The sequence below is a fragment of the Amblyomma americanum genome, unplaced genomic scaffold (genome assembly GCF_052857255.1).
Source record: "Amblyomma americanum isolate KBUSLIRL-KWMA unplaced genomic scaffold, ASM5285725v1 scaffold_19, whole genome shotgun sequence".
Lineage (NCBI taxonomy): Eukaryota > Metazoa > Arthropoda > Arachnida > Ixodida > Ixodidae > Amblyomma > Amblyomma americanum.
In genome coordinates this window covers 199,762-755,001 of record NW_027526491.1, presented here as the reverse complement: position 1 = coordinate 755,001, position 555,240 = coordinate 199,762, and the positions used below count along the sequence as shown (strand labels likewise).

The 555,240-nt window shown below is 47.3% G+C and overlaps 7 protein-coding genes, 2 long non-coding RNA genes and 1 pseudogene across 10 annotated transcripts; 3 read left to right on the top strand and 7 right to left on the bottom strand.

The window, feature by feature from the left end:
* Window positions 1-17,652: 17,652 nt before the first annotated feature.
* LOC144111936 (nose resistant to fluoxetine protein 6-like) lies at window positions 17,653-75,716 on the bottom strand. Its single transcript, XM_077645027.1, has 15 exons — window positions 75,204-75,716; window positions 67,160-67,371; window positions 65,007-65,118; window positions 64,708-64,792; window positions 64,527-64,618; window positions 63,488-63,667; window positions 56,869-56,962; window positions 50,160-50,246; window positions 40,740-40,911; window positions 40,094-40,176; window positions 38,529-38,651; window positions 35,930-36,050; window positions 34,565-34,754; window positions 20,394-20,536; window positions 17,653-18,290 (listed from the first exon to the last, which is right to left on the bottom strand). The coding sequence occupies exons 1-15, from the start codon at window positions 75,490-75,492 to the stop codon at window positions 17,994-17,996; spliced, it is 2,280 nt and encodes a 759-aa protein (XP_077501153.1). The 5' UTR covers window positions 75,493-75,716; the 3' UTR covers window positions 17,653-17,993.
* Window positions 75,717-109,283: 33,567 nt separating this feature from the next.
* On the bottom strand, window positions 109,284-429,280 carry LOC144111955 (uncharacterized). The gene is made up of 13 exons (XM_077645050.1): window positions 429,182-429,280; window positions 424,403-424,580; window positions 401,872-402,083; window positions 397,910-398,004; window positions 397,594-397,695; window positions 397,432-397,485; window positions 379,906-380,077; window positions 378,969-379,051; window positions 378,135-378,254; window positions 121,694-121,814; window positions 114,752-114,941; window positions 112,415-112,557; window positions 109,284-109,849 (listed from the first exon to the last, which is right to left on the bottom strand). The coding sequence occupies exons 1-13, from the start codon at window positions 429,278-429,280 to the stop codon at window positions 109,553-109,555; spliced, it is 1,866 nt and encodes a 621-aa protein (XP_077501176.1). The 3' UTR covers window positions 109,284-109,552.
* LOC144111967 (ankyrin repeat and BTB/POZ domain-containing protein 1-like) lies at window positions 124,743-143,969 on the bottom strand. Its single transcript, XM_077645057.1, has 12 exons — window positions 143,796-143,969; window positions 143,621-143,683; window positions 143,469-143,524; window positions 142,759-142,903; window positions 140,397-140,556; window positions 134,445-134,490; window positions 133,099-133,215; window positions 131,318-131,433; window positions 129,698-129,790; window positions 126,738-126,911; window positions 125,625-125,825; window positions 124,743-125,149 (listed from the first exon to the last, which is right to left on the bottom strand). Exons 1-12 carry the CDS (start codon window positions 143,900-143,902, stop codon window positions 124,943-124,945), a joined length of 1,485 nt encoding a protein of 494 aa, XP_077501183.1. The 5' UTR covers window positions 143,903-143,969; the 3' UTR covers window positions 124,743-124,942.
* On the top strand, window positions 164,259-165,351 carry LOC144111948 (uncharacterized). Its single transcript, XR_013310161.1, has 2 exons — window positions 164,259-164,536; window positions 165,230-165,351. It is a non-coding gene; the product is annotated as an uncharacterized LOC144111948 (long non-coding RNA).
* On the top strand, window positions 165,637-233,096 carry LOC144111953 (uncharacterized). The gene is made up of 23 exons (XM_077645048.1): window positions 165,637-165,796; window positions 166,514-166,638; window positions 171,616-171,696; window positions 172,002-172,066; window positions 184,568-184,602; window positions 186,336-186,412; window positions 191,973-192,042; window positions 192,909-193,055; window positions 194,074-195,549; window positions 196,394-196,540; window positions 198,682-198,828; window positions 199,847-201,322; window positions 202,167-202,313; window positions 204,291-204,437; window positions 208,242-209,717; window positions 214,827-214,973; window positions 216,329-216,475; window positions 219,806-221,281; window positions 225,395-225,876; window positions 229,751-229,820; window positions 230,687-230,833; window positions 231,852-232,974; window positions 233,024-233,096. The coding sequence occupies exons 1-23, from the start codon at window positions 165,637-165,639 to the stop codon at window positions 233,094-233,096; spliced, it is 9,441 nt and encodes a 3,146-aa protein (XP_077501174.1).
* On the top strand, window positions 274,792-303,406 carry LOC144111938 (uncharacterized). 2 transcript variants are annotated; one of them, XM_077645029.1, is made up of 6 exons: window positions 274,792-275,955; window positions 288,538-288,723; window positions 290,048-290,218; window positions 300,813-300,896; window positions 301,399-301,554; window positions 302,521-303,406. In XM_077645029.1, exons 1-5 carry the CDS (start codon window positions 274,833-274,835, stop codon window positions 301,509-301,511), a joined length of 1,677 nt encoding a protein of 558 aa, XP_077501155.1. In that variant the 5' UTR covers window positions 274,792-274,832; the 3' UTR covers window positions 301,512-301,554; window positions 302,521-303,406. The 2 variants fall into 2 exon arrangements, with proteins under 2 accessions (XP_077501155.1, XP_077501156.1); XM_077645030.1 differs by having other exon boundaries at window positions 302,491-303,406.
* LOC144111962 (ectopic P granules protein 5 homolog) lies at window positions 305,808-313,970 on the bottom strand (annotated as a pseudogene).
* Window positions 320,700-330,748, bottom strand: LOC144111933 (N-acyl-phosphatidylethanolamine-hydrolyzing phospholipase D-like). The gene is made up of 3 exons (XM_077645023.1): window positions 330,407-330,748; window positions 328,660-328,774; window positions 320,700-322,249 (listed from the first exon to the last, which is right to left on the bottom strand). Exons 1-3 carry the CDS (start codon window positions 330,595-330,597, stop codon window positions 322,106-322,108), a joined length of 450 nt encoding a protein of 149 aa, XP_077501149.1. The 5' UTR covers window positions 330,598-330,748; the 3' UTR covers window positions 320,700-322,105.
* On the bottom strand, window positions 352,045-356,097 carry LOC144111966 (uncharacterized). Its single transcript, XR_013310166.1, has 2 exons — window positions 355,948-356,097; window positions 352,045-352,732 (listed from the first exon to the last, which is right to left on the bottom strand). It is a non-coding gene; the product is annotated as an uncharacterized LOC144111966 (long non-coding RNA).
* Window positions 429,281-447,171: 17,891 nt separating the features above from the next.
* LOC144111964 (nose resistant to fluoxetine protein 6-like) lies at window positions 447,172-499,700 on the bottom strand. Its single transcript, XM_077645056.1, has 15 exons — window positions 499,188-499,700; window positions 491,142-491,353; window positions 488,989-489,100; window positions 488,690-488,774; window positions 488,509-488,600; window positions 487,466-487,645; window positions 486,161-486,254; window positions 479,449-479,535; window positions 470,030-470,201; window positions 469,384-469,466; window positions 467,816-467,938; window positions 465,217-465,337; window positions 463,852-464,041; window positions 449,913-450,055; window positions 447,172-447,809 (listed from the first exon to the last, which is right to left on the bottom strand). The coding sequence occupies exons 1-15, from the start codon at window positions 499,474-499,476 to the stop codon at window positions 447,513-447,515; spliced, it is 2,280 nt and encodes a 759-aa protein (XP_077501182.1). The 5' UTR covers window positions 499,477-499,700; the 3' UTR covers window positions 447,172-447,512.
* Between the last annotated feature and the right edge of the window lie 55,540 nt (window positions 499,701-555,240).

The window sequence follows — 555,240 nt, the reverse complement described above, 5'->3', positions numbered from 1 at the left end:
TCCCTCGCTTCCCTTGAAATCCGTCGGTGAAAGGTTCATGTGGCGTGCGATTCCAAGGGCCTTGACGTGGAGCGTCCCTGTTGACAACGCGTAGCCGTCTTTCCTGATGTCCGTGACGTATTTCATGATCTCCTTCTCGAGTGTTGGAAATTTGCAAGGCTTGCCGCGGAATGCTTTCCTAGTCTTGTTTGTTGGGGCAAGCTCCTCCATTTGGTCACACCAAGCACGCACTTGTCGTCGACGTGGAAACTCCGGCCGGCTCCACGTTTTCCATTCTGTTCGGCGTATGCCACAACTTGAAGTTGGAACGCAGCATCATACGCGGTTAAGCGTTTTTTTTTTCTTTTCCATCACAAGCGGGTGTCGTCAAAATGAACGGCGGCACAACGGATCAATGACGCCGACGAGAAAAGCGACAAGATCTCCCGGATAGTGCCGCGCGCCAGAAGCTCACAGATAGCGCAGCGGGGAAGCCGCAGTACAGCTGTTGCCATCTGGTGACTCCCGCGAAATGCGCCGTACGCGAGACGCGACGACGATGCCATTTGCTGGCGAGAATTTTTTCTTTTCTAAATTTGGACTGCCAAGTTGGGGGGAGCGGCCCTTACACGAGCGCGGCCATTAGTCGCGTGTATACGGTATGTGTGCTGTTAACAAACTAATGAGAAGCGCTGAAGCGCTTAAGTTTCAAACAGAGGAAGAGGCAACAGCCTAGTACTTAGAAAGGACGCTTCATGGGCCTTGATAGCACAAGACTTGTGGTCTCAGAATAAATGTTTTCCACACTAAAATAACAGCGGTAATTTTTACGACCGGATGGTGTCCCGCAGCAGTGGAGTAGTGGTTTAAGCATCCGCCTTGTATTGCAGGAGGTGCGGAGTTGGATGCCTAGTTCCGCAGAGTTCTCACCGCTGATAGAATGGGTCCAAGCTTTCCATTGTTCTGGTGCCCGGTTTATTTAGGGTGAAATTGCTTAAAAAAATGATGTCATCAAACTTTGAATAGAAGAAAATATCTTACGCCATGGCGCACTGTGGCCACAGATGCCCATATGCCATAAAAAAATATTAAATATCATCATGACCGAGTGGGCACATGATTTCTATTTCGAAGAAAACAAATGTCAGTGTTGTTGGCCAATGATTCATGCGGCTTGATGGGAGTTGCAATAAAAACGTAACAATAAGCATCGGTAAGTGCAGTGGGCGGAACGCGCAGCTTGAGGAAGTCGACTCGAAGTGGTAAAGATGATGCACAGAGCCTTCGGTCCTTGGTGGCGATCTCGCGGCGCCAGTTTTCAGTGAGGCAGTGAGCATCTGAAATCTTAAGAAAAAAAAATTACAGCGACTTAGACTAAAAGTACCACGAGTTATGAGCTCTCACCGGCTCGAGAAATGATTAGCGCAATGACGCCGTCACAACGCCCCAACGAAATTTCCGCGAGAAATACGCCGACACGGAGTAGTGGGCTTTGTTGTACAGTGTGTTTGTAGGCCCTGTCCTCTGAGCGTTGATCCTCTGTTAGGCCTGCAGCACGTATAGGCGCTGGCGTCCGGCACACGTGCAGCGTTCCGATAGCGACACGACAGATGAGCAGCCTCGCCGCTCGTGGTGTTACGAGAATGATCCGAAAAATTTCTGTGCTTACTTTGTTGATAAAAAATGTACATTACACGCTTAAATTGGAATAGCATAGCCTAGAAAGTAGCCACCTTGTGCAGCAACGCACCCTCCCAAGTGTTGCTGCCACTGCTGGGAAGCGGCCTGGCAATCTTTTTTTGCGTAATCACGTGCGAAATATTTTCAAATTTGTGGTCGGCCTCTGCAATCATATGAAAATGGAAGCTATTGAGCTGCACCTTCATTCGCGGGGAAAGGAAAAAGTTAGCAGGCGATAAATCTGGGGAGGCTACAGAAGCCACAACATATTGTGCGTGACGATAAATTCGCCAAAGAGGTGTGCTCAGTGGTAGAGTACATAATGCTAAACGTTGTCTCCTCAGCTTAGGGGTCAGCAGTTCGAGGACCAACTGGACAGCGACACGCAGCCTGATCAATACCACCTTTTGGGTTGCCTACACGGACCCGTTTGTCATTATCTCTAGTCCTACGTTCCTCAACCCAAAGTTCCGTGATATATAGGTTCCATGTTTTCCGCGATGTCGCGCATGGCTTGTGTTCGAGATGTGTAATCGTCTTCAAAGGACGCTGAGCTCTGAAGCTCGTGCCACTTGAAACTTTTGGCACGACTGATTGCCCCATCACTGTACTCTTGCGACAGGATAATTAACGTCTCTGTGGCCGAATCGTTCAGACTAACGCAACATTTCATGTCAGCTCATTGTTTCCACTTTTTCTGCCTGGTGCAATTGAAAATTGCCCCACACATTTGCCTACGAAGCTACGTCCAAAGCAACTCTCCATCTTGCCTCAGCAGAGTATTTTGGCACAGTGCCTTATTGTTTTGCGTCATTACTCCCGTGAGCGCACCTCTGTGCTGCCATTTGATGACGTGTAATGAGCTTGTCCAGAGTCATTTTGATACTACCTTGCATCATAAATGCGGTAGCCACTACTGCACGCGCGCACTGCTTCTAATCGCACGGGGAGCAATTGAATGAGGTTAGGTTCGGACGATTCCGGTGTGTTTTCCTGAGAGGCGTTTGGCGGGCCTTGTTCCAACAGCGCGTCTCATTTGATGATGACGAAGGCCCAATGAGGCGCGAGGCATGGGCGTCTTACATGGTGTGGTCACGTGATCGTGGCTCCACCATCGTAAGGTGGATCACGCAAACACGCTCAACCCACCACAGAAAAAAGTAGCGTGTTACACGAGAGGCGAAGAGTATGGGAACGCACCGGCAATAGAGTTCTAGTATTTCGTTTACGTGCTAGCGTAGACATACACGAGATCACCGTACGCCTGCTGCACATGCGCAGTAGCCCCATCTGGCCCCGGACACTGCCACCGCGCCCAAGTAGCCCAACACATCGGCCCTATATTAGATATCTCCATGCAAGGCTGGACCCTAGGTAGGCTCAGAGTTGCCGGTGTGTTTCTGATATTATATATGCGTGTCATTAACACATGCAATGATTGCTTGCCCATCACATCCCGAGTATTGCTTTAGGCTTAATAAAACTCTGGCAATCATGGGCCAGGTTAGCCAGGGATCCCTCACTGTTTTGCCACAATTGGCTATGCCATTCTAAGATGTTGATTATATTAGCCTAGGTTTGCACTGACTTATAAAATGTTTATAGCGTGCTGGCAATGCTTAGTCGACTTTGAGCCGTCAGGTAAAATGGCCTGGCAGCTGGCATTCGGTATTGTGACCGAGAAAATTAATGTCATTGTTACGAGCACGATCTTGACAGTTTATAATTTTCGAACTCGCGGGAACTGAAATGAGCTCTGTAGGAGGTGTAAGAACAGGAATGACTTTTTATATCGGTTCACGTATAATTGGCATGCACTGATCCAGCCCTGTGGTTTGTAGTGCTCAGTCAGTAGCTGTTTAGAATCATTAAAATAGGAGAAAAAATAATTTTTTTACGAGCGGCATTCTGTACTTTCTTTTTACTTTTCTGAGAAGGAAAATTCACTGGCTTCAACCTTTGAGAGGCCAGTGAATTTATTTGACATAATTCCATGAAAATTTCGCGCAAAGCATTAAAAGCGCTCCTAGAGCTTGAACACTTGCAGGCAATGATTGAAATTGACATAAGACAAATGAATTCTTCGTGAAAAAATTTGCTTATAGTAGAAAAGCATAATAAAAGCCTCGAAGCTAGAAAACGATGAATAAATGCAGACATGAAATCGAGGCAGCCAGAATGAGCGGGAACTAACAACTAAAATTTGTGTGTGTGTGTGTGAAAACCTCCCGCCAATCGAGGATGTAACGACTTCGCGCTGGCATGTCGTAGGAGAAAAACGTAATATGAACAGGTTATTCAGCTAAGCTGCTTTTCAAGAAATTCGTTGTTTACCTGACAGGTGCACAGACACCGCAGTCACGTAGTTCCCCATGCCTGATTTCAGAGCATAATAATGTTCCCATTTTGTCATGGAACGCAATGCCTTTGAATGCATTTTGTGGCTCCGCTCGCGCAAGTATCTCAAAAACACCACGAACGCGCTTCACTCTAGACAAGTAATTTCACTCTCACACTATCGAGCCGTTTTCTGTGTAAGCAAAGTGCTATATCAATCGTAATGACTCGGCTGAGTGTATTGGCTGAAGGGCTTTTGCGGGCAGTTTTAGCAACGACCAGGTACAAAGCAATCGCTTCATGAGTTATAATTTGTATACATTGAGCATGTGCGAAATATTTCGCCGTTTTTAAGAAGAGGTGCGGCCATTTGTTAAGAGAAGATTACTGCGTCCGAGCATCGTACCATGTGATTATATATTTTGTATTCTTGTATTTTGGTTTATGGTTTACGTGGTTTAACGTCCTAAAGCGACACAGGCTTTTGGGGACGTATTCTTGAATTTTATCTTTCCGTCCATCCCTGCCAATTGCATTGTTCTAAATCCTTCTTTCTTGTATATTTTATTGTGCACTTACATAGCTGCTTTTTATTGCTCTTGCATACATCTTCGCTCATTTTTGTGTAGTATCATATATGAAACCATAAAAGAGCATACATTGTGCATGCATAATATTTTATTTATTGTTTCATAGTTTTGTTACTATTATGTCTGGGGCCACATCACACAGCCCTACACATAAGGCGATTCTTTGAAGCCGTATGATCGAAATCGACCTCCAAGCTCCCCGTTTGTCACTTTAAAGGTTTCAGGCGGTGAACATGATGCTCGCAATGAACTGCTTTTCCTACTGCACTGGGAAAATACTCTGACGCCTGCGCGTTTCTCATTTCCTTGTCTCTTATTGATATTGCCTTGGGAGCTGCCCATGACGCATTCTCCGAGAATTTCAAGCCGCTTTCACAGGATCCGCCAAATCCTCTCTTTTTCAAGTCCCATATCTCCCCACCTTGGCTCCCGGCCGCGTCTTTTTCAAGGAAGTGTGCTAGGCACAGTAAGGTTTCTGGCGACAGCCGGTGGTCTGATTCAGCTGCGTATTCGGCCAGGACACCTGCAGCCGGGGTCCCTGCACGGCGATAGGCATCTGGGTTCCCACGCTCGGTCATCGCGAGGTTTATTGGATTAAAGACGGAGGATTCCACTGCAGAAGACGTGTCCGGCTGGAGGGTGAGAACTGTCGCCCTTTCAACTGTGCCTGCTCGCCGGCGCCTCGCCCATTCAGACTTCCCAGAAGACGGGTCCGGCTTGAGCGTGAGAACTGCCGTTCGGAAGCGAAGACACCTCTCTCTCTGATGGGGGGGGGGGCGATTGTCCAGCGGCACCCTCTCTCTCCGGCGAGGCATGTGACGGGGCCGTGTCTCTATGTGAAGTGGTGTGTGTGTGTGTGTATACGACAGCGCAAGTTAGGCCACGCCCAACCTGGCGAAGGCATTCTCAGACCTGGGGAATTCGAGGGACCGGACCCTTTTAAAACCTGACGACGAGTGCCATGAGGAAGGAATCCTCGATCATCCTCAGATCTTCTCAGGTCCTCCGACCTTCCCCCATCACCCTCCAATGGGTTCCAATATCTTGTAAATAATGTAAAATAAACCCCCTGTACAGTTTCCTTCATAACCAAGTCCGACAACGTCATTCGGAGAAGGGACCTGCGGCGCTGAAAGGGTCAGCTCACTCAAGGACCCCTCGTCCCCAACAACTGGTTGGCAGCAGCTGGGATGGACCGTGCGACATCGTGATTTCTCAACCGGTAAGCGTTTCGGCATTTTGCTGTAGGATTCGCCAGGCTTCAGATTTTGAGAGAATAATCTAGAATCACTGGGAAGTGTATGTCAATTGAGAAAGGGTAATCTCACGACATTTTTGAAGATAGCATTGCCAAAGCGGAGAAGGCATTGTCATGGACCTTATGAAATTGTCAAAGTCGGACTTGCTGTTGTTATGCGAGGAACTGTCAATAGAAGTACAGGGAAAAATTACAAAACTTGAAATATGCAAGACAATTGAAAAGCACGTAGATTACGATCAGCTGGTAGATACGTGGAATTTGGGACAGGAAGAAAAAAGAAAAAGGGAAGCGGAAAGAGAAAAAGAGAAAGAACGGCAAAAGTGGGAAGCTGAAAAAGAAGAAAGAAATCTAAAGCGATTGCAGCTTGAAAGCGAAAATCGAAAAAAAGGCGACAGTACGAGAGCCGGGTCTCCTGAAAGAGCAAGCGATGTACAATCATATAGAATGAACAGATTCATGCAGCCCTATGAAAGTGGAAGGGACATAGGATTGTACCTGGGAAACTTTGAGAGAACTTGCGAAAGGGAGAACTTTGCTTGCAGTACGTGGCCGCAACGGCTTCTGACACTCTTGCCATGTGAAGTAGCTGAAGTCATAGCGAGACTTAGCACACAAGACGCAGCTGACTACGAAAAAGTCAAAGCCAGCCTGCTAAAAAGGTACCGGCTGTCAGCCGAAGCTTTCCGACAGCGCTTCAGGAACGCAATAAAAAACGATACCGAGGGCTATTCGGATTTCGCGTATGGCCTAAAGACGAATCTGCTAGAGTGGCTAAAAGGAGCCGAGGTTTATGAAAGCCGAGACAAAATCATTGAGTGTTTTTGCCTTGAGCAATTTTACCGAAGCATTCCCCAAGTGGTGAAACTGTGGGTTCAAGACAGGGAAAAAGTCGACACAGTTGAAAGGGCCGCTGAGCTAGCAGAGGAGTACGTTTCGCGTAGAAGGTTGAGCACTGAAGAGGGTGCGTCACACGCTCGAAACGCGATGCGAGATAAAGGGCCTAGCAGAAAGGCGCGAAGTGCTAGAAGTTCGGAGCAATCAGAGGCAACGAAGGTAGCGCCAGAAAAGCGTGAAGAACAGGCGAAGAGACAGGGAGCAGACAAAGCCGCGAAAAAAGAGTTTGAGGCTAGTAGGCCATTTCTTTGCTACAACTGCAATGGTGTCGGGCACTTTGCAGCCAAGTGTACAAAGCAACGTTTGGTGTTCTCGTGCGTCGAGGATAACGACGAGAATCTAGAGCTCCTTAAGCCATACCAGCACGAGCTGCACGTTAACGGGAAACCGTGCAGGGTGTTTCGTGATAGCGCTGCGACGATGGACGTTGTCCACCCGTCTTACGTGTCAGTGGACGATTTTACGGGAGAAGTCTCGTGGATAAAACAGGCAATAGAAGAACACAGTGTATGCCTTCCCATAGCTAGAGTGATAATTTGTGGACCGTTTGGAGAGCTAATCACTGAGGCCGCAGTTTCGAAGGCCGTGCCACTTCAATATCCTTACCTCTTCTCGAATCGATCAGACCAATTGCTACGCGAGAGAGGCCAGAAACTCGGAAGCGGGGGGATACAAGCTTTGACAAGATCGAAAACTCGTCAGCTTGCATCTCAACTAAGTCAGATTCCAGAACCTCAGGTAGCCAGAGTTGCACCAGCCAGCATATCGTTGCAATCAAATGAGGAGGGAAGTGAACCAACGAGGAATGAAAGCCAGACAGCTGACCGAGCAAATGAGCGACGAGGGACTTCAACCACTAAGTCGGTAGAGGAATCAGAAAACGCTGAAGGATCCGTTTTATCTCCAACATCGCGTAGTTTTGATCGCCTTCTGCAGGTGAACAAGGAGTCCCTAACAAAAGAACAGAAGCAGGATCCCACGTTGGAAAGGCTGCACCTTACAGCTAAAGAGGTCATCGCGAGACGCAACATAACGATGCATTAGAAGGGAGGCTTACTATACCGACACTACCAGGACAGAAAAGGCAAAACATTTGATCAGCTGGTCGTGCCCGAAAAATACAGAGCGGACATTCTGAGTCTCTGCCACGAAAATGGCTGGGCAGGACATCTGGGAATCAATAAAACAAAAGAGCGCCTATTAATAGAATATTATTGGCCGGGCTGTTTCAAAGATGCAGAACGCTACGTAAAATCATGCGATGCGCGCCAGCGCGTGGGCAAGCCGGGAGAGACATGGAAGGCTCCACTGAAAATTGTTCCATTGATCTCGGAACCTTTCCGCCGGCTTGTAATAGACACAGTAGGCCCTTTGCCTAACACGAAATCAGGCTATAAGTACTTGCTTACTATGCTATGTCCCGCCACAAAATTTCCCGAAGCAATTCCGTTGAAGGACTTGAGCTCCACAGAAATAGTTGATGCCCTTTTGTTAGCGTTCGCGAGAATAGGATTTCCGGCCGAAATCCAAGCCGATCAGGCGAAGGTCTTTACAAGCGCCTTGACGACCACATTCCTAGAAAGATGCGGAATAAAACTGTTGCACAGCTCCGTGTATCATCCGCAGTCCAACAGTGTAGAGAAATGGCATTCGGTGCTGAAGCGGGTGCTACGCGCTCTTTGTAATGAGCATAAAGCAGACTGGGAGGATTGTCTGCCGGCCACACTTTTCGCTTTATGAACAGTCCCCCACGAAGCTACGGGGTTTACGCCAGCAGAACTCGTGTACGGAAGAGCCCTCCGCTCTCCCCTCCGAATGCTGAGAGAAATGTGGGAAGGGACAGGAGAGAACCAGACAGTGGTTGAGTACGTGCTTAAGCTACTGGACCGCCTTAACAACACGAGGGAATTAGTAAATCGAAATATGAAAGCTGCCCAGGAGGCCGCCAAGGTCTATTATGACAGAAACGCTCGCCTTCGAGGTTTCACCGCGGGCGATCGCGTGATGATCCTCCGGCCATCGAGAAAAAACAAGCTGGAAGTTCACTGGGATGGTCCAGTAGAAGTGTTGCAAAAACTTTCGGGATGAATTACGCGCTAAGGGTTCCAGGCAGGGGAAAACAGGTGAGAATCTATCATTGCAATCTGATGAAGCCGTTCGTGGAACGCAGCGGGATCGTCAATCTGACTCTAAATGAACCAGAAGAGCTGGACAGCGAGAGTCAGGGTTGGAAGGGAGGTGCGGACGCTATTTACAACGTGGAAAACATTCTGGCTCACTCCGTGAATGCAGATTTCCTAAGCGGGACACAGGTCGACACGCTAAAGCAGTTGTTGAGCGAATTCGCTGACCTATTTAGCAGTCGCCCGGGAAAGACACACCTCCTGACACACGAAATCGAGCTCACCTCTGATGAGCCGGTACGGTCGAAACCCTACAGGGTATCACCGCGGCAAAAAAAAAATAATGGACGCGGAAATTCAGCGCATGTTGGAGTTAGGGGTTGCAGAGCCAGCGGAAAGTGACTATACCTCACCGCTAATTCTTGTTGAGGCCCCAGGGAAAGATCCTCGTCCCTGCGTGGATTATAGAAAGCTTAATGCAATTACCAGGGATCAGCTATACCCGATTCCCAACATAGAGGAAAGGATAGAAAGGGTGAGCGGCGCGAAATCCATTTCCACCCACGATCTCGTACGGGGATATTGGCAAGTTCCCCTCTCAGAAAGCGCGAGCGGGTATGCCGCTTTCATCTCCCCAGCGGGCACCTTTCGACCCTCCATGCTTAGTTTTGGGTTGAAGAATGCCCCCTACAGCTTCTCGAAACTCATGGACATCGTACTGAAGGACATGCAGTGCTTTGCACTCCCTTATTTAGACGATGTGGCAATTTTTTTGGAAACCTGGCAAGAACATCTAGAACACCTAAAGACCGTGTTTTCCAGTTTACGACAGGCTGGACTGACACTGAAGGCAGAAAAGTGTAGATTTGGTTGCGCACAGGTGACGTACTTGGGCCACGTTGTAGGCCAGGGAACTAGGAGCCCATTCGAGTTAAAGATTGCCCCGATCGCAGCATTTCCGCAACCACGGACGAAAACGGCCATTCGCTCATTTTTGGGATTAGTTGGGTACTACCAGCGATATATTCCTAACTACTCACAGCGGGCTAGTCCCTTAACTGACGCCTTGCGAAAGGGAGCACCTACTAACGAAAGTTGGGATAACCAAAAAGAAAACGCCTTCAAAAGCATGAAGGAAGCACGCGTGTCCCGACCCTTCCTTAGACCCCTGACTATGGGAAAGAGTGCATAGTCCAGTGTGATTCCAGTGATAGAGGGCTGGGTGCTGTCTTAAGCCAAGTTGGCTACGACCATGAAGAACACCCAGTTCTCTACATCAGCCGCAAACTGACCAGTAGAGAAGAAGCGTACAGCGCTTCCGAAAAAGAGTGCGCGTGTTTAGTTTGGGCAGCGCAGAAGTTGTCGTGTTACCTGTACGGAGCAAACTTTGTATTTGAGACTGACCATTGTCCTTTAACGTGGCTGCGACAGATGTCCCCCAAAAATGGACGCTTGCTCAGATGGAGTCTGGCTCTCCAACAGTACAATTTCTCGGTGCGTTATAAGAAGGGGAAACTGCTCGGAAATGCTGATGGCTTGAGCAGACTGATGTAAGCGGGAGAACTAAGAGGAATCTCCTCCTGTGTGAGTGTTTTTTTTATTTTGTTCCGAGTAATCCGGCTGTGGCAGTTTCAAAAGGAGATGTTTCGCGCTCAGTCGGCACAACATTAACCCAAATTTGAACACAATTTTTTTAAAAGTGTATTGTTGTCAATGGAAGAAGCCTGGTGATTCTTTGGCGAAGTCCGAGCGCTTGCGGGTGGGGCAGTGCTTTGCTGTTTGGAACGTCCCACCTGCGCTTTCCTTTGTTGGTGGTGCTTTGGGTTCTGCCTTGGGGGCGATGATATTGCAATCCAGGGGACCAACACGGACGCCATCTCATCTCTTCCTGCCCAGCGGTCGTCAACGCTGGACATTCGAGATTTTTCGGGCCGCGGAGGAGCTGTAAGGTTTCTGGCGACAGCCGGTGGTCTGATTCAGCTGCGTATTCAGCCAGGACACCTGCAGCCGGGGTCCCTGCACGGCGATAGGCATCTGGGTTCCCACGCTCGGTCATCGCGAGGTTTATTGGATTCAAGACGGAGGATTCCACTGCCGTTTGAAAACAACATTCTTCCCGGAAGACGTGTCCGGCTGGAGCGTGAGAACTGTCGCCCCTTCAACTGTGCCTGCTCGCCGGCGCCTCGCCCATTCGGACTTCCCGGAAGACGGGTCCGGCTTGAGCGTGAGAACTGTCGTTCGGAAGCGAAGACACCGCTCTCTCTGGTGGGGGGGGGCGATTGTCCAGCGGCACCCTCTCTCTCCGGCGAGGCATGTGACGGGGCCGTGTCCCTATGTGAAGTGGTGTGTGTGTGTGTGTGTGTGTGTGTGTGTGTGTGTGTGTGTGTGTGTGTGTGTGTGTGTGTGTGTGTGTGTGTGTGTGTGTGTGTGTGTGTGTGTGTGTGTGTGTGTGTGTGTGTGTGTGTGTGTGTGTGTGTGTGTGTGTGTGTGTGTGTGTGTGTACGACCGCGCATGTTAGGCCACGCCCAACCTGACGAAGACATTCTCGGACCTGGGGAATCCTAGGGACAGGACCCTTTTAAAACCGGACGACGAGTGCCATGAGGAAGGAATCCTCGATCATCCTCAGATCTTCTCAGATCCTCCGACCTTCCCCCATCACCCTCCAATGGATTCCAAAATCTTGTAAATAATGTAAAATAAACCCCCTATACAGTTTCCTTCATAACCAAGTCCGACAACGTCATTCGGAGGAGGGACCTGCGGCGCTGAAAGAGTCAGCTCACTCAAGGACCCCTCGTCCCCAACAGCACCATGGCACGAATCTCGCTTTCTCAAACCTGTATGCTCTCGCTCACAGCTAAGCTGTTCGTCGCTCATGCACCGTTCTCCGATATCAATTTATCCATTTTTCGGCTATAAACTTTCCTTTGCGACAACAAAAGTTCTAGAAAAGATAAGGACCATTCCCCCCCTCCCGTCAACTCCCCCATCTCTCGCCTTGGAATGACGCGATACATCACCATTCCACCGCTACGGCTGCTCTATATCCTGTGCCACAGCCATGGCTCCACGCGTCCTGCCTATGGCTGGCACGGTGGCGCCTAGCCGCACAACCAGCGCGCCGCGAAAGCATGCACGATCGAGCTGGCGCCGTTCGTAGTCTGCGCAAGCGAAAAGCCACACCTGACACCAGCTCCAATGTATTTCATAACCTTGACCTGCAAGGTCTTATATGTAAGTCCACCATCCTTATATCTTGTGATAAGTTTGAAAATAATGCGCTTTTGAGATTAATTATTGCTTTCACTACGCGCCACTTCATTTTTTTCAGCAATCGGCAGGAGAAGAGAACGAAACAATGTGCGAGGACGACTGCTGTGTGCCTACTATCACTGCGAAATGTCTAGCTTGACGTCGTGCGCAGTGCAGTGCTGCCCGAATAGTAAGAGTTTTATTTTCGTCTTTGGTGAGATGAATTCACCAAGCTTTGACCACCTTCTCTATCAGCTCTTTGGAACGTCATGTGCTCTAACATATGATGCGTACGGGAAAACATTTGTCATCTACCGCTTATGCTCGACCGTAATCATAACCTCTTGTTCTTCCACTGCAGGGCAGCCCGCAAATATATGTGCAATTCTTGCGTACTGTTTCGCTTTGGCCTTCATAGCTGCAGGCGCGCTATATGCGGGTTCAACTACAGTAACGATGCGGCAAATGCTTCACAAAGGAGCCCCTCCAGCCAATGGCGCGGACCGATTCTCTCCTGCCCCTTGGCCGACCCCCTGGACCTGCTATCGTGAGATTGCAGGGGGTGGCTGATGAATCACCATGGGTTAATCGCAGTAACCGTGACGTCAGAAAAATCGGTAGATGCCATTGGCTTAAGGGTCTCCTTTAAGAGGCATCTGCCGATCTTTCTTGCATTGTATGTGCCTAAAGAAATTGAGCAATTTCTAGTTTCAGCTATATTTGCTAAACTTATCGCCAATGAAAAAAAAAAGATGTAACTCTGGACTGTCCGACGGGTGACTTTGTGTGCTTTTAAAGACAGAGTTTCGTTTCCTGCGCTACATGTACGGCAAGCGACAAAGAAGAACTGTTTGATTTTTTTTTTAAGAGAAAGATGCTCTCAGTTACCTGCGTTCAGTGTATTTCGAAAAACTGTGCAAGCCGTCTCTTTCACTGCATACGGAAACAACTTTGTTCAAAGATGTTGTTTTGATGTCCATGTGCAGGAGATGCTACAGTCTGTGCCTTAACTGCACTTCAATAGAAAGGTTAAAAAACATGTGGTCCCAGTTTAAAGGTGCGTAGTTATGATACAAAAACAAGACAATACGTCAATTTGCTTTGAAAACGTGATTAACTTGATTTTGTAACTTGGAACAATTTTTATTGGGGGTGCGACACGGCCTATTATGATTATAAATCAACCATTTGACAAATTCATGAAATTCAAATCCGCTTTCTTCAATTATTATGATGACTGTTTCTAAGTATCAAATAAAAATTATTCTGTAAACTGTCTTGCGAGTATCTTCACGCATGCGGTGTCTCACAAAATTCAGTGTTATTTCATCATTTCTCTTTTTGCCCTGTGACGGCCATATTTAGGCTCATCATGACATCATGCATCTCTTTGCAGGTTTGACGTATAGGGAGGTCATTGTACAAGAACTGGAGGAGGAATTTGTTTGAATGCAGTGCAACGGTCCTCCTGCAAGAGGAAAGCAATGATTAGTCCCGATATCACTAATCAGTTCACTGAAGTACAGATTCATTAGCATGAATGCCTTAGCCGTGCCACAACAGCTTGCCAAGCTTCGTACGTTGTCGAACCTGAATTTTCAAAAGCTGGATACCAGTGCTTGAAAGCTGGAAAGCCGGTCTGAAAGCTTTATTGACCCATGTGGCGCGATGAACGTCAAGACAGCGTTGGGCGCTCCATCACCCGAACGCTAACGTCATGTCAGCTGGAAAGGCGGGCCAACTTTAGAAAAGAAAGCGCTTTCCCGAAATGCCAATGTGGGACCGATCCTGATGCCAGTTCTTGCCATCGTTATGCCGTCTGCGATCCAACGTGGGTGTTGAGCTTGGGCGTGCGTGCACGGGAAGCGTCCGGTAATCTGGTTTATTCCTATACGGTAGTACGTCTCCGCTATGCTAAAAATGTTTAGCTCACGGCGACGGCTACGCTAAAATAGAACTTAACCTGGGGCAGCTAGTGCTGGAAAAAAAGGACGGCGCCCTTTTTGCACGTAGAAATAATATTAGGTCCAGCTATGCAAATTAGGATGCAGTTTCGTTCCACGCCGATTTGTTCCGAACGAACATCAAATAGACTGCTGAGAAGATTACAGTTTCATCCTGGACAATCCTACGAGCACTCATACACGTAAAAAGGGGCCGCGTTTATGTTCCAGAATATTCCATGCCTCAGCTATCGGGTGCCAGTTTTGGATGCTTCTGGTGCTGCTAAGTTTTCACTTTACCTGATGCGTATCACATGAGTCAGCTTGTTATTGACTTCCGAGTAGTTGCACATTATCCACATGCTATCTTTATGGCGGGGATTCCTGGGCTCCAGCATACGCTCTGATCACCAGATAGCCAGTGCGCCAAGGCTTGTTTTAACGTGATAGCATTACGGCACGTTCACCAGAAAATTCGGTGCCGGCGTTCTCGACGTCGCTGTTGTGAGCGAAAAAAATCACGGACATGGCCCTGGCAAATGGGGCACATAGGTCACATGACCTTGCGGCATCATCACAATCTGCCCAGCGTGGCAGGGGGCAGTTAAATTATTGGTCGCACGGGAAGAGTGACCGGGGCCGAACGAGGCCCACCGCTGGGAGCACCTACCATCGCAGGGCAGTGGGGCATTCCTTAACCATTGCACCACTGCGCCAGGAGTGGTATGAGGACTCCCATATATCTAAAAATGTAAAGTATAGAACGACCTTCCACATTTGTGGAAATGATTCCATTACGCTGTCGCATCATACCCTTCAGGCGATGCTTAGGTGTCCGTTCCAATTTTTCTTTTTTCTTACAGCTTTAGCATCCATTCTGTGCGGACTGTACTACACTTCTGCGCTACACCGGCACACGTGTAACAAGATTCAGAAAACTTAACTTCTTTCAGAACGTATCGCGATGTACTAGCATGTTTCTGATAGGGTAGTGCCCATGCATAGCGAAATGAAGCCGCAGTCTTGTGTGGGATACAGTTTGTCAGTACGACCCCTCGGTCATTCGAGGGAGGTTTGCTCGATTTTCAAGTGCAAGTACTTCTCTTGGGCACACTTTCGAAGATCTAGAGTAACTTGTGAAATGGACGTTCATATTTTACACAACGCGATTCATCTCCGGCAAGTTAATTCAATAGCACCCGGGCATTCATGTGTGACTTTTTGGCACTAGTGCCACCATAATCGCTTACTGGCTTGCGATTTTGAGATTGGTGCGTGGAATGGTTGATGGAAATCAATAAAGTTTTTCTTTCTTGGTGACCCCGTGCGGGTCACCAACAAGAAAAAACCATGACAGTTCACCTAAACGCTGAACCGCGAGAAATTTCCTCCAGGTCGGTAATTATAAGTACATATACGTAACCTTAAATTAGCATCTCAGCCCGGCCAGTCATATTGAAACAATTCGCTCTGCCGCTTCCAAGAAACTTGGCTTTATCCACCACACAATAAAGCCTGTCCCACAGCCCATAGGGCTAATAGCTTATAACAGATATATAAGACCTAAACTTGAATACGCGAGTGTATCATGGGATTCATTTTTTTTTAAACGATGACCATTTCCTGGCGGTGGCACAAAAAAAAGTCATCCGCTTCATTTTCAACAGTTATCAGAGGCATGCTTCAAAGTCCGATCTCATGACTGCAAACAATATTCCACCCTTGAAAAAGACAAGACCACTCGCCAGGCTGAAATTTCTTCTCTCACTTTATCCTCAACGGTTTAATTTCAGCCACCGGCGACAACCTGCGCCCACGTTTAACCCGACATACAAGGCACATTCATGATGACCACAGCCTTACGCCATACTTCGCGCGCACGAACTTCTTTAAAAACTCGCTCTTTGGTCGCATTATTGCTCAGTGGAACAGATTGCCAGCTCATATCTTTGCCGCGCGTGTTGTTGCCGATTTTGATGCGCGACTGTTTCCTCCCAACTGAGTTAGTGTCCTCTTGTTCTCTGCATTTTTTTGTTAATTGCATTTCTATTTTTTCTTGAAGATTCATTTTAAATGTTTGGTTATTGTAGCACTCGGCTGCTTTACAAAAACGTTTTTCGTGCCACTTGACTGTCGGCGCCTTGATTTTTTTATTCTGGGAAAGTGCGGTTTTTCGAGCGATTCCTGTTACCCCCTTTTGCCGGTATGCTCCTCGTCCGCATGTCAGATCCTTTGTGAAGATCGTTATTCGTTGTATTTTGACGTACTGGCAATTGTTATCTCCTTGGCTGTTCTTGTAACATTGTCCACTCTGCTTGTCCTCGGTCTTCAGTTATATTGCACAAAGAACAACAAAAAACGCTGACACTGCTGCAAGCATTCAAAAATATGTTTTTCTGCAGGTAGCTAACTGACGTTTATTTGCAAAATACAAGTGATGTTGAATAACCTTTGCCTCCTGAGGAATAACGTCGCTGATCAGAAATCGCTGATCACGCGTGGAAAACGGGAATTTATCAAGCGCGAAGCGTTTTCTTAATATCTGTATCTGTAATTGCCCGCATTATAACGCCGTGCGCGCTTAGGGATATGCTATTGGTTATCCACAGAAAGAGATACGGGATGAAATATGATAGATAATATATAATGAAGTATCTTTTCATTCGAATTTCACCTGGCTCTAATTCTTTTAGTACTTCTTTATTGCCCCGTGTCCGCGCGTTCTTCAAGCAGTAGGGGAAATGTTAAGAACTACATAGTATCAGACAGAAAGAACTCTATCATAGCAGTCTTATACTCATTACATGCCTTCCAAGTTCCTGCACTGCTTACGAATAAACTTAGGGCACAAGGTGCGCTTACCTGTCCTTAGAAAAGGGTGTGCGGAAAAAGGCGACCTAATTGTTATCACTTTCCACCGGTAACCATGATTAGAAAACTGCATTAAAATTTAAAGCAGTACATGGTAATAAAATTCTTGAGTGCAAATAAAAGCAAAAGGGTGCACCTTTAAAAGCTGGAGCTCCAGCAGCGGTGACTGTTCATTTCTTGTTTACTTCTTTATTGTGCAAGCAGCATTAAAATCACTGAATCTTGCCTGCCCGTAGGGCTAAATACAATAAAATTCTCTTTTAGATTGGTCATTCAGCTCTTCATCATCAATATCACTGACTTTAAATTCTCGATAAAGTGCACGCCGACCTCATCACGCTCCTCTTGCCCACCGGCTGTTTTGGAACACCAGACAGCAATTTTTTCCTTGTCGTTCGTTTATTTTTACACTGGAGAGCAACTGGCTCATGGGAGTTCGCCATCATCGGCAAACAACCGTGAGTTTTCTGTGCAGTTTGAAAGCAAGCGCGATTGTATCTAGGATGCTCACTGAAGGAGCCCTATACATAACGCTGCCTTATTAGATAGCGTTGCTTTATGTGCTCAATATAGGATTTCTTGAACCGCCACCTCCAGGTCATGAATGTCGCCAATAGTCTTGGCAGATTCAGGGTGTCCGGGCTTGTCGGTAGTTCAGGGTCGCTGAAAGAGCCCAGAAAAGGCAAAGGCGAAGAAGTAGCACAGGAAAACGCAAGTGGTTACTTCCAACAAGATTTATTTGAAAGCACGTCAGGTTCCTACACACGGGAAGCGCCCATAACAACAAAAAAACCCTTCTCGTGGCCTCTAGGAAAGTGTGAATGTGACCACAAAAAAACAAAGACTACTCCAGCGTGGCTGCTTCATTGTCTCGATAAAAAGCTTCCTCTAATGCAGTCCCCAGAAGCAATTATATCCTTAAGCCACAAAAGGGCGGGATTTGTGATCCCATCTTTTATAACGGACTTTCAACGGCACTAAGGACATAGCACTTGCATTACTTTTCTCGAGAAGCATAGCGGTCCTGAGTTTGTTCATTACGATCTGTGCAACTAGAGATTCAGAGATGACACGTTGTCAGGTTCCCCTTTTCGTAATGCCACCCATTAGACGTCTTCTTGTCGTCGCTGTTTTCTAGCGAGGCTACCTTTTCAGCTCGCCGAGTCGGGGCTACCCTCGGTAATTTGTGTTCAGCACCATCAGCATGTGGCAGCACACCAATAGCCTCCTTGCTCATCCTTCTACGTAGTGGCTCGAAGATGAGTTTCTCCAGCTTTCCCGTCGGTGCCTCGCAGATGATGAACAGCAGGTAGCTGAGCAGGAAGCTCCAGACAAGTATAGTGAAGAAGAAGGACATCTGTCAATAAACGGAAGCAAGGCACAAAATGAATCAGTGCTTGAAATAACGGGAATTATAATTTGTTTCGTAAACACCTTAAGCATGCAGATGAGCGAGCCAAACATTGAGTTTGAAAGGTGCATGTGAATATCTCTCTAAAGGTTTCAGGCGCAACACTAGTGAACTGGTATCACCAAATATGCTATGGAACAAAAAAGTTTAGTTTAGCTGTTCCCAGTGTGTGCCACTTGAATGCAAGCAAGAGATTGTTCAGATAGCTTTTTTATTGCTTTTTTGAACTTTTTCGTTTGCGTTGAGCTTTTCGCAAGCTTGCCTAGCTCTGCTGTGTTTTTGCAGTAGCCGACGCAGGGCGGCAAGCTCACACTTCGGGTTTTTCGCGTCATTCGCGATTTCGCAAAACATCCCGAGCTCGCGCTTCAAACTTTTGGCGTCTACTGCTTTCCCGCCGCAACCCGAGCCCCCACTTTGGGGTCTTGACGCACCGCGCAGTTGTATACTCGACATTCCCCTTTTGTTGCATTCGCTTGCGACGTTGTACAGACTACCCCAGCTCCCCTTTGGCTTGCCGACGTTCCCAAGCGTTGCTTTGCTTCATACATTGCACTACTCAGCTGCCACAGCGACAATCCGGCACCGTTTGTGACATCAGTGCCGCTCCGTCGCTTCTGGCGAGGCGCCCTCTACCCATCTACGCAACTGCGTCGCTCTCTGCTCTGGTGCTCCAAATCTCCGCCGCTGCATCGTTGACCGCTCCGGCGACTGACTGAGCCGCATACGCAGTCCTTTCCCTTTCCCCTTCTGTTCCTCCTTTCTTGCTACGATTGCGCTCTGCCCTTCACGGTCGTGTTATGGTGGCGACACTAGACGCGAATGCGCAAGATCGTTCTTGTAACAGCTAGCGCTGTAAAAAAGCTAGTGCGCGCTGCCAGAGTCACACTCGCGCAGCACTGACGCTGGTGGCTCGAAGGGAGCAGGAACGCTCTATGAGTTATACCCATTTATTAGACTTATACTAGAGAAGATACACTAACGGTTTCATGAACCTAACAAAAGCGGGCAGGTGAAATTGTGGTATATAAATTCCCCCATCGCGCTGAAGGAAGCGCTAGAGCGCCGAGTTCTGGGAGCTCGCCAAACTGGGTCGGGTTTACTAACCAGTCACACTTGAGCATGTCGGAGAGCTAGGTGGTATTTTACTGTGTCCAGTCGGGAAATCGGAATTATAGAGTGCAGTTAAGAGCAAGTTTATGAACGGAATACAGGATTATGAATGCAACATATTGCAATTTTTTTTATCTGCGTACAGTATTTGCATTCAGCGTATAACTGACGCGCACAGCCCATTGTGCCCATTGAAAAGTGCACCGTTAGATCTTAGACAACGCGCCCGGGGTGAAAGTGAATTAAATATATCCGCGAACATCACATTGCATGAACCCTTGAAGGTCGGTATGCGCCTGTTCAGCCTATATTTCAAGACATTCAAGACATCTACTGAGTACCACCTTCTAGTGCCCTTTAGATGCTGCTGTGCGCCACATATTACGCGCTTACAATTTACGATGAATAATAGAAATATCGTTTCAATTGGAATATTTTAAATGTTTATTGGTTAATAGATGCATCTCGTATGCAGCGTACAACGTCGGCAGTCTGAAAGCTTCCAGGCAGCTTTCCTTTCTCTTTTGCCTTCCTCTCACCTCATTTTGCTCTGCTCACGGCAGTGCTAGTGGTGGACATATCACCAGTCACAAGCCAGTGCACGTTCTCTCTGTTTAAACTAATACACTCTCTCATGTACAACATAATTCATTACTTCCTGCGGTCATACGAAATATTTATTAACGCGGCATAGTAGGTGAGTGCAGTAAATTTTTCTCGCCTCGTTAGTGTCAGTATTCTAATAGATCAATAAACCTGATTTAAAAGAACACAATATACAGTAGCATTATAAACGAAACTTGGTTCTCAAAAGTCATGCGCGCGTACTGGTGAAGAAATTCAAAAAAAACGAATTCACGTCTCGACCTAAAATGGGCTCAATTTTTCACATGTGCATATCTGTTAACAAAAATAAAATATTTAGGTCAGGTTACTTACCACAAAAAAGTGCGAGGAGAACAACCTCTCTCTGGAGATGTGCAACCAAAGCTGTACAAAGGGCACGTGGATGATGTACACGCCGAAGGCTAGCCTGCTCAGGGGCGTGAAGAAGCTCCACGACAGGAATGTGTTTAAGAAGCCTGCGTTCGCGGAAAGACAGGTGGAAATACAAAAATGATTTCGTTTAATATAGTAAATAAAACAGAATACACATATGTATGAGCAGAGATGGTAAGAGAAAAGAGCACAGTCGTGTTAATGCATTTTCGAAGCACTCGCTGCAGTTGAAAGGGATACACTAGCGTCGTAAATTACTGTCCTTTCTAGATATACGAGAAGATACAGGGGTTATGAAAACACACATGGTGCACCGTGGAAATTAGGCCTGTAGTAATGTTTTCGAAGGACCTAAAAAAGCCTTCCTTCCACTTTACAGTCGTGAGAGAGAGAGAAAACTTTTATTTCTTTCCAAGAGGTTCGCGGGGATGAAGACTTCCTGGTCGTCTTGCTTGGGTGCTGGCGACTTGAGTCTTCAAGCAAGAGTGGGCCCTCAGTCCAGGGCTCCACTGAGTTGTGCCGCTTCAGTTGCGTGCTTTACCAAGGCCCTCTGGACCTCAAGCTCGCTGCTGAAGAGACAGCTCACCCATTGCTCCGCACTCGGTGTTTGTGAACAGCCGCGCTTCTGAAAATACCTATTCTTTTCAGTCGTATTTAAGAAAAAAGAAAGCCACTCGTAGACTGCCATCAAACCCTGTTTGATTTCCAATAGACGTGTGTTATTCAATGTGAATGGGATTTCGGTTCCTCCGTTGTGGGGCCGGTTGGATAAAATATAAAGAAGTGGCCATTTTATTGCAACGAGTGCTGGCGTCATCCCTCGGTGCGAAGGTGAGACGGCCATCAAGATGTCCTCCGTGCTGCTCGCATGGTCTTCGCCCGCGTTTACGTTCTCAGCAATAGATGGTGACATTGCGCCTACCATTTAGAATTGACTAAACGAACAAGAAATGAGCACAACTACGATAATAAACAAAGACCAGCTCCTAATTCCATCGCTGTGCAAAATCAGAGCGAGAGGCTCAGTCGACAGACACGTTTACAGCTGTCTTCCAGAGTGAGAGTACGCACATTCTGTAAGTAGACGTGATTTTGCCTTGCCATTGATTACTTAAAAAAGATGTTAAGAATTATATGGCACAACTGGAGCGCTAAAGCGGTTTGTTTACGGTAATTGACCTCTAAGGCGCCCTAATTTTTCTCAGACTGCGACACCTGAAGCCCTTGTTAAAATCCACTTAATGACACCGCACATGTAACATCGACTACATTACCTATATAGATTTGCGCTCTCGGGCATGTTGTAACAAAGCACAGTTATTAGAAAGATGAGGATTTCGCCTCAGGATGTGAGTACCTTTTTAGAGTGTACTGCACGTTCATGTGGGCAAAAAAGGAAAAAGCAACTAGGCACCATTTCTGGTGACTACGCTGGGTAATTGTAGCTCATTCTCCTGGGGCCATATTCTGTACGCTGTCCATTCTTCATTGCCCATTTCACGTCCATTTGGTCCTCTGTGAATGGTCATTCAGATATACCCTCCGCTTTCAAGCGTCCATGGGGTGCGACCCGACCATTGAGCTGTTGGCGACTGGACACCACCATCGGCTGCGATTGGCTGCTGTATACAGCTATAGTGGTGAGGTGCATCGCAGCGCTCTGTCAACAGCAGGTGATTGGTCCTGACCTCCGGTTGCCATTGGCTGCGATAGGCGGCCAATGGTGACGTCCGGTCGCCCACATCCAATGGCTGTGTCGCATCCCACAGACGCTTAAAAAACGCGGGCATATCTGAATAACCAATGACCGAGGACCAAATGGACACGAAATTGACAACTGGAAATGCACAGCTTTAGAATACTGACTCTGCTCCTCAAAGAAGAAGGCAATTGGTGGCATTCACACCGTCTTAGTGTCGTGATGAATCGCATGAGGAGTTTGCTGTGAATTATGGTTATTTCCGAACATTTTATTATTTTCGCCGGTCTTGTCAATTTTTCATTCCATGCGGCGTGTCTAGTTTCTTGTCCATCTTGCCACTGAATGTATTGGCGCTGCGAACTAATTAAGACTTCGACTGCTTCGGGCATCGACATGACGGGCAGCAGCGAGTATAAAAAGCTTTCTTCCTGATGCAAGGTTTCTCTCTTTAAAAGTGTCATAACGGCTGTGCATATCGTCCTTCCACCTTTCGGAAAAAAGTTAAAGAAGCATTTTACAGGCGTATGTAGCTTCCTGAACAGCAGGAGGGCAACGAAATCCGGTCCGGGCATGGCGACTTTTGTGCAGCATTGCTCAGCTTTGTGCAGGTTGTTGGGGACGAGGGGTCCTTGAGTGAGCTGACTCAGCGCCGCAGGTCCCTTTTCCGAATGACGTTGTCGGACTTGGTTATGAAGGAAACTGTACAGAGGGTTTATTTTACATATTTTACAAGATTTTGGAACCCATTAGAGGGTGATGGGGGAAGGTCGGAGGATCTGAGAAGATCTGAGGATGATCGAGGATTCGTTCCTCACTGCACTCGTCGTCCGGTTTAAAAAGGGTCCGGTCCCTAGGATTCCCCAGGTTCGAGGAGGTCTTCGCCAGGTTGGGCGTGGCCTAACTTGCGTTGTCGTACACACATACACCACTTCACATAGGGACACGCCTCCGTCACATGCCTCGCCGGAGAGAGAGGGTGCCGCTGGACAATCGGCCCCAGCAGAGAGAGCGTTGTCTTCGCGTCCGAACGACAGTTCTCACGCTGTCAAGTCGGACACGTCTTCCGGGAAGTCCGAATGGGCGAGACGCCGGCGAGCAGGCACAGTTGAAGGGGTGAGTCACCCCTGCTCGGTTCTGGCGGTCGCTAACTGCCTCCGTGCCGCACGGTCGATCTTCCGGGAACAATGTTGTTTACAAACGGCAGTGGAATCCTCCGTCTCGAATCCAATAAACCACGCGAGGACCGGCCGTGGGAACCAAGTTGCCTATCGCCGTGCAGTGACCCCGGTTGCAGGTGTCCGGACCGAATACGCAGCTGAATCAGACCACCGGCTGTCGCCAGAAACCTTACAGCTCCTCCGCGGCCCGAAAAATCTCGAATGTCCAGCGTTGACGACCGCTGGGCAGGAAGAGATGAGATGGCGTCCGTGTTGGTCCCCTGGATTGCAATATCATCGCCCCCAAGGCAGAACCCAAAGCACCACCAACAAAGGAAAGCGCAGGTGGGACGTTCCAAACGGCAAAGCACTGCCCCACCCGCAAGCGCTCGGACTTCGCCAAAGAATCACCAGGCTTCTTCCATTGACAACAACACACGTTTAAAAAATTGTGTTCACATTTGGGTTAATTTTGTGCCGATTGAGCGTGAAACATCCCCTTTTGAAACTGCCACAGCCGGATTACTCGGAACAAAGTAAAAAAAAAACTCACACAGGAGGAGATTCCTCTTAGTTCTCCCGCTTACATCAGTCTGCTCAAGCAATCAGCCTTTCCGTGCAGTTTCCCCTTCTTATAACGCACCGAGAAATTGTACTGTTGGAGAGCCAGACTCCATCTGAGCAAGCAACCATTTTTGGGGGACATCTGTCGCAGCCACGTTAAAGGACAATGGTCAATCTCAAATACAAAGTTTGCTCCGTACAGGTAACACGACAACTTCTGTGCTTCCCAAACTAAACACGCGCACTCTTTTTCGGAAGTGCTGTACGCTTCCTCTCTACTGGTCAGTTTGCGGCTGATGTACAGAACAGGGTGTTCTTCATGGTCGTAGCCAACTTGGCTTAAGACAGCACCCAGCCCTCTATCACTGGAATCACACTGGACTATGAACTCTTTCCCATAGTCAGGGGTCTAATGAAGGGTCGGGACACGAGTGCTTCCTTCAGGCTTTTGAAGGCGTTTTCTTTTTGGTTATCCCAACTTTCGTTAGTAGGTGCTCCCTTTCGCAAGGCGTCAGTTAAGGGACTAGCCCGCTGTGAGTAGCTAGGAATATATCGCTGGTAGTGCCCAACTAATCCAAAAATGAGCGAATGTCCGTTTTCGTCCGTGGTTCCGGAAATGCTGCGATCGGGGCAATCTTTAATTCGGATGGGCTCCTAGTTCCCTGGCCTACAACGTGGCCCAAGTACGTCACCTGTGCGCAACCAAATCTACACTTTTCTGCCTTCAGTGTCAGTCCAGCCTGTCATAAACTGGAAAACAAGGTCCTTAGGTGTTCTACATGCTCTTGCCAGGTTTCCGAAAAAATTGCCACATCGTCTAAATAAGGGAGTGCAAAGCACTGCATGTCCTTCAGTACGATGTGCATGAGTTTCGAGAAGCTGTAGGGGGCATTCTTAAACCGAAAACTAAGCATTAAGGGTCGAAAGGTGCCCGCTGGGGAGATGAAAGTGGCATACCTGCTCGTCCTTTTTGAGAGGGGAACTTGCCAATATCCTCGTACGAGATCGAGGGTGGAAATGAATTTCGCGCCGCTCAACCTTTCTATCCTTTCCTCTATGTTGGGAATCGGGTATAGCTGATCCCTGGTAATTGTATTCAGCTTTCTATAATCCACGCAGGGACGAGGATCTTTCCCTGGGGCCTCAACAAGAATTAGCGGTGAGGTATAGTCACTTTCTGCTGGCTCTACAACCACTAACTCCAACATGCACTGAATTTCCGCGTCCATTATTTCTTTTTGCCGCGGTGATACCCTGTAGGGTTTCGACCGTACCGGCTCATCAGAGGTGAGCTCGATTTCGTGTCTCAGGAGGTGTGTCTTTCCCGGGCGACTGCTAAACAGGTAAGCGAATTCGCTCAACAACTGCTTTAGCGTGTCGACCTGTGTCCCGCTTAGGAAATCTGCATTCACGGAGTGAGCCAGAATGTTCTCCACGTTGTCACTAGCGTCAGCACCTCCCTTCCAACCCTGACTCTCGCTGTCCAGCTCTTCTGGTTCATTTAGAGTCAGATTGACGATCCCGCTGCGTTCCACGAACGGCTTCATCAGATTACAATGATAGATTCTCACCTGCTTTCCCCTGCCTGGAAGCCTTAGCGCGTAATTCGTCTCCGAAAGTTTTTGGAACACTCCTACTGGACCATCCCAGTGAACTTCCAGCTTGTTTTTTTTTCGATGGCCGGAGGATCATCACGCGATCGCCCGCGGTGAAACCTCGAAGGCGCGCGTTTTTGTCATAATAGACCTTGGCGGCCTCCTGGGCAGGTTTCATATTTCGATTTACTAATTCCTTCGTGTTGTTAAGGCGGTCCAGTAGGTGAAGCACGTACTCAACCACTGTCTGGTTCTCTCCTGTCCTTTCCCACATTTCTCTCAGCATTCGGAGGGGAGAGCGGAGGGCTCTTCCATACACGAGTTCAGCTGGGGTAAACCCCGTAGCTTCATGGGGGACTGTTCGTAAAGCGAAAAGTGTGGCCGGTAGACAATCCTCCCAGTCTGCTTTATGCTCATAACAAAGAGCACGTAGCACCCGCTTCAGCACCGAATGCCATTTCTCTACACTGTTGGACTGCGGATGGTACACCGAGCTGTGTAACAATCTTATTCCTCATCTTTCTAGGAATGTGGTCGTCAAGGCGCTTGTAAAGACCGTCGCCTGATCGGCTTGGATTTCGGCCGGAAATCCTATTCTCGCGAACACTGGCAAAAGGGCGTCGACTATTTCTGTGGAGCTCAAGTCCTTCAACGGAATTGCTTCGGGAAATTTTGTGGCGGGACATAGCATAGTAAGCAAGTACTTATAGCCTGATTTCGTTTTAGGCAAAGTGCCTACTGTGTCTATTACAAGCCGGCGAAAGGGTTCCGAGATCAATGGAACAATTTTCAGTGGAGCCTTCCATGTCTCTCCCGGCTTGCCCACGCGCTGGCACGCATCGCATGATTTTACGTAGCGTTCTTCATCTTTGAAACAACCCGGCCAATAATATTCCATTAATAGCCGCTTCTTTGTTTTATTGATTCCCAGATGTCCTGCCCAGCCATTTTCGTGGCAGAGACTCAGAATGTCCGATCTGTATTTTTCGGGCACGACCAGCTGATCAAATGCTTTGCCTTTTCTGTCCTGGTAGTGTCGGTATAGTAAGCCTCCCTTCTCATGCATCGTTATGTTGCGTCTCGCGATGCCCTTTTTAGCTGTAAGGTGCAGTCTTTCCAAAGTGGGATCCTGCTTCCGTTCTTTTATTAGGGACTCCCTGTTCACCTGCAGAAGGCGATCAAAACTGCGCGATGTTGGAGATAAAACGGATCCTTCAGCGTTTTCTGATTCCTCTACCGACTTAGTGGTTGAAGTCCCTCGTCGCTCATTTGCTCGGTCAGCTGTCTGGATTTCATTCCTCGTTGGTTTCCTTCCCTCCTCATTTGATTGCAACGATATGCTGGCTGGTGCGTCTCTGGCTACCTGAGGTTCGGGAATCTGACTTAGCTGAGATGCGAGCTGACGAGTTTTCGATCTTGTGAAAGCTTGTATCACCCCGCTTCCGAGTTTCTGGCCTCTCTCGCGTAGCAATTGGTCTGATCGATTTGAGAAGAGGAAAGGATATTGAAGTGGCACGGCCTTCGAAACTGCGGCCTCAGTGATTAGCTCTCCAAACGGTCCACAAATTCTCACTCTAGCTATGGGAAGGCATACACTGTGTTCTTCTACTGCCTGTTTTATCCACAAGACTTCTCCCGCAAAATCGTCCACTGACACGTAAGACGGGTGGACAACGTCCATCGTCGCGGCGCTATCTCGAAGCACCCTGCACGGTTTCGCGTTAACGTGCAGCTCGTGCAGGTATGGCTTAAGGAGCTCTATATTCTCGGCGTTATCCTCGACGCACGAGAACACCAAACGTTGCTTTGTACACTTGGCTGCAAAGTGCCCGACACCATTGCAGTTGTAGCAACGAAATGGCCTACTAGCCTCAAACTCTTTTTTCGCGGCTTTGTCAGCTCCCTGTCTCTTCGCCTGTTCTTCAAGCTTTTCTGGCGCTACCTTCGTTGCCTCCGATTGCTCCGAACTTCTAGCACTTCGAGTCTTTCTGCAAGGCCCTTTTTTCGCATCGCGTTTCGAGCGTGTGACGCACCCTCTTCAGTGCTCAAGCTTCTGCGCGAAACGTACTCCTCTGCTAGCTCAGCTGCCCTTTCAACTGTGTCGACTTTTTCCCTGTCTTGAACCCACAGTTTCACCACTTGGGGAATGCTTCGGTAAAATTGCTCAAGGCAAAAACACTCGATGATTTTGTCTCGGCTTTCACAAACCTCGGCTCCTTTTAGCCACTCTAGCAGATTCGTCTTTAGGCCATACGCGAAATCCGGATAGCCCTCGCTATCGTTTTTCATTGCGTTCCTGAATCGCTGTCGGAAAGCTTCGGCTGACAGCCGGTACCTTTTTAGCAGGCTGGCTTTGACGTTTTCGTAGTCAGCTGCGTCTTGTGTGCTAAGTCTCGCTATGACTTCAGCTACTTCACATGGCAAGAGTGCCAGAAGCCGTTGCGGCCATGTACTGCGAGCAAAGTTCTCCCTTTCGCAAGTTCTCTCAATGTTTCCCAGGTAAAATCCTATGTCCCTTCCACTTTCATAGGGCTGCATGAATCTGTTCATTCTATATGATTGTACATAGCTTACTCTTTCAGGAGACCCGGCTCTCGTACTGTCGCCTTTTTTCGATTTTCGCTTTCAAGCTGCAATCGCTTTACATTTCTTTCTTTTTCAGCTTCCCACTTTTGCCGTTCTTTCTCTTTTTCCCATTCCGCTTCCCTTTTTCTTTTTTCTTCCTGTACCAAATTCCACGTATCTACCAGCTGATCGTCATCTACGTGTTTTTTAATTGTCTTGCATATTTAAAGTTTTGTAATTTTTTCCTGTACTTCTATTGACAGTTCCTCGCATAACAACAGCAAGTCCGACTTTGACAATTTCATAAGGTCCATGACAACGCTTTCTCCGCTTTGGCAATGCTATCTTCAAAATGTCGTGAGATTACCCTTTCTCAATTGACATACACTTCCCAGTGATTCTAGATTATTCTCTCAACATCTGAAGCCTGGCGAATCCTATAGCAAAATGCCGAAACGCTTACCGGTTGAGAAAGCACAATGTCGCACGGTCCATCCCAGCTGCTGCCAACCAGTTGTTGGGGACGAGGGGTCCTTGAGTGAGCTGACTCTTTCAGCGCCGCAGGTCCCTTCTCCGAATGACGTTGTCGGACTTGGTTATGAAGGAAACTGTACAGGTGGTTTATTTTACATATTTTACGAGATTTTGGAACCCATTGGAGGGTGATGGGGGAAGGTCTGAGGATCTGAGAAGATCTGAGGATGATCGAGGATTCCTTCCTCACGGCACTCGTCGTCCGGTTTAAAAAGGGTCTGGTCCCTAGGATTCCCCAGGTTCGAGGAGGTCTTCGCCAGGTTGGGCGTGGCCTAACTTGCGGTGTCGTACACACGCACACACCACTTCACATAGGGACACGCCCCCGTCACATGCCTCGCCGGAGAGAGAGGGTGCCGCTGGACAATCGCCCCCACCAGAGAGAGCGTTGTCTTCGCGTCCGAACGACAGTTCTCCCGCTGTCAAGTCGGACACGTCTTCCGGGAAGTCCGAATGGGCGAGGCGCCGGCCAGCAGGCACAGTTGAAGGGGTGAGTCACCCCTGCTCAGTTCTGGCGGTCGCTAACTGCCTCCGTGCCGCACGGTCGATCTACCGGGAACAATGTTGTTTACAAACGGCAGTGGAATATTCCGTCTCGAATCCAATAAACCACGCGAGGACCGGCCGTGCGAACCAAGATGCCTATCGCCGTGCAGTGACCCTGGTTGCAGGTGTCCGGGCCGAATACGCAGCTGAATCAGACCACCGGCTGTCGCCAGAAATCTTACAAGGTTCGCATCCTTTCAACACATGCTCTAAGGCCCCACTGTGAGTTCAATTGTGCTCTTAATTTCTGTTAGTGTTCTGCACTGTGTGACGCTGTTCCAAGCCGCGAATTTATGAAAGGCACATTCGACTTCGGCACTTGTGTAATACAAGCTGAAGCGTACATAACCTCCTAAAAACATTGATGGCCTGCAAACTAACAAGCAATAGACCTTTTGGGTGCAAATTTCACAAAACTCTTTTATTGCATCGAAATTCTTAGCTTGAGTACTTTAAGCCAACGTGAATTTCTCATATTTCGTTTTATCGAATGCGCAAGTTTTGAAATAACGATTATTAGAGGGGTTATTGGACGATTTTGTGAACACCGTAAAAAGCTTGCGGCGTGTTAAGGTGGTGTCATCGTGAAGATTACACGCAGCAAGAAATGCAGAAAGGCTCAAAAGTTGGCTCTACCCTTCCATAAATTTGTGTCCCTTCAGTTCTTATTGTTTAGTAATATAATAATAAAAGTATTATTAATTTTTATTGCCCTTCGAATTTTCATGTACACATTTTTTACCACACGTATGTATAGAGTGCTTGTGGGTGGGTAGGCAGGTCTGCGGGTATGTACCAGGCAAGCATGTATCATTTAAAGAAATCATCAGAACAAGAGTCAACTCGGGTATGAAGCAAGATTTTATTACATTTGTAACAAAAGCAAACAATCAACAGGAAACAAAGAAAAGGAGCAGGCAGTTTCCCAATAAAAAAGTCCAACAAGCATTCAGAAGAATCTAATTGGAGTAGATCCATGAAGCGGTGTCGGTCCACATCGAATGCATACTTTTAAAGATTGGTCCATTGTTAATGTCGCTTTCTTTTCATTCGTAGTCCCTTCTGCAGACTCCAGTCCTACTAAACCCTATTAACTCTGCCAGCTAAGTTCATACATACTTTTATTCCAGGCAGCCACTATCGGAGATTCTCAAGCAAGGAAATAAACATGACTTTTTAAGCAGTGGTCTTTTATATCTTGCCGGTTTGTAATCTTTAAGGAAAAAAGGAAGAAAAAACGGACCGTGGTGAATTGACAAGCAAATATTCGACGTATCTCGACACACGCAGCAGATGTCAAGCACGGATTTGCGGCGTTCGAAGGTCGCCATAGCCGCTCAGGTTTTTACTGCAGGCGCCATAAAACTACAGCCTGCGGAGTTGTTCCAACCGCGTCGGGGCGGGTCACAACCCAACCACGGGTGCACGGCCCCAAGCCCGCGCGGCGACCACGCACGAAACCTGGTCTCGCGCATCCATCGCGTCAGACTTTTTATTGGCAATTATTTTCGACTAGCACTCGATCATGCTAGAAAACTGTTTCTGTTTTCAGTTCGCTCATTTTGACGGATCGGACCTGCAGCCGCAAGCAATTTGTTACACTTCAAAGATGAAGTACGTGAGATCCAAGTAAAGATCCAATTTGTCTGATGAATACTTGAAGCCTCTGCTAATTATGCGCACAATAGGTTTGTAGCCACGGTTCACATCAGCTGCACTGTTCGCATTACACCTCTCCTTTGTGCTTCTCTGTCTCCCTTGAAGGGAATATCTTTGTACTGACATTCCTACGGAGCTAGCAACCACAAGACGCCGCGCATATTTGGACATTTCATTTCTGCTCATATGGCCGCGTATTTATATTGTGTGCGTTTTGCATTTCTAAAAATATTAATTTCTGTTTGTGTTACTAGCTATTTGTACATTTGTGTCCATAGGTTGTGTACTGCCCAGAGAAGTTGAATTGAAATATTAAAAATAAATAAAAGGTTGCCATTTATGCCGTAGGTCTGTGTTTTATATTATTGTACTTTTTCAACTTTATCTGCTTGATAAATCTAAAATTTCTAAAACCTAAAGCATTGATAAGTCTGAATTGCATAAGTCTTGCCGAAAAGTTGGGAGAACCCTGGTCTATATAGTGCTGCTGAGCACCACTCAAGTCCGACAGAACTGTAATCGGTAGTACGCGGGGCATCTAATGCCACGGGCAGTCTAACCGCGGTTAAGCTTAACAGTGGTTAGAGAACTGAAATTATCGCGAATCGCAGCTCGCCGATGTCACACGGCTGTCCTCGGTTCTTGGTTAGCGCAGCCAATGGCCGCTTGGGTGGAACAAACTAAGTGAGAAGATCATCGGCAGAGCGAGGCTACATTTTCAGATATCTTTGTTATTTACAACGCAGTATCTAGAGTGCCGTTCGACAGTGCCACCCGTTGATAGCACTGCCTCAATCATCATACGCCACCGCGCCTCCCACAAGCCGTCCGCGCCAAGCAAACACGTTGCTGGCGGTTTAGCATTGCTAAGCACGAAGTACTTTGCGAAAGCACAGTTTTTCGCAGGTGGACACCACCGCAGCTTACCTGAAAGCACGATTGAGGTGTCCGCTGACACAGGGTGCCAGTTATGCGCGTGTTCAACTTTTGCATCGTCAATGAAAATTCACCTAGTGCACACCGGCGGCCTATGCTCCAGTACCAGGTTTGTGCATCAATGTTGCCAACGTCAACGCGTATTCCTCAAGTGCTGTGTATCTGCCGCAACGTGTTCCACACCAACGCATGCAACGCACATCTCTCCGCCACCAGATAGCTCAAAGCGCGAATAAGTTTGACAGTAGTATTTGCGATGAACAACACCACGTGCAATGCACTGCGCAAGAGGGTGTTGCAGTTCAACACGAGGTGTGTGCGGTCGAATCACCGCGATCGTCGAAATCTTTGTTTCGTGGGCAGTGCGCTTTCTTGTGGGGAGTATATGCTGCCCTATAGAAGAGCAGCCTAGCTGTCTCCCCTGACAAGATGCATGTGTGTGCCTCCCAGAGTATTGATGTAAGGGAAGGTGGGGACGTGCAGGGGTATGGTGGGACCGTATTACACAGCCTGGTATTTTGAGGCATACGCACTCAGATTTTTCTTTTCCGCACTATATCCATGCAATAAAGAAAAAACGCTGCGGCGATAGCCTATAGGGCTCTCGCGCTGCGGCCTGCGAAGCTTACCTGTCCGCTCAACCGTGGGTTTGACTCTCAGTCAGGGATATTTATTTGATTTATTTTATTTGTTACTTTCCCTTGGCACAAACCCGCAAACACCGCAAACGTGCAAACATACCAAGATCTTGCTCAGGGTTGACCCATCGAAATAGTACCTTCGCACTCAAAGGGTTGTCCCAATAAATAATAAGCCCTGGGATAAAAGAATGTCAAAAAGGAATTCTTCTTAAGGACGGCTGACCCGTATCGAGAAGCTGGTTGCAGTGAGAACTGCGATACTAGCAAGTTTCTCCTCACAGCTGCATGGTATGGCTGCCAAAGGCGCGCCGCGGCTCGCCAGGTCTGCTTGTGCGCTAGCGCCCCTGCTACGGCGTCGCTGGAATAGACCACATCTTTATTTTAGTACGAGACAGTGGGGCTGACAGCAGACGTTTTTAGCATACCGGAGACGTGCTACCGGAGACATATACCGGTTTACCAGACCCCTCTTGCGCACGCGCAGTGGCCCCCCTCATCCCAACAATGTCCCTGCGCATGCGCAAGAGGGGTCCGGTAAACCGGTATACATCTCCGATAGTACGTCTCTGGTACGCTAAAAACGTCTACTAAAACTATGCCATGAGTAGAACGTTTGCTATCGCGCTAACGAATTGCAAAGCGCTGTCCGCTGTAGCTTCCATATGAAACCAATTATGCCTAGCGACGACTAGAGAGTAGCGCACTGCCAGAGCGTCGTCGTCCGCCACGCTCGCGGGTTGCACCACTGAGGTAAGCTCGCGGCATCCGGCACTGCGAATGTTGGGAACTTGTCGTCTGCTCTCATGATGCGGTAAGGAGCGGTCATTTTTCGACGTTAGGGCGATAGAATGCGCAGCCTGAGCACCGTGGTACGGTGCTGCAGTGCTCTTTTGCGGCCCCGTCGGTCGGTCTCGAAGGATGTGTAAAAGCGCCATATATGACGGCACTATAGACACTGCCTATTTTAATGTGTCGCTCTTAAAAGGTGATTTGGTGTGAAGAATGTACGTTGTTGATACGGGCCAGCTGTTACTAGGACGCCGACGAGCACTTTCCTTCCGAAGAGGCCGCCATTCGGTTAGAGACGCAAACCAACGTCGTCAAGCTCAGTTCTCGATAACCGTGGTTAGCGGTGTACTCGCAGTTTGGTCCGCAGTGTGAACAGCAGTAACCACGGGTAGCGAAAACCACGGTCATCGTAATCGCAGTTAAGCGTGCTATTTTCAGAAGGGTATAAGAGAGGTTAGGTCATTTGAAACGCCTCTTTAAAAGTTCCCCTCGGAGGCGACGGCTCAGCGAAGAGAGATACCATGGTCTGCAACGATTTTCTTTTCGCCAAATAATGTAGCGTAACCCGCTCGAATGACCATCCGCTATTCTTGTTTAAAAGACTCTGATAAACTATCACTGGCACAAAATTTCTCTCTCCGTTTTCTGTTGAACTTTCAGCGAACGTCTCTGTTGTCTGCTTTGATTGTTTTACCGTGTACAGCTGCACCATCCGCGTTCTTTCTTGGCTGGCACTTAAATATGTGCGCTGAAACTGCTGCGTTTGTATCGCCTTTTGTCAAAGGTAACCAGGCAACGGCGTTTGCTTCTGAGACGTATTGTGGAGCATGCAGTTACGGCACCCCTAAATACCAAACGATCTCCAGAGGTGAAGACAAGGGTTTTTCGTTCGTAACGTAGATTTGTAACTGAAGTTTGTCATAAGCGCTCATATACACGCATCAGAAAAAAACCGCGTTGCCTAATTGTACTTTCGGCAAAGGTGTTACATAAAACTGTGGAAATGCACTCTCCGGACTGAAGGGCTAGCCATTTCTGTTAGAGCCTTTTCAATTGATCTCCTCCAGTGTTTCCAGCCTTTCTGTCTCAAGTTGGGTTTTATGCCTTTATTCCACTTCTAAATATATTTGAGTTTCTTTGACGATGTGTGGAACTCGCCACATCACGTTGGATTGAAATTAGCTTGAAATCATTAGCTCATTAGCTCTTGCTTTACTCATTAGCTAATGAGAAACCGTCTACCTAATGAGGAAACCCTAATTAGCTTGAAATCAACTTTCTGTCGGGCGTATTAGATTCGCCTGACTTAATTTTATTCCATTAAGACGGAATTTTTCTCTTTGTTCTCCACTGACTTCATCGTTTGTGGAACATTTGGTAAGAATGGAGACAAATGATGGCAGCATATAGGGCTTAGACATACCTCCTCGTCCAGTGGCGCAGGCGATAGTGACCCAGGACATAAGAATGGACCACAGGATCCGGTCGAAGAACGCCAGAGATAACTTCCCAAACTCAGTAGTCGGGTCTTTGACTTGGTACCAGGGTACCTTAATGAAGATGCAGAAGAGCCCACAGGCTATTGCGAACAACCAGGCCGCGAACTGGCATGCCTGAAAACAGAGAGTTTTAGATCAAAATGAAATGCAAACGATCATTGTAAAACGTGTGGTCGCGGAAAATTTGTGTATAAATGTTTACAGAAGGTGGCACAAGAGACGTCGGAAGTACACAGTTTCAGCGACCGCAAGCAAAGGGGCCGATTCAGCAGGAATGCCCTTTAAATTTACATAAGGAGTGGTCTCTACTCATTTTAAGGAGAGAATTTCATTGCGGCCACATTTTGAGTATGAAACTGAAGATGTTGTTTGCGTAAAGAAGGAAAAACCTTAATTCTTCAAGAGAATCTTACCAAACATTTCTGTACAAAATAATTTTTGAACGGAAAGAAGAGTTTATCAGCGCAATTTTTTCATAGATTGTAAGATTTCACTATAGCAATCAATATATCCGCAGTTCTCCCTTCGGCAGTATTGACTTTTTTTGCTATCGTCAAAAGTGTTAGCCTCTGGCTTTCTATGGCAGTCTTAACTGCTTGATGCGAGCGATGGAAAAACTATAAAAGAAAGATTTTGTTATATATTGGAAGAGTGGACCATTACCTTGAATATTTCGCTAGCAATACATTACGGTTTTCGAATATTCAAAATTTTGTCCATGAATGTTGGACATGAAACCCATGCTGGAGCTGAAGTCCCTTAGCTGCTCTTCCAGCTACAGAAAGAATCGGTTTCCTCTGCTTTAAATGAATGTCACACTGAACTCTCTGACGCGCTACCAGAGCAAGCTAACTCACGGACGGTCCCTTGGCCGGAGACTTGGAAGGCTGTACAGGCAAAGCTGGAGCTCCTTCGTTTCTTGCTCAACACGTTCGTGAGCTGGTGGTCGTGATTAGGCTCCCTACTTACGTGCTTATTGCCAGGTGTGTCAGAGAAGCCCACCATTAGTCCTTAAAATTTTGCTTTTTGCTTTAAAGAGCAGCTGTGTGTGTCATAGTGAGGCCTGCATGTATGTGAAAGGACTCCGAGTTAGCATTATAGATTACGGTTATATGCGGTACCATACTGAAAACCACCAACCAACTTGCTGAATGTTAATGAGGAGGCGGGCTTCAACTAAAAAACAGAATGTTGAGGAGTGGGCCAAATGAGGCGAACAATTCGCTCGGGAATCTTGGATGCCGACAAAGCAACTTTTCCCCGAAAATAAACAATGGGCGAGCTTTCACCTTTGAAATCTTTTTCTCCTTAAATATTCCGACGAAGAAATATGTCATACAGCCGACGAAGTAGCACACGGCGTGGTAGAATGGGTAGAAGTAGTAGTGGAAACCAGTCCTGAGGAATGTCCTGCGGAAAAGAAAAACGAAACATAAAGAAGTATTGGTGTCTCTCTTAACTGTTCATTAAATGGGCGGATCTGTATCCCCTTCAGTCACTGTTAATAAACAATGTTAGTAATTTTTCAAGTTTTCAGATTCTACAATATGCATGCATAGACGGCATACATGCTCCTTGATGGGTTATATTAAATTTCTGCCGAGTCCTGGTACCTCCATATTTCAACCCTACACAGTGGAAGTCAGTATATAGCATGTGTATTATGGCAGGTACGGAGCTGTCATGTATAGAATTTTCGATAAGGCCGCTATGGACGAGGGTGGCTATGATGAGCACTCAGCAGACTAGGCAACAAGGAGCATATATAATGCCAAAATATATACCACCAAAATGCCACCATAAACATAAAAGTAGAAGGTTGGACGGCCGCCGCCATAGTTCAATTCCTAGAGCACCGTAAGAGACATACGGCGGTCGTCGGTACGTATCGCATTGGCGGCATATTTTTTTCCTCGGCTTACTAATCATTTTACTCCGCAGCATAAAATGAATACACTACTAATTTGTCATTGACCAAAACGAGAAATTAAAGAACACAATTCTTTCACGCTTTCTTCAATTTCAGTGACTTATGGCTTCCTTCATATCCTAACGAGTCCCTCATTCCCCTAGCCTTCTCGACTGAATAGGGTCAGTAAGGCCTTGGTTCTGCCAGTATTGATGCCCTAGATAGCATATGATGGTTCTCGCGCGGATACCGCCTTCGCCGTTTGATCACCTTCAATGTGGCACTTGCGTTAGTTCAATACGTGCTGTTTCCACCGCTCTGAATCAGGGTGGCCCTGGTTAAATCCCTCATTATTAAGTTATACGCAACAGAAATACCGCATTCCCAGCCTCCTACGTTTTCTGTGCTTCGTCATCAGCGCCGGCATCAAATGATGCCGACCGTCACGCCTAGGCAGTCTTGAAACCCCTCAAAAATCTAAAAGCAGCGCCCTCTCTTCTCAGCGCCCCCTGCTCAACAGTCACCCTCTCCCCTTGAAACCGCGGCTCCCCCTACACGGTTCTGAACAAAAAAAGCACTTTTTAGAGCACGGCTACCGTTACACGGCTGCCGTTGAGCCCACAACCTGTGTTTGGCTTCAGCTAAGCTATTACAGCCTTCGCTATAAAAACAGTTTTCCTGTGACTGTTCGCTACCTTAGTTAGCATTTCTTATGCAAAGGCTGCTTATCAGCCGATTTCTACTAGATTACTCGATACACTGTCGCTCTGTACGCAGTGCTACGCGTATGCTATAGTGCGATAGCATTGGGATATTAATTTGGTTTTGGGTGCATAATGAACTTGTTTATACTTTCCACGCAAGAGAGCTTCAAAACAGAAGAAATTTTCGCCCACGACTTCTGAAAATGTTAAGATAACAGAAAGGTATTAGCCTGAAGTGAAAGTACGCCAAGTGGCAGTGCGAATTTCTTTAACTACAAGTGTCTCTGTTTATGTAGCGCAGCATAGATTCTAGCATTTCGTTCGTGCTAAACCGTCATTTTTTGCCTGTTTCATTCGTACTAGATTTCACTAATCGGCGGTTATTATTGTTACCGTGTGTCCATCTTGCATGCATGCGGAATCTCCGCGACTATTTCGTTATTTTCCAGACAGAATTCGCTATTGTACACTTTCATCTAGAAACCCTCAGTGAAATTAGTAGTCGCCACCGCCGTCCTGTGTTCATTTACTAGTGCGAAACAATTACTTCAGCGGTACCAATCCCGAGCAAGAATCTTGTCTGGTGTTGTCCCGTGCTCCGAGTGACGTTGCGAAAGCTGCAGCCAATGGGTAGAAGCTCGGGTGAGTTCGGAGGAGCGTCGCGCCAGCTGTCGCCCATGGGAGACAGGTGGCAGTTAAATTATTGATTGGTCGCGAGAGGTTGCTCGGGAAGAGAAACGTCGGTCGTACAATCCCTACCGGTGGCTGTCAGAGAAACAGCCACCTGCCAGAGCAGTGGCTCATCGCTTAACCGCTGCGCCACTGAGATGGTAGTGGTACGAGGACTCACCGCGATCTATGAATGTTAAGTAAAGAATAACCTGTTTAGCATATATGGATATTAACCCAATAAAGCTATCGCGTCACACCCTTAAGGCGGAGCTTAAGTGTCTTCTCTAATTCAATAATGAACACCGGCTTTCGCAGGTCTACTCGGTTTAACTACGCTAAACCCTCATCACGTTAAACCCGTACCACTTTTTTTTCTGTTTCCTGAAATGAAGAAATGCGCGCATGATCGCTCGTCTTGAATAAACGCGAGCATGTACCCTGAAAGTGGAAGTAAACGCCAGGGATTATTAAAATTTTTGATGCTTGTGCTTGCCGTCGGCTGGATATTGTTGCATGTGTATGGTAGAAGGCAACGAATTGACTGCTTTTGTTCCGAGCAGGTCATGTTAGGTAATGAAATTCCCAACATTTTTTTTTACTCACGTTATTGACTCGGTCAATGGAACGATAAATGGTGTCATCTCGTTGCCGGCCACTTGCCATGTTGCCACGGAACAGCCTACGAAGGACAACAGCACGAAGGCAGCCGCGGCTATCCTTGGACGACTGCAGCGGGGAAAAGAAAAATGAAACAAGATATTTCTCAGCAGCCCGACCTGTGCATCACTCAGGCTGGTAAACTTGGCACTAATATAAAAGAAATTGTGGGTGACTACTGCGCTCTTTACTTGCCAGTGATTTTTATATTGCATTAAAGGTGGGCTGTCCTGCCCTGTGAAACTTGAAGTATCTGCATGTAAGGATCACTATAATAAATTTTTATGCCTATTCTGCTGCTTCTTTCTTCATTTGTTCAGTATGCTTAGTGTTTTACGTGGCGCGCTTTAAAAAAATGACGCAGCTGCTGTTCATGTTAATAAGAAGACAACGCAATTCATTAAGAAAGAGCGGTGAAAAGAGCAAGTTGCCACCGAGACTACGTTTGCCAATGCAGATGGCAGTAAGGCTCCTTCAGAGCCTCTTTAAGCAACCTTGTAGGCTTCTATCGGCTTCCTGTTAACTACGTGATCAATGGTAAAACAAACTTGTTTCTTTTCTTTGAATACAAGTAAAGAAGACGCGAGTCAACTGCTTAGATGAGCAGTTTTGGGGCCTGTTGCCCGCATAATTAACAGCATTTGGTAGTATTTGGCGAGTTATTGAAAACAAAGCTCATATAACTAGAAAAACAGAAAGGTGTGATAGCACTTGAGCTCAAAAGTACAACATTCGTTCTCCCGGAGAAAAGTATCAAATTAAAGACGGAGACATAAATCGCACGCAAAACTGCTAGTCTGAAGGACTCTAAGGAGGAGGTGAGTACTATGAAAAACAAAAAGAGAACCGTTCGTTGCCGCTATACTAGTTGAAATGCTTAGACGGTAACTCTGATCAAATCACGTACTAATAATTAACCGGCTGTTTACTAATCTACATTCACGATATTTAAAAAGTAATGGTCCAACAATGTCAGCGTGCCTGCAAGAACATAAACACACAATAGAAAAATGGACGTTATTTCAGAGAAATCACTGGCGCAGTGATTAAAAAAAGCATCAAATCAAATGTTTTATGTGCAGATAAAGCCAAAGCCATTTCTGCGAATCCGAAAGATCTTTTGGCAGGTTACAAGTAGTCGGAGCCAAAAATAGCTGCAGAGTGTTTGAAGAGTTTCGCACGCTTCATTGTTCCAAAGAACCTATCAGCGGAAGCAGCACGCTGTCGTCTCAAGGCGACACCATAGGACCTGATTTGGACCACCACCGCGTGTTTCCTGTTTTTCTCTTTGATATTGAGACCAAAGTGAAAGCAGCCCCCCCCCCCTTCCTTGCAATCACCATTCTCTCTCGTCACTTCAAAGAGAAACAGGAAAACGGCACGCTTTCAGTCACTTCATTCGCAACGTTAACAAGTAGATTTTTTGCTAATACTGCACCACGGGCTACGCGTCTTCTGTAATGACTGAATTGGGGTATGACTGAAAATAAGCATATAGAAGCTTGTCTTACCTCTTCAGCAGCAACAGAATCGGCAAACTGACAAGGAAGAACTGGAAATCCAGAGACAGGTACCACAAGTGTCCAAAAATTGGCTGTAATCAAAGCATAACGGGGATATGCTGACATCCACTGTGTTCTGGCATTTTCGGGGCGCTTAACTGATTGCTGTTTGGAGAGACGGTCTTACTTTCAACATATATTGAATATATCAGATGCCTAGCATTTCTAACGCGGAGTGCCAAGCAGCAAAGATTGAGGCGCGCTTTTGTAAATCTAAGACGCAACCTTGAAAACCTGTCATACTAATTCAGTGCAAGCTTATTGAGAATGCCACGTGCTGCTTATTCTGGTATTGCCTGTTATTTTGCGGTGCGTGAATGTAATCCAGGAGTGAGAGGTCAAACTTCATAGCGTAGAACGTCACCGGCACTGTATTGATGCTTTTCTGCACTCTACAACAAATCAGTGAAGCCACCGACGCACTCACAGAGGTATTGAGACTGGCTCGAGGAGCTGTGAGGTAAAACATAGGACAAAGCTCAAACTTTGATCTATCTAGCGAATTTATGGAGTTATCTTCCATGCATGCAGCGCTTTCTGATTTCTGCAGCGGCCGGTATAGATTATACGTCCCCGTACATAGAGGCAAACGTACAGTATCTACAGTGACTTCGAAGTCATAGTTTTGGACTTGAAGAAGCAGATACAGCCACTGCCTCTGAAATTCGTCATTGAGCTTGCGGAAGTACGCCTTAGCGTCTGGTCCGGAGGTGATAAGAGGCAGCAAAAACAGGCACATGAGGCAGAAGAACACCGGAACCATGGTTCTGAAAAAAAATAAATGCACAGTGTAATCAATCGCTGAAGCAGATTCGCGGTTCAAGGTGCTTAAAATCAGAAGTTACAGTCGGCTAATTAAGGCTCGAAGTTGTGAAGGGAAAATGAACGCTGCTGTCTCAGTGTCCAGTTTCCGCTTTGTGCTATGTGCCTAACAGGTCTGCCTTGTCAGTTCGGGTTCTGAAACTCATTTTGCTAAACCACATCAACGGCGGAAATATTTTTTAATTGATTAAATCTTCGTATCAATACTACTGGTTGTTTGATAGAAAATAAAACAAAGATCAGTAATCGCGGTCACACTAATCGCCTGAGTGCACGATGGGAATCTCAAATATCCGCACTACCGAAAAAGCGTCTTGGAGAGCTAAAGGCGCAGTGGCGCATATTACATGCAAGGGAAGAACTATGAAGTGGATGAGGAGCAGATGAGCAGGGACACATGGGTGGTAACGGTAGAAAAATTGCGATGGGATTCTCCAAGACTCGTTGCAGGCAATGCGTTTAGACGAAAGAATAGCCAGTCCTTAATGCTGACTTTATGAAATGCTGCGTCGAGACGGGGACCCTCTGGAGAGCGCACATGCCTGTCAAACTTCTACAACCGCTGTTGGAGCCACCTATAGCTGCTCAGCAAGGGGCAGGTCCATCTGGCGCCCTCGCAGGCACTGGAGATAGACGTGAAACACAGCAAGGAAGAGCCACGCGATGTAGGGTACGGCTGTACCACTGCCTCAATTTTACCGAGAATCAGGGTCCGTATTCCGAGTATGGGTCATAATAAAAGCGTCATAATCTGCCGCAGTGGCTACACCTCATTTTTCAAAACGCCGGAAGCGGATGTGGTGGTCCGGATGCAGCAAAAAGGGGTTGAAGAAATCGGACGGTGAAGTCAGACACATAGCGTACGCTCCTCTACAGCAGATGCTCAAGGACAGCCAACATGGCGGCACACTCTGAAGCCGAGCGTCTCGCTTCGAAGTGAACTCGTCGGTATTACTGTGTTTTTCGGCGCGTGAATAGGCTATAAACAGGTTACGGGACTCTCGCTTCGTCTTATCTTGCCTATAGCAAATTGGATGGACGATAAATTTGGCCTGCTTTTTATTTGGTTGGATAATTCTGTAGCTCCTAGGCCTACCGAGCAGCGGTTTGTTGCAGAAATTGTTCTCTTCATTCAAACCGAATGGTGCCACTATCACCGGAGTTATCGCGTCTGCGTAGGTTATATGATGTAACATAAAGCATAATGACCCTCGAAATAGTTGCGTTTACTTCGCGCAAACGTGCATTACCCATTCTAGAACTCTGTATTAGCTGTTTAAGCATCTTGCATCATGATCGTGTGTAATGCCTGCCAGCGTGAAACCGCTCATGTGCACGGATGGTCACTCGACAGTGACGCGCTGCTACACCGACGCGTTTGACATGCCAGAGGTGGTTTTTCGGCGTCCCTTACTGTTCTCGGTAGCCGCGGTGGTGTGGCTCTGTATTTTGCTCAGGAGTTAGGTTGCAAGTTGGTTTTCATGCGCCAGTGTAGGCATGCCGGCGCCTTGCATCATGGCGAACTTATGAAAATTTGGTCTGCGAAGTCTCCCAGCGCATTTATGAAGAGAAATACAGCAAATTCCTTTTTTAGCTGACCCCTTTTATTTGTTGACGGCAGAAAATTAAAAACCTATATGCGGCATTTCGCGGCTCTTGCAGTACATGCATAAAAGGAATGAAAAACGGAAATTACCCTCTGCACAACTGTCCGATAACAGCGACCACTTACGTTCAGCTATGTTGCAGACGGCAATTCGTCACGGCATCTTGGTTCAGCACAACACGGAGCGCGCATTGCGCAGTGAGTGAGTGCATGCTACAAATTTTCTTCTCCGTTCCCTTTTACCCTCAAGGTAAATCTAAAACGCCATGTTATGCGAGCAAGATAGCTGTCTTTTATTTACCGTAGGCTATCGACGGCTGTAGCGGCTGCCTTCTGTTACTGAAAAGGTATGCGTATTGCGTACAATATTTTCTTCTTTAAGCACACCACCGACTTTTACGGTGCAGAAAAGAGTATCTGAACTATTGTTTCTGTTCGCCGAAGTCTACTGGGCAAATAAAGCTGCTTTCATATTACCCCTTTACGGTGGAATCCGATGGGCAGCTAAACTTGTGGCTGAATGTTTCTGCTCTCGCATTGGTCTCGTTCCATATGTCGGCAAAGAGCAAAAGCGCCGCTGGACGTTTCCCTGTGGCAACCGCAACGCAGTGATATCCTGCCGCCACTCACAGTCGCAACTGAACCGATATCCGCTTCCGGCGTTTTGACCAATCAGGTGCGGCCGCTGTGGCAGATTATGACCCTTTTTATTATTACACAAACTCCGAATGCGGCCCCAGGTTATGAACTTATCTGTTGGAGAGGTGGCGGGTAAGGGAGTGGCCAAGTAGACATTCGTATTGTGTGGTCTGTGGAGTTTAACCACCCAAAGATGCATATGGACTATGTTTCGGGTACATTTGGACTCCTTTTGGGTACAACGTTCTATATATTAAGAGCGCAAGGCTTTAAAGGGGCGCTGATGACAACTCGAGGCAATTTTTGTTCTATGAAAAAATAGATGCTATGGGTCTTTCTGGCGATGTAGATGCTTGTCCGTCAGTCAAAGAAAGACGCATTAATCGCTAAGAAAAGTGGTAAAAAATTTATCCGCCACTTGATTTAAACTTGAGATTCCAAGACCGGGAAAAGACATCGTCTGCGCTGATCGGAACCAAATATTGCTTTCATTCAACCATAGGGATTTGCGTGCAAAAAAAAAAGAAAAACTCTCTTTACGTAGCGCAATCTGCTTCCAAAAAGAGACAGTGGTGGTGGTACCTGTATTTATTTCTTTTTGTCTTTGCTAGCTTATAAAAGCTTTGTTTTCAATTAATGCAGCGCATTTGTCATTGAAAAGCTGGAATCTATCGATACAAGCCAACTCCAGATTAGTCTTCATTTTCCCTTTATCAAAAACGAGGGCCACTGGGCGACGCGAACGGCTTCCAGCAAGCGCGCGAAGCTCCGGTGCATCCGCTTCTGTACGCGGCCCTTTCCTGTGAAGGGCAGGGAGTCGTTGCCATCCGGGCTGAGCCCCGTAAACGTCGGAGCGCCTTCAACAAAGGCGCGCGTAGTGGCGCCGGTGGCCTCCAGCGCAGGAGGAAATGTCAGATTGTCTTCGGGCACCACACGCGCCATTATCTCGAATCTCAGTAGTTCATTTTCCTTAAGTGAAGGATGCGGTCAGCGCAAAGATATCGAAGAAACCGTGTTTAAAGGGTCACTAAGGGCAAAGAGGGCTTGTTTAGCATAAAAACAAAGAATCAGAGATTTTTTTTCTGGAAAGAAGAATTGGATGGAGCTGTCATCAGTGCCCTTTTATAGCATGCGCGTCGTGCTTCGCACACTGTCTATGCACTCTATACTCTTAAAAAGTAATCAGTTAGAGAGTGCCGCTTTTTACCAACTACGCGTTACTACTTTTTTATCAACTCTCACTGCTTTCTACTACCTGGTTGCTAAATCTGTTGTGCCGTCTTAAAAGTAGAGTTAGTAAAAGTCGGCACTTACGTTTTACTAACTTCGATTGCTTGTTACTGCTGTAACGGTTAGCAACCATTCTTAAACAGAAGGTTGTATTATATAAATGGCACATATAGTAGTGCGAATGGCATGTTTTTTCAATAGAATATTTTTTCTGCGTCATACGTTTGTGCACATTTGCCATTTCTGCAATAGCAGGTTGCAAAGTTAAGGATGTTATCTTAGCTGACAGAGGTAAGAGGCTAGAGAGGGCCAGACTTACGAGGAATCCATGGCGAGCAAAGAATTAACCTGCGCATGCGCAGTGAACGTGCCTAGTTTGTGTCACCTTTGTGATTTTAGGCTTTCCGCGCATCGCATGAGTATGCTCGTTTGATTATATTGCTTCGAAAACGTAGTAGGCTCTGATGCCACCGTGTCAATGTCAAAGTACAGTCGTCAGCACGCTTAACACGAATGAGAGAAAGCGTGTCCTAGAGCGGCTTGGACTAACGCCAGCGCCGCGATGTGTTGCGCGCTCTTGCCGAGATAACATCTTGGTATTTTTGCGGTGGCTGACGATAGCTGGAGCGCAGCCGGATTTGACTACTCACCTTGTTATTTCGCTTGTATCTAGCCGGCAGGGTGAGTCGCTCACTTGACTGTTTCGCGACTTTTCTCTACTGGCCGCGGCTCACGCGGGCGCAGAACACACGTTGCGGTTTGCTCATCTCCAAAAAGCGCTAAAGTGGCGTGTCTTCACACCGCTCGAGCGCTTTTCCAGGTCGGCCTCAAAGCCTGTGATCTAAAGAAATGAAGATTCGGAAGAGCAGAGCAAACGTGGGTTTTTGGCGGTTGTAAAGATTGGACAATAAATTTTCAAATACGGTGGCCTCCTTGCGCTGGTCCTTCATTTCTCACATTCTAGGACAGCGTGTGTCGCTGTGCTCTCGCAGGTTAGTGTCTGGCTTCCTGTTTCGCCCACGCTGCACTGGAGATCCAGTGCAGGTGCGCAAGAGCTGCTCGTGTCATGAGCAAGAGACGTCGATGCAATTCAAAGTAAAATTTTAATGTCTGATTATTAGCGAGAAGCGCTATATAAGCATCCGTTGGGATAAAAATCTGACTCTTTTGGAAAACTTCGTTTGGTTTTATAATATTTAATGCCCAAAGCGACTCAGGCTATGGATGCCGCACGAAAGCCACTCAGGTTGTGGACACCGCAGTGGAAGGGCAGCGGATAATTTCTCACATCTGTAGTTCTTTGACGTGCACTGGCGTCGCACAGAACACGTCCGTACAGCATTTCGCATCCACCAAAATACGACCGCCGCGGCCGGGATTGAACCCGGGTCTCCTGAGCCAGCAGCTGAGGACAACAGATATTGGATGCCGTGGTGGCATTATTATGCAAACTAGGAAGCCTCTGGCCAGAGATGCAACGAGTCCAATGGTATAAGCCGTTGGAGGATACCGATTGCCTTATAATTGATTGCTCTTTGGAATATTCTGCGAACTAAGTGAACTGTTGCCACGTGCTCATATCCGGGCACTCTTGATGCGGTCTTTACCAAGTTACTCTGAAATGGCATGCATGGCACTTGATTTTCCGCGAAGATTGGCATCAAGAAGAAATAATACTGTAAAATGGCGTTGCTCGTGTAAGAATATCATCAAGGGCACAGACCACTTGTTACGGTTCGGGGAATTTTATGCCTAGAAGTCTAGAAATTTATAATACGACAGCATGAAGCGATATGGCAGCTCGAAGTGGATAGTTTTCAGGCAGCTAGCCGGTTGAGACAGCATGAACGCGCTAACGCCGATATAGGCGCGGCAACACCCAATGAAATTTACGATAGTTTGGGATGACGCTAGACCAGTGTTATATAAAGTCATGCATCTAACAAGTGTGTGCTAAAGATTCCGCGCAGAGTGCCGAAGGAAGGGCGCCTCGCTATAGTTTACATGGCCCGTACAATGTCGCAGCGAGAAATAACTGCTACAGTTGGGCGGCCAGTTTCCACGGTTAATCCGAATTGTCCGGGCATTCAGAGACGAAGAACGGATAGAGGATGCTGCACGCACAATTCTGGAGCGGGCAATAACCCCTGAAGAAGATATTCTCTTTGTAGCCTCTTCAGTGGACAACCCCTTCCTGACAGCGCGTAAATACGCGATGAGTTTGGGCTACAAGCTAGCACGGACACCATGCGCAGAAGACTGCGTAAAGCGGCCATCCAAAACCGGGTCGCCGCTAGGACGCCAGTGTTGGAAGCGCCGCATCGCCACCAGCAACTCCAGTTCGCTCAAGAACGCGAATAGTGGACGCCGGACGACTGGGAATACGTCGTTTTTACAGACGAAGCGACGTTTTCTACGCGGTGAGACCAACCCCAAAGACTTGGCGTCCTGAACAGCACCGGTAAGTCCTTAGTGCATTTTATAGCCATGCGATGCTGACAAGTCGTTTTTTTTTTTTTCAGCATGACCGAGCCACCATCCACGCCGCGCGAGTTGCGCAAGATTTTCTGGATCGCCAAGCGATCATGCAGCTTGAGTGGCCCAGCCGCAGCTCCGATCTAAACTTAACTGAAAATGTTTGGGGCATGAAGAAATTTAATCTTTCGAGGCGCTTGGGCTCGAGTTGCACAACGGCGGACTACCTCTGGATTGCCCTACCAGAACAATGGAGATCGTGCGGGCTGGCAGAGAGGTTGTTAACGCGCTCGACAATTCCCTGCCTGAGCGAATGGACGCAGTGAAGAGCGCGGGAGCACGCGCTACTGCATTGTCAATTAGGCAGAATGTTCTTTTTACTGTCAACAAGTGCTCTAGCCTTTATTTCTCGTTGGAACCAGGGCTGGTTTGTTCCTAATTTGTGCTTGTGCTCAAAATCGGCTCGTTTCGGTTTTGTTGGCGCCTCTCGCTAATAATCAGACATTAAAATTTTACTTTGAATTGCATCGACGTCTCTTGCTCATGACACGAGCAGCTCTTGCGCACCTGCACTGGATCTCCAGTGCAGCGTGGGCGAAACAGGAAGCCAGACACTAACCTGCGAGAGCACAGCGACACACGCTGTCCTAGAATGTGAGAAATGAAGGACCAGCGCAAGGAGGCCACCGTATTTGAAAATTTATTGTCCAATCTTTACAACCGCCAAAAACCCACGTTTGCTCTGCTCTTCCGAATCTTCATTTCTTTAGATCACAGGCTTTGAGGCCGACCTGGAAAAGCGCTCGAGCGGTGTGAAGACACGCCACTTCAGCGCTTTTTGGAGATGAGCAAACCGCAACGTGTGTTCTGCGCCCGCGTGAGCCGCGGCCAGTAGAGAAAAGTCGCGAAACAGTCAAGTGAGCGACTCACCCTGCCGGCTAGATACAAGCGAAATAACAAGGTGAGTAGTCAAATCCGGCTGCGCTCCAGCTTTCGTCAGCCACCGCAAAAATACCGTGATGTTATCTCGGCAAGAGCGCGCAACACATCGCGGCGATGGCGTTAATCCAAGCCGCTCCCGGCCACGCTTTCCGTCATTCGTGTTAAGCGTGCTGACGACTGTACGTTTGTTGTGTCCAGCACACAGGCGGTCGCTCTTATTGGTGTCAGGTGTTCTTCATACTTAATGTATAGCTCTTGCGGATTTTTTTCCAGAGTGCAAAATAACACATAACACCAACACATCATACTGGAAACCTAGCACCATGGGATGCAAGTAGTTTTTAGGCGTTTGGTGGTAGCTGCTTCAACCTGCATTTAAAAGAGTGCTATGCACCTTCACCTGCGCAAAGAAGCAGTGACTAAGAGGGTATAGTAGTGCATTCTTCAGTTAAGTGGCTCTGAAACACCTTCCGAGGAGAGCCCATGAACTCGCGCAATCACTCAACTGTGTTGTCTAGGACAATTGAGCCGAACAATACAGTTCTACAAGCAGCATTGGACCCACAATCACGCGCGAAATTTGGCCACTACTTTCTGGTGACTTTTTCCTGCTCGCGCCCTTTTCCGTCGCTCGCACCTGCGTACAACAGTTGGGAGATGGCTATTGGTTATATTCTTTCAGATGGAAGGCAGATGCCGTGGCCAGTAAGCCGCATAGCTCCGGCGGGTCAGGAAGTTCCGCCTTCGGAGGGAAAGGCGCGAAGCCATTGAAATTCAAATTTTGACTTCAGATAACTTAGCTTCTACAAAGGACATTAACAAAAATTCTTGCTGCACAATGTTCGGGAATCTACGTGCTTTAACATCTCATGCCTACTGCAACTTTAATACAGCCCATTTCAGAGCCCCTTTAAAGGTTGTACTTTAAACCAGGTTTTTGCAGAGTAGTTTTGTTTATGAGGGTTTAACATCCCAAAGCGGCTCGGGCTATAAGGGAAGCCGTTGTGAAGGGCTCCGGAAAATTCGACCACCTGGGATTCTTTCACGTGCACTGGCATTGCACAGTACACAGGCCTCTAGAACTCTGCCTCCTTCGAAATTCGACCTCGGCGGCCCGGATAGAACCCGCCTCTTTCGGGTCAGCAGCTGACCGCCATAACCACTGAGCCACCACGGCGTCTGCAGACAAGATGGCATCGCTTACTAGTCATTTGGTAGGGCTTGATAGTTTGATTTGACGTAAATGTTAGTTATTGCTACAACTTTGAAGGGTTAGTAAATTTTGCCGCCATGCAATTAACTACCTCCAGTTACTAACAGCGTGGCTACATATTGGTTACTATTTCGCTAGATAAAGAGTAAGGCGGCCGCTTTTTTTTTTAAGTGAGTATGCGTCTGTTTCGCGAATGCATACACTCGGCAGAAATAATATTTCAAGAGTCCTTCGAAGACTTGCAATACCTAGACACAGTTTTCGCTCGCACTTTATCGCTTGCTTGCGCCTCTGCTTCGTGAATGGCTAACGTTTTATGTTGATCCAGCTGTATGTTGGACTCTTAGCTTTAGTGCCAAAGTATAGAAAACGCTGCTGTGCGTAGGTAGTTTCATAAATTGTTTTATTCAGAGCGCCAGTTTGCGGGTCAAGGATGGTTTTCGTTTTGTAATAACGCTACGTCTACAATTGCATCACCACATTTTCTTGCCCTGTGGCCCTGCGAAACGGCCTACTTTTTCACGTAGCGCTTCTTTCACATCTTGTTCAGAAGTCGCAGCTTGAAGTCAAAAGTTCTTTTGGTCGTTTATGAAATAAAATAAAATAATTATTTCATATCATAAGTACTGTCTAAGAGCCACGAAAAAAATATTAGTGTAAAATGAATAATTTACAACAGTCAGACTGCATTCACAGAACCAACGCGAGGTTATGGTATTCTGAAAGATATATCAGACAGAAATCGTCATGGGCTGCATATGACAGACAACCGACTGCTTATATGGGTGACACATTGTACACAGCGGGTAGACAAACGTACTCCATAACGCCAGACAATGCGATGGTGCGGCTGGGCTAGTAAATTCGCAACCATGGAATGGCCCTGGATGGCGGTTCTGCCTAACCTTCCGTGCATATATGTCTGCTGATCTTTAAGAGGGGTGACCCCTCTGACGACTGCTTGATGCAGACATGCGTAGATAAGAAGTATGGACTCTTATCTATGCATATCTGCGAAGGTAATCCGTATATCTATGCATATCTACATCCACCCACTTGTCTACGGATGGACGGAAGATCACGCTTACCTTATGAACCTTCTGACTACGGCAATCACGAAGACGATCACTCCATTCCTCTTTTGCCTGTGCACGACGAAAGCTAAGAGAAATCCGCTGCAAGAAAGCATTTATAATATAGGTACAGTGGTGGCTAATAAAAGCACATTAATGTATTTAAGCGCTGTTTGGACAAAGTACGACAAGGGACGTTTTTTGTACTATCTACGTAGATTACTAATGTGTCATGGCGTGCAGCACAAGGTATATTGGTTGCTTTTACGTGCACATTATGTTACTGAACCCACGCTTTCTTCTCACTGCGTGCTTTTGCGTGAAACCAAGCTGCTTGCTGAAGCATTCAATAGGACGCGGTGGCTTTCATGATTCCGGTTTTCGACGTGGTCTGTCTCGCCTGAACCTGGTTGCGTTGTTAAAGCCGCCTCTGCGCAGTGTCGGTAAACCAGGTTGAGGTCGGCAGCTGACAAAGTTAACCTTCTAAAGCATTCGCGCTTCGGTGATTGAAGCAGCGCGTTTAGAAGAAATCTCTCTCAAAGCTGGGCTTGAATGGCAGATGTAAAAGCGCTATCTGGTCAGTCTTGAGGGTCTTAAAACCGAGAACTTTAAAACAAAATAAAGGAAGGATTCTAGCAAGCATGGCCCGCACTAAACCCTCACATAAGTTTTGCGACATAAATTCAAGAATAAACATGGTTGTTCAGGTGTGTGCACGTACAAGAACGGTTAGTTACTGGGCACCGCCGACCTTTCGGTCGTCAAAGTCGAACTCACGGGCCTTCACAATAACCGCCTCAGCAACGATCCCTCTGGCTAACGTGATTGGCCAGCGGATGGTCGCCGGCCAGTCCCATACCAACATTTGGCAGTCACGTCGAGCGAGTCGCAAGCGTCTTAATCTTCATCGGCCTTCACTGCAGGGCACACCCACGCAGCCGCACTAGGCGCCGGCACTGATTCATCCCGTAGCCTGCCGCTGTGAAAACACGGATTACGCTCTACACCCCCTGGTTCAAGAGGGCGTCATCGTCGGCTACTCCGTAACCTGCTACGTTGACTCCCACGTGACCCCATCCACTACAAAAGGAGCACCTTCATCGACATTCGCAGCATTTGGCAGTAAGGTCGAGCGAGTCGCGAGCATCTAATCTACTGCGGCCTTCATTGCAGGTTAGTGAAAAGAGCACGTTGATCATACGCATTATTATTAGACGCTCGTCTCTGCTGCCAAGTGTCTTGTGAACTTCTGCTGCTATCGTTTCTGTTTGCTGAACCTTATCGAGTGTGCTGTGTGACTGTAAGGAGACACACGTTTAGGATTGGCTGGAAAGGAGGCAGAAAAAATGAAAGAGGACTTTAAAGCTGATAAGCAAAGTTACGGGAAGAAACTAAAGCTGAAATGAAGCTACTTCGCGAGTCGTTGGAACGGGAAATGCGCAACGAAATTCGAGAACTGAAGAGCGAAAAGCAAGGCTTAGTTAAAAGCATCGAGTTTGCACAGGACTCTATCAAAGAGCTTGAAGAAAAGGTAAATGCCGAAATCGCTGAAAACAAGAACCTTGCTTCAAAACATGCAAACAAATCTGGAAAGCAAAGCGCTTGATTTGGACAAGCGACTGATTCTGTCTGAGCCATACTCAAGAAGGGCTGACTTAGAAATTCAAGGTGTCATCAAAAATGACAGCGAGTCTGTGATTTATATAGTCTCAAAGATAGGAAATGCAATTAAAGAACCAATTCAAGAAAGCGAGATTGAAGCCTGTCATCGAGTACCGACAGGAAAGGCAGATACGTCGAATATTGTCGTTCAGTTCCGGTCTCAAGCCAAACGTGATACAGTCCTCCCGAAAGCCAAAACAACGAGGGTGACAAAAACTGACGTTGGCCTGGAAAATTCTGATCCTCTGTACGTCAATGAGCACCTTTGCCCGGCACAAAAGAAACTTCTTGCGTTTGCTGTAAAAAAAAAAAGCATGAGCATCGGTGGAAGTCTGTTTGGTCACAGAATAGAAAGATATTGTTGAAGCAAAGTGGCGGCTCGGCTCTTGTACCGATAACCAGCGAGAAGGACCTCATCAAGCACTTCTCGCAATAAAACATTCGTGCTGAGTCAGCAGCAGGCGACAATCATACCTCACTTGGCAACTAAAATCTCGTCCTTCTGCTCTGTAATCAAAAAGAACTAAACAAAAATGACCTATCACGAATTTGTCCTACCACAACAGGTGAAGCTAGGGCACCGTAACTGTGAAACTGCTTTGTACCTCAGTGCGCCCTCAGTGGGCAACAAACAAGATGAAATCATTCTGTTATTAAAACAGTTCTCTTTCGAATTTACGGTTTTGATACTCTCTGAAACATGGTATCAACCTGGCTGCAGGATGCTAGAGCTGCTCGGTTATGAAGTCTTTTTCCTTAACAGACCTAACAAACGCGGCGGCGATGCTGCTACCTATACTCTCGCGTGCAAAAGGTGCCACATCCTGCCTAATCTTAGTGAAGTTACTGAAGATTATGAAGTGTTAACATTGGAAAAACGAAACCAGCTGGTTTCTGTAGTATACCGCCCCCCAAATGGCAACATGAAAAACTTTAGAGATTATTTTGACCAGATTCTAGAATATGCATCATGTAATAAATGTTTCCTTTTGTGCAGTGATGAATTTAATATTAATATTCTCGACCACAACGTTATTGTACGTGATTTTAAAATGAAGCTTCTTTCCTGTGGGTTTGTGAACTTAATAGAAACAGCAACACGTGTCACGTGCACGACTGTGTCGGCACTTGATTTAATAGTTGCGAATATTCAAACCAATGTGCTCTCTTGCGGTACAATTGCTTCTGATGTTAGCGATCACTGTCCGGTGTTTGTTGTCTTTCAAAATAAGCATGCTAAGCGAAACAACGTGAACGAGACCATTAGTGTACAGCGCATCACAGATGCCTCATTGGCAGCATTTAAGCGCTATATTACGAACTTCGACTGGTCTTGTGTGCTGCAAAAAACGGACGTCAATGATGCGTACGACTTATTTTTCATCATTTCCTATATCTTTATTTGAAGCACTTTCCGCTAGTAAAATACACTCCTTCCAATAAGATAAGGAAACCATGGATCGCACGAGAACTGTTCCAAATGATAAAGGACAAAAATCGTTTGTATCAAATGTTCCTTGAAAAAAATAAAGATATTGCTTGGAAAGCTTTAAACGATGTCGTAGGTCGCCGTGCGAATAACTATGTTGCAAAAACTATGCTATTAAGTGGCAAGGAAATAAAATGAAGAGCACTCGCAGAATATTTTAACACACACATTTTCTCAATCACATTTCTTCATCTCAAGATCCTACGGACAATATCGCCGGTTACTCTAGTCAGGTTAGCGAGACTATATTTTTCGAGCCTACTGATGAAAATGAGGTTTATAATGTGTATATGGGAATGAGTAACAGCAAAGCCTTAGATATCAATACAATGCAGATGAAACCACGTAAATATGTCTTACCCACAATTTGTCCCTTGCTTTCTCACATCTATAATTTTGCACTGGAATGCGGGGTTTTCCCCAACAGAATGAAAACGGCAAAAGTGTCCGCAATTTATAAAGGGGGCGACCGAAATGTATTAGCAAATTACAGGCCCATTTCAGTACTCCCTGTGTTTTTGAAGGGGCTGGAAAAGGTTATTTCGTCAAGAATAACAAAGTTTTTTGACAAACATAGGGTAAAAACTGAATCACAATTTGGTTTCAGAATGGGTAAATTTACAAAAACAGCCTTTCTAACAATGAAAGAAATTATTTTGAACAATATTAGTGAGAACTTGTCTACGATGTGCTTTTTTCTCGATTTCAGTAAGGCGTATCATTTCTTAATTCATACGGTTCTTGCTAACAAAGTTCAAATGTATGGTATTCGTGGTAAACCACTCAGTTTGCTTAAAAGCTACCTTCAAAACAGAAGTCTGCCGGTGTCTGTAGATAAGGAACTTTCTTCCCTTTTGCCTATCAGTTATGGTGTCCCACAAGGGAGCATACTAGGATCCCTTTTGTTTAATGCATACATAAATGATATTGTTAGCATAGATCCTCCCATTGATTTTGTAATATACGCCGATGATAGCACAATACTTATTTCCGGCCCTAACCTTTACGATTTAATTGCGGAATGTAATGTAATAAATTATCTAGGAGGTCAATGATGATTCGATTAAACATATATCCTACAAAGTCCAAGGATATAATAAGTCGCGCAAGAAACAAACCGGCAACACCCAATTGTATGCTCAACTTTGAAAATCAACAAATAGAAATTGTTGAAGAGCACGAAATCCTTGGAGTATATTTTTCGTGTCATTTAAACTGGGATGCCCACGTCCAACACCTCTGCAAAAAACTCTCTTCGATCTGCGGAGCCCTTTCACGATGCCGTGAAACTTTACCTCTGAAATGTAAATGACAAATTTATTATGCATTATTTTTTCACAACTTGAATACTGTAGCTTAGTATGGGCCGCAGTGAAAAAAAATAAGATAAATAGCTAATATTGATAACATGACTACCACCAAATACGCCTTCCAAGAACGTAACATTGTCCGCGTTGATCTTTTGTATAATTTTATATCATTGCAAAAAATATATTTTTCCACAGCATCAGTTGTCAATTTTTACTCTACCCTAGCATCTTTGGACACGCGTCGTGCTAACATACATACCAGAAGTACTAACTCATAGAATATACCTCGTTTTCGCACCGATTATAAATTACAAATGTTGTCTTATAATCTGGCCCATTTTTAAACACATATCAACATACAACGGGATATACAAAAGCTGAGCTGCGGAAATATTTTGTTCAAATGCCATTCAATGTCTCCACTTGTTGATTGTTGAACGTTTGCTTGAGTGTTAACGTATTTTTCTTTCAACATATGTATGACCATTTCAATGTTCTCATTTTTAAACATTATTCGAGTCAGTGTATATATGTGTCGAGTGTTTTCTTTATTCAATCTACTATTGTATGCGTGACTGGTATTGCAAAATGTCCTGTACAGCTGGTGTGCTACTGTTTGTAGGGGTTTCCGGCACCCTGTCAAGCTGCCCAGGCCGCTTTTAGCCAGGAAACCCTCCGGTTGAGCCTGGAAAATAAACTTATTTACTTATTATTTACGAGGTTGCGAAAACGTTTTCATAATGCTCCCCGGCCCCACAACCTCATAACGCGAGGTTGCTCTTACGTGAAAAGAGATCTTGATTTTTCAGCGCTTGTGCGCCTTAGAATCCTGACAGTCGTCATAGGTATGGTGTAGGCGTCAGGAATCAGTTACATTTATTTGAATACGGCAGCGTGAATTTCATCCCTCATTGCATGATAGCCGCCGCTTCCGTATCGCTACGCTGGTTTTAACGGCGTCCGTGGAGGGAATGCGAGGTCGCTCTTCTAAATCTGGCATAACTGCAGACAACGTAAGTGTTGACTTAGACGACCGACTGGAGCGGGTCGTTGTAGGGTCTGACATGCATGGTCGGCTGCCAGGACAACGAATGGGCTAGGGGGATAAACGAAATAATTCCTTGAGGTCCCCTCTCCCCAACGTTCAATCGAAGTCCACATAAACACAGCTCACAGTCCATAGACCGTCTTCTTATCCCCGTAACCTCCCTCTTATAAAACAGATTTGACCACGCCACTCCTCATGGGCTGTGTTCAGTGTTTTTGAGAACCACAGGGGGCCACGACTCCGTTTTATTCATTTCTCTTTCGTACAGTAATTGAGCACGAGCTTTCACGCATTCATGGGTTTCTGTTCCATGTTTTCTGGAGCGGTACAAATGCGCGGTGTTTTCTTAGGGTTTAGGTTCCTTCTCTCCTAACGGCATTTTGTTGTCATGTATTGCAATTTTCACCTTGCGCCAGCTCACACGACCGTCTTGCAGCCCTAATGGGGCAGCGTTCCTCCTGGAACATGCCTGTTATCACGACTATCAAGGTGTTGCGAATCCATCTTCTAACAATATGACACTGTGAAATGGCATCGTGTTTAAACTTTAGTGCAGGATGTATCTCAATCACTCGCATGCTTGGCTTTGCTTATGGACGTGACTGGACTTGCAACTGCCTGAAAAATGACAACTAGCGCTAAAATACACAACGGACAACGAAAAGACACCGACGGGACACACGCTAGAGTTACTGGAAAAGAACAGGGCCCAATAGGAGCGTGATTAAAGATCTGTGGGCTAGTTGGTTCTTTTCATTAACTGACTGAAACACAGTAAGTAGTGCTGAAATAAATAAGGAATAATAAAAAGACGCCGTCGGGATACACACTAGATTTTAGCGCTAGTTACCATGTTTCAGCCAGTTAATCAAAAACGCTGACTTGCACAACTTTCATCACGCTCCTGACTTGCAACCTTGCCTTTGACCTGCGACGCCGAGGGAGTGCGGTCATGCGAATATCCTACGTCTGGCTCAAGCTTATCCGCACCTCCTAGTGTCGTTGAGAACCCGTGGGAGAGTTGACGAGAAATTCGGCTAACCAAGGAACGGAGAAATTGGACTAGCCAGATTCTTAGTTATTGCAGTTGGCTGCAGTGTTAAAGGGTTGGGAGAAGAAGCAGTAGATGATGCAGGAAGACAAGAGGAGGATGTGATGCGACCACCGCCCGCATCTGCCGCTGAGGGCTTTCCTGAAGCGCCGTGCAATACGCACTTCAAGAAGAAAAAACAGTCGACGCTCATATATCCCACAGTTGTGAATATGTTCGCCCAGTTGTCGGCATATACTATGGCGTTCACCATGTTGGCTGGAGAGGAAAACAGCAAGTATGAGTAAAGCTGAAGGTTTTCTCATTGCTCTGCGCGCGCAGTATGCAAGCTGTGCGGAGCTGTGGGGCAAATAAAAATACAGTGAAATGCGCGACCGCGGCAAATGTGCGACTGCGGCATTCTTTAACGCACGCTGCCATTGCACATCACGCGGGTGTTTTTGGGTTGCGGCTGCATCGAAAGGCGGCAGCCGCGGCTCGTGTTGAACGTCGCCCCCGTACAATCCGAGCCTCACAGCCAAATTCACTACTACCGCGGCATATGCCTGAAAAAAGCATTTTTTGCGTTCTTTATTACACACGGTTGTACCGAAAGATAGTTGCCGATTGCAAAACCAATTCGCTCGAGGCATATTTCATTTATACCTTGTTAGGGCGGTGCAAATGTCGTCACTTTTCATGGGGCATATTAGCTGTATATTGACAGACAAAATTTTTTAAACTTCTCACTTCGAGGAAGCTTCGTCATAAACAGCGCTCGCACCACAGCTTTTATGCATGAGGATAGCGCAATTTCATGTCATAATCAAAATTTCATGTATGTTCACGTGGCTGAGGTTCCTGCGGCATCAAGGCAAATGAATAGCTTTTGACATTTTATGTTCCAATGAGCACAAGGCTAGAAACACCGTACTTTATTATTCCTGTGGCCACATTTCGATGGAGAAGGAAAGAAAAAAAAATGACCACTTGCTGATATTTCGGTTCACGTTCATTATAACAGACTAGTCGAAACTAATTCTCACGCTTATTATGCAGCGTTCCCGCGGTATTTTTGTGGCACATAATTGGCCAATAACCGCTGAACATGCTTGTCTTTCTGCAATGAAGCGCAGTAGGAAAAGTGCGTTGCTAACCGGCGCGCTTCGCTTACACTACGCTCTGGTAACTGGACTGCTATATTCAGAAACACTTGAAACGTTAGCTTCTTAAGCTACCCCAACACGATTAAGGACAGTGGCCGTCATAAACAGCTTACAAAATACAAAAATACATCCCGTCAGATGAAATAATGATACTGTAAGCACTGTGAGTGACCTTCATCTTCATCTCAGCGTAATCATCATCGGTCATCGGGTCGTGCGAAGAAGACGAAGTGTTGCTAAGCTGTGACTAGTCGGTAGCTGCTGCTTCGGCCTACCTGAAGTAAAAAGGTGAATTTGCTGGTGCGTTCTTCTGCCTCACAAGTGGTGGAGGTGCCTCCTGATCCCAGCGTCCTCAACGCGGCACCCCCTGGAGCTCCGTTCCGGTCGTGTTCTTGGCGGCACATCAACCGCCATGGCGCAGTCACATCCCCCTGCTCTCACCGTTCCGGCGCCTGTAGCTACCGATGGGCATCCCACGGCTGCCCATGCCACCTCTGCACCACTGACGTCCCAAGGTGCACTTGCTCAGCACCATTTGACCCACCCAACTTGGTCAGTTACCTCACGTCAGCGCGACCCTCCGGTTTTCGCCGGTCTCCGCGGTGACGACGTCGAAGACTGGCTACAGCAGTACGATCGGGTGAGCGCTTTTAACGGTTGGGACGCTTCTATGAAGCTACTCAACGTCTCATTCTACCTGAGTGACGTGGCTAAGACGTGGTTCCTCAACCATGAGGACGCCATTCCTGACTGGCCTCAATTCACGACACAGATCCGCCAGATATTTGGAACTGTTGGTGCTGGTCCGACCTCTTTTCAAAAGAAGCTAGAGACCCGTGTGCAGCTTCCAGGAGAGACATACACATCATACATTGAGGACGTACTCGCCCTTTGCCGGCGAGTTAACAATGGCATGGTCGAGGCTGAACGTGTCGGACATATTTTAAAAGGAATTGGCTCTTTTGCCTACGCAGCTCTAGCTGCCCAAAATCCCGTCACGGTGGCAGACATTCGTGCCACTTGCCAGCGACTTGACTATCTACAGTCGCGCCGCCTCAACAACACCTGGGATCCGAGCCAAATTCCCGAAACTGATCTGCGCACCATCATACGATCTATAATACGGGAAGAGCTCCACAATGATATTTCGTCGGTTCCTGCCTTCTCACGCCCACCTGCTCAATCTACTGGGTTGCGTGGCATTATCAAGGAGGAGCTTACTTCACTCAATCGTCCCATGGCTACAGAACCACCAGCCCCTCCCTACGTTCCGACGTATGCTGAAGTCACTGCGGCTCCTCCTCCTTGTCCTCCTGTCCATCACGCGCCCGTCCCACCCAGCCTCGCCGCCCTGTCCCCGCGACCACCGGTGTATGGTAATTGGCGGCCTCTCCCACCTCGTCCAGTATGTTTCTACTGCGGAATCCGCGGCCATGTAACACGCGTTTGTCGCCGACGACTGCGAGATGAGCGTGCGAGCTATGGGTACGTTCGACGTGACGACGCCTACCAGCTTCCTCCTCGCCAGTACTACACCGATAATGACCTCCGTCCCTCTTCCTCCCCGTCGACTTCTCCTGACCGGTCTAGGACAGCACGGCCATCGCGTCGTCGCTCCCCGTCACCCTTTCGCCGGACTTCGTCGCCCCTTCGCCCTCCATCTTCAGCTTCTGCCCGCCAAACGGAAAACTAACCTGTGCAGTTTCCGGAGGTAAAACTGCACCGCCTGTCGTCGCTCCAATTCCTCCTCTGCTCCCATCAAACATGTTGACTGTATTCCTTGAGGGACATGAACTGGAAGCTTTAATTGATACCGGCGCCGCTATTTCTATTATGAAACTTGACTTGTGTTTAAAACTGCGAAAAGTGCGCACACCTTATACCGGTCCTCCTTTACGTGCTGCAAATGGACAGAATATTAACCCTTGTGGAGCGTGTACAGCCCGAGTCACCATTGATGGCATCTTGCACTTCATTGAGTTTGCTGTCCTATCCTCCTGTGTCCATCAACTCATCTTCGGCTGGGATTTTCTCCAAAACGCCTCAGCAGTCATTACGTGTTCCCCTCCCACTATTGAAGTCACTGAATGCAACATTCTTGCCGATAGAAAACCACTTTCTTCCCGTGTAGTTATGCTTGCCGATCACGTCCTCTATCCGGGCAACGAAGATATTCTATCTGTGACTTCTGACGCCGTCACCGATGGCGACGTCCTGATTACACCCAGCCCTCGTCTCCTGTCAAGAGGTATTATCATCATCGTGTCCCTTCTTCGCTTCTCCAGCGGTTCTTCTCTTCTCGCCGCATTCAACACCACATCAGAGCCCATTCTTCTGCGACGCGACTCTACTGTTGCATCAATTGCTTCCGCCCAGCCTGTCACACTTCTTCCCATTTCCACCTCCGATCGCTCTGATTCATCCCCTGCCTCGCTCAGTGCAGCACTTCGCCACACGATCAGCACCGACCTGACAACAGACCAGACAGACGCATTGCTCGCTGTATTGAACAAGCACGCAGACTCGTTCGACGTCAATTCCGGCACACTGGGTCAAACCGCTGCAGCAACGCATCGCATACTCACCGACGGATCAAGCATAGTTAGACGCCGGCCTTATCGTGTTTCTCCAACCGAGCGCAAAGTTATTCAGGAAAATGTTGCTGACATGCTTGCACGCAACATCATACGCCCATCGTCTAGTTCCTGGTCATCGCCTGTTGTGCTAGTGCAAAAAAAAGACGGTTCGGTTCGTTTTTGTGTAGATTACCGTGCTCTAAACAGAATAACTCGTAAGGATGTGTATCCCCTCCCTCGAATTGACGACGCCCTCGATTGTTTGCAAGGTGCCCAATTTTTCTCCAGCCTTGACTTAAGATCAGGCTACTGGCAGATCCCCATGAATGAAGATGATAAAGAGAAGACCGCCTTTGCAACACCGGACGGTTTATACGAATTCAATGTAATGCCTTTTGGACTCTGCAACGCTCCTGCTACATTCGAGCGTATGATTGACACAGTTCTCCGCGGCCTCAAATGGAAAACATGTCTCTGTTACTTAGATGACATCGTCATTTTTTCTTCGTCATTTCCTGATCACCTTACTCGTCTCGATGAAGTTTTGACAGCACTTTCCAGCGCTGGCCTACAGCTAAACACGAAGAAATGCCGTTTTGCATCAAAATCCATTAAAGTTCTTGGCCATCTCGTAAGCAGCGAAGGAATTAAGCCTGACCCTGAAAAAATCGCTGCTGCGCTGCACTTTCCCCGTCCAACTCGGGTCAAAGATCTCCGCAGTTTCCTCGGCTTGGCATCATACTTCCGCAGATTCATCCGCAATTTCGCCTCTATTGCCTCACCTTTACATGCGCTTCTTCACAACGACACGCCTTTCATCTGGTCTCCTGCTTGCGAAGAAGCATTTGAAACTCTGAAGCGTGCTCTGACTTCGGGTCCCGTCCTCTGCCATTTTGATGATAAAGCACCGACAATTTTGCACACCGACGCCAGTAGCCATGGCATTGGCGCTGTCCTTCTGCAACGCCAAAACACCTCTACAGAAAATGTTGTTGCCTATGCGAGCCGAACTCTGACTTCTGCGGAACAAAACTACACTATTACCGAACAAGAATGTCTCGCCGTCGTCTGGGCTGTTCAGAAGTTTCGTCCTTACCTGTACGGCCGTCACTTCACAGTCGTCACTGACCACCACGCCCTATGCTGGTTATCCACTTTGAAAAATCTGTCCGGTCGTCTCGGGCGGTGGATCCTCCGCCTTCAAGAGTACGACTTTACTGTCACTTACAAATCGGGCAAGAAGCACAAGGACGCCGACGCTCTCTCTCGTTGCCCTATTGCTTTGCCGTCGCAACCCATGTCCTCGCATTCCTCTCCTGTCCCAACGGAGTCAAGCCATTTAAACCCTACAGTTATGCAGTCTTTGAGCGCCGCCTCTATTGCTCCCATGCCAGATATACACTGCAATCTTGCTCACCACCAGAGTGCTGACCCTTACTGTCAAAAGCTGATTGATAGTCTCAGCGGTGTTCTTAGACCTCCAAATGCCCGTCTCCGTCGTCGGCTCAAAAATTTCAAGTTACAGGATGGCACATTATTTTGGCACAACTACAGCCCACTGGGCCACACATGGGTTCCCGTAATTCCTTCTTCCCTGCGTCCTCAAGTTCTACAAGCCTTCCACGACGACCCCACCGCAGGTCACCTTGGGTACCACAAAACCTATGACCGCATCAAACGTCGTTTCTTCTGGCCTGGTCTTTCAACCTCAGTATTAAAATACGTAGCGTCTTGCATCCCTTGTCAACGACGCAAGCGGTCTACGTCGCCTCCTGCCGGTCTCTTGCAACCTCTCCCATGTCCTTCCACACCTTTCGAAGTCGTCGGAATCGACTTGTATGGACCCCTGCCCTTGACTCCAGCTGGCAACCGCTGGGTCGTTACTGCCGTTGACCACCTCACCCGATACGCTGAAACCGCAGCACTTCCTTCCGGCTCCGCTTCCGAAATCGCCAACTTCTTCCTCCACACCATACTTCTTCGCCACGGCGCCCCTCGCCTCCTCCTTAGCGATCGTGGCAAGTCGTTCCTCTCCACCGTCCTCGCCGCAGTGCTTCATGCTTCAGGCACGGTGCATAAAACTACATCTCCTTACCACCCTCAGACCAATGGCCTCACAGAACGCTTTCATCGCACCCTTTCTGATATGCTATCCACCTACATTCACCCTCAGCACAACAACTGGGACTCTTTACTCCCCTTTGTAACCTTCGCCTACAACACTGCCGTTCAACGAACCACCACCTACTCTCCGTTTTTTCTTGTTTATGCCCGCCATCCTACCTTCTCCCTCGAAGCATCTTTCTTCACAGCTTCTACTCCTTCTGCCGCGCCTTCCCACGAACAGTTCGTGTCTCGTATCGCCCACTGCCGTGATCGTGCCCGCCTTCAAACTGAAGCCACTCAAGCTTCCAGGAAAAGCACGTATGATGCGACTCATCGCTCAGTGTCTTTCCGCCCTGGAGACGAAGTGCTACTCTGGACACCTACTCGCATCCCCGGCCTGTGTGAAAAGTTTCTGAGCCGTTTTATTGGCCCGTACACGGTTCTGGAACAAACTTCCCCTGTAAACTATCTCATCACACCTGCATCGCCTGTTCGCGATCGTCGGTGTCGCGGCACCGAGATTGTGCACGTGTCGCGCTTGAAACCCTTTAACCGCCGACCTTAAGATTTAATTTGCGACCAGGATGGTCGCTTTCGTTCGGGAGGGGGAATGTTGTAAGCACTGTGAGTGACCTTCATCTTCATCTCAGCGTAATCATCATCGGTCATCGGGTCGTGCGAAGAAGACGAAGTGTTGCTAAGCTGTGACTAGTCGGTAGCTGCTGCTTCGGCCTACCTGAAGTAAAAAGGTGAATTTGCTGGTGCGTTCTTCTGCCTCACAATACGAATGAGCCCTGGACATAAGCCCCTTTTATGCTGTCGAGGGTGCCTTTTCGTTGGCAACTACATTACAAATGACAAACCGACACCTGTTGCGACAATGATAGAGTATATATGTGCTGTTATTTTATCAAGAACTTGCAATGGTTTCTTTTAGAGGCCAAAGGCTTACGTACCCCAAATGTCCGAAGGGGCACCGTAGCTGTGTCCAACAAGGATATAGACAATGCTGAAGAACCGGATGCCATGCAGGAACCTCATGCTGTAGGCGTCAGAGCTCTTGTTGGTCGTGATTTGAAGCATCATGCGCGTATTTGACACCACAGAGAATGATGTCAGAACCGATAAAAGAACACCTGAAATGAAAATGAGCGAGAAGTAAAGGAGACCGAATACAAAGAAGTTCATATTTCGTGTAAAGATCATTACTGAACTGCCTTGGAAAAAAGTTTGGCTTCGTGAACTGGTTTTTAAGGAATTAAGCTCCACGGCAACGCGAAAAGGGATAGTCGTATAAGGGAGTATATACGGCAGGTCTTCCTTTCCTATTTGCACGTCCATGAATGCGTGGACGTGTGCTTTCGCACTATGATTAATTCGCATCTGCTTTAATGCAACTTTTTCGCCCGTAAGCGAGTTCCGTGGGCATGCACGTGGTTCTCAATCGCACAAAATCCGAGGCTTGTCTCACAACTTGATGCTTTCTGTATTTTTTTTTGGGGGGGGGGGGAATATAACAATTATGCGATACTTTAGTCGTCATTTCGCTATTAAGCCTTGGAGAAATTTTCTAAATTGACCTGTGAAATGTGAAATCCGGTTTTAGTTAAAACAAAAATATTTCGGAACGTTGTGAAAAACAATTCTTGAGTAATCTTCAATACTGAAATATCAAGACATGAATAAAGGGAGACAATTTTGAAGAGGCCGCAATATCTGTTTAACGATTAGCAATCGAGCCCTGATAGACTAGGCAATTAAAGGGGACTCGAGGAAAGGTGCATTGCAGAAATTGTCTCAAACGCGAAGATCAGCTCGAAACGGCGAGCGTATGCAGGTTGAAGAATTCGGCGCTCATGTTCTCAGTCCTCTGGAGTTATTTCTTTTGTCAATCGTAACACTTGCTCTACTATTAGTAATGTCATAGTGGCATTTGTCATTCGGTTTTATCTAAGTTGGAATCGGTGACGTGCGTAAATATTCAAACGTTTTTACCTTTGTTTTCACCTTTCTGCTTTCTTCGTGAGCAGTACACATCAACGGCAGTTCCAAGCACGATGAGCAGGACTAGAGTGCCTAGAAATGCTCTGAAAAGAAAGGAGCAGTAAATATCTTTCTCCTCTTCGCAGAACACCTCGGATAAAGTGCGGTGCTACACATAACTGCACATACTTACAAAATAATAACCTGAGTTCTTGTCATATCTGGAGCCAATGCTGTCACGCAGTCAGTGATGGTAACGTCAAGAACCTTTGGAAGCACTGAAAGAACAAATGCAATACGCCTAACAAATGCAGAACTTGATCAGAAAGCTGGGCGCTTGAGTGTTCTTTACGTTCGCGAATCGTGGTGTCCTTAGCCACAGCAACTAAATGAGATGTTTTCGCCGGAAGGAATGGTAACGGCTGATTGTCCCACGGGAGCGGGGAATTTTTTCTGCGAGCCTCGCATGGGTTCAGTGCTGCAGATACATACCTGCTTTCGCCATCAGCTGCAGTTCATCTTGATTGCAGACGTCGAGCACGCAAATTCCTAATCGCATGATTGGGATCCTCTGCTCATAGATATGCCCTCGAAATTTGGCTACCTGCACAGAGAAAAATACCTGTCGTAGGCACCCCGAGCTTTCGCTTGCCAAATCTTTCTGTCTATAGTTTCTCGCTACGGCGCCCGTTGAGACTAAAACTGCAGGCTGCCAGATGGTTCTACCTAAAACCACTTGGCTGTGCGGCATGCAATGTCGATGCCGATGAATTGTCGACATTGACCGTTCTCGACGACAACAATATTAGGAGCGCCGTGCTGTATCTGCCTAGTGCGCTGCAAAACGGCTTTCTTGAATAAGCGCAGCCTTTTCTTAGTAATCATGCAAAAAAAAACAAAATAGCTCTCTAAATCTCTAATGGTGGTTCGATTATTATATTTGATAAATCGAACGCCTTGAGCTCGCCGTGTTGCCTGAGTAGTCTGTACGGTCCGGTAGAATATTACTAGCAAGCATCAGGCTTCCTATATTTCGTTTGACTCGGAAGAAAAATGTAGCTCATATGAGTATGAGAACAGTTTATTGTTTTCTTGACTTGTGTTATTTCCTATCTTCAAACGACTGATTTTAATCAGTTGTGCCGACGAAAGCGCGCTTTGAGCGTTTAATTGTTCGCTTCAATTATTTTGCGAAAGTTTGTTTCAACTGAACTTCTTTACGCAGCACAATATTTACACACGTCAAAACTAATCGCTTGCCTGGCGGCAATATATGTACTGAGAGCACGTTGGTAATCAGGACTCCAATATATTTTATATCACAACCTAATTATTACGTAGCGGTTAATAAGACCATGCCTTCTTCCTCAGGAGATGTTAGTGGGAAGTCGAAGTTAGTCCCGAGCTCAAGGTCCCTCTGTTTTTTTTTTCGATTGAAAGTTATTTGAGGGCGTGATTTAACTGAGGTTCGTTCTCATGCCACCCTTATAGTGCAAAGCACGTTTTCGCAGCCCTGCAGGCCTAAGACAGCCAGTCCACATCAGAATCAGCACGTTGTTGACTCTAGGGGGAAGGACAGGGTAGGCACCTCGCACGCAGCACTTTGACGACACGGAGAGTGGGGAAGACGCATGGTAAATAGATGCGGACAAAAACGCATGGGCTAGCAGGCAGGCAAGCGTTATGGTGCGGCGTGTACAGAATTTACCGCGCTGTTGTCTATTCTGCAGACTGCATTGTACGGAAGAATTCGTGGACGTGTGTGTGCTTACTCTTAGGGCCCTGCACGACCAAATTATGCCAGAATTCGTAAACAAGAAGGAAATATTTGTTAACGATGTTTTACGGTATTAGCACTACCATGCCGACAACTGGTCGCAGCAAACTGCAGCTTATAACGGGAAGGTTTTACAGCCGTCCTGTTTTTCTCGTTCCTAGAACAGCATTTATGGGTATAGGTCTTGATGCAATAGATGAGTGCTTTCGGCGAAATAAATAAATGTGATGCAGAATATTATACGAAATAATTGTTCCTGTTTGTTTACATGTAAACAGCGTTCGATTTCGTTAGAACTATACTGAATGGCCAGCATTATCTAACAGCATTGTCGCCACATTCTGATTTTTAATGCGTCAGGTTTTTGTTACGACGAGGCGCAGCTGGGGGAACATGCGGGCTGTCGAAATGTACCAGTAGAATTCTATCTATAGGAGGTGCTATCAGACGCATAGATTCAAAACGTCGCATAAATCCAGCGTGCTTCTAAGGTGTTACGCTGTAAGATTGTTGCAGCATTATACTAATTGTTGTCCAGAGAACGTTTTGCCTCCACAATACAGCTAGAAAGTAAGGAACTGTTGGTACCCCTCGCTGAGGTGATCTTCAAGGGCATATTTCAGACGTATGTAGTTATTCTAGTTTACTGCTCGAGACTCATTTTTCTCTGTGAAACAATAAAAAATGAATGCAGTGCCAAACACATCGTGTCTGTGCAGTTCTGAGGATTTTGCCTCAGACTTCTCTTATGCCTTCTCTAATGTATTAAATATTTAACTTTTTTGTGTCCGGTAATTATGAGCATTAGGTACAGTAACCTAAGAAACCTCTAAGCAATACTCAACAAGCGAGCAGGCGTGATTCTCACCCGTGGATGTGTAATAGACATAGCTGCGGCGATGAGGTCATCCAGGTCGGTTTTGTTTCCGCCATATGCAACCACGTTGCAGTACTGGGCCCGGGCTGTCTCGTGACCGTATTCATTGCGCACAACGGTCTGCACGCATTCATCGAAGGCACCTAGGTCCACCCGCGTGGTCGCCAAAGCTCCGCTAGGGTACTTTGCGGTGGCGTCTATCACTGCGTGAAAAAGAAGCATTTCTCAGACCGGGTGCAAAATCGTTTTCTTTGGTCCCGCTGCCGAATACATGGAAGAGATATAAACAAGACGCCTTTGGTGTAAACTATGGCTTTACTGCTTTACCTGACAATAGCAAAGTTGTAATTTTCTCTAGTTTTGCTGACACCAAGGAATGAAGCTACCGCAGAGCATAATAAATACTGTTTTTTGAGTGGTGCCAAATGATTCCTTTACCAAATTTTACTGGCCTGAGACAGGAACTGTAATATCTCATACGCCATTATGCCTTTAGAAGGGGTGATCGCCAAATGACGATTAGTTTTATCAGTGCCGTTTCACTGTATTGTTTGTTAAAATTGCGTTTTTTGCCCAAGAAAGGCACGCAATCCGCGAAAGCCTTCAAATTCCGAAAGAGAGAGAGGGTAAACGTTTATCCTTTGTCGAAAGTGTGGTGGGAGCCTGTGAGGATGCAGCCTCGTCAGGAGGCCTTGACCCTTGGATTTAGGTCATCTATGTAGCTTTAAAATATTTCGCTGTTGGGATAATTTGTTGTCAGAAATTATGAAAGGATTTTAGCACCAAGATACTAAACCTAAAAAAGAAGGCAACACGGGGGCTTTGTTCTCTTCATTCATGTGTGTAGTACGTCCTGGCGCTAAAATTTTGTATAATCACCTCTATGGTTCTGCTCAAGACGTGGAGTTGGACATCCATGTCGGAGCCACGCAACGTGGCTTGCCACTGATCAGAGTTCGACAGCTGGAGGCTCTCCGGCGGAATGTCCTGAGGGCACTTATGCAGGATGTGGCCAAGGTTAGCCTTGGGGTGACAACGCAGTTTGGTAAACGGTATACTCATTCGTACTCCGACTGTAAAGATTTTATACTTTTGCCGCCTTCAAAAGCGGAATTAGTTTCTACCATTGCACCATTATGTACTTCCAGACAATTCCGAGAGTCCACTTGCGCTAGATAAATGTAATGCAACCGAGAGTTTCAAGAACTTTCCACAACAAAGCAGCGTGCGTCGTTGGTCTTGAATTACCGCCCCAAGTAACCGACCACGTAGTGCTATTGTGACGAAGGGGAATGGGTTTTCCCTCTTGCCTGCAAAAATGATGGAAATATGACGTCTGATGTTAGTTTGTTAGCATATTATATGTATTTATCAAATTATGAGGCGCTGAAGGTGTTCTTCTATGCTCTATGTTTCTGGGTTTTCATCTCTAAATTTCTTGTAGTTGACGCTACTTGTCACGTGGAAATGCAGGAGGAAGTCGCTCTGAACCTGCCCAACCCATAGCTATATGAACGCGAACAATTTCAAAGAAAGACGGATACTTCTCCAGTGATGTGGACGCTGAGAACACGCAGCCATGTTGAATCACCCCCGATTACTTCTCTGGCGGCGCCTACGTGACTGCCTTAGGGCATTTGGCCGTTATGAGGCAACTCAACGTGTCATCGTTTTCAAGCAAGCCTACAAAACATAGTGTGCATAAACGCTGTCTTTCTGCACAGTGCACAGTTTCTGGCCGAGGATGTCATGGCCTCCGTGCAACTGTTAAGAGACACGTTTTTTCTTTATAAAAGGAGACACTGAACCCGACGAGTTCAAACATGAGCCGCGCGTGTTTCATGAAGTCTCGCTGCCATTTCTGCCTAATTTCGCGGAGCTGGGAAAAGCCATGGTCTCCAGAGTGACAGCATCGGAAAGGGATCGCACAGAGAGCATCATTTACGAGGTGTATGCAGCCACGCCCAACACAGACTTGAGGATACCTTTGACAGCAGTGGCAGCTGTGCGTTCATTGCGAAATGTCTCGTTTGAAGACAACTCGTCGCATGACGCCTTTGTACGTAAAATCTGCGTGCCTTTATTCTTCAAGGCCGGCTATTCCCCTTCGACCTGTGCGGCCACTTATTGGTAAACTGCTTTCTGTCATGTCTACGGCAAAAATTCATGACGCCGACTATATCTGATCACACTGTCGTGGCACGGTTCTTACAGCACCTCGGCGACGGTTCCTCCACGGCGCTGGAAATAATTTTCTTGTACCATTCCTTTCAAGACTGCGCAAACTTCACAAAAATGGCGAGGAATCACTTAGCATAACGAAGCCGCCGCCATTCTTCGGCGCCATCGATACTACCACTAAAGACATTGGAGAAGAAAGCGCTACTGCGGCATTAACGCGCTTTCTTGTTCTACAACGCTTTTAAGGCGACAGCGTTTAATGGCTATTGCTCACGACCGTGTACGTCGGTGAGTCCTTTCGTTACGCTCTTCAGCAACTCGATATGAAAAAAAAACTTTGTGCAGGATGGGATTCGAACCACCATCCTTCCGTTCAGCAGCCGACCGTGCGAACGACTACGCTACTTCCTGACAATTTATATGTACTTCTTGTCTAGGACGCTGGGGAGAGTTTGCTGAAAGGCGTCGAATCAGACGGATGCCTCCCAAACGCCCTGCAGTGTCTCCAGAATTTAAGACTCAAACACAATTGTGTACTTAATCAACATCTTAACCACACATCAGTGACACAAGCAGCAATACCACGCTAAAGGCTTTCGCCTCAACGAACTTTAGGTCAACAAAGTGGCCCCTGAATTTTTGCATATCGCCGTGTGGCGCCGGCCCACATGATTCCCCCTTTTTTAAGGACAGCACCCCAGGACTTATAATACATCCCGTCCGCTTTGTACGAAGGCTATATGAATTGTCAACTGGAGAGATTTTACTACCGTGCTAATTTTCTTCTAATTCACTGTTCCAATTCTGTCTCAAGTAGATGTAGGCGTATAATAAATAAATAAAATGAAAGAACTGAAGAAACATTTAAATACAAAAATTAATAAATGCCAATATTCTCTTTGGCTTCTTTTCGGATAGTTAAAGATGCAGAGTGGACATAAATATAAAAAAAAATTCTTTAAAATGTTGTCTCTAATTCTTCCGATTAATTATATAGTTCTATAGCCCTAGAATTCCTAATAAAATATTCCCAATCGTCTATAAAGCCGAATGTCAATTTTGTAACGAAAAGACAAAAGGGAAACCTTCAACACGTGGTGTGAATCTCCAAAAACAATTCAAGAATAGACGCAATCAGGAACCCGAAGCAAGAGCAGCGGGAGGTCGTGCTGACCAACCCTGACCTTGCGCACCGTTGAGGCTTGGTGGCGACAGCAATGGCGGGAGCGAAAGTCCAATGGCTTCTTGGAATAGGGGAGCCATTCACCATCATTGGCTGTGCTTAATGGAAGTTTTATTCGTTTATGCGTTCCTGTTTATTGCCAGATGCAAATATATTCCTGGAACTAGGACTCCCAAGCTTCAAATTTTCGTTGATGAAAAGGTCACCACTTGGGAGCTTTGAAAACAATTTTCTTAGATTGTTATTCGTTGGGCTTATGTTCTGGATATTTTTAACAGATTGCTTGATGGGAACTTATCTGCGATTTCTAAAGGCAATCTGACGAATTGAATTATTGAAGATTTAATGGTAAAGTTTCCGTCAAGGTTTAGAGTAATTTACTGCATTGTTAGGTTTAGTTTTAGTTCTTTTTTATCAAGTTATGAAGTTTATCTCTATTACCTTTAATTTTTTTCCTTGTTCATATGAATGCGGATCGCTCTGTATTTCAGGTACGATCTTGCAAACTAACTATAGCCGTTAAGTGGCCTACTTGCGTTGCATTGCACATGACAGGGAGAATAAAAATATTATTGCTTCTATTAAAACATCGCTGTGAAATCGTTTGAATCATATCAACAATGCACAGAACAGCAACCACAGGAACAGTGAAGGTACGCAACATCTAAATATGAAAAATATCAACCAAGACTAGTTTGTATAAGCCGGATTTAACAAATGGAAATCATGTTCAAAACAAAACAAGCAATAAGGAAACAAATGAAAACTTGGTTTGTGTGAGGGGACAGAAACGAAGATAAAAAATTAGCAGAATGAACCTACAAGCCTGGATAAGCAACGCAAAAGCATACACTAACAGCATTACTACCGCCATTTCATGTATCGCCAATAACAACAACAATGTGAGAACAAGGGGAAAATTTTACGTACGCAAAACGGTAAAAAGGTTCCTAAGATAATAATCTAGAAAAGGTAGACTGACGAGTGAGGCTTTTTACTGGAGGGGGCCAACCAAAAAGGTATATTCTTTAGAAGAAACGGAGATAGAAGCGGTTCTAAAGCACTCGTGATTGCTTCTAAGAATAAAAAAGGCCCATACTTCCCCGTTTTGCTCATTACTCAGGTTTAGCTAGAAATCTTGCTTTTTCATGCCAGGAACTACAAGCTCTACGGTGAAACTGTACTTCCTGGTTTCCACCCTAATTGCTCCGTAAAGATGGTTTTTACTCATGCGTGTTTTTTTTCCCCGCTTTTGCATTCATTTTCACTTCTTTTACAGCCTTCATACCTCTTCGCGGCACATGAAACACTCCTGTAGCGATTTTTCAGAGTAAGCTTCCATTAGTGACGTTTTCTGTCTTATTCAATGAATTTGGCGTCATCTCGATCATTTCCTATGTAACCCCAGCCGGCTTCCTGCTTGTTTCTGGGTTTTTCCAGGCACGCCCTTTTACTTTTTACCTGCTCGAAGCTGCATACACCCTGTGTTTGCTCACTCCGCAGGGTACTGTTAAGCGGCGCTAAGCCGAAAAACGGTACGCCATGAGGGGATGACATTTCATAAATTGTGGTCCTACGCGAGAGGTCGGTCCGGTGCCACTGCACCCCTCGCAGCCTCAGCTAGACTAAGTTTATTCATTAAATTTAGACGAGGTGCCTCCGTTCTGTTGCTTCTCTTTTGTCCTTTGTCGCTGAAGCGCAGATATATATTTAGAGTTCCTGCTGAAGTCCATGTGGTCTTTCTCGGCTAGCGACAAGCTTATACCGCAAAGGAAGGAAATAAATGAAGATAAAGTTAACGAGTCAAAACATGTCAGATATGTTGAGATTCAAAGCAATGGACACCCTTTTTATAATTCACCAGTTGTAAACATCACTTTCCACCGTAAAACAAAAAAGAAGCAAAGAAAGCACTACTTAGGTAGGTACAGAAAAAAACACCGATAAATCCAAATCATTTCCTCCTGGACTGTCCAGAAGGCAGCTAGCAACGAGAACACATCCGATTAAATTGATAACGAAACAGCTTGCGGAACATTGGGCTTGCCAAATCTGCGCATCTTGGCTTCCTAACGCTGTTCAATAATCTCGCTGCATCCGTGTTTACAAACGCAGCCAAAGAGGAACTTGGGAAGCGTTCAGAAGCCTTTTTGCTGTTTAGATTGCTTGCTGCTAGCCCACGTCGAAGCGCTACACTAATGGATAGCAATTGAAGGGACAGGAAAGCAGGAAAGTATGTGGCTAATTACGGACCAAGCACATACAGAAAAGCGCGGCCAACCAGAGGTCGTATTCAGAGCGTTGTTGATGCGGATCACTTATTTATGCTCGGTCGCCTGCTCAGCTGTTTTCTATACCGGGTGTTTTTTTTTTATAAGTTTCTGTTTTAAAAATTAGGGTTTTTGTGGAAAATGAAGGCTTTTTGCGGCATAGTAATACCAGTGTTGGCGGACGTCAGAAAACAGCTGAATCATGCCAACTAGTGAATGATTACCTAAATTTTAGGAGTAAACATTTAAACTATTAGCGATGGGCACCTGGTTGCATTTAGAGAGTTGTAGCCGTCCGTTAGTAATAGCGATATCAATTTTTAGAATTTCGAAAACGTGAGCACCCTCGCCTTTGTCACTGAAGAAATTTTGGCTAGATTTTACCAAATTGCCTGCGCTCTCGGAGAGTATGCAGGCAACGCAACCCCTCCAGAGAACGTAACTAGTCGAAATAGCGAAATTAAAATTGATTGAGCCACGGCGGTGAGGGCAATTGCGGTTACGAAATTTAAAAAACTGATTTGGCTATTACTAACGACCATATACAAATCTCTAATCGTCACGAGGTGCCTATCGGTAATAGTTAAATATTTAAGTATTAGAATTTAGTTAATCACTTTAGTAGTTAACAAGATTCACCCGTTATTTGACGTCCGCCTACACTTTTATTACTATGACACAAAAAGCTTCTCTTAACCTAAAAAAACTGTGTTTATAAAAATTTTGCGTCTTCTAAAAAAAATTTCCCGGTATAGCTTTCTACCATATCTACCCAGAACAGAGGCGTTGGTAGATATAGCACCGATGTTTCTCATTTTTGTCGATTAAGTGCTCAGGCTACATTTAAAAGCATGAGGTTCACGTTCTTAAATATTTGGTTTATACAGGAAGGCGTGTTTTATTAAGCCGCTTGCATATACAGCCGTCTGGATTACCTGACGAGACTTTCGTTCCAGTCTTTTGTGTCCTGTTACATTGCGCTGTTCCAAACAGGCGAAATTTTGCACTTTTTTACTCATGAGGCGAGAAAGAAAACAGTCACCGGAACCAAGTAGAGTAGACGAATGTATCTTTCTGTCTTTATATATTTTTTTCATTTGAAATGAATAATATAAGTACTTGATGACTGAAACATAATTGATGACAAAGCAGAAAAGAACTACCACATGCCGCCTAGCCCACGACATTTGAATTTCGAGTCCAGTGGACTAGCAACTGAGCCATGGCGCTGGCTGTCGCGTCTTTTGCTTTCGGAGTATTAATGTTCGGTGTAACGTTACCTTGAGAGTGTTCATTAGCACCACCCTCCTGTATAGCGGCGGACGTAGTACTTGCTAATACATTACCGCGAGTGTCATGTGGAATGTCATCAAACGGTGAGAGCAGAAGCTGATCGTGATCATTCGTATGCTGCCTATGGTATCAAGCTCTCAGATCTGTGGCCCTCTTTAAGCTATTGAGCAGACAGAAAGAAAATGAGAGGCTTGTAATGTTATAACACGCGTATAGAGGTAGGCAATAGTCACCTAAACCTAGTAGCATAGGGGAATGTTTCTGTATTTATAGTTTTTAATGAAAAATTAATAGTACAATTACTTTATAACTAAAAAATAATTAGTCAGAACCGATGACCTACGAAAGCGTCCGTGTCCTTCAGGAACCAAAACGGACACATAAATATTGGCGCAAAATGTTCAGCATGCGCTTTTCAATGCCGGGCATTGCGAACACTCACTAAAAAAGCGTATGCAAGTAAATATTTTCAGTAAGCACGAACGTGAACAGAACGCGTCGTTTAATAACGTGTTTGTTTGCTGCCATTTATTTTCTGCCCAGGCGGCGAGAGAGCAAGAGAGAGGGAGAGAAAAATATTTACGTTCCGACCCTGGTCCGAAGTTTAGCTACTCTGCATAGTATTTTCACGCAGGTACTTTGCCTCCTTGCAAGATGTACCCGTTTTTTATTTAGGGCTGTGAAAGTATTTCTCGACTACTATTTGCGTTCTGCCCTTCCAGCCTCTAATTCAACCTAGATGTTATCATTATGAACTGGAACTTTTCCAAGTCTCTTCCCCTAAAACTACGAAATATCGCTTTATGTAGGTTAGACTGGTACTGGTGCTGAACAATTGCTAATATTCAGGAAGGGATTAGTTATTTCAAAACGAGTTTCGCAAGCCATATAACGTTTGATTCCTAATGAAATCACTGAGCAGAGTGCGTATGCCCAATGCTAATTGTGGCTTTGGGCATGCGCACTTCAGGTTCGCATTTGCACTCCCCGAGGGAAAGAATGAGCACTGTATTACAGGTGAGGTTAATCGCTGAGTGAACATCGCACTTCACGCGACCGCATGCGACAAGGCACTTGAACTTCATGATCTGCTCCGAGCGTAACTCACATCGCAGCGCCCACGGCTCCAAGTTCCGGACTCCGCGCACCAGCGTGAGAAGACCGACGCTGCAGTCGGCCGACACTTCGGCTTCCAGGAGCTTCCTCGTCAATGACGGGGACGCCCGATTCATGGCACTGGCGATCCATTCTTTGAGCTTGCTTACATAGCTCACGTTTTGCTGCTCCGTCATTGATGCCGAGGAATCCCCGTCAGACCCACTGCCACCGAGGCAACACGGGAGGCACCCGCAAAGAAGCACCGTCACCACGATTAGAACCACTTTTTGCACACTCATGATGTTGCGAAAACCTCCTAAAACATTTGAAGGGGTGCAAGTTAGCAAAATGACACGAAGGCTGCTTGCAGATACTTAATTAGGCTGATGCATGTCTTACAAAGTTGTCCTCCGCTAAACTAAAATTCAGAAAACTGCCAGCTCGATCGCTAACGCCTGAAGCCCTTCCTAAATGGGAGCACGAGAGAAGGGAATTTCCAAAGAGCGCATCTGCATGGGAGTCCCAGTAGTAGTGTCTGAAGAGATCAGGCGCACGCGTGCGAAAGGCAGCCACTCGCCATTCACCCCTTTTATAAAGCGCGCACTCATGACGCGCGTACGGCACGCCGTTCCAAAAAGGGCCTCTCCCGTAGAAAGACGGAAAGAGCGCAAGTGTGATCGGCTCTTCGCCCTCGCCTTCTTTCTTGGCAGGGACCTTCCGATGGCGTGTGGCGTTGGCATGTTTGGAGCATTCAAAGCGTTGTGTTTCTTTTTTATGTTTCTTTGTTTTGGCCGCTGCCAAGTCGTTTTGGCTGAGTAGTCGTATCTCGACATCCTACAGGCATTGTTTCAACGCGTATGCGTGAAACATACTGCCTGCAGGCTGTCTGACTGCTGCGGGGATTTTTCTCATGGCTGTTTTGCGGAAAGCTTACATTATGACGGCTCGCGCAGTCTTGGCATTTTAAATAATTTGCTCATCCTGTCATCCTAACGGCTTCTTTGTTTTTGTCTTTCCTCGTATGACACACCTTCAGTGCAGTGGCGACTACGCAACATCCTGCTAACCTAGTATGTAACCTTTCGGCGTTAAATTTTTGCCTCTTGTGCAATTACGATAAGCATAGAGTTTCTAAATACTATCTAGAGGGAATGCTAGCCGTTCTGCACTTAATCCGCCAAGGACGCCCAAGGTATGCTGGGAAGACGTGATTTCAGAGTGACATCTGGTGGCTTGATGTCTGTTCAATTGATTGGGTTTCGTGGTTGTTCAGTTTCGTTTTCATTGATGTTTTATGCACCCAGCTACCCACGCAGTTCATTCGAGATCCGAAGCATCCGAAGTCACTTTACTCGAAGTTTGCGGAGAAAAGTGACTGGTGCCTACTGAGCCTGAAGGACGTTTGCCCCATGGTTTGGAGCCATTTACGCAGTAAGCTGGGTTTGTTCAGCGCAAACCTGTGCATTGAAATGCGAAGGAAGGGTACAAAGTCCTTTGTGAATTTAAAACAGAACAGTCTGCTACTGTGACCGCTATATATCACTGTAAAAAAATTGCTCATTTAAGGGTTGTGTTTTGTGTCTATAATTCGCACCCTTGCACCCTCCCAAAAGGGTAAAACTTAGGCTTATCACACCCATAGTAAGGTGGGATCGTTACAGTTGCACCCTTTTTTTCGACTGCTTTAGTTTCATAGATTTTCATTGCTTCAAAAGACTGACATTTTATTTTTCGGTGCACTCTTCGAAGAAAGCTAGCCAATCCTTATGCGAAAAGCTGCTGACGGCGTGTCTAACTTTGCACTACAGTCACGGCATCCCCAACTATAAACATAATTCCGAGATGTGTGTTTCACGGTGTTTCTAAGCTTGTTTGCTGTGGAGTAACATTTGTGAAGTGTGCATCATGGTCACGGCGTTTTTTTTCTGAATATATTCGAAAAAATAACAATAGAGCTTGCCAAAAGATGCTCGCCTTCAGCAAACCCGTTCGCACAGTTACACGATAGTATGATGTGCCACGTATTTTAGCCGAAGGAATATAAACAGGTGTAAGCATAACTGGATTGATTTATACGAAGCTGCACTGAGGTGACAGAGCTTAACACAAAAGGCTCAATACTTTCGTGCCATGACGCGCATCCTTTCTCCAAGTTTAATATGCCATTTCAGCAAGCAACTATTTGGAATCAATAATGCTTAGATCTTCAGCTGAAATAATTTCGTTAAATATCATATTACGGGGGTGCAAATCGCAGTTATAGCTGCTCGCATAAAGGCTGCAGCCGTCACTTAAGGGAAAGCTCAAATAGCTCAGATAATTTAGAAGCACGCTTGATTCAACTACTGCAACTTTGTTCAACAAGTCAAAGAACACCCTTACGCACCCTTGCACTCGAAGGAGCTGCAACACCCTTCTACCCGTGCACTTTTGAAGGGTTTATGGGTGTATTAAAGGTGCTGACGTGCTCAGCGCACCCTTTATAAAAAGACAAGTAAAAATAACGGTGTGGAAAGAGTGCTTGCATTAGCGTTACACCTTTAGGGGTGCGAATTTTTTTACTGTTTTTGCAGATTGGTTGTAGGAATCTCGGAGGCACTGTCTAAAGCGCAAAATATTTCGACAAGTGCCACTTAAGTTAACCGTACCGGTTGTGGATTGCATATGGTTCATTTAAATCTTATTTTTTGCAAAACTTCACAAGTATGCATTCGTAGTCAGTATGTTTGGGGATAACATTAGTCAAGCCAAGCAAAAAACCTCCTATTCCTGGCATTCCCACAGTGGATAGAATTTTAAGGAATTCGCATAAAAAATGCCACCAGCTTTCCGCCTTAGTAATATTTAGAAACAATATAACGATATATTCGTATTTCTGCCCTCCAACTGCCACTGAAAAGTCGAGATCGTGCAGGTAATTCTAGTCTACTACGATTCTTTTTACTCCAAAAACCCGGTTTGTACAGAACTGAAGACTTGGTCACGTCAACATCAACTGCATTAAAGAGGCTCCTTCTAACTCGAACTACGCGTAATGCTAAAGAATTCTAGTTCGAGTTACAGATATTCGACTAATTTTTTCCATAGCCTAATGCTTCTGGGGCGTCTTTAGCATTGCTAAAAAATGCGCACAACTTGTCGGTAAACTGAAAAGTTTGCAGTTATTTTCTCATCCTCACATACTACTTTATGTGGCCATTTATTTTTTATTGTCTACAGAAATACGAAAGCACTTTCGAGCTCTTGTGTACGATATACAGCACAGTAGGTTACCAGTCACCGTTTTATTTTTATTCAACGTTCGCCTCACGATGGTTTCTATCGTAATTAATGTCTAGTTGTAGTAGCTGATCTTTATTCGCTGCACGTCAAACGTATGTGATTAATCATTTTTTCTCTGAGGGGTTTCGTTTCACCAAGCGTATTCTTTACGCACATTTTTGCGCTCCATTTTTGTCTCTGTTTGCTCTCTTCTGCACGGTATATTGTTATTTTCAAAGGTTTTCTTGCATGCATGAATGGTTTGTCTGCGTTTTGTATGTTTATTATGCGTTTGAGTTCGGCCTATGTGAACACCTCTTTAATGCGAAATCATTAATGACTCATCGGCAATGAAACCCAACGTCGGCGTTGACCAGCAGCAGTGGTCCCAAAAATCCCACATGACGTAACCGTGGTATAAAAGAAAAATAAAATTTCCTCCAAAGCTGCTGGGAACGGAACCCAGCACTTTTATGTTGCGAAGCAAGCACGCAATCCATAGGCCACAAAAGCTTGTTGGTTCTCTACGAAAAATTTGAAAAATTAAGGTTGTTTTCCCGAGTTCCTTTTTTATGCTTATTCTGAGTTTTGCCCTATAATTTATAGCAGAATGCTGACTGAAAAGCGATCGGCTTGCTTTGGCTACAAAATTCTCCTAATCCCAGCAAATGAAGCAGCACTGAATTGAATTTGTTTTGCTGTGTTTTTCTCAACTTCGTGAACAACGAAAGAAAATGACGTTCACGAGATAATCATTTTTTTCTTTTGTTCCTTATACCCACTAAAGGTGCCACTGATGTACTAATGTCCCTTCATTTGATCGTCGTAGGGCGCCGATTGCCCGCTTTCAGGTTCCTGTAATTTTTGGTTTTCTGCAAGTAGCACAAGGTCAGGGATTTTTTAGTTAAAGAAACGCGCTGGCTTTGTATAGTTGATTGCTGTTTTCCTGCCACCCTTGAAGAACATGTGTAAAAGTGATAAGCGATCAGCTCATACTGAAGGTTTTCTCATTCCAGGGTTTTACGAACCATAGGATTTTTGAAGAGATTCACAATTCGTTTCTTTTGCCGAATTCGCCTGCCTTAAAAACACGCTGGAAATTCAAAAAAAAAACTCAGGATGCATAATGCTACTACCCACATCAGACAAATTCAGTTTCACTCGCCTTCTGTCTTTTCGGTTGGGGTCTGTTGAAAGAAAATGAACGGAGTAAAATCTGCGGAAATTTGTAAGGCATTATGTGGCAGTGCACGCTGCGATCAGTGAGTGCCCTGTGAAACCTCAGACATCATCATCAGTCACCTCGGGTGGTAGGCAGCGGTGAAACGCATTTTGCGCTCCTCCAGCTCTGTACACCTCAAAGCCTTTTCAGCGACCCTCATTACTGTTCAGACCATACGATCTCTCTCGACTGCGCTCTGCATTTAATGAGGACGCAGTACTTTGAGGACAACTGACTTAAGTTGTCGCGTGAAAAAATGCCTTATTCTGACTCGGATACACTGGAAAGCCTCACAAAAATAATATTTTCTCATTACAGTTTGCCTTTAATAAGAACTTTTTTCGCGGAATCTTTCCTGGACAGTGATCTACGGACTTGCGTAGTGCACATGAGGCGCGTAATACAGACTTCGTTGGCATGAGTCCCATGTGGCCTTGTGCTCAAAACAATACCCTTTCGGGCAGTTGTTGTGCTATAGATTGCTTCTGATTTCCAAAGGCCCAAAAAGTGCTCAAGTCCAGGAGATGTTATGCGGAGAGCTTGCGTGAACTCTAGGCTTTATTCAGTTGTGGGAAGCTATGCACGTGTTGCTCACCCCCTCCCCACAGAAAAACTAAATATCAACGAAAGAAGGAAATAAATTGAGCTCTTAAGGGCCACTTAAGGCTACCAATTCTTCACTCCAAAGAAAACATCCATTTAATGATCCCTTGAAAAAGGTTTGTTAACGGTGTAATGATGCGAAAGCAAAACAGGACGCACTTTATACGAACTTTCTCTCATAATTTCTTCTTCATAGCAGTGGAAGCGTAACTAAGCAAAAAACTGAATAAATAGGGCGAGGCTCAGATATTTATAACTGCCTTTTCACATTATTATGCACATGCGCTCTTCGTACCTTCAAAACCTCATGAGAAGCGCTCGAGTGGAAAAAGATCCTTGTGACCATCACCGGTTTGTATAGCCCCATATTTTGGGCCTGCGTATAAATGTCTTGCTACACCACCATTAAGGGCCGTAACTTCACGACTGGTTGGGTGCCTCCGTCTACCTCGAGGAAGATGAATGTGGCTGCTGTTGACTGCATATGAATGCGCGTTGATGCGAGTCGTAATAAAAGCGTAAAGAAGCGTGGGTAAGTCCACTTGGCGGAACGCGCAGCTCGACGAGTCGACCCGAGCTGTTTCAGGTGGCGCACGCGGCCTTCTTTCCCTGGTAGCTTCCTGCTTTGCTTTTCGCTGGTTATCGCTTGGCGCCAGTTTGCAGTGAGATAATGAGCATCTGGAATCTTAAATTTGAAAATTACTGCCGCTTAGCCGAAGAGTGCGGCGAGTTATAAGCTCTCTCTGGTTCGCGAAATTATTATCGCAATGACGACGCCAGGCATAAGTATCTGAGGATTGTTTAGAGTGCATAATGATGTCAGATGTGCATGGGCATAGACAGGAGGGCTTTGCTGCGTAGCGCTTTTGTGAGCCACCTTCTGAGAGCGTTGGTCCTCTGTTCAGAACATCGCACGTTTGCGGCATTGGCCTCCCGAACACGTGCACCGTTCCGAACATTATGCGGGAGATCTGCAACGTCGCCACAGGCACTTTTACGGGAGTGTTTGGAAACGTTTACGCAATGGCTCCGTTGACAAAAACATTACGCGCCTAAGTTCGATTAGCATATCTTTCGAAATAGTCGCCTTGCGCAGCAATGCACTCATCCCAGTGTTGTTACCAAAACCGCAAAGCGGACTGGAAGTCATTTTGCGTAATCCCGTCCATAATGTCTTTGCGATTCACGCTGGATCTCTTAAGTGGTACTAAAACGGCGGCCACTCAGCTGCATCCTCATTCGCTTAAAAAAAACGAAGTCATCAGACGCTAAATCTGGAGAGTAAGACGGGTACGGAAGCCATATCGCGCTGTCGTTGACAAGTCACAAACGAGGGGTGCTCAGTGAAAGAGCGCACAATGCGACACGTTGTTAATTCCTTCTCCTAAGGAGTCAGCAGTCGGAGCTCAAACTATAGAGCGACACGCCGCGTGTTTAATTCCGTCTTTAGGAGTGTGTGTACTGACCAATATACCAAGCCATAATTATCTCTACTCCTACGAACCTCCAGCCCAAGTTCCCTGACACGCTCCGCGTTTCCTGGGGTACCGCTACTGTATGGCCTTCCAGATCGGTAGTAATCATCGAGGCGCGATAAGCTCTGAAGCTGCTGGTCTTCTTGAAACATTTCGTAAGGCTCATTGCCCCTTTGTCGGACGTTTACGGAAGCGTAATTAACTTTAATCACCTTAATTAACGGTCAAGTGATCGTGAACCTTCCGTCGTAAGATTCATCACGCGAAGATGCTCCTCTAACAGACGGAGAAGGTAGCGTGTGGCACAAGGCGTGATGCATGCGGACAGATCGACAACGGCTCTACAAAGTTTGAGCATTCTGGAGACATGCTAGCTTAGACTCATGCCGGATTACTGTACGCCAGTCGCGCATCACAGTGGGTCCACCTGGCGCCGCCCCTGCCAATGCGCGTGCGCAAGAGGCGGCTGGTAATCCGGTATATATCGACGGTTTTTCGGGTTGAACGTCCCAAAGCGACTCGGGCTATGAAAGACGCCGTAGTGGAGGGCTCCACGTATTTCGGCCACCTCGACTCTTTTAACGTGCACTGACATCTTACAGCACACGGGCCTCCAGCATTTCGCCTTTATCGAAATGCTACCGCCGCAGGCGGGATTGAACCCACGTCTTTCGGATCAGCAGCCGAGTGCCATAACCAATAAGCCACCACGGCGGCTTGTATATGTCCTCGCTAGTACTCGTCCCCAACGAAAAAAACTCTCAAACTGAGGAAGCTTACCACGCGAAACCAGGGAGAGAAGCCGAGGCAACTAGCGTGAGGCAAAGCAAACAAGTGTGCTCTGTTTGGTGTGTGCAAGTAATGCAGACTACTGTTGCTAGGCCGATTACGATACAGTTTCGTTGCTTACAGGGTAAGTTCACACAAACATCCAATAGGCAGGCGCGAAAATTAGCAATTAATCCTTGACAATTCTACGATGAGTCAATAACGTCAAATATCACATCATTTTTGTTGCAGTAAACTCCGTGCGTCATATCTCGCACGCCAGTTTTGGTTGCTTCAGGCGTTGCTAAGGTTTCACATTATGATTGAACGTCACATGAGGGAGCTTGCTATTGTCTTCCTAGTAGTTGCAAACAATCCGCGAGCTTTATTGCTGGGGTTCCCGGACGCCGGCATACGCATTGATCGCCACATATTGTTTGGTCTTTCTTCACGGAGCAAATTGAGGAAATTACTCACATATTTGTCTCTTGGGTACAAGGAGAGCTCACCGACACACTTACCTTTCTTCGGCGTTAGAGCCACGAGACTTTGCCACTCCCTTCTTGAGCAGAAGCAGTGTAGCAACTTCCTTTTTTGTCCTTTTTCCTTCGGTAACCATTTCGTGCGAACTGCGCTGCACTTGTGTTCTACACCGGCACACTTGGAACAGAATTAAAAGAAACCTCACTTGTTTGAGTGCATCCTCTTAAGTGCTACGCTCTCAATAACGTCAGTTATGTCTCTGTCCAAGGAAAGAAAAATCTGCGCAACAAGCACTTTGCATCGCACGAACGTGTCATTGATGCACAGAGACATATTGCACACAAAAGTGAACTGGCGCAAGAAAACGAAGACAGCACATACAAGACCGGACTAGCGCCAACTTTTATTTTGCGAAGTCGCCACGTTTTAACCACATGAAGCAAACACACAAGCAAATGCACTGAGGGGTGACTCGATGATACGATACACCTGCCAAAGAAGTAAACCAGGGAAGCAGAGATTTGCCGCGAAATAAACGTCATTTGAAGTTGGCGCGAGTCCTGTCTTGTTTGCGTTGTCGTCGTCTTCTCGCGCCAGTTCCTTTTTATGCCCATTATGTGTCTTAATACTGCCTACTAGTTTTACAATCAATGTACCATGCCATTGACGTGTCAGCAGTCTCCCTCATTTTTCGGGGGTGGATGATGCTACTCGTGCACTAATACTGGTGGGAAAATGGACAATCCAGATTTGTTTTTGACGTCACATCTTTCTGTGTCTTTACCTATAAATAATAACAGTAACAATAACTATATTTATTTGCATTAGGGTGAGGAAAGAGGCTGATGGAGGAAACGAGGTGAATAAAAAAAATTCCTGAATTGTTTCTACTTTCCCAATGTACACAATCGCTGAATAAGAGGCGGATAGCTCAATTTATAACCAAACAAAATTAAATACAAATGCATCAAAGGTATAAACTTGAAAATAATTTAAGATGTATGTGGTACACGCATGTGCGGCATAGATAAAACTATGCCCTTAGAAAAAGTGGATACGGAAGAATATAAAACGTGGCACACTAAATCATAAATCATTACAGTACGTGGCACCTAGGAGGGAAAAGCTTCACCACGCCACGGTTGGACAAGTATGCGCCCCTTCCATAATGGCATGGGCAGGGGACGATGTCCTCACACTCGAGCTGACGGGCTAACAATTCTTGTCATGCATTTTTTTACAGTTTTTGGGCTGTGCTGATTCGAACTTCCTTTCTTGCTATCTTACATTTTCACTACAGTCCTTTTTTTTCACCTCCCCCCTTCTATCCCAAGCCCAAGGTCTACCAGTCGCATTACGAAGGACAGCTGCTTGCTGCTTGCACCGCCTGCCACCACTCGATCATCAGGATTCGATTACAGACCACTTTTCTTTTTTTATTTTACCTGATACCCTGCGAGGCCAGCCGCCTCGTTTCGCGAAGCACCAAATCAATAAAGACAAACTCGGTTTTTCTGTACCATTTCTGACGCACTATCCAAGAGTTAGATCACCTGACCTCCTAAAAGAGTGATAAGGCCCCGCTAATACCGCGGTGGTACAGTGTGTGATGCAGGTTGATTCTTCCAGCGGCAGCACTAGCACGGCGCCTCCAGTTCAGGTACAAAACTTTCATCGTTTATGAATTTGCCAGAAACTTAACTCGATCAATAACTCGAGCAATATTACTGTGAAAGCTGCATTTATAAAAAACGGTGCAGGTAGTGCGCACAAGTAGTTACAACAATGCGCAGAGTTTGCCCAACATTTGCTTGCAATAAATAAATAAATAATAATTATATATATATATATATATATAGAGAGAGAGAGAGAGATAGGTAGGTAGGTAGATATATATTGCGGATTTCGACTTTTGATGCAGGCGAAATTGTAGAGGCCTGTGTACTGTGTGATGTCGGTGCACGTTGAAGAATCCCAGGTGGTCGATATATATATATATATATATATATATATATATATATATATATATATATATATATATATATATATGAAGGGAGCTAACAGCCACCGAAACAAAGGTGCATAGGGGAATGTTTTTTTTATGTGTTGTGCTTATCAGTGGGATAGTAGAGTACTTAGTTAATAAATCGCTTAAAGAAAATTACTTATAAAACAGTAGAAAAAACAACCATGCCGCCGGTGGGATCCGGTGCTCTTACCAACTGAGCTACGGCGACGGCTGTCCAATCTGCTGCTCTCGTGGGTATTTATGTTCATTGGGTGTAAGCGAACCTTGAGAGTGTTCACCAGCGCCACCCTCCACCATAGCGGCGGACGTAGCACGTCCTGTAATACCGCGAGTGTGACGTGGAACGTCATCTAACGGCGAGGGCGGAAACTGTGCGAGAGCCTTCTTAAGCTACCAATGGCATCAAGACTGCCAGAACCGAGACCCTCGTTAAGCTATTAGCAGATAAGATAAATGAAATGAGGGGCCCGTTTGACAAACTAATGAAGGGAGCTAACAGCCACCCAAACCAAGGTGGATAGCGGAATGTTTTTTTATGTGTTGAGCTTATCAGTGGGATATTATAGTACTTAGGTTAATAAATCGCTTAAAGAAAATTACTTATAAAACAGCAGAAAAAACAGCCATGCCGCCGGTGGGATCCGAACCCACGACCTCCGAATATCGCGTCCGGTGCTATTACCAACTTAGCTACGGCGACGGCTGTCCAATTTGCTGCTCTCGTGGGTATTTATGTTCATTGGGTGTAAGCGAACCTTGAGAGTGTTCACCAGCGCCACCCTCCACCATAGCGGCGGACGTAGCACGTCCTGTAATACCGCGAGTGTGACGTGAAACGTCATCTAACGGCAAGGGCGGAAACTGTGCGAGAGCCCTCTTAGCTACCTATGGCATCAAGACTGCCAGAACCGAGACCCTCGTTAAGCTATTAGGTGATAAGTTAAATGAAATGAGGGGCCCGTTTGACAAACTTATGAAGGGAGCTAACAGCCACCGAAACCAAAGTGCATAGGGGAATGTTTTTTTATGTGTTGTGCTTATCAGTGGGATATTATAGTACTTGATGCCATAGGTAGTTTAAGAGGGCTCTCGCACAATTTCCGCCCTCGCCGTTAGATGACGTTCCACGTCACACTCGCGGTATTACAGGACGTGCTACGTCCGCCGCTATGGTGGAGGGTGGCGCTGGTGAACACTCTCAAGGTTCGCTTACACCCAATGAACATAAATACCCACGAGAGTAGCAGATTGGACAGCCGTCGCCGTAGCTCAGTTGGTAAGAGCACCGGACGCGATATTCAGTGGTCGTGGGTTCGGATCCCACCGGCGGCATGGTTGCTTTTCTGCTGGTTTATAGTAATTTTATTTAAACCAACTGATTGGCATTAGAAATTAAATAAAAAATATATAAAAACATTCCCCTATGCACCTTGGTTTCGGTGATTGTTGGCTTACTTAATATGTCTGTCAAACGAGCCCCTCATTTCATTTGCCTTGTCTGCTATTAGCTTAACGGGGGAGTTAAGTTGTCGAGCTGTTGCTCAGGGACCGATCGCGCGCGCACCCCGAAGCCGGTGGCTTGGCCCCCTTGGTTGATGTGTGTTAGCTGTTTTGGGGGCTCCTCGAGAAGACGCCATCCAGGCGCCGCCGAAATGGGTTTGTTTTGAGACAAACGCGGCAGATGACGGTAACGACGGTTTACCGGCAGTGAGGAGGCCCGTCCTTGTAAAGTCGCACTCGGCCGCAAGACGCGGCCGACGCGCGGACCCCTGGGGTTTCGAGAGGGGGTCGCGTGTAAATTTATTGCTTTCAACGGCGGGCCGGCCGCGGGACGGGCCGGACGCCTCGGAGCAGGCAGCAGAAGGGGGGAGCGCGACCAGGGCAGTGTGCGTGGTTCGGACTGGGTGTTCGGTTTCCCTGAGCTTCCGCTGGCGTTTTTAGGGATTTTGTGTCTCTGTGCTGTAACCAAGCGGAAATGCGCAACGTCTTCGTGGAATTCGCACTGTGCCCGCGCGACAGCAACAACTTCAGCACCGGCGTGCTATTGGCTCCTTCAGTTTGAACGAAATTCTCCTGATTGGCTCTGAGAAGCGCATTTGCTATTAGTTACAAAAAGGGTCCCCAGAATGCTGGGCAAAGGGATTTAAAGGCGAGTTTTGGGCGCGAACGGGGAGGTTGGAGATCGGAGGGCAGGTCGCCTGTGAGGGCCCGTACAATAAAGAGCTGGTGTCCCGAAGAAGTTGTCCAGTCTGCTCCGCAACGTGTCGCCGGATCACCGAACCATCAGAAGACTTCAAGATCAACACCATCGATCTGTCGATCACTAACATAGATCGATCAGTCACCCATCATTAAAATTAACTGGCGTAGTCGACAGGATGATTCCGGCGGGTTTCTGCGGAGCGGACCCGGACACCGGCATTATGGAACGCCAGCGGAGGGTGACACCCTGGTGAGAGGCCCCGCCGCTGCGGCTGATCATCGCGAGTAGTGGGCGCTGTTTCGGAGGAAGCAAGCGAACTCCTGGTGACGGGCTTCGGAGGCTGGTGGGAGCGAAGAGAGGCGACATCCTGGTACGAAGCCTCTGGAGCTGTTGGAGTCGAAGAGGGGACGGCAGTTGAGGAGAGTCTTGGACGAAGACTGGTGCAAATCTGCGAAGCAACGAGGAGGCAACGAGAGGTCTCCGAGCAAGAGAGTGCTGCAGCCGTTAGAAAGGACGAGGCGGCGTTGGCGGCTGCGGCGAGACAACACCCCTTCGGTGCAGGCGTCCGAGACAGTAAGAGACGCGTCTATAAGAACACTTCCAGGTGACAGCGCAAGGTGACTCTTGAGCCGGTTCGTACCGGCGCCCTGTGCGGTCCAAGCGGGGCACCATCCTTCAGGGTCAACGCGGGACGACAGCGACGGAGGAATCCAGGTGGGCCCTCTTGCTGCTTGCTACGGGTCAATCATGTCGGTCACCACACGGGCGGAATCTCAACGCACAGATGAATCTGGGGGATTGGAATCAGGGGCTGGAAGCCCACAGAACGTATCTAACTTGGAAGAGCAGCACAATCCGTAGGAGGGGCAGGGCAGAGCAGCTACAGGCAGCAGTGACGCTGCCATGCTAGTCGGGGAACGAGAGCTGGAGATAGAGAAGCTGAGAATAGAGGTCGAGTTGAAGCGACTAGAAAATGGAAGCTAGAACCATCGAGGGTGTAGGTCGAGGTGGTAGGACAAAATTAGGGCAGTACGCGGACGATCTGAGGGAAGTCCTCGCACCGACGCCCGAATCAATCTGATGAACTTGTGCCTACATGGTTTAAGACAGCGGAAAGTATGCTCCGGAGCTGTTCAATCCATGATAGCATTTCTGGCCAGGTCATACTTCCTTTTCTAAATGAGAAGAGCCGCACTCTGGTCGCCAACAAGTCGGATGATCGGGTGCTCCCTTATACAGAGATCAGAGAGCTGGTGCTCACCGAGCTGAAACTCACCCCCGAGGAGTCCAAGCGCAGGCTCTATGCCCATCGCAAGGGCAAGGAAAGCTGGGGTCAGTTCGTGACTAAGCTGGAAATTTTGTTGGATTATTACCTGCGTAGCCGGAATGTCGCGACGCTAGAGGATTTGAGCCAGTTGTTGGTGTGGACCGCGCCAAACAGATAATGTCAGACGAGCTGCGCGCATATGTTCTGCAACACGAAACAGGAGAGTGGTTTAAGCCCACGAAGATTGCTCAGCTTGCGGAAAAGTTTGAGGAGAGCACAGTCGTGCACTGCCCGAGAACGATGGACGCGCCGAACGAAGTTTATGGCCCGCCACGAGAGGCAAGCAGCCGGACATGGGGCGGCGAGCAAAGAAACGAACGCCGACCTGCAGAGAAATGCTTTGGCTGCGGGCACTTCGGTCATATGCAGCGGAACTGTCCGCAGACTAGATCAAAGGGAGTGGCTGGTCAGGAATCAGGCGGGGAGCCCCAGCTGTTGTCGAGATTGACAGCGAGGGCCGCATGTGAGCTGGAGGCGTAGACAGAGATCGGGGCAAGAGAGCCGGCTGAGCATGGCTCCAGACTGACTTGGGTGGAGCTGATCTCTGGTGTGCGCCCGTTCAAGGCTTGCCTTGACTCAGGGGCAGATATAACGGTACTGAGGAAGGAGGTTGTCTCTAATAACGTGAAAGTGCAAGGCTCGGGAAGGGTGCGACTGCGCGGTGCGTTCGGCCACACGGTCTCGGCTGATCTCATGTATGTTGCCCTGAGTTTGGTCACGAGAGACGGCAGCTCCAATCCGCAATCATTCGTACTTCGCGCCGTCACTGACGAGCTCGCTGAGGGAGTGGACGCCTTATTGACCCCCGATGTTTTCGAGGGGCTTAGCAGAGTGCAGGAGGACGCAGCGGAGTGGGCTGATAGAATAACAAAGGCAGAGAGCGAAGCCGCGCTTCACGAGGACAGTGAGAGTGCCGCGTCCGTACTAGAGTTCGAACATGGGGTAGCAGCTGACGAAAGCCCAGGAGGCATTCGAGCGATGCAAATCGAGGTAATTCCGCCCGAGGAGGAACCGGCACAGTTGACCGCGTAGTTGCTGACGAACAAAGAACAGATCCATCCCTAGTAGAAGCCTGGGAGCAAGCACGAGCGGGCACACATGACATGCTGGTAGACGCAGGGCTGCTCTTACATCGAGACACAGTGGATGGCAGACCTTGCACGCAGCTAGTCCTTCCGGAGAACCCCCGCCAGGAATTACTTACGTTGGCGCACGACATGCCATGTGAGGGCCACGTTTCGGAAAAGAAAAACTAAGCAGCGCATACGGAGCGCATTTTTCTGGCCGACGCACGCCGCTGATGTTAGAAGGCACTGTCAGACTTGTCACACCTGTCAAATGTTCTCAAACAGGCGTTCCATAGACAGGGTGCCAATAACGCCGGTGACGCGACCAAAGGAACCATTGGATGTTGTGTATATGGACTGCATAGGGCCAATTGAACCGGCTTCGGCACGCGGACATAGGTATGCCCTGTGTGTGATAGACCTGTGCACTCGATGGCCGGAGGTAATACCACTTAGATCACTGACCGCTAGAGCGACCTGCCAGGCGCTGGTGGACACATTCTCACGTTTGGGAATGCCACAGTTGATTTTTTGCGACCAAGGAACTAACTTTACTTCGAGTTTAACTAAAGAGCTAACCGAACACCTCGGGATACAAATGAGGTTCTCCACACCTGACCACCCGCAGAGAAATGGGATAGTGGAACGCTGGAATGGGACGTTTAAGGCGATGCTCAGGCATGTGATACATGAGCATGCACGTGAATGGGACCGATTAATCCTCTTTATGCTCTGGGCCAATCGAGAGGTGCCACACGAGATAACAGGGATGTCCCCATTCGAGATGATGTACGGACGAGTCCCGCAAGGCCCTCTCAATATACTGCAGAGAACTTGGACCGGCAAATGGACACCCCCTACGGGTCTTAATAAGGCAGCCTCGGCATACCTGGTTGAGCTCCGGCGGCGGATAACTGAAGCAGCAGAAAACGTAGACGAGCGGATCAGGCGAGTGCAGCAGGCGTACGCGGAGAAGTACAACATTCGGACCCGAACTAAAGAGTTCAGCGATGGAGAAGAAGTTCTGGTCCTGGAGACAGGACAGCACAGTAAGATGCAACCCAAACTGATAGGCCCAGATAAGGTTAAAGAGAGAAGGCGCCCGGAGAGTTATATCCTCCAGTTCACGGACGGCTCTGAGCGATGGGTGTACGCAAATCGCATCAGGAAATACTATGCGCGTGCGAACCATATCGGGGTGATAGTTGAGTCGGACGGAGAGTTCGGAAACGTAGAAACCTTCCCAGACGCCCGCGGCCGCGAGAACGGCGCTCCTGACGTGTCACAGGACGGTGAACGCCTCACAGACGAGCCGGTGACGCAACTCCGGCAGGTAATAACGCGACATAGGAGAGTCTACTCGGATAGGCCGGGCCGCTGCAAGCTTGGCGAGCACAAGATCAACCTCCTGCCAGGTGCGAAGCCAGCAAAGGCTTACCCGTACAGAGTACCCGTCGCACTCCGATCCGAGGTCGAACGGCAGATCGCAGAATTGATAGAATGGGGCCTTGTGTACCCCGTGGAGAGTAGTTTTGCGCATCCGATCGTCTGTGTGGCGAAAAAGGACGGAACAGTTCACTGTGCATTGGCTATCACCAGCTGAATGCTGAATAGGAGGCAGACAGCTTTCCCATGGGTCATCATCATCATCATCATCAGCCTTACTACAACCACTGCAGGGCAAAGGCCTCTCCCATGTCTCTCCAATTAACCCTATCCTTTGCCAGCTGCATCCACCCTTTGCCTGCAAACTTCTTAATCTCATCCGCCCACCTAACCTTCTGCCGCCCCCTGCTACGCTTACTTTCTCTTGGAACCCACTCCGTTACCCTTAAGGACCAGCGGTTATCTTGCCTTCGCATTACATGCCCTGCCCAAGCCCATTTCTTTCTCTTGATTTCGACTAGGATGTCATTAACCCGTGTTTGTTCCCTCACCCACTCTGCCCGCTTCCGATCTCTTAACGTTACACCTATCATTTATCTTACCATGGCTCGCTGCGTTGTCCTTAACCTAAGCTGAACTCTTTTCGTTAGCCTCTACGTTTCTGCCCCGTAGGTGAGTACCGGTAACATTATGCTGTTGTACACTTTCCTCTTGAGGGAAATTGGTAAACTGCCACTCATGATCTGCGAGAATTTGCCATATGCGCTCCAGCCCATTCTTATCCTTCTAGTTATCTCCCTCTCATGATCTGGATCAGCTGTCACTACCTGCCCTAAGTAGACGTATTCCGGCACAATTTCTAGGCTCTCGCTGCCAATTGTGAACTGTTGTTCCCTTGCTAGGCTGTTGAACATTACCTTGGTTTTCTGCATGTTAATTTTTAGACCCATCGATCTGCTCTGCCTGTCTAACTCGTTGATCATGATTTTCAGTTCACCTCCTGAGTGACTCAGCAAGGCAATGTCATCAGCAAATCGCAGATTATTTAGGTATTCTCCATTTATTCTTATTCCCAACTGTTCCCAATTCAGGCTTCGAAATACCTCCTGGGTAATACCTGGGAAATACCTCCCATGGGTAATGTAACAGAAATGCTCTACGAGGTAGCCGGGGCTAGATATTTCACTATCCTGGACATGACGCGAGGCTACTGGCAAATAAAAATACACGGCGTTCGCAACACCGAAAGGACTGTTTGCATGGCGGGTAATGCCATATGGGCTGCGCAACTCTGCAGCCACATCTCAGCGGGTTATAAACAAAGTGCTCCAAGGGCACGACAGATATGCCTGCGCTTACATAGACGACTTGGCTGTCTATTCGCATACGTGGGAGCCGCGCCTATTGCATTTGGATAGGGTGTTGGGGACGATTGCAGAGGTCGGCCTTACAGGTAACCTGGCAAAGTGCAAGTTCGCAGAGCCGAGTGTCAGATATTTGGGGCATGTGGAAGGGTCCGGAGCACACTCGCCCGACCCAGAGCACATGCACGCCATTCTGCGGTTAAAACCGCCAACGACGAAAAAGGACCTGCGCAGCGCGCTGGGGCTTTTCAACTATTACAGGGACTACGTCCCATCCTACTCTGAGTTGGTGCGCCTCCTAATTGACCTGACTAGCCGGAGAGTGCCAAACGCGATCCCCTGGAGCGAGGGTGCAGAGTGCGCTTTTAACGCTGTCAAAGCTGAGTTGGCCACGCTGCCCACATTAACTGCGCCAGACTTGAACAAAGGCTTTATCTTGACAACCGATGCGTCAGAGAGGGCAGTCGGAGCATGCTTGGCGCAGAAGTACGAAGGAAAAGAAAGGCCAATCGCATTCTTGAGCAAAAAGCTCACTCCGCAGCAGGATAATACCCCTGTCACACGGGCACTTTCGATCCTCATTGAGCTCTATCTGCATCGAGATTTTCGAGCACGCTCGAAACATCCGGTGCTACACGGACATTTTCAATGCTCATTGAGAAGTTTCCCTCATGTGTGTTAGGTGGCGACAAATGTTCCGCCGAGAGCCATAACATGGCGATGTCCGGCAACACTGTGCAGTCGGGGGCAGCGGCAGCCAAATCCGTAGCCAAATCGGTACAATGCGTATCTGCGCCAGGTTTTTGGTTTTTGTGGCGCACCTCTGCTTCTGTGCGATGCAACCCAAGGGCCCGCAACGCCTCCGCGATTTCTGCATAGACTGCGGCGTTTCTCTTCTGGAGCCGCAAATTATTTAGGCGGTCCTGCCAGCAGTCGATGAGAGCGGCTGTCTCGCGCTCGCTCCACAGTTTCCGCGCCGACGAGCAGGAGGACGCCATCTTTGTTTACACTTACGGCGAAGCTTGGAGCATGGTGTAGAGATTATTTTCAAATGTTTGCATATAAGCAGGCATAGTACCTGAAAAATGTTCTGTATTACATTTTAATCAATCACAACAAACACAATTGTGGTTTGGTTTTGTTAACTTGTGTTTATTTTTATAGCTTCATGAGAGCGAGAGTGTTCTCGATTGTGCATGGAACCTCAAGCACTCTTGAGGAATCGGCATCGAGTCAAGCAGGATCGAGCTCGATTGCGCTTGAAAATGGCCGTGTGACAACCGTCGATCTTCATTGAGTTCGATGAGCATTGACTCAATGAGGATCGAAAGTGCCCGTGTGACAGGGGTATAAGTGGCCGGCGATTGAGCGAGAGGCCTTTCCGATTGTGTAGCCTTTGGGGCGTCTAGATACTTGGCTGTTCGGTGCGAGCATCAATGTAGTCACTGATCGTAATCCTTTGACGTACCTGACAAGGTCGACGTCATCAAGCGCCCGCCTCACGCGATGGATTCTGGCTCTCCAAAAGTACGATCTGCAGTTCTCTCATATAAAGGGCTCCCTCAACAAATGTGCTGATGCTCTTTCGAGGCTGGATAGCGACGTTTGAAGCTGAAAAAAGGAGAAGGGAGTACCGTTGTTGTAGTATGGTACTCAAGTGCAAGAGCTAACTCAGGTGTGGTAGCGACCGACATGGCGGACTGAGTTCGTGCAGGACAGGGCCCTGCCTTGATGTGTGTTTGCGCGTGATTGACTCTGATTCATTATTCGTCGTTTAGTGTGGCATGTCGGTGAAATTCGCTGCATTGGTATGCTTCAAGTTATACGGTGTTAAGTTGGGACCGCGATTCAATGCGCTGACATATTTCTTCATCGCACTGTACGAATGCCTCGAAAGTGCGTCTTGCAATTTGCGTGTATATGTTTCTACGAAAACTATCGGGACCATTGTGAAGACTTAAGTTGCTTTTGTTAGATGTGGTAGTTGTGTATATTATCGATGTGCTTTTTCCGTATATTTTGGTTCGTACGTCCCTTCGCACTTTTTCATTGTTGTAACGCGCTTTGTGTTGTGCGTACAGCGAGTGTACGCACAATATTCTCGGTAAGGAGGAGTTGTCGAGCTGTTGCTCAGGGACTGATCGCGCGCGCACCCCGAAGCCGGTGGCTTGGCCCTCTTGGTTGATGTGTGTTGGCTGTTTTTGGGGCTCCTCGAGAAGCCGCCATCCAGGTGCCGCGGAAATGGATTTGTTTTGAGACAAACGCGGCAGATGACGGCAACGACGGTTAACCGGCAGTGAGGAGGCCCGTCCTTGTAAAGTCGCACTCGGCCGCAAGACGCGGCCGACGCGCGGACCCCTGGGGTTTCGAGAGGGGGTCGCGTATAAATTTATTGCTTTCAACGGCGGACCGACCGCGGGACGGGCCGGAAGCCTCGGAGCAGGCAGCGGAAGTGGGGAGCGCAACCAGGGAAGTGTGCGTGGTTCGGACTGGGTGTTCGGTTTCCCTGAGCTTCCGCTGGCGCTTTTAGTGATTTTGTGTCTCTGTGCTGTAACCAAGCGGAAATGCGGAACGTCTTCGTGGAATGCGCGCGGTGCCCGCGCGACAACAACAACGTGAGCACCGGCGTGCTATTGGCTCCTTCAGTTTGAACGAAATTCTGATTGGCTCTGAGAAGCACATTTCCTATTGGTTATAAAAAGGGTCCCCAGAATGCTGGGTGAAGGGATTTAAGGGCGAGTTTTTGGCGCGAACGGGGAGATTGGAGATCGGAGGGCAGGTCGCCTTTGAGTGCCCGTACAATAAAGAGCTGGTGTCCCGAAGAAGTTGTCCAGTCTGTTCCGCAACGTGTCGCCGGATCACCGAACCATCAGAAGACTTCAGGATCAACACCATCGATCTGTCGATCACCAGCATTGATCGATCACTCACCCATCATCAAAATTAACTCGGGGTCTCGGTTCTGGCAGTCTTGATGTCATAGGTAGCATAAGAGGGCTCTCACACAGTATCCGCCCTCGCCGTTAGATGACGTTCTACGTCACACTTGCGGTATTACAGGACGTGCTACGTCCACCGCTATAGACGAGGGTGGCGCTGGGGAACACTCTCATGCTTCGCTTACACGCAAAACATAAATACCCACGAAAGCTACAGATTGGACAGCCGTCGCCGTAGCTCAGTTGGTAAGAGCACCGGACGCGATATTCGGAGGTCGTGGGTTCGGATCCCACCGGCGGCGTGGTTGTTTTTCTGCTGGTTTATAAGTAATTTTTTTAAACCAATTCATTGGCATTAGAAATTAAATACAAACTAAAAAAACAAAAACATTCCCCTATGCACCTTCGTTTCGGTGATTGTTGGCTTCCTTAATATGTTTGTCAAACGAGCCCCTCATTTCATTTGCCTTGTCTGCTATATATATAATATATATATATATATATATATATATATATATATATATATATATATATATATATATATATTGCCGCTAATATTTGCAGTGTTTGTCGTTCTTCAAAGCTGCTAGCACGCCACTTTATCGCTTTGTTTGCGATACAAGACGCGACGACCAGATTTATCCCGACTGATCGCATCCAGGGAGAGGTGAATCTACGTTGTTCCAGAATGTTCTAGTAACTTTGAACACTTAACCTCGAAAGTTTGCTATCAGCTTTAAATTGAGCGCGGCCGACAGCGGCGGACATTCTGTTCGGCGACTGCCGAGCACGCTTGTGGCTACACCGCCGCCGAGTGATTCAGTCCATTGTGGGCGCAAGTCAGCCCATATAATGAGATTTGTTTAGACACCATTTCGCAGCCTTTCTGCTCTCCGACTGCAGTTACCACTTCTTGACATCCGGTGTAGGTGCGGGGTGGCCTTCCATGTACCGGACACCCTGTTCAAGTCGTGACATCAGCCCACTGCGCATCACACCGGAGGACAAGCCAACAGTTAACGGAGAAAGCAGACGTCTTCATGGAGACAAGCCTGACTTCAGGACCCTGCCGGACCGCATGCGGCAAAGACAGGGCACTGCTGCTGGCACCACAACCTCGTCAAAGATGTCGACCCCGATCACACTGCAACAGCCGCTGGTGCCGCCACCTTTCAGTGGATCCCTAGGCGAAGACACCGAAAAATTGTTCGACCAATTTGAGCGTGTGGCATCATTCAACAAGTGGGATGATGCGGCAAAAATTGGACACGTATTTTTCTCACTGGAGGTCTCAGCACGTGCGTGGTACGAAAACCACGAGTGTCCCTGCTGACATGGGAGCTATTCAAGAAGGAACTTTTGAAGGTATTCACCAGTGTCGGGAGGAAAGAAAGAGCGAAATACAAAAAAAATACCACGTGACATGTCGTCACCAGTGTCGGGAGGAAAGAAAGAGCCGAACGACTTCTCGAGTCCAGAATCCAGCTTGCAAACGAGCCCGTCCGCGGTTACATTGAAGAGATGAAGCGCCTCTTTCGCCGCGCCTACTCCGAGATGACCGCGGAAAAAAAGTTCAGTTTTTAATGCGTGGCGTAAAAGAACAATTATTTGCCAGCTTCGTCCGCCAGCCGCCAAAAACGGTCAATGAATTCATGCAAGAAGCCTGCACCAATGAGAAGACCCTCGAAGTCCGGGCTCGGCAGTACAACCACCCTTCTGTCTGTACAATCCGTCTGGACACGACGACCACCACCAGCGGCAACTTGCTGGAAGTTATCCGCGAAATTGTCCGAGAGAGCTACGCCGATTACTGCCATCCTCCCCACAGCCACAAGCAGCGACTCTGATGGACGTGGTACGGGAAGAAGTGAAGCAGGCACTTGGCACCCCGACGGCCACAGAACCCCAGGTCAAGACCTACGCCGCTGCAGTAAGGACTGCTATGCCCCAACGACAACCCCCACGTCCTCCTTGAGATGAGCCACTTGTTCCGCAACGCCGCCTCCCAGCTCCCGCCCGCCCAGCCTATGAGCGGCGCTCAAACACCAGGAAATGCGACTCCTGGAGGACTTCTGATAACCGGCCGTTGCGCTTCCATTGCAGTGAGGCCGGCCATAATCTTCGTCACTGCCTGTACCGACGTATCGATCTTCGAGGAGTTGCCGTTGACGCCCCACGACCACGCTTCGGCCAACGTCCGCAGGAAATCGACGAGTATCTGCGTCGAGAGGAGTACACGCCGAACCGCCTTTCGCGCTCACCATCGCCGTCAACCTCGCGCTTTGCGTCGCCACGCCGCAGCAGCGCAGCCGCGGTACGAGGAAGGTCTCCCAGCGCCCGCAGGCGAAGCTAAATACAGCAACCTCTGGAGGTGAGGTTGCTCTTGAGCAAGGCGTCGAAGATCCTCCAACGACCATGCCTCACGAAGACGCCGCCCCCGACACGCCGACACCGCATGCAATTACAACCTCGACCACGAAGCGAACCGCCTTCAAAACGACGCCACTATCGAGAAAAGCTTCGACGACACGTTCTACCCACGATTCCTACACCCGATGAAGCCGTGACCCGACGCTCAGGACGACGTGCAACGCAAGAGCCAGGACGTCTGAGTTAGAAGTAGTTATCGACGGCCGGAAAGTTACCGCTCTATTCGACACAGGAGCCGATTACACGGTGATGAATGGAAAATTCGCTGCTCAGCTGAGGGAAGTCATGACCGCTTGGGATGGCCCACAAATTCCCACCGCAGGGGGCCACCTCATTACGCCATCAAGACGATGCACAACGCGAGTGATTGTCAAAGGACATACCTATCCTGGGACATTCGTTGGGCTACGGCAATGTTCCCGCGAAGTGATCTTGGGAATGGATTTCCATAGTGAGCATCAGGCGATCATCGACCTGCGATCGCAGCTGATCACGGTTTCGACGGACGAGGTCATCTTCTCAATGAGAACTCTGGAAAATCACGTTGCCATGAGTGTCCTGGAGGAAGATGTGAGCGCCCCCTCCCGCCCCCCCCCCCCCCCCACGCCACCGTTCAAGCGTTATCGTGACCGTAGGTGCCACGATAGCCATTAACGCTGAAATCATCATCGAGGGCAACATGCAGTTGCTTCTATACTGTGGAATCAGCATCGCAAGAAGAATCGCACACTTCCGCAACGGCCAGGCCGAAGTACTGCTAACTTGAGCGAAGAATGCCGGCACATTAACATAGGAACGATGATTCCTTTCTTCGACGAAATATCCGACGTACGAGACTCCTTCACCCTCTCCGACCCATCCGCAGAAGATTCGCCTGACCGAGAGCACTCGCCCACTTCCGACGTCAACCCAGTCCTGCCCCGGAACAGACAAGACCAGATCCGCAATCTGCTTCAAAGCTACAGCGAGTGTTTTTCGTTATCACCAATGGTCCGACCAACGCCAATTGCCAAGTATCGCATTATAACCGACGAGCACGCCAGACATCTCCGTCAAAGCCCCTACTGTGCGTCGCCGCGAGAACGACAAGCCATCCGGGACCAAGTGGAAGAAATCCTTCGCGACGTCGTCATCCAGCTTTCAAATGGCCCATGGGCGGCACCGTTTGTTCTAGTTAAAAAGAAAGAGTGCGCACTTCGATTCCGCGTTGATTACCGCCGCTTGAACAACATAACAAAGAAAGACGTCTACCCCTTTCCCCGCATTGACGACACACTGGACCGGCTCTGCAACGCCAAGTATTTCTCATCGATGGACCTCAAGAGCGGCTACTGGCAAATTGAGGTCGATGAAAAATATAGCGAGAAGACCGCCTTCATCAATCCGGATGGGCTCTTTGAGTTCAAGGTGATGCCATTGGGTCTCTGTTTCCCACCAGCGACGTGTCAGCGAGTAATGGATAGAGTGCTGGCAAGCCTGAAGTGGCAAATTTGTCTGGTATATTAGATGACGTCGTTGTCATCGCTTCGAACTTTGAAGAGCACCTCAAAAGACTTCGAACAGTACTAGACGCCATCAAGTCTAACCTTCAAGTCTGGCCTAACCTTGAAAGCAGAAGTGCCACGTTGCCTATGAAGAGCTGCTGTTTCTAGGCCACATCGTTAGCAAGGAGGGAGCACGCCAAGACCCGCAGAAAACAGCTGCTGTTGAACAATTTCCACCACCGACCGATAAGAAAGCAGTGCGCAGATTTCCTCGGACTGTGCGTATATTGTCGACAATTTGTGAAAGACTTTTCACGCATCGCCGATCCCCTCACGCAACTCACGAAGGCAGATATGCCATTTAAATGTGAAGCGCCGCAAGCAGAATCCTTCAAAGAGCTTCAGCGTCGTTTACAGTCTCCACAGATCCTCGCGCATTTTGACCAAAACGCCCATACTGAAGTTCATACCAGCGCAAGCAATGTAGATCTAGGCGCCGTCCTCGTTCAAAAAACCAACGGGCTGGAGAAAGTCATCGCATACGCTAGCCGCTCCCTTTCTAAGGCCGAAACTAACTGTTCGATAACTCAGAAGGAGTGCCTTGCCATCACCTGGGCTACGTCGAAATTCCGCCCCTACCTGTACGGACGACCGTTCAAGGTGGTCAGCGCTCACCACTCGCTCTGCTGAATTGCCAAATTAAAGGACCCCTCTGGCCTCCTCGCTCGATGGAGTCTCCGCCTCCAGGAGCTTCACGACACCGTCGTTTACAAGTTCGGACGCAAGCACTCCGACGCCGATTGCCTCTCAAGAGCCCCTGTACATACACGGCCGCGGGACGATGATGAGGACGCCGTCCTGGGATCCATCAGCCCCAGATCTTTTCTACAGCAGCAACGTTCGCAACCCGACCTAAAACGCCTCATCGAGTTCTTGGAAGGCAAGCTTTCTTGACTCTCCGCCTCATTCAAGCGAGGACTGCCTTTACAGAATGATGTCCTTGTGAAGAACTCCGCAGCGAATAAAACAGCCTTCCTCCTTGTTGTACCTGCTTGTCTCCGCAAAGAAGTTCTACAGGCTTCACACGACGAGCCGACAACTGGACATCACGGGTTTACACGCACCCTCCGCCGCGTTCAAGACAAGTATTACTGGCCCCGACTGTCCGCCGATGTCGCACATTATGTGAAAACCTGCCAAGATTGTCAGCGACGAAAGACCTTCCAGCAGATCGGCATGGACTTGCTTGGCCCTTTCAGAAAGTCAACGTTTGGAAATAAGTGGATCATCATAGCGACCCACTACCTGATCCGCTATGCCGAGGCAAAAGTCCTACCGAACGGAACAGCAGCAGAAGCCGCCAAATTTTTCGTGGAGTGCATTCTTATGCGGCACGGCGCCCCCGATGTGCTCATCGGGGACAGGGGAAGAGCATTCACGGCGGAACTAACGCAAGCCATCCTGCGTTACAGCCGAAGCAGCCACCGGAGGACAACTGGATACCATCCGCAGAAGAAAGGACTGACCGAGCACCTGAACAAAATCATCGCCGATACACTCGCCATGTAGGTAGCTGTCGAACTGAAGACCTGGCGCCATCCTGCCTTACGTCGTCTTCGCCTACAACACCGCTGTGCAGGAGACCACCAAGATGACGCCTTTTAGGCTCATCCATGGCAGGGAAGCCACGACCACGCTAGACGCCATGCTGCCCAACGTTACCGAAGAAGCGAACGTCGACGTCACCAACTACCTTCAACGCGCAGAAGCCCAAAGACTTGCCCGATTACGGACCAAACACCAGCAGTGGACCGGCGCCAGAGGCTACAACCTACGAAGTAGCAGCGAGGAATACAATCCAGGAAACCAAGTCTGGATTTGGACTCCCATTCGCCGCCGTGGATAGAGTGAAAAGCTTTTGCGCCGTTATTTCGGCCCGTACAAGGTTCTTCGTCGGCTAGGTGAACTGGAATATGAAGTCATCCCTGACGCAATGACTGCATCCCAGCGACGCCGCATACCACCAGAAGTTGTCCACGTCGTCCGTCTGATGCCCTATTATGCGCGCTAAAGGACGTTGCATTTCCACACTCTGTGTTTATTTTCGCACGATCCGTTTTGTTCGTTGCTAGCCGCCTTATTTGTTTTTATGCATGGGGTCGATGCTTCTTTGATGAGAGAAAAGTAATGCCGCGAACCTTTACAGTGTTTGTTCATTCTTCAAAGCGGGCGGCCCGCCACTTTATCGCTTTGTTTGCGACGCAAGACGTGGCCAGATTTATCCCGATTGATCGCATCCAGGCAGAAGTGACCCTACGTTGTTCCAGAATGTTCTAGTTACTTTGCACGCTTTATCTAGAAATTTAACTATCAGCTTTAAATTGAACACGGCCGACAGCGGCGGGTATTTAATTCGACGACCGCCGAGCACGCTTGTGGCTACGCCTCCGCTGAGTGATTTAGTCCATTGTGGGCGCAAGTCAGCCCAAATAGAGTTTTGTTTGGACGCCATTTATGAGCCTTTCTGCTCTCCGGCCTGCAGCCACCCCTTCGTGGCTATATATATATATATATATATATATATATATATATATATATATATATATATATATATATATATATATATATATATAAAGTGATTTCTGGCAGCTGATTTGGTCATTATAACATAAAATAACCAAAAATTGAAGCAATATAACAGGATTTAAATCACGACGTCTCGGCTCGAGGACCAGCCCTTTCCTCCAGCCTTGTCCTCCAGCCGAAACGTCGTGAATTAAATCCTGTTATGTTTCTTCAATTTTTGGTGATTTTATAATATATATATATATAAATGGAATAGAGATATAGAGTTGACAAACGGCGGATAAAGTAACGATCGTTATCGTTAATAGTAAAGATCGTTACATCTTCCACCATGTGTGAACTCTCCATCCGGATCCATTCGATCTTCTCCCCCAGCTTATATATATATATATAGGTTTGGTTTTATGGGGGTTTAACGTCCCAAAGCGACTCAGGCTATGAGGGACGCCGTAGTGAAGGCTCCGGAGATTTCGGCCACCTAGGGTTCTTTAACGTGCACTAACATCGCACAGTACACGGGCCTCTAGAATTTCGCCTCCATCGAAATTCGACCGCTGCGGCCGGGATCGAACCCGCGTTTTTCGGGCCGGCAGCCGAGCGCCGTAACCACTCAGCCACCGCGGCGGCTACACATATATATATATATATATATATATATATATATATATATATATATATATATATATATATATATATATATATATATATATATATATATATATAAAGAGTTGAAGTACACTTGAGGAAACTTTTATTTACCAACGGGTTCCAACTGTGGACCGTTTTTCATCAGGGTAAGACACGGTCCACCGTTCGAGACCGTTAGTAAGTAAAAGTTTCTTCAAAGTTTCTTCAACTCTTCACTTATGTTATCAGCAGTCGCGGAAGTTTTCAAGTTATATATATATATATATATATATATATATATATATATATATATATATATATATATATATATATATATATATATATATATATATATATATATATATATATATAAAGCATAACAGCGGCGCCGCGGTGGCTGAGTGGTTATGGCGCTCGGCTGCTCGCCCGAAATACGCGGGTTCGATCCCGGCCGCGGCGGTCGAATTTCGGTGGAGGCGAAATTCTAGAGGCCAGTGTACAGTGTGATATCAGTGCACGTTAAGGAATCCCAGTGGTCGAAATTCCTGGAGGCATTCACTACGGCGTCCCTCATAGTCTCAGTCTTCTTCAGAGTGTTTTTGACGTGAGTCCCTCTCTGAAGAAGACTGGTCCCCAGTTGAAACATCAGTAAAACCTTATGTTTTCTTAAGCCTGCGTCAGTATATTTGAGAAGCAGTCGTTATAGCAGCCTTTGATCTCTAAATCTCTGTAAGGTAAGGAGAACCGTTTTCCTCGACATTCGAGACCTCTTGGTGTTGAGGAGTGCCTTTGAGGGCTGCATTGTGCGGATAAGACGAAAGCCCGTTGCCTTGTTCCTCTTGGCAAAATCATTACTTTTAATCTGCAGGACTGCAACTACAATTATAGGCGTACAAGAAAAAGCAAATTTTCTAGAATTTCTTCCTTCTTTTTCGCTGAGTGTTTCGCTCCGGCAGCAAAACTAACCGACTGAAATAGGTCGCGTTAACTCCGGCCAGTACGGCTCCTCAGTCTCGGCACAGTGACCTTGGGAGTACGGCGTAGAGCTTGAACCATGCTGCGCGGGAAAAAGAAATCAAAGCCAATATCCTAATCATGCCTAGGAAGTCATTAACATAGATCAGCTGATTTATTCTGGCGCGCTGACCCTGAAACATAGCACGCGACAAAAACATCACCCGGAAAGTATTACCACACGTGGCTCATAAAAGAAGCAAACGGAAGGGGAAAACCTACGTTGAAAGTCCGTTCCAAATAAAACAAACTAAGCAGTATCGATTCGCCGCCCAGGCTTTAATACTCTCGGTGGTGGCACTCACAGCGCCAGTTTTCGTTTTCCTTTTAGCTCGCCCGAGCGGATGCGCGTGCCGGGGGGGAGGGGGGGGAGGGGTGGCCTTAAAGGGTCTTGGCCGCCGGAAGGAAAACCTCGTCCGAAAGCCGCTATATTTTTGCCGCAGAGCCGTCGTCCTCCTCTTTGTTAGTCTAGATGCGCGGCGCTTTTATTTGCCACCTCTGCCAGAGGCGCCGCTTTTGCACAGCGCTCCGTAAGACAAAAATGTGTGTGCAGGGGGTGGGAGGACGAGTGTGTTTCCTATCTCGAAGTTGCTTTGGGCGTTTGGCGCGAAGCCAGAAGCGTGGTCCGCACCGAAGTAGACGGCCGCTGTACTTACCAGCCTGCCATTACGCAAAATTGCAGGCGATGAGAGGACTTAGAGCGGGAACAAAAACACCAATTATTGATGCTATCTTTAAGTGCCAGTTAGTAGCAAGAAATGTGTAAAACTGACCGCGAAAAACTCTACAGATAGTGAATTATGCACGCGCACAAACCTAGCGTTGGTTTCAAAATGGTTTGCTATCGCGAACACTCGGTCTATATGCCCGAAAGCGGAGGAAACTAGATATAAAGAATCGAACGACATTGATGGCAGAAATCACGTTTTCGAGCGTACTACAGAAAGGACATTTCGACAGCACGTTTTTTTTCCCCAGCAATATACAATACCCCGTTCGCGCTCTCAAGAACCGCCATGTATTATTTCTCAGCTGCGCTGGCATCAACAGATATCTTAGTTTTTACCTGTCAACAATTTCTTCAGGTTATTTATTCTGAGTGCTTCGCTTGGCTGCAGAAAACAGTAATATATTAGGGTGCAAACAGGTGAAAAACGTAGATTCGGCGTCTTACCCGTCATGTTCCTCTTTCCTGCTCACTACTTAGCACGATCTGGCTAGCCCACGCACCGGACTAAGCTTTGCCTCAACGCGGCGCTTTGAAGAATGTTCCAAAATATTTTTTAACTGTATATTCTCTACACTACATGCATGTCTTTGTAAAACCTATCGACGGCTTTGAGCAAATGCTTCTGTAAGTGTAGTAAAATATTATGAAATGGGTCTACAAATAAGGCCACATTTCGCTTTCTTCGCTCCATAGAGCGCTCCTTGATTGCTTTGAACAAGGTTGGCATGTTGTGTACGCGGGTTTTACGTGCGACAACATTCCCACAATGACATGCGGTGAAGACTGCGCGACAACCTATCTGCGTCATTTTGTCGGCTGGATTAAGGTGAATCGAATCAATTCTACGGTGCATGTAAGTCTCCTGTATTGTTTACGAAAAGAAAAGAGAACCATTTAATGGTCAAATACGGCATCTACTACAGGCCACATCACCAACAAAAGGTACTCTAAGTGCTGCATACGCACCACTTTTATATATTAACTAGAGAAGACATAACGTGAAAAGTAATTCAAAAGGTAACGGGGAATGAACCATTGAGCATTGCACGAAACAAAAAAAGCGGGAGGCAGGAAAGATTGAAATTCCTGACCAGCATTTCGACAGGAGGAGCTTTTTCAGGCTTCCCTCCCTCCGGTTGTCCATATTGTGCTGTCAAAATTGCAGTCTTTCCTGCTCTCTGTCTAACGTTGTCGGAACCTAGCGATTTGGAGTGGTTAACAGAAGTCAACTCCACAGTGTGAAATAAAAAAAAAAACTGAATTTTAGGCCCGTTCAAGGTTCCTTTACATCGTAGATGGTAAAAATTACCGACGCGTAAAACAACGGCGATGAGATTGTTGAATATTAGGTAACGGAATAGTGCGTTTGGGAACAGCTCGAGAGAAGAAAACATCGCGGCAAGAACCTGCTGCAGCAAGAGAGAGTCAGGGCAAATGATAAGGGGATGTATCGCCGGTAAAAGGCTAGTTTGCATAAAGGATTGCATTACCAACCATACACAAACGCTGAAAAAGTCTGCGCATTCCTTATGACTGTAATTTTTTTTTCTTATGATACCTATCCAGAACCGCAGTGCGTGCAGAAAATGATTTTCCTAGCTGGTGCTAGGCAAATCAAAAACGCAGTAACAACTAACAACGCAGTAGTATTGAACACTGCTAGAATAACAGGGATGGGAGAGGGAGGCAGATTTGCATTTGGTGCCCTATATTTCTTTTGCTACCTTGCAAAGAGTGAAGAGAAAAACGTGTTGGATACGTATTCATACCTGCCTTTCCATATCTTTTATTGCTAATAAGGGCAGGTTGCTAACGCTGCAGTTCCCATTAGAACATATTCGCTAAAATGCCTCGTCGGCATTCGGGAGTGCCTTCAGTGGCTTGCGAATCAGCTTTTGTTAAATCATCGCGTACTCAGCTTTACAAGCTCGTTGTTATGCGGTTATTATATTTAAAATATTCTTTAATACTGTTTTTGTTACAAAGAGCACTTTCCTTCGGCAACATACGTGCCTAAAAACTTTCTAAATTCATATTCTCACATCAATAGATTTTCTGAAGACACTTATTAACAAGTTGCTGAATACATGTGCGGAATGCCCAAGAGCCCAAAGCACTGATAGATGAAAGAGATTTTAGCTGCTTTCCCAAGGAAAAGATTTCGCTTGAATAAGTGCCATGGGCATAACGAAACGACTCATCTTATGCAGAAATAAAATGAGATGTCCAAATGTGAAATGTGAAAACCGCAATAGTCTAAAGGCACAGAAACACTTATTAGTAAGTATTGTACCATTCATACTACTTTGTTTGTTTGAGCCAGAAACTTTTATTTGCACTATCTTTTTCATGTACTGTTCGTCCCTTTGAAGTCTCGGTATATACATATACTTGCGTACGGTCACCGAGCTGTTAGGTGCCTTCAGTGAACTACCATTATTTAGCCAGAGGGTGTAGCCCACACTAAGGTCTTCCTTCTCATTGCATGCTATTCGGACTGCGCGCCACACTACACTGGTAAAGCACGGTAGGTAGGCAGTGTAGCCCATCTAGGCATTTTCCAAGGTGCTGGCTGTTTTCAGTCTCAGTCGGAACTGTTGGTGGAGTGCGCATATTTTTTTCTCTTGAAAAGTAATAATGTACAGCTCTACACAGAGAGGAGAGATGCAACGGTGTCTTATATTGGCTCATCCAGGAATGGGCTTGCAGGCCTTTCGAACAAAGCACTGAGGGGGAACGAAATTGTCCCATGTATCATGGAAGGGGACGTGAACTGTCATATGTAGCTGTGTAGTGGTGTAAGGCAACAAATGGTGCTCTTTTCTGTGCTGTATTTTTTAAAAACTGCTAATGTAATTACAGGAGCAGAACTTCAGTGCATGACTGATTACTAATATTGAAATCAGAATGGTGGGGATAGGAATTATAGTGAATGAAATAAAGTTTTGAGCAATCTAGGAAGAGACCAACAGTTTGCGATTGGCAGCGAGGTATTTGTAGACGCAAGGGAATGCATTTATCCAGGGCAAGTAGTGACAGCAGATCTTGATCATGAGAGGAAAAGATCTAGGGGAATAACAGAAGGGCGGAGTGCATTTCACTGGTACTGTGAGTTCATGAATAGTTGCTCATCAGTATCTCTCAAAAGGGAAGCATAAAATAGTTGTATATTGCCAGTACTCACCTATTGGAGAGAACCTTGGAGGCTGACGAAAAGATTTGAATATAAATTAAGGACAGTGCAGCGAGCTATGGAAAGGACAGTGATAAGGGTAAAGTTAAGAGACAGGAAGAGAGCAGAGTTTATTACCGGACGAAACACGGGTTATTTATACCCCAGTTATGATCAAAATGATGAAATGGGCATGGTCAATTAAAGTAAGGAGGAAAATGTACTCTCGATCGCCGCTTAGGGTAACAGAGTGTATTCCAGGGAAAGTCCAATGCAGCAGGGTGCGATAAAGTCGGGATGGCAGATGACGTAAGGAAGTGCTCGGGGATGGTTCGGACCCGGGATGACGCAGGGCAGGGTTAACTGGAGGTCATTGCCGGCCTTCGTTATGCACTGATAGGAAGGAGCTTGTGGTGCTGCTGCTGATGATGACATTTGCAACTGATGTTTAGTCTAAGTTTTCTTGCCTGTTCCCTGTTTTGTAAATTCAGCAGAGTTACGGTGGATATAACGGTGTATGGAAAAAGATTGACCTTGTTGTCATCTAATAAAGCGTAAGAGGACTTCGTTCAAGTAGGTTATTTTTTCTCTAGGAATCTTCCGGGGGGATGTGAGAATTTGTAACCCTCTACTGTCATATCACGAAACGCTCACACCGCGTCACTGGGTCCATGTAAGGATGCCGAGCGGCTACATCAGCTACCTACGACAGGAATAAGGGGAAGTGAAGGTGCCAAGAAAAGCTAAACCTGCGATGCGTTCCGGTCGTTCTCATTTTATTTCTGGTAAATGTTGCTTCATCGCGATACGGAAACAGAAGACTCGCCTAAGAACTGCGGCCTACGAGATGCAGCATCATGTTGCAACGCTGCCGTCATGGCTACGCGCCGTCTTCCGACACAAGGGCAGCGGAAGGGCGAGGATGAGATACTAATAAGAAGCAACAATTCAGGGAGTTAATCGGAAAGTCGCTGTTATGCGAGGACCATGAACATTACAAAGGGTGCGTGATTTATATCTCTCTACATACTACATAGGTGGCAGATGGAGAACCTGACGCCTTTTTGTTATTTTGCTCCTACCTGTTCGCATCGAATTTTTTTTTTGGGGGGGGGGGGGAGGGGGCAGATGGAATTTGTAGAGCAAAGCTTACTTGCTTAGCCCATGAATCAGCTAAAGTTGTAATAGTTTTTTTTTTTTTGGTTAAGCCACTTAGCGCTGAATTTCGCCATCGAATCTACACTGTCAAGCGTACGAGAAGGCCTAGCCGTGCGCATGCGAAGCTAGGAAATTTGATCTGGCCACCTGTCGCCTCCCCTAAACGTGGAGAGGGCATTTCCCTCTCTCTACTTATCCACCTGCCAATCATGGTAGGTGGTGGCATTGGACGGAACATAACTTGATTCAATCAAATGAAAATAAGGAAGATATTTTAAATCAAATCACTAAGTAATTAAGGTCTTGCGGCTGACTCTTCTAGAGTCCAAGGCAAAATGCAGGGCTGTATGGCCAAACTCAAACTATACAGCTTTCGATGCAAAAGCTTTCACAAAACTTTCGCTCGGTTAACCTGAGGAGCTTATAACGCTATTAACGAAAATTTTACAGTGAATGACGAGGTTTATATCCGCGTAAAGACGAGAGGATATATGCATGAAACGTCGTTTCGTACACGACTCATCTTTGAAGGTGGTTACAGCAGTTCAGCTTAGTTCAATTTATTACCTTAAAGGACCCCTTTTCTCGGGGGTAATATATACATAGAAGAAGTAAAATCGGGAGCATATTTAAACGCTGTTTCGCCATACAAGCAGGCAGCATGAGGATAAAAGCGTTTGTTGCAGAAGTGCATTTTTTGCTCGATGTGGCTATAAGCAAAATGACTGGGTAGCGGAACAGCCGAATGATATAGAGCTCCGCTGTTTTACACATGTCATTTATTTTTGGCACCTCCAGAGAAGGGATGAAATGTTCTGTCACCACCGACGTCAGATTTTTCGTTAGATGTGGACGCTGAAGCAAGAAACACTTCTTGAAACGTCATTCCAGTTTGCTCTACTTTTCCTGTGCTCTGCAAATGCGCTGAAAGCGCAACTAGAGCGTTATCACCCATCGCGTTCATCCCCGGTGAAGACTCTTTTCTGAGCGCTTCTCCACCGCTTGCATGAATTATGGCATCACCAGTAAAGTCAAAGGTGGCAGCTTGTTCGGCTGCAATTCCCAGGAAGAATCCCATTCGACGTGTTCTTCTCGGAGCTGGTTTGCCAAATGTCCAATTTTCTATCTCTGAACGTCACAACGGCGTCCGGAAGTTTGTCTTGCACAGAGTTGTCATTCGGCGCTTCGTCTTTCTCTCTCCCCTCAGTCTTGCGGCGTTGAGGGTCGAAAATCAGCTTGTCCAGGCGTCCTGTCGGCGCCTCACAAAAGATGAACAGAAGGTAACTCAGTAGGTAGCTCCACACAAGCATGCTGAAGAAAAACGAAACCTGCACAAAACACGAAATAAGACGCACATTTAGCTTCATTCAGTCGCTGCGATTTCTCTTCTGCCCCTAAACCAAATTTAACCAATTCCACACGTTAGAACTACTAGGTAGCGTTTCAGAGGCAGTGATATCTGACACACAGTCCTTGGCAGTTAATTTTCGGCTGCAAAAAATAGGCAGCTCTTATGACATCATAGTATATGTAAGGCTGGAGGCGTTCTTAAAAAAGAAAATAAAATAAAAAAAACAACTTATCTAATATTTTCTTCAGAGATAAACTTCTCGACTTGCTTTGAATCTGCAGAACTGGTGAAACGTTTTTTTTTCAGCGTACACAAAAGATGTCGAGACACACAACATGTGTTTATTTCAAAGGCTGCCTGTATTTTTCAAACTTTACAATGACCCGAGAACACGACCATACTTTTTCGTTCTGGGAAGTTCGGATTCCTTACCAAAAGTTTTGCACTTAGTATTGTCTCGGTGTTGTTTTAGGTTTACTGAAGAGAACAAATGCTGATTAGGATACATATATACTATACCGGACAAATGGTGCCTTGAAGATAATGTAAAAATAAATGCTGTGTGGACAAGCAGTAAATAAAGCAATGTCAAAGGGTAAGGCTGTGGCAGGCTTTTACAAGCAAATGCCTATTGTAAAAGTGCGTGATCTGTGAAGAAATTTCATTTTAAACTTTGCGTGTAAACGTACGGTGCCAATTAGCACGTGATGAAACGAGTGAAAAGCCTGACTAGCTAGGGATGCTGTTGTAATTGAGCAGACGCTCTCTTTCCAGAAGATCAGTGTTGGTAGTAGGAGTACAACGCCATGATGCGACACATGGACTATGAGGGATGCCGTAGAGGATAGTTCCGGTTTAATTCAGACCTTAATTCAGTTATTTAACGTATTCACAGCACACGGGCATTTTTGCTCTTGGCTTCCATTTAAATGCGGCCGCCGCGGACGGGATTATATCCCACGACCTTGGGATCAGCAGGTGAACGCCAAAGGTACTGAGCCACCAGGGTGGATTTTTTCAGAAGAGAATTCTTCTACTTTTGCAACCACCATGTTTCCTCAAAGAGCAGGCAGTGAATAAGATCGCTGAACTTGGCGCCTCTAGTGACGCTTAAGGCTTTGAATGTGTAGCGGCGGCCTCTGTCAGCGTGTTTTTAAAGAAATAAATACATAGAGGTATATCTTGTTATCTACTCTACAATTAAGGAATTGAAAGCTTTTTTCCAGGAGACACCTGGCCACGCGAAAGGTACAGTCAGGAATATTTTGGTGGAACGCTGATGATGCCCGACAGGTATACCGCCATTCATGCTAAACGATACGTACGATGCTAAGCAAGCACTTTCAGCCTGATGGCTTCCGCGATCGGCGCGACTCTGCAAAGAATGCAACCTGGCAACGTCGTGTTGTACCTGGAACATATGCCGTCCTCCTTGCGCATTGGGGTCGCAGGGTAGGCACAGGAGATCGAATGCTTGGTGTCTTTTTCTGCACTCGCATCACAATCACTCTGACTCTTGAGTGTCTGCTATTCAATTAATGTAAGTCCTAAATTGAGTCAAGCCGAAAGCTTCAGATTAATTATTTTTCTTTCCAGGGTTTTCGCAAGAACTCTCTTTCCTAGAGCGCTTGGTGCCCTCAGAAGATGTCATTATATTGCGGTAGCAATGAAGATATTTACCCGGTTATGACCGAAGTTTAATTTGTGCTGTTAAGAGATTCGAAGCACAAAACTTGATATTGAGAAAAAAAACTCGTTGAAATTCTTCTGGGCTCTACAGGATTTATTGGGCTCTCCTTGAGTTTCTTGTGGTTCAGTTGGCTTCATTTAGCTCCTTTTATTCAAGTGATTCAAATAAAACTCGGGTATGTGCGGTTTACAAAGTTAGAAAGGACATGACGGATAAGAAGAAAGGCCACCGAAACAGACATTCTCGAGAATGCGCAAATTCATATAAGCTCGCTAACTCATCCGCCTATGTACGAACGAAGAACGCGCCAAGGAGCAGAAAGCACTCAACGATTGAAAATAGCCGCTATGGTACACTACTAAATCTACCGCCAGACATTCCTCTATGGCAGCAACTAATGTATGCGCGATGCAACTGAAGTCGATGCTCGTTGCTTAATTATAGACAAATTTCTACCTTTCTGTTCTCTGCTATAAAACATTTTTTTTTTTAAATTCACTGAGAGTAATACCCATTTTCTTGAAGCGGTAAAGGACTTATTCCTTTATGCAGCATGCTAGACACGCTCCGCGCCCGCATTACATTTCTTAGGATTCGTAGCCGTGTTGCAACTACGTTGCCTGCCAATAGGTGATTGTGCATGCGCGATGCGCATTATTATCTGCATGGTGGCACAGCAATACGGAAACGGTGAGCCGGAAGTACTAGCACGCCCTTCGCAAATGCTCTGAAATGCCTAGAGGGGATTGCTTTTAGGTATAGATATGCGGTGGCCTAAGTAACGATGTCCTTGGCCAGTGTATTTAACCGCTGCACCTTCCAAAGCTTAACGTTTTTGGTCCAGACACTCACCACAGAGAAGTGCGAAAAAAATATCCTCTCCCGGGAGATGTGCAGGCACAGGTGTATGAAGGGTAGATGGATGATGTACACGCCGAAGGCCAGTCTGCTAAGAGGCGTGAAGGCGCTCCATGAGAGGAACTTGTTGAGAAAGCCTAGGGGAACAGACAACATGACTGGTGAAAAGAAGAGAACCATGGAGCACCTTATTAGCAGCAGTGAAAGTTTAGCATTGCCCAACGACATTCTGTGGTCATAAGGAACGAGAACCGTTAGAGTCGTTTGAACGATTCCATGTTTCGTTCAGGCTCTAATGTGTCGAAGGGAGGTTACAGAAGATTTAGACAGGACGCAAGGAGCGGTGCAGACATGACGAGTGTTATTAGCAACATGCGCAATTGATAGTAGCGCTCGTCTCATCTGCATGCAGCTTTCCTTACGTCCTTATCAAGGTCTCGTTTCCCTCCTTTAGACATGTCTCACAAAATGGCCCGAAGCTCTGGCATTCTAAAGGCTAAAGTAAGAGCATGTTTCATTGGGAAACTTGGTAAGCAGAAAGAAGGAGAAAAGAAGCAAGGCAAACCTGATGCTCTAGCAAAAGCCAGAGTGTTGTATGGGTGGTTTAGTGTCCCTAAGCTCCAACAGGGCTACTGGGGACGCCGTAGTGGAGGGATATGGTGCAATTTGCACCACCTAGGGTTTTTGGAGGAGCCCTCAGTGGTCAGCACATGGGCGTTTTTCGAATTTCACCCTCATTACGATGGTGCTTCTGCGGCTGGGATGAGACTCCGCGACAACGTACTGACTAGCAGGGCGCCTCATCCTCCTAGTGACGGCGGTGGGTCTTGACTATAGTCGTAATAGTGCCGGACATTCTCAGGCATTTTGCGCGGCACGTTCAAATGAGGGTTTCATGAATACAACTGCGCCTTAAGCGTTCTACACAGAGCGCTAATTCGAGGCTTAGTTGGGAAACTCTTTCGCAACGTAGCACATGTCTTACTATTCCATCAATAGTTGGGATTTTCTCGTAATTTCAATTTGGTGGTCAAGCTCTTATAGTTGACATGATGGCAGAGTAAACAAAAGCAGCAATCTTTGCTCCACAGTGATATGCGTGATGAAGACCCCGCCAAGCTTGTTGAGGCGTAGCATCACCCAAGGTGCTTTCACTGCGAATATCTAGAAGGGGTAAGGTGTACCATAGCCCCAGTGATAACGAGGTGGCTCAATTGGGATAGTTACGGCAGCCACGACTAAAGGACAGAGTCTCGTGGGCCACGGCAGAAGCTGCGTAGTGCTGGCTGGTGAGCATTGCTGGGCAAGACCCACAGCGAGGCACTAAGAACGAGCTCGTATTACGCATTACATTTAAATGGCCGCGTCGACGTATCCGTCCTGAGGGAAGTCATTTTGCTGGTATAAAACACTGCCAATCGGAGGAGATTTCGTTGTGAATAATGGAGTTTGGGACACGGCTAAAGAGCGTCGAGGTCAACATAGACGCCAGGAAAACCCGACTTGGCATGCACCCTGATCGCCTAACGGTAGAGTTGCTCTACACCTTGAAAGAATGAATGCACAAATTTCGCTGCATTTTTTGTGCATTTCTTCAATCGTTCACGTCACAGTCATGAATATAAATACGTGTGCGCACAATAGCAATATGGTGTTTACCGCCCTCGTATCTGACCACGTTATAAATTAGGCAGTACTAGACTCGACTTTTTTTCTGCTTTTTTCGGCATATCCTAAGTTTGGGGCTATCCAAAGACAAAAGTATCAGTTTCCTGCAGTCCAGGGCGTAGAAATTTGCTTCACCAGACAGTGAAAATGCCGGACTTTAAGGAAATTATGAAGCCGCTCTGCACGCGGAGCTTCGCTTGAGTGTGAAAACCGCCAAAGAAAAACATTCGCCTAATTGTTGCTATGGGCACACTCACCACACACGCACTGACATATGTCGCAGCGTAGAACGTTGCAAGCCTCTGCCTAAATTAGCCTCGCTCGCCTCAGTGACTATGTATGAGTGCGTGACTCTTTCTATGTATGTGACTTAGCATCGCTGTAAAAGAGTTTGGCCCGTATGAAAGTTCACATAACACTGACACTGACGCTGAATGGCCACTTTGTTACATTTCACGCTGAGATATTTTTACGAAAGGAAGACTTCTGGCGAAACATGGACAATGTCGTGCTCTTCCCCTTCTCTCTATATTTTCACGAGCTCCCTCGCCTGCACCGCAACTTTTTTATTCTCACTGAAGTATTGTGGCATTTCCTATCTGCAGTGTCCATAAAATATGTTTTCACCCCTTAATTCGAGGGATGCTAAACTGTCGTAAATACCTCCTCGTCCCGTGGCACAGGAGAGGGTGATCCAGGCCAAGAAAATGGACCACAAGATCCGGTCGAAGAACGCTGCCGATAGTTTTCCAAACTCCGTGGTGGGGTCTCTGGTGCGGTACCACACCGTCTTCATGAAGATACAGCACATCCTACAGGCGACAGCAATGCACCATGCTGTGGCCTGCAGCACCTGAAGAGATATTGGTTGTGTACAAAATGCATTCCATAAATCAGTAATCTTCTCCCTCTGGATATAATACGGCAACTGCTCTATTCTTTTGAGCATTACAGACTCGTGTTGCATAACCAGGCAACGTGAATACTTCACAATAACGTCTTTCACGGTGAATAATGTCGTTTCAGTCGCTCCTGCAAAACTTGGAATACCATTACTTCATTCCTAAAAATCGCGTCCTCGTGAATACATCTGATACCGATATCTTAAATTAGCCTTGTTTCCCCTTTCGGGTTTCTTCTTTTCATTTTCTTAATCATGTCTATTCAGCAGTCGCATTTATACTTATGGCAGGTGGCATACATGTTACGTAAAAACTCCACACGCATAAAGAATATTCACGGCCGTTTCCTCACATGAACGCAAAGTGGTCAGCCTGCTCGATGCTTCTGCTCACGAAAGTGACATGCACCTGCTTTATTTGATTTATTTTCTCAATAGGCCCCGCAAATGGGGATTTACATGCGCTGTTCACAAAATCTGAAGTCCGAGCGCGGAATTTTCTAAATACTTTTTCGACTACCTTTGCAGGGTAACCTTTGAATCCAATTGCAGTAAAAAATATTCAGGGCCTATGTTCAAAAATTCAAACGTGCTGCCTGTCGAAATGCATATTCAGTGCGGCGGTAATCATTAAAAAAATTTGGCATTGTACGCAACCTTTTTCTTCAAATGACCAGCTTTCAGAACATGCTGTTAATCCAGAAATGGGAGGCTTGTTTTGTATTTTTCTGCGTGACAGCATAAACCAACATTTACGTAACGTCGTATATGGGCGCGACACTCAGCGCACGAATTATCAGCTTCATACCAACACTTCCTGGAAAATTTGCAGCAGCCGAGAACCATTACCTGTGAGACGCGCCGTCCTACTGGATATCGTAAGCGGACAAGTCTTGAGCTAATAGGCGTAGCGACCCCTTGACGACTCAGACTTGTAAGCCTCTACAGCACGTTGAATGAAATTATGTGAAGGTAAACGATATTTCTCTTTTGAAGCCCCTGCTACAGATAGAGCGAAACCGTGTGTGTGCCCATGGTCTACATCAACTAATTCAAGTATCAAACTGATATTCGCGCTTTCAGCTATGCGGCGGTATAGTGACACAGAGAGGTGCGCTGCGTGCGCTGGCGCAGACAACGTTGTGGCAAAAACAGGGCTCTAGAGGAATGCGAGTTCCCGTTGACAGCAATGCAACACAAACGCGGAGCTGGAGCACAGCCCGCCAGCGCATATTGCGCAAGTTGGCACTGACGGTGAAAAAAAGAGATAAGGCGCATAACTGGCCGTAACACCTGAATCGCACTTTCATATACATGGCGGTGGTGTCCACCCTCAAACCACTGTGGTCTGGCATAGTATTTTGTGCTTCGCAATGCTTAACTGCCAGCCATTCTTATTTTATTTTTAGACAATAGCTTTTCTCGATGCACCTTCTCAATGCTCAACACCGCGTGGCCGGTCCGCTGTCTGAAATGGACCTTCAGTCTAAACAAGGTCGAAATGTGCCTAGATCGAAAAAGAAATAAATCCACCACTGGGAGACGAACCCGCCACGGTGGGAACAGATCAGCTTCAAAGAATGCTGTGCGAGACCACCAGGCGAGCACACCTCCGTGTTGAACTGCACCACACTCTACCGCTGCGCACGCACTGCAGTACGCCGCCTTCGTCAACTCCCATCTGCTCCGTCCGGCGACACTGCCAGCTCATCATCGTCTTCCACCTAGCACAAAATCCGTGCTTTCTCACTGATTCCCCAACCAACATTAGACCCACCCCCGAAATTTTACATTGCCCTATTTGGATCATAGTCGATTTCCAATCATAATTAGGCGCGCCCGACACGATGGCAACCTCCAAATTTGGCCTCGGACATTGCAAAAATGTGATCTCTCGACCTTTGGGTGTAACCGTGGTTAAACAGTGCGTAACATCTTTTAATGAGTTTTGCCTTTGTACCTAAGCTGTTGGTTTTAGCAATGGTTGTATTTTTTATTGCTTGCTTTATTGCTTTCAATCACTTTACCTCAGTTGTGTTATTGTTGCCTTGCCCCTCAACTGGAATGCCTCACGGTGTACTAGCGCTCCTACGCTGGTGAGTTGCGGCTGCTAACGAGTGTGCGGAAGGGCGTAGCCGAATTCGGCTTGAAATGAGTCGACGCGAACTTTACAATCTGTGTCGCCGAATAACTTTTCTCGCGCCATTGCTCTTAATGCTGACATGGAGGAAGGGAAGAAAGTCGAATGACTCGCAGTCGGGTACACTTCAGGTACAAGCGTCAGCCACTCAGTCACTCGTTGCGTCCTCACGTGCCGGAGAGCAGCCGTTGCCTTCGGGTCCAGACGCAGTCATTAACCAAACGCGACATGGACGATTGGTCGCTCGGTCGGTTCAAAAGCGTTCAGCTTTTCATTGTCTTCTTTGCCACACATGAACCGGGGGAGGGAGTCTAGAAAAACTGCAGCGTGCTGCACCTCAGAGCGTTTAGGGTCATTTTAGCGTCATCGATTAACGTGACGTCACTGTCGCTACGGGGCTACTGCGTCTCAAGGTCGACAGGTCAGCGACGGCTGGTTCAGAGAATCGCATCATCGGTCGCTAAGTGTAAGTTTCTTAACGACGTCGCTGTCGATCGCTCTGTAGTGCGGCAACACGTATTTGCGTGACTGCCGAGGCACATGAACCGAAACGACGCTTACACCTAGAGGGGCAGGCATCACAGCGAACCGCACAGGCAGTTAGCGGCGGCCCACGCGCTATACGGACGCAGAGGCTACGTGATGCGGGCAGAATTCCTCGGCCAGAAGGCCGCGCATCACGTGCGTCATGGCACCGCCACGTAGACCGGAGGAGCGAAGGAGTTGCCCAATCCAGGCGGCCGTGATTGCCGCAATCAAGGAAGCCTGGATGAATGCCGACATGTGAGAGCACGCATACGCGCGTCCCGCACTACATTTCCTCAAGGCCCGTCTAGGCAGCGCTCCTATGCTGTTTGGGCTAGAGCTACTGTATAAGTACCTAGAGGTGCGCGTAGGTCTACCGAGTTGCCGCAGAAAGCTTACAAATTATGAGGGAAAGCCGCAACTCTTAGATGCAGGAGGCTGAATTGGTGCAAATGGTTAGCGCGAGTGCAGGCTCAATCCGGTTGTTTCTGGCTGCCAAACTTCTTTTATTTCAGGTAGATTGTTGTTGCATTCAATGTCACAGCTTGCTAGTGATGCGTCGGCTGCATCAACGCCTTCCTCAATAAGCTACAAGCAAAACTGGAGGGGACACTTAAGCCCCGCCTAGAGGGTATGACGCGATAGCGTAATGGGTTAATTCCCATATACGCAGAAGGTCATCCTCTTCTTTACATTCATAGATCCCTGGGAGTCCTCATACCCCTCCTGACGCAGTGGTGCAGCATTTAAGGGATGCGCCACAGCCCTACAATGGCAGGTGCTACCAGCGGTGGGCCTTATGCGGATCAGGTCGACCTTCCCGAGCGACCAATCATTAATTAAACTGCCCCTTGCCACTGTGGGTAGTTTGCTTACTATCCGGTGAGCAGGTTTTGATGACATTGCAACGTCACGTGACCTAGGTGGCCTACCTGCCTCCTAGGTTGCTCTCTGGGGAGCACCTGCCAGAGCCATGCCCGTGATTTTTCCCTCACAACACCGACGTCGACCACGCCGACACTGGGTTTTCTGGAGTGCAGTGACTTCAAGGCTATCCCGTTAATAAACATTTCACAGCAACCGCTGCTACTGGGTGTGCGGCAACGAGATGCCATGGATTCACGCTTTATCAAGAGTACACAACGTATGAACGGGCCCATGCACACTGGCAAGTCATTTTACTCTAGCGATGGAATTTTTTTTACCGTCTCAATTCAGACACCCTTGCACGTTAAATAGGAGAAAGCTGTAGGGCAGGTAAAGTAAACTGATTTTGTAAAGCGTTGAATTTCAGATGTTTTGAACACTAAAAGAAAAACGCCATGCATGGGGACATTTTCCCATCCAGAAATTCTGGACAAACGCATTTTTTCAAAGAGAAGTTGCTTATGAGCGGAGTTTTTCCTCATATCTTAAGACTGCACCTTAACAATCAATATATCCGCAGATACTTCTTCGGGACCCCTATATATACTTTTCCACTATTTATGGTCAAAAAGACACCCCACTCGTTTTTCATTCAATAATTATAACTACTTTTCCTCGTTTTTTAACGTTCCAGTCTTCACGTTCTCTCTGTTCGGTGGTCTCTGAAGCTACTTGTACATGCCTCTCGACTGCAAGTTCCTCTGGCGACTTCATCAATCGCCCCTTCTCACCCAATCGTCTTCTCGTTCCTCGCTCTTCAGCTGTTTCCGTATCTAGTTTATCTAGGTTATACTGCCTTCGCCGCTCTGCTTTGGCATCTCTCCTAGAGCTCTATATCCATTGGATCGGTTGAATCAGGTTGCGCTCTCTTCTTTTGCGCTGCTGTTCAGCTCACCGTGGACGTCGTTCGGTTTTGTAATCTGTCGAATGACAGGCTTTGTCCATGACGTACAGTTTGCTACGCTACACATTCCTCTGGCGACTTGATCTTTCACCTGCCTCTTCTTTCTGGCATCCGCATGTGCACAAAACCGCGCTTCTCGCTCTTCATCTTCGCACCCTTTCTCCACTCGGTTGCAGCAAGCGCTACGTCCTCCTCCCATTGGCTGCAGCTTGCGCGAAGCTATATAAAGCTTACACGAGCTTACCCGGGTTACTCCGTGGCTTCACTCTCAGACAGGATGGCTTTTTTGCGAGCAATGCATCTTGTGCTAGTGCACAAAACATGCCTCAAACTGCAAATATTTTTTTTTATCAGAAAGAATAAATGCAGCTCTATGAACAGCAATGACAGGACCACTGTAGTTACGAAGTTGTGTTCACCGTGACCGTGCAGGCGGGCGGTCCAGCCGTGATGTTACAGACGCCCTGTACGGGCTTCACGATCGACTCAAAGTGTTCATGTGGTTGTCACAGAGATTGAATAATATTGACAAATAGGAGACCATCTTTCGGTTAGCGTGCATTGGGCTGCAACACAAGACACATCTATAGATGCACACATGTAGCGCCCCAACGGAAGCGGAGGTGAAATCGCATGGGCCTATTCGGCGGGACATCGCAAACTGGCAAATCTACCTCACTCCCTGACCAATTTCAGTGGTGGAATATGCACTGAGAGATTTGTGGGTACTGCTGGGATATAGTGGGTTTACTACGACGTCAGCTTCAACTGACAATCGCGTGAATTTTTCATACTTACAACTGTAAACAACACGAATAACGTTTACGCGCCATCACTCAGAAATCGTCTTTATTTCAGCGGCCTCACCTACACTGTGGCCGAGAGTGTACTAAGCAGTTCTGTCGACATCAGCAAAACGTGTAAAGCCACTTACTTTCCGTTTCTTTCTAAGATTTTAAGTGCCGTCCGGCTGAAGACCCTTGAACAGGTCATGTGCTATTATTGTTAGTCGACATTAACGATTACGCAAGTAATCTATTTTCTACTCTTCGTGTGTTCGCTGACAACGGCGCCATGTACCATTGACTTAAAACAGGGACTCCCACCATCTGGAATATGACTTAAAACTTAGAGAAAATTGGCGCGCTAACTGGCTAATGCACTTAAACGTTAATAAAACAACTCTAATCTTATTTCCTCATCGTCAGTCACGTCCTACACCAAACTACAGTATATGTGGCGCCGCAGTATCACACCATCTACTAAAATATCTAAGAATCAGCCTAACACACCATCTCTCTTGTCGCACCACCGACAAGAACGTAACCAAAACAACTAACTGCGTCTTTGATTATGTAAAAAAAACCTCCGACTTGCACCACCTTCTGTTAAACTGTCCGCCTATTTAACTCTAGTCCTTCCTAAACTGGAATATCCATGCTCTATTAAGGACCCCCGACAAACAACCCTTGCCAAACCGCTTGAGTCCGTAAAAATCCGTGTGGTTGAATTACTATATTCTTAATATTCATATCATACAAGCGTTACTGCATTGAACATACCCCCCCCCCCCCCCCCCCACTTCCGCCTCAAGTCTGGAATCCCCTGAGAAAATAACCAGAATTTGCCTTTTCTCCAAGTTCTATTATTCCTCACTGAGTCAATCTGTTATCCCTGCACACTGCCTTTCACTTCGCATGGGCAATCCGAGAGTCGTTCATCCACCTCGAGCATCCACTTCTGCACAACTGAAATCATTATTCATCCTTACTGCAAGAAAATGGAACAGCGTGTCCGCGGAAGCCGTTAGCCATGCTGCCCGTGAGCGCTTCAAGTTATTCATCATAGAAATAATGAAATTACGTATTAGTCCGCTCCTCATGTAATGGCCTGAGCGGGTGCTTTGAAGTACTAACAAACAAACAAAATACACGACTCTATATCAAAATATTGTTCACTTAACTCTCCTTTCAACTATAACGGCCGGGGCAAGGTGACGTCCTGAACTGCCGGTGCCATACACATAAGGTGACAGCGTGTGCGTCGCACGTTTTTTTTTTTTGCATAGTACATGCACTCAGTTAATGTAGCCTGAATCTTGTTATATCCCCACTATTTTATGAGTAAAGTCTGAAGACAGAGACCTCATCCGGGAAATGATCGCGGATCGCAGCCCACTGCTCCAGCTAAGCTTTCTCATTATTTCACCTTAGGCATCTTGCTCCTCTTGAAACTGGCAACGGCAAAGAATGTTATACACCCCGTGAAGTAGCACACAGCGTGGTAGAATGGATAGAAGTAGTAGTAGAAATGAGTCTTCAGAAAAGATCTGCAAGAAAGAAGAATATTAAAGCATCCGACATCTGCACCAACGAGCGCAGCTGCACACTTTAGAAAGTCCGCTCTATTGATTACTCATCTTGCACAAAGACCTTTGCATCATTTTCGCAACAACACTGCAACATTCACAAAAAAGAAACCCTGTTGACTGCATGATATCTACTCTGGTTGAAAAGAAATATTGAGTGACAAATGCGCAATCGTCGCCTAGGTATGTACGTACATATTGAACACAAGAACAGTTGTATACTTCCTGTTCGTTTCTTCGTATAACATGGTTGCGCTAAAGGATGATTACGAACTAAATAGCTCATTACAGAAAGACACTCAACGGAGGATAATGTTTGCAGCTAATAAACTGAACCGGTAACACATAGATTTATTTTCAATCTGTTCTACTAAATCGCCACCATTTGCAGCGCCGACAGGCAGATCTTGGAGAAAAGGGCGAGCGGCGGTGTTTTTTCCAACAACAAAGAGCGGGGAAAAATATAGTGTAAATCGACTTGATGGCACCCGCAATACTGGGGCGCCAGCAAGGCTAAAGTTTCCATGTAACGCATACTGCTTGACTAATATATTCGCCGAAATCAACTCATCCCTGCATTGGAAGCACTCCACGAATATGCCAGACATCGAGCTCTCCATGATAGAAAATGGGCATGGCAATTTTTGTGGGCTTATTCACATTGGTGGTAATCAGCCTTTGTTATGTTTTTTTTTCAGCGAGAAACGTAAGCATTTTATTCCATGGTAAGAAATAGCAGATGTATAAAGAAAAATTTTTCGCAAAAGTGTTGAATCTAGCTTTAATAGACCGTTATTCTTTGTGCCTGCGTGGATGACCTTCTCTTAGAGGACACAGGAAAACGCTAGTGATTTATTGCTCTTAACCAAAAATACTTCTCTGCCTCTTTCTGGGTATGTTAACGTTAGTAGGACAACAAAAAACATTAATGGCGGAGAATATTTAATTTTAAAATGAACTCGTGGCATGCAGACCGCGGACTGCTTGCTGTTGCTTTGAAGTGAATGGCGGTGTAGCATAGCCCCTGAGCTCCGCGTAATGAAAACGGTGTTGACGTATGCAGTTTACTTCAGAAATCCGCCGGTGGTGGCCACACGTGTATTTCTTCTTGTTTTTTTTCTGAGGTCTGTTTGCGGTGAGAGTGGTCTCTTTATCGCTGTAATGCCGTAATCTGCCGATAGGAGGCTACCTTCGATAATCTCTCAGTGCCCCCAAGTTAACAGCCACGTTGTCAAGAAGTCCGAAGCGATGTCATATGCGAAGATGCATAAAAGCTTGCATTTGGGTGGTTAGTGTGCGTGTTTTCTTTCACGGCATGCCCCGTCTAAGCGAAGAACCATAATGTTATACGCTCAAAAAACTAGCTTTCCATGAGTCGGTGGCAAAAAGGAGAGCGACCTGAATAGGAATCCATACCCGAAAATCCGTCCACATATCTTTAGTAACCCACGGCTGCGTTGCCGAACACGACCCGAGTTAAACCAGAGGTCGGCGCCATACGCCCACCGCGCTTAAAATAGTTTCCTTTCTGGCCTCCTATCGAGTGTGACAGTGCGTAGATTTATCTTCGGCTAAGCTCGTTGTACCCGTATGCGCTGCGAAACAAAGAAAAACGGGTATACGCGTAGGCGCTGATGCAAGTAGAATGCATCTTGTGGACTTCACGAGTTTTAATCGAATGGTGGCAAAATTTTTAAACGCAACTTCCTCAGAAATAAGTATTTTTTTTTTTTTGGTTGCTGGAGAATCAACTGCATAGCCAGAGAATCAATTTTTACTCAGAACAATTAATGGAGTCGTCCTCAGTGTCCCTTTAAAATTTCGGGACACAGAGCAGTGACATAGAAGCATTTGCTTCAGCCATTGCTCGTTGACTATGCTTGAATTATGCAGTGGCGTGCACTCATTTATTTGTATATTATTAAGAACTCTTTTCAAACTCTTTTGTCCCATATTTGGCCAGAGATGCTGCAGTTTACCACGTCACTTTTGTTCTGCCAATGCAGTCAAGCAACATGGTTACTGGCAGATACCATTGAGGACCACTTGGGATCTGTATTTTTGATTCCCTGATCAATTTATGTGACTAGCCATTCTGCACGAGCATTTCTGAAATACTGCTATCCATTCAGTATGCCTACAGATATGTTTGTGTCACCTTTCACACCAAAAGCAGAACTTTGAGCTTTCAATCCAACACACTGCATGTCATTTTACCAGACAAAACATCACCGCATAAAATGCAACATCAGCAACTACTTCCATCGACATCACCGTGTTGTTGCATCATGGCATTGTAAAGGACATTCCACCCAACAAAAAGTGATTCACCAAAAAGCAATCCTTTTAGAATGCGGACCCAGGGGGATTGTCATGGCCAAGATCCACAGGCTGCCCTCTGCTTGTAAGACACAGCGTATCACATCCTTTGCTCATGCTAAGCCTTTGCAAGGCAATAAATATGTATCCTTGGTGCACACACACCACTGTTCATGAACCGCTCACTGCACACAGCAAAGATATGTTGCACAACACAGCTGCAAGACTGTACAGTTCCTCAATGTTTGGCAGCCAGTTCCGCAGTTTCCTGTTGTCCCTAAAGGGTAACTGATCACTTTAAGACACTGGTGAATTTTAAGGGCTTGAAAAATTTTCGAATGCATTATGGCGCCCGTCCCTGGGTTTCGCGTTGCCATCATCAGCGTTGGTTGTGCGGTCAACCTGGGTCGCATAAGCCTACGGGTGGCTCTGTTTGGAACCGCTGCCTGCCAGTGCAGGGGTGCATCACATGACCACTATTGCTGAATTTCATGTTACACAGTCGTAACCGTCCTGTGAGTTCATGCATGCAAAATTTTTGCATCAACTTTCCATGTAAGGCGCAAAATTTTTATATGATGAAGTGCGTAGCCAATAACAAAGCCAGATTCATTCTATCAAAGTTTAAACAAACTAAATGCCTGTCTGTGCAATGCATAGAAATTTCACAGCTGTGGACACATTCTCTGCTGCAGTAAGCTATAATGTGCAGCAGCACTCATTCTCGGGTGCTGTGGACGGCACAGATACCATTCCACTATTGCACTACTTTAGGCATCTAATCCGAGTGTAGTTAGGAGGTCATCGATGAGCTTCAACTTCACATTGGCATCTAGAATCTCTGCTGTGCTTCGTGCATTGGCACTGATATAGTAGCGGATGTCGTCTATTACGGTGATGGAATCGGTCTCTTGCCTGAGTTTCACCTCTTTCGCATCCTCTCGGATCGCCTCATTGAATTCTGGAAGTTCAATGACCTGAAATGGAAAAAAATATTGGTCTGTCTCAATGCCGAAGGCAAGTGCAAAATATAATCAAATGCACTTCTCTGGACAGGTTCGTGCTTTAAGCCATTTGACATTACATAAAGAAGCTTTTCTGAGGGAATACAGTAGTTATTTATTGGTAACATGCGAAGGGATGTCTTGCAACTACATCCTGTGTTACAGCGTACAACTACATGTAGTAAGTACATGTGTACTTCTTTATGATACAGCTTTTAACATCTCCAGTTTTCACTTTTACAACATGGGCCGCTGGTTCCACCATGTCTATTAACTACTGTCTAGTGCTGCTTCTGAGACAAAGTGTCTTTGAATTTTAAATTTACTGCTTGAAGCCTGCGGACTACTGCCTTTTAAGTGTTTCCAGTAACAAAAGAGTTTGCAGTGTTGAAGCCATAAAGAAACAAGCAGCACCAGTTGGAAGGAGCATTTATGTTTCCTTATTCACCTCGGCCAAGTGCTTTGCCATGAACTCTATGCACTGGTTCTCCAACCGTGGCAGGCGGAACAGCCGCGATGCCCGCAATGTTCCGCAGATGCTCTCAACATCAAGCAAGCGTGCTATCTGCGCCCCGCACTGCCGCTTCAAGTCTGGCAGCAGGTACACATCAGCAGCACACAGGACGTCCCAGACATTGGTTGCATTCACCTGCCAAGATAAAATTACAATAACATGCACTTGGTGAAAGATTTGGGAAAACCATTAGTAACTGTCTTGACGAGGTCTGCACCATTTCCACAAGACAACATGCAGGTGCAACCTGGACACAACTGTACACACACCCAGGGACAAAATTCAGAAGCACAGGCACGGTGAGAAGTGAATATCATTGATCCCAAGGTACACAGCTCAAAACTAATACTATGCAGAACCTTAACTAGTATGTGTAAACAGTACAGAGTGCCAATGAGTTTGAGGCAGTGCAAAAATTTGATCATTTTTGTTTTTTGCAGTGCTTGCAAAGCAAATACCTTTGTCCCCGAATTCATGCAATGTTCCTTCTCCATAAGCAAGGTGTCCCAATTGTTTCCAGGGATATACGCAAACACAAGGCTTTGTGCTAATGTCTTTGACAGTGTGTCAAGAGATGCAGCTAATGCTAACCATCGGGGTTTATCTGTGCTTAATTATGTAATTAATAAAACAAGTCAGCCAACTTTACTTTATTGATTTAGTAGCCAAGGTCCCAATCAAAATATTGCCACAAACTTTGAGAAAAATCTAAAAGATGAGTTTCCAAAAAGCCAGATTTCACAATTTTTGCACGCCCTCTCCAAAAAAAGAGCAGCTCGCATAGATGAAGGCACACCACAACTGTAGTGGTCTCAAAAATGTGTAAACCAAACACTGGCTAATGACAATGCTTATTGTGAAATTATCTTTTCTTTGTCGCACCTTCAAAATATTTGGGCTTGTGGGGCTGAGCTGAGGGGGTGCCACAAATTGTGAGGGAATCCAATAATAATAAAAAAAAGCTCACCGAAAAGACAAGTCAATTGTGGACTGAAGCCAATTCAAACCCAAAATATAAAATATCCCGGCTGCACACAAAGCGCTTACCCTGTCATCTGAGTTACTGTAAACATGTCGCAGCACGCAGCCAAAGATGTTAGGCGTGACTTGCTGCAATTCGATGACTGGCAGCTGCTGCTGGTCACTGCCTAGCCGACTGGCCTCTGTGAAGTGGTCCTCAATGAGGGCACGGAAGTACTCACTCCGGTTGCACAATAACACCTGAAATTACACCAGGGTTGTACTCTAATGGGACGGCACTTCTGTCTTTGTGCGATACAGTAGCAGGTGTGCCATTTTTGGTGCAGAAAAACTGAACTTTTTCCGGCAGAAACCCCAAAAGCAATCTATATTTCTCGTAGTTGTGAGAGTTAGGCTCAGAGAAATGCCAGGCTTTCCAGGTTTGTAACGTTATAGCGGCGGCACTTGGCTAAGTGCAAAAAGTCTAGCTTTGCTGAGCTTGTTGCCAGTTAGCAGAGCAGGCTCAATGAGCTATGTTTGCATTTATTTCTCAGCATCTACCAGCAAGATTGGCACACAGGATGTAAAAACATGCCATCACCTGTCCAGCTGATTGCAAGGTATGATAGTGAATCTCGGAATTTCCAAATGCTTTCAGAATTGACTGACCATTAAAAAAATTTGTTGCACGTCCCGAATCAGTACAAAGAAATTGAATTACAATTTTTCAGACAGTGAGGCAAGACACAGCAAGATGCTCTGAGACTCCCTGCAAAAAGTGTGACAAGTGAAGGTATGGCATGCCCTTGTTTTACGCATCGCATTCCTGACACAAATGTCGAAGAATGGAACTGCACATTCAGTGCACTAGGCCTGCCTTACTGAAGGGCCGCAAGCGGGGGGAGCCCAGCACCCTTTAGCACTACGTTGGATGTACCTCAAGTATTGAACCATCTTATGTCATGTTTTCAATTCTGTGTCCGCAACGTTTTCTATCTCACATCAATATCACTACTGTGCTAGAAGCCATGCTACAGGAGTGCGCTTGCTATAAGATACAGTTACTCTCAATATTAAGCCAATCATATCCCCTTCAGGAACCAATTTAATCTGCTGAAAGGAAAATTCTTCTTTTGCATAAATAATGATCAGTATACTAAGCAGAAGTGATGTGCAAAAAATGCAAAAATTCATATTTAAGCATATTTTATACGTGTCCACATTTGTGGACACGCTGCCTTAAACCTGATACATGATCGTAAAAACTGCTACATTTACTTGCCTTCTTTAACTGGTCGTTAGACACGAATAAATGTTTAGATGTGAGAATATGCGCTTCAGGGTATTATTCTGTTGGTCGTGAATTATAGAACAGATAAAAACAGCCATTCTGTGACGACAGGCAGAGGAAAATTCGGCACTTCATGCACCGAACGTGGCTTTAGATGTGCAGCCTTCATGTCGGCACCGCTGTGTAATTAACGTGTTCAGAAGGTGGGGCCAATGGTTGCTTCCATCATAAGTAATGCTTCAAGTCCACATGCATCAAAGGGGTCTCGAGTGATCCGAGCACAGGTGGAAAGGGAGAAAGAGATAGCATCTTGCGGCCTGTTTTCCACATGGTTTTTGCAAAAATGAAAAATCATTTTTAAAGGTCATTGTTTGCTCAATTTATGTCAGAGACCTGAAACAAACTGTCCCCTCGCTCTACCAATGTGCTGATTGTTGTTTTGTAGCCTTGGAGCTGAGCGGCCAGCTCTGAACTAATCATGGTGTGAGGGCACGGGTTCTCCTTTTTCATCCCTTCTTGTGTAGTGCTGCCACTTTGTATTTTTCGCCGTGTCAAGTTTCATACAAAATGAAACGATTCTTGCTAAAGACTGCAGTGAAAATTTCAAAGCGATACTGAAAAAATGTTCTGGCCGTCACTGAAAATTGTTGCTTCCTTCGGATTCATGTGTTCTACTATCAAGCACAGGTGGCCTCGGACCCCTTTTTGAATACTAGCAAGGGGCCTAAGACCCTCCTAGACCTCCGTGACTATAAGCATTGGTCATAGCGCGCTGTGTTTGTTGGCAGTGGCTCAGTTAACTGGCGGTTATTTGCGACGACCTGCGGATGTTCATTGCTCGGTCGGCAGCACTTTGGAGGCGCTTCTCCATAGGCTATTTTCATGAAAAACGCTTCTGCGCTGGAGTCATACAACGTTCTCTTTGTAAAAGCATGGTTTTCAATGGCCGTAAACAGTAAGCCTATTTCGTGCCATACGTGCACAAAAAAACAGCGCGTTGTGGGGAGAAAACGCCACTGATATTTTCTGCATTAAGGCGCCATGTCCACATTTGTGGACACGCCACTTCGAACATCTACCGCAGCATTTTTTCATCGTCTATGAGGATGAAAATTGGTGTGCCGTTTCTACATTAACCTATCGACACATTCTGAGCCCTAAATTGCATCATTCGCGATCATTTGTTATGATAGAATGCAAAAAGTACAAGGTATTTACTCGTCCTTCCGACAAATGATGTGAGACACATATTTTCTTTTTTTACAAACATATTTCGCTGTAGCTACAAGAGATGGCACCACAAACTTGACAGGGAGGGTAAAAATCGTAAGAGCGCGTTATTCAAAGAAGGAAATTAGCCTTGCGTTAGGTCGCGTCCACATATGTGGACGCAGCGCCCAAAGGGGATATGATTGTGTTTGCATGATGCACAGGACAACATAACTTAACTGCTTCAACTAATTAGGGAATTTTAACTAACTGCTTGCAGAAATTAAGAGACACATCTAGCAAGCGCATACACTGATATCTCCAAACTAAATACTTAACTCTCTTCCTTCTCAGCTCTCCATGCTCACTGCTCCCACAAAAACCAAACAGATTACAGAACAACCCTATATCTGACTCAATGACTCAAAGTACCATAAGCGGGGCATTACCTAGCCAGTGGCTCTACAACCAGTGCCCCCAAGCTTAAGGTGCGTTTCTATCATGACGCGGAGAAGTACTTCAAAGGTATGCAGCAGGTATGTCTTACCTTGTGGCAAAGAAAGTGTGTACCATCCACGTTAATGCAGATGTCTGCATGGTTATGTTCCTCAGCAGGGAATGCAGCACCGCCAGCAGTGACCTGAGGCATGTAAACATCATTGCTCGTACCTCTACGCAACAAGTAATTCAGACTGGCACAAGCAGATTACTACAAACAGGTTAATTTAAATATATAAAAGTAGGATAATTTTTGACTGAATCTGCTGTGCAACTAACAGCCACATTTTTTTAACAGGTCCCTCAGTCAGGCAATGGTCACCATTGACAAATTATTAAACTTAGAATAAAAATAAAGGTTTTCATTAACACAAAACTAACTACACTGTCATCATGCAAAAAATGAGCAAATGCTATACATCTTGTTGTCAATGGTCTGAAAAGCCTTACCACAGCTCCTGGTTTAACTACATTGCATATATTTTCACCATCTTACCTGAATAACATTTTGACATAAATACAATGACAGGTTTGCTTCTAAGCTCATTGGCAGAAAAAAATTACCTGCTGAAAATGCACAACAAACCCATAATGACACCGACCAAAAAAAAGATAAAAATGGTGAAGTAACAATTGATGATGAAAGCCTGGAACTTAATACACATACATGATAAGACCTAAAAAATTTTGAGAAGTCCAAGTCATTTTATCTCTCGCATTTGGCCTTGTCAAATTTCTTTCTACGGCTGGTTTGATGTCACAATTACTTTTCTTTGTAATGCAGTGGTGCCAAAGACTTGCTAATGCTACTGAGCAAAGAGCGAGGACAAGATGTGTGTGAACTTTTAAAGGCCTTCGCCATTAGCAACAGCAATAATACTTGTATATGTACCCGAGGGAACTGAATGAAGTAACAGTATTAAAATTCCTGCAGGGATACAACTAAACCCTGCAAAAATTTTTACTCTGTCTTTTTGACTTTCACTTTATTTCGCTCCTTAACCTGCAAGGGAAGGCCTGGACTAATGGTACTTAGAAGGCCCAACAAAGGCCTCCACCACCCTTGGTAAAGTGCAGCAACAGTAATGTATTGACCATTAATTAATAACAGAGAAAATAAAAATTCAAAGCAAAAATCACCTATATTCACTGGGTAATATTAATGTTTGAGGGCCGCTAGAGCAAGGGTGATTCTTGCACTTCTATAATATTCAACAAAAGACTTTTCCTACAGCTTGTTCTTGGCGCATGATGGCCTCAGTTGCCTATGTGCCATAAACCACAACACAACACACACAAAAATCACTTCCTGCTGCACTCATTACTCATGAACGTATACTAGAACATATTCAAATCAACAAGTAAGATTTGTGAAAATTTCACCAAAAGGCCTCATAATTAAAAAAAAACCAGCAAACCATTGGCAAAGAAAAAACTGTCATCAGCTCAAGCCAGCTCAGACTTATCACGCCCCGCTGAGCTAGCTGTTTCCAGTGGTTGTGTTTCACTGCTGCTTTTTCACTACCCAGTTTTGCATAGCCTGTATATGCACCATAAAAGCCAAAGTGAATGGGCACATGGATGAATGAACAAGTAGAGAGCACAAGTGACCTTACAAAAATTAATAAAAAAAGAAACAGAAAAATAACAAATCAGCCCAGCAGCTTACCCCTGATGCAAGCTCAACGGGCAATGTGGAGAAGTCCCTCTGAAGCTGCTCCCGGTAATGTGTGGGCTCAAGAAGGATGGTCTCACTCTCTGCGCTGACACCACTTCTCTGGCTTCCTGCATGGAAAAAAGAACTTACTTACTACCCAAACAGCACAGGTAATCAGTCCAATATTGGAAATGGATGGTTTCACTCTGCTACTTTGTAGGGCCGGACTTGGCCAATATGGTTCCAATATTGGGCCGATTACCTCTGCTGCTTGGGTAAGTACACTGAGAGTTGTTGCGCAAGGAAAGTGAGCAACTCTAAGCTCCAACACCAAGCCCTAATGCAGAAACACGTCTTCCTTGTGCCATGACTGCATGGTGCTAACTGTGAAAGGGTGAGCACAGTGCTGTGATTCCGCAGTCACTAGTTCATGGACTTATACGTACATCGCGCCAATGCACAAGCCATCACACAGTAATGTGAAATCTATGATGTTCCGAGCAATGCTTCATGAACATACTGTTCAATGCTGTATGTACCAATCAAACCATAAAATTTTCGATATCCCTACTACTCCCAGCAATCTAGGTGAGGTTAGGAAAGCTTAAATCCTCACCTGTTATCGTACAGTTATCAAGAAACATAATCTAAAAACCTCAATGCTTTTGCACCACAACAGTGTGATTGGTGAAATGCACTCAATGCACCACCACTGTGAGTACTTGGCCCATACCGTACGACTCTGTCTTTATTGCAGATTTCAGTCTGCATCTTTACTGAAAAATAATGCTATCGTATAACTGGGCCAGGTCACTGAGCCTAAGATTTCTGCAAATGTCAAGCCCTCTTTTATATGTTCAACTTTAGTTTCAATCAAACTCTCTTTTATACAAAAAAAAATCTGAGGGACACCAGTAGTTCACCTAAATGAAACAACAAGGCTTCACCATGAAGCGTCAGCTGATGGGCCCTATCAGGACCATGCTGACTTATAAAGCCCAATTTTTACAGAAAAGAGAGACACTGAGAGGCACTCTTTACCATGGTGAAGGCTTTACCTTGTCTATGCACCTGACATGCCACTCTAGATGACAGCAATGAAAGAAGTGCCATACACATGCATGCTTGCATGCACACTTGCATGCACACAATCAATGCACAGTCAAAGGTGTTCACATAGGTTAGATTAGGTCTGTGTTCTGAAGCGCACCCCCAAAGCCAAATAATGTCATGCACAGGAAGGCATGCATGCTGTACAGTCCCAGCACAATCTAGAGGAATGCTTGTGATGACACAGAGCAACTCCATGTGAAAATACCATTGTACTTCACACATGAAAGGCACAACAGAGTCCTCAAATGGTCATTTCTAAACAAAGTAGTGGTTAGCACAAGCTATACTCGCTGAACACACTGAAGGAAGGTGCCAACGTGCTTGTCGGGGGCACAAGACATGTGAAAGTCACAGCTGGAGTCATCAGCCATAGTTAAGTCCTACTTCATCCTGCAGGCCTTCACAAAAGGCTGCCCCATGGATGTATGGTTCCCTCAGTGGTAGCTAAAATACAGCACAACTATTAAATGTGAAGATCAATGAAAAATTAATAGACGATCAAAGCGATTAATGCGACAGAGTATGCGTCGAGCAGCATCGACAATCTCATAGTGTGAAGCATCCATGCGCCCATTTTGCTGTCATTTATGTGTTCAGCTAACCTATCTGGCTTCAGAGGCAACGACATGTCCAAACATTCCAAATCACAGCCGTGCTTGAGCGCATGCGCACTCACTCACCCTGATTCAGCACTTCTGCTAAAGCTTCCTTGACATCCGCAATGAGAGAAATGAGCTGGCATCGTGATGCAAGCTCGAGAAAACTCTCAAAATGCTTGGCTTGCATCTCAAGTCGGCCTGCAAGTAATGCAACAACGTATCAGTGCTTACTTAGATACGAGCTCTGGAAACAGCTTTGAATCTGTCAGCAAGAAATGTGCTATAGTGACAAGCAACTGAATAGCAGGGGCTGTGCGCTCAAGTGCACACCCTTTGGCAACACCTCTGCTCTCGCATTACATGATGGTTTTCGATAAGAAGGGAACTCCATTGAAGTAGCCACATTTCTGAAGCTGCCTCCCACTGAACATTAAGCCCACCAGGCCATGTTAAACTTAATTTGTGCACCAAAAGCACAGACCTTTGGGCGAGTTGGTGCATTGCAATCATGTACAAGCGCAAAAAACAAGGACCAGTTGTCCAGTCCTTCTTTGTCCTTGTTTTTTGCGCTTGTACATGATTGCGCAACAAAAGCTGCTTTTGAGCACTTTCATAGGTGCACTAGTCTTTCTGTATTGCAACCAGACCATTTCACTCGGGAGGATGACATGGAAGGGAGGTGATCATAGCTTGGAGCAACAAACACTTCTCTCTGAACACGCTACCGCAGCCACAGTGACAGCTTACGAAGCTATGTTGTATGAAACTGCTTTGCTCCCCTTAGTGGCTTGACAGTGCACTCAAGTATTGTACAATGCTGATGTTCAAGAGAAGCGCATCAGCTCATTAATTTCTATTCTGCATCCAGCTGCATTGTTCAAGCAGTAGCCGTGTGCAGAAAGCTGCAGTGGTCCCAACAGCAATGGCTTCTTGCTATAACCACGGACTTGCCCACATTCCCCATCAGCTCACAACTACTGGCCTGGCTCTACTGCCCTAATAATGACTGAGATAATGATGTTTCAAATGCATACACACAAGAAAATCCTTTTGTGAGCCTGGCTCCCGTGCAGAAAATAGCATAGCGCCTTGCCTTAGTGAAATGCGACCGCTACTCCTTGCATGCTGAGAAAAACTGCATAGCAGTTAATTTAGGCATTTACCCTGACTTCATAACAAGAGGAAAGGCAAGAAGGCAAAATTTTCCTTTTCAGACTAGATAAAATATCAACAAAAGTAAATTATAATAATAAAAACAAACAAGAAAGAGTCGCACACTAAGCCAGCAAAGTCCCTCATAGACTACAATTTACTAATTAGTGGGCAAACTTGCAAGTATTCAACAAAATCATTTTAAAAGGAAGCATTCTAACAGCTTGCGGATAACTGCTTCATGCTTATTGAAAACTATCACTTAATATACCCACCTGTGTACAGATACTGAGTGATGATCCTGAACACAGCACCATCAACCTGAAGAGAACAAAAGAGTGCGCTAGGTACCAGTTGCATGCCAGTGGCATCTAGTAGCTAGGAAGGTAACTGTGTCTACCCATGAGCTGCATCTTTTATAGCATTTTTTATTACATTTTTAGCAAACACACACAATTTAAAGCACACTGAGCTACTCATTTTTCTATCGTTTTCCACAGTGAAGCACACTGATAAAAGCCTGTAATCCATCTTCAGCAAGAGTTTAGAACTCTTCGCCCTGCTCTGTGACCTATGTTTAGGGCAACAAAAATAAAAAGCATGGCTTGCATTCCTTGCCACCAGATGTTACTAGTGCATGACACTATCAGAACAAATGGTTCATTTTAAAGCATAAACTTCCCGATTCTGTACTATGAGGAAAAGCTGCTTTCCTGCACACTAACAGAACAAACAAAAAGAACATTCAATAAAAAGATTACAAGCAACACATGCTTGAGAAGTGCACACATCACAGAATTCAGCCAACATGCCCAAAGTACTTTAGATTAAGCAATACATCAAACCGAAAGAATGATTATCATCGGGCTTCAAAATGTTTTCTCCTCACAAAATGCAAAGAACATGTTTCAGTGCTACTGTTCAGGTAAATAAATTGTCAGCAATATAACGTAGTGCTAAAAGGACCCTGAAATGATCTTGATGATCATATTCTAGCGCAACAAATCTGTAGCATTTTTTTTTGTGAGTATTCGAGTCAAATTTAAAAGCTCTGCATATACCTACAATTTACAATTAATTTTTTTAAAGTCTCAGCTCGCAGCCGATTAGGGCGACATCCCACCATGTGTTCTTAGCCACAGTTCTCCCGCCGACACAGAGCAGGGAATCTGAGCGAGCCTTCTCATTGGGTGTGCCCAAGTGGCGTGGGCAGAACGAGACACACTCCCGACCTGTTTTGTTTATTTATTCATTTTCGTGTGTGTGGAGCCTCGGCACGTACGGGTTGAAGCGGGAGAGGAGGAGCGTCATTTTTAATCGCAGGTATCTTTGGTTTTAACGAAGGTAGCTGTGATAAAGATGAAGTGTGGCAAGTGCGCTGCACGCACTCGCGCGCATGGGGGGAGAGAAGACGACGAAGTAGGAGAATACAGATCGGCTCGACCGTATGCTACGTGTACTGTTTCATTGCTAATTATCATTACAACGATACAACATATTTTGGCGACGAGGATGCTGTTTTGATTCGGGACCTTCACGTGGCCTGCTCACCATCCGTCATGAGCTTTTCTGGGCTTCAGCCACCACCACCCTTCCTGCCGACTCCTGGTCGTCCTGCCCTTCCATGGGAGCAATGGGAGCTGGCGTTCCGGAATTACATGCTGGCCTCTGGTGCCTCTACTCTGGGCGCGGACAGGCGGAAGGCCATCCTGCTGAATTGCCTCGGACTGGAAGGTCAGCGCATTTTTTATACATTGGCGCCGCCGTCGTCCCCTCCAGCGCCTACAGCTGCGGCTTCGCACTCCGGTGACGAGACGCCCCGCCTTGACGAATTTGATGCGGCGATATCCATCCTGTCGGAGCATTACAAATCGTCCGTGAATGTAATCGCCGCACGTCATCGCTTTCGCCGTCGAGTTCAGGCTCCAGGAGAGACAACCGATGAATACGTCGCTGTCCTTCGCAGTCTTGTCGCCGACTGCGGGTTTGGGACCATGGCGGACGATATGATCAGGGACCAGCTGGTGGAGAAGACCTCGAGTTGCCATCTGCGTGAGCGCCTACTCATGGAAGGCTCCTCCTTGACTCTGTCGCGCGCCATGCTCCTTGCTCGACAGTGTGAGCAAGCTTCTCGGGAAGCCAGGGAATTGGCTGAGGAGGACGCTCCAGTACATCGTGTGAGATGCGAGCGTGGATCGAGACAAACACCACCTCAGGCCCATTGCTGCAAGTGCCAAAGTCAACCATCACAACCTGCTGCTGCAATACCAGAGCGCATGTGCTACCGCTGCGGTTCTACAACTCACCTAGCGAACAACCCTGCATGCCGAGCCCGCAACCGCAAGTGTCGTCGGTGCGGCAAGGTGGGCCATTTCGACTCTCTCTACTAGTTGTCCGACCGTCCTGTTCAAGTTCAGCAAGTTGCAGATACTGCTGACACATCGTCGATGCCGGATGGCTCCAGCAGTGCATCTATTCTCAATGTTGAAAGTCAAAAAAACGGAATTTTCGCATCAGTCCTGATTGAAGGCAAGTTCATCCGCTTCCTGATTGACACCGGCTCATCTGTGTCAATTATTTCTGAAGATCTATACCACCGATTCTTCGCTAAATGTTTCCCGCTTAAATCAACTGCAGTTCAACTATTGGACTATTCTAAGTCTCGGATTATAGTCCAAGGGTGTTTTGTTGCCACAGCAAAGTTCCACGACTGTACCGCCTGCATCCTGTTGTACGTTGTCTCGGGAGGCACAACGCTGCTGGGCCTGGATTCCATTGCCGCTCTACAAATGAAGATCAAAGGTGCATCGTTGGAATGTCTTTCCATGACACCGGATACGCCTCTGTTACCTCCTGAGCTACGTCCACACTTCGAACATCTCTTCTCCAAGGAACTCGGAGTTGCTCGTGGCTACGTGCACAAAGTCAGAGTGCAGGATTCCGTTTCTCCTGTTGCTTGCAAGCTCCGACGGCTGCCGTTTGCCATTCGTCAGCAGGTGTCCGAGGAACTCCAGAAGCTTGAAGCTCAAGACATCATTGAACGGGTTTTCATTGAACGGGATTTCACCCATAGTCGTGGCTCGGAAAAAAGATGGCTCCATCCGAATGTGCGTCGATTTGCGTGAGCCGAACAAGACTATTGTGGTCGACAGTTTTCCTTTGCCTCAAACGGAAGAACTTCTACATAGCTTGGCCGGGTCACAGCGTTTTTCGAAGTTGGACCTTGCCTCGGCTTACCATCAAGTACCACTTAGCCCTGAGAGTCGGGAATTGACCACATTCATTACCCATGATGGCCTCTTCCGCTTCAAACGAGTGTGTTTCGGCCTTGCTTCGGCGCCTTCGGCTTTTCAGAAGATGATGCACTTAATTTTAAAAGGGTGCAAAGGTGTCCTCTTCTACATCGACGACATCATAGTCCATGGCACCTCCCGACAGGAGCACCTGACCAACCTTCGTGCTGTTCTCGAGCGCCTGTCCCAAGCTGGACTCAAGCTCAACCACAAATGTGTCTTCGATGTTCCGAAGCTCACTTTCTTGGGGCATGTTGTCAGCGGTGAAGGACTGTTTCCGCTTTCTTCTGCCATCGAGGCGATTACGAAGGCTCCGACTCCATCTATCAGCGAGCTTCGCTCCCTCCTTGGACTTGCGGGTTTCTACTCCAAGTTTATCCCGCATTACTCCGACGTCGTTGAGCCTATGCGCGCCCTAATTCGAGGCAGCGACTCCGCCTTCACTTGGACTGCTGCTGCGGATTCAAGCTTCAAACTACTGAAGTCCATGTTGACGTCATGTGACGTGTTGCATTTTTTTGATCCTGCCCTTCCCGTGGTCTTAACGACTGACGCTTCCGGATATGGCCTTGGGGCAGTGCTTCAGCAAGACAACGGCCATTCCCTGCAAACTGTTGCGTTTGCCTCCCGTACCTTGACACCCCAAGAAAGAAAGTACTCTGTTGGTGAACGTGAGGCCCTAGCTTGCGTTTGGGCGTGCGAACGGTGGCACGTGTATTTGTGGGGCCGGCCTTTTGTTCTACGCACCGACCACAGTGCACTTGTCATTTTGCTGTCGACGAAAGGAACGGGCCATCGGCCGTTGCGAATTTCACGTTGGTCGGCTCGCCTGTTGTGCTACAACTACACTGTAGAGTACCGCAAAGGCAATGACAACTCTGTTGTGGATGCTCTGTCTCGCCTTCCCTTACCGACCACATCGTGCAGTGAGCCCAGTGAGTTCGACGCCAGTGACGACGACTTCGTCTGCCTGCTATCGCCAGCCGTGACTCTACAAGAGCTTCAAGAGGCAACCATCAGCGACGCGGCAGTTGCTCAAGCCATTCAGTTTACATCGGCGACATGGCCGGACAAGAAATCCCTATCGGAGAACCTTAGGCCATACTATCTCCTGCGCTCGGAGCTGTCCGTCGTGCAAGGCGTCTTGTACCGAGGTGACAGGCTCGTCGTTCCCGAAAGTTTGCGACGACGCCTCATGGACATCGCGCACGAGTCACACCCCGGGATCAGCCGCACGAAAAGTCGACTGCGAGAGCTCTACTGGTGGCCGCGAATGGACGAGCACGTCGAAGAAATGGTACGGACATGCGTCGTGTGCCAGTCCTGTGACAAATCGGCTCGTCCGGTGGCAGCTCCTCTGCAACCTGTCGCCTTCCCAGAGAAACCTTGGGATAAGGTTGCCATTGATATCGTGGGGCCTTTCGACCAAGCTCCCAGTGGCTGCCGCTTCGCGATTACTCTCATGGATTATTACAGTAAGTGGCCAGAAGTTGTCTTCGCTGATGCCATCACAACTCAAACCGTTCAAGAATTCCTGCTTGGCCTCTTCGCTCGTGAGGGTTACCCTCAAGAGATTGTCTCTGACCACGGACCTCAATTTTCATCGATGGCCATGCAAACTTTCCTCCGCGAACGGGGGATACGCCATTGCTACTCTTCAGTGTACCATCCCCAAGCTAATGGACTCGTTGAACGATTCAATCGAGTGCTTAAGTCCTACATTCAGCTAGCTCTGTGCGAGCGACGCGACCTACGTACAGCGATTGTGGACTACCTCGGTGTCTACCGCTGTACGCCCCATGCCACGACAGGAATTGCACCAGCTGTCCTACTTCATGGCCGGTTGCCCCGCACAAGACTTAACGTCGTAGGACTGCCGGATCAGTCCTTCTCAATGGATCCGACAAAAGCGCTTAAGCTTTTGCGGCAGAGGCTTGACGAGAAACAAGCGCAATACAAGCTTTATGCGGACCAGCGGAGTGGCGCACAGTGTCGTGACTTTCAGATTGGCCAGTACGTGCGTGTCCGCAAACCAAATGTGCGAGGCAAACTGTCAGCTCGGTTTTCGGAGCCTCGGAAGGTTGTGGAGCAGCGTGGACCTGCATCTTATCTGCTGGATGATGGGCGAGTGTGGCACTCGTCCAAGTTTTCTGCGGTTCACCCAGAAGTAGTTCAGCAGCAACTGTCCTCCTCAGCTCCAGCGGCCTTTTTCGCTGATATTTCGCCGCCTATCGACGGCAACCGAATGCCGCCGCCCAGTCCACAGTCCGGAACCGTGGTCCAGGGTCCTTCTTCGGACGCGCCTTCAATCCATATGATGCCAGCCGTTCCGCCTGCTCCGGAATCGGCAGCCGCTCCTCAACCCTTGTGTAGTAAATCCGCAGCGGCAACTGCGGCTTCACCTCCTGCGCCGCCTCGCCGAAGTACTCGCAAAAAGAAGCGGCCCGCATGGTTCAAAGACTATGACATCCGCTAGACATTTACTTTTTTTTAAGTGCGGCGGAAATGTGATAAAGATGAAGTGTGGCAAGTGCGCTGCACGCACTCGCGCGCATGGGGGGAGAGAAGACGACGAAGTAGGAGAATACAGATCGGCTCGACCGTATGCTACGTGTACTGTTTCATTGCTAATTATCATTACTACGATAGAACAGTAGCTTAAAAATTTTTCTGTTGCGATGACGAATGATAAAATACCGACTGCTCTTCCATATTAAATATTGTTGCATGGCCCCTTTAACATGCACGGGAAGTAGTTTGTGGCAAATGTAGACGAAATGGTGACCTGTGATTGAAACCAGGGGTGTGCCGCAGTGACTGGGGCCCCAAAAATTGGCACATACTAACCACATAGCTGCAGAGGACAAATACTTAGTATAAACGACGTTACGAAAGAATGGCAAGTTGTTGCAGGCAGCATTACGGCACACTTACTGCATGGTGAGTAACTGGAATCAGCTGCCGTCCTGCCCACTTGTCAAGCAGTGAACGGCGGAAAAAGTCACAGCGTGCCGCCAACACACAGCGGTGAGCAGGAATTATTTCCCCTTGTACACTGAATGATACATCACAGTGCTGACTGTCCTCCAAGCACCTGCAAGCATGAAATTTTCATTGTAGACTGGATTTTTTTTATTGTAAAGAACTTCCAGGAGAACAAAGGGCCATGCTACCCTTTTTGAGACCAACTCTACACGTCAGTTGGTCTACTCTCTCTCGTCACCATGCCTTCCCAAGACAACGCAGTGCACCCACAATACTTGGTGTTTTCATTTTCAAAGAACTGTTTTGGCAGTTTCACTTTCAATGCATGCTAACTTCGTGAACTTGCAAGGCTGTAAACAGAAAATTGGCAGTGGCCGCAGAGCCTGTTGACGTCTAGTATTTCAGTACCATATGCAGCTGTCAGGTATGGTGACAGGGAATCTAGAAGAAAAAAAAATGTCCTCCAGCAGATTTCCACTCAAACCCTGCCACCTTTCTCCACCTTACAGTTGCTCACTCGAACCATGCTGCACACTGTGCCACCAGTAACAAATAAAGAGGGTTAGAGAGGACAATTAAAGTTGGCCTAGGTTAATCGGTCACCACTTTTTTTTTATTATTATTGCGCAAATATGCCCTTCGGCATAGGAGAGTTATATGTGCATAGGAGAGTTATATGTACTTGTGCAAGGCGGTGTCGGCTATAAATGCCAACAAGGCCCGGTATTGGGGTCCATTAGTCCAGATCCGAGTGTCTGGTGGCCGGCTGTGGTGGTAACCCTGAATACCGAGGTATTGCTTGCGTGCCTCCCGAAGTCCGGCGCAAGTTAGTATGAAGCGAGCAAACGTCACCTCTGTAGCAGAAGCGGGGCAGAAGGGGTAAAAAAAGTCAAATAGCTACTTGCACATAAATGAGATTTTTTTTTTTTACTAGAACTATTACTCATGCAGCTTTAGCACGAAATCAAATACTAAGCAATGCAAGACCATCAACCATAATGCCACCACTGCCAAGCTTTAATTGCAGCAGTGAAACAAAAATGTTGCGGCTTTAGCTCCAAATTTTGCAGCAATGAGAGCATCTTTTGCTTTCAAACAAACACCAACAGAGCCATGAGAACTGAAACTATTGGCTGTCAGTAGAACAAGACCTTGACGGATTTGTGTTCAGAGTCTTTTAAATGATGCTTGCATTGCTGTTACAACTTTCAACTGACCCACAAAAGCATTCCAGCGGTACGTTTAAAGCTAATGTTGGCAGCTGGAACATTCATTCAGATGTACTGTGTTTGTCACACCAAAGAGACCACAGCAGCAGAAGCAGGGCACCATCAGTGACTGTACAATGTACCATGTAAGTCAGTATGTGGATGTGAAAGTATATCAAAATAAGTAAGAAAACAGATCTTAGGTTTCATCTGAACTCCTGCAAGTTGATGTTCTGCAAAGTCATGCACTTTGGTATACGTAACTGAAAGCAGAAAAAACTGCACAAAAAACTGACAGACTGCACAAAAAACTGATGATAGCCGGTAATGCGAAATTTGAGCGCAGCTGTTCGCGCGACACCTGCCATCGCTGACAGGTGGCATGTTATGCTTTTAACCACTCTCCGGCATCTTCCCGTGGCAGTCACCTTCCAGGTGGCGCTTCGCTCTGCTACTTGGATGTTGGACCAGATGTTCAAGCAAGGTTAGAAATCAAACAACAGCCGTACCCATCCATCCATGGACAACCGGTTACGCCGACAACACCAACGCCGACACGGAATGTAGGAACGGGTGCCTAGGAGCTGCGTTCTAAAATTGAGTAAGAGCAAGCTCGTGGTGTAGGTAGGAAAAGTGTGTGGTATACCTCTTTCCGAAACCAACAGAAGACCCAGTACATTAGGCATACCAGTAAGCTAGTACATAATGTGTGACATTCACTGATATGGCAGTGACAGCAATAGCCACAATATTGAATTTTCTGTCCTCATCGCAACGTCATTGAAATCATACTGATGGGGACTCTCCTGCAGTGCACCTCGATAACTAGCTGACATGAAACTCATTGTAAGGACCAGCATACAGTGCCTTGTCCTGCCAGCTTGCTCGTTAGCATGCTCAGAACGGAAAGCGAGTAAAACAGGGGCCGGTCACGAGCAGACATAAGGCATATAGTGAAATAGAAAAGGTTAACGGGTTAATGCCCATATATGCAGAACTGGTCATTGAGGTCACGGGGCTGTTAGGCTAGTCAGCCCTGATCGTTTGCATATACCACAACGGGAACTGTCCAACATCGTGGCAAAATTTAAAGAAGTTCGTACCTGCGCAAGAATTCATCATAGGTGTCCCGGCGCATCGTGTTCGACGTGATCACTTTTCGGTCTCGCAGGAGATCTCGAATCTCCAGGCTCAGCGATGCATACAGACAGCGCTCGCCATCGAAGGTGTTGGCCACACAGCTTGCGCCTGCGAATGAGTGCGGTAAAAAGAAAAGGTAAACTAGCATGCGTGCTCTCACGAAAGGAAAGCTGCTGGAACAAATCTGCACGCATAAAATTAGCACACTATGTATAGCAATAGGTTTAGAGATAAGCTAGCAAAAACACGCATGAGCTCATGTACAGCATTTAAAAGCATACCGATTAAAAGCAACTCATTCCTTTTAAGTGCACTGTTAGCCCCATTGCAATATGAGGTATGTGGAACAAATATGTGCGTTTTTTTTTTTCAGTGATGTTGATCGGCAGTGCATTCGGTGGAACTTAACCGAACCTCAATATGCTACCTGAACACACATACACACGATCAGCCGGTATAAAGTGAAACTTGGAGAGGGGAAATGAATGGGGACACTGGTGAATATCATTTTATGTGACATCAGTAGATCCAGCTCCTTACGGTGCACAATAGGCATATCAATGTTAAAGAAACGATAACCACGCCAGTTGCCCATGTGAATGAAAGTATTAATACGAAAAACGTGCATGCATGCTATGAATTGTGTGCGCGCGAAACCCGCGACAATGCCCACCTTGGAAGAGTAAATATTCGACGACGTCCTTGTGGCCGCAGAGACAGGCGTAGTATCTAAAAAAGAAATAAAAAATTGTGAGAAGGAAATGACTGCTCGATTTCGACCAGCAACCTGAGTAATTTGTCAGGTCGCGATATCGAGCCGCTCACAGAGGTGTGCCGTCCCATCTGTCCCTCACGTTGAGCTCGCTTTCCTGTTCTTCGACGAGGTACCTTCAGAAAAATAAGGGAGAAGTGAATGACGGGAGGCTGACAGCTGTCATCATGCCGTGCCGGATTCGACACACGACAAAGGGTCGACTTGGGTGCTCGATTTTTCGCGTACTTTACCCGGGCAAGGTCGCCTGTCCTGCAGCTGAGGAACAGCTCCAAGGTGTTCCTCCGGAGTCCATCGTGACTTTCGGCGATCAGGGCGTCTTTCTCCAACCGCATACCTGCGCCGTCCACGCGACTTTACCAAGCTCTCCACACCACTAACACAACCGAAAGATGTGCACATTCAAGCGGCGATCCGGAAACACGAGGTAGTGGACATGAGCCATTGTTTATTGGTAGTTCCGTACAAAAAAAAAACATTACATAGTATATGCGCAAAAAAAAACAATTATGTGAAATTGCCAACTATAAAGTAAGATCATGTTTTAAACATGCAGCTAACTAAAATAAAAAGTATTCTGTTATGAGAGGGCGCCACCTAATGACCTAAGTATAAAGTTCGCCATTTCGACTTCGGAACGTCGTTACACTGTAACGTCGTGGAACGCATAGAGCTAATACTACGAAGATATCCACGCGAGCTGGATTTTGGCTGTTGCTTTCGCGGCCAAACGCGGAGGGAATCTTCGCTGAAGTGGAACGGCGGTTTAGGATTCAAGGTTGGTACTGCGGTGTGACCGCGAGAAACAACGTGTTGTAAAGGGGTTTTGTTTGTGCAGCGCGATGGCGGACGAAGATCCCTTGAACGAGCACTGCGAGTGGAAAGAGGTAAGTGGTACTTTTCTAAAGAACTTGTGCGCTACCGAGCCTCAACGCGCATTAATTTCTTGGGGCACCGGCAACAGGTGTCCGCCAAACTAATCAACTTCAAAAGTAAAGACACTTACTGGTCATATATCGCTTATTCTTGATTAATAAAACCCGTAATTTTATCAACCAGCACGCTTCTATTCCAGAAGCTTGAAATGTGCCGGTATCGCAATGTGCGTTGAACGCGACGCGCGGTCGCGCGTCCATTGCGCTTTTGCAATGAAGTTTGTAATTTTGTAAAATAGAGTGGAAACAAGAAGCCTGATGCGAGGGACTCGTAACGTACCCTTCAATAATTCGATGATGATACCGTAACGTTGCATCTTTTTTTTTCTGCTCGCGTAATTTGTCGTCGATCTGTGGAGCCATCGGCTTGGAGGGTCGACCGTGAACATTTTTTTTGAAACGCAGGACCGAAACACCCGTACATGCGAAATCTTCTGTACAACTAGCGCATGGAGTCGATGCGACGCGCCCCAGACGCTACTTAAGTTCTAGTACACTTTAGTACAGTGCTCGTTGATCCCCTAATGGTCGCAGTTAAAAGGGAGTCTTTCTCTGTTGTCACTTGAGACGGCGTTCGCCCCCCTGCTGCTGCACTTGCATCATCCGCTGCGACTAGGGGACAATAAATTGCAGACGTGTCTGCTCGCGTGTTTCGATGTCGTAGCCATGGACGAAAACATGATAGTTTTCCGGTATCGGCGTTGGATTCCTGGCCCTATCTCAGCGAAGATTTTCTTCGCCGTTAGATCCCGCCCTGCGGCTCAGTGGGTATACTGCGTTCGGCTGTTGTGTCATTGTTGAGCGTTGTTGTGCCATTATTGAGGCAGGGGCATATTAATGGGTTAACCTTCCTTCCTGCCTTTCAGTTCGTCGTCCTCTCTCTATGCATAACTCATGGAATGGGGGAAGCGGTCCCATTCGAACCATGTGTTTCCTCGACTTCTTTCAAAAAATTGTCTGTGGTTTAGCTCTGGTTAATCCAAGTCGAATTGCGAAAGCTTCGTTTCCTCGGCACGTTGTCTACGCAGCGTCTCATTCCGACGCTCTCGAGAATTCAAAGCGGTCTCTTTCGCAGTTGAAGAGGCACTAAGGGAGGTGTCACTTCTAGCCGCATCTGCGTTACGACGCTTCTCCAGTCTTGCGGCGCGTTCTTCTGGCGTCTCTTGAGCGCGTTGTCTCTTGCTCGCTTCGTTCTGTCGTTGTTGCGTCTCTTTCGCGCTCTCCATGACAACTACAATATGCACGCCGTTTAGCTAAACGTTGTTCCCGGTCTTCATGCGTTTCTTCCGCACGCCGCCGCTTCTTAGCTGCAGCACATCGTTGCAGCTTCACCTTATACACATCATCCGGGGTTGCGTGGTGAACGTGCGCGTCACCTGAAGGCAACTTTTTTGAAGCGAAAAGCTTCACTACGCCAGCTTTTCGAGCCGTCAGCGGGGCCGCAAGTTTGACCTTGAATGTAGCTGGAGGTCACGGTGGCCACAAGTTTCAGCTTTAATGTAGATAGAGGTCAAATGGTGGTAGCCAGGTTCGACACATGACGTCAACTACAGCGACTGTTACACCAACTATCTCGACTTTGACCTTTACCTCCGGTCAAGTGTCTGTCGGCATCGCATGCACGGGTCATGAAAGTGGGTTCTGCATTAAACGCCGGTGCATTCTGATGTGAAAATGGCACTAGGTGTGATCGATGCGACGCCTGCCGTGGAGACGACACCCGGACCGCGCCCGTATAAGGGAAGGAAAATGAAATGAAGATTTGTTTTAAGGGAAGCAAATTACGCCTGTCTCACATATCTTGGTGGACACCCGAAACGCGTCCGTAAGGGAAGGAAAATGAAATAAAGTTGGTTTTAAGGAAACGAAATGACGCCTGTTTCACATACTCGGTGGACACCCCATCTGCGCCGTAAGGGAAGGAAAGTGGATTATGAAAGTTGGTTCTAAGGAAAGGAAATTACGCCTGTCTCACATATCTCAGTATGGTTATACTATGGAAACCGCCAGTCGCTCGACCACAAACGTAGCCAGGGAGATGCAGCTTTTCGCTTTCGGCCAGGGTTAACCAGAGCTAAGCACCAGCAATTTTTTTTTTTTGGCAATGCGGTATAGAGGCTAGGCAGGAAAGGAGAGAGGGACTTTGTCCCCTTGCCTTGTTGTCCATTGTTCGGCTCCATAGTTTCCCCCCTTTCACCCCTCCACACCCCTAACCGAACAATGAACAACTCCCCCAGGGCACGGTGTCAAAAGCCTGTCTCCTTCCCTTTCCTCCCTAGCCTCTGCAGCATTGACAAAAAAGTTGTCACCTCTCATGATCCTAGTGGTCGTGGTGGTTGCTATGATGGGGGGTGGGGGGGGGGGTGGGGGGGGGCGTACTGGTCCCGACGTATGCTGATCTCGCCCCGTGCTTTCTCTCACCCGCGGTGCGAGGAAGAGCGACGCGTGATTGGCGGAGGGGGTTGTCCCATAAACAGCCCTCGCCGCGAACTTGTACTTGTGAAGTAATAATTGGTTATGAGGAAAGGCGCAGTAACTGTCCCACTCTCGGTGGACAGCTCAATCTCGCCGTGAGGGAAGTGATGAAGGAGAGAGGGTGTGAGAAGGGGAAGGGAGAACGAAGGGGCGTAGTGGAGGGCTCCGGATTAATTTCGTCGTCCTGTGGCTCTTAAACATGCGCTGGCGTTGCACAGCACGCGGGCGTCTTTTGCTGCATTTCCCCTCCATTTGATAGGCGGCCGCCGTTGCCGGGATTTGGCTGCGTCCTCGCGTTTATCTCCCGCACGGCGTCTTTTTAATGACGCACTCAGAAATGGGCAGATTGGCGCCAAACACATTATAAAGTTTCCATATAAGTAAATTAAAGCGACGCTGAGGACAGACAGCACGAATTTGACCTTTGTCGACAGGATGCCGCATTCCAACGGCAGAGAAGTTGCTTTCAATGACAACGGAGCTATTATGAGCTAGAAACGGCCAAGAAATAACATGCAGCTAGTATCGTAGTAGTATCGAGTGATCTATGGGCTCCTGCGCTCTAAACTGATCATATGTGACCACTCGGACCAAGCAAAGCGAGTGGGACGCCATCTCCGGACACACAGCATTACCAGCATTACCACAGCATTACCTCTACTCCGTTACCCTCGTCACAGACAGAGTGCTCCCAATTGTCGAGAAGTTTACAACAATAAATGCATTTAACTCGTTTAGTGGCACTGAAAAGATTGGCCGTTCAGTTTACGCAACACAAACGACAATGCGGTCCAGCGAGTGAAGTGCGCTTTCCCGCAGCGCGATGTCGGCGCGCTGGGGCGCTGTAGCAGACGACGTGAAGCCCCGCCTACAGGTACACATGCGTCGTCTGCGCCGCTTCGCTTCGATATGCGGCCGCAACGGATGCACTGGCGCTCCGCAGAGCGCCGCGTCGTCTGCTGAGAGCCGTCTGCACGTGCACAACTTTTTTGCACCTCCTTGGTAAAAAAAGTTGTGCGCACGCAGACTGCTTTCAGCAGACGACGCATGTTAGCTCGTAAATATTGAACGTGAATTGAGAGACGCCTTCTCTGTGGTCGACGGGTTCGGTGTCATTCTGCGAGAAAATGGCGATGAAACCTACGCGACAGCAGGGGCCGTATTCTGTACCGCTCTCTAAATCGCTCTCAATTTTCTGTGTTTTGTGCTGTAGCTGCCATGTTATTTGTGCTGTGCCTTCTGAGCAGGCAGGTACTGCTGATTCGCCGCTGCCATTCTGCTGCGGCGACTGGGACGCCAGGGCTAGCAGCGCGGCCCATCTCGTTCCGAAGGACATTTTTTTTTTCTTTTATCGCTGCTTATGAAGAGCTAAATGAGCAAGGCGGGTTCTCGGGGGTGATTTCCGGGCGCCCTCCGCTAGGCATCGGAAAATATGCAGAGGCCTTGAAGCGCGCTGAAAGTTCTTCGAACGTCTTTCTCAGTGTCTGAAGAGCCTGAATCCGTAATTGAAATAGCTCGCAACAGCGCTTTTATAGCACTTCGGAATTCGACTGCCGGCAGTCGAATCTTAAGTAAGGTGCAGCAAAAGACAGCACGGAGTCGGTTTCCTCGTATTCACTGTGGGAAGCGTAGAACTACTTCATAGCAAGGAACTATGCGATGTCGTCGTCGTCGACCATGGCCGACACGCGAGAGCTTAACCCCTCCACGGTGAGCAGACGACAAAACCTGTTTGCACGCGCTCGATTGAAAATTGTCGCACCTATGAGGTTTGCATGGAGCTTCCTCGACACCACCTGTACCACCATGGGCGCTCTAAGCATCATAGGGCGGAGAGCTACCGACGGCAGAATTACAACTTTTGGCCAAAAAATAATGAAAAAACAAACGTTGTTCGAGATCAAGAATGTCCTATAATTTAATATTCTGTCTATATATAAATCGTAACAAACAAGGAGAAAAGCATGTAAATGCAAAGTTTACTCAAAATAAGCGATGGCTTGATCTCCTATTGGCCAAGCATTGCAGGCCACAAAAGCCGATACTTCGTGCTTAACAGGCGCACTCTTAAAAAGAAAAATGTTTTTGAAAAAATGTCGCTTCAACATTTTAGAAGATTTTTCCAAGGTATTTCGAAAAACAAAAGCCTTTTATTGGCGTCGTGTGCTGTTGCGTTTTCGCTACTATGGCTTTTGCACACTACTTTTACGCCGAAGTCGTCTGCGCGGAGCGCGCCGTGGATACGGAATGGGACATCTTCGTAACGCCACTCTTGTGTTCCTGAAAAAAACCTACTGTCCCGCACCAAGTAGCTCATCGCCCCATGATGCTTTGCGCGTCCATGGAAGTTCAGGTGCAGCGCCGCCAGCTTTCCTTCTAGTTATCAGTAAGAAACTCTATGCCTAAAGTCCCTCAATGAAGCAAAAGTAACGCAAAGCTTTGAACTTTCCGGCTTCCTTCCTCCCCTAGCGCTCCGCCGGATAATCGAGCCTCCCATTGGCCGAGGTGCCGTGGTCACGTGTTAGCGCGCGCTTTTTTGGCTCCGCAGCAGACGCCGGTGCCATTGTCGGTTGTAGGAATCGCGCTTCGTTTTCTTTCTGTGCAACAGTTTTGGCGGGAAGTGTTTTTCCATCTTTGACGGCGTCTACGCGTTGCGGTGATGCTAAGCTTCTGTTGCGCGTATGGATGCAACAACCGAGGAGGCAGTGGGAAAAGATTTTTTGTAATTCCGTCCGGAAAAAGCAACGCGGCTCGCCGAAAGTTGTTGGCTGCACAGGATCAGCCGGGCAAACTTCGATAATGTGCTGGATCCGCAGCTTTGTGAGGTGTGTGGCCGTTCTTCAGTTGTCAGTAGTGTTTTTTTTTTGGGGGGGGGGGGGTGATTTTGGTGCGAAGCGCGAGCGACTGCAGTCTTCGCAGTAAATCCTGTTTGGCATAGTTGTAGATGGACTGGTTCGCTCGTAGGCTACGAAAGCTGTGCTTTTTGTTGTCTTATGCCCACCGTGCCAGCTCTGCTAGATTCTGCAGGTGCAGCTTTGATCGCATTTCGTGGCGTCCACGTGATTGCAGTCAGACTCGTTCGCAGGCTGGACTCGAAAGTTACACTTCATGTTGTTTAATCCCCCATCTCTATGTTGCTTGCGTTGGAGGTCGAGCTTTCAGCTTGCGCGCTGCTGCAGGAATTTTTTTCGCAGTTGAACTCCTTCGCTTACGAACCCCATACTAAATAGGCAGTTCTCGCTGTTTGATACCCGCTGTACAATATAGGTCTAGCTTTTATATTGCGTGCATTGCTTGTCGTACTTGTGTCATTACAGATGCACTCCTTCACTCACGAATTCGATAGCAAAAGGGCGGTTCTTGCTGTTTGAGCCTCCGCTGATCATACTGCTCGCGGTGCAGGTCTATCTTTCTTGTTGGGCGCATCGCTGGACGTATTTGTTTTGTTGCAGTTGGACTCCATCGCTCACGAACTCGATGCCAAAGGGGTGGTTATCGCTGTTGAAGCCCCCGCTGTTCATGCTGCTCGCGATTCAGGTCTAGCTTTCATGTTGTGTGCATTGCTGGACGTATATGTCAGGCAGGGTCCATACCAAAATCGGGCGTTACTGTGCTTAGGCACAGTAATGCAGCTATCGCTTGAATACTCGATATCTGCATGGATAATAATTGAGAATGCAAGGTAGGACCTTCTTTAAACATAGTTGTAGACATTTTGGGTTCAAGGCAGTCATCTCTGCCGAGAATCCATGCAAAAATCGCGCTGCGTGGAACTTTGTAACGGGGATAGGTGGTGTCAAATGAATCACCAACGGAGGGGTGTGCGCACTGATACTATTTCCAACGTCCGACTTTGGCAAAGCTCTTTTGGCCTTTTGTGGGGTCTGCTGACGTGTTAACACTTGTGCATGTTTTTCAAGTTGTGAAAGCTCACGCTCTCTGTATATTTTTCGTGTTTTGTATTGTTCCTCGTAAGGTTGTGTCTTACAAGATCTTACTTTATTCGTCTTAGGATCACTTCACCGAAGACCAGTTTGAGAGCCATGTCCTTCGGAATTACGGTATAAAGAAAATAAGGCCAGATGCAGTACAAAAGGGAAGGCAATGTTCTCTTACAGGACATTTTTGCATATGCTGACCCAAGAGGATAATCACCTAAACAAGCAGCATTCGAATGACTCATGCGGCACTGTAGTTGCTCACGAAACAGCGTTAGATGCCTTTCTTGGTTGCTGTTAATCAACCCAAACTATTAACCCTACATCAAAATTCTGATCACAACCGTGTTACAGTGTGCAACTATAGGGCATCGTGTTCGCCTATTTACAAACATTATGTGGCTGACGTGAGTCGGATATTTTTAATGGTAGCCTGCGAGGTGTCCGAGGTATATTAACTCCAAAATAATCTCCAAGCTTTCCTGCACTAAAATAATTAAAATTGAGACGAGTAATCGCCTACACACTGAATAGCACAGCCCATTGCACGAGCCAACGCGCCTTTGAGAGAATATATTATAGGAGCGTTAAACCGCCATCCGTTCAGATAAAGTCTAGGCCGCACATCTAGTCGCATGTCGGCCCAGTTCTTCTTTGCAGAGTTGAATGTTTAATAAGAATGGGCAAAAGACGCCGGTTGAAAAACACAACTCCGAGACATTCACTATAGTGCCACGAGCTCGCTTGCTCACTCCACCTCCGCTGTGTGCACCGCGATCAAAGCGATCGCAGTACGAAAAGTTCTGATAAAGCAGTGCGACGTGGGTCGGGGCAGTTATTTGGGCAAGTAATTTTTGTACCTCCCATGCCATGCGGCCGAATCAGAGGCAAAAATGCAACAAAAAATTGATTCGGTCGCGCGTTCCGCTACGCGCCAGAGCGCGAGCGTTGGGAACACAACGCACTGAGTATATTCACTATAGTGCCGCGAACTCGCTCGCGCACGCCACTTCCAACGTATGCTCCGTAGTCAAAGCGATCGCACGGCAAAAAGTTTCGATAAAGCAGCGCTGCGTTGGTTGGGGCAGTTATTTATTTTAGTAACTGATTTTTCGATCTTCCATGTCATCATGTCATTTCGACCGAAGCAAAGGTAAAAAATTGGAGGCTTATCAAGGTTAAGCCCAGTGGATGCGAAGCATACACCCTCGGAGCGTTGTCGTCGAGCCGCATATTGAGCGCGCCGCTTGGCTAGGCGTTCTTCGCGTTCTTCATCGGTTTCCGTAGCACGCTGCAGCCTTCGTTTTGCATTCCTATTATTGTTTGGAGGCATCTTGACCGCATACACGCCCGGCGCAAAGACGCTGGCGCGGTTGCGGGGCACAGAGACTGACGCGACGGCGGGCGCGCGCCGCTTCATCCCTGGCGTGACGTCACATATCACGTGATGCAGCGATGGTGGCGCCGCCGCCGCGTCGCGCGCGACGGCGCGAACCGAAGCGTGGTGGCCACCGCCGGGAGGCGACCGACGGCGCTATATGAGGCCCCATCTGCAGCCGGTGTGACGTCATCACGTGACGTCACATCATGTGATCTCACTTCAGGGTCAATGGTGGCCACCGCCGGGAGGCGACCGACGGCGCGATATAAGGCCCCATCTGCAGCCGGTGTGACGTCATCACGTGACGTCATGTCACGTGACCCCACTTCAGGGTCAATGGTGGCCACCGCCGGGCGTCGCACGAAGGCCCGAAACCTACGTTAATATGCTTCGCATAAAAACGCTACACAAAATTCATTCGGGCGCGCGGTCTCCTGCGCATCAAAAGGCAAGCGTCGGGAGCGTCTGCTAGCATCCCCCGGCCTAGGAGCCACCACCGTCGGCGCACGGGAGGGGCTGAGAGAAGGGGCGCTGGCATAGGAGGAGGGGGAGGAGATGTCGTTACTTTTATTCTATTGAGGGGCTTTAACTGCACCTGCACCGCAGAACTGGTTCTGCACGGCACTGGCACCAGCAGCTTTTTTTCAGGATTGGTGCTGTAAACCAGCACTGAATTGAATGCGTTAGATAATTCAGTGACTCTAAACAGGCTGTTCAATTTAGCTGCACTTGTTGCACCAGTTCAGCCAAGTTCCACGAGTTCAGGCAGTCCAGTGCTGCTTGGCACTGGCTGCTTCTAAAGCAGATATGGTCGAGTGCAGGCCTAGTCGTCTGCTAGCTTTGGCGTCGCCACCAAATTTCAGCTAGTTGTGTGCACCCGCATCAACGTCATCCAAGTTGCGATTACAAACCCCAAAAAATGGTCGTTTTCTAGAAAAAAAAAATGCACACATGATGTGCGAATATATGTTGGAATGCTGCCACTGGTTGACTTGGCCTCTGAGGAAAATCCTGAAGCCTCGACCAGCAACGCACCTTCCTTTGAAGAGACAACTGCCGCAATTTCATCATCTTCTGCAACCTACGCATGGGCACCGCCATGTTGCTGCACTACAGCTGCACCTTCCATTGCAAAACGAATATGGAGGTGCAGCGGACACATGCTGCACTTGCAAAACGAATGCGAAAGGCCTGCACTCTTTGAACTACAGGTCCGTTCGATTCGCCTGCACTCGATGCACCAGTGCTATAAAGTTCTGAAACGGTGACTCTAGTGTGCAGGGCCAGTTCCACCAATTCAAGTGCAGCTTGGCACTGACTGCTTTCAAAATGAATGGTCGAGTGCAGGTCTGGCGGTCTGCTAGCCTTGGCGTCGCGAGAAAATTGCAGCCAGTGCCCGAACCGTGTGAAAAAAATATGCCGCCTCGTTTAAGTAACGAGCGTTAGGTGTTTGGTGGCGCCATCTATCATCCATGCAATGTATTACCACGTGATTAGGCTACCTTTCCATACTTCACGGCGAGCGGGCGCCTACTGCCTTGAGGTCGGATATTTTTACCACTCTGGGCCGAAAAGCTTTTTCGACTCTTTGGAGGGCCATTTTTTCCTTATCTCAATGCGGTAGGTGCCCGGTCACCATGAGGTACGATATTGTGAGCCGCCGAGTGCTGACGTCACGGCCGCCATGTTAAGCCTGACCATAACTAAATATTAACCTAATTAGGCGATATTGGTGTCTAACATTACCTACTCACGAATATGCCATTAGTTAGATCATGATGCTATCGGTTAATTATAAGCAATTAAATATAAGCCTAACTATAACTAAATATTAACTTCATTAGTTAATTTTGGTGTCTAACGTGTTCTACTCATGTAGAGGATTCCAAATGTTTAATCCATTTATAATGACCTCATTAACTACTGAGTTCTAAGCGAATAAACAGTCACATGATTAGTCAATTATGACGTCACAGAATGATTGACGCTGCCAACAATCACCAATTTGATATACTAATGATGTCGCCAATCAATCACCAATTGGGTTGCTGTAGCTATTATATGGGGGCCACCATCTTGCATTCCCCAGGCTTAGAAAATTTCGCACCGAAGGGAGGTGGTAGCAGACCCCAAGAAGTCGAGAAGCATGACGTATAAGAGCTAAGGCTCTTAAAATTTTCGAACACAACATCGCAGCGAAGTGGCGCCATGAGCCAGCCTCGATCGACGCATGTGCGCCTCGCAGCAGCTCGTGCAAAATGCACGTGTGTTCTTTTACTTAACACAGCAGAGTTGTGTGCGTGCCGAGTAAATAGCGAGTAAACAGTAAATAGCGGCGCGTCCGCTGTGATTGTGACAGAGGGCACTTTTGCACTGTGTTCGCACGCATCTGTCCACGAGTAATGGTTCGCCGCACGCGGGCGCACCAGCACAGAAGTATTGACACACACACACAGCACGCGTGGTTCTCTGCTCACACACTGCACAGAAATCGCCGCAAGTATTTACAGACCTGATCATCAGGCCCCCAGTGACGCACCGCAGGAGTAGGACTCTACTGGGGTACCATTCTCGTCGACGAGCAGATAAACCTTAGTTCCTTCGCCGCATTTATCGCAACGCACAAGCCATCGTCTCGCAAGCTATCGCCTGCTTCCATGGCTGCTGCAGCTGCAAGATTTTGGCACCGACCACTGATGAGGTGCATAGTTTTCCTGAACTTTTCCTGAACTAGACCTGCACAACAATAGGTGCCGGCTGCACACACGCAGTGGCCCCACCTGGCAGCCCCCCTGCCACTGCCCGTGCACATCTGGTAAAGTGCTATATGTCTACGCTAGTAGGCCTCTGCTCTGCTAAAATACTCTAAATATGTCTGAAGGTTGCATGGACTCTAAGCTGGGTGGAAAAACTCTTCGTATCGCGAACAACGAGCGGAGGCCATGAGACAGCCGATAAGACATCGCGGTGAGAGGACATGAAGTGAGGAGATGATGAAGGTTCCAAAGTGCGAGCAACGAAATGACAGCGTGAGATGTCAATGCTGCGCGAAGGGCCAAGCACCTACAAGTGTCGAATACGCCTCGTGCCCGAAACGTCCTTTTCAGAAAACTAAGCGCCAAGTTTCATCGGTTCTGGCAGTATAATATACAGCTTCGGAGGCCCGTGTAGCGCGCATGTGAGTCTGCACCTGTGGCATCGACATAGAGGGATCAAAGGCCGACAGAAAAAGTTTATGAGAAGTGGGTGCGCGAAACAAAAAAAAAATATTGTGGCGCCATTAGGCAGGCCAGTCTCCTGAAATCGCTGCAAGTTGGGGACACAGGCGACTGGGTCACGAGGCAACGTAAAAACAAATTTGATTGTTCCTGAAGCACGCATCCGGTTAATTTTCGTTACCGACCGTAGGTCTCCATCTTCGCTGGCGAACACACACTGGTGAACACAATATATCAATCATAAAATGTTAGCTGGGCTTTCAGTATAATATATTCATTCGCAGGCAGGGCAAGGAATCCTCAAAGAATTATTTTAGCTTACCTCCAACGGTGCAAAATAATGCCCTTGCGGTCGAGTTACACTCTTGTTTCGAGTACTTGGCCCTAATCAGAATCTGAAACTATAGGTTCCCAGGCGTTTTATCATGCGTTTACTGCCAGGTTCGCTAAGCATATACACGGAATGCACTAGTTGCAGTGGCGACAAGGAAAGCACGAAATGCTGTTTTTGCTTTAAGGTTCATCCGCTTTTGGCGTGAGAAGTGAGCGATTTTCCGCTCCAGTCTTTGAGTCTTTCAAGTGTCTCGTTCTGAGTTCTCAGGCCATTCGCGTTAACTGTCAAGTGCAATGTTGAACCTTCTTGCGGGGATGGCGAGGGTTGTTTATCCGCGTGGAGTAGATCAGCATCTTCGGAGAAGGCACATAGAAATAACGGCTTTTAGTCAGATACAGATTTTGGCCGCAGTCGGCATGCGCTCGCACCTCTTGGCGAGCGCGTGCGCATACCGCCCTCGTGAGGTCACGTAGGCACGCGCATGCACAGACTGCCTACGCGAGGGCACGTAGGTGCGCGCATGTGCAGACCACTTCCGCGAGGGTGCGTAGGCGCGCTGCGCGTTCACTGCATGGAGCTGAGGGCATCGCGGCGTCCCCTAATGTGTGAGTCGCGCACTACTGCTCTGTGCTCACGGTATGTACTACGCAACAGGCGGTCGTGTCATTTGTAGTGCCAGGGCAGCACTTGGTACCTACGTGTATGGTCGCGGCTCCGCGTTTGTGTCATCCATACAGCGGCGCGGGAGAGTGTTCAGAGCGCCCAAAATTTTGCACTTTGTACGCAATGCACTTCAGCTGTCAGCTTTACTCTCTTGAAATTGTGGTTTATTTGTTAACTTTTGATTACATGCCTGTACCCCTCCAATGTAATACCCTCGAACTGAGGGCCCCTAGGGGTATTTTGTATAAATAAATAAGTAATTAAAATAAATATCAGCCATAACGGTATCATCGAGATTCACATACCTACGAGACATATCCTAATGTATATGCGCTTTTAATGCTCAGTTTCATTGCCTGTGAAACATCAAGGCATTTATGATGCAGAGGTTGCAGTCTAATGGACGTACAGGCTGTTTCACACTTAGAGGGAAACTGGGAGTGCATGGCAGCCGCGTTATGCGAAGTGCTTGCGCCGATAGAGGAGGAGAAACGGCGACAAAGATGCATGCGCAAAACAAGCACTGCCTGCTGTTATTTCTGCACATGTGCCCTGAGGCGCCAATTCTCGCTGCCTCTCGCCGGCAGCACTACTGGAACCATGGCGGCACGCACTCCCAGTTTCCCTCTAAGTGTGAAATAGCCTGCACATGGTTGATTGAGCGCACGTGTACTGGCATTCAGTTGCGTATGCATATGAAGAGGCGTTATAGCACTACAATGCAGGCAGGCCTGGGCATGCCATCTTGCTTCGTTTTTTAAAATTCTCATCTGTTTATGTTTTCCTTCTGCTGGCATGTTACACTATTGAGGTGAACACTGCATCAAACTTGTTTTGGTGGCAAGGAATTTGCAGTGAGCATTTGGTGCGAGTTCGTTAGATTTAACCATATTGCATCATGTGATTAGCTTAACAGGGTGTTTTACTTCCTGTTAAAACGCATTTTTAAAATCCATTTCTTTTCATGCTAATGTTGGTTAAGACAATTCCAACAATGAACATTTGGTGCCAGTTCATTAGATTTAATGGTATTGCATCATGTGATTGGCTTAACAGGGTATTTTACTTCCTGCTAGGACACATTTTTTTCATGCAAATGTTGGTTAAGGATATTCCAACATTCAAATATATGATTTCGATGATAATATCACAGCTCCTTGAGAAGCTGACTGTTTATGGCGTTATGTGTTTCATGGGGTTTAGCGTCCCAAAGCAGCTTGGGTTATGAGGGACGCCGTTGCGGAGGGCTGCAGGTAATTTTGACCACCTGGGATTCTTTGACGTGCACAGACATCGCTAAGTACACGGGCCTCTAGCATTTCGCCTCCATCGAAATGCGACCGCTACGACCGGGATCGTACCTGTGTCTTTTGGGTCAGCAGCCAAGCACCATAACCACTGAGCCACCGTGGCGTCTTGTGCCAGAGGGGATTATGTTGAGTTGGCAAGAAACGAAAGTAAAATATCACTTTTAAATGGCCATTTATAGCGTACCAGGCCTTCAGCTTTCTATGTTTGTCTATGATATTCTGATTGAGGACATGATAATATCATGTGCGTGACCTCTGTCTTTGGCAGTTTAAGAGGAATGGTGCCACACTAGCCAACATTTGGTTAGCTCTGAAAACTAGATTACTTACATTATAGTGTCTAGAGAAAAATAGTATGTGCACAAGGCTTGCAATGTCAGCTGTTTTTGTCAGACTTGTTTGAGATATCATGTTTGTTGTCAGCATGACATGACATCTTCACATAGCAAGGTCACGTGGCCGTTGCCTTCAGTCAAATGACCGATGGGTCACATGGAGCTTGTGACCCATTAATTAAAGGCTTGCACCAAATTCTAGTTGCACATTCATTTTTTGTAATGATGCACAAGAAGTTAGTAAACTTAAATTGCCTTGTTGAATTCGCTTACACCTGATAAATAACTTGTAATTGAATTTTGTTTCTGTGTCACTTTCAACACAAGTGGTGGTTGTAATGAGGCCACTTGAAGCATGCAGAAACTGCCGTATTATATTTACTTGTTCATCTGTTCTCCTATCAGCTCTTGGCACTGGCTGGTGCAAGAGCTCTACAGATTTAAGGCAGTCAAGAAACACTTGTGTCACATTTCTTTTTCTCATATGTGTCTTATGTGACAGTCAGGTAGCACTTAAGTCACATTTTTTTTGTCATATGTGTCTCATGTGATTAGAACTCTAATTACACATCATAGGCAGGTCCAGCATTGTATTGTTGTGAACACCACCTGACATAGTTGGCAGCTGCTAAAGTGAAGACAGGAAAATCGCCCTCTCCACTTATAGAGGAGGGACCACCTGCCTTGGTTGGCAGGGACTAAAGTGGAGAGGAAAATAATCTCTCTACTTGTAGAGGAGGGACAACCTGCCACATTTGGCAGGTGCTAAAGCAGAGACAAGAAAATCCCCTCCACTTGTAGATGAGGGACCACCTGCCACAGTTGGCAGGGGCTAAAGTGGAAAGGAAAATAATCTCTCTACATGTAGAGGAGGGACAATCTGCCACATTTGGCAGGTGCTAAAGCAGAGACGAAAATCTCCTCTCCACTTGTAGAGGAGGGACCACCTGCCACAAATGACAGGTGCTAAAGTGGAGAGGGAAATAATATCTTCACTTATAGAGAGGAGGGAAAGGCTGGAAGGCGGCTGCCACAAGAAGAACCCAGAGGGCAGCTACCACGGACGAAGAAGGTTCTGATGTGGATGGAGGAATGCGCAACCTGAGGGTGGTTGCCACGGGAACAACCGGTTGGTAGTTACCATGGAAGGCGGTGGGCCAGTCAGCCTATTCCAAACAGCTTTCGCTGATTAATGCACTAAGCCAACAACCTTAGCTCTTCAAGCAAGAAGAATTAATGCTATTATATTATCATCGTATAATGATAATCACACACCCAATAATCTTTTGTTTTTTTTCCTGCTGCAGGAGTATAAGGACTTCAAGAGGAAGGTCATTAAAAGACAGTAAGTCTGCTCATGGCACTTAAAAAGACCTCGGTTCTTAACACTGTACACTTTTCTTGCAGCAATATGACTGAGCAGTTGGAGGCTTCATCGAGGCAAGGTATGTGTCTTTCTTTTTTTTCCTGTTTATCGCAGGACAGTCTACCACATTTGTAACAAATGTACAAAGCGACTATAGTTGCAACAAATGTGTTTTCTCTTGTCCATGTAACTATTGATTGATTGATTTACCAATTGATTAATAGAGTGATTCATTGAGGAACACACAAGCCAGGCCATTTTTGTTATCCCTACAATCTGGGGTTGAAAATACTAATGTGTTCTGATGTCGCTGATAGGAAGATTCTGGCGTTTGTAGGTGTGGGCTGTATTTACCTGGCCCACGAAGCTCTGCCTCAGCGCAGTCTATGCGGCACTGTTCATAGACGAGTACCATTGCTGCTACAGTTGAAGGCAGATTGAAAATTATCCTATTTTTAGCTTGCCTTCCTTTCAAAATCAGCTGGCACTAGTTAGAAAATATGTAGCAGCAGCAGCGGCTTTATGCAGCAGGAGCAGCACCAGCCATCGAAGATGATAAGCGGCTGTTGTCCGGGGTGACACCACTTGCCGCTTCTAGTTGTGTCGTGGGAAGTTTCCCTGGAAGCGACAGGGAGCGGTACACTGACGCGCTGCTGCACCAAAGGTGCGATGATACCAGCACTTACTGGTTTGAAGAGGTGGGGCAGCACTACGTCGGCAAGGTGAGGCCTGGTGGCGGGAAGGCGAAAGAGAGCAGGAGGTCGACAGTGCGGTGATTTGATCGGAGAGACGTGTGATCTGGGCATGGAAGCCGTCATGAAGGCTCTGAAGGTCCACGCGGGAGGGAAGAGATGATGGTGGGGTGGGAGGCTGGGACACTGCGCCGAGAGAAATGTTGGAGTAGGAAACGTCCATGTTGGATGCCGCCAGCTCAGCGTGCTTCTCCAAAGCATACCGATAACGGCAAGCGCTGAAAGAAAAACTCACGCAGGAAGGCTTGGTTGAAGGTGGCAGCCTTGTCGCCCAGGAGCTGCTGGAGTCGCCGTAGCAACTGTGTTGGTTTGCAGTCCCCCAGTTCTTCGGAGGAGATGAGCTGCTGCAGGCGGCGATGTTCCGAGACGGCTGTTCACTTGAGCTCAGCAGCCAGCGTGTCAAATGGGGCTGAGGCGGGCGGAACTATAAGGAGGTCGCAGACTTCAGCGGCAATCTCAGGTGGTAGCGATGCAGCGGCGTGATGAAACTTCTGCGCTTGGGTGGTGATGCGGCCAATAGCAAACTAGCTTTTGACTTGAGTGAGCCAGAGTTGAGGATTGGCCGGCGAGAACTAGGGAAGGCGAAGGGACAGCACAGAGACTGCACCCTTCTTACGCTGCTGCTGCGTAATACCCTTCTCTGCTCCGTCCTTCCAACTTCTTACTGCTCGTCAAACACCAGGTCACGCATCACATTGTGACCACTGGTCCGACCACGCATGCTCGCCTGTCGCCTTGCTCCAGACCGTTAACAGATCACCCGCAACGAGTTTGAACACATGCTTGAGCTCGGCATTATCCGACCTTCATCTAGCCCTTGGGTGTCCTCTCTACACATACACATGGTACCGAACAAATCCCCAGGAGACTGGCGTCCCTGTGGGGATTACGCGCCCTCAACAACACTACCATTCCAGACCGTTATCCCTTACCTCGCATCGCGGATTTTACCACCGCTCTGCATGACGCTACAATTTCTTCTGAAATCGATCTCACCAAGGCCTACCACCAAATCCCTGTAGAACCAACCATCCGATGTACCCAAAACTGCAATCATCGCACCATTCGGCCTCTTCGAATACCTCCGCATGCCATTTGGCCTCTGTAACTCTGGCCAGACATTTAAACGCTTCGTGGACAGAGTTACAAGGTGTCTAGCTTTCTGCATGGCCTACATCGAGGACCTTCTCATATTCAGCACGATACGGAGCAGCACTTGCTACACCTCCAGCAGCTTCTTCTTCAACGTCTCTCTAATTACGGCCTGATCATCAACAGAGCAAAATGTGAATTCGGCAAGTCGGAGCTCGACTTCCTTGGCCACCGTGTCAACAGCTCCGGCATCCGGCCTCTCCCATCAAAAGTCCAGGCCATTCAAGACTTTCCTCAGCCTGCCTCAATCCGCAAGCTCCGTGAATTTCTTGGCCTTATCAATTTTTACCGCCATTTCATCCCTCACTGTGCTGCACTCCTCAAACCACTGATGGACATGCTTCAAGACAAGAAAACAAACTCCACACAGCTGACATGGTCTTCAGCTGCTCTGGATTTTTTCCAGACCGCCAAAGCAAAGAAGCCGCCGGAAGTATTGCTTTTCTCGATGTTCTCGTTCTCCGCACTCCCGATGGGCTCGCCACTACCGTATACCGAAAGCCCACACATACCGGCAAGTACCTCGATTTTATATCTGCCCATCCCATAGGCCACAAATGCTCCGTCATGTCCGCTCTGTTCAAGCGAGCTGGTCGTCTATGTTCTAGTCCTGGCCTTCTCTCTTCCGAGCAGCAGAAAGTTCGCGTCGACCTTAAAATAATGGCTACCCCCGTCAGATGCTAAACAAGAACGCCGCTGTAAGGAACCTGCTCAGCCCCAGTTTGTTGGGCAACAGAAACGCGCGACTGTCCCGTATTCCCGGGGTACAAGTGAGGCTCTGGCGCGAATATTTGCCAAATACGGCGTTCGAATTGCGCACGTACTGTCCAGCAAGCTGAAACAGCAGCTGTGTCACGTGAAGGACCGCCTAGAGCGCACATGTTACCCCGGCGTTGTATACAAGATCCCCTGCAAGGATTGCGATGCATCATACATTAGCGAGTCAGGTGATTTTAAAAGAAGAATAAGGGAACACAAGAATGACGCCAAGAAAGGTTGCACTTCCTCCAACGCACTTGCAGAGCATGCCCAAATGATGCAGCACACCATTGACTGGGAGAACGCCACAATCTTGGACACGAAGAAACCTTTATCTTCACGATTACTTCTCGAATCATTTTACATACAGACGACCAAGAATGCTATCAACAGGACGAGAGGGAATCTCCCCGATATCTACGCCCACTCACTGTGCAGTCAAGTCCGCTTATAAGTAGCGGCCCATTCCGCCCATCCTCATTGTGAACAAGGGACCCGTATGGGTCTCGAAACGTCATGTGTTAAATATTTTTCTTTGGCGAGTGTATGTTTCTTGTGCTTCCAGTATGCTTCCCCCTCGCCAGACAGGATTCTGTCGAACCCTTGATTACGAAACTATCCGATTTCGCTCTCCTTGCTCATCCGCGCCCTGATGCACCCCTACGCCTCCGACTCCGGTGTTGGAGCCGTGCTCCACCAACTCGTGGATGGTTCTTGGAGGCCTCTATCTTTTTTCTCCCGCAAGTTTTCCGCTGCCGAAAGCTGCTACAGTACTTTCCGCCGTGAACTTTTTGCCATGTATATGTCCGTGCGGCATTTCAAGCACTTCCTTGAAGGTCGGCAATTCCACATCACCACCGACCACAAACCACTTATTTTTGCCATCAAATTGGGGAGCGGTAAATTCTCGCCCCGTGAAATTAGTCACCTTTGGTACGTGGCAGAACTCACGACCGACATCAGACATGTGCAAGGTCTTCCCAGTCAAAAAAAACCATTGGGTCCAATTGAAGTTTCCAATGGGGCCCATTGGACCCAAATGGTCAGCCAGTGGGACCCATTGGTCAGCCAATGGGACCCATTGGACCCAAATGTTCAGCCCATTGGACCCATTGGGAGCCAACTGGTCAGCCAGTTGGACTGATGAATCCAACTGGACAGCCCAATTGGTTTCTTTAGTTCCGAGTGGACCATCCACTTGGTTGTGTACTTCCAGTTGGGTCCAACTGAACTTTCCAATTGGACTTATATTCCAACTGGTCAGCTCAATTGTTTTTCCTTGTTCCAACTGGACTACCAAATTGGTTCCCTGCTCCCAAATGGACTGGTCCAACAGATGTCACGTTGTGATGACGGCAGTCCAGCGGGTCGAAAAGATAGCGAAAATAGCTTCCGAACGAAACTCTTTCGGCTGACTTGTGCCCACAATGAACTGATCGAATTACTTGGCGGCGACGGAAGCAACAAGTATGCTCGGCGGTCGCCGAAAAGAGTGCCCACTGTTCTCGGCCGTGCCCAATTTAAAGCTGATAGCGAACTTCTGAGATACGGCGTGCAAAGTTACCATAAGTCTGGAACAACGCAGAAAAGGCTCCGCCTCGGTGCGATCAACTGAGATAAATTTGTGTGCCAGCAGCTTTCATGAATGAAAGAACAAACATTCAGTACAAAGATTTGCGGCAATATTGAGTTTAAATTGTGAATGAACTCGGCACTGGCGAGACATAAGCATTTTCACCTGTTCTTACTAATATACAAACAGTCAATATTTCAGAAACTGGCAGCTCCATCATAGCCTCACTCCATAGACCGCCATATTGCAGTTCAAGCTGATCCAATCAGCTAGTGAGCGATGTTATCCACATTTTCACATAATGCAGAGTACTGTACAAAATAGTCAAATATTAACAATTTATAAACAAAATCGCAATACTTAATTTTAAAAATGTATTAAAAATTTTGTTACTGTTAATCACTTTCAAAAGTTTTACTCTCGGAAAATAAAATGATTCCTCAGTTTCGTATCACCACAACTGTGTTTGTGTCATGGCGCGCGCAGTCAGCGTGGTCGACATGGTCGTGGACTCGTGGTGGCGTGTTTCTTGCGCTGCAGTACAGTGCTCTAGGTGTAGTACTAGGATACCTGTGTGCGCGATGTCTTCGGGTGCGCCTGATTTTGCGTACGTCAGGTATAAAGACAATATAAGCTGTGCGGTGGTGCCCGTCACGGATGTGAAGGACTTTGCACCTGAAAATGCCCAAGACTTTTGATTCGCGAATCTATCAGGTGAAGTGGACAGATGCCGAAGGAGAAGCAGACTTTTATCCGGCCCGCATTCTCATGCTTGGAGGTAATTACCTGCACTTTTCACTGTTAACTTTGTGTGATATGTGTGTGCCTGATGCAAATGTTAAGCATTAATTGTGAAGCTGTTATAGAGCCTACGTTCGCGATCTATGCTTGGAAGCAGAGCACGTGGTCACATCTTTGTGTGCAAAACAATTAATGAACGAACGTAGTTTGATAATGGGAATAGGTCAAATGATTGAATCTTTTTTCTGCTCGTGGAGGATGGCTGCAGCATAGGCACTTTTTCAGCATTGATGATGTGGATAATACAAATCTTCAGGAGTATATATTTATAAAAGTGCTGTATTTGCAGCGCAGGACATTACTCCTGGAATGCAGTATATTGCATTTTGCTATTAATTTGATCGCATTGCGTAATTACGAAATAAAACATAGCAAGTTCCTGTGGTGCTTTATGAATCGCCAACAACAGAATAAAAACAAGCATTCCCATGTTGCAGTTTTCATGACGCACAAATTACTGCTTCTGTTGTGACTGCTTGTATCAAAACTCGCGCAGTTACTGCAGTGAATGCTCATCCATAACTTGATTCCACAAAGAGAATCTTAGTGTGCAGCTTAATGGATTTCGTTTGTTTGTTCACACATTAAATCTTATTCCTTGTTATTTGCTTTTCGGTCTTTAGATTCTCTGCAGTAATGCATTCTGTGTCATGCTTCTGTTTGATTGCAGGGAGCTCGCGAAAGAAATGGAGCCTTAATTTTAGGACCTGCACTAGGACCTGCAAGAAGATTTGTGTCACGACTATTTATTTATTCATTCTTATACTTTAATAAAATGCTACAGATAATGCACTGCTTGCCTCCTGACTGTTTAATAGCCATCTGGTGCCCGATAATCGGAGCAGCCCAGTCGGTATCGGCCATAGAGTGGACCAGTTGGAGTCTACCAATTGGAAATTACCAATTGGAAATTTCCAAATATGTTTTCGACACCATTGGAAAATTCCAATTGGAATAGTCCAATTGGTTTCGGCCAATAGGAATAGTCCAATTGGTTTCGGCCAATTGGAATAGTCCAATTGGAATTTTCCAATGGTGTCGAAAACACATTTGGAAATTTCCAATTGGTAATTTCCAATGGTTTTTTTTGACTGGGTTGACAATGCCCCGGCGGATGCTCTGTCACGTGTTACTGCTTCCCTCGCCTCCGCTGCTCCACCACTGAACCTCGACTTTGCCGCCCTTGCAAAAGTGCAGCAACATGACACGGAAGTTATGGACCTTCGCAGGAACCCACGTTCGCCGGTTTTCCGTGAAATTCTCCTCTCTTCGTGCCCTGTCCCCATCATCTGCGACACTTAGGCCAGCACTCTGTGCCCTTTGGTGCCCTCTGCCTTTCGTTGTCTTGTCTTCGACGCCCTCCGTGGCCTGTCCCATCCCAGAATTCGCGCCATGCAGCACCTTCTCACAAAACGTTACGCCTGGCCTGGCATCAACAAGGACGTGCGCACCTGGGCCCGTGCCTGCCTGGCTTGCCAGTAGTCTAAAACTCAGCGACACACAACCGCTCCCTTCGGCTCGTTCCCTGACTGGGAGAAAATTGACTGGGAGAAAATGACTGGGAGAAAATTGCTGCTTAAATGCGAGTATGTCTGAAAAGTAAAAAAAAGTATGGTCTATAAATGTGTGTGTGTGTATATATATATATTATGTATGCATGTCTTTCTCGAATCCTGTTTTCTTTTTGTCTGCCACCATTATTCACCGGCTGAGTTAATTTATTGTACAGGTAACTATAAAACATTCACATTGATCTTAGAAGCACAATTTCAATCTCAAATACCACGGGCATTTTTTGTGGTTCTGCAGCTTCATTTGTGTAAAGCTGCTTGTGGATGTCATGACTGGTAGGAGCACTGGCAGGCAATTGTTGCTTTTGTGCAGCTGGGAAACGGAGTCTTTTCTTTGCACAAATGCACAAGGGATGCGGGTGTACTCTTGTTCGGACTTGCAGAGTGTGCGCCTCTGGAGAAGGAGATCATCAAATATGAAGGCACAGCTAAGCGGCTGCTCATGGATGGGGTCCAGCAAGAGCAGCAGGTGAAAGCTACCTCGGACAAACAGCGGCTCGCTGTACAGGTAGGTAGGTCCGCGTAGGACCGTCGAGGTGTTTGAGTCATTTCAGTATAAAGCCTGCTGCTACCTGTTTTGCCTGGTTGATGGTGCTTGTACATATCTGGTGAGTGATGTATTGCCACACAACACTCTGCTCAAACAAGTGTGTGTTGCACAACATTGCATAATGCTTTTTCACCGACATATTCTGCGTATCAGTTCTCATACTGCACCTGCGTAGCGAGGAACTATGGACATCTTTGGAATAAACACAAGTAATTACCGGGGCACTTAAGTCTGCTTACATGGAAGAATGCGAAAGCATGGAACTTTCTAGAACGTGGGTTTTTTCTGCGACATCAGTACGTGATTTATTTTTATTTATATTATTTTTATTATATTTTCGTTTTAAATTCAATTATGTTTAAAATTTTCTATTCTTTATTATGTTTTTTACTTCATTTATTTTACGGTTCACGTCCAGGTGCTATGTTGACGTCTATGGCTGTTTTGACATCCAGGTGCTATGTCAACGTCCGTTGCTATTGTGTTGTCGAAGTGTAATTACAATTAAGCAATTACAATTCATCAAAAAATAACCAAATGTTTCCCACAGCAAGATCTAATCACGCACTAACACAATCAAACTTTTGCACATTTATCTTCACAGAATGATATAATAATGCAGAGAAAGTTTTGATGACGCAAAACACGGGACATAAACACAGGCTATCGTGATTTAAAAATGTAATTTTTTTTGTTTAAATAATTAAGCAATTACAATTCATCAACCAAATGTTTCCCACAGCAAGATCTCATCACGCACTAACACAATCAAACTTTTGCACATTTATCTTCACAGAACGATGTAATAATGCGGAGAAAGTTTTGCTGACACGAAACACTGGATATAAAAATGGCTATCATGATTTCAAAGTGTAATTTGTGCATTTAATTAATTAACTAATTACAATTCATCAACCAAATTTTTTCCACAGCAAGATCTCATCATGCACTAACGCAACCAAACTTTTGCACATATATCTTTATAGAACGGCACAATCGTGCAGAGAAGCTATGTTGACGTCCGTGGCTGTTGTGACGTCAAAGTGTAATTCTCGCATTTAATTAATTAATTGCACCACATTGACAAAATTTTTCCCACAGCAGGATCTCATCACACACTAACATAACCAAACTTTTGCACATTTATCTTCAGAGAGCGATGTAATCGTGCAGAGAAAATTTTGCTAACAGGAAACTCTGGACATAATGCTTTCACATTACAAAGACGAGCATGAAAGGAAAATGACTGCGCAAGTGCTTGTCTCACAATTAAATTTTTACTGGAAGGCACAAACGTTCATAGCTGGAAAACAAAACAAGGGCTAGCAAAAAAAAAACAGTTATAGATGATCAGTGCGATTGATGCAGTGAAGTACATGTTAGCATTAGTGTTCCCTGCCCTGGACGTAGCTGCCGCTGGTGGGTTCATGCTGTGTGAATGGGTGACGTGATTCAGTCCGTCAATCACCATGTGACGTTCCGCACACACACTCCACTGCCCCCAATCCAATCCAACAGTCGCTGTGGGACACACCTCTCTCCCTCACTGTTCCCCATTTTGTCACTCTTCCCTACCTGTCCCTTCTCACCCTGTCTTCCCTCTCCCTCCTCTCCCCAAGAGGGAGATTCCCCCTTTCACTTTGCCACCTGCAACTCTTGCCACCCACCCTCTCTTATAGTCTTCCTTCTCTCACTTTCCCTCTCTTTGAAGTGGAAAGGACTGCCCTCTCTGCTTTTCCACTTGCCAGCCCGGGTTTTGGACAGACTTTTTCAACATGGGTGTTCAAATGCTAACGAAATAAAAAGAAATTGGCAGTTCTTTGCTTCGCTTATGTCTACTGATGCAGAAATTTCTTGTGAAGGTATCTTGCACAATATTGCATGCGAAAAAAAAATAATTGAGCAGGCTTACCTTATGCCGCATTATTTGTGAATCTTGGTGAGAGAAAACGCAAAGGTTATTTTTACTCCATCTTGCTCCTTTAATCTCTTCCCTCAAAGGTGCAGTCCACGAGACCACTCGTTATCAGACATACTGCTATCACATCTTAGCTAGTAACTACTTATAACGGGTACACACACCCGCCGCAGTGGCTCAGTGGTTATGGTGCTCGTCTGCTGACCCGAAAGACATTGGTTTGATCCGGGCTGCGGCAGTCAAATTTCGATGGAGACGAAATTCTAGAGTCCTGTGTACTTGTAATGGCAGTGGTTGACATTTCCAGAGCCCTTCACTATGGTGCCCCCATAGCCTGAGCTGCTTCGGGACGTTAAACCCCCATAAACCATAACGGATGCACAGATGTGCACTGAGCATTTCAAAGGCATTTTGAACCACATTGGTGGCGTCTTATGATCGTGCATCCCCATTCCACACACCGAATACCAAAGCCTGCCACTTTCTGCGAACTCAGAGTATGAGGCAGATGCCTACATCGATTAACTCTTCTAAGAATGAAGGTATTGACTCTTGTTTAAAACATATTGGGCACTTATCATAACATGCAACTCTGTGTGATCAACCAGAGCGGGTGAAAGCTTACGGGTGCAGCAGCTGTGTCATCTCTCGAAGGGACGAAAAAAAGAGTTGAACAAGAAAGAAAGAAGGGGGGGGGGGGCTATGTTTGAGGGCTTCGGAATGGGGCATGTGGTATTTTGCATTTCGCCTGCATTAGAACGACCACCGAGGTTGGAAAAAGCAAAAGAAATGAAAGTGCATGAGCCTTTAGACAGCAATATATAAGGGCCACTATCACTGCCTCATGTTGATAGCAGGTTGAAAGAATCAGGAGGTGAAAAAAAAAATGATAGAACAGACATCCCACAAAACACAAGGAGGGCTACGCAACATATAACAAACGTCTACAAAGGTATATGGAAATGTTTAGAAGAAATCTATTTTCAGATGGTCTGTAGACAATGAGGAAAAAAGAGGTTTTATATGCCTGCTAGTGCTCCGCTAAAAAAGATCTAGAAAACTTCTTCGCAAGAACTCGTTAAGAACATATTTAGACATTTTTATTTTTTGCAAATGGCTGCTTATATGAAGCCTGTAGACACCAGATCAGTATGCTATATATTTAGAACCCTCTAAAATCAACTAGTGGAATTTCATTAGGTTTAGTACTCATGCTTTATTTAGAGCTGCTGATTTTGTTTGCTCAGATATCTGCAGTATAGCTCGAACTGCAAAGGGTGGGCAGCTGCCCTTTGCAGCATAAATACACATGCGAATGAGGCAAGAAAACCTACTTCATCAGTCTCTGCCATAGTTTCATCAGTTCATTAGTTTCTGCCAGCGGTGTGCGTGGAGCTTGAAACCAGCATAGTCGAGAAATTGTCTCGCGCTCTACTATGTACGGTATGTCCAACGCACATTCTATATTGCTCTTATTACTCTTATTATATACTGACTTCGAAGAAGAATGCTATTTGCAACGTTCGTTGCGTGGACATTCCTGCTGCCTTAACGGCTGTGCGGAATTATCCTATGTTAATTGGCGCTGAGTCATGTACATGACTAGCTCAGTCATCACTAATCACCAAAATAAAAGACGCATAAAAATGCATATGATTGGACTTAGGTTCTGCGTGGTGTTAGTTCACATCTACCGACTGTGTATGCCAAGTACTTGGACATATATGCAAAGATATGTTTGGAACAAATTGCTGTTAAACAACTTCACTAAAACATTCCCGAGTAAACTTCTCGTCACAGAAATTTTTAAAACATTGCATGGAAAACATATATTTAGAGAAGTTTTTAAAAAGTGTGTGAATAAACCTCTTTTGTCAGTATGTTTTTAAAACGTTTGTGGATAAACCTCCAATGCTGAGATGTTTTTTAAACGTTTCAATCACGAGTTAGACGTTGCTAGATGTTTGGAGTTGTTTGAAGACGTTCTATAGAAGTTATGTGTTTCGTGGGATGCACCACACCCACGTGCATTGGAGTGATGACGATAACTGGCTGGAAATTGTAATTTAAAGGCACCAAAACCACACACACACACGAGAGAAGAGAACAGGATAGAGCACCTGTCCCATTCTCTTCTCTCGTGTGTGTGTGTGTGTGTGGTTTTGGTGCCTTTAAATTACAATGGTCAATTGCCAACTAGCCCGACAAAAAGGTCTCTTAAGCTGGTTGGAAAATCAGATATCCCTGTGTGTTTGTCCCCAAGCCATCTCTGCAACCGACTGTGCCCTAACCGCTGAGCCACCATCAGGGGCTCAACTTGGCAGCACCAAAATATCTGTGCGGAAAGCAGCATTTTCGTATCTTTGAAGCATGAAACTGTTTGATACTCTAGCCTGGCATTGTAGCCTTGTTTCAAATCAAAGTACCCTGGCAGGCATGGACAAAAGGGTGAGGTTCATATGAGGCAAGCAGGTTGCCAGCATCCCAGCTCCAGGGATCATATGAGCAACGGCTGATACCATCACAGGAACTGTTGACGGTTTAGGGCAAAAGTAGGTATGAGTGAGTGTTGGAATTCAGAGTGAATGAGCAGAGGCACTCGCACCTGCAGCAAAGCATGGTAAATCATGTTCTCAAAGAACTACCACATGTTACAGTGTTGGCATGTACGGGCTCAGCAGGCACACACTTGGCAGGCAAGCTTTTACAAGCCATCTCCGGCATACCATGCAGCTACACTGTGGGCGCAGCTGTGGCTCATAAAGGGAGATGGCAAAAATGGAGGTAGCGAGCCTGGTGCTAATGGACTGTTGTAGTCTTATTTAGCCATTTTTAGCTAAGTAGCGCGTGATTGGTGGTAGCATGCTTACCACTATGCTTCTGCCAATCATATTTTACTCTCCAAGCTTGCTGCAATCTCTAGGTTGCAGAGCGAAAGTTTTGGTGTACAGTAGAATGTTGTATTTGCTATCTGAAGAGAGCTGATGTGGGTTGTGCTCTTTGCACCTGCTTTGCAGCAATTCACCAAGGTCAAAATGGAGTTGAAGGAAATGAAACAACAGTGGGAGCAAGTCGAGGGTGAAGTGGAGTTCTGCAAGGTGAGCTTTTACTTCTTTTTATGCGGCGAATGCGTGTGAGGCTGCAGAAAGTAGAAGCCATACGTCACAAAGCTTAGAGAGGCGAGCAGCACATATCCGATGGGATAGCGCTGCTTTCCGCTATCGCGTCGCCTCCATGTATATGGTCTATTCATGCACTTTCGCATTGTGTTCGCTGCCAGATCTGTGTGGAAGTGGAAACCAACTACACTGAGGCTAAACATTTTGAAAGAAAAAAAAATAGGAACACTGGGGCATGTTCAGGGATTTTGTACACTTACCCCCCTTTTTTTGTTCCTGTGCAGAATGCTATTCCGAGGTTCATAGCGCTGCTTCGTGAGGAACAAGCGCAAACAGCTACGCTGCACCGGTGAGCTTGTGTCATGTTACAAGAGTTGCACTGGATGAAATATGTCTCTAGAAGCTTGCTAGTTGCTGTCCACTCAAGGCAGAGGGCGTTCTTCTCATGCATTGGATGCAATAACGTGGTAGCGTTAGAGCAAATGTCCAGTGAAGACCTTGGGGCTACAATGAAATTCCTCATTGGTCTACAGGATTGCGACATCATTCCACCACCGTTGCATGTAGCCTGTGAGGGAAGAAAAACAGTTATGCTGAAAAGAAAAATGGCTGAGCTGGTACTCAAAGCGATGCCCCTTTCGTCTTGAGCCGGGCATGCTACCCTGCCATGGAGGAGCTTTGAGTGTGATAAAAGGAGGTCTTGTGTGAGCACCTTGCACTGCAGAGTAGGCTGCACAGCAGGCAAAAACATCCAGTTAATTAAGGTTACCAATTAGCATCGCCAGTTAATGTTGCCAACTAACAAAGCCTTTTTGCGTATGAACAGCCGACAGCCGCTTAATGTATTGTAGTGGCACCGGCATGCGGCGGAGTACTTCGCAGCTCCAAGAGATGGCACTTAAGGAATGCGTTTTGATTATGAAGGGTGTGAAGCAGAAGAAGACTTGGAATGACAGTGCTGAGATGGGGTGAGTGATAAAGCATTGTGTTGGAGAAAGAAAAGAATATGTAGGGCCCATGTTAGCGAACTGGTGTAGAAAGAGGACCTCAGGCCATTGATGGGATCCATTAGCGCTATCGTGTCATGTCCTTAAGGCAGAGCTCAAGGGCCATTTGCAACTAAATTTTACTTTGCCTAGAATGCCTCTCAATATGTTGGGTGCATCATAAAAATAACTGTAAGAATGTTCTACACTTAGAGAATCAGCACTGGTGTTGAAAAAGCTCTATAACAGGCGATGCGTGCACCTGGTAGCGTATGGCTGAATTGGTAGCGCGTCCCCGACTTTCCGAACGGCAACGCTATCGCGTGTTGGTTTGGACAAGAGAACAAAGAAATCAAACGAAACAAAACGAAGCCGTATTTATTCTTTAAAGGAAAAAGGCCAATAAGAAATGGAAATGAAAACAAGAAAACACACACTCAACACGCGTACAGCACTACAGAATAAAAGGAAAGAGTTCACCAGGTAGTGAGCGTCCCAGGTGAAGCGGGGATACCTTGCAGACAGGGCGAACGCGGTCAATGTAGTGCGACGCTGCTGGCAATGCGACAAAGGAAGCGGCGGAAGGGGGCCAGGTGGTAGTAGGAGCGGAGAGGAACACAGGGAGACGCCGCTGGTCTCCCGTCAACAGCCCGAAGAACTTGGCAGCTGCAGGAAAAGCATAGCCAGGTCCCGTCGACAGTGTCACAAAATGCCAGAGGCTTAAAGCAGGTTATCCAAGACTGCCTTTTGGCAACACGGACTCTCAGACCATCGGCTGCCACCTCCACACTTGCAAAGAATGCAGGAGGCTTGCGTCTGTGATCCAAGAGAGGTCACCGGCAGCATGGACCCAACGTCCGACGGCTGCCACCTCCACGCTTGAATGATCTGATCTCTACTGCGGTGCCTTCCTTTACACCTTGGCTCTCTGACATGTTAGCTCTCCGCTCCTCGTGCTCGCCGCGCTCTTTGTTGCCGTCGCCTCGTGCACACCCTTTGCATGCGCACATGCGCAACGCTGGGCTGGCACACGCAGCACTCCGCTGTCCGACGGACCACTGTCGACGCACTGCATTCGAAAATCCACGATGATTTGGTGTGCACCTGACATATGCCCACCCTTCGAAAAAGTTTTGTCGCAGAAAAAACTGCCATCGGTGCACACAACACGAATGTTTACGTGGGAAGCAGTTGATGCACGAACAGTAATGTTCACGTGATAAACTGTCAAGTTAGACGCCGCCGTAGTCACCGGACTTTACACAGGACACATGGAGGCACATGGAAACGCGCACAGAGGGAACATGTCAAACCTTATACACAGAGGGTCAAACCTTATGCATGTGACAAAAGGGAAAATAAAAATAGTACAAAATATCAGACACAAACTTTACACATGTGTATACCATAAAGGTGAATATGTACACACTGAGCAACACATAACCGGAGAACGAAAGAAGAAAAACAACCCACAAACACTACCAGGCCACATTTGCACAGGTAACAATTGCAAACACCGGATAGTAATAGTATACATTGGGTATCACTCTCCGGCAATTATAAACCACTCATGCAATCAGCGCCTATGTTTTCTGAGCCTGTCAGCCTCTTCGATTAAACAACGAAAGATGACGCTTGCACGGTCTCTTGGGACGCACGCTCTTCGTACCGCTTAAGCATATTGATGTGGAAGAGCTTCTTAGTGTGGCCCAAGTTGATCCAATTATCCACGTCACTGCCAGAAACCACGAATGGACCTCTTCACTGCATTACCAGTTTATTGTGGCTGCTCGGCAAAAGAATGAGGGCACAATCTCCAACCCTTAAATGCCGCTTCTTGCTGTTCCTATCTTAATATCTTTTCTGAGAATGTTGGGCACTCAACAGATTTTGATGTGCTGCTCTCACAGTTTGCTCGAGACGTTTTCTTAGATCGAGAACGTTTCATAGGTTGCCTTCGTGTCTTCTCCCAGCTCTTCCTTTGTCCAGAGCTCTCTGAGAACTGCGAGCGGTCCTCGAACATGTCCTCCAAATATCAACTTAAGCGGAGAAAGCCCCAGACTCGCCTGTGGTACCTCGCTATATGCGAACATCAGCGGAGCAATATAACGATCCCATGTTTTGGGCTGCTCTAGACTTAGCTTCCGCAGCATCTGCTTGAGTGTGCCGTTAAATTTCTCCACCATCCCATTGCACATCGGATGGTAAGGTGTCGTGCTGAGATGTTTCACCGCCAAGAGATCATTGAGCTCTCTCATCATTTCGGAAGTGAAATAGGAGCCCTAGTCACAAAGGATCTCTCTCGGAAAACCTATACGTTAGAACATCCTCACCAAACCTTCAGCCACGATTGCTAAAATCTATTTTTGGCAGAGCCACGGCCTCGGGATACCGCATGGCAAAATCGATGAGTGAGAATATATCTGTTCCATTTCACTGATGTGGGCGACAGTGGACCAGCAATATTGTTACGTGGCGACCCGCTGAAGAGTGAGGCGAGATGTATGATAGCAGTGAGATGGTGTTTAATGGCGGCTGCCCTAGCGCGAGTGCTTCGTCCCGCACCACTGCCAGCGTCATTGTCTTCGTGACACTACCCGAGGCTGCCGAGCGATCGTCCCGATCGTGAATCGAAGAAGATATCGACGAAGAGTTGCGCTCGATGGTGATAGGTTCACAGGACGCTACAATAGAAATGGCATGGTGGTGAAGTGCTGGCCGCCACGATGAAAGAGATTTGCGAATGAATCCTGGTCCATGAAGCTTACGGGCCGCAGGTCGCCAGGAGCCGACGGCCGAAGCCCTAAGACGCACCGAAAGGCAGGGGCAGGGGGGCTGTGTGTTCATGTGTGGACAGCGTCTCGGGCCGGTCGGGTCATGGGGTCGGGTCGCAGCGGCGGCGTCATGTCGTCGTATCTTGTGATCAAGGCAGGGGACGGGGCTTGGGTGAGCGGCGATGTCAGTTCGGGCTTGGCAGGCTGGAGCACGGCCGGCCGACGCGGATCAGGAATTCATGGCCGACGACCACGGTCGACACAGGACACTGAAGCTCCGAAACCAGGATAGGGGATGATACCCCGCACCTCACACCAAATGTTACGTGGCGACCGGCCGAAGATTGAGGCGAGATGTATGATGGCAGTGAGATGATGTTTAATGGCGGCTTCCCTAGCGCGAGCACTCCGTCCCGCGCCACTGCCAGCGTCATCGTCTTCGTGACAATATCGGCAGCGGCCCGATCAAATGGAGTGTCAATAAGAGGCATGAGTCCCAATAGAGCTTTCCCTACTTTGCCTTTCGGGCTCGTCCTTTGGCAGGAGTCGCACGAGCTGACATACCTCTTAATCTCCTCCTGCACTCCCAGCCAGTAGAATTGTTCCAGAACTCGATCTGTAGTCTTCTTAATGCCCTGGTGCCCTGCCAACGGGCTATCGTGGGCAAGCCTCAACACTTGTGATCGGCAAGACTTGGGAGAAGCACTACCTGTCGAACCTCTCTGCCAGAGGCGGTACAGCAAACCTTTTCAACAGCACATGAGTGCGAAATGCCGTGCTTGCCATGGAACAAGTTCCCTACTTTCAACGAACACGCCTTCAATGACTCATCGTCTCTTTGCTATGCTTCTAACATTTCCTTGGTGAACCTCCTAGGACCAACGCTTAAAGCAGTATTTTCTCTCCTTCGTCCAGAAACTTCCTTTCCAGCCAACACCACTTTTCGGCCCTCGCCCTCACCATTTTTACTGGCGTCCCCGTCATTGACTATTTCAGGACATAATTTAGCAACACACCCCAATTTCTTCCAATTAATACCTGGATTTGGCGGCTCACGGGCCTGTGGTATATTTCCAATTATAACATCGTATAATGGTGTCTCCATGCACTTTACCACGGCCGTGCCAGTGAAATAAGGGAAAGCGATATAGACTTCTGCCTCGGGAACTTCCAGACTACTGCCATCAACAAGGAATACCGTAGATGTCGAGCCAGTGAGAGCTGAGTCAGAAACTAGGGCTCTCCGCACCACTACTGTATTGCTCCCCGTGTCCCGTAAAACATGTACGGGTAGGCCTCGGAGCTCACCCTCTAGTACAGGCATGTGTTTGGCGTCTGCAGGCTTTTTCCGGACAAGTCCGACCACCACCTTATCCTCAGCTTGTTCAAGCCTATCTGCAGCTGTGGACACCGTTTCGGATGCAACACACTCTGACTGAACACAACAGGACGATTTCTTCTGGTTTTTATGCTTTTTTTGAGCAGGAATTACATCATGCCCTGTTTTTCGGCAATAAACTCAATAAAGCTGCCTTGGCTTAGACAGACAGTCGGCAGCCTTGTGTCCCTGTCGGTTACAAATGAGGCACCTCCCTGACTGTCTCTTTGATGGAACATCCTTTTCCCTCGGGACGCCCACCTTGAACAATTCATTGAACGAAGACAAATTTCTTTGCCGCTCGCCCTCTGGAAAGTTGTCTGCTGCCTCAGCCATTTTGTCCAGTGTCTTGCACTCTCTTTCTCGAAAGAAAACTGACAGACGACTATGACAGTTCCTCATGAACTGTTCGGCCACCATCAAGTCACGTAAATCATCGTACGTTATGGCCGTTCCCGACATCTCGACCCATCGATCGAAAAGACTGAGCAAACGTGCTGCGTATTGCTTGCCTGTTTCTTTATCAAGCGGCTTACTTTCAAGAAACCTTTTGCGATAACCTTCTGCTGTAAACTGAAAATGTTGGAGCAAGGCTAGTTTTGGCTTATCATAATTCATTGAATCTGCTGGGGACAGTCGACCGAGCACACGGAGAGCTTCCCCAGTCAAAGACATACTGAGTGCTGTAGCCCATTTTTCCTTGGGCCAGCTGTGCCCTTCTGCGATTCGCTCAAAACGTTAGAGGTATGCATCCAAATCATCCCTGCGATCGTCGAAAGGCGGGATCAATGTGTGTGGACTAACCGCTGCTGAGGGCCCCTGTGCGGATTCTTGATTACCCCCTCCTGCTTCTGTGAGCCTTAATTGGAGCTGCAATCTACGCTCTTCAGCTTCTGCTAGCAACTCTGCATTCTCACGTTCGGCTTGTGCTTTGCGCTCCTCAGCCTCTGCTTGCACCTTGGCATGCTCGCCTTCGGCTGCTCGTGTGGCGTGTTCCTTTTCCTGCTCAGCGGCAACCCACGAGCACAGCTCGGCGTCTTTCAACCCCAACTCTTTGCCTAATTCAATTAATTCCTTTAGCGTGCTCATCGTTTCCTTATTAAAAAAAATTCATCAATATAAGTTAAACGGCTTCGTCCTGTCGCAGACGCCAATTGTCGAGAATTGGTAGCGCGTCCCCGACTTTCCGAAGGGGAGCTCTATCACATGCAAGTTCGAACAAGAGAACAAAGAGATCAAACAAAACAAAAACGAAGCCGAAGGAAAAGAGCCAATAAGAAACGGAAACGAAAACAAGAAAACGAACACTCAACATGCGTACAACACTACAGAATAAAAGGAAAGAGTTCATCAGGTACTGAGCGTCCCAGGTGAAGCGGGGATGCCTTGCCGACAGGGCGAACACTGGTCGATGTAGTGCGACGCGTCACTGGCGATGCCTCAAAGGAAGCGGCAGAAGGGAGCCAAGGGGTAGTAGGAGCGGAGAGGAACACAGGGAGATGCCGCTGGTCTCCCGTCAACAGCCCAAAAAGCTTGGCAGCCGCAGGAAAAACGTAGCCAGGTCCTATCGACAGTGTCACGAAATGCCAGAGGCTTAAAGCAGGCTATCCAAGTGTGCCTTTCGGCAACACGGACCCTCAGTCCATCGGCTGCCACCTCCGCACTTGCAAAGAACGCAGGAGGCTTGTGTCGCTGATCCAAGGGAGGTCACCGGCAGCACGGACCCAACGTCTGACAGCCGCCACTTCCACACTTGAATGACCCGATCTCCACTGCGCTGCCTTCCTTTACAGTAAACCTCAGTTCTCTGACACGTCAGCTCTCCACTCCTCATGCTCGCCACGCTCTTTGTCGCCTCGCGCACACCCTTCGCACACGCACACGCGCAACGCTGGGCTGGCACGCGCAACGCTCCGCTGTCCGACGCACTACTGTCAACACACCGGATTTGAAAATCCACGATGATTTGGTGTGCACCTCACAATGGCACAGTCAGGGACATGATGAAGGTATTGACCACTGAGAACCTTCCTCAAGCCGTGCCCAATCATATGAATATATTACGGACGGCATGAAAGGCTTGTGGCTGGAAATAAGGCTTGAGCCTCATTGGCAGCCCTGCTGTGGTACTGTACAAGAGTGTTTCAAAATTTTAGGAGCAGTTACATTGCTAAAACACTGGTAGACATCGAGGCACGAACACGCCTGCTGCCTTCCAATGCTCATGCTGCATGCATTTCCAAAGTATCGAAAACAGCTAACGTTGTCCGGCATACGGCGGTCCCCTTTATTTCACAAAGCGTTCTGGTGAGTTTCTTGCCTGGATGGGTCAAAATGAATATAAAACCCACATCACCTATTGCATTTTCAGCCAAAAAAGACAGTTTTTGCAAAGGCTCTGCTAGCAGAGCAGACATCTGAAACAAAAGGCGGTCTCTGCTTGCGTGTGTCCGTACGCAGTGCTGGAAATTCTTGCGATCAGCATTTGCATCGCTAATTGTACATGCTTGGAATGCATGTCCCCTCCCTGCGCTTTGTATGGGAAGCAGTTAGCTTCCGAAATGCCCCCGAACTGCTGGCCCTAGCAGCCCCTCTTTAGACCGAGTGGTACGTTTTTATGTTATTTTCAGCACTTGATAATGGTGGCCTTTTCTGTTCTCAAATTTTGGTTTGAAAAATGATTATTTTTGCGAAATATTTCTAATGTATTTGCCAAAAGTAACCGGGCAACGACGGTTTGTTTCTTAGCTGCATAGTGAAGCACTCATGGCAGCCCTCAAGCTCTGAATGTGTGTAATGTAAAATGAATGCTTGTACTCACTTTGTGACACTTTTTAGTTTTTAAGGCTGCTGTAAAGGCTTCTTATACAGTTTAGAAGCAAAAACCTGTTACAATTGTTTTCATTTACGAAGACTCCATAAAGTATGTCACAATTTCCATGCACGTGGGATTATTGAAGTACACACGTCTTCCTTTCGGTGTGTCATCGGCACCAGCGTTGTTCCAAAGGGAGATGGAGAACCTTTTCCGGGGGCTGCCACATGTTGTAGTATATTTCGATGACATCCATTTCACTGGCTCGAATGATGTAGAGCACCTTCGCAACCTCAGGGATGTCCTTTCTCAACTCCGTGGTGTTGGCCTTAAGTTGAAGCTCGACAAGTGCCATTTTTTCGTCGAACAAGTTGAATACCTTGGGCACATCATAAGCAAACAAGGGCTGTCTCCAAGTTTGAGCAAAAGTATCTGCCATCCTTCTTGCACCTGCTCCCTGTGACGTCAAGGAACTCCAAAGTTTTTTAGGACTTGTGAACTTCTACAGTCGTTTTCTACCAAACCTTTCCGGACGCCTCCATCCTCTGCATTTGCTTTTCATGAACGAGAAGAAATGGGTGTGGGAAAAGGAGCAAGAAAACACATTCAGTGGAGTGAAGCAGTTAAAAGCATCAGCTCCAGTCCTAGTGCATTTTGACCCAAAAAAACCATTGTGTCTCAGTTCTGATGCCTCTACGTATGGGAATGGCGCAGTTTTGGCACACCGAGAATCTGATGGTCGAGAACTGCTCATTGCTTTTGCTTCCAGATGTTTGTCTCGTGAAGAGCTGTGCAGCCTGCCAATCTTACCTGCGTACACCGCAACGCATTCAGCATACACCATGGCCATTTCCTCAGAGAACCTGGTCAAGGCTTCACATAGACTTTGGGGGCCCATTCATTGGTCATACTTTCCTGGTCATTGTTGACGCCTACTCAGAATGGGTTGAAGTTTTCCCAGTGAGTTCAATGTCAGCGGATGTTGTTATCAACTCATTCTGAACAGCATTTGCACAGCATGGACTGCCGGACCTCATCGTGTCCGATAATGGACCTGCCTTTGCAAGTGAGCAATATTTGGAATTCTTGACACGTAATAGAATACGTCTTGCATGCTTGTACCTCCCTACCATTCAGCTTCGAATGGCATGGCAGAGCATGTCGTACAGACTGTCAAGAACAAGATCAAGAAGAGTGGATCATTTCAAACCCATATTTCACGGTTCTTATTACAGAACCATACCACATGAAATCACAGGCAGTGCACCGTGTTAAATGCTCATGGGAAGGATGTTCAAGACACCTTTAGATGTTCTTCGCCCAAGTCTGCATAATTGAGTGCTGCTGAGACAGCTTAGACAGAAGCTGCAGGCCGATAAAGGATGCCATTCTTCTCCATTGCCAAATGTGGGTGACCACGTATTCACATAGAATTTTCAGCAGGGGCCACCGTGGATAGCTGCACGTGGTACAAGCACCACAGGCCAGTCAGCAGCTGCAGCCTCTCTCAGTGACGGTACTGTCTAACACAAGCTCGGTGACCACCTTCACCCTCAATCCCAAGAAGCCTCCCAGCCAACCGCTGGGCTCCTGTGACACAAGACGCTTTGCAGGCATCCAGAAACTGTGTGTGACACCAACCTTGCTTGAGCCAGCCTTGAGTGACACTAATGGCACAGAAGAGACGGCTATATACTTTCCTAAATCAGTGTGCAGCACGCGCATGCCCCGGTTGCGAAGAAGCTCTAGGAGCCGCAAGCTAGTGCAGCGCTACTCACCATAATGCTCTCCTTGAACAATCTAATGGGGGAGGACTGTTACAATGTTGTTCTCATTTCTAGTTTCGTTTTCATTCAGTCGTTCACGTGGCGCCACCAAGAGGCAGCGCCACGATCATGTGAGAATAAAAAGGGCACGGCACGGGCAGTGCATGTGTGTGGTTTGCACAGTGGAACACAGTGTGTATTCAGAGTGTAGCCATTGATGGCGACCGCCGAGCTTGTACGCCTCTCGGCAAGGGCCATCATGCTCGTAACAAAGCCTGTTGCTCAGTTACTTTTTGGAAACGGGGTATTGACTTCTATTACGGATGTCAACTCTCATTTTCACTGCTCTCTGTTGGCGTACTACTAGAAAAACGCCTTTTTACGGAGTGAAAATTTTTATTGTAGTTGGCCTTTAAGTGTCACCCGAATCTTTTTGGCTCATCCTCTTTAATTCAAAATTATCAACAGCTGACAATATTTTTGTTTCTGCAGAATCCAGTGGCATATGGTCATATAACAGTTTCTGTATGGGCGTGGGTTGGCATGCTGTGGCTGGGTTACTCTTGCTTTGCCCACTCGCTTCTCTGGTTGGTGGACAGCGCCTGTAGTCGTGGCCACACATCATATCTATGAAATGGAACGTGGCATGTCTGTTGTGGCACTGAGCCCAGCTATGACCACAGCAAAGCAAGCATTAAAAGCAGCCCAACACCGCATTGAAGCTTTGTGCTAAAGTTTGCGTTGAAAGTGCCTCAAACTTCATAGCGAGGTTAGCTGTGGGCTACATACATGAAGCTTCCTCAAAACCTGGGCCCGTTTGTGCTCGGTTGCTGACCCAAAAGACGTGGGTTCAATCCCGGCCACGGCTGTTGCATTTCTATGGAGGAGAGGTTTTAGAGACCCGTGTACTGTGCAATGTTAATGCACATTACAGAACCTCAAGTGATCGAAGTTTCTGGAGCTCTTCACTACGGTGTCCCCCCTCATAGCATGAGTCGCCTTGGGATGTTAAACCCCAATAAACCAATCCTAAACCATCTTCCGTTCAGTTCTTCTGTATAAAGATAGGTTGAGGTTATCTGTGCAGCTTCTTTTTACTTTCGAGCAATTAAGGCACCAATGGTAACCGTGCCAATGGCTTGGAGCAGGTGGCCAAGATTTCCTCAGCCAATTTTCACAAATTTACAAAGCACATGCCATATGACATATAACACATCAGCTCTCTCCTATCTAGAAGCACCTGAAAGCCAAAGATTGTATTGGCTAATAACATTGGCAGTGAAAGCTATGCAATGCACCGGTTCATGTGCAGTGGGCAGACTTAAAGCAGCACTGGCATTTGTGGCTGTTGCTTTGATTTTGTCAAAATCTGCTGTTGACCTCTGCATAGCTGCAGAGGAGGATGATACCACATTTCGGCACTAATTTTCACATGCCATAATGAAACATAACAGCAGTGGTGGTTTTTCTTTTCTGAAAGACATTAGAACCAACTGCGCTTAACAGTCAGTGCGTAATGTGTAAAAATGTATCGGAAAGTTTTTGGTGGAAATTAATGTGCCTTTGATTTGCAAAGTGCCACCCTGATCAACGCGAAGAACGCATACAGAGACAACTTGCGCTGTGCTCGAGAGAAAAGCTCCAAGAGGAAATTTTTTTTTCTTGCTACAAGCAGAATGAGACAAATATATGTGTGTGAGCTGGGAATGGATATGTCCCTCTTTAAAAGGAATTTACACTGTTTTGAAGATGCATTAAATAACACAAGCACACAGTGGCCATGTAAGTAAATATTCCCAAACTTGCATTGAAGGACGTTCTTTATTTCTTTTTTTTATTTATCTTTCAAACTGAATACAAAAAGCAATCACAAGAATTTGTTGAGCTAATAGCCGAAGCTAGTAGAGGCCGTTTACACTGTTATTTAAGCAACAGGATGCACGCAAAGAAGACAGAGTTCCGAGCCATTTTAATTTCTAGTGGCACGGTATTCCATACTTTAGCCCCATTATACTCGATTAGGTGCTGTCAGTGGGTGTTTCAGGTTATAGGGTAGTTAAAATTTATATTGCTTGCATGCCTGGTATTCCTGTTAGGCAGCACAGAAATGTTTGAAGGAAGGCAATTGTTTCGTATAATAATATTTACAACCATCGCGGTTTTCATTTCATACAGCAAAGGAAACTGCAAAATCTGCAACCTATTGAACTAGGAAGTACTGGACTGATACCTGTTGGAGTATGTTATTATACACAGTGCTCTTTTCTGCAAAGAGAAAATTTGATCAATATAGGACCTGTATCTGGTAGCCCTCGATTCGCAGCAGTATATGTTAAATGGCAAGTTAGAGAAATTGTTTACTTAGAGAAAATTATATAATTTTTAGCACAGTTATGTCCAGAAACCCCCATGTGTTAAGTAGAATGTAACAAGCTGAAGCAAGCTTACAGCACAAAGTATCAGTGTGTTTCCACACAGCATGTCTAAAGAAATGCTGTGGGGAAATCCTTTTTACTGTGCATAATTAAGATTTTTTTTTTTGCGCAGGTGCTGTTTGCTCTTTTGAACATTTTTTTTTTCACCCAGTCTAGTTCAGTGCTGTGAAGTGTCACTGTGTGGCACTTAGGCGTTGTCATGTTTGTTTTTTGTTGTGTATAAGATGCTGTATGTAAAGTTCATATTTTTTTTGTCCAACTTATGCCGTTTGCAGCTTGTGCTACTGGAAGTAAAGTGTCCTAGAAACTTCTTATGTTATTTCTTTGTGTTTTGCATATAGTATATGGAAACCATTTCATAGGCACATTTTTGTTTTGCATATACTCTGTGAAAAATTATACTCCATGTCGTTTTTTGTTTGTGTATCGCTATGTGAAAACTATGCAACTGTAGTAGGTGTAGACATTCTTTCCTGTATTTCCTGGTGGCAGAAAGAATAGGGCAATTCTGCGGCACCCTTCTTTTGATATCCTTAAGTGTGCAAACATTGATTTACTGCCCTAACGAGCAAGTAAAATAAAATGATCAGTACAGTGGGAGATTCAGTGGTTGCTGCGGCAAAATGGCTGTCATTACTGTAACACCGTGAAGGAAGCGTGTTCTGTTTGTTTGCCAATCCTCTCTTCATTGTGCAGGTCTTACGAGGAGGAGCAGCAGCTGCCCGACGATGGTGGGTGGACACCTTGTGGGGGGTTGCTGACTGGCAGCAACTTTCTCTCTCTTTTCTCTGTACTTGTGATAGGATATTGAGCAGAAAAAAAAAAGTGGCACTTGTCGTGCATGGGTGGTTGTATGCAAAGCATGTATACTTGTGGGATGCTACCAGGGATAACTGTAGCCTCAGCTTTTGTTGAGTCGTAGCCTGTTCAGTCAATGTTTTACTGAGCACCTGTGAGACAGCGCAAGGGATGCTGATGCCAGTGGCTGCACCCTCATCTTAAAGCATGTGGCACAAGAGTAGTGTAGCTTGCGCTTCATGAAAGTCTGTGTTGAGCATCATTTTGTTTATTTGTTTATTTGATTCCTCAAGGGTCCCATGTCAAGATAATTGCACGAGGGAGTGGGCGTATTGCAAGGCAAAAAAAAAATGGCTGTGGTTTAGCTCTGGTTAAACCTGGAGTGACGAGATAGCTACATCTGGCCGAGTGGAACTCGCTCAGTCGAATTGCAAAGTCAGCCTTTCGCCGCTCCGTTTCGCTGGGCGTTCCTTCTTCATCTTCGTCCCTGGACGTGATTCACTCTTTCCCCCCTCTCCACTCCCCCTCCACTCAGTTTCGCCAGAGCGCCGCGCCACCGGCAGCTGCTCCGCACCACGTGACTAACAACGTGGCGGCACCGCCACACTGAAGGCTCGAAATGCTAGCGTAATGTAGCTATTGCTACAAAGAAATTCAATGAAAATCACGATGAATTGTTATCGATGAGCTGCTTGAATGTTACTGGGTCGACGATGGTGGCAACTTCAGTGGCCATTCCATTCCAGTCTTATGCTGTGCGCAGGAAGAATGACTGCTGAAAAGTTGTAGTATATAGGCTTGCACAGCTCATTTCTAGTAACACAATGCATTCATCATGGCTGTGTGAAACAGCATGTTCAATTTAATTTCTGCTTTTGTTCGTTACGTCTGGACGGTACACAGCACAGCATGGCTCAGAGAGTGATGACTAACTCCAGTAATAAGGTGGTTGAAATGGCCTAATATAAGCTTTGAAATTTTTGTTCAGCGAGCAGGAAGCAGGTTGTAGGTAATGTTTGCGACATCACAGATGCACTTTTAAGTATAAGAATTGCCTAAACTGGAATGATAAAAATGGTAAACTTTAAAATTGAATAGTGCCAAGCTTGTCCAAAATGATCTAGGGCAGAGAGAAAAATCTACATGATAGTTTAATTCTAATAAGTGATCATTGAAATGAGCCTGAAGAACACACCATGAGCTAGTTGGTTGTTCATCACTACGAAAACAGCACAAACTTCACGAAGGACTCAGAAAGGGAAGACGAGACAGACATTGAACTAACAACTTCGAGGTGTCAGAGTAATAAGCCTTCAGTTGTTAGTTCAGCGTCTGCATTCCGTCTTCCCTTTCTGCGTCCTTCATGAAGTTTGTGCTGTTTTCACTCTGATAATTGAAAAATCACTAGAGTTGCCCTTCTAATGTGCCTGCCTAAAGCATCCCTGCCTCACCGTTTTCTCTCTTAGTTTTGTCATTGAGTATAAATTCGGTGATCGGAAACATAATTGGCTTCTTCTATCGAAATGCTGTTGTCTGTGCAGGTATATAATCGTAATAAGGGCGAGCAGACGGTGCTGGTTTGGCCACGGCTGCCGAAATACTGATGTGCCACTTTTACTTGTCAGGGGTTGAGGCAATGGAACCAAACAGTGCATTGTTTGTGCAGTGTTGGAGGTGGAGCGAAAGGCACAGGCATCGTATAACAGCCGGAAGCGGTTTTGGCTCAAACAAGACAAAGCAGAGGTACGTTGTCAATGCTTTATTGATTGCATTATTTTTTTTTGCGTCAGTTGTTAGGGAATTAAAGAAAATTTTAGTTTTATATTGGTGGTAGCATTGCTTTGTTTGTTGTCTTTGAGGAGGTGCCATTTTATCGAGCTTTTTATTTAAATGTTTATTGACTTAACTTACTCTCTCACTCACTCACTGTCTCATTAATTTATTTATTAGTTATACCTACAACACTATACTGTAGTAAGGCATTATTGTAGTGGGGAGGGGCTTAGTTGTAAGAAATTGTACAAAGGGAGACCTTTCATTAACAAACTGTGACACTGTAAAAAACTGGCGTCCCACCGTGCAGCACAGCAGCTGAGATCCTTCTGACCCTGTTTTTGGTGCATGGTAGCCCGCAGCTGTTTTATGTGCCATAAAACCCAACACACCAACCACTAAGCATTACTCTAGGTGTTCCAGGGAAGGCAGTCACTAATCTTGAAGTATAGGTTTTTTTTTTAAGTAAAGAGAATTAAGCTTTTTGCAGCATGGTAATACCAGTGTTGGCAGACGTCAAAAAACGGGAATCATGTTAATTAGTAAAGGGATATTTAGCCAAATTCTAAAACAGTAGAACCCCACTATAGTGAACCCGGATATAGTAAAGTGAAACTGCGGTCCCATTTCGCCTCCCATAGACAAACTGTACATTTTTTTTTTCGGTTATAGTAAGGATTTTTTTTTTCAAATAAAACGGCTATAGAAAAGAGAGCCTGGCCTTGGCGACGTACCTCCCGCGGAATGATGACAACGTGGTACGCGCGAGGCCGATATTCGGAGGTAAATGCATACCAAAGACAATAAAACGGCGCTCTTTGAGATAGCTTCACCACCAAAATCGACAGCTGTGAGGAGAAGCCAACTTAATCTTGGGGCCGTGAGGCGAAGCGTGCGGCGCGCACGAAAAAAAAAAAAGTAAGGCGGGCTATGAACGCAGAAAGAAGGAGGCGCGGGTCGCTCAAGACAAACTTCCTCAGAACATAAACAAAATCGAAAACGTGATAACATGAAATGAGATAACTGAAGATAAGTAATTAACACATAAAAAGACAGTAAGAGTAGTATATGGAACGTATTTGTGAGTTCCTTTCATAAACTAACACTGTGTTTAGTAAGTAGCCAGTGAATTTCCAGAGAGCATCCTCAGAGCCATACCATCACCAACAACTGATATAGTAAAGACCCTGATATAGTAAAGATTTTTTCTGGTCTGAGTCACTTTACTATAGAGGGGTTCTACTGTAGTTAACTTTTGAACTACTATAGTGATAGGCACCAGATTGCAATTAGAGATTTGCAGCCAGCCATTAGTAATAGCCATGTGAATTTTTAGAATTTCAAAAGCCTGATAACTCTCGCTGCTCCAGCACAACTAATATTGGCTACATCGTACCCAAATATGCGCGCTTTTGAAAAGCATGCAGGCAAAGCAACCCCTCCAGTGCTCGTAACTAGTCGAAATAGCCAAATCTTGTCGAGCCACAGCGCTGAGGGTAACCGCGTTCTCTAAATCATACTGATATGGCCGTTACTAATGGCCAGCTACAAATCTCTGATTGCAACCAGATGCCTGTCAGTAATATTTACAGTTAACTATTAGAATTTAGTTAATCACTTTACTAGTTCACGTGATTTACTTGTTTTTTGACGTTCACCAACACTGGTATTACCATGCTGCAAAAAGCTTCTCTTTACCTCAAACACCCTATTTTTAAAAAATTGCAATCGGCTTCCCAGGGACGCCTCATATATCAACAAATAATCGGGGAACATCGACAGCGGAGAGTAAGGGAAGAAATTAAAGGTATTGTTGCATGCCTCAATGAGCAGCAGAACACATCAGCGAATCTGATCATCACTAAGGAGGATCTGTGAACAATGCTCTCAGTTGTGCTTTTGATTTGAAGTGCAGCCATCACTTTGTTAGGGAGCTACTCCCAGTTGCTAACTGTGTTAGGAAAAAGAATTATTTAAAGCTATTATTATATGTGGTACTGGTACGGTCTAATTTTCTTGGTATGTATTGTCTCTCCTAGACGAAATTTGTTGCTGCTTCTTAACGAACAGTGTTCTACCTGTGCCAGTTTTATTTGTGTGTACCCTAATCAGAACCCACGTACATATGATGCGCATTTGTTTTAAACGGAATTCTTGAAAAAATGCACCGCCTCCGCACCCCAAGTACCACTGTGCTCGCACATAGTGGGTGTTTTAAGAAGTGCGAAACAATGGGGGTGCTCTGAGCAGGCTTCCAAGTTGGTTGATTTGTCTAAACCAGATTTCTGCTTCCTGCGGCCAAACAGCTCCCAAGTGTCTCGTGCTTTTCCATGAGATTATTTGTAATTTTGATTTAAAGGTGCATTCTGTCATGCAAGTATTTAACTAAATATGATCTATAAAACACTGTCGCATGTTTATGTATGCCTGGAGGCCCATAGCAGAAAGCGTGGAAAACTCGTTAGGGAAGAACTGTCTGCCAGATTTTGTGTGTACATTCAAGGCACCGCCAAGGCTTGAGATATGCATGTGGATTAACCCTGTCAGGCTGAACTTTTGCTCGAGTATGATGAGAACGTACGTGTTGTGAAATTTTGATCAGGTTTTTTTTCTGTGCATAGCGAACATTTTCTAACCTAGACCTCCTTATATTCAGGGCCCTTCGTTTTGGGTTCTTTTTCTTTTCGATGTGGGGGGTGTAGAAAACCGACCATATTTTTCTAGCTCAAATTTGGGTGAAAATTGGGTTACTCAGAAAAAAAATTTTACGTAGTTTGGGCTTTTTTGGTACACAAGACAGTATAATGGCAATGATTTGTTTTTCTGCTAGACACGAAATTTTCTTGTTTTGCTCAATATTTCATAAACAAAATGGAAATTGCAGATTCCAGTAAAAAGTTATTTACTAGTTAAGATTTTTTTATACCCTGTTACAAATATTCCATCGCATACTCTATCAGTCTCCCATGAGAGACTCCCGCGTCTGAGCAATACCACATCCTGCCATTATTTGTATTATGTGAAAACATTAAACATCATAGCGACGATTTTAAATGCGGAAGGTGTTGGGTCAGGGTGTTGTCAGCGTGGATGGTGCTTCCTAAGCGAAATTGATATACAACGTCTTGTCGGCACTCATGTTCTGGCCTCTCGTTCCTACATCGTCCTTTTCGAACTTGTCCTCAGATTCGTCCACCTCATAAGAACAAGAATTAAAAGAGGTTCAGGGTCCTTGATTGACCAAAGACACCCCTCTGCAATAAGCTTTAGATATCCACAAATTTTCTTGTGGTGTCTTGAGCTTTGTGAGCTGAAGACCAATATGGTCTAGAAGGCCGGCCCACTTTCAGGGAAAAATCGGGTTTGACCTGATTCTTAAGAAAGAAGTTCGGTGTGCAAAAACCAGGTAAAAGTGTGTTTTACATGAAAAACGAAGGGCTTTACTTACATTGCATAGCCTCTGCCAGCAAAATTATAATTTCCTGTGACAAAGCGTACTGCTTCCTTTTTTGCGCTTGTTCCATTTTATCTGTGAGGTTTCTTTTGTGTTGATCCCAAGTTATACATTCATATTCTAAGGCAGACATAATGTTAGTCAGGTATGTTTACTTTCAAGGATGACTGAGTGTGCTTAAAAATCACTTTGGTAAAAACAATAAGCTTTTTGCTGTAATTTAGTATGATTAGGCCAGTGAAGCACTTCAGTAAATGTAACTTCAATATATTTAACAGTTTCTGTAGTTCAAACCACATTATTTGTTTTACACGAGCTAAGGGAGGGCTTTTTTCATCCTTTCTTTTTGTAAACTGCACATAACATTTTTCAGTACTGAAAGTCATCTGCCATAGATTGCACCAGAGAGAGACTTTTTTGACTTTAGACTGCAAAATAGACACATCGTCAAGGAATTTGATTGGACAGTATACAGCACAGTCATTAGCGTATGGCCTGATGATGGTGGATGGAAGGTCTGCTGCTCAGTCATTTATTGACACTATTAGGCCTCAAAGTTTATTTACTAGACCAAGGTCATATACCGTCGCGCACTCCCCCATGCCGGTGTCCTTCGCATGCCGCAGTTCACGCACGTGTATGTCTCCACCGCGGCAGTCCTCCCCGCTCATACCAAGCACCACGCATGTCCAGTTCCTGCGCCCTTCCCCCAGGCCACCGCGTTGCCGTCCCCATCAGCTTGTTCCACAGTGCTCCACTTTGACACCTGCTCGCGGCACTGACACTGGCCCTCACAACACAAGGAATAAAAGTGCACTTTATAGATCTGATGTTACACTGTTCAGAACAATGTACTGTTTATGCAAGGGTAAACAATTGCTTATCCTCTCGAGATTATTATGAAAATGAAAGCTAACTAGGTGTGGCAATTTTTTTGCAAAAGAAGATTGTGCATATACTTGTTGATCAGTTTTTAAACTGGTTGCAAATATGTCTGGTGCAAATTAGTTTGCTATCTTGGGAGGTATGCTTCTAATAAAACATATCTAGGCACTATATGCTACGTATTGCTCAACCGAAGCAACGAGTCCGAGTTATCACAGCATTTGTTCTCTGAGCTCCTGAAATCTTTGTGCAGAAAACCGCACCGGGGTGATGACTAATACACAAGGGTGCACAAATGTGGCTTCTCATTTTAGTGATCAGTCTGGTGTGATTTTGTGTACGATGAACTACCAACTAGTCCCTGTTATTGCTCACCTGATCTTGATGCATCTATGCCCAGGGCTATAGCTTTTAGCGTAGTGCGGGTTCCCATCCGAGTTCATTTAGTTGTGTTGTGCATGATAAACCGGAGGGAAAACCATGCTGACCAGGAGAAAAATGATATTTTCCTAGAAGTGCTTTACCTAGGTTAGAGTACAGGAAGTGTTCGAGCATATCTTACAGCAAGTGAAGGTTAAAAATACTGTACAATCACTTTCTTTAAATACTTGCATCACTTTGGATGCCAGTGATGGATGCCCAGGCGAAGACAAGACCTCTTGTCGAAACATTGGCAAGCAATCTGAGACTTTCCTTTCCCTTGTTCACTTTGTGATTATTCCAGTCTTAGGGCAGTTTTTGCATTTTGTTGTGTATTAGATAACTAAAAGAGGAGCAGCCTGTCTTGAACAATGCCTCGAAATGTAATCAGAAATTTTTTTCAGCTCCATGACCGAATGAGGATTAGCACAGCTAGCTGACTGCAGCCATGAGTAAAGCATTTTGTATAATTTTCTTGGAAGCAATATGAGGCAGTCTGTAACTGTTGGCAGACGATGTGCTTAGGAGGTGACACCAGGGCCCTCTTGTGTGTGTTCGTCGCCGTCTTGCATGAAGGAGGCCAGTTCAACAATTTGAAGAGCTTTGGTTATGGTCGGGGAGAACCTGGCACAGAGTGTTCTTGGCCTTCTTTCTGCCTCTGCGGAGGAATCCGAATGCTTGCAGCAGATTTGCTTGCATGCATTGGTTCTAAAAGAGGTGTATTGAATGTGTTCTTCATGTGTTCATCGTGTGGTTTCTGCATGTGTGCAGAACTGCTCCAGAGCGTTGATATATGTGCGGACATGGAACCAGGCAGCCTCGGAGGCTCCAAGAGACCAAGGTGCGTTCGCATTTGTACGTCAACACCATAGCAAGCAAGAACGAGGCAGCTGTATTTCAGGGGTGGGGGACAAAACAGGAAGTTATCAGCTTAAGCTCCTTTATTGTGTACATGTATAGCTGAGAATAGGTAAGATTAAGGTTGTATTAGAACGCATACAAAAAACTAAAGATCCTAACAGTCTTTGAAACCAAGGAAAGCATAGGGAAACATTACTGTTGTGATTTATTCTTTATTGTCGCTGGAACAGTGGAAAAGTAATTGGGTGATCATTTCAGACAGAAGAAGATGTAACGAAGTATAAGAAAAGAGCTGAACCTGCTAATGAAGTTGTAGGGTCGCACAAACAACATATAGGTCGTTGGTTTGGCTCTCACTGGTGGCATGTCTTCTAGATTGGTAAATTATCTCTTGTCACAAATGAATGCTTAGTAACTACTCTACTTGACAAGAGACAATAAAAGATAAATAATAGTAAGGTATTTTTCTGCTTTCGTTTGTTCTGGAGGCTGTGCCTTCCAGTAAATGAAGTTAGTTAGCTGTTGTCTCGCAGCCATCAATGCACCATATGTAACGGTTAAAACCCTTGTGTATCATGGGTAAACAAAAACACTGAAAGGTGCTACAGAACTGATGTGGCAAGTAACCTAGAGCATGACACTTAGCTCCTACTAGACCAGTGTCATGCTAATGATAGCGATTTTCTTATATGCAGCTCAACACTATAGTGCAGGGATAATTGCAGCAGTTGTGGCAAAACATCGTTACACCAAGCTTAGCTCAGCATATTGCAATGACTGGATGGTGGGCAATGCAGCTGCCCATACTGGGTACTGCTTCAGATGTCGTGTCAATGCCTTATACAGGTGGACAAAGGCTGAAGAGACGGTGTGCACGTCTCCCCTCCAAGCACAGTCCAGCAAAGATTTTGCGGCTGGATCAGGCTACTGGAACTGAGACGTCAGAAGGCAGTATGACTGCACCACAAGGGCACAAGCACCCAACAGCCCATGGTGAGATGCTTGCTTGGCCTGTTATATTGTCTCACCACTGAAATCATGTTCTTCCTCATGCTGCTACCAAAAATGTGCTGCTCATGCGTGCTGCTAACCCTGAGTGCACTTATATTCACGCCAAAATGGGGGCAAAGCTGCGTATGCATACCATATGCTCCTCTTTGCATGGGTCGCAATGTGGTTTGATGTTGTTTATAGGTTCTACATACCTGGCGCCTCCAACTTTGCTCAGACTGTGGGACATAGGTAACAGACGTGTTGTCACTCAGTATGGGTTTTCCTGTTTGTTCCGCAAGTACGCTGCAGGAGAGAGGACGTGCAGATTGTACGCTGGATTCGTGTGAATGCTCGACGTCCAGACCGACTGACAGATGCTTGGTCACGTGTCGCAATAACCGCGCTGACGCGCGCGGGCCATACGCGATTCGGTCCGCTTGTCTGAACCCACCTTAAGGGCCATCGGGGTATCTTGTCTTCACATTACATGCCTTGCCCAAGCCCATTTCTTCCTCTTGATTTTGACTAGGATGTCATTAACCTGCGTTTGTTCCCTCACCCAATCTGCCCACTTCCAGCTTAACGTTACACCTATCGTTCTTCTTCAGTTTGGTGTGCTGTCCTCAACTTAAACTAAACCGTTCTCGCTAGCCTCCACGCTTCTCCCCATAGGTTTTTGCCTCGATTTTCACGAGAACCAAAAAAGGGAAAAAATTCCAGCAAAATCCAACCACACTATTCAAGCCAAGAAAGGCTGTACCATGGGAAATTTATTTTGATATCATCGAACAAGAACAAAGCTTCTTCCCAGGCCAAGTAGTATGAGAGGATTTTTTTTATTTTTTGTTCTACGATTATCTGTGTCTGAAATGAACGAGGTAGAATGGTGAATTTTTTTCATACATATGTTGGTTGGTCACTAATTTTCGTCTGTGTTCACTTTCACTCACGTTTTCCCCCTACATTTCGTTGTGTTTAGTATGGGAGAATGCACTTTGCTTTGTTAATTTACTTGCAGGTGACGGTGCCTCTGATGAGAGAAGCATGCTGATCAACATGAGAGCAGAAATGGGGGATCGCCGGTCGCTCACTCCCTTGCCTCCATCTCCTCCACATGGTGGGGAGGAAAGCAAAGTTGACCAATTTGAGGTCACCTTACCAGACCTGCCCTCCATATCCCTATGGCTGCCCTGGTCACTGCAGTCAGTGGCCTCTCCACCAGAGCCAGAGACCTCTTCACCAGAGCCAGTGCCGGAGTCTACTCCTCCTCCAGGACCATCCCAACCCACACGTCTGTTGGAGGCTTGTGTGCAGGTATCTCGGGAGGAGCAGCTGGAGCCTGCTACTCTGGAGGAACCTGTGGTGCCTTTGGCTTCCTTCGAACTGCCACAGGATGCGGCTGAGGGGCAGGAGCATGGCAAAGAGCAAATGGCATTTGCATCCATCTCTGTACCAGAGCCAGGGCTAGTGCTGGAAGTAACTTCAGAACCACCCCAACCCAAAAGACTGTCAGAGGCTCACATGCAGGAATCTCTGGATGAGCAGCAGGATCTTGCAATGAGAGATGTTAAGGAACTTGTGGCACTTTCAGTTTCTTCCAAACTGCCACACGAGACTGCAGGGATGCTGGAGCACGTCAACGACACAATGGCGCTTGCATCTGTCTCTGCACCAGACCTAAGGCCTGTGCCAGAGCTGACTCCTACTTCAGAACCACCCCAACCCACACAGCCGTCGGGGGCTAGTGTGCAGGAATATCTGGAGGAGCAGCTGGAGCCTTTTACTTCCTCCAAACTGGAGCAGCAGAATCTTGCAATGGAAGCTGCGAGAGAACTAATGGTGACTTCAGGATCCTTTGAGCTGCCCCAGGAAACAGCAATGCAGCTGGAGCATGCTGAAGAGGCAATGGCGCCTGTAGCTATATCTGCACTGAACCCAGGCCTTTTGCCGGAGGTGTCACCTCTTTCAGAAGCATCTGAATCCAGACATGTATTGGTAGCTAGCACGCAGGCATCTCTGTCAGAAGAGCTGAAGTCTGCTGCTGTCTCCAAGATGGAGTTGCAGGCCCCTGTAATGGAAGCTGTGGAGGAACTTACGATGACTTCAGCTTCCTCCAAACTACCACAGGATATTGCAGGGATGTTGGAGCACGTTGCAGGACCGATGGCGCTTGGGGCTATCTCTGTGCAGGAGACAGGACTGGACGTGCCTGCTCGGTCAGAACCACCACAGACAGCTTGGCCACCAGACCTTTTTATGCTAAGTCAGGTGGCAGAATCTGCCGCTCGCTGTGAACTGAAGCAGCAAAATCTTGGTCAGGAGGGGCCAGTGACGGCTCTGCCGGCTTCCCCCGAGCTTGCTCCGGCCTCTGTCCTCGAGTCCGTGGCACTTGCAGCTTCATCTGAGCCAGTGCAGCCAACCACAACGGCGCTGCTGCCTCAACTGGCCGAGTCTGGCCTGTCACCGCATCCAGAGGCTGTATTTGAATCAGAGCGTAAGTATTTCTGATTTCTTGTGCAGGTTGCAGAACCATGCGTACATTGTGAATGACCTGATGCATGGCTTCACTTTGCAGCTCGTACTGTAAAATTTGGGTGAGAACACTGGATGGCAGGGACACAGTGCAGGCTTTCAATGTGTGTTGGAACAATATGGCTGCATTATATCAAGCTGTCAAAGGACTGTTATCATGCCATCACAAGTAACTAGGTGACAGCATGAACTTTTATTCATGGGCAGTAACTGCGAAGCATCGCAATCTGATGCTTGTTGCTTGGATGAAGGTGACATGTTTCGTAATTGGGCTAAACGGCAGTCACAGCCTGCTACCATCATGATTAAAAATAATTTGATTTGGTCTCTTTAATTTTTAAGTGTGTGTGCGCGCGTGTGTGCGAGAGAAAGAGAGAGCATGACACTTAGCTCCTACTAGACCAATGTCATGCTAATCATAGCAATATGCAGCTCAACACCATAGTGCAGGGATAATTGCGGCAGTTGTGGAAAAACATCGTTACGCCGACCTTAGCTCAGCATATTGCAATGACTAGATGGTGGACAGCTACCCATACTGGGTTAAAACAGATCCTTGGGCGAGTTGGTAACTCATTATAACCAGAACAGCGCTCACTAAGACACGGACACGAAGGGAGACACGACACACACGAGCGCTGACTTTCAACTGGTGTTTATTGTTTGGAACGAGGCATGTATACAGTTCCAACAACACAAGGAAACCAAACCATCCATTCATAGATTCATAGTTAATTCATGCTGCTGCTTCAGATGGTACTGCTTCAGAGGTACTGCTTCAGATGTCGTGTCAATGCCTTATACAGGCAGACCATGGGTGAAGAGACGGATTAGACGTCCCCTCTCCGAGCACAGTCCAGCAACGATTTCGTGGCCGGATCAGACTACTGGAACTGAGACGCCAGAAGGCAGCATGACTGCAACACAAGGGCACAAGCACCCAACAGCCCATGGTGAGTTGCTTGCTTGACCTGTTATATTGTCTCACCACTGAAATCACGTTCTTCCTCGTGCTACTACCAACAATGTGCTGCTCATGCTTGCTGCTAACCCTGAGTGCACTTATATTCACGCCAAAATTGGGGCAAAGCTGCGTATGCCTATCATATGCTGCTCCTGTTTGCGTAGGTCGCAATATGGTTTGATGTTGTTTATAGGTTCTACATACCTGGCGCCTCCAACTTTGCCCAGACTTTAGGACATAGGTGACAGACGTTTTGTCAACCAGTATGGGTTTTCCTGTTTGTTCTGCTAGGATGCTGAAAAGCCTCTCGAAGTGTTGCCGAGGTGGCCGTTTCATCATAAAACCTTTTTAACAATGGCAAATCCGAGGGAGCACCTTTTTTTTTTGTCGTACTACAAGTGGTGACTGCAGTCAGCAATTATTACCAGTCCGAACTGAAGGGGATCAGTGCCGCCAGATTCTGCAGTAACTAAGAGCAGCTGGTGAAGGCGAGACACCAGTGGCGGTAAATAACCACAGCTGCTACCTGCAGAGCGGGAATGGTCTACTCTTGCAATACGTTCTTGCAGTTGACCGCAGACAGGGGCAGTCCTTCCTTGCATACATTTACGACACGTGTCATGACACAATGTATATGAGAAGCTTAGACATGTATCTATGTGGCTGCTGGTTGGAATGCTTTTGCCATAGCGTATATCCCATAACCGGTCTGGAGTGCCATACAGTTAGGGCCTTGGTATTGAGGTGGTCACTTGAAGCAAGGCATCTTGCAGCTTGTTTCAAAGACTTGCATTCTTTCATATGTGTGTATATGTAGCACAGCCCATTGGCAACTACAAGAGGTCTAAGGAAATGGAAGATGGAAGTTTAGAGCTGTCCGAAAAAACGTAAATCACAGTCACAGCATATGCCTTCAGGCAGCACTTTTTTCTGTCCTTTTTTTTTTCCAGGCAAAACTAGCCAGTACCTCACTTGAACATTACATGTTTATGATAAAGCAAGTCATTTTGCTTAATCCTAACAAAGTCACGTCCCTTTGTCATTTACGTAGGTGGCCCCAGTCTCCGTGTCTGTATGTTTCCATTTATAGCCCTGTTGATATAAGCATTTTTTTTCACAAAGTTCGAAGAATAACTCATATGCGAGGGAGAAACATAGTAGCTGATCGACATTGGAACATAGTGCTAAAATTTAAGATAATCAAAAACAGCCTACATAAGCATTAAACTGAATTCTGTAGAGCCTTGATCCCTTGACTGTCACGACAGCTAGATGGCATACGGTGACCAGGGACCATACTCTGTAACAATCCACTTCTCAACTTTATTATTTTTTTCATCTACAGTTAGTATACCGCTGCAACTTAATTGTGACAGCATCATTGACAGGTTAACAAACCATGTGATTCACGGGCTCCAGTATGGATGGCAGAGCTGGCCAATCCATGGAGACAAAGGAATGAATAGAGAAAAGAGTTCTTGCAAAACGCGAGAAACATGGATTAAGGTGATATGTGGAAAAGTAATTGGGTGATCATTTCAGACAGAAGAAGATGTAACGAAGTATAAGAAAAGAGCTGAACCTGCTAATGAAGTTGTAGGGTCGCACAAACAACATATAGGTCGTTGGTTTGGCTCTCACTGGTGGCATGTCTTCTAGATTGGTAAATTATCTCTTGTCTCAAATGAATGCTTAGTAACTACTCTACTTGACAAGAGACAATAAAAGATAAATAATAGTAAGGTATTTTTCTGCTTTCGTTTGTTCTGGAGGCTGCGCCTTCCAGTAAATGAAGTTAGTTAGCTGTTGTCTCGCAGCCATCAATGCACCATATGTAACGGTTAAAACCCTTGTGTATCATGGGTAAACAAAAACACTGAAAGGTGCTACAGAACTGATGTGGCAAGTAACCTAGAGCATGACACTTAGCTCCTACTAGACCAGTGTCATGCTAATGATAGCGATTTTCTTATATGCAGCTCAACACTATAGTGCAGGGATAATTGCAGCAGTTGTGGCAAAACATCGGTACACCAAGCTTAGCTCAGCATATTGCAATGACTGGATGGTGGGCAATGCAGCTGCCCATACTGGGTACTGCTTCAGATGTCGTGTCAATGCCTTATACAGGTGGACAAAGGCTGAAGAGACGGTGTGCACGTCTCCCCTCCAAGCACAGTCCAGCAAAGATTTTGCGGCTGGATCAGGCTACTGGAACTGAGACGTCAGAAGGCAGTATGACTGCACCACAAGGGCACAAGCACCCAACAGCCCATGGTGAGATGCTTGCTTGGCCTGTTATATTGTCTCACCACTGAAATCATGTTCTTCCTCATGCTGCTACCAAAAATGTGCTGCTCATGCGTGCTGCTAACCCTGAGTGCACTTATATTCACGCCAAAATGGGGGCAAAGCTGCGTATGCATACCATATGCTCCTCTTTGCATGGGTCGCAATGTGGTTTGATGTTGTTTATAGGTTCTACATACCTGGCGCCTCCAACTTTGCTCAGACTGTGGGACATAGGTAACAGACGTGTTGTCACTCAGTATGGGTTTTCCTGTTTGTTCCGCAAGCACGCTGCAGGAGAGAGGACGTGCAGATTGTACACTGGATTCGTGTGAATGCTCGACGTCCAGACCGACTGACAGATGCTTGGTCACGTGTCGCAATAACCGCGCTGACGCGCGCGGGCCATACGCGATTCGGTCCGCTTGTCTGAACCCACCTTAAGGGCCATCGGGGTATCTTGTCTTCACATTACATGCCTTGCCCAAGCCCATTTCTTCCTCTTGATTTTGACTAGGATGTCATTAACCTGCGTTTGTTCCCTCACCCAATCTGCCCACTTCCAGCTTAACGTTACACCTATCGTTCTTCTTCAGTTTGGTGTGCTGTCCTCAACTTAAACTAAACCGTTCTCGCTAGCCTCCACGCTTCTCCCCATAGGTTTTTGCCTCGATTTTCACGAGAACCAAAAAAGGGAAAAAATTCCAACAAAATCCAACCACACTATTCAAGCCAAGAAAGGCTGTACCATGGGAAATTTATTTTGATATCATCGAACAAGAACAAAGCTTCTTCCCAGGCCAAGTAGTATGAGAGGATTTTTTTTATTTTTTGTTCTACGATTATCTGTGTCTGAAATGAACGAGGTAGAATGGTGAATTTTTTTCATACATATGTTGGTTGGTCACTAATTTTCGTCTGTGTTCACTTTCACTCACGTTTTCCCCCTACATTTCGTTGTGTTTAGTATGGGAGAATGCACTTTGCTTTGTTAATTTACTTGCAGGTGACGGTGCCTCTGATGAGAGAAGCATGCTGATCAACATGAAAGCAGAAATGGGGGATCGCCGGTCGCTCACTCCCTTGCCTCCATCTCCTCCACATGGTGGGGAGGAAAGCAAAGTTGACCAATTTGAGGTCACCTTACCAGACCTGCCCTCCATATCCCTATGGCTGCCCTGGTCACTGCAGTCAGTGGCCTCTCCACCAGAGCCAGAGACCTCTTCACCAGAGCCAGTGCCGGAGTCTACTCCTCCTCCAGGACCATCCCAACCCACACGTCTGTTGGAGGCTTGTGTGCAGGTATCTCGGGAGGAGCAGCTGGAGCCTGCTACTCTGGAGGAACCTGTGGTGCCTTTGGCTTCCTTCGAACTGCCACAGGATGCGGCTGAGGGGCAGGAGCATGGCAAAGAGCAAATGGCATTTGCATCCATCTCTGTACCAGAGCCAGGGCTAGTGCTGGAAGTAACTTCAGAACCACCCCAACCCAAAAGACTGTCAGAGGCTCACATGCAGGAATCTCTGGATGAGCAGCAGGATCTTGCAATGAGAGATGTTAAGGAACTTGTGGCACTTTCAGTTTCTTCCAAACTGCCACACGAGACTGCAGGGATGCTGGAGCACGTCAACGACACAATGGCGCTTGCATCTGTCTCTGCACCAGACCTAAGGCCTGTGCCAGAGCTGACTCCTACTTCAGAACCACCCCAACCCACACAGCCGTCGGGGGCTAGTGTGCAGGAATATCTGGAGGAGCAGCTGGAGCCTTTTACTTCCTCCAAACTGGAGCAGCAGAATCTTGCAATGGAAGCTGCGAGAGAACTAATGGTGACTTCAGGATCCTTTGAGCTGCCCCAGGAAACAGCAATGCAGCTGGAGCATGCTGAAGAGGCAATGGCGCCTGTAGCTATATCTGCACTGAACCCAGGCCTTTTGCCGGAGGTGTCACCTCTTTCAGAAGCATCTGAATCCAGACATGTATTGGTAGCTAGCACGCAGGCATCTCTGTCAGAAGAGCTGAAGTCTGCTGCTGTCTCCAAGATGGAGTTGCAGGCCCCTGTAATGGAAGCTGTGGAGGAACTTACGATGACTTCAGCTTCCTCCAAACTACCACAGGATATTGCAGGGATGTTGGAGCACGTTGCAGGACCGATGGCGCTTGGGGCTATCTCTGTGCAGGAGACAGGACTGGACGTGCCTGCTCGGTCAGAACCACCACAGACAGCTTGGCCACCAGACCTTTTTATGCTAAGTCAGGTGGCAGAATCTGCCGCTCGCTGTGAACTGAAGCAGCAAAATCTTGGTCAGGAGGGGCCAGTGACGGCTCTGCCGGCTTCCCCCGAGCTTGCTCCGGCCTCTGTCCTCGAGTCCGTGGCACTTGCAGCTTCATCTGAGCCAGTGCAGCCAACCACAACGGCGCTGCTGCCTCAACTGGCCGAGTCTGGCCTGTCACCGCATCCAGAGGCTGTATTTGAATCAGAGCGTAAGTATTTCTGATTTCTTGTGCAGGTTGCAGAACCATGCGTACATTGTGAATGACCTGATGCATGGCTTCACTTTGCAGCTCGTACTGTAAAATTTGGGTGAGAACACTGGATGGCAGGGACACAGTGCAGGCTTTCAATGTGTGTTGGAACAATATGGCTGCATTATATCAAGCTGTCAAAGGACTGTTATCATGCCATCACAAGTAACTAGGTGACAGCATGAACTTTTATTCATGGGCAGTAACTGCGAAGCATCGCAATCTGATGCTTGTTGCTTGGATGAAGGTGACATGTTTCGTAATTGGGCTAAACGGCAGTCACAGCCTGCTACCATCATGATTAAAAATAATTTGATTTGGTCTCTTTAATTTTTAAGTGTGTGTGCGCGCGTGTGTGCGAGAGAAAGAGAGAGCATGACACTTAGCTCCTACTAGACCAATGTCATGCTAATCATAGCAATATGCAGCTCAACACCATAGTGCAGGGATAATTGCGGCAGTTGTGGAAAAACATCGTTACGCCGACCTTAGCTCAGCATATTGCAATGACTAGATGGTGGACAGCTACCCATACTGGGTTAAAACAGATCCTTGGGCGAGTTGGTAACTCATTATAACCAGAACAGCGCTCACTAAGACACGGACACGAAGGGAGACACGACACACACGAGCGCTGACTTTCAACTGGTGTTTATTGTTTGGAACGAGGCATGTATACAGTTCCAACAACACAAGGAAACCAAACCATCCATTCATAGATTCATAGTTAATTCATGCTGCTGCTTCAGATGGTACTGCTTCAGAGGTACTGCTTCAGATGTCGTGTCAATGCCTTATACAGGCAGACCATGGGTGAAGAGACGGATTAGACGTCCCCTCTCCGAGCACAGTCCAGCAACGATTTCGTGGCCGGATCAGACTACTGGAACTGAGACGCCAGAAGGCAGCATGACTGCAACACAAGGGCACAAGCACCCAACAGCCCATGGTGAGTTGCTTGCTTGACCTGTTATATTGTCTCACCACTGAAATCACGTTCTTCCTCGTGCTACTACCAACAATGTGCTGCTCATGCTTGCTGCTAACCCTGAGTGCACTTATATTCACGCCAAAATTGGGGCAAAGCTGCGTATGCCTATCATATGCTGCTCCTGTTTGCGTAGGTCGCAATATGGTTTGATGTTGTTTATAGGTTCTACATACCTGGCGCCTCCAACTTTGCCCAGACTTTAGGACATAGGTGACAGACGTTTTGTCACCCAGTATGGGTTTTCCTGTTTGTTCTGCTAGGATGCTGAAAAGCCTCTCGAAGTGTTGCCGAGGTGGCCGTTTCATCATAAAACCTTTTTAACAATGGCAAATCCGAGGGAGCACCTTTTTTTTTTGTCGTACTACAAGTGGTGACTGCAGTCAGCAATTATTACCAGTCCGAACTGAAGGGGATCAGTGCCGCCAGATTCTGCAGTAACTAAGAGCAGCTGGTGAAGGCGAGACACCAGTGGCGGTAAATAACCACAGCTGCTACCTGCAGAGCGGGAATGGTCTACTCTTGCAATACGTTCTTGCAGTTGACCGCAGACAGGGGCAGTCCTTCCTTGCATACATTTACGACATGTGTCATGACACAATGTATATGAGAAGCTTAGACATGTATCTATGTGGCTGCTGGTTGGAATGCTTTTGCCATAGCGTATATCCCATAACCGGTCTGGAGTGCCATACAGTTAGGGCCTTGGTATTGAGGTGGTCACTTGAAGCAAGGCATCTTGCAGCTTGTTTCAAAGACTTGCATTCTTTCATATGTGTGTATATGTAGCACAGCCCATTGGCAACTACAAGAGGTCTAAGGAAATGGAAGATGGAAGTTTAGAGCTGTCCGAAAAAACGTAAATCACAGTCACAGCATATGCCTTCAGGCAGCACTTTTTTCTGTCCTTTTTTTTTTCCAGGCAAAACTAGCCAGTACCTCACTTGAACATTACATGTTTATGATAAAGCAAGTCATTTTGCTTAATCCTAACAAAGTCACGTCCCTTTGTCATTTACGTAGGTGGCCCCAGTCTCCGTGTCTGTATGTTTCCATTTATAGCCCTGTTGATATAAGCATTTTTTTTCACAAAGTTCGAAGAATAACTCATATGCGAGGGAGAAACATAGTAGCTGATCGACATTGGAACATAGTGCTAAAATTTAAGATAATCAAAAACAGCCTACATAAGCATTAAACTGAATTCTGTAGAGCCTTGATCCCTTGACTGTCACGACAGCTAGATGGCATACGGTGACCAGGGACCATACTCTGTAACAATCCACTTCTCAACTTTATTATTTTTTTCTTCTACAGTTAGTATACCACTGCAACTTAATTGTGACAGCATCATTGACAGGTTAACAAACCATGTGATTCACGGGCTCCAGTATGGATGGCAGAGCTGGCCAATCCATGGAGACAAAGGAATGAATAGAGAAAAGAGTTCTTGCAAAACGCGAGAAACATGGATTAAGGTGATATGTTTCGTAATTGGGCTAAACGGCAGTAAGTCTGCTGCCATCATGATTAAGAAATAATTTGATTTGGCCTCTTTTTAATGTGTGTGTGCATGTGTGTGCATGCGTGAGAGAGGGAGAGCATGACACTTAGCTCTTACTAGACCAATGTCATGCTAATGATAGCGATTTTTTGATATGCAGCTCAATACCATAGTGCAGGGATAATTGCGTGTGTTTGTGCATGCGTGTGTGTGTGGAAGAGCATGACACTTAGCTCCTACTATTCAAATGTCATGCGAATGATAGCGATTTTCTTATATGCAGCGCAACACCATAGTGCAGGGATAATTACGGCAGTTGTGGCAAAACATCGTTACACCGAGCTTAGCTGAGCATATTGCAATGACTTGATGGTGAGCAATGCAGCTGTCCATACTGGGTACTGCTTCAAATGTCGTGTCAATGCCTTATACAGGGAGACCATGGCTGAAGAGACGGATTAGACATCTCCCCTCCGAGCACAGTCCGGCAACGATTTCGCGGCTGGACCAGGCTACTGGAACTGAGACGCCAGAAGGCAGCATGACTGTAACACAAGGGCACAAGCACCCAACAGCCCATGGTGAGATGCTTGCTTGGCCTCTTATGTTTTCTCACCACTGGAATCACGTTCTTCCTCGTGCTACTACCAAAAATGTGCTGCTCATGAGTGCTGCTAACCCTGAGTGCACTTATATTCACGCCAAAATTGGGGCAGAGCTGCTTATGCCTACTGTATGCTCCTGTTTGCGTAGGTCGCAATATGGTTTCATGCGAATGGAGGGAAGTTTAGAGCTGTCCGAAAAAGCGTAAATCACAGTCACGGCATATGCCTTCAGGCAGAACTTTTTTCTGTCCTTTTTTTTTCCAGGCAAAACTACCCAGTGCCTCACTTGAACATTACATGTTTATGATAAAGCAAGTCATTTTACTTAATCCTAATAAAGTCACGTCCCTTTGTCATTTGCGTAGATGGCCCCAGTCTCCGTGTCTGTATGTTTCCACTTATAGCCCTGTTGATATAAGCATTTATTTTCACAAAGTTCAAAGAATAACTCATATGCCAGAGAGAAACATAGGAGCTTATTGACATTGGAACATAGTGTTAAAATTTAAAAATTTAAGATAATCAAGAACAGCCTACATAAGCATTCAACTGAATTCTGTAGAGCCTTGATTCCTTGACTGTCACGACAGCTAGATGGCATACAGTGACCAGGGACCATACATTGTAACAATCCACTTCTCAACTTTATTATTTTTTTCTTCTACAGTTGGTATACCGCTGCAACTTAATTGTGACAGCATCATTGACAGGTTAACAAACCATGTGATTCACGGGCTCCAGTATGGATGGCAGAGCTGGCCAATCCATGGAGACAAAGGAATGAATAGGGAAAAAAGTTGTTGCCAAACATGAGAAACATCTAGGTTAGTCTTAGCGTACAAGATGTAGCCATAGTGCTTCCTCTGCAGCCTTCTGTCTGGGGGTTCTGGTGACATCCACCCATGAGAATTCCTTAGACAAAGCACCACGATTCCTTGTCTTCTTGTCTTTTGCTTATGAGTAGCTCCTTGCCTAGGCAGCAGGGAACTGAATGTTAGATCGAGATAAACAGCAATTAGGTACTTCAGATGGGTTAATTAGCTACTAGTCCTTGACTGTCTGCAGGTTGTGAGTTAGTGCTAAATCTTTTGGTGCTGTACATTAATGGTCTCCATACTTAAAAAGAAATGCCGTGTCGAAGCATTATCTCAACCTAGTGTTATTCTAGGTGTCGATAGGATTTGATCAAAGAATACCCCTGTCTAGTGTTGTTCTTTGTTTAGCTCAATGGTCGCTGAAGACACTGTTGTAAAGCAGCCTTGCTTGCTTTTTTTTTTCTCTTTGAAGGAAAGGCCTCTCTTTCTGCTTGAAGCAAGGTGCAAAAAACGAGAAAGGAAAGACCTGAGGTGTTTAGTGAATGATGCAACCATTGCTCGTGTAGGAATGGAAGGGCTACTTCCCAGTAGAAAAGAAAACAGTTGGAACCAATTGGATTATCAGCTGGTTCCAATTGGACCAATTGAGTTTACAGATGTTTCCAATTTGAATGGTGTGCAAAGTGGATAGTCCAAATGGAGTATCCGATTATACCAATTCAGTTTCCAAATGGTTAGATTTGGATCAATTGAGTTTCCAACTGGTGAGCCCAATTGGTCTATACAACTGCACCCAATGTATCCATGTGAATATTTGCATATCTGACAAACAAGGCATAACTAACATGGTTTTTATATTAATAGCTATCAACAGCTTATCCTGCTAAATTGTATTCATTATCTGCACTACCTCTGCCTAAGCTGTATGCACCACTTGCACCACCACTGTGGTCGAAATTAAATAACTGTGCTGAGTGGGCAAGCATCACTGGCCCCAGCCTGAGAGCTTCATTAATGGGGTATATAAGTTGGAATGCAAGTGTGTTCTTTGCATGTACATAACGAGCTAATTTATATGCTATTAGTGTCTGAATGTGTAGTGTTTCTTGTGTGTGATTTACGCTTGTCTTTTGGCCTTGATTTCCATAAATTCTTATGGTTTTTAATTCCGTAGTAAAAATTTGTTGATTGGCACCAGTCCAAGCAACTCAGTTTTCCTTTTGGACATTAATATGTTAAGTTGTAGAAATATTTCTCACATCGTATATTTTTCACAACTTAATTGTGATGTTTATGTTGTGAATATTTTCTGGATGCAAAAACTGCCCAAGGCCTAATCGGTCCAATTCATTGGTCCAGTTGATCCAGTGGAGTCCAATTGGCCAGGTGGCTAAAAACACAACTGAAACCAATTGGTTCCAATTGTAATTAGTTACAATTGCAAAATCCACTTGGAACCAATTGGAAAGTCGAATTGGTTCCATTTGAAATTTCTAATCTTTTTTTTTACTTGGCCATCAAGCAAGAATGTAAGTTGGTCGTATTGGTGATGCATGGTGCCTTGTTTCTGCAAAGGCACTGATGTTTTGTGGAGTTTGACTTCAGAAAGCATGGACGTCTATACGGTCTTGCTAGTGTTAGGTACAGCATTCCTCACAGTAATCATTTTTTTTGACAAATTAAGAGAATATTACAGGCTTTATAGCCCTGGTATCATCATCATCATCATCATTTATTAACCCTTAAGGGTCCCGTCAGGGACATTACATAAGGGGGGGGTGGTACAGGGGTGTTCAGCCGTCATACATGAATATAAATAGAATGAATATAAATATAGAAGGAATATAAAAATACAGAAAAATATAGAAAATATATAGAAAAATATAGAAAGTAGAACAAGACGAAAAAAGACAGAAGTAACAAATTCAAATAATCACGTCATGACAGAGTGTAGCACAAATATAAACAAAAACAAATTGTAACTTTGGAAGTAGCACAGGATGGTCAGTTAGCAGGGCTTGGAAGCTGGCATAGGGTGCAGGAAAAAATTATTTGTCGTTGAGATGTTCGATTAGGAGCTGTCTGAATCTGGAAGGATTAGTCTCAATGACAATGTGTTCACTTCTTGGGGTGCCGTTTTTTTTATTCCCTTCCGCAATAGACATAAGGTTTCATTCTATATTCTTGTGTTGGTATTTTATTTTCATCATCCTCATCAGCTCGACTACGCCCACTGCAGGACAAAGGCCACTCTCATATCTTTCCAATTAAATCTGTCCTGTGCCAGATGCCACCACCCTATCCCCGCAAACTTCTTAATCACATCCGCCCACCTAACTTTCTGCCACCTTCTGCTACATTTCCCTACCCGTGGAATCCATTCTGTTACCCTTAAGGGCTATCGATTGTCTTGTCTTCACATTACATGCCCTGTCCAAGCCCATTTCTTCCTCTTGATTTCGACTAGGATGTCATTAACCCGTGTTTGATCCCTGACCCACTCTGCCCTCTTCTTCTCTCTTAACGTTACACCTCTCATTTCTCTTTAGTTTGGTGTGCTGTCCTCAACTTAAGCTAAACCCTTTTCACTAGCCTCCACGCTTCTGCCCCATAGGTTTTTGCCTCGATTTTCACAAGAACCAAAAAAGGGAAGAAATTCCAGCAAATTCCCACCACACTATTCAGCCAAGAAAGGCTGTACCACAGGAAATTGATTTTGATGTCGTCGAACAAGAACAAAGCTTCTTCCTAGGCCAAGTAGTATGATAGGATTTTTGTTTTTATTTTGTTTTGGTCTACGATTATCTGTGTCTGAAATGAACGAGGTAGAATGGTGAATTTTTTTCATACATATGTTGGTTGGTCACTAATTTTCGTCTGTGTTCATTTTCACTCACGTTTTCCTCCTACATTTGGTTGTGTTTAGTATGGGAGAACGCACTTTGCTTTATTAATTTACTTGCAGGTGATGGTGCCTCTGATGAGAGAAGCATGCTGGTCAACATGATAGCAGAAATGGGGGATCCCCGGTCGCTCACTCCCTTGCCTCCATCTCCTCCACATGGTGGGGAGGAAAGCAAGGTTGACCAATTTGAGGTCACCTTGCCAAAGCTGCCCTCCAAATCCCCATGGCTGGCCTGGTCGCCGATGTCAGTGGCCTCTCCACCAGAGCCAGAGACCTCTCCACCAGAGCCAGTGCCAGAGTCTACTCCTCCTCCAGAACCATCCCAACCCACACGACTGTTGGAGGCTTGTGTGCGGGTATCTCGGGAGGAGCAGCTGGAGCCTGCTACTCTGGAGGAACCTGTGGTGCCTTTGGCTTCCTTCGAACTGCCACAGGATGCGGCTGAGGGGCAGGAGCATGGCAAAGAGCAAACGGCATTTGCACCCATCTCTACACCAGAGCCAGGGCTGGTGCTGGAAGTGACTTCAGAACCACCCCAACCCATGCGACTGTCAGAGGCTCACATGCAGGAATCTCTGGATGAGCAGCAGGATCTTGCAATGAGAGATGTTAAGGAACTTGTGGTACTTTCAGTTTCTTCCAAACTGCCACACGAGACTGCAGGGACGCTGGAGCCCGTCAACGACACAATGGCGCTTGCATCTGTCGCTGCACCAGACCTAAGGCCTGTGCCAGAGGTGACTCCTACTTCAGAACCACCCCAACCCGCACAGCCGTCGTGGGATAGTGTGCAGGAATATCTGGAGGAGCAGCTGGAGCCTTTTACTTCCTCCAAACTGGAGCAGCAGAATCTTGCAATGGAAGCTGCGAGAGAACTGATGGTGACTTCAGGATCCTTTGAGCTGCCCCAGGAAACAGCAATGCAGCTGGAGCATGCTGAAGAGGCAATGGCGCCTGTAGCTATATCTGCACTGAAGCCAGGCCTTTTGCCGGAGGTGTCACCTCTTTCAGAAGCATCTGAATCCAGACATGTATTGGTAGCTAGCACGCAGGCATCTCTCTCACAAGAGCTGAAGTGTGCTGCTGTCTCCAAGATGGAGTTGCAGGCCCCTGTAATGGAAGCTGTGGAGGAACTTACGATGACTTCAGCTTCCTCCAAACTACCACAGGATATTGCAGGGATGTTGGAGCACGTTGCAGGACCGATGGCGCTTGGGGCTATCTCTGTGCAGGAGACAGGACTGGACGTGCCTGCTCGGTCAGAACCACCACAGACAGCTTGGCCACCAGACCTTTTTATGCTAAGTCAGGTGGCAGAATCTGCCGCTCGCTGTGAACTGAAGCAGCAAAATCTTGGTCAGGAGGGGCCAGTGACGGCTCTGTTGGCTTCCCCCGAGCTTGCTCCGGCCCCTGTGCATGAGTCCGTGACACTTGCAGCTTCATCTGAGCCAGTGCAGCCAACCACAACGGCGCTGCTGCCTCAACTGGCCGAGTTTGGCCTGTCACCGCATCCAGAGGCTGTATTTGAATCAGAGCGTAAGTATTTTTGATTTCTTGTGCAGGTTGCAGAACCATGCGTACATTGTGAATGACCTGATGCATGGCTTCACTTTGCAGCTCGTACTGTAAAATTTGGGTGAGAACACTGGATGGCAAGGACACAGTGCAGGCTTTCAATGTGTGTTGGAACAATATGGCTGCATTATATCAAGCTGTCAACGGATTGTTATGATGCCATTGTTGTGTGCCAAAAGCAGCGGCGTACCGTGCGTGTGTTGGCAACTGTGGACACAAGCTGCATGCGCGCGTATTGACGCTGTGTGTGTGTGTGTGGTGCCGGCGGCATGGCTTCAATGTTGTGTGTCAGTATTGTACCATGTTCTTAGTTGTGCAATAAATGAAGTGCAGACACAACAAATGGCGACGAGGACCGGATCAAGAACGCTCCAAGAACGGCCTGAAGATCACCACATCAAGCGACAGTAACTGGCAGCCGCAAGAAGAGCATTGACAAACACGAAGTGTCAGGCCTAACTCTGCGAGCCCTACGCTGGGCGGGAGAACAATGGCAGCTCAAGCAGCGCTAATCGGTAAGCTCGACAGTTTCGATGACACTGTTGAAGACTGGTCGTCGTATATAGAAAGGGCGGATGAATACTTCGCGCTCAACAGCTTACCGGAAGAGAAGAAGGTAGCGGCTATAATTACAAGCATGGGAGCGAAAACTTACGCAATCCTTCGCAAGCTGACCACGCCGAACAAACCCTCAGAGAAAACGTACGCAGACATTAAAAAGTACCTGGGAGACTACTTTTCACCTGTGCCTCTTGAAATGTCTGAGCGACATCGGTTCTACAAGAGACTTCAGAGAGAAGGCGAGTCTGCTAACGAATATATGGCAGAACTGCGGCGGCTTTCACAGAACTGCAACTTTGGGTCATTTTTGAACCAGGCACTGCGGGATAAATTTGTGTGCGGTCTTCGCTACGTGCAAGTCCAGCAGAGATTGCTAACCGCAAAAAAGGTTACGCTAGAGCACGCCCTTGACGAAGCAGTAGCACATGAACTTGCCGTGAAGGACATCGCCGAATTCAAAAGCAGGGAAGAAGTGCCGGCTTCCGTGGCTCATGTCGAGAAGGAAGCACGACGATGTTACAGGTGTGACCGCAAGGGGCATCCACCGTCGAAATGCAAGTTTCTCACAAGTGTTTGCCACAAGTGCAATAAAGTTGGCCACATTAGTACCGCGTGTAAAAGCAAGTCAAGCGACGCCAATAGAGCACCACGCCGGTCAAGCCTTACTTACAAGAATAGGCAGGCTTCAAAAAGTCAAGTGCATGCCATTGAACAAGACAGTGATGCATTTGAACTTCTGGCACATGTCGACGATGGGAACAAAAGCAGTCCGATCTGGCTGAAGCCACAGATCGAAGGGCACACATTGGAAATGGAGATGGACACTGGATCCAAGTATTCTCTTGTGCCAAGAACCACGTACGAAGCGCATCTCTCTCATCTGCCTCTGGAGGGAACTTCAGTACGGTTCAAAACGCTGACTGGTCAAACCTTTAGACCTAACGGTGTGGCAACAGCCAATGTCACGTTTGGGAAGTCAACGCAACGCGTGCAGTTCTTTTTAGTCGACACTCCAGGACCTCCGCTCTTCGGAAGAGACTGGATTAATCGTTTCAACCTTCTTGAGCTGAGCAGCGTATTGAGGATCGACAACCAACTGGGGCCACGTGCAGATCAACTGAACAAGATCCTCGCAGAACACAGGGACGTCTTCGATGATAGCATTGGAAAACTCAAGCACATCAAACTGAAACTGCGTCTTCAAAGTGGTGTGCAACCGAAGTTCTGCAGGCCACGACAGGTGCCCTATGCCTTGAAGGAGAAAGTGAACACTGAGCTTGAACGGTTGGAAGCAGTCGGCATCTTGACAAAAGTGAATCACAGTGATTGGGCCACGCCCATAGTGCCTGTAGTGAAAGCAAATGGAACTGTCCGCATATGTGGAGACTTCAAAGCCACAATCAACCCTCACTTGGTGGTGGACCAGTATCCCTTACCCCGCATTGAGGACATCTTTGCAAAGTTAGCAGGAGGACAGAAGTTTTCAAAGATAGATCTGAGACAAGCCTACCTACAAATGGAAGTAGACGATGAGTCCAAGCCGCTCTTGACCATTAACACAGAAAAAGGGCTGTATCAGTACAACAGAATGATTTTTGGCATCTCTTCTGCACCAGCTGTGTGGCAGAGAACAATAGATCAAATCCTGCAGGGAATCCCAATGTGCCATGCTACTCAAGATGACATTCTTGTCACTGGTGAGTCAGAAGATTCTCATCTCAAGAACCTAGAGCTAGTGCTCAGAAGACTGCAAGAGTATGGGCTCAGAGCTAACCTCCAGAAATGTTCGTTCTTTGAAGACTCCGTAACATACTGTGGTTACAAGCTTGATGGAACCGGGTTACACAAGACAGAGGACAAGATCAAGGCAGTGATACGTGCTCCTACACCCAAGTCCACGTCTGAGTTGAGGTCATTCCTTGGCCTTGTGAACTATTACGGGAAGTTTATTCCAGACAGTGCTAATCTTCTCAGACCACTGCATGCACTTCTGGAGAAATCATCACCATGGAAGTGGACAAAAGAATGTGAGGTGGCATTTCAGCAAGCAAAGAAGATTATAGCCTCAGAAACTGTCCTTGTGTACTACAACCCGAACCTGGAAGTACGTCTAGCATGTGATGCTGGCCCCCACGGACTCGGAGCAGTCCTTTCACACAAAATGCCTAATGGGAGTGAAAGACCCATCGCATTTGCATCTCGAACCTTGAAGGCTTCGGAAAAGCAGTACTCTCAGATAGATAAAGAAGCACTAGCCATTGTCTGGGGTATACAAAAGTTCTATGCATACCTGTATGGAAGACACTTCAAGCTGATCACAGATCATCAGCCTCTGACACATATCTTTGGCCCAACCAGCAGTGTTCCTGCGATGCAAGCTGCACGCATTCAACGTTATACCTTGTTTCTAGCTGGGCTCGACTACGAGATTCAGTACCGCAAATCATCGGATAATGCCAATGCAGATACATTGTCACGCCTTCCTCTTCCAGACAGTCCTGAAGGTAAACCAGATGAAGCTGAACTTTTCTACCTGAACCAAATGGAGCAACTACCTGTAACAGCTCATCAAGTCAGACAAGCCACAGAGCGTGACCGTCTGCTATCGAGAGTCCGCTACCATGTTTTGAACGGGTGGGACTCGTGCAAACAAGACAACGAAATCCTTCCATTCTACAGGCGTAGAGATGAACTCTCTTTACACCACGGCATCATTGTTTGGGGCATAAGAACAGTCATTCCAGCTGTATTGCGAGAAACAGTCCTCAACGACCTGCACTCTGGACATCAAGGCACTGTGAAAATGAAAGCGCTTGCACGTTCGTTTGTGTGGTGGCCATCTGTTGACACCGATATCGAAGCCATCACTAAGAAATGTGCAGGGTGCTCCAGCGAGAGCAACATGCCACCAAAGGTCTCTCTGCACCCATGGGAAGTGCCGAGTGGACCATGGCGCCGAGTTCATTTAGACTTTGCAGGGCCATTCCTGGGCAAAATGTTTCTTATCGCTGTTGACTCATTCTCAAAATGGCCTGAAATACATGTGATGAGTTCAACTACGGCAGAGTGCACCGTGGATGCACTGCGCGTTATGTTTGCATCTCACGGCATTCCAGAACGCATTGTCACGGACAATGGTCCTCAATTCACATCGGAAGAGCTTCGGACCTTTCTCATGCAGAATGGTGTGCGACACACATTTAGCGCGCCATATCACCCGGCGACGAACGGTCTCGCTGAAAGGTTCGTGCAGTCCTTCAAGCACAGTATGAAGGCCATGAAAGGAGAGGGATCCATCATCAAGAAGTTGACAAACTTCCTTTTGGCATACCGTACGACACCCCACTGTGCTACTGGTGAGACACCAGCAAACCTTTATCTCGGGCGCGAGCTACGCACTCGACTGGCACTATTACGCCCACAACCCGGTGGACGTACGTATGAGAAACAAGGGTCATCTCAACCAAGTAAGCCTCAGCGCTCCTTTTCTGAGGGGGAAGAAGTTTCTGTGCGCTCCTATAGGGGTACAAGTAAATGGGTGCCCGGAACAATCGCAACCAGAACAGGGCCTCTATCATATGAACTGGAAGTTGGAGGAACAACCTGGAAACGTCACACTGATCAACTGCGCAAAGGTTACACCGACGACAAACGCCATCTGGATTCGGAACCTGAATTCCTACCCAGTATGAAAACCTCCCCGGACAAGGAGACATCACCTGCTTGTGTTCCAGATGAAAACAAATCTGCATCACCTCGACGTGATCCATGTGTGAGTGCACCAGAAGACAAACTTAATACTCCTCGGGTAGCAGTTCCCGTGAGCCTCCCTGATCCTATCACAGGTCGCCCAGGGAGAGTACGTCGACCACCATCGAAACTGGACTTGTAAAAAAATTACAAGGGAGGAAGTGTTGTGTGCCAAAAGCAGCGGCGTACCGTGCGTGTGTTGGCAACTGTGGACACAAGCTGCATGCGCGCGTATTGACGCTGTGTGTGTGTGTGTGGTGCCGGCAGCATGGCTTCAATGTTGTGTGTCAGTATTGTACCATGTTCTTAGTTGTGCAATAAATGAAGTGCAGACACAACAGCCATCACAAGTAACTAGGTGACAGCATGAACTTTTATTCATGGGCAGTAACTGCGAAGCATCGCAATCTGATGCTTGTTGCTTGGATGAAGGTGACATGTTTCGTAATTGGGCTAAACGGCAGTAACAGCCTGCTACCATCATGATTAAAAATAATTTGATTTGGTCTCTTTAAATTTTAAGTGTGTGTGCGCGCGTGCGTGCATGAGAGAGAGTGAGCATGACACTTAGCTCCTACTAGACCAATGTCATGCTAATGATAGCAATATGCAGCTCAACACCATAGTGCAGGGATAATTGCGGCAGTTGTGGAAAAACATCGTTACGTCGAGCTTAGCTCAGCATATTGCAATGACTAGATGGTGGGCAGCTACCCATACTGGGTACTGCTTCAGATGTCGTGTCAATGCCTTATACAGGGAGACCCTGGCTGAAGAGACGGATTAGATGTCCCCTCTCCGAGCACAGTCCAGCAACGATTTCGCGGCTGGATCAGGCTACTGGAACTGAGAAGCCAGAAGGCAGCATGACTGCAACACAAGGGCACAAGCACCCAACAGCCCATGGTGAGATGCTTGCTTGACCTGTTATATTGTCTCACCACTGAAATCATGTTCTTCCTCGTGCTACTACCAACAATGTGCTGCTCATGCGTGCTGCTAACCCTGAGTGCACTTATATTCACGCCAAAATTGGGGCAAAGCTGCGTATGCCTATCATATGCTCCTGTTTGCGTAGGTCGCAATATGGTTTGATGTTTATAGGTTCTACATACCTGGCGCCTCCAACTTTGCCCAGACTTTAGGACATAGGTGAAAGACGTTTTGTCACCCAGTATGGGTTTTCCTGTTTGTTCCGCAAGGATGTTGAAAAGCCTCCGGAAGTATTGCCGAGGTGCCCGTTTCATCATAAAACCTTTTTAACAATGGCAAATCCGAGGGAGCACCTTTTTTTTTGTCGTACTACCAGTGGTGACTGCAGTCAGCAATGATTACCAGTCCGAACTGAAGGGGATCAGTGCCGCCAGATTCTGCAGTAACTAAGAGCAGCTGTTAAGGCGAGACATCAGTGGCGGCAAATAACCACAGCGGCTACCTGCAGAGCGGGAATGGTCTACTCTTGCAATACGTTCTTGCAGTTGACCGCAGACAGGGGCAGTCCTTCCTTGCATACTCATAAGCATTAAACTGAATTCCGTAGAGCCTTGATTCCTTGACTGTCACGAGAGCTAGATGGCATACAGTGACCAGGGACCACACTCTGTAACAATCGACTTCTCAACTTCATTATTTTTTTTTTCTACAGTTGGTATACAGCTGCAACTTAATTGTGACAGCATCATTGACAGGTTAACAAACCATGCGATTCACGGGCTCCAGTATGGATGGCAGAGCTGGCCAATCCATGGAGACAAAGGAATGAATAGGGAAAAGAGTTCTTGCAAAACGCGAGAAACATGGATTAAGGTGATAATTGGGCTAAACGGCAGTAACAGTCTGCTGCCATCATGATTAAGAAATAATTTGATTTGGCCTCTCTTTAATGCGTGTGTGCATGTGCGTGCGTGAGAGAGAGAGAGAGAGAGCATGACACTTAGCTCTTACTAGACCAGTGTCATGCTAATGGTAGCGATTTTTTGATATTGAGCTCAACACCGTAGTGCAGGGATAATTGCGTGCGTTTGTGCATGCGTGTGTGTGTGTAAGAGCATGACACTTAGCTCCTACTATTCCAATGTCATGCTAATGATAGCGATTTTCTTATATGCAGTTCAACACCTTAGTGCAGGGATAATTACGGCAGTTGTGGCAAAACATCGTTACACCAAGCTTAGCTGAGCATATTGCAATGACTGGATGGTGGGCAATGCAGCTGTCCATACTGGGTACTGCTTCAAATGTCGTGTCAATGCCTTATACAGGGAGACCATGGCTGAAGAGACGGATTAGACATCTCCCCTCCGAGCACAGTCCGGCAACGATTTCGCGGCTGGACCAGGCTACTGGAACTGAGACGCCAGAAGGCAGCATGACTGTAACACAAGGGCACAAGCACCCAACAGCCCATGGTGAGATGCTTGCTTGGCCTCTTATGTTTTCTCACCACTGGAATCACGTTCTTCCTCGTGCTACTACCAAAAATGTGCTGCTCATGAGTGCTGCTAACCCTGAGTGCACTTATATTCACGCCAAAATTGGGGCAGAGCTGCTTATGCCTACTGTATGCTCCTGTTTGCGTAGGTCGCAATATGGTTTCATGCGAATGGAGGGAAGTTTAGAGCTGTCCGAAAAAGCGTAAATCACAGTCACGGCATATGCCTTCAGGCAGAACTTTTTTCTGTCCTTTTTTTTTCCAGGCAAAACTACCCAGTGCCTCACTTGAACATTACATGTTTATGATAAAGCAAGTCATTTTACTTAATCCTAATAAAGTCACGTCCCTTTGTCATTTGCGTAGATGGCCCCAGTCTCCGTGTCTGTATGTTTCCACTTATAGCCCTGTTGATATAAGCATTTATTTTCACAAAGTTCGAAGAATAACTCATATGCCAGAGAGAAACATAGGAGCTTATTGACATTGGAACATAGTGTTAAAATTTAAAAATTTAAGATAATCAAGAACAGCCTACATAAGCATTCAACTGAATTCTGTAGAGCCTTGATCCCTGGACTTTCACGACAGCTAGATGGCATACAGTGACCAGGGACCATACTTTGTAACAATCCACTTCTCAACTTTATTATTTTTTTCTTCTACAGTTGGTATACCGCTGCAACTTAATTGTGACAGCATCATTGACAGGTTAACAAACCATGTGATTCACGGGCTCCAGTATGGATGGCAGAGCTGGCCAATCCATGGAGACAAAGGAATGAATAGGGAAAAAAGTTGTTGCCAAACATGAGAAACATCTAGGTTAGTCTTAGCGTACAAGATGTAGCCATAGTGCTTCCTCTGCAGCCTTCTGTCTGGGGGTTCTGGTGACATCCACCCATGAGAATTCCTTAGACAAAGCACCATGATTCCTTGTCTTCTTGTCTTTTGCTTATGAGTAGCTGCTTGCCTAGGCAGTGGGCAACTGCATGTTAGATCGAGATAAACAGCATTTAGGTACTTCAAATGGGTTAATTAGCTACTAGTCCTTGACTGTCTGCAGTTTTGTGAGTTAGTGCTAAGTCTTTTGGTGCTTTACATTAATGGTCTCCATACTTAAAAAGAAACGCCGAGTCGAAGCATTATCTCAACCTATAGTGTTATTCTAGGTGTCGATAGGATTTGATCAAAGAATACCCCTGTCTAGTGTTGTTCTTTGTTTAGCTCAATGGTCGCTGAACACACTGTTGTAAAGCAGCCTTGCTTGCTTTTTTTTTCTCTTTGAAGGAAAGGTCTCTCTTTCTGCTTGAAGCAAGGTGCAAAAAACGAGAAAGGAAAGACCTGAGGTGTTTAGTGAATGATGCCCAGTAGAAAAGAAAACAGTTGGAACCAATTGCATTATCAGCTGGTTCCAATTGGACCAATTGAGTTTACAGATGGTTCCAATTTGAATGGTGTGCCAAGTGGATAGTCCAAATGGAGTATCCGATTATACCAATTGAGTTTCCAATTGGTTAGATTTGGATCAATTGAGTTTCCAACTGGTGAACCCAATTGGTCTATACAACTGCACCCAATGTATCCATGTGAACATTTGCATATTTGCTAACAAGGCAGAAGTAACATGGCTTTTATATTAAGAGCTATCAACAGCTTATCCTGCTAAATTGTATTCATTATCTGCACTACCACTGCCTAAGTTGTATCCACCACTTGCACCACCACTGTGGTCGAAATTAAATAACCGTGCTCAGTGGGCAAGCATCACTGGCCCCAGCATGAGAGCCTCATTAATGGGGTATATAAGTTGGAACGCAAGTGTGTTCTTTGCATGTACATATCGAGCTAATTTATATGCTATTAGTGTCTGAATGTGTAGTGTTTCTTGTGTGTGATTTACGCTTGTCTTTTGGCCTTGATATCCATAAATTCTTATGGTTTTTAATTCCGTGGTAAAAATTTGTTGATTGGCACCAGTCCAAGCAACTCAGTTTTCCTTTTGGACATTAATATGTTGACTTGTAGAAATATTTCTCACATCGTATATTTTTCACAACTTAATTGTGATGTATATGTTATGAATATTTTCTGGATGCAAAAGCTGCCCAAGGCCTAATGGGTCCAATTCATTGGTCCAGTTGATCCAGTGGAGTCCAATTGGCCAAGTGGCTAAAAACACAACTGAAACCAATTGGTTACAATCGTAAAATCCACTTGGAACCAATTGGAAAGTCGAATTGGTTCCATTTGAAATTTCCAATGATTTTTTTTTTACTTGGCCATCAAGCAAGAATGTAAGTTGGTCGTATTGGTGATGCATGGTGCCTTGTTTCTGCAAAGGCACTGATGTTTTGTGGAGTTTGACTTCACAAAGCATGGCCGTCTATACGGTCTTGCTAGTGTTAGGCACAGCATTCCTCACAGTAATCATTTTTTTGACAAATTAAGAGACTATTGCAGGCTTTATAGCCCTGGTGCCGTTTTTTAATTCCCTTCCGCAATAGACATAAGGTTTCATTCTATATTCTTGTGTTGGTATTTTATTTCCATCATCGTCATCACCTCGACTACGCCCACTCCAGGACGAAGGCCTCCCTCATATCTCTCCAATTAAATCTGTCCTGTGCCAGATGCCACCACCCTATCCCCGCAAACTTCTTAATCACATCCGCCCACCTAACTTTCTGCCGCCTTCTGCTACACTTCCCTTCCCGTGGAATCCATTCTGTTACCCTTAAGGGCTATCGATTGTCTTGTCTTCACATTACATGCCCTGTCCAAGCCCATTTCTTCCTCTTGATTTTGACTAGGATGTCATTAACCTGCGTTTGTTCCCTCACCCACTCTGCCCACTTCCAGCTTAACGTTACACCTATTGTTCTTCTTTAGTTTGGTGTGCTGTCCTCAACTTAAGCTAAACCCTTTTCACTAGCCTCCATGCTTCTGCCCCATAGGTTTTTGCCTCGATTTTCACAAGAACCAAAAAAGGGAAAAAATTCCAGCAAATTCCCACCACACTATTCAGCCAAGAAAGGCTGTATCACTGGAAATTGATTTTGATGTCGTCGAACAAGAACAAAGCTTCTTCCCAGGCCAAGTAGTATGATAGGATTTTTGTTTTTATTTTGTTTTGTTCTACGATTATCTGCGTCTGAAATGAACGAGGTAGAATGGTGAATGTTTTTCATACATATGTTGGTTGGTCACTAATTTACGTCTGTGTTCATTTTCACTCACGTTTTCTCCCTACATTTGGTTGTGTTTAGTATGGGAGAACGCACTTTGCTTTGTTATTTACTTGCAGGTGATGGTGCCTCTGATGAGAGAAGCATGCTGCTCAACATGATAGCAGAAATGGGGGATCCCCGGTCGCTCACTCCCTTGCCTCCATCGCCTCCACATGGTGGAGAGGAAAGCAAGGTTGACCAATTTGAGGTCACCTTGCCAGAGCTGCCCTCCAAATCCCCATGGCTGGCCTGGTCACCGCTGTCAGTGGCCTCTCCATCAGAGCCAGAGACCTCTCCACCAGAGCCAGTGCCGGAGTCTACTCCTCCTCCAGAATCATCCCAACCCACACGACTGTTGGAGGCTTGTGTGCAGGTATCTCGGGAGGAGCAGCTGGAGCCTGCTACTCTGGAGGAACCTGTGGTGCCTTTGGCTTCCTTCGAACTGCCACAGGATGCAGCTGAGGGGCAGGAGCATGGCAAAGAGCAAACGGCATTTGCACCCATCTCTATACCAGAGCCAGGGCTAGTGCTGGAAGTGACTTCAGAACCACCCCAACCCATGCGACTGTCAGAGGCTCACATGCAGGAATCTCTGGATGAGCAGCAGGATTTTGAAATGAGAGATGTTAAAGAACTTGTGGCACTTTCAGTTTCTTCCAAACTGCCACACGAAACTGCAGGGATGCTGGAGCCCGTCAACGACACAATGGCGCTTGCATCTGTCTCTGCACCAGACCTAAGGCCTGTGCCAGAGCTGACTCCTACTTCAGAACCACCGCAACCCACACAGCCGTCGTGGGATAGTGTGCAGGAATATCTGGAGGAGCAGCTGGAGCCTTTTACTTCCTCCAAACGGGAGCAGCAGAATCTTGCAATGGAAGCTGCGAGAGAACTGATGGTGACTTCAGGATCCTTTGAGCTGCCCCACGAAACAGCAATGCAGCTGGAGCATGCTGAAGAGGCAATGGCGCCTGTATCTATATCTGCACTGAAGCCAGGCCTATTGCCGGAGGTGTCACCTCTTTCAGAAGCATCTGAACCCAGACATGTATTGGTAGCAAGCACGCAGGCATCTCTGTCAGAAGAGCTGAAGTCTGCTGCTGTCTCCAAGATGGAGTTGCAGGCCCCTGTAATGAAAGCTGTGGAGGAACTTACGATGACTTCAGCTTCCTCCAAACTACCACAGGATATTGCAGGGATGTTGGAGCACGTTGCAGAACCGATGGCGCTTGGGGCTATCTCTGTGCAGGAGACAGGACTGGACGTGCTTGTTCGGTCAGAACCACCACAGACAGCTTGGCCACCAGACCTTTTTATGCTAAGTCAGGTGGCAGAATCTGCCGCTCGCTGTGAACTGAAGCAGGAAAATCTTGGTCAGGAGGCGCCAGTGACGGCTCTGCCGGCTTCCCCCGAGCTTGCTCCGGCCCCTGTGCTTGAGTCCGTGGCACTTGCAGCTTCATCTGAGCCAGTGCAGCCAACCACAACGGCGCTGCTGCCTCAACTGGCCGAGTCTGGCCTGTCACCCCATCCAGAGGCTGCATTTGAATCAGAGCGTAAGTATTTCTGATTTCTTGTGCAGGTTGCAGAACCATGCGTACGTTGTGAATGACCTGATGCATGGCTTCACTTTGCAGCTTGTACTCTAAAATTTGGGTGAGAACACTGGATGGCAGGGACACAGTGCAGGCTTTCAATGTGTGTTGGAACAATATGGCTGCATTATATCAAGCTGTCAAAGGATTGTTATGATGCCATCACAAGTAACTAGGTGACAGCATGGACTTTTATTCATGGGCAGTAACTGCGAAGCATCGCAATCTGAGGCTTGTTGCTTGGATGAAGGTGATATGTTTCGTAATTGGGCTAAACGGCAGTAACAGCCTGCTGCCATCATGATTAAGAAATAATTTGATTTGGTCTCTTTTTAATTTGTGTGTGTGCATGTGCATGCGTGTGTGTGTGTGTGTGTGAGAGAGAGGATGAATTTGAGAATGCATCCGAGTGCAGCATAATGTAATCTTAAAAAGTTCAGAGCATAATTAATGCCCCATTTTCAGTGTCTAGTGCAGTCCACCAGTGTCACACCACTAATGTTCATATCACTGCAGTACTACGTAAAGAAGCCACTGCTTTGCTTGAGGTTGGACGTGATTTACAAAAAATTGCAAATTGGAAGGTTTTACTTCCTGAAGCCCATGATGTGCATCGTAGCGGAAGGCTCCAAAGTAACTGAAACCACTATCGCACAGCACATGGGCGCCTTTTGTGTTTTGCCTCCATCGAAACGCGGCCGCCGTTCCTGATACTAAGCCCAGATCCTTCAGCTCAGTATCCAAGTGCCCTAACCACTGAGCCACCACGGCAGATGGACGCTTTGTAGTCACTTCGAAAGACTGTATTTGCAGATAACCTCCATGTTGACTTCCAGCTTGGTCAGTTCCACCATGGTCCCCACTTTGTTGCAGTCACTGGCTTATGCTTAAGGATTCTCTTGCAGTTATTTTCTTTTGCAGCAATATCTGTGTTTGGGAGGTTAAGTGGCTTTTAGACGCAACAATGTTAGTGCTTCAGAATGGCTATCTTCATACTGATCTGTGAGAATACAGCTAAGTTGGCTAAGGAACATGTACTTTCTGCAGTCATATGATCCATGCCTGTGTGCCTAGGATTTGTCGCTACATTCTTGCTGGAAAAAAGTCACTGGTGTGCCTGAGGTCTATAGTATTTGCTAGCCCAGACTCGGTGGTCTCCTCAGGAGACAATATTGTTTGCGGGCGACCTCCACATTGACCTTCGTTTTTGCCGTTTCCACCATGATCCCCACTCTGTTGATTGTCATCACCAGCTTAGCTTAGGGGCTTTTTTGATGCTGACAGAGAAAGTTGCCTGGCAAAAGAATCCAGGTATTGTCTGCTGCTTCATGTTTTCTTTGCAAAACAGTTTACTAACAGTTATGCCCACATCTAGCTGAATCATAAAATATAAGCATCTGTGGACTGTGCATAAGCCTGGAAAGGTGCAGTGGCAGCTGTAGGGTCTAGAGCATGGGCATAATTCTCCAGTTCTTTGACACTGCCCATATTGTGGATTCGTATTGTCTCTACTTGAATTGCAACAACTGCCTGCTGCAAAAGTTGGCTGCGCCTGTCAGTGTCTGTTTGAACTGTGGTCTTGCTGCTGTGGTCTGCTTCTGTGTTAGAACCTCAGCCATTCACACACTGCTGGCGCAGGAGCAACTTCAAAGTATCCAGGCTTTTTGATCTCCAGAGTGAAATCGGGGTGTAATGGTCATTTCCCTTTTAACTCTAGTTATTTTTCTCTTTAAGAAAAGGTGGCTATGGAAAAGCCTACCCATGGAGGGCCAGACTCCTCGAAGCAGGCATTAAAAATCAGCTGGAAAGTACCCTTCATGAAGAGGAAGGATTCGTGATAAAAATTCAGATTTCATGCTCGTACTGTTCCACTCAATTGAACGCCACGTAGTAGTAGTGCACAGGTCTGCAAGTAGTTTTATGTTGTGTCGCAATATACATTGTTTTCTGTCCTGAGCATATGCAGTTATTACGTGCAAATTTTCAACCATGTTCAAACCTTTATTCTTTGTGGACTCATGCTTACTCAACCACTGCCACTCAAGAATTATTCTGTTTGACGTAAGTGGCAGTGCAGATGAGAAGGGAAAATTGGAGGGGAAACTTAAGCTCCACCTGAAGAGTTTGACGTGATAGCGTTAATGGTTTAGTGCCACCATATATGTGGAATTGATCATTGTCGACCATAAGGGCTCCTCCTACCGCTCCTTGCCCTGCAATGGCAGGTGCTGCCAGCAGTGGGGCGTGTGAGACCCAGGTTGATCTTCTGGCCGTGGCAGTCACATTTCAGTGAAGATGAAATGCTGGAGGCCCCGTGTGCTGTGCGATGTCAATGCACGTGAAAGGACCCCATGTGGTGTAAATTACCAGAGTCCTCCACTGCGGCATCACTCATAGCCTGAGTTGCTTTGGGATGTTAAACCCCATCAAACGAAATCAAATTTAAATTCCACCTGCCATGGTGGGCAGTTTGCTCACAATCCGGCAGACAGGTTTTGATGACATCACAAAAGCCATGTGACCGAGGTGCCCCACCTGCCTCCTAGGTTGCTTCTCTGGGGATTTTTCGTGTATTTTTCGCTCACGGATAATGACGCCAATGCCGATGACGATGCCAGCTTTTCTGCATGTGTGTCCTGTGCCTCACCACGACCAGGCTTTTGCATTTTCAGATCAGAGGTAGGATGTCACAGAGCATGAGGTGCGCATGAGAGTGTCAATTTTTGCCGCAGGTATTTATTGCCTTTAAACAGTATAACGTTACGCTAAGCACAGACAATTTTTTTTTATCCTGCTTGTCAAGAGGTTTTTCTCTTTTGCCGGGGTAGGACAGGAACATACTTCAGCTAAGAGTAGTGTTCTTGGAAAGTGTGAGCCATTAGCACAGACAGTGTAAACAAAACTGGAGGTGAATGCAGGGTGTCTCTCTTTTTTTTTGGATATAGGGAATAGGCGAAGCAAAGTCAGTGTTAATTATGAAAATGCCTCATTTCTTGGCCACTTCTATCTCTCAATGGTGAAATCTTTTACAGGATAGGTTTGCAAGTAGTATTGATTTGTTAATTGTCCTTCTAGCTTCTCTATGGTTTTTTGTGTACTTGCACCACTGACTGATTTGTTCCTCTGTGTGTGCATGTGCATTTGGAAATCGGTAGGGAGATATTTCTGCCGACAGTGCTGCTGGCGGCATTCAAGGTGTGGGTGGGTAGCTTCACCTTGCATCACTGAGGAACGTATGAGGCAAGGTGTCTGCAGGCTGCTTCTGTAGCTTATACCTAACCTCTTACCTAAGAGTGGAGAGGCCATTTGATTGAGTGCGTTTTTAGAAAAGAAATTGCTGTCGATCTGCTCCTGCTGGGTCCGTCTGCGGCGAAATGCATTTAAAGACTGCCAACCAACGTGACACTCATCGATGCACTTGATACTTTGGTTGGTTTCAGTGTCAGAATCGTCGCCATTACACTTATGCATTGTCCAGGTGAAACAATTAACAAGCTCACAAGTAAAGCGTGGTGCTAAAGCCTGCAAATGAAGGGGAAATGTTGAAGAATGCTATGCCTTTGCCAAATTTGTTTTTACCTCCTTTTCTTGAGCTAACCCTTACCTAGTTTTCTCCGCCACCGCTACCTTTTGCCATTGGAGGAAATGAAATAGGATAGCTGCACCTCAATGGGGGCGTGAAATTGCAAGAAAAAAAGGAAGTCTCTGCTCAATACATGGAGCCTGATATGGAGTTGGACCCTCTTTGTCTCGTGCTCATGTTTACCAGCATGTATAATTAGCCCATCAATGTCATCCAAATATCCGTAATAGTTTGCAAATTGCGTTATTAGTTAGTGATTGATTAAATTTAACTTTGCAGAGATATCAGTTGTGTCTTCCTAGGTGTATGCTTTCCATTCTTTATGAGGGCGCGTTTGAAGTGGGGCACTCTTTGAATACTTTTTGTTTGAAACCTTGGGGAGGAGCTATTGAATGCCTATTTGCAAAAAAAAAAGTCAATTTAAGGTTTTCTGCTCTCGGTGGGGATTTTGGAAATAACCCAGGTGACACATTTCCTGTTCCTGATTGCAGCGCACCCAGCAGCAGCTGCGTCACCAGCCGAGCAGCGCGACCTTGGAGCCGAGCTCCCTGTGGTTTGCCCCATGACAGTGCGGACTTCCGCGGCTGCAACGTTGACGGCCTCCGGCACAGGGCAGCTGCGAGAGGGGACACAGCCAGCTGAGGCAGCGCACTTACCTAGCAGGGCAAGGCCATCAAGGGAGGAGAGTTCGTCGGAGGAGGCGGAGCAAAGTGCCACAACTGGACAAGAGTGCCCACTGCAGCCACAGCAAATGGGGTCGGTGCTGGCGGCACTGATGGCAATAGTAGAAAAATTGGGGCAGATTTCGGACAACATGCAGCTGTTTAGAAACGAGCTCGGGCTGTGGTTTAGGCCAGACTTGCATCACCCTACGGAGCTGAGGGACAGGAGATGTGCCTCATGTGGCCAGGAGCAGTCATCAGGAGTGGCACCACTTCTGGTCAGGGGGCAGGAAGTACCGGGCCAGGAACAGGTGGGTGAAGTCAGAAACACACCTTCGTCATTTGCGTTTTGACAGTTCATATTGAATCAAGTCAGGTTGCGATGAAGCTGGCCATTAGGCTCCCATTGGCATGTACTTGCTGACTGTTGGCTGTCCATATTTGCTGCTGTATACTTGTTCTGCACTGTCGGTTTTTATTTTCTTTGGCTACAATTGATGTGTGTGGGCGGTTCACGGGAAGTTGCTGTTAGAAAAAAAATTAGTGAATTCACAATTCTGAAATCTTCAGGGAAAGTGTTTTTTTTTTTCGTGCTGATTTCTGTGATGTCTTTTCATTTTGTGCAAAACAGGCACTTGAGCACTTACGTAATATTTTATGTAAGCTTTTCGCCGAGAGTTTTTAGGAATTTTTCAGCACAGAACTTGCTAAAAGACATGTCATTGGTTTACCGGAATAAAATAAGGGTAAAATTACTTGCCGCCTATCATAGAAGTTGAGTTATATTGTTCTGAAGTTGCCACTTCATGGCTGGAAGAAAAATTTTTATTTGTTTTTGCAGTGGCGACTTCAAAATCGTGTAACCAGTTCTATGATAGATAGGACGATAATTTTACTTTTATTGCATTCTTCAATGTCAAGAGAAACCAATGGGATGCATTTTGGTAAGTTCCCTGCAGCAGAATTCCTTCAAAGCTCTCGGCAAAAAACTTACATAACGTATTACATAAGTGCACAACTACTTGCTCTACACAAAATTAAATGACATATATTTGGAATAGGGAGGCTAAACCACATGTTCCCTGAAAGTTTCATAGTTGTGACTGAGGTATTAAAATTTTTTTTATGACCAGCTTCACCCCTTAAGGTGAGACGCGGGTCTTGAAATGATCAAAAAGTGCAAAAATTTCGATTTTGCAAAAATGGCATATTTGGGATCAATACACACTAAAGTTCCTGTCTAAAAAGCTTGAAGGTCTAAGTTCAAGATCCAACTACTAAGATATTGCTACGCTACTAACTACTCTAGTGGTGCCATACAGCGGCTAAACTGCATTTCCGATGTGGGGGGTGTAGAAAACCGACCATATTTTTCTAGCTCAAATTTGGGTGAAAATTGGGTTACTCAGAAAAAAAATTTTACGTAGTTTGGGCTTTTTTGGTACACAAGACAGTATAATGGCAATGATTTGTTTTTCTGCTAGACACGAAATTTTCTTGTTTTGCTCAATATTTCATAAACAAAATGGAAATTGCAGATTCCAGTAAAAAGTTATTTACTAGTTAAGATTTTTTTATACCCTGTTACAAATATTCCATCGCATACTCTATCAGTCTCCCATGAGAGACTCCCGCGTCTGAGCAATACCACATCCTGCCATTATTTGTATTATGTGAAAACATTAAACATCATAGCGACGATTTTAAATGCGGAAGGTGTTGGGTCAGGGTGTTGTCAGCGTGGATGGTGCTTCCTAAGCGAAATTGATATACAACGTCTTGTCGGCACCCATGTTCTGGCCTCTCGTTTCTACATCGTCCTTTTCGAACTTGTCCTCAGATTCGTCCACCTCATAAGAACAAGAATTAAAAGAGGTTCAGGGTCCTTGATTGACCAAAGACACCCCTCTGCAATAAGCTTTATATATCCACAAATTTTCTTGTGGTGTCTTGAGCTTTGTGAGCTGAAGACCAATATGGTCTAGAAGGCCGGCCCACTTTCAGGGAAAAATCGGGTTTGACCTGATTCTTAAGAAAGAAGTTCGGTGTGCAAAAACCAGGTAAAAGTGTGTTTTACATGAAAAACGAAGGGCTTTACTTACATTGCATAGCCTCTGCCAGCAAAATTATAATTTCCTGTGACAAAGCGTACTGCTTCCTTTTTTGCGCTTGTTCCATTTTATCTGTGAGGTTTCTTTTGTGTTGATCCCAAGTTATACATTCATATTCTAAGGCAGACATAATGTTAGTCAGGTATGTTTACTTTCAAGGATGACTGAGTGTGCTTAAAAATCACTTTGGTAAAAAACAATAAGCTTTTTGCTGTAATTTAGTATGATTAGGCCAGTGAAGCACTTCAGTAAATGTAACTTCAATATATTTAACAGTTTCTGTAGTTCAAACCACATTATTTGTTTTACACGAGCTAAGGGAGGGCTTTTTTCATCCTTTCTTTTTGTAAACTGCACATAACATTTTTCAGTACTGAAAGTCATCTGCCATAGATTGCACCAGAGAGAGACTTTTTTGACTTTAGACTGCAAAATAGACACATCGTCAAGGAATTTGATTGGACAGTATACAGCACAGTCATTAGCGTATGGCCTGATGATGGTGGATGGAAGGTCTGCTGCTCAGTCATTTATTGACACTATTAGGCCTCAAAGTTTATTTACTAGACCAAGGTCATATACCGTCGCGCACTCCCCCATGCCGGTGTCCTTCGCATGCCGCAGTTCACGCACGTGTATGTCTCCACCGCGGCAGTCCTCCCCGCTCATACCAAGCACCACGCATGTCCAGTTCCTGCGCCCTTCCCCCAGGCCACCGCGTTGCCGTCCCCATCAGCTTGTTCCACAGTGCTCCACTTTGACACCTGCTCGCGGCACTGACACTGGCCCTCACAACACAAGGAATAAAAGTGCACTTTATAGATCTGATGTTACACTGTTCAGAACAACGTACTGTTTATGCAAGGGTAAACAATTGCTTATCCTCTCGAGATTATTATGAAAATGAAAGCTAACTAGGTGTGGCAATTTTTTTGCAAAAGAAGATTGTGCATATACTTGTTGATCAGTTTTTAAACTGGTTGCAAATATGTCTGGTGCAAATTAGTTTGCTATCTTGGGAGGTATGCTTCTAATAAAACATATCTAGGCACTATATGCTACGTATTGCTCAACCGAAGCAACGAGTCCGAGTTATCACAGCATTTGTTCTCTGAGCTCCTGAAATCTTTGTGCAGAAAACCGCACCGGGGTGATGACTAATACACAAGGGTGCACAAATGTGGCTTCTCATTTTAGTGATCAGTCTGGTGTGATTTTGTGTACGATGAACTACCAACTAGTCCCTGTTATTGCTCACCTGATCTTGATGCATCTATGCCCAGGGCTATAGCTTTTAGCGTAGTGCGGGTTCCCATCCGAGTTCATTTAGTTGTGTTGTGCATGATAAACCGGAGGGAAAACCGTGCTGACCAGGAGAAAAATGATATTTTCCTAGAAGTGCTTTACCTAGGTTAGAGTACAGGAAGTGTTCGAGCATATCTTACAGCAAGTGAAGGTTAAAAATACTGTACAATCACTTTCTTTAAATACTTGCATCACTTTGGATGCCAGTGATGGATGCCCAGGCGAAGACAAGACCTCTTGTCGAAACATTGGCAAGCAATCTGAGACTTTCCTTTCCCTTGTTCACTTTGTGATTATTCCAGTCTTAGGGCAGTTTTTGCATTTTGTTGTGTATTAGATAACTAAAAGAGGAGCAGCCTGTCTTGAACAATGCCTCGAAATGTAATCAGAAATTTTTTTCAGCTCCATGACCGAATGAGGATTAGCGCAGCTAGCTGACTGCAGCCATGAGTAAAGCATTTTGTATAATTTTCTTGGAAGCAATATGAGGCAGTCTGTAACTGTTGGCAGACGATGTGCTTAGGAGGTGACACCAGGGCCCTCTTGTGTGTGTTCGTCGCCGTCTTGCATGAAGGAGGCCAGTTCAACAATTTGAAGAGCTTTGGTTATGGTCGGGGAGAACCTGGCACAGAGTGTTCTTGGCCTTCTTTCTGCCTCTGCGGAGGAATCCGAAAGCTTGCAGCAGATTTGCTTGCATGCATTGGTTCTAAAAGAGGTGTATTGAATGTGTTCTTCATGTGTTCATCGTGTGGTTTCTGCATGTGTGCAGAACTGCTCCAGAGCGTTGATATATGTGCGGACATGGAACCAGGCAGCCTCGGAGGCTCCAAGAGACCAAGGTGCGTTCGCATTTGTACGTCAACACCATAGCAAGCAAGAACGAGGCAGCTGTATTTCAGGGGTGGGGGACAAAACAGGAAGTTATCAGCTTAAGCTCCTTTATTGTGTACATGTATAGCTGAGAATAGGTAAGATTAAGGTTGTATTAGAACGCATACAAAAAACTAAAGATCCTAACAGTCTTTGAAACCAAGGAAAGCATAGGGAAACATTACTGTTGTGATTTATTCTTTATTGTCGCTGGAACAGTGGAAAAGTAATTGGGTGATCATTTCAGACAGAAGAAGATGTAACGAAGTATAAGAAAAGAGCTGAACCTGCTAATGAAGTTGTAGGGTCGCACAAACAACATATAGGTCGTTGGTTTGGCTCTCACTGGTGGCATGTCTTCTAGATTGGTAAATTATCTCTTGTCTCAAATGAATGCTTAGTAACTACTCTACTTGACAAGAGACAATAAAAGATAAATAATAGTAAGGTATTTTTCTGCTTTCGTTTGTTCTGGAGGCTGCGCCTTCCAGTAAATGAAGTTAGTTAGCTGTTGTCTCGCAGCCATCAATGCACCATATGTAACGGTTAAAACCCTTGTGTATCATGGGTAAACAAAAACACTGAAAGGTGCTACAGAACTGATGTGGCAAGTAACCTAGAGCATGACACTTAGCTCCTACTAGACCAGTGTCATGCTAATGATAGCGATTTTCTTATATGCAGCTCAACACTATAGTGCAGGGATAATTGCAGCAGTTGTGACAAAACATCGTTACACCAAGCTTAGCTCAGCATATTGCAATGACTGGATGGTGGGCAATGCAGCTGCCCATACTGGGTACTGCTTCAGATGTCGTGTCAATGCCTTATACAGGTGGACAAAGGCTGAAGAGACGGTGTGCACGTCTCCCCTCCAAGCACAGTCCAGCAAAGATTTTGCGGCTGGATCAGGCTACTGGAACTGAGACGTCAGAAGGCAGTATGACTGCACCACAAGGGCACAAGCACCCAACAGCCCATGGTGAGATGCTTGCTTGGCCTGTTATATTGTCTCACCACTGAAATCATGTTCTTCCTCATGCTGCTACCAAAAATGTGCTGCTCATGCGTGCTGCTAACCCTGAGTGCACTTATATTCACGCCAAAATGGGGGCAAAGCTGCGTATGCATACCATATGCTCCTCTTTGCATGGGTCGCAATGTGGTTTGATGTTGTTTATAGGTTCTACATACCTGGCGCCTCCAACTTTGCTCAGACTGTGGGACATAGGTAACAGACGTGTTGTCACTCAGTATGGGTTTTCCTGTTTGTTCCGCAAGCACGCTGCAGGAGAGAGGACGTGCAGATTGTACGCTGGATTCGTGTGAATGCTCGACGTCCAGACCGACTGACAGATGCTTGGTCACGTGTCGCAATAACCGCGCTGACGCGCGCGGGCCATACGCGATTCAGTCCGCTTGTCTGAACCCACCTTAAGGGCCATCGGGGTATCTTGTCTTCACATTACATGCCTTGCCCAAGCCCATTTCTTCCTCTTGATTTTGACTAGGATGTCATTAACCTGCGTTTGTTCCCTCACCCAATCTGCCCACTTCCAGCTTAACGTTACACCTATCGTTCTTCTTCAGTTTGGTGTGCTGTCCTCAACTTAAACTAAACCGTTCTCGCTAGCCTCCACGCTTCTCCCCATAGGTTTTTGCCTCGATTTTCACGAGAACCAAAAAAGGGAAAAAATTCCAGCAAAATCCAACCACACTATTCAAGCCAAGAAAGGCTGTACCATGGGAAATTTATTTTGATATCATCGAACAAGAACAAAGCTTCTTCCCAGGCCAAGTAGTATGAGAGGATTTTTTTTATTTTTTGTTCTACGATTATCTGTGTCTGAAATGAACGAGGTAGAATGGTGAATTTTTTTCATACATATGTTGGTTGGTCACTAATTTTCGTCTGTGTTCACTTTCACTCACGTTTTCCCCCTACATTTCGTTGTGTTTAGTATGGGAGAATGCACTTTGCTTTGTTAATTTACTTGCAGGTGACGGTGCCTCTGATGAGAGAAGCATGCTGATCAACATGAGAGCAGCAATGGGGGATCGCCGGTCGCTCACTCCCTTGCCTCCATCTCCTCCACATGGTGGGGAGGAAAGCAAAGTTGACCAATTTGAGGTCACCTTACCAGACCTGCCCTCCATATCCCTATGGCTGCCCTGGTCACTGCAGTCAGTGGCCTCTCCACCAGAGCCAGAGACCTCTTCACCAGAGCCAGTGCCGGAGTCTACTCCTCCTCCAGGACCATCCCAACCCACACGTCTGTTGGAGGCTTGTGTGCAGGTATCTCGGGAGGAGCAGCTGGAGCCTGCTACTCTGGAGGAACCTGTGGTGCCTTTGGCTTCCTTCGAACTGCCACAGGATGCGGCTGAGGGGCAGGAGCATGGCAAAGAGCAAATGGCATTTGCATCCATCTCTGTACCAGAGCCAGGGCTAGTGCTGGAAGTAACTTCAGAACCACCCCAACCCAAAAGACTGTCAGAGGCTCACATGCAGGAATCTCTGGATGAGCAGCAGGATCTTGCAATGAGAGATGTTAAGGAACTTGTGGCACTTTCAGTTTCTTCCAAACTGCCACACGAGACTGCAGGGATGCTGGAGCACGTCAACGACACAATGGCGCTTGCATCTGTCTCTGCACCAGACCTAAGGCCTGTGCCAGAGCTGACTCCTACTTCAGAACCACCCCAACCCACACAGCCGTCGGGGGCTAGTGTGCAGGAATATCTGGAGGAGCAGCTGGAGCCTTTTACTTCCTCCAAACTGGAGCAGCAGAATCTTGCAATGGAAGCTGCGAGAGAACTAATGGTGACTTCAGGATCCTTTGAGCTGCCCCAGGAAACAGCAATGCAGCTGGAGCATGCTGAAGAGGCAATGGCGCCTGTAGCTATATCTGCACTGAACCCAGGCCTTTTGCCGGAGGTGTCACCTCTTTCAGAAGCATCTGAATCCAGACATGTATTGGTAGCTAGCACGCAGGCATCTCTGTCAGAAGAGCTGAAGTCTGCTGCTGTCTCCAAGATGGAGTTGCAGGCCCCTGTAATGGAAGCTGTGGAGGAACTTACGATGACTTCAGCTTCCTCCAAACTACCACAGGATATTGCAGGGATGTTGGAGCACGTTGCAGGACCGATGGCGCTTGGGGCTATCTCTGTGCAGGAGACAGGACTGGACGTGCCTGCTCGGTCAGAACCACCACAGACAGCTTGGCCACCAGACCTTTTTATGCTAAGTCAGGTGGCAGAATCTGCCGCTCGCTGTGAACTGAAGCAGCAAAATCTTGGTCAGGAGGAGCCAGTGACGGCTCTGCCGGCTTCCCCCGAGCTTGCTCCGGCCTCTGTCCTCGAGTCCGTGGCACTTGCAGCTTCATCTGAGCCAGTGCAGCCAACCACAACGGCGCTGCTGCCTCAACTGGCCGAGTCTGGCCTGTCACCGCATCCAGAGGCTGTATTTGAATCAGAGCGTAAGTATTTCTGATTTCTTGTGCAGGTTGCAGAACCATGCGTACATTGTGAATGACCTGATGCATGGCTTCACTTTGCAGCTCGTACTGTAAAATTTGGGTGAGAACACTGGATGGCAGGGACACAGTGCAGGCTTTCAATGTGTGTTGGAACAATATGGCTGCATTATATCAAGCTGTCAAAGGACTGTTATCATGCCATCACAAGTAACTAGGTGACAGCATGAACTTTTATTCATGGGCAGTAACTGCGAAGCATCGCAATCTGATGCTTGTTGCTTGGATGAAGGTGACATGTTTCGTAATTGGGCTAAACGGCAGTCACAGCCTGCTACCATCATGATTAAAAATAATTTGATTTGGTCTCTTTAATTTTTAAGTGTGTGTGCGCGCGTGCGTGCGAGAGAAAGAGAGAGCATGACACTTAGCTCCTACTAGACCAATGTCATGCGAATCATAGCAATATGCAGCTCAACACCATAGTGCAGGGATAATTGCGGCAGTTGTGGAAAAACATCGTTACGCCGACCTTAGCTCAGCATATTGCAATGACTAGATGGTGGACAGCTACCCATACTGGGTTAAAACAGATCCTTGGGCGAGTTGGTAACTCATTATAACCAGAACAGCGCTCACTAAGACACGGACACGAAGGGAGACACGACACACACGAGCGCTGACTTTCAACTGGTGTTTATTGTTTGGAACGAGGCATGTATACAGTTCCAACAACACAAGGAAACCAAACCATCCATTCATAGATTCATAGTTAATTCATGCTGCTGCTTCAGATGGTACTGCTTCAGAGGTACTGCTTCAGATGTCGTGTCAATGCCTTATACAGGCAGACCATGGGTGAAGAGACGGATTAGACGTCCCCTCTCCGAGCACAGTCCAGCAACGATTTCGTGGCCGGATCAGACTACTGGAACTGAGACGCCAGAAGGCAGCATGACTGCAACACAAGGGCACAAGCACCCAACAGCCCATGGTGAGTTGCTTGCTTGACCTGTTATATTGTCTCACCACTGAAATCACGTTCTTCCTCGTGCTACTACCAACAATGTGCTGCTCATGCTTGCTGCTAACCCTGAGTGCACTTATATTCACGCCAAAATTGGGGCAAAGCTGCGTATGCCTATCATATGCTGCTCCTGTTTGCGTAGGTCGCAATATGGTTTGATGTTGTTTATAGGTTCTACATACCTGGCGCCTCCAACTTTGCCCAGACTTTAGGACATAGGTGACAGACGTTTTGTCACCCAGTATGGGTTTTCCTGTTTGTTCTGCTAGGATGCTGAAAAGCCTCTCGAAGTGTTGCCGAGGTGGCCGTTTCATCATAAAACCTTTTTAACAATGGCAAATCCGAGGGAGCACCTTTTTTTTTTGTCGTACTACAAGTGGTGACTGCAGTCAGCAATTATTACCAGTCCGAACTGAAGGGGATCAGTGCCGCCAGATTCTGCAGTAACTAAGAGCAGCTGGTGAAGGCGAGACACCAGTGGCGGTAAATAACCACAGCTGCTACCTGCAGAGCGGGAATGGTCTACTCTTGCAATACGTTCTTGCAGTTGACCGCAGACAGCGGCAGTCCTTCCTTGCATACATTTACGACACGTGTCATGACACAATGTATATGAGAAGCTTAGACATGTATCTATGTGGCTGCTGGTTGGAATGCTTTTGCCATAGCGTATATCCCATAACCGGTCTGGAGTGCCATACAGTTAGGGCCTTGGTATTGAGGTGGTCACTTGAAGCAAGGCATCTTGCAGCTTGTTTCAAAGACTTGCATTCTTTCATATGTGTGTATATGTAGCACAGCCCATTGGCAACTACAAGAGGTCTAAGGAAATGGAAGATGGAAGTTTAGAGCTGTCCGAAAAAACGTAAATCACAGTCACAGCATATGCCTTCAGGCAGCACTTTTTTCTGTCCTTTTTTTTTTCCAGGCAAAACTAGCCAGTACCTCACTTGAACATTACATGTTTATGATAAAGCAAGTCATTTTGCTTAATCCTAACAAAGTCACGTCCCTTTGTCATTTACGTAGGTGGCCCCAGTCTCCGTGTCTGTATGTTTCCATTTATAGCCCTGTTGATATAAGCATTTTTTTTTCACAAAGTTCGAAGAATAACTCATATGCGAGGGAGAAACATAGTAGCTGATCGACATTGGAACATAGTGCTAAAATTTAAGATAATCAAAAACAGCCTACATAAGCATTAAACTGAATTCTGTAGAGCCTTGATCCCTTGACTGTCACGACAGCTAGATGGCATACGGTGACCAGGGACCATACTCTGTAACAATCCACTTCTCAACTTTATTATTTTTTTCATCTACAGTTAGTATACCGCTGCAACTTAATTGTGACAGCATCATTGACAGGTTAACAAACCATGTGATTCACGGGCTCCAGTATGGATGGCAGGGCTGGCCAATCCATGGAGACAAAGGAATGAATAGAGAAAAGAGTTCTTGCAAAACGCGAGAAACATGGATTAAGGTGATATGTGGAAAAGTAATTGGGTGATCATTTCAGACAGAAGAAGATGTAACGAAGTATAAGAAAAGAGCTGAACCTGCTAATGAAGTAGTAGGGTCGCACAAACAACATATAGGTCGTTGGTTTGGCTCTCACTGGTGGCATGTCTTCTAGATTGGTAAATTATCTCTTGTCTCAAATGAATGCTTAGTAACTACTCTACTTGACAAGAGACAATAAAAGATAAATAATAGTAAGGTATTTTTCTGCTTTCGTTTGTTCTGGAGGCTGCGCCTTCCAGTAAATGAAGTTAGTTAGCTGTTGTCTCGCAGCCATCAATGCACCATATGTAACGGTTAAAACCCTTGTGTATCATGGGTAAACAAAAACACTGAAAGGTGCTACAGAACTGATGTGGCAAGTAACCTAGAGCATGACACTTAGCTCCTACTAGACCAGTGTCATGCTAATGATAGCGATCTTCTTATATGCAGCTCAACACTATAGTGCAGGGATAATTGCAGCAGTTGTGGCAAAACATCGTTACACCAAGCTTAGCTCAGCATATTGCAATGACTGGATGGTGGGCAATGCAGCTGCCCATACTGGGTACTGCTTCAGATGTCGTGTCAATGCCTTATACAGGTGGACAAAGGCTGAAGAGACGGTGTGCACGTCTCCCCTCCAAGCACAGTCCAGCAAAGATTTTGCGGCTGGATCAGGCTACTGGAACTGAGACGTCAGAAGGCAGTATGACTGCACCACAAGGGCACAAGCACCCAACAGCCCATGGTGAGATGCTTGCTTGGCCTGTTATATTGTCTCACCACTGAAATCATGTTCTTCCTCATGCTGCTACCAAAAATGTGCTGCTCATGCGTGCTGCTAACCCTGAGTGCACTTATATTCACGCCAAAATGGGGGCAAAGCTGCGTATGCATACCATATGCTCCTCTTTGCATGGGTCGCAATGTGGTTTGATGTTGTTTATAGGTTCTACATACCTGGCGCCTCCAACTTTGCTCAGACTGTGGGACATAGGTAACAGACGTGTTGTCACTCAGTATGGGTTTTCCTGTTTGTTCCGCAAGCACGCTGCAGGAGAGAGGACGTGCACATTGTACGCTGGATTCGTGTGAATGCTCGACGTCCAGACCGACTGACAGATGCTTGGTCACGTGTCGCAATAACCGCGCTGACGCGCGCGGGCCATACGCGATTCGGTCCGCTTGTCTGAACCCACCTTAAGGGCCATCGGGGTATCTTGTCTTCACATTACATGCCTTGCCCAAGCCCATTTCTTCCTCTTGATTTTGACTAGGATGTCATTAACCTGCGTTTGTTCCCTCACCCAATCTGCCCACTTCCAGCTTAACGTTACACCTATCGTTCTTCTTCAGTTTGGTGTGCTGTCCTCAACTTAAACTAAACCGTTCTCGCTAGCCTCCACGCTTCTCCCCATAGGTTTTTGCCTCGATTTTCACGAGAACCAAAAAAGGGAAAAAATTCCAGCAAAATCCAACCACACTATTCAAGCCAAGAAAGGCTGTACCATGGGAAATTTATTTTGATATCATCGAACAAGAACAAAGCTTCTTCCCAGGCCAAGTAGTATGAGAGGATTTTTTTTATTTTTTGTTCTACGATTATCTGTGTCTGAAATGAACGAGGTAGAATGGTGAATTTTTTTCATACATATGTTGGTTGGTCACTAATTTTCGTCTGTGTTCACTTTCACTCACGTTTTCCCCCTACATTTCGTTGTGTTTAGTATGGGAGAATGCACTTTGCTTTGTTAATTTACTTGCAGGTGACGGTGCCTCTGATGAGAGAAGCATGCTGATCAACATGAGAGCAGAAATGGGGGATCGCCGGTCGCTCACTCCCTTGCCTCCATCTCCTCCACATGGTGGGGAGGAAAGCAAAGTTGACCAATTTGAGGTCACCTTACCAGACCTGCCCTCCATATCCCTATGGCTGCCCTGGTCACTGCAGTCAGTGGCCTCTCCACCAGAGCCAGAGACCTCTTCACCAGAGCCAGTGCCGGAGTCTACTCCTCCTCCAGGACCATCCCAACCCACACGTCTGTTGGAGGCTTGTGTGCAGGTATCTCGGGAGGAGCAGCTGGAGCCTGCTACTCTGGAGGAACCTGTGGTGCCTTTGGCTTCCTTCGAACTGCCACAGGATGCGGCTGAGGGGCAGGAGCATGGCAAAGAGCAAATGGCATTTGCATCCATCTCTGTACCAGAGCCAGGGCTAGTGCTGGAAGTAACTTCAGAACCACCCCAACCCAAAAGACTGTCAGAGGCTCACATGCAGGAATCTCTGGATGAGCAGCAGGATCTTGCAATGAGAGATGTTAAGGAACTTGTGGCACTTTCAGTTTCTTCCAAACTGCCACACGAGACTGCAGGGATGCTGGAGCACGTCAACGACACAATGGCGCTTGCATCTGTCTCTGCACCAGACCTAAGGCCTGTGCCAGAGCTGACTCCTACTTCAGAACCACCCCAACCCACACAGCCGTCGGGGGCTAGTGTGCAGGAATATCTCGAGGAGCAGCTGGAGCCTTTTACTTCCTCCAAACTGGAGCAGCAGAATCTTGCAATGGAAGCTGCGAGAGAACTAATGGTGACTTCAGGATCCTTTGAGCTGCCCCAGGAAACAGCAATGCAGCTGGAGCATGCTGAAGAGGCAATGGCGCCTGTAGCTATATCTGCACTGAACCCAGGCCTTTTGCCGGAGGTGTCACCTCTTTCAGAAGCATCTGAATCCAGACATGTATTGGTAGCTAGCACGCAGGCATCTCTGTCAGAAGAGCTGAAGTCTGCTGCTGTCTCCAAGATGGAGTTGCAGGCCCCTGTAATGGAAGCTGTGGAGGAACTTACGATGACTTCAGCTTCCTCCAAACTACCACAGGATATTGCAGGGATGTTGGAGCACGTTGCAGGACCGATGGCGCTTGGGGCTATCTCTGTGCAGGAGACAGGACTGGACGTGCCTGCTCGGTCAGAACCACCACAGACAGCTTGGCCACCAGACCTTTTTATGCTAAGTCAGGTGGCAGAATCTGCCGCTCGCTGTGAACTGAAGCAGCAAAATCTTGGTCAGGAGGGGCCAGTGACGGCTCTGCCGGCTTCCCCCGAGCTTGCTCCGGCCTCTGTCCTCGAGTCCGTGGCACTTGCAGCTTCATCTGAGCCAGTGCAGCCAACCACAACGGCGCTGCTGCCTCAACTGGCCGAGTCTGGCCTGTCACCGCATCCAGAGGCTGTATTTGAATCAGAGCGTAAGTATTTCTGATTTCTTGTGCAGGTTGCAGAACCATGCGTACATTGTGAATGACCTGATGCATGGCTTCACTTTGCAGCTCGTACTGTAAAATTTGGGTGAGAACACTGGATGGCAGGGACACAGTGCAGGCTTTCAATGTGTGTTGGAACAATATGGCTGCATTATATCAAGCTGTCAAAGGACTGTTATCATGCCATCACAAGTAACTAGGTGACAGCATGAACTTTTATTCATGGGCAGTAACTGCGAAGCATCGCAATCTGATGCTTGTTGCTTGGATGAAGGTGACATGTTTCGTAATTGGGCTAAACGGCAGTCACAGCCTGCTACCATCATGATTAAAAATAATTTGATTTGGTCTCTTTAATTTTTAAGTGTGTGTGCGCGCGTGTGTGCGAGAGAAAGAGAGAGCATGACACTTAGCTCCTACTAGACCAATGTCATGCTAATCATAGCAATATGCAGCTCAACACCATAGTGCAGGGATAATTGCGGCAGTTGTGGAAAAACATCGTTACGCCGACCTTAGCTCAGCATATTGCAATGACTAGATGGTGGACAGCTACCCATACTGGGTTAAAACAGATCCTTGGGCGAGTTGGTAACTCATTATAACCAGAACAGCGCTCACTAAGACACGGACACGAAGGGAGACACGACACACACGAGCGCTGACTTTCAACTGGTGTTTATTGTTTGGAACGAGGCATGTATACAGTTCCAACAACACAAGGAAACCAAACCATCCATTCATAGATTCATAGTTAATTCATGCTGCTGCTTCAGATGGTACTGCTTCAGAGGTACTGCTTCAGATGTCGTGTCAATGCCTTATACAGGCAGACCATGGGTGAAGAGACGGATTAGACGTCCCCTCTCCGAGCACAGTCCAGCAACGATTTCGTGGCCGGATCAGACTACTGGAACTGAGACGCCAGAAGGCAGCATGACTGCAACACAAGGGCACAAGCACCCAACAGCCCATGGTGAGTTGCTTGCTTGACCTGTTATATTGTCTCACCACTGAAATCACGTTCTTCCTCGTGCTACTACCAACAATGTGCTGCTCATGCTTGCTGCTAACCCTGAGTGCACTTATATTCACGCCAAAATTGGGGCAAAGCTGCGTATGCCTATCATATGCTGCTCCTGTTTGCGTAGGTCGCAATATGGTTTGATGTTGTTTATAGGTTCTACATACCTGGCGCCTCCAACTTTGCCCAGACTTTAGGACATAGGTGACAGACGTTTTGTCACCCAGTATGGGTTTTCCTGTTTGTTCTGCTAGGATGCTGAAAAGCCTCTCGAAGTGTTGCCGAGGTGGCCGTTTCATCATAAAACCTTTTTAACAATGGCAAATCCGAGGGAGCACCTTTTTTTTTGTCGTACTACAAGTGGTGACTGCAGTCAGCAATTATTACCAGTCCGAACTGAAGGGGATCAGTGCCGCCAGATTCTGCAGTAACTAAGAGCAGCTGGTGAAGGCGAGACACCAGTGGCGGTAAATAACCACAGCTGCTACCTGCAGAGCGGGAATGGTCTACTCTTGCAATACGTTCTTGCAGTTGACCGCAGACAGGGGCAGTCCTTCCTTGCATACATTTACGACACGTGTCATGACACAATGTATATGAGAAGCTTAGACATGTATCTATGTGGCTGCTGGTTGGAATGCTTTTGCCATAGCGTATATCCCATAACCGGTCTGGAGTGCCATACAGTTAGGGCCTTGGTATTGAGGTGGTCACTTGAAGCAAGGCATCTTGCAGCTTGTTTCAAAGACTTGCATTCTTTCATATGTGTGTATATGTAGCACAGCCCATTGGCAACTACAAGAGGTCTAAGGAAATGGAAGATGGAAGTTTAGAGCTGTCCGAAAAAACGTAAATCACAGTCACAGCATATGCCTTCAGGCAGCACTTTTTTCTGTCCTTTTTTTTTTCCAGGCAAAACTAGCCAGTACCTCACTTGAACATTACATGTTTATGATAAAGCAAGTCATTTTGCTTAATCCTAACAAAGTCACGTCCCTTTGTCATTTACGTAGGTGGCCCCAGTCTCCGTGTCTGTATGTTTCCATTTATAGCCCTGTTGATATAAGCATTTTTTTTCACAAAGTTCGAAGAATAACTCATATGCGAGGGAGAAACATAGTAGCTGATCGACATTGGAACATAGTGCTAAAATTTAAGATAATCAAAAACAGCCTACATAAGCATTAAACTGAATTCTGTAGAGCCTTGATCCCTTGACTGTCACGACAGCTAGATGGCATACGGTGACCAGGGACCATACTCTGTAACAATCCACTTCTCAACTTTATTATTTTTTTCATATACAGTTAGTATACCGCTGCAACTTAATTGTGACAGCATCATTGACAGGTTAACAAACCATGTGATTCACGGGCTCCAGTATGGATGGCAGGGCTGGCCAATCCATGGAGACAAAGGAATGAATAGAGAAAAGAGTTCTTGCAAAACGCGAGAAACATGGATTAAGGTGATATGTTTCGTAATTGGGCTAAACGGCAGTAAGTCTGCTGCCATCATGATTAAGAAATAATTTGATTTGGCCTCTTTTTAATGTGTGTGTGCATGTGTGTGCATGCGTGAGAGAGGGAGAGCATGACACTTAGCTCTTACTAGACCAATGTCATGCTAATGATAGCGATTTTTTGATATGCAGCTCAATACCATAGTGCAGGGATAATTGCGTGTGTTTGTGCATGCGTGTGTGTGTGGAAGAGCATGACACTTAGCTCCTACTATTCAAATGTCATGCGAATGATAGCGATTTTCTTATATGCAGCGCAACACCATAGTGCAGGGATAATTACGGCAGTTGTGGCAAAACATCGTTACACCGAGCTTAGCTGAGCATATTGCAATGAGTTGATGGTGAGCAATGCAGCTGTCCATACTGGGTACTGCTTCAAATGTCGTGTCAATGCCTTATACAGGGAGACCATGGCTGAAGAGACGGATTAGACATCTCCCCTCCGAGCACAGTCCGGCAACGATTTCGCGGCTGGACCAGGCTACTGGAACTGAGACGCCAGAAGGCAGCATGACTGTAACACAAGGGCACAAGCACCCAACAGCCCATGGTGAGATGCTTGCTTGGCCTCTTATGTTTTCTCACCACTGGAATCACGTTCTTCCTCGTGCTACTACCAAAAATGTGCTGCTCATGAGTGCTGCTAACCCTGAGTGCACTTATATTCACGCCAAAATTGGGGCAGAGCTGCTTATGCCTACTGTATGCTCCTGTTTGCGTAGGTCGCAATATGGTTTCATGCGAATGGAGGGAAGTTTAGAGCTGTCCGAAAAAGCGTAAATCACAGTCACGGCATATGCCTTCAGGCAGAACTTTTTTCTGTCCTTTTTTTTTCCAGGCAAAACTACCCAGTGCCTCACTTGAACATTACATGTTTATGATAAAGCAAGTCATTTTACTTAATCCTAATAAAGTCACGTCCCTTTGTCATTTGCGTAGATGGCCCCAGTCTCCGTGTCTGTATGTTTCCACTTATAGCCCTGTTGATAAGCAGGCCGAGTTTGGCCTGTCACCGCATCCAGAGGCTGTATTTGAATCAGAGCGTAACTATTTTTGATTTCTTGTGCAGGTTGCAGAACCATGCGTACATTGTGAATGACCTGATGCATGGCTTCACTTTGCAGCTCGTACTGTAAAATTTGGGTGAGAACACTGGATGGCAAGGACACAGTGCAGGCTTTCAATGTGTGTTGGAACAATATGGCTGCATTATATCAAGCTGTCAACGGATTGTTATGATGCCATTGTTGTGTGCCAAAAGCAGCGGCGTACCGTGCGTGTGTTGGCAACTGTGGACACAAGCTGCATGCGCGCGTATTGACGCTGTGTGTGTGTGTGTGGTGCCGGCGGCATGGCTTCAATGTTGTGTGTCAGTATTGTACCATGTTCTTAGTTGTGCAATAAATGAAGTGCAGACACAACAAATGGCGACGAGGACCGGATCAAGAACGCTCCAAGAACGGCCTGAAGATCACCACATCAAGCGACAGTAACTGGCAGCCGCAAGAAGAGCATTGACAAACACGAAGTGTCAGGCCTAACTCTGCGAGCCCTACGCTGGGCGGGAGAACAATGGCAGCTCAAGCAGCGCTAATCGGTAAGCTCGACAGTTTCGATGACACTGTTGAAGACTGGTCGTCGTATATAGAAAGGGCGGACGAATACTTCGCGCTCAACAGCTTACCGGAAGAGAAGAAGGTAGCGGCTATAATTACAAGCATGGGAGCGAAAACTTACGCAATCCTTCGCAAGCTGACCACGCCGAACAAACCCTCAGAGAAAACGTACGCAGACATTAAAAAGTACCTGGGAGACTACTTTTCACCTGTGCCTCTTGAAATGTCTGAGCGACATCGGTTCTACAAGAGACTTCAGAGAGAAGGCGAGTCTGCTAACGAATATATGGCAGAACTGCGGCGGCTTTCACAGAACTGCAACTTTGGGTCATTTTTGAACCAGGCACTGCGGGATAAATTTGTGTGCGGTCTTCGCTACGTGCAAGTCCAGCAGAGATTGCTAACCGCAAAAAAGGTTACGCTAGAGCACGCCCTTGACGAAGCAGTAGCACATGAACTTGCCGTGAAGGACATCGCCGAATTCAAAAGCAGGGAAGAAGTGCCGGCTTCCGTGGCTCATGTCGAGAAGGAAGCACGACGATGTTACAGGTGTGACCGCAAGGGGCATCCACCGTCGAAATGCAAGTTTCTCACAAGTGTTTGCCACAAGTGCAATAAAGTTGGCCACATTAGTACCGCGTGTAAAAGCAAGTCAAGCGACGCCAATAGAGCACCACGCCGGTCAAGCCTTACTTACAAGAATAGGCAGGCTTCAAAAAGTCAAGTGCATGCCATTGAACAAGACAGTGATGCATTTGAACTTCTGGCACATGTCGACGATGGGAACAAAAGCAGTCCGATCTGGCTGAAGCCACAGATCGAAGGGCACACATTGGAAATGGAGATGGACACTGGATCCAAGTATTCTCTTGTGCCAAGAACCACGTACGAAGCGCATCTCTCTCATCTGCCTCTGGAGGGAACTTCAGTACGGTTCAAAACGCTGACTGGTCAAACCTTTAGACCTAACGGTGTGGCAACAGCCAATGTCACGTTTGGGAAGTCAACGCAACGCGTGCAGTTCTTTTTAGTCGACACTCCAGGACCTCCGCTCTTCGGAAGAGACTGGATTAATCGTTTCAACCTTCTTCAGCTGAGCAGCGTATTGAGGATCGACAACCAACTGGGGCCACGTGCAGATCAACTGAACAAGATCCTCGCAGAACACAGGGACGTCTTCGATGATAGCATTGGAAAACTCAAGCACATCAAACTGAAACTGCGTCTTCAAAGTGGTGTGCAACCGAAGTTCTGCAGGCCACGACAGGTGCCCTATGCCTTGAAGGAGAAAGTGAACACTGAGCTTGAACGGTTGGAAGCAGTCGGCATCTTGACAAAAGTGAATCACAGTGATTGGGCCACGCCCATAGTGCCTGTAGTGAAAGCAAATGGAACTGTCCGCATATGTGGAGACTTCAAAGACACAATCAACCCTCACTTGGTGGTGGACCAGTATCCCTTACCCCGCATTGAGGACATCTTTGCAAAGTTAGCAGGAGGACAGAAGTTTTCAAAGATAGATCTGAGACAAGCCTACCTACAAATGGAAGTAGACGATGAGTCCAAGCCGCTCTTGACCATTAACACAGAAAAAGGGCTGTATCAGTACAACAGAATGATTTTTGGCATCTCTTCTGCACCAGCTGTGTGGCAGAGAACAATAGATCAAATCCTGCAGGGAATCCCAATGTGCCATGCTACTCAAGATGACATTCTTGTCACTGGTGAGTCAGAAGATTCTCATCTCAAGAACCTAGAGCTAGTGCTCAGAAGACTGCAAGAGTATGGGCTCAGAGCTAACCTCCAGAAATGTTCGTTCTTTGAAGACTCCGTAACATACTGTGGTTACAAGCTTGATGGAACCGGGTTACACAAGACAGAGGACAAGATCAAGGCAGTGATACGTGCTCCTACACCCAAGTCCACGTCTGAGTTGAGGTCATTCCTTGGCCTTGTGAACTATTACGGGAAGTTTATTCCAGACAGTGCTAATCTTCTCAGACCACTGCATGCACTTCTGGAGAAATCATCACCATGGAAGTGGACAAAAGAATGTGAGGTGGCATTTCAGCAAGCAAAGAAGATTATAGCCTCAGAAACTGTCCTTGTGTACTACAACCCGAACCTGGAAGTACGTCTAGCATGTGATGCTGGCCCCCACGGACTCGGAGCAGTCCTTTCACACAAAATGCCTAATGGGAGTGAAAGACCCATCGCATTTGCATCTCGAACCTTGAAGGCTTCGGAAAAGCAGTACTCTCAGATAGATAAAGAAGCACTAGCCATTGTCTGGGGTATACAAAAGTTCTATGCATACCTGTATGGAAGACACTTCAAGCTGATCACAGATCATCAGCCTCTGACACATATCTTTGGCCCAACCAGCAGTGTTCCTGCGATGCAAGCTGCACGCATTCAACGTTATACCTTGTTTCTAGCTGGGCTCGACTACGAGATTCAGTACCGCAAATCATCGGATAATGCCAATGCAGATACATTGTCACGCCTTCCTCTTCCAGACAGTCCTGAAGGTAAACCAGATGAAGCTGAACTTTTCTACCTGAACCAAATGGAGCAACTACCTGTAACAGCTCATCAAGTCAGACAAGCCACAGAGCGTGACCATCTGCTATCGAGAGTCCGCTACCATGTTTTGAACGGGTGGGACTCGTGCAAACAAGACAACGAAATCCTTCCATTCTACAGGCGTAGAGATGAACTCTCTTTACACCACGGCATCATTGTTTGGGGCATAAGAACAGTCATTCCAGCTGTATTGCGAGAAACAGTCCTCAACGACCTGCACTCTGGACATCAAGGCACTGTGAAAATGAAAGCGCTTGCACGTTCGTTTGTGTGGTGGCCATCTGTTGACACCGATATCGAAGCCATCACTAAGAAATGTGCAGGGTGCTCCAGCGAGAGCAACATGCCACCAAAGGTCTCTCTGCACCCATGGGAAGTGCCGAGTGGACCATGACGCCGAGTTCATTTAGACTTTGCAGGGCCATTCCTGGGCAAAATGTTTCTTATCGCTGTTGACTCATTCTCAAAATGGCCTGAAATACATGTGATGAGTTCAACTACGGCAGAGTGCACCGTGGATGCACTGCGCGTTATGTTTGCATCTCACGGCATTCCAGAACGCATTGTCACGGACAATGGTCCTCAATTCACATCGGAAGAGCTTCGGACCTTTCTCATGCAGAATGGTGTGCGACACACATTTAGCGCGCCATATCACCCGGCGACGAACGGTCTCGCTGAAAGGTTCGTGCAGTCCTTCAAGCACAGTATGAAGGCCATGAAAGGAGAGGGATCCATCATCAAGAAGTTGACAAACTTCCTTTTGGCATACCGTACGACACCCCACTGTGCTACTGGTGAGACACCAGCAAACCTTTATCTCGGGCGCGAGCTACGCACTCGACTGGCACTATTACGCCCACAACCCGGTGGACGTACGTATGAGAAACAAGGGTCATCTCAACCAAGTAAGCCTCAGCGCTCCTTTTCTGAGGGGGAAGAAGTTTCTGTGCGCTCCTATAGGGGTACAAGTAAATGGGTGCCCGGAACAATCGCAACCAGAACAGGGGCTCTATCATATGAACTGGAAGTTGGAGGAACAACCTGGAAACGTCACACTGATCAACTGCGCAAAGGTTACACCGACGACAAACGCCATCTGGATTCGGAACCTGAATTCCTACCCAGTATGAAAACCTCCCCGGACAAGGAGACATCACCTGCTTGTGTTCCAGATGAAAACAAATCTGCATCACCTCGACGTGATCCATGTGTGAGTGCACCAGAAGACAAACTTAATACTCCTCGGGTAGCAGTTCCCGTGAGCCTCCCTGATCCTATCACAGGTCGCCCAGTGAGAGTACGTCGACCACCATCGAAACTGGACTTGTAAAAAAATTACAAGGGAGGAAGTGTTGTGTGCCAAAAGCAGCGGCGTACCGTGCGTGTGTTGGCAACTGTGGACACAAGCTGCATGCGCGCGTATTGACGCTGTGTGTGTGTGTGTGGTGCCGGCAGCATGGCTTCAATGTTGTGTGTCAGTATTGTACCATGTTCTTAGTTGTGCAATAAATGAAGTGCAGACACAACAGCCATCACAAGTAACTAGGTGACAGCATGAACTTTTATTCATGGGCAGTAACTGCGAAGCATCGCAATCTGATGCTTGTTGCTTGGATGAAGGTGACATGTTTCGTAATTGGGCTAAACGGCAGTAACAGCCTGCTACCATCATGATTAAAAATAATTTGATTTGGTCTCTTTAATTTTTAAGTGTGTGTGCGCGCGTGCGTGCATGAGAGAGAGTGAGCATGACACTTAGCTCCTACTAGACCAATGTCATGCTAATGATAGCAATATGCAGCTCAACATCATAGTGCAGGGATAATTGCGGCAGTTGTGGAAAAACATCGTTACGTCGAGCTTAGCTCAGCATATTGCAATGACTAGATGGTGGGCAGCTACCCATACTGGGTACTGCTTCAGATGTCGTGTCAATGCCTTATACAGGGAGACCCTGGCTGAAGAGACGGATTAGATGTCCCCTCTCCGAGCACAGTCCAGCAACGATTTCGCGGCTGGATCAGGCTACTGGAACTGAGAAGCCAGAAGGCAGCATGACTGCAACACAAGGGCACAAGCACCCAACAGCCCATGGTGAGATGCTTGCTTGACCTGTTATATTGTCTCACCACTGAAATCATGTTCTTCCTCGTGCTACTACCAACAATGTGCTGCTCATGCGTGCTGCTAACCCTGAGTGCACTTATATTCACGCCAAAATTGGGGCAAAGCTGCGTATGCCTATCATATGCTCCTGTTTGCGTAGGTCGCAATATGGTTTGATGTTTATAGGTTCTACATACCTGGCGCCTCCAACTTTGCCCAGACTTTAGGACATAGGTGAAAGACGTTTTGTCACCCAGTATGGGTTTTCCTGTTTGTTCCGCAAGGATGTTGAAAAGCCTCCGGAAGTATTGCCGAGGTGCCCGTTTCATCATAAAACCTTTTTAACAATGGCAAATCCGAGGGAGCACCTTTTTTTTGTCGTACTACCAGTGGTGACTGCAGTCAGCAATGATTACCAGTCCGAACTGAAGGGGATCAGTGCCGCCAGATTCTGCAGTAACTAAGAGCAGCTGTTAAGGCGAGACATCAGTGGCGGCAAATAACCACAGCGGCTACCTGCAGAGCGGGAATGGTCTACTCTTGCAATACGTTCTTGCAGTTGACCGCAGACAGGGGCAGTCCTTCCTTGCATACTCATAAGCATTAAACTGAATTCTGTAGAGCCTTGATTCCTTGACTGTCACGAGAGCTAGATGGCATACAGTGACCAGGGACCACACTCTGTAACAATCGACTTCTCAACTTCATTATTTTTTTTTTCTACAGTTGGTATACAGCTGCAACTTAATTGTGACAGCATCATTGACAGGTTAACAAACCATGCGATTCACGGGCTCCAGTATGGATGGCAGAGCTGGCCAATCCATGGAGACAAAGGAATGAATAGGGAAAAGAGTTCTTGCAAAACGCGAGAAACATGGATTAAGGTGATAATTGGGCTAAACGGCAGTAACAGTCTGCTGCCATCATGATTAAGAAATAATTTGATTTGGCCTCTCTTTAATGTGTGTGTGCATGTGCGTGCGTGAGAGAGAGAGAGAGAGAGCATGACACTTAGCTCTTACTAGACCAGTGTCATGCTAATGGTAGCGATTTTTTGATATTGAGCTCAACACCGTAGTGCAGGGATAATTGCGTGCGTTTGTGCATGCGTGTGTGTGTGTAAGAGCATGACACTTAGCTCCTACTATTCCAATGTCATGCTAATGATAGCGATTTTCTTATATGCAGTTCAACACCTTAGTGCAGGGATAATTACGGCAGTTGTGGCAAAACATCGTTACACCAAGCTTAGCTGAGCATATTGCAATGACTGGATGGTGGGCAATGCAGCTGCCCATATTGGGTACTGCTTCAGATGTCGTGTCAATGCCTTATACAGGCAGACCATGGATGAAGAGACGGATTAGACATCCCCCCTCCGAGCACAGTCCGGCAACGATTTCGCGGCTGGATCAGGCTACTGGAACTGAGACGCCAGAAGGCAGCATGACTGCAACACAAGGGCACAAGCACCCAACAGCCCATGGTGAGATGCTTGCTTGGCCTGTTATATTTTCTCACCACTGGAATCACGTTCTCCCTCGTGCTACTGCCAATAATGTGCTGCTCATGAGTGCTGCTAACCCTGAGTGCACTTATATTCACTCCAAAATTGGGGCAGAGCTGCTTATGCCTACTGTATGCTCCTGTTTGCGTAGGTCGCAATATGGTTTCATGCGAATGGAGGGAAGTTTAGAGCTGTCCGAAAAAGCGTAAATCACAGTCACGGCATATGCCTTCAGGCAGCACTTTTTTCTGTCCTTTTTTTTTTCCAGGCAAAACTAGCCAGTGCCTCACTTGAATGTTACATGTTTATGATAAAGCAAGTCATTTTACTTAATCCTAATAAAGTCACGTCCCTTTGTCATTTGCGTAGATGGCCCCAGTCTCCGTGTCTGTATGTTTCCACTTATAGCCCTGTTGATATAAGCATTTTTTTCACAAAATTCGAAGAATAACTCATATGTCAGGGAGAAACATAGCAGCTTATTGACATTGGAACATAGTGATAAAATTTAAGATAATTGAAAACAGCCTACATAAGCATTAAACTGAATTCTGTAGAGCCTTGATCCCTTGACTGTCACGACAGCTAGATGGCATACGGTGACCAGGGACCATACTCTGTAACAATCCACTTCTCAACTTTATTATTTTTTTCTTCTACAGTTGGTATACCGCTGCAACTTAATTGTGACAGCATCATTGACAGGTTAACAAACCATGTGATTCACGGGCTCCAGTATGGATGGCAGGGCTGGCCAATCCATGGAGACAAAGGAATGAATAGGGAAAAAAGTTGTTGCAAAACATGCGAAACATCTAGGTTAGTCTTAGCGTACAAGATGTAGCCATAGTGCTTCCTCTGCAGCCTGCTGTCTGGGGGTTCTGGTGACATCCACCCATGAGAATTCCTTAGACAAAGCACCATGATTCCTTGTCTTCTTGTCTTTTGCTTATGAGTAGCTGCTTGCCTAGGCAGTGGGCAACTGCATGTTAGATCGAGATAAACAGCATTTAGGTACTTCAAATGGGTTAATTAGCTACTAGTCCTTGACTGTCTGCAGTTTTGTGAGTTAGTGCTAAGTCTTTTGGTGCTTTACATTAATGGTCTCCATACTTAAAAAGAAACGCCGAGTCGAAGCATTATCTCAACCTATAGTGTTATTCTAGGTGTCGATAGGATTTGATCAAAGAATACCCCTGTCTAGTGTTGTTCTTTGTTTAGCTCAATGGTCGCTGAACACACTGTTGTAAAGCAGCCTTGCTTGCTTTTTTTTTCTCTTTGAAGGAAAGGTCTCTCTTTCTGCTTGAAGCAAGGTGCAAAAAACGAGAAAGGAAAGACCTGAGGTGTTTAGTGAATGATGCCCAGTAGAAAAGAAAACAGTTGGAACCAATTGCATTATCAGCTGGTTCCAATTGGACCAATTGAGTTTACAGATGGTTCCAATTTGAATGGTGTGCCAAGTGGATAGTCCAAATGGAGTATCCGATTATACCAATTGAGTTTCCAATTGGTTAGATTTGGATCAATTGAGTTTCCAACTGGTGAACCCAATTGGTCTATACAACTGCACCCAATGTATCCATGTGAACATTTGCATATTTGCAAACAAGGCAGAACTAACATGGCTTTTATATTAAGAGCTATCAACAGCTTATCCTGCTAAATTGTATTCATTATCTGCACTACCACTGCCTAAGTTGTATCCACCACTTGCACCACCACTGTGGTCGAAATTAAATAACCGTGCTCAGTGGGCAAGCATCACTGGCCCCAGCATGAGAGCCTCATTAATGGGGTATATAAGTTGGAACGCAAGTGTGTTCTTTGCATGTACATATCGAGCTAATTTATATGCTATTAGTGTCTGAATGTGTAGTGTTTCTTGTGTGTGATTTACGCTTGTCTTTTGGCCTTGATATCCATAAATTCTTATGGTTTTTAATTCCGTGGTAAAAATTTGTTGATTGGCACCAGTCCAAGCAACTCAGTTTTCCTTTTGGACATTAATATGTTGACTTGTAGAAATATTTCTCACATCGTATATTTTTCACAACTTAATTGTGATGTATATGTTATGAATATTTTCTGGATGCAAAAGCTGCCCAAGGCCTAATGGGTCCAATTCATTGGTCCAGTTGATCCAGTGGAGTCCAATTGGCCAAGTGGCTAAAAACACAACTGAAACCAATTGGTTACAATCGTAAAATCCACTTGGAACCAATTGGAAAGTCGAATTGGTTCCATTTGAAATTTCCAATGATTTTTTTTTTTACTTGGCCATCAAGCAAGAATGTAAGTTGGTCGTATTGGTGATGCATGGTGCCTTGTTTCTGCAAAGGCACTGATGTTTTGTGGAGTTTGACTTCACAAAGCATGGCCGTCTATACGGTCTTGCTAGTGTTAGGCACAGCATTCCTCACAGTAATCATTTTTTTGACAAATTAAGAGACTATTGCAGGCTTTATAGCCCTGGTGCCGTTTTTTAATTCCCTTCCGCAATAGACATAAGGTTTCATTCTATATTCTTGTGTTGGTATTTTATTTCCATCATCGTCATTACCTCGACTACGCCCACTCCAGGACGAAGGCCTCCCTCATATCTCTCCAATTAAATCTGTCCTGTGCCAGATGCCACCACCCTATCCCCGCAAACTTCTTAATCACATCCGCCCACCTAACTTTCTGCCGCCTTCTGCTACACTTCCCTTCCCGTGGAATCCATTCTGTTACCCTTAAGGGCTATCGATTGTCTTGTCTTCACATTACATGCCCTGTCCAAGCCCATTTCTTCCTCTTGATTTTGACTAGGATGTCATTAACCTGCGTTTGTTCCCTCACCCACTCTGCCCACTTCCAGCTTAACGTTACACCTATTGTTCTTCTTTAGTTTGGTGTGCTGTCCTCAACTTAAGCTAAACCCTTTTCACTAGCCTCCATGCTTCTGCCCCATAGGTTTTTGCCTCGATTTTCACAAGAACCAAAAAAGGGAAAAAATTCCAGCAAATTCCCACCACACTATTCAGCCAAGAAAGGCTGTATCACTGGAAATTGATTTTGATGTCGTCGAACAAGAACAAAGCTTCTTCCCAGGCCAAGTAGTATGATAGGATTTTTGTTTTTATTTTGTTTTGTTCTACGATTATCTGCGTCTGAAATGAACGAGGTAGAATGGTGAATGTTTTTCATACATATGTTGGTTGGTCACTAATTTACGTCTGTGTTCATTTTCACTCACGTTTTCTCCCTACATTTGGTTGTGTTTAGTATGGGAGAACGCACTTTGCTTTGTTATTTACTTGCAGGTGATGGTGCCTCTGATGAGAGAAGCATGCTGCTCAACATGATAGCAGAAATGGGGGATCCCCGGTCGCTCACTCCCTTGCCTCCATCGCCTCCACATGGTGGAGAGGAAAGCAAGGTTGACCAATTTGAGGTCACCTTGCCAGAGCTGCCCTCCAAATCCCCATGGCTGGCCTGGTCACCGCTGTCAGTGGCCTCTCCATCAGAGCCAGAGACCTCTCCACCAGAGCCAGTGCCGGAGTCTACTCCTCCTCCAGAATCATCCCAACCCACACGACTGTTGGAGGCTTGTGTGCAGGTATCTCGGGAGGAGCAGCTGGAGCCTGCTACTCTGGAGGAACCTGTGGTGCCTTTGGCTTCCTTCGAACTGCCACAGGATGCAGCTGAGGGGCAGGAGCATGGCAAAGAGCAAACGGCATTTGCACCCATCTCTATACCAGAGCCAGGGCTAGTGCTGGAAGTGACTTCAGAACCACCCCAACCCATGCGACTGTCAGAGGCTCACATGCAGGAATCTCTGGATGAGCAGCAGGATTTTGAAATGAGAGATGTTAAAGAACTTGTGGCACTTTCAGTTTCTTCCAAACTGCCACACGAAACTGCAGGGATGCTCGAGCCCGTCAACGACACAATGGCGCTTGCATCTGTCTCTGCACCAGACCTAAGGCCTGTGCCAGAGCTGACTCCTACTTCAGAACCACCCCAACCCACACAGCCGTCGTGGGATAGTGTGCAGGAATATCTGGAGGAGCAGCTGGAGCCTTTTACTTCCTCCAAACGGGAGCAGCAGAATCTTGCAATGGAAGCTGCGAGAGAACTGATGGTGACTTCAGGATCCTTTGAGCTGCCCCAGGAAACAGCAATGCAGCTGGAGCATGCTGAAGAGGCAATGGCGCCTGTATCTATATCTGCACTGAAGCCAGGCCTATTGCCGGAGGTGTCACCTCTTTCAGAAGCATCTGAACCCAGACATGTATTGGTAGCAAGCACGCAGGCATCTCTGTCAGAAGAGCTGAAGTCTGCTGCTGTCTCCAAGATGGAGTTGCAGGCCCCTGTAATGGAAGCTGTGGAGGAACTTACGATGACTTCAGCTTCCTCCAAACTACCACAGGATATTGCAGGGATGTTGGAGCACGTTGCAGAACCGAGGGCGCTTGGGGCTATCTCTGTGCAGGAGACAGGACTGGACGTGCTTGTTCGGTCAGAACCACCACAGACAGCTTGGCCACCAGACCTTTTTATGCTAAGTCAGGTGGCAGAATCTGCCGCTCGCTGTGAACTGAAGCAGGAAAATCTTGGTCAGGAGGCGCCAGTGACGGCTCTGCCGGCTTCCCCCGAGCTTGCTCCGGCCCCTGTGCTTGAGTCCGTGGCACTTGCAGCTTCATCTGAGCCAGTGCAGCCAACCACAACGGCGCTGCTGCCTCAACTGGCCGAGTCTGGCCTGTCACCCCATCCAGAGGCTGCATTTGAATCAGAGCGTAAGTATTTCTGATTTCTTGTGCAGGTTGCAGAACCATGCGTACGTTGTGAATGACCTGATGCATGGCTTCACTTTGCAGCTTGTACTCTAAAATTTGGGTGAGAACACTGGATGGCAGGGACACAGTGCAGGCTTTCAATGTGTGTTGGAACAATATGGCTGCATTATATCAAGCTGTCAAAGGATTGTTATGATGCCATCACAAGTAACTAGGTGACAGCATGGACTTTTATTCATGGGCAGTAACTGCGAAGCATCGCAATCTGAGGCTTGTTGCTTGGATGAAGGTGATATGTTTCGTAATTGGGCTAAACGGCAGTAACAGCCTGCTGCCATCATGATTAAGAAATAATTTGATTTGGTCTCTTTTTAATTTGTGTGTGTGCGTGTGCATGCGTGTGTGTGTGTGTGTGTGAGAGAGAGGATGAATTTGAGAATGCATCCGAGTGCAGCATAATGTAATCTTAAAAAGTTCAGAGCATAATTAATGCCCCATTTTCAGTGTCTAGTGCAGTCCACCAGTGTCACACCACTAATGTTCATATCACTGCAGTACTACGTAAAGAAGCCACTGCTTTGCTTGAGGTTGGACGTGATTTACAAAAAATTGCAAATTGGAAGGTTTTACTTCCTGAAGCCCATGATGTGCATCGTAGCGGAAGGCTCCAAAGTAACTGAAACCACTATCGCACAGCACATGGGCGCCTTTTGTGTTTTGCCTCCATCGAAACGCGGCCGCCGTTCCTGATACTAAGCCCAGATCCTTCAGCTCAGTATCCAAGTGCCCTAACCACTGAGCCACCACGGCAGATGGACGCTTTGTAGTCACTTCGAAAGACTGTATTTGCAGATAACCTCCATGTTGACTTCCAGCTTGGTCAGTTCCACCATGGTCCCCACTTTGTTGCAGTCACTGGCTTATGCTTAAGGATTCTCTTGCAGTTATTTTCTTTTGCAGCAATATCTGTGTTTGGGAGGTTAAGTGGCTTTTAGACGCAACAATGTTAGTGCTTCAGAATGGCTATCTTCATACTGATCTGTGAGAATACAGCTAAGTTGGCTAAGGAACATGTACTTTCTGCAGTCATATGATCCATGCCTGTGTGCCTAGGATTTGTCGCTACATTCTTGCTGGAAAAAAGTCACTGGTGTGCCTGAGGTCTATACTATTTGCTAGCCCAGACTCGGTGGTCTCCTCAGGAGACAATATTGTTTGCGGGCGACCTCCACATTGACCTTCGCCTTTGCCCTTTCCACCATGATCCCCACTCTGTTGATTGTCATCACCAGCTTAGCTTAGGGGCTTTTTTGATGCTGACAGAGAAAGTTGCCTGGCAAAAGAATCCAGGTATTGTCTGCTGCTTCATGTTTTCTTTGCAAAACAGTTTACTAACAGTTATGCCCACATCTAGCTGAATCATAAAATATAAGCATCTGTGGACTGTGCATAAGCCTGGAAAGGTGCAGTGGCAGCTGTAGGGTCTAGAGCATGGGCATAATTCTCCAGTTCTTTGACACTGCCCATATTGTGGATTCGTATTGTCTCTACTTGAATTGCAACAACTGCCTGCTGCAAAAGTTGGCTGCGCCTGTCAGTGTCTGTTTGAACTGTGGTCTTGCTGCTGTGGTCTGCTTCTGTGTTAGAACCTCAGCCATTCACACACTGCTGGCGCAAGAGCAACTTCAAAGTATCCAGGCTTTTTGATCTCCAGAGTGAAATCGGGGTGTAATGGTCATTTCCCTTTTAACTCTAGTTATTTTTCTCTTTAAGAAAAGGTGGCTATGGAAAAGCCTACCCATGGAGGGCCAGACTCCTCGAAGCAGGCATTAAAAATCAGCTGGAAAGTACCCTTCATGAAGAGGAAGGATTCGTGATAAAAATTCAGATTTCATGCTCGTACTGTTCCACTCAATTGAACGCCACGTAGTAGTAGTGCACAGGTCTGCAAGTAGTTTTATGTTGTGTCGCAATATACATTGTTTTCTGTCCTGAGCATATGCAGTTATTACGTGCAAATTTTCAACCATGTTCAAACCTTTATTCTTTGTGGACTCATGCTTACTCAACCACTGCCACTCAAGAATTATTCTGTTTGACGTAAGTGGCAGTGCAGATGAGAAGGGAAAATTGGAGGGGAAACTTAAGCTCCACCTGAAGAGTTTGACGTGATAGCGTTAATGGTTTAGTGCCACCATATATGTGGAATTGATCATTGTCGACCATAAGGGCTCCTCCTACCGCTCCTTGCCCTGCAATGGCAGGTGCTGCCAGCAGTGGGGCGTGTGAGACCCAGGTTGATCTTCTGGCCGTGGCAGTCACATTTCAGTGAAGATGAAATGCTGGAGGCCCCGTGTGCTGTGCGATGTCAATGCACGTGAAAGGACCCCATGTGGTGTAAATTACCAGAGTCCTCCACTGCGGCATCACTCATAGCCTGAGTCGCTTTGGGATGTTAAACCCCATCAAACGAAATCAAATTTAAATTCCACCTGTCATGGTGGGCAGTTTGCTCACAATCCGGCAGACAGGTTTTGATGACATCACAAAAGCCATGTGACCGAGGTGCCCCACCTGCCTCCTAGGTTGCTTCTCTGGGGATTTTTCGTGTATTTTTCGCTCACGGATAATGACGCCAATGCCGATGACGATGCCAGCTTTTCTGCATGTGTGTCCTGTGCCTCACCACGACCAGGCTTTTGCATTTTCAGATCAGAGGTAGGATGTCACAGAGCATGAGGTGCGCATGAGGCGAGAATTGTTCAGTAAGAAGTCTCCTTTTAGGACCAGCAGAGTGTCAATTTTTTCCGCAGTTATTTATTGCCTTTAAACAGTATAACGTTACGCTAAGCACAGACAATTTTTTTTTTTATCCTGCTTGTCAAGAGGTTTTTCTCTTTTGCCGGGGTAGGACAGGAACATACTTCAGCTAAGAGTAGTGTTCTTGGAAAGTGTGAGCCATTAGCACAGACAGTGTAAACAAAACTGGAGGTGAATGCAGGGTGTCTCTCTTTTTTTTGGATATAGGGAATAGGCGAAGCAAAGTCAGTGTTAATTATGAAAATGCCTCATTTCTTGGCCACTTCTATCTCTCAATGGTGAAATCTTTTACAGGATAGGTTTGCAAGTAGTATTGATTTGTTAATTGTCCTTCTAGCTTCTCTATGGTTTTTTGTGTACTTGCACCACTGACTGATTTGTTCCTCTGTGTGTGCATGTGCATTTGGAAATCGGTAGGGAGATATTTCTGCCGACAGTGCTGCTGGCGGCATTCAAGGTGTGGGTGGGTAGCTTCACCTTGCATCACTGAGGAACGTATGAGGCAAGGTGTCTGCAGGCTGCTTCTGTAGCTTATACCTAACCTCTTACCTAAGAGTGGAGAGGCCATTTGATTGAGTGCGTTTTTAGAAAAGAAATTGCTGTCGATCTGCTCCTGCTGGGTCCGTCTGCGGCGAAATGCATTTAAAGACTGCCAACCAACGTGACACTCATCGATGCACTTGATACTTTGGTTGGTTTCAGTGTCAGAATCGTCGCCATTGCACTTATGCATTGTCCAGGTGAAACAGTTAACAAGCTCACAAGTAAAGCGTGGTGCTAAAGCCTGCAAATGAAGGGGAAATGTTGAAGAATGCTATGCCTTTGCCAAATTTGTTTTTACCTCCTTTTCTTGAGCTAACCCTTACCTAGTTTTCTCCGCCACCGCTACCTTTTGCCATTGGAGGAAATGAAATAGGATAGCTGCACCTCAATGGGGGCGTGAAATTGCAAGAAAAAAAGGAAGTCTCTGCTCAATACATGGAGCCTGATATGGAGTTGGATCCTCTTTGTCTCGTGCTCATGTTTACCAGCATGTATAATTAGCCCATCAATGTCATCCAAATATCCGTAGTAGTTTGCAAATTGCGTTATTAGTTAGTGATTGATTAAATTTAACTTTGCAGAGATATCAGTTGTGTCTTCCTAGGTGTATGCTTTCCATTCTTTATGAGGGCGCGTTTGAAGTGGGGCACTCTTTGAATACTTTTTGTTTGAAACCTTGGGGAGGAGCTATTGAATGCCTATTTGCAAAAAAAAGTCAATTTAAGGTTTTCTGCTCTCGGTGGGGATTTTGGAAATAACCCAGGTGACACATTTCCTGTTCCTGATTGCAGCGCACCCAGCAGCAGCTGCGTCACCAGCCGAGCAGCGCGACCTTGGAGCCGAGCTCCCTGTGGTTTGCCCCATGACAGTGCGGACTTCCGCGGCTGCAACGTTGACGGCCTCCGGCACAGGGCAGCTGCGAGAGGGGACACAGCCAGCTGAGGCAGCGCACTTACCTAGCAGGGCAAGGCCATCAAGGGAGGAGAGTTCGTCGGAGGAGGCGGAGCAAAGTGCCACAACTGGACAAGAGTGCCCACTGCAGCCACAGCAAATGGGGTCGGTGCTGGCGGCACTGATGGCAATAGTAGAAAAATTGGGGCAGATTTCGGACAACATGCAGCTGTTTAGAAACGAGCTCGGGCTGTGGTTTAGGCCAGACTTGCATCACCCTACGGAGCTGAGGGACAGGAGATGTGCCTCATGTGGCCAGGAGCAGTCATCAGGAGTGGCACCACTTCTGGTCAGGGGGCAGGAAGTACCGGGCCAGGAACAGGTGGGTGAAGTCAGAAACACACCTTCGTCATTTGCGTTTTGACAGTTCATATTGAATCAAGTCAGGTTGCGATGAAGCTGGCCATTAGGCTCCCATTGGCATGTACTTGCTGACTGTTGGCTGTCCATATTTGCTGCTGTATACTTGTTCTGCACTGTCGGTTTTTATTTTCTTTGGCTACAATTGATGTGTGTGGGCGGTTCACGGGAAGTTGCTGTTAGAAAAAAAATTAGTGAATTCACAATTCTGAAATCTTCAGGGAAAGTGTTTTTTTTTTTCGTGCTGATTTCTGTGATGTCTTTTCATTTTGTGCAAAACAGGCACTTGAGCACTTACGTAATATTTTATGTAAGCTTTTCGCCGAGAGTTTTTAGGAATTTTTCAGCACAGAACTTGCTAAAAGACATGTCATTGGTTTACCGGAATAAAATAAGGGTAAAATTACTTGCCGCCTATCATAGAAGTTGAGTTATATTGTTCTGAAGTTGCCACTTCATGGCTGGAAGAAAAATTTTTATTTGTTTTTGCAGTGGCGACTTCAAAATCGTGTAACCAGTTCTATGATAGATAGGACGATAATTTTACTTTTATTGCATTCTTCAATGTCAAGAGAAACCAATGGGATGCATTTTGGTAAGTTCCCTGCAGCAGAATTCCTTCAAAGCTCTCGGCAAAAAACTTACATAACGTATTACATAAGTGCACAACTACTTGCTCTACACAAAATTAAATGACATATATTTGGAATAGGGAGGCTAAACCACATGTTCCCTGAAAGTTTCATAGTTGTGACTGAGGTATTAAAATTTTTTTTATGACCAGCTTCACCCCTTAAGGTGAGACGCGGGTCTTGAAATGATCAAAAAGTGCAAAAATTTCGATTTTGCAAAAATGGCATATTTGGGATCAATACACACTAAAGTTCCTGTCTAAAAAGCTTGAAGGTCTAAGTTCAAGATCCAACTACTAAGATATTGCTACGCTACTAACTACTCTAGTGGTGCCATACAGCGGCTAAACTGCATTTCCTGGCAGTTGGCAAGCCTTGAGCCATCTCGGGGCTAGATGCTTCGTCTTCTTCATCTCTCATGCTGCCTGCTGCCTTGCGCGTTCCAACGTCTTGCGCGTCTAATTAAAGCAAGTAAACCAGCCCTGCTTACGCCAACCGTTTCTCAGTGACATATTTGGTGGAGGTGCTGGGTGATGGCCCATGTACGCTGACCTCGAGGACACCTTTGACGTCAGCTCTCAACGCGTGGCTACAACACCAGTCCACAAGGCGAGCCGCAGCCTGCGAGGCCTACAACCCGAGTTCGGCCAACTGAAAGCGCCGGTAAGGGCCATGACATCCACCGTGGCTAGCCAGACAAGTCAGCACTCCGGGAGTGCCCCGCCATTTGTCCTTCATGCACCTCGATCGCCGCCACCGTTCCACGAGGACAGGTTCGAGGACGTCGAAGACTGGTTGGCCAGCTTTGACCGAGTGGCGGGTTTCAATGAGTGGGACGGCGAGCGCAAGCTGCGCAACGTCTACTTTGCGCTGCAGGACTCGGCCAAAACCTGGTTTGAGAACCACAAAGCTTCCTTTACCACCTGGGAGGCTTTTCGTTGAGAGCTGCTAGCGACATTTACCAGCAGCGAAAGAAAAGAGAAAGCTAAAATCGCCCGGCGCTCGAGATCACAGCAGCCGAATGAGGGCGTCGCGATGTTCATCGAGGACATGACCCGGCTGTTCAATCGGGCCGACCCTGCTATGCCCGAAGCCCAGAAGGTACGCCACTTAATGCGTGGCGTAAAAGAGCAGCTGTTTGCCGGACTGGTCCGTGACCCGCCACGAACAGTGTCCGACTTCACCAAGGAGGCAATGAGTATCGAACGCTCTTTACAGGAACGGGGCGCCCACTACGGACGACAGGCTACTGTAGCAGCCGCTTCTCAGTCCCAGTACACGCCTACGTCGCTGCCCGCCGAGGACCTTTGGGAGCTTGTAAGAAGCCTGGTGCATGAGGAACTGGCGAAACTTCGCTTTGAAGCTCCACAGGTCAGCGTCGCTGCCGTTACGGATGTGGTCCGCGAAGAAATCCAACGAGTTGTGCAGCCACCCCCCGCTCCACACCCGGTGCTCTCCGTTATGACGTACAGCGAGGCGCTACGAAGTCCTGGGCCAGCAATGCGAGCCTTTTCCCCCATCGCTCCTGTGGAATACCTGCAGGAGCCAATCGCAACAGCACCCTCCGTGCCGCAGGAGTTTAGGCCCCCCATGAACAAAGCGCACGTTTGGCGTACGCCAAACAATCGGCCACTCTGTTACCACTGCGGAGAGCCTGGCCACATCCTCCGCCACTGCCCCTACCACAGGATGGGTTTAAGGGGGTTTCCACCTGACGCACCTCGACCACGCTACGGTGAAAGACCACGGGATATCGAACAGTACCTGGATGAAAACATGCAATCTTCGACCTCGCAGCGACGCCAGTCCCGATCGCCATCCCCAAGACGGTTCTCTTCGCCCGGCCGCCCGTCATCCTCTGGCCAGTTCAGAGGTACGTCCCCACGTCGGGAAAACTGAAGACGGCGTCCTCCGGGGGTAGGGCTGCCTCTACTGGACCAAGTCAAGAGCCTCCACTCGATGATTCGCCGCGACGCTCCGACCGACGACGACCTGAGCCGACGACCTCGACGACGTGCTGCGACCGACTGGCCTCCCCCGAAATTCCGGTATCCGCCGACAACCATGACGTTACCACACTCGTGGATACCGGCGCCGATTTTTCGGTAATGAGCAGACGGTTAGCCACGGTCTTGAGGTAGGTTCTGACCCCTTGGTCTGGGCCGCAGATCCGGACAGCTGGTGGCCACATGGTAACTCCGATCGGTGTCTGCACTTGCGAATCCAGATCCGCGGTGTTACTTTCCCTGGCTGCTTTGCTGTGTTACCCGAGTGCTCCAAAGACCTCATACTCGGTTTGGATTTCCTTCAAGAGTACGGTGCCGTTATCAACCTCCTGGAGCTAATCGTGTCGTTTTCCACCCAAGGTCCTGTCGACGACGATACCGAGCCACGCAGGGCTAAGTTATGCGTCTGTGACGACCACGTTTTGATCCCATCAAGATCCAGCATGTTTGTTACTGTAGAGTGCGATAACAGCACCAAAATTCGTGGCATTGCTGAAACCAACATGTCGCTGCTCCTTGGTCGGCAAGTCTGTGTTGCTCGAGGAATTGTTGAACTGGACAAGGGCCGAACCGAACTCTTGGTGACCAATTTTGGTTGTGAACCTCAGTGTTTGCCTGGCAGAACAGCTATTGCGTATTTCGAGGAACTCAGCGAATTCGTGGGACAGCACGCTTTGTCCGGAGCCCCGGCATCAGTGGAGGAACCGACCACTCCCATAAACACTGATGTGAACCCAAACCTCCCAACTAACCAGAAACGCTGCTTGGAAAGCGTTATCCAGTCTTTCTGCGACTGCTTTGCCTCGACATTCAAGGTTAGGCAGACACCGCTCACAAAGCACCGAATTATAGTTGACGCCAACCAACGGCCGTTATGTCAGCTGCCCTACCGCATCTCTTCGAAGGAGCGCGATGTCATTCGCCGCCAAGTTCAAGAAATGCTCAAGGACAACGTGATACAGCCGTCGACGAGCCCGTGGGCATCGCCTGTTGTTGTAGTGGCAAAGAAAGATGGAACCCTACGGTTCTGCGTTGATTACAGACGTTTAAACAAAGTCACTAAAAAGGATGTTTATCCTCTCCCACGTATTGATGACTCCCTGGACCGGCTGCGCCACGCCAAGTACTTCTCATCACTAGATTTACAAAGCGGCTATTGGCAAATCGAGGTGGACGAACGCGACCGGGAAAAGACCGCCTTTATTACACCGGACGGTCTGAACGAATTCCGGGTGCTCCCTTTCGGCCTGTGCTCGGCTCCTGCAACCTTCCAGAGGATGATGGACACCGTTCTTGCCGATCTCAAATGGCAGTCCTGTCTCGTGTACTTGGATGACGTTGTCATCTTTTCTGACACATTCGAAGAGCACCTGAGACGCCTGCGCGCTGTGTTCGAAGCAATTCGGTCGGCCGGTCTTTCCCTGAAGCCCGAAAAGTGTCACTTCGCTTTCGAAGAGTTGAAGTTTCTGGGCCACATCGTGAGCGCTAAAGGGGTTAGCCCAGACCCCAATAAGACTGCTGCCGAGGCTGCTTTTCCTGTGCCCACCGATAAGCGCAGTGTGCGCCGCTTTCTGGGTCTCTGCGCCTATTATCGACGTTTTGTGCAGAACTTCTCTCAGATCGCTGAGCCCCTCACGCGACTCACGAAAGATTCCGAACCATTCTTCTGGGACCTGGAGCAACAGCAAGCTTTTGAAGACCTCCGCACTCGTCTCCAAAGTACGCCCACCCTTGGACACTTCGACAAGTCAGCCGACACTGAACTACACACAGACGCCAGCAACATCGGCCTCGGTGCGGTCCTTGTGCAGAGGCAGGATGGTCTCGAACGCGTAATCGCATACGCGAGCCGCACATTGTCACGATCTGAGGCAAACTATTCCACCACCGAAAAAGAATGCCTGGCCATTGTGTGGGCAGTAACAAAATTTCGCCCGTACCTATACGGCCGCCCTGTCAGGATCGTCAGCGACCACCACTCGCTGTGTTGGCTGGCGAACCTCAAAGATTCCTCGGGACGGCTTGCACGCTGGAGCCTTCGACTTCAGAAATTCGATGTCACCATCGTCTATAAGTTTGGTAGGAAGCACAGTGATGCCGACTGTTTGTCTCGTGCTCCTATCGAGAACAACCGAGCTGACCCCGACGACGATTCTGTTTTTCTTGGTGCTATCTCCACGTCCATCCTCATTCAACGCCAAAGAGACGACAGCAAACTACGGCCCCTCATTGAGTATCTAGAAGGAAGCGCTCAGTCTCCCCCGCGAATCTTTTCGCGCGGGCTGTTGCCGTTCTGTTTATGTGACGGCGTCCTGTATAAGAAAAACTACAGTCCAACAGAAGCTGTCTATCTATTCGTTGTGCCTACGGCCCTTCGCGACGAAGTCCTGCAGGCGAGCCATGATGACCCATCTTCTGGTCACCTGGGTTTTTGTCGAACTTTGGCACAAATACGGCAAAAATACTACTGGCCAAGGGTTGCTGCAGTTGTGAAACGTTACGTAAGAACTTGCCGCGAGTGCCAGCGTCGCAAGACGCCGCCGACTAAGCCAGCCGGCCTACTCCAGCATTTTGATCCGCCTCAGGTTCCCTTCCACCAAGTTGGCATGGACATACTCGGCCCATTTCCGGAGTCCTCACTGGGCAACCGCTACATTGTGGTTGCCACCGACTACCTCAGCCGATACTGTGAGGCTAAAGCTCTTCCCCGTGGTACTGCTGACGAAATTGCGAACTTTTTCATTCAAAACATTGTGCTTCGTCATGGTGCACCCACCATTGTTTTAACTGACAGGGGAACAGCGTTCACCTCGGCCCTTACGCAGGAGGTTATGCGCCTAAGCGGCACCAGTCACCGCAAAACAACCGCTTACCACCCCCAAACGAACGGCCTCACCGAACGGCTCAACAAGACGACCGCCGACATCTTCAGCTTGTGCCTGCTGTTATAACGGGACACTGAGTATAATGCCGTTAAAAGTTTGTTTATGGAAAATATTGACTTAATGGTTCCTCTTTTTGGCTTTGTTCTCTTTTGTTTGTCAGCCAAAAACGCAGTTATTGGTGAGCAGATTGGGTTTGAAAATGGAATTCCTTTTTTTACCATTTTATTTGGACTTGCGCCGTCAAGAGTAAAACACAAGAAGGGCTACGTAACGTGTAACAAACATCTGCAAAAGTATACGGTAATGTCTAGAAGAAATCTATTTTAAGATGTCCTCTGCACAATGAGGCAAAAAGAGGTGTTATATGCCTGCTAAAACTCCGCCAACAAAGATCTAGAAAACTTCTTCGTAAGAACTCTCTAAGAACATATTTAGATATTTTTATTTTTTGGAAATGGCTGCTTATATGAAGCCTGTAGACACCAGATCAGAATGCTATATATTTAGAACCCTCTAAAATCAACCAGTGGGATTTCATCAGGCTTAGTGCTCATGCTTTTTTTAGAGCTGCAGATTTTATTTGCTCACATATGTGCAGTATTGCTCGAACCGCAAAGGTCAGGTAGCTGCCCTTTGCAGCATAGATACACATGCAAATGAGGCAAGAAAACCCGCTTCATCAGTCTCTGCCATAGGTTATTATATAAGTGTCCAATCAAAAAAAAACTAAATTGCGTGGCATTAAAATTGGAAGTAGCAGGATGCTTGCTTTGCAGAGGCCGCCTTACAAATTTCTCTTACACTGAGAAGTTTCGTACCTGCAGTTTCATACCTGCATACGTTCCGGAGTAATCTTCTCATCAGAGAAATTTTTAAAACATTTGGTGGAAAACGTATATTTAGAAAAGTTTATAAAACATTTGTGAATAAACCTCTTTTGTCAGTATGTTTTTAAAACATTTTTGGACAAGCCTCCATTATTTGATGAGGTGTTTTTTAAATGTTTCAATCTAGAGTTGCACGCTGTTAACGTTTGGAGTTGTTTGAAGACGTTTTATAGAAGTTATGTGTTTCATGGGAAGATACTCCAAGATTTATATTTCTGAGGTGTACGGTGGTGGTGTAACTCAACCCTCAGGGATCTGTGCATAAGAAAAGTATATCTTGACACCATGCCGCATTTTGCTTGCGAAAACGGCCTGTGGTGGCGATGCCTGTAAATCATTTCTGGATGGTTTCTGTAGCTTATAAGGGTGCCGTTTTCAGTTAAAAGTAGCCTCCCTGTTGTTTGGTGCTCCAGTTGCGCCATTTGCGCTTTATACATTTACATTTTGCTGCGCAATTCTGCTCCAAAAGCGGAAAATTGATCAATATTGCTCCTTAGCTGCGCTAAAAAGAAGTCGCTGTCACAAATATTCTTGGAACCATACTGGCTTTCAGTTGGCAACCTACTAAAATGTCTCTGCAGTTGGCAACCCAGAGCACTTGTGGGCTGGCTCGTGGTTATAGTGTACTAGAATACTCTCTAGTGGCGCGAGTGGCGAGGCGCAGGCGAGCCGTTTTCTAACAGACGCCATGAGATGGCGCCACCGCAACTTTTCATAGGCACAGGAATTCGCGTAGTTTTGAAAAGGTCGTCTGTCATCTTGCGTTTTTCATCTCATTTACTAATAAGAATCGCTCATTTATTACTTCTTGCTGTTCTCCGCCTGTCAGTTACAGTGACTAGGCTTGTTAATTATTGAAACGCGTCTGAAAACCACGTACCTAAGCAAGGATACAACATTCCTACTGTCGCGTCGTCTGCTAAACTCCGACTTGCAGAGTGATTTTTTGGCGCAAAACACCATCGCAGAATGACAAGCGGTCAGCATGACATACAGAGCAAATTATTTGCGCGACCATTGCTGTGGTTTGAAGATCAAGACCCGAAAGCAATGCCATTTAGTGTGTGTACTCACAGCCATTTATTGTCCACACACTTTCAGAAGTAAACCGTTTAAGCTAAATTTTATGCGGCATTTTGAGCTCATATATGGCTCAGAGAAGTCAATGGTCTTGTAAATATGATTGATTTACTGCTATGATGTGAGTTTTGGTGTTGTTTTTGATGTAGTAATAATTATAAAATTGATGTCACAGCTATGTACACATGAACACCATATGAAGCTTTTATTTACAACTGACTTCAGTGCAGAAATGATCAGAAAAAAATCTTGTTTGCAAAAATCCACAACTTCCCTGCCATTGCCTTGTTCAGCACCTACTCAATTTAAGGTGCTTTGACGCCTGCCGCTTGCTGTCGCTGGCTCGATTAATGCTCTTGGTGAAAAAATGCAGACGAGTAGTTAGGTAAAATGCAGTTATTTCTGCAGCTATGGTATGAGCGTGCTCAGGGCATCCAAGCTCAGTTTGCTGCTTTTGCTTAGCAAGGTCCAAAACATCAAGCACACTTTCAGAGTGCAGCTCTGAAAGGCTAAAGCAGGTTGTGAATGACTCTTCGAGGTCAGCCACAAATTTAAACAACTTGCTTGAAGGGTAAAGTAACCCACCATTGTCCTTTAAACGGACAAGCTCGGCCATGTTTAAATTGTCCGCTGCCTCCTTGGTGAGCAAAAGAAGGTTAAGACACCTTTCACAACCCGTTTTTAGAACGCATTTTCGCGCGACGTAACCAGCAATGTAAAAGGTTAGCCTGCAGTCGCTTGATGCCACAACAATGGAAGAATGGTCAGGCACAGTTTTTGTGAGCAGGGCGTCGGCTGCATCCAAGTTTCCGGCATCGAGAAATCTGTCAATGAGTTTCTCCCTCCCAGTGCAAGTGTCCTGCTCACCAGCATCTGCATTCAAGAGTGAACTTAAAACAGCAGGCTCGCAGTTTCCTCTTGACACAGAGTGTGCAAGATTGCTGAAGCTGAGACAGTTCACTGTAGCAATGAACTGCTGAGGTGTAGGATGAGTATTGCATCCCGATGACTGTCTGACGATGCCAAAAAGATGTTCCACGGGGTCTTGGCTCACCCTGCTTGTCATTACATACTTGAAACCAATGTGTTGCGTCAAATACTTCAACAGCGACAAGGTACTGCATAGAGTTACACGCAGTCCAGTTACTGTGGACTGGCTTAGAAAGCCCCGCTGCCCATTTGTGTGGCGTTCCCACTCTGACAGAAACGACAGAAAAGAATTCAACTTGTCGGCCGATGCAGAGTTCGGACGCAGTGCTTCAGCTGGAAAGCGTGACGTCATGACTTGTATAACACCATGAATGATCCTGCAAGAGCAATGTTAATGTTCAATTTCAATCACACTTAGGTATTTAACTTATTTACGACACATAAATAATAAAGCGTTCAGTTAGTCATGTGGTCGTGCACCAGTTCACTATAGCACACTGTATTAAGTGAGACTTGTTGTCAGGCAGGCTAGTCCCAGTTTGATCTAGGCTGTGGTTGAAGGTTAGGTTGACAAAATAAGGCATTTTCTTTGTACCTGGAGTAGTGGAGTTATCATTCTATGATATGCAATACTTACTCAAAAAAGTGAACTGTCGCTGTTATGCTGCCGCACAGAGGCTCTAACATGGCTTTTTGCAGCTGAAGCCCATGAATTACTTTTTCACTGAAGAGCTGGAACGCAAAGGAGACTCTCATTTTCTCGAAATTGTTAGGGTTCGTATGGCGGGATGTGATGCATGCATAGCCTGCAGGGTAACATTGCTTCCGTCCAGCTCCACAGCTTTTCGAATAGTTCGCATTGTCACCTGCAGGTAAGGCAAATCAGTAATTATTTACTGCCAGTTAGAATGACTGGAACAAAAATTACAGAAAACAGTTAAGCATGCCGCTTTGGCAAATACTTACTTGGCCCTTTGGTGTTTGGAAATCCAAGCTCAACAGCCGGTTTCGAAGGCACTTTATGAGGTGAGGGAAGTCTGACATGAAGAAAAGTTGACGGTGCTCGTCTACAGGATGTGGTGCACTGCATTTAATGTGGTCCAAAGATGCCTTGATGCCCATTAATGTCCACATCCGTCAGTTCCAACTTGCTCCGTTTGATGTTACGAACTCAACCTTCAGCCCTGCTTTTTCTGCCAAAATTATGGCTTCAATCATGATCTTCGTTAAGGTACTGCCGCAAATGTTCCCTCTTGTTGCAAATGCTGCAAGAATTTGGGTCCATTTTCCAACAAACGGTACGAAAACCAGAACCATTCCGTGATCGCATGGTGTGTGTTTGTCCTCAGTCGATGTAAACTTGCCGAGATCCACGAAACCATCTATGTGGCCAGCCGTTGTCACAGAAAGATGCTGAGAGAGCTTCATCTCATCGACAATAATTCCACCGTGGCGTGCATATTCATCCATTGTGGCCGTCTTTTCACTGATGACTTTGAAGATCTTTGGGCAGAAACCAAACCCTGTTCTGTAGGATTTCAAATATTTGCGTAGAGTTGTTTTACTCGGGAGTGACAGTATCTTTTCCTTCCTCAGGTGCTCATAAAGCCTGGCACTCTTCATTTTCATTATGAGGCACTCCAGGACCCATTCGTTAGAATACTGCATGCCTTTTGTGCTTTTTCTTGAAGCAGATTTAAACATGTGAAGTGTTGCTTCACGCTGTTTTGGAGGGAGACTTTCTATTCTAGAGGCAAATTCTTTCTCATTGATGTCTTTGTTTTTAGCTGCCATTGCTTTCAGTTGGCCCTTTAATGCAGTGGCACTGGTCTTCAAACGTTTTGTCTTCTGCCTTTGAAGTTTTAGACGCTGAGCAAGAGCTCCTTTCTTGGACACACGGGCTTTTAAGCTCGACTTTCGGGTCAGCAATAACTTTCGATGCGACTTGCACTCTGGGCAGATAAGTCCTGTCGATGAAAAAAAAAACGCAACTGTTTAAATGCTGGAATAAAGAATACATACATACGAGACTAGTACATGAAAGTCTCTTAAAATTACTTACCAACGGACGGGAGCACTTTATGCTGAAGACGCAGAGTCCGTTGCTGCATGTTGCTGCCTGAAGTTTCACCGTCAAGTTCGGTAACACCTGCCTATATTCATCATCCGTCATTGCTCCCTTGCAAACACAAGTTGCTTCGGCATCCTGCAGTACAGCTGCAGCGTCGCCAACAGAGGCAACTGTTTTTTCTGTGCACATCACTCCTTGGTAATAAATGTCAGCACAAACTTTGCCTCCGACAGGCTTGAAAACCACAGCTCGCTCATGCGTAATCACAAGCCTTGCTTGCATTTTCAAAGAAGACGTCGCAAAAATTAACCCGAAACGTTCGTCCTCGAAGCGGCACCAGCTCGTCGAAGGAGCGAGTCCACGGAGCGACTGAAACGAGAAAGGCGAGGATTCTGTAGCAGCCAGCTCTCCCGGCTCTTGATGTTCGTTGTCAGCGCTGTTCACGTCCTGACACGGCTTCTTGCTTCGTGGTGGAATTGTTTGACAAGCAGATCTTTTCCTTTCAGTCCTCTGTTTAGGGGTTTTAACAGAGAGGTAGGCTGGACACCCAGGCAGCAGCGTCGGAATGGCACCGGGAGCTAACGACGGCTTGCCTCTGGGTATATGCACTTCAACGCCGTCGATTACGTGAACGTAGTCGCGCAATATGAGGTGGGCTTCAAAATGGTGCTCACACACTGCTGATAGTTCCCTGAGGCTCTTGTCGTCCCTTCGCATGTTCCGCTCCCACTTCCCTCGCAACTCGTCGTCTCTTGGTGCGGCAAACAACGATGCTTTAGGCGCGCCCGGGTAGCCGGTGCGGCAGCCTGGCGCAAAACAGTGAGAATCAGTTCTTCTTGTTGCCATAACTTCGTTAAATTCCCTGACACTGATGCTACATAGTTCCTGCTCACTGCTATCCCTACTTAACAGCAAGATACGAACGCTAAAGTAAAATTAACTGCGTGACAGCGCGCGCGCGAAGCGAGCTAAATCACACACCGCATTGCCATGTGCTGCCAACGTGCGCGCCGGAGGCTAGGAAAAGGCGCAGCAGCGCCCCTGGCGGCCGTCAGTGTCAACTCGCTTCAGCCGATCTGGCCCCAGCAGCCACCGGTCGTGCCACTAGAAAGTATTCTAGTTCACTATACTCGTGGTATAATTTAGCAGCCAGTTTATTCGCGCACATAGAGGAAGGAAAGAACTCTGGAGAGGCAGTTACATCATTTGTGTAGCTGGCTCCTCCTGCTCCCTTCTTGGCCGCTGTATCAGCATGCTTGCGCATGCGCAGCAGGCATTGCAGCAGACAACAACGCTACGCCTAGCATTACTATTGGCTACGCCGTCGGGCAGACTCCCAGTAGTCCTTGCAAAAGCCCGTGATTTCTAGCGCACTTTGGCGTGCAGCTCGGATAACGAGGGCCTCTCCCAAGTTTTCCTTCTTCCATGTTTGCGCATCATGTCGGTTACATCAAAAAATTGCATCATGTCAGTCAGCCCTGAAGAGGGCTGAACAAGTATCTTCTGGGTTGAGAAACAAAAGCTTGAAGCAGGCCCAACAAGGTCAAGCTTTGTTGAAACAAGGAATTTCAGCCTTGCTGATGCACTTCGCGAGCTTGATGAATTAGTAAAAAAATTCCAAGAAGCATTGAGATACAGTTAAACCTAAACGTAATGAACCTCAATATAGTGAATTTCTCGATACTATGAAGTTTCTGAATTCCCCAGCACCTGCATTGAAGCGCATGTATTTCAGACCTCCATGTAACGAAGGTATTGCGGTGGTTGACCTTGGTGCAACGAACTGGCTACGCCATCTCTCTGTTAGCTAGTGCTGCTGAGCCACTCGAAATTTGGCAGAACCACGCAGAAGTTTCATGACGATAAAGCACCGACATAAGACGAACGCCAATTGCAGCCAGCGGCTGCAGTTGACACAACGTGCCATGCTCCAGCGCCATCGGTGCATCTCTGGCACTTTCTCTTTTGGAACGTCATGCTACGTGGCATTACAACAGTTCATGCTCAAAAGCACCGAAAAAATAATAGGTCATAGCAAAAAAAGGAAAAGACACAAGCAGTGCACGACCATCGCTGCCGCGTGGCTGCTCGTGTGATTCCGATGCCGATAGCTCTCAAGCATTGGGAGCGGGGACGGTGGAGAGCACAGGCAACGCAAGGTGAGGAGTTCGTTTCCAGGGGCAACAGCAAGGGGATAACCGAGAGGATAACCGAGAGAGGGAACATGCAGGAAGAAGCATGTGCCTCTGCGGCGAGGCCGCGGTGCCCCTACCCGCCCTCCCCACCCCACGCGGAGCAGCATTGCGTGAGCCGCGGCGGGGGTGCCGGCTGCTGCCGCAGTTAGCGCGATCGCGAAACGTTTCTCCGTGTTTCTTACTTGGAGTAACGCTGTTTTTGTAAACATTTTCAATATGATTTCACCTACATTTATTTCTTATTTTAGTTTCAGTTATGCAGTGTGCTTTCGACTGTTCTCGCAGAAACTGCAAGTAACGAAAAATCCCACTTTTTTTAATTTCTTTATAACCAGGTTTAAATTGAGCCAATGAAAAAAAAGAATGTTTCTAGTGAGCGTGTTCTTCAGACATTTAGTCAAGCATGCTTGGCTGAACTCGCGTGCAAGACAGTGTCAGGATTAATAAAATTTTTTGTCACTTTTTTCAACAGCTGTTTTTTCTTTCTAGCTACACATGGCTGAACTTTATCTCATTAGGAACAAAATCTTTTGGGTGACTCCTTTTATTCCATTTGTGCTGCTCCCGGGTTGCTCCAGGATTACCGTTCTGATACAAAGGTTCTCCAAAATGAATATTTTTCTGCTCCAAAAATTGCTCCAGAACTTGAAATGCAGTTTGCCTTTGATGTCCCTTTAAGCTTGTTTAAGATGTCTGCCGCCCTCCCATACTTGGAGGATTGTGAATGTTGCAGCCTTTATTGGTCTTCTGGTCAAGAACCCAACACCTTTTTCTTTCCTGCACAGAGCGTGGACGTTTGATGGATCTCCAACCTAGTCACTGTTTAATGGCTTTCGTGCATGATGTAATTTGGCACCGTTGCATGCGATTCTGCTTGCAGACCGCAACGGTGACCTAGTGGTCTGAGCATCTGCCTCGCATGCGGGAGGTGTGGGGTTCGATCCCCAGTGCCGCCGGGTAGCCACCGGTGATGCAGTGGGTTCAAGCTTTCCCCTGCCTGGTGCTCGGCTTCTTTAGGGTGCAGTGCTTGGGAAATGGGTGTCTGACCCTACCTTGAGTCGAAGAAAAGTACCCTGTGCCATGGCGCTCTTTGGTCACAGCCGATGAAACACATAACTTCTATAAAACGTCTTCAAACAACTCCAAACATTAGCCGCGTCCAACTCTAGATTGATATGTTTAAAAAACATCTCATAAAATAATGGAGGCTTATCCACAAACGTTTTAAAAACACACTGACAAAAGAGGTTTATTCACAGACATTTTAAAAACATACTGATAATAGAGGTTTATTCACCAATGTTTTGAAAACTTTTCTAAATATACACTTTCCACTCAATGTTTTAAAAATTTCTCTGACGAGAAGTCTACTCGAGAACGTATGCAGGTATGAAACTTCTCAGTGTAAGAGAAATTTGGAAGGTGGCCCCTGCAAAGCAAGCATCCTGCTACTTCCAGTTTTAATGCCAAGCAATTCAGCTTTCTTTATTGGACACTTATATAATAAACTATGGCAGAGACTGACGAAGCGGGTTTTCTTGCCTCATTTGCATGTGTATTTATGCTGCAAAGGGCAGCTGCCTGCCCTTTACAGTTCAAGCTATACTGCAAATATCTGAGTAAACAAAATCTGCAGCTCTAAAAAAAGCATGAGCACTAAACCTAATGAAATAGCCCCGTAAAAGAAAGAAACAATGGGTCCAGTTGGGCATACCATTTGGTTCCAATTGGAACCATTTGGATCCAATTGGTCAGCCAGTTGGACTCATGAATCCAACTGGGTAGTCCATTTGGTTTCCCGAGTTCCAGCTGGGCATTCCAATTGGTTCTGCTTTCCAACTGGATTACCCAACTGGTTTTTGAGTTTCCAATTGATTTTGGCACTTCCAGTTGGGTTGCCCAACTGTAACCATTTTAAATCAATTGGGGCTTCCAGTTGGAACCAAGAAAACCAATTGGAAGTTGATGTCCCAACTGGAAGCTCCAGTTGGTTCCAACTGGACAATCCAATTGGAAAGTCTGTGCGTAAGTGACTGATGTTCTTCATTCTGTGTATATGTTTAGCTGGCTATAAAACAGAATGCTAGGCTAATTGTGTTCTTGTAAAAGAGATATTAATAGCTTAATCTCTTGAATTATTTTCATCACTTCCACCATCACTGTGGGCATTCTTAAATTAGATAACTTCGCTTAATGTTCACTCGCCACTGGCTCCAGCTAGACGGTCTCATCGGTGGTGTATATTAGTGACTGAAAAAGTGTGCTCTGTGGATATACGTCAAGAACTTGTGTTGGTACACAGCGTTTGACTCTCTGTGTGTAATGCATACTTGCTAGTCTCTCTTGGTTTTCCTAACGGCATGTATTTATAATTTCAGGTCCCTTGTAGAAATGTTGGCAGCAGTCTCACAGAAGTCATAGAATAAAGGCCAATTGGTTCCAATATAATTCTGTATTTTTTTTTTTTGCTGACCAGTTCAAACCATTTGAGTCAAATAGGTATGGCAATTGCGTTCAATTGGTGGTCCATTCGGCCTGGTTGGGTGAACCAATTATTTCTAACTGGAAGCACCATTTGGACTCAATTGGTGGAGCCCAATGGGTGGCGAAAACACAATTGGTTTTCGATCCATTGGTTTCAACTGGACCCCCCCCCTTTTTTTTTTACTGGGATCCCACTGGTTGATTCTAGAGGGCTCTAAATATGTAGCATACTGATATTGAGTCTACAGGCTTCATGAAAGCAGCCATTTTCAAAAAATAAAAATGCCTAAATATGTTAAATTCTGAGCGAGTTCTTACGAAGAAGTTTTCTAGATCTTTTCTGGCGGAGCATCAGCAGGTATATAGCACCCCTTTTTGCCTCATTGTCTAGAGAACATCTGAAAATAAATTTGTACTAGACATTACCGTATACTTTAGTAGACATTTGTTACATGTTGCGTAGCACTTCTTGTGTTTCGTGGGAGATGCCCTTGTGCCAGAAAAATCCATCATCATCATCATCATAATAATTCTGCTTGCATCAACAGCAAAATTTTATTTGCCGCTAGTTTATAACATTTTTACTTTATTCATTTACTTCAGCATTTGGTGGTGTCGAAACTAACTTGACCTCTGTTTTCTCCAGCATTCACATGACGAAATGCACAATGGACAGCCATTGGAGGTGGCGCCGCCGACAAAGAGACGGCACTCGGTTCACCAAATGAGTGAGGGTGGCCCCTTTAATGGATTGGAAGAAGAGGAAGAAGTTTGCAGAAAACGCAGCAGGCCAGAAATAGTCTCTCTAACGTCCCCACTCACTCCTCCACACAGCGTGCCAGAGAGGCTTAGCAGGGAAGCATCGCCCATCCCGGCCCCACGGCTGAGCAAGCACAGCCGCTTGCCTAGACCGGTAGAGGTTCAGGAAACATCGCCCATCCCGGCCCCACGGCTTAGCAAGGACAGCCGCTTGCCTAGACCGGTGGAGGTACAGGAAGCATCGCCCACCCCGGCCTCACAGCTGACCGACAACAGCTGCTTGCCTAGACCGGTAGAGGTACAGGAAGCATCGCCCACCCTGGCCCCACAACTAACTGAGAACAGCTGCTTGCCTAGACCGGTAGAGGTACAGGAAGCATCGCCCACCCCGGCCTCACAGCTGAATGACAACAGCTGCTTGCCTAGACCGGTAGAGGTACAGGAAGCATCGCCCACCCTGGTCCCACGGCTCATTGAGAAGAGCTGCTTGCCTAGACCGGTAGAGGTACAGGAAGGGAAGCGTGAAGAAGCATTTGCATACATGCAATTCCTGCAAAGTCCTGCACATGCTCAGCTGGGGGAGTTGGCGTTGTCCGAAATCTCTCTTTCCAAGGAAGTGAGGGCTTTTCTGGACCAGCTCAGGACGTTGGCCTCACTCTCCGAGCAGTCCGACTCTGTGGCGGTGCTCGTGTCGAATACTGAGCACAACACGTTCTTGTGCGCCGTCCTCACCCTGCTGAGCAGGTGCAAGACAAACCTCATCGTGAAGTTCTGCCAGGGGAAGTGCAAGGCCCCCTTGTTCACCAAGATGGAAAATCTGCTGCTCATCGCTATGGCGCATGCCGCACCGGATCGGCAGGCGGCACTCCTGTTCGTGCTGATAGCCCGCTTTTGTAGCATCTGGCAGCCAAAAAGTCTGCTGCCACAGGCCGCATACGTGCGGTTCATGTTTGCGCTGTGCCGCAGCCTTGGTGAGCGTGCAGTGGCCCGTGACATGATCTGGGAGCTCATGCGCTCTGACCGGGCTTCGTTCCTGGTGGCCTCAGCAGTGGGTGCCTGGCCTGGTCTGTTTGATGCCCTGTCACCAGGTAAGGAACTGGATTCGTCATCTGCAGTAGTAAGCTGAACTGGCACTGCTCGAAGCACTATTTCCACTTATGCCTTGAAACTCGGCAGTGGTAGTTGCCTGAAATGGATGGAACTATAGGCAGGCACATTGTGTTTTACTGGAAGAGTGTGCATACTCACAGTTAGGACGCACTTGCAGAAAAATTGTTTTGGCTGCCAAGCCTTTTAGAGTGAGCCAATTGGGAGGAGTCAGGCCCTGAGTGCATGTCCACATATCTTAAATGTTTTGTGGTGTTCTTCCGTGCAGGTAGGAACCAAGGCAGTGGCAGTGAAACACGCTGAAGGAATATTTTTATTCCATTAACAAAGTACAAATGAGTGTCAGCACAGCTTGGCTGCTGTCAGCGATAAGCTAGCATGAACTGAAACAATTGCACTCGGCGCTGCGGTATATAAACTGTTATCATGGAGGCGTGTCAAAGTAGTGCACATGTCAATATTAGTCGGCACACAACCAGTACTACAGTTTTCTTTTACAGTGAATATTTTTATTACTGTAAACAGTACACTGCAGTATAGGTATAAAAATATGTTTGCTGTAATTATGTTCATAAACTCCTAAAAACTTGTATGTTGCTAGAAGTGCTGGCGCAGTGTTACCGTATTTACACGATTGTATTTACACGATTGTATTTACACGATTGTGAGTCGACCCTTTTTTTGAAATTTAAAATTCTGAAGTGGGGGCGTCGACTTACAATCGAAACGAAACCTTGCACTGCCAATAAAAAGAAAAACAATCTATCAGGGACGCTACTGCGATGTTAGAAGTTTTTGTTTGCTCTATGGCTCCAAGCGTAGCATTCAGGTATTCCGCGTGCTTTTTGGCCAGGATTTTTTATTTTTTATTTTTACTGCGCACTGCACCGTTACCCACCGCGATGGTTCAGTGCTACTGAACAGGATACCCGGGTTAGAACCTGACCGCGGCGGCAGCGTTTTGATGGAAGCGAAACGCAAAGGCGCCTGTGTGCTGTGCGATGTCAGTACAGCAGGTTAAAGATCCCCAGGTGGTCGAAATTAGCGGCGCTTCTGGGGAATGCCGATGTGTGCTGGAAGAGCCGATGCTTTTGACTCGACTGCAGGCAGCTTGCTTTGCCATGAGCTCTCCAGGTTTGAAAAGCATTCGGCGCTCATTTACTGCAGCGTTCAAGAGGGAGGCCATCATTTACGCCGAAGAAACCAACAACTGTGCGGCGGGCCGCAAGTTCGACGTTTCTGAACGGTTGGTGCGGGAGTGGCGGAAGCAGCGAGACAAAATTTTCTATTGCGACTCCAAGCGAAGAGGTTTCCGTGGGCCGAAGTCGGGACGCTTTCTGGAGCTGGAGGTCAAGCTTGCAGCGTATGTCACCGAAATACGTGATCGGTTCCTTCCAGTGACATGCGAAATGTTCACGCAACAAGGCCGGGTCTTTGCTGCGGAAGCTGGAATACTCCGAACAGACTTCAAACCCAGCAGGGCTTGGGCTTCGAAATTTATGAAGAGGGCTGGCTTCTCTCTTCGTCGGCGTACTAGTGTATGCCAGAAGCTGCCTGCTGCTTGCAAGGAGAAAGTTCTCGCCTTCCATAGGCACTACCTCAAGCTCCGCGACTCGCGGCAATACCTGCTCGGCCAAATCGGCAATGCGGACCAAACTCCCGTCTACTTCGACATGACGAGCAACACAACAGTGAGCGTGAGGGGAGCTCGCGAGGTTAAGCTTCTCATGACAGGAAACGAGAAACTTCGGTTCACTGTTATGCTATCATGCTTGGCAGATGGCACAAAGCTCCGACCGTACATCCTCTTCAGAATAAAAACTATGCCAAAGGAAATGTTCCCGAATGGTGTGATTGTGCGAGTGAACGAAAAAGGCTTTATGACGGACGACTTAGTTATTGATTGGTACCGTCGGGTGTGGCTTTTGAGGCCAGGGGCATCCCTCAAAAATCGCAATCCGAACCTCCTCGTGCTGGACTCATTTCGCGACCACCTTACCGTGAAAGTGAAGGCAGAGCTCCGAAAAGAAGATACAGATATGCTGGTGATTCCTGGCGGTCTGACGGGGCAGCTGCAGCCGCTAGAAGTTGGCATTAACAAGCCATTCAAGGACTTGCTCCGGCGTGAGTACGAGTGGCTGGCGGCAGAAGGGCGGGAACATACGCCAACGGGGAGCGTGAAGAGAGCCTCCCTGGCGGCTGTGTGCGGGTGGGTGATTTCCGCTTGGGCGGCCATTCCACGCAATGTCGCGGTGCGGTCGTGGTCTGGATATATCGCCAGAATTTCGCTGGGCCATCTCTGCCAGCTGATTTTATTTCATGGAGGAGCTTTCTGTTAACTGCCAGCATCTTCTGTTGTACCAAAGCGACCATATGCTTTTTCGCTTCAATGTATGCCTCCCACAGCCTATTTATTATTTCAGGTGTGCCCCACAGTGTGGCATGTCGAAGCTCTCTACAAGTGACTTTACGTTGCCTTAGGGCATTGGACACCTCTTTGTCCCACCATGCTTTAGGTCTATGTCTTCTGGATTGGCCGGCTAGCTTTTACTGCAGTTATTGCCTTTTTTACCCAGAGAGACACTTCAGCCAGTGGCTAAAGCTGACACGGTGACCCTGCGAGAACCAACCACAGGGGAGGAGTACGTGGAAGCAGCCTTCCTGGGCTGCATTGAAACACATATGGCCCACCAGTTCCAATCCCTGATAGGCCAGGATAGTGCAGCACTACCACCCGCAAGCCCACCTGTCAAATCGGGATGTGACACAGTCACAGAGGGGGAGCTGAAGCGAGCACTGCGACACGTGGCGCGAAGCTCGGCAGTAGGGCTGGATGGCATACCACCATTACTAATAAAAAAGATGGAGAAAAGAACACGGGAACAGCTCAGGGAAGCCTTGAACTATGTAATGACCACAGACACTGCTCGGTGCTCAAGGATACAGCTGGTACTAAAGAGAGGAGGAGACAAGGCCCTCTTGAAAAGCTATAGACCCATTGCAATAACATCTGCATTGTATCGCTTGTTTTGCCACATTCTGCGAGCTCGCATACAGAGATGAGCGGAAAATGCTCAAATTCTGGGCGAACTGCAAAATGGCTTTCGACCCAATCGCCGACTGGAAGACAACCTTTTCGTTGTGACATCTTCAATTGAGATCGCCGCCAAAGAGAAGTGAGAGCTGGTACTGGGCTTTCTGGATATAGCCCAGGCATACGACTCAGTGAAGCACGATCGACTGTGGGAGGTCCTGGAGGCACAGGCTATCCCAGAACCGCTACTACACTTGGTGAAGGCTTTATACACTGAAACCCAGGCTGTGATCCACTGGGGGGCCTCAACCACCAGGCCAATCAGCGTGTCTAGGGGATTGCGTCAGGGCTGCCCTATGTCGCCAATCCTGTTCATGTTGTTTATCTCGGGGATGGAGCAGCGCCTTGTGGAGAGCGGAGTTGGGTTCAGCCTCACCTACATGAGGGATGGCGCCACTCGTACTCGCAGGCTACCAGCCCTCCTGTATGCAGACGATATTGTCACGGTGTTGGTGACAAGAGGGAACCTGTTAGAAGGCAGGGCTCGGCAGCACGTCCTTCAGTTGGCGAGACGGCGAACTTCAACGTCTTTCAAAACGAGAGCACCACGAGCGTCGTCTTCTTTCCGAGCGCCACGAACGCTACCTGGCATTCCTCCCCTCTTAAAAAAAAAAACACGCGCAGAAGAGCGCGCGAACACAAGCACACACACAAGCACACACAAGCACAATTAATCACACAAGAGAGGCACGAAGATTCTGGGTGGGTCCCCGTGCCAAATACGGCTTCAGGCGCAAAACATGGACGATCTCTGGACGGGGCTTTCGACGGGTTCTCTGCTGGGAAAGTTCAGCGTCCGGTTCTACCTCGTAATTAACGTCGCTGACGCGCCGCAAGACTTTGTAGGGACCGAAATAGCGGCAAATGAGTTTTTCGGACAAGCCGCGTCGTCGAACAGGTATCCATACCCAAACCTGGTCGCCGGGATGGTAGGAGACTTGTCTGTGCCGGAGGTTGTATCGCCGCGAGTCTTTGTCTTGTTGCTGGGTGATGTGAATACGGGCTAGCTGACGAGCCTGCTCGGCTTCGTGGGTAAACTCCTCAGCGTCAGCAGAAAGATGGTCATCGGTTGCGCAAGGGAGCATTGCGTCGAGCATCGTCTGAACCTCCCTGCCGTAGAGGAGGCGGAACGGTGTGAAACGGGTCGTCTCTTGAACTGCTGTGTTGTAGGCGAATGTCACGTACGGTATGATCGTATCCCAATTCCTGTGTTGTACATCGACGTACATCGCCAGCATGTCCGCCATAGTCTTATTAAGCCGCTCTGTCAGCCCATTTGCCTGCGGGTGGTAAGCAGTAGTTTTCCGGTGGGTCGTCCCGCTTAGCTGAAAAATTTCGGCCATCATCTGGGAAGTAAATGAGGTTCCTCGGTCGGTAATGACGTAGGTCGGGGCGCCGTGCCGAAGTACGATCTGATGCACGAAGAAATCCGCAACCTCGGACGCTGTGCCACGGGGTAAGGCTTTGGCCTCGGCGTATCGAGTGAGGTAGTCTATGGCAATGATGATGTACCGGTTGCCACCCGAGGACAAAGGGAACGGACCGAGAAGGTCAATGCCGACCTGATCGAATGGGGCGCGTGGTGGTGCAATAGGTTGGAGGAGTCCCGGAGGCTTGGCGGTCGGGGCCTTACGGCGCTGACATTGCCGACAGCTCTGCACATAGCGTTTGACAACAGTGGCGAGTTTGGGCCAGTAGAACAGCTGGCGGATTCTGGAAAGCGTGCGAGAGTATCCTAAATGGCCAGAGGTTGGTTCGTCATGGCACGCAGAAAGTATTTCCTCCTGAAGTGTTGTCGGCACGACGAGGAGATACGCGCGCGAACTGGAACCAGGGTTCTCCTTATAGAGCACGCCTCGTTGCAGGGAAAACGACGACAGGTGTCGAGAAAAACATTTAGGAACGGTGGCTGGCTGGCCTTCCAAATAATCGATGAGGGGTCGTAGCACTGGATCGGCGCGTTGTTGGGTTGAGAAATCAGAAGAATTGATAGCCCCAAGGAAACTGATGTCGTCGTCCGTGTCGGGGGTTGCGAGTTCGACAGGCGCACGAGAGAGGGTGTCGGCGTCTTCATGCTTATGTCCGGACTTATAAATAATGGTGAGGTCAAACTCCTGCAGGCGAAGGCTCCATCGCGCCAGGCGTCCAGACGGGTCACGCAGGTTGGTCAACCAACACAAGGAGTGGTGGTCAGTGACCACTTTGAAAGGGCGTCCATAAAGATAGGGGCGAAATTTCGCAGCAGCCCAAATAATGGCGAGGCATTCTTTTTCTGTCGTCGAATAGTTCATCTCTGCGCGTGACAGAGCGCGGCTTGCATAAGCGATGACTCGTTCAACGCCATCCTGGCGTTGCACGAGAACCGCGCCGAGGCCGATGTTGCTGGCGTCGGTGTGTATCTCAGTGTCACCTCGCTCATCAAAATGGGCAAGAACGGGCGGCGTTTGAAGTCGCAGGCGGAGCTCGGCGAAAGCCATTTCTTGCTCGTGGGACCAAACAAAAGGTGTGGTGTCACGGGTGAGGCGAGTCAGCGGTTCTGCGAGGTCAGCGAAATTTTCGATAAAACGCCGATAGTAACTGCAGAGCCCTAGGAAGCGCCGAACAGCTTTCTTGTCACGTGGCAGTGGAAATTCCGCAACCGCGGCCAGCTTGTCGGGGTCGGGCTTCACGCCGGCGGCGCTGACGACATGGCCGAGAAATTTCAGCTCCTGGTAACCGAAGTGGCATTTTTGGGGCTTCAATGTCAGGTTAGCTGAACGAAGGGCTTCGAGGACCGTCCGCAGGCGATCAAGGTGTTGACTAAATGAGTCGGCGAAAACCACCACGTCGTCGAGATAGACTAGGCAACACTGCCATTTAAGACCAGAAAGGACAGTGTCCATCATCCGCTGAAATGTGGCAGGCGCAGAACAAAGACCGAAAGGTAGAACTTTAAATTCATAAAGGCCGTCGGGAGTGACAAAGGCCGTCTTCTCACGATCCCGCTCATCGACCTCAATTTGCCAGTAGCCACTTTTTAGGTCGATGGACGAAAAATAACGAGCGCGCCGAAGGCGGTCGAGAGAGTCGTCAATACGTGGCAATGGGTAAACGTCCTTCTTCGTGACTGCATTCAGCTTCCGGTAATCGACGCAGAAACGGAGGGTGCCGTCTTTCTTTTTAACGAGGACGACCGGCGAGGACCATGGGCTGTTGGAAGGCTGAATAACGTCATCTTCGAGCATCTCCTTAACTTGGGACTTAATGACTTCGCGCTCTGTAGACGATACCCGATAGGGGTGTTGACGGATCGGGTGTACGTCATCGTACGTCACGATGTGGTGCTTGGCTATGGTAGTTTGACGCACTTTCGACGAGGAGGCGAAACACTGTCTGAATTCGAGCAATAGTGCACACAGCTGCTCCCGTTGGCTGGTTGACAGCGCGGAGTTGACATCGAGGCTCTCGAGGGGAAAAGGAGGCTGCACTGGTTCTGAGGAGAAGCACTCGGAAACATCGGAGATGCGTTCGATAAAGGCTACGGAAGTGCCGCGAAAAAGATGCCGATGCTCGTGCGAAAAATTGGTAGCAAGTACCTGTGACTGGCCACTGTGAAGATGGATCAGACTGCGGGCCACGCACACGCCTTGCGTCAACAGTAATGACAGGTTGGTTTCGGCGATGGCGTCACCGTCTTGAAATGATTCGCACTCAACCGTAATGAAGGCGCTGGTTCGAGGCGGCAGGGTGACTGTGTCCGTAGAAACTCGAAGTGTCTGGCTTGGTCGCGGCGCGTTGGGGAGGGCGACAGCACTCTCAGTTGAAAACGTGACCTTGTTATCGCGTAGGTCAATAATCGCCCCATATTCACGCAGAAAGTCGACACCTAAGATGAGGTCGCGCGAACAGTTATTCAGAACAAGACAGCAGACGACAAATGTGGACTCCCGGATTTGAACTCGGGCGGTGCACATGCCGAGAGGTGCAATCAAATGACCGCCCGCAGTGCGAACGTGTGTGCCAGCCCATGGCGTGAGAACCTTTTTGAGGACGGCGGCGAGCTGGCTGCTTAAAATCGAATAATCAGCACCAGTATCTAATAACGCTCGAACGTGGTGACCATCCAGCATCACAGGTATGTCTAAGGAAAGCCGCTCACGAGATGCAGGCTCCGGAGAGGATGATCGGGCACAGGCGTCGTTGTCTGTAGGCTGTGCCACCGGTAGTTCGTCGGCGTGGCGTGTGCTTTCTAATAGGGTCAGTGCGTCGGAAGTATCGGAGAATGCGGGCGTCTGAATCGGTGAGGCGCCGTCATGTGTCAGTGTCGATGTGTCGAAGCGAACGGGTACTGCGGACCTCGGAACCGTCGAAGCGTCGTTATGTCGAGGGAGTGTCGCTGTGTCGGAGTGAATGGTGACCGCGGACTTCGGAACCCGCGAGGCGTCGGCATGTCGTGCCCGCGGCGATGGGGGGTCCCCCTCAGAACGACGTCCAGCGAGCCCACCCCCTAAGGTCGCTGGTTGCAGTTTTCCCGCCGTGGGCTGGGCGACCGGCCTTGCGCCGCCCGGGAAAAACTCGCGGTAGAAGGTGAAGGACGACTCCCGGGCGATGGGGATCGAGCCCGCTGGCGACGAGACTGTTGCCAACGTTGGTGTTCAAGAAAATCCGCGACGGCCCTGGGTCGTTCGCCATAGCGGGGTCGAGGAGAATCGGGGGGAAACCCTTCGAGGCCCAGACGGCGGTAGGGGCAGTGCCGATACAGGTGACCTGGTTCCCCGCAGTGAAAGCATAGGGGGCGTCTGTCGGATGTGCGCCACACGTCGGCTTTGCGCGCGGACGGTCGGGGAGCTTCCACGTACTGCAGCACGGGTGCAGGCGGCCCCGGCACTTCAGCAGGAGCCGGAACGAAGGACGCCGGTGCTGGAGCAGGGGCCTGCAGGGCTTCGGCGTAGGTGAGACGACGGTCAGGCGCGAAAGGAGGAGGGGATGGACGAGCCTCACCGGCAGGTAAGGACGGCCGGAGCACTTGCTGCACCTCCTCACGGACAAAGGTCGCCATGGAGCTTTGAGCTGTGGTAGGGGCCCCGTACAGCTGCCGGATTTCTTCGTGCACAATCGACCGTATGAGATCGCGTATCCGGGAGGCATCGGTGCCGTGGAACGGTAACTCGCTGGAAACGGAGGCGGCGGATACGGGTCGATCGTACGCGGATGCTCTTTGCTGAAGAACCCTCTCGATCGTGGAAGACTCAGTGAGGAACTCGGCGACAGTCTTCGGAGGGCTGCGGACAAGGCCGGCAAAAAGTTGCTCCTTGACGCCACGCATGAGATGGCGCAGTTTTTTGTCCTCGGGCATTGCAGGGTCCGCGCGTCTGAAAAGGCGCGTCATGTCCTCGACATACGCTGCAACATTTTCATTGGGCAGCTGAACGCGAGATTGCAGAGCGCGTTCTGCCCGTTCGCGACGATCCGAGCTGCCGTATGTGTCTAGGAGCCGACGCCGGAACTCACTCCAAGAGACCAGCTGATCTTCGCGGTTCTCGAACCAAATCCGAGCGCCGTCCTCCAGGCTAAAGTAGACGTTCCGGAGCTGGGCGGCGTCATCCCACTGGTTGAATGCGGCAACGCGCTCGTAGTGCTGCAACCAGTCTTCCACGTCTTCAAAGATGTCGCCGTGGAAGGACTTCGGGATGCGGGGGTTCTGGAGCGTGAAGTAGGGTGTCGACGCCCCAGGCATTGGGATGCTCAAGGCAGGTTGCTCCGTGGACATACCGGATGGAACAGGCTCGGGGGGTAAGCCTCGAATCCGGCGGCGAGTACGGTGAACAGGCGTCGTGACGGGAATTGGACTGGAGCTCCGACTAACGGTTGGGGTACGGGACATGAGATCGATCCGACCTCCACCAGATTTGTCACGGTGTTGGTGACAAGAGGGAACCTGTTAGAAGGCAGGGCTCGGCAGCACGTCCTTCAGTTGGCGAGACGGCGAACTTCAACGTCTTTCAAAACGAGAGCACCACGAGCGTCGTCTTCTTTCCGAGCGCCACGAACGCCACCTGGCAATATAGTACTGCTTGCGGACAACACGGGAGATCTCCAGAGCCTCCTAGACATATGCTCATCTGAGGGCGATGGCCTCGGGCTCCGTTTCAACGCCACGAAGTCTGCAGCAGTCAGATTCCTGCCAGAGGCGTCCGAGGACAGTGGACAAGAGACCCCACCTCTGCATCTTCAGAACGTACTGCTTGCGGACAACACGGGAGATCTCCAGAGCCTCCTAGACATATGCTCATCTGAGGGCGATGGCCTCGGGCTCCGTTTCAACGCCATGAAGTCTGCAGCAGTCAGATTCCTGCCAGAGTCGTCCGAGGACAGTGGACAAGAGACCCCACATCTTCAGAACAACAGTGTCCTTTGGTTGCCGTCTTACAGATACCTGGGAATAGAAATCTCGGCGGGCTGCAACTATGTAGAGGATTTCGAGAAGCAACTCCAGACGAAGGCCATCAGACGACGGGCTTTCCTGAGCTCACGTGCCTTATGGGCTTTCGACCGTTTTGAAGTCACCTGATCGCTATGGAAGGCAGTGGCGGTGCCAGGCCTTACCTTCAGCAACGCAGTCATCTGTTTATCCTCCGTGACTCGCCAAGGTTTGGAGATGCGGCAGAGAGAGGTGGGACGAATGGCCATGGGAGCTCACGGCAGTGGGCCGAACGAGGCGGGTCAGGGTGATCTGGGGTGGTCCTCTTTTGAGGCACGGGAAGCCGTAGCCAAACTGAGCTATGAGCGTCGTCTTAGCAAAATGCAGGATGGCTGCTGGGCGCAGGAAGTGTTCAAGTATGTCCACCTGAGGTGTGTCAACACCAAGTGGGCCCGTCGTACGACCAGGAGTCTGGCGGATAAATACGGAGTGGTACCCCCCCCCCACTTCAAGTTTCCAACCCAACGGACGGCAAAAGATTCGAGAACAAGTGCGATGCGAGGAGCAGCGTCGTTGGCAGCAGACGGCCCGCGAGAAGCCAGCCCTGGCTGTTTACCAACAAGGGAAATCGAAGGTCAAAAAAGAGCCCCTGTATGACAACACTAGGGGCAGTGGACTGTTGTGCGAAGCTAGGAGCGGTGTGCTTCGCACCCGATGTCTTCGAGCAAAGTACACGGAGGGTATGAGCACGATGTGTGAACCTTGCGGAGGCGCTGATAAAACCGTCGAGCACATCGTGTTGGAATGTGCAGGCCTACACCCGTCGGTTTCGAATGCACAGGACAATTCCTCAGTAGGCCCCATGCCGCTTGACGCGATCAGCGGATCCAAGAGCCTCGGGGCACTAGCAATAGCACTCGATTTTCACCGACCCGACGAGCCACCGCAATGGAAGCTGGTTGAGCGAACCAAGCGATGTTTGGAACATTGGTGGCGCACACGACACGGTCACGCTCCTTGAAGGCTCAGGGGACCAAAACGTGCCATGAGCGTATGTTAGGTGTTTTTATTCTTTAATTTTTATTTTTAATTACCTTCTTGGCTTGATCCGGTTTTTAGTACCGTTGATCTCCCGATACAAAGGGATAGCCAGCATCATCATCATCATCATTTAGGAAGTGCGGGCTTTCCATGGAGGACGATGTGCTGTGGGATCGCAGCGGCGACGACGACGACAGCAGTACCACTGAAGATGACTCAAGTGAGGATGAATAGCCCGTCTATGCAATAAATTTTCGTTTTTGAAGCGCTCCACCGGTGTTATTTTTTTTGGACATGCGATTGGGGGGGTCGACTTACATTCGCGTCAACTTTTGTTTTTCGGACATGTGATTTGGGGGGGTCGACTTACATTCGAGTCGACTTACATTCGTGTAAATACGGTACTCTTGTGTTGAAAGGGAGCGGGAGTGATCAGTTCTCTTAGGATAACTGTCACCCTGTGGCAGTGATGTCAGCAACGTATGATCATAGCAGCGCGCTGTTCAATTCCTTGAGGCGAACAGGTAATCTTCGCGTGTGAGCATGGTTCACTAAGCGGATTTTCACAGTAATGTGATTTGTGGAAAATATGCATGGCCATTCAGTGGTATCACATAACTGGCTGCAGGCAAGCATTGTTTGCTTGTTTTGCTAATTAAAGGAACTGAACAAATAAAACTTGTCCTATATATCAGCAGGGTGCCATGTTCTAATCACAAAGAGACCACTGTCACTGTAAAGGAAGCTTATATATGCTGTAGAAAAGTCCAAAGAAACATAATACCAGTGTCACCACCACCAGCTGATTTCACAAGTAAAATGCTTGCACGTTAGCACTGATTTTTGGGTGCGGATACCAGAGGCAACACTACTCCGCCATGCGCTTCAAAACAGGCAACCCGACCTTTTTTGGCAAGGACATCACGAATTTGAATCAACTGGCAGAGAAATTTTTCAAATTCAATTTTTTTGGCGATAAACGTCTTTTGGTGCCATATCAACATCAGGGTAGCTGGAAAGAGTCAAAGAGAATCAGTTTTTATTGAGAGCTATAACTGAAACAAGTTGTCCTCAACCTTAATGTGTAGTGGTCTGGGCGTCCGCTTCAGCTCCGGGAGGTACGTGGTTGGTTCGAAACCCACTGCCGAACACCCACCGGTAAAAATGGGTACAAGCCAACCATGGCCCGGCGCCCGGCTTCTGGGGTGTGTGCTTGGAGGAGGCTCCGCAAACCTCGCTGCGCACTTTCGAGGGCAAACCCAGTTTTGAACACTTAGTCTGCAGTGGTGGTTCATGTTTCACTCCCAAGTGAAGAGGTCGACTCAAAGCTCGTACGCTCTAACCAGCGTCTCAAATTCAACACTAAGTGATCCTTCGTCAGAAGAGATTCAGAGTATCACTGCAGTCCTGGGCAAATCCGGTTTTTCTGTCTGTCCAACTTTAGTGTAGGGCTTAAAGGTCTACACTAAAGTCCCTTGTAGCATTGCTTTTTTTTTCACACTTTCTCAAACAGGAATAGGCGATTTGTTATGGGTGACCAGAAACAGGTTGTGTGCAGTGATAGTTTTATGTTTGGTTCTTGAGATGTTTGTTCTGGTGTATGCAATGGTCTTTGTTGGGCGCACTGCATGCAGTGTATCCTATGATGTTAACGGTCTTTTGTTTTTTTGTTTCATGTTTTCGTGCATCGCAGCTTTTTGCAGATTGTAGAAAAAAAGAAAACTATTTTCGACACACGGAATACTTGAGGAAGCTGCTTCCCTTCAGTTTGCCATGTTAACCCTTTTATAACTTCTGTTGTCATATTTGAGGCTGATTATTGGTCATGAACTGCATGCTTTTCCAAATTTATCCTTATTAATATTTGAAAGGCTGTGTTGATGCAACTTCTTGGCATAAGTCCTGCAACATGCCCTTTCACTGTTCTCTGCTTAGAGTGGGGGACATAGGAAGGGGACCTTGCCCGCAGAGGCTTTGCTTGGTCCTTCAGCCAACAACCGCCCCACTGTCTGTACATGTCGAATGCAGGCCCAGTGAGGAATGTCATCAGCTACGTGCTGCACCGGTGCCCATCCAATGAGCTCAGCGACACACTCCTGTCATATTGCAAAACGGTGCTGGATAAGCTCGGACCTCTGCCCTGCTTCGACGGGAACTTGTATCCACTGGTGGATGATCTCCTGCATCCCCTGCTGACTACCCACGAGTGCATGGGTGAGGGAGTTGGCTCTTGGAGCACTTCGTGCCGAGGCCTCGACGAAAGGGCGTGGGTTGTGGAATAGATGGTATCCTGGCTGCTGAAATCAAGAAAAGGAAATGGATATGGGCAGGGCATGTGTGAATGCAGGGGACGAGTAACCAATGGTTCCTTAAGGGTAACAGAGTGGATTCCAAAAGACAGTAAGTGTAACCTAGGAGCTACCCTCGTTACGCTTCTTGGAATCCACTCTGTTACGTTTAAGGGACCGTCGGTTAGTTGTCCTCTGCATTCACAGGCCCAGCCCATATCCATTTCCTTTCCTTTATTTCGGCCAGGCTCTTTCGTTGCACTTTCAGTAGCCGGGTGGCCAGGTGAGATCAGGATGGCTGCGGCTTGCACTGGACAGAGCTGATTGGAGGCATCCGGTGGAGGCCGTTGACGTGCAGTGGGCGTAAAACGAGGATGATGATGGCGGTGTGATCATGATCTGGGGCAGTGTACCAACTTTGAATCTGCTCAGGGGCACATTCTGGCTGTGAACTCCTCAAGGAATTGTTCCGGGAAGGCATGCGTTTACTGATGCAGTGAAAGTGTGCAGTTCTTGGTTATAGCTCTCATTCAGCAAGAGCCCTGCTTTCTGTGTGTCCAATGCCTCCGCCCTGGAACCCGTGAAATCAAATTCAAAGGCACACTGCAGAGGGGATGATTGTAAAAGCGAAATTGTTACAGCACAATGTGAAGCCAATACTACTAATGCAGATTTGTCACATCACATCGTATAATTAGCTCCCATATTTTTTGACCCTGTGATGGTTACAAAGAAACTGAGTTTAGAGGTGTTTTTTACGCTAGTATCATCTTGATTAAGGCAAAATTTATTAATACAAGACTGCCTGGTGAGATTGATGAACCAGCGTTCTCTGCGGTAATGTTCTTGACCTTTGGGAGCTGCATGTGCGTGTCAAGATACACTGTAGTGGAGGGCTCTGCATTAATTTAAGCCATTGGGGCTCTTAAGGTGTGCTGCCATCGCACAATACACGAGCAGTTTCCTTTTCCTTTCCACTGAAATGCATATGCCGCAGCTGGGGTTTGATCCTGCAACCAGTGCTTTCTTTGGGTGATCTGAAGGAGTCTGCATCTTACCCAGCACCCATTATGGGGTTAAGAGACTGTGTAAGACCCAAGCATCTTCAGCTCTCGCATCATTGGAAATGGTGAACGTGCCGTTTTCGATCTGTGGGGGAGTACATACACACGCAACAGTACTTGCATGGCCGTGATTGTTAGTCATGGAATTGTGGTTCCAAGCATGTGACCGTTGTTTTTTGGGGCCAGACACCTGCCTGGAGCTTCGCAAGGCCTTGGAAGAGATCTGCCGGCGGTCGCCCAATTCTATTCTGCCGTGGGTGCTGAGAAAACAGCTTCTTCCACTGCTCCAGTCGCTGCTGTCCAAGCTGCAGCTGCCACTTGCTCAGCAGCATGCTACTTGCCTTATCAGATTGCTGGGTGAGTTTATCTCTTCTAACTCAGAGTACGCTAGCAAATATTTTATTGCTTATACAGCTTACTCGGTGAAAACTTGAGGGGACATTTGAGCTCCGGCTCAAGGTATGATGAAATAGTGTTAATGGGTCCCTTCAGCAGCCTGAGGTCTTCTTTGCTTATAATTTGCTGACATGGACACTGTTCTTTCTTGCACCATCACATAACACTTGAGTACACTACGATAGCATCAGAGATCTCTCCCGCTCAAGTACTCCTTTTCTGTCACCGAGGTTTTGTCTACATGCCTGTTGGTTTATGGGGGCTTAACGTCCCAAAGCGACTCAGTCTATGAGGGATGCGATGCCATAGTGAAGGGCTCTGGAAATTTCGACCACCTCGGGTTCTTTGACATGCACTGACATCGCACAGTACACACGCCTCTAAAATTTCGCCTCCATCGAAATTCGACCGCCGCGGCCGGGATCGAACCCGCGTCTTTCGGGTCAGCAGCCAAGCATCATAATCACTGAGCCGCCGCGCCGGACGCCTGCATGCCTGTATATGCAGAATTAGTCATTCATTCTCTGCTTTACATTCATAGATTGCGGGGAGTTCTCATACCACTCCTGGCACTGTGGTGCAGCAGTTCAAGCGATGCCCCATTGCCTAGCAGGTGGCTGTACCGGTGGTGTGCTTGCGAGACCGACGCTGCTCTTCCTGAGCAACTTCTCGCAACCAGTAATCTGTCGCCTACCACAGTGGACAGGTTGTGGTGACATCGCAAGGTCACGTGACTCTGGGGTCGCTGCTGAACAGGACCATTAACAAGATTGCTTTAAAAGAGGCACAAAAACAGACTGCAAACATGACGGGGGCTCAAGGGTTGAGAATGTGTTCTTTGTTCACTTGGCATCTTGAGTTCAGATAGGAGAATTTTTTCTTGGTCAGAGCAATAGACAGGGCTCTGCTGTTGTATTCCGCCTCTTTCCTTGTCAGCATGATGAAGGCTTCCATTATGTCTCCGGGTTCCCCATTTTTCAATGTTGCAAACGTGCTTTGCATGAGATTGCTCTTAAGAGTTAGTGCAATACCCAACAGATTATGAAGTACCAAATAAAGTGGGATATACAGCTTATAATAAATGGGAGTTCGTAACAGTGGACCATGGTCTGCGGCAGTCCATCCGTATTACTCTGCTGACCAGTCACAATACCAGACGAAATCAGCTTTTTAATGTTTGACTACATATACCAAACAAGCTAGAGTCGTCAAAATTCTTGAGCTTATATTTCGTCTTGTGGCTAGCTTTTTGTTTTGGTTAACAAGAAAGAGCTTTTATGACAAACTATTTTACTTTCTTGTCATGGAAGAACAGTGTTTGGCAATCATCGGACCGAGCTTCACTACAGATTTAAGTTGTATCGGACTTTAATAAGCCAAACAGTATTGGGGCCCTAAAATTGCCGCATTTTTTTTCTTCTACTTAAAAGTTTCAGTTTGGTTATATTGTCACAATATATTGAAGACCATGTGATGTCAGAGGCCAGTAGTGTGTCTAATGTTGATTGCGAGGTCAAATTAAACTGAATAAAATCAATTTTATCCTATATTCTAGCACCAAAAATAATACAGAGGGCACTTAATATTGCTTACATGCTGTGAAAGCAAAAGCATGAATGTCTCATTCAAAGCTTATATGTTATTGGTTAGAACCCCTGTCACCAGCTTGCCTCCAACTTGACTAGCAGCTGTATGCTATGTGCAACGAAAAATTGTGTGACACCAGCCGGAATACTGTACGGCAAACAGTTGCATCACAATTGTGAAACGAAAGTCGTTAACCACCACACCATTAAAGTACTTATGTAGTCAGTTAGAATTCGTCTCGCGACCTAGCCTGCAGCTTGACTAAGAGATGTATGCTATATGCAATGAGAAATCATATGACACCACCGGCAGCTCAATGATGAACTGCTGAATCGCAACTTTGATAAAAATGTCGAGGAAGGCACACAATTGGAGGTGCATCATGAGATCTTAAGTAGTATTTATTTATTTATTTATTACAACAGCCTCAGGGCCGCAGGGCGTTATAGAGGGGTTGGTGAAAAAAGAAAAAATACATAAAAAAGTACAGGCAAAAGAAAAGCAAAAATCATTATGCCGATGCTTGTTCGATGACACACTTGGTGATAAGTGGCTTGAAGGATGACGCGTCTTCAATGCATGCGATATGGGGTGGAAGGTGATTCCACTCAGTGCTAGTCTTCGGTAAGAAAGAATTAAAAAGCACATTCGTTTTACAGGTTGGGATGGCAACTTTATTTATATGGATGATCAACACGTGATGATACGTTGATGGTATAGAAGAAAAGAATTCCTGTTTTAGTGTCTCATTATGAAAGAAAATACTGTGGAAAAAACTGAGGCGTGAAATATTTCTACGAACTGCGAGATTAGTCAGACCAAGTTTAGATTTCATTAAAGAAACACTAGCCGTGTGAGAATAATTGGAAAGGATGAAGCGAGCTGACCGATTCTGAACAGATTCTATAGCATCGATTAAGGTGAGTTATGCAGGGTCCCATATCGATGATGCGTATTCTAGCTTTGGCCGTATTAGTGTTTGATATAAAAGTAACTTCAAATGGGATGGAGCCTGAGAGAAGTTTCTACGTATGTAACCAAGGGCACGGTTTGCATGTTTGATGTGCATGCGCCAGGATAAGTTGTTAGTGATGTGAACACTGAGTTAATTATAAGATGAAATGTTCTCTAATGAAACTCCACTAATCTTGTAATCGAACGTTTTAGAAGGGTTAGATTGGCGGCAGATGGACATAATTTTGCGCTTTGATGGATTGAGAACCATAGACCATCTCTGACACCAAGCTAAGTATGTTAGAATACCTCTCGCAAGCTAGCCTCAAACTTGACTAGCATATGTGTGCCATGTGCAACGGGAAATCGTATGACATCGCCCAGAGTGCTTAAAAACAAACAGTTGCATTACAATTTCTATATGCAAGCCGGGAAACTGGCGCCACAAGGAGGTCCGCCAGTTATGCCATACGAGCAGGTGGTGCTTAGGAAGCGATGAGGAGTCGGGGGGGGGGGGGGGTGGCTGCTCCTGGTATCTGTTGTGCATGCTGTTGTCACATTCGCCGCCTTGGTGGCTAGACGATAGCTGTTGCGACACCATCATTCTGGGACCGTCTCTTGGCCTCAACAACGACAGTCACTGTTGGAATTTTGTCTAATGGTGCTAGTAAGGCTCTTGCATTAAAATAAATTGAAAAACTGTAATTATTTTTACCCTTAGCCTTCTCAGCTAGGCTTGGGCCCATGCTGTACAATAGAAAAGCAGTGAGTCTGCTCAGAATTACAGAATATGTTCACTTGTGTGAGAAATTATGCAGTAGCTATTTAAACTCATACAAATATGGTCAGAAAACAGAATACATGAAAAAAAAAGCATAGGTTCATAACATGAAAGGGACCCGTTTTTAACTTTAAAGATAGTGCATCACAAATTATGGCAACAGGTCTTGAAGAGCAAGAGCCAAAATTAACAAGTTGACTAGTGCAGGATATGTCACCTATATGTTGGCTCTCTCACTATACATTTCTGCTCCCTCTTCTTGAATGTGTGCTGCTGTTGACTACGCCAAGTTTGCCAGTTTTTGGGTCTGAAACAAGGCATGCTTAAATTATACTGCACCTTAGCGGATTCTCCGCTGTGCTGCTTTGTAATGTTCGATTGCAACATTATGTATATCAATCTATTCTTTTCATGTCCCGACCTTATTTCTCGTACTGAACTTGGGCGCTGAATGACCTGTCACAATTTGTTCCACGAGCAGTGAACTTGCATTGAGATTGCTTGCTCTACCATGGTAACTTACCCTCTTTTCGAAAGCGCCTTAAGTCGGTGCTGATACTATTGCATGTGATGCAACAGCATGATTGTGCGTGCGGCACTGCTGAGATAGGTATAATTTTGAGTGGACATTGCTGTAAGTTTGTTGTGAAAATAGGTGCATGATGAGATGTTTTGCAATGATATACAGTTTTGTTAATTTTTATCGTGAATACTTTCGGAAATTTTCTCACCTCAACCACTAGCTCGTTTGCGGTGAAACTGCACACAGAGCTTGCGCTTTATGGTAACATTTGTATCGTAGTTTTACAATGGTACTTACTTAGTTGAGCCATGCATGATGCGAAAACTTAATCATCTGCGTTGAGATCGGTGAACCTTAACCCGGAAGCGCCGTTCTTCACTGAGGGGCGGCAGTGGCATCGTCTGTTTTCTGTAGTGGAAAGCGTCACGACAAGCCGCCGAGGCGAGCGTTGCAAGAAGCGCGGGTCTTTTGAATATGCCATTCCGGCCATTTCGTCTGCTTCAACTGAAGCGCTTCAAGATTTTCGGCTAACTGAGCGGAAAAAATATCAGAACAACTGATTTAACGAGGCTTTACCTTTCAAAAAATATTGTTAATAATAATAATTGGTTTTTTTTTGGGGAAAGGAAATGGCGCAGTATCTGTCTCATATATCGTTGGACACCTGAACCGCGCCGTAAGGGAAGGGATGAAGGAGGGAGTGAAAGAAGAAAGAGAAATAGGTGCCGTAGTGGAGGGCTCCGGCATAATTTCGACCACCTGGGGATCTTTAACCTGCACTGACATCGCACAGCACACGGGCGCCTTAGCGTTTTTCCTCCATAAAAACGCAGCCGCTGCGGTCGGGTTCGAACCCGGGAACTCCGGATCAGTAGTCGAGCGCCCTAACCACTGAGCCACCGCGGCGGGGCCAAAAAATATTGTTTGATCTCCTTTTCTGCCGAGTGACTTTATCCATTTCAGCTCATATCATTTGCTTTCGTGACACTCCAAAAGAATCAAAGGGTGACAGCAGAAACCAGATGGCACCACTGCCGCCCCAGCGAAAAAACACCGTTTGCAGGTTTCGGTTCGCCGATCTCGACGCAAACGATTACGTTTTCACATCATGCACAGCTCAGCTAAGTAAGTACCGTTGTAAAACTTGCTACGATACAAAAGTTACCATAATACGCAAGCTCTATGTGCAGTTTCACCGCAAACGAGCTAGCGGTTGAGGTGAGAAAGGTTTTTAAAATATTCACAATAAAAATGCACAATACTGTATAACAGTCCATGAAGGATTTTTAATATCAAACATGTCCCCATCACATTAGCAAACATGTTGCGGCCTGCTTGACTTGTTCGACGGACCTCCCTGCAGTGGCTTCGGCAGATAGTCATGCTGCCGGTTAAGCCTCCTGCAAGTGCACTTTGATTACAGGTTCATTTAGCACGTGCTTGTGCATGTGATGTTAATATTGCAACGGATAGAAGAAGAGATGAATGAAGTCTCTCGGAGGCGCGCGTACTCTGGGATTCTGTGCTCTGTGCCTGGTGCTCTGTGCGGGCCGCCCTGTGCTCTTGACTTGTGTGCTGTGCCCGGGCGTTCTTGCGTCGTTCCCGCCTGGACCACGTAATATCTTTGGTGGAGGTGCGGATTTTACGCTGCGCCCACCACGCAGCTTCGTAGTACTCGTCAGGCCTGGACTACCACCATGGCTCAACCCGGCCGGTCAAGGAGCCCCACTACCCCCATTACCACTCCTTTCGTCATCATGGCTCCTCCTCGCGACCCCGGCACGTTTTCCGGCACAGATGGCTCGGACGTCGAAGACTGGATTAACATCTACGAGCGTGTCAGCAACTACAACAGGTGGGACCCTACGCTAATGCTCGCGAACGTCATCTTTTACCTCAATGGCACGGCGCGCGTATGGTATGAGACCCACGAGGAAGAGCTAACAAGTTGGGACACCTTTAAGGAAAAGTTGAAGACGCTATTCGGTAGACCTGATGACCGCCAGCTCGCCGCCAAGAAACAGCTGGCTACTCGAGCACAATCTTCTGCCGAGAGCTACGTGGCCTACATTCAGGACATCTTGGCGCTTTGTCACAAGGTCGACGCCGCAATGAGTGAGACCGATAAAGTGGGCCACGTGCTCAAAGGCATTGCCGACAATGCGTTCCACTTGCTTGTTAGCAAAGACTGTACCTCAATTGACTCCATCATAAACGAGTGCCGTCGATTTGAGCAAGTCAAAGGCCGCCGCATTTCGCCGTCGTTTTCTCGCCTTCCCAACACGGCCGCGACATCTTCCTGTGAGGACCACCGATCACCATCCCGCACGCCCTCGGACGCCCCTGCCGTCACCGATTCAGTCACCCGGATCTTCCGACGTGAACTGGAGGCCCTCGCACCTGTGATTTCCCCGCCCTCCGTCCCTGATACAACCCTGCCTGCTGTGTCGCTGATTCAGGCCGTCGTACGGCAGGAACTCGCTCATCTGAACCTCGCTCCGGCAGTGTGCGCCATCAGAAGCCCGGACACCCCCCAGCCCCCTCCCTGTGCTTTTCGTCGCACCTATTATTCTCTGCCCCGTTCCCGCAATCCCAATGACTGGCGCACGGCGGACGACCGTCCCATTTGCTTCCGGTGCTCTCGCATTGGCCACATCGCCCGTCATTGCCGCAGTCCATGGTCTTCAACGCCCCGCAACGTCTTCCCCTCCTTCTACAGTCCCGCCTCATCCCACAACTTCTCGACCCGCGCCCCGTCTGAACCGTCTGCACCAGCCGTACCCCCTCCACGCTGATTCTCCCGTTCTCCGTCCCCGCAGGGCCGCCGCTCTCGTTCCCCCCTGTCGCCTTCTCGCAGCCGCTCCCAATTGGAAAACTAAGTGATGCAGCTCCGGAGGTGACGCTGCATCAACGACCCGGACTACAAATCCTCTCTCGACCACTCGACCTAATCTTCTGAACGTCACTATCGACCGTGTTCCTGTGCGCGCCCTGATTGACACCGGTGCTCATGTATCAGTGATGAGTGCTGCCCTCCGCCGTCGCCTCCGCAAAGTCCTCACGCCTGCAACGTCCCGTGTGTGTGTCGCGGATGGTGGCACGCCTGCTGTGGACGGTATGTGTACCGCGCGCGTTACTATTGCCGGCCAGAGTATACCAGTTCAGTTCACCGTGCTGACCACCTGTGTTCATGACCTTATCCCCGGCTTAGATTTTTTGACTGACCATTCCGCCCTCATTGACTGCTCGGAGGGTGTTCTACACCTCGCCCTTCCAGCGCTGGATTCAGACCCACTTGATGTATCACTGCGACTGTTCAGTACCGCATATGCTCACCTGTCATCCCGAACCGCCTCTTTTGTTCCATTGACCCCATCTCGCCCAGTTCCCGATGGCGACTATCTCGTTACTCCCAATCTTGACCTCCTCCTGACCCGTAACGTTGCCCTACCTCATACCATTGCCACCATCCAAGCCAACGCCCTCTTTCTGCCTTTCCTCAACTTCGGCCTCACTTCTCAAGTGCTACCGTCCGGCATCTGCGTCGCTACGCTATCCCCTCTCGCTCCTTGCCACGTGGCTACGTTGCCCGCTACCCCAGTTCCAGAAACCGCCGCACCGCGCCGGCAGTCTCTTCTGTCGACCGACACCTTCACAACCATGATGGCTACCGACCTCCATCCCGATCAAACTGCCAAGCTTCGTGCCCTTCTTGAATCTTTTTCGGATATTTTTGACGTGAACAACACCACGCTGGGTCAAACTCTCGCCGTCAGGCACCGCATTGAAACAGGCGATGCCCCTCCCATTCGCCGCCGCCCTTACTGGGTCTCTCACGCCGAGCGTCAAGTAATCAATGCGGAAGTTACTAAAATGCTAGAAAAAAACATTATCGAACCCTCACACAGTCCCTGGGCCTCACCCGTCGTCCTTGTCAGGAAAAAGGATGACTCATGGCGTTTTTGCATTGATTATCGCCACCTGAATAAGATCACTAAAAAGGACGTGTACCCCCTGCCGCGTATCGATGACGCGCTTGACTGCCTCCATGGTGCCAAATTTTTCTCGTCCATAGATCTTCGCTCCGGCTACTGGCAAATTGCTGTAGATGAACAGGACCATGAGAAAACCGCTTTTGTGACTCCTGATGGCCTTTATCAATTTAAAGTTATGCCTTTCGGATTATGCAACGCACCAGCCACATTTGAACGCATGATGGATGCTCTTTTGCAAGGCTTTAAGTGGTCCACCTGCCTGTGCTATCTCGATGACGTCATTGTCTTTTCGCCCTCGTTTTCCTTTCTCAGATTCTTTCCCTCTTTTGTCATGCTGGCCTGCAGCTCAACTCGTCTAAGTGCCGTTTCGCGTGCCGTCAACTCGCCATCTTGGGTCATGTCGTCGACGACACGGGGGTGCTGGACATCTGCTGGACATCTGGGTGTCTCGCCTGCGTCGTCGCTTCTTTTGGCCCCGTCTCTACCAGTCCGTCCGCCGCTATGTTCGTGCCTGCGACCAGTGCCAACACCGGAAACGTCCCGCCATGCTCTCCGCAGGTTTGCTCCAGCCTGTTGATGTGCCCCCTGAGCCATTCTATCGTGTTGGCTTGGATCTTTTGGGCCCGTTTCCAAAGTCCACCTCCGGAAACAAATGGATTGCCGTTGCGACAGATTATGCTACTCGCTATGCCATCACGCGGGCCCTCCCCACCAGTACTGCTACCGACGTGGCCGATTTTCTCCTCTACGACCTTATCCTCCGTCATGGTGCACCCCGCCAACTTCTCACCGACCGCGGCCGTTGCTTTCTCACTAAAGTTGTCGACGACATTCTCCGTTCCTGCTCAACAAAACATAAGCTGACCACCGCCTATCATCCCCAAACCAACGGTCTTACAGAGCGCCTCAACCGAGCTCTCACGGATATGCTCGCAATGTACGTTTCCCCGGACCATCGGGACTGCGACATTGCCCTTCCATACATGACCTTCGCCTACAATTCTTCTCGTCATGACACTGCCGGTTACTCCCCATTCTATCTGTTGTACGGTCGTGAACCCCAATTACCTTTGGACACGCTGCTTCCGACATTTCCTTCCCCGCCATCTGAATATGCCCACGACGCTATTGCCCGCGCCGACCACGCCCGCCAGCTGGCTCGCTCCCGCCTACAAGCCTCGCAGGCCCCACAGCAGGACTACTACGACCGCCGCCACCGCATGGTAACTTTTTCCCCTGGAGCCCTCGTCTTGCTTTGGTCGCCCACACGCCGTGTCGGGCTTTGCGAAAAACTAATGTCCCGCTATGTTGGCCCATACCGTGTGCTCCGCCAGGTCACCGCCGTCACCTACGAGATTACCCCGGCCTTTCCGGAGACCACCTCCGGTGCATCTCAGAGTGACGTTGTCCACGTCTCTCGCCTCAAGCCCTATGTGTCGCAATCCCTTGCTCCGCCCTAATTTCCGCCGAGACGGTGTTTTTTGCTACCGGGGGCCATGCAACGGATAGAAGAAGAGATGAATGAAGTCTCTCGGAGGCGCGCGTGCTCTGGGATTCTGTGCTCTGTGCCTGGTGCTCTGTGTGGGCCGCCCTGTGCTCTTGACCTGTGTGCTGTGCCCGGGCGTTCTCGCGTCGTTCCCTCCTGGACCACGTAACAATATAAACTTTGTAACTCATACCCAGTGCTGTTGGTTTTTGATGTAGCTGAGGAGCAATATTGGGAGTTGACTCGTTGCTCTTTCTTACTTGCCCTATCTCCTGCTCATCAGCACAGTGAATTGTGAAGCTTTTCATTCTGCCAGAGTTCTGGTGCTACAAACAGTGCACTGTGCACAGCGCAGGCGTGGAATTTGGTGCTGGTACTACTGCCAGGTGTGCTGTCAGTTTTAACGCCGTTAAGGGCCCCGTGTCGCAGAAAAGCCGGTGTCGTCGCTGTCGGAGGCGTTGGCTGTGAGCGAAAATTTCCTCCTCTCTGTCCTCCTCCTCCTCACCATGTAGGCCACTGCCCCAACAGTTAGCTCGCGACGGCAGCCCCTCCCAATCGTTTCGTTCAGGCGCAGTGGGGCGGCACGCAGGAATCATGCGGTGAGCGGCGAACAACACAGCGCACATCCAAAGCGTGTTCATCACGAAGCTTGTGGCTTGCTGGCCGTTCATTCGGCGCAGAAGCTATGCTGGCACTTGTGGCATCAGGTTTGTCGAGAACTGTGTGCCGACCAACTACGACTGCAACTTGAGTCCCGTACGTTTTGGCAAGGCACCTGGCAGCGCTTCTATGTGGTTTGCCGCTCCGCGCGTCCATTTCACTGTACGTAGCAGAGTAACCTAACTGGCAAGGCTTCGCGCCGAACGGGCAATGGTGTTCCATGGACTCCCTGGCAGTGCTGCAACATGCTGTCGCATTCCACTCTGAAAGGTGAAGCTTAAGCGTCCTCCAATTTTTTTTCGCTTGTATGGTGGTTTTACCACTCGCCGTAGCTATGCCTGCTAGAAGGTGAGAGTGGGTGGATGTTTTTTTTTTTTCTGCCAGCGCTTGTGATGCCTTCTATTCATTACATTTGACATTGCATGTTGAATCCATCTGCCACTCACACACAGGTTCATGCACTGTTATTCGGAGGCCTGTTGTGTGCAGCATCCTAGAAGGGAGCATGGCATTTGGCAAGGGCCAAATGACACTGTATGCACCATAATTTGCTGTTTCATATGTTGCAGGACCCCTTTGGGAAGAGTCTAAGAAGTTTCCGAAGAGGTTAGATCCCCTGCTGGAGCAAATGGCCGACTGCCTGGCTCATTGTGGTGAGTTTGGCACATGCTTTTGTTAGAGGTCGGTCAGTGGCAATCCGCAAAGTTAGGGTGGACTTCGATCGTTGAGCACCACTTACATTTGGTGGCAGGGCTCACTTGTTTCAGTGCAATGACAGCAGCAGGAGGCAGCACTCTTGTTCCCTTGCCTTGCTAGTCTCAAGAAAGTTTTTTTGCTGTTAATATCTTTTCAGGTGAATATCCTAACTGGTCCCATCTGGTTCATGGAACAATTCCCATTTGGGACGATATGGAACCAATTGGTTCCCACTGATCCCAGCTGGGAATTTTCTATAAACAAGTTGATATCAGTTAGGATCCTCACAAGTGGGTTGTCTCGCACCAGATTTGCTTTCGCAAGAGATGTACCTACAACTGACTGGCTGGAACTCCAGCTGCGACATTAATTTTCATGCCAGGCCAGATTTCACTTAGATTGCCCTACATTGACGTGCCCTTCGCTTCAGCATGTATTGACCCACTGTCACTCATGCAGGTTCACCGCTTCGTGGTGCAATCATCGAGGCATTCAAAAGGCTTCCCGGATTCCAAAAGAGCCGCTGGCCAGCTGAACTTTCCTACTGGTTTTTGCATTGGAACAGGTCATGACGTGCTGCCATCATCTCTACAGGGGACAGGCTTCCTAGTGAAGGTGAACACTGACTCCACCTTTTGCACTGCTGTTTTGATGGTGCTTGCTGGGTTTGAACTGACCATGATTGATCGCCTTAGCTTGAGATGATACAGATGGCCTGGCATATTCCCTGGTCATGGTCCATGTAACGTGTTAAATGGTTGCACGTTTAATGTTAACGGTCATTGCAGAAATGGACCTGGGTGGGACGCGTATAATGTGGCAAACAGGTAACAATGCTATTTTGCAGTAACAAGGAAAGTAAGGCCAGACCAGATGGTGACACCTTGGTGTGTTAAACTTTGCAGTCTGCTGGCTGCTGGGCTGCTTCGCCTAGAGCGGGTATACAGTTTATGATAAGGCTAAGTGGAACACAGCGGACTATTTTTGTTAGAAGAAAGTTGAGGTGCCTTAATATTTTTTTTCTTGCATCTCCTTTGTGTGGTTTAGTACTGTTTTTTCATTCTCTTTTAAAGTGTGCTGAAAAAACAGGCTGCCTCCATTCTTATTCATACTGACAGCGGCACCTTCATCAGCAATGTGGTGGCTGGCATGATATGGTTGATATATGATATGGTATCAGCACTATAGATATCACCAGTTGCATTTTATTGATAGTTTTAATTTTAAGAGGACTTTAGCGCTTTAAAATATACAGTTTTAAGAAAACCTGTTCCCCTCAGTTAATGTCGTAATGCCCTCGGCAGTGGGCAGTCATCGTCGTGTCTCTAATGCCAAGTTTTGCAGACATACCTACTACTTGCAAAGGGAAAGCAAAGTTCTTTGTAAAAAAATTTCGTTTTAAATTGTTTTATCTTACAGGCGGGTGTGTGTTTATCTCGGTAGCTACCAAAAGAAAATATGGAAATATGGAAAATATAGCGATCAGCTAATGACTTCGCTGAAAGTGCTGTCTTGCTGTTGCTGCTGCTGAGGATCTGTCCTCTGCTGTAGTTGAAGTGCCTGCCTCGGCTCCTCCTGCAGGGGTGCCTGCTGTCTTTCGGCAACAGTCTATTGGCAGCAGTCTCCACAACCCACACATACTGGGTCCACTGGTACCGGGCCACATGAGGCTCCAGGTCGGCCCCATGCTGTCCAGGCAGGAAGAGCCCGGGCTCGTATGATTCAGCCATGTTTAAGCTGTCCTCAGTTCTGTGACAGCTGATTGTGCTGTGCGTTTTTGTTTATTTTTATGCATAAAGCTTTGCTATTTTTGTTTGTTCTGTTGTACACTAAGATTTGTACATGTATTTTGAACTGCACTCACAGCTAAGTGGGCAGCATATGAGCTAGTCATTGACATTGTTCTTTGTTGTGCATTTTTGTGTGTTTTTGTTTCTTGCATTGTACACTTTTGTTTCTTGCATTGTATATTAAAGTTTGTGTCCACATCTTAACAAATTTTAACTACATTAAAGGTCACAATGTGCTCAGCACTGATCGTTCTTATAATTTGTATCACAATGTGCTGAGCACTGAGATTGTTCCTATTATCATACACATTCGTTCATTTATATTTATCGCATTGTACACTAAAGTTTGTGGGCACTTTTTAAACTGCATTGAAAATCACGCAATAAATTTTGCTCAGCATATAAGCTAGTCACTGAAAATCGTTCCTGATTAGTTCCTTGTTGCGCATTTTTGTTCATTTATAGTTGTACATGTTTATTTATTTCACTGTACACTAAAGTTTGTGTACACATATTAAAGTTCATGTATTGATAACAGAGGTTCTTAGCACTTGAGAGAGTCAAATTCTTCTTAATTTGTTTCTTGTTGTCTGTTTTTGTTTATTTGTTGTACACATTTTCATGTTTCTTTGTGTACACATTTTAAACAGCAATAAAGATCTCTGAAGTGCTCAACATTTAATGCAGTCACTAAAGTTGTTCTTAATTTGTTCCTTATTCGCAAAATGTGATCAACCCTTTTCTCTGCATTACCCTAGCAAAGTAATCAAGTTTTTAAGTATCAATGCGATAGAGACTGTCACAATTCAAAACTTAGACTAGCGGATGCCTTCGGTAGCTGAGGCTGAGCAAAGAATTAATGCTTCCCGATAAGTCAAGATGCACCGATTTTACATTACATTTACATTTACAACATGTAAAAGTAAATGTATTTATATGTGGCAGTATGCTTGTGCAGAAATATTTAAAGCTACCTGGTCACAATTTTTAAGCAGATCAAGCTATAGACTTTTTACTGTGGGTGCTAAAAATTAGCTCCATTCAGTGTCACAGTACTGAGAAGGCGGCCAGGCTTGCTGTAGTCTCGTATTTGCTGTTATTCAGCAGATTTGGCTGCATTCGTTTGTGTCACTTAATGTGCTGTCCATTGCAGTGCCTCAGGGCCCTGTTCTGGCCTTAAGCTGGGCCACTTGGTTCAGTACGACCTGAAGTGTACCAAGGTGTATTCAGTGCATCATTTAAAAGCAGTACTTGCTTACTGTGAATTAAGCAGAGAGGCCAACTAAAGGCAAGGGTTCCTTTCAATATCCACTTCTGTGTAGTGTTGCCTGTTGTAGTGAATGTTAAGGTCATAAAATACTAGACATGTGCTGGCTGCCGCTGCCATGTTCCTGGTTGTGTTGAGTGCAACTGTGGAGGTCCTAAAATAGAGGCCAGAACAGTCCAAGTAAGATTAGACACAGTATTAAGTATGTGAAGTCAAGCTCGAGGGGCACAACAGATGAAAAACTCACTCAGAACAAGCCTGCAGGCCTAATAAGAGCTGCATGGGATTTAAAACTGGCCCTCCCATTATTTCTATTTTATTGTCCCATCTCTCCCTCCCCTCATTATTTCTGCTAACTTTTTTTTGCTATCAATCATCGAGACATTAATTTTTAAGAGTCCCCTTAGGTCTTACTGTTGGCATTGTGTTGCGTTGAAACCAGTATAACCATCCATGCTAAGTGGATTTCAAGTTGGTGTCAGGGATGGCTTTCTTCCTTGGGTGCCTTATGTGGCACAGTGGTCAATACACGCCAGCCGTATAATGCAGTTAACAAAGTTGGCTGAGCCGGTTTTGTCAAGAACTCGAGGGTATCTGTCTAAAATATTTTAATGTGTCAGCTATCACTTGTCATTTATTTAAACACAAGTGAGGCCAGGCGTCCAAATTGGATATTGCTGCACTGTGGCGGTAATGTGTACAGGTTGTTTCCATGCTGCATTAAGCAGGTAGACCAGTAATTCGATTGTGGTAATCATCGAGCCTTTCGAGCATTTTGTGCCTCAGTGTAGAAGACCAGCAATGGCTTTGTGTGTTGCTCCCAACACAGAATTGAGAGCAGTGTTGTGTGCAGTTCACTCCTGGTCGTTCCTTGTGTGCCCAATTTGCACACATGCCAGTTTGCATCAGGCTACCCAGTGTCACTGGATGGACAACTCTATTCACGACTCTGGACGAGGTCTATGTGCCCATATGCTATGCCTAGATATGCTTCCCTAGCCGAGGCAACATGGCATATTTCACATCATGGCAACCCAGCACTCCTATATGGTGAATCCTTCCAAGGCGCTTGCTGTACGACCAAGCGTGAACACGAGCATGTCCACTGTGCCACAAGTTTGATGTTCCAGTTCCTCACTCTAAGTCTAGAGTAGGTCATTCCGGAATCTAAACAGACTGCACCTTGCCAACCGAAATAAATTCTTAGCCACTTAATAGAATTCCACATGTGCTATTGGAAACTAAAGTCTGTGGAAGTACCAGCATCATCCAAGCTCTCAGCATGTCACCCAACCTGGCAGCTTGGAACTCATCGAATGTGACCATGCAGGGCATATTTGTCACACATGCATAGGGGTGGCTTTTTCTGCGCTCATGAGTTTGGGACGAGAAGAGGCTCTCGAGCTGAAGAGAGACACTGGCATGCCTCCAGGCATGCGCCTCTGTTCTGATAAGGTGCTGCGTAAACACTAGATTCAGATAACACATTTCTTTCTGTGGATTCTATTAGTGACACACCGCTGTGCTGCTTCTTACATAGGCCAAGGGAATGGAAGACCGCTGTGCAGACACCTTCACATAACCACCCCGCCAGCACGAAATGATCCGCAGTCTTGACAGCTGATTAGCAAGCTACCAGTTGATGCCCAACCTGGAGGCTTTAGTCCACTATAATTACATGCAGGCAACAAAATGCGTACGAGGAGAACCACCCAGAAGAGTGTGTATAGAAGTGCAAGGATGCGTTTTTGGTCAGTTGTGCTCAGCAAAGCTACAGAGGTGAAATTTCCATACAAACACTAGACACAGCATTAACAGACAACTCCCAGTTGCTTTTTATAGTTTCGTAAAAGACATTCAGTTGTACAAAGTAAAGCGTTGTATTATAAAAACAAGGCTTGCACGTGAGGCACTTAATTTCATTATGCGACACAGTAACTTATTAGGTGCCGGTTATTTTCGCACACATGTTAGGCTCTTTCTCAATTCAGTTGTCGCACAAGTAAAGGTTTAAGCTTATATGCATGTGATCTGTGGCAAAATAAAAACATTGCACAGCAACACTTACAACACACATATTCTGACTTAACAGAATGGTGGTGCCTCTGGTGTGTGACGATAGCTAATTTTAGAGGAGTTCCTCTGCTACGATAGCTGCTGCTTCAATATTCCTGCAGGTTTTGTCAATTTTATCACACCTCAAACAAAGAACAAGCCAGGCCAGACTTAAACAAATGGGTACGAAGGATTGCACACAAATCTCTTACTGCGAGCATTCCGCTGCACTGCAATCTAAGAATTTTACAATTATAAAAGACGCCCTCGCATCGCCACAGACAACTCGACCCCGAGTCAGCTCCAGCAAACATTACACAGTGCCAAAGAAGAGGACCCTTAGGTAAGCCTTTTCACAGTAGAAAAAATTCACAAGTGTTTGAATCATGTGCAGGCTGTCTCCAAGAGTGAGACTAGTGTCTTGCACAATGTTCAGGGCTTCTTGGATCTCTTGCAGCAGGGGCTGGTATGCTTTGGTGGCCTGTAGGACCTGAAGTCGTGAGAGCATCTGGTTGGCCACAGCTGCATTGTCAGTGAGCCGCGCAGCCACAAAAGCAGCCACGACACGGCAGCAGAACCTGAACTGCACAGAAACCGTTGAGCGGCGGCCCATGCCCAGAGCTCCGAGCAAGCCACCTGTGTCACGGTCTTCACCCAGGACACCCAACGTCGCGCAGAAGTTTCCCAGGAGGCGAGCTACCACTTGTGGGCTGCCACCAAAGTCAAGCTGACGGAGGCTCAGGGTCAGCAACTTGGCCCAGAGCAGCAGCAGCTTGGGTTCGGACTCGCCACCAGCTCGGCCCTGGGAAACCCAGTCGGCCAGCTGGTCCAGCAGAGCACGTTCGTCTTCAGGAGAGTGGCACTGCGGCAAACAGTGCATCAGATAGCACATTTGGGTCAGATGCGCACCCTGCATAGCACACTGCTCCCGGAAGTCGGCCACTGTCAGCTCGGGAACCCGGAAAGCGGCTGCCGCCTGCGCCCAGCCACCGTCGGCCGCAGTGTTTTCTTCGAAAAACGCAGCGAGGCAGGCTTCCGTCACGCAAACAAGGTGTTGCACTGACGCGATATTGGTGCAGGCTGCTGCCAGCACAGCCAGCAGGACTGGATGTCCCGGACGTTCGTCGAGCCAGGGTAGCAGGCCTCCGAGCAGTGCCTGCTCTTGCGCGCTGCCCTTGCGGCCACTGTCCAGGAGAGAGAGGGCGCGCCCCAGAACAGGCACAGAACCCTGCACCATTTGACACTGGTCGAGCAGCTGCGGCAGGAGCATGGTCACGTCCTGAACTTCGGCAGCTTCCAGGGCCGGGCCATACAGTCCAACGAGCGTGGTCACAAACGAAAGCTGCTTGTTTGGGTCTCTCTTGGTTCCGGGTGACATGCACGACAGGGTGGCCACAAAGTCCAGCATTGTCTTGTCTGTTCCGGGGCTTGCTTTCAGAAGCTGGCGCACATCACAGTTGCAGGCAAGCTTCTTTTGGACAAGGCTGACCAGTTCCACAGGCAGCATGCCCCACTCGTGCTCGTGCAGTGGGCCAACAGTGGTGGCCACAAATGCAGACATGTTTTGGTGTCATGCAAGGCTGACAACCAGTTCAGCAAAACATGAGTGGTACTCCACTACACATTCAGCTGCCAGCTGCAGGGTTTCGTCCAGTCGTTCCTTCCACTGCACTTGCGTAAACACGTTGACCAGGAAATCCAAGTGGCCAGAATACTTTGCTTCCAAAAGCTTGCAAGCCAGCCTCATGTCATCTGTGGAGGGACAAAACTGTGACCAAGGCAATGTGGCAAATGCAGTTTGCACAGCAGTGGTAATGTATTCTGGCGGGTTGGTCCACACATACTTGATGAAATAGTGCTGCCAAGCAAGAGACAGGACATTCACATTCCAGGCATCTTGGCAGCAGCGATGAAAGAAGGCCAGTACAGTAACAAGTGAGTCTGCCATGCAGCTAGCATCTTTTGTGTCTCCAGGGAGCCACGGCAGGCACATACTCTTGCCGTCGGTTAGTTCCAGCCAGGGTCCATAGAGCCGCAGCACAATGTTTACAGCCTCTTGCAAGTTGGCACTAGGAGCTTTGAGCTTTTCCCAAATGTAGCAGTGTGCGATGACACTGAAGAAACGGGGTAGCACTGGAAGAAACGGCCTCACTCGACCATACAAGCCACTCTTTGCTGTGGAGGCGTCAGATTTTCTTAGGCCGGTGAAGTGGTCTGCTGTAGTGTCTATACTTCCCCCAGCTTCAGCCAATGTCAACAGGCACTGATGTTTTGCATACTCCTCATCGTAAGTCTTCACTACCTTGTCAGGCATGCAGTAACCCAGTGCTTGCAGAAACACGCCCCAGGTGGTCACGGCAATGGAGCAGGATTCTGTGCCTCTGAGCAGCATGGCAAGGACGAACGCGTAGTGCTCAGGAAAGTGGAACTGCAGCAAGCTGTAGAGATGAAGGTGGAATACCTCGACCAGCGGCAACAAGGGTGCTTGCGGACTGATGCCACACTTGCAAAGTGCCTTCTCCACGGCCACTAGCAGCTGCTGTCGCACAGCCTTGCTGGGCTCGTGGCTGATCAGCCAGCCAGGGAGATCAAACTTGGAGAGCATCACAAACACAGCATTGTAGAGGCTTGGAATGATGCAGGAGCTTACGGACTGGTACATGAGGGCATACTGTTCTTCATTTGCTGCTCCTGGACTGAAGAAAGGAGCCACATGGCCTACCATGCTCGGGTCGTTGAGAATCGCTTGCAGCACAGGCAGGCACTGATCCGCCCTGTTGGCCACAAACTCTTCTCCCACCATGTCCAAGCAGAGGGTCACAAACTGTCTTGTAGGAAGGTATTGCACCATCTCCTTGTGCAGAAACCCGACCACATCAAAGAAGACTTCACTGCCCAGCTTCTGCAGTGCCTCCTTCGTGCCTGGGGTGGCCTGACGGTGCCGCTGAACCAGCTGAGTGAGGCAGGCCTCCAGCTGCACTTGTGCGCAGCAACTGGCATGTGGTGGAGCACGCTGCAGCTCTGTCAGAGTGGCGATCCACTCGGTCCTGTTCTTCTCTATCTTGTGCGAAATGTCGGGGGCCTCTCTTGCTTCGTAGTACTGCAGCCTCAGGTGTAGCGGGCCTTTGCACTCCTCACGGTAGTCACAGGGCACGGACAGGTGCACAAACGCAGCAACGTTGTCATAGAGAATGGGTAACAGTTCCTCCCGGCAAATGTGATCCAAGCAGGTCAGTTTGTCCAGCCGGCCAACGACTGTGCTCGCCTCACCTACTAGCACCCTAAGCTGCGCAGACACCAACTCTCGCACTTGTGGTGCAAGGCAAGGCACGGCGGGAATGATTGGTCGAAGCATTGGCATGGAAGGCGCTGGCATCTGGCCTTCATATGTCTTGAGCCGAGAGATGATGCGTTCTTCGGGGGCTTGTTCACAATGCTGCTGCTGATTTCTGCAGGGGCGGCTGGCACTCGGTCGCTGGGGAAGCTGCTGAAGGCTCTGGAGCTTGCGCTGTCCTTCCTCCAGAGACACAAGCTCGTGCCAGAGCTGGCAGTTTCCTTGAATGATGGCACACAGCGCATCGGGGCAGTACTGAGATGGCAGGGCACTGAAGTCAATGCTGGCAGTCTGAAGGCGTGGCTCTTCCAGCCACAGACTGAAAGTGCGGTACATTTTGAACAACCTCTCAAGCAGATCTCTTGATGGTTCCTCTTCATCCGTGTTAGCACACCGCTGGTAGCTATGGTCTGCTAACTCACTCAGCCGCCGTTTCATTTTCTTCAGCAAAGAGAAATAGCTTGTGCTCTCAAAGAAACGAGGGCCTGCACTATTACCATTGGGACACCTTTGCAGATAGAGGGAAAAAAATTGCTGCCATATAAGGGGCAAGGCGGGATGGTCTGCATCAGTCTGTAGAGCCTGGTAAGCCCATCGGTACAGCAGTAGGACATCCAAGGGTGCCTGCATGGTTTTCTTGACGAGGACTTCCATGGACACCTGGGGTGAATCTGCTATGGCAGACAGCAAGGACTTCCAGGCAGTGGCCACTTCTGGTAGCTGAGCTTCTGCAAGCATCCCTGCCAGGGAAAACCATGGGAACGTCGGTGCCGACTGGAAGGGCACCATCGCTGGCCAAGAGCCACTTTGGCTTCCAAGCATGTAGGAGAACACTGACCTCATCATGGATTGTGATGCTGTGGGCGCTGGCAAGGTGGCGAGCAGTTCTGTAAAGTGTGCCAGCACACTGTCAAGACAGTCTGCCTCAAAGTAGGCCAGCTGTACCACAACGTCAAGAAGGTGCATGACATTTTCCCGGCCCTTGGGCTTGTAGGCTGCTCTGTGCATGGGGGTGTCGGGAAGGTGGAATAGCAGTGCTGTCCAAAGCCTGATGGGAAGTGATGGAAGGCCCCAGCGCTTGGCTTGCTGAACAAGGCAGGTCATCATAGCAGCAAGCTCCTTCAGCACAGTGCCTTGCTGTTCCGACCCCACAAGACTTTTGGCTGCTGCCAGGTACGTGTTGTCTGCCAAAACTAAGCGCTGTAAATCTTCCAGGAACTGCTGGTTGCCTAAAAGCATGTCCTGATGCAAATAAAAGAGTGGCAAGATATGACCTATGCATTTCACGGCTGCTGCATGCTGCTCATTGAGTATCAGTGTTGATACGAGCTTCAGGCCAGTGCCAAGCACCTGTTCTCGGTAGTGACCAATAGTCCCGATAGAAACCGACAGAAAGAGAGCTGGAGGGCGCAGGTCCTTGCTAGCCCGAAGGAGAGGGTGGAGCCACTCGCACTGTTCGAGATCTCGTGCAATGTCTGGCGGAGGAGTTTCATCCATGACAAGGCGCAGCTGCAATTCGTGGTTGCTGTCAAATGCATGCAGCTTGAGTTGGAAGAGGGTTGTCCATACCCAGGCAGCAAAGCCCATGGGCGTTGAAGTCTCGCCAGTGGTGCCCGTTGCCAGATACGACAAGTAACGGACCTGCTTGTAGACATAGCCAGCTGCCTCAAACGGAACGCACAGCTTATTGTAGGCTTCGAGGAGCAGAAGTGCAAGTTGTTGGTGCAGGCAGTGTTGCAGAGAAAGTTGGCCCTGTTCATTGAAGCCGTAGTTGAGGTTCTCGATGAGTAGTCGAGCCAACTGGCTCTGGGGCGAGTCAAGTGGGTAATAGAGAAGGAAATGAGAAATGACGTCCAAGTCTTGCTTGTCGGGAACCCACAGGTGCAGGGGCATGGACTGCATCAGGTAGCAAGCCATCACACCCAGTGCCATCATGTGGTCATCGATAGCGTCCAGTAGCACTGACACAACACACGGCTCCTTCTGCGCTAGGGACGACAGCAGATCACGTCCTTCCTTGGCAAACAGCTGCCTCAGGTTGCGGTTCAGGTAGGTGATTTGGAAGACTTCCAGGGCCACCACATGAGTGAAAGCACGGCCATCCCCTTCTCTGGAGGTAGCCATGTTAGCAAATGAAGTCAGCAAGAAGTACACCTCCGACTGAGGCATGGAGCACAGTTTCTCTTCAAAGCTCTGCTTCTGCCCTTTTTCTTGCAACTGTTCACAGATTTCGCTCGGAGACAGATGGGTCTGCTGCACCTTTTCTTCGTAATTATTGTGCAGGAGCCACAGCAACTGCCATAGCATAACTGTTGACACGCAAGAGTAAGGAAGGACGGCCATGAACTGCCACGCGCCTGTGCTCTGCGAGTAGAATATGCAGTTGACTGCACGCAGGAAGAACTGATCATACTCAATTTGGAGGCGCATAAGAATGGCCGTGTCATTTGCACCTTGCGTGAGCCGAAAGCTCTTCCAATGGTCCGAGACATACTGAACTGTGTGACGAATCAAGCGGCTGATTCTCTTGGTTAGCTGCTTGTAACGCGAGTGGTTAAACGTCTTCAGGCCAGTATGGAAAATTGAGACCAAGTGCGAAGCCACTGCAATCAGCTTGAGAACACCTTGCTCGGAAGTTCTGGCTGCGTCGTAGTCCTCGGACACCACCAACAGGAGATGTTGGAAGATGCCTGCAAAGGGCACCTGGTTCAGCAGAGCCACAACGTCGTTCTCCCTCCAGTAGACCACTGAAGGTGGATCATCTTCCTCACCATCAGAGTCCAGCACAACCCATGGCTCGTGGCAGGAGGCTGCCTCTAAGGCGCTCTGTAGGGGTTGAAGGTACTCTGCGCGGCTTTCAACTGGCAGCAAAATGGTGGCCAATGCCGCCAGCGCATAGTCCAGCTGTTGGCAGCCTACCGTAGCCTGGCGCCAATCGGTGTTTTCAGGCCGCGGCATGGGGCTTGGTATCTGGACTAGGCTGATGGCCCACTTGTGGATTCCTGGTGGACACCGCACCACATGGTTCAGCAGGAAGAAGTGATCAGCCAAGGAAGCCACTCGTAAGAGCAGGCTTCCCAGCATGCGCAACCACGATTGCACGTCACTCACAAACACATCATCTTGCACGGCCTTCCTCAAAAACACATACAGCACACTGATGCATGTCCTCAGTTCAGCAACACTGCCCGCAAGTTGCGGCTGCGTTCCACTGCTGACAGGAGTATTCTTTGGCATGTCCCGGAAAGGAGCAGCATCCAAGAGCAGCTGGAAATAGTAATCGATCTGGACCCGCTGTGTATGAGCATTGTGCATGTGCAAGACATGCTTTTCTCCAAGCAACTTGAGCAGCTTCTGCGCAGACGACGCCATTGCTGACGCCGCGTCATTGTTGTACAGCGCGCGCTGAAAATAATGCTCGCCAGTGACTCGCTTGTTGTCGGCGCACCTCCCTTTTCCACTAACAACATCCGGCACAATATCCCACAGGCATGCTTCTTGCTGTGCGACATCTTCTTGTAAGCTGCGCACAACAGACTGTGTTGAGGCAAGTTGCTCCCTGGACTTCAGGTAATTTTCTAGAAGCCTGTAGAGCTCGTGGTGGTTCAAGTGTCGCTCTTCATTGAGGGTCACGAATTCCGCAACTATGCTTTTTCTCGCTTTCAGCCAGGCGCTTTCGTACAGCATGAGTATCTGGTCTTCCGTGAACGGGCGCATAGACTCTCGATTGTCGCGTATTTCCGAAAGCTCCGGATACAACTTGCCAATGCTTCTGTTTCGACTGAGCGCATCGTCACTGCGAACCGCGACTGCGGCGGGCGCTTTGGTATCACCAACCTGGCAACGCTCTGTTGCGGCGGCATGAGAAGAACTTGGGAAAGCGTAGTGACTATCGAGACTTTCTGCTGGAGCAGTTGGTACTTTGGGGGCAGCTAGCGTGACTGTTTCCGTTACCTGATCGGCGTTGAGCTCTTCCGGGCACCTTTCGCCATCGTCCTGTTGTTCCGTAACGGCCTCTGCGGGGTAGCTGGGCAGCACTGCATCGGTGCCATCGATACACGCTGATGAATCCACACCTTCAGGAGCAGCGCCGCTTGCCTCATCGCAGTTATCACCAGTGGCCGACGGCTGGGGAGTCGCGTAAACAACGCTCTTCTCGTCGCACGATTGCGAAGCTACTGCACCTTCGGCGTCCAATTTTGCACTTGTCACTGCTAGATTGCTGGACTCGCATGCGGAGCTCGTGGAAGCCTGAGGCTGGCCAGAATGTTGTTTCTTTTTAGGTTTCTTCTTCACTCTTACTTGCTCCATGATGTCATCTGCAGCAGCTAAGCGCGCGAACGAGGCGCAGATCGGTGGTCCGCCGAGGTAGACGTATCCGCATCGAACCAGTTATCACGACTGACGCCTCTCAACACTTCGTATCAGCGGCGTCATCTCCGAGATCGTACTGAACTGATCTTACTACGCATCTAGATATTACATTAAGTGTGTGCAGTGATAATTACGTCTTTTAAATAAAATTACTTTTGTTCAGAGAACAATCAGCTGTTTCGGCGATGATGGCGCCCTTTAAGCAATGACGTCATCTAAAAAACTGTGCAAGTTGCAAAATTTTGCCTCCAAGTCTGTTTTCCGCTTAGAAAATGTGAAAACAACAATTACACCTACATTAGGTACAACTGAAGTGTACCCTACACTTCGCCATAATTGTTGCCTAAAGTACTCACAGAAAGTTTAAATTATTGTCAAGAGATGACGCCACAACTACAAAACTTATATTTGGTTTTTATTTTTTAACTTGATTTATACGGCGGGGAAAGGTGTCGAAGGACGGCAGTTGCGGGTCGGCGCCAAGTTTGTTTCCGCGGGGAGTGGTCTTTGGAGGGACACGGGAACAGCTTCACGGTGTGTATTTGCTCGTCAACTTCTGGCAGCCTTTATTTTGCTCTCATATAGTGAGCTAGGACTACGCATGTGCGACCAAGGCAGCTGCAGGCGCCGCAGGTATGTACGAATACGCGTCAGTGTACGCATTGCACTGCTGGCGGTTCGAACAGGGATGACAAAAGCGTAAAGCGCGTGGCACTGATTTTGCATGCTGCAGGCGGCGCAGTGTACGTTCAAAGCGCATAAATGCGTCCCATTTTGTGCTCGCTTTGTTGGGATGGCATTCAGATCTTGCTGCTCTTGCTTCTTGAAGCATGCTTAGTTTTTGGCATAATGCTGTCGAGGGCGGAAAAGCAGACCAAGGTTGTAGAGCTAAAACTAGAGCGAAATTAGAATGTGGCACAATGTGTCGAAAGCAGAGTTAGAATGAACTAGTTCGCTCTACTTGAGTTGCGGTCTGCCGTAAGCATAGAAAGTGTAAAAGTTCGTAACGTTTGGTCTGCAATATCAGTACCTCCGCTGTGTTCTATTTAATGCTTTAAATGAGTTTATAAAAAGGTTTTGAGCATGTATTTTCCTGACGAACGCGTGCAGTGGGGCACAGTTTTGTTTTCAATGAACGTAGCAAGCACTTGCAAAAGTGCGATCGGTACGCCGTTCTTTTTAATCGGATCAGTTTATCAGTGCCGATAGCTATTAGGTGTGCCACACAGAGATGTGGGAATACTTGTGACGCGGCCTCGGTCACAGAGGGCTAAATTGGTATTTCGCGCGTGAGCGTTGTTGAATGAGCCAAAAATAGAGCAGAGCAGATGATAAAATGGATACAAGAAGTGTTTAATTAATATAGGTTGAACAGTCATGGCTGCTTTTCATTTGTAGCACTACTACTAGGTCCTCTCTATCTAAGTATTCCCATTTTTCATTATAATTTGCATTTTGTCTATACTAGTGATAGTGTGCTGTGGTAATAGTGGTACGTGCTTGTGAAGAAACCAGACTATCCGCTGGTGGGAACTGTTATGTGTGTCCCTCTACTGTATGAATGTCCAGAAAATCAGTGATGCTGGGAGCAGTGGGCGGCTGGTGCTAAAGGTGAAAGATTTAGATGCACCGGCTGATATCATCAGCTGTGTAAAATAAGTCTATGCAAATACAGCAGCAAATCCGATGCATGACGAGTCCACATCCTGCGACCTCTTGTGGCTCCTCTCTTGCACCAGCTACGACTGCCTTGTTCCAGCAAACTTCCTGAGCTCATCAGTCCAGCCAGGTTCCTTTGTGTTGTGTGTTTGGGGGTTGTCAGTGTGTATAGCTGGTTGACTGTTGGATCTTTTGCTGCTTGCATGCTATTTTAGTTAGACAAGGTTTAAGTGTGTTATTTCTGTAGTCTTTTCCTTATCCTTTTCATCTGCCAATTCAACACCATGGAAGCTGTATCAATGTGCCTGTCATTTTTATAAGCAGCAATTCTGTAAGTGCCATCAACTTGTCTCAAAATGTGCAGGAATACCCCTGCAATCAGGTATTGCAAGGCCTCACATCTTTGAAACCCGTCAGGGCCCTTCATAGAGCATTGCTCTTAGCCCATACCATAGCTATATGCGACAAGACAGAATGTTTTCTAACCCATGAGACGTGTACAGAATTTACGACATTGTGGTGTGGTTTTGGAAAGTGAGAAAGCATTGGTCTAACTGCCAGCAGATCATCAAAGCTCTATTCTGATCAGTTAAAGCCATCTTTATGCAGCCTTCGACCACTTCGTTTGAGCTTCTAAGGAACTCAGTATGCTCTGATTGTGTTCATGGAATCACTATAGTTGTCGGCATATAGCTTGCGTTTGATACTAGACTGTGGCACTGCACCGAAATTGGCTGGCAGTTTAACATTGCTAAGCACGAAATACTGTGCAAAAGCACATTTATTTGCAGGTGGGCACCACTTCCACAGGTACCTTAAAACAGGATTGAGGTGTCCACTGACCCAGGGAGCCAGTTATGTACTTTTCCTTTCCTCAAAATCAGTCCAGTCTAAACCTTCCCCTATTTTTGAAAAAAGGAAAGGTGAGTAACTGCCTGAATTTGTTGGTGAATGCCACTGCCTACTCACAGGGCAATTGAGGTGTCCACTGACCCAGTGGGCTAGTTACATTTGCTACTCAGAGGCTTCACACAGACACACTGCTGAATGAAACCGGGGTAGTGCGGCTAGAACTGCTTTTGCACTAAAAACAAACTAAATATTGAAGGTGAGCTGCACTATCTTTTTGTTATGGCAAACGCTGGCGTGTGTAAGCTTCTACCATGGTCGTTTTGGTTTTCCTCTGTACAGATGTTGCTCTGCTTTAAGTAACTTTGCAAATTTTCAGGACAGTTCTGCATAGCACATAAGTGAAATGTGGAAACCATGTACAGAAGTGCACTTCAATGACATGAAGGTTTACCACTACCTTTGCTGTGTGGTATTAACCACTATGGTATGAATGTTATTGACTGGGGGTGGTGTGGTTACGATAAAAGCGGTGGCACAATAATTTTATGGCATATGGTGGACACCCAAAATATGCTATGGTTGTAGGGATCAAGGAGAAGGATGAGTCACCCGTTGTGGTTTAAGTGATGTGGGCTGGGCAATATTATTTATTTTTTTCATTTTACTCGCCCATCCTAATTTCTGTATCTGAGAGCTTGGGCTAATTTCGAGCACCTAGTGTGTTACATCGCACAGCATGACTGTTTTTGCATTTCGTCCCCATCAAAATGTAAATGCTTCCAATCCTGCGACCTTGGACTCAGTAGCTGACCGCCGTAAACACTGAGCCACTGCAGCGGGTAATGGTATAACTCAAACCTGAATTTAGCTATATAAAAATGTTGATGAGCAGTGTTGGAGTACTAAGGTGATTACTAAAGTAGCTTGTGTGAGCTTCATCAAGCAACACTGCTACACTTAAAAGTTTCGGGCCTTGCAAGCATGTTGAAATGAAATTATTTCTGATGAGCTCTTCATGCTGCGTCTTGAGTTCTTTCCTCACCCAGCAATGCTGCTTTTAATTAGCTTTTTTCCTACTAATGCTGGTCAGTGCAGCAAAGTGTACAGACAGAAGCAAACATCCACCACAGTAACAAGACTAAACATTTTTATTGCTTGATTCAACAGTGTGCGTGGAGCTTCACGTGGGTTGCTGTAGGAACCAAGTGAGCTGTGTCATAGCCACGCAATGCTTTTCCCAGTAGTCGGGCACTGAATGAAGTGTCTTAGTATTACAAAGGAAAAGCGGCAACGTTTAAGAGACATTGAGCACAAATTAAATTAGCTTGTATTGATAGATTGTCATGTTCTAGTAACAAAAAATTCATTTTCACTCAGAACTGAACTTTCGCAAGCTAAAAAAAAGTGAACAAAAGAAATGTAATACAAGTATAGAAAACCATTTTCGTACGCAAACTACAATGATGTCAAGACTGTTTTTGCATGTGGATCTCTGAAGCTAGGTTACAGTGCCAATCACTTCCTAGTGGCGATCACGAAGTCCTTTTCATTGTTTACATCAAGAGTTTGAATTAGAGAGAAAAAAACTGATACTTCGACCAAAGTCTCATGGGAGAACTAACCTTTCGGTGCAACTTATCGGGGGGGGGGGGACCAATTTTCTTGCCAATAAGGGCATTTTTTTTACTGCCAAACAAACATCAAAGTTCCCAAAAGGAGCCATACAAATAATTTTTACTGGGGACAAAAATTGGATGAAGTTGACCTCAGTGTTCCTTCCAAACTCCACTCTGTGGTTGGATTCTGGCGAGGATTCTCAGTCCTCCGCCAGAGGTAAAAGATGAAGAACCAGCAGGAGGCCAGCTTAAATGACAAAGGAATTTGCAGGATGCACACTCTTTGCGACAGTTTATTGCATAAAAGCAGCCCTTAAGTAAACTGCAAGAAGGTGGTGACATCACGATGCGCACACCTGCCTGCAGAACGGACAGAAACATGTACAGCAGGCGCACATCACAAGAACTGACCGGGAAGAAGTCATCCTAAGCATCTATGCTCCTGCTTCATAATAAGGGTAGCTACAACTATTCTGGCAGGAAATTTAACCAGCTCTGGTGCGGGTGTATAATTAAACATGCCAATATGTGAACAAAAACTGCCTTGCAAGGGTAGCTCACACACCCGAACTGATAAGTACAATATCAAAATTTCACGAGTGTTTTCCGCCTGTTGGCTTGCAAGGGTTTGTATTCCATGCAAAGGACCTGTTTTTACTGACTGAGGAAAGTGTTTGAGCAACCCAGGTGACAGTAGGGCAGCTTTATTGTTTTCCCACAACTGCTGCAAAAAATGAACTATTTGATGTTGCTTGTTAGGAACTAGTAAAACACTTGGTGATGGCAATAACCACAACAGAGCCTGAGAGCTAGGAAAGGTGGTGCTATAGTAGTGCTGCACTTTGTGTGCGAGTGACTTATTACATATACTACACAATGGGGTTGTTGGTGTGAATGCAGAATTCAAGGCAAAGCGTCAGATATTAAAACTTCTAAATGGGAAAGTTGAATATTCTGTGCATGTAAGCATTGCTTGTGTAATACCCTTTGTTAAGTTTTTATCTTACTTTCATGAGAATGCTGCACTGTCATACTCATCAAATGCTGCTGCGTGATAATTTTGGTAAGATTATTGTGTGACCTTTAATCTTTTGTGTCGCTGCTTCTCCTGCTGGTTCGTACTAAAAGTAATTGTGCACTAACAGATGCTGCTGAAAGCCTTTCTAGAAAAAAAAATATAAGACTGACAAGGGAATGAGGTTGGGCACAAAGATTGCTTCTTCTTCACTCACACTTGATAATTGTATTATAACAAAACACAGTGAAATCTATACAGGGTCGAAAGCAGACACATTGTGGTGCGCTATTCACTTAAACTGAAAAGAAATCAGTAACCAAAAGGCAAAACCTTAAATAATAGCAGACCTTTTGCATTTTACGCATGACAGGTTTTGTTTTTCAATGTAAACATTTGAACTTACGTGAAAAGAAAAGGCCGACACACAATAGCGAAATCTGAAGACGAAGAAAGTGAACTCTGACATTGAATTTAGTATACATTGTTTGATTTCATTAGGAAAAAAACCCGAAAAAAATGCATTCAGCCGATACCTGGTACCTTTTTTGCATTTCTTATTTTTCCCTATATCTCAGCACTGCATCGGTGCTTTAGGCTCGCATGTGTAGCAAAACGTGAAAGATTAGTGCTTATTGGAGCAAGTGATAAGCGTCATCTTGTAAGCGCCCATCGAAGCAGAGTACAAGCACATGAACATTCCTATTGGCGTACAAATTCTGAGGGGGCCACTGTTTTGGTTCAAACCAGCTCCGCTTGGATTGCCTCCATAGCATCCTCCAAGGTTAACAAGGTATGAGATGCGGCAAAAAAAAAAAGGAACCTCGATTATGGCAGAACACAGTACGTTCAGTTTAAAACATTGCAGAAGGATGCATACACATGGGATGCATTGCATGACCAGGAAAAATACATGCAGAAAAGACAAACCTTGGCCATCAGGGTATTGCACTCAATCTTGCATTATAAAAAGAGAACAAAAATGGCTAATTCTTTCAGAGGAACAACACACAGGTGATTGATTCCAGAGCAGTGACATGTGAAGTTAGCAGGCGGGAACTGTCAGCCTTGTTTTAATCTTACAGTTTCAAATCTGTTGCCAGCTTTTATTTTGCATTACTGACACTAGCTGATTCACACATGCACAGAAACATGTAGCAAGTGCACATTCATAAGAGGAGTCGCTGGTACTTGCTGAACATGGCATTGCTGGAATTATCAAATGACAAATGAGGGACGTGTGAACCCTGCAAGAAATGCTTAATGTTTATTACGGGTGCTGAAATATTGCAGGTGTTCAAAAAAAATGTTCAGTAAAGTAAAATAGTTCATTGAAGTACATGTTGCTTAGAACAGCATTTTATAACACTTTGACACAAAACTTTTGCTTGCTTCAAGTGCCATGATTAATGTCGTAATGTGCATGAAGAAAGCTTGTGAAGACTGGAATCACACAAATGTTAGCTGGTACTTTCTGTTACATTACGTGTTGTCACTACTGCCTGGAGATCGGCGCATTTAGGCCTTTGCCAATAGCAAAAGAATGGTTGAAGAAGATGTGTTTCCAACCACTTATCTTCTGAATCTGAGCACCTTTCTTACTGCCTGGTTTAATACGGAGTGTGTGAAAGCAGTTGTTGGTTTCTTTTCCATGTACAAGTGGTGTACTATTATTTCGAGCAGCACAAAAGGAAAACGGGGGCCACAAATCATTTTAAAATTAGGACGGAATTTGCTACATACTTTTGCAGCAATAGTGCTAGTGGACAGTATAAGGTTCTTTTAAAACCTAAAGGTGTTGTAAACTTCTCTGGAAATGAAGTGCTGGTTTTTTCGTTTTTGTAAATAAAGAAGTCTCTTCGTTTTCTTTCTTTTTTTTTCTGCTGAGATGATGAGTGAGGGATGTGGAAACTCTTGCAAACATGGGAAAGTTTCAGTTAGAGAAAGGAGTCAGCAAGAGGAAGTTAATTAGAAAACACAACCTGAAGGGAGCATAACCTTTGAAGTACACATTTAACTATCACCGGCACTTCTCCGAAGCATATTTGCTAGTGGCCTGCCTGGCTGGCTCACTTCACCGGGTACCAAACAATTTGTGATTGCTCAAAAAAAAAAGCAGTGTTTCACACAAGCTTATGTTAATGGGCAGGCCACTTTTGGAATCGAGCTGGGCACAAAAGAAAATGCTTAAAGTATTTGTCAAAAGCTGGACAATGCTGACTAGTTTCGGTGAAGTGGACAAAAGTACCTGGTGTAACAAATGGTTAGCTTTGCACTATAAAAGTAAGGAGAGCTTCAATTTCTAAGCAGTGACATTTAAGGGAGTGCATAAATGATTGCACAGACGATCTGGAACAGGTACTTATAAATACCACACTAAGTTAAGGCACGGAAAACACGACCGTAGGAAATCCACATTAAATAGTTTCACTCCTATGTGCATTAAGGGGGAATACTTCGCTTGTCAGCCGTGAAACATGGCTGCAAGGGAATCAAAAAAAGAAAAAAATTCTCAAAACTGCAGAGAGGCCGCTGTGACCCAAAAAAAGATTTCTTACAACCCCTTTCGCCCAGCAACGTCTGCAGTTAACAAGAATAAACAGTCACAATAACAATAACAACAGCAACAACAACTCTTCTCTCAACAATAAAGAGCCCCTTGCCCAATCGTAGTTTCGAGTGTCGGATGTCCCGAGGGGCACGGAATAATCACCCTGCTGAAGTGTAGTGCCTTCGTGAAACCAGGCTCTGTGTACCCACATGCATGCCATACAATAGCCAAACCGTTCCTCGAGGACAATGCTTCGAATCCGCTTCAAGGACCACTGTTTGCACACACTCACACAGGAACACACACACACACAAATAAAAACAAACAAACAAGCAGCCAACAACATGGCTGCTGCTGGCTTGCGATATTTCCAGTCTCTGATCTTTCAGTGCAGTTGTTGCTTGCACCCGACGAAAATCAAGAGAGAAAAACAAGGCCACTCATGTAGTCGATGCTGACTGCTTGCATTTGGAGGTAAGTGCCGTCACCACTTGCGCTGTTGATGACAGCAGCAGTGCATCCCTTCTGCGTTGATGTCGCGGGCCACCGTTGATGTCAGCCTTGCTGCGACACACAGCCGAGGATCAAGCCACGGCCAGAAGGTTGAGGAAACAACCAAAAACATCGAAATCAGACACGCCCTAGCACGGTCGTCAGGGTAACACACGGGACGTTCGGTTCGAAGTCGTTGCGTGCAGCAGCCGCGACTCGCCGTGCTTCAACGTGAAGAACTCGCGGGGCGATATGCCGTGGCGATCGAGACTTTCGCGCAGTTTCACGGGAGGGTCGAGGTAGTACTGGAAAAGCACGAAAGGGAGGAAGGAGAAATAAAAAGAAAAATAATTAGTTTTCTTCCTCTAGAGTCTGCACACCCCAAAAAAAACTCCCAAACCTGTGGCTCTCTCCTGGAATGAAGGAGCAATGTAGATAGCTATAGTGTACCCCCCTACCACCACAAGTGTGTCGCATCAAGGTGCACATAGGTCACGTCCATTTGAACCACATGACCATACAGGATACTGTTCTCTGAGTTACCTATCCTTGCAGCACATCCTGATAGCGCACTCATTGGTTGGCAGGCTGATGTGAATCACTATATTGCATTGATCCAAAATTAAGTACCTGCGGCTCTAAGTGCCCCTTATCTTTTGATTGTATTACATCAGAAAAAGAACACATTCAACCTGAACATACCTTTATGCTAAACACCACTCCCCAATTCAAGTGTCCTCTATTAGGGGGGGAAAAAGTGCTTAAATTTGTTTATTGCCATCGCTTGTGGTACTTCATATTGCCACCTAGTGCTGCCAGGTGGCGCAAGCTGTCCGCGAAGACGATGAGGTTGCGATCGTGCTTTCGCGGATCGGCCGCCATTACCGTCTCCTCTTGCCGACTCCAGCTGTTGAAGCGTCTCTCCGTGAGAACTCCGTGACAATTTGGTGGAGGTGCTGGGTACGAGTATCCCATGCAAGAAACCCCTCCAGGGAGCCGTGCCGCCAGCCCTGCGCCGATTGACACCCCGGTACACCGCTTCAGCCGGAGGCTGCAGGGACTTTCACCGGAGCTTGGACCACTCGCGACAGTCATGATACCAGCCACCGGTATTCTCACGCAAGCTGCCGGTGCTACACCTGCCCACTATACCTTGCAGACCCCGCGGGTTCCCAAGGCCTTCCACGGGGACCTTTTCGAAGACGTGGAGGACTGGTTCCTTCACTTCGAGCGTGTGGCTGCTTATAACCAGTGGGACGACGCCGCGAAACTAAGAAACGTCTACTTTAGCCTAGAGGATGGCGCCCGCACGTGGTTTGAGAACCGTGAGGAAGTTCTAACTTCCTGGCGAGAGTTTCGCCGTCGCCTGCTGGAGGCCTACACCAGCGCGGATCGCCGCGAAAGAGCGGAGCGGGCAATCCAGTCCCGCGTCCAGCTACCGAACGAAAGCGTACAAATGTACGTCGAGGACATGACGCGGCTCTTCAGGAGAGCTGATCCTGCCATGCCTGAAGAGAAGAAACTTCGGCACTTAATGAGAGGCGTCAAAGAGCAGCTGTTCGCAGGCCTCGTGCGCAGCCCACCATCTACAGTTGCTGCATTTCTTTCGGAAGCCACAACGATGGAGAAGGTCCTGCAACAGCGTTGCGCCAGTTACGACCGGCCCGTGCATGCTGCTGCAGTCACATCATCGTTTGCCACCATCGGACAGCTTGCGCCACCTGGCAACACTAGGTGGGCCGATGTGTACGCGGGCAAGCTGACGGGCTTCTTCAGCGCGTTGGGCAATTTCATGAACATCGGGTGCGAGTTGGTCGTCATCGAGGCATGGTAGCATCGCGTCAAGCATGCTCTGGACTTCACGTCCATATACAAGACGAAAGGGAGTAAAGCGTGTAGTCTCCTGGAGGGCCGTGTTGTACGCAAATGTGACGTACGGTAGCACCTCATCCCAAGTTTTGTGCTGAACGTCTACGTACATTGACAGCATGTCCGCAATGGTCTTGTTTAAGCGTTCGGTTAGCCCATTGCTCTGCGGATGATAAGCTGTGGTCTTGCGATGGCTAGTGCAGCTCAACGTAAATATATGGTCGATTAGCTGCGCTGTAAACGCTGTGCCTCTGTCGGTAATAACGCACGAAGGGGCTCCGTGCCGCAAGACGATGTTTTGCATGAAAAAGTCGGCGACCTCTGAAGCTGTGGCACAGGGTATCGCCTTGGTCTCGGCGTAGCGAGTCAAATAGTCAGTAGCGACTATGATCCACTTGTTTCCTGAGAGTGACAACGGAAAAGGACCGAGAAGGTCCATTCCTATTTGATCGAACGGAGAGCGGGGTGTAGTAACGGGCTTGAGAAAACCCGCCGGCTTAAGCGGTGGCGTCTTCCGGCGCTGGCATTCACGGCAGCTTTTTACGTACCTTTGGACATCGTCCGAGAGTCCGGGCCAGTAGTACATGTTGCGTATCCTGGCGAGCGTCCGAGAAAAACCCAGATGGCCTGAAGTGGGCTCGTCGTGGCATGCCAATAAAATGTCGGCGCGAAGATCGGCCGGAAGTACCAGAAGGTAAGCTCTTTCTTGGCCTCTCGAGTTCTTCTTGTATAAGATACCTTCGCGCAAACAGAAAGAGCCGAGACGTCGAGCGAAGTGTCGTGGTAGAGGCATGGCGTGACCTTCAAGGTTGTCAATCAGCGGTCGGAGGTCCGTGTCAGCCCGCTGCCGGGCTATTATGTCCGATGCATTAAGTATACCGAGGAAACCGCTGTCGTCGTCGATTTCGGGACCGGAAGAGTCGAGTGGTGCACGCGACAGCGTGTCGGCGTCTTCGTGTTTACGGCCCGACTTATATACGATGGTAATGTCGAATTCTTGGAGCCGTAAACTCCAGCGGGCCAATCGTCCAGACGGGTCTCGCAAATTAGCCAGCCAGCATAGGCAGTGGTGGTCGGTTACGACTTTGAATGCGCGGCCGTAAAGGTAAGGGCGAAATTTCATGGTGGCCCATACGACAGCAAGGCATTCCTTCTCTGACGTAGAGTAATTGCGTTCGGCGCGGGAGAGAGTACGGCTAGCATAGGCTATAACTCTCTCAATGCCCTCTTGGTGTTGGACAAGGACAGCTCCAAGACCGATATTGCTGGCGTCGGTGTGGATCTCGGTGTCGGCCTCTTCGTCGAAGTGTGCAAGAACGGGAGATGTCTGAAGGCGTTGGCGGAGCGAAGAGAAAGCCGTCTCTTGGTCTATTGTCCAAACGAAGGAGGTGTTGCTCCTGGTGAGGCGCGTCAACGGCTCTGCAATCTTTGCGAAGTCCGCAATAAACCGTCGGTAATATGCACAGAGACCCAGAAAACGCTGGACAGCTTTCTTGTCAGTCGGAGTAGGAAAATTGGCGACGGCGGCTGTCTTGTCGGGGTCGGGTCGAACTCCGTCGGCGCTCACAACGTGACCGAGGAACCTGAGCTCTGTGTAACCGAAGTGGCACTTCTGGGGCTTCAGCGTAAGGTCAGCGGAATGGAGGGCTCTGAGGACAGTTCGCAGGCGCACGAGATGCTGTTCAAAAGTTTCTGAAAAAACGACAACGTCGTCCAGGTATACAAGACAACTTTGCCACTTGAGGCCGGTGAGGACAGTGTCCATCATCCGTTGAAACGTCGCTGGCGCAGAGCACAAGCCAAAAGGCAGCACTTTGAATTCATAGAGGCCATCTGGTGTAACGAAGGCAGTTTTTTCGCGGTCCCGTTCGTCCACTTCAATTTGCAAATAACCGCTCTTCAGGTCAATGGATGAAAAGTACTTAGCACGCCGTAATCTGTCCAGGGAGTCATCAATGCGGGGCAACGGGTAGACGTCCTTTTTAGTCACATTGTTTAATTTACGGTAGTCCACGCAGAATCGAAGTGTTCCATCCTTCTTTTTAACAAGGACAACAGGCGAAGACCACGGGCTTTGGGAAGGTTGAACTACACCGTCGTCAATCATCTCCTGAACTTGCTTTTGGATTACTTCCCGTTCTTTGGCGGAAACACGATAAGGCTGCTGGCGGATAGGGCGAGCGTCGTCATACGTAATGATCCGGTGTTGCGTTAGGGGCGTTTGACGAACTTTCGACGAAGAAGCGAAACACTGTTTATACTCCAATAGCAAGTGCTCTAAGGCCAGGCGCTTTCCTTCGGGGAGGTTGCAGTTGATGTCGACATTCGGAACAGATTGGTCGTCAGTGGCGCGCGATGATTGGTCGTCAGGGGCCGCTGCCGCGAACGCAAAGCAGACCGGAACATCCACAACCGCTTCAGCGGTAGCGATCGCAGTTCCAGAGAAAAGGTGCCGGTGCTCTGGAGAAAAATTTGTAACAAGGATCGCAGACCGGCCAGCGCGAATTGTTAGTAAGCTTCAAGCGGCGCAGATGCCTTGAGTCAGGAGGAGCGAATGATTAGCCTCGGCGACTGCTTCAGCGTCGTGCAACTCAGCACAGGCGACTTCAATCAAAACACTGCTACGGGGCGGAAGTGTGACGCTGTCGGCGAAAACGCGAAGTGCGGCACTGCGTTGGCAGGAGTTGTCGAGTTCGGCGGCTTGCTCTGTGGAAAACATGACGATTCGGTTGCGCAGATCGATAATTGCTCCATACTCCCGCAGAAAGTCGATGCCGAGGATTAGGTCCCGAGAACACTCGCCCAGGACGATGCAGCTGACGACGAACGTGGACTTGCTGATCTGAACGCGAGCAGTGCACATACCCTTGGGCGTAACCAGATGACCGCCGGCAGTTCGAAGGTGCGCGCCAGGCCAAGGGGTAATCACTTTTTTCCAGAATGGTCGCCAGTTGTCCACTTAAGATCGAATAATCGGCCCCGGTATCAACTAATGCGCTTACTCTGCGACCATCGATAAGAACGGGTATTTCTAAAGAAACGCGGTTTTTTAACTCTAGTGATGGCGTCGGCGGGTTTTTGTCGGATTGTAGCGGCGACGACGGGAGGTCTTCAGCACAGCGCCCCCCAGCGACCTCGCCCCCGAAGGTCGCGGGTTTCAGTTTTCCCGACGAGGACTTGGCGATCGGCCCGGTGCCGCTCGCGAGAAGCCGGGAGGTGTCGGGGAAGAGCGCCTCGGTGAGGGTGAGCGCGACTGCCGCTGCGCTCGGGATGGATTGCGCTGGTCCGCAAGGAATTCTTCAATTTCAGGGGGTCGTTCACCTTGACGGGGTCTCGGTGAGTCGGTGCGGAAGCCTTGGATGCCGATGCGTCGGTAATAACAATTTCGATAAAGATGACCTGGCTCTCCGCAGTGAAAACAGAGCGGTCGTCGGTTAGGTGTACGCCAAACGTCGGCCTTTCGGAGGGGTGCTCGACGATCCTCGAAGTACTGCACCGGTTGCACAGAGGGCCGCGGGGCTTGAGGCGTGGCGTGAATTGGTGGCGGCGAAGCGGGAGCCGGACGCCTTGCAACTTCGGCGTACGTCGGACGGTGGTAGTCCCCAGGCAGAGGTGGTACGTCGACCACAGGAACAGGGCCCCGGAACGCCTGTTGCACCTCCTCTCGTACAAGAGCGGAGATGGAACCGAGCGCAGGCTGCGACGGGCTACAAAATTTGTGAAGCTCCTCACGCACGATTGTGCGAATAAGTTCCTAATATGCCATATGGCAACAGGTTACATAGTCTGAATGCACATTTATTGTGCTGAAAATGGACTGGAGTAGGTGACAGCTATCCACCCTTGCGGTGTCTTGCTACTTGAGGACAGATTTTTGATGAACATCTCAATAAGCTAGTGTAATAACGCTTAAGATTAACAAGAAAGTAAATTTTATTGTGTTCATCTTAAAACATACTGCAGCAGTGCTTTAGTGGCTCGAGCATTTGCCTCGTATGTGGGAGGTGCGGGGTTCGATTCCCAGTGCCGCCGGGTATCCACCCGTGATACAATGGGTACAGGCTTTGCCCTGGCCTGGTGCTCGGATTAACTGGGGTAAAATGCATTTAAAACGGGTATTTTGATCCCATCTTGAGTAGAAGAAAATACCTTGTGCCATGAAGGTCTTTGGCCAAAGCCACCCCAGCACCAGAAAAATTAATCATCATCATCATCGTCTTCTTGAAACACTTGAGGCATGAAAAAAAACTGCAATATAACTGCTGACATGTCGTTTTTTTGTCACTCCAGCTCTTGAACCAGGCCGGCCTAACCGTTGTAGTGAATTAAAACTATGCATCAGCAATAATTTTGCAGTTCTTTTCGTGTGTCATGTGACCTAAACACTCCCTACACGTCACAGCCATCGTTCGGTTGATGAAACTGAAACCAGAACAGCATCAAAAACAATTTCAATTATGGATTATTTTGTGGTCGTTGGTGAATACCATGTGTTGAACCACATATTCTAATGTCCACAGATCATTTGAAAAAAGAAAACATAACTGAAATTAGGTGTCTATGGTCCTCTAACTAATGCTTCAAACACTTGGAAGAATTTGGTTGTAAGGATGTGCTCGTAAACACTACCACACACAAAAAAAAGCTCCACTACAATTTATACAACACCGAACCTCATGTATTTTGTTTAGTTGTGGCATTGCAGCATGTGCTGAAATCAAGTGTGATGAATTAAACCTTATAGTGAGTACAGTGCCTGACAATGTGCCATCGGAGTGTCTGTTGTAACGAGCTTTCCAGATATCATGCTCATCGTACGAGGCAGTAATCTGAAAAACTGTCTTACCTCATTGGCAAGCGTAAAGGTTCCCCAATGCACTGCCAGCGTGGCACGGCTGCGCACATCCTTGTGGATAAGAACTGCTTCCTCGGGGTTCACGTGCTGGTACTTCATGAACCACCTGCAACATGGCACAGGGCATGTGACCTCACAAGCAGCTGCTGCACTGACTGTAGTTTGCTGCTTTCTTTCGAGCACACTGCTGAATTTTGTTTCATCGTTTCTGAAAATTTTTAGCATAATTTTCTCTGCTTTGCAAATGCAGCCACTGCACAACGTTCCAAATGTTTCGAACTTGAGCCAAAGTCATATGTTTGTCGGACACTAGAGGAAATCAGCACTACGCATGTGAAGGTGACATAGGGTGGACCATGCTGAGATATGTGGGTGTTAGGCGGCAAAGACGTGGAGTGGGTATATAGCAGTTTACCACAAACTGTTCTGTTTCACACTGCACATTGGTGATTCTGAACCTTGAGATGATAATGGCTCTTATGATTTATTATGGAGCCCATCATCAGCAGCCTGACTAAGCCCACTGCAGGGCAAAGGCCTCTCCCATGTCTCTCCAATTAACCTGGTCCTGTGCCACCTGCGGCCATCGTGTTCCCGCAAACTGATGAAAGTATGAAATTCTAGAAAACATGGGCGTTCTCTGTGCTTTATTATGTTGTGTTGCATGTTCCTCTTGTTACAGTGAGTTAAGGATCGTGCAGCCATTGCAAGCACTGAAAGACAGTGCGGTCTGAGGGAACACGTGGCATCTTTTTCAGACGCTGCCTCCCCTGGGTGAGCTGAACGGGAGGGTTTGAATATGTAACAGGCTGTAACAGGATTTGAGCCCAGTACCTCCCACATACAATGCAAGCAGTTTTCTATTAAGCCATCAAAGAGCGCCTTCGTAAAAGCATGCATAGAGCTCATTGCTTATCATCCTGTACTTTTTCTTAACGATAGCGAACTGGCATAGCGCTGCTGTTTTTCTGCACAAACATAAATTAGTGGTGCTCGAGCCGGGTTTAGCGTTCTTAATTTTTGAATGTTCGGTACTCCAATTTTAGAATGCACCAGTTCTCTGGAGGAGAATCGCCTTCTGTTGATCTAGTTGGTATTGCATTGTTGGTTCTGGAAAGGACTGGAAAGAAAAAGGACTTTCTTTGGCTTCGTACATTGCCAGAACACACTTTAGAGGAGAGACGTAATCGAAGTTAATAGTTGTTTCATTTTAGCATTGCACTGCTTGCAGCACTTTTGACGTACACCTGAAAGTTGCAAAACCTTGCCAGAATGGGGCCACCAGTTGCATTTTTGCAGTCAGTCAGTGAGATTATGGTATGTTGCCGATGAGAAATTACATGATGATTGCTACTGCAATGTATTAATCTATGTGCTGTAAAGTGTTGAGACACCTGTTTCATAGCCAAAATAAGAAATGGTGCGTTCTGTCATAAGTTTTTGACATGGCGCATTCAGCTGGCATTTTAACCTGGCTTCTAGTGGTTTGTTGTGAACAGCACATATGTACAGGGGTGTCACAAGGACAGGGGCGGGAATGCATTTCGTTGCGCAGGAACAGAGTGCGAGTTTCAGCATGGCTTCTGCTCCATTGCCAGAAAAAGTTGTCGTGGAGTATAATTGTAGCAGTTCACACAAAAGATAATGTCACTGAAAGAGCTTTGCCAAGGGGAGGCAGTAGGTGAAGTAAAAAAAAACAATGGTGATAATTACGCAATTCTTGGCATGTACATCTCACCTGGGCTCATACGCTCCGATGGGAATAGCAGCCACATCGAAAGGCCCGTACGCCTGCCCAATTTGCTTGAAAACGTCACAGTAGCCTGTGTCGCCCGCAAAGTAAAACCGGTACTCGGGGCTGATGACACACCAGCCTCCCCACAGCACCTGCAGCAGAAAGAGAATCACACCAAGATAGTCGGTCAGCATTGTCGTTGGCCTGAAGAATCCTTACATTGGGTGCAGTTGTACACAGCCAGTTATGCATTTGGGGATCACGTTCTAGTCAAGCATAGTGTGAGCAACAATCACTGCAGCACTACATACAACAGATAAGGACACGGAAATGAGGGGCTCATTATGTCACATATGACGGAAGCCAACAGCCGCTCAAAACCAAGGAAAGCACGTGGGAATTATTTTTTTATTTGTTGTGTTGGTGAAGCGGAAATTAGCAGTGTAATCATTGCTTACCTGAATGATAATTGATTAGTAGAAATAAGAAGAGAAGACAACCACATGCTGCCAGTGGGATCCGAACCCATGACCTCTGCAGTCACGTGTGGTGATCTACTCTATGCTTTTTTTGGTTTCAGTGGCTTTTGGCTTCCTTCAACACTGCATACAGGCTGGGAGATCAGACTAGTCTTCCTATTGATGTCAGACCATGCAGTGGACAGTGTTAACAGTTGAACATTGTTCTTTTAGGGTAACAGAATGGATTCGAAAGGAAAGAAAACGTAACCAGGAGTGGTAGAGAGTAGACATGGAGATGAGATAGGGGAAATGTCCTGGAATAGGGTGGCCCTGGGTGGTGAAAGACAGGATTATTTGGAGATTATTGTGAGCAGCTTTGTCCTGCATTGAATGTAATTCGGCTGATAATGATCTTCTAGAAAAAAAAGGAGAGACATTGAAAGCAATTTTGTTTTATGAAACTGGTGAAAGTTGTTCACTTCCTTAGGGAGCTTTTATGTTTTCTGAGCTGCCATGTCACTGTTATTAGAGGAAATCAATGTTGGTAATGCATCAGTCGTTCCTGTATTGACGATATAATGCATTATAGCCTGCCAAGTGAGAACTTTTTTTCTCTACTCAGTGCTAACACAAATCATGACCTCAGTAACGCTGCTACTGGGGCTATTTGGGTTAGCGCTTTTGGTTATGCGCGCTGCTTGTGGCTACGATGAAGACAAAAAAGATGGAACAACGACAGCCCACTAAGTTTGGCACATTGTCTTAGTGGGTTTTTGTTCTTGTTTCATATTTTTGTTCTCTTCGTAACTACAAAGCAGCGCACAGGAACAAAGATCAATCTTTGATGATATTGTAACGGAAAACAGGGAGACACCAAAATATGTAACGGAAAACAGGGAGACAGGTCGCTAACCAGCAGAATACAGCAAGCAGCCAGCCAGCCAGCCAGCGCGAGACACTTCAACGTCTTCCAAGACACTTCAGCGCCACCTGAGAACACCAGGTGGCATTACTCCCCCTCCAAAAAAAAAAGAAAAACAAAAGCGGGGTTGCAGTATGGGCAGTGGAAAGAGAAAAAAAAAACAGCACAAGCACACAAAAATGTACAAGGGAGGTGGGCGAAGGTGTCCCACGCGAAAACTAGCAGAACACTGAGCGTACTATCCATTACCGCGTGAAGTAGGGTTTCATGCGGACAACGTGCACAACCTCAGAGCGGGGTGGACGACGCTGAGGCTGCACAGTCCCGTCAGGAAGAACTTCGTAGGTCACTTCGGTAACGCGGCGCAAAACTCGGTACGGTCCAAAGTAACGGCACATCAGTTTTTCAGACAAGCCTGGGCGGCGTACCGGGGTCCACACCCAAACTTGGTCTCCCGGATGGTATTCGACGTGCCGATGACGGAGGTTGTAGCGGCGTGCATCCGTGCCCTGCTGCCGCTGAATGTGAAGACGGGCACGTAGTTCTCGCTGTTGAGTCACCGAAAGGTCCGGGCTGATGTCAAGGGATGGGCGCACAGGAAACATTCAGAAACCTCCGCTAAGGGGTCGGCGAATGCGATGGCAGTAGCACGAAAAAGGTGCCGGGGCTCGTTAGAGAAGTTAGTCACCAGGAGCTCAGAGCAGCCGTCGCGGAGATGGATGAGACCTCGCGCTGAGCAGATGGCGTGGGTGAGCAAAAGGGACAGGTTGCCCTCTGCGACCGCTGTCCCTTCACGTAGTCCGTCGCAGTGAACACTCACAAAAACGCTGGCGCGTGGCGGAATCCAAACGCTCTCGGCGGATATTCTAAGGGCGGCGCGGCGTGGACAGTCCTCGGAGTAAACATCAGCTTTCTCGGTAGAAAATGTGACAGTGCGCTTTCGGAGGTCAATAATAGCTCCATACTCTCGGAGAAAATCAACGCCAAGGATACAGTCACGGGAGCAGTTCGGTAGAACTAGGCAGCTGACAACAAATGTGGAGCTGCGAATTTGGACTCTTGCTGTGCATAGGCCAAGCGGAGTTACGACATGTCCGCCAGCCGTGCGAATCTGCGTGCCGGACCATGGTGTCATTACTTTTTTAAGAAGCGCCGCTAGCTTTCCGCTTAAAATCGAGAAATCAGCGCCAGTGTCCACCAAAGCACTAACCTTATAGCCATCGAGAAGCACGGGTATATCCAACGAGAATCGATCTCCGAGTTCAGGTACTGCAGTCGTTGCCTTTAAATCGCGGTCGGTCGCTGTTCGCGTTGTCGGGGGGTCTTGTTCGTATCGATTGCCAGCGGCCTCGCCCCCTGAGGTCGCTCTCTTTAGTTTTCCCGGCGGGGACTTGGCGACCGTCTCTGCGCCATCCAGGAGGAGCTTTGGGGCTGTGGCGAAGGTCGGCGTGGTGATGGAGACCGAGACTGCCGCTGGGAATTGTCGCCATGCGCTGCTGGGCTACGTAGTCCTCGATCTCCCGGGGTCGTTGACCTCTTGGTGGACGGGGCATGTCGATAGGGAACCCCTGCAGCCCAAGCTGTCGATACGGGCACTGGCGATACAGATGACCGGGTTCCCCGCAGTGAAAACAGAGACGCCGCCGATCCGGAGCACGCCACAGGTCCGTCTTCCGCTGGGGTGATCGTCGATTGTCGATGTAGTACGTGTCGGGGTGTGCGGAAAACAGCGAGCCTTGATTGGACGGAGGAAACTGCGCCGAAGAGGGCGCAGGACGTTGCAAGGCTTCAGCGTACGTTGGACGACGGCACTCCGTTGGTAAAGGCGGCGGGTCAACGGACGGGAACGAAGGTCTCAAGGCTTGAACCTCTTCGCGGACCAGGCTAGCGAGAGAGCCGGCCGTCGGCAGGGGAGCACCGAAAAGCGCCTGGAGCTCTTCGCGCACAACGGAGCGGATCAGGTCGCGGAGAAGACCAGGGTTAGCCCCGAAGGCAGGAAGCGGCTCTGTAAGTGAAGCGGCGAGTACCGGCCGGTCGTAGGTGGTAGACCGCCGCAAGAGCATCTTCTCCATCGTGACCGCCTCCGAGAGAAACTCAGCAACAGTCCCAGGTGGACTGCGCACGAGGCCAGCGAAAAGTTGCTCTTTAACGCCGCGCATGAGATGGCGCACCTTTTTATCTTCGGGCATGGCCGGGTCAGCTCGCCGGAAGAGCCGAGTCATATCCTCCACGTACATGCTTACAGTCTCATTCGGCATCTGAATGCGAGACTGCAAAGCCCGTTCAGCCCGTTCTCGACGATCCGTGCTGGTGTAGGTCTCCAGCAGGCGTCGGCGGAACTCGTGCCATGATGTTAGGGCGTCTTCTCGGTTTTCGTACCAGGTACGTGCACCATCCTCGAGACTAAAGAAGACGTTTCGAAGTTTAGCGGCGTCGTCCCACTGGTTGAATGAGGCCACGCGTTCAAACTCGAGAAGCCAGTCCTCTACGTCTTCGAGCTGACTGCCGTGGAATGGTTTGGGCAGTCGCGGATTCTGCAAGGTGTAGTAGGCAGCAGCTGGCATGACAGGTCGATGGGTGGGTGCTCTGGCAGACTCCAAAAGCCCGTGTTCGGGAGGTAGGCCTTGATTTCTCCGGCTAGCACGGTGCACGGGGGTGTCCACTAGCGAAGGACTGGAGCCCAGGGTATCCGGAGGAGTATGAGACATATACAGGGATCTTTACCCAGCGCCTACACCAAAATATGTAACGGAAAACAGGGAGACAGGTCGCTAACCAGCAGAATACAGCAAGCAGCCAGCCAGCCAGCGAGAGACACTTCAACGTCTTCGAAGACACTTCAGCGCCACCTGAGAACACCAGGTGGCAATATATATATATATATATATATATATATATATATATATATATATATATATATATATATATATATATATATATATACATCGGGAGTATTGCGGGTTCTTCTATATGTTCTGTTTTCTTGTAAAAACACCTATGAATTGAACACACATCCTTCCCCAAGAGCTGTATGTTGTTTTTTCTGTGAGAATAAAAAAGGGCAGAACAATACTGAAAATACTATTAATAGTTTAGCTTTTAAAACATTTACTCTATCTCTTTTATTCCACGTATGTGAGGCTTGTAAGCAATCTCCGCGCGTAATAATAGTGAAATATGTGTTTTCCCTCCATCTTTGCGCAGGTTTCGCTCTTCTTCACCACAATTGTGTGGAGCTACCTCCTTAGTTACCTCTTGTTCATCTGTTGCGAGGCGCCAACGGGGCGGCTGGACAAGCTAGTCTTCGAACCTCAACGTAAACAGACCGAGAAAAGCGATGGAGACGCGGCGCCAAATGCGAATGGTACGGAGGACGGACTTGCGCATGTAGTTGCAAAGCTCCGAGATACCTAACCGAAAAATACAAAAACAGAGAAGAACGTTTCTGATGACTTTCTTCACGATAAATGCAAACCAATCAGCTGCCATCAGCTCGACTGGTGACGGCGTGTTTGGTGCCAACGATCGAGCACCGCCTAGAAGTTAAAGCCAACCTAATGAACGACAACAGACGGTAAACGTTCTCGATTTATTACTTAGGAGTAGTTATAGCGAAGACAAGAACATAGGCTTAACACGACTGTTGCGCCAGCGTTTCTTCTTTCAGCCACGTGCGTTTGCCTTTTGAAGGAATTCACATTGAGGGGTATGAAACATGTTGTGACTTTTTTGTGAGTGACACAAGATTAAAGTGCCGCCAATAAACGAGCGCAGATTTTGGGCTATTTCTTTTAAGCGGAAGTAGTGTCTGAAAATGGCGATGAACATTCTTTTTAATTTTTTGTTGCAGTCACCTTGAAAAATGGGCTCTGCTTGAATACAGGCAAAGAAGACTTCTTTCTGTGCGACTGGAAAAATTTTCATACGCTTTCAAATTTATATCCGCGAACTTATGCGCATCCCAGTTGAAGGAATGCAGTGAAAATCTCGTGAAACCATTGCTTTCTTTTGGATGGAGCTGGCTAAATTTCGCTCAGGACTAATTAAACCTAAATGAAATTAGTGCGTCAGTATTTAAACGAATAACTAGGTACATCTTGTAATTTTAACGATACTCGTGTGACAGCGACCTTCAGTATTAGACAGTGAATGTTTCTCTCACTTTTACAGCTCTGCAGTTTTATGTAGTTTATGACCCTTATTTATATGTATTCGAAGGCAGGTGGTGCACCTCGTCTACATAACCTCCTCATGCATTTATTCTTTTTTCTCCCGCAAAACAGAGTAGAAAAGAATGTAAAGACATTTCGTCAATGCGGGAAGCTCATCTGTGGTATTGGCTTATTGAGACATATTGGCTTTCCCGGCGAAATATAAAGCGTAGCTTACTTGCTTAGGAATTAAAACCGTGTGCGAGGTTAGAAAGGACGGCTGCAAAGAGTCACGGTCATACGCAATCGCGTATAGCTTATTCAGTACTGGAGCTACGGCAGGCTTAAAGGATTTATAAAATGAAGTCCTCAGCCCATTGGGACAAGGAGACTTGCCTGGGTTCAGTTCTTCGCGTCTTTTTGTTACTTTCTCGGATGATATAGGGCTTTAAAACCAAGCGTTGATTTCATCGTATAATCGTGTTATCAGTAACAAAATTTCACGTTTAAAATGTTCGATCCTGACTGAACCAGAAGCGAATAGGGCACTATAAATTTCAGCAAAACGCACGTTTTATACCGCCTTATTGCTTCCTCAGAGACCGCTGTCATTCAATGTCATATATTTGATTCAAATGAGCACGACTTTTCTCTACGCCGATAATGCTTTCGGTAGGCGGCTAATCAGCCATCAAGCGCTCAGCACCTAACCGCAGCGTAGCTCCGCGGGAGCATTCGTCATCAATACTTCCAACTGTTGCTTTAGAGATCGAATCTCATTGATGAAAACACGTCCCTTGATAAATTTTTCAGCTGTCATTTTGCTCGTTCTCACATGGAAAATTTTGGCAGCATTTTCGTTGATCTTGTATAACGCCAGATCTTGCTATCGCTATCATTTTTACTTTTGCTTCAATTTTTCCTACTATACTGCGCTACATGCCTGCTACTCATTACACAACACGTCGATGACGTCCGCTGTCTCTCTAACAAAGAGTTCGTCTGCCAGAACTTGATCATTAAATTTCAATGATTTCCAAACGAATTTGCTACGTGTGCTTTGCTTCCCAACTCCAAATGGCAGCAAGCAATTTTCATTGATACAGGATTCACTTGACAGTAACTACACGGGACACGTATGCTTGATACAACACTGCATGACTTTTGCCTTGAAAGTCGTGCACCTTGCAAGCCGTCTAAACTTCAATCATATTTTAACACGCAACTTTTATGGTCAGCAACTACTGCAGCTTTACGGTATAAAATGTAGAATGACGTCCCTTTTCAGATCCAAATATCTAGAAACTTTGAATACTGGGTTAAAGATGTTTTTAGCGACATGTCGTAGTTCCAACCACCCTCTGTTATTTTGTTTGTCTTTTTCTTCTTTTTCGTGTTATGACTGGCATGCATTTGCACTGTTTGAGTTTCAAGTATCTTATTTTACTGTGCTTCCAAGCGTGAGCCCAAACAAGCTTTGTCTATAGGCCCATCTATTATTGTTGTATCATTTAGAAGTTAAATAAAGCAAATAACCGCTCACTCTCTCTCTCCCTTTCTCAAAAAAGTGTGCAAAGCTCATTTCACTTTGGATGCAAAGACAGGGACCGACGTCTTCTAGCCGACATCACAGCGGTAGTCCGCGCTGGCGTCGCTGGCAAGGCGCGAGCTATAGATCTGTCATGCGCTCAGAAAACACAGTTAGCCTGTGTCAATACAATACGGTCAGTGTTACACACCTGGTAGACGCTTTGAAAGAAAACCGTCCGGTCATCAACAATATTAGATGCATAAACGTAAGTCAAACGCCAGTGTGCACTGTTAAGGAGGAAGGCTCACAACCAAAATGTCCCGAAAAGTTGTCACGCACTAGAGGGGAGCAACGAAATGCTATAACTCGATCTTGAAAGAGCTATTGACAGAGTGCCGCATAGTGTACGTCAGGTTTATATACACAGGAATGCTAAAAAATCAAAGAAGACCCGCCATCTCGCTGAATGTAAGAAAGTACGTGATGTAACTTCAAAATAAGGGAGAAAAAGCTGTGGTTTAAACTTTGTTTAAACTTTGTTTAACCCTGGTGAGAAGCGAAACCTTCCTTTGCATGGCTAAGTTCAAAAACGCCACACACACTGCCGAACGAATTGTCTGCAAAGCGTCGATGAAATGCCCGATGGGGCAGCTGCCACCTGCCGCGGTGGGCAGATTGTGATGACGTGAGTTGGTCACTTGACCTGCCATGTTACACCACGTGACACCTGTCTTGTGACTGCACAGACGCTGCCCTCTTGAAAACCTAGCGTAGAGAAGTTTTCGCTTCAAAACAACTCTAGCCCAACGACTGCCAAGTTTTTCGAGAAAACTGCTTTCAACGTCGCATTAAAAACTAGCTCTAAAGAATTTCCTAAGAGGCAGTTAATCCCTTATGTCACAGCAGTGCGGCATTTTTGATACCCTTCTTTTTAAAGGAGTTTTTCTGCGGAATTGCAGACATGGTTCAACCTGCCATTACTTCTATAAAAACGCATAAATTGTCGCGTGTGTGATTTAGTACAAGATGTGCAACTGGAGATTCGTTCAGAGTTGAGATTCTCTTTGGTTGCGTTTCTCCTAATGCCACCCGTTATATCACCTTCCTGCAGTCAAGGGTACGTGTCGAGGGCACCTTGTCATCTCGGCGAGGCGGAGCTACGTCTTGGTAATTTGTGCTCTTCGCCATAAGCATTCGCCACCTCGTTCACTTCCTGCTTGGTCGTCTTCGTTCGTTGCGGCTCGAATACGAGTTTTTACAGCTTTGCCGCCGGTCTCTCGCAGGTGATGAACAGCAGGTAGTCGAACAAGAAGCTCCAGAGAAGCATGATGAAGAAGTAGGACACCTGTCAATAAGGTGGAAGAAGACGTAAATAGGAACCAGTGCAGCCACTAATGAGAACTATGAACAGTCTTCTAAACACCTGAACCTTTCAGTGGTTGACATTCAGGTCTGAGGCATTAAGATATTGAGCATGAAAGCTGTGTTTTAATATGAGTCGAAATGTTTCAGATGCAATACTAGGCAACGGGCGTCATCAATCAGACCACACAAAACAATTCGCCATCGTTAGGCTATTTCCGCTTTGTGCTTCTTTACTGCGAGCAAGGAATCGTTGTTCCCGCATGGTTTCTCTACATGTCGACACCCTTCCGACCTGCTTCCAATTTTGCTTTTGCGTTCGCGTAGCGCCATTCATTTCTTGCGTCGCACTGCTGTGGTCTCTCATTCGCCGACGTCACGTGGCGAACTCTCACTTCGGGGCCTTCCCGGGTTTCGTGATTTCGTACAACGTTCCGAGCCCGCGCTTCAGTGTTTCGGCGTCTATTCTCCTCCTTTTGGGCTGCTTCCCGAGCCCGCACCTCAGAATCGTGGCGCGCCGAGCATTTGTATGCTCAGCATTCCGCTAGTGTCGCATTCGCTTGGGACATTGTACCGACGGTTCCTCCTTCCCGTCGGCTTCACGTTTCCACGCCTCTACCTTTCTCTTACATGTTGCGTGCCTAGCGTGATGTTCCATGTGCTGCTGCTCTGCTTCATCCATTGCACTACTCAGCTACCATGTCGTCACTACGGTGCTGTCGGCCACATCAGCATGGCTCCGTCTCTTCTGCTGCGGTGCCATCTGTCTAGGCGCTACTGCATGCTCCTGAGTCTGCTATCTGTTTCGCTTGATAATTCTCCACTGCGGCATCTACCTCCGCTGCATACGTATTTCATGACCCTCCACTTCTGTGCCTCCTTTGATGAGTCTCATGGGCTCGAATTGTGCAAAATAGATTTCGATACCGACTGATGTAAACGCTATCTTGTCGAGAGCTAGCGCAAGTGGGCCGGGTGAACTATAAACTGACCAACTTGGTCAAATCGGGCAGCTGGGTTAAAGCGAAACGCCGTCGAGTCGTTCACTTGTTATGAAAGTGCAATAAGAGCGAGTTTTTTACCAGTGCCCTCAGGCACGGTCTTGAAAACCGCGCTTACTGCTTCAGTCTGTCCGCACATACGCAGGCAGCCGCTTCATTTGCGCCAGGCTCGATTCGCAGGCATCGAGTAAGTGCAATTGCCCAATCCTCCAATGGGCATGGCCTTCCTCCGCCAGACGCCTGACTCGGTCCCTACTGCCCCGCAGAGATACGCGAGACTCATGCACTCTTGTCGCCCCACTTCTTGTCCCGTCCTTAGCGCTAATTTATTCGTGCAAAACCAACTAGCTCAACTTCATTATCTGACGGACTCGTGGGAGGGTTGCGGGGCATGAAAAATAATGCGCAAATCGAATAACTTCCGCTACGGTAGTTTTGGCTGCGCAAGTATAGTCTATCAAAAGCTAGGAGCCCACCGTAACCACGGTGTAAGAATAGAGAGGTGTACCAACCGCGCCGCTTCTCCTGTGCTCCTCACGTTCATCGCAGAGTCTCGCAGTTTCGCTGCCTGCCGACCGATGGCGACGCAGAAATGCGGGCCCTAGTGGGCCCGTCTTTGTCGTCTGCTTGCAGTGAACACGCCGTTGAACGTAAGCTTTTCTCGGCATGGACTTCCAATTCGGTCTGTAGTGTTGTTCTTTGACTGAAACACGACTGCATTTTGATTATGGTGATGTATGGTGCTGTCGCCGGTTCTTCGGTGCTTCGACAATGGGCGAAAGTGCACTGCTCCGCGATGTACGACAGGCTACAAGCCGTGCAAAGAAACGTTTTCACTGTTTTGGGCGCCAAGGACGGAGAACGTTTGAAGGTGTGGAGAAATATTATCTTACGTAATGACCGTTTGCTGCAACCTTCAGGCTAATTATGTGAGAAACATTTCTAGCCTCATCTCGTGTCGAAAACGCGGGAAGCCATGTACAAGGGCCATATACTCGTACGTGCACCGTGGGGATCTTGTCTTGCGAAAGATGCTGTGCCAACTAGGTTCTTTGACTGTTCTGCACACCTGTCGAAAGTTAGTAAGGAACGGAAATCGCTCCACGGTGCTCGAGGATGCGGCGAATCAAGAGCCGTCTACGAAGGAGGGCCGCAGGAACCATATCTTCCTCGGGCACCACATCGCGCGGCTTCAGTTACTTGTTTGAAGTGCTGCCGAACATTTTAACTTCTAGCTCTTGGGGCTGCCATCGACTCGAACTAGATCTGGAGTCAGAAGCGTGTACTTTTCGAAAGCTGAGCGCATCAAAGTTAACCAGTTGAGAGCACCGCCAAACCCGTCTCCTCCGGTCCTGCCGACAATGATCGTAATTGTCAATGAGGACGTGACTATGACGCTAATTGCTATACTGAAAAGGCAAATCTCACTAGAAAAATTTCAGCTGTCAAGTGACACGACACGAAGTGCTGAAAATATTGTCGCAATTTGCTCAAACAAGTGGGTGACGCTGTTGTCTGTCGTGGTGGACTAAATCCAAAGGCTTATCCTCGAGTTTAGCGGGACAGCGGATTTCTTGATATAAGTGTGGCGTGGCACAAGCACTGCAAGTTTATTCAGCAGCCTCAGGTCTAAGCACTTGTCCAAGATGCCTCAGTTTCTCGGACACCTTGAAACTCCGCGAAAAGCGGTTAGCGAAGAGAGGTCAGGCAGCTGGAACAAGTAGATTTTGTTTCAAGTCTCCAGAAAATGCTGAACGAATGGCGACACTGAAAAGGGCGAACTACGCACGCGAGCTACGTCAATGAGGATTCGTCAGTACTCCAAAGCAAAGGAAAAATAAATGGGCAACAGAACGTAATCACTGAGTAAAACTGTCAAAGAAGGACATTCTTGATTGCAGTGTACGTGGAATGGCCGGGATTTTAGTTTCTATAATTAGGCACGAAAAACAAGGTCTGGCTAATTTCAGCGCTTTTCGTCTTGTGGGTCGTACATGTGCTCTTTCGCTCATCAGTGACACCGATTTTAGAGTGTCTTGTTTTCTTTGACAATAAAGCTAGTGATATATGTACCGAATATGAGTGCATTATTTTGCAGTTTCATTAGCATGCCGACTGATTCGATCACACTCAGGCTTATGTGTTTTTTGGCTTGCGTGCGATATTTTCATACTATGCCAGGAATTTACAGTTTCATTTATTTAATGTCTGTAGTAAAGAAAATAGCACCTATCACATTCTGCTCAGATCGCTCACCGCAGTCGGCACCACTGCTCAGACAACCTGCACGCCGTGTTGGCTTAAATCCCTTGAATGTTTTTCGCTTTGACGGTTTGATGAATTGCGCATAATCGCTGAATACAGGAATCCACTTTTTATCAGCCTGGTGGCAAGCGAATGGTTGGAATTACCAATGTTTCGCACACGCTAAATAACCTGAAGGCCACGAGAACTACTGGTAAACAATGGGAATTATCGGAAAACATGCGTCTCATTTTCTGGTTATTTACTCATTTTGGCTAAGCTTTGCGTTTAAACCAGTTGCTCTCGTTCCCTCTCAAGGTATATTTCCACAATATTCCAACATTTCCTTGCTAACGTCTATTCCTGCCCAATTTGCTTTTTCTAACTTCAAATGCGGCCGCAGTCATGTGGCGCCATCCGGCCGAGCGTCGAGAACTGCGAGGCGTTTTGTGCCACCTGCCGAGGGCTCGTTGAGACACCTTTCTATTACACCGTGCACCGTAACCATAGCCAGAGCGAGAGCGTTGCCGAAGGATGGTGCTATTATCGTCTGCAATTGCCGCTATCTAGGAGGCACCGGGCGAGGTGACGTTGCCTCTCGCTCCCGCGAGACCTCCTCAGGAAGTTCACGAGAGTGAGGGAGACATGCCTCCTAGGACGGCGCTGCCGCAGGTACGGAACCTTGGCGTAACGCAATAACAGCCGCCAGTGATTGGACAGTGCTCTGTTTCGACCACCACAGGATAGGTGATGTTTTTAAAAAATAGCCTATTTAAAATGCGCGCACTACAAGAGACAGTTTTTTTTCAGCATCTCATATCCCGGAGTAATTTCCTGAAGGGGATTTTTTCTGGTATAAGTAACACGAAGATTTAGAGATATTACAGTTTCAATGAAGAACAGCTGACCCATTGCTCCCCACATCCCCCGCTCCACTCGACCCCTAAAAACTTTCCATGAGCAATATAGTTCGAGACTCTGTTAAAGGTAATGTTGTAGAGTTAGAACAAACACAGTTCGCCGCCCCGTGCACCCTTTGTTGTCAGTTTTAAACTGCCAACAAAAGGAGGCGTTCGGATTCACTTTTTTGCTCTCTCTTCAAGCGGACTTAGCAGCAATTTCTCCCCGATGTAAGGTTGTGGGTGAAGAACTGCGCGAAGCTTTATTTTTACATTCAGGAGTCCAGAATGCGTGTGTGTTTGATACATATATTACTTGCTGATACCTCAAGTGTCATTATAGAGACAGTGCTTTCTGTATTTCGTGGAAAGAGAAATCTTGACTATCAGACAGTGGAAATGTGAGATAATTTGGATTTTTCTTGTAGCCGGTATTTGATCATTCCATTTTAGCAACATGACATTTATTTATTCACAATTCTATTAAGGAAAACGGCATAGATCGTCCGTACTGATCCGTTACAAACTTTTACCGAGTGGAGTGGGAAATCGTCTGCCGGCTTCGCATGGGCAGTGCTTGAAGCTTTCTTGGAGGTAAGCCCCCAAGCACTTCGTGATTATATTTATGGGTTTATATGTGAAAATAAAAGAACTGCGTGGTCATTCTTAGATATGTAGCATGACGAAGAAATAAAGACAACGCTCGGTACACGGCTAGTGTATGCCTAGATGGATACCCATGAAAAACGGGAATAAATGTACGCACTGTCTGAGGACGCTGAAACGCAAGCATCACTATGCACAAAAATGTTCTGCTGGCAAAATGAGCTGCACTGGCGGTCAAGCATGTCTTCTTTGTCGCCTGCAACATTTAAACACGAAGGTTCGAATAAAAAGCGCAGTGTCGCCGGCGCGGCGACTCCCCTCCATGCAGCGACGTGCTACACACTCTCAAAGCGTAAGTACCAGCTCTATAGGGGCAGCTCTTTTGCCTTTAGCTGACCAGAATACGTGACACGGCAGAAATTGGCTACGACAGAGTTTAATGCCAATCAAGGCGCCGAGTAAGGTGGGTTGTCGTGCAGACGACGCCGCCAAGGACTACAACCACGATGGCACTTGAGTTCATCAGGTAAACGCGCGCATGCGCAGTGGGCTTAGCAAAACCGGTTTATTCTGAGAGAAGTTTGGTTCCTCGGCGTCTCGTTTGGGTAATGGCGAAGAAATACAAAAAGAATTCAAGTCTCATGAAATTAGCGCAAAATTAAGCGTAAAAGTCAGCACAAACTCATAACTAATTACAAAACAAAAATTCACTCCGGGCACTTATCACAGAGAAGTGCGAGAACTTCCTCTCCAGGGATGTGTGCAGCCAGAGCCGTATAGAGGGCAGGTGGGTGATGTTCATACACGACGAAGGATAGCCTGCTTAGGGACGTGAAGAAGCTCCATGACAGGAACGTGTTAAAAAGCCTGCGTTCGCGAAAGGACAGGTGGAAGTACATAGATAATCCTGTTTTATGACCGAGTAAAAAGAACAGAATGAGCAATTATTACTGTGAGCCATGGAAGCAAGAGAGAAGGTATTGAAGACTTTTCGGAGCACTCACTGCCGGAAACATATAATTTTAATTTTGTAGGGCAATACACGGACTACGGCAACTCTTATCGAGCAATGCACAAATTTAGGTTCCAATAACGCTTTAAAAGATAGTGGCAAATATTGGTTCAGGATGACAGGCGTGAGCACTCATGCTGCTGAAAATAATGTCTCCTTTACGCTTAAATCTTACGAAGACGGGCTCAGGGTGGTCGGCTTGATTTAATAGTGTGTTTGAAACACACGCTTGTGTCACTCGGGTTCGATCGAATTTCCAGCCTTACGAACCTAAGAAGGAAGAAGGGAGCTAGGTGACGCATCAGGAGAGTGAAAGCAGTCAGTTTGCGCGAACTGACCGCTAAAGCGCCCTTATTTTAAGCACTAAATCCTTTTAGCTCACGTTTTCGGCGTGCCGCGAGCAGAGATGGGCATCCTCAAGAGGACGAGCCCTCATGAGGGCGTCCTCACCTTCACCTCATGAGGATTTCAGTCGGTGAGGTGAGGATAAGGAAAGATGGGCGTATGAAAATTCGTTAGAACGAGGGTGAGGGAAGAACGACATAATGAGGTGAGGGCGAGGGGTGGAATACATGACGAGGTGAGGGCGAGGGAAGACAAGATGCACGGTGTGAGGGTGAGGTTGATGGCTCGAACCGCACTCCGGGCTAATGCTTTTGTCTGTGCCGGCCGTTATGAATTCTTATTTTGAAGCGCTACTTCTTATGGTGAAGATCCCGGGGAAGACGTAGTTTGTGCAGTCTGGAGGTACACGAGGCGAACACGAAACGGGGGTGCAGCACACCTTCTTCGTCGCCATGATGGACTACACCGCCGAAAAAAGAGCTCCTTCAACTCGAAAATATTTTTTTTAATTGTCTAAAGTATTCAGTGAATAACCCTGTATATGTGATAACAAGGGGCCACTGGCCGAGCCGTGCGGGTGGCTGGCTGTCAAACGGGAGCCATAGCACTGCAGTCAACATTTTCATTACCAGCTCCGAGTCGGTCGGATGATCAGAGTGTAGAGTAAAACACGTAGAAATTATACCTAGCAAGGCCGTTGAATTCCGAAGTTGTAGGCCTTCTTTGTCGGAACGAAGTTCGATTTCAGCTGAGTGAGGTTTTAAAGAACTGGCTGCAGCGCAAAAATTCTTCGACGAAATTCCACTCTCAAATGAAAGCCGGTTGGCGGCGTTAGTGTGGAGTTTTTCCATTCATATTGTGAGTAGTTCAGCACAGTCGTATCTTTCTATATTCACTGGAATTGAGGTATAGGAAAGCGGTCCGACAATGAGGTGGGCAAAGTCAATCATTGTAATCTTACCATGGAAATAAAGCAGCAGCTTAACAACTTTGGTCTGAATCATCGCTCGCTCCCCCTTGCATTGTGCGATGTGCTAAAAAAGAAAAAGTTGTACAACTCTCCAAATAACAGCAACATCTCTTGGTTCTATTTCTGTCGCTGGTGAGACATGAGACCACATAATCGCGCGCCTGATTTTATGAACCACATTTCTCGCAGGCATGGTAGGAAACTGACTCTCAACGTTTGGGTAATGCGTAGCCATGCAAGCAAAGCAATCACGGGCGGTTTAGCTTGGGGCTAATCAAGAATTATTGTGTGCTAGCACCACTAGCCCTGATTTAAATTTACTCTGTATACTTTTGCTTGACGTGAACTGGCTTACTTCGGTTGATATTTCATATGATGTAAGTTTGCGTGATATTGCATCATTTTAAACTTATACTGCGGTATAATTGGTCAATTCTCTGCATTCACAGGCCCATTTGATCCTGATTCCGCTCCTGGCGCTGAGATGTCTCTTGTAGGCTACGCGCCACTGCCTTGTGATGGCAGATGCTGCCATCGGCGGGGCTTATGAGGCCCAAGTTTTTCCTGAGGAATCTCTCCCATATGATTAATTGAACTGCCACTGCGGGCCGTTTGCTCATAATTTGATGGGCAGCTTGTGATGACGTCACAACGTCACGTGACCAAGGTGGCCCACGTGCTAGAAGCAGGATTCCGATAGACAGACCACCGATTTTCGGCGGAGTAGAAACGCTAGGGCACTATAATGGCAACCACAGGAACCGTTCACTCGAGACACCGACAGTTAATGTTTGCCATTATTCAGCCTAAAAGCTGCATTTTAGCCACGCGTTTGAGTTTCAAATGGCCTGAAAAATGTTTTAATTCAAGAGACAGCATAAGAGCCTCACTGCAGTGGCAAGCCGGAATCGCACTGAGGGAAGACACTTAAGAAATAAAAAGCTTCATAGCTGGAGGAGCGGGATCCGAAGCCGCGGTGGCGCTAAAAAATCAGTTCCGCTGGTCGCTGCTTCAGACCTCAACGCCATCGCAACAGCATTTTTAAAGCACTGTATTTTAATTGCATTGAAAATATTTTCATTTACATTAACTTTTTAGGAAACGCCTCGAATCGTATCGCAAAAGGACAGAGCAGCAGAGCACTAGATGCGAGGTAAGGCTGAGCACATCACCAAGAGGGAGGGCCACTCCGATTTAATGTCGTTCGGTTCATGCACTTGCCTCAGATGAACGGTCAGTTGGGAGAAATCTTAACATTCTGCCTGTAAAAATTGCCAAGCTCTCAATCTATGCTTGCATTGTCGTCATCTTGGTCACTACGCACGTTCACGCGTGTTAAATTGCCAGTCTCTCACGCTGCAGTTTGAAAGGGTGGTCTTCATTAGCTTCAATCCGTGCGCGTGGAAGCGTCATCAGACAAGCGTCCAGCAATCCGCACGATATGGCGAGAGGTTAAAGGCAGTGAAATTCAGAAGACCCAGTGCTATCGTAAAGTCATCGGGTAATGGTAATTAAGCGGCCTAGAAATTTTTTCTAAGTTTTTTCTATGCTTAGACTCATTGTAATGTTCGTGGTAAATGCTATTGCATTTTTTTCTGAATATTCTTGGCGTACATTAGTTTTTGTACAGACACAACAACGTGCTGACTTATTTTAGCGGCGCATATAGATAACAATGAAATTTTGTAGGTGCAGTTAACATGTATGCACGCAGTGCGTGCCAGAAGTAAAGGCAGAGTGTTATTTTGGGGCTCAACTCGTAACTGTCTCGGTTTTGTCTCACGTATTAGCTCTAACAATACACACACATGTACACGGACACACTCAATAAAAGGATCTAGCCTCTCGTCCAACAATGCCTTTAGGGCTTGTCTTAAATGTTTATTACTCACTAATATCGCCGGAAGTTGCCTACTACAAAAATAACTCGAATTTTAAAACGACTGTTAGTTAGGGTGAGGGTGAGGGAGGGTCACCGATGTGAGGGCGAGAGAGGGCCAGCAAGTTTTTTGAATTGAGGATGAGGCTGAGGGAGGGCCGGATAACATCTCAAAATGAGGGCGAGGGTGAGGGAGGGCCTTGGATTCAACAGTGAGGGTGAGGAAGGAAAACCAAAAATGAGGGCATTTGCCCACCTCTGGCCGCGAGTAACCTTGTCGGCAGAAAGGAGCGAAATCACGTCTCCTAAGCGAAGAGAGGGCATCGAACTTCGATGAAACTTTTCGTCTGTCTCCTGGTTCCAGCGTGCGGTGATGCTGCCGGAGTACGACATGGGTCAAAATCGGTGTTTGCCAACTCCCGCGGTAAGCCAAGACAGCACGCGGCGCCAAGGAACCAACTCTCTGTCCAGCAGCCCGAGCGGCGCACGAGCAGTCCTCGTGACGTATGAGAGAAACGAGAGCGCAGAATCCACCGTTTTCACAAGGCCGCTCGGCGCGTGGGCCCCTCTTATCCAGCTCCGGCTCATTTGGCTCTTCATTCGCGCGCCACGATCGTACTGCTGTCAAGCGTGGTTTGAGCGAGCGAAAGAGCGAAATCAGTTGCGGCCATCACTCTGCGGCCCCGTTGCAGCGGTGGGCCGATGTCTTTGCGATGGTTTCTTTGCCCGCAGTCAGCCAGTTGGCGCGCGTGACGGTGCAAGTTGCAGCGAACACCCCGCGCTTTTGAGATGGCGATGTAGCCCCAAAGTGACGAGATGCTGAGGTGGCGAAGTTAGTTTGTCATGCATGAGGTCTGTCCATGGCAGTGCTGTCGCTTCCTAAAGAGGAAGCCGTGGTTGGGAGCAGTGGTCAGGCACAATTTGTGATGTGCTATTGTGATGGCAGTCATAAGTGAAATGGAAGCTTTTTAGCATAGCAGACATGCTATTCAGGAATGAAGAGAAAGCACACTAGATTCTGGCTTTCGGAGCATCTCATGGGAACAGAAGGCGCGCTGCAATCCTTGTGCAGCAATAGTGGCAAGGCAGGCGGCCAAGTCCAATGAAAATTCTGCATACCTATACCTACGACAGAGGGGCAGTTTTAAGCGGACACGGCACAGAGCAATTGTTTTAAGTGAGGGCGTCGATGCCAACATTCTGCCGCTATTCTCTTTGGATCTTCAACCAAGCGTACGCGGCGTAAGCCGGGATACTGGAGTGACCGAGTCATTAGAAAGGTAGCGCTGGCGGACAACGGACAAGGACACGAAGTGGAGAAACTGCGCTGAACTAGTAAGTGTTATCCACCACTCTTAAGTCCCTCTATGCTGCCAAGTGAAATGATTCTTTTTCCATCTAGAAACAGGGCATCTCTATGGGTTCAAACATCGCTCCTGTTCTGAGCGTCCTCTACATGGTTATGCATGAGATAGATTATATTAGGACTAAAAAACAGAAAGAAGAAATATAGGTCCCAGCCCGCACCATTAAATATAACGGGCTTACTGCTATGCATGACAAAAAATTTGGCAAGGAACTTGAAAATTTTCCACTGCTTAAAATCGCATACGTTGATGACAGTTTAATCCTCCTATACTGCCGCTACAATGCTCTTATGGCCGAAGTACACAAGGTGCTAGCCGTTTTCACAGTCTTTATCTCCGCCTGTTTTAACACATGAAATACCGGAAAATGACTGCATTCGCTTTCTGGAATTGAAGTTGCGCTTTTCGCACCAGCCCATTCGCTGGATCTTTGAGCATAGAGCCAACAAGCCAGTCTTTCTTTACGATTCAGCGCTTTCGAAATCAGTCAAGAGAAACATAGTGCACAGAAGTACTTGTATTTGGGCGTGTTGGTTCATATCTTTTCAGGAGGACACAGGGGCGCAACAAAAACACACGGACATAGAAGTAGACAGGGATAGTAAGCGCTCGTCCCTGTCTACTTCTATGTCCGTGTGTTTTTGTTGCGCCCCTGTGTCCTCCTGAAAACATAGTGCAATCCTTTACCAACGCGCAGCTCAAATCGTCTGAGAACTGCCCTGAGAGTAGTCATTTAAACCATGAACAGAGACTGCTTAAGCCTCGGTGCTCGGCGTTACTCCTGTCCTCTGTGGCTGAAAAATTGTTAAAGACAAAGCAAAGCAAAAAACACACTTTCAAGAGTGAGAGGGTTCGGAAAAAAAAACTGGCCGTCATTTCATACGTTCAACAGGTGTCGCATAATTTTTAAAAAATTTGCAAAAGGGCTGGAGTAGATGTACTGTTTGCTTCTGATCACCTTCCTAACCTTTTCCGGCTTGTCAATGGACCTAGGGAGGAGTTTCCGGAATGCACAACTAGGCGCCGGGATCTTACCATGATATGCTCCGCGCGTGTTTTTTGCTCCATTCATTTAACCTGTGACAGGAAATACATCGGCCAGACAGGTCGGTGTATAAATAAAAGGCTGCTAGAACATACTAACACAAAAGAAAAGAAGACTGGAAACTTGGCCATTCACTGCCGGGACTGCCGTCCCTGTCGTCGCCGCTCTTCGAACTTTGAAGAAACAAATTTTGACAAACAACAGAAACCAACACACCCGTGAAATAAGAGAAGCAGCTAACACCAAAAAGCTAAACGATTGTTCCGTCAGCAGGCTGCCAGTTGCCGTGTTGGAAAAAGAAATAGATTCCTCTCTGCCTCGATATGATTCTCCGCTCTTCTTGGGCTTTCGCGCGTGTGTTTATTTGTATCACCTCGCCTGTGTTAATTGTGTTTATATACCATCTTCATTCCTTCGAAGATTTAATGTCATCAGCATTGTAAGCCTCTTTCTCTGTTGGTTTTCACGCAAGTTACACTTTTTTGTTTTCTTGTCTTTCATTGCACATACTTTTCGCTGTTTCTCAGTGTGAATCGTTTTTAGCGTTGTTTTTTTTTCGGTCGCTTTTTAGTTGTGTTGTTTGTTGCCTTTTATATCATTTTCTTTCTATATTTTTTCATTGTCACCAGTTCAGCCATGTTAGTTGTTGGCTTTCATTCGCTTTGTTCGTGCTTTTTGCCATCGTTTTTTCTTTTTTGGACCTGTCTCTTTTTGCGTTGGGAACGATTAGATAGGTGGTGACTCATATGGTTTGCCTCGTTTCATCCTTGCATATCCTTGTGCATGCGTGTCTCTGCCTCCTTGTGCTTGCGAATTTTCTGTCACAGTATAAAAGGTGCGGTTCAGTTGTCTTCGAAAATAAAGTTATTAGTTCAGCACCGTTGTGTCAGCGCTGCCTTTCTCAAAATCATAAATGCCAACCAACTCGCCCAGCAACGAACTTTCCCTAGTCATCAGTGTGACGGATGGTGCGGAAGAACCACCTGCATCCGTTCCATCTGCTGCTGCATCAAAACCTGGCGCCATGGAACTTTCACAGCAGGAGTTACTTCACCTATTGGGCTCTCACAGAGTTGCAAGACGACCGCATTTTCTGACCAAACAGGTGAGGAGTGACGAGCCGACTTATTCGCGAAATGCACCGGTAAACATACACAATGCTCACTACTGGAGATATTCAAACCCCCACTGGGTTTCACAGACGCAGCACCGTTACCAATGGCCGTTCAGTGTTTGGAATTTCTGAAGGTAGCTTGCTCGGGCCTGTGTTTTTCGACCAGACGATGACAGCAGAGCGCTATGTCAGTGACATCCACAAAGGACCCATTGACGACTTCCTTTTGTATCTGTCAGTCGACAAGGCCACTGATGTATGGTTTCAACAGGATAGCATCCTCACAGGCAGCAGCGACAAGGCTCTCGGACCTGGCTGGACATCGCATTTCCACAGCAGTGGATCGGACGGCTTGGTCAGGGGTAGGAAACTTCATATATACAGGCTGTCCCAGCCAACTCTTGCCAGGGGGTAATAATGTGCCGCGGCACTCCAAGACTACACGACCAAATGCATGCTGGTGGCTATTGTATGGAGCAAGTCACAATATTTTTTGTAGTGTGCGTAAATGCATAATCATTCGAGATTAATGAACCAGCCTCGCAAGCAAATAAGATGGTGAAAACTTCCAACTAGAAAGTTGTAGAACGGCCCCAAAACGTTCGAATGAACAGTTTGTAACTTTCAATCTATTACGCATTAGGATGCCTGGGCCTGTTGGTAGCTCAAGATCGACGAAACAATAGTCCAGAAAGGAGAAAACAGCAAAGTAGTAAGGGAAGACAAAGCGCTGACTTTCATCAAGGTTTATTGGAAAGAACATCAGGTTTGTACACAAGGGCAGCCTAGAATACAAGCAACAAAGATGAATTCTCGTGGCCTCCAAGCAAGTATGTGATGTGGCTAAAAGTTTGTGACTAAATAAAAAAATCTAGCGCATATATATCATGATTGCCGCTGCCCTGGATTTTCAACAAATATGCTTTGAATGCCTGCATACAAAGCTTTCCCAAGTGTATTTTCCAGACGTATTTACTTCCATATGCCATAATAGTGCAGCATCTGGGATACCAGTCTCCCTAAAACCTTTTGAGCAGCATAACGGACACAGACCACGCCTGCAACACTTTTCTCGAAAAGCATAAATGTTTGCTTACTAAGAACTGTGCAACTTACGATTCTTTCAGAGGTGATATGTTGTCTGGGTGCCATTTTCGTAATGCTACCCGTTATATGACTTCCCGCCTTCACCGTTTTGTAGCGAGGCAACCTTGTCACCTTGAGGAGACGAGGCTACCCATGGTAATTTGGGTTTTTTGCCATCAGCATTCGCCTGCTCGTTTACTGCCTCCTTGGTCGTCTTCGTTCGTCGTGGCTCAAAGATGAGTTTCTCTAGCTTTCCCGTCGGTGCTTCGCAGGTGATGAACAGCAGGTAACTGAGCAAAAAGCTCCAGAGAACCATGGAGAAGAAGAAGGACACCTGTCAATAAAGAGGAGCAAGGCATGGAAGGAATCAGTGCTTGCAGGAAGGAGATTTTTAATTCGACTTGTAAACGCCTGAGCCATGCTGATCAGCGAGCCAGACACTGAGCTTGAAAGCTACATGTGAACATCTGTCACCTGTTGCATTTGCATTTGTTTGGGGCATAGTACTGATGACGTTCCCGAGAAGTTGGCCCTGTCTTGTGCACCGTGGAACGAGCGCGAGCTTCCACGCGTCGTCGCTCTGCTTCATCCATTGGCGCTACTCAGCTGCCACATCGACAATCCGAAACTGTCTGCCTGGTCATTGGCGCTCCATCGCTCTGCTGCAGCGCCCTCCATCTACGTAGCTGCGTCGATGTCTACTCTGGCGATCCGTATCTGTGCCGCTGAGTCACTTTCTAGCAGGCGCCTATCTGCGCTGGGTACGCGGTACTTGCAACTCCCCCTTCTGTGCCTCCTTCTTGCTACGCATGCGCTCTGCCCTTTGCAGACGCGTCAGTGCGATGACGATAGATGCGAATGCACGTCTTTCCTATAAGACCTATACTTCAGTAAAATCGGGTACGCGCTGGCAGCGTCAGACTGGCGCAGCATTAACGCTGGCAGCTGAAAAGGAGCAGGAGGGCTCCATACTAGCGATGATACGCTAAGGTTTTCAAGAATTGTACAAAAATGGGCTGGTCGAATGGTGGATAACGAATTCACGCATAGGGCTTAAGTAAACGCTAGCACATCGAGATGCGGTAGCTCCAGTTGTGGGTCGGCATTACTAAGCAGAACCGCTTGGTCAGATCGGAGAGCTGGGTGATATTGAAACACAGTCGGATTGGGGAGTAAATAGAAAGGGAATTTAAGAGCGCGTTTTAGGCCGGTTCCTTTGCTTCGCGGTCTTGGGAAACAAGTTTACTCATTCAGTGCGCCCACTTTTGCGCAGGGCGCCGGTTCAGTTGCATCAGTTTAGAATCTATGGCATGGAGTCAATACAAATGCCGGATCTTCCAAAGGGCGTGACTTTGCTCAGCTACACGCCTGACTCGTCGGGCTCTTATCGCGCTTACATACGCGATACTGATTGGAAATTTTCGGAGCGTGAAAACGATGCTAAAATCGCATAACTTCCACCGCAGCGGCTTCGCTGAGTTTGTACAGTTTCTGTCACACTGCTGCCGCGGCGGGTCAGTGGTTATGACAATCGGTTTCTGACCCGGAAGACAGGGGTTCGATCCCGTGCAACAGCGGTCGAATTTTGATGGAGGCGAAATTCTAGGGGCCCGTGTACTGTGCGATGTCAGTGCACGTTGAAGAACCCCAGGTAGTCGAAATTTCCGGTGCCCTTCATTACTGTGTCCCTCATAGACTGAGTCGCTTTGGGACGTTAAATCCCCATAAACCAGCTTCTGTCACAACTCGAGTCCGCTACGACCGACACCGTGGTGTAGAAGGAGCGCTGCACGATGGATGGCGCTGTTATGGGCCGTGTTTTCCACTATTGAGGCTGCACCGGGTGAGGAGCCTCGTGTCTATCGCTCTCGCGAGGTCTCTCTCATCAGCAAGCGCACGAGGCCAAGAAGGAAATGCGACCACGCCCGGCGCAGCCTTGGTACCGGCAGGAATGGGACTCAGGTGTAATGCCACAACAGCCGTCAGTGAACTAATGGTGCTTTCGTTCGGCCACCTAAAGTTAGTGTTGTATTTATAAAGAAAACTCCTTTTAAAATGCGAGCGGTCACTGCAGCCGACTCAATTTTGTATCTGTTATTTCCAGTACAGCACGTCCCGGAGTAATCGACTGCTCTAGTGGTACAAACAAAAGATCGAAATTACCATTTGGTCAAAAAACGTTGACACCGGTGCCCGACAAGCTTTTCATAAGCATATCCGAGGCTGTGTTAAAGGTAATCCAGGAAGCAGCAACTTACACGCTGTGTCACCTTGTGCACCGTCACTCAAAGGTTTATGGAACGGAATACGCTTAAAAATTTAAATTTCAGGACCGCATTTGTACTTAAAATAGGATAAACATGCGCACCCTATTGGGCGAGTTACGCAGTGCAGGATTAGGTGGTACGCAATTCGCCCTGGATGGAAATAAATATCTTCCCCAAAATCACGTTTTAATGAACAAATGAAGTTAGGGATACGTCGCTCAGCATAATTCACTAGAAATTTCAGGCATCTACTAACTACCACCTTCTGGTGATCTCTAGGAGCGGGCCCTGCCCATATTCTGCTGTGTCCACATGCAGCGGCGATTAATACCGAATTTGTTAGGCTCGGGATATTTTAAGAATTTGACGCTTGTGTATCTGTCGGGCGTTGCTCCATACAAAGTATAGTCTCAAGTTTGGCAGGTGCTTCCAAGCAACATTCCTAGCGGAGACGCCCGTCTCTTCTTCCTCTCCTGCCTTGCTCTAATCTCTTTTGTAGCGATAGCTACATTACGGTAGCATTCCGAGCCTTCAGCGTGGCGGCGCCGCCCCCTTGTTTCTGCGCCGCCACACTTTCACGTGGTTGGTTACGTGGTGCGAAGCAGCTGCCGGCGGCACGGCGCTTTGGCTGATCACGTGGTTCGTCATGTGGTTGGTCACGTGACCAAGTTCCACTCGGCCATCTGTAGTTATTGCATCACTCCAGGTTTAACCAGAGCTAAACCACCGCCAATTTTTTGCTCCTCCTACTCTGAAGAGAAAGGAGTAAAAAGAGAGTAAGCTGTCCTCTAGCGGCCTTTCTTTTAATTTTAGAGGACAGCTTACCCTCTTTTAGTACCATATAGGCGCATCCGTGCTTACAGTGAAGCTGCACTCGGAAACGGTAGTGGCGGTCATGATACCAGTGGCAAGCCAGTGCGCTTTTCTCTCCTTCTTCTCACGGACACAAACACACACCCTCTCTCACAATACAAGTGAGGAATTCAGTACTTGCAGCGGGCGGCTAGAATATTTCCCCACCGCGGCTTAGCATGCAGCAACGTGGAGCGTATCTCTCTGGGGGCTTCAGTGTCAATGTTTCCCTAATAGTTCAACCAACTTGATATCTATGAACGCCATCTATATTTGGCATTTTTAGATAAATTTGGTCCCCTAAAGTCATGTGCGGCTTTTGATCAACAAAGGAAACAAAAAACGAATTCACGTCTTGACGAAACATGCGAGAAATTCTAGTTATGCATATCTGTTCACAGAACCAAAATTCTTCACTCCGGACACTTACCACGAAGAAGTGCGAGAAGAACATCCTCTAGCGGGAGATGTGCAGCCAAAGATGTATGAAGGGCATGTGGATGATGTACACACCGAAGGATCGCCTGCTCAGGGGCGTGAAGGCACTCAAGGACCAAAGACAGGAATGTGTTCAAGAAGCCTGCGTTCGCGTAAGGATACGTAGGAAAACACTGGTAATCATGTTTTATGCCGACGTGAATAGGGCAGAATGTGCACTTCTCTGGAGCATGCAGTAAAAAAAAAGAGCACACTGTTGCTCCTAGATTTTCGGAGTACTCACTGCGGTTCTAAAGAATGTGGTACAATGAAGCCCTAAATATCTGGTGTTTATATTCATATTGGGTGATGCAGGGACTATGGCAACTCACATGGAGCAATGCACAAATTTAGCCTGCAGACTAGTTTCCAAAGGCCCCGCGACCGCTTTGCTGCTGTTTGACAGCCATGAATACCAGTACTTCTGAACAAATCGGTCCGCTTTACGTTGATATTTAGTAAAGCGGTGCCACTGGGAAGTAGACGTAAACCCGTGTTTGATTGCAATGCACGCTTGTGTCGATCCAGTTGTATCCAATATATAGCCCTCTGCGGTAGTACCAGTTTGAGAAAAGATAAAAAGTTGTCCATCCTGTTGTCTCACCGCGTTCTCGCGTGCATTTTCATTCTGAACCATAGATGGCTCAATCACTCCAATAACTTGGAATTGACGAATAAAGCAAGGAATGCGCCAAAATTCCGTACTAAACCAAGGCCACCACCTGATCCCATCTCTGTAGAGTCCCAGGTTCAGTCGATAGACGTGTCTACATTTCTCTGCCAGAGTGACAGTACACAACCTGTAGGCAAACGACATTTTCGCTTTCCAGGGACTGCTTGAGAAGGATGCAGGGAGGAAGGTTACACATCGGGAATGTGGACGCTGTCTGTTTACCGTAGGTGAACTCCTAAAGCGCCCTTATTTTTTCAATTACGTCCAAATGCCAGGGGTCTGGGTTCAGATCCACTCTTTGGCGACACGCGAGCAACATCGATTAGGCTTGCATGTGCTTTTTTGCGCATTTGAGCGCTTTTAACAAAACACTGTTATTAGAAGGATGGTAATTTTGGCTCGGGGGCGAAATATTTTGAAGGAACTTACTGTAACGTACAACACGCAGTGGAGGAGAAAACAACTTGGCATCATTTCAGGTCTTTACGCTGGGATATTGTACCTCGCCCTGCTCCATGAAGAACAAAGGATTTGCTCGCAAGGACACTGTCTTTGTGTAGTAATGAATCGCGTGCGGAGTTGGAAGTGCATTGTGGTTATTTTCGAGCAGACTACTTGGACACGTTTTGACGCTTGCGCATTCCATGCCTTCAGCTGACATTCATGTAGATCTTAGCACGGAGGGTTTTGGGGAACGAGCTAAGTAAATATACGACTGTTTCATTTCTCGACACGAGAAGCAGAAAGCAATATAAAACGTATCTTACTTCATGAATTCTCGGTTTAAATTCTAATAGCAATTGTGCAGGGTGCCATCCAACCTCTCAGCAAAAATTAAAGAAACTTTTTACACGCGTATGTGGCTACCCGAACAGCAGGAGAGTAGCGAATTATTCCCCAGATATCGCTACTTTTTTAAATCATTTCCCAGCCTTGTTTAGTTTCGCGTCTTTCTGCACTTGCTGAAAGGCCCCTCCGCCAGTTCTGGTGTGCTCTGAATTTCTATAAGCGTACTGCACTGGATGACGATGCTCGAGACGGCAAATTTAAAAAGCGTAGTCTGTGTCGGTAGCTCCGTGTGATATCAGCAGAAACCTGCGCAAGCTTTTAAAAGTAATCGCGGCCTGTAAACTGGTAATAAAATATATTTTTAGTGCAATTATGTTCGCAGAGCGCTTTCATGGTACCGAAATTCTTCGTTTCAATATTTAAAGTAAATGCGCATTGAACAAATTTGTTTTGTTTTTTGTGAAATTATTGAAATAATTGGCAATAAAGGGTCTCTTAGGCGCTTTTTATGAGCATACCGTAAATAAACTCGCCCTCGCGTTACCTCGTGTTGTGACAAATATTTAGGCTAATAGTGTGCCTCCATAAGCAGCTCAGAAATCAAAGTTATGCTCGAAAGTGACTTTCGTATTCTTTCGACTTTTGACACTTGAGCCATTTACGTTAGCGTGTCTACATGGATATTTTTCAAAAGAGCAATTCGTACGGCACCTTCAGACGTTTCATGAGCCTCACGCCGCGATCTTGCAATGCAGCAGCCGCGCAATACAAATTACCTAGCAAAATAAACAAACGCCGACATAATCACGCTGACGATGGCTGTTTGCTAGGTGAGGCTGGTGGCGAGGCACCCACAGCCTTGAGCGGGCTAGAAATCACGAGAGTACGGGAAAGGTGCGAAGACGGCGAAGGAGATATTTCGATTTCCCAAGCGCCGCTTCTCTGAAAAGCACCATGAAGCAGTGTCGTTCCAAATCGAATGAACACTTCTTAAAGGACTATACACACCTAATTTTAATGCGTGTTTTCCTCTTCCAAATGATGCTTTTCACCTTAGAATACGTGGATCACCACGTGGATTTCGCCTACGAACGCTAAATATTATGTAATTGAATTTCTTCTTTTATGCTGTTTCACTCTGGGTTTCATCAGCCGAATGATGGCTGTGACGTGCAGTTGATGTTTAGGTCACCTGACGCAGAAATAAACGCCTATATTAATGGTGACACAGAGTTTTAGCTCACTACAAGACTTAAATTAGCCTGCTTCAATAGCTAGAATTACAACAGTCTATGTATCAGCAGTTGCATTGCATTTTTTGTGCTTCACGTGACCTAAACATCCACTACAGGCCACAGCTATCGTTGGGCTTATGAAACCCAAAGCTAAATAGCATTGAAGGAACGGAACGTAACCGGTGGGTAGCGGCAGAAAGAAAGAAAACGTTTATTGCTGGGTGTTACTGGCTTTATAGAGACCGCAAAGGTCGCATGACTGGACATGATACGCGGCTCGTGTGAAACAGGATTTGCTCATGCTATGCATCAGCCTGCGTGCTTGATAACACATCACACGTACTTGATAATAGTACAAGCATCAAGAAGAAATTCAATATAAATTATTTAGCGGTCGTAGGCGAATACCACGAGGCGGCCCGTGTATACCAATGTCTAACGCGTTGTTTGAAAGATGAAAACACGAAAGCAAAAATTTGGAGTCTGTAGTCCTACAAAAATTAGTTCATTGTTAGTGTCGCCGTCATTTAATTTGTCTTCCTTTTTGTAGACTACACTGGTACTAAATCTCACCAACTCTCCCAGGCATCTTTCATTATAGCGCATATTTTTATTCCAGGCAACCCTCTAGGATATCAAAAAGCAAGGAAATAAAAACCTTTCAAGGAGTGATCGTCTATGTGTTGCGGGGTTGTAAGCTTAAAGCAATAAGAAAAAAGAAGAAAGGGTGGGGTGGATTAGCAAGTAGGTACTTGGCGTATCTCGTCGCGTGCAGCTGATGTGAAACACGTATTTGCGGCCTTCGAAGGTAACCATGGCCACTCAGGTTATCACTGCAGGCCGCAGCGCGGCCACGCACCGGCGGCAGCCTAGCCAATCACTTGCAGCACGAATGAATGCAGCTGCCTGGAGAGGTAAATAAAGTAACGAAAGAAACAAATGACGACATGATTACCCGACTATGACGCCTCAGTAGGGTAGTCTGGTATAGAAGCTCGATAGCCAAACACGAGAGGAGGAGAGAAGGAGCGAAGAGGGCATTTCGATTCCCCATAACACAGCGTTGGATCCGCTTGTTTTGGATTTTGGAGTGCGAATTCCGTCCGTCCGTCCGTCCGTCCGTCCGTCCGTCCGTCTGTCTGTCTGTCTGTCTGTCTGTCTGTCTGTCTGTCTGTCTGTCTGTCTGTCTGTCTGTCTGTCTGTCTGTCTGTCTGTCTGTCTGTCTGTCTGTCTGTCTGTCTGTCTGTCTGTCTGTCTGTCTGTCTGTCTGTCTGTCTGTCTGTCTGTCTGTCTGTCTGTCTGTCTGTCTGTCTGTCTGTCTGTCTGTCTGTCTGTCTGTCTGTCTGTCTGTCTGTCTGTCTGTCTGTCTGTCTGTCTGTCTGTCTGTCTGTCTGTCGGTTTGTCCGTCCGTCCGTCTGTCGTCCTTTCTGCGCACTACAGTGGTAATAAAGGTCACAAACTCTCCCAGCTATCTGTCATTTTGATGCGTACTGTTATCCCAGGCAGCCACTATAGGAGGCCTGTAAGCAGGGAAGTAAGCAAATGTATTGCACTAGTGTTCATCTGTGCGCTGTAAATCTGCAAAATTTGTATCCTTTTTATTGAATAAAGAAAACGAAGGAGGAGCGGGATGGATTACGAAGCAGTTTTTCAGCGTATCTTGTTAAACGCAGCTCATGTTAAGCACGGATTTGCGGCATTCGGAGGTAGAAATTGCCACTCAGGCTATTACTACAGGCCCCGCAAACTGCGTCATATGGGCCACATATACGGCCCACGGAGTCGTTTCTACTGATCCGCTGCTGGTAACAACCCCCAAGCAGGAGTCCGGCCCTTGCTCGCCGCGACCACGCGGCATCGTCTAGCGCATGGGTTGCGCGGCATCTCTTATCGTTGATTCCTCTCCATTTATACTGGGTCATGTAAACTGAGATGTGTCCGTTCTGTGTCCGTTCATTCGCACTGATCGTACCTGCAACCATAGCTCTTGATGTGGTGATGATAATGATAAATTTTTATGGCGCAAAGGCAGCTTTGGCCAAAGAGCGCCATTGCACAAGGTAGTTTTTCGTTGCACAAGGTGGGGTCAAAGATCCAGTTCCCAAGCATTTCACCCTAAAGAAGCCGAGCCCCAGGCAGTGGATAGCGTTTACCCATTGTATCACCGGTGACTACCCGGCGGCACTGGGGATCGAGCCCCGCACCTCGCGCATGCGAGGCGGATGCCCAAACCACTAGGCCAACGCTACGGTAACTGACTTGATGTACTTCAAGAATGAAGCACATCAACTTTGAACCGAGATGTTATATATCTGACGGCCACTTCATACCCTGGCTGAGTAGGGGCTGTTCAGGCTTGCAACCACAGTTCATTGAAATATCGAAATCCCGTCATTAGCTGCACTCTGCACATTAGCTGTCTGAACAGAGAGCTAATGTGTATAAAGCGGCTGAAGCACTTCATGTTTCCCTTTATGTTTATGTTCACGCTTCCTAGGAAGTGGGGCGAAGAAGAACACGTATCAATAAGCAGGAACAAGGCATGAAAAGAATAAGTGCTAAAAATAATGAGAGTTATGATTGCGAACAAGAGCTCTGCTTGTCTTGAACAGATGCACAGCTTAAGGACGCCAGAAGTGTTGCACTATGCGGCTACGAAACAAACCTCCGTGGCTTGATTATACTTTCGGCAAAGATGTTTTATATAATTTTAGTAATGCCTACTCCCGATAGAAGGCTTGGACATTTTTGGTATATTCTCTTGAATTCATCTCCTCCCGTGTTTACAACTTGGGCCTCTTAAGTGGAACTCTAAGGCTCCATCCAAGTTCTAAATATATTTAGGTTTCTTTGACGTTTCCCGGAACCCCTCATATGACATTAGATCAGCGCTTCCCTCGTTAGCTTGCTATCAATTCCCTGTCGGCCGTGTTCGATTCTTCTGAAGTACTTTTTTTTATTTATAACGCAATTTTTTCCTCGTTAATCGGCTCGAAGTAGCCGCGCTCAACCTTACGATCGTGCGCTTTCCAGAGACTGTCATAGGAAGTCTTGATCTCAGATTGTATTGCGACAACGTTTGCTGCAAGAGAAAAACAATTGGTGTGAACCAGCCGCTAGCCCAGTGCTAGCCTCCAGCAGCGCTAAATGTATAAAAACTAATTCCAGACAATGTTGGTTCGTCGCCGGAAGTATGTAATGCTTTGCCTGAAATTACCTCATCCTTTGTGGAACATATGATACGGGAGAGGACAAAAGAAGGCAGTAACAATGAAACATACCTCCTCGTCCTGTGTCACAGACGATAGTGACCCTCGACATAAGAATGGACCACAGAATCCGGTCGAAAAATGCCAGGAATAACTTCCCACATTCTGTAGTGGGCTCCTTGGCTTGGTACCAAGGAATCTTAATAAAGGTGCACAATAACCCGCACGCTATTGCTAACAACCAGGCCGCGGTCTCGCACGCCTGGAAGAGACAGTTTTACATGGACATAAGTTGCAAACGTTCATTGCAAAAGGCGGAAATTTCGGTAAACTGTTACAGGGGACACCGGAAGCACATCGTTTCAGGCACAGAAAGAAAAGGTGCCTGTGCAGCAGGTGTGGCGCTTAAATTTACATGATGAGTGCTCGCTTCACACTGCTGGGAGAGGTTTTCGTTATGGCCTCATTTTGAGTATGGAACTGATGATGTTTTTAGGTAAGGGTGAAATAACGTTATTTCTTCAAGTGAATACAACCAATGCTGGAGCATCGGCTTTCCCTTAGCTCCGTTACCATCTACATAATTAATTAGTTTTCTTGTATATTTGTTTATAGGCACCGCACTAAACTCCGTGGCACGTTTCGAGACCAGGGCCTTCACGGAGGGCTTTTTACTGGGAAATACTGGGCCGGAGACTTGGAAGGCTCTCGAGCCAAAGCACGCGTCTCATAGCTCCACGTATCTTGGCTGGCAGGGGTAATTAATAGTGCTCCTGACTTGCTTATGTATTATCATCTGTTTTCCGCCTACATCATTGCCGCTTACAATCTTCTTTCTGCTCTTCCTCTTTTGCTCATTGCAAAGTAGAAGGCCAGATAATTATCCCTTAGGCCACCCTCACTGTCTTCCTGTAAATAAGGCTTCTCTCTTGCGCTGAAATGATTGATTAGAGTGGGTGTTAAGTTACATTCAGACATTTGACGGTCAGACTTCCTTCATTTGTCTGATAGCGGTATAGCCACACCAAAAACCAATATTATTATGATGCTGAGCTTCGAGATCACTCAGAAGATCTGATTATTTACTAACGAATAAATTACCGCAATTCCTCATTAACCAACCCGGGACTTCTTGATTATGGACACCATTAAAATGGATTCTGTTGGCATCGAAAAAATAATTGAACAGCTGAAGATGCCATCATCATGCGGAGTGGATGACATCAACTCGAAACTTTTGAAAAATACCAAAGTGTATAGTGCTATTATTTTTGCTGAACTGTTTCAACAATCTCTTCAGTCTGGCTCTGTCCCTAGCGACTGGAAGGTGGGCAAGGTGCTTCCCCTGCACAAGGCTGGGGACAAACATTCTCCTAATAATTGTCCGCCCATTTCACGTGTTAGCATCCCTTGTAAGATCATGAACATGTCGTCTGCTCTCACCTTGCCTATTTTCTTGAGTCAAATTCTTTTTTCAGCCATCGCCAACACGGGTTTCGTAAACCATTATCATGCGAGACGCAGCTTCTATTCTTTACACAGGATGTTCATTTCATTCTTGACCGGGGTTCTATGGCTGACTGTATATTCCTGATTTCTCCAATGCCTTTGACAAAGTTTCTCACCAATTACTATTTTTCAGATTAAATAATATCAACCTCTACCATAACATCATTTCGTCGCTTCAGTCTTTCCTCGCTAATCGTTCTCAATACGTGACTGCTAATAAATCCAAATCTCCTTCCTCTCCAGTGGGCTCAGGTGTTCCCCAAGGTTCTCTACAAGGGCCCCTATTTTTTAACATTTATAATCATGGCTTGCCTAACAACATTGCTTCTTCCGTATGTCTTTTTGCTGACGATTGTGTTATTTACGGTGATATTAACAGTGACTCTGACACTTCTGTCCTTCGATCTGATATTAACCAAGTTTCGTAATGGTGTAAATTATGGCTCATGGAAATTAATATTAATAAGTGTAAACATATGCGTGTTCCTCGACGTAACACTGGAATAGACACTTACGACCTCAATAATGCTCCTCTTGAAGCTGTGCCTTCATATAAGTACCTTGGTTTGCACATAACTTCTAATCTTTCTTGGACTCTGCATGTGGAATTTATTACTAACAATTCTAACCGCATGTTGGGGCACCTGCGTAGAAACTTCTGCCTTTCTTGTACTTAAATAATATTGCTCCTTCATAAAACACTTGTTCGGCCTAAATAGGAATATGCAACAACTGTCTGGGACCCAGCCCTGTTATCATTAGCATCTGAACACGAATCTGTTCAAAACCGTGCTTCACGTTTCATGCTTTCAAATTATCGCCGTATCTCCAGTGTTATTATAATGAAAACTACCTTATCATTGCCACCGCATTCATTCCGCAGAAAAATTTCTCGCTTATGCCTATTTCTTAAGATATATCACTACAATCCTGTCGTTAAGAGCCGGCTACTAACTACACCTACATGTTTCAGGCCGCATTGATAACCTTCGCAAAGTAAGTGTTCCGTGATGCCATACTAAACACACTTTTTCTTATTTTGTCCACAACACTTCCGACAGTTGGAACCACCTTCCCAGACACGTTGTCGATACTACTGACCCAAGCTCCTTTAAGACTGCCCTGTGCAATCTCTATTTTAAATTTTGGTAAATTTTATTTTGCGTTCGTTTTTGCTGTCTTATTGCTGTCTGCCGGAAATGTTTTCCTTTTTTGGGGGGGTTTGTAATTTTTTCCCCTTAGCCTTCTTTTGCCTCATTTTTAGTGTTTTGTTTTGTTCATTTTTCGCCGCGTTATCATTTCTTCTATTTATGTTTCTGCTGCACTGTATTTTATTCAATGTATGTCTTTCCCACCCCCCTCTTTAATGCCTTTGGGCCCTGAAGGTATTTGAATATATATATATATATATATATATATATATATATATATATATATATATATATATATATATATATATTGCTACGCTACTAACTACTCTAGTGGCGCCATACAGCGGCTAAACTGCATTTCCTTGCAGTTGGGAAGCCTTGAGCCATCTCGGGGCTAGAAGCTTCGTCTTCTTCATCTCTCGTGCTGCCTGCTGCCTTGCGCGTTCCAACGTCTTGCGCGTCTAATTAAAGCAAGTAAACCAGCCCTGCTTACGCCAACCGTTTCTCAGTGACATATTTGGTGGGGGTGCTGGGTAACGGCCCATGTACGCTGACCTCGAGGACACCTTTGACGTCAGCTCTCAACGCGTGGCTACAACACCAGTCCACAAGGCGAGCCGCCGCCTGCGAGGCCTACAACCTGAGTTCGGCCAACTGACAGCGCCGGTAAGGGCCATGACATCCACCGCGGCTAGCCAGACAAGTTAGCACTCCGGGAGTGCCCCGCCATTTGTCCTTCACGCACCTCGATCGCCGCCACCGTTCCACGAGGACAGGTTCGAGGACGTCGAAGACTGGTTGGCCAGCTTTGACCGAGTGGCGGGTTTCAATGAGTGGGACGGCGAGCGCAAGCTGCGCAACGTCTACTTTGCGCTGCAGGACTCGGCCAAAACCTGGTTTGAGAACCACAAAGCTTCCTTTACCACCTGGGAGGCTTTTCGTTGAGAGCTGCTAGCGACATTTACCAGCAGCGAAAGAAAAGAGAAAGCTAAAATCGCCCGGCGCTCGAGATCACAGCAGCCGAATGAGGGCGTCGCGATGTTCATCGAGGACATGACCCGGCTGTTCAATCGGGCCGACCCTGCTATGCCCGAAGCCCAGAAGGTACGCCACTTAATGCGTGGCGTAAAAGAGCAACTGTTTGCCGGACTGGTCCATGACCCGCCACGAACAGTGTCCGACTTCACCAAGGAGGCAATGAGTATCGAGCACTCTTTACAGGAACGGGGCGCCCACTACGGACGTCAGGCTACTGTAGCAGCCGCTTCCCAGTCCCAGTACACGCCTACGTCGCTGCCCGCCGAGGACCTTCGGGAGCTTGTAAGAAGCCTGGTGCACGAGGAACTGGCGAAACTTCGCTTTGAAGCTCCACAGGTCAGCGTCGCTGCCGTTACGGACGTGGTCCGCGAAGAAATCCGACGAGTTGTGCAGCCACCCCCCGCTCCACAACCGGCGCCCTCCGTTATGACGTACAGCGAGGCGCTACGAGGTCCCGGGCCAGTGATGCGAGCCTTTTCCCCCATCGCTCCTGTGCAATACCTGCAGGAGCCAATCGCAACAGCACCCTCCGTGCCGCAGGAGTTCAGGCCCCCTGTGAGCAAACCGCACGTTTGGCGTACGCCAAACAATCGGCCGCTCTGTTACCACTGCGGAGAGCCTGGCCACATCCTCCGCCACTGCCCCTACCGCAGGATGGGTTTAAGGGGGTTTTCACCTGACGCACTTCGACCACGCTACAGTGAAAGACCACGAGATATCGAACAGTACTTGGCTGAAAACGTGCAATCTTCGACCTCGCAGCGACGCCAGTCCCGATCGCTATCCCCAAGGCGGTTCTCTTCGCCCGGCCGCCCGACATACTCTGGCCAGTTCAGAGGTACGTCCCCACGTCGGGAAAACTGAAGACGGCGTCCTCCGGGGGTAGGGCTGCCGCTACTGGACCGAGTCAAGAGCCTCCACCCGGCGGTTCGCCACGACGCTCCGCGCGACGACGACCTGACCCGACGACCTCGACGACGCGCTGCGACCGACTGGCCTCCGCCGAAATTCCGGTATCCGCCGACAACCACGATGTTACCACACTCGTGGATACCGGCGCCGATCGTGGATACCGGCGCCACTGTCTTGAGGAAGGTTCTGACCCCTTGGGCTGGGCCGCAGATCCGGACAGCTGGTGGCCACGTGGTAACTCCGATCGGTGTCTGCACTTCGCGAATCCAGATCCGCGGTGTTACTTCCCCTGGCTGCTTTGCTGTGTTACCAGAGTGCTCCAAAGACCTCATACTCGGTTTGGATTTCCTTCAAGAGTACGGTGCCGTTATCAACCTCCAGGAGCTAATCGTGTCGTTTTCCACCCAAGGTCCTGTCGACGACGATACCGAGCCACGCAGGGATAAGTTATGCGTCGGTGACGACCACGTTTTGATCCCATAAAGATCCAGCATGTTTGTTACTGTAGAGTGCGATTACAGTACCAAAATTCGTGGCATTGCTGAAATCAACATGTCGCTGCTCCTTGGTCGGCAAGTCTGTGTTGCTCGAGGAATTGTTGAACTGGACAAGGGCCGAACCGAACTCTTGGTGACCAATTTTGGTTGTGAACCTCAGTGTTTGCCTGGCAGAACAGCTATTGCGTATTTCGAGGAACTCAGCGAATTCGCGGGACAGCACGCTTTGACCGGAGCCCCGGCATCAGTGGAGGAACGGACCACTCCCATAAACACTGACGTGAACCCAAACCTCCCAACTAACCAGAAACGCTGCTTGGAAAGCGTTATCCAGTCTTTCTGCGACTGCTTTGCCTCGACCTCCAAGGTTAGGCAGACACCGCTCACAAAGCACCGAATTATAGTTGACGCCAACCAACGGCCGTTATGTCAGCCGCCCTACCGCATCTCTTCGAAGGAACGTGATGCCATTCGACGCCAAGTTCAAGAAATGCTCAAGGACGACGTGATAGAGTCGTCGACGAGCCCGTGGGCGTCGCCTGTTGTTCTAGGGGCAAATAAAGATGGAACCCTACGGTTCTGCGTTGATTACAGACGTTTAAACAAAGTCACTAAAAAAGATGTTTATCCTCTTCCGCGTATTGATGACTCCCTGGACCGGCAGCGCCACGCCAAGTACTTCTTATCGCTAGATTTACAAAGCGGCTATTGGCAAATCGAGGTGGACGAACGCGACCGGGAAAAGACCGCCTTTATTACACCGGACGGTCTGTACGAATTCCGGGTGCTCCCTTTCGGCCTGTGCTCGGCTCCTGCAACCTTCCAGAGGATGATGGACACCGTTCTTGCCGATCTCAAATGGCAGTCCTGTCTCGTGTACTTGGATGACGTTGTCATCTTTTCTGACACGTTCGAAGAGCACCTGAGACGCCTGCGCGCTGTGTTCGAAGCAATTCGGTCGGCCGGTCTTTCCCTCAAGCCCGAAAAGTGTCACTTCGCTTTCGAAGAGTTGAAGTTTCTGGGCCACATTGTGAGCGCTAAAGGGGTTAGCCCAGACCCCGATAAGACTGCTGCCGTGGCTGCTTTTCCCGTGCCAACCGATAAGCGCAGTGTGCGCCGCTTTCTGGGTCTCTGCGCCTATTATCGGCGTTTTGTGCAGAACTTCTCCCAGATCGCTGAGCCCCTCACGCGACTCACGAAAGATTCCGAACCATTGTTCTGGGGCCTGGAGCAACAGCAAGCCTTTGAAGACCTCTGCACTCGTCTCCAAAGTACGCCCATCCTTGGACACTTCGACGAGTCAGCTGACACTGAACTACACACAGACGCCAGCAACATCGGCCTCGGTGCGGTCCTTGTGCAGAGGCAGGATGGTCTCGAACGCGTAATCGCATACGCGAGCCGCACATTGTCACGATCTGAGGCGAACTATTCCACCATCGAAAAAGAATGCCTGGCCATTGTGTGGGCAGTAACAAAATTTCGCCCGTACCTATATGGCCGCCCTTTCAGGATCGTCAGCGACCCCCACTCGCTGTGTTGGCTGGCGAACCTCAAAGATCCCTCGGGACGGCTTGCACGCTGGAGCCTTCGACTTCAGGAATTCGATGTCACCATCGTCTATAAGTCTGGTAGGAAGCACAGTGATGCCGACTGTTTGTATCGTGCTCCTATCGAGACCAACCGAGCTGACCCCGACGACGATTTCGTTTTTCTTGGTGCCATCTCCACGTCCATCCTCATTCAACACCAAAGGGACGACAGCGAACTACGGCCCCTCATTGAGTATCTAGAAGGAAGCGCTCAGTCTCCCCCGCGAATATTTTCGCGCAAGCTGTCGTCGTTCTGTTTACGTGACGGCGTCCTGTATAAGAAAAACTACAGTCCAACCGAAGCTGTCTATCTACTCGTCATGCCTACGGCTCTTTGCGACGAAGTCTTGCAGGCGAGCCATGATGACCCATCTTCTGGTAACCTGGGTTTTTGTCGAACTTTGGCACACATACGGCAAAAATACTACTGGCCGAGGATTGCTGCAGTTGTGAAACGTTACGTAAGAACTTGCCGCGAGTGCCAGCGTCCCAAGACACCGCCGACTAAGCCAGCCGGCCTACTCCAGCCTATTGATCCGCCTCAGGTTCCCTTCCACCAAGTTGGCATGCACATACTCGGCCCATTTCCGGAGTCCTCGCTGGGCAACCGCTACATTGTGGTCGCCACCGACTACCTCAGCCGATACTGTGAGACTAAAGCTCTTCCCCGTGGTACTGCTGACGAAATTGCGAACTTTTTCATTCAAAACATTGTGCTTCGTCACGGTGCACCCACCATCGTTTTAACTAACAGGGGAACAGCGTTCACCTCGGCCCTTACGCACGAGGTTATGCGCCTAAGCGGCACCAGTCACCGCAAAACAACCGCTTACCACCCTCAAACGAACGGCCTCACCGAACGGCTCAACAATACGATCGCCGACATGATTTCTATGTATGTCGACGCGGACCACCGGAACTCGGACGCCATACTCCCTTACGTCACTTTTGCTTATAATACTGCGGTCCAGGAAACGACACGCTTCACTCCATTTCGTTTAGTACATGGTCGCGAAGCCACAACCATGCTGGATGCAGTGCTGCTTCCAGCTAGCGCTACCCCCTCTGTTATGGCTGCTGCCCAATTTGTTCGTTACGCTGAGGCCGCCCGCCAACTTGCTCGACAGAGCATCCGGCACCAGCAAGTTCACGACGCTCAGCGATACAACCTCCGCCACCGCAATGTGCGTTACCTGCCCGGCGAACAAGTCTGGGTGTGGAGTCCAATCCGCATGAGTGGACGCTCTGAGAAGCTTCTACGCAGATACTTTGGCCCCTACGAGGTGCTCCGCCAGCTCAGTCAAGTTACCTACGAAGTTCTTCCCCAAGGAACAGTTCGCTCTTCTAGACGGCCGACCTCCGAAGTTGTCCACGTCGCTCGGATGAAGCCGTACCACGCCCGCTAGCCCCTCGCGCGTGTCTGCACCACACGCCAGACACGTGCGACTACCCTTGTGGTCCTGCCTGCAATTTCTACCACACCGAGTCGGTGTCTTCAAGAGAGGGGGAGCAATGCTACGCTACTAACTACTCTAGAGGCGCCATACAGCGGCTAAACTGCATTTCCTGGCAGTTGGCAAGCCTTGAGCCGTCTCGGGGCTAGATGCTTCGTCTTCATCTCTCGTGCTGCCTGCTGCCTTGCGCGTTCCAACCTCTTGCGCGTCTAATTAAAGCAAGTAAACCAGCCCTGATTACGCCAACCGTTTCTCAGTGACAATATATATATATATATATATATATATATATATATATATATATATATATATATATATATATATAATCAAATAAATAAATAATTGGGCTGTTTACTAACTTTCATCACGACTTTCTGCGAACTTGGTCTAAAATTCAAAAATTTTAAAGTTTACGCTAACGCTTAAGGATGGTGAAAAACGTACTGACCTTAGGTGCAGGCCACTGGACGTATATTTAAGATTAAAGATAACGGCTAAGTTCCGCCACGATCCTGATTACCTCAGAGCAACTGGATCAGTATCAATGATGTTATTGTTTTCAGCGAAAAGAAATCTTGCCGAATGGCGCAAATGATGCAGAATATAATTCACTCGAGAAATGTCGACATCCAAACAGCAGCTTTTCCGCCGCAATATTCAAAAAAGAAGCATTCACCTTTGAAATCTTCTTCTCCTTAAGTCTTTCCACGAAGAAATATGTCAGGCAACCAGTGAAGTAACACACACCGTGCTAGAAAAAATAAAAGTAATAGTAGAAACCTGTCCCGAGGAAAGTTCTGCAGCAAAATATATATATATATATATATATATATATATATATATATATATATATATATATATATGTGAGTGAGCGATAGAAATATATGTGTAGTTCTTGTTGTTCTTTCAATGCGCGGATGTTTATCCCCTTCAGTGACGATCTAGTATCCAGTCGGAGGAAAATATCAAACATTTCAAATTTTTGTAAGAAGTATGGCTAGATTGCTGAAAAAAATTCCATCCTGCGTGATAACAATTATGCAATTTCTCTTTGGTCGTGGTATCTCCACGTGATGAATCTCGACTGTTATGAGTGCACTTCTTTTGAGTCGCTGCAGTATAAAGAAGACTGTGTATAAAATACACAGCTTAATTTAGGCTTGTGTAACCAAAGTAAAAACGGCATTAATTTTTACCCAAACCACACAGAAAGACCAGACAGGACGGGCGCTGACTCCAACTATTCCTGTAGAAAGCCACATGTTGCATATATATAGCCCGAAGAAGGTAAACGCATGCGCATTTCTTATATGGTAAAAAAGAAAAAAAAGGAGAAAAACCAACAACAATAACAAACTCACACCCACACTCAGACAAAACCTTCTCATTATCACGTATTTTTTAGCAATCTATGCCCACTTTTTCGTAGGGAGATAGAAGAGGTGCTGACGCACATGCCACCTCTCTCTTTGATAAAAAAGGCTTCTGCCCATTTCCGAGATAATCTATCTTTGCTCCTAGCTAGAATTTTAATCTCGCCAAGTCATGGCTCACAGTTTTTGTTTTTGTTTTTATCAATGCAGGAGCGGCAATGAGCGGGCAGGTTTTCGGACGAATCTGATGCGTTCCCTAACGACCTTTTATGTTCGCCTGCACGCTCGTTTACGCAGCGTCCAGTCTGGCCGACGTACACCTTGCCACATGCAAGGGGGATCTCGTAGACCACTCCTGTGGCCCACCTTACATAGGGCTTCGAGTGCCTCTTTCCACACCCAAATGTTTCTTTGGCACCGCTGCTAACCTTGAGCACATCTTGGCCAATTTGCAGAGGGCGGAGAAGACCATGGGGACTCCGTACTTGTTGCCAACTCGTTTTAAATTGTGGGACACCTTGTGAATTGTGGGACACCTTGTGAAGATCCCCCTTGCATGTGGCAAGGTGTATGTCGGTCAGACTGGACGCTGCGTAAACGAGCGTGCAGGGGAACATAAAAGGTCGTTAGGGAATGCATCAGATTCGTCCGAAAACCTGCGCGCCCATTGCCGCTCCTGCATTGATCAAAACGAAAAAAAACTGTGAACCATGACCTGGCAAGATTAAAATTCTAGCAAGAAGCAATGATCGATTATCTCGGGAATTAGCTGAAGCCTTTTTAATCAAAGGGAGAGGTGGCATGTGCGTAAGTACCACTTCTATCTCTCTACGAGAAAGTGAGCATAGGTTGCTAAAAAATGCGCGATAATGAGCAGGTTTTGCCTGAGTGTGAGTGTTTTTTTGTTGTTGCTTTTCTCCTTTTTTTTCTTTTTTGTCATATAAGAAATGCGCATGCATTCACCTTCTTCGGGATATATATATATATATATATATATATATATATATATATATATATATATATATATATATATATATATATATATATATATATATATATATATATGCAACTTGTGGCTTTCAAGAAACATAGTTGGAGTCAGCGCCCGTCCTATCTGGTCTTTCTGTGTGGTTTGTGTAAAAATTAGCGCTGTTTTTACTTTTCTTACACAATGTTACACCAAATAGCCCAGCAAGAGGTACTCGTAATTTAGGCCTTTTAAAACACTGATCAAGCCAAAACCAGCGAACAAGTACACATACCGTACGTTCCAAAGCCACTGCCGCTTGTGTGAGACACGGATGAGTCCATCTTAAATGGTTTTATGGGTCTGCATTCAAAGTATTCGAACTATACACTCTTGACATTCATGGCTCTTTATACAGGGAGTCCCAGCTAACTTTAGCCAGAGTTTAAAAATATGCCGCAGCACTTAAGGACGAGGCCACCAATTGCATGTTGATGCGTCTTTTATGGTGCAAGTCATGTTGTTTTTATATTGTGCTTAATTGCGTAAATAGCCCAGATTAATAAACCGACTTCGCAAGCAATATAGACAAAAAATTCCAATTAGAAAGTTGTAGAACGGTCCCCTAAACGTCCAAATGAACAGTTTTTAACTTTTCATCTATTACGTACTACCTTTTTTCCGCTTATTGAAGATTCCCGCGAAATAGAACAAAATACCACGTAATATGTCTGGTTGCCCGCCGCGATTGCAGTGCTGTCAAGCGTGTGCTGTCGCGTAAAAGGTGACAGGGCTGCGACGCAGCAGCTGGCTGTGCGATGCGGTATGCTTCCCTCGCGGTGGTTCATGATAGCAATAAGCAGACGCAGCCCCTATAGCTTGCGCTGGCGTAAATCGCACAGCCAGCGCCTGCGTCGCAGCCCTGTCACCTTTTAAGCGGCAGCCCACCGGGCGAATTAAACTGTTCGTTAGTAGGCGGAACGTTTGAAACCACTGCAATCGCGGCGCACAGGCGAACATGTCACGTGGTATTTTTTGTATTTCGCGGGCATCTGCAGTGAGCAAAAAAACAAACACGTAATAGGCAAAAAATTAGAAACTGTTTAATCGGACGTTTTGAGGACCGTTCTACAACTTTCTAATTGCAATTTTTCGTCTCTCTTCAAGCTTGCTAAGTTGGTTAACAAATTTCGACAAATTATGCAGTTAAGCGCAATACAAAAAATAGTGCGGCTTGCTCCATACAATAGCCAGCAACGTGCTTTTGGTCGCGTAATCCAAGAGTGCCGGGGAATATTTTTAAACTCTGGCTAAAATTAGCTGGAAGACCCTGTATATCTGCAGTAACCGAAGCCGACACGAAAGTAGCGTATACAGATCTGTTCTTTGTGACTGAATGAGTTACGCCTCTTTGTCCGACCAAGGGCCTTAGCCACAAAAGAGGGTTGTCCATGGGAAACCAAAACGCTACCTGCATAAAGTGGATGATAAAAACGAGGGTTCGCGATGATGACATCTTTTGAAAAGGAGAGAGAAAGATTTCCTGACAAACGTTTCGGCCTGCTTACTTTATGCTAGTACCAAATTTTAAGTGTTTTCCTAGTTCAGAGCTGGCTGCTGCTTGTCAAAAAGCAGACATCGCCTCTAATTTTGGCAAAGTTGTTAATCTAAGCGCCAATGTACACATTCAGCGCGAATGTCAAATCGTAAACACAGAAATGTGCTTATCAAGCATCTGTCACATTTATACAGTAGGGTTGGCACACGACAAAACTTTACTTAAAGAGGAGTCAGCAGTGAGTTTGTGTTAGACTGGGATCTAATTACTCACGTGTTTAGCTCCAACAGCAGCACTGAATGCAACACAAGGATGTTATCTTCGTTCACGCCCACAAAAATAAATTCAATAGAGTATGTGAAAAGCTAAATTGTGAAAGTCTTGATATTGCATCGGTAGCTCAATGGGGACTTTCTGTGGCGTAAGCGGCGTTGGTGTTGCCCATCCGTAGCTTGCGGTGACCAAACACGCTTGCGACTAGGAACGCTATCCTAGTAATCCCATGTTATCCTGATCGTGCGCGAAGTCTGCTGTCTCGAGAATATGTCCTGATTATTCATGGGACATATGTGTGCTTTCGAGTGGGCGCTGTCGTGGCCAAAAAGGGAGGGGGAGAAACGGCGAACCGGGCGCTGTGAGACCTTTCGCCTTGATAAAGGCGGGAAAACAGTTGCTTTTTGGAGAAGGTGCCCAAAATTGCGGGGACAAAATGGTACATCCCTAGGGTGCCTGCTGTTGACAACCCGTTATAGTCGCCATTTTGTATGCTGCCATTCTTAAAGATTTTTTTGTTTATGGGGGTTTAACGTCCCAAAGCGACTCAGGCTATGAGAGACGCCGTAGTGAAGGGCTCCGGAAATTTCGACCACCTGGGGTTCTTTAACGTGCACTGACATCGCACAGTACACGGGCCTCTCGAATTTCGCCTCCATCGAAATTCAACCGCCGCGGCCGGGATTGAACCCGCGTCTTTCGGGCCAGCAGCCGAGCGCCATAACCACTCAGCCACCGCCATTCTTAAAGACGAGTTGCGCACACATAAAAGACAGACACAGGAAGAACACAAGAAGACGGAAAGTGCTCAAACTTTCAACTGATTTTGTTAACAGCACAAAGGCTTATATAGGCAGTGTGCACTCGTGCCTAAAAGGAGGAAAACGAGAGAAGGAAGGCAAATGAAGCCTGTGCACAGGTCAAAAAAAGATGCGTAGGAGCTTCTTTCCCGTATTGTACTGCATTACGGAAGTATCACTGATAAAGTCATCGCTTTTTCATTTCATGTGGTGCGCTTATAAAAGCTCACGCGCTAATTTTTCTCTGCTGCTGCCCAGAATCTTAACGCTCTTGCGCTGTGGCTCACACCCTGTACATGCAATGGAATGAGCGGGCAAGTTCGCTCCTTCTCTAGCCCGAATTGACCGAGCATGCTAAAGTGATGTTTCATTAGGCGTGGAGTTCATGAGGACAGGGAGGCAGACTATCCGTACTGGCGATCGTTAATGTTTATTTACATGTGCTCACAACACACCGATTGCAACTAACGCAAGATTGAGCTTTCTTGTCAGAATGAGAAGAAGAATCGGTGAGAAGAGTAGTTGAAGAGTAGACGTATTTAAGAAAAATGGGAGGATGTTTCAGCTTCGTCTTTAAGAGTGGAACGCTACAGCGTGTTGCAGCGCTGCCAGGGAGTGCACGGAACGCCATCGCCTTGCCCGTTGGACAAATTTCTCGGAGTCTCTAAGAGGCCTCTAAAAAGAACACAGACGCTGCTCCAAATTAGCACACGTAGACGGCTGTAGTTCCATGACACCTGTTCAGAAACGAACGACACTACTCCGACACAGAAAGATAGCCTACGCGCGGGCCATCTGCCGGGCCAGCGCCGTGTCATGGCGAAGGGGTTTTCAGGGGGTGTCATATGATGGCGCTACTACTGCATGCCAAGCACGGAGGAAATTTGCCGGAAACGCATGACATTCGCCTGATTCCGACAACTGTAATTTACATGCTCATAATTACTCATTTATATCTCAGTATAGATCTCGAACGTACTTTCCCAGGAAACCCTTGCATTCACTAGACGCGCCTTCATTCTTGTTCAAACGTAGAGCTGTCATGGCGGAATGGAAGCGTCCCCGTTTCGAACGCCAAAGGCCCCGGCTAGATTCCCGGCCTTGACCAAGTTATTTTATTCATTGAATATAAGTGCATTTTTACGCAGCTCCGAATATTTCCGACGCATGGTGTGCACAACAAATTCTATAACGCCGACAGCTTTTCGATCAAACGAGCTGTATTCGCGCTCGCAAGAAATTGAGATCGGCTTGTGTGCCCACTGTCACCAGGATCAACGCGATCATTCTCCCTCGGCGCCTTAACTGGTCTGTTTTAAGGCGATCGGCCTTTAGAAACACACTCCAACCGGCGTTGCGTTCGGAAGTAGTGATATCATGCATGCTTGGAGGGAGCGCGTTGAGGATGACTGGAGGGCAGCACCGTCAAATGTAGACGAAGGGATCGCGACGGCCTGAAACGGACGGTGCAGTCGGTACGTGCCGAAGATAATAGCATGGGAGGAGTGAGGGCACGCTGCGGTCTCTGATAAGCTCAAACAAACGTCCCGTTAGTTTATGCCATATTGGGTGCGCCGCACTACACGTGTGATGTGGCTATAGCTTACTTTTAAATCGTTGGATTTGGCTTGGTGAAGAATGTGACAGTTTTCGGCTATGGTAGGTATATTGACGGGGAGGTCGCCTTCAGTTGTGCCAGGAAAGCTTCCTTATATCACTATCGCATAAATGCTGGCGGAATCCGGTCAGTACACGTGCTGGGGATATCACCGATTTAACCGCGGATACCGCCCGTGATGCCTGTTGTTGTTGTTCCCCTGATAGTAATTATATGATGCGCTCTGCGCAGTCAACGCTTAATGTCCAGTACGTAAACACAAGTGGCAGCCCCCACCGTCGCAAGGTGCGAGGGCATATTAGTTTTGCAGCAGCAAAAAATCGCTGCAACTATTTTGAATTATTATGTTCTCAGCTTGTCTCTATGACTGTATATTGCTGAAGAAACCGCGCGTGTCTTACTCAAAAGGCATTTTTGAAACTTTTATGGCACCACACCAAACGTGCGTCCATCTAGCCCAACCACACAGGAAAATTACTCACTCATCACCTCGGACAATAATTCAGCGGTCACAAAATTTGCCAGCCTTTCAAGCGGCCTGATTTGTCGAGTACAACACCTGACTACGTGGTGACTACACCAACATTGCATGAATTATATTGCAGGAGTTTCTCCCATACATCGGCATGCGTCACCATTACCAACTTCACGCACTGCAATCTCTGCCATGTTTCGATTCGGTAGCGGCACCCTTCTGCTTCGTGTTATCGCGCCTGTACGAGGTGAAACACGCTGCCAGGATTGACCTTTTTTTGGAATGGCGGATAATCAGGCGATTCCTACTCAATACACTTCGGCGTTGTACATAATACTACTCGCATGTTATGGTGCGACAGCGTTGGAGTATTAAGTAGGTTGTGGGCGGATAATGAACGTGGCTATTACCTAGCACGCGAGAGATCTTCAAAAATTTAATGCACTTCTCGTTAAAATGTGAAGAGAAACGTATTAATCTGAAGTGATAGGAAGTAAAGTAGCTATATGACTTTGTCTAAGTAGAGGTGCCTCTATTTAGTTAGCGCAGCATAAAGACTTTGCCACTTTGCTGATCCTCGAGCGGCATTCTTTGCGTGTTTAACTTGTACTATTATTCAGTAATCGGTGATTATTAGTGTTCGCAGGTGCCTATTTTGTGTGCACTGCAATCACCCCGCGCATTCGGCATTTTTCATGAGAGAATTACGCTTAGCATGATTTCCTCCAAGGAACCCTCAATGATATTAGTAGTCTTCCTCATTGTCCTAGACTCCTTTATTTTCCTTTTCATTTTCCTGAAATGAAGAAACATGCTCATAATATCTCGTGTGCACAAATCCAGGAATTCTAGCATGCAACTCTCAAGTGGAAGTAAACACAAAGGATTATTAGAATGTTTTATATATCTTATTTCCGTCGGCTGGCTATTGGTGTATAATATAGTGCAAAAAATTGACTTCTTTTTTCCAGCGTGTCACCTGGGGAATGAAATCCCCAGCATTTTTTTTTAACTCACGTTATTGACTCTGTCAATGGAAAGATAAATGGCGTCATCTCGTTGCCGGCCACTTGCCATGTTGCCACGGAACAGCCTACGAGGGACAGCACCACGAAGGCAGCCACTGCTAGCCTTAGACTTCATCGTGAAAAAAAAGAAATCTAAATGCTTCTCAGGAGCCGGGCATGCGCCTCGCTCACACTGGACAACAATATTTGGCCCCTTTTATGGCACCAGTATATTGATGACTTTCAAAAAATTCCTAGATCTGCGTGTAACATCTGCACGCATTTACATCTGCATGTAAGCGCCGCTGCAATACTTCTTGATGCACATTCTGGTGTTTCTTGTTTATTTATTCAGGATCCCTGGTGGCCAAAGTCGCGCGTTGTAATAAAATGTCACAGGTACCGCTGTTCTTGTTAACAAGCCATTTCCAAAATTTTGCCCCCCCCTTGAAATCTGAACTCGGCCGATTTGAAATAAAATCAATATCCATCCATAATGGACCGTGCCCAACACGATGGTTACTTCCAAAAATGGCCTGGGTCATTTTCGAAATTAAGTAAAGCCAAAAATCAGTGCTTTCGCACTATAATACGTTTAACCAAGTTAAAACCCTGGCAACTTTGTTTCTTTGGTACCGTGACGAAACTCTAAACCGAACCTGCCTTTCTCCACCGAACCCTCTCTTCTCACTGGAATGATAAAGGGGCAAGCACTGGGCTTCCTTTCATCCCACGCGCAGCGTTAGTAGGTAGGTTTCTGTGTGTTACCGCACCACAGGCTACGCATATTCCAAAATGAGTGGAATAGGGTATGAGCGGCAATAGGGAATCAAACGTTTCTTACCTCTTCAGCAGCAGCAGAATAGGTAAACTGACAAGGAAGAACTGGAAGTCCATAGACAGGTACCATAAGTGTCCAAAAAGAGGCTGCAATCAAAACAAAACGATCATAGGTTCGCAGCCCATTGAGATCTGGCATATTTTGGTACGCTTAATCTATTCCTGTCTGAAGCGGCCGCTTTAGTTTCACAGTATATGATAATTACTAAATTATTTCGCATTTCTAACGTGGAGTTCCTTAGTTGTAGAAACTGAGGCTCACTTTTGTGAATCTTACCGGCGTTTCCAACATTCTTGGAAAAAAATGCTGAATATTGAAAAATTGCAAGGCAGTGTTATGGAAATATTGAGGATAAATATCGATTCTTCCTATGTCCAGCAAAATTTTTCTTTTACAATTTTTCTATCTCTCGCATGGAGCAGTTAAGACTGCCATAAAAACCAATGAGGAACGCTTTTTACGATCGCAAAATACGCTAATAGGAAAGAAAAACTAGTTTATAGGAGTTTGCGTATATATTGATTAGTATGGCGAAATGGTACAATATATGAAAAAACTGCGTTCATAAACTCTTTCCTGTTTAAAAAAGCTTTTGCCCAGAATGATTGGGTATGCCTTGGAAACGTGTCAGACCATTTAGAGATTTAAGCATGTGATTTCGTGGTAAGCACAAGCACTGCGGGAGTGAGAGGTCAAACTTAGTATCATAGAACATTACTGGCAATGCACTGGTGGTTTTCTGCACTCTACGATAAATTCGTGAATCAGCCGACGCACTCACAGAGGTAATGAGACTGGCTCGAAGAGTTGTGAGGGAAACGATAGGCCGCAGCTCAAACTTTGATCTATATGTCTACTTTCTGCGGCATGCATATATCATTTTCTAATATGTGCAGCGGCCGGTATAAATTATGTTTCATGGTACAGAGAGGAAAATTACAGCATCTGCAGTGACCTTAAAGTCGTAATTTTTCACTTGTAGAAGCAGATACAGCCACTGTCTCTGAAATTCGTCCTTGAACTTGTGGAAGTACCCCTTATCGTCTGGTCCGGAGGTGATAAGAGGCATCAGGAAAATACACATGAGGACGAAGAACAGCGGAGCCATGGTTCTGCAAAAGAATTCGTTTTGTAATAACTTGCTGAAGCACATTCGAGAATGAAGATGCTCAAAGTGAGACGTTGCAATCGGCTAATGCTATGGGTGAGCTGAATCGGAACCGAACTCAGGCCTCTGCCTTTTTTCCCCATAGAACAACGGGGATGACCCGTCTGCGAAGCGACACAGATTGCTTAATATTTTGGTGAATTAAATCTTGGTATCAATAGCCGCGGCTGTTTGGCAGAAATTAAAGCGACGATCTGGGGCCGCGGGCCGTGTCAACGCCTGAGTGAACGGCGGGAACCTGAACCATCCAACAAGCGAAAAAGAGCACAGGAGATAACTAAAGTAGTAGGGCGCAATACAATATTTATAGGATAGAACTTATGAGGATAAAGAGCAGATGTGCAGAGACACAAGTATGCAAACGGCTGAAAAACATCACCAAAGGCTCATTCACACTCGGCCATCCGGAGGCGAGAGTGAGCGAAATCCGTCGGCTACAGCGTCGCCGCTCGCGGCGTACGGAGATATGGTTAGCGAAGATCATAAATCGACGCAGTCGACTTACCATGCGTACGCACGCTCACGTACGCTAAAAGCAGGTATTTTGCCGGGCGTCACGCCGTTTATCGTAGTCCGACATTTAGTTCAGCGTATGCAGAGACGCAACGATAAGATCAGCCTAGTGGCGCCCTCTGGTTCTGGGGATGGGAACAATTTGTCAACAAACGGACGCTCCTCTTAAGTGGCAGAAGCGTCACTCTGAATAAAAAATAAAGCAAATGTATAAATTATACGTTTTCTTATAGGTGAGATGAGACGAAGCGGAAGATCGGTGCCCCATTTATGGCCACCCAACGCACTGAAAACAGCAGTAACAGCGACGAATTAGGTCCGAAGTGAGGGATACTGCTTCGAAGGGCACCGCCATGTTTCTCGCCGCGGGAATGCAACTGCCTACTCACATACCTATTGGCTGATGGGAATCGGCGGAATTTTTCCGGCAACAGAAATCGGTCTTGGGCCGACTGATCTTGCCGTGCTGCTATTCTTTCCTGTTGGCGCCAAAAGCGTCCGAATTAGCTTCGCTCGCCGAGTTTTTGGACAAGTGTGAGCGGGCCTTAAAGAGACACTAAGGAGAAATTGAATTTGGCTTGTATCGATAGAAAACCACCTCCTCAACACAAAAACATCACTCTATCTGAAAACAAAGCTCTCGTAAGTTAGAAAAGAGCAAGAACTAAAATACAAGTATCGCCCCCAAAGGCCAATCTCGCAAGTACAAGCGTGATCATGAAGTAAAACAAAAGCTCCACAGACCTCCGAGGCTGACAAACTTGCATGAAATGTATATGCTTGATAAATGTTGAAGTATAGAAGTCTTGTTTTGAAAACACGAGTGCACTTTGAGCACGCGAGGAAGACGGGAAAAAAAAGACAACCTCAATGTTGGAAATCAAAGAACACCTGCCACTGACGGCCAGCTGAGTTTCCGTACGCTTTGGGGTGCTTCGCGGCTATGCGTGTTGCGTGCCCGCACGGTTTCGTTATGCGCGTCGATACACAATGGCGGAGCAGCAGAGCACCTCCAAGTGCCTGTCTAAGTGCTCCTCGGACGAAGTTCGTGCAATGGCACGCAACTGCGACAAGGAAATAGAGCTGCGCGTAACCAGTGTTGAACGTGTATTTACGTTAGCAAACGCACCGCTTGGAGTGTTCACTTCGTCAACGCACCAAGACGCAGGGCTGCAGAACCAGTCCTACGAGGAATATTATTACAGAATTTAAATATGCCCTCACGTACCAGTCACTACACATCAGTCGAGACGGTGGCTCAGCGGTGACAGCGACGCCGCCGACTCCTCTGCGCGAGGACTTTCTTGCCAGACCCGCCGCCTCAGTGCTCAAAAGCATCGCGTGCAGTGTCGGGTTGAGATCGCTGGAAGCAGGCCGCAGAACATCGTTGTTGGAATCGGGAACTGGATCTATCGTAATGTTGGTGGAAACGTGAACGAAGCGGTGATAGCTGAAAGAGGCCTTCACCGTTCGGCCGGCAGTATATTTAATTTCGGCTGCTGCTAAGCAGGAGCTCAGCGCTCGCCGTCAGCAATCACAGAGTACTCGTTTCCTTTTCCGCCGTTTTACGTCCTTCTTCTCATACATTTCTTCATCAGAGAGTACCGAGTTTGAATCGTAGCGGAAGAAAAAAGTTTTCAACATCCAATTCTAATCTCTTAGCAATAATTGCAGCTTTCGCTGCCGGACAAGCGGCAAAAAAGTCACAATTTGCCGAACTATCAAATTTTAGTAAGAAAAAAAACATCGATAGCGTTACCCTCAGTAACTCCAAGGCGAGGGCGGAGCCATGCGTTGGAAGGAAAGAAGCACGGCGTTCTTAGCGCTGTCTGAAATACTGGTACGAAACGGGACCCCCTGGCAAGCGCTAACGTCACTCATACTCCGACTACCGCTGATGGAGCTACGTAGCCGTTGAGAAAAGCACAGGTGCATCCAGCGACCTCACAGGTAGAGCAGATTGAAGCAACACGTTCAACAAAATACAGGATGGGAGAGACACGCGGGGAAGCGCTGGGGTGCTCTGCAAGGACCAGTGTCCACTGTCTCAGCACTCGTGGCAACACACGCCAGCAACGGTACGGCGAGGCACGCGCCGTCGTTTCGAATCTAAGATCATTTTCCTTGAGATAAGGATGCTGTCTTGGCTAAAACCTTGAAGACATTTCATTTAAATATGCTCCCCGCACTCCGCTCGATCTTAATATGCTCTATGCTTTTATAAAATTAATAAGAAGCTAGTAAGAGCCTCTGTTTACTATCTCTGAATTAAGCATTACTATTTCTTCAATTACTTTGACTGCTTGTTGCTATACCTACCTGGAAAATCTTTGCTACCTCCGTGAAGGCAGAGCTTCCGCCTTCCTGCCTTGTTTCTACCTCAGTAATAAATCTTTACTACGAGCTCAAAGAAGGGCACTGACGGCGCTGACGGCACTGACTCTTGTTGCTCCTTATTACCTTGCTAGTAATTGGTAGAGAGAGGTTAGTCAGATAGTCCTCACAAAGTGAACAAGGCTGGGCAAATCTCAGTGTTTTGTTTAAACAAATCTTGCACATGGTAAGAGCACTTACTAGCACTTCATACCGCCGATTAATCGCTTCTTTCACTCTACCCTTCCGCCCCGACCTGTCCTTTACCCCTCCAATGACAATTTTGTTCAATTTAAATGTATCTTTTGCCCTGCTTCTCTTCCCATCACTTCTCAGGATCACGTGTCTTCCGCATTCCTTTCTACTCACCCCCCCCCCCCATTTTGCTTTCATGCTTTATCTGCTTGCTCTTTTTCCTTTATTGTAAGTTTTTCCCGGGTATTTCGTTCTGCCAAGCTGACTAATCCTTTATAAGTTTTTCAGATCAAAGCAGCCAGTCAATCAACGCCACATGTGGCAGCTGGACATTGCCTTTCAAGCCCACGCTCGCTATCTCTCCACGCTCTACTCCCAGGGATTCCTTTCTGCTGAGCTGGAATTTTTCTTTTCACAGTCTTGCAGGTCAACCGGGTAATCAAATTTATAAGCCATCATGCCTGGACAAGATTTATCCTTCCCGTCATAACAACATTAACACTTCATACTCTCCTCCCCCTCACGGGACCTTCCTCCTCGGAGGCATGACCCTATTTAAACCCCGCCAATAATGAACGCTTTGCCCAGATAAAGACAAGTCCTCTTGTCGAAACGTTGGAAAGCACCCCGAGGTTTTCGCTCCCTTGTTCACTTTGTCTAGTAATTGTTCGTTTCACCCTTCTAAAAAAGGTTAAGATAAATGGCAAAGACGGTAGTGTGAATAACATGGTTTTTTAATGGAACGTTCTTGCAGCCTAATGTGGTTGGACACATTTTCCCATTTTTCATTCGCAGGTTGAAAATCAAGCGCAGTAACTTAGCTCAACAGGTATATGTAAAAGCCTTTCGAGGGTCAGTTTGTCGAGGCGTAGAAGTGAAGATGGGATTATTCAGTGCCTGTGCAATGAATTTGTTGCGTTTGTGACTGCCTTTCAGATCTTAGTTTATTTTTGCGCAGCTTTGCCTGTACCTCGTACTGATTTTCACTTGATGTCATTGCCTCTCATTGCCTCTCTCTTTCAATGTTTTAAGCTAAAATGATTTGTACTATAGCCGCACCGCGTCTCTACTTGACACTTTCACCACGGGAGCAATTTTCTAAGCCATAAATGCTGTGCATCATGGACCACCGGTGGGCCACCTTTAATTTTTTTGGATGCGTCTCGACAATTCACAGGCAGCGGCGGTTATGCGAAATTCTTGGAACCGCCAACAGATGGCAATGTAGACCTATTTGAAAAATCAGAGCTGTACCACGGCTGCATCGTGCGTCTCAATATTCGTGGCCGCACAGCATACTCACGACTTGTGTCAACGGCGACTCGAGACGCAGTAAATGTGTTAAGCACGTAAGCTGCTGTCACCATAGAGGCGGTAGCTCTCGTTGATTTTGAGCACTTATCCCAATTATTGCGTGACTCTTATGTTTTTGAGCACTGCGAAATTAGTACGTACCTGCAGCTGACTATACCAGGAACAATATACGCAGAAAGCAGTTACTAGGTTTTAATTCCTGAGGGTCACTACCTTTATTTAAAAGGGTACAATGCGAAATCGCCGGAATAAAATTGCCTTTGGTACACACACCGAGTACTTTTATACATTAACTTCTCCAAGGTCGTAGCAGATAGGTGTTTGTATTAATGCATATTTGGTTGGGGCTGTAATGTGAACAGTGCTTTCGCACACACGTTGGTATCGGTTACTATGATTTTTTCACAGTCATTCAGTAGGAGTTGATATATAGTTTTGCTGATATGGCTATTTCTTGTTATTTTCAAGGGTTACTAAATTTTACCACCACGCACCTTACTTTCACTAACTTGCATGGCAGTAGCAAACTGGGCGAAGAGTTACCAGCTTTTTGTTAATAAGCACTACGACATTTTTTTAAGGATCTAGTGTCACGGTTTTGCAGGCAGAAACAACATTTCAAGAACACTAATAATATTGTATAGCGTTACTTTCACAAATTCTCTCTCACTTAGTTACTTACTTTCACTACTTTGTAAGTTATTATCGTTTGGCTTGGAATAGTTTATCGGGTGTTTAACGTCAGAAAGCGACTCAGGCAATGATGGACGCCGTAGTGAAGAGCTCCGGAAATTTCGACCGCCTGGGTGTCGCGAATTCGTAACGCGTCCCCGACTTTCCAAAGCGGAACGCCATTGCGTGCAGATTCGAGCAAGAGAACAAACAGATCAAACAAAACAAAACGAAGCCGTATTTATAATTTAAAGGAAAAGAGCCAATAAGAAAAGCAAACAACAATAAAACACACTATACACGCGTACAAAACTGCAGGTCCAAGGAAAGCATTCACCAGATATTGAGCGTCCCGGGTGAAGTGGGGATGCCTTGCCGACGGGATGGACCGCGGGTTGATGAACTGCGACGCGTCGCTGGCGTTGCGTCGACGGAAGCGGCGAAAAAGAGCCAGGTGGTACTAGCAGCGGAGAGGATCGACTCCAGGAAGACGCCGGTGGTCTCCCGTCAACAGCCCGAGGAACTTGGCATCAGCAGGAAAAGCGTAGCCAGGACCCGTCGACGGTGTCTCGAAACACCGGAGGTTTAATGCAGGCAGGGGTGCCTTTCGGCAACACGGACCCTCAGTTCATCGGCTGCCACCTCGATGGTTGCAAGGAACGCAGTAGGCTTGCGTCGGTGATCGAAGGGAGGGCACGGCAGCACGGATCCAACGTCTGACGGCTGCCACCTCCACGCTTGAATGACACGATCTCCGCTGCTGTCTCTCTTCACACCTCGGTATCTGACACGTCAGCTCTCCGCTGCTCGTGCTCGCCACGCTCTTCGTCGCCGTCACCTCGCACAAACTATTCGCACGCGCACACGCGCAACTGTGGGCTGGCACGTGCAGCGCTTCGCTATTGACGCACCACTGTGGACGCACCGCGTTCGAAAATCCCCCGACGATCTCATGGGCACATTGCAAATGCCCCCCCCCCCTCTCCCTTCGGAAAAGTTTTTCACATAGAAAGAACTGCCGTTGGTGCACACAAGGCTTATGTTCATGTGGTAAACGGACAAGTTAGATGCTGCCGGTCACCGAAGGCACTTTTGACAGTGACACATGGAGGCACATGGAAACGCGCACAGAAGGAAGATGGGGTCAAACCTTATACATCTGGCAAAAGAGAAAATAAAATCAGTAGAAAAATATCAGACACAAACTTTAAACATGTCTGTGCGATGAAGGTGAATATGTACACACTAAACAATCCATAATTGGAGAACGAAGGAAGAAGAAAGAAAAACAAGCCACAAACACTACCACACTGCATTTGCACAGGTAACCATTGCAAGCACCGGATAGTAGCACTGTACATTGGGCATTACCCTCCGGCAATTTGAAAACGACTCATGCAATCGGCGCCTACGTTTTCGGAGTCCTTGATGTACTTTACACTAACGGTATATACTCTTGTAATGTTAAGCTCCAACGCAGTATACTGCTGTTCAATTGATTTGCCTTTGTTAAGTATTGCAAGAGTTGATGGTCAGTGTGAATGATGAAGAACGTCCTGTGCAAGAATATGTGGAATTTCTCAACCGCCCAGACTATCGCCAAACACTCGCATTCAATTGCTGAGTAGAGAGATTTGCAAGGTAACTGTCAAATCGCATATGATAATGGGTGGAGGATTCCATCATGCTCCTGCAAAAGACCGGCGCCTATGCTGACCTCGGAAGCCTCTCTGCGAAGCATGAACTACACACTGAGAATTGGAGCTCTTAATACGGGCCTGGAGGTTAATACGTTCTTGAGCTCGTCAAAAGCGGTTTGCCGTTGTGGTGTCCAAGAGACAAGGTTGCGTACATTTTTGCGTGTCATCTCCACGAGCGGTTGGACTTTGTCGGCATAGCCTGGGATGAACTCGTGGTAGTATCCGGCAGGCCCAAGTAAGGAATGCACTTGCTTCTTCGTCTTTGGAAGCAGTATGTTGACAAGCTTTTCCACCACCGTTTCCAACGGTCGGATGGTTCCTTCTCCAAGCTGGTGTCCAAGAAAAGAGATGCTAGTGGCTCTGATTTCACTCTTCTGCGGCTTTATCGTGAGGCCGGCCTCGCACACCCTGCTAAAGAGTCTGTTTAAAGTCCAAAGAGCTTCTTCCCAGGTAGAGGTCGCTACAATAACATCGTCGATGTAATGAACGACATTTTCTATGCCTTGTAAATGAATGCGCATCAGGCGCGTAAATGTAGCCGATGTTGTCTTAATGCCGAAGGTCATATAGACAAAGTGATAGTGACCAGATTGGGTAGATAACGCTGTTTTTGGTCTCGAAGCTTCCTCCAAGGGTACTTGCCAGTAGCCTTTAGCAAGGTCAAATTTTGAAAAGTACACCTTGGTTCTAACCTCACTAAATATTACATCTCTCCTTGTAGTGGGGTCTGCATCAAACAGAAGAACTTCAATGATGCGTCGAAAGTTGATGCAAGTCCGATAGGTGTTGTCTTTTTAATCAGAACGAGGGGGAATTGTATGGAGATATTGAACGTTCATTGACCCATAATTTGATCATCTCATCTAGCTCCTTTTCGACCACATCCTTCATGGTAAAAGGCAACGGGTATTGCGGGGTATTCACGAATTCAGAAATCGAGAGCCTGAGTTGACACTCCACTATATTAGTCTTCCCGGGAATCTCGGAAAAGATGTCTGCATACGTCTTAAGTAAGCTGCGAATCTCCTGATGTTGGTCATCGTCGAGCTTGATGGAGATTTGCACGGCTTCAATTCCTTTACTGTGGTCCGTGCTAAGGGTAGGCAGTTGTTCGTCAGTCACCTTCTTCGAATACGACGTAAGATTACGCCTGCACGGTCTCTTCGGACGCACGCTCTTCTTACCATTTGAGAATATTGATGTAAATTGGTTCTGAGTGTGGCCCAAGTCGATCCAATAATCCACGTCGTTCTTTTTGCCAGAAACCACGAATGAACCTTTCCACTGCATCAAGAGTTTATTTTGGCTACTCGGCAAAAGAATGAGGACATGATCTCCAACCCTTAACTGCCGCGTCTTGCTGTTCCTCTCATAGTATCTCTTCGGAGAGTGTTTGACACGCAACAAATTTTAATGTGCCGCCCTCACAGTTTGATCGACACGTTCTCTTAGATCAAGAATGTAACCGTATGTCGTCTTCGTGTCTGCTCCAAGCTCTTCCCTTGTCCAGAACTTTCTGAGGACTGTGAGCGGTCCTCGCACATGTCGTCCAAATATCAACTCAAACGAAGAAAGCCCAGACTCGCTAGCGGCACCTCTCTGCATGCGAACAGAAACGGAGCCATATAATGATCCCATGTTTTGGGCTGCTCATGACTGTGCTTCTGCAGCATCTGCTTGAGTGTGCCGTTAAATTTCTCTACCATTCTAATGCACATTGGATGGTAAGAAGCGTGCTGAGATGTTTCACCGCCAAGAGATCATTCAGCACTCTCATCATTTCAGAAGTGAAGCAGGAGCCCTGGTCGCAAAGGATCTCTCTCGGCAAACCTATTCGTGAAAACATCTCCACCAAACCCTCTGCCACGGTAGTTGAATCTATATTTGGCCGAGCCACGGCGTCGGGATACCGCGTGGCAAAATATACGAGAGTGAGAATATATTTATTCCATTTCACCGATGTGGGCGACTAGTGACCGACAATATCGACAGAGACCCGATCAAAAGGAGTGTAGATAAGAGGCATGCGTTAAAACGGAGCTTTCCCTACTTTGCCTTTCGGGCACGTCCTTTGGCACGAGTCGCACGACATGACATACCTCTTAATCTCCTCCTTCAATCCTGGCCGGTAGAATTCTTTCAGAACTCGATCTGTAGTCTTCTTATTGCTCTGATGCCCCGCCAACGGGTTTTTGTGGGCAAGCCTTAAAACCTGCGATCTGCAATACTTTGGAAGAACTACCTGTCGAGCCTATCTGCCAGAGGCTAGATGATAGAGGCGGTACAACAAACCCTTTTCGACAGAATACGAGTGCGAAGTGCCGTGCTTGCCGTGGAACACCTTTTTTACTTTCACCCAACACGCCTTCAATGACCCATCCTCTCTTTGCTTTTTTTCTAACATCCCATTGGTAAACCTCATGGGACGAACGCTTAAAGCAATATTTTCCCTCCTTCGTCCGGAAACTTCCTTTCCAGCCAACAGCACTTTTGGTCCTGGCCTTCACCACTTCCACTGGCAGCCTCGTCATTCACTATGCGAGGACATAATTTACCAACGCCCTCCGATCTCTTCTAATTAATGTCTGGATTTGACGGCTCACGGGCCTTTGGTAAATTTCAAATTATGACATCGATCGTACAATGGTGTCTCCATGCACTTTATCAGGGCCGTGCCAGTGAAATAGGGCGAAACGATATGAACTGCTGCCTCGGGCACTTCCAGATTGCTGCCGTCCACAATGAACACCGTATATCTCGAGCCGGTGAGCTGAGTCAGGAACTAGGGCTCTCCGCACAACCACGGTATTGCTCCCCGTGTGCGGTTAAACACGTACGGGTAGGCCTCGGAGCCCTCCCTCTGCAGGCATGTGTTGTGCGTCTGCAGGCTTTTTCAGGACAAGTCTGACCACCACCTTACCCTCAGCTACTTAAAGTCTACCTGCTCTTGAAGACACCGTTTCACGCGCAACACACACTGGCTGAACACAACAGGACGACTGCTTCGGGTTTTCGTGCTTACTTAAACAGGAACTTACTTCATGCCCTGTTTTTTGGCAATAAATGCAATAAAGCTGTTTTCGTTTAAAGCGATAGTCGACAGCCTTATGTCTATGTCGGTTACAAATGATGCACCTTCCTAACTTTGTACTTGATGGGATAGCCTGTTATACGTAGTGGCACAGACAGGGGCTTAATTGTTTACATTCTTTTTAGGCTGCCCCACAATACTTTCTGTCTACTTGATGGAAAATTCTTCCCTCTTGGGATGCCCACTTCGAACGAGTCTTTGAACGAAGACAAGTTTCTTTGCCGCTGGGCCTCTAGAAAGGTTGTCTGCTGCCTCAACCATTTTGTCCTGCGTCTTGCACTCTTTTTCTCGAAGGAAAATCACCAGACGCCTATGACAGTTCCTCATGAACTGTTCAACCACTACCAAGTCACGTAAATCATTGTACGTTGTGGCCGTTCCCGGCATCTCGACCCATCTGTCGAAAAAAGTGAACAAGCGTACCGCGTTTTGCTTGCCTGTTTCTTTCTAGCGGCTTACTTTCAGGAAACCTTTTGCGGTACCCCTCTGCTGCGAACCGAAAATGTTGGAGCAGGGCTAGTTTTGCCTTATCATAACCCATTGAATCTGCTGGGGACAGTCGACTGAACACACGAAGAGTCTCCCAGTCAAAGACATACTCAGTGCTGTAGCTCATTTCTCCTAGGGCTAGCTGTGCCCTTCTGCGATACGCTCAAAACATTTAAGGTAAGCATCCAAATCATGCCTACGATCATCGAACGGCGGAATCAGCTTGTGTGGGCCAACCACTACTGACGGCCCCGGTGCGGGTGTGCGGGTTCTCGATTACCCTCACCGGCTTCTGTGAGCCTAAACTTGAGCTGCAATATACGCTCTTCAGCCTCTGCTAGCGACTGTGCATGCTCGCATTCGGCTTCTGCTAGCGCCTTTTCATGCTTGTGTTGAGCATCGCGTTCGGCTTCATGTGCTGCACGTTCCTTCTCTTGCTCGGCAGCCAACCACGTGCGCAGCTCGGCGTCTTTCAACCCCAACTCTCTCCCTAACTCAATTAACTCATTTAGCGTGCTCATTGTTTTCATATTCTTAAAAGGATCTCTCAATATAAGTTAAATGGCTTCGCCCTGTCGCGCGGACGCCAATTGCCGCGAATTGTCGCGTCCCCGAATTTCCGAAGGGGAACGCTATCGTGAGCAGGTTCGAACAAGAGAACAAAGAGATCAAGCAAAACAAAACGAAGCCGTATTTATAATTTAAAGGAAAAGAGCCAATAAGAAAAACAAACAACAATAAAACACATTCAACACGCGTACAAAACTGCAGGTCAAAGGAAAGCGTTCACCAGATATTGAGCGTCCCAGGTGAAGTGGGGATGTCTTGCAGACAGGATGGAACGCGGGTTGATGAACTGCGACACGTCGCTGGCGTTGCGTCGACGGAAGTGGCGAAAAAGAGTCAGGTGGTACTAGCAGCGGAGAGGATTGACTGCAGGAAGACGCCGATGGTCTCCCGTCAACAGCCCGAAGAACTTGGCACCAGCAGGAGAAGCGTAGCTTGGACCCGTCGATGTCGTGCCGAAACTACGGAGTTTTAATGCAGGCAAGGGTGCCTTTCGGCAGCACGGACCCTCAGTCGGTCGGCTGCCACCCCCACGGTTGCAAGGAACGCAGGAGGCGTGCGTCGGTGATCCAAGGGAGGTCCACGGCAGCACGACCCAACGTCCAAAGGCTACCACCTACACGCTTGAATGACACGATATCCGCTGCTCTGTGTCCCTTCACCCCTCGGTTTTCTGACACGTCAGCTCTCCGCTGCTCGTGCTCGCTACGCTCTTCATCGCCTCACAAACACCTTTCTCACGCGCACAGGCGCAACGCTGGGCTGGAACGCGCAGAGCTCCGCTGTTCGATACACCACGGTCGACGCACCGCGTTCGAAAATCACCCGGTGTTTTAATGTGCACATCACACTGGGGTTCTTTAACATGCACTGACATCGCGGAGTACACGGGGCTCTAGAAATTTGCCGCCATCGAAATTCGACCGCCGCGGTCAGAATCGAGACCGCGTCCTTCATCTCAGCAGCCGAGTGCCATAACCATTGAGACACTGCGGCGGGGTTACTATAGTTTCATGCCAGTACAGCTTTACTGTTGGGCTCTTGTCTTTTGCACCGAACTGGTAACACCTACCGTGAGTGTGTAGGCTCATGAAGTGCTTTATTCTGAATGGGAATTTTTTAGCCACCAATATTTTTTTTTGTTCCCGAATCATGTACGTGCACAAGTTTGCCAACGCAGTTTCTTAGGTTGTGGCGTGGCAAGACGACCTACTTTGCCACACAGCACTGCTGACGCCGCTCATTCACACGTCTCTGTCACGGCTAAAGATTTTAGTCAGTTATTAAAAAAATGAAATAATTGTTTCATAACACAGCTCCTATCTAAGAGCAAAGAAAATAAAAAGTTTGGGCCTAAAATAAGTATCGTAAAATGCACAGCCTGCATTCAGGGCCTTATCTTAACTGCGGGTGCATGCAAGATTACGCTTACCTGATTACCCTTCTGACTATGGCAAGCAGGAAGACGATCACCCCATTCCTTTCTTGCTTGTACACAATGAAAGCTAAGAGAAATCCGCTGAAAGAAAGCATTGAGAATATAAGTACAATGGTGACTGGCTATACAAGAGGGAAGTATTTCTTCAGCACAAATTGCTGCAAACCACGTCTTCTGTACTGTATACACTTTGTTCACTGATAGGTCACTGCGTGGACGGGAAGACTACTTAAAGGAAATGTTACTGTTGTCTTCTACGCACAGAACGTGTAACTGTGTCGCTACTACCACGTTGTCATCTGCTGTTCAGCGATACAGACTTGTTAACTGAAAACTGCATTACGCGCGGCAACTCATAATTCTGGCTCGAGACGTGGGTCTGCCTCTCTGATACCCTGCAGCACGGTTAAAGCTACAGCTGCGTGGTGTCGGCTAACCGGGTGGAGGTAGCCATGCTAGCAAAGTTAACCTTGGGAAAAGCTACTGCTGACGTAAAAATGGTACCTATTAATCTTGACACTCTTTTAAGAGGGAATTGTAAAAATGTAAAGGCTCCGGGCAGGCACGACCGGCTATTACACTTGATAAACGCTTTGCGGCATAAAACCCAAAATTAACCTGGTGGTTCGTTAGCTTCTGTGTGCAAGATCGGCGAGTTATTGCTCACCGCAAAACTTTCTTTGGTGGCTGTCGAAATCACAGGACTTCACAATACCCGGCTCAGCAGTGATTCCCCTGGCTACCGTGATTGGACAGCGGATCGCCGCCGGCCAGTCTGAGGGCAAAATTATTTACGAGGATGCGCGAACGCTTTTATAAGGCCCGCCCAAAAGACCTAAATTCATGAGGTTGTTCGTACGTGAGAAAAGCTCATGATTTCTCAGTGCGGGTTCACCCTGGGAATCCCGACAGGAATCACAGATACGGCGGAAGCATCGGGAAATCACCAACTTTTATTTCAAAACAGCTGAGTGAACTTGACCCCTCACTGCATGATAGTTAGCAGCCGCTTCGATATTGCTATACAGCTTTATAACGGCTTCAGTAGAAGGCGTGCGAGGGCCTTCTCGCACAAGCTGGCATAAGTGCGGATGGCATATGTGTTGAATTAGGTGACTGACTGGGCCAGGCTATTGTACAATTTGATATAGATGGCGGGCCGCCTTGAGAAAAAGATGAAAAAGGGGCTGACTGAAATCAGCCCCCCATACGAAGCCCCAGCTCCCACACTATCAAACTGTGATGTTCAAAAATAAAAAAAATCGTCCATGTATTCAAATCGCGGTGTTAAAGAAAACTTCCAAAAATCGTCCATGTATTCGGCCTTCCTGCCGATTTCCAGCTCTCAAGAAAAATAATTTGATGACGGCAGTGATCGGCTGTGTTAAGGACTTGCCAACGACTGCTTTTCATTAATTTTTGCGTATGTGCGTGCACAGTTACTAAACACAACTTTTCTCGCGTTTAGTGGGTTCCATTGCAAGTAATCCGGAGCGGTACTAAGGCGCTGTGCTTCCGCAGTGGCTAGGCTCCTTCTCTAACTGCATTTTGTTGTCACCTATTTCAATTTTCTCCTTGCGCGAGCTCGCACGACCGTTTCGTATACCACTGATGCGGCAACGTTGCTCGCCGAACATGCCTGCGCTCATGACTGTCAAGTTGTTACAAATCCATATACATCTTGCAATGACATACGGTAGAACTCGCGCTTATGCTCTGGTGGCGGATGAATCGCAATTAGTCGCCTCCATGGCTTGGCTGACGGACATGGCTGGACTTGCAGCCTGCCCATTCGACTGCCACAACGAGGCGACGCAGTCATGCGATGTTCCGGCGTCTGATAGAATCTCCCTCGCAGTTTCTGGTGTGATTGAGAAACCGCGGGGCTGTCGAAGGGATAGTGCACTAGCCAAGGAGAAAGTGGGAGGGCCAGGAGCGGAAGCAGTAGATACTGCAGGAAGATAAAATAGAGTGTGCGATGTGTGCATGCGCGGCGCTTGCGGCTGTAGGCTATTCTGATTAAGCCCGTTGTAACACGTACCTCAAGAAGAAGAAGAAGCAGTCGACGCTCTTAAATCCCACCATTGTAAATATGTTCTGCCAGTTGTTGATATACACTACGGCGTTCACCATGTGGGCTGATGAAGAGAAAATGGGTATAAGTAAAGCTGAAGCTTTACGCTGTGCTGCGCTATGAGTAAAAACACAGTTAAATGCATCACCGCGACAAATTTGGACCACGCCATTCTTTAATACACGCTGACAACGCACAGCACGTAGGTCCTTTTCAATGGCGCCTGCATCGAAAGGCGGAAGCCGCAGTCGCCGCGGATAAATAAGAGTAAGAATTTTCTTGTCTTTTTCAACGCACATGACCACGCCAAAAGATACTTGCAGAGCGGAAAACCAATTCGCGCAGTCTGAGCAGTGTATGCTCGCTATTTTTTCCACTGCACATTAGCTTTCCCTCGGGCCTTAGTGTCGTTGCCTTTACTGTCGTTGCCTTACGTGGTATTGTGTCTTAGGCAAGTAATTTTATAGGTGCTTGAAGCTAAAGATATGTACAACGCATATTTCTTTTATCCCTTGTTAGCGGAGCGCAAAAGTTATTGATTTCTGTATTTTACCCTTATAACAACATATAAAAGTATGCAAACTCTTCGCTTTAAAGCTGCATTGTTAATAATGGCACTGACACGCAAGCATTTATGGCTCCGAAGCATTTATGACACTTATCTGGCATAGAGTGTCATGAGCCGAAATCCTCGTATTATACAGCCGCCAAGGCTCCCGCGGCAACAAGGCTGAGGAGCAGGTTTCGAAGCGTTACGTTTCCCACAGCCCCGGGCTAGAAATAAGTCCTCTGGTCACATGTCGACGAATTCAACGAGAATAAGACGGAAAGCGTGCTGATATTTGACTTCACGTTGACTAGCGCAAGATATTGGGAATTTATTCGGAGCATATAGTGCATCATGCGCACGGCGTTGTTCCGGCACATGAAATATCATTAACCATCGTTTGTATTTTTTGCATTTAATGCTTTTAGTCGCAGTGGTCCACGCGCAGCTGCAGGAACAGAGGAAGAACACAAAAGCGAACCTAAACGAACTTTGGCGAAACTTTCAGTGACCCCATGCTGCCTACGTGCTGCGCTGCCGCCGGAGCAGCGCATGCGTCAACAACACCATCTATATCATGTGCCCCGCCGTTTACTGAGTACGCGCGGGTCACGCCGCTCATCGCAGCGTCGGAATGAATACATATCCGAGTCGCAGCAACCATGTTAGCTCAAGGGATTGCTCTAGCCACAGATACCTCCTCCCCGAACCTCACTCTAACCTGGCATGCAAGTCGTTGAAGCTAATGCCAAGTGAATTTGCTTATAGACTACTTATCTTGCAGTAAGTGTGGCAATAACAATAATACGGTCGCTTACGACAGTATGAAGGTTCATACGCAGCAAAGCACTAAGATGAAAGAAAATAATTATAAAAATTTATGGCACACTTTCGATGTCAATCAGCTTTCGCTGATTACTTTGGCTTCGCTTTTCTTACTTTTGATTCGTCCCAACTGCACCGCGAAAAATTAGCTTTGAGACAAGGAAAAGTGCAGTATATTTATACTATCTCACTTCTATTTGACTAAAAAAAGCGGCTGATGGCTTCCCAAAACTCGACTGCACCTACCATGATATTTGAGACGTTCTGGAATGTGGTGCGCCCTTTCTGCGGTGCATTTCATGCTTACATCTACTCTCGACGGTGAGATATGGAGTCCATTTTTGTTTCTGTAATGAAGCGCAGCATAAGAGGTGCCTTGCAAACCGGCGTGCTTCCCTTACACTGCGTTTTGGTAAGCGGACGGCTTTTTAGTCTCACTTTAAATTATAGATTCTTACGCCACCTGATCATTGCTAACGACAATGGCCCTCATGAGTAAAGAGCTAAACGCAGAAAAATAAAAAAGCAGCTCCGATGAAAGCTCGAGCAGCATAGCCCCCTTTGACGCTGTCGAGTGCGTCTTCTCATTAGCTGCGGCATTACAAGGGACGTACAGGCCGCTGCTGCGAAGATGACAGGCTATAAACCTATAAAGTCTATATAATCTATATATACATTCTATATAAAGACTATATATCTGAGCAGGATCTTGTAATCGTTTGGTTTAGAGGCCAAAGGCTCACGCACTCCAAATTTCCGTAGGGGCACCGTAGCTGTGTCCAACAAGGATATAGACAATGCTGAAGAACCGGATGCCGTGCAGGAACCTCATGTTGTAGGCGTCAGAGCTCTTGTTTTTCGCAATTTGAAGCATCATGCGCGTATTAGACATCACAGAGAATGATTTCAGAATCGATATAAGAACACCTGCAATAAAGTAAGAAGTGAAGGAGACCTAGTTGAAAAATATTCATATGCGGCTTAAAGCTGTTCAAGAAAATATATGCTTTTTTTCGAATCAAAGTGCCGATAGAGAGTTTATAAACTTGGCTTTCCTTCTTTTTCTCTCTTGAGTTAAAATCAAATGAAGAATGCTTGCCCACGTTTCGGAAAGCATTACTCTTAATGTCCAGCATGGTAATATAACAGTATGAATAAAAGCAAATAATTTTTAAGTGGCCGTAATAATGATTACAGAGTTAATAATAGAGCGCTGATAAATAAGGAAGGTAACAGGCTCTAGAATTAAACGCGCGGCGCAGAAAGTGCGCATAATGTAACAGTGTGCAAAAATCGGAGATTGTTCACGCCCTTGTGCAAGAGCTCACAACTTCACTCCTGGGTAGTTATTTCCTTTGTCAGTCGTAACAATCGCTTCACAATTCGTAATACGGTACCTAAAATTTATCTTTGAAGGTTATATACTTCAAAAATTGATGTCAATAAATATTCAAAGATATTTATCCTTGCTTCTCTTTCTCGTTTCTTCGTGAGCTGTACAAATCGACGGCATTTCCAAGCACGATCACAAGGCCTAGAGTGCCAAGGAATGCTCTGCAGAAAGAAAGGAGCATTAGATAACTTGCTGCTCTTCGCAGATTAAATCGGGCGAATTGCGGAGCTATTCTCAACGTTCCTGTGCAGTTCGTTCAACATACTTACAGGATAGTAACCTGAGCTGTTGTGATGCGTGGAGACAGGCCTGTGATGCAGTTCTTGATGGTAGCGTCTAGAGTTTCAGGAAGCACTGAGAAGACAACGTCAGGCGCATCAAAAATACAGATCGTGATCATACGGGTAGTCACTGTACTATTATTTTTCGTTCACATAATGCTGTCATTCGTTGCAGCAGCCAAATGAGAGATTTTCGCCCGAAGAAATAAAAACTGCTGATCATCACATTGGAGCGGGCAATGAATTTCGGAGAACCTTGCACAGGTTTAATGCTGCGGTGGCGTACCTGATTTTGCCATTTCACTGTAGTTCCTCCTGACTGCAGACATCGAGCACACAAATACCTAATCGCATGATTAGAATCGTCTGCTCATAGATATGCCCTCGAAATCTGGTAACCTGCCGAGAGAAAAATATCTGTCAAAGGCACCCGAGCTTTCGCTTACCTGATCTTTGTGTCTATGTTTCTTGCTACACGGGACATTGACACTAAAACCGGAGGCTGCAGGTGGTTTTACGAAAAACCAGCTGGCTGCCCGGCATGCAGTGGTCGAGAATGAAAATTCTCGACGACAACAAAATCAGGAGCGCCGTTTTTTATCTGCCTAGGCAGCTGCAAACCGGCTTTCTTGAATGATACTGGTCTTTTCGAAGTAATCTTGCAACATTAAACAAGATAGGGCTCTAGTGGTCGTTTCGGGCATTTTCTTTGTTACAGCGAAGGCCATGGGCTTGGCCTGTTGCCTCAGTAGTCTGTACTGTCTGGTAGAATGTTACTAGCAAGCATCCGGCTTCCTGTATTCGTTTGACTCAGAAGAGAAAGTTGGCTCCGATACGCATGACAACAGTTTATTGTTTTCTTGACTAGTCTTATTTGCTATCTTAGAGTGACAGACATTAATCAGTTATGGGAAATAAAGGGCGTGTCGAACGTTCAATTATTCGTTTCATTCACTTTCCGGAAGTTTGTTTCCCTTGACATTTATTACGCACCACAATATTTACTCATGCCAGAAACTAATCATTGGCCTGCAGGCAATACACTGAGAGCATATTTGTAATCAAGGCTCCAAGGTATCTGATCCCACCGCTTTATTACGGCGCAGCACTTCATGAAGCCATGCCTCGTTCCCTGCGGATATCAGCAGGAAATCTTAATTGCGGGCCAGTTTAAGATGTCTATTTGTTTCCTTGCTTTTGTATTCACACTCATGCGAGCGCTCGATTTAACTCATGCTCCTTGTCATGCCAAATGGGTTAGCAGGTATATGCAAGCCGGTATTGTGCGCGTCTACGAAGTGAGCGGCACTACTGCCTATTCGGTATGTGTACATCATACAGGAACATTTGGACGCACGTATGTTTGCTTACTCTTGTGCCTACAACGCCCAGATTGAAATTATTACGTCAGAATTAACACTCAGGAAAGAAACATTTGCTAAGAATGTTTTACAGAATCAGTACTAACCATCTCTACAGCTGGTTTTCAGCAAACTCAAACCCATAAAGGGGAGCTTTTACAACCGTCCTGTTTCTCTCGTACCCCGAACAGTGCTTCTGGGTGGGGCGAGTACGCGATACATGAGCTTTTCGGCGAAATAAATGAACGTGATACAGAGTATGGTGCAAATAATAGTTCGTTTATTACTTAAAAGGTATTTAAGATGGCAAAAGTATAGAGAACAATTATGACCATGATTAAGGACAATTACGGCAGAATTTAATTCGTAATCCCTCAGAATTTTCTTACGAAGATGCGTATCGGTAGAAACGTGCAGGCTGTCAATATGAGCCGCTAGAGTTCTAACTGCAACAGTTGCTATTAGGGCCATTCATTCAAAGGATATAAAAATGCAAAATACTTCTAAGAGGTTGTCCTGTTAGATTTCTGCACGAGGAAGTTAAGCGAATGCTTTACTACGCCAACCAGAGAGCCATTTCGGCTCGTCGCGCACTTCAGCCGTATACCGTATGCCGTATGCCATGTGCCGTATGCCGTACGCCGTGTGCCATTTGCCGTGGCCGCCGAACGAGCTTGAGCCGCCGTTGGCTAGCAACACCGCAGGCGCTCTCCAACAGATGGCGCCGCCGTCGACGCCGCTGCCGTCGCCGTTCACTCCACCAGATGTGTATATATATATATATATATATATATATATATATATATATATATATATATATATATATATATATATATATATATATATATATATGCGCTTCGCCTCAATCACGGAGGAAGACTATACAGGAGTGAAAACACCGCTGTCTGCCGCCACCAGATAAGGTCAGAAGCCCGCGGCGCCACTATCATGCTGGCGGCGCCTAGCGGCCGTTTCGGTTGCCAAGGCAACCGGTCGAACGCGTTGCTCCCGTTCGGCCGCGAGTGCCCGACTTCTATTGAGAGCACTCACGCGTGCTTTTTTACCGCTGGTAGCCCGAAGATAAACTGGTGCTAGGCTTCAACCATTTGAGCACAGTAAAAAATAAAACGTGTTCTTTTCCATGACCGCTATAAGATGACCTGTAGCTTCTGGTTTTAAGCAGGGCTTTTGTTTGACACCGGCGCGATGACTTTGATTGGATGGGTGTAAGCGCTGTTGGCATTCGTCGAAGGCAAACATGCCTTCATGTTCGTCGAGTATGTGACCACGCTAAGTTTCATCTACCGAAGGAGAACGCGGGCGTCGTACGGCGCAGCGTTTATGACTACACGCCAGTCGAGAAGGAAACAAGCGGCTACAACTTCTCACCTCGCTCACCTTCTCCCTGACACACTTGTAACCGCTTTTGCAATTTCGAACAGAACACCTGCCTCCCATCTTATTCTAGCAAATTCCGAAGGAGGCCGCACTGCGCGTAGCAACGCTGTTAGTATTACGGCCCTTAAACAGACACCAACAAGAACTGTTGCTGTATGACTTAAGGGCTCAGAAATACAACGTCATGGCGTGCCCGCTGAAGCAAACACCCGTGTCGTCTGCTTGTCGTCTGCTTTGAGCATGCACTGCCGGAGAGCGCGCCGGAGCTGCCAGCCCGGGCGCTGCATTTTTGTTTCGCTGCGGCTTCAACAAGGTGCCGCATGGCGCCACTGCATGCGGTCCCGTCGGCGCATACAATTGTGACTTTAGAGAGTTTTAGTTTCATGTACGTAGAGGCTTCACGTACGTAGAGCTCTTACGGGTGACCAGTGCGCATGCGCAGAACGCAAAGGGTATGCGCGAGTCTCACGTACGTACGTGAGATTCGGATTTTTACGTTGCGGTCTTTGCGTTCCTTGCGTACGTAGCGTTGACAAACATGGCGGCGCCCTGTCCGCCGCTTCACAGCAATAACAGCTTCGTCGCTAGTCCCTCGAAGCGATATCGTGTTCTAAACTGTTGTATTCGCCTTCGATTTGTCCATTCTTACCCTAGCAAAAGGTTTCAAGCGTCAACTAGCTTTTGTTTTTCAGACAGAAGGGCGATTTTTCAGCTCTTAAGCCTGACGGAGTAGCGTTGGTCGTCGTCATAGCAACGGTCTCGCGAAATCACGAACTGAGGAAGCCCCAAACCAGCCAAACATAGCCAAACTGCCAAACACGAGGACAGACCGAATGGCCTGGCTTAAAGACCTGTCTTGGATGATTTAGGCTACAACCAGTGTCTGTGTTTTCTAGTAGATGGCGATAGGAATAACGCGCGGCGTGTGTCGCGTAAGTGTAACTATAAGGGTTTCAAACGACCTGCGTGCAGGCTACGTAGACTTCTCACATTTGCGTACGTGAACCCTCTACGTACGTGAAACTAAAACTCTCTTTTATCTGGTCGCCTGCGCTCGCTCGCGCTGACGGGAGTTTAACCTCCTATATAGTCTTGCTCCGTGGCCTCAGTGCATTGTAGTCGTTATGGAGAGCGCGAAAGAGAGACAAGAACGAAAGAACGAAGCGAGGAAGAGACAACGTGCTGAGGAGACGGCAGAAGAACGCGCCGCACGACTCGAGAAGCGTCGTAACGAAGATGCGGCCTGAAGAAGTCGTGCCACGTCCCGGAGTGACTCTTCAACTGCGGAAGAGACCGGTTTGAATTCTCGAGAGCGTCGGAATGAGACGCTGTGTGGACGACGTGCCGAGGAAACGAAGCTTTCGCAATTCAACATGGGTTTACCAGAACTAAACCACAGTCAATTTTTTAAACTTTTTTTCCGTACCTGGGTAATGAATGACGATTTAGTGGAGCGACCATATAACCTCCGAATAATTTCGAACTATCTAGCAGGCGTACTTCTCACCCGTGTATGTGTAATAGACATAGCTGCTGCGATGAGGTCGTCTAGGTCGGTTTTGTTTCCGCCGTATGCCATCACGTTGCAGTACTGGCCCCGCGCTGTCTTCTGACCGAATTCATTGTGCCCCACAGTCTCTACGCATTTGTCGAAGGCACCCAAGTTTGCCCGGGCAGACGTCAGAAGTCCGCTAGGGTACTTTCCGGTGGCGTCAATCACTGCGCATAACAGAAGAATTTCTCAGATCAAGTGGAAAATCTTTTCCCCGTAGTCCTACTGCTGTACCCTGCTGAGAGAAATAACGCACAAATTTTGGCTGCGAAGTCTGTTTTACACCTTTACCAGGCACAGGAAAAGTGGTCAAGTCATTTTTTTTCGAATTCTTTAGAACCCAAAGAAGGAAGCTATAGAAAAGTATGAATACAGTTTTTCGAGATGTGCCAAGCGATTGTTTCACAAATGTCTCAATCCTGTGGCACAAAACTTGTGACATTGCTCAGACGCATCAGTGCATTAACTCTGTGTGTCCTCTGAATAACGATTACCGCTACTAAAGATGTTCACCTAGCGTACCACTGTATGTGCCGCGTCGCTCCATATTTCGTTCTTTTGGGAGAGACGCGCGAAATCCGTGAAATCCTCTAGGTTGTGATACATTTCGGTTTCTGCATTACTTAATTAATTACAAATATCTGTAGCATTTGCAGGCAGTCTTCTTTCTATAGTAACAAGTTTTGATCCATCTTGCACAAACTTAAATCACTCTGACAACCCATTAATACTGCGAGAAGGGGTAAAAATATGACTTTCGTTCTGAACTACGTACCAATGCGGATATTTACGCGGGTTCTCACCTGCCAGTATACTTAATGATGACTTTATAGGTACTGGAGCTCACCATGGCTCCATTTGAGCTCCGGGGCCAGAACAGAAGCTCCATATTTTTTTCCAGCTGCGGATTATATATTTTTGTCGCCTGCTTCAATAGATGAAGTGGTTTCCATAATAAATGCTCTTAAAAACACGCTTTTCTCTGATGATGAAGAAACTGCTGTTCTTCCTACTAAGTGAGCTGTTATTAGTGCATAGAAAACATAAAACAGCAGCAACAACGTATGAAAAGATCGTTGATTTCCGTAGTTACGCCAAATACAAATTAATTGCGCTAGCACTTCGGTTTTCACTTCAGTTCCGTTGTTCAGATCTAGTGTTCACGGAAAGCATTGTAAGGTTAGCGATAAAGGATTAATGCCCATCTATGCGCAATAGGTCATTCTCTCCTTAACATTATAGATCCGTGGGAGTCCTCATACCACAGCTGGTGCAGTGGTGAAGTGGTTAAGCGATGCGCCACTGCCCTTCTTTGGCATGTGCTGGCCTGATGGAACTTTGGTTGTTTATTGGCTTGAGTTGAATCCCAGGTTGCTACTCCTGAGCAACATCTCGCGTTTAACTGAGCTACCACATGCCCCGGCAGGTAGGCAGGTATAAACGAGCCCCTCATTTCCTTTACCTTTTCTGCTAATATATATATATATATATATATATATATATATATATATATATATATTAGCAGAAAAGGTAAAGGAAATGAGGGGCTCGTTTGACAAGCATATTAAGGAAGCCAACAGTCACGGAAACCAAGGGGCATGGGGGAATGTTTTTAATCTTTTTTTTTTATTTGTAGTGCGAATCAATCGGTTTAAAGAAAATTACTTATAAAGCAGCAGAAAAAACAACCATGCCGCCGGTGGGATCCGAACCCACGACCTCCGAATATCGCGTCCGGTGCTCTTACCAACTGAGCTACGGCCCCCTGAGTGTACTTTCCCGCGAGGCACCGTGCAGCGGCAGTCTCACCTCGAGGCTGAGCGCATGCCCTTGTCAGTTACATTAACTGGCAAAAGAGGGCGCCAGCATCGCTGCGCGCGAGACTGCCAAAGCCCGCGCGCGGGAGAGGGGGCATGGGGCGCTTCGGCTGGAATCGTCGGCGTGATCGGACGTGTCTCTCGCGGCTCCGCTCTTCGCCGGCGGGGCGAGGAAGCGACGTGGAGACAGGCTCCCGTACTTGTCCCGTACGGCCTTCGGAGTATATATCCCTTGCCCTAGCGCGGGCGAACATTCGCTCGGAACCTTGCTGGTGAGTCGGACGACCTTGATTCATTAGCATACCTTGTTGCTAGCTGGCGTTATTGTTTCTGTAGCAATAAATGCCTGTTTGTGTCCACTAATGTGTCGTACTTTTGTTCCCCCAGAGCAAGGCCCGCCGTGGTCGGCGAGCGCGCGGTAGCGTACGCGATTACGGGGTGGGTTCGGGCGCCTTTGAACCGTGTCAGCCGCGATTGAGTGGGGAGAACGTACTTGTCTCCCAAAATCAAACCCCCACATCTGGCAGCACAACGTGGGGCCTGTTCTTAGAACATTGGACGACTGTCGGTTCGGTTCGAGGAACGTTCTTTGTCCGGACTTGACAAGTGCTAGGCCTAGACTGAATTTTGATCGCTAGGACCTGCGGCATGCTTTCTTTAGTGCGAGGTGTATTGCGCTGCAGCATGTTTGAACTTTTCGACATGCTCAGCACATTTTTAATTAAGATTTCCCTGGAGTTTCTTCATGGGAATCACTTGGTCCGCATCGAGGGAGCGCGAGGCCTAGCGCCCGCGGAGTCGCCGAGCCCGAAGCGAGTGAGTACGGAAGCCGCGTGGGTGGTCCGAGCTTCTGTATATACTTTGTCTTCTGTCTCTTTTTCGGCTATGCGAGTCGCGGCTCCGGGTGCCGGGTGGCCTGAGGCCACGGGTGCCTCTACGAGCTCGCTGGTATTGCAGCTCGGCACCGGGCGCTCCGACCCCGTCCGATGCGGTGGGCGCAGACCGCTCAGAAGCTGCTTTGTGCAGTGAGCGGGGTAGGACCACCCCACAAAGCTGACGTCTCCTCGCGGCTGCGCGCACATAACCCGTTTCGGGTCTTTGTTGTGGTCACGATCGTTGTCGGAGTGGTAGTTAGGCCTGAGGCTTTTCGGAGCTGCCTGCACCACGTTAAAAGAGACACGACCACCGGACCGTGTCGTTGAGAGGGGGCACATTTTGCTGCCCGTCTGTTTTTTTTGTAACCTCGCACGAACTGAGCAGTCTCGTTCAACTCAAGAAAGGGCTTTGTTCACTCGAACTTTGCGCTTGCACAGCCACCGACACGTTTTGCTAGCGAGTTAGGCATTGTGCCACGAGGCCCTTGCGGATGCCACTTCCCCTCCCGTGACCTACGTTAAAGGCACGCCGAGAGCGTTTCGGCAATTTTGCACATCCGGTGGAGCCACCCAGGCTTGCTGTCCGGTGCACATCGTCTCGCTGCCACCTGCTGCGACGGAGCGGATTGTATACTGTTCGCCGCATCCATCCGGGGCAGCTGTGGCGAGACCAGTCAGCAGTCACCTCCGGCTGCTGCTGCCCTAACGACTACTGCAGGATCCTGGCCTGCAGTTTTCCCACCGGCCTTCGATTCGCGGGCCTGCGGACACGGTAGTCCGCGGGCCATACGAGTCGTCCCAGCGGAGACCTTCACGCCGCCTTCGGAACACCGCGGAAGTCGGCGTGACCTCCGCTGCAAGACGTGCCTCAAGGACATGAAGACCAGGAGACTCCTCCATAGCATGTACTTTCAGGCGCGTGGGTCTATTTAAGTTTGGGGGGAAGTGGGGACCTGCCCTGCTGCCCCCTGAGTTTGCTTTCTCGCGAGGCACCGTGCAGCGGCAGTCTCACCTTGAGGCAAAGCGCATTCCCTTGTCAGTTACATTAACTGGCAAGAGAGGGCGCCAGCATCGCTGCGCGCGAGGCTGCCAAAGCCCGCGCGAGGGAGAGGGGGCATGGGGCGCTTCGGCTGGGATCGTCGGCGCGATCGGACGTGTCGCTCGCGGCTCCGTTCTTCGCCGGCGGGGCGAGGAAGCGACGGGGAGACAGGCTCCCCTACTCGTCCCGTCCGGCCTTCGGAGTATATATCCCTTGCTCTAGCGCGGGCGAACATTCGCTCGGAATCTTGCTGGTGAGTCGGACGACCTTGATTCATTAGCGTACCTTGTTGCTAGCTGGCATTGTTTCTGTAGCAATAAATATCTGTGTCAGCCAATGTGTCATTCCTTTACTCCCCCAGAGCAAGGCCCGCCGTGTTCGGCGAGCGCTCGGTAGCGTACGCGATCACGGGGTGGGGTCCGGGCGGCTTTGAACAGTGTCAGCCGCGATTGAGTGGGGAGAACGTACTTATCTCCCTAATTCAACCCTACAATATATATATTCTCTCTGAACAAGAATGGTCCCCAATCGATCGAAACGTCAGTTCTTAAGCGTGCGTCAGTATACTTGAACACACATATGTATATATATATATATATATATATATATATTGTCACGCGTGAATGCGGTGATCCCTGAAGACAGGAACGCAGGATCCGACGAACGTCTGCACCACAGCTCAAGATCGCTGACACCTCCGCTTCCTCTTCTTCGAGACGGCGCGTGATTCAGGTCAGCGCTAAGTGAAAATGCGGAATGCACTGTGTCACTGGCCCCCGGAAAAAAAGAGCATCGTCCCGATGCGTAGCCGGCGTGTTGAAAAAAAAAAGTTCACCAAGGGAAGTTCACGTGTTGTGCGGCCGTATGTCCAGCTCTAGCGCTACCGCTCGTGGTAAGGCTTGAGGCGGACAACGTGTACCACCTCAGGGTGCTGGGAGTGCCGAGTCTTCTGAAAGCCGTCAGGAACGACCTCATAGTTCAGGTCTCCAAGTGGCCTGATGATTTTGTAAGGTCTAAAATACCGGCAGAGGAGCTTTTCGCTAAGTACGCGTCGGCGAATGGGAAACCAGACCCACACACGGTCTCCTGATGGGTACCGAGCATCACGGCGTCGGAGGTTATAGTGTTGGGCATCTCGGCATTGTTGGTCGAGAATCCTCACCCTGGCCAGCTGACGAGCCTCTTCAGCGAGGTGCAGGAAGGTGTGAAGATCCGCATTCGGGTCGATGTCGTCCACATGCGGTAACATGGCGTCTAGCATCGTGGTCACGTCGCGGCCGTAAACGAAACGGAACGGTGGCATGGTTGTCGTTTCCTGAACGGCCATATTGTATGCAAAGGTGACGTATGGGAGCACTTCGTCCCAAGTTTTGTGCTTAACGTCGACATACATGGAGAACATGTCACCTAGCGTTTCGTTTAAGCGTTCCGTTAAACCGTTCGTATGAGGGTGGTAGGATGTCGTCCTTCGGTGGTCTGTATGACTGTGGAGTAAAATCTGCTGCAGGAGGTCAGCCATGAAAGCTGTACCCCTGTCGGTGATTAGGGTCTCCGGGGCACCGTGTCGCAAAACGATCTGATGGATGAAAAATTTTGCTACGTCAAGGGCTGTGGCACTTGGCAGAGCTGATGTTTCTGCGTATCGGGTCAGATAGTCAGTTGCCACGATGACCCACTTGATTCCCGATTGAGAAAGGGAATGGGCCCAGCATGTCCATCCCGATCTGCTGGAAAGGCCGCGATGGTGGTGCTATAGGCTTTAAGAATCCAGCAGGTTTTGTTGAGGGCGCTTTGCGACGCTGACAGCCTCGGCACGTTCTGACGTAGTGTGTAACGTCCGAATGAAGGCGGGGCCAGTAATACTTCTCTTTGATTCTTTCAAGCGTGCGGGCTACACCCAAATGTCCAGAAGTCGGTTCATCGTGTGAAGCTTGAAGGATTTCGTCCCTTAGGCTCGTCGGTATAACAATAAGGTATTGCTGATTGTTTGCGACGAAATTTTTCTTTACGAGGACACCATGGCGAACGCAGAGAGACCCTACCGAGCGCTTGAAAGCCTTCGGGGCAGTCGGGCGGGTCCCGTTAAGAAACTCAATGAGGTCGCGAAGTTCTGGGTCGGCGTATTGTTTGTCAGCAAGGCTCGTTGCACTGATCGCCTTTAAGGTGATGTCGTCGTCGTAGTTTCCGTCCTCCGTTGGGGATTCGACGGGGGCACGCGAGAGGCAATCGGCATCCGAGTGTTTCCGGCCCGACTTGTACGCCACTGTCATGTCGTATTCTTGGAGGCGCAGACTCCATCTGACAAGGCGGGCTGATGGATCTTTGAGGGTCGCAAGCCAACACAAGGCATGATGGTCCGTAACTACAGTAAAACGTTTTCCATAAAGGTAGGGTCGAAATTTCGACGTCGCCCGCACGATCGCTAAACACTCTTTCTTAGTTGCTGAGTAGTTAGCTTCAGCGCGAGACAAAGAGAGGCTGGCGTAAGCGATGACTCGCTCTCGACTGCTGTGGATTTGAACCAGAACGGCACCCAGGACTACGTTGCTTGCGTCAGTATGAAGCTCCGTATCTGCGTTTTCGTCGAAGTGAGCCAGAACTGGAGGTCATTGCAGGTGGCGTTGAAGAGTTTCAAATGCTTGTGCTTGAGGGGCATCCCACGTGAAAGGCGTGTCTGTCCTTGTCAAACGCGTCAGGGGCTCGGCGATTTGAGCGAAATCTTTCACAAAGCGACAGTAGTAGGCACATAATCCTAGAAAGCGGCGGACTTCCTTTTGGTCCTGCGGTGGAGGGAAATTGGCAATAGCATTGGTTTTGTCCGGGTCCGGCCGAACTCCCTCGCAACTGACGACGTGACCAAAGAACTTTAGCTCAGTGTAAGCAAAGCGGCATTTCTCATTTTTTAACGTTAGCCCAGAAGACTTCATGGCTTGCAGCACAACTTCAAGGCGCCGAAGGTGCTCCTCGAAAGTTGGGGCGAACACACAACGTCATCAAGGTAGACGAGGCATGTCTGCCACTTCAGGTCTGCCAGAACTGTGTCCATCAGCCGTTGGAACGTCGCCGGTGCAGAGAACAAACCAAATGGCATTGCCTTAAACTCATAGAGCCCCTCCGTAGTAAACAATGCGGTTTTTTCTCGGTCCCGTTCATCTACTTCGATTTGCCAATATCCTGATTTGAGGTCCATGGATGAGAAATATTTTGCATAGCAGAGGCGATCGACAGCATCGTCGATTCGAGGAAGGGGATAAACATCTTTTTTAGTTACTTTGTTTAGGCGACGGTAGACCACACAAAACCGCAGTGTACCATCTTTTTTCTTCACGAGGACGACAAGTGCCGCCCAGGGACTGCGAGAGGGCTGAATGACGTCGTCTCGAAGCATCTTCTTAACTTTACGGCTGATTGCGGCGCGTTCCGTGGAAGACACGCGGTAAGGTGACTGTCTGAGAGGGTGCACGGCGTCATCCGTAATTATCGGATGCTTGGCCAAGTGTGTTCTGCCGACGCGGGAAAAAGTCTAGAAGGTATCGCCGTACCCCTGGAGAAGAGTTTCTACTTGGCCTCCCTGCTGCGGCGAAAGTGCGGGGTTAATGTCGTACTGGAAGTCGGGAACCCCGGTGTGAACTTCTGTTGACGACACCATGGCAAGACTGGGAGCTCGTCGAATGTCGGCGATACCATGAACGTGGGCCACAGTAGTCCGAAGGCTAAGATGTTGGTGCTCACTGCCAAAATTCGTAAGCAGGACTTTGGTTTCTCCGTTTTCGAGGTAAACGACCCCTCTGGCGACCGCAAGGCACCGGTCGAAAAGCATAATTGGTTTGCTTTCGACGACACCTTCAAACTTTCGCAGCGTCTTCGCGCCGACAGAGACCACAACGCTCGAACGGGGTGGAATGGTGACGTCATCAAGGATGGAAAGAGCCGCGGGACGTTCGAAAGCACTGTGGGTTACGTTGTCGGTGGAGAACGTCACTGACTTCGATTTAAGGTCAATGACCGCGCCATTTTCTGTCAAAAAATCCATTCCGAGGGTTACGTCCCGGGAACACTGGTCGAGTACGACGAAGGTGGCCAGGTACGTGTCCTCTTCGATGGTTAATCGTGATGTGCACGTGCCAGCTGGGGCGATCAAATGACCCCCGGCAGTACGAAGCTGTGGGCCCGTCCAAGGTGTGGTCACCTTTTTCAGAGTCGCGGCAAAAGGTCCACTGATTACCGAGTAGTCGGCGCCGGTGTCCACAAGTGCGGTAACGTCGGTACCGTCGATTGAAATGTTCAGATCAGCAGTTGTAGTCGTAGGTGTACGGGAACGTCGCGGAGTCCGCTCACGGCTGCGGTGCGGCACCAGGCGGTTTCGTTGCGGCGAAGAATTGATGCGGCGAGGCGTGTTATCGGTCTGGTGATCGTCGGTTCGTCGTATAAGCGGTCGGTCATGTTTGTGCAGCAGTGGAGGATCTTGGACATGTCGCAGGTGAGCAACCTTGCCCCCAAAGGTTGTCGCTTCTAGTTTTCCCGACGGGGACTAGGAGACCTTCCACGCGAAATTTCGGCGGAAAAACGTCGCGGAGACGAGAAACGACGTGGAGACGGCGACCGGGCATAGCAGTGTGGTGCTTCGGGTGTCGCGGCCAGGTAATCGCTTATTTCTGGAGGCCATTGACCACGCTGCGGTCGGGGCGCATCGACACGATATCCCTGCAGACCCATACGTCGGTAACGACAGTTGCGGTAGACGTGACCGGGCCCGCCGCAGTGATAGCACAGAGCGCGATAATCGGCGGTACACCAGACGTCGCTCTACCGAGGGAGAACCTGAGAAGGGTGAGGTGGGTGTGGTTGGCGGTGAATGTGGCCAGGTGCATCCGGGAGACTTGGAGGCGGCGGTGGACGGCGAACGGCTGCGGCGTACATCATCATCTGGGGTGTTGTGTTCGGGTGAAGAGGGGCTGGCGGCGTGAACGCCTGTTGGACCTCTTCCCGAATAATGTCCGAAATGGAAGAAACTTGCGGCGACTCCGGGGCTGGAAAGAGCTTTTGAACCTCTCCGCGTACTACGGTTCGGATGGTTTCCCGAGGGATGTCGTGGCTAGAAGCATCGACACCGCTGGTAGACATCAGCGACGGCGGACGCTCGTTCTGTCTGGATCTCATGTCGAGCATCTTTTCCATCGTAGTGGCTCCGGAAACAAATTCGGCGACCGTTTTGGGCGGGCTTCGAGCTAACCCAGCGAAGATCTGCTCCTTGATGCCCCTCATAAGAAAACGCAGCTTCTTCTCTTCGGACATGTTGGGATCAGCCCGGCGGAAGAGCTTCGCCATGTCCTCGGAGTAAACGAGGACGGTCTCATTTGGTAGTTGGACGCGTGTCTGGAGGAGCAGCTCGGAACGTTCTTTCCTGAGGACGGTGGTAAAAGCCTGCAAAAACTGAAGGAGCCCCATGTTGTTATTGTGGCTTCTCGGTTCTCAAACCAAATACGAGCTGCACCCTCCAGTGAAAAAAACACGTGCTGCAGCTTCGAGTTGTCAGCCCACCTGTTGTATTGGGCTATGCTCTCGAACTTCTCGAGCCAGTTCTCCGGGTCCTCACCTGGGAAACCTTGAAAGGTGGGTGGTTCGCGTGGCTGCTGCAGCACGACAGACGGCAAAGAGATGGCATCCGGCATACTGACGGGGGTGTTTGTGGGCACTGATGGTCTCGCTGAGGTCAGTTTCCTGGCGGTCGGACGAGACTGCAGAGGCCCGAACTCTGGTTGCAGTCCTTGCAGCCGCCGGCTACTTTGATGGGTGGGCGTAACTTCGACTCTCAAGGTGTCAAGCGGGCTGGAGTCCCGGCTTCTTGGAGGGGTCCTGAGCATGGGGTGCACTACCCAGCACCTCCACCAAACTGTCACGCTGAATGCGGTGATCACTGAACACAGGAACGCAGGATCCGACGAACGTCTGCACCACAGCTCAAGATCGCTGACACCTCCGCTTCCTCTTCTTCAAGACGGCGCGTGCTTCAAGTCAGCGCTAAGCGAAAAGGCGGAATGCACTGTGTCAATATATAGCAGACAAGGAACATAAAATGAGGGCCTCGTTTGACAAACATGTGAAGGAAACAAACAATCACCGAATCCAAAGTGCCTAGAGGAATATCCATTTTTTTTATTTGTAGTGCTGATGAACGTGACAATAGTACATACATTAATCTGTCGCTTAAAGAAAATTACTTATAGCGCATATTACTTATATAAAAAACCATGCCGCCGATGGGATCCGAACCTACGACCTCGGAATATCGCGCCAGGTGCTCTACCAACTCAGCTACGGCGACGGCTGTCCAACCTGCTGCTTACGTGGGTAGTGCCTACCTCGCAACTGTTATATATCTGATGAACTAAAGCGGCTGTTTGGGCTTGTTGGTCAGTGAACATGGTAAAAGAATGCAGCGCGAAAAAAACAAGGACGAACAGAAGTGGACAGGACAGGGCGCTGACTACCAACACATTTATTCAGAAAGATGAGCAGCTTATATAACGCAGTCCAACACCCACGTGACCAAGAAAATAGCAAACGCGTTCAACTATCTAATACAAAAAACAAAACGAAGTACACAATATCAAAGTGATAAAACCGAGAGGACCACGACGAACCGTAAGGTGCACGCATGGAAAATGATCAGTCAGCGACCTTTGCCGCCAATGCAGCACGAGGCAAAACGTAAACGAAAATAACACTATAGTCACCGAACACTAAGTAAAAGACGAAGCTAAAAGCAGGGTCGGGGCCAAACGCATAACAAAACAATACAAAACGCAACGCAAAAGCTGAGTCAACCGTTCACAGTCAAACTGAGTCAAAAAAGTTGAAAGTTCTCTAGAACAAGAATTAAAAGCAGACGTGTTTATAGTGGGCCTAGAAAACTGGACTCCTTGTCTGTAATTAAAATTGAAGGCGTGCTGACGCACTTGTCTCCAGCTTTGGCTATCATCCTTGCCTCAATGATGACCCTTTCAATTTCTGTCCGCGCCCGTGCTCTGACAACCGTGCGCGTGTGACATGGTACGCACCCTTTGCAAGACTTGCAATGGTCGTCCAGGTGCCCGCCGCTTTTGTTACGGACCCTCCGGCGGTGTTCAAACAATCTCTCGTTGAGACACCTGCCGGTTTGCCCAATATACACGCGTCCACACTTCAAGGGAATCTCGTAAATGACACATGTAGCACAATGTGTGAGTGGTTCTACATGTCTAATAGGGCAAACCTTTTTCTTTTGCTTTGTCAGCAGTGTACACGCTCGTGACAATTTGCACGGGGCTGAGAAGACAAGGTTTACGTTGTTTCTTTTTGCAACCTTCTTTAAATTGTGAGACAGCTTGTGAAGATACGGGATGACGGCCAAGGGAGGTCGTCTGGCCTGTTCTAGCTTGCCTGCGTCTTTGCCTTGCACTTTCAATTTCTGGAGAAGAGTCTCTAAAACGCTACTCACTAGTGTTGGTGAGTAGCCAGCACTGTAAAGACGTTGCACTTGGTTGTTAACACTGCTTTGCATCGTATGGGGACAGCTTTTTGTGAGCGCTGCCTGGATGGCAGAAGAAACAATGCCTCGCTTGATCAATTTCGAGTGAGCGCTGTCATGCGGAAGAAGACCTTTCTTAGAGCGAGGGTTGTACGTCCAACAGAGGTGGGTTTGTTTAAAACTAAAAGTACGTCCAAAAACTGAACGTCCTTGCCTCTCGGCGGTTCACATGTAAAGTTCAGTCCCCCAAAATGGGATTTGAAAAGGGCGACAATTTGACACTCTCCACAGAACCAGGTGGGCAACTTCTGAGGACGATCATAAAATCATCCACATACCGGAAGACCAAATGGACCACATCACCCGGGAGAACCTGGCTAATGCGCTTATCGGCTGCCGCCAGGTAGATATCACACAGGACTGGCGCGATTGATGACCCGATGCATGCGCCATTCTTTTGCACGAAGTACTGACCGCTGTACTGAACAACAGTAGATTCAAGGTAGAACTGAAGAAGGCGAAGGAAATTGTCGCTACTCACACCCGAGCTGCTCTGGAAACGCACTTCACCCGACTGTTGGATCACGTCGCGCACCGCTGCGTATAGACCACCGTGCGGAACGGAATAAAACAAGTCTTCAACGTCAATTGTAAAGCCAGTCGTGGCGTCTGAACTGCCTTTGAATCACTGTAACACCTCAGACGAGATCCTTACCAGAAAAGGGTCATCTAAAGGTAGGCCATTCAAGTGGCGTTGTAGGTAGGCACCAACTTCAGCCTGCCACGTACCTCTTTCCGAGATGATGGTCCTCAGAGGGCAGTCAGGCTTATGGGTTTTGCCTGTGAAGAACACTTCCAAGAAGCAGTCTCGGGCATTTTCTGCCGATGATCTTATTCTATCGAGATGGAAACTTGTCAGTAGCTTCAAAGCCAAAGTTTTCTGTCTGCTGGGCCGGAATTGAACCTTCTTGAAATTCTTTTCGAGCGCTACCTCAGCCTTCTCCTTGTACAAGTGGTTAGGGAGGATGACAAATCCGCCTTCTTTGTCGCTTTGCACAGCCATATGTTTTCCCTCCTTGAGGCGTTTAGCAATGGACACGATGGGAGGCTTAGCATGCGTGAGCGAGGCCCCACAGCGACGTAGAACATCGATGCCATCCCCAATGACTCGTGCCTTGTCTTGCTCTGGTACTCGTTGTGCCATCTGCCGCACCATAGCCAGGAGCTGGTACTTGTTTGAAGGTGGCTGAAAGCTGAATTTGGGACCCTTCGCCTTCTTCAGTTCTACCTTGAATTTACTGTTGTTCAGTACAGCGGTCAGTACTTCGTGCAAGCAAAACGCAGCCATAACCTGCGTGAACCTCATCGCTATTTCTTTTTGCAAGGCCAGGATCCTCTCGTTCCATATCAAAAAGAAAATTGTGCCGTTCGAAGTGCGAGTGTTGTTCGGCCCTGTGGAGCCGTCTTGGGGGCATGTTCGGCGTATGTGCAAGATTCTGAAGTCAGAACTCTGGAGACAAGTGCGTCTTTTCCAAGACTGGCTAGGTGTGTTCGCGCCCCAGAGGCCACATTCGACGGAGGTGAGCTGCAGATATTATGAGTACAAAAAGCTCGCAGCACAATCGGCTGAATTCCTATGGCACCAGTACCGTCTGCGCCTTCCAGAAAGGAAGAAGGAAGTGAAGTCGTCTACGACCAACGTCACCGTTCTCGGAGGTGCATGCATCTCGTCTAAGGACTTGAAGGTCCTACAGAAGGGTCCCAATTCAGCTTTCAACCACCTTCAAACAAGTACCAGCTCCTGGCTATGGTGCGGCAGATGGCACAACGAGTACCAGAGCAAGACAAAGCACGAGTCATTGGGGATGGCGTCGATGTTCTACGTCGCTGTGGGGCCTCGCTCACGCATGCTAAGCCTCCCATCGTGTCCATTGCTAAACGCCTCAAGGAGGGAAACCTTATGGCTCTGCAAAGCTACAAAGAAGGCGGATTTGTCATCCTCCCTGACCACTTGTACAAGGAGAAGGCTGAGGTGGCGCTCGAAAAGAATTTCAAGAAGGTTCAATTCCGCCCCAGCAGACAGAAAACTTTGGATTTGAAGCTACTGACAAGTTTCCATCTCGATAGAATAAGATCATCGGCAGAAAAGGCCCGAGACTGCTTCTTGGAAGTCTTCTTCACAGGCAAAATCCATAAGCCTGACTGCCCTCTGAGGACCATCATCTCGGAAAAAGGTACGTGGCAGGCTGAAGTTGGTGCCTACCTACAACGCCACTTGAATGGCCTACCTTTAGATGACCCTCTTCTGGTAAGGAACTCGTCTGAGGTGTTACAGCGATTCAAAGGCAGTTCAGACGCTACGACTGGCTTTACAATTGACGTTGAAGATTTGTTTTATTCCGTTCCGCACGGTGGTCTATACGCAGCGGTGCGCGACGTGATCCAACAGTCGGGTGAAGTGCGTTTCCAGAACAGCTCGGGTGTGAGCAGCGACAATTTCCTTCGCCTTCTTCAGTTCTACCTTGAATCTACTCTTGTTCAGTACAGCGGTCAGTACTTCGTGCAAATGAATGGCGTATGCATCGAGTCATCAATCGCGCCAGTCCTGTGTGATATCTACCTGGCGGCAGCCGATAAGCGCATTAGCCAGGTTCTCCCGGGTGATGTGGTCCATTCGGTCTTCCGGTATGTGCATGATTTTATGATCGTCCTCAGAAGTTGCCCACCTGGTTCTGTGGAGCGTGTCATTCTTGAAATTGTCGCCCTTTTCAAATCCCATTTTGGGGGCTTAACTTTACCTGTGAACCGCCGAGAGGCAAGGATGTTCAGTTTTTGGACGTACTTTTAGTTTTAAACAAACCCACCTCTGTTGGACGTACAACCCTCGCTCTAAGAAAGGTCTTCTTCCGCATGACAGCGCTCACTCGAAATTGATCAAGCGAGGCATTGTTTCTTCTGCCATCCAGGCAGCGCTCACAAAAAGCTTTCCCCATACGATGCAGAGCAGTGTTAACAACCAAGTGCAACGTCTTTACAGTGCTGGCTACTCACCAACACTAGTGAGTAGCGTTTTAGAGACTCTTCTCCAGAAATTGAAAGTGCAAGGCAAAGACGCAGGCAAGCTAGGACAGGCCAAACGACCTCCCTTGGCCGTCATCCCGTATCTTCACAAGCTGTCTCACAATTTAAAGAAGGTTGCAAAAAGAAACAACGTAAACCTTGTCTTCTCAGCCCCGTGCAAATTGTCACGAGTGTGTACAATGCTGACAAAGCAAAAGAAAAAGGTTTGCCCTATTAGACATGTAGAACCACTCACACATTGTGCTACATGTGTCATTTACGAGATTCCCTTGAAGTGTGGACGCGTGTATATTGGGCAAACCGGCAGGTGTCTCAACGAGAGATTGTTTGAACACCGCCGGAGGGTCCGTAACAAAAGCGGCGGGCACCTGGACGACCATTGCAAGTCTTGCAAAGGGTGCGTACCATGTTACACGCGCACGGTTGTCAGAGCACGGGCGCGGACAGAAATTGAAAGGGTCATCATTGAGGCAAGGATGATAGCCAAAGCTGGAGACAAGTGCGTCAGCACGCCTTCAATTTTACTTACAGACAAGGAGTCGTTTTCTAGGCCCACTATAAACACGTCTTTTTTTTTAATCACGTCTGCTTTTAATTCTTGTTCTAGAGAACTTTCAACTTTTTTGACTCAGTTTGACTGTGAACGGTTGACTCAGCTTTTGCGTTGCGTTTTGTATTGTTTTGTTATGCGTTTGGCCCCGACCCTGCTTTTAGCTTCGTCTTTTACTTAGTGATCGGTGACTATAGTGTTATTTTCGTTTTCGTTTTGCCTCGTTCTGCATTGGCGGCAAAGGTCGCTGACTGATCATTTTCCATGCGTGCACCTTATGGTTCGTCGTGGTCCTCTCGGTTTTATCGGTTCTTGGCTGACTTTCAGTTACCTAGATATGTATCACTTTGATATTGTGTACTTCGTTTTGTTTTTTGTATTAGATAGTTGAACGGGTTTGCTATTTTCTTGGTCACGTGGGTGTTGGACTGCGTTATATAAGCTGCTCATCTTTCTGAATAAATGTGTTGGTAGTCAGCGCCCTGTCCTGTCCACTTCTGTTCGTCCTTGTCTTTTTCGCGCTGCATTCTTTCACCATGTTATATATATATATATATATATATATATATATATATATATATATATATATATATATATATATATATATATATATATATATATATATATATATATACAGTGTCGAAAACAAATACAAGATATGATAACGCGACGAAAAATGAACAAACAAAAAGCAAAATCAAGGCAATGGAAGGAAAAGGAAAAAAATAAATCCCAAAAAAGGAAAACATTTCCGGCAGACATCAATAAGACAGCGAAAACGAACACAAAATAAAACTGAATAAAATATACAAATACATATTACAAAGAGCAGTCTTAAAAGAACTTGGGATAGTAGTATCGACAATGTACCGTGGTCACATGACCGTTTTTCGTTTAAATCGACTTTTTGCATGTGATGGGCAAATGCGTTGATGCAAGGCAATCGTACTTAATTTTTGCTAGAAACCCTGTCTAGGCTGTGCTTGCGTGCGCCTGCTTGTGCGTGCGTGCTTGTGTGTGTGTGTGTAGGATTCCACACTCCGCTGGGTACACATCCGGGGTACACCCACGGATAAAATGTCATCTGGCACCTGCGATCCTCCACTCGCATTCCCACCAAAAAGCATCCCCCTACCTCAACCCGGCGGAAGACTGCCACCCGCCTACTCACCTACACCCACCCCGCAAAAGAACCCCAGCTACCAGGAAGTCACCTGCACCTTCTACTCTGCACCATCCACCAAAATTCCAGGCTACACCCTAATGAAAAACCGAGCCGAAATAAAATTTTTGGAGGCAATTAGAGGCGATCATTGTAGAAGCGAAAATGAAAACCGCAATGTAAAACTAATTCTGCTAAATAAGATTTGACGCATCATATCGTATGACTGCCCGTCAATATTTTTTTTTATTTTAAGGCTGCAGCAGTAATAATGGTGCTACCCCAAATCCCGGCGTGGTGTTTCTGAAGTTCCTGCCAGGGATGCCTGCCTCCTCCAGAAGCACCATTCACCAACCACGCCCTATTCTCTCCCTCCTACATGGGGTTCTGTCCATCCATCCAGCCGACCACCTCCCCATCCCACAAACCACCATCCTCAAGCAGCACCCAAAGCCCTACCCCCTTCTTCCGCCCACCGCCACCCTCCAGAATATTATTGCGTCGTGTATGTGAAGTGTGTATGTTGTGGACAGGTGAGTGGGTCAGTAGCCCCTTAGTTAAGGGGGAGGGGTAGGGAGGTGGTTGGTGCTTCTGGAGGGAGGAGGCTTCACTCGCCGAGGCATTACACACACTACGCTCGGGATTTTGCGGAAACATAACTACTGATACTGTCGCAGTAGAACAGAAAAATTGATAATCTCACGCCACCCCCCACGTACCGTAGCCGCGCCTCGATAGGCGGCACACGATCGGCTCACTGATCACAACGGCTATCCCAACGGATGGATGGACGGAAGAGGAGAGCGTCCCTTTTAAAACGGGGTGGCGGCATTTTCCACCATGCTCGGCTTTTTTCTCATTTAGTTTTTTTCTTAAAATTTCTTTAACGGTGTTGCAAATAGGTTTATGCTCGCCATTTTATGTACATACATTTTTATCCGGCACTTCTAATATTATTCATCTCTCTGCTTTTGAGCCACTAATCTTTCAATCACTTTTTGCTAACTCCCATCTCAGATTCATTATCATGGTCATCGCTATCTCTGAAACCTGGGTCTCAGGGGGAGTGATGTGCCTGCATCGACAACCGGATGGATGCCACCACATTCCAGAAAAAAAAATGTTGAATTGTTTCCGCAGATTTACTACACGCTGTAAATGTGTGATCTTCTTGGTTATATTTCTTTTTTGTAGCTTTGTGTTCTAAGACACTCTGACCTAGCTTCACAGAGTACGGAACTGCCTCTTGAGTTATTATAGAACGATCCTTCCTGATCTGCATTTTCAAAATCGGTGTATCTGAACAGTCTGCTTCTCTTTCAAGGAAGTTTTTACCTTCTGCATTTTTTATCCGTTGTTTAAAGCCCTTTACTTCTCGGTCCTGCGTACTTACTGGATGGTTTCCTGGTTATTTTTTCTCATTTTGAGTCAAAGCGCTTTCTGTACATGTATTTAGATACCCTAGCTGCTCACCACTTATCGTCCAATTTCCTTAGGCGTTCTTCACAAAATATTTTACTCTGAGCTTCCAGTGCTTCGAACAAAGCCCAGCCCATAACCTCCTTTACTGCCTCGTTAGTGGTTTTGCATTGGGCATCTGGTGGCAATATTCCAACATCTCCCTTATTTAGTTCTAATCTCTACTGAACTTCTGCCTTTATAGGCACAAAACCCTGTTCCAAAATTAAGTATTGGCACTATTACCTCAGTACTATCACTATTATCTCTCAGTACTTCATATTTGTTGTACCCCCATAATCCTCTATGTTTCACTATCCCGGCATCTCTTCGCTCTTTTGCCCTAACAGACTGTTCGTACTTTTTCGTGTATATGTTGCCTTCGTTTACCCACACTCCAAGACTCTGGGCATTTCATGGCCTTGTACTGTAAGCACGTGATCTGTTGTATTGTTAACAAATCATCACACCTGACTTAGTTGCGCTAAAACTGAAAGTCAGAACGTCTCCTTCACCTTCACAGCAACTAACCAGAGTTTGCAAATCTTCCTGGCTATCAGCTAGCAGTAAAATAACGTCCGCATACATTAAACCCGGTAGCCTTTGTTCAATGACCTATCTGCCTAACCTGAATAACAAATTTTAACATAGATTACTTCTTTCAGCCTGCTTTTCATATTTATCATATAAAGCATGGACAGCAGCGATGATAGAGGATGATCTTGCCTTAATCCTTTGCGTACTTCGACAGTTGTCGCACTTCTTATTCCTTGCCATGTAATTTCAACTTTATTATTTCGGTAAATTTTCTGTAGGCAATCAATTAGCTCATCACCGATACCTTCATCCTTTAGTATGTTGCTCAGGAGTTTCATGTTCACGTTGTCGCATGAACTGCTCATGTCCAGAAGGGCTAAATACAGAGGTCTGTTTTCCGCCTTAGCTGTTTCAATGCATTGGGTAAGCACGAACAGGCTGTCATCTAAGCGCCTACCCCTTCTCAACCCTGTCAAAAGTTCTAAGAGTACATGATTACTTTCTACCCATGGCAACTCACACCGTCATGTGTGCCAACTGGCTCACGAAGACGAGAAACCACCGCCAACATATCGGCCTACCGCTGGTGAGGGGCCGTCGGGTCAAGGGTGCAGGTGATTTCGTTTGCTCAAACCACGTTTGAGAGCAGCACGATAGTGGCGTGCAATTGCGTTAGTCACGTGGTTTATTTTGTATTTCGCGGGCTTTCCTCGGAGCTGGGAAAAAACACACACGTGAGGATTTCCTTATCGTAAATGATTGAAGGGGGGTTTCTGAAGGTGCTCGACAACTCTTCAAATAAAATTTGTTGTCTAAAGTCAATATTTATTAATTGAGAAAAAAAATGTGCCTGTAGAGCGCAAGATGGCTGCCGCCAATATGCAACTAGTTTCACTCACATGTCTCTAATAATTCCTTTTTTAACCCTTGGGTCAAATTAGCTGACACACCCGTATACAGCCGTTTGGATAATCTGAGTTGGTCTTGCAATCCGGTTTTTTGTGTCCCGTTTTTCTTCGCTGTTCCTGCCATCCGGAATTTATCTGCTGAGGCGCAAGCGGGCATAATCTGTGCTCTGCATCCATTGAATTTACATAAACTCACAATTCCACCTTCATGGCTCTTACACTTGTCTCCTCTTTTCAAGCCTCTGGGTCCTTCCTGAACCAAAATGGTGACCCCAATCAGAGCACTGCACGGGCCCATTTTTTTCGGCACGACCAAGCCAGAGCCCGCTGATCCCATGTCTCACCCGGCCCGGGCCCGGCTGTACCGAAGGCCGCTTTGGACCCAGCCTAAAGGGAAAGGTTTCATAGAGTCTCGCAATGCAGTGGCTACATGAGCGGCCTTTTCGAGACACACATGTAGGATGTGGAAGCAGATCACTGGGAGGAAGGTTTACGTATCGGGCTCCAATTTCAATCAGTTTGTCGGCGAGCTTAACGAATCCATCTCCATGAACAAATATAAACGGCCGCATATCGTTGACGCATAAGCCCACACAAGCAACCGTCATGCTCTCTTTAATTCTTTCTGGAATTGTGGAAGCATTCGCAACAAAAAATAAGTGATGTTTTAGCAATAAAAATATGACACACACACATCTCGACTCAGGGGCGAGGTTCCGCTTTGGCTGCAGTGGTACCTAAAGGAAGCTTTGCATTCACCGCATTTTACAGGTCTTATCCGTGCCGAGTCGTCGATTGACAACTTCAAGGATTTTTTTTTCAAACACCATCTTTTTCAGCATTCTTTACAACAAGTTTGAACTACCCTGACGAAAGTCCTTCCTGGATCTTTCCAATGGTTATCGTGGACAGCAATTGCACGAAAAGAAAAAACCCGCTAATGAGACAGATTTGAACCAATGTCAGAATTCCTTGCAATTCTCAGGCGCCATTTCCCCTGTCCTTAGTACGCCGCTGTTCTAAATGCCCTTACGCTCTTCTACTACCCTTAGCTCGTCTTGATGACGTCTTTCAGTTCTCTTAGGTCTCCAGTCTTGTTTTCTTCATGATGGTATGCTTGCGTTTCGTCTTCTTTTCAATTCTTCCTGCTCTTTCTTTCTTTTCTTTTTTATTTGTATGTCCTCCTTCACTACTGTCGCAACTCGCTTTCGCCCTTAAGAATTTATTACGACACGTAAAAACCTGTAGGCACGTGGTGCGGCTGCTGTTTAGGGCAGCCTTCAGCCCTTATAAAGCTTCCCATCGCAGCTTAGCTGACCGAAAGTGACTATACATTCGTTTCAGTTCTTGCGTATTGCTTCTCCCTTTGAAGAAATCGACAAGCCCCTTGGGGTCCCAGAAAGCCGCGTTCGCTGCTTTGCGACCATGAGATCTCATGTAGTACGACCGCGGCCGCATCACGTGTCGCATAGTTTCGGAGGCGGCGCGGTTTGCTTCACCTAGCGTGCAAACTCGGCACTATTGGGAATGTATGACACGAGCGACTTCAGATGAACGGGACAAGCGTTTATACACTTCCACTGCAGCCCCTCGTGTCGCGCTACATGCATTCCCAATAGCAACACGAACCAACTCACCCAGCTGAAAGTATTAAGAGGACTCGGCACTGTTTCCGTGTAGTCGACGCCAGCCTGCTCGCCACTGGCTGTTGCATACACGCATACCTGCTTCAGCCTCACACGCACGTGCGCACACACATGAATGCACATATTTATGGGCGCACATACAGATGCGCGCGCACGTAGTACCTCGATGGAATGATACGCGAACAACCCGATGCCAACACCCCCCGCTGTTGAAATTTATTTTCATCGCGCGTTTACCTAGGTGGTACAAGAAAGACCTTAGGGTCGTCCTAGATTGTATCATGGACGAGTATAGGGTCTTTTTGCTATCACCGAAGTAAAAGCGCGGTGAAAAAAAATTGAAACAGCGGGGCGCGTTGGCGCCGGGTTGTTCGCGATTTATTCCATCGAGGTAGTACGCCCGCCGCTCTGTCTAAACGCGGGAAGGTATCGCCAAACTGCGCAAGATAGCTTGACTCTTTCTTTTTCTTTTAAGGTATCTCTTCTCTTTTTTTCCTTCGGGCAGCGGTACTGCGGATTTCTTGCAAGAGGCCCACAACAGCACTTGCAGGCTAAAATCTGACCCCACACTCAAACCTACATAGATGGGATGCGCGAAAAAAAAAAGATTGTCTCCCTGCTCCCGCGTGGCCCTCGGCTTGTGTCTTCCATATTCGCAAAGTTACCTCGCCGTTGGGCATCCTTTGGGCGCGACAAGAAAGGTTTCATACTGCGTGCTGTTAGAGATCCAGGGAGCGGAAAAAAAAACAAGACCGAGTGGCTACAGTAGTACCGAAAACGTGCGCAAAGCTTTAGTTGGAAGAAGGTGCGCGTGGTCGACTCCTTCCCCACGCCATTGCATCCGCCTCTGACACGAAGGAAGTCGGGACGTTGTCTAGTGTGATGAGAGGGATTGCAACTAGTAGGGACTTAACTGATCCCGGAAGAAACCTGCGCGGTTTGAACCGCGAGCCAGGCTGGGCATGGGCTTTTGGATGGACCCTGGCCCAGCCCAGGAGCTAGGAAAATCCGTGTATCCCAGCCCGGGCTCGGCCGGCGGGCAGGCTGCTGCCTGTGCTCTCGGGTAATCCAGCCACCGTGCAGTGTTCTAACCTGAATGCTGGCGCAAAACCTACAGCAAGAGCTTTTTGATAATGGGCAATACGAACGCTCTAAATAACAGGCAAATGTAAGAAAAAATTTCCAGTAAACTCCTAATGGAACAGAACAGTTTGGATCGGAAGGTACTATAGTTCGAAAAGCCTTGCTGGATTTTGTTTTCTGCTCTGTTCTGCACTGTTCGGTGCTCACCGAAGCGCCGATTTTCACCTTCTGTCCTCCCTTTACACGCACCGCCTATTGTTAACAGTCATGCCACTGGTGTCCACAACGAAGTTAAGCTACTCTGCCGATCGGCACCTAGGATAGGCTTCTCACCCATATACTATGCCTCCTAGCCCGATGCGCGCGACGCTCGAATCTAGAGTAGGAAAATATTGCTAGACTGCCATTCGCAATCTATCCTTCGAGCTTCTTTCGCACCTCGAGGTTATCAGAATTCAGTGCATATTCTTCTAATCTGCTGCGCAAAAACTACGAAGTCTCACTTTATGGTGATGGGACTTGCTTCGGTGCAGCAAAATTGCTAATATTCGAGAAGGAATTAATTACAACAATAGCTTTGCAAGCCACATAAAATGATCTTTGATGCCCGAGGATATCACATATTCAAAGATCGTATGCCCAATGCTATGTGCGGCTTTGGGCCTGCGCATTTTAGGCTCGCATTGCCATTTAGCGAGCGAAAATAAGCACTGTAATGCCGTAAAAGTTATTCGCTCAGTGAGCATTGCACTATACGCAACAGCAAGCGACAAGGAACATAATCTTGGCTATTAGGTGATGGGCTCCGAGCGAGACTCACGTCGCAGTGCCAGGGGCTCCAAATTTCGAATTCCGCGCACCAGTGTGAGAAGTCCAATGCTGCACTCGGCCGACACGTCGGCCTCCAGGAGCTTCCTCGTCAACGACGGGGCGGCCCGGTCCATGGCACTGGCGATCCATTCTTTCAGCTTGCTTACATAGCTTACGTTTTGCTGCTCCTTCACTCATGCGGAGGAATCCCCGTCGGACCCGCTGCCACTGAGTCAACACGGGAGGCACCCGTAAAGAAGCACTGTCACCACGATGAGAACCACTTTTTGCACAGTCATGATGTCGCGCAAACCTCCTAAAACATTTGAAGGGGTGCAAGTTGGCAAAATGACATGAAGGCTGCTTGCAGATACTTAATTAGGCTGATGCATATCTTACAAAGTTGTTTTCTGGTCAACTAAAATTCAGAAAACACCTTACGCGTTCGCAACCACCATAAGCACTTGGCGAATGATCCCCCTTGGGAAGTGAAGCCCCAAACAGCTCAACGGCATGAGAGACCCAGCAGGAGCGTCAAGAGAATAGGTTCACACGTGAGAAAGGTGGCTACTCGCCTTTAACTCCTCTTATAAAGCGCCGTCATGACGCTCATACGGCACGTGGCTTCACAAAGAGGCCCTGCGGAAGGTGAGACGGTAAGAGGACCAGTATGATAGGCTCTTCGCCATCGCCTTCTTCCTTGACAAAGACTTTACGATTCCTTGTGGCTTGGGTTGATTTGGCACAAAAAAAGCGTTCAGCTCTCTTATTTATGACTTTATTAGGCATTGTCAAATCGGTTTGGCTCAATGGCCGACGTTTCCTGGCAGGATTTCAGCGCTTGTGAAACATACTTGCAACCTGCTCGACTACTAGGGGCTTTCCGGCGCACAGCTTACGTAAAGATGGTCCGTGGACGCTGGACGTTTCAAATAACTTCACCATGCGCTGGGCCTGTTTCGTGCCCGATAGACTGTGATCCTAACGACTTCGCTGTGTTTAGCTTTTCCTGTATTACGCACCTTCAGTATAGTGCCGACAACGCTGCATGCTGCGAATTCCCGTAACAGTTTTTGCGTTAGGTGCGAGAGCATTAACGCCGTATTTTGTGCCAACAATGAACTGCCACTCATAACTCGCGTTTATACAGTTAATTCTTAATTAATCAAACTCGATTTAATTCTAACTTCCGGTTTTTACTAGCTAACTCCTTGGCCCCATAAAAATTAAGTGAAATGAAGAGGCTGAACTTTATCTGAACTCCGCCTAATTCGAAATAAGTTCGTGCTTCCTTCGCGTTGGAGTTGCAAAGGTTCGGCTTACCTTTTTTTCTAAATTGATGTTTCTGGGTCGTCTTTATCACTACTTATAAAGGCCTTGAGCTGGGCGGGGTAAATTGGAAAATTGCAATTATTTCACGTTTCGAACGTACTACTACACTGGGAACATTATTTTTATCCTATAAAGTTTACATAGATTGGAAGGTAGTTGCGAGCTACAATGAATGAACCACCGCGTCTGCAGTTGCCAGTAGCCATTATATCTTAATTTAACATTCGCCTCACGGCGGTTTCTATAAGGAAGTGAAGTTATAGCCGCTTATTTTTATGCGCTGCGTACCACACGTACACTCGTAAACAGACATTATGGACTACGCTTCGGATGTTAATGGGTATTTTATGCTTATCCAAGTAAAAGCCTCTTGCGCGTTAACGCATCAAAGTGGCGGGCATATATTTACGAGAGGGGAGATATGCAACTCCGAAGTGTGCCCTGTATCATTCTGTGCGCGACTTTACGTAATGGCTTATTTTTTTCCACTGAGCTTTTACCTTTTGCCAAGCGTCATTTTTGCTACTTATTCTGCCCTTCGTTTCCTACTCCATTCGCTCTCTTCTCCACGCTTTTGCTGTTTGCGTCTTCGTTTAATCAGTAAGATGGAATGATGTTTTTTTTCCAAAATGTAGCTCTGTGATGGCGTCGTGCGTTTAATATGTCTGTGAGTTCTGTCTACGTGAAGCGCTCTTAAAGTCCAGCTGTCCCTTTTGAATCAGATTTTACTAAAGCCCTAGCAACCGTCCCTTCACCAACATCTTGATGGCTACCACAGTTTTTCTACTCTTGTTTACATAGTCGGTAAGGATTTTTTCCTTGAGTTTCTGTTAATATGGTTATTCTGATTACGGTCCACTCCAGATAATTAAGCAACCCGGAATTGAATTGGTATTGGTCTGTTCTTTTTCTGAATTTCATGAGCGACTACAATGTCACCGTTTTTTATTTTATTATATTACATCAAAGCACCACTTTTGTAATGGCGCCTCCTCATTTTGAAGTCATGGCGCTCAATTGCGCAATTTAAGATTGCTTTCTTTTTTGCTTTATTGCAAGTAGCAGCAGAGTCAAAGATGTTTTAGTTAAGCTGACGCACTTGCTAAACAGAGCTGGTGGCTGCTTTGCTGCCATCCTGGAACATATTGTGCAAATGTGGAAAGCCTATCAGGTCGCTCTGCAGGTTACTCTTGTCAAAGATGTCTGCGCACCTTATGATTTCGGAACAACTTCACAAGGCATTTCGTTTCCCAATTTCGCCTAAATGGAATACCCTGAAAAAAATGGCTGTGGTTTAGCTCTGGTTAAACCTGGCGTGACGTGATAGCTACAGCGGGCCGAGTGAAACTCGCTCAGTCGAATTGCAAAGTCAGTCTTTCACCGCTGCGTTTCGCTGGGCGTTCCTTCTTCATCTTCGTCCCTGCACGAGGGTTCACTATCTCCCCCTCTCCACTCCACGCCCACTCGGTTTCGCCGCCGCGCCGCGCCACTGGCAGCTGCCATGGCGGCCACGGCGCCGCCAGGCTGAAGGCTCCAAATGCTATCGTAATGTAGGCGAGCGGCGCGCACACCAGCTGCGTGCTCTGACGTCACTCCGCGCATGCGCACAACTGAGGAGGAGGGCGGCGTCTGCTCCGCCGTCGGTGCAGCAGCGAGGCGCGCACACCAGCTGCGGGCTATGATGTCACTCCGCGCATGCGCACAGCTGGCGAAGCGTTGGTGCCACGGCTTAGCGCGCATCCACGCTGACCTCGCAAAGTGGCTGGCATAGTGCAGCTATCACTACAAAAATATAAAGTACATGAAACCGCTCACCAAATCTGACAACTTCAATTTTACTCAGCTTCTATACTTTCTGATTCAGAGTGCCGCAAGTAAGTGAAAGGGCAAGAAATGTGTAAACATTTGTGAGCCAATATGCCCGACTGCATGCTGCGATTAGTGCTCAATTGTTCCACAGTTGTCATCATCAAAATCAGCTACCTTGGATAGTGTACAATGGTGAAATTAATTTTGCACTTCTTCAGTTTTGCGCACCTCAGTGCCTACTTAGCGCTCCTCATTACTATTCAGAGCATACGCCTTGACTTTGACTGCCCGCAGTAGTATGGAAGGACGCCGGACTAGAAGGATGAGTCGTCGCGAGGATAAATGCATATATTTTGACTCGGATAGCCTGAAAAGATCCATCAACTACTTTCTATCTGCTGTTGCTGCTTAATCAGACTTTTTCGCAAAGTCATACATGGATAGTGCTCTACGCGCTTTCGTAGAGCGCTTGGGTTGCGAACTCCACACTTTGTAGGCATCATTCCCGAGTGGCCTCGGGGTCTGAACAATAACCTATTGGACATGAGCTCCGGTACGGAGAGCGACTGACTTCCAAAGATTCAAAAAGTACGTCGAGGCCCAGGATGCGCTGTGGTGACAGCTTACGCAGAAGAGTGCATGCTGTTCATGCAGTCGAGCCTCTAGTCTAGTCTGGGGAGCATGTACGGGTTATTCGCGAGAAAAAGAACTGGCAAAGTAGGAAATTATTTCCCTGTTCTCTCCCCTTGAGGTTATCAATTCATGGTGCCAAAGACAACATCCATTTACTGATCTCTTGAAAATTTTTTGTTGACACCATGGATGAATTCGACTGTAAAACGGGCCATACATTCATTGAAAATTTTCTCATAAATGTTGCTTTATAGCAATTCAAACATAATTAACCAGAAATCTGTTTATTAATTTGTTGGCACTGGAATATAACAACTTATCTGCATTATTACGCATGTGCGCTACCGTATACACTCGTGTAAGGGCCGCGCTTTTTTTCCGCGATTTTGATGGGGTGCGGGCCTTCCACGGAAGTGTGAAATTTTTGTTCAATTTTCGATCCACGTATGAAAAAACTTTTTTAATTGTACCGTATATACCTAACGATGGGATATCTGGCGTCTAGCTGCTAACATCCTCTGTAGTTGTCTTCATCGGTATCGCTGCTCGGGCTCGGCTCGTCGCCGCTGCTCGCGTCATCCGCACGTTCATGTATCCAATCGTCCTCAGTGCCTTTGATGGCATTGGAAACCCCGGTGACCTTAAAACCGTCTACAATAATGTCTGTGGACACCGCAGGCCGCGCGTTTAAAATCCAAGAGCAGATCAGCTGAACTGACGCCCTCCTTAGTCGTCCGGTCGGCGTTTTCTCGTGGTGGCCCACTGTCATTCATTCAGAGTACCGGCGTCGGAATTCTGCCTTAAACGGCCTATTAACAGACGCATCCCGTGGTTGCTGCATACTTTTTAAACCGCCGGCGATAACCGCCAGATGCGTACGAGCTTCTGCAAGACGAGCCTTCACGCGCTCTGTGAGGTGGCCCCGAAAGGTGTTCAATACGAGCAGGGCCTTCCGTCGGAGCAGGGCTCCCGGCCGGTTAGCCCACGCCGTTTTCACCCAGCCAACCACTAGTACCTCGGACATCCAGCCCTTTTCTTGCACTCTGACGATTATTCCATTCGAGAACCTCTTCTTGGGCAGCGTCTGTCGCTTAAACACTACGTACGGGGGCATCTCCCTTCCGTCCTCTGTGATAGATAGAATTACAGTGCAACGCTGACGCTCGGCACCGCTCGTGAGCGCAAGGACGCTCTTCGCGCCGGCTTGGCTGACCGTCGTGTTCTCAGGAGCACCGAACTAAACAGGTGTTTGGTCCGTGTTTCCTATGTGGTGTAGGTGGTACTCGTGCTCTGCTGTTGTCCGGCGGCGGATGCTCAGTTGTTGTGGCTTCATAAATCTCCGAAGCCATCCCTCGCTTCCCTTGAAATCCGTCGGTGAAAGGTTCATGTGGCGTGCGATTCCAAGGGCCTTGACGTGGAGCGTCCCTGTTGACAACGCGTAGCCGTCTTTCCTGATGTCCGTGACGTATTTCATGATCTCCTTCTCGAGTGTTGGAAATTTGCAAGGCTTGCCGCGGAATGCTTTCCTAGTCTTGTTTGTTGGGGCAAGCTCCTCCATTTGGTCACACCAAGCACGCACTTGTCGTCGACGTGGAAACTCCGGCCGGCTCCACGTTTTCCATTCTGTTCGGCGTATGCCACAACTTGAAGTTGGAACGCAGCATCATACGCGGTTAAGCGTTTTTTTTTTCTTTTCCATCACAAGCGGGTGTCGTCAAAATGAACGGCGGCACAACGGATCAATGACGCCGACGAGAAAAGCGACAAGATCTCCCGGATAGTGCCGCGCGCCAGAAGCTCACAGATAGCGCAGCGGGGAAGCCGCAGTACAGCTGTTGCCATCTGGTGACTCCCGCGAAATGCGCCGTACGCGAGACGCGACGACGATGCCATTTGCTGGCGAGAATTTTTTCTTTTCTAAATTTGGACTGCCAAGTTGGGGGGAGCGGCCCTTACACGAGCGCGGCCATTAGTCGCGTGTATACGGTATGTGTGCTGTTAACAAACTAATGAGAAGCGCTGAAGCGCTTAAGTTTCAAACAGAGGAAGAGGCAACAGCCTAGTACTTAGAAAGGACGCTTCATGGGCCTTGATAGCACAAGACTTGTGGTCTCAGAATAAATGTTTTCCACACTAAAATAACAGCGGTAATTTTTACGACCGGATGGTGTCCCGCAGCAGTGGAGTAGTGGTTTAAGCATCCGCCTTGTATTGCAGGAGGTGCGGAGTTGGATGCCTAGTTCCGCAGAGTTCTCACCGCTGATAGAATGGGTCCAAGCTTTCCATTGTTCTGGTGCCCGGTTTATTTAGGGTGAAATTGCTTAAAAAAATGATGTCATCAAACTTTGAATAGAAGAAAATATCTTACGCCATGGCGCACTGTGGCCACAGATGCCCATATGCCATAAAAAAATATTAAATATCATCATGACCGAGTGGGCACATGATTTCTATTTCGAAGAAAACAAATGTCAGTGTTGTTGGCCAATGATTCATGCGGCTTGATGGGAGTTGCAATAAAAACGTAACAATAAGCATCGGTAAGTGCAGTGGGCGGAACGCGCAGCTTGAGTAAGTCGACTCGAAGTGGTAAAGATGATGCACAGAGCCTTCGGTCCTTGGTGGCGATCTCGCGGCGCCAGTTTTCAGTGAGGCAGTGAGCATCTGAAATCTTAAGAAAAAAAAATTACAGCGACTTAGACTAAAAGTACCACGAGTTATGAGCTCTCACCGGCTCGAGAAATGATTAGCGCAATGACGCCGTCACAACGCCCCAACGAAATTTCCGCGAGAAATACGCCGACACGGAGTAGTGGGCTTTGTTGTACAGTGTGTTTGTAGGCCCTGTCCTCTGAGCGTTGATCCTCTGTTAGGCCTGCAGCACGTATAGGCGCTGGCGTCCGGCACACGTGCAGCGTTCCGATAGCGACACGACAGATGAGCAGCCTCGCCGCTCGTGGTGTTACGAGAATGATCCGAAAAATTTCTGTGCTTACTTTGTTGATAAAAAATGTACATTACACGCTTAAATTGGAATAGCATAGCCTAGAAAGTAGCCACCTTGTGCAGCAACGCACCCTCCCAAGTGTTGCTGCCACTGCTGGGAAGCGGCCTGGCAATCTTTTTTTGCGTAATCACGTGCGAAATATTTTCAAATTTGTGGTCGGCCTCTGCAATCATATGAAAATGGAAGCTATTGAGCTGCACCTTCATTCGCGGGGAAAGGAAAAAGTTAGCAGGCGATAAATCTGGGGAGGCTACAGAAGCCACAACATATTGTGCGTGACGATAAATTCGCCAAAGAGGTGTGCTCAGTGGTAGAGTACATAATGCTAAACGTTGTCTCCTCAGCTTAGGGGTCAGCAGTTCGAGGACCAACTGGACAGCGACACGCAGCCTGATCAATACCACCTTTTGGGTTGCCTACACGGACCCGTTTGTCATTATCTCTAGTCCTACGTTCCTCAACCCAAAGTTCCGTGATATATAGGTTCCATGTTTTCCGCGATGTCGCGCATGGCTTGTGTTCGAGATGTGTAATCGTCTTCAAAGGACGCTGAGCTCTGAAGCTCGTGCCACTTGAAACTTTTGGCACGACTGATTGCCCCATCACTGTACTCTTGCGACAGGATAATTAACGTCTCTGTGGCCGAATCGTTCAGACTAACGCAACATTTCATGTCAGCTCATTGTTTCCACTTTTTCTGCCTGGTGCAATTGAAAATTGCCCCACACATTTGCCTACGAAGCTACGTCCAAAGCAACTCTCCATCTTGCCTCAGCAGAGTATTTTGGCACAGTGCCTTATTGTTTTGCGTCATTACTCCCGTGAGCGCACCTCTGTGCTGCCATTTGATGACGTGTAATGAGCTTGTCCAGAGTCATTTTGATACTACCTTGCATCATAAATGCGGTAGCCACTACTGCACGCGCGCACTGCTTCTAATCGCACGGGGAGCAATTGAATGAGGTTAGGTTCGGACGATTCCGGTGTGTTTTCCTGAGAGGCGTTTGGCGGGCCTTGTTCCAACAGCGCGTCTCATTTGATGATGACGAAGGCCCAATGAGGCGCGAGGCATGGGCGTCTTACATGGTGTGGTCACGTGATCGTGGCTCCACCATCGTAAAGTGGATCACGCAAACACGCTCAACCCACCACAGAAAAAAGTAGCGTGTTACACGAGAGGCGAAGAGTATGGGAACGCACCGGCAATAGAGTTCTAGTATTTCGTTTACGTGCTAGCGTAGACATACACGAGATCACCGTACGCCTGCTGCACATGCGCAGTAGCCCCATCTGGCCCCGGACACTGCCACCGCGCCCAAGTAGCCCAACACATCGGCCCTATATTAGATATCTCCATGCAAGGCTGGACCCTAGGTAGGCTCAGAGTTGCCGGTGTGTTTCTGATATTATATATGCGTGTCATTAACACATGCAATGATTGCTTGCCCATCACATCCCGAGTATTGCTTTAGGCTTAATAAAACTCTGGCAATCATTGGCCAGGTTAGCCAGGGATCCCTCACTGTTTTGCCACAATTGGCTATGCCATTCTAAGATGTTGATTATATTAGCCTAGGTTTGCACTGACTTATAAAATGTTTATAGCGTGCTGGCAATGCTTAGTCGACTTTGAGCCGTCAGGTAAAATGGCCTGGCAGCTGGCATTCGGTATTGTGACCGAGAAAATTAATGTCATTGTTACGAGCACGATCTTGACAGTTTATAATTTTCGAACTCGCGGGAACTGAAATGAGCTCTGTAGGAGGTGTAAGAACAGGAATGACTTTTTATATCGGTTCACGTATAATTGGCATGCACTGATCCAGCCCTGTGGTTTGTAGTGCTCAGTCAGTAGCTGTTTAGAATCATTAAAACAGGAGAAAAAATAATTTTTTTACGAGCGGCATTCTGTACTTTCTTTTTACTTTTCTGAGAAGGAAAATTCACTGGCTTCAACCTTTGAGAGGCCAGTGAATTTATTTGACATAATTCCATGAAAATTTCGCGCAAAGCATTAAAAGCGCTCCTAGAGCTTGAACACTTGCAGGCAATGATTGAAATTGACATAAGACAAATGAATTCTTCGTGAAAAAATTTGCTTATAGAAGAAAAGCATAATAAAAGCCTCGAAGCTAGAAAACGATGAATAAATGCAGACATGAAATCGAGGCAGCCAGAATGAGCGGGAACTAACAACTAAAATTTGTGTGTGTGTGTGTGAAAACCTCCCGCCAATCGAGGATGTAACGACTTCGCGCTGGCATGTCGTAGGAGAAAAACGTAATATGAACAGGTTATTCAGCTAAGCTGCTTTTCAAGAAATTCGTTGGTTACCTGACAGGTGCACAGGCACCGCAGTCACGTAGTTCCCCATGCCTGATTTCAGAGCATAATAATGTTCCCATTTTGTCATGGAACGCAATGCCTTTGAATGCATTTTGTGGCTCCGCTCGCGCAAGTATCTCAAAAACACCACGAACGCGCTTCACTCTAGACAAGTAATTTCACTCTCACACTATCGAGCCGTTTTCTGTGTAAGCAAAGTGCTATATCAATCGTAATGACTCGGCTGAGTGTATTGGCTGAAGGGCTTTTGCGGGCAGTTTTAGCAACGACCAGGTACAAAGCAATCGCTTCATGAGTTATAATTTGTATACATTGAGCATGTGCGAAATATTTCGCCGTTTTTAGGAAGAGGTGCGGCCATTTGTTAAGAGAAGATTACTGCGTCCGAGCATCGTACCATGTGATTATATATTTTGTATTCTTGTATTTTGGTTTATGGTTTACGTGGTTTAACGTCCTAAAGCGACACAGGCTTTTGGGGACGTATTCTTGAATTTTATCTTTCCGTCCATCCCTGCCAATTGTATTGTTCTAAATCCTTCTTTCTTGTATATTTTATTGTGCACTTACATAGCTGCTTTTTATTGCTCTTGCATACATCTTCGCTCATTTTTGTGTAGTATCATATATGAAACCATAAAAGAGCATACATTGTGCATGCATAATATTTTATTTATTGTTTCATAGTTTTGTTACTATTATGTCTGGGGCCACATCACACAGCCCTACACATAAGGCGATTCTTTGAAGCCGTATGATCGAAATCGACCTCCAAGCTCCCCGTTTGTCACTTTAAAGGTTTCAGGCGGTGAACATGATGCTCGCAATGAACTGCTTTTCCTACTGCACTGGGAAAATACTCTGACGCCTGCGCGTTTCTCATTTCCTTGTCTCTTATTGATATTGCCTTGGGAGCTGCCCATGACGCATTCTCCGAGAATTTCAAGCCGCTTTCACAGGATCCGCCAACTCCTCTCTTTTTCAAGTCCCATATCTCCCCACCTTGGCTCCCGGCCGCGTCTTTTTCAAGGAAGTGTGCTAGGCACAGTAAGGTTTCTGGCGACAGCCGGGGGTCTGATTCAGCTGCGTATTCGGCCAGGACACCTGCAGCCGGGGTCCCTGCACGGCGATAGGCATCTGGGTTCCCACGCTCGGTCATTGCGAGGTTTATTGGATTCAAGACGGAGGATTCCACTGCAGAAGACGTGTCCGGCTGGAGGGTGAGAACTGTCGCCCTTTCAACTGTGCCTGCTCGCCGGCGCCTCGCCCTTCAGACTTCCCAGAAGACGGGTCCGGCTTGAGCGTGAGAACTGCCGTTCGGAAGCGAAGACACCACTCTCTCTGATGGGGGGGGGGGCGATTGTCCAGCGGCACCCTCTCTCTCCGGCGAGGCATGTGACGGGGCCGTGTCTCTATGTGAAGTGGTGTGTGTGTGTGTGTATACGACAGCGCAAGTTAGGCCACGCCCAACCTGGCGAAGGCATTCTCAGACCTGGGGAATTCGAGGGACCGGACCCTTTTAAAACCGGACGACGAGTGCCATGAGGAAGGAATCCTCGATCATCCTCAGATCTTCTCAGGTCCTCCGACCTTCCCCCATCACCCTCCAATGGGTTCCAATATCTTGTAAATAATGTAAAATAAACCCCCTGTACAGTTTCCTTCATAACCAAGTCCGACAACGTCATTCGGAGAAGGGACCTGCGGCGCTGAAAGGGTCAGCTCACTCAAGGACCCCTCGTCCCCAACAACTGGTTGGCAGCAGCTGGGATGGACCGTGCGACATCGTGATTTCTCAACCGGTAAGCGTTTCGGCATTTTGCTGTAGGATTCGCCAGGCTTCAGATTTTGAGAGAATAATCTAGAATCACTGGGAAGTGTATGTCAATTGAGAAAGGGTAATCTCACGACATTTTTGAAGATAGCATTGCCAAAGCGGAGAAGGCATTGTCATGGACCTTATGAAATTGTCAAAGTCGGACTTGCTGTTGTTATGCGAGGAACTGTCAATAGAAGTACAGGGAAAAATTACAAAACTTGAAATATGCAAGACAATTGAAAAGCACGTAGATTACGATCAGCTGGTAGATACGTGGAATTTGGGACAGGAAGAAAAAAGAAAAAGGGAAGCGGAAAGAGAAAAAGAGAAAGAACGGCAAAAGTGGGAAGCTGAAAAAGAAGAAATCTAAAGCGATTGCAGCTTGAAAGCGAAAATCGAAAAAAAGGCGACAGTACGAGAGCCGGGTCTCCTGAAAGAGCAAGCGATGTGCAATCATATAGAATGAACAGATTCATGCAGCCCTATGAAAGTGGAAGGGACATAGGATTGTACCTGGGAAACTTTGAGAGAACTTGCGAAAGGGAGAACTTTGCTTGCAGTACGTGGCCGCAACGGCTTCTGACACTCTTGCCATGTGAAGTAGCTGAAGTCATAGCGAGACTTAGCACACAAGACGCAGCTGACTACGAAAAAGTCAAAGCCAGCCTGCTAAAAAGGTACCGGCTGTCAGCCGAAGCTTTCCGACAGCGCTTCAGGAACGCAATGAAAAACGATAGCGAGGGCTATTCGGATTTCGCGTATGGCCTAAAGACGAATCTGCTAGAGTGGCTAAAAGGAGCCGAGGTTTATGAAAGCCGAGACAAAATCATTGAGTGTTTTTGCCTTGAGCAATTTTACCGAAGCATTCCCCAAGTGGTGAAACTGTGGGTTCAAGACAGGGAAAAAGTCGACACAGTTGAAAGGGCCGCTGAGCTAGCAGAGGAGTACGTTTCGCGTAGAAGGTTGAGCACTGAAGAGGGTGCGTCACACGCTCGAAACGCGATGCGAGATAAAGGGCCTAGCAGAAAGGCGCGAAGTGCTAGAAGTTCGGAGCAATCAGAGGCAACGAAGGTAGCGCCCGAAAAGCGTGAAGAACAGGCGAAGAGACAGGGAGCAGACAAAGCCGCGAAAAAAGAGTTTGAGGCTAGTAGGCCATTTCGTTGCTACAACTGCAATGGTGTCGGGCACTTTGCAGCCAAGTGTACAAAGCAACGTTTGGTGTTCTCGTGCGTCGAGGATAACGACGAGAATCTAGAGCTCCTTAAGCCATACCAGCACGAGCTGCACGTTAACGGGAAACCGTGCAGGGTGTTTCGTGATAGCGCTGCGACGATGGACGTTGTCCACCCGTCTTACGTGTCAGTGGACGATTTTACGGGAGAAGTCTCGTGGATAAAACAGGCAGTAGAAGAACACAGTGTATGCCTTCCAATAGCTAGAGTGATAATTTGTGGACCGTTTGGAGAGCTAATCACTGAGGCCGCAGTTTCGAAGGCCGTGCCACTTCAATATCCTTACCTCTTCTCAAATCGATCAGACCAATTGCTACGCGAGAGAGGCCAGAAACTCGGAAGCGGGGTGATACAAGCTTTCACAAGATCGAAAACTCGTCAGCTCGCATCTCAGCTAAGTCAGATTCCCGAACCTCAGGTAGCCAGAGACGCACCAGCCAGCATATCGTTGCAATCAAATGAGGAGGGAAGGAAACCAACGAGGAATGAAATCCAGACAGCTGACCGAGCAAATGAGCGACGAGGGACTTCGACCACTAAGTCGGTAGAGGAATCAGAAAACGCTGAAGGATCCGTTTTATCTCCAACATCGCGCAGTTTTGATCGCTTCTGCAGGTGAACAGGGAGTCCCTAATAAAAGAACGGAAGCAGGATCCCACTTTGGAAAGACTGCACCTTACAGCTAAAGAGGTCATCGCGAGACGCAACATAACGATGCATTAGAAGGGAGGCTTACTATACCGACACTACCAGGACAGAAAAGGCAAAACATTTGATCAGCTGGTCGTGCCCGAAAAATACAGAGCGGACATTCTGAGTCTCTGCCACGGAAATGGCTGGGCAGGACATCTGGGAATCAATAAAACAAAAGAGCGCCTATTAATAGAATATTATTGGCCGGGCTGTTTCAAAGATGCAGAACGCTACGTAAAATCATGCGATGCGCGCCAGCGCGTGGGCAAGCCGGGAGAGACATGGAAGGCTCCACTGAAAATTGTTCCATTGATCTCGGAACCTTTCCGCCGGCTTGTAATAGACACAGTAGGCCCTTTGCCTAACACGAAATCAGGCTATAAGTACTTGCTTACTATGCTATGTCCCGCCACAAAATTTCCCGAAGCAATTCCGTTGAAGGACTTGAGCTCCACAGAAATAGTTGATGCCCTTTTGTTAGCGTTCGCGAGAATAGGATTTCCGGCCGAAATCCAAGCCGATCAGGCGACGGTCTTTACAAGCGCCTTGACGACCACATTCCTAGAAAGATGCGGAATAAAACTGTTGCACAGCTCCGTGTATCATCCGCAGTCCAACAGTGTAGAGAAATGGCATTCGGTGCTGAAGCGGGTGCTACGCGCTCTTTGTAATGAGCATAAAGCAGACTGGGAGGATTGTCTGCCGGCCACACTTTTCGCTTTATGAACAGTCCCCCACGAAGCTACGGGGTTTACGCCAGCAGAACTCGTGTACGGAAGAGCCCTCCGCTCTCCCCTCCGAATGCTGAGAGAAATGTGGGAAGGGACAGGAGAGAACCAGACAGTGGTTGAGTACGTGCTTAAGCTACTGGACCGCCTTAACAACACGAGGGAATTAGTAAATCGAAATATGAAAGCTGCCCAGGAGGCCGCCAAGGTCTATTATGACAGAAACGCTCGCCTTCGAGGTTTCACCGCGGGCGATCGCGTGATGATCCTCCGGCCATCGAGAAAAAACAAGCTGGAAGTTCACTGGGATGGTCCAGTAGAAGTGTTGCAAAAACTTTCGGGATGAATTACGCGCTAAGGGTTCCAGGCAGGGGAAAACAGGTGAGAATCTATCATTGCAATCTGATGAAGCCGTTCGTGGAACGCAGCGGGATCGTCAATCTGACTCTAAATGAACCAGAAGAGCTCGACAGCGAGAGTCAGGGTTGGAAGGGAGGTGCGGACGCTATTTACAACGTGGAAAACATTCTGGCTCACTCCGTGAATGCAGATTTCCTAAGCGGGACACAGGTCGACACGCTAAAGCAGTTGTTGAGCGAATTCGCTGACCTATTTAGCAGTCGCCCGGGAAAGACACACCTCCTGACACACGAAATCGAGCTCACCTCTGATGAGCCGGTACGGTCGAAACCCTACAGGGTATCACCGCGGCAAAAAAAAAATAATGGACGCGGAAATTCAGCGCATGTTGGAGTTAGGGGTTGCAGAGCCAGCGGAAAGTGACTATACCTCACCGCTAATTCTTGTTGAGGCCCCAGGGAAAGATCCTCGTCCCTGCGTGGATTATAGAAAGCTTAATGCAATTACCAGGGATCAGCTATACCCGATTCCCAACATAGAGGAAAGGATAGAAAGGGTGAGCGGCGCGAAATTCATTTCCACCCACGATCTCGTACGGGGATATTGGCAAGTTCCCCTCTCAGAAAGCGCGAGCGGGTATGCCGCTTTCATCTCCCCAGCGGGCACCTTTCGACCCTCCATGCTTAGTTTTGGGTTGAAGAATGCCCCCTACAGCTTCTCGAAACTCATGGACATCGTACTGAAGGACATGCAGTGCTTTGCACTCCCTTATTTAGACGATGTGGCAATTTTTTTGGAAACCTGGCAAGAGCATCTAGAACACCTAAAGACCGTGTTTTCCAGTTTACGACAGGCTGGACTGACACTGAAGGCAGAAAAGTGTAGATTTGGTTGCGCACAGGTGACGTACTTGGGCCACGTTGTAGGCCAGGGAACTAGGAGCCCATTCGAGTTAAAGATTGCCCCGATCGCAGCATTTCCGCAACCACGGACGAAAACGGCCATTCGCTCATTTTTGGGATTAGTTGGGTACTACCAGCGATATATTCCTAACTACTCACAGCGGGCTAGTCCCTTAACTGACGCCTTGCGAAAGGGAGCACCTACTAACGAAAGTTGGGATAACCAAAAAGAAAACGCCTTCAAAAGCATGAAGGAAGCACTCGTGTCCCGACCCTTCCTTAGACCCCTGACTATGGGAAAGAGTTCATAGTCCAGTGTGATTCCAGTGATAGAGGGCTGGGTGCTGTCTTAAGCCAAGTTGGCTACGACCATGAAGAACACCCAGTTCTCTACATCAGCCGCAAACTGACCAGTAGAGAAGAAGCGTACAGCGCTTCCGAAAAAGAGTGCGCGTGTTTAGTTTGGGCAGCGCAGAAGTTGTCGTGTTACCTGTACGGAGCAAACTTTGTATTTGAGACTGACCATTGTCCTTTAACGTGGCTGCGACAGATGTCCCCCAAAAATGGACGCTTGCTCAGATGGAGTCTGGCTCTCCAACAGTACAATTTCTCGGTGCGTTATAAGAAGGGGAAACTGCACGGAAATGCTGATGGCTTGAGCAGACTGATGTAAGCGGGAGAACTAAGAGGAATCTCCTCCTGTGTGAGTGTTTTTTTTTATTTTGTTCCGAGTAATCCGGCTGTGGCAGTTTCAAAAGGAGATGTTTCGCGCTCAGTCGGCACAACATTAACCCATATTTGAACACAATTTTTTTAAAAGTGTATTGTTGTCAATGGAAGAAGCCTGGTGATTCTTTGGCGAAGTCCGAGCGCTTGCGGGTGGGGCAGTGCTTTGCCGTTTGGAACGTCCCACCTGCGCTTTCCTTTGTTGGTGGTGCTTTGGGTTCTGCCTTGGGGGCGATGATATTGCAATCCAGGGGACCAACACGGACGCCATCTCATCTCTTCCTGCCCAGCGGTCGTCAACGCTGGACATTCGAGATTTTTCGGGCCGCGGAGGAGCTGTAAGGTTTCTGGCGACAGCCGGTGGTCTGATTCAGCTGCGTATTCGGCCAGGACACCTGCAGCCGGGGTCCCTGCACGGCGATAGGCATCTGGGTTCCCACGCTCGGTCATCGCGAGGTTTATTGGATTCAAGACGGAGGATTCCACTGCCGTTTGAAAACAACATTCTTCCCGGAAGACGTGTCCGGCTGGAGCGTGAGAACTGTCGCCCCTTCAACTGTGCCTGCTCGCCGGCGCCTCGCCCATTCGGACTTCCCGGAAGACGGGTCCGGCTTGAGCGTGAGAACTGTCGTTCGGAAGCGAAGACACCGCTCTCTCTGGTGGGGGGGGCGATTGTCCAGCGGCACCCTCTCTCTCCGGCGAGGCATGTGACGGGGCCGTGTCCCTATTTGAAGTGGTGTGTGTGTGTGTGTGTGTGTGTGTGTGTGTGTGTGTGTGTGTGTGTGTGTGTGTGTGTGTGTGTGTGTGTGTGTGTGTGTGTGTGTGTGTGTGTGTGTGTGTGTGTGTGTGTGTGTGTGTGTGTGTGTGTGTGTGTGTGTGTGTGTGTGTGTGTGTGTGTGTGTACGACCGCGCATGTTAGGCCACGCCCAACCTGACGAAGACATTCTCGGACCTGGGGAATCCTAGGGACAGGACCCTTTTAAAACCGGACGACGAGTGCCATGAGGAAGGAATCCTCGATCATCCTCAGATCTTCTCAGATCCTCCGACCTTCCCCCATCACCCTCCAATGGATTCCAAAATCTTGTAAATAATGTAAAATAAACCCCCTATACAGTTTCCTTCATAACCAAGTCCGACAACGTCATTCGGAGGAGGGACCTGCGGCGCTGAAAGAGTCAGCTCACTCAAGGACCCCTCGTCCCCAACAGCACCATGGCACGAATCTCGCTTTCTCAAACCTGTTTGCTCTCGCTCACAGCTAAGCTGTTCGTCGCTCATGCACCGTTCTCCGATATCAATTTATCCATTTTTCGGCTATAAACTTTCCTTTGCGACAACAAAAGTTCTAGAAAAGATAAGGACCATTCCCCCCCTCCCGTCAACTCCCCCATCTCTCGCCTTGGAATGACGCGATACATCACCATTCCACCGCTACGGCTGCTCTATATCCTGTGCCACAGCCATGGCTCCACGCGTCCTGCCTATGGCTGGCACGGTGGCGCCTAGCCGCACAACCAGCGCGCCGCGAAAGCATGCACGATCGAGCTGGCGCCGTTCGTAGTCTGCGCAAGCGAAAAGCCACACCTGACACCAGCTCCAATGTATTTCATGACCTTGACCTGCAAGGTCTTATATGTAAGTCCACCATCCTTATATCTTGTGATAAGTTTGAAAATTAATGCGCTTTTGAGATTAATTATTGCTTTCACTACGCGCCACTTCATTTTTTTCAGCAATCGGCAGGAGAAGAGAACGAAACAATGTGCGAGGACGACTGCTGTGTGCCTACTATCACTGCGAAATGTCTAGCTTGACGTCGTGCGCAGTGCAGTGCTGCCCGAATAGTAAGAGTTTTATTTTCGTCTTTGGTGAGATGAATTCACCAAGCTTTGACCACCTTCTCTATCAGCTCTTTGGAACGTCATGTGCTCTAACATATGATGCGTACGGGAAAACATTTGTCATCTACCGCTTATGCTGGACCGTAATCATAACCTCTTGTTCTTCCACTGCAGGGCAGCCCGCAAATATATGTGCAATTCTTGCGTACTGTTTCGCTTTGGCCTTCATAGCTGCAGGCGCGCTATATGCGGGTTCAACTACAGTAACGATGCGGCAAATGCTTCACAAAGGAGCCCCTCCAGCCAATGGCGCGGACCGATTCTCTCCTGCCCCTTGGCCGACCCCCTGGACCTGCTATCGTGAGATTGCAGGGGGTGGCTGATGAATCACCATGGGTTAATCGCAGTAACCGTGACGTCAGAAAAATCGGTAGATGACATTGGCTTAAGGGTCTCCTTTAGGAGCCATCTGCCGATCTTTCTTGCATTGTATGTGCCTAAAGAAATTGAGCAATTTCTAGTTTCAGCTATATTTGCTAAACTTATCGCCAATGAAAAAAAAAAGATGTAACTCTGGACTGTCCGACGGGTGACTTTGTGTGCTTTTAAAGACAGAGTTTCGTTTCCTGCGCTACATGTACGGCAAGCGACAAAGAAGAACTGTTTGATTTTTTTTTTCAAGAGAAAGATGCTCTCAGTTACCTGCGTTCAGTGTATTTCGAAAAACTGTGCAAGCCGTCTCTTTCACTGCATACAGAAACAACTTTGTTCAAAGATGTTGTTTTGATGTCCATGTGCAGGAGATGCTACAGTCTGTGCCTTAACTGCACTTCAATAGAAAGGTTAAAAAACATGTGGTCCCAGTTTAAAGATGCGTAGTTATGATACAAAAACAAGACAATACGTCAATTTGCTTTGAAAACGTGATTAACTTGATTTTTTAACTTTGAACAATTTTTATTGGGGGTGCGACACGGCCTATTATGATTATAAATCAACCATTTGACAAATTCATGAAATTCAAATCCGCTTTCTTCAATTATTATGATGACTGTTTCTAAGTATCAAATAAAAATTATTCTGTAAACTGTCTTGCGAGTATCTTCACGCATGCGGTGTCTCACAAAATTCAGTGTTATTTAATCATTTCTCTTTTTGCCCTGTGACGGCCATATTTAGGCTCATCATGACATCATGCATCTCTTTGCAGGTTTGACGTATAGGGAGGTCATTGTACAAGAACTGGAGGAGGAATTTGTTTGAATGCAGTGCAACGGTCCTCCTGCAAGAGGAAAGCAATGATTAGTCCCGATATCACTAATCAGTTCACTGAAGTACAGATTCATTAGCATGAATGCCTTAGCCGTGCCACAACAGCTTGCCAAGCTTCGTACGTTGTCGAACCTGAATTTTCAAAAGCTGGATACCAGTGCTTGAAAGCTGGAAAGCCGGTCTGAAAGCTTTATTGACCCATGTGGCGCGATGAACGTCAAGACAGCGTTGGGCGCTCCATCACCCGAACGCTAACGTCATGTCAGCTGGAAAGGCGGGCCAACTTTAGAAAAGAAAGCGCTTTCCCGAAATGCCAATGTGGGACCGATCCTGATGCCAGTTCTTGCCATCGTTATGCCGTCTGCGATCCAACGTGGGTGTTGAGCTTGGGCGTGCGTGCACGGGAAGCGTCCGGTAATCTGGTTTATTCCTATACGGTAGTACGTCTCCGCTATGCTAAAAATGTTTAGCTCACGGCGACGGCTACGCTAAAATAGAACTTAACCTGGGGCAGCTAGTGCTGGAAAAAAAGGACGGCGCCCTTTTTGCACGTAGAAATAATATTAGGTCCAGCTATGCAAATTAGGATGCAGTTTCGTTCCACGCCGATTTGTTCCGAACGAACATCAAATAGACTGCTGAGAAGATTACAGTTTCATCCTGGACAATCCTACGAGCACTCATACACGTAAAAAGGGGCCGCGTTTATGTTCCAGAATATTCCATGCCTCAGCTATCGGGTGCCAGTTTTGGATGCTTCTGGTGCTGCTAAGTTTTCACTTTACCTGATGCGTATCACATGAGTCAGCTTGTTATTGACTTCCGAGTAGTTGCACATTATCCACATGCTATCTTTATGGCGGGGATTCCTGGGCTCCAGCATACGCTCTGATCACCAGATAGCCAGTGCGCCAAGGCTTGTTTTAACGTGATAGCATTACGGCACGTTCACCAGAAAATTCGGTGCCGGCGTTCTCGACGTCGCTGTTGTGAGCGAAAAAAATCACGGACATGGCCCTGGCAAATGGGGCACATAGGTCACATGACCTTGCGGCATCATCACAATCTGCCCAGCGTGGCAGGGGGCAGTTAAATTATTGGTCGCACGGGAAGAGCGACCGGGGCCGAACGAGGCCCACCGCTGGGAGCACCTACCATCGCAGGGCAGTGGGGCATTCCTTAACCATTGCACCACTGCGCCAGGAGTGGTATGAGGACTCCCATATATCTATAAATGTAAAGTATAGAACGACCTTCCACATTTGTGGAAATGATTCCATTACGCTGTCGCATCATACCCTTCAGGCGATGCTTAGGTGTCCGTTCCAATTTTTCTTTTTTCTTACAGCTTTAGCATCCATTCTGTGCGGACTGTACTACACTTCTGCGCTACACCGGCACACGTGTAACAAGATTCAGAAAACTTAACTTCTTTCAGAACGTATCGCGATGTACTAGCATGTTTCTGATAGGGTAGTGCCCATGCATAGCGAAATGAAGTCGCAGTCTTGTGTGGGATACAATTTGTCAGTACGACCCCTCGGTCATTCGAGGGAGGTTTGCTCGATTTTCAAGTGCAAGTACTTCTCTTGGGCACACTTTCGAAGATCTAGTGTAACTTGTGAAATGGACGTTCATATTTTACACAACGCGATTCATCTCCGGCAAGTTAATTCAATAGCACCCGGGCATTCATGTGTGACTTTTTGGCACTAGTGCCACCATAATCGCTTACTGGCTTGCGATTTTGAGATTGGTGCGTGGAATGGTTGATGGAAATCAATAAAGTTTTTCTTTCTTGGTGACCCCGTGCGGGTCACCAACAAGAAAAAACCATGACAGTTCACCTAAACGCTGAACCGCGAGAAATTTCCTCCAGGTCGGTAATTATAAGTACATATACGTAACCTTAAATTAGCATCTCAGCCCGGCCAGTCATATTGAAACAATTCGCTCTGCCGCTTCCAAGAAACTTGGCTTTATCCACCACACAATAAAGCCTGTCCCACAGCCCATAGGGCTAATAGCTTATAACAGATATATAAGACCTAAACTTGAATACGCGAGTGTATCATGGGATTCATTTTTTTTTAAACGATGACCATTTCCTGGCGGTGGCACAAAAAAAAAGTCATCCGCTTCATTTTCAACAGTTATCAGAGGCATGCTTCAAAGTCCGATCTCATGACTGCAAACAATATTCCACCCTTGAAAAAGACAAGACCACTCGCCAGGCTGAAATTTCTTCTCTCACTTTATCCTCAACGGTTTAATTTCAGCCACCGGCGACAACCTGCGCCCACGTTTAACCCGACATACAAGGCACATTCATGATGACCACAGCCTTACGCCATACTTCGCGCGCACGAACTTCTTTAAAAACTCGCTCTTTGGTCGCATTATTGCTCAGTGGAACAGATTGCCAGCTCATATCTTTGCCGCGCGTGTTGTTGCCGATTTTGATGCGCGACTGTTTCCTCCCAACTGAGTTAGTGTCCTCTTGTTCTGTGCATTTTTTTGTTAATTGCATTTCTATTTTTTCTTGAAGATTCATTTTAAATGTTTGGTTATTGTAGCACTCGGCTGCTTTACAAAAACGTTTTTCGTGCCACTTGACTGTCGGCGCCTTGATTTTTTTATTCTGGGAAAGTGCGGTTTTTCGAGCGATTCCTGTTACCCCCTTTTGCCGGTATGCTCCTCGTCCGCATGTCAGATCCTTTGTGAAGATCGTTATTCGTTGTATTTTGACGTACTGGCAATTGTTATCTCCTTGGCTGTTCTTGTAACATTGTCCACTCTGCTTGTCCTCGGTCTTCAGTTATATTGCACAAAGAACAACAAAAAACGCTGACACTGCTGCAAGCATTCAAAAATATGTTTTTCTGCAGGTAGCTAACTGACGTTTATTTGCAAAATACAAGTGATGTTGAATAACCTTTGCCTCCTGAGGAATAACGTCGCTGATCATAAATCGCTGATCACGCGTGGAAAACGGGAATTTATCAAGCGCGAAGCGTTTTCTTAATATCTGTATCTGTAATTGCCCGCATTATAACGCCGTGCGCGCTTAGGGATATGCTATTGGTTATCCACAGAAAGAGATACGGGATGAAATATGATAGATAATATATAATGAAGTATCTTTTCATTCGAATTTCACCTGGCTCTAATTCTTTTAGTACTTCTTTATTGCCCCGTGTCCGCGCGTTCTTCAAGCAGTAGGGGAAATGTTAAGAACTACATAGTATCAGACAGAAAGAACTCTATCATAGCAGTCTTATACTCATTACATGCCTTCCAAGTTCCTGCACTGCTTACGAATAAACTTAGGGCACAAGGTGCGCTTACCTGTCCTTAGAAAAGGGTGTGCGGAAAAAGGCGACCTAATTGTTATCACTTTCCACCGGTAACCATGATTAGAAAACTGCATTAAAATTTAAAGCAGTACATGGTAATAAAATTCTTGAGTGCAAATAAAAGCAAAAGGGTGCACCTTTAAAAGCTGGAGCTCCAGCAGCGGTGACTGTTCATTTCTTGTTTACTTCTTTATTGTGCAAGCAGCATTAAAATCACTGAATCTTGCCTGCCCGTAGGGCTAAATACAATAAAATTCTCTTTTAGATTGGTCATTCAGCTCTTCATCATCAATATCGCTGACTTTAAATTCTCGATAAAGTGCACGCCGACCTCATCACGCTCCTCTTGCCCACCGGCTGTTTTGGAACACCAGACAGCAATTTTTTCCTTGTCGTTCGTTTATTTTTACACTGGAGAGCAACTGGCTCATGGGAGTTCGCCATCATCGGCAAACAACCGTGAGTTTTCTGTGCAGTTTGAAAGCAAGCGCGATTGTATCTAGGATGCTCACTGAAGGAGCCCTATACATAACGCTGCCTTATTAGATAGCGTTGCTTTATGTGCTCAATATAGGATTTCTTGAACCGCCACCTCCAGGTCATGAATGTCGCCAATAGTCTTGGCAGATTCAGGGTGTCCGGGCTTGTCGGTAGTTCAGGGTCGCTGAAAGAGCCCAGAAAAGGCAAAGGCGAAGAAGTAGCACAGGAAAACGCAAGTGGTTACTTCCAACAAGATTTATTTGAAAGCACGTCAGGTTCCTACACACGGGAAGCGCCCATAACAACAAAAAAACCCTTCTCGTGGCCTCTAGGAAAGTGTGAATGTGACCACAAAAAAACAAAGACTACTCCAGCGTGGCTGCTTCATTGTCTCGATAAAAAGCTTCCTCTAATGCAGTCCCCAGAAGCAATTATATCCTTAAGCCACAAAAGGGCGGGATTTGTGATCCCATCTTTTATAACGGACTTTCAACGGCACTAAGGACATAGCACTTGCATTACTTTTCTCGAGAAGCATAGCGGTCCTGAGTTTGTTCATTACGATCTGTGCAACTAGAGATTCAGAGATGACACGTTGTCAGGTTCCCCTTTTCGTAATGCCACCCATTAGACGTCTTCTTGTCGTCGCTGTTTTCTAGCGAGGCTACCTTTTCAGCTCGCCGAGTCGGGGCTACCCTCGGTAATTTGTGTTCAGCACCATCAGCATGTGGCAGCACACCAATAGCCTCCTTGCTCATCCTTCTACGTAGTGGCTCGAAGATGAGTTTCTCCAGCTTTCCCGTCGGTGCCTCGCAGATGATGAACAGCAGGTAGCTGAGCAGGAAGCTCCAGACAAGTATAGTGAAGAAGAAGGACATCTGTCAATAAACGGAAGCAAGGCACAAAATGAATCAGTGCTTGAAATAACGGGAATTATAATTTGTTTCGTAAACACCTTAAGCATGCAGATGAGCGAGCCAAACATTGAGTTTGAAAGGTGCATGTGAATATCTCTCTGAAGGTTTCAGGCGCAACACTAGTGAACTGGTATCACCAAATATGCTATGGAACAAAAAAGTTTAGTTTAGCTGTTCCCAGTGTGTGCCACTTGAATGCAAGCAAGAGATTGTTCAGATAGCTTTTTTATTGCTTTTTTGAACTTTTTCGTTTGCGTTGAGCTTTTCGCAAGCTTGCCTAGCTCTGCTGTGTTTTTGCAGTAGCCGACGCAGGGCGGCAAGCTCACACTTCGGGTTTTTCGCGTCATTCGCGATTTCGCAAAACATCCCGAGCTCGCGCTTCAAACTTTTGGCGTCTACTGCTTTCCCGCCGCAACCCGAGCCCCCACTTTGGGGTCTTGACGCACCGCGCAGTTGTATACTCGACATTCCCCTTTTGTTGCATTCGCTTGCGACGTTGTACAGACTACCCCAGCTCCCCTTTGGCTTGCCGACGTTCCCAAGCGTTGCTTTGCTTCATACATTGCACTACTCAGCTGCCACAGCGACAATCTGGCACCGTTTGTGACATCAGTGCCGCTCCGTCGCTTCTGGCGAGGCGCCCTCTACCCATCTACGCAACTGCGTCGCTCTCTGCTCTGGTGCTCCAAATCTCCGCCGCTGCATCGTTGACCGCTCCGGCGACTGACTGAGCCGCATACGCAGTCCTTTCCCTTTCCCCTTCTGTTCCTCCTTTCTTGCTACGATTGCGCTCTGCCCTTCACGGTCGTGTTATGGTGGCGACACTGGACGCGAATGCGCAAGATCGTTCTTGTAACAGCTAGCGCTGTAAAAAAGCTAGTGCGCGCTGCCAGAGTCACACTCGCGCAGCACTGACGCTGGTGGCTCGAAGGGAGCAGGAACGCTCTATGAGTTATACCCATTTATTAGACTTATACTAGAGAAGATACACTAACGGTTTCATGAACCTAACAAAAGCAGGCAGGTGAAATTGTGGTATATAAATTCCCCCATCGCGCTGAAGGAAGCGCTAGAGCGCCGAGTTCTGGGAGCTCGCCAAACTGGGTCGGGTTTACTAACCAGTCACACTTGAGCATGTCGGAGAGCTAGGTGGTATTTTACTGTGTCCAGTCGGGAAATCGGAATTATAGAGTGCAGTTAAGAGCAAGTTTATGAACGGAATACAGGATTATGAATGCAACATATTGCAATTTTTTTTATCTGCGTACAGTATTTGCATTCAGCGTATAACTGACGCGCACAGCCCATTGTGCCCATTGAAAAGTGCACCGTTAGATCTTAGACAACGCGCCCGGGGTGAAAGTGAATTAAATATATCCGCGAACATCACATTGCATGAACCCTTGAAGGTCGGTATGCGCCTGTTCAGCCTATATTTCAAGACATTCAAGACATCTACTGAGTACCACCTTCTAGTGCCCTTTAGATGCTGCTGTGCGCCACATATTACGCGCTTACAATTTACGATGAATAATAGAAATATCGTTTCAATTGGAATATTTTAAATGTTTATTGGTTAATAGATGCATCTCGTATGCAGCGTACAACGTCGGCAGTCTGAAAGCTTCCAGGCAGCTTTCCTTTCTCTTTTGCCTTCCTCTCACCTCATTTTGCTCTGCTCACGGCAGTGCTAGTGGTGGACATATCACCAGTCACAAGCCAGTGCACGTTCTCTCTGTTTAAACTAATACACTCTCTCATGTACAACATAATTCATTACTTCCTGCGGTCATACGAAATATTTATTAACGCGGCATAGTAGGTGAGTGCAGTAAATTTTTCTCGCCTCGTTAGTGTCAGTATTCTAATAGATCAATAAACCTGATTTAAAAGAACACAATATACAGTAGCATTATAAACGAAACTTGGTTCTCAAAAGTCATGCGCGCGTACTGGTGAAGAAATTCAAAAAAAACGAATTCACGTCTCGACCTAAAATGGGCTCAATTTTTCACATGTGCATAACTGTTAACAAAAATAAAATATTTAGGTCAGGTTACTTACCACGAAGAAGTGCGAGAAGAACAACCTCTCTCTGGAGATGTGCAACCAAAGCTGTACAAAGGGCACGTGGATGATGTACACGCCGAAGGCTAGCCTGCTCAGGGGCGTGAAGAAGCTCCACGACAGGAACGTGTTTAAGAAGCCTGCGTTCGCGGAAAGACAGGTGGAAATACAAAAATGATTTCGTTTAATATAGTAAATAAAACAGAATACACATATGTATGAGCAGAGATGGTAAGAGAAAAGAGCACAGTCGTGTTAATGCATTTTCGAAGCACTCGCTGCAGTTGAAAGGGATACACTAGCGTCGTAAATTACTGTCCTTTCTAGATATACGAGAAGATACAGGGGTTATGAAAACACACATGGTGCACTGTGGAAATTAGGCCTGTAGTAATGTTTTCGAAGGACCTAAAAAAGCCTTCCTTCCACTTTACAGTCGTGAACAGCCGCGCTTCTGAAAATACCTATTCTTTTCAGTCGTATTTAAGAAAAAAGAAAGCCACTCGTAGACTGCCATCAAACCCTGTTTGATTTCCAATAGACGTGTGTTATTCAATGTGAATGGGATTTCGGTTCCTCCGTTGTGGGGCCGGTTGGATAAAATATAAAGAAGTGGCCATTTTATTGCAACGAGTGCTGGCGTCATCCCTCGGTGCGAAGGTGAGACGGCCATCAAGATGTCCTCCGTGCTGCTCGCATGGTCTTCGCCCGCGTTTACGTTCTCAGCAATAGATGGTGACATTGCGCCTACCATTTAGAATTGACTAAACGAACAAGAAATGAGCACAACTACGATAATAAACAAAGACCAGCTCCTAATTCCATCGCTGTGCAAAATCAGAGCGAGAGGCTCAGTCGACAGACACGTTTACAGCTGTCTTCCAGAGTGAGAGTACGCACATTCTGTAAGTAGACGTGATTTTGCCTTGCCATTGATTACTTAAAAAAGATGTTAAGAATTATATGGCACAACTGGAGCGCTAAAGCGGTTTGTTTACGGTAATTGACCTCTAAGGCGCCCTAATTTTTCTCAGACTGCGACACCTGAAGCCCTTGTTAAAATCCACTTAATGACACCGCACATGTAACATCGACTACATTACCTATATAGATTTGCGCTCTCGGGCATGTTGTAACAAAGCACAGTTATTAGAAAGATGAGGATTTCGCCTCAGGATGTGAGTACCTTTTTAGAGTGTACTGCACGTTCATGTGGGCAAAAAAGGAAAAAGCAACTAGGCACCATTTCTGGTGACTACGCTGGGTAATTGTAGCTCATTCTCCTGGGGCCATATTCTGTACGCTGTCCATTCTTCATTGCCCATTTCACGTCCATTTGGTCCTCTGTGAATGGTCATTCAGATATACCCTCCGCTTTCAAGCGTCCATGGGGTGCGACCCGACCATTGAGCTGTTGGCGACTGGACACCACCATCGGCTGCGATTGGCTGCTGTATACAGCTATAGTGGTGAGGTGCATCGCAGCGCTCTGTCAACAGCAGGTGATTGGTCCTGACCTCCGGTTGCCATTGGCTGCGATAGGCGGCCAATGGTGACGTCCGGTCGCCCACATCCAATGGCTGTGTCGCATCCCACAGACGCTTAAAAAACGCGGGCATATCTGAATAACCAATGACCGAGGACCAAATGGACACGAAATTGACAACTGGAAATGCACAGCTTTAGAATACTGACTCTGCTCCTCAAAGAAGAAGGCAATTGGTGGCATTCACACCGTCTTAGTGTCGTGATGAATCGCATGAGGAGTTTGCTGTGAATTATGGTTATTTCCGAACATTTTATTATTTTCGCCGGTCTTGTCAATTTTTCATTCCATGCGGCGTGTCTAGTTTCTTGTCCATCTTGCCACTGAATGTATTGGCGCTGCGAACTAATTAAGACTTCGACTGCTTCGGGCATCGACATGACGGGCAGCAGCGAGTATAAAAAGCTTTCTTCCTGATGCAAGGTTTCTCTCTTTAAAAGTGTCATAACGGCTGTGCATATCGTCCTTCCACCTTTCGGAAAAAAGTTAAAGAAGCATTTTACAGGCGTATGTAGCTTCCTGAACAGCAGGAGGGCAACGAAATCCGGTCCGGGCATGGCGACTTTTGTGCAGCATTGCTCAACTTTGTGCAGGTTGTTGGGGACGAGGGGTCCTTGAGTGAGCTGACTCAGCGCCGCAGGTCCCTTTTCCGAATGACGTTGTCGGACTTGGTTATGAAGGAAACTGTACAGAGGGTTTATTTTACATATTTTACAAGATTTTGGAACCCATTAGAGGGTGATGGGGGAAGGTCGGAGGATCTGAGATCTGAGGATGATCGAGGATTCGTTCCTCACTGCACTCGTCGTCCGGTTTAAAAAGGGTCCGGTCCCTAGGATTCCCCAGGTTCGAGGAGGTCTTCGCCAGGTTGGGCGTGGCCTAACTTGCGTTGTCGTACACACATACACCACTTCACATAGGGACACGCCTCCGTCACATGCCTCGCCGGAGAGAGAGGGTGCCGCTGGACAATCGGCCCCAGCAGAGAGAGCGTTGTCTTCGCGTCCGAACGACAGTTCTCACGCTGTCAAGTCGGACACGTCTTCCGGGAAGTCCGAATGGGCGAGACGCCGGCGAGCAGGCACAGTTGAAGGGGTGAGTCACCCCTGCTCGGTTCTGGCGGTCGCTAACTGCCTCCGTGCCGCACGGTCGATCTTCCGGGAACAATGTTGTTTACAAACGGCAGTGGAATCCTCCGTCTCGAATCCAATAAACCACGCGAGGACCGGCCGTGGGAACCAAGTTGCCTATCGCCGTGCAGTGACCCCGGTTGCAGGTGTCCGGACCGAATACGCAGCTGAATCAGACCACCGGCTGTCGCCAGAAACCTTACAGCTCCTCCGCGGCCCGAAAAATCTCGAATGTCCAGCGTTGACGACCGCTGGGCAGGAAGAGATGAGATGGCGTCCGTGTTGGTCCCCTGGATTGCAATATCATCGCCCCCAAGGCAGAACCCAAAGCACCACCAACAAAGGAAAGCGCAGGTGGGACGTTCCAAACGGCAAAGCACTGCCCCACCCGCAAGCGCTCGGACTTCGCCAAAGAATCACCAGGCTTCTTCCATTGACAACAACACACGTTTAAAAAATTGTGTTCACATTTGGGTTAATTTTGTGCCGATTGAGCGTGAAACATCCCCTTTTGAAACTGCCACAGCCGGATTACTCGGAACAAAGTAAAAAAAAAACTCACACAGGAGGAGATTCCTCTTAGTTCTCCCGCTTACATCAGTCTGCTCAAGCAATCAGCCTTTCCGTGCAGTTTCCCCTTCTTTTAACGCACCGAGAAATTGTACTGTTGGAGAGCCAGACTCCATCTGAGCAAGCAACCATTTTGGGGGGACATCTGTCGCAGCCACGTTAAAGGACAATGGTCAATCTCAAATACAAAGTTTGCTCCGTACAGGTAACACGACAACTTCTGTGCTTCCCAAACTAAACACGCGCACTCTTTTTCGGAAGTGCTGTACGCTTCCTCTCTACTGGTCAGTTTGCGGCTGATGTACAGAACAGGGTGTTCTTCATGGTCGTAGCCAACTTGGCTTAAGACAGCACCCAGCCCTCTATCACTGGAATCACACTGGACTATGAACTCTTTCCCATAGTCAGGGGTCTAATGAAGGGTCGGGACACGAGTGCTTCCTTCAGGCTTTTGAAGGCGTTTTCTTTTTGGTTATCCCAACTTTCGTTAGTAGGTGCTCCCTTTCGCAAGGCGTCAGTTAAGGGACTAGCCCGCTGTGAGTAGCTAGGAATATATCGCTGGTAGTGCCCAACTAATCCAAAAATGAGCGAATGTCCGTTTTCGTCCGTGGTTCCGGAAATGCTGCGATCGGGGCAATCTTTAATTCGGATGGGCTCCTAGTTCCCTGGCCTACAACGTGGCCCAAGTACGTCACCTGTGCGCAACCAAATCTACACTTTTCTGCCTTCAGTGTCAGTCCAGCCTGTCATAAACTGGAAAACAAGGTCCTTAGGTGTTCTACATGCTCTTGCCAGGTTTCCGAAAAAATTGCCACATCGTCTAAATAAGGGAGTGCAAAGCACTGCATGTCCTTCAGTACGATGTGCATGAGTTTCGAGAAGCTGTAGGGGGCATTCTTAAACCGAAAACTAAGCAATTAGGGTCGAAAGGTGCCCGCTGGGGAGATGAAAGTGGCATACCTGCTCGTCCTTTTTGAGAGGGGAACTTGCCAATATCCTCGTACGAGATCGAGGGTGGAAATGAATTTCGCGCCGCTCAACCTTTCTATCCTTTCCTCTATGTTGGGAATCGGGTATAGCTGATCCCTGGTAATTGTATTCAGCTTTCTATAATCCACGCAGGGACGAGGATCTTTCCCTGGGGCCTCAACAAGAATTAGCGGTGAGGTATAGTCACTTTCTGCTGGCTCTACAACCACTAACTCCAACATGCACTGAATTTCCGCGTCCATTATTTCTTTTTGCCGCGGTGATACCCTGTAGGGTTTCGACCGTACCGGCTCATCAGAGGTGAGCTCGATTTCGTGTCTCAGGAGGTGTGTCTTTCCCGGGCGACTGCTAAACAGGTAAGCGAATTCGCTCAACAACTGCTTTAGCGTGTCGACCTGTGTCCCGCTTAGGAAATCTGCATTCACGGAGTGAGCCAGAATGTTCTCCACGTTGTCACTAGCGTCAGCACCTCCCTTCCAACCCTGACTCTCGCTGTCCAGCTCTTCTGGTTCATTTAGAGTCAGATTGACGATCCCGCTGCGTTCCACGAACGGCTTCATCAGATTACAATGATAGATTCTCACCTGCTTTCCCCTGCCTGGAAGCCTTAGCGCGTAATTCGTCTCCGAAAGTTTTTGGAACACTCCTACTGGACCATCCCAGTGAACTTCCAGCTTGTTTTTTTTCGATGGCCGGAGGATCATCACGCGATCGCCCGCGGTGAAACCTCGAAGGCGCGCGTTTTTGTCATAATAGACCTTGGCGGCCTCCTGGGCAGGTTTCATATTTCGATTTACTAATTCCTTCGTGTTGTTAAGGCGGTCCAGTAGGTGAAGCACGTACTCAACCACTGTCTGGTTCTCTCCTGTCCTTTCCCACATTTCTCTCAGCATTCGGAGGGGAGAGCGGAGGGCTCTTCCATACACGAGTTCAGCTGGGGTAAACCCCGTAGCTTCATGGGGGACTGTTCGTAAAGCGAAAAGTGTGGCCGGTAGACAATCCTCCCAGTCTGCTTTATGCTCATAACAAAGAGCACGTAGCACCCGCTTCAGCACCGAATGCCATTTCTCTACACTGTTGGACTGCGGATGGTACACCGAGCTGTGTAACAATCTTATTCCTCATCTTTCTAGGAATGTGGTCGTCAAGGCGCTTGTAAAGACCGTCGCCTGATCGGCTTGGATTTCGGCCGGAAATCCTATTCTCGCGAACACTGACAAAAGGGCGTCGACTATTTCTGTGGAGCTCAAGTCCTTCAACGGAATTGCTTCGGGAAATTTTGTGGCGGGACATAGCATAGTAAGCAAGTACTTATAGCCTGATTTCGTTTTAGGCAAAGTGCCTACTGTGTCTATTACAAGCCGGCGAAAGGGTTCCGAGATCAATGGAACAATTTTCAGTGGAGCCTTCCATGTCTCTCCCGGCTTGCCCACGCGCTGGCACGCATCGCATGATTTTACGTAGCGTTCTTCATCTTTGAAACAACCCGGCCAATAATATTCCATTAATAGCCGCTTCTTTGTTTTATTGATTCCCAGATGTCCTGCCCAGCCATTTTCGTGGCAGAGACTCAGAATGTCCGATCTGTATTTTTCGGGCACGACCAGCTGATCAAATGCTTTGCCTTTTCTGTCCTGGTAGTGTCGGTATAGTAAGCCTCCCTTCTCATGCATCGTTATGTTGCGTCTCGCGATGCCCTCTTTAGCTGTAAGGTGCAGTCTTTCCAAAGTGGGATCGTGCTTCCGTTCTTTTATTAGGGACTCCCTGTTCACCTGCAGAAGGCGATCAAAACTGCGCGATGTTGGAGATAAAACGGATCCTTCAGCGTTTTCTGATTCCTCTACCGACTTAGTGGTTGAAGTCCCTCGTCGCTCATTTGCTCGGTCAGCTGTCTGGATTTCATTCCTCGTTGGTTTCCTTCCCTCCTCATTTGATTGCAACGATATGCTGGCTGGTGCGTCTCTGGCTACCTGAGGTTCGGGAATCTGACTTAGCTGAGATGCGAGCTGACGAGTTTTCGATCTTGTGAAAGCTTGTATCACCCCGCTTCCGAGTTTCTGGCCTCTCTCGCGTAGCAATTGGTCTGATCGATTTGAGAAGAGGTAAGGATATTGAAGTGGCACGGCCTTCGAAACTGCGGCCTCAGTGATTAGCTCTCCAAACGGTCCACAAATTCTCACTCTAGCTATGGGAAGGCATACACTGTGTTCTTCTACTGCCTGTTTTATCCACAAGACTTCTCCCGCAAAATCGTCCACTGACACGTAAGACGGGTGGACAACGTCCATCGTCGCGGAGCTATCTCGAAGCACCCTGCACGGTTTCGCGTTAACGTGCAGCTCGTGCAGGTATGGCTTAAGGAGCTCTATATTCTCGGCGTTATCCTCGACGCACGAGAACACCAAACGTTGCTTTGTACACTTGGCTGCAAAGTGCCCGACACCATTGCAGTTGTAGCAACGAAATGGCCTACTAGCCTCAAACTCTTTTTTCGCGGCTTTGTCAGCTCCCTGTCTCTTCGCCTGTTCTTCAAGCTTTTCTGGCGCTACCTTCGTTGCCTCCGATTGCTCCGAACTTCTAGCACTTCGAGTCTTTCTGCAAGGCCCTTTTTTCGCATCGCGTTTCGAGCGTGTGACGCACCCTCTTCAGTGCTCAAGCTTCTGCGCGAAACGTACTCCTCTGCTAGCTCAGCTGCCCTTTCAACTGTGTCGACTTTTTCCCTGTCTTGAACCCACAGTTTCACCACTTGGGGAATGCTTCGGTAAAATTGCTCAAGGCAAAAACACTCGATGATTTTGTCTCGGCTTTCACAAACCTCGGCTCCTTTTAGCCACTCTAGCAGATTCGTCTTTAGGCCATACGCGAAATCCGGATAGCCCTCGCTATCGTTTTTCATTGCGTTCCTGAATCGCTGTCGGAAAGCTTCGGCTGACAGCCGGTACCTTTTTAGCAGGCTGGCTTTGACGTTATCGTAGTCAGCTGCGTCTTGTGTGCTAAGTCTCGCTATGACTTCAGCTACTTCACATGGCAAGAGTGCCAGAAGCCGTTGCGGCCATGTACTGCGAGCAAAGTTCTCCCTTTCGCAAGTTCTCTCAATGTTTCCCAGGTAAAATCCTATGTCCCTTCCACTTTCATAGGGCTGCATGAATCTGTTCATTCTATATGATTGTACATAGCTTACTCTTTCAGGAGACCCGGCTCTCGTACTGTCGCCTTTTTTCGATTTTCGCTTTCAAGCTGCAATCGCTTTACATTTCTTTCTTTTTCAGCTTCCCACTTTTGCCGTTCTTTCTCTTTTTCCCATTCCGCTTCCCTTTTTCTTTTTTCTTCCTGTACCAAATTCCACGTATCTACCAGCCGATCGTCATCTACGTGTTTTTTAATTGTCTTGCATATTTAAAGTTTTGTAATTTTTTCCTGTACTTCTATTGACAGTTCCACGCATAACAACAGCAAGTCCGACTTTGACAATTTCATAAGGTCCATGACAACGCTTTCTCCGCTTTGGCAATGCTATCTTCAAAATGTCGTGAGATTACCCTTTCTCAATTGACATACACTTCCCAGTGATTCTAGATTATTCTCTCAACATCTGAAGCCTGGCGAATCCTATAGCAAAATGCCGAAACGCTTACCGGTTGAGAAAGCACAATGTCGCACGGTCCATCCCAGCTGCTGCCAACCAGTTGTTGGGGACGAGGGGTCCTTGAGTGAGCTGACTCTTTCAGCGCCGCAGGTCCCTTCTCCGAATGACGTTGTCGGACTTGGTTATGAAGGAAACTGTACAGGTGGTTTATTTTACATATTTTACGAGATTTTGGAACCCATTGGAGGGTGATGGGGGAAGGTCTGAGGATCTGAGAAGATCTGAGGATGATCGAGGATTCCTTCCTCACGGCACTCGTCGTCCGGTTTAAAAAGGGTCTGGTCCCTAGGATTCCCCAGGTTCGAGGAGGTCTTCGCCAGGTTGGGCGTGGCCTAACTTGCGGTGTCGTACACACGCACACACCACTTCACATAGGGACACGCCCCCGTCACATGCCTCGCCGGAGAGAGAGGGTGCCGCTGGACAATCGCCCCCACCAGAGAGAGCGTTGTCTTCGCGTCCGAACGACAGTTCTCCCGCTGTCAAGTCGGACACGTCTTCCGGGAAGTCCGAATGGGCGAGGCGCCGGCCAGCAGGCACAGTTGAAGGGGTGAGTCACCCCTGCTCAGTTCTGGCGGTCGCTAACTGCCTCCGTGCCGCACGGTCGATCTACCGGGAACAATGTTGTTTACAAACGGCAGTGGAATCTTCCGTCTCGAATCCAATAAACCACGCGAGGACCGGCCGTGCGAACCAAGATGCCTATCGCCGTGCAGTGACCCTGGTTGCAGGTGTCCGGGCCGAATACGCAGCTGAATCAGACCACCGGCTGTCGCCAGAAATCTTACAAGGTTCGCATCCTTTCAACACATGCTCTAAGGCCCCACTGTGAGTTCAATTGTGCTCTTAATTTCTGTTAGTGTTCTGCACTGTGTGACGCTGTTCCAAGCCGCGAATTTATGAAAGGCACATTCGACTTCGGCACTTGTGTAATACAAGCTGAAGCGTACATAACCTCCTAAAAACATTGATGGCCTGCAAACTAACAAGCCATAGACCTTTTGGGTGCAAATTTCACAAAACTCTTTTATTGCATCGAAATTCTTAGCTTGAGTACTTTAAGCCAACGTGAATTTCTCATATTTCGTTTTATCGAATGCGCAAGTTTTGAAATAACGATTATTAGAGGGGTTATTGGACGATTTTGTGAACACCGTAAAAAGCTTGCGGCGTGTTAAGGTGGTGTCATCGTGAAGATTACACGCAGCAAGAAATGCAGAAAGGCTCAAAAGTTGGCTCTACCCTTCCATAAATTTGTGTCCCTTCAGTTCTTATTGTTTAGTAATATAATAATAAAAGTATTATTAATTTTTATTGCCCTTCGAATTTTCATGTACACATTTTTTACCACACGTATGTATAGAGTGCTTGTGGGTGGGTAGGCAGGTCAGCGGGTATGTACCAGGCAAGCATGTATCATTTAAAGAAATCATCAGAACAAGAGTCAACTCGGGTATGAAGCAAGATTTTATTACATTTGTAACAAAAGCAAACAATCAACAGGAAACAAAGAAAAGGAGCAGGCAGTTTCCCAATAAAAAAGTCCAACAAGCATTCAGAAGAATCTAATTGGAGTAGATCCATGAAGCGGTGTCGGTCCACATCGAATGCATACTTTTAAAGATTGGTCCATTGTTAATGTCGCTTTCTTTTCATTCGTAGTCCCTTCTGCAGACTCCAGTCCTACTAAACCCTATTAACTCTGCCAGCTAAGTTCATACATACTTTTATTCCAGGCAGCCACTATCGGAGATTCTCAAGCAAGGAAATAAACATGACTTTTTAAGCAGTGGTCTTTTATATCTTGCCGGTTTGTAATCTTTAAGGAAAAAAGGAAGAAAAAACGGACCGTGGTGAATTGACAAGCAAATATTCGACGTATCTCGACACACGCAGCAGATGTCAAGCACGGATTTGCGGCGTTCGAAGGTCGCCATAGCCGCTCAGGTTTTTACTGCAGGCGCCATAAAACTACAGCCTGCGGAGTTGTTCCAACCGCGTCGGGGCGGGTCACAACCCAACCACGGGTGCACGGCCCCAAGCCCGCGCGGCGACCACGCACGAAACCTGGTCTCGCGCATCCATCGCGTCAGACTTTTTATTGGCAATTATTTTCGACTAGCACTCGATCATGCTAGAAAACTGTTTCTGTTTTCAGTTCGCTCATTTTGACGGATCGGACCTGCAGCCGCAAGCAATTTGTTACACTTCAAAGATGAAGTACGTGAGATCCAAGTAAAGATCCAATATGTCTGATGAATACTTGAAGCCTCTGCTAATTATGCGCACAATAGGTTTGTAGCCACGGTTCACATCAGCTGCACTGTTCGCATTACACCTCTCCTTTGTGCTTCTCTGTCTCCCTTGAAGGGAATATCTTTGTACTGACATTCCTACGGAGCTAGCAACCACAAGACGCCGCGCATATTTGGACATTTCATTTCTGCTCATATGGCCGCGTATTTATATTGTGTGCGTTTTGCATTTCTAAAAATATTAATTTCTGTTTGTGTTACTAGCTATTTGTACATTTGTGTCCATAGGTTGTGTACTGCCCAGAGAAGTTGAATTGAAATATTAAAAATAAATAAAAGGTTGCCATTTATGCCGTAGGTCTGTGTTTTATATTATTGTACTTTTTCAACTTTATCTGCTTGATAAATCTAAAATTTCTAAAACCTAAAGCATTGATAAGTCTGAATTGCATAAGTCTTGCCGAAAAGTTGGGAGAACCCTGGTCTATATAGTGCTGCTGAGCACCACTCAAGTCCGACAGAACTGTAATCGGTAGTACGCGGGGCATCTAATGCCACGGGCAGTCTAACCGCGGTTAAGCTTAACAGTGGTTAGAGAACTGAAATTATCGCGAATCGCAGCTCGCCGATGTCACACGGCTGTCCTCGGTTCTTGGTTAGCGCAGCCAATGGCCGCTTGGGTGGAACAAACTAAGTGAGAAGATCATCGGCAGAGCGAGGCTACATTTTCAGATATCTTTGTTATTTACAACGCAGTATCTAGAGTGCCGTTCGACAGTGCCACCCGTTGATAGCACTGCCTCAATCATCATACGCCACCGCGCCTCCCACAAGCCGTCCGCGCCAAGCAAACACGTTGCTGGCGGTTTAGCATTGCTAAGCACGAAGTACTTTGCGAAAGCACAGTTTTTCGCAGGTGGACACCACCGCAGCTTACCTGAAAGCACGATTGAGGTGTCCGCTGACACAGGGTGCCAGTTATGCGCGTGTTCAACTTTTGCATCGTCAATGAAAATTCACCTAGTGCACACCGGCGGCCTATGCTCCAGTACCAGGTTTGTGCATCAATGTTGCCAACGTCAACGCGTATTCCTCAAGTGCTGTGTATCTGCCGCAACGTGTTCCACACCAACGCATGCAACGCACATCTCTCCGCCACCAGATAGCTCAAAGCGCGAATAAGTTTGACAGTAGTATTTGCGATGAACAACACCACGTGCAATGCACTGCGCAAGAGGGTGTTGCAGTTCAACACGAGGTGTGTGCGGTCGAATCACCGCGATCGTCGAAATCTTTGTTTCGTGGGCAGTGCGCTTTCTTGTGGGGAGTATATGCTGCCCTATAGAAGAGCAGCCTAGCTGTCTCCCCTGACAAGATGCATGTGTGTGCCTCCCAGAGTATTGATGTAAGGGAAGGTGGGGACGTGCAGGGGTATGGTGGGACCGTATTACACAGCCTGGTATTTTGAGGCATACGCACTCAGATTTTTCTTTTCCGCACTATATCCATGCAATAAAGAAAAAACGCTGCGGCGATAGCCTATAGGGCTCTCGCGCTGCGGCCTGCGAAGCTTACCTGTCCGCTCAACCGTGGGTTTGACTCTCAGTCAGGGATATTTATTTGATTTATTTTATTTGTTACTTTCCCTTGGCACAAACCCGCAAACACCGCAAACGTGCAAACATACCAAGATCTTGCTCAGGGTTGACCCATCGAAATAGTACCTTCGCACTCAAAGGGTTGTCCCAATAAATAATAAGCCCTGGGATAAAAGAATGTCAAAAAGGAATTCTTCTTAAGGACGGCTGACCCGTATCGAGAAGCTGGTTGCAGTGAGAACTGCGATACTAGCAAGTTTCTCCTCACAGCTGCATGGTATGGCTGCCAAAGGCGCGCCGCGGCTCGCCAGGTCTGCTTGTGCGCTAGCGCCCCTGCTACGGCGTCGCTGGAATAGACCACATCTTTATTTTAGTACGAGACAGTGGGGCTGACAGCAGACGTTTTTAGCATACCGGAGACGTGCTACCGGAGACATATACCGGTTTACCAGACCCCTCTTGCGCACGCGCAGTGGCCCCCCTCATCCCAACAATGTCCCTGCGCATGCGCAAGAGGGGTCCGGTAAACCGGTATACATCTCCGATAGTACGTCTCTGGTACGCTAAAAACGGCTACTAAAACTATGCCATGAGTAGAACGTTTGCTATCGCGCTAACGAATTGCAAAGCGATGTCCGCTGTAGCTTCCATATGAAACCAATTATGCCTAGCGACGACTAGAGAGTAGCGCACTGCCAGAGCGTCGTCGTCCGCCACGCTCGCGGGTTGCACCACTGAGGTAAGCTCGCGGCATCCGGCACTGCGAATGTTGGGAACTTGTCGTCTGCTCTCATGATGCGGTAAGGAGCGGTCATTTTTCGACGTTAGGGCGATAGAATGCGCAGCCTGAGCACCGTGGTACGGTGCTGCAGTGCTCTTTTGCGGCCCCGTCGGTCGGTCTCGAAGGATGTGTAAAAGCGCCATATATGACGGCACTATAGACACTGCCTATTTTAATGTGTCGCTCTTAAAAGGTGATTTGGTGTGAAGAATGTACGTTGTTGATACGGGCCAGCTGTTACTAGGACGCCGACGAGCACTTTCCTTCCGAAGAGGCCGCCATTCGGTTAGAGACGCAAACCAACGTCGTCAAGCTCAGTTCTCGATAACCGTGGTTAGCGGTGTACTCGCAGTTTGGTCCGCAGTGTGAACAGCAGTAACCACGGGTAGCGAAAACCACGGTCATCGTAATCGCAGTTAAGCGTGCTATTTTCAGAAGGGTATAAGAGAGGTTAGGTCATTTGAAACGCCTCTTTAAATGTTCCCCTCGGAGGCGACGGCTCAGCGAAGAGAGATACCATGGTCTGCAACGATTTTCTTTTCGCCAAATAATGTAGCATAACCCGCTCGAATGACCATCCGCTATTCTTGTTTAAAAGACTCTGATAAACTATCACTGGCACAAAATTTCTCTCTCCGTTTTCTGTTGAACTTTCAGCGAACGTCTCTGTTGTCTGCTTTGATTGTTTTACCGTGTACAGCTGCACCATCCGCGTTCTTTCTTGGCTGGCACTTAAATATGTGCGCTGAAACTGCTGCGTTTGTTTCGCCTTTTGTCAAAGGTAACCAGGCAACGGCGTTTGCTTCTGAGACGTATTGTGGAGCATGCAGTTACGGCACCCCTAAATACCAAACGATCTCCAGAGGTGAAGACAAGGGTTTTTCGTTCGTAACGTAGATTTGTAACTGAAGTTTGTCATAAGCGCTCATATACACGCATCAGAAAAAAACCGCGTTGCCTAATTGTACTTTCGGCAAAGGTGTTACATAAAACTGTGGAAATGCACTCTCCGGACTGAAGGGCTAGCCATTTCTGTTAGAGCCTTTTCAATTGATCTCCTCCAGTGTTTCCAGCCTTTCTGTCTCAAGTTGGGTTTTATGCCTTTATTCCACTTCTAAATATATTTGAGTTTCTTTGACGATGTGTGGAACTCGCCACATCACGTTGGATTGAAATTAGCTTGAAATCATTAGCTCATTAGCTCTTGCTTTACTCATTAGCTAATGAGAAACCGTCTACCTAATGAGGAAACCCTAATTAGCTTGAAATCAACTTTCTGTCGGGCGTATTAGATTCGCCTGACTTAATTTTATTCCATTAAGACGGAATTTTTCTCTTTGTTCTCAACTGACTTCATCGTTTGTGGAACATTTGGTAAGAATGGAGACAAATGATGGCAGCATATAGGGCTTAGACATACCTCCTCGTCCAGTGGCGCAGGCGATAGTGACCCAGGACATAAGAATGGACCACAGGATCCGGTCGAAGAACGCCAGAGATAACTTCCCAAACTCAGTAGTCGGGTCTTTGACTTGGTACCAGGGTACCTTAATGAAGATGCAGAAGAGCCCACAGGCTATTGCGAACAACCAGGCCGCGAACTGGCATGCCTGAAAACAGAGAGTTTTAGATCAAAATGAAATGCAAACGATCATTGTAAAACGTGTGGTCGCGGAAAATTTGTGTATAAATGTTTACAGAAGGTGGCACAAGAGACGTCGGAAGTACACAGTTTCAGCGACCGCAAGCAAAGGGGCCGATTCAGCAGGAATGCCCTTTAAATTTACATAAGGAGTGGTCTCTACTCATTTTAAGGAGAGAATTTCATTGCGGCCACATTTTGAGTATGAAACTGAAGATGTTGTTTGCGTAAAGAAGGAAAAACCTTAATTCTTCAAGAGAATCTTACCAAACATTTCTGTACAAAATAATTTTTGAACGGAAAGAAGAGTTTATCAGCGCAATTTTTTCATAGATTGTAAGATTTCACTATAGCAATCAATATATCCGCAGTTCTCCCTTCGGCAGTATTGACTTTTTTTGCTATCGTCAAAAGTGTTAGCCTCTGGCTTTCTATGGCAGTCTTAACTGCTTGATGCGAGCGATGGAAAAACTATAAAAGAAAGATTTTGTTATATATTGGAAGAGTGGACCATTACCTTGAATATTTCGCTAGCAATACATTACGGTTTTCGAATATTCAAAATTTTGTCCATGAATGTTGGACATGAAACCCATGCTGGAGCTGAAGTCCCTTAGCTGCTCTTCCAGCTACAGAAAGAATCGGTTTCCTCTGCTTTAAATGAATGTCACACTGAACTCTCTGACGCGCTACCAGAGCAAGCTAACTCACGGACGGTCCCTTGGCCGGAGACTTGGAAGGCTGTACAGGCAAAGCTGGAGCTCCTTCGTTTCTTGCTCAACACGTTCGTGAGCTGGTGGTCGTGATTAGGCTCCCTACTTACGTGCTTATTGCCAGGTGTGTCAGAGAAGCCCACCATTAGTCCTTAAAATTTTGCTTTTTGCTTTAAAGAGCAGCTGTGTGTGTCATAGTGAGGCCTGCATGTATGTGAAAGGACTCCGAGTTAGCATTATAGATTACGGTTATATGCGGTACCATACTGAAAACCACCAACCAACTTGCTGAATGTTAATGAGGAGGCGGGCTTCAACTAAAAAACAGAATGTTGAGGAGTGGGCCAAATGAGGCGAACAATTCGCTCGGGAATCTTGGATGCCGACAAAGCAACTTTTCCCCGAAAATAAACAATGGGCGAGCTTTCACCTTTGAAATCTTTTTCTCCTTAAATATTCCGACGAAGAAATATGTCATACAGCCGACGAAGTAGCACACGGCGTGGTAGAATGGGTAGAAGTAGTAGTGGAAACCAGTCCTGAGGAATGTCCTGCGGAAAAGAAAAACGAAACATAAAGAAGTATTGGTGTCTCTCTTAACTGTTCATTAAATGGGCGGATCTGTATCCCCTTCAGTCACTGTTAATAAACAATGTTAGTAATTTTTCAAGTTTTCAGATTCTACAATATGCATGCATAGACGGCATACATGCTCCTTGATGGGTTATATTAAATTTCTGCCGAGTCCTGGTACCTCCATATTTCAACCCTACACAGTGGAAGTCAGTATATAGCATGTGTATTATGGCAGGTACGGAGCTGTCATGTATAGAATTTTCGATAAGGCCGCTATGGACGAGGGTGGCTATGATGAGCACTCAGCAGACTAGGCAACAAGGAGCATATATAATGCCAAAATATATACCACCAAAATGCCACCATAAACATAAAAGTAGAAGGTTGGACGGCCGCCGCCATAGTTCAATTCCTAGAGCACCGTAAGAGACATACGGCGGTCGTCGGTACGTATCGCATTGGCGGCATATTTTTTTCCTCGGCTTACTAATCATTTTACTCCGCAGCATAAAATGAATACACTACTAATTTGTCATTGACCAAAACGAGAAATTAAAGAACACAATTCTTTCACGCTTTCTTCAATTTCAGTGACTTATGGCTTCCTTCATATCCTAACGAGTCCCTCATTCCCCTAGCCTTCTCGACTGAATAGGGTCAGTAAGGCCTTGGTTCTGCCAGTATTGATGCCCTAGATAGCATATGATGGTTCTCGCGCGGATACCGCCTTCGCCGTTTGATCACCTTCAATGTGGCACTTGCGTTAGTTCAATACGTGCTGTTTCCACCGCTCTGAATCAGGGTGGCCCTGGTTAAATCCCTCATTATTAAGTTATACGCAACAGAAATACCGCATTCCCAGCCTCCTACGTTTTCTGTGCTTCGTCATCAGCGCCGACATCAAATGATGCCGACCGTCACGCCTAGGCAGTCTTGAAACCCCTCAAAAATCTAAAAGCAGCGCCCTCTCTTCTCAGCGCCCCCTGCTCAACAGTCACCCTCTCCCCTTGAAACCGCGGCTCCCCCTACACGGTTCTGAACAAAAAAAGCACTTTTTAGAGCACGGCTACCGTTACACGGCTGCCGTTGAGCCCACAACCTGTGTTTGGCTTCAGCTAAGCTATTACAGCCTTCGCTATAAAAACAGTTTTCCTGTGACTGTTCGCTACCTTAGTTAGCATTTCTTATGCAAAGGCTGCTTATCAGCCGATTTCTACTAGATTACTCGATACACTGTCGCTCTGTACGCAGTGCTACGCGTATGCTATAGTGCGATAGCATTGGGATATTAATTTGGTTTTGGGTGCATAATGAACTTGTTTATGCTTTCCACGCAAGAGAGCTTCAAAACAGAAGAAATTTTCGCCCACGACTTCTGAAAATGTTAAGATAACAGAAAGGTATTAGCCTGAAGTGAAAGTACGCCAAGTGGCAGTGCGAATTTCTTTAACTACAAGTGTCTCTGTTTATGTAGCGCAGCATAGATTCTAGCATTTCGTTCGTGCTAAACCGTCATTTTTTGCCTGTTTCATTCGTACTAGATTTCACTAATCGGCGGTTATTATTGTTACCGTGTGTCCATCTTGCATGCATGCGGAATCTCCGCGACTATTTCGTTATTTTCCAGACAGAATTCGCTATTGTACACTTTCATCTAGAAACCCTCAGTGAAATTAGTAGTCGCCACCGCCGTCCTGTGTTCATTTACTAGTGCGAAACAATTACTTCAGCGGTACCAATCCCGAGCAAGAATCTTGTCTGGTGTTGTCCCGTGCTCCGAGTGACGTTGCGAAAGCTGCAGCCAATGGGTAGAAGCTCGGGTGAGTTCGGAGGAGCGTCGCGCCAGCTGTCGCCCATGGGAGACAGGTGGCAGTTAAATTATTGATTGGTCGCGAGAGGTTGCTCGGGAAGAGAAACGTCGGTCGTACAATCCCTACCGGTGGCTGTCAGAGAAACAGCCACCTGCCAGAGCAGTGGCTCATCGCTTAACCGCTGCGCCACTGAGATGGTAGTGGTACGAGGACTCACCGCGATCTATGAATGTTAAGTAAAGAATAACCTGTTTAGCATATATGGATATTAACCCAATAAAGCTATCGCGTCACACCCTTAAGGCGGAGCTTAAGTGTCTTCTCTAATTCAATAATGAACACCGGCTTTCGCAGGTCTACTCGGTTTAACTACGCTAAACCCTCATCACGTTAAACCCGTACCACTTTTTTTTCTGTTTCCTGAAATGAAGAAATGCGCGCATGATCGCTCGTCTTGAATAAACGCGAGCATGTACCCTGAAAGTGGAAGTAAACGCCAGGGATTATTAAAATTTTTGATGCTTGTGCTTGCCGTCGGCTGGATATTGTTGCATGTGTATGGTAGAAGGCAACGAATTGACTGCTTTTGTTCCGAGCAGGTCATGTTAGGTAATGAAATTCCCAGCATTTTTTTTTACTCACGTTATTGACTCGGTCAATGGAACGATAAATGGTGTCATCTCGTTGCCGGCCACTTGCCATGTTGCCACGGAACAGCCTACGAAGGACAACAGCACGAAGGCAGCCGCGGCTATCCTTGGACGACTGCAGCGGGGAAAAGAAAAATGAAACAAGATATTTCTCAGCAGCCCGACCTGTGCATCACTCAGGCTGGTAAACTTGGCACTAATATAAAAGAAATTGTGGGTGACTACTGTGCTCTTTACTTGCCAGTGATTTTTATATTGCATTAAAGGTGGGCTGTCCTGCCCTGTGAAACTTGAAGTATCTGCATGTAAGGATCACTATAATAAATTTTTATGCCTATTCTGCTGCTTCTTTCTTCATTTGTTCAGTATGCTTAGTGTTTTACGTGGCGCGCTTTAAAAAAATGACGCAGCTGCTGTTCATGTTAATAAGAAGACAACGCAATTCATTAAGAAAGAGCGGTGAAAAGAGCAAGTTGCCACCGAGACTACGTTTGCCAATGCAGATGGCAGTAAGGCTCCTTCAGAGCCTCTTTAAGCAACCTTGTAGGCTTCTATCGGCTTCCTGTTAACTACGTGATCAATGGTAAAACAAACTTGTTTCTTTTCTTTGAATACAAGTAAAGAAGACGCGAGTCAACTGCTTAGATGAGCAGTTTTGGGGCCTGTTGCCCGCATAATTAACAGCATTTGGTAGTATTTGGCGAGTTATTGAAAACAAAGCTCATATAACTAGAAAAACAGAAAGGTGTGATAGCACTTGAGCTCAAAAAGTACAACATTCGTTCTCCCGGAGAAAAGTATCAAATTAAAGACGGAGACATAAATCGCACGCAAAACTGCTAGTCTGAAGGACTCTAAGGAGGAGGTGAGTACTATGAAAAACAAAAAGAGAACCGTTCGTTGCCGCTATACTAGTTGAAATGCTTAGACGGTAACTCTGATCAAATCACGTACTAATAATTAACCGGCTGTTTACTAATCTACATTCACGATATTTAAAAAGTAATGGTCCAACAATGTCAGCGTGCCTGCAAGAACATAAACACACAATAGAAAAATGGACGTTATTTCAGAGAAATCACTGGCGCAGTGATTAAAAAAAGCATCAAATCAAATGTTTTATGTGCAGATAAAGCCAAAGCCATTTCTGCGAATCCGAAAGATCTTTTGGCAGGTTACAAGTAGTCGGAGCCAAAAATAGCTGCAGAGTGTTTGAAGAGTTTCGCACGCTTCATTGTTCCAAAGAAACTATCAGCGGAAGCAGCACGCTGTCGTCTCAAGGCGACACCATAGGACCTGATTTGGACCACCACCGCGTGTTTCCTGTTTTTCTCTTTGATATTGAGATCAAAGTGAAAGCAGCCCCCCCCCCCCCTTCCTTGCAATCACCATTCTCTCTCGTCACTTCAAAGAGAAACAGGAAAACGGCACGCTTTCAGTCACTTCATTCGCAACGTTAACGAGTAGATTTTTTGCTAATACTGCACCACGGGCTACGCGTCTTCTGTAATGACTGAATTGGGGTATGACTGAAAATAAGCATATAGAAGCTTGTCTTACCTCTTCAGCAGCAACAGAATCGGCAAACTGACAAGGAAGAACTGGAAATCCAGAGACAGGTACCACAAGTGTCCAAAAATTGGCTGTAATCAAAGCATAACGGGGATATGCTGACATCCACTGTGTTCTGGCATTTTCGGGGCGCTTAACTGATTGCTGTTTGGAGAGACGGTCTTACTTTCAACATATATTGAATATATCAGATGCCTAGCATTTCTAACGCGGAGTGCCAAGCAGCAAAGATTGAGGCGCGCTTTTGTAAATCTAAGACGCAACCTTGAAAACCTGTCATACTAATTCAGTGCAAGCTTATTGAGAATGCCACGTGCTGCTTATTCTGGTATTGCCTGTTATTTTGCGGTGCGTGAATGTAATCCAGGAGTGAGAGGTCAAACTTCATAGCGTAGAACGTCACCGGCACTGTATTGATGCTTTTCTGCACTCTACAACAAATCAGTGAAGCCACCGACGCACTCACAGAGGTATTGAGACTGGCTCGAGGAGCTGTGAGGTAAAACATAGGACAAAGCTCAAACTTTGATCTATCTAGCGAATTTATGGAGTTATCTTCCATGCATGCAGCGCTTTCTGATTTCTGCAGCGGCCGGTATAGATTATACGTCCCCGTACATAGAGGCAAACGTACAGTATCTACAGTGACTTCGAAGTCATAGTTTTGGACTTGAAGAAGCAGATACAGCCACTGCCTCTGAAATTCGTCATTGAGCTTGCGGAAGTACGCCTTAGCGTCTGGTCCGGAGGTGATAAGAGGCAGCAAAAACAGGCACATGAGGCAGAAGAACACCGGAACCATGGTTCTGAAAAAAAAATAAATGCACAGTGTAATCAATCGCTGAAGCAGATTCGCGGTTCAAGGTGCTTAAAATCAGAAGTTACAGTCGGCTAATTAAGGCTCGAAGTGTGAAGGGAAAATGAACGCTGCTGTCTCAGTGTCCAGTTTCCGCTTTGTGCTATGTGCCTAACAGGTCTGCCTTGTCAGTTCGGGCCCTGAAACTCATTTTGCTAAACCACATCAACGGCGGAAATATTTTTTAATTGAATAAATCTTCGTATCAATACTACTGGTTGTTTGATAGAAAATAAAACAAAGATCAGTAATCGCGGTCACACTAATCGCCTGAGTGCACGATGGGAATCTCAAATATCCCACTACCGAAAAAGCGTCTTGGAGAGCTAAAGGCGCAGTGGCGCATATTACATGCAAGGGAAGAACTATGAAGTGGATGAGGAGCAGATGAGCAGGGACACATGGGTGGTAACGGTAGAAAAATTGCGATGGGATTCTCCAAGACTCGTTGCAGGCAATGCGTTTAGACGAAAGAATAGCCAGTCCTTAATGCTGACTTTATGAAATGCTGCGTCGAGACGGGGACCCTCTGGAGAGCGCACATGCCTGTCAAACTTCTACAACCGCTGTTGGAGCCACCTATAGCTGCTCAGCAAGGGGCAGGTCCATCTGGCGCCCTCGCAGGCACTGGAGATAGACGTGAAACACAGCAAGGAAGAGCCACGCGATGTAGGGTACGGCTGTACCACTGCCTCAATTTTACCGAGAATCAGGGTCCGTATTCCGAGTATGGGTCATAATAAAAGCGTCATAATCTGCCGCAGTGGCTACACCTCATTTTTCAAAACGCCGGAAGCGGATGTGGTGGTCCGGATGCAGCAAAAAGGGTTGAAGAAATCGGACGGTGAAGTCAGACACATAGCGTACGCTCCTCTACAGCAGATGCTCAAGGACAGCCAACATGGCGGCACACTCTGAAGCCGAGCGTCTCGCTTCGAAGTGAACTCGTCGGTATTACTGTGTTTTTCGGCGCGTGAACAGGCTATAAACAGGTTACGGGACTCTCGCTTCGTCTTATCTTGCCTATAGCAAATTGGATGGACGATAAATTTGGCCTGCTTTTTATTTGGTTGGATAATTCTGTAGCTCCTAGGCCTACCGAGCAGCGGTTTGTTGCAGAAATTGTTCTCTTCATTCAAACCGAATGGTGCCACTATCACCGGAGTTATCGCGTCTGCGTAGGTTATATGATGTAACATAAAGCATAATGACCCTCGAAATAGTTGCGTTTACTTCGCGCAAACGTGCATTACCCATTCTAGAACTCTGTATTAGCTGTTTAAGCATCTTGCATCATGATCGTGTGTAATGCCTGCCAGCGTGAAACCGCTCATGTGCACGGATGGTCACTCGACAGTGACGCGCTGCTACACCGACGCGTTTGACATGCCAGAGGTGGTTTTTCGGCGTCCCTTACTGTTCTCGGTAGCCGCGGTGGTGTGGCTCTGTATTTTGCTCAGGAGTTAGGTTGCAAGTTGGTTTTCATGCGCCAGTGTAGGCATGCCGGCGCCTTGCATCATGGCGAACTTATGAAAATTTGGTCTGCGAAGTCTCCCAGCGCATTTATGAAGAGAAATACAGCAAATTCTTTTTTTAGCTGACCCCTTTTATTTGTTGACGGCAGAAAATTAAAAACCTATATGCGGCATTTCGCGGCTCTTGCAGTACATGCATAAAAGGAATGAAAAACGGAAATTACCCTCTGCACAACTGTCCGATAACAGCGACCACTTACGTTCAGCTATGTTGCAGACGGCAATTCGTCACGGCATCTTGGTTCAGCACAACACGGAGCGCGCATTGCGCAGTGAGTGAGTGCATGCTACAAATTTTCTTCTCCGTTCCCTTTTACCCTCAAGGTAAATCTAAAACGCCATGTTATGCGAGCAAGATAGCTGTCTTTTATTTACCGTAGGCTATCGACGGCTGTAGCGGCTGCCTTCTGTTACTGAAAAGGTATGCGTATTGCGTACAATATTTTCTTCTTTAAGCACACCTCCGACTTTTACGGTGCAGAAAAGAGTATCTGAACTATTGTTTCTGTTCGCCGAAGTCTACTGGGCAAATAAAGCTGCTTTCATATTACCCCTTTACGGTGGAATCCGATGGGCAGCTAAACTTGTGGCTGAATGTTTCTGCTCTCGCATTGGTCTCGTTCCATATGTCGGCAAAGAGCAAAAGCGCCGCTGGACGTTTCCCTGTGGCAACCGCAACGCAGTGATATCCTGCCGCCACTCACAGTCGCAACTGAACCGATATCCGCTTCCGGCGTTTTGACCAATCAGGTGCGGCCGCTGTGGCAGATTATGACCCTTTTTATTATTACACAAACTCCGAATGCGGCCCCAGGTTATGAACTTATCTGTTGGAGAGGTGGCGGGTAAGGGAGTGGCCAAGTAGACATTCGTATTGTGTGGTCTGTGGAGTTTAACCACCCAAAGATGCATATGGACTATGTTTCGGGTACATTTGGACTCCTTTTGGGTACAACGTTCTATATATTAAGAGCGCAAGGCTTTAAAGGGGCGCTGATGACAACTCGAGGCAATTTTTGTTCTATGAAAAAATAGATGCTATGGGTCTTTCTGGCGATGTAGATGCTTGTCCGTCAGTCAAAGAAAGACGCATTAATCGCTAAGAAAAGTGGTAAAAAATTTATCCGCCACTTGATTTAAACTTGAGATTCCAAGACCGGGAAAAGACATCGTCTGCGCTGATCGGAACCAAATATTGCTTTCATTCAACCATAGGGATTTGCGTGCAAAAAAAAAAGAAAAACTCTCTTTACGTAGCGCAATCTGCTTCCAAAAAGAGACAGTGGTGGTGGTACCTGTATTTATTTCTTTTTGTCTTTGCTAGCTTATAAAAGCTTTGTTTTCAATTAATGCAGCGCATTTGTCATTGAAAAGCTGGAATCTATCGATACAAGCCAACTCCAGATTAGTCTTCATTTTCCCTTTATCAAAAACGAGGGCCACTGGGCGACGCGAATGGCTTCCAGCAAGCGCGCGAAGCTCCGGTGCATCCGCTTCTGTGCGCGGCCCTTTCCTGTGAAGGGCAGGGAGTCGTTGCCATCCGGGCTGAGCCCCGTAAACGTCGGAGCGCCTTCAACAAAGGCGCGCGTAGTGGCGCCGGTGGCCTCCAGCGCAGGAGGAAATGTCAGATTGTCTTCGGGCACCACACGCGCCATTATCTCGAATCTCAGTAGTTCATTTTCCTTAAGTGAAGGATGCGGTCAGCGCAAAGATATCGAAGAAACCGTGTTTAAAGGGTCACTAAGGGCAAAGAGGGCTTGTTTAGCATAAAAACAAAGAATCAGAGATTTTTTTTCTGGAAAGAAGAATTGGATGGAGCTGTCATCAGTGCCCTTTTATAGCATGCGCGTCGTGCTTCGCACACTGTCCATGCACTCTATACTCTTAAAAAGTAATCAGTTAGAGAGTGCCGCTTTTTACCAACTACGCGTTACTACTTTTTTATCAACTCTGACTGCTTTCTACTACCTGGTTGCTAAATCTGTTGTGCCGTCTTAAAAGTAGAGTTAGTAAAAGTCGGCACTTACGTTTTACTAACTTCGATTGCTTGTTACTGCTGTAACGGTTAGCAACCATTCTTAAACAGAAGGTTGTATTATATAAATGGCACATATAGTAGTGCGAATGGCATGTTTTTTCAATAGAATATTTTTTCTGCGTCATACGTTTGTGCACATTTGCCATTTCTGCAATAGCAGGTTGCAAAGTTAAGGATGTTATCTTAGCTGACAGAGGTAAGAGGCTAGAGAGGGCCAGACTTACGAGGAATCCATGGCGAGCAAAGAATTAACCTGCGCATGCGCAGTGAACGTGCCTAGTTTGTGTCACCTTTGTGATTTTAGGCTTTCCGCGCATCGCATGAGTATGCTCGTTTGATTATATTGCTTCGAAAACGTAGTAGGCTCTGATGCCACCGTGTCAATGTCAAAGTACAGTCGTCAGCACGCTTAACACGAATGAGAGAAAGCGTGTCCTAGAGCGGCTTGGACTAACGCCAGCACCGCGATGTGTTGCGCGCTCTTGCCGAGATAACATCTTGGTATTTTTGCGGTGGCTGACGATAGCTGGAGCGCAGCTGGATTTGACTACTCACCTTGTTATTTCGCTTGTATCTAGCCGGCAGGGTGAGTCGCTCACTTGACTGTTTCGCGACTTTTCTCTACTGGCCGCGGCTCACGCGGGCGCAGAACACACGTTGCGGTTTGCTCATCTCCAAAAAGCGCTGAAGTGGCGTGTCTTCACACCGCTCGAGCGCTTTTCCAGGTCGGCCTCAAAGCCTGTGATCTAAAGAAATGAAGATTCGGAAGAGCAGAGCAAACGTGGGTTTTTGGCGGTTGTAAAGATTGGACAATAAATTTTCAAATACGGTGGCCTCCTTGCGCTGGTCCTTCATTTCTCACATTCTAGGACAGCGTGTGTCGCTGTGCTCTCGCAGGTTAGTGTCTGGCTTCCTGTTTCGCCCACGCTGCACTGGAGATCCAGTGCAGGTGCGCAAGAGCTGCTCGTGTCATGAGCAAGAGACGTCGATGCAATTCAAAGTAAAATTTTAATGTCTGATTATTAGCGAGAGGCGCTATATAAGCATCCGTTGGGATAAAAATCTGACTCTTTTGGAAAACTTCGTTTGGTTTTATAATATTTAATGCCCAAAGCGACTCAGGCTATGGATGCCGCACGAAAGCCACTCAGGTTGTGGACACCGCAGTGGAAGGGCAGCGGATAATTTCTCACATCTGTAGTTCTTTGACGTGCACTGGCGTCGCACAGAACACGTCCGTACAGCATTTCGCATCCACCAAAATACGACCGCCGCGGCCGGGATTGAACCCGGGTCTCCTGAGCCAGCAGCTGAGGACAACAGATATTGGATGCCGTGGTGGCATTATTATGCAAACTAGGAAGCCTCTGGCCAGAGATGCAACGAGTCCAATGGTATAAGCCGTTGGAGGATACCGATTGCCTTATAATTGATTGCTCTTTGGAATATTCTGCGAACTAAGTGAACTGTTGCCACGTGCTCATATCCGGGCACTCTTGATGCGGTCTTTACCAAGTTACTCTGAAATGGCATGCATGGCACTTGATTTTCCGCGAAGATTGGCATCAAGTAGAAATAATACTGTAAAATGGCGTTGCTCGTGTAAGAATATCATCAAGGGCACAGACCACTTGTTACGGTTCGGGGAATTTTATGCCTAGAAGTCTAGAAATTTATAATACGACAGCATGAAGCGATATGGCAGCTCGAAGTGGATAGTTTTCAGGCAGCTAGCCGGTTGAGACAGCATGAACGCGCTAACGCCGATATAGGCGCGGCAACACCCAATGAAATTTACGATAGTTTGGGATGACGCTAGACCAGTGTTATATAAAGTCATGCATCTAACAAGTGTGTGCTAAAGATTCCGCGCAGAGTGCCGAAGGAAGGGCGCCTCGCTATAGTTTACATGGCCCGTACAATGTCGCAGCGAGAAATAACTGCTACAGTTGGGCGGCCAGTTTCCACGGTTAATCCGAATTGTCCGGGCATTCAGAGACGAAGAACGGATAGAGGATGCTGCACGCACAATTCTGGAGCGGGCAATAACCCCTGAAGAAGATATTCTCTTTGTAGCCTCTTCAGTGGACAACCCCTTCCTGACAGCGCGTAAATACGCGATGAGTTTGGGCTACAAGCTAGCACGGACACCATGCGCAGAAGACTGCGTAAAGCGGCCATCCAAAACCGGGTCGCCGCTAGGACGCCAGTGTTGGAAGCGCCGCATCGCCACCAGCAACTCCAGTTCGCTCAACAACGCGAATAGTGGACGCCGGACGACTGGGAATACGTCGTTTTTACAGACGAAGCGACGTTTTCTACGCGGTGAGACCAACCCCAAAGACTTGGCGTCCTGAACAGCACCGGTAAGTCCTTAGTGCATTTTATAGCCATGCGATGCTGACAAGTCGTTTTTTTTTTTTTCAGCATGACCGAGCCACCATCCACGCCGCGCGAGTTGCGCAAGATTTTCTGGATCGCCAAGCGATCATGCAGCTTGAGTGGCCCAGCCGCAGCTCCGATCTAAACTTAACTGAAAATGTTTGGGGCATGAAGAAATTTAATCTTTCGAGGCGCTTGGGCTCGAGTTGCACAACGGCGGACTACCTCTGGATTGCCCTACCAGAACAATGGGAGATCGTGCGGGCTGGCAGAGAGGTTGTTAACGCGCTCGACAATTCCCTGCCTGAGCGAATGGACGCAGTGAAGAGCGCGGGAGCACGCGCTACTGCATTGTCAATTAGGCAGAATGTTCTTTTTACTGTCAACAAGTGCTCTAGCCTTTATTTCTCGTTGGAACCAGGGCTGGTTTGTTCCTAATTTGTGCTTGTGCTCAAAATCGGCTCGTTTCGGTTTTGTTGGCGCCTCTCGCTAATAATCAGACATTAAAATTTTACTTTGAATTGCATCGACGTCTCTTGCTCATGACACGAGCAGCTCTTGCGCACCTGCACTGGATCTCCAGTGCAGCGTGGGCGAAACAGGAAGCCAGACACTAACCTGCGAGAGCACAGCGACACACGCTGTCCTAGAATGTGAGAAATGAAGGACCAGCGCAAGGAGGCCACCGTATTTGAAAATTTATTGTCCAATCTTTACAACCGCCAAAAACCCACGTTTGCTCTGCTCTTCCGAATCTTCATTTCTTTAGATCACAGGCTTTGAGGCCGACCTGGAAAAGCGCTCGAGCGGTGTGAAGACACGCCACTTCAGCGCTTTTTGGAGATGAGCAAACCGCAACGTGTGTTCTGCGCCCGCGTGAGCCGCGGCCAGTAGAGAAAAGTCGCGAAACAGTCAAGTGAGCGACTCACCCTGCCGGCTAGATACAAGCGAAATAACAAGGTGAGTAGTCAAATCCGGCTGCGCTCCAGCTTTCGTCAGCCACCGCAAAAATACCGTGATGTTATCTCGGCAAGAGCGCGCAACACATCGCGGCGATGGCGTTAATCCAAGCCGCTCCCGGCCACGCTTTCCGTCATTCGTGTTAAGCGTGCTGACGACTGTACGTTTGTTGTGTCCAGCACACAGGCGGTCGCTCTTATTGGTGTCAGGTGTTCTTCATACTTAATGTATAGCTCTTGCGGATTTTTTTCCAGAGTGCAAAATAACACATAACACCAACACATCATACTGGAAACCTAGCACCATGGGATGCAAGTAGTTTTTAGGCGTTTGGTGGTAGCTGCTTCAACCTGCATTTAAAAGAGTGCTATGCACCTTCACCTGCGCAAAGAAGCAGTGACTAAGAGGGTATAGTAGTGCATTCTTCAGTTAAGTGGCTCTGAAACACCTTCCGAGGAGAGCCCATGAACTCGCGCAATCACTCAACTGTGTTGTCTAGGACAATTGAGCCGAACAATACAGTTCTACAAGCAGCATTGGACCCACAATCACGCGCGAAATTTGGCCACTACTTTCTGGTGACTTTTTCCTGCTCGCGCCCTTTTCCGTCGCTCGCACCTGCGTACAACAGTTGGGAGATGGCTATTGGTTATATTCTTTCAGATGGAAGGCAGATGCCGTGGCCAGTAAGCCGCATAGCTCCGGCGGGTCAGGAAGTTCCGCCTTCGGAGGGAAAGGCGCGAAGCCATTGAAATTCAAATTTTGACTTCAGATAACTTAGCTTCTACAAAGGACATTAACAAAAATTCTTGCTGCACAATGTTCGGGAATCTACGTGCTTTAACATCTCATGCCTACTGCAACTTTAATACAGCCCATTTCAGAGCCCCTTTAAAGGTTGTACTTTAAACCAGGTTTTTGCAGAGTAGTTTTGTTTATGAGGGTTTAACATCCCAAAGCGGCTCGGGCTATAAGGGAAGCCGTTGTGAAGGGCTCCGGAAAATTCGACCACCTGGGATTCTTTCACGTGCACTGGCATTGCACAGTACACAGGCCTCTAGAACTCTGCCTCCTTCGAAATTCGACCTCGGCGGCCCGGATAGAACCCGCCTCTTTCGGGTCAGCAGCTGACCGCCATAACCACTGAGCCACCACGGCGTCTGCAGACAAGATGGCATCGCTTACTAGTCATTTGGTAGGGCTTGATAGTTTGATTTGACGTAAATGTTAGTTATTGCTACAACTTTGAAGGGTTAGTAAATTTTGCCGCCATGCAATTAACTACCTCCAGTTACTAACAGCGTGGCTACATATTGGTTACTATTTCGCTAGATAAAGAGTAAGGCGGCCGCTTTTTTTTTTAAGTGAGTATGCGTCTGTTTCGCGAATGCATACACTCGGCAGAAATAATATTTCAAGAGTCCTTCGAAGACTTGCAATACCTAGACACAGTTTTCGCTCGCACTTTATCGCTTGCTTGCGCCTCTGCTTCGTGAATGGCTAACGTTTTATGTTGATCCAGCTGTATGTTGGACTCTTAGCTTTAGTGCCAAAGTATAGAAAACGCTGCTGTGCGTATGTAGTTTCATAAATTGTTTTATTCAGAGCGCCAGTTTGCGGGTCAAGGATGGTTTTCGTTTTGTAATAACGCTACGTCTACAATTGCATCACCACATTTTCTTGCCCTGTGGCCCTGCGAAACGGCCTACTTTTTCACGTAGCGCTTCTTTCACATCTTGTTCAGAAGTCGCAGCTTGAAATCAAAAGTTCTTTTGGTCGTTTATGAAATAAAATAAAATAATTATTTCATATCATAAGTACTGTCTAAGAGCCACGAAAAAAATATTAGTGTAAAATGAATAATTTACAACAGTCAGACTGCATTCACAGAACCAACGCGAGGTTATGGTATTCTGAAAGATATATCAGACAGAAATCGTCATGGGCTGCATATGACAGACAACCGACTGCTTATATGGGTGACACATTGTACACAGCGGGTAGACAAACGTACTCCATAACGCCAGACAATGCGATGGTGCGGCTGGGCTAGTAAATTCGCAACCATGGAATGGCCCTGGATGGCGGTTCTGCCTAACCTTCCGTGCATATATGTCTGCTGATCTTTAAGAGGGGTGACCCCTCTGACGACTGCTTGATGCAGACATGCGTAGATAAGAAGTATGGACTCTTATCTATGCATATCTGCGAAGGTAATCCGTATATCTATGCATATCTACATCCACCCACTTGTCTACGGATGGACGGAAGATCACGCTTACCTTATGAACCTTCTGACTACGGCAATCACGAAGACGATCACTCCATTCCTCTTTTGCCTGTGCACGACGAAAGCTAAGAGAAATCCGCTGCAAGAAAGCATTTATAATATAGGTACAGTGGTGGCTAATAAAAGCACATTAATGTATTTAAGCGCTGTTTGGACAAAGTACGACAAGGGACGTTTTTTGTACTATCTACGTAGATTACTAATGTGTCATGGCGTGCAGCACAAGGCATATTGGTTGCTTTTACGTGCACATTATGTTACTGAACCCACGCTTTCTTCTCACTGCGTGCTTTTGCGTGAAACCAAGCTGCTTGCTGAAGCATTCAATAGGACGCGGTGGCTTTCATGATTCCGGTTTTCGACGTGGTCTGTCTCGCCTGAACCTGGTTGCGTTGTTAAAGCCGCCTCTGCGCAGTGTCGGTAAACCAGGTTGAGGTCGGCAGCTGACAAAGTTAACCTTCTAAAGCATTCGCGCTTCGGTGATTGAAGCAGCGCGTTTAGAAGAAATCTCTCTCAAAGCTGGGCTTGAATGGCAGATGTAAAAGCGCTATCTGGTCAGTCTTGAGGGTCTTAAAACCGAGAACTTTAAAACAAAATAAAGGAAGGATTCTAGCAAGCATGGCCCGCACTAAACCCTCACATAAGTTTTGCGACATAAATTCAAGAATAAACATGGTTGTTCAGGTGTGTGCACGTACAAGAACGGTTAGTTACTGGGCACCGCCGACCTTTCGGTCGTCAAAGTCGAACTCACGGGCCTTCACAATAACCGCCTCAGCAACGATCCCTCTGGCTAACGTGATTGGCCAGCGGATGGTCGCCGGCCAGTCCCATACCAACATTTGGCAGTCACGTCGAGCGAGTCGCAAGCGTCTTAATCTTCATCGGCCTTCACTGCAGGGCACACCCACGCAGCCGCACTAGGCGCCGGCACTGATTCATCCCGTAGCCTGCCGCTGTGAAAACACGGATTACGCTCTACACCCCCTGGTTCAAGAGGGCGTCATCGTCGGCTACTCCGTAACCTGCTACGTTGACTCCCACGTGACCCCATCCACTACAAAAGGAGCACCTTCATCGACATTCGCAGCATTTGGCAGTAACGTCGAGCGAGTCGCGAGCATCTAATCTACTGCGGCCTTCATTGCAGGTTAGTGAAAAGAGCACGTTGATCATACGCATTATTATTAGACGCTCGTCTCTGCTGCCAAGTGTCTTGTGAACTTCTGCTGCTATCGTTTCTGTTTGCTGAACCTTATCGAGTGTGCTGTGTGACTGTAAGGAGACACACGTTTAGGATTGGCTGGAAAGGAGGCAGAAAAAATGAAAGAGGACTTTAAAGCTGATAAGCAAAGTTACGGGAAGAAACTAAAGCTGAAATGAAGCTACTTCGCGAGTCGTTGGAACGGGAAATGCGCAACGAAATTCGAGAACTGAAGAGCGAAAAGCAAGGCTTAGTTAAAAGCATCGAGTTTGCACATGACTCTATCAAAGAGCTTGAAGAAAAGGTAAATGCCGAAATCGCTGAAAACAAGAACCTTGCTTCAAAACATGCAAACAAATCTGGAAAGCAAAGCGCTTGATTTGGACAAGCGACTGATTCTGTCTGAGCCATACTCAAGAAGGGCTGACTTAGAAATTCAAGGTGTCATCAAAAATGACAGCGAGTCTGTGATTTATATAGTCTCAAAGATAGGAAATGCAATTAAAGAACCAATTCAAGAAAGCGAGATTGAAGCCTGTCATCGAGTACCGACAGGAAAGGCAGATACGTCGAATATTGTCGTTCAGTTCCGGTCTCAAGCCAAACGTGATACAGTCCTCCCGAAAGCCAAAACAACGAGGGTGACAAAAACTGACGTTGGCCTGGAAAATTCTGATCCTCTGTACGTCAATGAGCACCTTTGCCCGGCACAAAAGAAACTTCTTGCGTTTGCTGTAAAAAAAAAAAGCATGAGCATCGGTGGAAGTCTGTTTGGTCACAGAATAGAAAGATATTGTTGAAGCAAAGTGGCGGCTCGGCTCTTGTACCGATAACCAGCGAGAAGGACCTCATCAAGCACTTCTCGCAATAAAACATTCGTGCTGAGTCAGCAGCAGGCGACAATCATACCTCACTTGGCAACTAAAATCTCGTCCTTCTGCTCTGTAATCAAAAAGAACTAAACAAAAATGACCTATCACGAATTTGTCCTACCACAACAGGTGAAGCTAGGGCACCGTAACTGTGAAACTGCTTTGTACCTCAGTGCGCCCTCAGTGGGCAACAAACAAGATGAAATCATTCTGTTATTAAAACAGTTCTCTTTCGAATTTACGGTTTTGATACTCTCTGAAACATGGTATCAACCTGGCTGCAGGATGCTAGAGCTGCTCGGTTATGAAGTCTTTTTCCTTAACAGACCTAACAAACGCGGCGGCGATGCTGCTACCTATACTCTCGCGTGCAAAAGGTGCCACATCCTGCCTAATCTTAGTGAAGTTACTGAAGATTATGAAGTGTTAACATTGGAAAAACGAAACCAGCTGGTTTCTGTAGTATACCGCCCCCCAAATGGCAACATGAAAAACTTTAGAGATTATTTTGACCAGATTCTAGAATATGCATCATTTAATAAATGTTTCCTTTTGTGCAGTGATGAATTTAATATTAATATTCTCGACCACAACGTTATTGTACGTGATTTTAAAATGAAGCTTCTTTCCTGTGGGTTTGTGAACTTAATAGAAACAGCAACACGTGTCACGTGCACGACTGTGTCGGCACTTGATTTAATAGTTGCGAATATTCAAACCAATGTGCTCTCTTGCGGTACAATTGCTTCTGATGTTAGCGATCACTGTCCGGTGTTTGTTGTCTTTCAAAATAAGCATGCTAAGCGAAACAACGTGAACGAGACCATTAGTGTACAGCGCATCACAGATGCCTCATTGGCAGCATTTAAGCGCTATATTACGAACTTCGACTGGTCTTGTGTGCTGCAAAAAACGGACGTCAATGATGCGTACGACTTATTTTTCATCATTTCCTATATCTTTATTTGAAGCACTTTCCGCTAGTAAAATACACTCCTTCCAATAAGATAAGGAAACCATGGATCGCACGAGAACTGTTCCAAATGATAAAGGACAAAAATCGTTTGTATCAAATGTTCCTTGAAAAAAATAAAGATATTGCTTGGAAAGCTTTAAACGATGTCGTAGGTCGCCGTGCGAATAACTATGTTGCAAAAACTATGCTATTAAGTGGCAAGGAAATAAAATGAAGAGCACTCGCAGAATATTTTAACACACACATTTTCTCAATCACATTTCTTCATCTCAAGATCCTACGGACAATAATATCGCCGGGGACTCTAGTCAGGTTAGCGAGACTATATTTTTCGAGCCTACTGATGAAAATGAGGTTTATAATGTGTATATGGGAATGAGTAACAGCAAAGCCTTAGATATCAATACAATGCAGATGAAACCACGTAAATATGTCTTACCCACAATTTGTCCCTTGCTTTCTCACATCTATAATTTTGCACTGGAATGCGGGGTTTTCCCCAACAGAATGAAAACGGCAAAAGTGTCCGCAATTTATAAAGGGGGCGACCGAAATGTATTAGCAAATTACAGGCCCATTTCAGTACTCCCTGTGTTTTTGAAGGGGCTGGAAAAGGTTATTTCGTCAAGAATAACAAAGTTTTTTGACAAACATAGGGTAAAAACTGAATCACAATTTGGTTTCAGAATGGGTAAATTTACAAAAACAGCCTTTCTAACAATGAAAGAAATTATTTTGAACAATATTAGTGAGAACTTTTCTACGATGTGCTTTTTTCTCGATTTCAGTAAGGCGTATCATTTCTTAATTCATACGGTTCTTGCTAACAAAGTTCAAATGTATGGTATTCGTGGTAAACCACTCAGTTTGCTTAAAAGCTACCTTCAAAACAGAAGTCTGCCGGTGTCTGTAGATAAGGAACTTTCTTCCCTTTTGCCTATCAGTTATGGTGTCCCACAAGGGAGCATACTAGGATCCCTTTTGTTTAATGCATACATAAATGATATTGTTAGCATAGATCCTCCCATTTATTTTGTAATATACGCCGATGATAGCACAATACTTATTTCCGGCCCTAACCTTTACGATTTATTTGCGGAATGTAATGTAATAAATTATCTAGGAGGTCAATGATGATTCGATTAAACATATATCCTACAAAGTCCAAGGATATAATAAGTCGCGCAAGAAACAAACCGGCAACACCCAATTGTATGCTCAACTTTGAAAATCAACAAATAGAAATTGTTGAAGAGCACGAAATCCTTGGAGTATATTTTTCGTGTCATTTAAACTGGGATGCCCACGTCCAACACCTCTGCAAAAAACTCTCTTCGATCTGCGGAGCCCTTTCACGATGCCGTGAAACTTTACCTCTGAAATGTAAATGACAAATTTATTATGCATTATTTTTTCACAACTTGAATACTGTAGCTTAGTATGGGCCGCAGTGAAAAAAAATAAGATAAATAGCTAATATTGATAACATGACTACCACCAAATACGCCTTCCAAGAACGTAACATTGTCCGCGTTGATCTTTTGTATAATTTTATATCATTGCAAAAAATATATTTTTCCACAGCATCAGTTGTCAATTTTTACTCTACCCTAGCATCTTTGGACACGCGTCGTGCTAACATACATACCAGAAGTACTAACTCATAGAATATACCTCGTTTTCGCACCGATTATAAATTACAAATGTTGTCTTATAATCTGGCCCATTTTTAAACACATATCAACATACAACGGGATATACAAAAGCTGAGCTGCGGAAATATTTTGTTCAAATGCCATTCAATGTCTCCACTTGTTGATTGTTGAACGTTTGCTTGAGTGTTAACGTATTTTTCTTTCAACATATGTATGACCATTTCAATGTTCTCATTTTTAAACATTATTCGAGTCAGTGTATATATGTGTCGAGTGTTTTCTTTATTCAATCTACTATTGTATGCGTGACTGGTATTGCAAAATGTCCTGTACAGCTGGTGTGCTACTGTTTGTAGGGGTTTCCGGCACCCTGTCAAGCTGCCCAGGCCGCTTTTAGCCAGGAAACCCTCCGGTTGAGCCTGGAAAATAAACTTATTTACTTATTATTTACGAGGTTGCGAAAACGTTTTCATAATGCTCCCCGGCCCCACAACCTCATAACGCGAGGTTGCTCTTACGTGAAAAGAGATCTTGATTTTTCAGCGCTTGTGCGCCTTAGAATCCTGACAGTCGTCATAGGTATGGTGTAGGCGTCAGGAATCAGTTACATTTATTTGAATACGGCAGCGTGAATTTCATCCCTCATTGCATGATAGCCGCCGCTTCCGTATCGCTACGCTGGTTTTAACGGCGTCCGTGGAGGGAATGCGAGGTCGCTCTTCTAAATCTGGCATAACTGCAGACAACGTAAGTGTTGACTTAGACGACCGACTGGAGCGGGTCGTTGTAGGGTCTGACATGCATGGTCGGCTGCCAGGACAACGAATGGGCTAGGGGGATAAACGAAATAATTCCTTGAGGTCCCCTCTCCCCAACGTTCAATCGAAGTCCACATAAACACAGCTCACAGTCCATAGACCGTCTTCTTATCCCCGTAACCTCCCTCTTATAAAACAGATTTGACCACGCCACTCCTCATGGGCTGTGTTCAGTGTTTTTGAGAACCACAGGGGGCCACGACTCCGTTTTATTCATTTCTCTTTCGTACAGTAATTGAGCACGAGCTTTCACGCATTCATGGGTTTCTGTTCCATGTTTTCTGGAGCGGTACAAATGCGCGGTGTTTTCTTAGGGTTTAGGTTCCTTCTCTCCTAACGGCATTTTGTTGTCATGTATTGCAATTTTCACCTTGCGCCAGCTCACACGACCGTCTTGCAGCCCTAATGGGGCAGCGTTCCTCCTGGAACATGCCTGTTATCACGACTATCAAGGTGTTGCGAATCCATCTTCTAACAATATGACACTGTGAAATGGCATCGTGTTTAAACTTTAGTGCAGGATGTATCTCAATCACTCGCATGCTTGGCTTTGCTTATGGACGTGACTGGACTTGCAACTGCCTGAAAAATGACAACTAGCGCTAAAATACACAACGGACAACGAAAAGACACCGACGGGACACACGCTAGAGTTACTGGAAAAGAACAGGGCCCAATAGGAGCGTGATTAAAGATCTGTGGGCTAGTTGGTTCTTTTCATTAACTGACTGAAACACAGTAAGTAGTGCTGAAATAAATAAGGAATAATAAAAAGACGCCGTCGGGATACACACTAGATTTTAGCGCTAGTTACCATGTTTCAGCCAGTTAATCAAAAACGCTGACTTGCACAACTTTCATCACGCTCCTGACTTGCAACCTTGCCTTTGACCTGCGACGCCGAGGGAGTGCGGTCATGCGAATATCCTACGTCTGGCTCAAGCTTATCCGCACCTCCTAGTGTCGTTGAGAACCCGTGGGAGAGTTGACGAGAAATTCGGCTAACCAAGGAACGGAGAAATTGGACTAGCCAGATTCTTAGTTATTGCAGTTGGCTGCAGTGTTAAAGGGTTGGGAGAAGAAGCAGTAGATGATGCAGGAAGACAAGAGGAGGATGTGATGCGACCACCGCCCGCATCTGCCGCTGAGGGCTTTCCTGAAGCGCCGTGCAATACGCACTTCAAGAAGAAAAAACAGTCGACGCTCATATATCCCACAGTTGTGAATATGTTCGCCCAGTTGTCGGCATATACTATGGCGTTCACCATGTTGGCTGGAGAGGAAAACAGCAAGTATGAGTAAAGCTGAAGGTTTTCTCATTGCTCTGCGCGCGCAGTATGCAAGCTGTGCGGAGCTGTGGGGCAAATAAAAATACAGTGAAATGCGCGACCGCGGCAAATGTGCGACTGCGGCATTCTTTAACGCACGCTGCCATTGCACATCACGCGGGTGTTTTTGGGTTGCGGCTGCATCGAAAGGCGGCAGCCGCGGCTCGTGTTGAACGTCGCCCCCGTACAATCCGAGCCTCACAGCCAAATTCACTACTACCGCGGCATATGCCTGAAAAAAGCATTTTTTGCGTTCTTTATTACACACGGTTGTACCGAAAGATAGTTGCCGATTGCAAAACCAATTCGCTCGAGGCATATTTCATTTATACCTTGTTAGGGCGGTGCAAATGTCGTCACTTTTCATGGGGCATATTAGCTGTATATTGACAGACAAAATTTTTTAAACTTCTCACTTCGAGGAAGCTTCGTCATAAACAGCGCTCGCACCACAGCTTTTATGCATGAGGATAGCGCAATTTCATGTCATAATCAAAATTTCATGTATGTTCACGTGGCTGAGGTTCCTGCGGCATCAAGGCAAATGAATAGCTTTTGACATTTTATGTTCCAATGAGCACAAGGCTAGAAACACCGTACTTTATTATTCCTGTGGCCACATTTCGATGGAGAAGGAAAGAAAAAAAAATGACCACTTGCTGATATTTCGGTTCACGTTCATTATAACAGACTAGTCGAAACTAATTCTTACGCTTATTATGCAGCGTTCCCGCGGTATTTTTGTGGCACATAATTGGCCAATAACCGCTGAACATGCTTGTCTTTCTGCAATGAAGCGCCGTAGGAAAAGTGCGTTGCTAACCGGCGCGCTTCGCTTACACTACGCTCTGGTAACTGGACTGCTATATTCAGAAACACTTGAAACGTTAGCTTCTTAAGCTACCCCAACACGATTAAGGACAGTGGCCGTCATAAACAGCTTACAAAATACAAAAATACATCCCGTCAGATGAAATAATGATACGAATGAGCCCTGGACATAAGCCCCTTTTATGCTGTCGAGGGTGCCTTTTCGTTGGCAACTACATTACAAATGACAAACCGACACCTGTTGCGACAATGATAGAGTATATATGTGCTGTTATTTTATCAAGAACTTGCAATGGTTTCTTTTAGAGGCCAAAGGCTTACGTACCCCAAATGTCCGAAGGGGCACCGTAGCTGTGTCCAACAAGGATATAGACAATGCTGAAGAACCGGATGCCATGCAGGAACCTCATGCTGTAGGCGTCAGAGCTCTTGTTGGTCGTGATTTGAAGCATCATGCGCGTATTTGACACCACAGAGAATGATGTCAGAACCGATAAAAGAACACCTGAAATGAAAATGAGCGAGAAGTAAAGGAGACCGAATACAAAGAAGTTCCTATTTCGTGTAAAGATCATTACTGAACTGCCTTGGAAAAAAGTTTGGCTTCGTGAACTGGTTTTTAAGGAATTAAGCTCCACGGCAACGCGAAAAGGGATAGTCGTATAAGGGAGTATATACGGCAGGTCTTCCTTTCCTATTTGCACGTCCATGAATGCGTGGACGTGTGCTTTCGCACTATGATTAATTCGCATCTGCTTTAATGCAACTTTTTCGCCCGTAAGCGAGTTCCGTGGGCATGCACGTGGTTCTCAATGGCACAAAATCCGAGGCTTGTCTCACAACTTGATGCTTTCTGTATTTTTTTTTTTTTGGGGGGGGGGGGAATATAACAATTATGCGATACTTTAGTCGTCATTTCGCTATTAAGCCTTGGAGAAATTTTCTAAATTGACCTGTGAAATGTGAAATCCGGTTTTAGTTAAAACAAAAATATTTCGGAACGTTGTGAAAAACAATTCTTGAGTAATCTTCAATACTGAAATATCAAGACATGAATAAAGGGAGACAATTTTGAAGAGGCCGCAATATCTGTTTAACGATTAGCAATCGAGCCCTGATAGACTAGGCAATTAAAGGGGACTCGAGGAAAGGTGCATTGCAGAAATTGTCTCAAACGCGAAGATCAGCTCGAAACGGCGAGCGTATGCAGGTTGAAGAATTCGGCGCTCATGTTCTCAGTCCTCTGGAGTTATTTCTTTTGTCAATCGTAACACTTGCTCTACTATTAGTAATGTCATAGTGGCATTTGTCATTCGGTTTTATCTAAGTTGGAATCGGTGACGTGCGTAAATATTCAAACGTTTTTACCTTTGTTTTCACCTTTCTGCTTTCTTCGTGAGCAGTACACATCAACGGCAGTTCCAAGCACGATGAGCAGGACTAGAGTGCCTAGAAATGCTCTGAAAAGAAAGGAGCAGTAAATATCTTTCTCCTCTTCGCAGAACACCTCGGATAAAGTGCGGTGCTACACATAACTGCACATACTTACAAAATAATAACCTGAGTTCTTGTCATATCTGGAGCCAATGCTGTCACGCAGTCAGTGATGGTAACGTCAAGAACCTTTGGAAGCACTGAAAGAACAAATGCAATACGCCTAACAAATGCAGAACTTGATCAGAAAGCTGGGCGCTTGAGTGTTCTTTACGTTCGCGAATCGTGGTGTCCTTAGCCACAGCAACTAAATGAGATGTTTTCGCCGGAAGGAATGGTAACGGCTGATTGTCCCACGGGAGCGGGGAATTTTTTCTGCGAGCCTCGCATGGGTTCAGTGCTGCAGATACATACCTGCTTTCGCCATCAGCTGCAGTTCATCTTGATTGCAGACGTCGAGCACGCAAATTCCTAATCGCATGATTGGGATCCTCTGCTCATAGATATGCCCTCGAAATTTGGCTACCTGCACAGAGAAAAATACCTGTCGTAGGCACCCCGAGCTTTCGCTTGCCAAATCTTTCTGTCTATAGTTTCTCGCTACGGCGCCCGTTGAGACTAAAACTGCAGGCTGCCAGATGGTTCTACCTAAAACCACTTGGCTGTGCGGCATGCAATGTCGATGCCGATGAATTGTCGACATTGACCGTTCTCGACGACAACAATATTAGGAGCGCCGTGCTGTATCTGCCTAGTGCGCTGCAAAACGGCTTTCTTGAATAAGCGCAGCCTTTTCTTAGTAATCATGCAAAAAGAAACAAAATAGCTCTCTAAATCTCTAATGGTGGTTCGATTATTATATTTGATAAATCGAACGCCTTGAGCTCGCCGTGTTGCCTGAGTAGTCTGTACGGTCCGGTAGAATATTACTAGCAAGCATCAGGCTTCCTATATTTCGTTTGACTCGGAAGAAAAATGTAGCTCATATGAGTATGAGAACAGTTTATTGTTTTCTTGACTTGTGTTATTTCCTATCTTCAAACGACTGATTTTAATCAGTTGTGCCGACGAAAGCGCGCTTTGAGCGTTTAATTGTTCGCTTCAATTATTTTGCGAAAGTTTGTTTCAACTGAACTTCTTTACGCAGCACAATATTTACACACGTCAAAACTAATCGCTTGCCTGGCGGCAATATATGTACTGAGAGCACGTTGGTAATCAGGACTCCAATATATTTTATATCACAACCTAATTATTACGTAGCGGTTAATAAGACCATGCCTTCTTCCTCAGGAGATGTTAGTGGGAAGTCGAAGTTAGTCCCGAGCTCAAGGTCCCTCTGTTTTTTTTTTCGATTGAAAGTTATTTGAGGGCGTGATTTAACTGAGGTTCGTTCTCATGCCACCCTTATAGTGCAAAGCACGTTTTCGCAGCCCTGCAGGCCTAAGACAGCCAGTCCACATCAGAATCAGCACGTTGTTGACTCTAGGGGGAAGGACAGGGTAGGCACCTCGCACGCAGCACTTTGACGACACGGAGAGTGGGGAAGACGCATGGTAAATAGATGCGGACAAAAACGCATGGGCTAGCAGGCAGGCAAGCGTTATGGTGCGGCGTGTACAGAATTTACCGCGCTGTTGTCTATTCTGCAGACTGCATTGTACGGAAGAATTCGTGGACGTGTGTGTGCTTACTCTTAGGGCCCTGCACGACCAAATTATGCCAGAATTCGTAAACAAGAAGGAAATATTTGTTAACGATGTTTTACGGTATTAGCACTACCATGCCGACAACTGGTCGCAGCAAACTGCAGCTTATAACGGGAAGGTTTTACAGCCGTCCTGTTTTTCTCGTTCCTAGAACAGCATTTATGGGTATAGGTCTTGATGCAATAGATGAGTGCTTTCGGCGAAATAAATAAATGTGATGCAGAATATTATACGAAATAATTGTTCCTGTTTGTTTACATGTAAACAGCGTTCGATTTCGTTAGAACTATACTGAATGGCCAGCATTATCTAACAGCATTGTCGCCACATTCTGATTTTTAATGCGTCAGGTTTTTGTTACGACGAGGCGCAGCTGGGGGAACATGCGGGCTGTCGAAATGTACCAGTAGAATTCTATCTATAGGAGGTGCTATCAGACGCATAGATTCAAAACGTCGCATAAATCCAGCGTGCTTCTAAGGTGTTACGCTGTAAGATTGTTGCAGCATTATACTAATTGTTGTCCAGAGAACGTTTTGCCTCCACAATACAGCTAGAAAGTAAGGAACTGTTGGTACCCCTCGCTGAGGTGATCTTCAAGGGCATATTTCAGACGTATGTAGTTATTCTAGTTTACTGCTCGAGACTCATTTTTCTCTGTGAAACAATAAAAAATGAATGCAGTGCCAAACACATCGTGTCTGTGCAGTTCTGAGGATTTTGCCTCAGACTTCTCTTATGCCTTCTCTAATGTATTAAATATTTAACTTTTTTGTGTCCGGTAATTATGAGCATTAGGTACAGTAACCTAAGAAACCTCTAAGCAATACTCAACAAGCGAGCAGGCGTGATTCTCACCCGTGGATGTGTAATAGACATAGCTGCGGCGATGAGGTCATCCAGGTCGGTTTTGTTTCCGCCATATGCAACCACGTTGCAGTACTGGGCCCGGGCTGTCTCGTGACCGTATTCATTGCGCACAACGGTCTGCACGCATTCATCGAAGGCACCTAGGTCCACCCGCGTGGTCGCCAAAGCTCCGCTAGGGTACTTTGCGGTGGCGTCTATCACTGCGTGAAAAAGAAGCATTTCTCAGACCGGGTGCAAAATCGTTTTCTTTGGTCCCGCTGCCGAATACATGGAAGAGATATAAACAAGACGCCTTTGGTGTAAACTATGGCTTTACTGCTTTACCTGACAATAGCAAAGTTGTAATTTTCTCTAGTTTTGCTGACACCAAGGAATGAAGCTACCGCAGAGCATAATAAATACTGTTTTTTGAGTGGTGCCAAATGATTCCTTTACCAAATTTTACTGGCCTGAGACAGGAACTGTAATATCTCATACGCCATTATGCCTTTAGAAGGGGTGATCGCCAAATGACGATTAGTTTTATCAGTGCCGTTTCACTGTATTGTTTGTTAAAATTGCGTTTTTTGCCCAAGAAAGGCACGCAATCCGCGAAAGCCTTCAAATTCCGAAAGAGAGAGAGGGTAAACGTTTATCCTTTGTCGAAAGTGTGGTGGGAGCCTGTGAGGATGCAGCCTCGTCAGGAGGCCTTGACCCTTGGATTTAGGTCATGTATGTAGCTTTAAAATATTTCGCTGTTGGGATAATTTGTTGTCAGAAATTATGAAAGGATTTTAGCACCAAGATACTAAACCTAAAAAAGAAGGCAACACGGGGGCTTTGTTCTCTTCATTCATGTGTGTAGTACGTCCTGGCGCTAAAATTTTGTATAATCACCTCTATGGTTCTGCTCAAGACGTGGAGTTGGACATCCATGTCGGAGCCACGCAACGTGGCTTGCCACTGATCAGAGTTCGACAGCTGGAGGCTCTCCGGCGGAATGTCCTGAGGGCACTTATGCAGGATGTGGCCAAGGTTAGCCTTGGGGTGACAACGCAGTTTGGTAAACGGTATACTCATTCGTACTCCGACTGTAAAGATTTTATACTTTTGCCGCCTTCAAAAGCGGAATTAGTTTCTACCATTGCACCATTATGTACTTCCAGACAATTCCGAGAGTCCACTTGCGCTAGATAAATGTAATGCAACCGAGAGTTTCAAGAACTTTCCACAACAAAGCAGCGTGCGTCGTTGGTCTTGAATTACCGCCCCAAGTAACCGACCACGTAGTGCTATTGTGACGAAGGGGAATGGGTTTTCCCTCTTGCCTGCAAAAATGATGGAAATATGACGTCTGATGTTAGTTTGTTAGCATATTATATGTATTTATCAAATTATGAGGCGCTGAAGGTGTTCTTCTATGCTCTATGTTTCTGGGTTTTCATCTCTAAATTTCTTGTAGTTGACGCTACTTGTCACGTGGAAATGCAGGAGGAAGTCGCTCTGAACCTGCCCAACCCGTAGCTATATGAACGCGAACAATTTCAAAGAAAGACGGATACTTCTCCAGTGATGTGGACGCTGAGAACACGCAGCCATGTTGAATCACCCCCGATTACTTCTCTGGCGGCGCCTACGTGACTGCCTTAGGGCATTTGGCCGTTATGAGGCAACTCAACGTGTCATCGTTTTCAAGCAAGCCTACAAAACATAGTGTGCATAAACGCTGTCTTTCTGCACAGTGCACAGTTTCTGGCCGAGGATGTCATGGCCTCCGTGCAACTGTTAAGAGACACGTTTTTTCCTTATAAAAGGAGACACTGAACCCGACGAGTTCAAACATGAGCCGCGCGTGTTTCATGAAGTCTCGCTGCCATTTCTGCCTAATTTCGCGGAGCTGGGAAAAGCCATGGTCTCCAGAGTGACAGCATCGGAAAGGGATCGCACAGAGAGCATCATTTACGAGGTGTATGCAGCCACGCCCAACACAGACTTGAGGATACCTTTGACAGCAGTGGCAGCTGTGCGTTCATTGCGAAATGTCTCGTTTGAAGACAACTCGTCGCATGACGCCTTTGTACGTAAAATCTGCGTGCCTTTATTCTTCAAGGCCGGCTATTCCCCTTCGACCTGTGCGGCCACTTATTGGTAAACTGCTTTCTGTCATGTCTACGGCAAAAATTCATGACGCCGACTATATCTGATCACACTGTCGTGGCACGGTTCTTACAGCACCTCGGCGACGGTTCCTCCACGGCGCTGGAAATAATTTTCTTGTACCATTCCTTTCAAGACTGCGCAAACTTCACAAAAATGGCGAGGAATCACTTAGCATAACGAAGCCGCCGCCATTCTTCGGCGCCATCGATACTACCACTAAAGACATTGGAGAAGAAAGCGCTACTGCGGCATTAACGCGCTTTCTTGTTCTACAACGCTTTTAAGGCGACAGCGTTTAATGGCTATTGCTCACGACCGTGTACGTCGGTGAGTCCTTTCGTTACGCTCTTCAGCAACTCGATATGAAAAAAAAACTTTGTGCAGGATGGGATTCGAACCACCATCCTTCCGTTCAGCAGCCGACCGTGCGAACGACTACGCTACTTCCTGACAATTTATATGTACTTCTTGTCTAGGACGCTGGGGAGAGTTTGCTGAAAGGCGTCGAATCAGACGGATGCCTCCCAAACGCCCTGCAGTGTCTCCAGAATTTAAGACTCAAACACAATTGTGTACTTAATCAACATCTTAACCACACATCAGTGACACAAGCAGCAATACCACGCTAAAGGCTTTCGCCTCAACGAACTTTAGGTCAACAAAGTGGCCCCTGAATTTTTGCATATCGCCGTGTGGCGCCGGCCCACATGATTCCCCCTTTTTTAAGGACAGCACCCCAGGACTTATAATACATCCCGTCCGCTTTGTACGAAGGCTATATGAATTGTCAACTGGAGAGATTTTACTACCGTGCTAATTTTCTTCTAATTCACTGTTCCAATTCTGTCTCAAGTAGATGTAGGCGTATAATAAATAAATAAAAAGAAAGAACTGAAGAAACATTTAAATACAAAAATTAATAAATGCCAATATTCTATTTGGCTTCTTTTCGGATAGTTAAAGATGCAGAGTGGACATAAATATAAAAAAAAAATTCTTTAAAATGTTGTCTCTAATTCTTCCGATTAATTATATAGTTCTATAGCCCTAGAATTCCTAATAAAATATTCCCAATCGTCTATAAAGCCGAATGTCAATTTTGTAACGAAAAGACAAAAGGGAAACCTTCAACACGTGGTGTGAATCTCCAAAAACAATTCAAGAATAGACGCAATCAGGAACCCGAAGCAAGAGCAGCGGGAGGTCGTGCTGACCAACCCTGACCTTGCGCACCGTTGAGGCTTGGTGGCGACAGCAATGGCGGGAGCGAAAGTCCAATGGCTTCTTGGAATAGGGGAGCCATTCACCATCATTGGCTGTGCTTAATGGAAGTTTTATTCGTTTATGCGTTCCTGTTTATTGCCAGATGCAAATATATTCCTGGAACTAGGACTCCCAAGCTTCAAATTTTCGTTGATGAAAAGGTCACCACTTGGGAGCTTTGAAAACAATTTTCTTAGATTGTTATTCGTTGGGCTTATGTTCTGGATATTTTTAACAGATTGCTTGATGGGAACTTATCTGCGATTTCTAAAGGCAATCTGACGAATTGAATTATTGAAGATTTAATGGTAAAGTTTCCGTCAAGGTTTAGAGTAATTTACTGCATTGTTAGGTTTAGTTTTAGTTCTTTTTTATCAAGTTATGAAGTTTATCTCTATTACCTTTAATTTTTTTTCTTGTTCATATGAATGCGGATCGCTCTGTATTTCAGGTACGATCTTGCAAACTAACTATAGCCGTTAAGTGGCCTACTTGCGTTGCATTGCACATGACAGGGAGAATAAAAATATTATTGCTTCTATTAAAACATCGCTGTGAAATCGTTTGAATCATATCAACAATGCACAGAACAGCAACCACAGGAACAGTGAAGGTACGCAACATCTAAATATGAAAAATATCAACCAAGACTAGTTTGTATAAGCCGGATTTAACAAATGGAAATCATGTTCAAAACAAAACAAGCAATAAGGAAACAAATGAAAACTTGGTTTGTGTGAGGGGACAGAAACGAAGATAAAAAATTAGCAGAATGAACCTACAAGCCTGGATAAGCAACGCAAAAGCATACACTAACAGCATTACTACCGCCATTTCATGTATCGCCAATAACAACAACAATGTGAGAACAAGGGGAAAATTTTACGTACGCAAAACGGTAAAAAGGTTCCTAAGATAATAATCTAGAAAAGGTAGACTGACGAGTGAGGCTTTTTACTGGAGGGGGCCAACCAAAAAGGTATATTCTTTAGAAGAAACGGAGATAGAAGCGGTTCTAAAGCACTCGTGATTGCTTCTAAGAATAAAAAAGGCCCATACTTCCCCGTTTTGCTCATTACTCAGGTTTAGCTAGAAATCTTGCTTTTTCATGCCAGGAACTACAAGCTCTACGGTGAAACTGTACTTCCTGGTTTCCACCCTAATTGCTCCGTAAAGATGGTTTTTACTCATGCGTGTTTTTTTTCCCCGCTTTTGCATTCATTTTCACTTCTTTTACAGCCTTCATACCTCTTCGCGGCACATGAAACACTCCTGTAGCGATTTTTCAGAGTAAGCTTCCATTAGTGACGTTTTCTGTCTTATTCAATGAATTTGGCGTCATCTCGATCATTTCCTATGTAACCCCAGCCGGCTTCCTGCTTGTTTCTGGGTTTTTCCAGGCACGCCCTTTTACTTTTTACCTGCTCGAAGCTGCATACACCCTGTGTTTGCTCACTCCGCAGGGTACTGTTAAGCGGCGCTAAGCCGAAAAACGGTACGCCATGAGGGGATGACATTTCATAAATTGTGGTCCTACGCGAGAGGTCGGTCCGGTGCCACTGCACCCCTCGCAGCCTCAGCTAGACTAAGTTTATTCATTAAATTTAGACGAGGTGCCTCCGTTCTGTTGCTTCTCTTTTGTCCTTTGTCGCTGAAGCGCAGATATATATTTAGAGTTCCTGCTGAAGTCCATGTGGTCTTTCTCGGCTAGCGACAAGCTTATACCGCAAAGGAAGGAAATAAATGAAGATAAAGTTAACGAGTCAAAACATGTCAGATATGTTGAGATTCAAAGCAATGGACACCCTTTTTATAATTCACCAGTTGTAAACATCACTTTCCACCGTAAAACAAAAAAGAAGCAAAGAAAGCACTACTTAGGTAGGTACAGAAAAAAACACCGATAAATCCAAATCATTTCCTCCTGGACTGTCCAGAAGGCAGCTAGCAACGAGAACACATCCGATTAAATTGATAACGAAACAGCTTGCGGAACATTGGGCTTGCCAAATCTGCGCATCTTGGCTTCCTAACGCTGTTCAATAATCTCGCTGCATCCGTGTTTACAAACGCAGCCAAAGAGGAACTTGGGAAGCGTTCAGAAGCCTTTTTGCTGTTTAGATTGCTTGCTGCTAGCCCACGTCGAAGCGCTACACTAATGGATAGCAATTGAAGGGACAGGAAAGCAGGAAAGTATGTGGCTAATTACGGACCAAGCACATACAGAAAAGCGCGGCCAACCAGAGGTCGTATTCAGAGCGTTGTTGATGCGGATCACTTATTTATGCTCGGTCGCCTGCTCAGCTGTTTTCTATACCGGGTGTTTTTTTTTTTATAAGTTTCTGTTTTAAAAATTAGGGTTTTTGTGGAAAATGAAGGCTTTTTGCGGCATAGTAATACCAGTGTTGGCGGACGTCAGAAAACAGCTGAATCATGCCAACTAGTGAATGATTACCTAAATTTTAGGAGTAAACATTTAAACTATTAGCGATGGGCACCTGGTTGCATTTAGAGAGTTGTAGCCGTCCGTTAGTAATAGCGATATCAATTTTTAGAATTTCGAAAACGTGAGCACCCTCGCCTTTGTCACTGAAGAAATTTTGGCTAGATTTTACCAAATTGCCTGCGCTCTCGGAGAGTATGCAGGCAACGCAACCCCTCCAGAGAACGTAACTAGTCGAAATAGCGAAATTAAAATTGATTGAGCCACGGCGGTGAGGGCAATTGCGGTTACGAAATTTAAAAAACTGATTTGGCTATTACTAACGACCATATACAAATCTCTAATCGTCACGAGGTGCCTATCGGTAATAGTTAAATATTTAAGTATTAGAATTTAGTTAATCACTTTAGTAGTTAACAAGATTCACCCGTTATTTGACGTCCGCCTACACTTTTATTACTATGACACAAAAAGCTTCTCTTAACCTAAAAAAACTGTGTTTATAAAAATTTTGCGTCTTCTAAAAAAAATTTCCCGGTATAGCTTTCTACCATATCTACCCAGAACAGAGGCGTTGGTAGATATAGCACCGATGTTTCTCATTTTTGTCGATTAAGTGCTCAGGCTACATTTAAAAGCATGAGGTTCACGTTCTTAAATATTTGGTTTATACAGGAAGGCGTGTTTTATTAAGCCGCTTGCATATACAGCCGTCTGGATTACCTGACGAGACTTTCGTTCCAGTCTTTTGTGTCCTGTTACATTGCGCTGTTCCAAACAGGCGAAATTTTGCACTTTTTTACTCATGAGGCGAGAAAGAAAACAGTCACCGGAACCAAGTAGAGTAGACGAATGTATCTTTCTGTCTTTATATATTTTTTTCATTTGAAATGAATAATATAAGTACTTGATGACTGAAACATAATTGATGACAAAGCAGAAAAGAACTACCACATGCCGCCTAGCCCACGACATTTGAATTTCGAGTCCAGTGGACTAGCAACTGAGCCATGGCGCTGGCTGTCGCGTCTTTTGCTTTCGGAGTATTAATGTTCGGTGTAACGTTACCTTGAGAGTGTTCATTAGCACCACCCTCCTGTATAGCGGCGGACGTAGTACTTGCTAATACATTACCGCGAGTGTCATGTGGAATGTCATCAAACGGTGAGAGCAGAAGCTGATCGTGATCATTCGTATGCTGCCTATGGTATCAAGCTCTCAGAGCTGTGGCCCTCTTTAAGCTATTGAGCAGACAGAAAGAAAATGAGAGGCTTGTAATGTTATAACACGCGTATAGAGGTAGGCAATAGTCACCTAAACCTAGTAGCATAGGGGAATGTTTCTGTATTTATAGTTTTTAATGAAAAATTAATAGTACAATTACTTTATAACTAAAAAATAATTAGTCAGAACCGATGACCTACGAAAGCGTCCGTGTCCTTCAGGAACCAAAACGGACACATAAATATTGGCGCAAAATGTTCAGCATGCGCTTTTCAATGCCGGGCATTGCGAACACTCACTAAAAAAGCGTATGCAAGTAAATATTTTCAGTAAGCACGAACGTGAACAGAACGCGTCGTTTAATAACGTGTTTGTTTGCTGCCATTTCTTTTCTGCCCAGGCGGCGAGAGAGCAAGAGAGAGGGAGAGAAAAATATTTACGTTCCGACCCTGGTCCGAAGTTTAGCTACTCTGCATAGTATTTTCACGCAGGTACTTTGCCTCCTTGCAAGATGTACCCGTTTTTTATTTAGGGCTGTGAAAGTATTTCTCGACTACTATTTGCGTTCTGCCCTTCCAGCCTCTAATTCAACCTAGATGTTATCATTATGAACTGGAACTTTTCCAAGTCTCTTCCCCTAAAACTACGAAATATCGCTTTATGTAGGTTAGACTGGTACTGGTGCTGAACAATTGCTAATATTCAGGAAGGGATTAGTTATTTCAAAACGAGTTTCGCAAGCCATATAACGTTTGATTCCTAATGAAATCACTGAGCAGAGTGCGTATGCCCAATGCTAATTGTGGCTTTGGGCATGCGCACTTCAGGTTCGCATTTGCACTCCGCGAGGGAAAGAATGAGCACTGTATTACAGGTGAGGTTAATCGCTGAGTGAACATCGCACTTCACGCGACCGCATGCGACAAGGCACTTGAACTTCATGATCTGCTCCGAGCGTAACTCACATCGCAGCGCCCACGGCTCCAAGTTCCGGACTCCGCGCACCAGCGTGAGAAGACCGACGCTGCAGTCGGCCGACACTTCGGCTTCCAGGAGCTTCCTCGTCAATGACGGGGACGCCCGATTCATGGCACTGGCGATCCATTCTTTGAGCTTGCTTACATAGCTCACGTTTTGCTGCTCCGTCATTGATGCCGAGGAATCCCCGTCAGACCCACTGCCACCGAGGCAACACGGGAGGCACCCGCAAAGAAGCACCGTCACCACGATTAGAACCACTTTTTGCACACTCATGATGTTGCGAAAACCTCCTAAAACATTTGAAGGGGTGCAAGTTAGCAAAATGACACGAAGGCTGCTTGCAGATACTTAATTAGGCTGATGCATGTCTTACAAAGTTGTCCTCCGCTAAACTAAAATTCAGAAAACTGCCAGCTCGATCGCTAACGCCTGAAGCCCTTCCTAAATGGGAGCACGAGAGAAGGGAATTTCCAAAGAGCGCATCTGCATGGGAGTCCCAGTAGTAGTGTCTGAAGAGATCAGGCGCACGCGTGCGAAAGGCAGCCACTCGCCATTCACCCCTTTTATAAAGCGCGCACTCATGACGCGCGTACGGCACGCCGTTCCAAAAAGGGCCTCTCCCGTAGAAAGACGGAAAGAGCGCAAGTGTGATCGGCTCTTCGCCCTCGCCTTCTTTCTTGGCAGGGACCTTCCGATGGCGTGTGGCGTTGGCATGTTTGGAGCATTCAAAGCGTTGTGTTTCTTTTTTATGTTTCTTTGTTTTCGCCGCTGCCAAGTCGTTTTGGCTGAGTAGTCGTATCTCGACATCCTACAGGCATTGTTTCAACGCGTATGCGTGAAACATACTGCCTGCAGGCTGTCTGACTGCTGCGGGGATTTTTCTCATGGCTGTTTTGCGGAAAGCTTACATTATGACGGCTCGCGCAGTCTTGGCATTTTAAATAATTTGCTCATCCTGTCATCCTAACGGCTTCTTTGTTTTTGTCTTTCCTCGTATGACACACCTTCAGTGCAGTGGCGACTACGCAACATCCTGCTAACCTAGTATGTAACCTTTCGGCGTTAAATTTTTGCCTCTTGTGCAATTACGATAAGCATAGAGTTTCTAAATACTATCTAGAGGGAATGCTAGCCGTTCTGCACTTAATCCGCCAAGGACGCCCAAGGTATGCTGGGAAGACGTGATTTCAGAGTGACATCTGGTGGCTTGATGTCTGTTCAATTGATTGGGTTTCGTGGTTGTTCAGTTTCGTTTTCATTGATGTTTTATGCACCCAGCTACCCACGCAGTTCATTCGAGATCCGAAGCATCCGAAGTCACTTTACTCGAAGTTTGCGGAGAAAAGTGACTGGTGCCTACTGAGCCTGAAGGACGTTTGCCCCATGGTTTGGAGCCATTTACGCAGTAAGCTGGGTTTGTTCAGCGCAAACCTGTGCATTGAAATGCGAAGGAAGGGTACAAAGTCCTTTGTGAATTTAAAACAGAACAGTCTGCTACTGTGACCGCTATATATCACTGTAAAAAAATTGCTCATTTAAGGGTTGTGTTTTGTGTCTATAATTCGCACCCTTGCACCCTCCCAAAAGGGTAAAACTTAGGCTTATCACACCCATAGTAAGGTGGGATCGTTACAGTTGCACCCTTTTTTTCGACTGCTTTAGTTTCATAGATTTTCATTGCTTCAAAAGACTGACATTTTATTTTTCGGTGCACTCTTCGAAGAAAGCTAGCCAATCCTTATGCGAAAAGCTGCTGACGGCGTGTCTAACTTTGCACTACAGTCACGGCATCCCCAACTATAAACATAATTCCGAGATGTGTGTTTCACGGTGTTTCTAAGCTTGTTTGCTGTGGAGTAACATTTGTGAAGTGTGCATCATGGTCACGGCGTTTTTTTTCTGAATATATTCGAAAAAATAACAATAGAGCTTGCCAAAAGATGCTCGCCTTCAGCAAACCCGTTCGCACAGTTACACGATAGTATGATGTGCCACGTATTTTAGCCGAAGGAATATAAACAGGTGTAAGCATAACTGGATTGATTTATACGAAGCTGCACTGAGGTGACAGAGCTTAACACAAAAGGCTCAATACTTTCGTGCCATGACGCGCATCCTTTCTCCAAGTTTAATATGCCATTTCAGCAAGCAACTATTTGGAATCAATAATGCTTAGATCTTCAGCTGAAATAATTTCGTTAAATATCATATTACGGGGGTGCAAATCGCAGTTATAGCTGCTCGCATAAAGGCTGCAGCCGTCACTTAAGGGAAAGCTCAAATAGCTCAGATAATTTAGAAGCACGCTTGATTCAACTACTGCAACTTTGTTCAACAAGTCAAAGAACACCCTTACGCACCCTTGCACTCGAAGGAGCTGCAACACCCTTCTACCCGTGCACTTTTGAAGGGTTTATGGGTGTATTAAAGGTGCTGACGTGCTCAGCGCACCCTTTATAAAAAGACAAGTAAAAATAACGGTGTGGAAAGAGTGCTTGCATTAGCGTTACACCTTTAGGGGTGCGAATTTTTTTACTGTTTTTGCAGATTGGTTGTAGGAATCTCGGAGGCACTGTCTAAAGCGCAAAATATTTCGACAAGTGCCACTTAAGTTAACCGTACCGGTTGTGGATTGCATATGGTTCATTTAAATCTTATTTTTTGCAAAACTTCACAAGTATGCATTCGTAGTCAGTATGTTTGGGGATAACATTAGTCAAGCCAAGCAAAAAACCTCCTATTCCTGGCATTCCCACAGTGGATAGAATTTTAAGGAATTCGCATAAAAAATGCCACCAGCTTTCCGCCTTAGTAATATTTAGAAACAATATAACGATATATTCGTATTTCTGCCCTCCAACTGCCACTGAAAAGTCGAGATCGTGCAGGTAATTCTAGTCTACTACGATTCTTTTTACTCCAAAAACCCGGTTTGTACAGAACTGAAGACTTGGTCACGTCAACATCAACTGCATTAAAGAGGCTCCTTCTAACTCGAACTACGCGTAATGCTAAAGAATTCTAGTTCGAGTTACAGATATTCGACTAATTTTTTCCATAGCCTAATGCTTCTGGGGCGTCTTTAGCATTGCTAAAAAATGCGCACAACTTGTCGGTAAACTGAAAAGTTTGCAGTTATTTTCTCATCCTCACATACTACTTTATGTGGCCATTTATTTTTTATTGTCTACAGAAATACGAAAGCACTTTCGAGCTCTTGTGTACGATATACAGCACCGTAGGTTACCAGTCACCGTTTTATTTTTATTCAACGTTCGCCTCACGATGGTTTCTATCGTAATTAATGTCTAGTTGTAGTAGCTGATCTTTATTCGCTGCACGTCAAACGTATGTGATTAATCATTTTTTCTCTGAGGGGTTTCGTTTCACCAAGCGTATTCTTTACGCACATTTTTGCGCTCCATTTTTGTCTCTGTTTGCTCTCTTCTGCACGGTATATTGTTATTTTCAAAGGTTTTCTTGCATGCATGAATGGTTTGTCTGCGTTTTGTATGTTTATTATGCGTTTGAGTTCGGCCTATGTGAACACCTCTTTAATGCGAAATCATTAATGACTCATCGGCAATGAAACCCAACGTCGGCGTTGACCAGCAGCAGTGGTCCCAAAAATCCCACATGACGTAACCGTGGTATAAAAGAAAAATAAAATTTCCTCCAAAGCTGCTGGGAACGGAACCCAGCACTTTTATGTTGCGAAGCAAGCACGCAATCCATAGGCCACAAAAGCTTGTTGGTTCTCTACGAAAAATTTGAAAAATTAAGGTTGTTTTCCCGAGTTCCTTTTTTATGCTTATTCTGAGTTTTGCCCTATAATTTATAGCAGAATGCTGACTGAAAAGCGATCGGCTTGCTTTGGCTACAAAATTCTCCTAATCCCAGCAAATGAAGCAGCACTGAATTGAATTTGTTTTGCTGTGTTTTTCTCAACTTCGTGAACAACGAAAGAAAATGACGTTCACGAGATAATCATTTTTTTCTTTTGTTCCTTATACCCACTAAAGGTGCCACTGATGTACTAATGTCCCTTCATTTGATCGTCGTAGGGCGCCGATTGCCCGCTTTCAGGTTCCTGTAATTTTTGGTTTTCTGCAAGTAGCACAAGGTCAGGGATTTTTTAGTTAAAGAAACGCGCTGGCTTTGTATAGTTGATTGCTGTTTTCCTGCCACCCTTGAAGAACATGTGTAAAAGTGATAAGCGATCAGCTCATACTGAAGGTTTTCTCATTCCAGGGTTTTACGAACCATAGGATTTTTGAAGAGATTCACAATTCGTTTCTTTTGCCGAATTCGCCTGCCTTAAAAACACGCTGGAAATTCAAAAAAAAAACTCAGGATGCATAATGCTACTACCCACATCAGACAAATTCAGTTTCACTCGCCTTCTGTCTTTTCGGTTGGGGTCTGTTGAAAGAAAATGAACGGAGTAAAATCTGCGGAAATTTGTAAGGCATTATGTGGCAGTGCACGCTGCGATCAGTGAGTGCCCTGTGAAACCTCAGACATCATCATCAGTCACCTCGGGTGGTAGGCAGCGGTGAAACGCATTTTGCGCTCCTCCAGCTCTGTACACCTCAAAGCCTTTTCAGCGACCCTCATTACTGTTCAGACCATACGATCTCTCTCGACTGCGCTCTGCATTTAATGAGGACGCAGTACTTTGAGGACAACTGACTTAAGTTGTCGCGTGAAAAAATGCCTTATTCTGACTCGGATACACTGGAAAGCCTCACAAAAATAATATTTTCTCATTACAGTTTGCCTTTAATAAGAACTTTTTTCGCGGAATCTTTCCTGGACAGTGATCTACGGACTTGCGTAGTGCACATGAGGCGCGTAATACAGACTTCGTTGGCATGAGTCCCATGTGGCCTTGTGCTCAAAACAATACCCTTTCGGGCAGTTGTTGTGCTATAGATTGCTTCTGATTTCCAAAGGCCCAAAAAGTGCTCAAGTCCAGGAGATGTTATGCGGAGAGCTTGCGTGAACTCTAGGCTTTATTCAGTTGTGGGAAGCTATGCACGTGTTGCTCACCCCCTCCCCACAGAAAAACTAAATATCAACGAAAGAAGGAAATAAATTGAGCTCTTAAGGGCCACTTAAGGCTACCAATTCTTCACTCCAAAGAAAACATCCATTTAATGATCCCTTGAAAAAGGTTTGTTAACGGTGTAATGATGCGAAAGCAAAACAGGACGCACTTTATACGAACTTTCTCTCATAATTTCTTCTTCATAGCAGTGGAAGCGTAACTAAGCAAAAAACTGAATAAATAGGGCGAGGCTCAGATATTTATAACTGCCTTTTCACATTATTATGCACATGCGCTCTTCGTACCTTCAAAAACTCATGAGAAGCGCTCGAGTGGAAAAAGATCCTTGTGACCATCACCGGTTTGTATAGCCCCATATTTTGGGCCTGCGTATAAATGTCTTGCTACACCACCATTAAGGGCCGTAACTTCACGACTGGTTGGGTGCCTCCGTCTACCTCGAGGAAGATGAATGTGGCTGCTGTTGACTGCATATGAATGCGCGTTGATGCGAGTCGTAATAAAAGCGTAAAGAAGCGTGGGTAAGTCCACTTGGCGGAACGCGCAGCTCGACGAGTCGACCCGAGCTGTTTCAGGTGGCGCACGCGGCCTTCTTTCCCTGGTAGCTTCCTGCTTTGCTTTTCGCTGGTTATCGCTTGGCGCCAGTTTGCAGTGAGATAATGAGCATCTGGAATCTTAAATTTGAAAATTACTGCCGCTTAGCCGAAGAGTGCGGCGAGTTATAAGCTCTCTCTGGTTCGCGAAATTATTATCGCAATGACGACGCCAGGCATAAGTATCTGAGGATTGTTTAGAGTGCATAATGATGTCAGATGTGCATGGGCATAGACAGGAGGGCTTTGCTGCGTAGCGCTTTTGTGAGCCACCTTCTGAGAGCGTTGGTCCTCTGTTCAGAACATCGCACGTTTGCGGCATTGGCCTCCCGAACACGTGCACCGTTCCGAACATTATGCGGGAGATCTGCAACGTCGCCACAGGCACTTTTACGGGAGTGTTTGGAAACGTTTACGCAATGGCTCCGTTGACAAAAACATTACGCGCCTAAGTTCGATTAGCATATCTTTCGAAATAGTCGCCTTGCGCAGCAATGCACTCATCCCAGTGTTGTTACCAAAACCGCAAAGCGGACTGGAAGTCATTTTGCGTAATCCCGTCCATAATGTCTTTGCGATTCACGCTGGATCTCTTAAGTGGTACTAAAACGGCGGCCACTCAGCTGCATCCTCATTCGCTTAAAAAAAACGAAGTCATCAGACGCTAAATCTGGAGAGTAAGACGGGTACGGAAGCCATATCGCGCTGTCGTTGACAAGTCACAAACGAGGGGTGCTCAGTGAAAGAGCGCACAATGCGACACGTTGTTAATTCCTTCTCCTAAGGAGTCAGCAGTCGGAGCTCAAACTATAGAGCGACACGCCGCGTGTTTAATTCCGTCTTTAGGAGTGTGTGTACTGACCAATATACCAAGCCATAATTATCTCTACTCCTACGAACCTCCAGCCCAAGTTCCCTGACACGCTCCGCGTTTCCTGGGGTACCGCTACTGTATGGCCTTCCAGATCGGTAGTAATCATCGAGGCGCGATAAGCTCTGAAGCTGCCGGTCTTCTTGAAACATTTCGTAAGGCTCATTGCCCCTTTGTCGGACGTTTACGGAAGCGTAATTAACTTTAATCACCTTAATTAATGGTCAAGTGATCGTGAACCTTCCGTCGTAAGATTCATCACGCGAAGATGCTCCTCTAACAGACGGAGAAGGTAGCGTGTGGCACAAGGCGTGATGCATGCGGACAGATCGACAACGGCTCTACAAAGTTTGAGCATTCTGGAGACATGCTAGCTTAGACTCATGCCGGATTACTGTACGCCAGTCGCGCATCACAGTGGGTCCACCTGGCGCCGCCCCTGCCAATGCGCGTGCGCAAGAGGCGGCTGGTAATCCGGTATATATCGACGGTTTTTCGGGTTGAACGTCCCAAAGCGACTCGGGCTATGAAAGACGCCGTAGTGGAGGGCTCCACGTATTTCGGCCACCTCGACTCTTTTAACGTGCACTGACATCTTACAGCACACGGGCCTCCAGCATTTCGCCTTTATCGAAATGCTACCGCCGCATGCGGGATTGAACCCACGTCTTTCGGATCAGCAGCCGAGTGCCATAACCAATAAGCCACCACGGCGGCTTGTATATGTCCTCGCTAGTACTCGTCCCCAACGAAAAAAACTCTCAAACTGAGGAAGCTTACCACGCGAAACCAGGGAGAGAAGCCGAGGCAACTAGCGTGAGGCAAAGCAAACAAGTGTGCTCTGTTTGGTGTGTGCAAGTAATGCAGACTACTGTTGCTAGGCCGATTACGATACAGTTTCGTTGCTTACAGGGTAAGTTCACACAAACATCCAATAGGCAGGCGCGAAAATTAGCAATTAATCCTTGACAATTCTACGATGAGTCAATAACGTCAAATATCACATCATTTTTGTTGCAGTAAACTCCGTGCGTCATATCTCGCACGCCAGTTTTGGTTGCTTCAGGCGTTGCTAAGGTTTCACATTATGATTGAACGTCACATGAGGGCGCTTGCTATTGTCTTCCTAGTAGTTGCAAACAATCCGCGAGCTTTATTGCTGGGGTTCCCGGACGCCGGCATACGCATTGATCGCCACATATTGTTTGGTCTTTCTTCACGGAGCAAATTGAGGAAATTACTCACATATTTGTCTCTTGGGTACAAGGAGAGCTCACCGACACACTTACCTTTCTTCGGCGTTAGAGCCACGAGACTTTGCCACTCCCTTCTTGAGCAGAAGCAGTGTAGCAACTTCCTTTTTTGTCCTTTTTCCTTCGGTAACCATTTCGTGCGAACTGCGCTGCACTTGTGTTCTACACCGGCACACTTGGAACAGAATTAAAAGAAACCTCACTTGTTTGAGTGCATCCTCTTAAGTGCTACGCTCTCAATAACGTCAGTTATGTCTCTGTCCAAGGAAAGAAAAATCTGCGCAACAAGCACTTTGCATCGCACGAACGTGTCATTGATGCACAGAGACATATTGCACACAAAAGTGAACTGGCGCAAGAAAACGAAGACAGCACATACAAGACCGGACTAGCGCCAACTTTTATTTTGCGAAGTCGCCACGTTTTAACCACATGAAGCAAACACACAAGCAAATGCACTGAGGGGTGACTCGATGATACGATACACCTGCCAAAGAAGTAAACCAGGGAAGCAGAGATTTGCCGCGAAATAAACGTCATTTGAAGTTGGCGCGAGTCCTGTCTTGTTTGCGTTGTCGTCGTCTTCTCGCGCCAGTTCCTTTTTATGCCCATTATGTGTCTTAATACTACCTACTAGTTTTACAATCAATGTACCATGCCATTGACGTGTCAGCAGTCTCCCTCATTTTTCGGGGGTGGATGATGCTACTCGTGCACTAATACTGGTGGGAAAATGGACAATCCAGATTTGTTTTTGACGTCACATCTTTCTGTGTCTTTACCTATAAATAATAACAGTAACAATAACTATATTTATTTGCGTTAGGGTGAGGAAAGAGGCTGATGGAGGAAACGAGGTGAATAAAAAAAATTCCTGAATTGTTTCTACTTTCCCAATGTACACAATCGCTGAATAAGAGGCGGATAGCTCAATTTATAACCAAACAAAATTAAATACAAATGCATCAAAGGTATAAACTTGAAAATAATTTAAGATGTATGTGGTACACGCATGTGCGGCATAGATAAAACTATGCCCTTAGAAAAAGTGGATACGGAAGAATATAAAACGTGGCACACTAAATCATAAATCATTACAGTACGTGGCACCTAGGAGGGAAAAGCTTCACCACGCCACGGTTGGACAAGTATGCGCCCCTTCCATAATGGCATGGGCAGGGGACGATGTCCTCACACTCGAGCTGACGGGCTAACAATTCTTGTCATGCATTTTTTTACAGTTTTTGGGCTGTGCTGATTCGAACTTCCTTTCTTGCTATCTTACATTTTCACTACAGTCCTTTTTTTTCACCTCCCCCCTTCTATCCCAAGCCCAAGGTCTACCAGTCGCATTACGAAGGACAGCTGCTTGCTGCTTGCACCGCCTGCCACCACTCGATCATCAGGATTCGATTACAGACCACTTTTCTTTTTTTATTTTACCTGATACCCTGCGAGGCCAGCCGCCTCGTTTCGCGAAGCACCAAATCAATAAAGACAAACTCGGTTTTTCTGTACCATTTCTGACGCACTATCCAAGAGTTAGATCACCTGACCTCCTAAAAGAGTGATAAGGCCCCGCTAATACCGCGGTGGTACAGTGTGTGATGCAGGTTGATTCTTCCAGCGGCAGCACTAGCACGGCGCCTCCAGTTCAGGTACAAAACTTTCATCGTTTATGAATTTGCCAGAAACTTAACTCGATCAATAACTCGAGCAATATTACTGTGAAAGCTGCATTTATAAAAAACGGTGCAGGTAGTGCGCACAAGTAGTTACAACAATGCGCAGAGTTTGCCCAACATTTGCTTGCAATAAATAAATAAATAATAATTATATATATATATATATATATATATATATATATATATAGAGAGAGAGAGAGATAGGTAGGTAGGTAGATATATATTGCGGATTTCGACTTTTGATGCAGGCGAAATTGTAGAGGCCTGTGTACTGTGTGATGTCGGTGCACGTTGAAGAATCCCAGGTGGTCGATATATATATATATATATATATATATATATATATATATATATATATATATATATATATATATATATATATATATATATATATATGAAGGGAGCTAACAGCCACCGAAACAAAGGTGCATAGGGGAATGTTTTTTTTATGTGTTGTGCTTATCAGTGGGATAGTAGAGTACTTAGTTAATAAATCGCTTAAAGAAAATTACTTATAAAACAGTAGAAAAAACAACCATGCCGCCGGTGGGATCCGGTGCTCTTACCAACTGAGCTACGGCGACGGCTGTCCAATCTGCTGCTCTCGTGGGTATTTATGTTCATTGGGTGTAAGCGAACCTTGAGAGTGTTCACCAGCGCCACCCTCCACCATAGCGGCGGACGTAGCACGTCCTGTAATACCGCGAGTGTGACGTGGAACGTCATCTAACGGCGAGGGCGGAAACTGTGCGAGAGCCTTCTTAAGCTACCAATGGCATCAAGACTGCCAGAACCGAGACCCTCGTTAAGCTATTAGCAGATAAGATAAATGAAATGAGGGGCCCGTTTGACAAACTAATGAAGGGAGCTAACAGCCACCCAAACCAAGGTGGATAGCGGAATGTTTTTTTATGTGTTGAGCTTATCAGTGGGATATTATAGTACTTAGGTTAATAAATCGCTTAAAGAAAATTACTTATAAAACAGCAGAAAAAACAGCCATGCCGCCGGTGGGATCCGAACCCACGACCTCCGAATATCGCGTCCGGTGCTATTACCAACTTAGCTACGGCGACGGCTGTCCAATTTGCTGCTCTCGTGGGTATTTATGTTCATTGGGTGTAAGCGAACCTTGAGAGTGTTCACCAGCGCCACCCTCCACCATAGCGGCGGACGTAGCACGTCCTGTAATACCGCGAGTGTGACGTGAAACGTCATCTAACGGCAAGGGCGGAAACTGTGCGAGAGCCCTCTTAGCTACCTATGGCATCAAGACTGCCAGAACCGAGACCCTCGTTAAGCTATTAGGTGATAAGTTAAATGAAATGAGGGGCCCGTTTGACAAACTTATGAAGGGAGCTAACAGCCACCGAAACCAAAGTGCATAGGGGAATGTTTTTTTATGTGTTGTGCTTATCAGTGGGATATTATAGTACTTGATGCCATAGGTAGTTTAAGAGGGCTCTCGCACAATTTCCGCCCTCGCCGTTAGATGACGTTCCACGTCACACTCGCGGTATTACAGGACGTGCTACGTCCGCCGCTATGGTGGAGGGTGGCGCTGGTGAACACTCTCAAGGTTCGCTTACACCCAATGAACATAAATACCCACGAGAGTAGCAGATTGGACAGCCGTCGCCGTAGCTCAGTTGGTAAGAGCACCGGACGCGATATTCAGTGGTCGTGGGTTCGGATCCCACCGGCGGCATGGTTGCTTTTCTGCTGGTTTATAGTAATTTTATTTAAACCAACTGATTGGCATTAGAAATTAAATAAAAAATATATAAAAACATTCCCCTATGCACCTTGGTTTCGGTGATTGTTGGCTTACTTAATATGTCTGTCAAACGAGCCCCTCATTTCATTTGCCTTGTCTGCTATTAGCTTAACGGGGGAGTTAAGTTGTCGAGCTGTTGCTCAGGGACCGATCGCGCGCGCACCCCGAAGCCGGTGGCTTGGCCCCCTTGGTTGATGTGTGTTAGCTGTTTTGGGGGCTCCTCGAGAAGACGCCATCCAGGCGCCGCCGAAATGGGTTTGTTTTGAGACAAACGCGGCAGATGACGGTAACGACGGTTTACCGGCAGTGAGGAGGCCCGTCCTTGTAAAGTCGCACTCGGCCGCAAGACGCGGCCGACGCGCGGACCCCTGGGGTTTCGAGAGGGGGTCGCGTGTAAATTTATTGCTTTCAACGGCGGGCCGGCCGCGGGACGGGCCGGACGCCTCGGAGCAGGCAGCAGAAGGGGGGAGCGCGACCAGGGCAGTGTGCGTGGTTCGGACTGGGTGTTCGGTTTCCCTGAGCTTCCGCTGGCGTTTTTAGGGATTTTGTGTCTCTGTGCTGTAACCAAGCGGAAATGCGCAACGTCTTCGTGGAATTCGCACTGTGCCCGCGCGACAGCAACAACTTCAGCACCGGCGTGCTATTGGCTCCTTCAGTTTGAACGAAATTCTCCTGATTGGCTCTGAGAAGCGCATTTGCTATTAGTTACAAAAAGGGTCCCCAGAATGCTGGGCAAAGGGATTTAAAGGCGAGTTTTGGGCGCGAACGGGGAGGTTGGAGATCGGAGGGCAGGTCGCCTGTGAGGGCCCGTACAATAAAGAGCTGGTGTCCCGAAGAAGTTGTCCAGTCTGCTCCGCAACGTGTCGCCGGATCACCGAACCATCAGAAGACTTCAAGATCAACACCATCGATCTGTCGATCACTAACATAGATCGATCAGTCACCCATCATTAAAATTAACTGGCGTAGTCGACAGGATGATTCCGGCGGGTTTCTGCGGAGCGGACCCGGACACCGGCATTATGGAACGCCAGCGGAGGGTGACACCCTGGTGAGAGGCCCCGCCGCTGCGGCTGATCATCGCGAGTAGTGGGCGCTGTTTCGGAGGAAGCAAGCGAACTCCTGGTGACGGGCTTCGGAGGCTGGTGGGAGCGAAGAGAGGCGACATCCTGGTACGAAGCCTCTGGAGCTGTTGGAGTCGAAGAGGGGACGGCAGTTGAGGAGAGTCTTGGACGAAGACTGGTGCAAATCTGCGAAGCAACGAGGAGGCAACGAGAGGTCTCCGAGCAAGAGAGTGCTGCAGCCGTTAGAAAGGACGAGGCGGCGTTGGCGGCTGCGGCGAGACAACACCCCTTCGGTGCAGGCGTCCGAGACAGTAAGAGACGCGTCTATAAGAACACTTCCAGGTGACAGCGCAAGGTGACTCTTGAGCCGGTTCGTACCGGCGCCCTGTGCGGTCCAAGCGGGGCACCATCCTTCAGGGTCAACGCGGGACGACAGCGACGGAGGAATCCAGGTGGGCCCTCTTGCTGCTTGCTACGGGTCAATCATGTCGGTCACCACACGGGCGGAATCTCAACGCACAGATGAATCTGGGGGATTGGAATCAGGGGCTGGAAGCCCACAGAACGTATCTAACTTGGAAGAGCAGCACAATCCGTAGGAGGGGCAGGGCAGAGCAGCTACAGGCAGCAGTGACGCTGCCATGCTAGTCGGGGAACGAGAGCTGGAGATAGAGAAGCTGAGAATAGAGGTCGAGTTGAAGCGACTCGAAAATGGAAGCTAGAACCATCGAGGGTGTAGGTCGAGGTGGTAGGACAAAATTAGGGCAGTACGCGGACGATCTGAGGGAAGTCCTCGCACCGACGCCCGAATCAATCTGATGAACTTGTGCCTACATGGTTTAAGACAGCGGAAAGTATGCTCCGGAGCTGTTCAATCCATGATAGCATTTCTGGCCAGGTCATACTTCCTTTTCTAAATGAGAAGAGCCGCACTCTGGTCGCCAACAAGTCGGATGATCGGGTGCTCCCTTATACAGAGATCAGAGAGCTGGTGCTCACCGAGCTGAAACTCACCCCCGAGGAGTCCAAGCGCAGGCTCTATGCCCATCGCAAGGGCAAGGAAAGCTGGGGTCAGTTCGTGACTAAGCTGGAAATTTTGTTGGATTATTACCTGCGTAGCCGGAATGTCGCGACGCTAGAGGATTTGAGCCAGTTGTTGGTGTGGACCGCGCCAAACAGATAATGTCAGACGAGCTGCGCGCATATGTTCTGCAACACGAAACAGGAGAGTGGTTTAAGCCCACGAAGATTGCTCAGCTTGCGGAAAAGTTTGAGGAGAGCACAGTCGTGCACTGCCCGAGAACGATGGACGCGCCGAACGAAGTTTATGGCCCGCCACGAGAGGCAAGCAGCCGGACATGGGGCGGCGAGCAAAGAAACGAACGCCGACCTGCAGAGAAATGCTTTGGCTGCGGGCACTTCGGTCATATGCAGCGGAACTGTCCGCAGACTAGATCAAAGGGAGTGGCTGGTCAGGAATCAGGCGGGGAGCCCCAGCTGTTGTCGAGATTGACAGCGAGGGCCGCATGTGAGCTGGAGGCGTAGACAGAGATCGGGGCAAGAGAGCCGGCTGAGCATGGCTCCAGACTGACTTGGGTGGAGCTGATCTCTGGTGTGCGCCCGTTCAAGGCTTGCCTTGACTCAGGGGCAGATATAACGGTACTGAGGAAGGAGGTTGTCTCTAATAACGTGAAAGTGCAAGGCTCGGGAAGGGTGCGACTGCGCGGTGCGTTCGGCCACACGGTCTCGGCTGATCTCATGTATGTTGCCCTGAGTTTGGTCACGAGAGACGGCAGCTCCAATCCGCAATCATTCGTACTTCGCGCCGTCACTGACGAGCTCGCTGAGGGAGTGGACGCCTTATTGACCCCCGATGTTTTCGAGGGGCTTAGCAAAGTGCAGGAGGACGCAGCGGAGTGGGCTGATAGAATAACAAAGGCAGAGAGCGAAGCCGCGCTTCACGAGGACAGTGAGAGTGCCGCGTCCGTACTAGAGTTCGAACATGGGGTAGCAGCTGACGAAAGCCCAGGAGGCATTCGAGCGATGCAAATCGAGGTAATTCCGCCCGAGGAGGAACCGGCACAGTTGACCGCGTAGTTGCTGACGAACAAAGAACAGATCCATCCCTAGTAGAAGCCTGGGAGCAAGCACGAGCGGGCACACATGACATGCTGGTAGACGCAGGGCTGCTCTTACATCGAGACACAGTGGATGGCAGACCTTGCACGCAGCTAGTCCTTCCGGAGAACCCCCGCCAGGAATTACTTACGTTGGCGCACGACATGCCATGTGAGGGCCACGTTTCGGAAAAGAAAAACTAAGCAGCGCATACGGAGCGCATTTTTCTGGCCGACGCACGCCGCTGATGTTAGAAGGCACTGTCAGACTTGTCACACCTGTCAAATGTTCTCAAACAGGCGTTCCATAGACAGGGTGCCAATAACGCCGGTGACGCGACCAAAGGAACCATTGGATGTTGTGTATATGGACTGCATAGGGCCAATTGAACCGGCTTCGGCACGCGGACATAGGTATGCCCTGTGTGTGATAGACCTGTGCACTCGATGGCCGGAGGTAATACCACTTAGATCACTGACCGCTAGAGCGACCTGCCAGGCGCTGGTGGACACATTCTCACGTTTGGGAATGCCACAGTTGATTTTTTGCGACCAAGGAACTAACTTTACTTCGAGTTTAACTAAAGAGCTAACCGAACACCTCGGGATACAAATGAGGTTCTCCACACCTGACCACCCGCAGAGAAATGGGATAGTGGAACGCTGGAATGGGACGTTTAAGGCGATGCTCAGGCATGTGATACATGAGCATGCACGTGAATGGGACCGATTAATCCTCTTTATGCTCTGGGCCAATCGAGAGGTGCCACACGAGATAACAGGGATGTCCCCATTCGAGATGATGTACGGACGAGTCCCGCAAGGCCCTCTCAATATACTGCAGAGAACTTGGACCGGCAAATGGACACCCCCTACGGGTCTTAATAAGGCAGCCTCGGCATACCTGGTTGAGCTCCGGCGGCGGATAACTGAAGCAGCAGAAAACGTAGACGAGCGGATCAGGCGAGTGCAGCAGGCGTACGCGGAGAAGTACAACATTCGGACCCGAACTAAAGAGTTCAGCGATGGAGAAGAAGTTCTGGTCCTGGAGACAGGACAGCACAGTAAGATGCAACCCAAACTGATAGGCCCAGATAAGGTTAAAGAGAGAAGGCGCCCGGAGAGTTATATCCTCCAGTTCACGGACGGCTCTGAGCGATGGGTGTACGCAAATCGCATCAGGAAATACTATGCGCGTGCGAACCATATCGGGGTGATAGTTGAGTCGGACGGAGAGTTCGGAAACGTAGAAACCTTCCCAGACGCCCGCGGCCGCGAGAACGGCGCTCCTGACGTGTCACAGGACGGTGAACGCCTCACAGACGAGCCGGTGACGCAACTCCGGCAGGTAATAACGCGACATAGGAGAGTCTACTCGGATAGGCCGGGCCGCTGCAAGCTTGGCGAGCACAAGATCAACCTCCTGCCAGGTGCGAAGCCAGCAAAGGCTTACCCGTACAGAGTACCCGTCGCACTCCGATCCGAGGTCGAACGGCAGATCGCAGAATTGATAGAATGGGGCCTTGTGTACCCCGTGGAGAGTAGCTTTGCGCATCCGATCGTCTGTGTGGCGAAAAAGGACGGAACAGTTCACTGTGCATTGGCTATCACCAGCTGAATGCTGAATAGGAGGCAGACAGCTTTCCCATGGGTCATCATCATCATCATCATCAGCCTTACTACAACCACTGCAGGGCAAAGGCCTCTCCCATGTCTCTCCAATTAACCCTATCCTTTGCCAGCTGCATCCACCCTTTGCCTGCAAACTTCTTAATCTCATCCGCCCACCTAACCTTCTGCCGCCCCCTGCTACGCTTACTTTCTCTTGGAACCCACTCCGTTACCCTTAAGGACCAGCGGTTATCTTGCCTTCGCATTACATGCCCTGCCCAAGCCCATTTCTTTCTCTTGATTTCGACTAGGATGTCATTAACCCGTGTTTGTTCCCTCACCCACTCTGCCCGCTTCCGATCTCTTAACGTTACACCTATCATTTATCTTTCCATGGCTCGCTGCGTTGTCCTTAACCTAAGCTGAACTCTTTTCGTTAGCCTCCACGTTTCTGCCCCGTAGGTGAGTACCGGTAACATTATGCTGTTGTACACTTTCCTCTTGAGGGAAATTGGTAAACTGCCACTCATGATCTGCGAGAATTTGCCATATGCGCTCCAGCCCATTCTTATCCTTCTAGTTATCTCCCTCTCATGATCTGGATCAGCTGTCACTACCTGCCCTAAGTAGACGTATTCCGGCACAATTTCTAGGCTCTCGCTGCCAATTGTGAACTGTTGTTCCCTTGCTAGGCTGTTGAACATTACCTTGGTTTTCTGCATGTTAATTTTTAGACCCATCGATCTGCTCTGCCTGTCTAACTCGTTGATCATGATTTTCAGTTCACCTCCTGAGTGACTCAGCAAGGCAATGTCATCAGCAAATCGCAGATTATTTAGGTATTCTCCATTTATTCTTATTCCCAACTGTTCCCAATTCAGGCTTCGAAATACCTCCTGGGTAATACCTGGGAAATACCTCCCATGGGTAATGTAACAGAAATGCTCTACGAGGTAGCCGGGGCTAGATATTTCACTATCCTGGACATGACGCGAGGCTACTGGCAAATAAAAATACACGGCGTTCGCAACACCGAAAGGACTGTTTGCATGGCGGGTAATGCCATATGGGCTGCGCAACTCTGCAGCCACATCTCAGCGGGTTATAAACAAAGTGCTCCAAGGGCACGACAGATATGCCTGCGCTTACATAGACGACTTGGCTGTCTATTCGCATACGTGGGAGCCGCGCCTATTGCATTTGGATAGGGTGTTGGGGACGATTGCAGAGGTCGGCCTTACAGGTAACCTGGCAAAGTGCAAGTTCGCAGAGCCGAGTGTCAGATATTTGGGGCATGTGGAAGGGTCCGGAGCACACTCGCCCGACCCAGAGCACATGCACGCCATTCTGCGGTTAAAACCGCCAACGACGAAAAAGGACCTGCGCAGCGCGCTGGGGCTTTTCAACTATTACAGGGACTACGTCCCATCCTACTCTGAGTTGGTGCGCCTCCTAATTGACCTGACTAGCCGGAGAGTGCCAAACGCGATCCCCTGGAGCGAGGGTGCAGAGTGCGCTTTTAACGCTGTCAAAGCTGAGTTGGCCACGCTGCCCACATTAACTGCGCCAGACTTGAACAAAGGCTTTATCTTGACAACCGATGCGTCAGAGAGGGCAGTCGGAGCATGCTTGGCGCAGAAGTACGAAGGAAAAGAAAGGCCAATCGCATTCTTGAGCAAAAAGCTCACTCCGCAGCAGGATAATACCCCTGTCACACGGGCACTTTCGATCCTCATTGAGCTCTATCTGCATCGAGATTTTCGAGCACGCTCGAAACATCCGGTGCTACACGGACATTTTCAATGCTCATTGAGAAGTTTCCCTCATGTGTGTTAGGTGGCGACAAATGTTCCGCCGAGAGCCATAACATGGCGATGTCCGGCAACACTGTGCAGTCGGGGGCAGCGGCAGCCAAATCCGTAGCCAAATCGGTACAATGCGTATCTGCGCCAGGTTTTTGGTTTTTGTGGCGCACCTCTGCTTCTGTGCGATGCAACCCAAGGGCCCGCAACGCCTCCGCGATTTCTGCATAGACTGCGGCGTTTCTCTTCTGGAGCCGCAAATTATTTAGGCGGTCCTGCCAGCAGTCGATGAGAGCGGCTGTCTCGCGCTCGCTCCACAGTTTCCGCGCCGACGAGCAGGAGGACGCCATCTTTGTTTACACTGACGGCGAAGCTTGGAGCATGGTGTAGAGATTATTTTCAAATGTTTGCATATAAGCAGGCATAGTACCTGAAAAATGTTCTGTATTACATTTTAATCAATCACAACAACAACAATTGTGGTTTGGTTTTGTTAACTTGTGTTTATTTTTATAGCTTCATGAGAGCGAGAGTGTTCTCGATTGTGCATGGAACCTCAAGCACTCTTGAGGAATCGGCATCGAGTCAAGCAGGATCGAGCTCGATTGCGCTTGAAAATGGCCGTGTGACAACCGTCGATCTTCATTGAGTTCGATGAGCATTGACTCAATGAGGATCGAAAGTGCCCGTGTGACAGGGGTATAAGTGGCCGGCGATTGAGCGAGAGGCCTTTCCGATTGTGTAGCCTTTGGGGCGTCTAGATACTTGGCTGTTCGGTGCGAGCATCAATGTAGTCACTGATCGTAATCCTTTGACGTACCTGACAAGGTCGACGTCATCAAGCGCCCGCCTCACGCGATGGATTCTGGCTCTCCAAAAGTACGATCTGCAGTTCTCTCATATAAAGGGCTCCCTCAACAAATGTGCTGATGCTCTTTCGAGGCTGGATAGCGACGTTTGAAGCTGAAAAAAGGAGAAGGGAGTACCGTTGTTGTAGTATGGTACTCAAGTGCAAGAGCTAACTCAGGTGTGGTAGCGACCGACATGGCGGACTGAGTTCGTGCAGGACAGGGCCCTGCCTTGATGTGTGTTTGCGCGTGATTGACTCTGATTCATTATTCGTCGTTTAGTGTGGCATGTCGGTGAAATTCGCTGCATTGGTATGCTTCAAGTTATACGGTGTTAAGTTGGGACCGCGATTCAATGCGCTGACATATTTCTTCATCGCACTGTACGAATGCCTCGAAAGTGCGTCTTGCAATTTGCGTGTATATGTTTCTACGAAAACTATCGGGACCATTGTGAAGACTTAAGTTGCTTTTGTTAGATGTGGTAGTTGTGTATATTATCGATGTGCTTTTTCCGTATATTTTGGTTCGTACGTCCCTTCGCACTTTTTCATTGTTGTAACGCGCTTTGTGTTGTGCGTACAGCGAGTGTACGCACAATATTCTCGGTAAGGAGGAGTTGTCGAGCTGTTGCTCAGGGACTGATCGCGCGCGCACCCCGAAGCCGGTGGCTTGGCCCTCTTGGTTGATGTGTGTTAGCTGTTTTTGGGGCTCCTCGAGAAGCCGCCATCCAGGTGCCGCGGAAATGGATTTGTTTTGAGACAAACGCGGCAGATGACGGCAACGACGGTTAACCGGCAGTGAGGAGGCCCGTCCTTGTAAAGTCGCACTCGGCCGCAAGACGCGGCCGACGCGCGGACCCCTGGGGTTTCGAGAGGGGGTCGCGTATAAATTTATTGCTTTCAACGGCGGACCGGCCGCGGGACGGGCCGGAAGCCTCGGAGCAGGCAGCGGAAGTGGGGAGCGCAACCAGGGAAGTGTGCGTGGTTCGGACTGGGTGTTCGGTTTCCCTGAGCTTCCGCTGGCGCTTTTAGTGATTTTGTGTCTCTGTGCTGTAACCAAGCGGAAATGCGGAACGTCTTCGTGGAATGCGCGCGGTGCCCGCGCGACAACAACAACGTGAGCACCGGCGTGCTATTGGCTCCTTCAGTTTGAACGAAATTCTGATTGGCTCTGAGAAGCACATTTCCTATTGGTTATAAAAAGGGTCCCCAGAATGCTGGGTGAAGGGATTTAAGGGCGAGTTTTTGGCGCGAACGGGGAGATTGGAGATCGGAGGGCAGGTCGCCTTTGAGTGCCCGTACAATAAAGAGCTGGTGTCCCGAAGAAGTTGTCCAGTCTGTTCCGCAACGTGTCGCCGGATCACCGAACCATCAGAAGACTTCAGGATCAACACCATCGATCTGTCGATCACCAGCATTGATCGATCACTCACCCATCATCAAAATTAACTCGGGGTCTCGGTTCTGGCAGTCTTGATGTCATAGGTAGCATAAGAGGGCTCTCACACAGTATCCGCCCTCGCCGTTAGATGACGTTCTACGTCACACTTGCGGTATTACAGGACGTGCTACGTCCACCGCTATAGACGAGGGTGGCGCTGGGGAACACTCTCATGCTTCGCTTACACGCAAAACATAAATACCCACGAAAGCTACAGATTGGACAGCCGTCGCCGTAGCTCAGTTGGTAAGAGCACCGGACGCGATATTCGGAGGTCGTGGGTTCGGATCCCACCGGCGGCGTGGTTGTTTTTCTGCTGGTTTATAAGTAATTTTTTTAAACCAATTCATTGGCATTAGAAATTAAATACAAACTAAAAAAACAAAAACATTCCCCTATGCACCTTCGTTTCGGTGATTTTTGGCTTCCTTAATATGTTTGTCAAACGAGCCCCTCATTTCATTTGCCTTGTCTGCTATATATATATATATATATATATATATATATATATATATATATATATATATTGCCGCTAATATTTGCAGTGTTTGTCGTTCTTCAAAGCTGCTAGCACGCCACTTTATCGCTTTGTTTGCGATACAAGACGCGACGACCAGATTTATCCCGACTGATCGCATCCAGGGAGAGGTGAATCTACGTTGTTCCAGAATGTTCTAGTAACTTTGAACACTTAACCTCGAAAGTTTGCTATCAGCTTTAAATTGAGCGCGGCCGACAGCGGCGGACATTCTGTTCGGCGACTGCCGAGCACGCTTGTGGCTACACCGCCGCCGAGTGATTCAGTCCATTGTGGGCGCAAGTCAGCCCATATAATGAGATTTGTTTAGACACCATTTCGCAGCCTTTCTGCTCTCCGACTGCAGTTACCACTTCTTGACATCCGGTGTAGGTGCGGGGTGGCCTTCCATGTACCGGACACCCTGTTCAAGTCGTGACATCAGCCCACTGCGCATCACACCGGAGGACAAGCCAACAGTTAACGGAGAAAGCAGACGTCTTCATGGAGACAAGCCTGACTTCAGGACCCTGCCGGACCGCATGCGGCAAAGACAGGGCACTGCTGCTGGCACCACAACCTCGTCAAAGATGTCGACCCCGATCACACTGCAACAGCCGCTGGTGCCGCCACCTTTCAGTGGATCCCTAGGCGAAGACACCGAAAAATTGTTCGACCAATTTGAGCGTGTGGCATCATTCAACAAGTGGGATGATGCGGCAAAAATTGGACACGTATTTTTCTCACTGGAGGTCTCAGCACGTGCGTGGTACGAAAACCACGAGTGTCCCTGCTGACATGGGAGCTATTCAAGAAGGAACTTTTGAAGGTATTCACCAGTGTCGGGAGGAAAGAAAGAGCGAAATACAAAAAAAATACCACGTGACATGTCGTCACCAGTGTCGGGAGGAAAGAAAGAGCCGAACGACTTCTCGAGTCCAGAATCCAGCTTGCAAACGAGCCCGTCCGCGGTTACATTGAAGAGATGAAGCGCCTCTTTCGCCGCGCCTACTCCGAGATGACCGCGGAAAAAAAGTTCAGTTTTTAATGCGTGGCGTAAAAGAACAATTATTTGCCAGCTTCGTCCGCCAGCCGCCAAAAACGGTCAATGAATTCATGCAAGAAGCCTGCACCAATGAGAAGACCCTCGAAGTCCGGGCTCGGCAGTACAACCACCCTTCTGTCTGTACAATCCGTCTGGACACGACGACCACCACCAGCGGCAACTTGCTGGAAGTTATCCGCGAAATTGTCCGAGAGAGCTACGCCGATTACTGCCATCCTCCCCACAGCCACAAGCAGCGACTCTGATGGACGTGGTACGGGAAGAAGTGAAGCAGGCACTTGGCACCCCGACGGCCACAGAACCCCAGGTCAAGACCTACGCCGCTGCAGTAAGGACTGCTATGCCCCAACGACAACCCCCACGTCCTCCTTGAGATGAGCCACTTGTTCCGCAACGCCGCCTCCCAGCTCCCGCCCGCCCAGCCTATGAGCGGCGCTCAAACACCAGGAAATGCGACTCCTGGAGGACTTCTGATAACCGGCCGTTGCGCTTCCATTGCAGTGAGGCCGGCCATAATCTTCGTCACTGCCTGTACCGACGTATCGATCTTCGAGGAGTTGCCGTTGACGCCCCACGACCACGCTTCGGCCAACGTCCGCAGGAAATCGACGAGTATCTGCGTCGAGAGGAGTACACGCCGAACCGCCTTTCGCGCTCACCATCGCCGTCAACCTCGCGCTTTGCGTCGCCACGCCGCAGCAGCGCAGCCGCGGTACGAGGAAGGTCTCCCAGCGCCCGCAGGCGAAGCTAAATACAGCAACCTCTGGAGGTGAGGTTGCTCTTGAGCAAGGCGTCGAAGATCCTCCAACGACCATGCCTCACGAAGACGCCGCCCCCGACACGCCGACACCGCATGCAATTACAACCTCGACCACGAAGCGAACCGCCTTCAAAACGACGCCACTATCGAGAAAAGCTTCGACGACACGTTCTACCCACGATTCCTACACCCGATGAAGCCGTGACCCGACGCTCAGGACGACGTGCAACGCAAGAGCCAGGACGTCTGAGTTAGAAGTAGTTATCGACGGCCGGAAAGTTACCGCTCTATTCGACACAGGAGCCGATTACACGGTGATGAATGGAAAATTCGCTGCTCAGCTGAGGGAAGTCATGACCGCTTGGGATGGCCCACAAATTCCCACCGCAGGGGGCCACCTCATTACGCCATCAAGACGATGCACAACGCGAGTGATTGTCAAAGGACATACCTATCCTGGGACATTCGTTGGGCTACGGCAATGTTCCCGCGAAGTGATCTTGGGAATGGATTTCCATAGTGAGCATCAGGCGATCATCGACCTGCGATCGCAGCTGATCACGGTTTCGACGGACGAGGTCATCTTCTCAATGAGAACTCTGGAAAATCACGTTGCCATGAGTGTCCTGGAGGAAGATGTGAGCGCCCCCTCCCGCCCCCCCCCCCCCCCACGCCACCGTTCAAGCGTTATCGTGACCGTAGGTGCCACGATAGCCATTAACGCTGAAATCATCATCGAGGGCAACATGCAGTTGCTTCTATACTGTGGAATCAGCATCGCAAGAAGAATCGCACACTTCCGCAACGGCCAGGCCGAAGTACTGCTAACTTGAGCGAAGAATGCCGGCACATTAACATAGGAACGATGATTCCTTTCTTCGACGAAATATCCGACGTACGAGACTCCTTCACCCTCTCCGACCCATCCGCAGAAGATTCGCCTGACCGAGAGCACTCGCCCACTTCCGACGTCAACCCAGTCCTGCCCCGGAACAGACAAGACCAGATCCGCAATCTGCTTCAAAGCTACAGCGAGTGTTTTTCGTTATCACCAATGGTCCGACCAACGCCAATTGCCAAGTATCGCATTATAACCGACGAGCACGCCAGACATCTCCGTCAAAGCCCCTACTGTGCGTCGCCGCGAGAACGACAAGCCATCCGGGACCAAGTGGAAGAAATCCTTCGCGACGTCGTCATCCAGCTTTCAAATGGCCCATGGGCGGCACCGTTTGTTCTAGTTAAAAAGAAAGATGGCGCACTTCGATTCCGCGTTGATTACCGCCGCTTGAACAACATAACAAAGAAAGACGTCTACCCCTTTCCCCGCATTGACGACACACTGGACCGGCTCTGCAACGCCAAGTATTTCTCATCGATGGACCTCAAGAGCGGCTACTGGCAAATTGAGGTCGATGAAAAATATAGCGAGAAGACCGCCTTCATCAATCCGGATGGGCTCTTTGAGTTCAAGGTGATGCCATTGGGTCTCTGTTTCCCACCAGCGACGTGTCAGCGAGTAATGGATAGAGTGCTGGCAAGCCTGAAGTGGCAAATTTGTCTGGTATATTAGATGACGTCGTTGTCATCGCTTCGAACTTTGAAGAGCACCTCAAAAGACTTCGAACAGTACTAGACGCCATCAAGTCTAACCTTCAAGTCTGGCCTAACCTTGAAAGCAGAAGTGCCACGTTGCCTATGAAGAGCTGCTGTTTCTAGGCCACATCGTTAGCAAGGAGGGAGCACGCCAAGACCCGCAGAAAACAGCTGCTGTTGAACAATTTCCACCACCGACCGATAAGAAAGCAGTGCGCAGATTTCCTCGGACTGTGCGTATATTGTCGACAATTTGTGAAAGACTTTTCACGCATCGCCGATCCCCTCACGCAACTCACGAAGGCAGATGTGCCATTTAAATGTGAAGCGCCGCAAGCAGAATCCTTCAAAGAGCTTCAGCGTCGTTTACAGTCTCCACAGATCCTCGCGCATTTTGACCAAAACGCCCATACTGAAGTTCATACCAGCGCAAGCAATGTAGATCTAGGCGCCGTCCTCGTTCAAAAAACCAACGGGCTGGAGAAAGTCATCGCATACGCTAGCCGCTCCCTTTCTAAGGCCGAAACTAACTGTTCGATAACTCAGAAGGAGTGCCTTGCCATCACCTGGGCTACGTCGAAATTCCGCCCCTACCTGTACGGACGACCGTTCAAGGTGGTCAGCGCTCACCACTCGCTCTGCTGAATTGCCAAATTAAAGGACCCCTCTGGCCTCCTCGCTCGATGGAGTCTCCGCCTCCAGGAGCTTCACGACACCGTCGTTTACAAGTTCGGACGCAAGCACTCCGACGCCGATTGCCTCTCAAGAGCCCCTGTACATACACGGCCGCGGGACGATGATGAGGACGCCGTCCTGGGATCCATCAGCCCCAGATCTTTTCTACAGCAGCAACGTTCGCAACCCGACCTAAAACGCCTCATCGAGTTCTTGGAAGGCAAGCTTTCTTGACTCTCCGCCTCATTCAAGCGAGGACTGCCTTTACAGAATGATGTCCTTGTGAAGAACTCCGCAGCGAATAAAACAGCCTTCCTCCTTGTTGTACCTGCTTGTCTCCGCAAAGAAGTTCTACAGGCTTCACACGACGAGCCGACAACTGGACATCACGGGTTTACACGCACCCTCCGCCGCGTTCAAGACAAGTATTACTAGCCCCGACTGTCCGCCGATGTCGCACATTATGTGAAAACCTGCCAAGATTGTCAGCGACGAAAGACCTTCCAGCAGATCGGCATGGACTTGCTTGGCCCTTTCAGAAAGTCAACGTTTGGAAATAAGTGGATCATCATAGCGACCCACTACCTGATCCGCTATGCCGAGGCAAAAGTCCTACCGAACGGAACAGCAGCAGAAGCCGCCAAATTTTTCGTGGAGTGCATTCTTATGCGGCACGGCGCCCCCGATGTGCTCATCGGGGACAGGGGAAGAGCATTCACGGCGGAACTAACGCAAGCCATCCTGCGTTACAGCCGAAGCAGCCACCGGAGGACAACTGGATACCATCCGCAGAAGAAAGGACTGACCGAGCACCTGAACAAAATCATCGCCGATACACTCGCCATGTAGGTAGCTGTCGAACTGAAGACCTGGCGCCATCCTGCCTTACGTCGTCTTCGCCTACAACACCGCTGTGCAGGAGACCACCAAGATGACGCCTTTTAGGCTCATCCATGGCAGGGAAGCCCCGACCACGCTAGACGCCATGCTGCCCAACGTTACCGAAGAAGCGAACGTCGACGTCACCAACTACCTTCAACGCGCAGAAGCCCAAAGACTTGCCCGATTACGGACCAAACACCAGCAGTGGACCGGCGCCAGAGGCTACAACCTACGAAGTAGCAGCGAGGAATACAATCCAGGAAACCAAGTCTGGATTTGGACTCCCATTCGCCGCCGTGGATAGAGTGAAAAGCTTTTGCGCCGTTATTTCGGCCCGTACAAGGTTTTTCGTCGGCTAGGTGAACTGGAATATGAAGTCATCCCTGACGCAATGACTGCATCCCAGCGACGCCGCATACCACCAGAAGTTGTCCACGTCGTCCGTCTGATGCCCTATTATGCGCGCTAAAGGACGTTGCATTTCCACACTCTGTGTTTATTTTCGCACGATCCGTTTTGTTCGTTGCTAGCCGCCTTATTTGTTTTTATGCATGGGGTCGATGCTTCTTTGATGAGAGAAAAGTAATGCCGCGAACCTTTACAGTGTTTGTTCATTCTTCAAAGCGGGCGGCCCGCCACTTTATCGCTTTGTTTGCGACGCAAGACGTGGCCAGATTTATCCCGATTGATCGCATCCAGGCAGAAGTGACCCTACGTTGTTCCAGAATGTTCTAGTTACTTTGCACGCTTTATCTAGAAATTTAACTATCAGCTTTAAATTGAACACGGCCGACAGCGGCGGGTATTTAATTCGACGACCGCCGAGCACGCTTGTGGCTACGCCTCCGCTGAGTGATTTAGTCCATTGTGGGCGCAAGTCAGCCCAAATAGAGTTTTGTTTGGACGCCATTTATGAGCCTTTCTGCTCTCCGGCCTGCAGCCACCACTTCGTGGCTATATATATATATATATATATATATATATATATATATATATATATATATATATATATATATATATATATATATATATATATATATATATATATATATATATATATATATAAAGTGATTTCTGGCAGCTGATTTGGTCATTATAACATAAAATAACCAAAAATTGAAGCAATATAACAGGATTTAAATCACGACGTCTCGGCTCGAGGACCAGCCCTTTCCTCCAGCCTTGTCCTCCAGCCGAAACGTCGTGAATTAAATCCTGTTATGTTTCTTCAATTTTTGGTGATTTTATAATATATATATATATATAAATGGAATAGAGATATAGAGTTGACAAACGGCGGATAAAGTAACGATCGTTATCGTTAATAGTAAAGATCGTTACATCTTCCACCATGTGTGAACTCTCCATCCGGATCCATTCGATCTTCTCCCCCAGCTTATATATATATATATAGGTTTGGTTTTATGGGGGTTTAACGTCCCAAAGCGACTCAGGCTATGAGGGACGCCGTAGTGAAGGCTCCGGAGATTTCGGCCACCTAGGGTTCTTTAACGTGCACTAACATCGCACAGTACACGGGCCTCTAGAATTTCGCCTCCATCGAAATTCGACCGCTGCGGCCGGGATCGAACCCGCGTTTTTCGGGCCGGCAGCCGAGCGCCGTAACCACTCAGCCACCGCGGCGGCTACACATATATATATATATATATATATATATATATATATATATATATATATATATATATATATATATATATATATATATATATATATATATATATATATATATATATATATATATATATATAAAGAGTTGAAGTACACTTGAGGAAACTTTTATTTACCAACGGGTTCCAACTGTGGACCGTTTTTCATCAGGGTAAGACACGGTCCACCGTTCGAGACCGTTAGTAAGTAAAAGTTTCTTCAAAGTTTCTTCAACTCTTCACTTATGTTATCAGCAGTCGCGGAAGTTTTCAAGTTATATATATATATATATATATATATATATATATATATATATATATATATATATATATATATATATATATATATATATATATATATATATATATATAAAGCATAACAGCGGCGCCGCGGTGGCTGAGTGGTTATGGCGCTCGGCTGCTCGCCCGAAATACGCGGGTTCGATCCCGGCCGCGGCGGTCGAATTTCGGTGGAGGCGAAATTCTAGAGGCCAGTGTACAGTGTGATATCAGTGCACGTTAAGGAATCCCAGTGGTCGAAATTCCTGGAGGCATTCACTACGGCGTCCCTCATAGTCTCAGTCTTCTTCAGAGTGTTTTTGACGTGAGTCCCTCTCTGAAGAAGACTGGTCCCCAGTTGAAACATCAGTAAAACCTTATGTTTTCTTAAGCCTGCGTCAGTATATTTGAGAAGCAGTCGTTATAGCAGCCTTTGATCTCTAAATCTCTGTAAGGTAAGGAGAACCGTTTTCCTCGACATTCGAGACCTCTTGGTGTTGAGGAGTGCCTTTGAGGGCTGCATTGTGCGGATAAGACGAAAGCCCGTTGCCTTGTTCCTCTTGGCAAAATCATTACTTTTAATCTGCAGGACTGCAACTACAATTATAGGCGTACAAGAAAAAGCAAATTTTCTAGAATTTCTTCCTTCTTTTTCGCTGAGTGTTTCGCTCCGGCAGCAAAACTAACCGACTGAAATAGGTCGCGTTAACTCCGGCCAGTGCGGCTCCTCAGTCTCGGCACAGTGACCTTGGGAGTACGGCGTAGAGCTTGAACCATGCTGCGCGGGAAGAAGAAATCAAAGCCAATATCCTAATCATGCCTAGGAAGTCATTAACATAGATCAGCTGATTTATTCTGGCGCGCTGACCCTGAAACATAGCACGCGACAAAAACATCACCCGGAAAGTATTACCACACGTGGCTCATAAAAGAAGCAAACGGAAGGGGAAAACCTACGTTGAAAGTCCGTTCCAAATAAAACAAACTAAGCAGTATCGATTCGCCGCCCAGGCTTTAATACTCTCGGTGGTGGCACTCACAGCGCCAGTTTTCGTTTTCCTTTTAGCTCGCCCGAGCGGACGCGCGTGCCGGGGGGGAGGGGGGGGGGGGGAGGGGTGGCCTTAAAGGGTCTTGGCCGCCGGAAGGAAAACCTCGTCCGAAAGCCGCTATATTTTTGCCGCAGAGCCGTCGTCCTCCTCTTTGTTAGTCTAGATGCGCGGCGCTTTTATTTGCCACCTCTGCCAGAGGCGCCGCTTTTGCACAGCGCTCCGTAAGACAAAAATGTGTGTGCAGGGGGTGGGAGGACGAGTGTGTTTCCTATCTCGAAGTTGCTTTGGGCGTTTGGCGCGAAGCCAGAAGCGTGGTCCGCACCGAAGTAGACGGCCGCTGTACTTACCAGCCTGCCATTACGCAAAATTGCAGGCGATGAGAGGACTTAGAGCGGGAACAAAAACACCAATTATTGATGCTATCTTTAAGTGCCAGTTAGTAGCAAGAAATGTGTAAAACTGACCGCGAAAAACACTACAGATAGTGAATTATGCACGCGCACAAACCTAGCGTTGGTTTCAAAATGGTTTGCTATCGCGAACACTCGGTCTATATGCCCGAAAGCGGAGGAAACTAGATATAAAGAATCGAACGACATTGATGGCAGAAATCACGTTTTCGAGCGTACTACAGAAAGGACATTTCGACAGCACGTTTTTTTTCCCCAGCAATATACAATACCCCGTTCGCGCTCTCAAGAACCACCATGTATTATTTCTCAGCTGCGCTGGCGTCAACAGATATCTTAGTTTTTACCTGTCAACAATTTCTTCAGGTTATTTATTCTGAGTGCTTCGCTTGGCTGCAGAAAACAGTAATATATTAGGGTGCAAACAGGTGAAAAACGTAGATTCGGCGTCTTACCCGTCATGTTCCTCTTTCCTGCTCACTACTTAGCACGATCTGGCTAGCCCACGCACCGGACTAAGCTTTGCCTCAACGCGGCGCTTTGAAGAATGTTCCAAAATATTTTTTAACTGTATATTCTCTACACTACATGCATGTCTTTGTAAAACCTATCGACGGCTTTGAGCAAATGCTTCTGTAAGTGTAGTAAAATATTATGAAATGGGTCTACAAATAAGGCCACATTTCGCTTTCTTCGCTCCATAGAGCGCTCCTTGATTGCTTTGAACAAGGTTGGCATGTTGTGTACGCGGGTTTTACGTGCGACAACATTCCCACAATGACATGCGGTGAAGACTGCGCGACAACCTATCTGCGTCATTTTGTCGGCTGGATTAAGGTGAATCGAATCAATTCTACGGTGCATGTAAGTCTCCTGTATTGTTTACGAAAAGAAAAGAGAACCATTTAATGGTCAAATACAGCATCTACTACAGGCCACATCACCAACAAAAGGTACTCTAAGTGCTGCATACGCACCACTTTTATATATTAACTAGAGAAGACATAACGTGAAAAGTAATTCAAAAGGTAACGGGGAATGAACCATTGAGCATTGCACGAAACAAAAAAAGCGGGAGGCAGGAAAGATTGAAATTCCTGACCAGCATTTCGACAGGAGGAGCTTTTTCAGGCTTCCCTCCCTCCGGTTGTCCATATTGTGCTGTCAAAATTGCAGTCTTTCCTGCTCTCTGTCTAACGTTGTCGGAACCTAGCGATTTGGAGTGGTTAACAGAAGTCAACTCCACAGTGTGAAATAAAAAAAAAACTGAATTTTAGGCCCGTTCAAGGTTCCTTTACATCGTAGATGGTAAAAATTACCGACGCGTAAAACAACGGCGATGAGATTGTTGAATATTAGGTAACGGAATAGTGCGTTTGGGAACAGCTCGAGAGAAGAAAACATCGCGGCAAGAACCTGCTGCAGCAAGAGAGAGTCAGGGCAAATGATAAGGGGATGTATCGCCGGTAAAAGGCTAGTTTGCATAAAGGATTGCATTACCAACCATACACAAACGCTGAAAAAGTCTGCGCATTCCTTATGACTGTAATTTTTTTTTCTTATGATACCTATCCAGAACCGCAGTGCGTGCAGAAAATGATTTTCCTAGCTGGTGCTAGGCAAATCAAAAACGCAGTAACAACTAACAACGCAGTAGTATTGAACACTGCTAGAATAACAGGGATGGGAGAGGGAGGCAGATTTGCATTTGGTGCCCTATATTTCTTTTGCTACCTTGCAAAGAGTGAAGAGAAAAACGTGTTGGATACGTATTCATACCTGCCTTTCCATATCTTTTATTGCTAATAAGGGCAGGTTGCTAACGCTGCAGTTCCCATTAGAACATATTCGCTAAAATGCCTCGTCGGCATTCGGGAGTGCCTTCAGTGGCTTGCGAATCAGCTTTTGTTAAATCATCGCGTACTCAGCTTTACAAGCTCGTTGTTATGCGGTTATTATATTTAAAATATTCTTTAATACTGTTTTTGTTACAAAGAGCACTTTCCTTCGGCAACATACGTGCCTAAAAACTTTCTAAATTCATATTCTCACATCAATAGATTTTCTGAAGACACTTATTAACAAGTTGCTGAATACATGTGCGGAATGCCCAAGAGCCGAAAGCACTGATAGATGAAAGAGATTTTAGCTGCTTTCCAAAGGAAAAGATTTCGCTTGAATAAGTGCCATGGGCATAACGAAACGACTCATCTTATGCAGAAATAAAATGAGATGTCCAAATGTGAAATGTGAAAACCGCAATAGTCTAAAGGCACAGAAACACTTATTAGTAAGTATTGTACCATTCATACTACTTTGTTTGTTTGAGCCAGAAACTTTTATTTGCACTATCTTTTTCATGTACTGTTCGTCCCTTTGAAGTCTCGGTATATACATATACTTGCGTACGGTCACCGAGCTGTTAGGTGCCTTCAGTGAACTACCATTATTTAGCCAGAGGGTGTAGCCCACACTAAGGTCTTCCTTCTCATTGCATGCTATTCGGACTGCGCGCCACACTACACTGGTAAAGCACGGTAGGTAGGCAGTGTAGCCCATCTAGGCATTTTCCAAGGTGCTGGCTGTTTTCAGTCTCAGTCGGAACTGTTGGTGGAGTGCGCATATTTTTTTCTCTTGAAAAGTAATAATGTACAGCTCTACACAGAGAGGAGAGATGCAACGGTGTCTTATATTGGCTCATCCAGGAATGGGCTTGCAGGGCATGCAGCGAGCCCAGCACGTTCCAGGAGGAGCGAGGTCCACTGGGCTCGGACCGGCGAGCCTTGGGCTCCGACCCTTTGCACATACGGTGCCACTGCACTGCGGTTGGTTAAAACTGGGCGAGAGCTAGATTACTCAAGCTCCGCCCAATTATCGAAGGGGTTAAAACACATGGGAAACAACGTCTTGGGACGAGCGCGCCGAGTCTCAAGCTCGGCCGTTTTTAACAGCCTTTTTTATCAGCCTTTTGTTAAACTGCCCTTTTTAAACTGCCTTTTGCTCATATGCCTTTTTTATCAATCCCGTCTTTAATAAATAAGTTTTGTCTTAAGAAGTTGGAATTGCTGCCCCAACTGGCAACGTGTCGCCGGACTAGCGGACGAAGACCCGAAGTGCTCTTCGTACCGCTAACCGCCGTTCCCATCAGTAGGAGGGCAGGAAAGTTTAACTGACTGGCTAACGATTCGCGAGAATATAATTGTCTATTTATTTGTAGTTGAGACGGTATGTCTGCTGTCGGGGCGTTGGTCAACTCACGAAAAACTTTCCACGTCCTGCTGCTATTTCGCGCTAAGTTCTCAAGCTTATGTTGAAAAAGCACGAATTTGGCTATTTTTAAATCTGGTTTTAACCTGTTCCTGAAGCGTTTAAATTCATGCGGTGTTTCAACGTCACAGGTTTTTAGAAGCACAAAATTTTTTTTTCCTTTTGTTTGATGCACTTATAAAGATCCTCAGTTATCCATGGTTTCCGGGCTTTTTTGTACCGAGGCACAGTTGATAAAGGAAAGGCAACATTATAGTAATGTTGTAGTGTGGAAATGAATGCATCGTATGACTCAGAGGGACCACATTCAGAGTACACATTTACCCATTGTGAGCTAGCAACTAAAGACGCGAACAAACTGACATATGGTGATTAATATGTCTTCTAGTGTATTTTATACTTTGAGAATTTCCATCTTTGGAAGTGCTGCAAATATGGATAGGTGTCGCTAATATCAGAACACAGGACACCGGACAAAGTTGTATCCTTTGGAATGTTCGTGAAACACAGATCAATCAACGTGTTTGAATGCGCCATCGGTAATTAGGTTTTCACAACTATTTGCGAGCATAACCTCTAGAAGTTGGCGTTTCGGTTGTTCAGCTGAAAACAGGTCAACATTGAAGTTGCCGACAACTAGCTGCATGCCATTTTTTGACATTTGCAAGAACCAGCAGTCCTTCAACAAGACTAATAAAATTATCAAGGATGCCATGGGGATGGCGGTGAACTGCAACAACGAGTACATTACGACACACAGTTTCAACTGTTTCAAAATCGTTGTTCACGCATGTGAAATCTGGCAAACATCAAACCGATGATGCTCCCGAACATAAATGGAAACACCCTATACATGGCTTGCACTGACGTCGTAGCTGGGAACCCTGGGATACTGTTCCGCCATGTTGGTGCAGTCGCAGCGGCAGTGGTGCACTTGATGCAATTCGCGCGTACGGTGTACTTCGACGGCGTTGCGATGGTTATCTGCGCTGTTGTTGGATGCTCCAACCGCACTTGTTGGCGAAATCAACAAACACAAACTTTTTTCGTCTTCCAAAGGTCATCGAGCATCAAGGTGACCGTACGAAAGCTTTATGCGCGAAGCGACGGGAGGTGTGGCTGGCTCGTATAAAACGTGCCGATCTCAACACCGAAAGGACGGGCATACGTGTTTGCGGCGCCCACTTCGTAAAAGGTAAGTCCGTTGCATATGCACAGGGTTTATTTAGGTGCATGACGTACAAGCATAGCGGAAAATCTCATTTTAAACAAATTTTTCTTGCATTTTGTAGGCAGACCATCAAAACTGTGGGAGGAGACGGACCCGGACTGGGCCCCTACGCTTTTGCTCGGCTACAGCGCAAAACATGGTGATCCCGGTCGCCACGCTCGCGCGGCAAGACGACGGACCCAGAAACGCGCGGCTCAAGCGGAGTGTCAGGCTGAGGAGTCGGGAACAATGGAGGCTACGATTCCAAATTAACATTGGGCACATCTCTGCGAAGGCACACGTCACTGTCGATCTTGTCGCGCTACCGGACCGTCGAAAACGGCAACAGCGATGAGCTTGATCACTTAATACGGGCCATAGTGCGCGATGCGACAGGCGAGACCTAAATTGTTGGTCGACAAATCTGTAGCGAGCGATAACAATCTCTCCACGCATGACCGTTTCTTTTTTGCGCAATAACTTGTTGGGTTTCCAAACTAAGATAAACCAGCAACGGTTCCTTTCATATGCCCATAAAAATAGAATAACTCGTGATTTAATCTGAAGTCGTCCAGGTTCAGTACATATGAAGAAATGAATCACTAGCCTGACAGTTTGTAAACAGTTCTTTTTAAAACTTTACTGAGTGATTGCTTACACTCAGTCACTTGTGGATTTAATAACCGTTATTTCTTTACTCTAATCCTTACAAAGATCAATGCCCTGCGGCTTACCTCTCCAAGTAGAAGCACCTTGTCCCCTTGCAGCTGTTTTGCCGACAGTCCCTTCACCCAGCCGCTAGTGAAATAATTATGCGCCTCGGTGGACTTAAACGCCTTCATTTCTTCAAGGGTCAGAAAGCTTGCAGAAAAAACAAGGTAATTGACGATGTCACCGTAACAAATCTCTGGAAATATGTCGACATCGCTTGTGTCCGTTCCCGGCCGCAGCATGAACGGGTCGATATTATCGCAGAGACGCACTTTTTCCGCATACTGAACGCGCTCCGACCCCGTAAGATCTAAGCGGTAGGTAGCGTCTAAAGGCTGCTTACTGAGAAGCGGCGGCATGCCACACAAAAGGCAACAAAATTGCACGTGTTACCACTAGCGAGGAAACGCGTGCGATACGCACTCCACCGACTCCGCACAGACTGCACCAACATGTCCGCCGCAGCGCGCGCCGCCGGACGTGACGTCACATGCAAACCATGTATTAGGAATGGCCGCCAGCTGGTATTAGGATTGGCGCCAACATGTCTCGAGGATTGCCACCAAGACAGAATCTCTCGCCATGTGTTTGCAGTATGCATTTGCCGCGCTCACCCGGTCGTTGTCTCGAGGACTGCCACCAAGACAGAATATCTCGTCAGATGTCTGCGGGGTGAATTTACCGCGCTCGCCCGGTCGTTGCTGCGTGGGACAAGCGGGGAGCAAGGTTCTGCGAAAATCCCTTTAAGGAGTCGCTGTCGCCGGCCGCGAAGTGGTGCCGGCTGTCTTCCGATTTTCCCCGACGTCTCCACCGACCCGGCTACCCCTGGCCTCACGGGCAGAGCACCAGTAGTCTAGCCACCCTAGCACCAGCGTGGGAACGGATCGCCAGAGTGGCTTGTCTGCAGGCTTCGCCGGCCATCGCTAATGGCCGAACAACTGGGGTGCGTTCCAATACTCCCAAGTAGACGGCTACTTAGACGTCTAACCGGACAGCCGCCATCTTGGGACGCGTTCCATTTCTCACGAAGAAGACTGCTTCGCCGAAGTCCACATCGATGCAGGCTAACTTGCTGTCTAAAGATGGCGGAGTTGATGTACGCGGATGAGCGAGTCGTGCTCTTGCGGGCGTCGGACTGTACACGGAGTATAGGAAAGAAAAAATGTGAGTCATTCCATTGTGTTATTTGATACGCAAACTAGTGGCTAATTAATCTTCGTGGACGTGCGATTCCTAGCAGTGAATCACGCAGGAGAAAATCGTGCAGTTGAGAGCTTTGCTACAGCAGCGGACGCTGTAGGTTTGTTTACGTGATCCGGCATCGTCAGCACTTTGATTTTAGAGATTAATACTCGTCGCTGTCGTTGGGTTCCTCGACGGGCGTTAAGACGGCTGGCGTGACGGTTAAAAAATGTGTCCTTCTGTTGCTGTATTAGTTGTATCAACTCTTTCGCGTACATTCTTTTTTATCTCTACACTCTCAGAACAAACACGCCGGCATGTTGCGAATTGATTTTAGTCTTTGCAGGATTAAAGCTCGCTGCTGTCTTTAGCTTTCTCGCCGTCTCCGAGTACCACGTACGGCAGACAGCAGGTTTAATGGCATGCATGTGTTTTCCTGTTGCAGTGTATATTAGCCGTATCGCATTTCGCGCATATTGATTACAGTCTTTCGTATGCTTTCTTATGTTTACAGGACCGTCTGGACGAGCACGTTCGAGGAGCATGTACAGTTTAGTATCAATAATAAAAGAAAAATCGCATATCTCTTTAGCGTCGTCTTCGGAGAGCGGCCTCGTCTGCTACAAGTAGACTGACCGATAGGCACATCCATCAGTTCGGTTTACGCGCAAAGTCATTGCAGAAAAAATGTGCAAACTTCTTGAAAACACGTTATTAATGATCGTTATTGCCCAGTTTGAGAAAAATTGTAGTCTGCTACAATTGTAGTCTACTACAAGTAGACTGACCGATAGGCACATCCATCAGTCCGGTTTACGCGCAAAGTCATTGCAGAAAAAAATGTGCAAACTTGTTGAAAACACGTTATTAATGATCGTTATTGCCCAGTTTGAGAAAAATTGTAGTACAACTGTTCATAAGCTTTAGTTACATTATTACGCCGCGAGGCGGCGTGAGAAGTAGACAAGTTCCAGTACATGGACATGTAGACGGCTTACTAGACGTCACACTAGACGTCTTGTTAGGGCCCTGTCACACTAGCCCGACACGCCGCCGACGCCGACCCGACAAAGACACCAAAGATCGGCCAACCCTGTCGGCCGACCTTGTCTGTGGCAGACCAAGCTGTCACACTAGGCCGACAACGACACCAACTCGTCCGACGACCAGATGTCTTCGTAGTGTGACATGCTTTGACGCCCGCGACGCCGACAAAACCGGTCTGCCGACCGTGTCGTCGCGAGATCGGTCGCTGAGCAAAAACATTCACGAGACACGAACACGATTTCGCTATAGTACTGTTTGTTTATGTTCATAACAAGCTCTGGGATAGATGAATGTCCAAAAAGGTATCATTACTGAGGATCGTTGGCCAATGCCAAGGTGCTGGTTGAAGTGATAACTACGATACAAGCAAATTTCACCCTATAGCCGCCTGCTGCTGCTGCTGCTGCTGCATGCTGCTGCTGCTTCGTGCGGCTCGCCTGACGTCTGCTAGATCCGCTGCTGAAGCCGTCGCGGAAATCGAGCATAACTTTATTTTATTATCGGACAGGTTGATGTGACTAGAGGAGTTCCTTTATTACTGCGCTGGCTAGTTCCAAAGCTCCCTGAGCTGCGGCATCGATGCGAAACCAGCTAGGCTTAGCGACGAGTACGGCAGCCGGGAAGCAGCGCAGTTCGTCGCCCTGGCGCTCCCGCAGGCGTCGTCGTTGCCGAAAGCGCGGCTGTTGCGCAGGCATGGCGTCGTTGCTCGAATATAGCATGCGGCCTTTCTGATAGCATGGCTGTTTCGTTTTTTTTTTCTTGTGCGAACGTGAAGTAAACCGTGAAGTAAATAAACGTGAACGTGAAGTAAATAAACGCTGAGACTGAAAAATGTGACAAATGTATCATTTCTGAGGATCGTTGATCAACACCGAGTTGCTGCTAAAAGCAACAACTTTTATAAGAGCAAAATTTCTCGCCAGAATCGCCCAGCAAGCTGCCGCTGGCCCGCCGTTGTGGTCCGGCTCGCCTGTCGCCCGCAGCGGTCCGCTAGCTCCGCAGCCGAAGGTGTCGCGGAAATTGACCATAATTTTAGTTCATGGTGCGATTATACTGTTAACAGCCAAGCGATATTAAGAGATCTAGCGCAGGCTACTTGCGAAGCGGCGTCCGCTGCGCCGCCCAGCACCACAGTTCGTCGCCTGGCGGGACCGTGGGCGGTGCCGTCGCCGAAAGCTCGCTACTAGCGCAAGCATGCTTTGTCGCTGCTCGTGTATAGCAGGCGGTCTTTCTGATAATATGGCTATTTCGTCTTTTCTGGTGCGAAGTTCAACCCGCAGTAATCAGACCGCTGCGGGTGGCAAAGCGTACACTTTGAGCTCGAGTGCTTGAGTCGAGCGGCGCAACGATGCTTGCTGCTCCGTGTGTCCCTGCTTGCAGTGGGGCTGCAATGCGCAAGCAGCGACCGGTGCATCGCGCCGGCCGAGTTTTCGCACATGGGTCGCCGGCTTTACTTCTGTCGCGAGTGCGACACTGCGGAGTGCTTCTTATCAGCACCTCTGAAGGACGAAAATTACTCTGTTCTCCATGGCGTCGTGGGTGTGGCAGTAGCTTCGCATTCCAAAGGTTCCTAGTTCGAATCCGCGTTAACGAGAATTTTTTTCTTTTTATTATTTTAACCTTAAATAATCTCTCCCGTCCTGTTTACCCCCGAGCGACTGGATTTTTTTTTTTCGAGCCATGCCTTTCTGACCCAGAAATAAGTGCCGCTCAGTACTGGGCTGCCCTCAGCCTAGGTTCATAATCACGATTGTTAAAGAGTGCTTTACTATGGTGGGATTTATTTAAAAGAGTTAAAAATGAAGCGTCCCGGCCCATGAATTTCGCATAGCAGGAAATGACAAAAGAGTGAGAACGAGAAAGGGTCAAGTCGGCGGGAGGTCTCGCACGCTGTCTCGCTAGTGTGACATGGGAGTTGGCGGACCATCGGCCAACTGCCGTCTTGTGGGAGACATGGCGCCGACGCCGACAGTCGGCCGACTGTTTTCGTCGGCGCAGTGTGACATAGAGCCAGACATCACGACAACATGGTTTTGGCAGACCGAATCGGCCGACTGTTGGCCTAGGGTGACAGGCCCATTAGACGTCTAGAGTATTGGAACGCAGCCCTGGGGATTATCTCCCGACGGGGCTGTGCCTCGGTTTCTTTGAAGTTCACCGACCGGCGGTGAGCGGGCGAACCACCTGACGTCTCCTGCCAACTCGACGGGGTCCTGGCCGCATACCCCTTTCCCTCGGACTCAACTTATGCCAGGGGCTTGTCCATGTGTGCGGAGGTGTCTGTCTGTGTGTGATAGTGAAAGTTTTGGCCACACCCACCACTGCGAGGGCGTCCCCTACCTGGGGAATCTAGGGAAGACGCAGTGTATAAGACCGGACTGCAGATGCAGTTGAGGGAGCTCACTTCAGAACTCAAAAGCTTGTAAATATGTAAAATAAACCAACTCTTCTTCCTCCACTAATGAATCCTTCACTCAGCGGCACTCCTGTCCTGGACGGAGCGGGCGTCATCTTGACCGAGGTTGTGTCGAGAATCGACCCCGATCCCCACCTTCAACATCCCCCACCGCGTCATTCCGAGCGATAAACAGAAGCGTGTCTATAATCACAAAAACTGAGTACTTCTGAGCTATCAGAATACCAGGTTTCTGAAAAAAACCCAAAAAGTCAGAAGCACACACTATAAGGGACAGATATGTATCGATTTCCACATGTTTGTTTCGGAGGCTTCTCGCGTTCGTATGAAATATAAAACACGCTTCCTACGCAACCAGTTTTCACTGCTATGCAGTCTGTTAAAGGATTCAGTAGTGAAAGTGGCCATGATTTGATCTGGATGCCATACTGGGCATGAACTGAGCGTTAGACAATTCGTTCGAGGTCATCTTCGTTTGAGATCCTGACAACAGTTGCGCATGAAGACTCGCCCTTCTGAAATCCAAACATACGGATACCCATTTTCTTTCGCTTTACGTTTTGCGAGCAAGCGCAGACTCTTGTTGGTTGTCAAAGATTATGACTCCAGATTTCTTAATCTGCCATTGCTTCCTTGTTTGAAACCATTTTGATCTGAGAGTTCGCGACGGAAATCTGACAATTACCACATCTGGCCTGCCAGGTTTAGAGGGTAGTTCGCGCAATTCTTCAATGTCATCTCTAGACAGTTCTGCGATCTCAAGGTGCTCAGCTATTTTATTTACTTCTTGCAAGAGGTCCTCATCTTCCTGTGGCTTAAGATCGCGGATTTCAATGTTTTGCCTCCGACTGTATTGCTCTAGATCATTTATCTGTGGTTGTAGTCCGGGTATAACTTTCACTTCTGGCGAATTTTCCATAGCCTCTACCCGTCGACGCAAATCGCTAATTTCCTGGTCGTGCCTGTTTTGTGTGCTTCTTATGTCGTCATAAGTATTCGACAAATGCTGAACGGATTTCTCAATACTTGTTACAGTTTCCTGCAAGTTCATCAACTTATCCAATTTTGCTTCGAGTGCCGGAATTAGGGACAGCTTTCTGTTGATTTCCGCCAGTTCTGCCTGTATATTTTCCGACGAATTTTGTGCTTCGTGTTCGCTAGCAGAAGGCTTGCAAGATTAGCATTTTTTTTTCTAATTGATTCTTTCATTGCTCGAAACGGCTGTTTAGATATGTCACTGCACTTGCCAAGACGGAACTGCAGGTCACATTCCGAACATGTCATTGTCAAGTCGTCTGCATCAAATACTTCATGGCAGTACAAGCACTTATCAGGCATAGTACACATTTAGCAAGTTAGGGCCCAAAAACCGAACAAGAAGGTAAGGCCAGCAGCAGTAGCAGTAGCTTATTTGGACTTATAGCACACATGAAATGAGGTGAAGTTTTTCCCAAACCTGCAATGAATTGCGGGATGCGTTTAGGCATAGGAACGTTGGACCATGCTTCCGCTACCGCTGCGGCCCAAGAAGTCTCTCTTCGTTGAAGTGACCTTTGAAATTTTCCCTGGCCCTCTGAGCAGCTTTGCGATAATTGTTCCCTGTCCTCTTTAAGTGGCTGCGTGGCACTTGCTCTGCTGTCAGTTTCTCGCCGTGTTCCCCTTCGTCCTTCAACGAGCGTTGAAGCCTGTTATTCACTGGGAACTTAAATTATTTTCTGTGTGCAACGGGGCCTTCAATACTTATCGACCTATACCTGAAATGTCTCCCCAGCCGAATACTATGGTTTCAGGTATACTGAACTGCATCATCTCGTAACTCGAGCTTAATGGTGTATGTTAAGTTTGGTTTCTTTCAGATTAGTAACACCTACGCAACCTGCTTATAACCACGGTGTACATGAGTGGCGCCACCTACTAGGAAGCAGAAGCACGTATTTTGTAATGCAGAAGCATTACTGCCCACATTATTGGATTTCGCCGAGGCGGCTGTGAAGCTTTCTTTGAGCAACCAATGGGGAAAAAAATCTCTTCGCCAGTGGGTTTCGAACCTAGGCCAAGTTTCACCATTTGCAGGATCCTGTGAGTCATCTTCTCTGCAAGGCTTGTTTTCCAACCAAAAGGTCTCAAACCCAGACTATACCGAGACGGCACACACACATTCTTCGAGGGAATGAAAACTCCGGATGGTCGCACTCTGCCTGCAGCTGAGTCTAGGCAGGAAAAGGAAGGAGACTGTCCTTCGTCACAGTGCTGTGGGGAGGGAGGGGGTTGTTCTTTGCTCTTGCTAGGGGTGCAGGGGAGGGGGGGGGGAGAAAGGAATTTGGAGTGACAGTGTTGTGCAGCACAAAATTTTTTGAATGTTCAGTATGAGGCACCTCACTACTGCCAGCACAGGAGCAATGGCCCATTTCCTTCTATTTCCTGCCTAGCCTCTACTGCAGTGCTACGGAAGGTTGGCTGCAATCCCGCTTTCTATACTGTACCACTGTACTCTTTCGACGGCTCTATCAGGGCCATCTTGAAGTAAACTGGCGACGTTCCCGAGTCTACTCAGTAAGGAGAACTGAACTCTTCTCGTTTCCACAAAGAATGCGAGAGTGCCGTCTGGAAACGAGACCTTTTGGTTGAAAAACAAGTCTTGCGGAGAAGCTGATTTACCGATTTCGGCAAATGGTCCATTTTCATGTGTAATCTTCCTGCAAAGCTGCAAGTGCTCTGTTTTGTTTACTGGTGTGCAAATAACCAAAGCTCTCATATGCACCCAACAAAGGCATGTCTATCACATGATGAGCTTAGGCCAAACACCGCTGAAATTCATATCTTCCCCTACTTTCTTGGTCCCAATTCTACATATACAGTCGTTATTAAAGCATGATGATTATGGCTTTTTTGCATTAGCAATGACTGTACTAAAGGCATAGGCTCTTTTGTCTATCACATGATGAGCTTAGGCCAAACACGGCTGAAATTCATATCTTCCCCTACTTTCTTGGTCCCAATTCTACATATACAGTCGTTATTAAAGCATGATGATTATGGCTTTTTTGCATTAGCAATGACTGTACTAAAGGCATAGGCTCTTTTGTCTATCACATGATGAGCTTAGGCCAAACACCGCTGAAATTCATATCTTCCCCTACTTTCTTGGTCCCAATTCTACATATACAGTCGTTATTAAAGCATGATGATTATGGCTTTTTTGCATTAGCAATGACTGTACTAAAGGCATAGGCTCTTTTCGTGGCTGTCCTAATTGGCGTGCTCTTGTAAATCCAATTTTATTGCCTAACCCTTCTAAAGCAAGTCAATAAAGACCAATCATTTACTTATTGCCTATTCCCCCAGCTGTGAGTGAACCCCTGGATAAAGAGCTTACATTTTACCACGATTTGCGGCTTTGTAAAAAGCATGCAGTTGGAAATGTGGTGAATGTGAACTATATCATACCAAATTCACTCATGCACAAATTCCATTTCAGGCAGGTTCTCATATTTCCGCGGAATTGGCATGGGGAACCACTGGCGTGGGAACGCCAGACCGGGTCGAGCGGCGCCGATGCCCACTATTGTTCTTTCTACGCGCCACGCATGCTTTCTTGGTGCGTTGGTGGATTGTCCTCAGGCGTCGCAGCGATGCTGTGAAGCGGACAGTGACTTTGGCGCCTTTGTGGGCGTTTGCGAGTGACGCGCGGGTGGGGAGCTCGGTGCTTTACTGAGAACCGTGCCACGGTGCTTCGCCGGGGTGCTTTGCTCCAATGTTCGCCATACAGGGGGAGGGTGAAGAGCAGGAAAGAATGCTCCCGAACCGATGGTATGCCGGTGGCACCGAAACAGGCGTGCCTCGCCGCTGTCCCCAGTTCTCGCTTTCGTCGTCCGAGTGCGCGAAATGGTAGAGCAAAGTGGAACAGCGTTTAAAAATGTTTACGTGGAGCAATCGTAAACGAAAGTGCGCCGCCACATTCTAGCCGGGAAGCACAACGTTTAAAATGCGACGGTGGTGTAGTTGTATAAGCAGTGCATTTTCTCGCGGCACGAGCATATATTATGCACGGACATAGGGCGCGTCCCGCAATAGCAGACGAAACGTTGCCATCTTTCACAACGCAGAACTATAAGCTTCTAAAGTGTAGTATTCTAAGAATTAACAATTTTTTGCAAGAATATTCGCTCTAAAAAGCGTGTCTGTTAAACGCAAAGGACAATTTTCCACGGTTAGTTATTTGGCGGCATAAGAGGAAGTCCTCTCTCGCCATGACCGAATTCGGTACTTGTCTCCTTTTCTGCGCATTTATTGCGATGTACAGTTACCATATTTTATTACAGGATACACTGATTGCAAAACAACGCTTCCTTGCAACATATAATTTGCGAGAATTTGTATTTCGGCAGTCGTAGTCATTTTTTAGGGCCAAGCCAAGTGCGCCTTGCTGTATTCTCGGCATTCCCAAGGTGGATGAAGTGCTATTTCATGGCTATTTCAGAAACTCGCATAGCCGGTGGCGCCAGCTTTGTGATATTTAAAATCTGTATTCGTTCAACCCAGCTCGACAACCCGAAAATAATATGTCAACCTGGTTCTTAGAACTAAGCTCCAACTTGCGTTTTTCTCTGCGTGCTGCCTCATTTAACTTGAGTCACTCTTTTAATGACGATAGCGATTTCTTCTAGAAGCACAGCATCAAGTAATTGCATACAGTCGCGGAACTAACTACTTAACTATGCATCCATACATAACTGTACAGTTGTTTGACTTAAGAGAAAGTTGAAACCGAAACAGCATGAGAGAAACACTTGATTACAGATTATTTAGCAGTCGTAGGCGAATACCGCATGGTGATTCGTGTTTGGTTTCGTTTATGAAGTTTACCTTTCCAAAGAGACTCAGGCTGTGAGGGATGACGAAGGGGAAGGGAAGCCTCTGGATAACATCGAACACCTGGGATTCCTTAGCCCGCGCTGACATCGCACTTGTCTGTGGCATTTCACCTCCGTCAAAATGTGAGCGCAGAGGCCGGGATCGAAAGCGCGCTTTTCGGGTCAGCAACAGAGCATTCATTTTAACCACTCTGCCACCGCTGTGGTGGTGATCCATGCTTGGTAATGCCTCACGTATCGGTGCCACGAAGAAACGGGGGCATAAAAATTAAGGGTCTGTACTCCTTTAACTGTCGGCGCGCGCTTAGGGCATTTACTCGATTAAGTACATTTCATCTGTCCTGAAAATGTCATGTTCTGGCAATCGCAGCAGTTGAGCGGCGGCAGTACCATCACTGCTGTCGACACGAAGATCACGTTATGTATCGCACTGTAGCCCAACCTTGGACATCGTAAATATAGCAAGACAACGCAATTTTTGTAAGGGAACTTGCATTATCGTCAGAGGGCACCATCTTTGAACTTCATTACTTTTTGAATGGCGATAACACTTCCGTCCACAAGCACAGCTGTAGGTTCGATCCTTCGTGAATTTATTATTGAAAAAATGGACTGTTCTGCAGTCAGGCAGGTTCCTCTCCTCCCTCCTCTATTTTGTTTTCCTGTCGTCCCGATCCAGCCAGACCACACCGAACATTCCGATTACACAGTCTTGCCTAATTTATTCACATCTATTCACAATTGCGGTGACACCACTCTGCCGTCGGGATGCGGCCTCTCGTCTCCGCATCCACCACCCGTCTCTGCCGTTCTTCTCGTTCCTCTCTTCCCGGTCCTCCTTTCCAGCTCTCCCTCGTCCTTGCTTCCCCGCTGCTCCCTTCGGTCGGCTCCCTGTGAAGGCATCTTCCGCTGGTTCCCTTAATCCGACGGTCGTTACGGAGGCGGCGCGCAGACCGTGGCCTTATCGGGCGACAACCTTCTACGGCGTATTTCGCAGGGCCAGCATTTCGCCCCGGCCGTCAACTTCCGCCTCCTCGGTCAGTGCACGCGGCCGTTTCTTGGGGGCGCCGGATCGCCCGCGCGTACACGCACATAATCGCGGCGTCCTTGTGGCTGCCGTTCATCTTCGGGCCTTCGCCGTCCGCCAGGCGCCGGCCTCCCTCCACAATGCTCGGGGGGGGGGGGGGGGTCCTCTCGTCCGCCGCCGCTAAGCGGCAAGCACAAACAAACAAACAAACACAAATTGCCGACCGTTTCTTCTGGCAACGTTCGGATACAACGCGCGCCCGACACGTGCTTTGATAAAAATACCACGATAAACTGCAAATGAAACTTGACCCTGTAGTAATACCACACGATATATGTGGTATATATGTGGTACACCACACGATATATGTGATACACGGTATATGTGGTTGTAATACCACACGATGAAAAAGCAATATTTCAGCTGTAAAAATTAATATTCGCCGGAAAATAAAAACGAAATATCCCGTCTGAAATAGACATCGAAGAAAGTCCGCTGAGTAGTCGGAAATCGAGTGTCGAAAACACTCCAACCGCAAGGGCTCGTACTCATGACGAAGCGAGTGTCCCGCATGCAGCTTTCCGCTGAAACTGCGCGAGACAAACGAACTGTGCTCGCAAACTAGATAGGAAGTCACGCACCCGCAATGCCTTCCGCCTCGCGAGTCGCTTCTGGGCAATGTGTGAAATTTTCCTTAAACCCATAAATTGAGCGACGCAATCAGCGACAGCGGCTGCCCTGGCTATCGTGTGTGGCCATCACGCGTCGCGTCGCAGAGAATTATCGCCTCATGCGGTTAGCGCTTGATAGCGATGCACCTAGCATAACGTATCGGCACGAATACAGAGTGCCGAGTGTGCAGTAAACACGCTGTCGAAAAAGCCGCCCGTCCTGAAATTCGTTTGAACAATCACAGAACTCATGCCAAATCTATATATCGAATGATCCCTAATCAGACGTGTTAATGTGAAAAAGCCGATTCATTGCAACGCAGATGGCTGTCAAAGTGCGGAGTCAAAAGCGTTCACGAACGTAAGCACCGTGCGTTTCAATTTTCTTAAGACATGTAACTGGCGCTGTCTGCTCTTCTACAGCGAGAAACACATTTTCCATCCAAATGCCAACGTCTGTCCAGTTTGAAGGCCCATCCACCCACCACCCCTCTGCGCCGCCTCTTCGCCATCGCGCAGCGCCAAGCACCCCCTCTCTCCTTGTCCGTTGGTTTGTCACGGGCCTCGTATTCTGCGGTCTGACCGGCAGCGGCTGGGCGCCTTGCGCGGTGAGCTAACCCATGCAGGTGAGGTGTCACAAAGTTCACGCCTGCCCTGTCCTCCTCCTACTTTTGCGGCCCAGATAGCGAAGACGCCTCTGTTTTTCGAAAGCATGTCGCGGCGCGGCGATTTTGGCCTCGTGCAGGAGGGTCATTCAAGTAAGAACACTGTAGTCAAGAACTCTCTACCCCCTACTCGTATTGTCGCCTGGACGCAGTTTGCTCTGTCCACGACAGACAGGCGGCGCCACTAGGATGACCACCACTTGTGGCCTTCGGAGCAGTCGTTAGCATCGGCGCGCAGTGCGAAACGCTGCTGTACAGCTTGTGTACGAACGTCAAGCGACTCTGAAGCAATCCGGCTGTGATACGGATGTCGTGCGTGTTATTGAACTAATATCTAGAGCTAATAATGTCCCTGAGGTCTAGTCTCAGAAAAATAGACGCACTTTTTACATGTGGGAAATTTCGCGACACAATTGCCGCCGTCTTTCGAGGAGCTGTCTCTCCTTTCTATTTCTTTTTGTTCACCTTTTCCGCACCGCTCTCCTTCGGTCTTTATCTCCCAAAGTCCCTTCCCCATGCAGAGTACCATGCCAGAGATTTTCAAACGCCGGCTAAATTCTGTGTTTCCATTACAGGGTTTCTCTCAATATATAATCGGTGCTATTTTGGACCTTTGCAGCAAGTTCTTCCTGTGCGTCGGCGCAGTGCTCACTAAACTGTCGTGCGTACTTGGCGCTAGCACGGTGGAAGCGGCAACGGAGCTTTTGCAAGAGTCATCAAAGGAGGCGCTTCGACATGCAATTCTCTCGCCCAATGCAAAGCTCTAGAGGTGCGCTAATGCACGGGACAGCGGTGAAATTTATCGAGGCATGTATATTTCCGCTTACTCCGGCTGGCTACATCTTCGGGTGCTCAACTCCGGAGCAGTTTTCAGCTTTACTTAGCAAGAGAGCACAGTCGAACGTCGCCGAGCTTCTGGAGGGGCCCTTGAAAAGCATGCATATTTTTATCTTTTGGGAGCCAGAATGTTGACGGAGGATAAACACCGGGCATTCGGCCGGCGATCACACGCACGTTCGGTTGTAAGTTGCGTGCACAGTGCTGAGCAGTGAGCGTTCTTAATAGCTGCGAACACACATTCCCCAATTCGGCAAATATAGCGAGCTCTAAAAAGCAAGCTTTCAGGCATTGTCCCGCTTGTAATGTGCTGCTGGACCACGAGTAGTGCGGCTTGTTGTACATTCGAGCGGATGCGGGCGGTCTGAACAAGACGAGCAAATGAGCTGGTTGAACCAAGCATTTCCCAGTACCAACACGCTCTATGCGCACTCACAGTAAGTTTTTGTGCCGTCCGACAGCTCGTTATGCACAGCGAGATCTTGCCGCCGGGAACGAGCGCGCCGGCAGCCGTCGGAACGGGAAGAAGGCCCGAAGGCCGGCGATGGCGAAACGGTCACGTGACCAAACTCGTGCGCCGCCGCTCCTTCTCTCTTGTTTCGACGGTGGCGCTCCCTACGCGGAGCGGATGATTCCTGCCTCTCCTCCCTAGAGGTGTTCGTGCTTGTCGATGACGCCGTCTGGCCACAGCCGGGTCCACCAGAAGCGTTTCGGTGCAGGTGGGCTGGAAACGCTGATTGGTCGATGGGATGCGCTTCTCCGTGACGTTTTTCTGCTCCTCCCTCGTTCTCAACCGGACGTGGGTTCGCCGCGCCTCTCTCGGCCTGTCCCTAGAGTGCCTAGGGAATCGCTAGGGCCGGCTGGCCGGCCGCCGGGCGTGCGTGGTCTGCGGGCATTCTCTTCGTGAGCGTAGGCGGCGGCGCGCGCGTTTCGGAAGCTGTCCAGGTATGGCTTTTTTTTTTGCGTGGTGCGCTCGTCGGCGCAGCCAGCTGAAATTTCTGTACAGTTCTTGCTTCCACGACATTGCGATGACCCCCAAAAGGCGCTGACCCGCGAGAAATCGCCAGCGACATAAAGGTACGCATTTTATCTCAAATTTCGCTTCATGAAGTGCTGTACCGCTTACCTACATGCCTTGCGCATTCCAGGACCTCGTGTTCCTGCTGCAGGAGCACGTCTTCTGGTGTTCAAAATTTTGCAACTCCATTACGACGACCCACATAAGGTGCGGTTTGAGGACCGCCGGCGTCGCCATCTGAACCGCCGTCTGACAGCCACGATGAAGCGCTTGTCTGGCGTGCACGTTCTCAATCACGAGGTAAGGGTTGGACAACGTTTTCGCAAGTTTTCTCGTGCAGAACTCGCTAAATTGCGGCGCTTGTAACGTAACTTTTTTTGCAGCATCGTTTCCTGGATGCTTCTGGCGAGCCGATGCTGTCCTTGTTTGCCGCAGACCGGGGCATCGACCAGATGTCAAAGATTATCGTCGCGGCCCTCGTCAAGATCTACGGACCAGGGATAGCGTCGGCTTCAAGGGCAAGACCAGGAGAGGTGTACGTCGTGCACCGGTGTCGTCGGTGCGGAGCCAAAGGGCACAAGACGGACCACTGCTGGGCCTACTGCTCACCGCGCCGCCACGCCGCTGCAGGTCGCGGTTGAAGTGCTCCTGCAAACGGCCCTTTTTAGGGCCACCTCATTGTTTCCTGGCAGATCGCGAGCGTCCCGTTTCGTGCCCGTATTCCCTCTCTGTCGAAATCGACGCCAGACATCAAAATCGCGCGGTGTGAGCTAGTAAATCGCTGGTAGAGACAAAAACTCGTGCTTGTATAGACTTACCCATCTCCAGTGCGCCTTTGTTTATTTCCGTAGGCACTACTCGCGCTTTGTAGAAATCGACGCCAGCCGCGAAATTTTACATGTTAGACCTCGCTACAGCATTAGCGCAGCGTGCCTTCGTTTCTTTACGTTCTAACTTTTATGCAGCGCACCTTTGTTTGCTCGTTACTTTTGTTCTTTTCAGTCGTTTCCTGAATCCGTCCAAAGAGCCGGGCTAAATGGATGATTATGGAACCACATGGCGATTGCACTGCATACAGCACGACTTTGGTCCCTGTGTTTTTAAATAAAAACATCAGATGTCGAAGGTCATGGTCGTGTCCGAGGATGGCTTCCACAGCTGGGGCCTAACCATAGGGAGCGCACACGCTTTGTCGTCGTTGCCGAGTGGAGAGGCCCAAGATGGCTGGCATCCTTAATAAAGATCCCTTCTCGGGGCCGCTTTAGTGTTTCCTGGCAGATCACGCGCTTTCCACCCTGTGCACATGCTCTCATTTCCAATTAAAAAGGTCCTTTAATAACAAGATGTTGCATGGTACTTGAACAATAGCGGCTACAATGACAAAGGTGAAGAAGTGCTGGAGTTACACGGAAATAAAAAAGGTTGGGGGTGCCCACATAACAACCTGAAATGGTTTTGGACAGGACTCCTAGTTAATTGCATTTGGAAGAGAAAGACAAGGTTTAATTTTGCAGTGTAAGCTTGCTTCTCTAGAATGAACAGAGAACGTTGCCTCGCACTGTTTGGGCCACCTTCCTTGACCCCATGAAAAAAAAAGGATGCCTCTGGGAAACTATTTGCGGAATTTCCGCCCCCCCCCGCCCCTCGATTCAGAAGGGGAAGGGGGGGGGGTGACGGCCTTTTCTTTGTCGGGCTCGGCGCGACGCACGATGGACAAGACGGCGAAAGGAAGGGGGCTGTCAGTGACGCATGTTCCGCGCTCTTCGCTTAGCCAGCGTACAAGTCCCTTCGACAGCCTGAAATGCCTTCGGTGGGCATCGTCACGCATGTCGAAAGGATTGTCATGCACGTGCGACCGCCGATAACATTCCTTGCAAGCTTATTCATTGCCGTGAAAATCGGGCGGTGAGCATTTCTGGTGCGAAGTGAAGGAACTTAGTAAGGTCTGCAAGGAAAGACCTTACGCAACTTTACTGGGGCATAGCCGCCTTTCCGAAATTAACCGTGACAAGTGCCTAGCTGTCTTTGGATTCCAGCGAAGTTGCAGCTGTACCTCCGAATCCTCCTCGCCCGTTCCCACGCGGCTTCGCATGCCATGTGCGGTAAAAAGAACAGTTTGCAGAGTTTAAATGGTTCAAGTATGAAGCTATGCAATGAAGCCAATTACAGACTTCTGTACAACAGCTAGAGGAATTTCAAGAGCATGCTGTGTGATGGTAGTCAAAACTAATGCCGTCAACTATTATTTCGTATTTTTTTGACCAAACAGACATGAAATGTCTGAAGATGAATGTGTACCAAACACATCGGTGCATCAGTTAATTGTGATGCGTGAAAAAAATTGTACTAACATATAAATGCCCATATGTCGTCATAATCAGGAATACTGAAGAATTAAGGAAAATAAAAGGTTTTTTTTTTGTTCAGGCTCACACACCTGCTACAAACATCTTTATACGCGTACGTAACAATTTATGACTCTGTAAGAAGCATTTTGGGTAAAAAGTACAGTATGGCAGAAAGGAGTCTTTAGGAAATGCACTGTGTAGAAATAGCCATACCAATTTCATGTGATCGTTCGATAAATGTAACAAATACCGTGCAAACAAGCTCGCTGCATAGTATAGTTTTTTTGCAAGTTACTGGTTGCAGACCGCTCTGCAGTCACTGGACTGTGATTGTGTAAGTACTGCATGACAGTGCATGGATTGCACAGCAGTTGCTTGTTCATTTCGTTTACCACCATCATTTGTAAGAAGGGGCCATTTCTCATATACATGTGTTTCTCTGCGAGTGTCGTTCTGCGCAGCGAGCGTTCTTTTGTGCCCGCATGTGTGCTTTCGGTGCGGGAGTGCGTCCTTGGCGGCACCCTCCGTTCTGCGAACGGACCGATGGGCGCCCGCTTCGTTAGCTTATTGGTGTGGTCGTTAGGGCCGCGGGAAATGCCGCCGCTGCCAGAAGTACGAACCGGAGAGCCGTGCGGCGTCTCCTTTCAAGTGGACCCATGCACGTGTGCGCGTGAGAGTGTGTGTGTTTGTGTGTGTGTGCGCTTCCGGTGCACTGCAGGTGCGCGGTAGCCTGCAGCGCTTGGAGGCGACTCAGTCAAGTGACAGACGACAAGGAACCCGTGAGAGTGTGTGTGCGATGCTATTTTAGCTTGTAAATAAGTTTTCGTAAATATACCCTTTTGTTTTTCCTTCACATGAGAGTTTAATCGTTTCATTTCTTCAGCGCGTATTTGAACATTAATTTAATCTTAAGCCTCATTTCAAACACAATGAAACAGGACGTGTAACTTTTTGACATGTTCCTTTTTGGCAGCCTCTAAAAATATTTCCGCATGAATGGAATGGGCTAGCTTAATTGTTTTGCAGCAATATAACCACGGGACTGCTGTAACTTGCAACATTTTCAAATTGTGTGAGTATCACTGCATGTGAGGGGTCACAACCATATCCTAGCTGTTTCTTGAAGGTCCCGTTGCTTTGATGGCAATGCTTGGACAACCATGACCATCTTCCGCATTCATGCGCACAGGGTATGCCCATTACGTGCATGCCTTTCTACCTATTAATGCCTTACAATGCAAACAGACAACAAATAAAAGGAAGAGCACAAGTACAGAGAGTGTTTGTAGCCCACACTCTTCTTCTTCACGTCAGTAAATATATATGGCACATACCCACGCGGGGGGATTTGCCAAGGTACAGTGGAGATTGCCAATGAAATATTTGCACGGGGGAAAAAAAAGACGTGAGGCGGCGGCGTAGAAGACTGAATCAGAATAAAAATTGGAAAATTCAATAAAATTTAAGAAATATGAATTACCGAGAATAGAATCAAGCATTTTAGACATGCAACAGAATTTTGTATGCAGCTAACAAGGTGACCGATCAGTCGCACTTATGCGATCATGAAGGTAGCCACAAACACTGCTTAACGGGAATTCCTTGGCGCTCGCACCGAACGAGAGAAGAACTGGAAGAGATAGAGGGAGGCCTAACCTCGAAAGAGGGACCTCCAAATACTGCTTTCCTTGAACTGCGAACCGCCGGCAAGAGACGAGAAAATGACCTATTGTTTCAACTTGCCCACATGAGACACAAAGGTTTGTCGCAGCGAACCCGCATCGGCGCAAGTATAAATTTAAGTGAGGGATTTTGCATCGCAGAAGCGTCACTGACACCTCGCAACGCCTTGATTTACACCACTGGACATTCCATGGGTAATTTAAGTGGTGAAAATCCACGGTATTGAGCAACGGATCACTCAAGCTGGCTGAAATATGTTGGAACCGCTGGAAACGTGAAGTTTCCAACATAATGAGGTGAAGGACAGGAAAGATTACAGGAGCGCTGAGAGCTGACCTTGCCAATAAATCAGCCACCTCGTTAAAATAAACACCCGAATAGGCAGGTACTCAGACCAAGTGGATCTCACGCACTGTGCACGGAACATAAAACCTAAGCGACCAATTCAATAACGATTTTCCGGAATTTTGGAGACTAGAACTGAAAGGCAGTCTGCAAGAATGAGAACTCAAGCTACATGCCTGGGAATTAAGAGAAGAGCCAAAATAACCAAAAAATCTACGAAGAATATAGGAGTATAATCAGGGATACAAACAGAATAGCTCCAAGCCAGATCCTGCGAATATATCCCAATTGTAATGTTTAGTAGCTTCTTCTGAATTTAAAAGTAATGCTACTACTTTGAACTTTAAACTTTGGGGGTTCGAATAATAGCTGATAAATCACAGGGGGACAAAAACTGAATAACGGTAACAGAAACTTTGGCTATATTCAAGAAACATTACAAATGTCTTCCTTCGACGACTCTTCTTCCCGCACTGCCCCGTCCACCCGTTTTCTTCAGCAACTCGTTGCAAGGAGATCAGATCAACTTGAAGCGGAGCTAACAAATTCTGCGTGAACCTAACTTGCGGAAGCTGATAGCGTGGCCAATGCCTCCCATGCCTACTACGGATGGAATCAATACAAAGTCGAAGAAAAAGTATACCGCAGCACACATGATTGGAAGTGAAAGACGAATTTTTTTGATGTTGTTAGCCTATCAAAAGATGGCACATACCTACACTGGGCGATCAGCCAAGAATCCGGTGGCTATTCACCTGTACTCAGTTAAAAAAAAGAAAGCCGCGCGGGAACGCAATACTGGTGGATGTGCTGAATTTCAGGAACAAACGTATCGTGCAACAAGTAACAAAAATATTCGTGAATCAGATTTTACATTGCATAATGAACCATGACTGCACCAAAGCAATGAGATATAAGTGAAGCATTTCGTTGCTTTCGTGACAGAAATGAGTTATGAGGTTTGTTGAATAAAAAAAAGTGATTTTTGATGGCAGCCAGCATGAGCCATTTAAAGTTATAGCTCAACATTAGTCACATCTGATATAGATGACACGCATGCTTTGAAAACAAGATAATGTTTTTCTTTTTTTTTATGAGAAATGCACAGGCAGTTTCAAGGCTTGCTTCACAATTTCATTTCTGGCGTATACACAAAGGCATGCCTATAAATTTTTCGTGTGTTACACCAGAACCAACACTACTTAAGTTGGTAAATCATGTTCATTACCTGGGTGTCATTAATAGCAAACATATACTAATGCTGCTAATCCTATAGAAGAACAAACAGCGGTTTTATGAAGACGTTAAATAATACGTGACACTGCATGTGTCCATCAGGCAATGAACTGTGCGGCAGTTTCAGTTTCTCTTCTCTTATTTTCAGTTTCGGTTGTCTTACTTTCAGTTTCGCTTCTTCAGAGTTTCAGTCACATGCATGTCTCTTGACACCACGTATACGTGACGCAAGAAAAGTAGAGGGGGGGGGGGGGGGGGGGTTCGGCGGAAACTTGGCGTCATCATGACATCGGTCGCTCCGGTGTGTCGTTCGATCTTGCATCTACAATACAACAACGTGTCGACGAGGTAAACAGTTACTATGAGTTGCACGGGATCTTACGCCCCCTCGTACATTCCTAGAAACACCGGGCCAGTCACCAGTACCATGGAACCAGTGGAAGGCACTGTTTTCTACCTACTTAGAGGCGTCTGGCCTGAGTTTGCTGCAACCCGGCGCAAAGCCATGCCTTTGCAGTCGCGCGGCGTCGAAGGTCAGCGTCGTTCCGCAATTAACGCCTCCTGCCACGAGCGCAAAATGAAGGAGCAGGGACCTAAATTAATGGCGATTTCCACTGGTCGTGCTGGAGCAGCTTTTCTTGCTCCGCGACGACGAATTCGAGTTCAACTGGTCGACCTGGACCGACCGCGCGAATTCCGCTGGTCGATTGGAGCAACTCCGTTCCAACGGAGCTCACAAGGTTGATACGCCGACCAGTGGCGGATCTGCTCCGAGGCGGTTTGGGGCGCTCTTTTGCGATTCGAGCGCCTCACTTCAGATCCACCAGTGGAATTCGCCATAAGTGAAGTTACGAAAGGCGAAGATACGTTTCAAACCGCGCTCAGCACTTGCAACCGTCTGTCCTCAGCCACGACGGAACGCTACCGCGGTTCAAGATATGTTTACAGAACCCTGGCGAGCCTGTCAGCTGCAGGTTTACATTGCTCAGTTACGCGAACCTGCGTAGAACTGCGACTTCGACAATTCCGTGAACACTGTTGTTCGTGATCAGCTCGTTTCTGGCGTTGCGTCGGACAACTTCATAGGATGAAATTGTTGCTCGAAGGTGCAGGGCGAACCGGGAAAAGGCGATTAATCGCTTGTACGAAGAGGCACTTTTTTTTTAAATTCAGTGGTCACTTTGGCGATGTAAAGTGCGCGAGGCGAAAGCCTTTCTGCGCCCACTGTGGCTGCTTCTTTTAATTTTTATTTAATTATTTTTAATTTTTCGCTTCTGAAACTGCATTGTCACATAAGTTAATTTTTCCTTTTTATTTTTGTTTCTTTAAAATTGTTATTTATTTTTATTTTTAACGTTTCGTTTTGAGCTATTAATTTACTTCACAAATTAATGTGTAATTACAAACTAATGCGCAATTTCTAATCACCAATTACTTCTTAATTGCTAAGACTATATGGGTTATATCAATTATTATACCATTGATGACGTCATAATGTGACAGATTTCGCGGACGGATGGATAACGAGAGCCATTAAAGGCTTTCGCTTTAAATGTTTGCATGAAGTCGCCTATAGGCAGCTATTGGCTCTAGATTGCAGTTATTCGTTTCGGGCCCCTGATTATACACCTATATTCGCTGTTCATTTTCTAGGGGTTCAGTTGGCCCTATAGATAAGGTCTCTTGCATCGTTACTGATGTCATTATACTTGCTGACAGCCTTTCTGTCCTGACTCACTCGAAGGCTCGAAGGACGCTCTTCTGGGCCATTCTCTAAGATTTTTCATTCCACTACATGTTAAAGAAATGCGCTTTCACTGGATACCTGGACACAGCGGCATTGATGCTAACAAGACGGCCGATTTTTTAAACAAAATCTGCGCTTTGTGGGCCTGTGGTACCATTTACTCTAAACACTGTGCATTGACAACAGCTTGCTTCCAATGGTTCCTGCATCTGCATTTTTTCAGTCATGAGCCTCTTCGTGCTGCAGCGGATTTTCAACATTCCCTTGGAGTGTGCTTTGATGCTCCCCTGCTCCACGTGTTTTATAAATACTGTCGAAAATCGTACTCGAATAAAACAACTTCGAATTCATCAATCAACACTATTCACAAATTAACGGCACAGCCATGGGTACAAGGATGGCCCACACCTACGTCAGCATCTTCATGCATAGTAATAAGTCTAAATTTTTGAAAGATTGTCCCATTAAGCCCACCCTATACAAACGCTACTTGGATGACATCTTTTTAATTTGGACTGACACACCTCGTCCACCCCAACATATCTTTCACTTACACGTGCGCCCACACCACAATTAACTTCCTAGATGTTGAGATTTTGGTAAACGAAAGCTCACTCACCACCAGTGTATATAGAAAACCGACGGACCGTCAACAATACGTACACTTCCAAAGCTGCCATCCTCGTCACTCTAAAACAAGCATCCCATAATCTCAGG

Excerpts from the sequence above, each read along its gene's own strand:
- LOC144111936 (XM_077645027.1), bottom strand. The coding sequence starts at position 75,492 with ATGAGTGTGCAAAAAGTGGTTCTAATCGTGGTGACGGTGCTTCTTTGC. Across the intron at positions 64,793-65,006 it reads GCAGCTGATGGCGAAAGCAG|TGCTTCCAAAGGTTCTTGAC; the intron begins GTATGTATCTGC and ends TTGTTCTTTCAG. Across the intron at positions 18,291-20,393 it reads TCTCCTCGCACTTTTTTGTG|ATGTCCTTCTTCTTCACTAT; the intron begins GTAAGTAACCTG and ends GTTTATTGACAG.
- LOC144111967 (XM_077645057.1), bottom strand. The coding sequence starts at position 143,902 with ATGCGGTTGGAGAAAGACGCCCTGATCGCCGAAAGTCACGATGGACTC. Across the intron at positions 140,557-142,758 it reads TATGATGAATTCTTGCGCAG|GTGCTTGGAGGACAGTCAGC; the intron begins GTACGAACTTCT and ends TCATGCTTGCAG. Across the intron at positions 133,216-134,444 it reads CACTCAGTATCTGTACACAG|GCCGACTTGAGATGCAAGCC; the intron begins GTGGGTATATTA and ends CATTACTTGCAG.
- LOC144111953 (XM_077645048.1), top strand. The coding sequence starts at position 165,637 with ATGGTTTTTTTTGACTGGGTTGACAATGCCCCGGCGGATGCTCTGTCA. Across the intron at positions 225,877-229,750 it reads AAGTACCGGGCCAGGAACAG|AACTGCTCCAGAGCGTTGAT; the intron begins GTGGGTGAAGTC and ends GCATGTGTGCAG. Across the intron at positions 232,975-233,023 it reads CCACAGGATATTGCAGGGAT|GAGACAGGACTGGACGTGCC; the intron begins GTTGGAGCACGT and ends ATCTCTGTGCAG.
- LOC144111938 (XM_077645029.1), top strand. The coding sequence starts at position 274,833 with ATGAGTGAGGGTGGCCCCTTTAATGGATTGGAAGAAGAGGAAGAAGTT. Across the intron at positions 288,724-290,047 it reads GACTACCCACGAGTGCATGG|ACACCTGCCTGGAGCTTCGC; the intron begins GTGAGGGAGTTG and ends TTTTGGGGCCAG. Across the intron at positions 290,219-300,812 it reads TTGCCTTATCAGATTGCTGG|GACCCCTTTGGGAAGAGTCT; the intron begins GTGAGTTTATCT and ends CATATGTTGCAG.
- LOC144111933 (XM_077645023.1), bottom strand. The coding sequence starts at position 330,597 with ATGCTGACCGACTATCTTGGTGTGATTCTCTTTCTGCTGCAGGTGCTG. Across the intron at positions 328,775-330,406 it reads ATCGGAGCGTATGAGCCCAG|GTGGTTCATGAAGTACCAGC; the intron begins GTGAGATGTACA and ends GCCATGTTGCAG. Across the intron at positions 322,250-328,659 it reads CCTTTACGCTTGCCAATGAG|TACTACCTCGACCCTCCCGT; the intron begins GTAAGACAGTTT and ends GTGCTTTTCCAG.
- LOC144111955 (XM_077645050.1), bottom strand. The coding sequence starts at position 429,280 with ATGCCCCCGTACGTAGTGTTTAAGCGACAGACGCTGCCCAAGAAGAGG. Across the intron at positions 402,084-424,402 it reads GGAGCCCCTGGCACTGCGAC|TGATTGACGCCACCGGAAAG; the intron begins GTGAGTCTCGCT and ends TGTTATGCGCAG. Across the intron at positions 121,815-378,134 it reads CCATTGACAGAGTCAATAAC|ATCTTTTCTGAAGACTCATT; the intron begins GTGAGTTAAAAA and ends TCTTTCTTGCAG.
- LOC144111964 (XM_077645056.1), bottom strand. The coding sequence starts at position 499,476 with ATGAGTGTGCAAAAAGTGGTTCTAATCGTGGTGACGGTGCTTCTTTGC. Across the intron at positions 488,775-488,988 it reads GCAGCTGATGGCGAAAGCAG|TGCTTCCAAAGGTTCTTGAC; the intron begins GTATGTATCTGC and ends TTGTTCTTTCAG. Across the intron at positions 469,467-470,029 it reads TCGAAGTCACTGTAGATACT|CCAATTTTTGGACACTTGTG; the intron begins GTACGTTTGCCT and ends CTTTGATTACAG.